Below are 542,765 nucleotides of genomic sequence, written 5' to 3'. Positions count from 1 at the left end.
CTTGAAGCCGCGGGCGGGCGGATCGTGTGACCCGGGGCGCAAGGCAGGCGGCGCGCACATCCCCCACAGGTTTCGTGCGCCACCAGTGGAGGAGGCTGCGGTCGTGGTCCTCGGCCACAGTTCCAGCCTGCTGGCGATCACAGGTTCACAGCTGGGAGTGAACTGGTTTTGTGCGCGCTAGTTGGATGCCCCGGCGGGCGATGTGCTGCGGACGCGGCGGCGGCGACTCCGTGGTGCCTTGGTCAAGCGGGTGTGGCGCACGGCGGGCGGCTGCACTGGTCTGCGGCCTGCGGGGCCAGGGGATCTACCGAAAAGGCGGCGACCGGAACAGGAGAGATGTGACATTTGTTCACTTGAGTCAGCAGCATCGGCCACCACACGCTCAGTCTAGGACTAGGAGTACGCGCTAGCCCAATTTTCAGTTTTCCACGGCCCACGGCTCCCCCCCGCTTCTGGTTCCGCAAGACGGCGAGAGCTAATTAGCAGCGGCGCGGCCACGCCGCCACGATACGGCTCGCAATGGTCCCCGTGCGCGTCCCGTGTGCTGCGCGCCGCAACCGCGGCATTTGTTTAGTTCGCTCTTGACTCCTAACTTTGATACTATGTAAAAAGAAGATTCCCCATCATATTAAACTTGCGGTACATGCATGGAGTACTAAATATAGACGAAATTAAAAACTAATTGCACAGTTTTATTGTACTTTGCAAGACGAATCTTTTGAGCCTAATTAGTCAATGTTTGAATAATAATTCATAAATACAAACGAAACGCTACATTGTGCTACAGTGCTATAAGGCCCGCGTCGCCGACAATGACAGACACGCGAACGGTGTTGGGCCGGCGGCGCGTGTGGGGCGGGTCCGCGAGAAATTAGCTTCTGGGCCGGCCCCTTCCTTCCAGCCCATAACACGCATGCTGTTTGGGCTGGTTATGCGCGTACAGCCTTTTGACGAACCGTGAACTGGGTGGGCCACGTGAAAACCGGGGAACGAGCAACAGCTTTTTCCATTTAAAGTCATTAAGATGCTTAAATAAGTGATCTAAAATTTAGACAGCCTATTAAGCACCCAACCAGAGTGGTGCTTAATATGCTGCCTAATTTTTATATCATTTATTTAAGCATCTTAATAATTTTTTTAAAATTTAAAACTATAAAGTCGTAAGTCTCATCAAGAGCTACAATTTTCATATAAAAATTATCTTCATCCGAATTCGTATGATAAAGATATGATGATTTTTCCAATGTGGGAGCTTGTCACACCACTCTGGTTGGCACGATAAGACACTGCTGTCACGTCGACGGTAGTGGCACAAGCTTGCCACGTGGAATATGTGCCGGTAGACCCCTCGATACGCTCCAACATGGCGCACTTTGTCACGCCACATGCATTGGCGTTGGCGTCGGCGCGACCAAAAGGGTCAGGTAAATATGGTTTCAGGCCGGTTATTTTTAGAATATTTTATTTGAAAAAAGTTTAAAAATAAAAAATATTCTCAATAGAGAGACTTGAGTTTGACAATGAATTTCCATCCTCTGAGGATCACTCAGGTCCTACTAGGATTGCTTAGTTCTGGTTCATGCAGCTGTCTGTTCTGCCTCCCTGCTACTTGGGTTCTTGTGATTACGTTTGGAGCTTGGACTGCCGGGGTGGCCTGGTTCCGCCACTGGAATCAATACATTATTAGGCCAGTCTAACAAAAGAAGTGTAAATTGGTGCATTCTAGTGATGACCAATACACAACGAGAAAAAAACAGCACAAAAATCAAACATAAAAATGGGTAATTAAAAAACACATAACATAGCACTTCTGTCACCTCACATATTGTAAAGCTCCCTTCTTACTATGTGCCTTCATATTTGCCAAGATGACCAAAGTTAACCCAATGCACTTTCTATCATGGTTATCAAACGTGGAAACATTCTTGCAAATAAGATGGAGAAGTCCCAAGCATTACAATCACACTGTAGAGAAGTTCGGGGGATCAGGAGCCAGAACCTTTCACACCTAGCAGAGCGCAAGAGAGCTCAAGCAACGAGAGGTCTGAAGATAGGTTAGAGGAGCCGGTATGATTACTTCACTATTCGTGTTGGTAGTATTCCGTACCGGTGCTGTTCGATAGGCACGTATGAGCTGATGCAGATGGCGGTCTCAGCCAGTGGCGGAGCCAAGGGGGGCTGGCAGGGGCCATGCCCCCACTCCCAATGCTCGATGCCAGCACTAATTAGGAAATTTGATTTGCACAAATAGTTGATTAAATTATGCACTTTTCAATTAACTTATGGAGTAGTATTAGATTTTAGCAAAAAATTAGTAGCTTAGATGAAATGGATGACCTGGATCTAAATGAATTAATTTACATTATATGAGTTCATGATTTTCTATCTAGATGTTTACCGCATACAGTCTGAATGATTCTTCTTGGCCCCCTAATATTAAATCCTGGCTCCACTGGTCCAAGCAGTAGTCTGAGAAGGGTCTGGATGATAAAGAACCCTCCGGCCACATCACCTTTGAGAAGGTGCAGCATCAGTGGAGAGCCATCCTTATGCAGAACAACTAGGTGGCATGAGCATGACTTTTACCTATTTGACATTCACGCGAGTTAGCAATAACCAAAGTAATATGTGTATATTATGGTCCACGCGTGGAGTCAGCATCTTCTTTCACTTTCTTTGCCATGCGCTGCTACTGCTCACCATCGTCACCTTGTCATGTTAGGTTTAGAGTTATATATGGGTTATATCGCGAGGCGAGAGTTTTCTCTAGCAATGCATCATGCATGGGCATTGGGCAACAAAAAAAGTAGTACTAGTCAGTAACGTGGGGGCACCTAGACCGGAGGCTGGCGTCATCCAACAAACATGACAATAGGGATTGGGGAACCGCTAGAGATGAAGGAAGAAGAACTGCACGGCAGTCGACAAGCCATGGAAGCAAGTTTGTGGTAGCGTACCATGGCCGGTGGTGATAAACAAACTGCCGCAAGAAAGATGAGGTTGTGTGTTGTATGTAAAAATGTGTGGTTGGTGCAGGGTGCTTCCGGAGTAGCTGGACATGGAACTATTAAGAGCCAAGGCGTGCCCTAACCTTAATCCTTAAACTTCCCAAGGGCCATGCCAGGAGAAGAGCCGGCCACCGCCCACCAGGAGAGAGGAGGGGGCAAGAGGAACAAAACGAGAGAGAAGCCGGAGGAAGCCAGGAGCCCATGCTCCACTGCAGAGAGATCGAAGACCTGCGGAAGGAATGCCAAAACAGGAAATCCAAAGATGGCAGAGCCGCTCTGACAAACAGCTTAGTACTCCTCCCATCAGTCATCGAAAGAGTGATCAGAAACTCGTCGGAGGAGCTGGAGGTGGAATGGCCAAGAAATGAGGAGCCCTGAGCTGACGGGGACGCGGCACGTCAGAGGCATTTTGCTTACAACTGAAAGCGTATCCGTTGCGTGCTTGGATTGATAATGGAATCATAGAACAGTCTGTGCTCAAAGAATGAAAGCAGCGATGGAAACTCCCAATCATTGAGAATCATATAGTTTTTGTTACCATTTCCGATCCTTACCGTATATAGAATTTGTTTTGCGTAATTTCTTTCAGCAACGTTATTAAATTGCAACCGCAACTACGGAATCGTTTCTTCATGAACGATATCGTTTCCTACCATTTCCTACTGTTTTTCATCCAAAGCACAAGATTAAAGGCCATATAAATTCCTTGCCTAGTGACCCTGCCAGCTGCACTCTGGTCCATCGTCCCATTCCTGCGTAGGCGGCTAGGCGATCATAGAGGCCGGCAGCGCTCCTGCCTCGGGCCGCCGCATGCTAAGCATCGGATCGGATCGGATCGGAGGAGCTCTTCGGAGAAAAGGTTGGAGCAGGGCTCTTTTCTAGCGTTGACTAATAGTGGCAGTTGATCTTTTTTTTACGCTAATATCTGCTTCGTTGATTCATTTATGCACTCTTGAGATACAATGAGATATTAGCCTGATGATTCATTCTTGCCTGTCTTTTTTTTTTCAACTCTGATACAATGCGAATCCCCTAGCAGCTGAACACCCAATGCGAATCCCCTAGCAGCTGAACACCCAATGCGAATCCCCTAGCAGCTGAACACCCAATGCGAATCCCCTAGCAGCTGAACACCGTGTCAGCCACCCCTTGCATATAAGTTAAGAAACAGGGAAATGATCGATTAAATTGCTACTTCGAATGTTCAGATCGGTTTACACGACACATTTTTGGAATCAGCATTTCTCCCTGCAAGATTTTACCACCCCTCCGTGCCCATTTAATTTGACTCGTATGCTGCAGAAGTTTATCGACCAATATGAAGGTTAACCGTGGCAGTGATCTGGTGTACATGCATGATAACTGTCTTGTTCGTTGTGCTCTTTGGATGCCTAACTTTGGTAGCCCAGTGTGAGTATGCATCGCTTTGATCTCTCATCTCCTCCTGAACCGAGCTTTTCACTAATGTTACGAACCATCTATGTTCATTTGCACTGATACTGCAACATACTGCTACCCTACCACCACAGCAGGGGCTACAAATGCTACCGCGGTGAACTCCTGTCTCTGACAGTAGATGTGAGCAAGTTTAAGGTAACATTTTGCGCCGTACCACCTTATTGTGATGAACGATGCTACTGCTGCATGAGCGTGAAGCCGCAGAAGTGTTGGGACAAGAATGAGCACTGCCAGGCAAACTGCCTCTCCAGCAACCCACGCTGCCCGACCCAAATGACGGTGGAAGGTTGATTGCATTGCTAAATGCCAGGAATAAAACTACTTCAAGTATGATCTTAAAAAACTGATATGGTTATGCTCCACAAACAGCCTAAAAAAATCATATGAGTTTGAAAGATTGCTATGAGTTTGAAATGTTTCGCAAACAGCCTGATGAGCCCATATTCGGCTGCAAACAAAAGAATTTTGGTGTCTCAAGTCTGGGTACGGATGCAAACATACTCAGAAGGCTGAGACAGAAGAGTGCTATGCACAAGAACAAATACCAACAAACTAAAGAATCTAACTTCAGCTAGATAGAAATAGAATGCAGCGCATAGCATAATACTATCACAGTTAAAAATCCGGTGTTCTCATCCTTTGCTCTCGACATCGCATACACATTTCTTCGCTCTAAATCACATCTCATGGCAAAAGGACCACGGCAATTTTTGATTTCCCGGAACTAGACCCTAGGCAAAATTAATGCCAAGACTACAAGTATATCGAGCTAAAACGGGGCACCCAGCATCTTCCATCCCACCCGCCTACTTACACGCCTCCACTCATTCACGGCAAAACGACCTTGGATCTTCAAAGTCGGTACTCGGCATGCTCGTCGTAGGAGGCATCACCGTTGTTAGCCTCGAGGGATGCTGCCGCGGCCTTGTCCAGGAACCACACCAGCTTCCCGTCCGTCGGGTGGATCATTCTTGCAGGCAGCAACGCGGGAGCATCAGGACCTTCAGTGCCGTCAGAAACCGCTAAGTGCACGGCCTTCACCTTGTCGTCGCCAGTAGCCACTATCGCTATGTTGGAAGCCGAGTTGATTACTGGGAGAGTGAAGGTGATCCTCTCGGGTGGAGGCTGCGGGGAGTCAGTGATGTAGGTGACCCAGTCGTCTTTCAGCTCAAGGGCAGGGTGGTTGGGGAACAGCGAGGCCACATGACCATCAGAGCCCATGTCAAGGAGGATGAGATCAAACTTGGGGCAGTCGTTGCTCTCTGAGACCCCGATTGTCCGGACCTTGACCAGCTGCCTGATGACGAATTCGTAGTCTGTTGCTGCATCCTCCACTGTGGCATTGTCATTTATGGAGTAGACATGGCCATTAAGAATAGGTACCTGTAAGACAATTCAAATATGTCAAATAGTTAACTCGGCAAAAGGATGCATTGCAAGATTCTAACCCATAATCAGCAGCAGCAGCAGCAACCATCATAAATGCGACACTAACAACTGCATCTTATCCACTTATTTGATTCTTGGTGCCAACATAAGTTGAATGTGGAATCAGTGTAACTGAAATGGCAAGAATGGGAATAACATGGAACAGATACATATAATCAAAGACTCGACACATAAGAACATGACATGCTCGAAGAAGTCTCATGCAACAGTGACACTAGCATAACAGGCTATTTAGGCATATGTGCTCTCTAAAGATTTAAATGGGCACACAAACTAGACAAAATAATAGGGTAAGGACAATAGCAGGGAAAAAAATTCAACAAGTTAAACTGAATTTTGTTAAGATCGAATTGAGTAATATTTTAGTCTAGAAAAATGGAATCAAGAAATCTACACATATAATGAGACTGGTTCAAGGAGGAGCTCAGCTGAGTGCAGTTATTCTGTTGCAATAAGAAACCATTTCAACGAGTTTTTAGTCTGACAATGGGCAATAATCAGAAGCTATGAAAATGTGTGGTTGGTGCAGGGTGCTTCCGGAGTAGCTGAACATGAAGCTATTAAGTCAGTAGTTAGGCAGCCTTAATCTGTCCCCCATCCCCAAGTTGGCAAAGGATATAGCATTGTCTGAAGTGTGAAAATATCAGACTACCAGAACATGACACATCAAATGATAAGGTGTAGCACCCATCCAGACCAACAGTCAGTGTCTAAGGTGTAAAATCTACCTAAAAATGTGTTCTACTTTCAATTGGCATTATTCTTTATTGTAACAAGAAAGGAAAATGGATATGGCCGAATGAGAATGATAGGAGACTGAATGTTAGCAACACAGATTTTGAGCTAATATATACCGCTACTCTTGACCTGCTCTTTCTTTGAACAATTCATTGCAATAAAGAACAGGGAATTCTTGATTATCTAAGACTCCCACTGGCTGGTCCTCTCAACAACTAATTTTAAGCCTTGTTGCTCTGAAGCCTGAAATGAAATGACCAAATACTCCTAACATTTGGTTGAAACAAGAAAAAATGAAAAAAAAAGAAATCCACAGGTCAGTCATATAATCCTAGATAATCCGTTGAGTACCGTGTCAATAAAATTTATATGGTAGTATTTTATAACATGCAGTACATACCAACAATAGAGAATAAAAACACTCAGATCTCAAACAGAGCTAGACAAAAAAAAGTCCACTCTTATCAGTAACCAGAACAACAAATATTCAGGTATGATACAAGTATGTGCTTGCTCTGTCGGTTCTTTACAGTCTACTTCCATGGTTGTAGCCTCAACGAGGTGGACAAGTATAATGTAAAGGAAAAGTTCATCGTAACTGCTGGTTGATTTAACACAAGTGGAGCTGAAGTTCAGACAGCACTTTTAAGACTAAAATAATATCAATGATTATTTCCACACAAAAAACATCAAAATATTACCCAAAATAAGGAAGCAAAGAGCAAAAACAGACTAGCATCAAATAGTATATCATTTGGCAGGAAAAAAAAAGAATCCCTCAATAACGAAAAAACCAACCAGATCATAGACAGGTGGGCACCAAAACATCAGACTTCTGACTACAAAACACATAGCGTTTCAGGTTTTAAATGACAAGACATACTCACTTCAGCTGTTAAACTTGTACTGTAAGAATTTTTTGACATCCTATTTCAGTGAATAAACTTTTCATTGTTTAGGTATGCAGAGGGAAAAATAATATTAGTGGAAGCAACAAGGAGAACCATCAGTATAGATACAACCGCCATCTGGTTGGTACAGAACAATAAATAAAAGGAAGCCAAATCAGCTCATTTTTCAACGAAGCAGAAAGTAGGTGACAGACATCAACAAGTGAATACAAAATAACAAATCTTAATAAACAAAACACTGAATTTGTGCATAAGCTTTATTTTAGGCTGCCTGCAGGTCAAAAAGGAATCAGAAAAGGAATGGTATATTCAGTTCACATACCTTGGCGAGGAATCCTTCTTTTGTTAGCTTATAGTTACTCTCAGCATGATTCTTTGCTACAGCACGTTCGTCAGTCCAGAAGATGTACCATTTGGACCAATCCAGGGTCTTGTTGTATGGGGCTTCACAAAGTTTCCTTGTAGTAATTGAAAGAGTGAAAGTTCAGGTATAGGAATATGAACTGTGTTGGGCTGTTGGCACTTCTTGTGCAAACAATAATCAAAAGAATATGTTAGTTAATAAAGCTGAGGAAATAGCATTACCACAAAAAACTGACTAGGGGGGCTCCAGATAGGGCAATAGCAAAGTATCCCCTTTCTTTGACAGAAATTTCTGAAATTTGTGAGATATACTCAGCCAGATCTGTTGAGATATCATCAAAACTCTCAAAAACCCTTATTTCACTGTTCCTTTTTGGCTCATATGTGGTAGCTGATTCCCTTTCCATTGCTTCTTTGATCTAGAACTCTATATCAAGTTACTATCGCACCAAAATATTCCTGCAGAAAGAAGTAGTGGCAAATTAACAACACAAGTAGATTCTGAAGAAGTTTTTTTTTCCACGAACACGCAGGAGAGCTGCATATCAATATATTAAGAAGAAATAGATTCAGAAGAAGTGATCCAATTAACATTAGAATATAAGAAAGCTTGCAAAATGCAGACTTTAGTTCTCTAACTTGTACGTCTATAGTACCTACAGTAGAAGTCGCAACATTCTGGCCAACCATAGACTATTGCTCTAACTCTAACACTCCCAACACAAATACCATTTTGTTTATTGTTTCTGGCCAAGAAGGGACCAAAATGTTAGAAAACGGAGGACATTCTATACCTATGCTTACCCAGCCTAATATCACATGAGTTATGGCCCCTTTAATAGCAGTAAAACTATTGAAGCATAACATTGTCTCTGCTAGCCAATCTAAGAGAAAGGGTGACATCAGAGGGCCTTTTGCTAATATTCTTGTTCATTACAGAACATGTTCAAAACAAGACACATTTACTCCAGAATTATGAAGCTGCTCTGCAATAAAACTGCAATAAAAATATTACTATAGGGTGCTTCTCTCTAGAATGCAGAAGAAAAACAATCGAGAAAACTGGTAGCACAACATGCATCTAGAAACTGGTATGCTGGTTCCTTTTGCTGCATTCTTTAATATGTTATCCTTATAAATGTTATGTTTCGCTTCTAAACATTTCGAGCACAACTAAAAATTAAAACACCAACTTGCTAGTTGTAAATGATTAAAAAGCTACTCCTACGTTTTGTAGACCTTGACCAAAGGCCCAAAAGGAATAAGTATTGTAGCAAAGATTTTGCACGCAACATTAAAGCACCTAAAAAACTGAACATGTATGATTGCATCGCGTCAATTTGGGGATCATAAATTTGAGTGTGTAATATGATTGTGACAGAAATCTAGCTGGATTGAATAACCCATAAGAAAGAAGATAAAACTTGTGGATCTATTATTGCCTTAATTAATTATAGCTTTGACGTTTCAGTATGAATTTTAGGGGAAGGGAAGTCTCCTATTGCTGTATATGGAAGTCTTGCTGGCTGCCTATTTCACGTTAATAGCTGAAGCCTGAAACCCGATCAGATGTATCTCTGCAAAACAACGTATTCAACATCCAGCTACAAATTGCCTCTTGTGGGCCGAAGGCTCGAAAGCCAATTGCATAACTAAATCTGAGAACAGTAAAAACTACAAAAATGATACTCCGTTAAGTTCAAAGCATCAGATTAAAACTGAAGCTCTAAAGGTATCATACTAAATACAGAGGCGAAATTGCACAGTAGACAGAGAGCTATCAGCATTACAGATAGTATTCACATACAAGCAGTAACACATACTCAAAGAACACAAAAATTGCGAATAAAAGACCAGAAGTTGCCTTTCTTGTTCTGCTGAAGGAATGGAGAAAGCTGAAAGAGCTCTGGACAGAACTGAATGACTAGCAATAAGGAACGGACAGTTGCAACTGAAAGCTCTAGTAGCCATCATTTGAGATGAGAACAGTTCAAAGATTCCAATGCTTTTTTTTCAATCCCAACAAAAGCACTCAAATACTACTTTACTGCTAATAAAAGTGAAAAGGAAGCAGAAGCACTGCGGGGGAACAATCCATTGCAGTATAGATGCTGAAGACTGAAAAAAAGCTGCTGCCTTTGGCCCCATTGCTCGCGTACTTTCTCCCGAGGAAAAGAACCCAAAAGAAATCGGATATGGTCATGGCGGGCGCACTCCCCGGACAAAAACCAGACGGATCAAGAACGCGCAATCCTGCCCCGAAAAAAAAAAATCCAATCTTCGATCGACTAGAACGCGCACCAAGCCGCATTACCTAAAAACCCATACCAGCAACAAAACCACACTCTATGAATTAACAAACAATTCGGCCGCATTTTCCTATCAATGTTCTATCAGGTAGTGCCAAGAAAACACGATCCGTCAGGAACAGCACGAGGCTGACGAGGAAGAGGAAGAATTCCAGTTCGTGGCGACTGCGCGCCGGACAAATCGCCCCCACCCCGAGTAGCGCCCAAACCAAGAACCAACCCTAAGATCACGGGGCGGAAACGAATCAAGAAGAGCCCGGTCGGGTTCCAAGAACTCACCGGAACTGTGCATTCACTCGCCCTGCCCCGCCTCCTCCTGTCCCGAAGCCGCAAGCGAACAAAGGAGGGGGAATAAAAGAAGCCAGGGGAAGCAAGGAAGCGCAGACACACACACACACACACACATACGCATACATACGTACGATCTTTTCGCTTGACGTATTGCGTACAGAATTGCTGGCGACAAATATTAAAACCAGAAAAGGAAAATCGGGGGTGGACGTCGACATCAGGAGGAGGGGGAGGAAGAAGACGACACCTTGTTTTGATCTGAACGAATTCTCCCCTGCACTTCTCTGCCTTTGCGGGTTATGTGCGCGCTTCTCCTGCTCTCCCTCTTTTTTTTATTCCATCTCTCCTCCGCTCTTTGCCTCTGGGTCTGCGAAGTCTCCACTCTACTGTAGATGTGGCTTTATCCTTCTGTTCCCGGAGGGATTATAAAATTTTGGTTGCGTCCATCTGTCGAGCTGCCGCGCACGTGCGGCTGCCCTCTCATCCTTATCGCTACCCCAGCTTCCCTACCTGCCAGCCAGCCTCGTCATTTCATCTCCTGGTACATGTGGATTACCCCTTGATCTTCCTGTAAACATCCATGTAACAGTCGACCCCATTCATCTGCAGACAAATCACTAGCAAATTTAATGGCTTTCAGCAACGGAATCTACCGGGGGGGTAGAGGGAGCGCTTTGTCAGTTGGCATCGAGCCGATAAAATCACGCAAGTTGCAGGGGGGCGCACGCGGTCCTCCTCATCTTTTTGGAGAAAACGATTGAGCTGCTGTCTTCATCTGCAACTGACGCAGAGGATGGCGAAGAGCCATTGCAGATAGCATCATGGACCATGGAGGGAGGGAGGGTGAAAGAGGAAGGTCCACTGCCTTTGATGCGACCCTACCCCAAATCTTTACACGGCGCTAGCGCTAGCGCTAGTAGTACAAATCTGACCCGCTCGCTTCGTGATCCCACCCACAGCGCAATGAACAGCTGTGCCTACGTGCCAATGCCTACCTACCTCGCCCCGAATTTGCTTTCAGAAAAGGCGATAATTAAAGATGGCATCAGTTGCAATTTGCAGGCAGTACTTGTTTGTGTGTTTCAGGTGAGCTGATCGGGATGCATCTGCTGATCTTTATCCTCAAACTGGGGTCCTTTTATACTGTACTGCCACAAACTTACTCATCATCATGAAAGGCCACAAAGTTTGGGGGACCAAGAAAACACAAATCGTTCCAAGCTGGACCTGTTCGCTTCAGCTTATTCAGCCAGCTTATCAGCCATCAAACAGTGTTTTCCTCTCACAATAAATCAGCCGTTTCAGCTTTTGAGCCGGCTTATAAGCTGAAACGAACAGGCCTGACGCACGAGCTTAGCGTTCCTCCAGCCTACGTGGCTCCACCAATCAAGACTCGCAGGTGAACAGGAGAACAACTCTGGACCGACGTATCATTCTCAAGCTTGCGTGTCCCAGCCAGCCGCGTAGCTTACAGCATGAAAGCTGTCATCTTCCATCCATCTGATTGGGCACTGCAACATTTTCAACTTGACAGCCATCGGTTGGCTTTGCTCACTGGCAGATGGCAGCGCCGGCAAGACCACAGATTTCCAAGGCAACTGCAACTCCAATTCTTGGGAGCTCAACAACCAGACACCGATCACCACCCAACCCAAACGGAGAGGCAACAAGATAGCGGCGAATCAGGCAATGTTTTAGGTCAGGGGCACGCAGGGAGAGCCTGTTTCTGATAAGAGGGATCGCGTTGGAAAGGACATGATGTGTGACCCCCAATAATTCCCGGCCATATCCTTCGCTGTCAGCTCCACTGCTGTCCATTTATGCACAGGAAACGGCTGCCTGGATTTGGGTCGTGGCACAGAGGCGACGGGGGGCACCATGGGCAGGGTCCAAGGTTGGTGGCCTGTCAAATTCCTCACTGCAGCGTCTAAAAAATCGACAAATTTGGGCACACAGGAACTCGTTATCACCTCGCCTAGATTTGCATAAACAACCAGCAGCCACCAAAATTTTCTTCATTTCTCAGGGGACAAATTTCTTCGCTGCGGCACCTTGCATTTCTCAGGGATCTTTTTAGAACGCACAAGGGTAAAATATGTCACACAAGAATTCCGATAGACACTGATGGATATTTAGTTGTATATCAGGTGGAAAACATTTTTTTTTATTTTGCTAGTCTTTTGCACACATCATTTTAGGTTGCCACTCATTTAAGTGAAGCACTTGTTGGGTGCATCAGAGATCAGGCTACGCCAATGGAGACAAGGGGCAAAGGGTCCCAGAAGCCCATAGTCTATGTTATCTCCAAGTGTGTGAAAGAGAGAGACCCTCTATAAATCTATAATAGTGTGGATGATCGCAGCTTGATCCGAGATTGGTTTATGAAATGAGAGCTCAAGAAAAGAGGAACCAGTGCACGCAAACCAGGTGTATAAAGTTGCACAGACGAAAAAAAAAGTCATACCTACCTGATGGAAATCTGGGAAAGGAACGGGTCTCTATGCATGTGAGTGTGCACCGTGATCTCTTCAGTTGTTCCTGCACATCCCGGTCCCGGCAGTGCAACCCCCAATTGCCGAGACCTAAACTCTGACGTGACGTGAAGAAATCGATCAGGTGTGCAGAACATTTCATTTTCCAGCGAGTGAAAACAGGTGATGTTCATGTAGAAGCTCAAGCACTCGAATACATTGGAAGAACAAATTTCCAGGCATAAAAAAGGGGGAAACAGTAACCGTTCTTTAGCAAGATGTGGCCCGGTTAGTTTTGGGCATTCGGCTGATGCCTAATTCCAATGCTTTCTATGAAGAACTAGGGTGTACAGAACATCACCAGAAGGGTAAATAAAAAGAAGTGAAATGGTACATTATTTATGCTGATGTAATGCAAGGTGTTGCACCAAACATCAGCAGAACCACCAATCCGTCAACTGAAAATGAAACCATACGAAGCCCCTAACATTGGAAAACATTGCTGTTGGATAGCCACTCACAATGGCAGGCACAAGTCAAGGACAGCAATTTTATGACCTTCTGGATTGTAACTCTACTAGCAATGATGTTTCCCTTCAACCCTTCCCATGATCATCCGCTCCAACCAAACTGATGCATAATTACAAACGATTAGTAACACAGTTGCAGAAAGATTATAGGTAGTTTAGTTTACAAGAAAAAATCACTTGAAACAAATAGAAAAAACTTTTAAATCCTTAATGTCACAGGCAATGCTGCGAATTTCTGCTGTGAGTAATAAAATCACGTCAAACTAGAATCAAATAGATGAGATGATAGGAAAAACCCCTAGATAGTGATATTGGCCTCTGGTACAGTATATGATTCTCATTTATCTAGTAACATAAGCTATCGGCAGGCATATAATAGTGTTGCCTCTATCAAACAAAGTCACACACATGAGTTGAGCACTTGCAACTTCATAAACACGGTGATTATGTTTGACACTTCAGAATTCTGATAAAGAATATGCAAAATTAAGGTCAAGGAACATGTCATGACCAGAGCATATTCCATATGTTCAAGACTTTAGATGTCCCTAATCCAAATATGATGGTTCAGTTAGTGAGAGGCACTAGCTTGGATGGTGAGAACTGAGAAGCCAGGTTCGTAAAGCTCAGTTCATGATATGATACAATACATAAAGTTGGAGCCTACATGTAGTGGTGGGTCTAAGTACATTCTAAACAGGTAGGTCAGAATATGCTCTAGTGCCAAAGGGAAACTTAAAAAAATTGATACAGATTAGCACTCTTACAGTATGGAATATTGGAATATGCTCCAGTCATGATAATATATATCAGAACACCAGCAGGACTAGGTCTAGTCTGTATGTGTCAGAGCAACCTTTGCAACGCATGATGGAGTCATTCATAAGATGTATTTCACAGTGCAGCGTGACTTGAGCACTGCAGCTAATTTTGTTTCATAGGGAAAGGTCCATAACTGGAACCAAAGCCACACAAGTCAAACAAACTGATTTGAAAAATGTTGAGATGGAGTTGCTATGATGTAAAATGTTACTCAGTGGAAGACTGGACCGCAGGAAAAATGAAAAATTAAAAATGATTAAGACAATTCCAGTGTGTGCTGGCTTTTTGCAGGCAGAGAGGCATGATAACCTTGGATAAGGAACAATGAAGCAAGTTTAACGCCTTTTGTGTATTCAAATGTTTTTAGATTTGCATGTACCCACAGTCCTTACAAAAAGTAGGTTCAGGAATTTTGGTATTTGTAAGTAGTGCACATTGCCTTCCATGAAATATCATGTATTTATTTTATCAAATATCTGCACTTAACTATAAGTCATTTTGAATGTGGCAGTTATCTATGCAACTGCTTCAGTGGACTAAACAAACGAGAAAAATAGCCAGTTTGAAGAAAAGGGCAAGAAAAACAATGTTAGAATACCAAAATTGCAAAGACTCTGACTCATCTACCAGTTATTGGGAATCCATGGCTGATCTACTGGTTACTGGGTCATAGAAATGAAACAAGTTGTGCAATCCAATTCAAGTGAAACTACCTGCTACTTTGGGATAGTACTTGTTAACTTCCTTGGTTCCAAAGAATTCTTCCTGCCTATAATTCTTGACTTAACAGCTTACTCAGTATCATATTGGTGCATTAATTAGAGCTTGTCTTCCACACATTCATAAAGAGACTAGGCTTACGACAACCATCTTTAAGTAGAATGGTATAAAAGAAAAGATTCTAATACAGTCCTGAATCTGCATACAGGAACCATCGGAAACACAAAATTCCATGGTGTTTTCATAGTTCAAGAGCAATGAAGTAAGATACAATGCAGGATAAACCACTAACATAAAACGATGGACTGGTCCTCAGAACTATCACCATCCACACAGCAAATGCTTAAGCAAAGATAGTATTATGAAAAGTGCAATAAAAGCATCATGACTACAAAAATTACCCAAATTTTGCTTAAGCCCGCATTCGCCGCCTGGGCTTCTTGACAAAGCTCATTCTGAGCTTGTATAGCCTCTTGCTCTTCAATCTCTTCTTCTCCGGCAAAGTGAGCCTCTTCTTCACCTTCTTCTCCTTCTTTGCCTTCACATACTTCTTGTCAATCTTATACTCTCCTGGTGCCACAGTTACACCGCGTGCAACTGCCTCCCTGAACAGTGCATTTGCACGATCCCCTAAATTGTGCTTAGTCAGCTTCTCAATCAACAAGCTATACGACTTTACTCCAGGAGCATGCCCATATCCTTTCATCATACGGAATACCTTGACGGCATGCTCAACCCTCTCAATACCACACAAGATCTTGATGAATCCATAATACACCTTCCTATCAAGCTTATCTCCAAATCCGGCAGATCGCATCCACGTCATCATCTCATCCCCCTCTGAAATACGAGCAGCTTGGTACAAGCTCCTGATGAGCACCAAGTACGTGTCAGCATCCGGTGAGCATCCCCACTCACCCATTCGGCGGAAGAGATTCATGGCATCCTCCGTCTTGCGGATCTTGCAAAGATTTGTGATCAGCACCCGAAATGTCCCAGCATCCCGGGGAATGCCATTGGCCTCCATGTCAAGTAAGAACTTCTCCGCTTCCACGGGCATCCTCAGTGGGTCCTTCTTGCGGCTGAGCCGGCAGACACAATCAAGAACAGCATTGTATGCATCCAAACCTGGCTGAAACCCACCACGGCGTGTCTCACCAATCAACCTCAGCGCATGGTCGAGCTTTCCAGCATTGGCATAGCCAGATACCAGCAAAGTGCAGATATTGTCATCAGGGAAGATCTCATTGGCGACCTTCTTGGCAGCACGCTCTGCGTGCGAAGGGAAGCCCTCAGCAGAAAGCGAGGAGACCAGAGAAGTGAGCGCCTCGCGGTTACGGAGTTGCTCGGGCAATTCGTCGAACACCTTGACGGCGTCCGTGGGGCGGCCGGCTCTGGCGAGCTGGTGGAGGTAAGCGTCGAGCGTGTCGGGCCCGAGCGCGGTGGGGAACTCCTGGATGAGCGCGCGCACGGCGGGGAAGTCGCGGCGGCGCGCGAGGTGGCGGACGACGGGCGCGAGCGCGCCGTCGGAGGGGTGTAGCGAGCGGCGGCGGACGAGGAAGCGGAAGAGGTCTGCAGCGGCGCGCGAGCTGGCGGGCGGGGAGAGCGCGAGCGCCTCGGCGAGGAGCGCGTTGGTGGGGCGCACGTCGGAGAAGTGGAGCGAGAAGTAGGCGTCCGGGGTGGTGGCGGGCGGCGGGGTCGTGGAGAGCGCGGCGAGTGCCGCCGCGAGGGAGGATGCGAGGGAGTTGTCCGGAGCGGGAGCAGTGGAGGCGGAGAGGTGGCGCAGGAAGGGAGAAGGGGGCGTGGCTGCGGCGGCGCCGGTGGCCGGAGATGGGAGGAGGAGGCGGCGGAGGAGGTGGCGGCGCCACATTTTGGAGCGGCTGAGATCGGGGGCAGTGGGGAGGGTTTGGGAGGTTTGCTCCTGGGTCTACTCTGCGAGGTCTAAACGCGCCAAGGGCAACGTCAAGCGCCGATCTGAGATCGGACGGTCAGGATGGAAAGTTGGTTATCTATCATGGAACCCCCTGGTTTGGTCCTCCCTCGTCGGATCAGATACTCCTCCGGCGACCGGCGGCCCCCGACGCCGACATCCTCCCCAACCTCCCGTCCGAGCAGGAAGCGCGAGGGAGGAGAGGAGGCGCGCGTGCGCGCGCGATTCGCGGCATCTGAGCGCCACGGCTGCGACCGCGCGCCCTCCGGCGCCTCCCGCCGCGGTGCTCGCAGCACGGCCCCGACGGATGCTCGGCCGCTTCCCCGTCGCGCTCCGCCTCTCGCGCTGTCTGCTGCGCGGGAGCAGCGGCCGCCGTGGCCTGTCCGCTATGGCCGGAGGCGACGGGGAGGGCCAGCTCGGGGATTTCTTCGAGTACATGGAGCGGCTGCGCAACTACGAGCGCTCGGGCGTGCCGCGCGGCGCCGGCACCGACTCTGACGACGGCTTCGACCTCGGTCGCATGCGCCGCCTCCTCCGCCGGCTCGGAGACCCCCACACCCACTTCCCGGTGAGCCCCCCGTGTTCCCTTATCTCGCTGACTAACACAAAGATATTGCAATGAATGTAAGATGAGCTCATCAGTTGTGTAGTTGTGTTTGTAGGCTGTGCATATCGCTGGCACCAAGGGGAAAGGTTCAACCGCTGCATTCCTGTCCAATATCATGAGGGAGCAAGGCTACAATGTGGGCTGTTATTCCAGGTAATCTTAAATCATCATCAGCAATGTCGATCGTATGCAGTTGTTACTCAGAAGTTTTGTGGTGCCTCTGTAATTGGGACAGGGAAACGAATGCATTCATGATTGGTTGCTCGAACAATTTTGTCCTTATGAAAAGTTGCATAGTCAAAATTTTGATTTTAGGCTTTTAGCCTCTGTCAAGTGTCAACTGATATCAACATTTATCAAAGGATATTGAACTGAAATTACAAAATGTATTAAAGAGAAAAATAGCCTAAATGGGGCTGTTCTGTTGATAGTTCAAAGAGGTATGCAGGAGAAGAATGTAGTCTTTTTTAAGGAGCTTTGATCGAATGAGGCTTACGTATATATAAATTCTGCTCTAGCTCTATCCTGTTCAATTCTTAGGGGGCTGGATCTTGTTTTCTAGCAAATTAGTTTTGAATAGTATCTTTCTCCTTTCATGTTGAGCTCTATGCCAAGGTGTTGAATTGTAATCCTCTATTTTAGATCATTTCTAATTGTCCAGTTGCATCTGTGTAAACACTGCTATGATTCTGTTTTCTATGCAGCCCACATCTTCTAACAATACGTGAACGAATTTCTGTTGGAAATGATGGAGGCCCTGTCCCAGTTGGACTGCTGAGTGATCTTTTCGATCAGGCAAAGGAAGCTATTGATGAATCAATAGAATTAGAAAATGGAGCACTGACACATTTTGAGGTAGTTTGTTTATTGAAAATGTAACCTACCTCTTTGTCGGATGATAGATTTTTTTACTGTTTCATTACATTCGCAAGTAGTTATTGCAAACAGCTAATGAGAATTTTGGTAGCCTCAAATACTATTGGCATTGAATCTCATCATGTTTGTTTCTCATATAATCATGGTCATGACTTTTAGTATTATCTGCACGCTTTTGCAGGTTTTTACTGCTCTCTCATTTCTTCTATTCTCACAAGAAAATGTTGACATTGCCATCGTTGAAGTAAGTTATGGAACATCTATTGCTGCCTTATATGACCTCTCAAGTTTTGTGCGTGTCGCTGTTGAACTTATATAATGTTGAACAGAAGTCACAAGAGTGCCTGCTAGGAATGTGGAATGGGCAACTGATTTATTTTGAGATTGTAGGCCAACGGGCACCTGAGCTATGAGATTAAAGGAAATAGTGCTAATAAGTTACAAAAATTCTGCATAGCTAACACTTCCAATGACTGCTTTCTAAATGGATCTCAGTATAATAGAATATCAAATGAACATAAGTACAACAAACATAGGGCCAATTGGTCTTGAACGCAAAGGGCTGTCACGTTCTTAATATCATCTGTTCTTACTGACTCTAAATTACACTGAACATGAACTTTATGGTTGCAAAAACAATCTCAGTAATGCTTGCATTTGTCTATCTATTCCCTAGGCAGGCCTTGGTGGAGCTAGAGATGCCACAAATGTCATACAAAGTACTGAATTAGCAGCATCTGTCATAACAACAGTAGGGAGGGAGCATCTTGCTGCATTGGGTGGCTCCCTGCAAAACATAGCAATAGCAAAGTCCGGGATCATCAAACAAGGACGACCAGTATGTAATTCCCTTATCATTTTCCTTCTGCATGTCTACCAGGATCAAGCTGCTCCTGTTTATCATTTACCTCACAGCCAACTTGAAAGTCTTGCACTTTTTTTACTTGAATTAAATGGTGGTATGACAAGCCTTGCTCTTCTCCTGTTCCATCGCATCGTAGGAATCTTGTTCTTGACTTTGTTCAGTAACATGAGAAAAATGCTACCTTATTCTTGAGTCTTTCCAAAAGACTTTTGTCCAGTTGTATAATATTATCCTTGCATATGATCTGCCAAGGTATGTGACAAGTATGACTGAACATGAACCTTTCCTTATCCAGTTATTCTTGTTTATTCTTTCCCCGGACTGATTGATTCTCAGATTTGTTTCTTTTAGCAGCATTGTAGTTATTAGGTTCCTAATATTGAGTTGTGTACTTGTAATGTCTACCTCAGATGTGGCATTCTAGTGGATCTTGTAACATTGCACTGTATGCAAGGAGCAGCAGCATTAGGAACCCTTCCTCTTCCAGTATCCCCATATTTTTCTTCCTCAATCCCTTCCAAACATTAGAATTTGTTCTGCAATTTGATCTTAAATCTTTCGCCCACTCATATTTCAATATTTTTTTAACATAGCATACATGGTCTAAATGAGGCCACTAAGATTCAGTTTTTTTAACATATTCCAGCTTGTTTCCTGACCTAGACAAGATGTAACCTGGATATCGGACATTTTTTCAGGTTGTGATTGGTGGACCATTTTCGACGGATATTGAGCAAATTATTCGTGACAGAGCATTCTTGACACAATCCCCTGTCATATCTGCTTGTGATCCTGGCATTAAGAGCATTTCTAAATGCATATATTGGGATAACGGAAAGCCGTATCAACGCTGTGACATCAGCATCAAGATTTCAAATGATACACTATTGGTGAGTTACAGCACGAACCCCCACCTATTTCATCTGAAATTGATAGGTTCCCATCTGATTTTCAAAACCTCTGACCGGATAGCGCAAACAATGCTTTTCAGTCCATTGAATTGCATGATGTAAACCTTCAGCTGCTGGGAGATCATCAGCGCCAGAATGCTGTTACAGCTTCTTGCACAGCTCTCTGTCTCCGTAACCTAGGTAATGATGCTATCAAGGCAATTTGCTGGCAGTGCATCCATTCAGTTTCATCGAAGTAAAGTTACTTCAGCCTTAATCCCACAAGCACTATGTGGTTATTGTTCTATTTATTTGTTTTACCACAAGCACTGGCTGATCTATTATTCTTCCAATTGCATGGATTTGGGAAGTTAAGGATGGGATATTTCCGACGCTTCGATCCAATCTGGCTTAGAGGAGACGCAACTTCCTGGGAGAAGCCAGTTTCTTACACGAGAGGAAGCCTTGGTGCTTGGGCTTGATGGACCATCCACCATACTTATCGACGGAGGTCTGTGCTATATACTATAATTTACCATTAATGGTTTTTCAGTTGTGGTTTTTTGCCATCCGCTGATGTACTGAGCATCTTCCAGCCCATACCGAGGCATCAGCAAAGGCCTTGTCAAACGTGATAGAGACTGTCAGACCGGAAGGGCCTCTGGCTCTTGTTGTCGGAATGGCTAATGACAAGGAGCATCTTGCATTTGCTGAACAGCTTCTAGCAGGTACGAGGGCGATTCATCCCTTCCTGAGCATTTGAAACCCACTCGCTTTGGTTTCTGTTGCCACACAATTTAACAGTAGCAATGAAGTTTGTGTAATTTTCTGAAAGGCAAAATAGGCATTTCGGTCCCTGAACTTTGCACCGAGGGTCAAGTTCGTCTCTCAACTTCCATATTGGCCAATCTAGTCCCTCAACTTTTTTTTTATCAAACTCGTCCTTTGTGCTGATATGGAGCTCCATATTAGCATGACACTGATGCGAAAAGTCTTTTATACCCTTGGCTCCTTCTTTATCTCTTCAATTTCCACCATTAGAAGTACAATATAACAGTATGATCCAAAATAAATATGTGAATATATGTGTTTATCGAGAGAGTATGAATACATATGTGGAGCATGTTATTGCGTACATAAGTATGTGAGCACATGTCAATTTCAATTTTAAAGCATGCGTACATGAATTGTATATACCAAAATAATATGAGTGCATACTTGTTTGATTGCATACATTTTGCAAATCAAATTCGTACGAGCGCATGTCAATTTCAATTTTAAAGCATGGGCACATACATGTTTGACCTACAAGAGTCAAGGGCAAAAGTGACTTTTTGCATTAGTCTCATGCTAATATAGAGCACAACATCAGCATAAGAACGAGTTTGACCCAAAAACGGAAGTTGAGGGACTAAATTGGTCAATCTGAAAGTTGAGGGATGAACTTGACCCTCAAGTTCAAGGACCACAATGCCTATTTTGCCTTTCTGAAACTTGCTGCAGGTTCATCCCACTGTAGTGCTGAAGTTGTGTAATTTTCTGAAACTTGCTGCAGGTTCAAGGCCCAACGTGGTGTTGCTGACAGAGGCGAGCATCGCTGGAGGGGCCTCCCGTGCAATGCCCGCACCGTCACTGAAAGAAATATGGATGGCTGCGGCACGCGACCTGGGCATCAATTGTGTGGACATCGGCACCATCAGCGGTGCTAAGGCTCCAGAACACATTGCAAACCTGGCCGCATCGCCATCGAGCTTAGCCGGAAAACCCACGGTGATGATTGGGTGCCAGGACGCCGCGGTGCCATTCTCCTGCGACCTGATCAGGGCCGCCTCCCAGATCATCCTCGAGAGCAGAGGCGGCGGCGCATCTCCTGGCCTCGTCTGCGTTACCGGCTCCCTGCATGTGGTCGCGTCTGTACTGCAGCATCTGGAGCGGCATTAGCGCATGTTGGTTGCCTGGTTCTAAAGGAACCATTGGATATCATACACTGGAAGCTGTACCAGTAGAAGAGTGGCATGCACAGGTGGATGGCTCCATGGTTGTGCAGACTGCTGATTACTGAAGGCCTGAAGCTGTTACAGTGTAACTGCTGGTACGGTGGTACCGATGAATCATTGAATCGGTTCACGGCTGGTGCGTGCTGATGATGTGCCTGCTCCTGACCGAGGATTCGAGACGGGAAAGATCTTCAACTCTTTCCCCTTTTTTCCGTTTGTTGAGATTTTGAGATGGATCTTGCTGTCGTGTGCATTTCCGGACGGTCAGCTCTGTGAGCCCAGCTATCCTGTGTGTGATAGACTGATAGCCCGCGCCCGATTTTGAGGGGTTTTTTTTCTGGGTTTCAACTTTCAAGGAGCGCTGGGGACCCAACGTCCCAACCTGTGGATCGCAGTGCCAACCTAGGGATGAAGTTTTACTACTCAACAACCTACCTTTGTTCTCCATTTCAAAAAAGAATTAACCCCCTCTCTCTCTCTCTCTCTCTCTCTCTCTCTCTCTCTCTCTCTCTCTCTATATATATATATATATATATATATATTCTGTTATTCTGTTCTTATTTAGTACCGGTAGTACAAAAAAGGTATGGTTTTGAAAATATGCTGTGTCAACTTAACCATGTAAATTATCAAGATCATAAACTGAGTATAAAAATGTCGCCCTAATAATCAACTAGATTTCCCCTAATTAAACGACTAATAATTTGGGACAGATGGAGTAGCGATTTTATTCCAAGATACTGGATGCACCAGCAATTCCACATTGCATTGGCATATAACTGAACCGAATCAACCGATCCCTCCACAAGCACACAGAATGAATAGCTACTGCAAAAGCAATATCTATGTTTCTCCTAACATTTACACATCCACCTGAATCCTGAGATCAATAAGACACTATATTTGGGAGATAAGGTCCTTCCATGCATACATAGATAATACATACAAACATTCTTCATATATTACACCTAGTGATATCACAAGTGATGTTAGCTAATAACAACTTTCTTCAATTTGTATTTACTAGCAAAATACAGATACACAACAAAATTCGCCATTGTGAGGGCTGTCAGACACCAATAGTAGTAGTCTAGGTGACCTCTGTTCAGATCATCTGGTATCCATCCCGGGCTTTGCCATATCTTGGTCACCCCAGCAATGAAGGTGATGATGGCTGAGCTCAAGTAATTGCCGAGAGCAGTGGTGAGCAGCGCAAATGCTGTCAGCATGCTCTTCATGGAGTCTGGCGCCTGACTGTGGAAGAATTCCAGCTGAGTGATGATAGCGAAGCACTCAGCCCCAGCGATAACAAAGTACTGCGGAAGCTGCCATACAATACTCAGCGGTTCCCCCTCCTGAACACTCTGTAGCCTCTTTGTTTCTAGAAGTGCAGCCATTGCCATGGCAAAAATCATCAGGAAACGACCGATCCCAATCCGCTGTAACTGTGTGAGCTCTGCGCCGTTTGCAAAGTATGTTCGGGTTGCCGGTACAACCACTTTGTTCACAAAAAGAACCCAGAGCGTAACGCATATAACTTCAAATGAGTACAAGGATGCTGGTGGAATGGATAGGGAGCCAATCTTGGTGTTCATCACAGTTCCCTGCTGAATGAAAGTGGTGTGCATTTGAGAGATTGCAGCACCAAAGAGTATTCCAGTCACCCATATTGGGAGTAAGCGGATTAGTATTTTCAGTTCCTCAACTTCAGTAACTGTGCATAGACTCCATGAACTTCGACAACTTCCACTGGCCAAGCTCGGATCAAAAATAACTGCTGCCTTGTCTAAGAACCTGAGAAAAATGATGGAATCAGATGATTAAATAAGTGCAGGATAGCAGGTGACACCAATCAAATGAACAAGCAATTCACATTGGTTTCCATGTTTCAGGAACAGTTATTAATTTCTAAGTTCACCCATAAGATGCATGAGATACACAATTTGAGGATTTCCAGAAAAGTGATTAACAACCAAATACCATTGACATGATTACTTCAAGAAGATTTAAAAAATCAGTGGAAACAAGAAAAATTTACCATATATATAAGTATCTCATTCTCATGGTAAGTAACAAAAAATGTACCTAAAATCATCAGAGTGGGCTAGTTTTGCCCTTTGTGTGTGGTTGCTCCTGACCTCATACAGAAGAGAGCTATCAGCAGGAACTTCCAAGCTAATGTTCCTAAAAGAGGCAACAATAACCTGGAAAATACTCTTCACCGGAGAACCACAAGGCTCATCTTGTCGGAATATGGGTGTTCCCACCAGAAATCCTATCAAAGCAAGACCTATGCATGTAGTGGCAATTCCATATCCTATAGCCCAGCTCACATTTTCCTGAACCCAAACTATAATGGTCCCAGAAGTAATCACACCAAAGATGACACATATGTAGAACAAACTGAAGAAATTCCTTCTCTTTTTAACATCTAAACTGTGCTCATTGCTGAATTGGTTTGCACCAAATGGAAGCAATGCAGATCTTACTCCTCCACATCCAACAGCAGTGAGATACAAACCAACAAAGAAAATCAGATTTTGAGTTCCATCTGACGATAGGCATGAGCTCATGTCACAAATGACTGAAGTAGAAGGCATAAATGTTGCAACTGTAATTAGTACCATGCCCTGCAATGAGCATTGGCATCCTATTAGAAAAACAAGCAAAATTGTGCATCAATTGAATGGTCAGGTTACCAGTCTACCAAAATGGAAATGCAGAGTGAATAAGCAGCAGTATCTGAGCAGTAAGAGATTGATCTTACAAGTAGGTACATGATAAGGGAGATCAAGATGGTCTTGTAATTTCCCAAGTAAGTATCTGCTACAGCGGCTCCAAGTATTGGCACAAAGAAGCTTGTTCCGTACCAAAGAGATACGGTTGATGCACTGGAAGCAATACCACCATGGAGAACTGAGCGGATATACACAACTAGGTTTGTTGCGATGCCATTAAAAGCCATGCTCTCCAAGCATTCCAATCCTGCAGGATTTTAGCCGATCAACATCCTATTAATAGACAAAAATGCAGTATAATTTTTACACATCACATTGTTTTTAAATGGTCGTTTCATCTATCCTTTTAGCCACAAAACGGAGAATACTATCACTTAAGAAATTAACAGGTAGCCATGGATAGGCATAGGATAATTGTAGGAACTGTGACAAGGAGGCCAGGAATAGCCCTTCTTACACCAGGAGCAAGAAAACACAGATCAATCAAACATCTCACAAGACATCATGCTAAAGAATGTAAAAGAGTGATAAGTGCAGAAGTGCTCTAGACAAGAGTTGGTTATGTGACAGGTTCAAAGAAGAATACTCAGATATTATACAGAACAAAAGTTACGCTTGGCACAGCATGACTCACCCAGAATGAGTGCCGGTGCTCTCCAGTCAGAGAGTTTACTTTTAGGCTGTGACCCTTGGTTTGCTTCCAATAGATTCTGTGGTTCTTCGCGGTGACATGATGCATCATCCTGAAGGAAGGCCAGGTATTAACATGAGACCAAAATGCTCCTCCTGGGTAACCAATTTTTTTCTCAACAGTTTATTTGATAACTTTCTGTAATTAAGTCCACACATCTAAGTTCAGTGCTTTTTCCTTTCTCGTTAACATTGGCTGTATAACTTAAGATAAGTAGTAAATGTGACTTATCTGCGTATACTCCACGGCCTACGAAACATTTCCCCAACAACAGAGTAACCCAAATACTACCATATTGACTTACAATATGCGTGCATGCCACTCTCAGATGCCCACTGTACACGATTCTAACTAACTCAAGCCCCTCGTGGAACTAGAAAATGAAATTTGGATATCCAAAACCCCCGCTTGGGATACAAAGGCGCCGCATTAAGCAAATGAGATTCGCTCCCGGCGAGCCCGAGTCCCAACTCCCAATCCAGGAAACAAGACGTTAAGTAGTTTGGATCCGGCGGAGGCAAATCGAGCGGGTTCTCCATACCTTGACCAGAAGACTCGTGTGCTCGCCTCCTTCCTCCATGGCCGGCCCGCCTCCCCGCTGATCCGAGTCCCTCGCCGCCTCACGCCTCCCCTAAATAGTCAGAGGTGCTGGCTGCGGAGGTGGTTGCCGACGACGCGACGAGGAGGCGGGGTTGGTGAGAGCGCGGCCGATAAAATCATTGTGGCCTGGCACCTGGTAATCTGGTTCTGGCTGGCGGCAGCTGGTAGTTCAGCTCCGCTCCCTGCGCAGGCCACGCCGGCGAGGGGACAGACGCGAGGGACGAGGCCCGACGGCTACGCGGTACAGGGGAAAAGAACGGGCGGGGTGTCGGGGATGGGTGATTGCCTGATTGCTTGATTTTCTTCTGCTGTTCCGTGGCGGAGAGCCGGTGACCGGTGGCCAGCATCTCTGGAGAGTGACCTCTAGCGGCAGTTTTTGACTCGTGCGAGTGGGGCTTTCGTTCTCGTTCAGAGATGCGACGGTTTCTTTTTTTCCCCCCCTACAACTACAAGAAGTCAAGAACGTGTAAATTTCGCGCATGTTTGAGAGGAAAAATTACTACTCCCTCCGCGGGGTTGTTTGGATCCCCGGCTAATTTTAGCTCAGGTGACATTGAATGTTCGATACTAATTAGGAGTATTAAATATAGGTTAATTACAAAACCAATTTCACAATCCCCAGGCTAAATCGCAAGATGAATCTATTAAGCCTAATTAGTCCATAATTTGACAATATGGTGCTACAGTAAACATTCGCTAATGATGGATTAATTAGGCTTAATAGATTCGTCTCGCGATTTTAGCCTAGGGGTTGTGCAATTAGTTTTGTAATTAGTTCATGTTTAGTCCTTCTAATTAGCATCAAATATTGGATGTGATACGGACTAAACTTTAGCTCGAGGATCAAACATCCCCATAAATAATATTCTTTACTCCCAGAGTCGGTCTAAATTAGATATCGTAATGGTTGGCTAAGGTTACAGACAACTACCAAAATTTTTACTCCTTATTTTTTTTAAAAAAAAGTCTTTACTCCTTCAGTCGATCAAAAACGAATATCTCCGTGGGGGTGTGTTCAGGTTTTAGCAAGATTTTCTACTACTCCCTCCGTTCCAAATTGTAAGTCGTTTTAGCTCTTTTAGATTCATAGATATTATTATGCATCTAGACATACACTATATCTAGATGCATAATAATATCTATAAACCTAGAAAAGTCAAAACGACCTACAATTTGGAACGGAGGGAGTACTAAAGTTTTTATTATTCCTTGAGTCGGTCTAAAAGAATATATCGTCGTGGTTGATTCAGGTTTTAGGCAATATTTTTCACTACTTTGTTGAAGCATTTTGGCTGAATTTAGGTTGCTTTTGGCTTTGGGTGAACAGGCATCACAATCTAAACTTTGGTAGCTGCCAAGACATTTGTACCCAAATGTCACCGCTACAGCTTTTTTATTGCCATGATGGACAAAATACGTCTAAGAAATAGCTCACGGCCAGGCCCAGCTGACAACAAACGCGTTATACCGGCCCGTATGATATGGCCGAGGAATGCTCGAGTCGGCCAGGAACGTGGCGAGACCCGGCCCAACCAACCGTTGAAGCCACCATTTTTTCCGTCGCGCTACCCACACCCCCATACTGGCCCATGGCCATACACGCCCGCCGCTGCCGCACCGACGATTCGCTCGGTACCAAGCTAGCCTGCCGCCAACTCGTTCGGAACCATCTCCTCCGCACACACCACCACGGCACCACTCATCTGCCGCGCCGCGCCCTGTGATTTTCGACGCGCGTGGCCGAATTCGCGGGGCGGGACAAGCCGCGACAGGCCGCCGCCACGAGCGTGCGGCCGTGCGCCGCGCCGCCGCGGTATCCCCCGATCCGCTCGCCTGCACGCGGTTGGCAAACGCGGCATGGCGCGTCCTGCCCCAAGTGCCCGGTGCCCATCACGCACGCGCGCGAGGATCGGGTCTCGCCGCACCGGCGTGTCCGTTCGTCCGCGCCGGCATCGGCACCGGCCGCTCCCGTCGCATCACGCATGCAGCAGCCTTTTCCTATCCTCCTAGACCTACGTCTACATGCAGGGCGGGGGATAGCCCATGTGGGGATCCACGCGCATCCACCCGCCGGACGCATGACCTTGCTGCACTCCCCGCGGCCGACGGCCACACTGTGACGGACGGGACGGGACGGAGCCCATCTCGCCGTCGCCAGTGGGTCGAGGCAAGTGTGCGTCAGTGCGTAGCCGATGAGCCGAGCTGAATAGCTGATCATGTTCCTGAGTACTGACAGGACGCTGGCATGAAGCATCATCTCGTAGCAGCTCTCTTGCCGACTAGATCGACGACGTGACCAACCGCCAACGACGCTGTGTTCCCGCGAGCCGAGATCTCTGCCATCGCTCTCAGTCTCGCCCACACCTGCAGATTGCGCCAATGATGAGAGACGGTGGCACCCACCACCTGGTCTAATCTGCACACACAACACGTTCGGATTGGAGCTTTCCATTTTCGTCAGATATTGGCATCTTTCCGTTGATAGCAACGGCGCAACTTTCCGGCCTCTCATCGACGCAGATTTGGATCTGAAGGAAAGGAGAACAAAGGCAGGTGAAAGCTGGAATCATATCATCTTTTTAATTATTATTTTTTTGAATCTGCCTTGGTGGAATCATATCATTCGGTTCTTGATTTGGAACGGACATGGAATCGTATCATTTGGTGATCAGGTTCAGTCTCAAGGGATGCTGATGCCTTAGTTGACAAAGCTGAGAAGCAGCAGAAGAAAACTCTGGTTGACAAGCTACACCTCGGATTCGTTCTTTTTTTTTCTAGAATACGCAGAAGAGCTGCGTATCTTTGTATTAAAAAGAAATAGAACGTTAGAGAGTTACAACGCGGGCCAACCGGTCTCTACAAGATTTCACTTCTTAGATACCTAGGTGGAGACTCGACACAACCAGAGAAAGAAAACAAAGCAAGGAAGATCTAGTGCAGAACTGAGCCAGCTGCATGTGGCCAGGCAAAATGCTGACAGGGCCTTAGCACACCACAGGAGCGCTTCTTCTGAAATCTGTTGAGCCAGCTGGTGTGGCTGCCTTGAGGACGATCTGCTGAAAACTCGGTTATTACGCTCCTTCCGAATGCACCAAGAAATCAGGACGAAAGCGGAGTCGAGCCCCTATCTCTTCAGGCGGTTCAGTCCGTGTCTTTTTTGTAACCACCAATCCTCCAGCGTCATCTGATGCCCCGGGAAGACATTCTGAATACACAGCACTGAACTGACGATGTGCCAAATCTGGACCGTGTAGGAGCACCTGGCAAACAGATGTTCAGAGGTTTCTACGTCCTGAAGTCCTCGGCGTTGGCTTCTTGTTGCCGCCCAAAGCCTATCCCCGATTGCTAGCCACATGAAACCTCGGATTCGTTCATCTCCCAGAAGTTTCCACTGCTAAACCATGCAGCCTGAAGACTACTACGTAAACGTTCAGTAGCCGAACCACTGGGAAACAGATCCACGGTTTCCTCAAAAGAAACAGACCACTGCGTGCAGGCCATTGAAAATGAATGCTCTGCGCTCAGCGCCCGGTTCCCTTCCATGAAACAGTGCTCTGTTTCCCAGTGTTTGACTGCCTTCGATTACTGCATGCTAGCAGGCTTCGATTACTTCCATGAAACACGGCAAATGCAGCGCCTATCTGAACTTCTGAAGCACAGGCGTTGAACTGCAACTATATTGGTTTTATACAGGCCTTGGGCTCCTGCGACTGTTTCCATCAGATCTTCTTTGATCGAATCTTCAGCTATTGGGTCCATGCCCAAAGTTACCAGTAGGAGTTGACTGAGGAATCAAAGCAGTTTGTTTATTTTACCTTTTTTTATATACAAGAAAAACAGTTTGATCGTATCGATCTGATTGGATGTAGCTATGACCAAGCTGATTTCTGTATTTGTTGGCAGATATCAAAGATGATCATGATCTGAGCCTGACCGGTCGTCGATTAACAAAGCCGGTTTTGCAGTCCCTGACTTCTACACAAGTCAGCTTTCAGGATCATGGGAGCAGAGAGCAGAAAGTAAACTAGTCCTCTCTCTTCACAGTATCAGAGTTGACTTCACGAGCACCTTCATCTATTATATCATATCTTTCTATCTTCTTTGCCTGCAACAAATTGCTTAAACACCCACACTAAAAACCATCTTCGTCCATACTCCATACTAAGAACCATTGGACTTTTTTACGGTCCTTGGTAAATACTAGGAGGTAACACCAAGAAGCTAAATTTTGTTACCTGCCTGAAGACTGTAAAATCAGCCTAAAGCAAGACAGCAATCGACAATCGGAACTTTGCCAATCGGCTGTCTTTGCATCATGTGAAAACTTGGCATCTTCACACCTCTGTTAAACTGTTAACTAAAAGACATGCAAAACTTTTGCACATTCCCAAAAAAATCAGTACTCTGCCCGAACGATGAAATCGGCGAAATGAAGATACTGGTCTGAATCTGATGCCCTGAGCTCTGGCTTCGTGTGAACGCGTGCCTCAAGATTCAGATTCCGTAAAAAAATCCCGTTGCAGATCAAATGACCAAGTCCAAAACTGATAGGCAGCATCAGAACAATGCATGAGTAATGGTTGTTCCTGCCAGCATGAGTAGCGTGAACATGCATGAGTTGGGTAGCACACAGTATAAAGGCACTATAGTTTGTTAGGCACACGCACTATTTCGTCTCGCTTGACGCATAGCCATGTCTCCAATACATGTCAATGGTGTTGAGTGACTGCTGAACATTGTATCACTGCTTGGAGACAAAGTGACTGTTCACTGCAAGAAGCCCATGCATGACGACGATAGACGCATCAATCAACAGGGAGAGGATCCCCAAGTATATCAAGTAATATCTGGGATATTTATATATAGAAAAGAGAATACTTTGAGGCCAAATTTAAATAAGAAATCTTAATATCATAGCTCATGTTCATTATCACAAGCCATATAACCCGAGTCACAGAGACGATCACACCAAATTATTTTCGGACACGACGAAGCACACAAAAACTTGGCAAGCCACTACCTAGGAGCTGAGGCTTGCATGGAGCCATGGACACAGGACGCACGAACATATTTAGGAGACACTCTCACGACGCCATGCACGGCGACCATTGGTAGCTTCGGCCACGCATGGAGGTAGATCGGACACGCAGGCAAACGAAAGGGCTGACTGTGATGACGATATATAGCTTAGGCCTGGACGACCCTGGGGACGGCCTTGCACACCAGCGGCGTCGCCATCTCCAGCGACATGTTCAGGCGCTCCGACAGGTCGACGCCGCCGCCGGCGGCCGCGGGTGCCCACTCGAACTGGTGCAGAAGCTGGGCGATCCAGAGGTGGGTGGTGGCGAGCGCCAGCATCTTGCCGGGGCAGACGCGGCGGCCGGCGCCGAAGGGGGCGAGGCGGAGGTCGCTGCCGAGCACGCTCACGTCCTCCTCCTGGAAGCGCTCGGGGCGGAACGCCTCCGGCTCGGCCCAGATGGCCGGGTCGTGCGCGATGGCCCACATGTTCACCATCGCCGTGGTGCCGGCGGGGACGAGGTGGCCGCCGACGTGCGCGTCGTGAATGGCGAGGCGCGCCCACGAGAGGAGCGGGCCCGGGGGGTGCATGCGCAGCGTCTCCTTCACGATGCACTGGATGTAGGGGAGGTTGGCCACGTCGGCGTCGGCCACGCCGCGGCCGCGGCCCACGACGGCGTCCAGCTCCGCCTGCGCCTTCGCCTGGATGTCAGGGTGCAGCACCATCCTCGCCATGATCCACTCCATCAGGATCGCCACCGTGTCGGTGCCTCTGAAGATCATTTCCTGATCAAAACAAGAACGACAGAACAGAACGTGCGTAAATTCAATGCAACCATTTTACATACACAGAAAACAAAGGGATTGCAATTTGTAAAGAGCATGCATTTTAGTACACAAACAAGCTCGATCTTACCCAAAGAACAGCGATCATGTCGGAATCTGACATCTTCTCCTCTCCCTCGAGGCCAAGGAGGACGTCGACGAAGTCACCCATGAACTCATCGGCGACTCCTCCATTTGCACGCCTCGCCCTGTGCTCCTGGATGATCTTGCCAACGAACACTTCAACCTTCTGGACTAACCTGTTGCACCGGCGGCGCACGCCCTGGAGGTCGAGCCACTTGAGCAATGGCAGGTGATCGGCCCAGTTGAAAGTCCCGAGGAGGTCGTAGCCCTCGGTCACCATCTCCTCCAGCAAGGCGCCCTCTTGGCTGGCCAAGTTGTCGGAGTGCTTGCCGAAGACGGTGGCCATCATGTGGTTGAGCGACGCGGCGTGCAGCACGCGCTTCAGGGATACCTCGCCGTGGCGGGCCATGGCGGCGGCGACGTCGGAGACCATGGTCGCGCCGATGGAGGCGCGGTGGTGCGCGGCCCCGGCGACGCAGCGAGGGCCGAACAGATGCGCGGCGGCGAGGCGGCGGAGCCCGCGCCAGTGAGCGTCGCCGGACGGGGCGAAGCCCATGGCGCGGTGGAAGAGCAGGTGGCGCGCCGCGTCCTTGACGGGGCGGTCGCCGAACGCCGGGCTGACGAGGATCTCCCGCGCCGTATCGGGCTGGCTCGACACCACGAGCCGCGTGAGCCCAACCGAGAAGGACATCAATGCCGCGCCGCCGTCGACGGCGCGGGACAGCGCCGCCAGCGTGCGGTGCGCCACGGGGCTGGAGAGCGCGGTGACCACGCCCGGAGGGCCCGACGGCGGGCGGCGGCAGCGGGAGAGCGCCCACGCTGGGCCGCCGGGGGAGAGCCACAGGAGGACGGCGGCGAGGACGAAGACGGCCAGGAGGGGCGGGAGGGGGGAGGTGGTAGGGAGGAGGAGCAGGAGGAGCGAGTCCTCATAGCCGGCGGTCATGGTGAGCACCATGGTTGCTTGGGTGGTGTGGGATGAGGGGTTTGGAGAAGTTGGTGGAATGGAGCGCTTAAATAGGAGAGAGTCCAGGGAATAACCGCTGATTTGGCAGCTGTTATGGCAAATAATATACTGATTTCCGTTTAAATTGCATTACCAAGGCGGCAAGGAGTGATCGAAGGTCCTTCCTTGCAACAATAATAACGCATTTAAATGAGTGTGTAACCGTTGATGAATGGCTTGATTTTAGCTCTTGATGAAAAGAAATACCATGCGTGATGAATAAAAATATCCTATGTAGATTTTCTTTCGACCAAAATTCTATGTAGATTTGAAACAGGCAAAGCGAGCTTCTTCCGGTGCAATAGGGTCATGCTCCATTTTCAAATCCTAATGGTACGGATTATGGAATAATTGAAGACTAAGGCAAAATGCAGCGATGGTTTATACCTAATGTAAGATGTACGGGTGTGAGGGTTCTAAAGAGACAAAACAATAGCCCTGCATAGTGTGTATTTCATAATACAGAAGGTATTCCATCCGTCCTAAATTACAGGTCGTTTTGATTTTATTAAATTTATAAACTTTATTATGCACTTAGGCATACTTATATGTCTATAGGTATAATAATATCTAGAAAAGATAGCATGCACAAGAGGTTTCATGGTTACATATTCGAGGTTCATTATTCCTCTTAATTAATATATTGCTTTCTTAGCTTCTACAAATTGATCAATTGGTTGGCGGATTTGAATAATTGTTGGAAAACGAAGCTATGTATTTCTTGCTGTGGTAGTTCGGTATATTTATTTCTCGTGTGCAGTATCAGTGTTGTTCGTGAAAAAAAGAACCTAACATATTTTTATTGTGTCATTGCAAAACTGCCAAAAAAAATCTCCATTGAAGGCACAAATTAAGGGGCGGAACATGATATGAAGAAACTGGTTATATATAATTTCCCTTGATGATAAGAAAATAAATGCGTTTGTCATTGTTCAGTGCAGACCAACAAAAGGCTAATCATTTCCCGCTGTGTTGGAAGCATTTCAAGTTTGAAAAATCCAAACATATCAAGCTGGAAATATAAAAACAGCCAAGAAACGCAGAAGTGCGCATCAGCATATCAAGCTGTAAAATCTTGAAGCAGTCAATCAAAACAGAAATGTGCATCACCGTATAAATCTGGGAAACAGAAACGTCATTGTAATATTTACCATGAGTTAAAACATAAGAAACCGGACATTTTAATTAGTTTTACCATGAGCCAAATCCAACAGCACATGCCAGAATATTTTTTTTAAAAAAAATCCATTGACATGCTAGCGGCATAGCGCTGGTTGCGTATGCTCTAGCTGAAGTGGCGAAGCACTAGCTGTGTGCCGTAAATCGATTTTAACACGCAAAGCCAGCCAGTGATGCTTTAACGGTCCATTGCACCCCCTGAATTTGGCCTAAATACGAACTGAAACCAATATAACCTGGAACCAATTTTAAATCGGTTGCAAAAGGAAATCAGTTTCAATTGAGTTCCACCATAGCATGGTCCAAGTCCCGCCAACGTGAGATAGGGCAAAGCATGAGAGCCGTCTGATTGAAAGTCCTCACTTTTTGTGTGTGTAGAGTGCACACTTCGAGGACTTATTTTGTGTTCATCGCAAAAAGAAAATTCTCTTCTTTGCAACTGTTGGCGTATGTAGCAAGTGTGTGTTTGTTTTCATCGTGAATTTCAAGTTGCTCGTCCAAAGGACTGATACGTTTTTCTTTAAGTAACAACAAGCTAGGTTGATTTGCACAAAGTGAAACCAACCAGGATTAAAGGGTGACTTTACTCCCGGTTGAAGGACCTGGGACTAAAGACCCCGCTCTTTTGTCTCAATTAGTTTATCCCGGATGAATTTTCGGGAGATATGCACCCTACCAACCGGGATTAAAGGCGAGTTCTCTACTAGTGAAGGAGAAGGTGAAACTAGACCATTTGCACTTGAAGCCCACTCTTACATACACGGGAGACAGCAGATTTTGCCTCGTGGAGGACATTTTGTGTGGTGAGGATTTCGATGATGGATCTGTGATTCATGTCACCTTGTTCGGCCTCAAGTATGATCATAAAGGAGAGCTACAAACTAAGGTTCGCCGAACCAGTAGATCCTATGCTGTGTCCAAGAATAGCCTCCTATTTTCTCATGCAGTATTCTGGATGTAGCCTAGGACCTACACTGGTTGTTTCGCTCTTATCTACATGCATGCAGTTGGAGTAACATCCTAAATTAAACTTTATTTGGATGGATGGTAGCATGTTGGGATCCACCGTGCCTTTGGCCAATTGGCCCTTTGCCTCTTGTATCGTTGTATGCATACTATGTATGCCCAAGCGTCTTTGGATGTAATTTATGATATGTGGCAATATAAAGATAAATAATAGAAAAAAATTCTCTGCTATATTTTTGGATCTATTTGTTTTTATGTCAGTTCTGGAAAATCTGTGTTAGGATTGATAATTTCATGTTCAAATTTGCTGCATACTCTTGATCTTTGCAAAGTCATGCTAGGATCTCAATTATAATCACAAGCATGCGCACCACGCATAAAAATACTTACAGATTGCTCTGCTGATTGTTATTTAGCACTTAGCTATATACAGGCTTTATTTGCCCATTTGGTCTAACAATTTTTGATTATAAGTGGTCTAACAATGTTACTGTTGGATGTTTCATGCCATTTCTCCCTGTCTTGTGGTTTTTAATTGTACTTTCAATTGTTGTTCACTCTCCGTGCCCTAGGTAGTCTCAGAAAGCCTGTCAAGTTTTGCTGCAGCTTAGTTCTTTTCCTCAGCTTTCTGTGATTGCAACCTTTAACATAATATGTAGCTGATCAAGAAAAATCACCCTAGTTTTACTGTGTGTTAATTGAAGGCTTCAATTGATGATATATTGGCTTGTATTTCAAATGAAATTCTATCTTCATCCACTTCGCAAATGTCTTCTCGGCATTCTCGCTACTCACAACTGTTCATGTCTAAATTGGCAACTCGCAACTATTCACATGCTGAAAACTCATTTTTTGGCTCTCATTGCAACTTTTAGTTCAACCTCAAATTTTACTTGATGATATATGCTTGCATATTGTATCCATCCAATTTTGTGTAAAGCCAAAATTTGCAAGTTTCTGCAGGACAGTAAACCACACTCCCCCACAAACAAATTTAGGGGATCCGCTCTTCAGGACGGGTGATTTGCAATCTTCAAAAATCCTTGTGCTGTTGGGGTTCGTTAATATCTTGTTTTGTTCTGGGTGATTTGCAATCTTCAAAAATCTTTGTGCGGTTGGGGTTCGTCAATATCTTGTTTTGTTCTCCTCATTTCCATTGGTGTGAGATCGATGATATGGAACAATACAAAATGCCCATAGTTGTGATCTCTATTTTCCCTCTCTTCTATTGGCAGCATGACCGACGTGATGGGGAATGCCACACAATGGTCATAGTTACAATGGATGATTGGATGCAATGGAGAAGAAGACTTTGTTAAATAAGTTCGTAATTTTCTTTGGCATGTTTTTTCCCTTACTTTTCTTCATATAAATCGGGTATAAGATACCTTAGGATGTCTTTTGTAGAGAGGGGAAAAGAAATAACTAGATATTTGTTTGTATGAGAAGAAAAAACATTTCTTTACTTTCATTTTTCATCATTTTGGTTGTAGCAGAGTTACAGATGCTGGCCCTATCTGAATGTGAAATTTCACATAAAGCTGAAATATCGTCACAGAAATCTCGTGAGATTCTACCGTTCCAAACTTGTTCTAAACGGGATCAGTAGTGATAGTCACACCCAAGATCTCAGTGCACAAAGGAAGAATGCCCTCTTCAGAGATGACGGTGAAATTCTAGAGCCGACTCTGCTGCCACACCGGCGACAGCATCGTGTATAACGACTCCCAAACCATACCATCCTCAGCATGTACAGCAGCCATGCAAGCTCGCTGGCCTGCAAAAGTCAAACGCGGTCTCACGATGCTTGGACCGGTGGCACGGCGGCGATCTCCACCAGGGTCTTGTGCAGCGCCTGCGGCTTGGAGAAGAAGGGCGCGTGGTCTGCCCCCTTCAGCCGCAGCACCTTCTCCGGCGGGTTGATGCCGCACATGCTCTGCTGGAGATGCAGGGGAATGGCGTTGTCCTCCGTGGTCTCCACGTAGAACCGCCGCACTGAGCCGTAGTTCTCGGCTGTTAACTGAAGCTTCTCCAGCACCGGGGCGAAAGGGATCGGCCTCATGGACACCGAGGCCAGTGACACGTCCTTCAAGAACCACGAGGAAGATAGTGTGAGAACTTGGCTCTGATCCTAGGATCTAGCAAATGCCATTTGGAGATAATTTTGAGTGGCTCAGTATAACATAGTACCTTTGAAGGGCTTTGGTTGAACAGCAGGTCTCTCAGTAATGCTCTGTCGATGTTGATGGCTGTCGGAGGCCGGTCCTTGCCATTGGAGTAGACGAATTCCTGCGCCTTTTGGAGAGTGCCGTTTGCGTCCATCTGGAGCATAAGGATGGCATCAGGACATAATGATAGAAAGATGATGCTAATTCGGACGCGAGGCAAGGCAACATTCGATGTTCTTGTCAGTTTGATTTGGTTAATGTTGTCGATCGACCAAGTTAATGCAGTGGCAGGAGTTCAACCTGCTGTTGGAACATGTCAAGGGCACTGTGTCCATTTGTCAGCATTGCTGCGCAGACGAAGACTGCCTTGGCAACTTTGGATGGGAACATCTCCATTGCGTAGGATATACATGTACCACCAAAATCATGTCCTACCAAAATCACCTGCATAATGATAGAAGTATCGAATTGTTATATTTGTGGTAAGAGAGGAAGAGGTTGTGTGCAAAAAAGAATCACTCAAAGCAGGGATCTTCATATAAATCTGAACATAACAGTATCAAAATCTCCTGAAAAGTTCCTATGATGCTTTCAAATATCAATATTGGCACTGCTAAGAACTTTTCAAAATTCAGGTGAAATATTAAGATGATACATTGGAGCATAGACAAAATATTCCTAGGAATCATTTTAAAGAAATATAGATAAACTGAGGGGCACTCAATTATCCTAAGTCATTGGTGCGTACATAATAATAATGTCATTCTCAAGCATCAAGTCATAACTAAAGTTAGGTGGTGCTTAGGCTTTCCATCATAATGTGGGACCAGTTCAATTAAGATGATTCCTGTTATGATTGTGATCTTTACAAAAAAAAAGTATACAGAATTTAGTGCATACAAATTTGATCCTGCAGAACACCAAGACATATTGTGTCTTATTAATGATTTCTCCTAGTTCAGTATTTGTACATTCAGTGATTAACTACTAGTTTCAACCTCACCCCAGAAGAGTAAAGTACTATCCAAGTACATTAACACTTCTCTCATAATTTTCATGTTGCTGCAGTATCTATTCTTATCTAACATTCGCCAATTGAAAGAAGACAGCATTGGCAGCCTACAAGGTGCTGCAGTGCCCTGTACTGAAATCAATGTGCTCTCATAACAGTAGAATATAAACTTTTGCAGGAACAAGTACTATTTTGTCATTATATAGCTCTAAGTTTTAATAAATTAGTTAATGCCATCCCAGTTTGCATATTATAAAATGTAAGCAGTAGACCATCCCAGCAATTTAGTTACAGACAACAATTTTTCTTTGACTGAAGATTCTTACGGACTACAGTCAGGTAGGCCTTTGTTATATAACTACATTGGAAAGTCTCTATAGGCAAGCAACTCGTTAGATGCAAAGAATATTAAAAATGTAAAGCATGAAAGGGGTTGGTTACTGTTTATTAATATATTAACCAGTAGGGGGCAACCCCTCCTGATTCCTAAAAGAACATGACAACAGTCAATTTTTAGGCTCCTACATCATCCCAAATAGAATTTAAGTTCCTAAATATTCGAAGCATCTATAATTGATATACGGAAAGAGGGTTAACCTTTTCAGCATCACCTAAGCCTTTAAGATAAGATGTAAGCGGTTCAGCATACTCTGAAAGACTGCTAATCTTGTTTGTGTCATAAGAATGAATCCCTGAGCCCGTTAAGTCGATGGCATTAACTTTGAACCCACTATCTTCAAGAAGCGATATAGTCTTGTACCAACACCAAGCACCAAAGCCACCACCATGAACAAGAACAATGATGTTGGTTTCCAAATCCTTAGAATTCAAATCCTGTTTGAGAAATGAACCATCAGTCAAAAATTGTGGTCACAAAAACATCAAGAATACAAGAATCGTCAAACGCTAGAATTCAAGTGAGGAGGAAACTAGAAAAAAAAATATCTGAGGTCCTGATGGATATGTATACAATATATTTATTATTCCGAGTCACAAATTTGGAAATGGTTGTTTGCCGATAAGGACTAAAAGACAGAAATGCCATCAGCAAATACCATGCTGATTCTGTTCAACCTTTCACTGCTTCCAAGAAATTTAGCATACCAGCGTATTCATTGGCAGCTGACAAATGACTTGGACAATGTCAAAACACAAACCTCCCAATCACAATCAACCTGGGTTTCCTCGGCTGGTATCCTCTTACTAGTCAACACCACTGTTAGTAGTCAGAAATGCCGGTATATAATACAAGTCAATACAAATTAGTAGCCACGCCGGCTGCCCATCCCTTTCATGATCAGGGCAAACCTGGGAGCAACATATCTCGACAACATATATGTGTCAATACTGAAACAATTTGAACTAATCAATCTCTAGGATCTCCTACAATTGCACAAGTTGGGATCTCATCAGCTCCTTCCTTGTCCTTTCTCCAGAGCAACGAACACACATGCCAATATGATTGCACAAGAGCTAGAAGCAACAATCGATCAGTTTCAACAGCCCCCCACGCATGAAGAGCTTGTGAACAAAGACCCAATGTATATGACCAACTACTATCCGTCAACAACCGAAGTTTTCCAGTTACTCTAATCTTTTACCAAATCAGTGCTCGGTCGCTGTCAGATGCCTACTTGTTCACGCTTCTCAAGAGAGTTCATCAACCCCAAACGATAAAGTGAGGTCTTAGTCTATGTTGAAAATCAGGAACGCATGCCACCGTAGAACATGATACTATCAACAGATGTAAACAGGTGGAGAAGCACATGTGCATAGCACCAGCCCGGATTTGTAGGCTTTCCGGTTTCAAGGTTCAACGACCTTGCTCACCTATGGCATGGGAACCACTTCGCCCGGCCCCACTAGGCAGTGTCCCAGATCGCGAAATGTAATCGTCTATCCGGTTCTTACATGAGGCAATGGCAAGGAACAAATCAGAGGAATTCGTCCACACGGAGCAGCATCGAACTAAATTGCAAATTGGTCTGACATGTCTGTACGATGAGAAAGAAGAATCACCAGAGATCATCATACCTTAATGAATCGAGCAAACCATGAAAGGACGAATCTAAATTTCACCGAAAGAAAAGAACAAAAAACAGCAAGACCGAGAGAACCGAGAATTATAACTTCAGAGGGGAAAAAAATCCCAAAGCCGCCACGTTTCTTACACGCGACGCAAAGGCAGCCAATCCCAGCGAAACCCCGACGGAGAAACGGGTACAAGTCAAACGAAAACAGCGCCAGAATTCAACGCAGCGCACGCGGCGGCACGGACACCAAGCAATGGGGAGCCGAATGCCGAGAGGCGCAAGCAATGGAGGGAGAATGAGAAAGCAGGGCGTCCTCACCTTGGCGAGCAGCTGCTGCGGCTGGAGCTCGGGGTCGGCGAGCGACCTCGGGCGCGTGCTGCAGCTCCGGGGCAGCGGCGGGCCCTGGCCCTGCCGCTTGGCGGCGTACCGCACGGACGCGGACCGCTCGAACGCCCCCACGGCGCCCCGCTGGCCCAGCACGAGCGCCGCCGCGGCGGCCAGCGCCTCCTCGTCGATGGACATGCTGGCCTTGGCGGAATCCCTCCCGCCGCCGCCACGGCCGCGGGAGGAGGTGGAGGAGCGCCGCTTCGCCTGCGGCGGCGGCGACGCCGACGGGCAGGGGTCGGAGAGGCAGGAGACCAGCGAGCCCATCGCGCTGGTAGATTTGGAGAAGGAAAAAAAAATCCTTGCTTTTGCTGCTCCGGGTCAGGAGGGTGGCTTTGGCGGAGGTCGAGGAGGGGAAGGAAGCGGCGGCAGCGGGCGCGGCAGCAATGGCAGGAAAAAAGGATACGAAAAATTTATACTTCTTCTGGTACCGCCGTTTTTGCACATAAGGGCTCCTGGTTGGAGGAATTTTGTTGAAGAGTAGTCCTGGTCAGAGATCATTAGCACAAGAGTAAAGTCCATCTTTGACCATCCAATAGCACTAACAGATAATAACTAGAGTTGAAAGTGTCGTAAAACTGAATCCTTGCGGGTAATCCACAAGAAATATTGTGCAGGATGCTCGATAATGTCGTGTTTAATCCGGCAAGATTTAGCAGAAACCATTTTGACATCCGGTACCACAGAATTGACATCTTCAACTGCGGAATCGAGACGGCGTCGACAACTCGACATGCAATTCCTTGATAGGTAAAGTAGAAGTAGAACTGTTGAAAGAATATTTTCTGGTAAGCTTTTCAGCTGCCGCTGTAGAACCTGGTACTACGTGACTCCGACGTGAAGCAGGTTCCACCCGGCCTTTCTGTTTCGACAGCTCCTGAGGTTTACATGGCTAAAGAAAGACTGAAAAAAGGTTACCTAAACTAATCCCCGTGGCGTCAAAACGTAGCATGTTTGGTTAGCAACACCACTCAAAAGTAGTAGTACGTGCCAAAGAGTACAGCGACTTCATTTTTCTTGGTTCCAAAGCTCTCTCTATATATATATATGGTCTGAAATCTGAACACAAGTTGGCATCTTGGGAATTAACGAACCTCATGCCATGCGCGTCGTGCACAGTAGCAAATCTGTGCCACCTGCCATCCGCCCAGACTAACCTTGGCAGCCCGATACGGACAGGGACAGGCTCTCCCATGACCTGTCGAGTCCCTATTGCATTTTTTGCTGTCGGTTGATGACGGCAGCTCATCAGAGCCTTGTGAGTCCCTATTGCATTTTTTTTTTTGAAAAGTTCGATTCATGTGTCGTTGCTGGTCGACTGTCTAAGCTGAAAACAGTAGTATCTTGGCATTCGGAGAAGAACAAAGACGCGGTCCGCCGTGGCAAGCCCTGGCTCAGAAATGCGCCAGATGGCTCGGGCGACACGCACGGCGACGCGCGAGTCATGGCGATGGTTCTCTGTCAGAGCTGGGAAACGATTAGTTTTTAGCCAGCCGGTTGTTGGTTCGAATTGAAGGCCGACCGAGCTGCTCATCACATTCCAGAGTCAAACAAAACCCATGTCGAGTTATCTGTATTTTACTCGATCAGCATAGTCCAGTCGATTTGACTCCGCAGGGGATCATTCAGATTTCAGAACGTGCTTGGTTTGACCAGGCTGATCCACAGCAGACACGCGTGTGCACGACATGGCTCGTGCCTGATTGATGAATTTTATACAAATTCAGGAATGGAAGGAACAAATGATTGGGACCTATCGATTTCTGGTTGAGTCGTGGAGGAACAGTATCTTGGCATTCGGAGTAGAACAAAAGAAAAATGAGAAGCACGATTAACACATCTCGGAACTAAACTAAAATCTTTTTCTTTATGACCGGTGAACACACCGATGCCAGGCATTTTGGTGGATGTCCTGCGCCCATGTCCTTTGCGACCATTCAATATTGCCATCCAATTCATCATCCATGGGATGCACGGCGATACGGCTCACGCGGCCACCGGTGGTTGGGATCCTCATCACGCCAAGGATCAGTTAAACTAGCGCAAAAAGCCTTCCACCCCGGGGCTCCACAAACTCGCATGCTCTTTGCGAAAAATTTCTTGGTTTTGAGGTGATCTTGTCAATGCCGTTGGGCGCGCCATGGCCGTGCCGCGCACCAACCGCGCATGCAGAAGAATGGATATAAAAGCATGGAGATCGCCGTCATGCTTCCATTGCGGATTCAGATCATAAAATCTTCCCCATAAACAGTGCTCGTCGATTTTTGGATCAACAACCACTGTGGAAAACACAGGGGTGGTGTGTACACTAGTTTAATATGATCTGAATCTTGAAATTCAAACAAAAGGATTTGTTTATTTTCAGATGCTTGTTGTGTGAAATCGATTGAGCCACCCTCTTGTATGAAGCGGTTTCATGTCATCGTCACGGCTTTCCTTCTCTCGACTCTTCTTCCTTCCTTCCTTTTTTTAACCAACTCAGTGGACGTGCTTTCGAAAGATGAAAAACTTTAACCTTATGCAGAGATTTTTACCCTTCTTTTCTGAACGTAGAGAAAAGGTTAGGTGGGGTGGCACCAAATTGCAACTGTTGGTTTCTCCAGCCAAAAAAAGAAAAAGATTGTTGGCCTGCTAATTACAAGTGCTGAACATGATTAGTTCGCACAAAGATGACACGATGGTCGGGTTTTAAGGGCATTTTAAATATTTCTAGATGCGAACATGGGGTAAGGATACTTGTCACTCGTCAGTCATGAGCATATTATGCTTTCCAAACTGCATGTTAGCAGTGGAAACCTAATTGGGTGGTCCAAGCCTCCAAAGCACTAAGCAACTATACATGTGACGGGCACCTATCAGCAAAGCTTCGCCAAAGAACACCAAGAATGATGCAACTTATATTAAAGTATCCAGAATTCCCCAATACTGTCAAACTAGCTGTTCCAATCAAACTTTTTTTAACGAACCTGTTCCAATCAGACTTACTCCCGCCGTTTCTAAATACTAGTCCATCAACCCGTGCTCCCGCACGGGCTATTATATTTAAAATTTATTTATACATTAGACTTAAAAAAACAAGCTAAATAAATAAATTAGTTTGTTATAAACACCATATAAATAATGACGAAGGGAGTACTTGCTGAATTTTTTTCCTGACCGTAATTTACTAAAATCACCATATATAGGCTGTTCAGAAAAAACACAAGTTGCAAAACATTCTCTACAAAAATTCTCTCTTCTGAGAAGTGAGGACTACCACACAGTAAAGAAATGGAAATGAACAATCTAGTTTTTGCTTTTAGCCCAACCAACCACATTACCAGCATACACGTTTCCTCTTTCTTTTGTCAACTTTGTTGACACGAGAACACAGTAATGGAAAGATCAAAGGTGAATTTCGTCTGATTTCGGCACAATGGCACCGATCAATTCAGCTCTGATCTCCAGCAGCTTGCTGCTCAGTGTTCACTCACATGTTCCCCACCAAAAGCTTCACTGGAAGTTTCTTCAGGGCCATCCTTTTGGCATGGGGGGAAAGCCCCCGGCCCAGATCAGGCAGATGAGATGAGGAGCATCATTGTTCACTTCCCATGGCATCAGGGCCACCCACAAATATCATGGATCACATGAGACTCCACGTACGGTTACCTCTTTCTCTGTCCTTTTTTAGCTTCATCACAAAAGAAGCCGCGATACGGTGCTCATGGCTAATCATAGAAGAACATCATCTGAACACCGTGCGAGCCATCATTTCCTCATGAGCTTCTGGAGTGCGGAGTAAGGCTCAAAGAGATTCTGCCTCAAGCTGCCCTGCAACTGCAAGCACATATCTTATTGTCATGGCATCATGCAATTGCATGGGTGTGTTGATCCTGCACGTCAGCTTTTGGGATGCAGATAAAAGTCAAGTGAGATTATTGGAGCTAGGAAGCTCCACTGTCCGAAGAATTCCTTGTCTTTGCCGCCCTAGACAGAACTGTTTACAATGGTGGGCAATACTTCTGCATCTGCATGTACGTGTACTCGTCAGAAAAATGTGTGATCATGGACCATAAGCCATCACATGTGTTCAGAGTTTAAGCAGGGGAGTCTCTAGGCTGTCTGAAACTGACTGAAAGCACTAGTTGGTTCAGCCATGTACATAAAGAACTAAAGAGGAACGTTAAGATATGCTAGTTATTATACTTAAAGCACAAAAGCGCTCCAGTTCCGGCCGGGACCAGCAAGGGTAAGAATCAACTGAATCCAAATCAGAACCACACCTGCGAACTCTGTGAGCTGGTGTACATCCTTCAGTGCACCTAGGCATCTGGTTCTTCAAACTGAAAGCAACTGATTGAAGATCATGTGGTGGTTGAATGAACTGTCTGTCAATGGATGAATATACCTGCTGCCGGCTCCAATTGGCCTTGCATTCAGTAAAGAGCAGATCAGGTTAAAGAAAACCTAGATGTGCATCTACTTCACATGATCGATGGCCAGCAAGTACATCCTCGATCAAGGTCCCCAGCCACCTGAGCGAGCAGTTTGTGGTCCAGGAATACGTGTGCGCAACGCTTGTATGAGCTGCGTGCGTGCGTGCGTGCGCGCGTGTGTGTGCAGCGTGTATATCAGCAATCATATGCATGTGCACAGAAAGGCGCCGATCGATCAATCGATCAGGAAGCCTTTTACGTACATTGTAAAATGCAGATGCTTCTGGTTGCCGACGCATGACGATCCGCGACGAGTTGTAAAGGGACAGACGAAATCGCGCGCACGTAGCAAGTGGGTCGTCGTTCGAGGGCTCTGATCTCTCGGATTTTCGATCAAAATCACAAGCTTTTGAAACGGGAGTTGGATGCGAGAGCCAAGTGCTGAACTAGAACGACGAGTGAAAGTCACAGTCGTTGTCCCTTGTCCGTGTCGGCGCAGCGGGGACGACGGTGGAGAAACGGGCCGTTCTGTCTGTTCGTGGGCCGCTTTTCAGGACCCTGCTCGACTAGACGGAACGGCCCGTTTGAAGATCCAGATCACTCCCACGATCTCCTGGGCCTGCGCGTCTCTGGCCCTCTCTGCTTTTCGCTTCTCCATTTCCAGGCCCCTCCTCACCAGTAAGTCACCAGGCTCCTTCACGGAACCGCTTCAACACCAAGAAGGCAAGACGCACATGCTTCGCGCTTAAAACTGACTCGTTGCTAAGTTCGTTCCCCATGACCCCCATGAGTGTACTCCTACGCATGCATTGTGCTTCTGGCACACATGATTCGGCAGTTAATCAGGCCTAGCTTGTGCGGTTATGCCTGCTACACACGTGCATGGCTTCCCTAAACATGACAGCGATGTTCAGTAGTCTTCCCTTTACTGCATAGCAGCAGAAATGCAGAATATGGCTGCCCTGTTCGTGAATATTTTTAGGATCTATCTTGCGAAATAGATCTACCTTATCTAGTAGAGGCTACCTAATACTTGTGTTTAAACTTTCTACTATAACGATTTTCATGTTTATTTTATGACTAGTCAATTCCCTTAGTGGATGCTATTGCTAGGTGATGTGAGCAAGCACACGTTTGAAGAGAAGCCATACGGAACTGTCTGCAATAGTTACCGGCTTTTACCCCCTTCGTCTAGAAAAAATATATGCAATTCCAGTTTTATTTTAAGCCAAACTATCTTAATTTACCATGTTTTAAACAATATTTATGACGTGAAATATGATACTACAGAAAATATTTCACGATAAATTTATTAGTACTTATTTAGTATCATAAACATTGACATTTTTATATAAATTTGGTCAACTAAATAGAGTTTGACAAAAGGCAAAGGGAGTATTTGCTATCTCATTGTCGACTCATATAAGATATTATAAAAGTCGAATTCTCCAACATCTATTTTAGCACACTGCATAAACTAACTGAGTCCAAAAATAAAGAAAAAATAATTGGAGATGAGATGGAAAGTTGAGTCGTCCATAAGAGGAACGGTAAGCACAAAGCTCATTGGCTCTGATCCCGCAGATTTTTTCAATAAAAACAGTAGATTTAAAACCAAGAGTTGCATGCCAAGTTGCCAACCCTAGTGATGCACTGGAACGATGACGTGAACACTATCAAAGATTTATATTGAATAAGGTATATGCCCGTGTGTTGCTACAAGCAATACAAATTCTCTCCATGAGCATTAGTTTTTATCATATGAAACATTTATAACGACATGTCGCAATGGAGATACACACTCTCAAATAAGAAAAAGCACAAATCATTGTATATCAAAAAAGGTTGCCTACTCAGACAGGTAATGGATCGTGCAACTTCATTGCCTTCCTCTCGCCCTCACCTTTTGCCCCTGCCACCACCCTCATCGTGACACGATATTCATACCATGACACATAAGAAAAAGAAGTGAAAGAACACAAATTCAGATTCAGAGACATTAGCTAACACTATGAAAAGTCAGAACATAGGGCATAAAACTCCTCCCACAGCCTCGACAACTGCCTCCTTCTTCCCCACCCTCCTTCCCACCCAAGGATATGCGAGCCATGCAGCTGTGTCCGTCGATTTGCACCGGCTACCCCAAAGCGTAGCCTATGTGCTCTCCAGTTCACCTCGCGCAGGAGGCGTGCATGTGAACTTAATTTTTACCATGTGTTTTATAAAGAAACTTAGATTTGGACCATAGCACCTATATTGGAAGTTAATTCTTTAAAATACTACTTTCCAAACCATGAATTTAGATATTTTTATTGTTAGAAACTATCTCGGATTAAACAACTTTGCAAAAAAAAACTCATGGTCATTGTAGTGTTGCCATGTGGCAACTGTTGGCGCCTCTTATGCACACAATAAATTTATTGTAAGGATAAGGCACATCCGTGCAGTTGTATTTTTCCATAGGTTTAATTCTTTCAAGGTTTATCAAATCCAAGAAACAAGCAGGTTGTTGGTCTTTTGCTTTATAATAAGCTTATTAACCCTATCAATATTCATATGACGACATAACATGTAAAATAAGCATGTATGTACGTAAAAGAAATATGCTAATTAATGATGGAAGTTATATGAAAAACATCATACAATATTGCACTTATATTGCAGTTCTAAAAATTTAGTTATAATGTAGATCCTGTAAGAGTTTCTTTTCTTATAATTTTGAATTGTGCGTGTAGTAGCTGCTGATGTAAAGCATGTTAAAGCTAATAGGAAGCCTGTTGGTGGTAGAGAGAAGCATTTTCCTTCCTCTAAAGAGAAGTCAATATGTTAAATTAGTTTGTCATAAATGTCATATAACTGAAAGAAGAGTATAGTTGTTTGCCTATCATCCCACAGGGTCTAGAGGCTGTAATGGATATCGCTAACTTATGGTCTATTTCGTATAAGGAGATCATCTACCACCCTGAGTTCATGTGTGATGAGATGCTGGCCACCCTCTTCATGGAGTACCAGAGGTTAGTTAAGGAAACAATTGCCAACTCGTGGTCTTGATTCCGATGCGATGAAGATCATGAACTATATTCATTTAGTGATGGGGTCATATGTGTCAGTAGTTTGCATCAGCCATGATTTGTTGACACAGTGGTGTTACTTTCATTTTCAAGACGATGATACTGGACTGGGCGCTTTGACAAGTAAGCAAAAGAAGATTTTCAAGAAGCTTAAGAAGAAGATGAAAAAGAACCAGCTCTTAAAATTTGATAGCATGAAACTCAATTTGGCTGGAGCTTTAGTTTTTGATGTGCATCATCATTCCCAAGCCCATATTGTTGAACCACGTGTTGATAAGGTGGCTTTCAATTTGTCTCATAATCACAATTTTGCAACAAATCCTCATACATGGAAAGATGTAGTGGTTTTGCTACACCACATATTTCATCTATTCCCACACCTAGCCATTAGCCAACAGAGCATTTCACATGTACAAGATGTGGGACTTGTTGTCTATAGAGCGTCAATTTCCTATCCCCCTAATTTATGAAGGTAGCTTCTTTTTCTATTTGCAATACTATCATTTCTACTCCTCGGAAGTTGAAACATCCCTTTTCATTGATCCTAGTTGTATTTTGTTCTTTATTTTGCAGCCCCTGCTAATGCTGTGCTGGATGATGAGAAGCCCGATGCTAAGCTTGGATCAAAGAACAGGAATATGATTTTGCTGATAAAAGGACACCTGCTAGGGACATAAACTTGATGTTGCTGACCAAACGACCTCCTGGTGCTAATCCTGGTGCTGGTTCTGAGGAACATGAAGCTGATGTTGCTGACAAAAACCTCCTGCTGTTGATGAGAATGCAGCTGCAGAGTGATAATGAGACCATCGATATCTCCTGCTAAGAAATCCACTGCTGTAGAAGAAGCTAGAAAGCTGAAACTTGATAAGAAATCCACAGCTGTGGATGAAGCTTGAAAGCTGAAACTTGCTTCTGTTGTTGAGGCATTTGAGTGATGAGTGGACTTTGTGCATGCTCATGCTGATAGAAAACCACTACGGATCAGCATCCATTCGCCTCCTCTCATCAGTTCACCAACGCCAACCCTCAATCTCAAGTGATCAATCTCCATCAGATTCAGAGCAAGTGAGTTAACAGCGCCACTGCCATGCACGACAACACCTCCCTAGTTGCCACAGTAGAGTGAAGGGACACGACTCCCTTGCACAGATGCACAACTAACCAGGCCGCGTACGCATTGGCGTGTACCCATGCACACACGCACCCGTCAGTCCACTGCACGCCGTCGTCCACGGTCCACCGGAGTACCGTGCCTGTCCTCCTACAGACCTACACCATCGCACATCACGCAGCCGTAGCACGCACAGTGACGACGACGACGTTGCGTTGCTCAGCTCGTCAGGTGAGAGATCGATGGCATGGCGCGACGGTGGACGGGTGGAGCATGTAGCAACCCACGCGCGCGAATCATTGAGCTCGCCGTCGTGGTCTCCGGGCCGGCAAAGCCAAGCTCGGCGACAAGGTGTGTACCAAACGAAACGAAAACGATAGTGGATCGGAGTCTGGAATGACCGGCCAGCCACATGCTGTCCCAGGAATGGAATTGCAAGGCCTGTCGGTCCATTAAGGCTCTCTGAATGCGAGCGATAATTCAAGACTTCTACGGCTCTAGATTAATTATAAAGAGTTTCAATCGATTTATCTCGAATACAAGCTTTTGAAATTAGAGACTGGACTACGCATGCGTTGACGATATAGATGTCCATTCGGGCCGCCCGGCCCGGTCCGGCACGGGCTCGGCATGGCCCGTTCGTTTTCGTGCCGGGCCTGGCCCGTCACGATAACACCCTCGTGCCGGGCCGGGCCAGCCCACGGGCCGTGGGGGCTGCCCATGCATGGGCCCGTGAGGTCTTTTCCGTGCCGGGCCGGCCCAAAGGGCCCGTCTTTTTTTACGGGTCGGGCCAGCCCACAGCCCATATTCGACACAACACAACACACAATCACAAAATCACAGACACAGACACAATCACAATTCACAAATCATTTGAGCTGTTAACATGGAATCACAGACACAACACACAATCACAAAATCACAGACACAATCACAAAATCACAGACATTCATCACATGGAATTATTAGAGCTGTTTAACACTTGATCTGTGTGATCAAGTGTTGGCTGCCTCATTAAAAACCTTCCTAGGTAAAAACTCACCCTTGTGAGAAAACCCTAGGAAGGGAAAAAGAGTACAGCCAGCTCATTGTTTCAATTCAACATTACAAAGAGTTTGAGACACACACAGAGACTGACAGACACAAAACATATTAACATCTAATGAACAACTGGGCAACTGGCCAAGCTCCATGCTCCAACAGGCAACAGGCATTCAAAGTCAAGTCTCCAAGTCTCCAAGTCCAACAGCAACAGGCAACAGCCAACAGGCAACAAGCTTCAGGTTGCTCCTGGTCCTGGGGTAGGCCTGGAGGTGCACAAGCACAAGTGCACAACAGGGCAACAGGCAACAGGCAACAGGCAACAGCATTAGCTCATTAGTGTTTGCAATTCAAAGTATTTAACAAGATGAGTAATGAGTTGTACTTACTGACTAGCTTGGCCTTCATCCATGTCTGGGTAGGGGCTTTTGTAAGTTTCCTCCAGTTCATTGACCTCCTTCTCAACATCATGTTGGGCCCTTGCATCTCCCAACTCCCAATCCTTGAGGCAAGTCAGCATCTCCACCGTCTCGGCAGCAACCGTCGGCGCCGCTCCTCAATCACCCTGCCAGTTAGACTAAAACAAGATTCCGAAGAAACAATGGAAACTGGAACAGACATAACATCTTTAGCAAGTATGGACAAAATAGGATAGGATAGCTTGTGCTCATGCCACCAACTAAGTATGTTGAAGTCATCATCATAGCAAGAAATAGTATCACTATCCAAGTAGGATGACAGCTCTGAAGCAGGAGATATAGGAGGTGTAGATGAAAGAACAGGAGAACCACATGTACCAGGACCACCAAAGATCTTACCCCATGCCGTTCTTTTCTTACCAGTAGCAGCTGAAGGTTGAGCGGGCCTTTGCGATCGAACTGCACCAAACTTGTTTTCATACTTGTTAAACAACTTATGTAATTGAGTTCTTACCTCAGTGAAATAAGAAGAGTAATCAACACCAACTGTCTGAGAAAGAAGTTGGAGAACATTATGAAAACCTCTCACCTTGGCTCTAGGATCCAAAATGAATGCAAAGGAATACAACAGAGGTATGTTCTGCCAATACTTGAGAAACTTAAGCTACATGGGAACAACAATATTTCTGAGCAATAGATCAGAATCTTGGCCATGCAAATGGCCAGCAATCTCAATAATATGATGCAACATCAAAGGACTTGTAGGATAGTAAACACCAGATAAAGCAACAGTGGAATCATAAAACATTTCAAGGAACAGCAAGATTTTCTCAGCAATTACCCAATGGTTTTCAGTCAGAAGTGGCTGGCCATTGTGCACATAATGAGTAGAAATAAAGACAGAGAAGACAATCTTATATGGTAGTAGATGTTTGAGCATGAGATATGTAGAATTCCATCTCACATCCATATCTAAACCAAACTTACGAGGGCGTACCCCCTTGAGAATGCAGAAGTTATGGAAAGCTGCAATGCGTTGATTAGAAGAGTTCAAAAAAGAGATTGCAGTCCTAAAAGCCTCAAGATAAGCCTTGATCCTCTTCAAACCAGACTTGACTATGAGATTGATAATATGACATGCACAACGTTGATGCAAAAGACCAACAAGTGCTTTATCAGAATCAGAATCAGAATCAAGAGGTTCAGGATCTGGACCTAGATAACCAACAAATTTGGGAATAAGTGTGGACATGGCAGAAGTATTAGCAGAAGCATTGTCAAGTGTGATAGAGAAAATTTTATCCTGTAAACCAAACTTAGAAACAACTTGTTCAATATGCTCAGCAATGTTAACACCAGAATGGGAGCAATCAATCAACCTAAGAGCAATGACTCTCTTCTCTAATTCCCAATCAGCAGAAACAAAATGTGCAACAACACTACGGTAGTCCTCCTTGGCATTCCCTGACCAAATATCAGAAGTAAGACAAACAGAAGAAACATGAGACTTCAAAGTATCAACAAGAGAAAGACGACGCTCGGCAAAGAACTTGGCAAGATCTCTAGAAGTGGTCTGTCTAGAAACTTTAGCAAAACGAGGGTTATGAGCACGCTGGATGTACTCCACAAATGCCTCTGTCTCACCAAAACCTAGGGGAAGATCAATTCTAGCAATCAACCGGCACAATTCTTTGCGAGCAAGATCGGGCTTGTATTCCCAATTAATAATTGAGCCATCAGAATGGAATTGCAGGTGAGACTGAACAAGAGAAGAATGGTTTTGTTTAGCCAAGCACATCTTCTGGTGCCGGAGCAAATGGCCAGTACCAGCACAAGACCGGCCAGTAAGAATGTGAGAACAATGACGGCATTTGGCAGCGTACCTTACCTTCTTCCCGTTGGCGCCTTCCTGGAACAACTCCTCAAAGTCATTCCAGGCAGCAGACCGCCACTTCCCCTTGCGGATACTGGTGCCCGTTGATGTAGTTGGGGTAGAAGATGGGGTAGAAGATGGGGTAGAAGGTGGAATGGTACCTCCGGCACGGGCAGCATCCACATTGACGGGAGCAGCAGAGCTACCGACGAGTGGCACGGCTCCGGCAGCCACGTCGTCCTCATCGTCGCCTGGTAGAACAGAACAAGAAGAGGAACAGGAAGATAGGAACAAGAAGAGGATCAGGAAGACAGGAACAAGAAGATGATCAGGAGAACAAGAACAAGAAGAGGATCAGCAAGATGTTACCTGGCAGGCCACAGGCCCTTAGGTCGTCGTTGATGGTGTAGTTCTCGTCCATCACGACGACCTCCTGGGGCAAGCGGCAGCCGGGGGCCGGGGCGTCCCTCAGGTCTCACTGTCTCACTCAGGCCTCAACCGCTCCGCCACTCAACGGCGCGCGGCACCCGACGGGGCGACGGATACCTGCGACGCCGGAGCCCGGAGCAGGAGAAGAAGACAGTTACCTGCAAGAAGAGGATCAGGACAACAAAAACACGATCAGGAGGATCTACATCAGGAGAACAAGAAATGGATCAGGGGGATCTACTCATGTACATACCTGCGACGCCTCAGCGGCTCAGCCCGGGCTAGAGAGGACGACAGGAACAAGATCAGGAGAACAAGAAGAGGATCAGGAGGATCTAGATCTAAGGATCCGGAGGATCTAGATCTAAGGATCCGGAGGATCTAGATCTAAGGATCAGGAGGATCTAGATGTAGATCCAGATCCAGGGAGGCGGGACGGGAGGAGTAAAGGAGCGGGGAACGAAGGAGTCGAGGCGAGGAGGCGGTGCGCCGGTGCCGGTGGCAAGCCGGCAAGGCAGAAGGCACCAGGGAGGCAGGCAGGCGCCAGGCGGTCAGGAGGTGAGCCGGGAGCCGGGAGGCGGGAGCGGAGCTGCGGAGGACGGGAGGAGTCGAGGCGAGGAGGCGGCGCGCCGGTCGCCGTCGGCCGTCACCGACTCGCCGGGACAGGAGGAGCTGAGGAGGCGAGGTCGCGAGGAGCCTGGAGGCTGGAGCGCGAGCGCAGGCGCGCAGCGGAGGAGACGAGGAGGCGAGGAGGCGGCGGGCGGAGGGGAAATGGGGGATTGGGGGTAGGGTTTGCGAAGGGGGGGCGTCGCTGGCCGCGAGGGCTTATATACGCCCCCCCTTCCGACCGTTGCTGGGCCGCTGGCCTGCTGGGCCGCTGCTATTTGATGGGCCGGCAACGGGCCGGTAATCATTTTCGTGCCGGGCCGTGCCGCCCGTCGGGCCGAGGATACGGCCCACGCCCGGCACGATGCTGCGGGCCGGGCCAGCCCGAGTCCGAAGAATTACGGGCCGGGCCGGGTTAGGTACGGGCTAAAAAAACGTGCTCCGTGCTGGGCTCTCGGGCTGCGGGCTGCATGGCCAGATATAGTTGACGATGTTGAGAGGCCTAGAGGAGGATTGTTCTCTCTATTTCTTTTCAGAAATTTCTCACTGGCCTTAATGGGCCTGGGATAGCAGTACTGAAATTCATGTAAGCTCTCGTCCACTAATCTCGAGTGAGCCCAAATAAAGCTCGGCCCAGGATCAGACTGAGTCTTAGGTGGGCTTTGGCCTAGTAGTCTCTTCCCCATCTCTATTTCATTACAGTCCCACAGCGTTGCCGCTTGTATCCTTTGCTCTGAGAAGCGAAGACACATCCTTGGCCCCATTTGGGGTGGTTTATTTCGACTTCGGCAGTTTTACATAAAATAAGTCATTGTAACCTGAAGCTATTTTATAAGCTAATGTTAAAATAAAATTGAAGCCCGATGAATTTATTATTTTTAACTTCACCGGTTTTAAATTCCGGCTTTAGATTCGCCGGCGACAAACGGCCCATCTCGTTAAGAATTTTCACACCTCACTATGCCCCATGCTTAAAATTAACTCATTGCTAAGTTCCTATCAGTGCACTCCTGCGCATGCAGTGCTTATTAGCTAGGTAGCTTAATTAACTGACACACATGATTATATTCGACCGTTAATTAGGCCTAGCTAGCTTGTGACCGCTACACACGTAGCTGCATGACAGGCATGTTCAGTTAAGTGGTCTTCCCTTGCTGCCAAACACGTTGCCCCAGTTCGTGAATACGTATATTTTATGGATCTACACCTAGACGTGGCCTACCTAGTACTTACACTTTAACGATTTTTCGTATTTTTATCTGTAGTCAATTCCTTGTGAATGCTAGGTGTGGAGACACGCGTTTGGAGAGAAACCGTAGAGCGTAGGTCATTTGTCAACCGTTGTTGCCACTCGCCATGGCAACTGGTTGCTCTGCCCTTGTATGTGAGCGGCACGTTAAGAGTATCTCTCAGCTTCGCGTGTTTACACAACTCTATGAAAACTTAAACGAATGGAGGAGATTATCAGAAGAGTCAAACCCAGCATCCTAAACTCTGCTAGCCATATCGCTCATTGATGGATACAACTGATCACTGGTACAGTATGTCGTTATTCTACCTAGGACCGTACTCCAAGACTGTAGAAATAAGAATTGAAGGCAACAGCAAAGCACATTAATTCAGTTCATCAGAGCAGTAGGCAGGGAAAGAAAAAATATGTGTACATGCAAATAAAAGTTTACAATACAAGAATACACGGAATCATCTGACCAGGACGTACTCTGCCGTTGGCGCTAAGGCCCATCATCATGCGTACTCACTCGCCCGTCATGCCTTTGGGCGGAATGGCTGGATCGCATCGCCACACTCATCAACTCACGCCTCACGGGGAAGCTGAGCTCATAAATAGTTGCATGGAAAGGCCTCAGCCTCCGTGCCGAGCATCCCGGCTGTCAAGCGATCACCCTCGTAGTTGTAGCGGAAAGGCTGCCTCCTCGCTCCTCACTAGCTATCGAGGAGGCTGCATATATATGCATGCCGCTGCCGCCATATGTAGACGCCCAACGACGTAGAACGAGGAGGCAATTACCTACAGCCTACTGAAAGAAATGGAAACAATTCTTGCTGCGTTGCGGCGGCAGCCCATCTCCCTCGCGCCGGTCGCCGCGCCGAGCCTCCTGCCACTAGAGCCGCGCACGTGCCCTGAAGTCTCCCTTAGACGGTGAGACCCTTCCTGCTCAACACCTTAGTCGTTTCCATGTTACACGCCGTGCGATCCTGACCGCCATGCACGCTGTGACCTCGTGCTCAACGCCTGCTCCTTCCTTTGCCAGCGCTCGGAGCGCCTGCGCGTAGAATGAACTGAGGACCGAGGAGCAGATGCATGCATGGCTCTCATTCTGTTTGTACGTACAAAGGATATTTTGTTGAAAATTTGAGTGAGTTTTAACTCCAAAAGTGGAGAGAAAGGCTAGGGTCGAGCCAGCAAAAATCGAGGCCTGTACCAAACTCTAAAATGAGACCTACCTCTCTAAAAAAATAGAACTGTAAAAAAATAGAACTGTAAATAAGATATATGATATATATCACAATAAGATATATGCTCATAATCAATCTTCTCCAGCAATCCACTCTCAAGTGCTATTGTGGTCAATCATTAAGTCTTTGTTGTGTCATTGTCGAACACAAATATGACTTCAGTAGTTTCAATTTAGAAAAGCTTCGCTCTGCCGATGCAACGGTCACAGGAATGGTCAACAGAACTCTATATGCAATACTTGCTTTGGAAAAACAGTCATGCCGCTTTAGGAACTTTAGAATTTCAACAGGACCCATATTTTCTTTAGGAATGAAATCTTGAAGAAACTTCAACTCCACATACAAATCATTGGCATCAACATCAGATTTTCCATCTTTTGTAAGGACAGCCCCAAGATTATCACAAGAAGATTTCAAACTCATGTCATCCAATGACTGTAATGTTTCAGAGGTAAATAAGAAACCAAAATTTTGTTGGTAACTCTGGTATTGTTCAAATCTTGTTGTAAGTGAGGAAATTGCTTGATCAACAGTAGGTAAAAAATAGCTGATTCTAAATAGGTCCTCTGCAGACTGTGTAGCAGCATTTGTGTCATCTAGGTTCTCATCAAAATGTCTCTTTCTTTTAATTTCTCTTCTTTTACAAAATGTTGTACCAATATCCATCTCAAGTGCAATTCCTTTGGCAATCTCTAATGCTTCTAAGAAACCAGTTTCCCTATAACCCCTGAAGAAAGAAATCAACCCTTCCACTTTCTCAATAGCAACATTAATAAGCATATCCTTTGCTTGCAAGTGTTTGCATACTAAATGAATAGCATATAATACCTCATACCAAATAACTATTGCCACTATAAATTCATACTCTCCAAGTTCATTGTTTGCCAAGCCCTTAGCCTCACTGCTTGTTTTTGGATCATTATCAACATCAGATACCTAAAATTGAAAGGAAGAAAATATGTGTTATAGTTGGAGATAGCCAAAATAAGTATATCATTATCAAATATCAATACAACAATATTGGGTACCTGAAGTAGAGCCTCTCAAATGTCTGTGCACTGAACTCTTATAGCTTTAACACTTTCAACACGACTCTCCCAACGTGTAGCTGATACTGACTTGAGAGTCAATCTGATATGTTATCTTTTAGAATCTGCCATTTCTTGGTAGAATTAGCAAAAGTTGTATAGATGCGCTAGATGATTCCAAAGAAGTTTTTAGCTTTACCACAAGCAGAATAGAAAGCACGAGGATTTACATCCAAAAGTTTCTTTTTTACCCCCTTTATGTTTTCCTTTCATATTTGACCCATTGTCATAACCTTGTCCTCTCACATCATCTATATCAAGACCAAGGAGCTTTAGTTCATTCTCTAGCACATCAAAAAGTCCTTGCCCAGTTGTATCGTTGATATCCAAAAATCCTAGAAAGGATTCTTCTATGCGAACATCACTTGAAGATGAGTCAACATATCTTATAATTAAAGAAATTTGTTCTTGGTGGCTTGCATCAGGAGTACAATCAAGTATGACAGAGAAGTACTTTGCACTCTTTATTTTCTTAATAATTTCAGACTTAATAGCAGAAGCAAGCAAGTGTATCAACTCATTGTTAATCTTAAAATCAAGATAATGAGCTTAAGTTTCCTCACTTGTAATACGACGAACATGTTCTTGAATAATTGGGTCAAATTCAGCCAACATCTCTACCAATCCCAAGAAATTCCCATTGCTATCTTCATACAGTTTGATATTAGTCCCACGAAAAGCCAGATTATGCTTGGCAAGAAATTTAACAATGCAAATAATTCTGAACAAAACTTTTATCCAATGGTCCTTTTCTTTCTCGAGTTGTCGTTGAGCGGCTTTATCAATAGTTTGATCCTTTTGCAATCTACTACGCAACTCATACCAAGTTGTCATACTCAAAACATGGTTTCGACTTGTCTCATGCTCTTTAAGTTTAACACCAAGATGTATCCAATCATTAAACCCCTCATTTGCCTACTAACATTTTCGATGGCCTTTTGTAAATAATTTACAACCAAAGTAAAAGATCCTATCGAGTTCCTTAGAATAGACAAGCCAAAAAATTCTTGTATAGAATAGTGCAGAAAACCTACTAAAATACCTATCCTTAGGACCTTTCTGAATTGATAAATCTCTTATAGGATCCTTCTGTGCTAAAATATCAATTTGTTTATGATCAAGGGAATCCCAATATCTAGGATCAAATATATCAGGCTGAAAGGAATCATTAACATACACAATTGGTGAGTGTTCAAGTTAATACTAGTACTATTGGCCTCAATGTTATCAGCATTGTTATCCGTTTCAATGTTTGTGTTATCAATAAGAACTTCCTCGACCCCAACAATATTTTCTGTCTCTATCTGACCATCTCTAGGATCATTGTCATCATTATTATCAAGTGCAGTTCCCTATCCCTGATCAAGTGACTCTTTTCTAACAAATTTATCCATAGCCCCCTTTTGAGATTGAGTTAGATCCTCTATTCTTTGTTTTTTCTTACGCTTTTGGTAACCAGATTTGTACTTTCTAGACCGGTTTACAGAAGACATGACTACAATCTTGTATTGGAACACTAGATAATTCAGAACCAGAATAAATATAACTGAACACCTAGGTGGATCAATATTATATTAGTCATCACCCATCAATATTGATTAAAATATTAAAAATTAACTGGATCAGATTAGTATACCTGTAGCGATCGGTGAAAAAAATAGTCTTCTGCAATTATACAGGATCCCGATTCTCGACGGCATGGCCAGCAGGACGCGCTGCCGCTGCGCACCAGCGATTGGCCGACAGTCCGACACGCGCAGACGCGCTGGCGCGCTGCGTACCGGCGAGGAGCCGAGGCGGCGACAGGCCGACACACGCACCTGCGAGGTCGCGAGTCCGCGGTGTGCGTCGGAACGGATCTATATTCTATTGAGTATTGATTTATTCGAGTATCCGACTTCGACGGTCACGGGAGTATTGATCTATTATTCTATTGAGTATGGATTCCTAGCGCTGGCGTCTTGTCCTGTCCTGCCTGCGACTCTGCGAGACCTAGCGCCTGCGCCTACCAATCTGCCATCAACCAACGGGCGACGGGCCTATAGAAACTAGTCCGGTTGGTGGCCCCCTCCAATTTGGGGGCCCTATTCAATCGAACCGGTCGCACACTCATCTGCTCGACCCTGAGAAAGGCTCTAAAAAATTAATCAAACCGGAAAATTCTGTTTGTACAATGAAGCATGCACGAAGGTTCGTGACGGCACACGAGCTTAGGGAATGGGTTGGGAGTTGGGATCGTGGAAATACGTGCGTGCTGCATTTAGGATATATGTGCTTGTTGTACAATGAGTATTACTGTTCTGTCAACTGTTTGAGTATTATGTGATGTTCAGAATATTTGAAACTTGCTGTAGTGACTACATGCTCTGTGTGGTTGATTTGGGAAATGAATACAAGTTCTGCTATTTTAGATTTTGCCTACAAGTTTTAGGATTAACTTTGTTGATATGTGTGTTTGTTGTATAATAATTACTATTGTTCTGTCAACTATTTTGAGTACTATGTGATGTTCAGAATGTTTAAAATTTAATTGTTGTAGGTCGGCTCATGGTATTTTAGAATTCCCGATTGAAAGTTTCCAGTAGAGACTTTTGTTAAGAAAAACCCAATTTTTAATGAGGTTCCGTGTGATAGACTTGTTACCACTGTTGACAGCGATAAACCCTATAGAACCTCTCACAAGGGGCGGAAATGGATACATTCTGAATATATCCTTCCGCATCTATGTGATGTCCAATCACTTTCTCTTTTAGACCCTTTTTCAGAAGGTAATGTTGGTGTTTTGAAAGATGCTGAAGTTCTATGCTTTAAGTAGCTGAATCTTGTTACCAATGTGAAACAGTTGATCCTACATCTCTCGTCATAAACAACTCTTTCAGTGCCTTTCTCAAGGGTCTGGTGAAAGAAGAGTATAGAGGTTTGTCAGTCATCACCCAGGGTCTAAAAGCTGATATCGCTGACTTAGGGTCTCTTTCGTATAAAGAGATCATCTACCACCATGAGTTCATGTGCGATGAGATGTTGGCCACTGTTTTCATGGAGTACCAGAGGTTGGTGAGGAAACAACTGCCAACTCGTGGTCTTGATTCTGATGTGATGAAGATGATGAGTTATGTTCATTCAGTGATGGGGTCCTATGTGTCACTAGTTTGCAGCAGCTATTATTTGATGAAGCAGTGGTGTCAATCTCATTTTCAAGTTGATGGTACTAGACTGGATATTGGATTGGGTGCTTTGACAAGTAAGCAAAAGAAGATTTTCAAGAAGCTTAAGAAAAAGATGAAGAAGGACCAGCAAATGCACCTCTTAAAAGTTGATAGTATGAAATCGAACTTGGCTGAAGCTCTAGTTTTGATGTCCATCACCATTCCCAAGCCCATATTGTTGAACCCCAGGTTGATATGGTGGCTTTCAGTTTGCCTTATAATCACACTTTGGCAACCAATCCTCATACATGGAAAGACGCAGTCATTCTGCTGCCTCACATGTTCCCTCTCTTCCCGCACCTAGCTAATAGAGCATTTCACTTGTACAAGATGTGGGACTTATTGTCTATTGAGCGGCGATTTCCTATCTCTTAAATTTATGAAGGTAACTTCTTTTTTACGGTCATTTCTACTCCTTGTAAGTTGAAACATTTCCTTTCATTAAACATAGCTAATATTCTGTTCTTTGTTTTGCAGCTCCTGCTAATGCTCAGTTGGATGATGAGAAGCCCGATCCCAAGCTTGGATCTGATGAACAGAAATATGATTCTTCAATCACAAATCATGAGATCCACCACTATTCTAAGGTCAGTTCCCAATATTGATGAATAACCTTATTCCTTATTTATTTTTTTATTTTGCAAATGCTGAGGCAGCAGTTCGATGAATGCACTAGCTGCCATTTTTGTTTTGCAAGTGCTGAGGTGGCAACTAGTATAGATCTACAGTCTCACATAACTGGAACATAGGATATTTTGTAGTGATCTTTGTGTGGTCTATATCATGATTACAAGATTCAGTATTTTCTATAAAATAGATTGCAACTGCTAGAATGTTTATCATTTTCCCATATTGTTTGCGAAAATGATCAGCAAGTCACCAACTAGTGTCATCGACATAGCATGTATTCTTTGGGACTAGATTACAGGAAAGACTATATTCTTTGGGTATCTAACGGTAAACTTATGCCTACAGTTATATTACTTGGACAACCTAAAGTCAGATAAATTCAAAAGCGATGCCTCTGTGACTCCACGAATTTGTTACTACAACAAATCTATGCTGGCCAAATTGGTGGAGGAAACTAAACAAGATGATTGCAAGAGGTTTGACAGGCTCATGGTAAGAATATGATTTTGAAGCATTATGCCATTGTTCCTGTAATGTAATAGTCAAACACACTTATATCCATGCCCCTTTTCAATTTTGCTCAAGCGAAGAGACCTGTTATTCAAGAAACTATAATGAACGTGATTTCAGCAAGTCACCAACTAATTGTTTATTCTTCCTTCTTTTTCACTGAGCTAGAACTTTGGATATTGCAAATCTGTGGTCATGAATTTGTAAAAAATCTACATTTTTTCCATTATAGTGAAGTCAAAGCTGTATATACAATTATGTATTAATCATGCTAGTTTAGATTCTCTAGAAAATTGGACTAAGCTGTTATTTTTGGCTTTCCGCAAGCATAATCATTTGGCGAAGTTTGTAATATTGTAGCTATCATCATTCATTCCAATTACTATCGCGAGATCAATAACGATGTACTCCTATATTTGTAATGCTTCCAGTTTTAAAGTCACTAACTCTATTTGTTGTAGGGTACTGCGTCATACCATGTTGTAAATGAACTTTATGGTTCTCAGAATAGTGAAAAGGCGTCTCTTTATGTTAGCATTCTCTTGCTGCTTTTGTGTAGTGGACCTGCTTCTTTGTGTTAACTCCTAGACATGTGTTAACTCCTACTTCCACACTCTTCCATACAAAATATCCTAACTCTAGAACCCTTCTCATCTTTATCTAGTTTCTTATATTTCTACCATGCTAAAATATCTAGTTCTAGAGTATTCTATACTTCACCGTGAAGCATGGCAACTATAGCTTATGCATTCTCTCCAATTTTCTAAAATCTTCTTACCTTGCCATGATCCTATCCTTATACATGGCAAAGTTAGTCCTTGAGATTTCCACAATCTTCTAGAATGTTCCAAGTATGCATTGCATATTTCAACAGTCATGCTCTCTATAGTCTGTCTGGTCCATTTTTTCCATTGTAGAGAAGTAAAAGCTGCCTCATGCTAGCTTAGATTCTCCAAAACATTGGACTAGGCTGTTGTTTCTGCTTGCATAAAAATACCTTCTTAGGCGAAGTTTGTACTACTACAGCTGTTATCACCATTCATTCAAATTACTATTTGTTACTTAGTGAAATTACACTGATATTAACATCCAGTCTTAAGAGTCACTAACTCTATTCCTTGTAGGTTACTGAGTCATCCCGTGTTGCAAATGAAGTTTCTGGTTCTCAGAGTAGGGATGGCAACGAAGACAACATTAACCTGGAGTGAAATATGGTGATAGGTACAATTAGAGAGTGGAAAGGTCTCTCCTTTTGTTAGCATTGCACTTGCTGCTTTGGTATAGTCGATCGACCTTCTGCTGTGTCAGGTGCTGGACATGCTGCGTAGTCGAGTCACCAACTGGACATGCTGGATCTGTGTAAACTCTAACAAGTGCTGGAACTGGAAATGCTGTGTGTAAGCTAGTGCTAGCAAGACGTGTTAGACATATTTGGATGGCTTTTGTGTGATCTGTGAAGTTAGTGCCATTTAATTTTGGATGATATGAATATCTGAACTTGGGATGAATGGCATGTCTATTTAATCTGTACTGTGACTTCTGAGTGAATGTGTATAATACATTGTGGTGTGCTCATGGATTGCATCGGTAGTATATTCTATTAAATGAAGTTTCTTCTGTCCTGTACTCCTTTCGGCTTAGGCCGTCAAGAAATGTGTAATGCAAAATCCTGTCGGTTTGTACCGTTTTGGCCTGTCGGCTTTCACGTCATCGAAAACGTGCCAATTCCTGTCTAGAGGCCGTTCCTCTGGCTGTTCCTGACGGCTACAGTAACACGGCTACAGTAACAAGAGAATGGATTGACAGGTCGAACGCCCACCGTCAGGAGCAGTTTCCTGTCGGCTAACCGTCAGGAAGTGACTCTTTTTTCTCTCTAGCTGCTCCTGTCGGTGGATTCCGGCCTTTCCTGACGGTTTTCGGCCGTCAGGAACTTCCTGCCCCGTGGTAGTGAACGCCACTGCCATGCACGACAACACTCCCCGGCCAGTTGCCACAGTAGAGTGAAGGGACACGACTCCCTTGCACAGATCTGACAGATGCACAACTAACCAGGATACCCATGGACGCACGCATCCGTCACTGGGGCGGAGCCAAGGGGGGCGAACAAGCCTTTGCTCAACTGAAGAGGAACCCGTCCGTGTCCTCAGCCTGCTGCCAGGCTACCGATGGTTGACGGATGCTTCCGCTTCCTCTCCTTTCATTCGTGCCGCTGCTTCTCAGGTGGTGCTCCGATCTCCAGACTCCAGGCCACCGTCCGCTGGTGCGGCCGTGAAAGATGCAACACCAATAGCCACTAGCCCACTAGGCTGCTAATCCATGAACCTATGCCCCACGCTCCCTCCGTACGATGTAATCTCCCATTGCAACTATGCTTTAGAATTAGATTGAGGTGGGGGCTATGGCTAATTAAATTACGCAATCCATCGAAAGCTATTTGAATTGGAAGAACTATCAAGTTACGGATCTTCAAGCACTTTGTGCCTTTGGTCCAAGACTCCACACACCTCTGATAGTCCAAAGATTTGAACTCTAGTTAAGAAACACTGTCCTGCTCGATCATTTTCTAATCTCGATGAATGCAACCAACCCGAGCTAAATACAAGTTAAAGATGTAACATGTTTTGTGTTGGCAAACACATACTATCTTGTTTTATCCGTGTATATACGTTTAATTCAATTCGAAGATAACTAATTGACAACTAGCTTTAATTTCTTCTTATCAACAAACATATGTATGATCTAGCCAAATTCGCAGCTTTAATTGCTTGTTATCTATGCTCTGGCCAAGTTCATATAAGTATACTGTGTATATGTCATCATGTACGATTGTTGTCGGTATCGCTTTCCTGGCCTCCCGTATGTTCAAATCCTGGCTACGCCCTCAGGCCACTTGACGCCATCGTCCACCGGAGTACCGTGCCTCTGTCATCCTGCAGACCAACACCATCGCACATCACGCAGCCGTAGCACGCACAGCGACGACGACGACGTTGCGTTGCTTGTCAGGTGAGAGATCGATGGCATCGCGCGACGGCCGGTCGAGGACGTAACAGCCCACGCGCGCGAATCATTGAGCTCGCCGTCGTGGTCTCCGGGCCGGCAAAGCCGAGCTCGCCGACAAGGTATGTACCAAACAAAACGAAAACGATATTGGAGTGGCCGGCCGGCCACATGCGGTTTCCCAGGAATGGAATTGCAAGGCCTCTCGGTCCATTAAGCTCCTTGCATTGTCGGCCCAGATATAAGTCACCATTTCTAGTCATCAACTTGTTCAGTTGTTCTTTCACCATTTTTTTCCGTTCCAGTGCCTGCAGTGCAGGTCATCTCTGCATCTTCGTTCAGATCCAATTTCTTACATATAACAGCTTCGTTTAAAAAGAAACAGAACAGCTAGCAAAGACCAAATTAAGAGCAAGAACATCCGTGGCCTCTTGCTTCTTGCACTGTACCTTAGCTTACTGACACACATGTAATGCCCCATCCGCACAAGTCATTGCTTACTAAATTCCCGATCTGCATACTGCTCCACAATAATGCGCTTGCTCAGCCAGTTAGCTTAACCAACACACACATGATTTGTCAATCCGAGGCACACATGCGCGGCTGCCCTAGCTCCATGATAGGCATGTGCTCCCTCAGCTCGCTGCCAACTGCCAAGTACGGTCAATACAAACAGTGATCAGAAAGGCAGGCAGGTTCGTTGGTCGATCCGATCCATCGGTTCGTGATTAGTTTACGGCAGATCTCAATTATTCCCAATCTGAACCGATCTAGCAAACTAATACATAGGTTACCTAGTACTTTATATCCAATCTCTTTAACGGTTTTTCATCTATATAATATCTTCAATCTCGCTAACTATGTGTATGTTCTAGTCTCAAGCATAATTTAACCTCAGAATTATACTCCCACGTTTTTTTTTTGGAAAAAAGAACATGCATGATGGCAAGGTTAGTCAGCTAGCTAACTGTGGTAGCATGTGACTGGCACGTCAAGAGTATCTCAGCTTGTCCGCGTGTTTACCTCACTGCGTATAAAAAAGGCTTGGAACCTTTAGGAAGTAGAAGTAGTGCAATAGAGATCCGAAGAGAATCATGGCGATCTTGACTTTGAAGTCGGTAGCTTAACCCCCAAACCGTCGTAGTACACATGCATGTCCAAATCTCCAACCTGGCTTGTGGCTTCCTTTCACTATTGACTGCACATCGTTTTAACAAATGACCACCCAATAAATGCCTCCATTGCGTAAGATCCTGCCGTGATTGCCGTCCAATTACTGACACAAAACTATCCAATGCGAGGTTTCGTGTTGAACTGCAAAACGTACCATGGTTTTACTTTTACAAGCCGTTGCAGTTAAAATGTAGCCAAGGAAGAAGAAGAACACCCTGATGAACCAAGGAAGAAGAACACCATGATGAACCCATGATCACCGCTCACTGTCGCAGCGCAAGAACAAAAACAGCCCAATAATTCCCCCAGCTGTGCTTCGCTAGGCTTGCCGGTTTAGGCCACTGATTGTCACGTACGCGCTCATGTCTCTCATGGCGTGTGGGGCCCGCCATTCATCCCCTTCCGTGCTTCTGGGCCAGAGGCCCCTCCTGCCTGGAGTCTGTACCGGCTAGCTGTGTAGGGGACGTACGCCCCTGATGAGGCAAAAGGCGGTGTACGAGCTCTAGGTGTACCGGCATCGGCACAGGCATGTTTTTGGGGCTCAGCTTTGGTGTCCCGTCGGCCCTTGACGTGATGGCTGTTCCAATCATGTCCCGGCCGAACCGTGTCGTGCTCGCACGTTTGTGTACGGCCTGTTGCGAACTGTTCTTCCCAGTACGTATTTCTTTCGGCAGGCTAGCTTAGCTGTCTAGACGGCAGGGCGTAGACCGCAGAGTGGATGTCTCTGCATGTTCACATGGAAATTTCACACGAAACACTAGCAACTTTTAGCAGCGTTCTGCGTAGATTCTTGTCAAATCATTCCCGTGTTTTTGCTGTTGATGACGCGTAATAAACATGTAAGTTGAGCGAGCCACTTGGTGACAGGGTAAGGGGTGAACTAACTCAGTCTTCAAGTAGTGTCGACAATTCTGAGATCAGGTCATCTACCAACACCGTATTCAGCAGTTGAGCAAGAGGCAGGGGTGGGAAAGACCAAAGCAAAAGAAGCACCAACCAAACCAACTGTCCTCAACTCGATCGATCTCCATCCGAGCAACTGAACAAAGTGTGACCAGTGGGCGACACGCGACACCAGCCATTCCGCCACAGTAATCTGAAGGGAAAGACGACCCCGTGGCCCAACTAACCACAGTCCACACACATTGCATGCATCCATCGGTTCAGTCCACCCCGGCCGGCAACCGTCCTGAACGGGCTGCACCCATCTCACATGCACGCCGAATTAGCTACCGCACACAGCCACATCAGAACATCACCCCACGCAGCCTGCTAGGTAGGCTAGGCACAGCGGCAGCACTTACAGCGACGACGTCGGGGTGGTCGTCGGATGATCATGAGACCGATGATGGCAACTGGTAAGCATTCTATGATCTACCGAGAGCATGCAACCCATGCGCGCGAATCATTGAGCCGTCGTGCTCTCGGGGGCCGGGACCGATCGGTACCAAACGAAGGCGTTAGTGGCCGGCCGGGCCACGTGGTTGCCCGATCGGCCGATGAAGCCACGCAGGAAGTAGCCTGCCGACCGGCGACGCACGGCATGGCATGTGCCGCCCGCTAGCTAGGAGCTCCGAGTGATCGGCACCTTGCCGTGTCTTGTTCCTGTCCCGGCACTTGCGCATCCGTGTGTGTGCAAGTATCATCGCATACTAGGTTCTCTCTTCTCTGGTGGTCAATGATTATCACAGGTTGGCGTCTGAATAATGCAACGCTCTCGCCGTCTCGCGCTGGATGAGAAGCTCAATCATGCGTGCAGCGACGCTGGGTAGAGCCAATGGATTTCGTACAAAGTACGAACAAAACTACGCCGTCGTGTACAGTACAGTTGCTTCAGAAAGAATACGTACAGTTCCTGCGAGAACGTACTCTACTCATGCCAAGTTGGCACGTTCTGAATGACTGAATCAAATCTGAACAACCGAATGTTTCAAAAAATAAATCTGAACAACCGTCGTCGCGCCCAGCAACATAGCGCCGAGAAATGACTCTGTGTCAGGGGGGTTGTGTCATTGTGTGGCCTGCCTGCCTGCCTGGCTGTTACCTTGCCGTGGACAGGGAGCTCGTGCGGCTCTGACGAAGCAGGGGGCGGCGGCGAGGTCGTGCAGAGAATCCTGCAGGGCAGGGCAGGGCGGCCGGGGCTCCGTGCGCCGAGGAAAGAGGCGCACGTCCAGTCCAAGAGGATAGGGATTCTGCATGCGGCTGCGTCCGCGGCGCTGCAGGCCATGGTGGCGCACACGCACAGGCCATGTGGCGCGCACGCCACGCCGGCCTCCGCCCCGCGCACGTGGGGTGCCTGCTCCGCCCTTGCTGGCCTGAGCCACGCTGTCGCCTCCTCCTTATCCACCACCACCCAGCCACTTGCAGACTTGCTGCCGTCGGCTCTCACCGGCCGGTCGGGGACCCGGCCGTCTGCAGGGGCCATCCATGCTGCCGTCGCTAAGCCTAGGGGTGTTTGATACGGGATACTGAACTTTAGATGGATCGCATCGAATATTAAGATGCTAATTAGGAGGATTAAATATAAGTAATTATAAAATTAACTGCAGAACCGTTGTACTAATTCGCGAGACGAATCTATTAAACCTAATTAATTCATCATTAGCAAATGGTTACTGTAGCACCACATTGTCAAATAATGGACTAATTAGGTTTAATAGATTCGTCTCACGAATTAGACTCCATCTGTGCAATTAGTTTTGTAATTAGACTATATTTAATACTACTAATTAGTATCCAAACATCCGATGTGATAGGTACCATAGCTTAGAAGGGTGTATCCAAACACCCTCTTAATGCGTCGTGCACGCAGCCACCATGATTTGAACCCTTCGACAAACTCGACTACTAGCCATCACACACCACCTCACCGTAGCTTTTTGTACGGGGCTGTTTGACTCGAGGGCTGTTAAAGTTCGTCACATCGGATGTTTGGATGCTAATTAGAAGTATTAAATATAAGTTAATTATAAAACTAATTGCACAGATGGAATGTAATTCGCGAGATGAATCTATTAAGCCTAATTAATCCATGATTTGACAATGTGGTGCTACATAGCAAATGGTTACTGTAGCACCACATTGTCAAAATATGGACTAATTAAGTTTAATAGATTCGTCTCGCGAACTAGCACAGGATTCTGCAACTAGTTTTATAATTAGCTCATATTTAGTTCTCTTAATTAGCATCTGAATATCCGATGTGACTTTAGCACCTCGTATCAAACACCCCGTAGTTTCAGATGGTAGCTCCATGTGTGAGACCATGTCTCTTCTTCTTCTATCCTCAACATGTCTACTACTCTGAAGTCTGAACCAGTATTGAAACAAGGATGTGCTCCACACATACAAATACAACCTTCTCAATCTACTGCTCCGCTCTCCTCCTTGCATTGAGGAAGAAGGTGCACGGTGTGCTTCCTTGTCCCATTTAATCATTTTAACTACTCCGATTCCGAATCTCGTATAATGGCAAATCTTGCGCGCATGTACGGCTGGCGCACAGCCTGCTCTAGTTTGGGACCTTTTTGGACTGTCCCATGGCTAGCTACTCATGCCCAATAATACAATAATACGTACAAGCAGAGTACAATTGTACAAGAAACAGCCATTAACTAACTAACTGAACAAAAATAAAATCCTAAACTAACTGGATATCCTTTTCATCATTCAGAATGATTCAGAGTCTTTTCTCCAGGTACGTACGTGCTGTGCGCATGTGTTGCCAATTATCAATATTCCCCGGCCATTTCCAGCCTTCCGAAGAAAAAAAAAACTATATTTCTTGACGAAAGAAAGAAAAGAAAAAGAATATACACGGCTGTACCGAGCTAGCACCACATGAGGTATCATGTGACCGAGATGCAAACTGCACGATAACCCACAGCTCCCTGCCAATTGCATCATCGAAATGCGCACGGCGGATGAACATGCACGATGCAATGATGCATAGCGTCGTCGTCGTCGTCTCATCGATCCAAGAAGCACAGCCCAGCAATGTTTCATCGACAGATCTTGACCTCAGATGACAGAATATGCCGTAGCAACAATAATGCCTGGGCAGGATAAACCAATCAAACATTTTCTTTTCACTCTTCAAAAAAAACATTTTCTTTTCACAATTATTTTCTCCAGGTGTTGAGTGATCTATGGCTAGCTCCTCTGTTATCCTTGTCACCTGCAAGATTCTCTCCCATTATTCTTTTACAACTTACAAGAAAAAACAGAGTGTCGTCAGCAGGATCCTGCCAAGTTGTACCTGAAAAGAGATGGTACTCCATATATTTTGTGGCAGGTTTGTTCGTTGCAGTGGCTTGCAATGGCAGGTGCTGGCTGCTTACCTCAGCAGGCCCGTGCTGGTAAGTGTCGGCACACCTACTACTGACAGCGGCAAGATAACTATCCCTTCTTAATCTCTGTCAGAGATCAGAGAGAATCCCGTGCTAAAGAATTCTGTCGTACGTTAGGAGTTCTTTTGTAATTTGTATTACTGGTTGGTTCGGTGACACTTGTGTTTACTCTGAAAGTCAGAAGAATTGGTTGGCGTCTAGAGTTGTAGACTAGGAAGTAGCAGGAGATGTGGCGTGAGCGACAGTGTCTTGTTTTCGCTTCGATCGTTTCGTTTCGTCTCTCATTTCTTTTGAGAAAAATGCAATGATACGTCACTCCTAATCTTAGAATGATACGTTAAGCCCAAGATCATTTCCATGCTTTCACTTTGCACATCCTTCCAGAACCCTAAAACCTAGCGTCTCTTTTCCCACACTCCCAAGCCATCACGCGTAGTACACTACACACGCAATTACACAAAGACCTCAGCTATTCTACTCGGTAGCTAGGCCACCCTGCACCCTGCAGCAGCCAGTAGCCAGCCAACCCCCACCATGCTCTGCTCCTGCACCCCTGCACGCGCGCACGTTGCTTTTACCAGTTCTCACGTTCGCCGCATCAGAGCAGAAACTGACCGCGACTACAGCGACGTGCCTCAGTGCCTGCGTGTGGGAATGCAGCCGAGCCGCGGCCGGCATGGCACGGCGTGCGCGCAAGCGACGCGGCGTGTGCGCGTCGCGGGCAGCGGGGCGCGGGGGGCAAGGCTCCGGCCGCCCAGCTGCGGCGGCAGCGACCCTGCCCGCGGCGCGGACAGCGACCCGGCGCCGGAGACGCAGACACGGCGGGAGGCTTCCATTGATTGCGCCTGCCGGCGGGTGCCCCAATACCGCCAGGATGCAGCGCACTGCGTGCCTGCGTTGCGCGTCGCCCTCGGCCTGTTCGGTGCGTGCTCGCCGCTGGTTGCCCCTGCTAGCTGCTGCTTGGCCGCTAGCTCGCCCGGTTTACACACTTGACACTTGACAACAAAGGACTGCTCCAACGGCATGCAGAGGAGGCTGAAAAGCTGCGTGCACATCTAACTCGTGTCCGGTCGCTGATGAGCAACGCTAGCTACCTGCTGGGCACTGGCTACTGGTATATTGGCTACTAGGGATAGCAACGGGTAGGGTAGGGTAGAGGTAAAGCATTTGCCCGTCTATCTCTATTATATTCGTACCCGCCAAACATAACAAGTAAAAATCCTTACCCGTGCCCGACGGGTATTGAACACAAACATGTCAATGAGTTCATATCCAAGAGTACAACAATAATTTGATAGCTAAATAAGTCTCAAACTTCACGATCACAAACATACTGACATAAATAAGTCTCAGATTCTCTACTTTCAAATTGTCACATGTGCATAAGTCCTAAGTTGGCACACAAGCCAAATAAGAAATTACAACATAAGATCAAATGTTGTCCAGTAAGGCAGCAACCGCGGCCCTCGGGGGTGGAGGCAGGACCGCAGGAGACGGGCAGGGGATTGGAGGACTGGCGGCGGTTGGGGAAGTGAGGAACGAGGCACGAGGATGGGAAGTGGGGAACAAGGCACGAGAATAAGATTAGGACTTAGGTAACGGGTGGTGTGCTAGGGTTTGTATAGGCTTGGGCTAAATGTTTGTACGGACTTTTTTAATCCGAGTACCTTAATCCGGGTACCTATTGGGTACCCACAGGTAGAATTTTATACCTATACCTTTACCCGCGGGTAGAATTACATACCCGTACCTTTACCCCTGTGGGTAAAATTTTATACCTGTATCTTTACCCATCTAGGTAGGACCCGCGGGTACCCGTACCCGTGGGTAAAACTGCCATTACAGGCCTGCAAAGCTTCAAAAGAGAAGTTTTGTGTCAACTTTCTTGTGCCATGGATTGGTTGTGATTACGGTGAGTGAGTCGTCTCACTCTCACTTAAACCTAACCTGCTTATTTTCACTGGCACGTCCCTGGGAAATAATTCACTGGACAAGTAATGCTGGGTTCAGAGTGCCAAATTGCCAATGAGTGGCAAGGACTGGTGCCGGTCGAGTCCACTGTACACGCGTCGCTTTTGTTGGCGCGTCCAGTTCGTTTTCATTGTATGGAGTAATGCACGCGACGACGAGAGGGAGGCTGAGGATGAGCTCGATCTCTCGGTCTGAGCTAAGCTTGATGCGGTTCGTGTACCTGTCGCCGTTGACGGGGATTACTGGATGGGATTAGCACGAGCAATTGTGGCTGCTGTATCGTCTTTGTGTGGTACGTACAGTGCTCTTTGTCACACGATTCGTGTACCTGTCGCCGTTGACGGGGATTAGCGGATGGGCTTAGCACGAGCGCCTGTGGGATGCTGTACCCAAGTGTGGTACGGTGCTCTTGTCATACCATGTAGACGTCGTATCCTGGTCCGATGTACCTGCTGTTCGATCCGTTCCATCACCACTTATTCTTTAGGATTTGCATTATTACTCTAATGTGTTATGTGCGGCTGCAAGCCTGCAACTGCAATACAGAGGACACAATTTCTTAATTATTACTTTTCATATTTCCTTTTATGTAGTCCCCTTTGCAAAGAGGACAAAGGAAAGAAAACATGTAGTCAATTTTCTAATGAATGATTTGATTCCCCATAAAAAATATCTTGTTAATGGATGAACTGTAATTTTCATCCTCTACAGCAACTAGAGATTCACGCACCTATCATACTCGGAAACACCAAGATTTTAACTCCAATGGAGGGAACCAGCATGCACTCACTACACCGTCACCACTCCAACCAACAGTGCTTCTCTCCATGAGAGAATACTTGTAGTCCTATGCTAGCATCAGTTTATCCATGACAAGGGATGCTTGGAAGACGCCCACACTACGACCGGAGTAAATGTCCAGGAACACCTGCCGTGTCCTTTCGTGATTCACCGCTGTTGTACGTAGGCTGCAGGGTCCTGAATTTTGTGACATTTGGAGGGAAGGAAACGTTGGCGGCAAAGGAAATGAAGAGGCAACGATCCCCTGGCGCCGCACGTACGAACCGGGGCGGCGACTGTAACTGGCGGGAAAACCTAACGAACTCCCTTCAATTCGCAGCGACCGATCCTTCCACCTAACCTAACCATCGCTGCAGCATTCACTCACGAGCCTCTCCGGATTTCGCCGCCGGAAAAATCCAGTCCTTTTGCCCCACAAAAACAAAAACGAAACAGTCGTCGTCTCGTCGGCAAGATGTTCATGTTCATGCAATGCACGTTCTTCACTTTTTACCTATCATGGTAGTGATGAGCAAGACTCTGGAAATTTTGAGAAACCAGCACTTGACCTTGATTTCCATGGATGGATGATTTAGCCAGGGATAAGGAACGAGGAATGGAGCATGATGATGGCGGGAGGGCAAACAGGCGCGGGGGTCCAGTTCCTCCAGCCCACGCAGGTCGCCAGCACTCGGCAGCCATGCCCCCAGATCCACCCGCACTGGTCCCCGGGGCCCCTCCCCGTCCCCGCCCCACCCCGCCTCAATGCGCCTGTCTCTCTCTCCAGCTTGCCTTCTTGTTCGCTTCCAGTTAACGCCACTCTCCGCCAGCCGCAGCAGAGTTTGTTGAGTTCGAGTTGCTCGCTGCTGCCCGCCTGCAGAAAGTTACAGTACCACCAGACCAGACCACCACCAGCAGGCAGCAGCAGAGTATCAGCGTGGTTAACTCACTGCATCTGCGTCCAGGGGCGGAGCCAGGAATCAAAGGGGGCAAGTAGACATATGCCATATACCATTCATATACACAACTTAAGATCACTATTCATTTATCTCTCTTAAACTGCTTCAATGTGAATTTTACATAACTAATGTGTTGTTTGACAAGCTGGCAAACACATCACAAACCTACGAGATTTATGAAGAAATTGATAAAAATAATTACTATGCTGTTAGCTTTAATGTGAAGCCCTTTGCACCACTTAGGTGGCTGCAAATATGCTTGACATCAAAGAAATTGAGACAAATTAATTGCATCTGCCCATATTTATGAAGCAATTGAAACATATTGGAATGACAAAGATACAATTGAGAAATTGAGACCACGTGATGAGGATACATTAATGAAACTGAGAGGGTGTTTGTTCCAGGGACTAAAGTTTAGTCCTTGTCACAACGAATATTTAGATATTAATCAGGAGTATTAAATATAGGTTAATTACAAAATCAATTGCACAGATGAAGGCTAATTCGCGAGACGAATCAATTAAACCTAATTAATTCATGATTAGCACATATTTACTGTAGCATCACATGATCAGATCATGGACTAATTAGGTTTAATAGATTCGTCTCACAATTAGTCTTCATTTATGTAATTGATTTTATAATTAATCTATATTTAATACTTCTAAGTATCGTGCCACAGTGTTGGTGCCGCCGAACAGGACGATCGAGCGAGAGCCAATCTTATTAAGTGACAGGCCCCGGCAGCTCAGTTGCTAGCAGCTAGCGTACTCACCCAATAACCAAAACACCCAACCATGGTTAACGCATACAACTAGCTGAAACATGAATTAGCACCAGTAAACCCCCCCCCCCCCCCCCCCCCCCCCCCCCCCCGCACACACACACACACACCGGCGGCGTCGGCCTGCCTGCCCCCCGCCGTCCCGCGCCCGCATCTACGAGCTCGGCGTCGGGACTTGTGACGAGCGGCGCCGTGGACGTGGACCACCGCTACACTGCACCGCCATGGCGCGCGCCAGCCATGGGAGTGCTCACAGTCGCAGCCATCCCGCGCACCTCGATTGGTGCAGAGCGGTTTTTACTACTACCACCAGGCACACCAGCGGCATGACTGATCGGGCTCAGACTTGCAACGTGATGTCACGAGAGGGGTTCCTCCGATTGGGGCTCAGGCTTGTTTACTGTTAACCACGCGCTCGCCATGTGAGCTGAGCTCAGGACGACTCGCTAGATGCGGAACCGGAAGCCGATGCATAAGGATTAACAACCACACCACAATAAAAACAAACGATTATCGATGCAAAGAGGAGTTCATCGGAACGAGTGTGTGCGCTGTGTGCTTCACCAGGATAGGATATGCTTTCTCAGCATCAGATATCTGTTTGCATCACCAGAGGCCAGCCAGAAGATCCGACTGGTGAGTGTTGGTTAACCGACCATCCCCGCATTAGTACAAGGTTTAGCACTTTTAGCAGCGTGTTGATGGTACTGACGGCCGCTCAAAACCTAGTACTGTTGCGATTGCGATCTTGAGTAGTAGTAAACCTTTCTTGAGAGAGGCTTAACGACGTGTTAATGGCACACCTGCTCGTGTGTAAGGTGTCACCCGGCGGCCTTTTTCCTTAAAGCGCACTAAAGTCCAGTGGCCGTGCATGTTACACGTAGCTGTGCATCATAATTGCCCTGTCCAAACACCCCTTCGCAGCCAAAAAAAAAGAAGTCCCCAGATCCGTTCTCCATTCGGACAAATTCGAACATCTCCGTTTCCTTTTCGTCCGGAATAGCAGATGGAGCACCTGAATTTTTACCGATCGAGGTCGCAAGCGCCGTCAGTAAAAGAGATCACAGGTTCAGAGAGCCGAGCCGTAACTGGTGTCACGCGCTCAGAGTGCGCGGGAGAGCAAGCGCCCCTGCACGACGCGTGACTCCATCAGTCCATGCCTCCATGGCGTATGGAGATGCTGCCTGAGATGCAGGGGTTTCCCGCGCTCCCGGTCGTGGCATAACGGTTTGAACGAGTTACCAGGTCCACTCGCTCGCGCCATCTCCCATACAGACAGACATTCGGAGACGGACGCATACGACCAGAGGATACGATGCGATACGTCGACCGAGCGCAATGATGAACAGTGAGTACCCGTACGTATATGTTTTTATCCACATGCATACGAGGAGGAGGAGACCATACATGACAACCTATCGGGCATCGGCTATCGTATTCTCAAGATCTCAGGTACGAGCGGCAGCGGCATGATGGACGATGGGATGCTGGATGTATACGCGTACCACACCTGGGGCCCCGGCATGGACTGCTGTTCCCCTCGTCACCCTGGCAAAAGGGTGGCGACGATGCCGACGACCGGGGCCGGCGGGGACATGGATACGCGACGCTTACCTCCACTCCCAGGGGCCGGATGGCATGTGTATGTGGCACACCGCGCACAACGTCCCCCGATCGCAGTAACGCGCGCGGCACAGCGCGGCGCGGCCGATCGCCAGGCGCCAGCTAACCGGTGATCCGCCGACCGCCGGGCCGAGGCGGCCTACCAATGCCACGGCAACAGCAGCGTGAGAGGGACTGGCGGGGGCACGGCGCACGGCGCGTGCCGGGTGGTGCGCAGGCTGGCGGGCGCGTCACGAATTGAAGGGGCGGCCGGCTGGCCGGGCCTGGCCACAGCCGGCCGGCCGGCCGCCTCCTCCCTCCCTGCTGTTCCGTTTCCTCAAAACTCCTGTGCGCGCTGCGGCCTGGCCTGACAGGCATCACATGCCCGCGCACACCCACAGACTCGCAATGATCAGCCCCTCACATGGGTAGGAAGAGGAGGGGCTTGTGAGATGCAGCGGCAGATGGATGGATGGATGGATGGATGCGGGGCGCAGCGCAGGACCAGGGACACGGCTTGACCCACCCCAACACAGCGTGCCGGTGCCCCCCACCACCACTCCCCACCCTTATTTCAACCCCATCACACACGCACCCCCAGGCAGGCAACCCAACCCCAAGTTACCCAGCGTCCCAGCCAGCCCGCCGGCCTCCCTCTTAAATCCACGGGCCTCTCCCCCCGTCTCCCTCTCCTTCTCTCCTCACGAAGAGAGCCTGCATGGCGCCGCAATGATAACATTCCTCTGAACTCGCCCATCCCAAAGGGAAAAGAAGAGACTCCAGCTTCTATATCTGCCCCTGCATCTGCGTGTGCACGCTGCTTCTCGCAGCTTTGCTTGCGCCGTGACTGGCTCCCCCCTCTGCTTCGGAAGCTTCTCTGGTGGCGGTGGTGCGCTGCGGCCTGACCATCAGTAGCTGTAGCGCCCCTGAATGCGAGCTGGTGATCGCCTTGGGCGGCCACCTTGCTCCGGCGCCTGATCGGGGGCTGAGAACGAGGAAAGCTTGGAGGAGCACGGACGATGCCGGTGAGGATGCGCGGCGCCGCGGCCTTCGCCGACGACGCGCGGGAGCTCGACCGGCAAATGGGGTGCATGGCCGGCATATTCCAGATCTTCGACCGCCAGCGGCTCATCACCGGGAGTGGCCGGCGCGCCGGCCGGCAGGCGCAGAAGAGGCTGCCTCCGCCGTCAGCTCCAGGTAATGGCTTCCTCCTGGGCTGCTTACTGCTCTCTGCATCGTTCTGCTCTGCTCTGTTCAAGCTTTTGCGAAATCATCATCTTCTTCTTCTTCTTCGTCGTCGTCGTACTTTGCCGTTGTGTTTTGCTTCCAAGAACTGATCCAGTTTTAACTCACCTTCACGACGATATTTAGCTAGTACAACTCATTCTGGTGTGTTGACTTGAGATAGGAAAGTTAGGAGTTTTTTGACTAAAAAAAAACATGCTACTTGTGTGCGTTGAAACCTAAAGTGCGTTTCCATGTTATTATTCAAAAAGTTTGGTAAGATCGACAGTTGGAGGGTTCAGCTAAGAACACCGGACGGATTATAAAAAACAAAATACCTTGTTTGGTAAAACTGCTCAGGAGTATAAAAACCGGTTGCCTTGCAGCATGGGCGAACCAACTTCCTGTAAAGTGAATGTTGCAAAAGAAATTGCCATGTTGGTACCATAATCCAAATTTTGTATACGGTACCTTCTTTTACTGACGAGAGACTAGGAGGTTTCTTGTGCAAGTTACATGCTGTAAGGAGAACATGTGTACTACAGCAGTGGTTGACCGTAGTAATTGTGATCATAAAAGCATTTACTTAAGAATGCACTAATGACAGCACACGGACACTTTTAGCACTAGATGAGCACCGCATCGACGTAGCGACATCAAATGATGAGGATTTGGGTACCCCCAGAGCCGGAACGAGCACAAGGTTAACTATTCACGCTGACTGAAGAGGACAGCGGAACAGTGTATTATAAATTTCATTTATATAACCATACTGAAGAGGACAGCTTAACATTAGGTTTTTTACAAAAAACTAATCTTTCTAGATTCTAGTAATGACAGATTATCTGAAGAGGACAGCTTAACATTTAGTTTTAGAAAACAAACCTTCTAAATGACAGATTAGCTGAAGAGGACAGCTCAACACTTGATTGCAATAATTCCAATAATGTATTAATGCATTTCAGTAAATATTTCGTCAACTTAACTATCAGCGTTTTGCATTACCAGCATGGCGTAATAAATTGCTCTATTTTCTCTGTTTAGATATTTTATTCTAATACCTCCTTATGTTGTCCAGACAATACTGTTCCAAAGAGCAGCAGGAATGTCCCAGTTCAAAGTTCAAGTACTTCAAAGATCGTTCTGGTAATATTCCTACCTGGTTGGACTCAAAACTTTTTTTCCGTTTTTTTGGTCAGGGAAACCATTTTACACATCTATCAGAAGTATATTATGAATGCATAGAGAATCTGGCACTAACCTATCAGTTGCTTATGCAGGAGAAAACATTCAGCAAATGTACGACTGAGAACAGCAGTCTTTCAATCGAATCATCAAGAGCTTCTTCGTCCTCCTCTTCATGCTCATCCTTCTCGTCGCTTGATGGCAACAAATCAGTCCAACAGGAGCTTCCTTACATCAATGAGGAGCTCTTTGTGCAGAGGTCACTGAAGAGATCACCAAGTTTGAAGGAAACTGACATGAACACCAAGCCCGGGCATCCTAATGTCGGTTTCAGAGATATAGTGAAGGACTCCATCAACCGGGAATCCGGAGGCCTAACTGTAAAAACCTCGGTACAGGAGGCACGGAGAAATGGGCAGTACAAGGACTCACCAAGGCCGCTGCTGCTGTCCAAATCAATGGATGGAACCTGTATTATTGGGATCGATAGGAGCACAAAGGTTCCTGCAACTGTCACTGAATCTAACAGGCGTTTGCAGGAGCAATCACGCTTCTCATGTGATGACCGAAGACTCCTGCGGCCAGCCGAAACCCAGGAAAGCAAGAGGCCTTCTTCAAGGCCCAAAGAGCTCCCTAGATTGTCCTTGGACAGTAGGAAGGAGTCTCTGAGTCCAAGCTCACGCCAGAATAACTTCAGTTACAAGAGAACTGATGATATTCTCTTGGATACTTTGAGGCCTCAAGATTCTCCAAGCCATAGGAGAGCCAACAGTGTCATTGCCAAGCTAATGGGGTTGGAAGAAGCAACAGATGCTACAGGGGTGCTGACTGCTGATAACCATGAGACTTCAAGATCACCGAGACCTGCACAAGCCACTCAATATGAGAATCCATCACGTTCGCCCAGAAGCACTTGCCAGGATTCCTGCATGTTACAGCTGAAGAATGAGTCTTGGGTACTCAGAACCAAGCCTTCCCCAAGAATTCTCACAGAAGCGGCTCCTTGGAGGCAGCAGGAGAGAAGTGCCAACAACATAAAAGCACAACAATGTCGAGAAGCTGAAGGGAGGCCAAGGACTGCATCTGTCTATGCTGACATAGAAAGAAGGCTCGGGGGCCTCGACTTCTTAGAGTGTAATAACAAGGACTTCAGGGCTCTCAGAATATTGGGGGCATTGAATGCAAAAGATTCTAAGAGCCAGAATGACAGCAATGCTGGATCAGTGGCTGTTCAGAGGACAGGGTATGATCAAGCCACCGAGCCCAGAGACTTCCAGCCTCCAATTGTGGTTATGAAGCCTGCAAGAACCACCAAGAAGCCTGGGGTTTCACTTGCTTCAGTTGCTCCAATTGCAGGCCTCAGAAGCCTGAGGAAGTTGCCGGTCAGAGATTCATCTTTCAATGGCACGGATGACAAGATTCATCTTCGGATGTCCAGAGCTCAATCGAAGTCAGAAGAACCTGTCAGCAGTGCCAGCTCACCGAGGCCTACAGGTTCATCAAGCCCCAGAAATGTGCAAAAGAAAGCAGAGTCCGAAAGGAGGTCTCGTCCGCCGGTCTCACCAAAATCTCCAAGCAAGAAGTCCAATGAAGCTGTTTCCCCAAAAGGACGAATAAGATCAAAGCCTTCTCAGGTGAAAAGCCACCGTGATGAGGTATTGCCGAGTGCAGGGAGCAGAATCAGCTTAGCAAAGCAAGTTGATGTCAGTATCATGGATTGTCCAAAGCCCCCAGGTGTCAGCTCATCATTTGTTCAACCATGCAAAGTTGCCACAACATCAAGTCACAAGGTACAGATAAAGGGAAAAATGTATATATCAAGAAACCATATAGTTCTACAACTTTCATGTAATTTGTATTCATTGTTTATCACAAAGATACTTACTAGCGAATAATTCCTCTCTATCTTCTTTCAGGGTCCTTCAATTCTGGGTTCAGACCAAAATATTCATTCACTGGACAACATCCCGAGCCCTGTCTCTGTCCTCGACACATCCTTCTATCATAAAAGGATTTCAGATTCATTCAAAGGTAAGAAGTAGGTTTCTTCGTTTACCATCATTAACCTGCTGTTTCCTGCAAGAACACCAGCATGATAGATCCTACTGTTTGGTCTTATTCAATTCAGAAGCCCATAGTGTTACTCAAAGGACAAGCATAGCTAGCTGTCAGTGTGCTGATAACGCTAGTGACAGATAATCTGTAATAAAAGCTACCAGATAGCTTGTGGTCCTGCAATTAGGAGGAACCACAGCAGCTAGATGTGCTCAACAGTGCATGGCTGCAACCCCACACGCAGCACTGCTTATGCAGGAGCACGATATGTGTCTTTTGGTGTGCATACATGCTAGAGTAGATGTGCCCCACCAATGTCCCCCTCTACAAATACACCTAGTGTGCATCATTCGATGGATCTGTAGGTGGACAGTGTTTTCGTCTCTCCTGTCTGATACATGCTTTGTCTGACAGTGAAATTCTGTATTTTTCGTATTATTGGGCACTGTTTTCTGAAATATCATTATTACCTGTTCAGATGGTGAGACACATTCTTCGGATGAGTGCTGGAACCCAAACAGCCTGCCTGACACACCACAGTCTAAGGCGAGCAGTGAAGTCAACCAGATTAAACCAGAAAACTTGGAGTTCCTCATCCAGAAGCTTGAGCAACTGCAATCAATGAACGAGGAAGCTGCAAATATCAAAGAAGTCATGGCATCAGTTGCTGCAAATAAAGATCATCACTATATCTATGAGATACTATTGGCATCTGGTCTTTTGCATAAAGAACTTAGTTTCACAGCATTACCTGGTCAACTCCGACCATCAAGTAATCTGATCAACCCGGAGCTCTTCCTCATTCTTGAACAAACAAAACCAGACATTGCTTCAGAATTTCAAACTGTCAGTGCAGCTAAGAAATGCTCTAAGCCTTGCACAGGAAAGCTTCACCGAAGACTTGTGTTTGACATGGTAAACGAAACCATAGCACAGAAGATGAACATCTGCAGATTTCGAAGTCAGCCAGTAAAATTTCTTCAGTCAAGGAAGTTAAGTGGGTGGCAACTATTCAAGGATTTGTGCACTGAGGTTGACAGGCTAACAAAATGCTCCGAAGAGGATGAGAATGAAAACATGCCAGTACATGAGGATATCACAAAAGACTGGATGAGCTTTGACACCATACTACATGACATGGTTTTGGAAATCGAAAAGGACATATTCAAAAACCTTATCAACGAGGTCATAGATGGTGGGGCTACAGAGAAGATGCAATTTGGACAATGGAAGCTGCGGAGGCAGCTTTCTTTCAGTAGTGTAAACTGAGTATTTGTGGTAGTAGTTGTTTATGTTAAGAAGCTTAGGCTCTAGTAAATGTAACCTTTTATATTTTGCTGAAGACTAAACTGTAGAAGGAATATAAATGTTCCTCAATACTAATCTTGCTGCCATCAGTGCTAGAAGAAGTGAGGAAATCTATATATAATAGTTAATAAACTCTTCTGACGCATGTCATGTTCTTTTGGCCGAATCATGCTGCATTCCAGATTACACAAGCTGCTGTTTCTTTCATGAAGCAATAGTTGAACTCCATCTACACCTGTTTCAGGTACAAAGGGCCATTTGGCTTTTATATTCCACGAACATCTCATACTATTTTAGATAATTAGATTGTTTCTGCCACTCTGCCAGAGTGGTGATGACACCCACTTGGAGTTCTAAAGCTGTAGCCCAAAATATTTTGCTATAACTAAAAGAACTGTAAGAGTTCTAACTTGAGATTTGCACAAGGACAATCAACAAAACCTACCATTACCCTGTCTCCCCAAAGTAAACGGAACTAGTAATCTGTGTAAAGGCAACATCCAGCACTGCAGTGGAGGGTCGTCTTTAGTCTGCGCAAGCAACTTTTCTGTTCAGCATAAACGATTCTCAACGGTATAACTGTAGCAGAGTCAGTGTCAGATCATCTAGGACAAGAGACGTGGACACAGGACGCAAATTGGCAGCAGAGAGATGAATTGAACTGACAAGGGCAGGCATTTTTCTGATAGTGACAGAGCAAGGCATACCTCCATCCTCCAACTCCAGAGTCCAGACCAGCATGCGGCATGCACGCTTGCCATTTTCCAAACTGTGTGCGCACAGTGAATAGGCCAAGATTGCAATGGACCACCACCCGGACTAACCTGACCATGATTTTCAATGGCGTCAGCACCGTTTAAGATTTCAATGGCACTGTCAAGTGTCAACCGTCAGAGATTTATCGGCTCTTACTAGTGGACTGCTACAGCCTCGCGTGCGATTAGTTTTCGTCATCGCGAAGGACGAACGGTCCTGAGCTTGGGAGGAATCCTCTCGGCACCGCACATGGAATGCCGGCGCCGCCATGTCAGCGCAAGGAATAAGTTACCAGCGTCCCATCGGCGGGTCAGCTGCAACAGGAGCCATCACCTATGGTGGACGACGCCACCGGCTGGCACGCGCGCCCAACATGCGGGGCGCTGTCACGCTGACCAGGCCATGGGGCAGCACGTACGACCAGGCTCTATCCGCCGCCCAGCGCGCGCGCGCATTTCGTCGAGCACGCGGTCGGCAGGCCATTGCCAGGTCACCTAGAGATAATCGCAATCCCAGAGAACATCTCGCCTCCAACCTCCTCCGCTGCGAGGTGGGAAGGCCGATGGAGGGTGCCCCGCACTCCCGCAGTGGGGGTGGCACGGCGAGGCCATCGGCGGTCGCAGCGACAAAACAGGGGTGGAGGCGTGGATCCATGGCGAGACCGCGAGAGAGGCAGAGCTCCCAAGGTCGTGTGCATGTGCATCCCTGAAGCCCTGGGGGCCCACCCCTGTTACCCGCACTAATGGGCTGGTGCAAATGTTCAACGGGCCTACATGGGCCAGGCCTCAGCACACTAGGAAAGCCAATGGGCCCAAAATTAACACTCGCGGCCCGCGCTGGGTTTTGCAAGCGTGACCCGACCCAGGAAGGAAAGAAAGCGTCAATCGTATGGTAACCCACCCGAGCTCGGAACTACCCCTCTCCGACGTGGGCGGCCGATGGAAACCAGCTTATAGGTCCCACACGTCAGTGAAATATGGTAGGTTCCAGAGCCACGCCACCCTAAAACCCCTTCCAAACCAGTTTGTCCGTTTGGCTATAAACCCTTCACGCCCCCCCTCCCCCCCAACATCCCGTGTCACGCTCCACCTCCGCCCCCCACGGCTCGACCTTTCGCGCCGCCGACTCGCCTCGCCTCGCCCCGCTAGGGTTTGCCGTTCCCGACGCAGGCGAAGGCGGCGGCGTCTCGGGGCGGCGCCGTCTTCGTGCCCTCCCGCTCCCAAGGTCGTGCATCCCTCCATCCCTTCCTCCCTCCCTCTTCTCTCGCAATGCCTTTCGATCTCTCCGCGTAGGGTTGATGAAGATACGGATTGTTGGCGATCGGGTGGAGTCGCCTGTGATCGTGCGTTCGTGTTGGGCGTCACGGGTGGAAGTTTAGGGTTTGAGTTGTGTGATGATGGTTGAAGTTGGGTTTGGCGCGTGGAGGCGTTGTGCGATTAGGCTTTTGGTAGCGAGTTAATTTGGAATCGAGTGGCTTGTAGATTGGACTTGTGATTGGGCCTTTACCAGATAGATAAGTTTGGAGTCGGTTGATTTGTTGATTGGAATTGCTGTTGTGCTTCTAGTCGTTTTTCGAATCTATTAGGGTGTTTGGTTTGTGCTGTGATGAATCAGGTCCTCTTTTGTAGTCCATGTGTAGGATTGGATGGAATCTATGCATTTATGTGGTAGAAAAGGTCGATTCTTAAGTGAAACATGGAGCATTGCGAGAATTGCTTGTTGGCAGGGTCCTTGCTTTGAAATTGTGAACTTTATTTGTCTGGGTTCCTTATTTGTCTGGGTTCCATGTTGAGCTAGGGGTGGCAGCTGTATGAAATGGAATAATGTGGCACACCTGGCACCAATTTCGTGGTTGATTATCAGGCTATCAGGAAGGAGATATAGTCATGAACTACTATTATGCTGTCTCCTGTGGTTTGTACATGGTGGGAAATTGTTTATTGTGTTGACTCAAGTTGCTTCCATAGTTCCATGATTGATTTATTTTAATTCTTTTAGTAGTAAGTTGCAGTTTCTGTCTGCAGAAAGAGGTCCTGTATGAATGCAAATTTTGTCCCGGATTGATCATTTATAATTCGAATTTAGGAGCTCATCGTTGAATGCCCTGTGTGCTCAGCTGACTAGACGGAATTTCTGTAGCTAGAATTTTTTTTTACATTTTATTCTGAGATACTGCAGTTAACAGTTACACTAGATATGCATACTAGCATGGTCCTTGTCAGGGTGCTTAAATACTAATTTATCTACCTTGTGCAGATATGGCAATGCAAGCTGATAGCTCGGCTGCTCCTTATAGTCCACATGTGGTATTGGTTTTTGCCCCTTTAGTTAACAATCTACTACTAGCAATAGTTATACTATTGAACTTAAAATAACGATGGTTCTGCTTACAGGTTGCGGGTGCATTTGTCAAAAAATACTACCATACTCTCCGTTACATGCGAGAGGATGCCTATAAGTTCTATAATGACTCGAGCATTCTTGGTCGATCAGATTCTAATGGAAACATCATATCGGTAACCACACTGGATGTAAGTTCCTTACAACATCATGATGCAGATACTTTTAGTGGACCCTTGAAATTTGTTGCCCTTTTTGAATTTCAGGAGATTTTCTTGCGTGACTTATATTTTGTATCTGCTCTGTTTAGAATAGTTTTTATATCCTGTTTATAGAATAGTAATAGTTGATCATCCATCAATGTTAGCGATAGTACCGCCAGCAAGCTTCACGTTTACTATGATCAACCGGATGTTATCTCCTATCTTGACTAAATCATCGTTTTAAATTGAACAAGCCACTTTGGCAATGGCTATCTGTTTGTGTGTGTGATAAGTGACTTAAGGTGCTAAAAATATCTTTGTCGGTAATAACTTATTACTAGAAGGTCGGCCTTATCTGTTGTAATAGTAAGTTAATTGCTGCAAAATCAACACCATCTTAAAATTCTCTTTGATGCATTTAATTCATGCAACTTTTGTACATTAGACCCAGGTATAATTTGATTATTGTTGGCCAAAATTTGGAAAGTTACTTTTGAAAACTAAAATACGCTTTACATTGATGGATGGAGAACAGAGTATTGTGTCATGAATGCTGATAAGAAATTAGGAGTATTGTGTCATGAATGCAGATAAGAAATTAGGAGTATTGTGTCATGAATGCCGATAAGAAATTAGGGTTTTTAAGCACTCACCTGTTATTAGTAATCACCTAAGCATGATCTTTGCTTGTATTGACAAATAAATAAATTCATAGGTTGGTTCTGAATGTTTGATCCATTTTCTGTGCTTGAGCAGGATATCAAAGTGCAACTTCAGTCTACAGACTTCACTGACTGTTTGATAAAGTTGGAGACTGTAGATTCACAGCCATCCCATCTGGATGGGGTGCTCATTTTGGTTGCTGGATCTTTTACTATTGATGCTGTGAAACAAAAATTTACACAGTCGTTCTTTCTTGCTCCACAAGGAAGTGGCTATTTTGTTTTGAATGATATGCTCAGAATTGTAAGGCCATCAACTGAGGTGAAGGAAGTTGTAGCTAACCATGATGATGTAAGCATACAGAGTACCACCTTGCCAGCTGAGCCAGGTAATGGAGTACGAGTACATTTAAGTTTGTCTTACACATATTTGCTGACACATTTTAATATTTGACCAGAAACAGTTTCAATTAAGGAGAGTACAGAACCAAATATTCCACCTACAGAAAACATAATGCCTGTCAATGATGAAGTCATTAGTCCCTCTACAAATGCTGTTTCTCAAGTTAAAAATGATGCTGTTGTTGAGACATGTGTGAAAGTGGTTAACAAGGATATTGAGAAGGTATCTGAGGCCACTCAAGCTCCTCCTCCGGCTGAGAAGGAAGTACCTAAGAAGACTTATGCATCAATTGTGAGTTATCTTCTTAATTTCATGTACTTTTCACCATTGGAAGTATCTAATATGATTTAGTTTGTTTGGTTTGTTCTCAACCATCTGGAGAATTGCATGTAATGCCTGTAATGGTATATTTATGTGTATTGCCTGCTGTTGATGGGTTGTAGGTTAAGACAACCAGGGAGAGCATACCACCTGCACCTGCTGCTAAACCCAAACCCAGCCCAAGGCCAAAGCCGGATCAAAATGCGAAGAAATCTGTGTCCTCACCTTCAAAACCTGCTCAAGCTACTAACACTGCACCCCCAAGCGAGAAGAATGTGTCTAAAACCAAATCCCCTGATGGTTAGCTCTTTTTCTGTGTTTTCAAAAAATACAAATAGAAGAAGTGGGATTTTTATTATTCTGAACTGTAACACTAGCTTTTTCTGCAGAGCCAGGGTATTCAGTTTTTGTCAAGAATTTGCCTTTTGAAGCAACTGTTGAAATGGTTGGGCAAGAGTTTAGCAGGTTTGGTGCTATTAAACCTGGTGGTATACAAGTCAGAAAATACCAGGTTAGTTTCAGTTGTTGGTTTAGTTTCCACACGTTGTATTTGTATCCCTGCTGACATCCTGGTCATGTTGCTGCAGCTTGATCAGTTCTGTTTTGGCTTCATTGAATTTGAGTCTCAACATTCCATGCAAGCAGCAATTGAGGTTTGTTTACTTGCTTGTCCAGTTTGACTGGGTTGACTGCATACTTTGCAATTTAATTTTAAATTTTTTTCAGCTGCATTCATGGTTTCGGTTTCAGTTTTACTATGCATTTGCCGTCATTGTTGATTGAAGTAGTTTTGATTAGCTGGAGTACTGTATGTGAACTTGAATATGCTGAGAATGTGTTATGTGCAGTGTTTTATATAATTTGAGTATCTGATTGTTCATAGTATTTACTTGTATTTCCATTTTAGGAATCTAGAGTTTATTTCGGCTCCTGGGAATCATATGTTGAGGAAAAAAGAACTAAAACCCGAGGTGAGTGCATTTCACGAGTGAGATATTGTGCTTCAGCCAAATATCCTACTATGTGCTCATTACTGTTTGATTCAACTGATGTGCTACTTTCTTTTGTATTTCAGTTGTTGATGGTGTTGTCACTCGTTGTGACGACAATGGGGCTGGCAGTCGGTTCCCGTCAGGCAGAGGTGGTTACAATGGTGACAACTACAGGGGACAGGGCTTCCGGAACAATGGCTACTACAACGGTGGTGGTAACATGAGGAACGACTTCAGGAACCAGAATGAGTATTCAGACCGTGGCCGAGGGCCTCAAGGGAATGGCTACCTGCAGAACGGTAACGGCTACCACCGGAACAGGAACGGCTACCATCAGAACGATGGCTACCACCAGAACGATGGTAATCAACAGCGACGCCCCTACAACAATGGGAATGGGAATGGAAACGGGAGGGCTGAGCGCGGCAATGGTCTCAAGCAACAGACACCAACACCGGTTGCTTCGTAGACTGGTCATTTTGTAGCCCATGGGAGTAGTGAAAGTTTTTTGAGGGTAGAAGTGAGGGTGTTTTTTTAGGTTAGCGAATGAGGAGTGTTCTCGCAGCGGCTTTGTTTACGTGTCCTAGGAACTAGGAGCATCAGGTTTACACAAACTTCGGCATGGGCTGCATTTATGAATTCCATCCCATGGGCTATGTTGGGCGCTTATCTGGAGATAGCAATTGTGCGATTTGACTTCTGTGCTTTGTTGCTCGTTGCTGGATCACTCTGCTTCTTTCATCTGCGTGTCTTAACTATTCCTATTCTCCTATGGCCCTGAGGGAAGCTGGGCTGCTTGTGCACACTTGTCGCCTTGGCGGTCGAGGCGAAAGCTGGGCACTGCTAATGTTATTGTCGAGGGAACAACAAAGCTCTTATCCATTTTGGGCCGGGCTACTGCTGACCACAACCTTTGCAGACAGGGGAGCATCTGCCGTGCAAGCTTCCCCAACTCAGCATCCATCACTCATCACTCACGACCTTTCCGGGGTCGCGGAGCGGCATCAAATCCCGGCCGCGATCCGCCTCGTCCCCCGCGGGCGACACATGTTCCCAACCCCGCGGTTGCGTTGCGCGGCCATCGAATCGACACGACCCGTCGCGGCCACGAGATATTTCGCGGATCCCCCTCCGCCTTTCCCCCCGTTCCCTCCTCCCCTGGTGTAGGTGTGTGCCCGTGTCGTTGTCATGTTGCCAAGTACTCCATGCACGGCTAGACCGCCGGCCGGCCGCACGGCAACTTGCTCTCCGTGCGGTGCATGCACTCCCTGTCCGCCGCTTTCAGTGAAAGAGAAAAAAGAGCGGCCGAGAGAATGATGAGAGGCGGAACCTGTGGTGCCTGAACGATTACCATGTCCTCGTCGGCACAGAATTCTATCATTCAGCTTCGTCATGCACGGAAGTAGAAGCGGATGACAGCGGTCCGCGGCGAACGTCCGGCATGACCTCCCGCTGCAATGTCATGTCGTTTTCTTTTACAAATTATAGGATCCCCCATTTCTCTGCATATTCTCCCACAAACAACGACGAGCAATATCAAACGCTCCAAAATAACTTGTCCTTTGCTGACTACAATGAAATACACCTTTGCCTGCCTGGTTCGCTTTTTTTTTTAAAAAAAAAGAAATACACCTTTGTCCGTAAGACGCATTCTGATTTAAAAATAAAACAAACTATGTAAGTCTTACCAAATGTTTTATCAAACTATATTCGTGTTTAATTAGTATATATAGAAGCTGCAAGTAACGCGATGCAAATAGATTCATCATAACCAATGGACCTTTTAATATGAAGTTGAGTTTTTAACATTTGATAATGGTAGAAATAAAAATATGGAAATCCTTTTAAAGAAATAAGTGTTAATTAAATTAGTATATGGAAGTTACGCAATGCAAATATATTCATAATAACCAACTTTTAATGTGAAAAATTGAGTTTATAACATTTGATGATAAAAGAAATAAAAAAATTATGGAAATCTTTTTAAAGGAATAGGTGTTACATTATTGGAGCGAGGAAATTAAGCTAAAAAAAACGGAACCGAGAAGTACAAGCATGGCCCTACCAGCTTAATACTTATACACTTATCATGAGAGAGCGAAGGAATCTGCAAGGTGCGACCACATGAATTATGGCCTGAGCACCACATCGGCAAGTTGCACGTATTGTATCGGCTCCAGGTGCATGCACGTAGCGAGGGGGCCAAGCGATTTGACGCCGATGCAATTTGGCGTCGTGGCGACACTGAATAGTGGTCGGTGGATAACATAAACTATCACGCATATGCATGTACTGGGACTGGGAGGATGAAAGGAACAGCAAGTAGCAGAGGAGATGTAAAGGCTCCAATTTCTGGGCAATATTCTGCTCACAAGTTGCGCAAGAGGGCTTTCTGCGCTTGTGGTCAAGGAATGTACTGGGTGGACCTTTCTGTGCTTTTACACGTATCGGCTGTTTGCTCCCCGGCCCCACCTCCTACTTTTTTGCCTGCTTGAGGGTTTAATGATGTGAAGTTGATGGGCTTGACGTGGACCAATTTGCGTTCCCTTGTTAAGAAATGGGTTTGGAAGTAAGCACACGGTAGGACCAGGCCACTTTGAAACGTCCTACTACTCGTGGTTCCAATTCTCGACTGGGGTCGTTCAAGATGTTTGGATTTGGAGGGAGAATCGCAATGAAGATGCAGTATTCCTTAACATTACATTACATATAAAGGAATAATGCATGCTACACACAGCTCGACCATATATGTGTGATGTTGTATAGTTGTTGGAGTATGCGTATATGAGAGTATGAAATAGTACCTTCATGATCGTAGTGATTATTAATAATGGGAAACAGTGTCTCTTCAAATGCTAAAGGTTTGAAACATAATTAATCCTAGATGGTGTTAGAGATCTAGACAGTTTCAGTACTAATTTAATCCAGAAAAATACTACCAAGTTTGTGACATCAAATATGTGCTGTGTTTGGATGCTTCAGGAACATGTAGACAATACTAATCAGTGCTAAAATGAGAATATAAAGTGTAATGGTAGCATACCCAGCAGTGCCGTTCATAGCTTCTGTCGATGTAGTTGTTCCTGTCGATGCAGTGGAAGCAGATGTCGTCCGACGAGCGGATGAACTCGTAGACGGTTTGGTTCCGAAGGCCTGCTCGAAGGAGTTCTCCTTTTATTCTCACGGGCAGAAGCTGAACGGAGGAGTCAGCAGTCACGGAGGAAGTAACTCTCGTAACCTCTCGAGGAGTCAGCAATTACGGAGGAAGTAACTCTTGTAACCCCGCAGACACTACCATTCCACCAGCTTTAAACTTCAGAAACTCCTTTCCATTAGAAGCTACTAGAATTAATTGACTTGAGTGGCAAAACTCTGCTCCTCTCCGCACGCAGGCATGGCACGCCACAGCTCGGCAGCGGCACGCGCGCGTGGCATGCCTTCACCCTTTTCTCAACTTCTCAATATAAGCAAATATATTTCACGTATATAAGTCAACATTCAATCAAATTCTCATGTGCTACTAAACCAGATAGTACGCACAATATTTAATACAGGCCTTAAAATTATTTGATTTAATTAGATAAAATATTGGGCTTGGCCCACGTTAAATCCAACAGATAGTAGTGTACTTTTTCTAGGATCTGAAATGCTCAAGCTACGAGCTACAAAGTTCAGTTAGCTCCCATTTTAAATCTCGCTGGAGAATTACATGCCTCTGCTGCTTTAATTTATAGCAATGCAACCATACATAGCACAAGCATAGTACTGAACGCACGTAACACACTGAACCTTTTTTCCGCCCTGCGAGATGCACATGGAGCATGTACGGACAGGGCATAGTCTATCAACGTAACCCTTGAACCTTCTACGTGTACCTCTGCAGAGATCATATACGTATGGTCGGCCCTACTTAATCCGTACCAGACGATGGGATTGTCAGTTTGGTCACCGATCGATTCCCTCTCGAAACATAGAAATCATTACGATATCCTGTCGTAGCATCAGCAACTTTTCTAACTAAGGATCAGGTCGTTTACCAATGGCAGATCTGTAGCTAACACACTCGTACTATATCGGTGATCAGCAAAAAAAAAAAAAAAAAAAAACTGTGCCAGAAAGCTAGCTAGACTCATCTGATCGTACCCTCTCTATGACAGTGGGACCGGTTGCTCCTCCTCCCACCGAGAGCTGGTTTCGCCAAACCAAAAGCCTCATGCACGATCGTCAGTGTGTTTCTGTTGTTGACCTTTTAGTTACAGGTAGAAAAGAAATATTTCTCCTTGTTGGCATGTGTACACGCGTGAGCGTGACCCACCACTTGCTCCTCCTGATGGTGATCAGTTAGTGCAGTGCTTAGCGCTAGTTAACGTACTTCATCACGAGCTGCAAGTTGGGGATTAATTTAACAGCAGGGATTAGTGTTGTTGGTCTACGGCGCGCGAGATCGATGCAACAAGGATCGCATGGCAACTTGCGCTTTATTTTCAGACGCTGGCCGCTGGCTGTCCAACGATTTGTAGCCAATTGCTAGCTAGCTAGTTTGCGTGTTGGATCTACCCCTTTTTTATTTATTTATATTGATAATAAATAAAGCAGGTATATAGAGAGAGCTAGCTAGCTACGGTAAACATCACCGTCATTTATATTGATAATAAATAAAGCAGGTATATAGAGAGAGCTAGCTAGCTACGGTAAACATCACCGTCATTGTCGACAAATAAATACAATGGATAAACTTATCGCCGTGTGATGGTATCTTTTGTTGGATTTGGGTCGTCATCGTCGAGTTGTGCAGTAGTAAGTATTTTGTCGACCACTGAAACATATACGTCTCTAAGTTATGATCACTATCACATGATTACATGAACACTACGCCTCTATCGATAACTCGTTGGAATTAGGCAAGCCCATATATCAGTGAGACTATATATTAAAGGAACATTTGCAAACGCTCAGTGGAACGCGGAATCCCTCCAAAACTCTAAAGCATTGACACGCTCAACATGTTTATTTAGGCACATAAAAGTATAAAACTCCAAAGAATTTAGCCATCAGTGTCACTTATTATTCCAATGTGCGTGTGTGTATATATATTTATATTTATATTCAAATCACAGCAAGATGCCGCCAACGCTAGCGTTAGCGTAGCACGGTAGCGTCAGAAAGCAACCTCCGCGCTTGCTAAAATAAGCCGATCCCATTAGTTTAGCCGAGCCCGGCGTCCCCGTTGCCTGCACACCACTTGCCGCGACCAACCCAACCCAGCCGCGGCAAGACACGGCGGAGTTAATTATTGGGCGCTTCAATCGGACAGCGTCAAATCGCCGACCCAGAGATTTTTTTCCCCCTCTCTCTCTCTCCCTGTGACCAACATCGTACAAAAGCGATATACCCAAGATTCTGCTCCCCGCCTCGCGGATTCGCTGGATCGCCTGCGGACGGCAAGTCTGTGGCACTTGGCGTGCTCCATGAGGCTGTGGTTGTGGTTTCTCTGTGTGCACCTTGCTCGGCAATCATTGATGCTGTAGAAGCCTAGATGATCGGTCAGCAATTGTGGGTGCTTCATGTTCAGATGGCTTGGAGCTTATATGCTTATCCGGATAAACTGGTACTTTTGTTATATTGAGTTCATGCTACATACCATGCATGGTTGGAATAGCAACATGCTTTACTAGCTACTGCAATGACGATCCCCTGTCCCAAAAACAAGCTATTCTACGATTCAACATTTATCCCCAAAATAAATTGTTATACTCAATTTGGCGTGCATGCATGTGCATGTGGGCATGCAGCAGTCAATTAACGTCAAATATGGCTAATAAATAGAGGGTAATTGAAGTCGTTTTACCTCCTTGTTAATCTGTTCTATGGAGGGAGTAAATCCAAAAAAAATTTGATCACGAAAGGTGACCCATTTATATGTTCATCTCAGTTCCCACATTTACATCAACTTATATCTTGCATGGATTGTAAGACGGATCTAGTTATTTTGCTGCTAGAAACAATAAACACACGATACTTATGACACTTTTCTCTTGCTTTGGCCTTAAGACGAATGTGTCTCCTGCACATCAGATGTACCGTTTCATTTCTCCATCCTCTTCTAAGGTTCATTTCATAGCTTTGTAGTTGTTCATGGCATTTCTACACGTAGAACAAACAATCATATTAACTCAAACTTAAAACTAACAAAAAGTATCTAATATTACAAGGTTACGCTTGGAGAAAAAAAGTATCAAAACGTCCAACGTTTCTCTTTCTCAGTATCCTAGTCTACATATTTGATATTTATGGATTCTAAGAATATAGTTACAACCAATTTTAAGTACTTTGGTGGTTTTAAAATTATTTTTTCTTATTTGTTTGTACCTACATATCACACATATTTGTTGTTTCATACTCCTTTCATCCTAAAATATCATGTATACTAGCAATTTCAAGACGGACTAAAGAGATTAGCAAAAGACTACCATGCCTCTCACAAGTGTCTTGTTTGATTGTCAATTGGCAAACGTCAAGACCCACAAAATGGATGGCACGTGGATTAAAAGCCATATTTGCATGTCATTAACTCAAGACATCTATTATAGGAGATTGTTAGAGACAAAAAATTTTGCACGTCATTAACTCGGTTGAAGAGAATTTTGGCAGAGATTTAAATAACCGATATCCAAATATACCTATAATATTTTATACTTGGAGGCAGATTTTAAATATTTAGAGACCTTATCTTCATCAGGGATTGAGTATATTACTTAACACTATTTAAAACTACATAGCACATAGTCCTTGCTATAGCTACACTTATCAGCCTAAAGCTGCTACAACTTTTTTTTTTCTTTTTCCCATATATACCGCTATAAAATGTAAACGCTGCATGAAACATTGGGCTTCCACGCAGACGATCCGAGCCTCTACCACCGTGGGGCCGCAAGCAAACACTATCCGCCATCCACTTGTGCGCGGGGCCCACTCCTGGGGACAGCAGGGCACCATCGCTGCCGTCCGTTCGGCCCTGCCCGCCGCAGCCCGACACGTGGATGCGGCGCGCCAGTACGTCGCCGTCACATTACCAGGCGTGACGTGTCTCCCTCCAACCGCAGGCGTCGCGACAACCGGGCCCACTGATTTGCGGGCCGGGTATCTAACGGACCCGCGTGTCATTCAATGTGAACGAGGCGTGTAGTAGACGTGGGTCTACCCTAGCAGCCCCGCACGCCATCTCTCGCAGCCGCAACACAGCGCGGGCCACCTCACCCCGCTGACCTGTGGGGCCCGTAACGCACGAGACCCACGCGTCATGATACAAGGGCAGGGCTGCGGCGTCCAGCGCGAGGGCCCGCCTGGCGACCCGGCAAGTTGGCCTCGGGGGCAGTGAGCTGTCATGGGGCCCGCGCGCCCCGGGCCGGGAAGCGGCACGTGGCGAGCGATGCGGCGCCCTGCGCACACACGTAGCCCCCGTCCCTGCGCGGGCCCCGCGGGTTTAAAGCGGATGCCTGAGACGTGTGGCTGCTGCGTAGGCCCCGCGCGACGCGTGTGGGGCCCAGCGCCGCGGCAAGTTACAGCTGTTTAGTTGGGTGCCAGTTGCAGGCTAGCCCGTATGGCCTGCCTGCCTGCAGCCTAGGGGAGTGGTCCATGAGGAGCCAGCCGCCTCTCGTGTAGCCCAGCCGCGAGCCAAGCCGAGCCGAGCCGGTCAGTTGAGTAAACGGGACGTGGCTGTTTATTTTTTCAAAATTTCTGTAATGGTGTCTGGTTAATGGCCGGGTGTTCTACTAAGACTGTTGGCTGTTGCGTTTTGCACATCGATTAATCTTCTATGCTCCCTCCTTCCTACAATTCTAAAGTTCAGTGTGAAAATCAAGACAGTTGTTAAAATGACGTTGCTGCCCCTACAAGAAATTCGCTCACGTTGGCTTCGGTGACTGCACCGCACTGTGCTGCAGCTCCATGCGGAGGCGGAAGGATTTCTGGAAGCATCATCTATTCTTCTAACACCGGTTGATGGCGGACGAGAGGTTGAAAAGTGTCCAGAGTCCAGACGGAGGTTATACAAGTCGATCTTTTTTCCTGTGAGCCGATCCACCTGGTAATCTAGAATCTTAGATCTCGTATCTGTGTGTGTAAATATTTTGGGATAAATTTTAAATTGTAGAGGTGTAAATATTTTGGGACGGAGGAAGTATATCTATACAAAGAATAGTTTTCACATTTAACTAACACGTTTTGATAGTGGAGTACATACTATACATACATATAAGAAAGTATAAATAACATTGATAAACGGTTTATTTCTTAATTAAATTTTATTGAGAGTTAGTTATATATCGTCCTTTCATTAAGATTCAAAGTTCTAGTCAATATGCGGGCGGGACACTCCCATCTTCGACGAATTTCTTTTGATGTTCTAAAGTCCGCATAGTAGCAGTATTGGTTTTTTTGTTTGTTACAAGGAGGTATTTAACAAATAGAGAGGAAAATGACAAGGGAAATGGTAGAAGCCAGTGAAACCTTCTTACCATGGAGTCGAAGCGGAGAGGAGCCATTACCAACATGTACTGTATCTTTTATTTTTCTTTTTTACTATATGTGCCATAAGTGCTTACGTATTGATGCGAGAAGACGTCAGTGCTTACGTATTGATGCAAAAAGACGTCAGTGCTTACGTAGTTTGGTTTGTCCGTTACATCCCGTCTTGCTATTTATTTCACCACACCCCTCCATTCTCATACCACTCCGACCGCTTGGCTACTCCAACCCATCCTGCTAAGCACCTATCCTCCTATAGCATTCTCATGGCTATTCCGCCCCTCATGGTGTGTAGCTCGGTGACAACGGATCTAATAGCTCCACAACCTATTCAACAGTTGTGAGATCTTTCTTTATTCTTCTTTAAAGTTGGTATCGTGGGATGATGCTCGACTTCGGTGATATTTGCAATTCCTATCGGCTCATGGTGGCCTCATATGTTCTTCCTCGAAGGCCACCTCCATGGCCATCCTACTCACAACATCATATGGGCATAATTGCCCTATTTCGGTATGGTGTCTATGTATCCTCTTCTCTTTAAAGTTACTATAATTAATTTTTTTTAATAAAATTAGATGTACGCTAACGCCTCTTATTGTTTTGATCCATCAGCCAGTCCGATCTATCTTTTATTGCTACAACTAGTGTTGTTCATATGCGCAACCATTATTGATTCTACTCGTCATAGCTAGATCTACCGCGTCACTATCTTGCGTGTTTTCTTATTTTATTAATTTCACCTTGTACATTTTTTTAAAAAAATTATGATTTATTTCGACCGCAGATATTGTAATTATGTATAAGGTGAACATGTAGCCTCCAAAAACTGTGTACAGCCGCGTGGAAGCACCCATGTGCCCACCTCCTGAAAAAAGATCACTTCTTTCCACCGATTCTCGGAGCATGAACTGTTCTCAATCCCCAAAAATTCAGCGAGATAGAAACAACAACAAATTACCGCTCTTTGGTCGAAAAGCACCAGCAGCACCAGATTTGTCAGAAAAGAAAAAGAAATTCTCACATGCCACGGTTAATTTACGTTAATTTTGCCTTATTTAGCAGTATATTCATAAGGTTTCTTATTTAGCTCAGCATTTCTAGAAGGATGCTAGTACTGTACACTTGATATTTTCCAGCCCGAGGAAACCTCCCGAAACATGTCAGGCCCAACGCCCCACCGCGCCTTCGACACGTCACACTATTTTAAGCCCCCACGGCAGCGCGCCGGAGCCGAGCCGGCGCAGCCCCTGCCCCGGCTCGGCTCGTGGCGGCCCAACACGTGTGCGCATTGTCCGACACGTGTCCGGGTGCTGTGCGCTCGTAGTCCCATCCGACGAACCTCCGCCTCCTCAGTCCTCCCCCCCCCACTACAAAAACCAATTTCCACTCCCCATTTTCGCCGGAAAAAAATTCAGCGAAAACCCTCCCTATTTTTTTTGTTAGCGGGGGGCGCAAGAGCGAAGGAGATTAGAGGGAGGCAGGCACCGAGGTCGCCTCTGCTCTCCGCTTCGGCTCGCCTCCTTAGTCCTCCTGGTTCCGCTCACGGTGAGGGATCTGGTCTCTCGAATTCCGCTTCGTTTCGCCGCGTGTGTTCCACTGTTCTCCCGATTTCTCGGTGTGGGATTCGGGGGGCAGAGGGCGCCGGTTGCTGCCTGCTGCAATGTTACATGCTTGGGGCATGCGGGATGTCAATTCTGTGTTGACGGTGGAACTCGTGGCGTGTGGGGTGTTTCCTTTTCTTTTTTGAAAAAAATCTGGTTCTGTTTGGTGCTTTGATGAGCCGGAAGAGCGTAATCGGTTGCTGTGTTCTCTGTAGCTGAATTTTTGGTCATTGAGAAGCGTTCCTCCTCGGTGAATCCGTGGGAGGGATTGGAGCCCGGAGGGGACAGATGGCGTCGAGGGATTTCCTGGGCAGGTTCGGGCGGGAGGGAGGAGCACCGGCTGCGGGCGGTGGAAGCGCCGCCACCGTCGACTCGGACGACATCGAGCTCAGCCTCGGTCTGTCCCTCGGCGGCTGCTTCGGCGCCGACCCGGCGCACGAGGCGAAGAAGCCGCGCCTTGTGCGGTCCACGTCCATCCCCTCGATCTGCTCGCTGCCCGGCGGATTCCCCTCCGGCGAGGAACCCGCCGCCGTCACGGCGCCGCCGTCCGACCTGCTCCGCACATCCTCGCTGCCCACCGAGTACATGGAGGACCGGCTCCGCCGCCGCGCGATGCAGAGCCAGCGGCGGCTCGAGGCCAAGCGCAAGCGCCTCGAGCGCCGGAACTCCATGAACTCCGGCAGGTCGGGCCCCAACGCTAGCGCTGCTGTCTGCCGCGACGAAGCCCTGGAGCAGACGGTGCCCAGCGGCTTCCAGTTCCGGCGCACGGTCGCCTTGCAGGGGACCACCTCGTCCAGCGTGCCGGAGCAAGGTATACCAGCATGCTAATCTCCACTGTTTTATTGCGCGTGTCCAGCACAATTATCCGTTTCATTTCGTTTTCTTGGTTGATACTTCTTGATGATGCATGGACAGATTTTCTTGGGTTGGGTTGGGTTCCGTTAGGTACTCAGTACGAGATGTCTCATTGTCCGATGTCTGAGCAGAGAGATCTAGGTGAAGCAGGTTTCATCATCAGACATGGATCTTTAGCTGTGGGTTTGTGATCTCGTTTGCTGTTCTGATGACATGTACCTGCGATGTGTTTATTACCTGTTCTTGATGATCCCCCCTGTTTAGAAGTAGCTAACCATTTTGTTATTGATGCTACCGGAAAGAAGTGTACTAGTCATGTAGGGATGGATGGCACGACCTTCATGCCGTAAGAATTTTCCATGTCATGTCCTAGTCATCTTGTTTCATCGTTTTGGGAATTTGCTCTTGCAGTAGTAATGCGGAACTATTTTTGACAAAGATGATGCCCTGGGACATGATCCCTCATGTTTTTGGCTGGTAGCTACTAGTTTCCTTCCATTGCTGTCAGTTACAGAATTCTTTGATGTGCACGGCAGTTTTACAGAGATGCTACGCTATGGCTGGACGCTAAGACCATATATAGTTAATCAGCATCTGCAATGATAGGCAAGTTGAGTCATTAGGTAGCCATAAGTGTGATTATGGGATTAATCATTGTCTGAGCTGGTGTGTATGGTCTAGTACTACCCTACTACCTTTATGCATTGTCCATTGGGGCAAAGTTCATTATGATAGAAATTCACATTCATATATATTGAAACACTAGCACACGTCAGAGCTCGTCTCACCGCAGCTAATGCAGGTTATCTCATTTGAATCTGAAATCTTGTGCCTCTCTGTTCTTGTAGCATCAGCAGGTAGTGGAGCAGAGGCGAAGAGCCCTCCTGCCATGAACACGTCGGAGACCTCCGGTGGGCAGAGCAGCTCCAGGCCCCCAACGGCGTCAGGAACCGGGAGGCCATCGAACGGCACCACCGGCCGCGAGCAGCCGCCGCTGCGGACGCTGCGGTCGCTGACGATGCGGACGGCGAGCACCGGCGACCTCCGCAACAGCATGGTGGAGGACATGCCGATGGTCTCCTACAAGGTGGAGGGGCCCAGCGGCCGCAAGACCGACGGCTTCCTGTACAAGTACAGGAAAGGCGAGGAGGTCAGGATAGTCTGCGTCTGCCACGGCAACTTCCTGACGCCGGCGGAGTTCGTGCGGCACGCCGGCGGCGGCGACGTCACCAACCCGCTGCGGCATATCGTCGTCAACCCTCAGCAGTCGGTGTTCTTGTGATGGCGGCGGGCATGGTTCTGCTGGTACATGTAAACCCTTTTAGGGGGAGATATGAGATGAAGTAGGCACAGGAGAAGCTTAAACCCTTTGAGCAGGAGCCAGAAGCAGAAGCTTAAACTTTTTGAGCAGTGGGGCATGCTTCTGCTTCGTCCGGTGCAAGTAAATGTAGGGGGAGATGTCAGAGGAAGCAGGCACAGTAGAAGCTTAAACCCTCTGAGCACGAGGCAGAAGCAGAAGCTTAAACTTTTTGAGCAGTGGGGCCAGAAGCAGAAGCTTGAAACTTTTTTGAGGAGCAGACAGAAGCAGAAGCTTAAACTTTTTCTTTTTCGTTTCTTGGTAATCATATGATTAGTTAATTATGTTAGCGAGCTGGATACTGCTGTAACCTGTAAGTTAAGAGAGTGAGCGAATTGGAGGGATCTTGAGGTTAACAATGTCCGAAATGGATGCTGGTTCAGTTGAGGCACACCCGGCTGGTTTCCTGTCGCTGACTCGCTGTGCAGTTTCACTTTCACTCGCTCATCGAGTCACCGTCGTTGCAGCGTTTGCAGGACGGGGACTGAAGAGAGCGCGACAGAAATGGCCACCCTATCCCTGTGAATTGTACTGCTGCCCAAGGTGGCAGGCCTCCATGATTGCTGTAGGACGACGCAACGCAACCATGGAAAAGTTGATCGCTGCAGTTCCAGACAGGTGGGCTGGGGTGACGTCACCCCAGCCGTTGATTCTCGGACACACCGCCGTCCTCGTCACAGCTCCGGCGACGATATTTCTCTCTCGGCCGAACTGACGCGAAGGTCGGACGCGTGGCTCGGCCGATGCGGGCCTGCTTGGGCTTCCGTGTTGGGACAGTGCAGCAGTCTGGTGTGCGTGTTCTCTGACGGCATTTTAGATGGGCCCATTTCAGTGGCCACCTGTGGACTGCAGGATCATCCCTAGGCCCAACACGTTCCTCCCCGATGCTAATCTCTTGGAAGATATCATCATCTCCAATAAACACGCACCAGATTAACGGTGATTGACACAAATCCCGCTGGAATATTCCCCGCGCCGCAACGCCTCCGCTTATATAGCACTCGCCGTCGCGGCAGCCCAGTCCACCTCCTCCCCTCCAACAGCAGCGATCGCGCCGCCGGAAATGGCATCCCTCCGTACGTGCACACGACGATCTCCTGGCCTTCACCGTGGCGCGACACGATCTTGATACAACGTTGCATTACTAATCAATCTTGCGTGCAGGGGTGGTCGCGGCCGTGTTGGTGGCGGCGGCGGCCGTCGCGTCCAGCGTCGTCGCGGCACGGCCGCTGGTCGGGGAAGGTGGAGGCGGGGCGTGGGGGGGCAGCAGGGCGCCGCTGCAGACGTCGCGGCCCTTCAACATCGCGCACCGGGGCTCCAACGGCGAGTTTCCCGAGGAGACGGCGGCGGCGTACGCGCGCGCCATCGACGAGGGCGCCGACTTCATCGAGGCGGACATCGAGGCCACCAGGGACGGCCACCTCGTCTGCTTCCACGACACCACGCTCGACGACGCCACCGACGTCGCCGACCACCCGGAGTTCGCCGGACGCCGCCGCACGCTCGAGGTGCAGTGGGCCAACGTCACCGGATACTTCATCAGTACGTGCACAGTTCACACCGCCCGTGATCATTCAATGCAGTTCAGTGATTTGATTTCTTCATACCGCTGTGTTGATCGGAACCATCGAGTGGATAATCCGAAGCATCTGTTCTGTTCTTGATTATATTCTTGCAGCTGATTTCACGCTGGCGGAGCTGAAGACGCTGAGGGCGAAGCAGCGATGGGACTTCCGCGACAAGTCCCACGACGGTGAGCGGCGCGTCCGGCTTCCCGACCGGCGATCCAATCGCCATTTCCGGCGAACAATGTTCACCGACAATCTGGTTTTTTTTGTTACCGCAGGCATTTCGCCGATCATCACGTTCGAGGAGTTCATCGACATCGCGCTGAACGCCAAGAGGGTGGTGGGGATCTACCCGGAGATGAAGAACCCGGCGTTCATGAACAAGCACGTTCGTTGGGCGGACGGGAAGAGGTACGAGGATAAGTTCGTCGCGACGCTCAAGAAGTACGGGTACGGCGGCAGGTACATGTCGCCGGCGTGGCGCGCGAAGCCGGTGTTCGTCCAGTCCTTCGCGCCGACTTCTCTGGTCCGCGCCGCCGGCCTCACCGACTCGCCGCTCATCTTCCTCATCGACGACGTGACCGTCCGGACCGAGGACTTTAACCAGTCCTACGACGAGATCACCTCCGGCGAGTACCTGGACTACATGAGCAAGTACGTGGTCGGCATCGGGCCCTGGAAGGACACGGTGGTGCCGCCGACCAAGGACAACCGGCTGGCGACGCCGACGGACCTCGTCGCCATGGCGCACGCGCGAGGGCTGCAGGTGCACCCTTACACGTACCGCAACGAGAACAAGTTCCTGCACTTCAACTTCAGGCAGGACCCCTACGCCGAGTACGACTACTGGATCAACGACGTTGGCGTCGACGGGCTCTTCACCGACTTCCCGGCGAGCCTCCGCCGGTTCCAGGAGTGGACGGCCAAGAAGAAAGACTGATCGTGATTTCGTAGCGTGAGGTTAGGGGGTCACTAGGATACACACTGGCTTAGTTCAGTTACTGACCGGTAGCTGGTTCTTTCATCCAGAATGTAGTTCTCTTGTTTCCAGTGTAGGGACAATTCCTTGGATTTTGCAATGGCCATATATTGTTTTTTATTTGGACCAGAGCTACCTCTTATCCGTTCATCGTGCTAACAGTGATCCCCTTTTAACTTTGCATGAATCTCTATCTTGTTTCACATGATCGTCATGAAGAACTCTCTGACCTTGAGCAAATTGAGCTGTGCAGTGTGCCAATAGTATAGAGTGGTCAAGACAAACAGGCATCCAAAAAAACCTGATGAACCCGTGCATGTTGCAGTTGCACACACAGCAAAGCATAGAACAGTCCTCTGTATAACTTCCATAGATGAGTAGGTACCGAAACAGTCCTCTGTACTTTGAATTTGCATAGTTAGTACAAAATAAAAGCCTGAATCAACACATGAATGGGTTTTGAGTACAGACTATAACAGGTGCAATGCATTCAGCATTCCTGATGTTGAAATTCTGAGAACCCTTCAGCGACTTCAGAAAGAAAACATAGACAGTATATGCTGATCGTTTTTCTTTACTTTAGACAGCTCAGCAGATTCAGGGTGACAGTTGATACACTTTGTTATATGACATACATATACAAAACAGTAGCAGTAAGAGCCTAGCAATGCCAAACATAATGCGGTGGTGTCACCATTCCAAAAGTGCAGAAATTTAGAGGAAGAGCACATGCGTGCACAAGGATTTCCTTCATGATTAATGTTTCAGCATTCCCTGTTTTGATACACGTATGAGCTCTGCTTGTTAGATTAATTGGTCACATGATAACTTTGACCTTCATATAAATAATTCAGATTTAAAAAATGCAAGCCATAGAACGATAGAAGACCTGTCAAGGAACTGGTTGAAATATGACCGCACGTGGAAGTTAATGAACTTCTCCCAAGGCAATGTCCAGTACGCTAATTCCATGCAGATAGTTGATACTGCTTACATATGGTGACTGGGCATGTACAGACTAAACACTAATGCACTGGATACACTATAGAGAGAATAATAAAATAATACAGTAAGGCAATCTTAACTGAAATCTTTGGCATTAAAATTGTTAATTTACACCTGCTCTTCTTATCAGCAGATACATTAGTGAGATTCAGGAGAAAACTATATTATACAAAGCTGCCATCTACAGGATAAAATCTAGTCAAACAGATGATTAGAAAAAAAAATCATCAACGGCGCAGGTCACGGCTATCTTTACCTTCTTCTACATGTGGAATGTGTAAATTATTCATCTCTATCGATGTTCACGAATTGGGGGCTGTAGTTGCTTTAACCGCTGGACGACCTGCTTCATAGTTGGCCGAATAGAGAGCGAATCAACAGTGCACATCACTGCTAAATGCAATGTCTCTACCAAGTCATCATGGGGGCCAACATCCCACAGACCATCAATAAAGAATTCCCGTGCACGGCCTTGACGAAGCAGCATGCATGCCCAAGCAACTATGTTGAACCCATTACCATAGGGAGAAAATGATGGGTCCAAGGCTTTCTTGTCTGAAATTAGCTCCATCAGGACAACGCCGTAGCTATACACATCAGCTTTATCTGAAACACGGCAAGTCATGGCGTATTCTGGAGCGACATATCCAAATGTTCCAGCTACGCCAGTGGTTGCATGTGTTTCTGAATTTCCCAAGAGTCTCGCCAGTCCGAAGTCTGAGAGATAAGCATTATTGTTAGTATCCAACAAAATATTGCTTGGCTTCACATCCCGGTGAAGGATACGAGGAACACAAGTATCATGCAGATAAGCAAGTGCTTTTGCAACATCCAATGCAATCTTGTGCAGCATTTTCCAGTCCACTGGTCTCTTGGATCTCTCCTGTATAAACCTCTCAAGGTTTCCTCCAGATAAGTAGTTATATATGAGAAACATTTCAGACTCGCCAAGATGGTAACCTACCAAGGTAACAAGATTTTGATGCCTTAATCTCCCTAGGGTTTTTATCTCAGCATGGAACTGTTGGGCTCCCTGAAATCTCCCGACTGAGAGCCTCTTGATAGCTACCAACACTCCAGGTGCAATTTCAGCTTTGTAAGTGGCTCCAAAGCCTCCACTTCCAATGCAATTGCTCGCATTGAAACTTCCAGTGGCTCGAACAACAGTCTCATAAGTGATCGGCACACCTATATCTTGGAAAATTGTAACTTCCTTTCTTCCAGAAGACCGAGCTGACATCCGGGGAGCGCACTTCCTTGTGTATATGAAGAGCACGATCAGTGCAAGGAGGACAGAAACAATGGCTGTTGCAGAAGTTATAGAAGCTATTTCAATTGCATTGAATGCATTGTTCCCTCCTTCATTTTGTGCATCTGTAGGTGTTGTGTCATTGGAGCCATTCGAGTTCAAACCACGACCCTGCTGAGCAGCTGAGGGCACGGCCAGAGTGTACACATGACAAGATTGCAGTAAAGGATTCCCAATAACGCTGTCACATCTAACCGTATTCCCATTCGTTGGCACCGGGCCAGACAAATTGTTGAATGACACATTAAACATGGCAAGGGATGCTGAGTTAGCAAATCCTGAAGGAATCTTCCCAGTAAGTTTATTGTTATCAAGGAGGAGTGCAGTGAGATTTCTCAAGTCAGCAAGGGCATCAGGGATAACCCCTGTGAGGAGGTTTGATGACAGGTCCAGAACCCGGAGAGCATGCAACTGATTGATATCAGCTGGAATGGTGCCATTCAGAAGGTTATGGGCCAAAGAGAGGCGCTCTAAGTGCGGCAATTTCTTTACAGAAGTAGGAATTTCACCACCAAGGCCATTCCTACTCAAATCCAAGCTGACAAGGTAACTTAACTCCCCAATACTTGATGGTATCGCACCTGAAAGCTGATTACCAGCAATACCAAGAACAACAAGAGAACTGCACAGCGAGCCAATTTCTGCAGGAATAGCTCCAGCTATCAAGTTGTCACTGACTTCCACAACAAAGCCCCTTGAGTTGTTGCACTTGTCAAATATGCTAGGCTGAAGCTGACCACCAAGACGATTCCCATCAGCCAAGAATGCATAGGACCCCTGCATCCCCAACTTCTCAGCAGCAAGTGGCAAGGATGTAACTGAGCCAGTAAAATTGTTCCGGGCAAAACTATGGTAGCTTGTCAAATGCACGCCCAACGGTAATGAGGATGACACAAAGCCAGCAAGCGCTTGATATGTGAAGAAGGAAGAATACTCTGACACCAAGTCATCCAATGGGGACTGGGATGAAAGACAATTCTTTGAGATAAATCCTGGAATCGCACCAGATAACTGGTTTCCACTGACATCAAATACGTCCATGCAAGGCACAGGCAGTGAAGGATCGACTGAACCTGTAAGCTTGTTCGAGCTCAAATTGAAGAACCTCAGATTCTCACATTCCACCAGGTCCTTAGGAATCCCACCAGACAACAGATTCTCCCCCAAATTCATCATCTCCAAGCTCTGGCAAGAACTCCAATTGCCCGGCAATTCTCCCTCCAATGTAGCCCTTGGCGCCCATAGCACCCTCAGCTTCGGCAGCGCCACAACAGCTTCCGGAATCCCTCCTTGGAAGTAGTTAAAGTCATCGACCTCCCCATAATCGGACGAATTCGAACCACCAAGAGGCGCATAAGGATTGGACAACACAAGCACTGACAGCTGAACACAACCACCAAGCTCCGCTGGCACAGGCCCACTCAAACTGTTCCTAGACACATCCAAAGCCCGCAGGTTCTTGAGCCGACCAATCTCCGGCGGAATAATGTCATCCAGCAGATTGGAGGACAGCAACAGCGCCTCCAGCTGGCTACAGTTGCCCAGGCTCCGGGGGATGCCACCGACGAGCAGGTTCCCGGAGAGGTCGAGGAACTGCAGGCTGCGGCACCCGGCGCCACCAAGTTCGTCAGGGATGGCGCCGCCAAAGCGGTTGGAGGCAAGTGACAGACGCCGCAGTCCAGGGAGCGCGCCGAGGGCCGCGGGCACGGAGCCGTTGAGCTGGTTGTAGGCGAGGTCCAGCGTCTGGAGGCCGACGCAGGCGAGCGCCGCGGGGATTCCGCCCTGAAGGCGGTTGCCGGAGAGGTCGAGCACGCGGAGGCGGCGCAGCGACCAGATCGCGGGTGGGAGCGGTCCCGAGAGCGCGTGGGACGGGAGAGCGAGCACGCGGAGCCCCCGCAGCGCCGCGACGGCCGGGGACAGCGCGCCGGCGAGCGCGCGGCCCGGCGCGGAGGAGACGTTGAGCGCGACCACCTCACCACCCGCGCCGCACGACACGCCCGGCCAGCGGCAGTGGTCTGCGGACTCCGGGGTCCAGTCGCGCAGCAGCCCTCCCGGGTCGGCCGTCATGGCCGCCTTGAACTCCATCAACGCCTCGCGCTCGCCGCTGCCGGAGACCGAGGTGGCGTCACCGAGCAGCAGCAGCAGCAAGAGCAGCGTCGGTAGTAGGGTTTGCGCGGCCATGGGCGGAGTCGGCGGCGGCGGCGGCGGGGGCCGCCGTCGCATTGGGGCGGGGCAGTGGGGGAGGGGCGGAGTGCTTGGCCCGCGGTGGAGTGTAGTAAGAGTGAGGCGGCGGCGGCCGGCGGCGAGAGGGAGGGGCACGCGTGGATTATTTGCAGCGGGGACCTCGGGGTGGGTGGAGTTTTGCGCTTTGCGCCCTCGGGTGGAGGTGGGGGTGGGGGTTGCTTGGTTTGGAAGCTTTGGAGCATGTGACCCAGCGGCTGGGTTGCACTGAGCCCAGTGTGCTTCGCGGCAAAGGCCTCTGATTACCCTCAAATTGCAAGCGCTGCAATAGCTCTGGGATGAATTCAGGCTGATGCAGGTGACATAAATGTTTTCTTCTTTAGTACAAAGTGAGTTTACTGGATAGAAGCAGAAAAATCTTTCATAGAATTTCTAAAGGAGGAAATCTTTGCGGAAAGGTGAATAGCATCTTAGTGCGAAGTGAGCTGCCAATTGTGATATGTCAATTCTTGCCGTAAGAGATTCTTAGATAAAGATGGATGACTAACACTAGTTTTGATCAAGTTCGAACACATTCGCTCCACCTGCAAAGTATGTCGCAGGACAAATAGCTCACTGTGAGAGAGTAGGAATGTACCGATACTATAATAACGACATATATAGTGATGGTGAACCAATGACTGGGCTAATTAGCTTATGTATGTACGGATGAGTAGTAGGATAATCATCACAATAGGTAGTCGAGCATATTTTCCTAGTGATAACCAATAAGCAACTTCAACATCAGTGGTGGGACACCGGGACATCTAAGTTATAAAATAGTTGAAACTGACGAGGCTCAAAAGGCAAAGAAAGAAGAGAATAATGCAGTAGCTTATAGGGTAGTTAATGCAAATATAATTGCTGATAAAATGGCATATCATATCGGTATGGTTTTCGTAGTATTGATTATGATGTGCCATTTACAAATTTGTGCTATAGATTCATTGGCTGATTCATTCTAGGTTCTGTAATTATAATTCTATGGTTGTGATCATCCCAAAAATAATGTTCAACCCAAAAGAATTCGTAACTAAACAAAAGTGACAAAGTCGAAATATAGCTGCACTGAAAATGTTAGAAACTAAAACTGAATGTGCAATTTCGATAATCACGTGTATGTGTAGTTGAAGGGGACCATCCAAAATACATTAAGTATATCAAAAAGAGACTCCATAATGTTTCACAGAAGTTACTTCCGTTGTTATAAATGAAAATGGGGATAATCCTCGCTTCGAAAAAAAATAATGTTTCAAGGAAGTGATGGGAGAGACTAACCAAGGCCTATTTGATAATTACTAATACGTGCATACGGTACAAGCGTTGCAAAATTATTAAGCTACACAGCGAAACTAATATCCTGTTATCTTTATAGGAAAGACCATGAAGTTGGGTAATTTATATGCGAACCAATTTATTACTAGCACGTTACGGGCTTGCGAGTAACAAGCCACGCCCTTCATGTCAAGGGCATCTCAAGCACTTTGCAAATTGCAAGCCAAATGACAACCCATATACAGACAGAAATTCAGGTTCCCGTGGCAGCTTGAGAATTGGTGCCAGCAGCATCCTGCACTCCCTATCCGAGCAAACATACCAGCACCTTTCTGTCACCCGACACGTCGATTTTGCACACTCGAAGAGGGGCAAAGAGAAGGAATAGTTCCTTCCGTCTTTTTCTGTTGCAACACCGGTATCCCCTTTTTTAGGCTCGCCGTGCAAATACGAGCAACGCGACGTGCCCCGCCGCAAAACCCCACTGCCGGACGTGCAATTTCGCGAAAAGAGCGGTGTGGGACGCGAAAAGGCCCACGCTTTGCTTTTCCCCGCTCCATCCATCCATCCATCCACCACCCTCGGCGGCCTCTGCTTTCCACTGTCGCTTTTGACGCACTCGCCCCCCGCCCCCACGCACCCACCCATCCCCGCCGTCCATCCCCGATCGCGCGGCTCCCCGCTCGCTCCGCCGGAGGCGGGTACGCTCCCCTCCCGGCACGCGCTGGTGCGCCCCCTCCCACCCGTTGCTTTCCGCGGCGGGGGGGTTCGGAATTCCGAAAGCGACCCGTGCCCCGCGCCGGGTGGCGGGCCCGCCGATGTCAGCGTCGCGCGAGGGCGCCCGCGACGGTGAGAAACGGATCGGCGACGGAGGTGCGGGGCCCCGGCAGCCGTCAACGTGCCGCCGGAGCGCGGTCAAAGCGGCGGCGGCGGCTGCATGCGGACGCGGTAGTGGGTTGGGCTAGCTAGTGGCGTAGCACGCGTGGCCGGGGGACGGGAGGAGACTGGGTGGAGGGCACACGGCGAGACGGCCGGCACGGCACGGCGGCGAGGGAGGGAGCCGCCGGTGGATGGGGATGGAGATGGAGATGCGGGATGGGCCGTGGGCGGAAGCCGGATCGGGGGAAAAGGGCGCCGTCGTGTCAACTTTTGCGCCGGTTGCGTGTTAGGTTGTCGTGTGCCGTAGGCCGGAGAAAGCGGTGGGCTCGTCCCGTTCCACGTGCGCGAAAGCATTAGCCATGCTCCGTTTCGCGGCGAGCCACCACTAGCTGCGCTCCTCCCTCGGCGTGGTCGCCGTCGCCGCCGTCGTAGTTGAAAACGAAGCCGCGGATCCTGGCGCGACAGGGGAAACGCACAGGTCAAAGATTTCCTACATTCTTGCACGCCATGGGCTCACGATCCGTTCCCGTGCAGTGCCACGGCGCCACTGCGAGCTCGTTGGAGCTCAGCTGTTCTGTTCCTGATGGGACGAAGATTCGCTGAACAGTTTGCAAGGGAGATCGAGAACCATGGATGGGTGTGGAGTTAGGTCGCGTGCTTTGTCGCTGGCGTGGTGACGGCCAGATAAGGTCGCCAGAGATTTGCTGCTCGTGACGCGCTGCGTCCGGGGGGAGGAAAATCTCGGCCGAATGGGCTGTCCTCTTTGAAATAAACAAGATCAGGCCACCAAAGTGGGGGTGAGCAGGCACCAACGGAGGGAGGGAGGTGGAAAAAGCCTCGCCTTTGCTTTCCGGAAGCATATCCGTCCAGTCCAGTCCACCAGTGCGCACAACCTTGTCTGCTCTTCCGCCGTATCTTTTCCTTGGCGCACGTATTTGGACCTGTCTAATCGCGCTTAACGTGACTGAAAAAAAAAATCGTTCCGACAGCGTCTGCGTTCCGGGAAAAGAAAAGAAACCAGCAGCTCTCTAAAGTTGGGCCTTCCGTCAATATGCTCGCTGGGCTGAGCTGGCTGGTTCTTTCGTGTTTATGGGCCTGAATTTTCCTCGACCTTTCATGATCCATCGACGACGTTTGGCCCAGGTCCACCCTAGTTGCTGTTTGAATTTCCCCAGCCCGACGGCTTAAACCCGGGACCGGGAGGCCAGCCCCGTCCGGTAGGGTTTAGGGTGGGGGACTAGAAGCCGCCGCTCTGCAACCGCAACCGCAACCCCCTGAGGCGGCTGGAAGGGCGTATCTACTCCGGAGGTAACGAGATCCTGATCCGGTCTTCCGAGTCGCAGCCTTGACAATCGCTATCGCTCATATCTGCTGCGGTATTTTCTTGATTCGAGGCGTGCGCTTCGGATGCCTCTCGCTCTGGAGCCGGCTTATTAGTTTTGTGAAATGAATTGTGATGTTTGCCTGTCCATCTGGAGCGTTAGGTGTATGAGTAGGAAAATCGAATCGATTTCTGGTTCTGCAATTCTCCTGATTGTGCGTTCTAGTATCTAATTTGGATTCATCTTTCCTGTTAAAGTTGCGTAAGGCCCCTGGGGAATGGATGCAATTCTCTGGATTGTTCGTTCTAGTATCTAATTTGGATTAATCTTTCCTGGTAAAGTTGCGTAAGGCCCCTCGGGAATGGATGCAATTCTCTGGATTGTCCGTTCTAGTATCTAATTTGGATTAATATTTCCTGTTAAAGTTGCGTAAGGCCCCTGGGGAATGGATGATTGCGGTGTTTATTTTTTATAAAAAAAATCAGATGTATAGAGTGGAGTAGGCTCAATAATCTGTCAAGTTTCAAGTTCAACCCTCTCCTCGTTTCCTTTCTCGGGTCGATTCTTTTGCATAAGCAGCTGTATACAGTTTTGTGTCTGACAACTGGCCAGATTGTGCTTCTTTCAGTGCGTGCGGTTGGTTTCTAGCGAGGACTTGGTGCAATGGCTTTCGCTAGTAGAATTGGAAATGCGCTCAGGAGAACTTCGGTGCCCTCTAGCTCGCCGCTGCTTCAGGCAGTAAGATGCATGTCCTCTTCCAAGCTTTTTGTTGGAGGTATGTTCAGATCGATTTTAATCTCCTCTTCTACCTTCTGGATATAGGGTTTGTTTTATGCTGTCTGGGTATCTAATTCTATTTCTAATCAACCTGCTTGTAGGACTTTCATATGCCACAGATGAAACCACTCTGAGGAATGAATTTTCAAAATATGGAGATGTACTTGAAGGTTTGTTTGTCCAATTAATTTGGCTCGCATTTCTCTGTGGGCATTTTTCCTTGTGCGTTTAACACTTCTCTATTTTTGTATTGCATTCAGCCCGAGTCATCATGGATCGGGAATCCGGCAAGTCAAGGGGATTTGGATTTGTAACTTATACATCCAGCGAAGAAGCCTCAGCTGCAATTACTGCCATGGATGGCAAGGTAGGCCATCATATCTATTGTTTTATTGTCTATCCTTTGAACCGCTTTTATTTGCAAAGGCGAACCCAAAGGTCACCCTTAGGTTCCATGGTTTTACTTGAGGAATAGCACCTCAAGTGTACATTTCTTGAATTTGTTGTATTAGGTCAGAATGTGCAGTGTAGTTAAGGTGCTCCCTGTCATCCAAGATTGTGTTCTTTTCACTGCTTAGACATAGTGTTCTGATAACGGGCACTATCGACCTTCCAAATTCCAATTTCTACTTCTTGTTACATTTTATTAACTCTTAAGTCCCATCTCTTTGTTCAGTTTATCTCCACTTCATGCGGACTAAAACTCCAATAGAAACAAGCAACTGCTAACCGTTGATTTTTAGCTGGGCTCCAATGTTGGACTGTGGTTTCTTTTCAGTAGTTCACTGCATGGATTGATATGGTACCATATATACAAGCAATTGTTTTGACCAAAATATTCTTGGGTTAGAGTATTGCAGCCCCTTTTGCAGAGTTTTGGCGTATGTATTATTGCAATGATTTTTTGTTTATCTTTAGTTTCTGATGCAACAATCCAGTTGGTATATTCGTAAGCACCGAAAGAGTAGATCAGAGCAGTGTATGTGATAAATGACTCCTGTAAACAATTAAATTTACACTGGGTTGATTCGTGCCTAGGAGTTTTAGCTTAGCTTAAAAATAACTGGGCCTGTTAGGGGGAGCTGCAGCTCCAAGAATTCTTGGAGCTGGAGTTGGGGTCAAGACTAGAGGGTTTTTGTGCGAGCTGTCTTGTTTCCATTTTAGACTAAAAACAAAGTCTTAGACCATCTTGGTTTTATCCTACAAACTCCAGATCCTGCAAGAATACAGAAGTTGGAGCTCTCCTGAAACAGGCCCTTATTATTCTGGAATTTTTAAAAGAATAAATTTTATCATTTTCACATGGCAAGTGAATTGAAAAGTTATTTGAGTCTCACGTTGTTGATACTTGTATCTAATAAGCATGCTGTTTCCTGGAACATAAATAGTTTGCTTGTTTGCAAAGCATTGAAACTATTTCATCTCATACAGGAACTTCAAGGCCGACCTGTAAAGGTGAACCATGCCAATGACCGTGCTGGTGGAATACGTGGAGGTGGTGGATTTGGCTCCGGTGGTGCTTATGGTGGTGGAGGTGGATATGCTACTGGTGGGTATGGCGGTGGCGGTGGATATAATTCTGGGGGATATGGTGGTAACAGTGGTGGATATAGTTCTGGAGGGTATGGTGGTAACAGCGGTGGATACGGTGGAGATGGTGGCGGCAGTGGTGGCTATGGTAGCAACTCCAACAATGCTTCTGGTGGCGGATATGCTGGCAACAGTGGTTACAATGATGGAGCTACCAGTGGCGGTTATGCTAGCAACTTCAACAGTGCTTCTGGTGGTGGATACGGCAGTGTAGGAAGCTACGGTACCACTGGCAATCCTGGTGGAAATGCTGATGGGTACAGTTCTCCAAACACCTATGGTGCAGGCAACTACAACGATGCTTCTGGTGGAGGGTATGCTGGCAACAGTGGTTACAATGATGGAGCTACCAGTGGCGGTTATGCTAGCAACTTCAACAGTGCTTCCGGTGGTGGATTCGGCAGTGGAGGAAACTACGGTACCACTGGCAATCCTGGTGGAAACACCGGTGGGTACAGTTCTCCAAACAACTATGGTGCAGGCAATAACAACAGTGGAGCTCCCAGTGGTGGAAGCTTCGGCGGTTTTGGTGGCGGTTTCAGCAATGGAGGTTTCACTGCTGCTGCTGTTGCTGCTGGTGGTGGTCCCAACAGTGGTAGTAACTTTGCTGGAAATGCGACTAGTGTCGGCTTCAGTGGCCACAATAGTGCTGGAGGATTTTCTGGTGGCGGGGCAACAGGATTTGGGGCTAACAAGCTGCAGTACAATGGCCAAGACGACCTGCTGGGCGACAGCTACTTCGCTGACAAGGAAGCGGCGGAGAATAGATGAGAGTGCTGCACCCATTCATGATTCATCTGATGCACGTTGCTGCAGATCCTTTGTTTATCCAAGCTGCATCGGATCGACCGTGATAAATAGAGCAAATAAAAACTTTGTCTGAGCTTATTAGGGTATAGTAGAGCGTACGCTGCTTTAGTTTTTGCGTTCTGTTTCCAGACAAGTTATGTGGTGCTTTTTCAATTTTCGCACTGGTTGGCGTTACATGCTCTTTTTACAAGAAATTGGTAGTTGCATCTCTTACATACTGTTGATTCCTTAATAGCAAGGCCGATTGCCCGAAGCTACCATTGTTAGGGAAGTCCGTAACATGTGGAAGCACAGAGACGGCGAGGCCTTAAACAACGGTACCCCTAATCCATTTTTGAAGTTGTAAATACAGTTGTTTTAACCGGTGCGAATTAATTGTTTTGTATGTATGAACAATTTGTAATTTTTGGTGCTTCAACTCTTTATGCAACATCTACTGAACTTGCAAGCACTTCATCCTTTTTGTGAGTAGTGTAGGAAAGCTATAAGCAGTTAAGCACCAACTCTATATTCTAAGCCATGATCAGAGTGATGGAATCGTCGTCCTCTCGTCCTACATTGTCGTCAATATTTGCATTGGTGCAGAGGCTTAGTTGAGGGCTGGAAGCCTGAAACGGAGTAGTCGTCCACTCCTTCTCACCCGTTGATGCGTCGTCTAACTCCGGACTCCGGTGGTCTGGAGCCACCTCGGTTGAGCTGGGCATCGCCGGCCATTTCTGCCATGCCCTGCCTCCTTGCTAGCAGCTGTTTGTTCTCCAGTGGGCCACCGTCGCTGAAGAATCGTTCTAATCTAAAGGAAAACTAAGAAAGCAGCCGAAGAAAATTAAAATTGCTTTGAAATTTGATTTGTCCGGTTTGTAGTTTTGGTATGGAGGTGGTAGTTTTTTTTTATAAAAGAAAACATCGGTTCTATTATACTGATACGTCATTGTACTAACCTTGCTTTAGTTGACTGAGGTACTAAAACTAGACAAATTTTCTTTGCCGCTGGCCAATTGCCACCAACTACGTAGCATATGCATCATATACACAAATTAAAGCCAAAAGAACCAGAATGATTAATTAAAGTTCGCACAAACATTTTTGTGGTGGTGAAATGAAGAATAGCGCTGTGAGCAGAGGCTCATCCATCTCCCTCCATGTCGCCGCTCACCCAAACTAAGCTGCCATGGTCCGCGTGGCCTTGTGCCCTCTCACACCTGTGGACGGCATGGACACAGAGTCGAGAAGAATGGTGAACGTCTCTTCACTGGTCATTGTTCTTACTTGCATTGGGCCAGCTGACAACGGGAAAATAAAAGGCCGACCCAAAACTAAAAGGTTGTTGATGGACAGTGTTGGTGTCAAACAATTTCAGCACAACAGATTTAGGGTTACACCTTTCAATTGAAAACAATTGAAAACGCGTTGTTCTTTTATAATGTGGTAGGACTCCCTTTTATAACGATCCACGACTTAATTTACATTCCGAAAATATCCTCTCTCAACCACTATATCCTTTATGCCATACATAAAAATTATTAAGAAACACTGTACAAATTGAACTTTTCCACATGGTCACGTTTCTCGTCCAGCCTCGAGGTTTCATCCGCGATCCGAGATGAACGTCCAGCCTCGAGGCGCCTGCTTCATTGAGTCTTGTCAAGAGGTTCCAACCTAGTTCTTCTTCAAGCATCATTCCTGAGTAAAGAGTAAAAAGATAAAAGCTCGGTGTTCGGAACCGACTCTGAACACTCGAGGGTTAACCCAGTGAAAGTTAGTCATTATTGTTGTCAATCATTACCCTCGAATCCTTCACTCAAATACAGAGCAACTTGACCAAATAAACAGCATGCACCTGTATATATGTAGATTAACTAGACCAGCTGCGATTTTTCTACCAAAATTATTGGGTGTACATCTGTACACTGCTTCAGCCCCTGGCCTCGGGGGTGGACGAGTCCACCCCCTCGGTGCGTACCAGCCGTCCGATGCGGCCTGTGCGGCCCACAATGACTGAATCGCGGAAGGAGGCGGCGTGCGCTCTGCATCATCAGATACAGGGACAGGGACACAGGTCGGGCGCCGGAGGCCGTGACGCGGTGCTCCGCCGGCTCCGGCGAAGCAGAGAGAGAGAGCGGAGGGCTTCTCACTAGCTTGCCCGCCGTCGAGATCGACACCGCGGCGTGACCTGATGTTCGTTACTTCAACCTGACTGGCTTCTTGAGTTCCTGTAGCGAGGTTTGGAGCTCATGTTCCTCGCCGGAGCAGTGGCAGGCTGAGCGTCTGCAAACACACTGGTGATTAGAATTTGGGATCAGATGTTCGCCGCGGTCACTGGCCGGCACGTGCTTCGCCTGTAGCGATCTGGCTGCAGACTCTGTTTGTGCAGCCGTGCAGGATCTTGTGTTTGCGCTTGCGCGTCTCTTTAATCTGCAGGTATACTTCTCCACGGCGTGATTTCCACGCCATTCTGACATGGGGGTAATTGTTATGCTCCTCCTAGGCCATCGGATTGTTGAAGCAGCGACAATCCCAAAGGTTCCAGGAAAGCTTCGACATTCCGATCTTTCTCAATTGCTCTTGAGAGGAGTAGATAGATTGTTTCGTCTTGCAGCTGCGTGATTGCAACTCAGCAGTCAGAACATGGTGCCAAATTTTTCAGTGGAATTGTCCTTAGCCGGCCCTTACTGTCGCATCGACGCAGTCGTGATTTTTCTTGCTCAATTGCTGGCGGTTCAGGTCGCCAAGCTCGGACGCAGGACGCCGCGGCTCGGTGGCTCGCCGTCTGAGCAAGAGAAGCAGAGCAGGTCGCCGGCCGCGGCGCCGACCTCGCCGGCTGCCGAAGGGCGTGCGTGGTGCGAGCTCGGGTGGCTTGGCGGCTGGGAAGAGAGAGAGAGAGAGAGAGGGAGTGAAGCCAGGGATGGTCGGAACTCGGCGGCGCTCCGGCGAGCCGCGGCGTGAGGCGGAGGCAGCGTTCGTCGCGGCCCCAGGGGGTGGACGGTGGTTCAGATACCGTCCGGGGGGTGGACGGTATTTCAAATACCGTCCACCCCCTGAGTGCCTAGCTGCCGTCCGATGCGACGTGGGCGGTCCAGATTAACTGAATCGCGGACAGAGCCGTCGTGCGCTCTGCTTCGTCAGAAACAGGGTCGGGCGCCGGAGGCCGTGGCGCGGTGCTCCGCCAGCTCCGGCGTGGTAGAGGGAGAGGAGGGCTTCTCACTTGCTTGGCCACCGTCTGAGAGCGCCACCGGCGGCGCGACCTGAGGTGAGGGTTGCTCACGCTGAGGGCCGTGGGCTCGGTTGTCGTCGCGGGAGTTGCTCGCCAGGAGCATTCGGGTTGGGGATCGTGGTCATCGTCTCATCGATTCAATCAGATGTTGGACGCCGCCACCGGCAGGTGCGAGCGCTTGGACGCCGGCAAAGACCGGAGGGCGGCAGCTACACGTGGTCTCTACCCGAGGCGTGTTGCTGTACATGCCGCGCCCAGAAAGAGCCGGTGGCCGGGGCCCGAGGCCTCCGGTCAGCATGGCAGGTGTTCGTTCAGGTCCAGGAATCCTTTCGTCGTCAGGTTCAGGTGTTCGCCCATGCCCGGCCGCCGGACGGTGCTCCGCTTCCCGTAACAGACGGTGCACTGCCGTGTTAGCAATCGAGGTTTAGGGGGTGATACACCCCCATAAATTTTAGTACATGTCACATCGGATGTTTGATACTAATTAGGACTATTAAATATAGTTTAATTACAAAACTAATTACACAGATGGAGTTTAATTCGCGAGACGAATCTATTAAGCCTAATTAGTCCATGATTTGACAATGTGGTGCTACAGTAACCATTTGCTAATGATGGATTAATTAGGTTTAATAGATTCATCTCGCGAATTAGTATAGGAGTTCTGCAGTTAGTTTTATAATTAGCTCATGTTTAGTCCTTCTAATTAACGTCCGAACATTCGATGTGACCCTCCTAAAATTTAGTACCTCGCATCCAAACACCCTCTTAGGTGAGCCCCAACTTCAGAGCTGCGGTCCCATCCGCGAACTGCATCTGTTCATCTTGTTCACACATCACATGGAACAGAGAGGCTCAACTCAGCTCACACTGTAGTGGCATCTGCTCATCTGAAAGTCTGAAACTTCTTCCCTTCCTCTGCTCCCAGTGCCACTACAATCTCCTCCGGTCCTCTGGCTGACGCCTGTACAAGGTTGGTTCACTCGTGCACCATCGTGCAGTGGACCCAAGCATAGAGACGGCGAGGCCTTCCACAACAGCACCCCTGCTCCAGATATGCTGTTTGGGGGTCAGCAACATATTGCAGTTTTTTTTTTTCAAATTCAGGCATTATTATTCATATAATTAATTTGTTAAACCGTGATAAAACAAAAAGCTGGAATAGCTCAGTTGGTTAGAGCGTATGGCTGTTAACCATAAGGTCGGAGGTTCGAGCCCTCCTTCTAGCGCATTTATTTATTGTTTATCTTCCAACAATTTTTTCTTTTTTTATATCTCCAAAAAGAACATATTTTTTTGGGTATCATTTCGTTTTTTTTCTTTTTCGACGGGCCGCGACTCAGCGAACAGAATCCCAAAGAGGAAGACGGTGTTCATCGCAGAGCACGAGCTCCCCTACCTACCTACGCCAGAAGAAATTCCTACACGACGATCCGGACATACAGCGTATCTTCGGCAATCTTCCCCCCTACCTACGCCAGAAGAAATTCCTCAAGTATGAGGTCCAGATCCACCTGCGGAGCATCGCTGATTTCTCCTCGAGGTCGCCTTCCCCCGTCACCAGGCCCGTCGCTGCCATCCAGCGACGGCGACTCCGGCCACGATGGAAACCCGGCCCATGGGTATGGGGAGTCCCATGGAGACGGCGGGCCACGGCTCCACGGGTTCCACTGCTCCCGAGGCGTGCCTGATGGGGTTGATGGTCGACAGAGCGGCGGTGGCAACGTCACCAGGAGATCGTGGGCGCCTCAGCCGAAGGCGGCCCCGGCTGTCCTGCTGCTCACCCAGGCGCCGCCGCCCACCTCCTCGCCGGCGCAGGACGACGCGGCGCTGCGGGATGGCACAGCGGCGGCGATGTCGCCTGCTGAGGCACATACCGTGTCGCTGCTCGCCCAGGCGCCGCCGCCCCCCTCCTCGCCGGCGCAGGACGACGCAGCGGCGACGACATCACCACCGGAGGGCGATACGACCGAGTCAATGATTCTCACCAGCAAAAGCGAAAGCGCAGCTCCGACGCCTCAGCCTGAGTCAGAAGGTCCCACGCCACCACTGCCTACGTCTCTGAGTGGGGCTGGCGGCCACTTTCCGGAAGCGGAAGCCGACAACAAGGGGGAAGCACCCGTGCTGTCGTTCCCGGAGTTGGTGGCCTTCGAGGAACAGTGCCCCGTCCGCGACTGCCACGGGGGTGCCTCTGGCGATCCGATGCTGTTTGTGTAATCCATCGCACCAACCCCAAAGTTGATGCCCTCGGGGACCCGCCCGGAGGGAGGCAGCGCCGCCCCCACACCAGCTGACGCCTTCGCCAGCTATCAAGTCGTACCGGTGCAGGGTGCGCAGCGCTGCGGCCCGTGACAAGGCCGCCCTGCCACCACCAACCTTGCTCAGCTTTGAGCAAGCCTGCGAGCCGACGACGGAGTCAGCCGAGGACCAGGAGCTGGATCCATCGGGCGAGGCTCAGCCGCCTTGCGAGCCGACCGCTGAGGCGACAGAGCCGGGAGGATCTCTCGATTCCGAGCTACGCGTGGTTCAGGGAAACGAAGCCCAGTCAAACAGAGGAACCGGCCCAAAAGCTAGACGGCCCGACATCGACCCCACGCCGCGGAAGCGTACCAAGACATAGCCCAGCCCAAGCCTGGAGGAGGCCAAGGCCGCGACGGCAGCCTTCCTCGCCAGTGTCAGTCAAGCACTCCAGGTGCCCCTGGCGAGCATGCCAGCCAGGGGAGGCGCTGCCATGGCAATGTCGGTACCGGCCACACCAACTCAGTCCAGACCTCGCCGTAGCGGAAGATTGGCCAAGCAAACTCTGAACTCCACGGTTCGTGCATCCAAGAAGGGTGAGGTGCTCGTCATGCGCAAGCTTGGCCTTTGCTCCACTGATGGACCTGTGCCAGACCAGCCTCACCCTCAGTTGGCTTCGATCTTCCAAAGGCCACTGGACGCAAAGTACTTCTGCGCCATCAGGGACATCTTCCCCGCTACTCAGGCGCTTTCAGATGATGATGTGAGGGCGGTAGCCGTTCAGCTGAGCGGGGCGATCAGCGTCTGTTGATCAGCCGGGCGCTGCCACTTGGTCGCCATTCTTCATGGATCAGCAAAACTACAATATCCTCGTGCGGAATACTCGCGGATTGAATGTGCGATGTCGTCGCGACAATCTCCGCGAGGCTGATGTCGACAAGATCGAGTTCTTTGACGAGCTGCGTTCAATCCAAACCTCCATTGGTTGCACCTGTATGATCGCCGGGGACTTTAGTCTCCTTCACGCATCCAACAGCTCTGGGCTGACCGGCGACAGCAACGGTTGGCCTAGGCTCAGGGGATCATGTACAACATTAGCTAGCTAGTGTGTGCGTGTTTTTTCTCTTCAGGTTGTAAACACCTTATGTGTAATGTGTCCGTCTGCATGTGCCTGGTTTGACCCGCGTTGTAACCAACAATTTCTTCTTAATACAGAGGCAGCTCCCCTGCGTGTTCTCAGGAAAAAAAAAAATGGGATTCAGATTCTCCATTCGCGGAGAATGAAGCCTGGACATCACTCCTGGTCCTAAATCGATGTCATCACACGCTAGCAAAATATATTATCCTTACTACTCCCTACCGGCTGTACAAGCACACGTTGAAGCAGCCTTCACAAATCACAACACTCTTGCAGCAGCAGCATTGATGTAGCTGGCAGCTCCGTCCGCATCCAGTTGCTCCCCTTCCACTAGTCCCTTTATCAGAGTGGCGGCGTAGGTCTTTGACGGAGGTGCTAGAGGTAGCTCACCAGATTTGTACCGCTCAATATCTGATGAGGGGCACCTGCAGAGACCGGAGGAAAGTTAATTAAGCATCACATTGCGAGCATAACACATTCTGACTGCCCTTAAAAAGGTTGCATTGAACTGTCATCCCCAAGTGACAAATTGGGGCAAAAGACTTAATAATGGGTACAATAAAACTCACGTCACGGTGAGAATTGGAAGTTCATCCTCGTCCCCAAGATAAAGTACATTGGAGTACCAGCTATCCTGCAAGAAATTCATCTATCAAACATTAGCTATGTTACAGAACTTTTTGAAACTCAGCATGACACGTAGATAATGGAACAGAAATAATATGGTGTCAGAATTATGCTCGTAAGGCTGGTAGTGGAATTTGTCTATTGATGAGGTGAAACTGTTACTTAATTTTATATTTTTAGCTTTATCTTATTAAAACCAGACTTTCTTTTAAACATCGTTTACGATGTCAACAGAGATTCAAATTAGCTTAAGAAAGCATTGCTAAGCTAAAATGAACTTGAATGACCCAAAGAGGCTGTTTCTGGCTCCTTGCTAAACAGATTAAGATTAAAAGTTCATACAAACATCAGCTTAAATTTTCAAGGAAACCATCAAGGTAAAAGTGACCTATGTCGCTATGGGAAAAGAACTTGTCATCTATCGATAAGCTCCTGGAACAGCAGCCAGACTGACATATGTTTTGGAGTGACGTGTTCAACAGTGCAATGTTATTTAATCTCATTTAGCAACATAAAGATTGTATACAAAGGGAAGGGTACAATTATCGAACTGTGACAGGCAAAACAAACCTTGATAGGTTCAAGATGAATAGCTTTATTTGTAGACATAAACTCCACTTCAGATGAACCAATCAAAGGAGAGTCAGGATACACAACATTTCCATCTGTCCCATCCTCCAGCACTAGACGATTCTCTTGAAACAAGATATCATTGAACTGCTCCAGCCTGTTGAAGAGGGGCAAATTAGATGAGGTGTGGAGTGTTAACAGAATGCCACCCTGCCTGAACTCAAAGATAAATACTCCCTCCGTCCCAAATTACTATTTGTTTTGGATTTTCCAGATGCATAACTTTTGCTATGTATCTAGACATAATATATATCTAAGTGCATAACAAAAGTTATGTACCTAGAAAAGCCAAAACGAATAGTAATTTGGGATGGAGGGAGTAGCATGTAAATGTGGCATACATACGTTATTTTGTACATGCAGACATAAGACTTCTCATTGTAGTTTATCTCAGGGTTGAGGAAAGCAACACCACCAGTACCCCAACAAGGGGTAGAGGATCTACCGAAAAGCAACCTATGAGGCACAATCTTCCACATGATTCCTTTTGGTGAGCTCGTGTCACGTGATCCGCAACATGGTATACTCATACCCTCAGCCTGTCACAGGTAAAACAAAATAGAAATTTATCTTTCAAAGCATACTGCTTATAATATAAAAAGATCATGGAGGTCACAACGGCAGTGACATTACTCAAGTAATAAAAAAAAGGGTGTACCCAGTGCGAAAGCTCCCACACAAGGTGAGGTCTGGGGAAAGGAATTCCTAGACGGCCTACCCTTGCAAAATTCTTTTAAAATTCTGCAAAGAGGCTGGTTCGAACCCAGGACCTCCGGGCCACAAGTGGAGAGTTTTACCACTGCGTCAGGTCCACCCTTCAAAAAGGGCGTACCCAGTGCGAAAGCTCCCACACAAGGTGGGGTCTGGGGAAGGGAATTCCTAGACAGCCTTACCCTTGCAAAATTCTTTTAAAATTCTGCACAGAGGCTGGTTCAAACTCAGGACCTCCGGGTCACAAGTGGAGAGTTTTACCACTGCACCAGGTCCGCCCTTCAGTGACATTACTCAAGTACTGGAATATATTTATATATCCCAAGAGAATCATGGAGGTCACAACGGCAGTGACATCTAACAAGTAGAACACACTGATCAAAGGAACCAATGCTCGTTGGTCCTTGCAAAAACATTGAGTTTTGAACTTTACCTTCCCCCCTTCAATATAGCATAGAAACCTTGGCTTCCACATGTTTGAACCAAAGCTGGCATACCAGACATAAATTCTTGATAAATCTGATCGCCAAGCGAGAGATAAATCAGATATTCTTTTGGACAGTACCACAGATACACCTTTATCTACTTGTACTGAATCAGTTGGATGATGTTCTGCTGTTGAGCAACTTGAGGCAGTCTTCACTGCAAGGTTGTCTTCATCAAGTTTCATTTTTGAGAGGTGTTCACTTATAGCATCATCAGCAAATTGAATAACATTGACTGATGAAACAGCACCAGAGAGCTCATCAACATCTTCACTGTCAGGCTCAGAATCAGAGGAAGCGTAGAGCTGTTCATTGCCATAAGGAAACATGAAAGGAAAATTATTCAAGGCTGACTACTGGATTAATGTGTCTCTATGATTTGTATCTCAACTGTCAGGAAGTCTCAATGCAACATGCCACATAAATGATAAATCAAATGTAATACAAGATAGTTGTAGATAAACATCAACAAAGTTGAGCTATATAACTCACATATGTTTTCCATAAGCAAGGCACTCAGGAGTTAGGATATAGCAATACACATGAAGGCTGAAAGCATTTCTCAGCATTTTCAATGGTGTGGCATGTGAGTTTGGGCTCACGGTGTCAACATTAGAGAGGGCTTTCACAATCACACATTTATCACCATTACACAGGAAATTCACAATCATCTATTGGATGATACAGAAATCTCTTTTCCTAATGTTCATTGTTCTAAAAAATTATAACATGTAATTGCTTATGAACTGAGCTTCTTAACGCAATTGGCACAATTCATGTTCATGCGTTCACCTTTTGAATTAATTGAACTACACTATGCTACTGTATTAAACACTGAACTGAAAATTCTGACCTGGCAATGGGGGTAAAAGCTGGAACTATTTTGACAATATATCTCTAGAAAAGGAAAATATACCTCACTTGGTGAAGGCTTAATCCTCAATGATAAATTCTCTGGCAGCTTGCTACTCAAAACAGGCCAGCATGTTTTCAATTCATTGCGTACCTAGTCAATATGGAGTTCAAAAGACAAAGCATGACTATAGATGTCCACATGAAGTAAAGAGCCAGACAGAATAGTGCATCCACATCATTACCGCTTGTATAACTCTCCATGTAGATTCAAATGGCTGCATCTCTGGAGAGCTGAACGTGAATTTGTCTCCCAAGAGAACTTTTGCACAAGCAGAAACTGAATTTGCTATGGACCTAAGGTTATAACCTCCTTCAAGGGCCATCACTATCCTTCCTTTAGCAAATCCTAATAGCTGCAGGATTTGGCATATAAGTAGTAAGAGCAGGCAATGGGTTTTTAGAAGGTTCTTGTATGGGCTTTGCATGATAGGCGCAAGTGTTGATCAGCACAGTGGAAAGCTCAAGATGTATAGAAGAAACACTAGACAGATGGAAGGGATTAAATGAAAATCTTCTAACAGGCATTGAAGATGCCACGTTAGAGCTTTAGACAACTTTGATCCATCTAATCTATTCCAGTTCATCCCAACTCTTTTGAAAGTTCAAGCAAGACTATTGACTTCTTTAAGGACAGTGAAGTGCATGATGTGGTGAAATCTGATTAAAAGCTGTTTTTTTTCTGCAACTGTGTACCTTTGTTAGTAGCAGTGCATATCCATTTGGTGTGATACAGCAACCACCGAGAGGATCACCCAGTGCTAACCATGAAAAAACAAATAGAGTAGAATTTCAAATCCAATGAATGATAAGAACAGACATGATCTACCACATAGATGCACCAAAAGAATATATTTTAATATCGTGTATCCAGAATTCAATACCACAAGAAAAGGTTCCCGAGATTTATAGATTCCTCAGCAGAAATCTCACTTCTTATGCAACAACGTAATTACACAGATAAGTTGGACTAGTATGTGCTCAGTTAAGAAACTACAACTTGTTGGTTGTTAGTACAATGTTGCCTTGGTTTATATAAATGCTTAAAATAACGAGTTGTTATTAAGTTAAGAGAATAAAAGAATTTTTCATCTATATACCTGCATCAAACCCAGCCGATACCAATATTATATCAGGATCAAAAGCTTCAGTGACAGGAAGCAATACATGGTCCCATGCAGCGATATAATCAGCATCACCACACTTCCCATGCTCCCAGGGAACATTAATGTTATACCCTTTACCAGCTTCTTCTCCGATGAAACAGTGAGAAGCATCCCCTTCAGCAGGATAGAAGCTTCCAGAATCAAATCTATAGAACAAACATTCGAACAATAAATATTTGATTATGGCTTCATTAAGCTGGCAACAAACATGCATTAAAATGAATAGCTTATGATCCAAGATTCAATTGATTATTATGTTGATTGCAACAATGGACGTGTTCCAATTTTCCAAAGAACCAAAAGAAAAAGGGCTGTGTATTGAAAATCAACCACAATAACACTACAGTGAGCTAAAAAGAAGTCTATCTTATATAAGCATGCAAATAGCAATTACATACTAAATTTATAAGTTTGTCATATCAGTGAATTGGTTGGATATTTCAACGAGGCGTCTTAGCCACATATCACAGGTTACAATCTGTGAATCCATCTTAAGCTAGTTAATAGAACAATAGGTCGCCTCAAGTACCAAAGACAAATGCAATGAATTGGTTATCACATCTAAAATAATCAAGGGTTAGAGGGCAACAATTTGGATAGCTACTCGTACTATAGTGATGGGAATGGGCACTTAATGCTATTCAACATTACCTTAGATTTAGTGTGCACAAAACGGGATAGCGCCAAATATGTGACAGGTGATCTTTTTACTAAGAAAATAGGCACCAAATTTGAGCAGAAAGGGACGCAACCTAGGTGGTAAGATTGACCGATTGAGAGTGTACACTGCACCTCCCACCAACTGAGCTGGGCTCAGTTTCTATCACTACAGTTGTGCACATGATGGCCAAAGTGTTTGGTCAGTGAGTTCCATGGCACAATACGTTGTACAAACGAATTAGAGGTGAAGAATTTTGATACTGTAAAACTGGCACTTAAGCGATTATGCGAGAAGCATGCCATCAACCAACTCTTGGAGTGATACAATGATATGATTTGATATTTTTCATGCTGTAAAGGACAAGTAATGAACAAGGTGAATTTGTGGAATGCAAGCGCAAACCACACTTGATCACGGCATATAATCAAACAGCATCAAAATACAGCCAGCGCTCAACCTCAAACAACTTTGTTGATACCACGCAGATAATCATTTGAGGTCTCAAGTTTCTCTATTAACAGCAAGTATCCAGTGTTTGCATGGAAAGGAAACCGGGATGTCGATACCATGGCTGTTCCAAGACCAATAACTCTCAAAACAAAAGATAAAACAACTGCTATAACTTTGCTAACATCATATTGCAATAGTAGTTATTCTACTATGAAGTTTAAACAAAACTAGCAAAGCAATGTCAAGGTGTCTTGTCAAACCTGTGAACTGAAAAGAACAATACACAAGGATCATTGTAAAACATTTTCTGTGTTCCATTTCCATGGTGAACATCCCAATCGACAATCAGTATCTTCTTGATACCCAAATCAGGCTGCAACAGAAAGAGCAAAGTTTGTAAGTGAACAAAACACCTTATTTGATCGTATTAAAACAAAGTGTAGCGCTTGCTTCTTTGTAGGAAGTGATAAACATCGGTAGCACCTTTTGATGTAAACCCCACAAAAAAAAACAGCACAAAAGTTTCAACACCTACCCTCTCATTTAAGAGATAATTAGCTGCAACTGCCACATTGTTGAAGAGGCAAAATCCCATTGCCTCATCATGTTCTGCATGGTGGCCTGGAGGTCTGACTAGGGCAATAGCAGAACTTAACTCACCAGCAGCAACTTTCTCAGCAACCTAAATGCCAAAGAATCCACTTTTCAGTGATTTCCCCCCGATAAGATGGGACATAATAGCTACAGAAAAGTAGAAAACGTGCTTATGCAGTGAATGAAACGAAGATGAAAATTACCTCTATGACAGAACCAGCTGCAAGAACAGCAGACTCTGAGGAACCCTTGTTGAAGTAAATGGAATTGTATTTCCTAGCAATCTTGTTTCTGCTGGAATCATATTTCTTCGAGCTGATTTCCTTCATCAGCTTTATATGGTTCTGGCTGTGAACAGAAGCTATATACTTGTCCTCAGCTTCCTTCGCCTTAAGGACCACACACCTGGAAGAGAATTATGTTTAAATAGCATCGCAGAACCCCACCGTCATCCTCAATAAGAGTAAAAGCAGCACGCTAACTTGCTAAGCAGAACAATGAACCAGATCAACAGCACATAAGCTGCGATGCTGGTGTTCCAGGTTAACCTTACTCGCATCGAAGTTCATGATTTACATTTGTAAGAGTATAATTGAAGCATCGATTTCTGGCAAGGAGTGGATGCGGTGTTTGAACTACTAAATGTCCCAACAAGTTAATTTGCTTTGCAATTTTTTTTTTCGCATAGTGACATTTCGGATTTCAAGACCTAAGCCTAGGGGAAAAAATCATGAACCCCAACACTTCCCGAGCTAATTTACAAAAATAACTAGAAGGTCAGTCATCAGATCGGATGGGCACGGCTGTACGGCACAACAAATCAACAACAGCAGAACGAGCGAAGTGAGTAAAACACAGAGGCACGCGGACGCCGAGGCTCTCGTCTCAGGGAATTCAGCAAAACCCCGCGCGCGCCTCACCGATCCCCACCGAAACCACGCCGCTCTTCAACTCTAACAAAAGACAAGGGAGCGGGGCGAGCGGCCACTGGCGCCGTACCTGGACGCGACGCCCTCGGCGCTGAGCTTCCGCCAGATGGCGCGCAGCCGCTCGGGGTTCTCCGGGTGCTCCTCCCCGTCGGGCGTCGCGTGCGCGCACATCCGCTCGTCGTACAGCAGCCCCACCCGCGCCGCTCTGGACGCCGCGACCGCTGGGGGAGCCGGAGCCGCCGCCATCGTGTGCCGGCGACAGCCTCTTGCGACGGAGAGGCCGACCACCCCGGACCCGGAGGACGAAAGGGGCGAGCGAGGCGAGTCGGAGGCGGGGGAATTCAAGGGTGTCCGCTCCGACGACACCTCGCCAGTCGCCTCGCCACTGGTCGTGCCTTCGTGGGCGTGCTCGGATGTCGACGTGGGTCCCACTTGAAAATGGGCAGTGCCGGGCTGTCGTTTTGAGTTTGGCTGGGGGAAGGAGGGCGGCGGAGGGCCAATGGAGCGTGGACCGGCCTCGAATCGGGCCCATGTTCCCTTTTGCTGTGTTTGCTACACACGGCGCGGCTTCGCGTGTGATCGAATCATTTCTGTTTCTGCTTGTTACCTTTTTTCCCATCTGCGTCACTCTCTGCATTTGCGATTTTGCAACAGTTTGCATGTACGGGAAGAAAGGCAGGTTAGGTTGCTTTGTTTCCAGTACACTACTCTCTTTGCCCATCCCGCATTTTCAGTTTGGAATTTGAAGCTGTGGCATGCCTCTTCTGCCCCCTCGGCCCTGGGCTTCGGTGCCTCCTTTACATCACCCTAACCAGGTGACAGTGGTGTCACAGACCGGCAGGAGCGGATTTGGGCCCCGGGCTGCCTGGGCTGCAGCCCGGGGCAAGGTATAAGAAGACTGGGAATAAGTTTTATAAAAATGGTATAAAAAAGTTAAGCAGCCCATTAGCCCACCTCGACGCGAAGTGAGCCCAGCAGGCTGGAACCCTAGCCCTGGCCGGCTGGCCGCGCGCCTCCCGTTCGTACTCGCCTTCACCCCCGGCCCCCGCAGCCCCGCCGGCCAGGTCGCCGCCTCACTGGTCACCCCCCCGGCCCCACCGGCCACGCGCCCACACCCCCATGCGGCCACGCCCCCGCCGGCCGTCGGCTGAGCGGCAGCGCGTCAGTTTGCCAGGCACCGACCACCGGCTAAGCAGCACTATGGCAGCGCGCCGGCAGCTGAGCCGCTGAGGGCAAGCAGCTGCCAAGCAGCAGTAGGCACAGGCAGGTGAGATACTACGGAGAGAAATTCATTACTTTGCAACATTCATTACTTCATTGAGTTGAGTCTTACTTTGCAATTGCAACATTTCACATCTTAGAATGGATAGGTACTATGCTAAAAAAGATGTGTCATAGAGTAGTACCGAAACTATAGAGAGTCGGGTTTAGCAAAAAAGACCACGGATTGAACTTGATATGAGAGATATGGTTGCTGATCCAGGAGACAGGAAATCAATTGATGATTTTCATCATAACATTAGGGATGAGGCTAGGAGAGCATATCTACAAATAGGTCCATATAGGCTAGCTGGTCATAAGTTTCCAAAAATGAAAAAAAGATGGTAAAGGCCAATCAATAGGATTTGTTGGATCATGGTTTGATCAATTTGATTGGTTAGAATACAGTGTAGCCAAGATGCAGCTTATTGCTTTTATTGCTATCTATTTAAGCCACAACAAATTGGGTTTCATAGTAATGATACATTCACCAAAGTTGGGTTTAGAAATTGGAAGAATGCAAAGGATTCTTTCAAGGAGTATGTTCAATCAATTGATGGCTTTCATAGTAACGCAAGAAAGCGCACACTTAATTTTAAAAATCAGAGGCAAAGTGTTCAACATGTGTGGACTGTTACAAGTGCAACAGAAGAGGAGGCATATACAGCTCATTTAACTATTATGTTAGGCATTGCTAGATTTCTCCTTTTGCAAGCTCTAGCCTTTCATGGACATGGTGAGTCTAAAACATTAAGAAATAAAGGGAACTTTATGGAGATGCTTGAATGGTACAGAAAGAAGGATCCTAAGGCTGCACCTGTGACCGGTGAAAATGCTCCAGGGAATAATCAAATGAGTAGTCCAATGATTCAGAAAGATTTGGTTAGGGCTTGTGCAAAGGAGACAAGTGCATTAATTAAAAGTAAAATAGGAGATCGTTGGTTTGCGGTGCTTGTTGATGAGGCTCGTGATGCATCTATTAAGGAACAAATGGTTGCGGTTGTGAGGTATATATCTCCTCTCCATTTGGTTATTTCGTTGGTTTTGTTTTGTTGCTTTCAAGTAACACTATTTTCTCTTTTCTCATATAGGTTTGTTAATGATAAAGGAAGTGTGATCGAGAGGTTTCTTGGCATTGAACATGTTTCTGATACCACATCACCTTCACTAAAAGAAGCATTGGATACTATGCTTAGAAGATATAGTTTATCTGTTTCCAAGATTAGAGGGAAAGGATATGATGGAGCTTCAAATATGAGATGACAGTTTTATGGGTTACAAAGATTGGTATTGAATGAAAACCCATATGCCTTTTACATCCACTGTTTTGCTCATCAGTTGCAGCTTGTGGTAGTTTTTGTAGCCAAGTGTTGTGGTTCAACTTTTGATTTCTTCAATTATGTCACTTCAATTATCAATGTTGTTACTGCTTCTTGCAAGAGGAAAGATCAACTCCTTCAAAGTCCCCATGATAAGATTGTTAAGCAGTTAGATAGTGGTGCTATTTTTTCTGGGAGAGGGAAAAATCAAGAAACTAGTCTTGTTAGGCTTGGTGATACATGGTGGGGTACACATCACAAAACATTGGCATGTCTTATGATCATGTGGTCCTTTGTACCGGAGGTGTTAGAGAATATTAGTGAAGATGGAACTGATAGGGAAAAAAAACTACAGCCTCTGGATTGATTCAAAGAATGGAGTCATTTGAATTTGTGTTCATATTACATCATATGATCAGAGTATTGGAGATGACTCAAGACCTGTCATGATGTTTGCAAAAAAAAATCAAAACATTGTTCGTGCAATAGGATTAATTGGCTCTGTGATGAGAAATATGAATGAAATGAGAGAAAATGGTTGGGATGCTCTTTTTGAAGAGGTAAAGGAGTTTTGCCTCCTCAACAATATAGACATTCCTAATATGGAAGATACGATACCAGTTAAAGGTCGTTCGAGACGTCGTGGTGCTAAATTAGTGAGTTACTACCATCATTTTCATCATAGAATTTTCAATATTGTGATTGATCAAGTTTATTGTGAGTTAAACAATCAATTTTCAGAAAGATCAACTCAACTCTTAAGATATGTTGCTTGTCTTAATCCGAGGGATTCTTTTGCCAACTTTGAGGTGGAGAAGTTAGTTAAGCTTGCTAAGATTTATAAAGATGACTTCTCTGATTATGACTGCATAAAGCTTGCGGGTGACCTTCCTATATTCATTGATGAAGTCAAAAATGATAATAATTTTGGCACTTGTACTGACCTTGGTAACGTTGCTGAGAAGATGGTTCAGACTGATGGACATACAACTTTTTCTTTGGTGTATCATCTCATTGAACTTGCATTGATTTTGCCGATGGCAATAGCAACAGTTGAAAGAGCCTTCTCTGCTATGAATATTATCAAGACCGAACAAATAAATAAAATGAATGATGATTGGATGAATAGTATATGTTATATTGAGCGGGATTTGTTTGCATCGATTGAAGATGAAACAATTCTAAAGCGCTTTCAAGGCTTTAGAACCTGTAAGATGAATTTGCCAATCGAGGTCTCAAGGTGCGTGTCGTTTACTTGTATTAGTGTATTTCAATGTATAATGTTATCTTGATTTATAAAGAGCTGAGATTTTTAAAATTTTTATGTAGAATTGAGAATGTCAGTACAAGTGGTGCTAAATCATGAATATATGTATGGTTTTTTTTTGTCATGGAAGACTCTTAATTTGGTACTTTTCTATCTTCAATGTTCTACGTATTGTTTGAGTCTATCGGTTGAACACTTGGAATCAATATAATTATATAATTATTTGTGTTCTTTGAAAAATATGTTATATCTAATAGTATATGGCTAGTAAGATTTTAGGCCTTATATTAGTTAGTTTAGGACAGAGCCCATTTATGGATCCGCCACTGTAGACCGGAAAGAAGGACATGATAAACGAAGGCAACAGCATTGCGCTACGTCACCATGACTAATGTAGAGGAAACGGCACATGTCCATCCATACCATTTAGGACATGTTTAGCTGCCAGCCATAACACGCCACGCCGCATCTGCGGCGACGCCAAACTTACGACGCCTCACTTGCGGCGCGAGAAACAACAAAGAAACGGCATGGCAGCCGTAGTTTTAGTCCCAACCAAGCGCTACCAAACTTTTTCGGGGCTGCCGAACATTAGGCTTGGCATTTTGGTCTTTAATTGCAAAGCATGTGATTGAATATTGTCAGATGAAATGAAACTCTCTAGCCCTCAATGTGCTCCCAATGCATATTTCATAGTCTTGGAAACAGTGCCTACACAGTTTCATCCTAAGAGCAAGAGCAATAATTTAGCCAGCAGCCGGCTGCAAGCCCATACCATGTCATTTGCAGCCAGTTATACAGCCAACTAATACAACAAGCTAGCTGTTTGGCCGGCTACAGCATAGATTACGTACATATTGCAGTGATTTAATGTTCACAAGGATAGGAGATGGAAGCGGCAGCATCTCGCTCATATGCGGGCTCGGAGAAGGCTGGGAGAGTTAATTTTTTCTCGTACCTTGCGCTCAAGTCGGGCGAGATGGGAAGCGCCGGCTCCGTAGTCTCTCTCTGACGTGACCTGTTTTTCTGCCGATGTGGACTTCTCCTAGCCGGCTTATTCACGTTATTATACTTGCTCTAATGAAACTCATTCCCTCTCTCTCTTCATAATTACATTGCTGTATCATCACATATAATTTGTCGCCGTATTTAATGTCATCTAATTTGTCGCCGTATTTAATGTGTATGAACCTGGAATTAGCCTAAGAGCAGCTACAGTGCGGAGGGAAAAGTGACTGTTCGTGGGCTAATTACAGGAACAGTAAAAAAACTAAGCTACCGTGCGTGCGGCTCCATCCGCATCTCCTTCCATCCCCGGTGGCTCTCTCCCTCCCTTCGCCGGCCACTGCTGCGGAGCCTCCTCCTCCCCGCCGCCACGGCCATGGCAGCCGCGCCGCCGCCCAGGAACCCCACCGCTGCTCCAGAGCTCCTCCTCCCCGCCAGCCGTTGCTCTGGAGCCTCCTCCTCCTCGCCGCCGCGGCCATGGCGGCCGCACCGCCGCCTGGAAGCCCCACCGCTACTCAGGAGCTCCTCCTCCTTGCCGGCCATGACCTCCTCCTCCCCGCCCGGCCTCTGCGCCCGCCGTCGCCGCCCCGGATCCGCTGCTCCTCCACAAGAGGATAGCATTCGTGTACAGGAAGCTCTAGATTTGGAGTTCTCCTGTAGCGAATGGAAAGGTGGAGTTTGTTTTAGAGGCTTGCAGTGCGGGAGTCTCACCTTGATATTTCCAGTTCCGGGGCATTTGGCGATTCGACTTTTTTTTATTTTGGCCCTTTTCGTGAAAATTTTTCACAAATAGGCCCCTGGCGAAACCAATTCCGAAAATGGACCCTTAGCTTGGCGCCAGGATGGCTGACGCCAAGGTATAACGTCTTGGCGCCAGGATGCCTGGCGCCAAGGTCCCCCCACCGCGCCTCCGACGTGGCGCCGGCCCCCTGACGTGGCGCCAAGGCTTGGCGCCAAGATCTATGGCACCAAGCCTGGGCGCCAAGGCTCGGCGCCAGCCTCCCTAGCACCAAGCCTCCCTACATATACCGCCACCCTTCTTCCTGCCCGAGAGTTCCTCCTCATTCTTCTTCACTCTCTCGGGTTTTTACTCTCCCTACTTCGCCCTAGACTACGAATTGACATTGTAGCTGAGGAAACTTTCATTTGATCCGTGGATCCTGAAGAGCAAGGTATCCTCTCTCCCTCGTACCTTTTTTTCACATCGATTCGCTATATATTTGTTGCATTTTTGAACTTAGGGTTTCATGCAAATGTAGGATGCCGAGGCGTGGAAAAGCTAAGAAACTAAGGTAATCTCAGCGCACGTAGTTATGTTATATGCTCATTGTTGTGGATCAAATGAAAAAACCTTAATTGTAGGTTTATTGTTAAGTGCGTTTGATTCATAGAACGAAATAAACTAAATTGTAGTTATGGCGCCAAGAAGACCGGAAATGCGTTCGATCCATTGCCTCTGCCTAGTGGTGTTCCAGTGCCGATGTGCTTTTGCGGCGATCCTTGCAAGGTAGCCAAGTCCGAAGAACATGCCACGTATAGGCAGAGGTATTGGATGTGTTCCAACTTTGCGTTTGAACCTACACTTCGTCAGCGCCGCATTAACATGTTGGTAAGGAATTGTTGTTGTCTTATAATTATTGTCCATAATTTTTTTGTTTTATAACAATTGCATTTGTTGTAGACCCCTCCACCGCTATGTGATTTTGAGCAGTGGATCGACACTGAGATCAATCCTGAAGACAAGGAGTTTTTGGAGTATATGATGCGCTGGGATGCAGAGAGGAAGGAGGTGTACGAGAAGAGGCTCATAGAGGAGGCTGCGGAAAAGGAGCACATGGAAGAGGAGGAAAGGAGGCGGGTTGCTGCGAACAGGGAGGAGAGAGAAGAAGCTTGAGCGGGCACGTCGAGCGAAAGCAGCGGTTGAGGAGAATCCCGATGCCTTAAGGAAGGGAAAGTGGCCTCGTTGCACTCAGTAGCCATATTTAGGTTCTAGTTCTATGGTTTATTTATGAACAATATTTTCTACTGTGAGACTTTTATTATGTTGTCATGTAATAATGCACTTTAAGTATGGACACACAATTTGTAGATGACCTATGTTTATTTTGCGATGTAATGCATTTCGAAGTCGTAGTCTAGTGAAATTTCCGTAGAAAATAAAAATGGTACTTGTTAGCGAAATTTCGGCAGAATTTCCCCTACTTTTTGATGCAATCCATACAAAATTACGAGATGAATAGTGAACATAAATAGAAACATACAAGCATAGAAGCATATGACACAAGCATATGACACATTCATAATAGAATCCACAATAATTTAGAATGAAAGTCCATATATACAAATAGTCCATATAATACAAAGTTCGCAATAAGAACCGTCACTGCCTCCTAGTCTTACCCTTACCCTTGTGACCAAGGGCGTCGGTGCCTGGAGTGTAAGGAGAACGTGAACGACGTAGTCTAGTGCCTACAACCTGTGTAGGCTGAGTCAAGGGAGCCTCCTGGAGCTGAGAAGGGCCAAGCTCCTCGGCCCCCTGCTCATCGTCGTCGTCGTCGTCCTCTTCCTCGGATGCAATTGATTTTGAACCTGAGGGGCCTTGGCTAGACGTACCGACGCCTCCTTCGCGTAGGGATGGAATGTGCACGTCTCGCGTCGTGGCAGTCCTGCAACCACAACGAGCAGCGGCACGGCGAAGCCGATTTGACAGTCGCTGCAGTAGTAAAAACTAGTTACACGAAAGAAGAATGCAACGTATTAATAAAGTATTAGAAAGAATAATTTGAGACTTACCTCTAGGAAGCTCCGCGTATCGGGGTCCGTAACTCTAGGACGGAAATGCTCTATATCTCTAACCGAGCTTTGGAGGGTACGGCCCTGCAACAAATGACTAAGTCACTAAAGCAATAAATGATTTAGTCATTAACTTACTTACACACTAAGTCACTAAATGACTAAATGATTACGTCAGATGGTCACTAAGTCCTTATCTAACTAACTAAATCTCTAAGTAACTTAACATAGAACATAGAAAAGTGAAGCAATTGTCTTACCATCCTATCCAGGATTGGTCCTGCCTCCACCTGCCTTCCAGCACGAGTACTCTGATCGTACACCGTGTCTTCATCGTCGGATGAGTGGATGTCGGCGTAGTCATCTTCCGTCCACGCTGCCCTCAGCCTGTGACGCGTCGCACCTTGGTACCAAGTCTGGTATTGCCTGTACTCACTGTTTGTGTGCGGCTCGTCGTTCTCGTCCACGTTTTCGTCGAAGTTCTTCCAATCGTCAATGTACGCCTGGTGGAACGCGGCCCACTCAGAGACCTTCCATTTCTTCTTACGATCCACGCTGCACGTCACGTTACATGTTATTGCTAGGCAATATTTAGTTACTGGTATTGAAATAATTCAAATACGAAAAGACTTACTTGTGTAACTCCACACTAGTGGAGGTCACCAGTGGTGGCCAAATCTGCCTCATCCCAAACTGCCGTGCTACTCGATCCGGTAGGTGGTACTCTACAGCATAGAAGCATATGAGAGGGCACTTCATCCTGTAAAGATCTTCGTCCAACCCACAGACAAAGCTAATGGTAAAAGGAAGTGCGTCCTCTCCTTGGTAAGGCTGCCAATTTACCTGCAACATGACAAAATAAGATGTTAATTGTTATACTAAAAGATTACAAAGCATGTTAAAATAATTTTGACTTACACTATGAGCCGTGAGCGCGTCTATCTCATTGATGTAATCCAGGTACGCGCGGTCGAACCTCGTATGGCTAACCTTTACCTGATCCCAAATATATGCCCATGTCGGCTGCCGTCTCGGCATCTCACCTGGGAACCACGGTCGACGGGGCATAATCTCGGGACGACCAACAGGTAGACGGGCCCACATCCATAACTGCAATAGATAGACACACCCACCAACTGACGCGGAGCCCGCAGTCCGACGGCACGCCTCGCACAGCTGCCGGTATAGAAAACACAGCACAGCTGATCCCCAACTGTAAAGACGTGCCTGGTGCCAGTCAGTGAGGCAGTGGATCCACATCCAAGACGCAGTGTCACCTGTAGCGTCTGGGAAAAGAACGCAGGCAAACAGGTGCAGGATCCACACCCTGCAGTAGTGCCCAACTGTCTCCGCATCCACGTCCTGGGGGCACTGGCCGAAGTGTTCCCGCAGCCAGGAGATTAGCACTCCAGATGTGCGAGTCCCCTGCTCCTCAACCTCTCGCCCAAGGAAGGCTGCCACTCGTGCTCTCCAACCCTCTGAGACGCACGGTCCAGTCACTGCGTGGCCGCGAATCGACAGACCCAGCATCTTCTGACAGTCCTGTAAGGTCACTGTCATCTCTCCGAACGGCAGGTGAAAGCTGTGAGTCTCGGGCCGCCACCTACATTTTGCAGCATTATTACTTGTTAACATGTAAGGACATAATAAATTGAATATGAACGGAGGTAATAGAAATAAAGTAGTACCTGTCAACCAACGCAGTTATAGCCGCTGAGTTGAACTTGGGCATCCCACGATTAACCTGATACGAGATGACATCTAGGCCCGCCATCTCTAGCAAAGGAGTGTAGCGGTCGTCGTACTGCAGCGCCAAAAACCCATCATGGGCTCTAGAACGAAGGAGCGGAAGGACCTGCATGCAAACAAACCGAGTCAGACATTTCTTAGGAAACAAGACGTGGACGCTTGCAAAGCTTGAATCATGAATTGTAGATTATTACCTTCCCTTTCGCTATGAGACGACCTCGGTGGGTCTGATCGTACGCCTGATCTAGTAGGTGGAAGTGCGCCATCCTACAAAAAGGCAAAAACAAATAACATTAGTAAACAATGAATCATGAAGTTAGAGATGTAGAAACACAACCTGCATGAATAAAACACATATGAAGTAACGAAAAGAGCTACTAGTCGCACCTCACTAATCTGCCAACGACAAGTGCGTGAATTATGGCCCAATCTACCGCACTTGCCGCACTCGTTCTGTTCTGGATCAGCAAGAAATGGTGTTGCTCTACCACGCCTCGTTCTTCCGGATACTTGATCCATAGTCATGTTATGCCTCGTCCGCTTCCTTGTTCTACATTTGTTCCAACGGTAAGCTGGATCCGCAACATATTTTGGCCCATCATATGGAGGCCACTCTCTAGGATCCCGGAAAGGCACGAAGCGGGGGCTCCATGTCCGCAAAAGGGTGTCTATGCTGAACTCATGAGGTATCATGCTCTCGATATCAAAATTGCGATGCCTAGCTGCTGCCACCAAATGAGAACATACGAAGTGGTACTGTCTTGGCCTACCACAAGTGCACTTGAAATCTCGGAGGACTACCACATGTACCCTCGACTCTCGGATCTCGCCGTCGGACGTTGTACCGCCCCTATGCTCGACCTGATAAGTCCCTGAGCCGAGATCAAAACATTGCACCTCATGTGTGGAAGCCCTTTCATTTGCAATGATGAGATGTCTCTTTGGTTTTTCAGCCCATCTCTCCCCAGCAATCTGCAACGCTTCTGCTTTTGCGTGTCTTTCATTGAACCACGCTACAAGCCTGTAGAAAGTGAATTCAACGATTGCGTTCACAAGCATACCACGTATCCCCAATAACAACTTATTGAATGACTCGGCCATGTTACTGCACTGAAACTCGTACCTCCAACTACCGGCGTCGTGAGATCTAGTCCACTTATCCAAATCTCTCATCAAACCAGCGAGCCATTGTCTACCTTCTGCATTTGTTGCGGTCCTTACCTGCTCCAATTTGCGCTGAAAGTAATAGTCCTCAAGCTGACGAGCAGCAACTTGAAACAGATCAAAATTATCCTTCACACCATCCTTCCGAAGAAGGTTCTCCGCAAGGTGCCGAGTGCACCAACGATGATGCAAAGGTGCATAGCCCTCTATCTGCTCTTGCACAGCATGAAGTATGACCTGATGCCTATCGGATATGACGCCAACCTCCCTGCCAGGACCAACCACATGTATCCGAACTAGTCTTAAGAACCATCCCAATTGTCATTGTTCTCCCTCTCAACCAATGCAAATGCCAAAGGAACCAACATATTGTTCGCGTCACAAGATATGGCTATAAGAAGTGTGGTCCTGTATTTGCCAATCAAAAACGTACCATCAATAGAGAAAATAGGACGACAGTGCCTAAAGGCTTCCACAGACTGAGGGAAGCACCAGAACGCACGCCCGAATATCTGTCTCCCATCCTTCCAAGCATTTGGCTTTGGAATGTACTCATAATGCATGCCTGGATTCACCGCTTTAATTGCATTAAAAAGCACTGGCAGCTGCTCGTACCCAGACTCCCGATCCCCATAAATCATCCTCCACGCTCGCTGCTTAGCCCTCCAAGCTTTACCATAAGTTATCACATAACCTCCATAAATCTCCTCAACAGTTCTGATAATTGTTCTCACTTTCATGTTGGGTTGTTCTTTCAATATTCCCATCAACCGCTTCGCAATGAGGGTAGATGTTAGCTGCGGATGTCTCACTGTAAGCTCATGGTCAGCATAATTGTGTGGACCGACAACTTTTGTGATCTTCCACTTCCCGGTGATATTTTGCTTCCTTGCACAAACCCTCCATGAGCACCGTTCCTTTTCACACACAACTGTGTAACGGCGCTCCGCATATGAATGCAACACTTTGTACGGTCTCTTTCGTATCACCGCAAAAGCTTGCAACCATCTCTTCAATGCGGGAAGGTCCTTAAATACCCTTCCCTCCTCAATAACCATAGTAGGACTAGCTTCAGGAGTTTCTATTAGCTCATCATCACGTCCTTCTGCAAACGCCTGATCGGAAAGAGTAAGATCGCTAAACTCGTGAACTATCGGATCACGACGTCCAGGGAAAATACGCCTGAACATCTCAATATCACTCTCCGTCATCTCTCCAACAGGACGATGATCATCAGAATCAAGATCCACTCCCATCTCGTATGCATCTTCATCATTCAAAATTTCAACACTATTAGAGCCACGCAATCCATCTCCACATTGCACTTGCGCATCAACTAGAGGCACATCCACATTTTCTGAAATATCTCCTGCGCCATCAAGTACAAATATGAGTAAAGAATAACTTGATGGAACGAATGGATTATCTCTCAACAATAGAAACCGGTAAGACACTTACTCGGATCATTCTGAGTGAAAAGGAACTCATTAGGAGAGTCCGCCACATCATCAACAATCCGACAACCATGTCCAACTACTTCATTAGGGGCAGATTCAGCATCGGGAATAGTAGGTGCAACATCCACGTCCATAACAGGTTCTGGGACGGGAGGATCGAAGTGTGCCCGTTGACCCATTGGTCGGAAAACCGACGAGGATTTGGATCAACTCCCACCTGACGAACAACCACTTCAACACTTGGGGAATGACCATTCATAACCGTCCTAACATATTTTTCCCACTGGCCTGGACACCGAATTGGGACCATCTTCCTTTGAATGTTGAGAGGGGAACCTAGGTGAAGTATACCCTCGACTGTGATTTCATCATCTTCATGACAATGTAACTCTTCCCGAGCCCTTGCAAGCAACTCACTAAACGATGGTTTCTCATCGAATATGACAACCTCGCATTGCATGGCAACAAACTTAACACATCCATATTCATCCCATTCCACGGTGCCTCCGTGATATATGCTCACTACGTTCTCCATCTAGTATATCAATATAACGACGCACAATTCATTTAGTCCATAATAAATCAAACATTCTAAGTACAAGATCTCTAGTATGAAATGAGATAGTATCAATTGCCTACTAACTACCAAATACAACTAACTAACTATGTCATACAACTAACTAACTATGCCACCTAATAGTTAGTTAGGTACGTACCTATACAACTGCTTAACTAAATAACTAGTTTACTATGTAACTAACTATACATCTAACTACGTAAAGAAAATTGGACATGCATCTAGTTAAATAGTGTCATGAGTATCCTCTAATCTTTCTATCATTGCAATTCATAAAGATAAACTTTCATATCTAACAATTCTACCTACCTATTCTAATTTACGTATCTAACTATTTCATCTACCAATTCTACCTACCTATCTAAATTCTACCTAACAATATAATTCTAATTCATCTATCTAACTATTTTATCTAGTTAACTATAACTCTTCTTAGAGTTTTACCTCACTGATGAACACCGGCGGCAAGGCATGGGGGCGAGCACCGAGCGGGGGTCAGACGACCTCCGGTCGTGGAGGACACGGGCGACGGGCCGTGGGCCACCGGCAGGGGCAGCCGCGAGCAATGGCGGGTGCGGGGCGGCCTTGGGAGCCCGGGCGAGGGGCCTTCAGGCGGGCGCCGGGCAGGCGGGTGCCAGGCGGCCTTCGACCGAGCGCGGGGCCTTCGGGCGAGCGGGCGCTGGCCGGGGCGGCTCCGGCCACCGGGCGGCCTTCGGCCGGGCACGGGCGCGGGGCCTTCGGGCGGGTCGGCCGGACGGCCGCCGGGCGACGGGGCGCGCATGTTCGATCGTGCGGGGACGGCCGACCTCCGGGCGGCGACGGCGGACTCCGAGACGGCGGCGGTCTCCGAGGGCGGCGACGGCGGCGGTGGTCTCCGAGGGCGGCAGCAGCGTGATTTGAAACTTCGAATGGAAACAAACGGGCAAAAGGAAAGGAACCGCGATGTTTTGGTAATAGGCTTGGCGCCAGGGAGGCTGGCGCCAAGCCTCGGCGCCACGTCAGGGGGCCGGCGCCACGTCGGAGGCGCGGTGGGAGGACCTTGGCGCCAGGATATACCTTGGCGCCATCTGGCGCCAAGCTAAGGGTCCATTTTCGGAATTGGTTTCGCAAGGGTATTTGTAAAAAAAATTCACGAAAAGGGCCAAAATAAAAAAAAGGCGGATTTGTCGATCCGCGGTGCGGATAGCGTAACGCGTTCCCCTCCTACCGAAGCGTTCCCACACGTTCCTGTAGAAGCCCTTGGATGCCTCCCGAACCTCCGCTGTGAACCGTTCATCGGTCAGGAAGGACATGTCCGGCCGAGCAACGGACCCAACATGAGTGCAACCCCCGGAGTGGAGTAGGATTAGGGCTAAGTTCATAGCTGTCCTGGCGCAGATGGACCCGTGCCTCTCTGCCACCTTGGGCGTCGCCTGCGCGGCCTTCCGAAGCCAATGGAACGTTAAACCCAAGGAGTCCACCGGCCCGGGCGAGGTGGCTGTAATGCCCTTGAAGCCAATAAGCCAAGGTCACCAAGGGCGTTCATCTTCAACAAGGCCTGGAGAGCCTCGGTCGCCGCCTTCGCCCAACCATCGCGCTCTATACGTGCAGAGACTTGCGCGGACTGCAGCCTTAGGAGCTCCACTTCACGCAAGTCCAGGATTTCCCGACGCAAGTCCAGAATTTTCTGAAGTCTGCGAGCAGATGCCTCCGCGCTCACCCGGGCATCGTTCGCGACCCGTGCCGCCTCCTTGGCACGCTCCCTACACTCCTCTTGCCTCCGCTTGGCCTCCAACTAGACCTTCAACTCGGTGAGCTCCACCATTTCCTCACGCACCTCTTCCCTAGCTGCTGCGAGGACCTGACGATGAGAGTGCCGCAGTGCTTTGACGTGGAGGAATTTCTGTCGGGAGAAAAAGAAAGGTGGATACAGATATCGTAGCGGGTCCGAACGATGAAGCAAGATCCCGCACACAGTTTGCAGATGCAGATACCTTCCAGGCCACATCCTCAAGCTGTGCGACCAGGTGTTCCGGAGAGGTGCTATGCAGCTGGGACGCTGCCGTGGCGAAGGCATCCCTCGCTTCTAGGGGGAGCTCCAAGTGCTCTAGAGTCAGCCCATCAAAGCTGAGGCCCCGAGAGTCCTGCCCAGAGGCAGTCCTCCGAAAACTCGGAATCTCCCAACATGCAGAGTCCTCCTGCCCGGAGGTTGCCCTCGGGGAGTTCATGTGCCCTAGGCTCTCGGCCACCTTGTTCAGGGCCGTGACCAGCGCAGGCCTGGGTGGAGAAGGGACCTGATCCCCAGAGCCCCCCTGCTCATCCTCTCGCGCTGTCTCCTCTTGGTCCTCCTGGCTGGAGGTACCTGCAACGAAGGCACATACATGAATCGAGTGTGGGAAGGCTAAGGTATAGTACCTTATCCTACAGTCTAGGTCCCTAAGGGTAAGGGGAAGCAGAGAAAGAGACTCACTGTCGTCAACCCCCATGTCCTCATCCAATCTGTCCACCTTGGCCTCCATCTCGCCCCCTTCATCACCGCCCAGCCTTCGCCGCTTGCTCTCACCGGAGCCCTCCATTGCATAGTGGACCTGAGGCACCATGCAGGGCCCTGCCACTTTGCCAGTAGCTCGAGCAGGCCAGAAGTTTCGCGGCCCCGCTTGCTGACTGCCTGGATTTCCTCTGGTCCGAGGAAATGCACCTCACTCGGTGTCGGTGACACATTCTCTGGCAGTTTACCAGTCAAAACAGGCCAGCATGTCTTCAATTCATTGCGTACCTGGCCATGGCCAATATGGAGTTGAAAAGGGCAAGGCGTTGCTATACAAATCCGCAGTAAGTATGGAACTAGACATCAATAGTGCAATAGTGCATGCAGAGCATTACCGCCTCTATAACTCTCGATGCAGATTCATGTGGCTGTTTCTCCAGAGTGTTGAATGTGAATTTATCCCCCAACAAAACTTCTGCACAGGCAAAAACTGAATTTGCTGTGGACCTAAGGTTATAGCCTCCTTGAGGCCCATCACTATCCTTCCTTGAGCAAATCCTAACAACTGCAGGATTTGTCATAAAGATAAGCAGAGCAGCAATGGATTCTTATTTTTAAAAGGCTTTTTTGATGGGTTTGTGTGATAAACGCAAGTGTTGATCAACACAGTGAAATGTCCAGTATGTACAGACGACATTTTAGATAAATGGAAGAGATCAAATGAAATCTCCTAACGGGTAGCAGAAAAGCATAAGAACAAAATATGAAATTACTGAAGCTGAAGGCATAAAAATTACAGCCTTTAATCATCATCTGAACTTTACTGGAAGTTCAAATATTAATGTCGTAAGGAGAGGGCAGTGCATGATCGGCTGAAAATCTGAGTAAAAGTCATTTTTCTGCAACTGCATACCTTTGTTAGTAGCAGTGCATATCCATCTGGAGTGACACAGCAACCACTGAGAGGATCACCCAGTGCTAACCACGGTAGTCAAATATCAGAACTGAATATCAAAACCGAACATTAAGAACAGAAACTATCTATTTAGATACATAGGTCAATACCAAAACAAAAATTAATGAGATTAAAAATTCTTTAGTGAAAATCTCATTTCTTGCACAGCTAGCACATAAAATCAGTTGAGAAACTAAAGCCTATTAGTACAACGTTGTCTTATATAAATGTTTGTTTGAAGTAAAAAGTTGATAGGTTCATGAAATAAAAGAGTTTCAAAGAAATTTTCATCTATATACCTGCATCAAACCCAGCAGAAACTAGTATTATATCAAGACCAAAAGCTTCGGTAATTGGAAGCAGTATGTGGTCCCATGCAGCAATATAATCTGCATCACCACACTTCCCCTGCTCCCAGGGTACATTAATGTTATACACTTTACCAGCCTCTTCCCCAATGAAACAATAAGAAGCATCCTCCTCATAAGGATAGAAGTCTCCAAAATCAAATCTACAGAACAAGCGTTAGAATAGCACCCTTAATATAATGGTGAGCAGATCTCCCAACTGTTTGAAGAAAAATAAATAAATAAATAAATAATAGATTTTGATAACAGCGTCATTAAATTGGCTGCATGAATGCACCATACTGAATAGAACTGCTCAAGTGATTATGCAAGAACCATGTCATTCAGCCAACTCTTGGAGAGATACAATACTTTGAGTGATTGATTTTCATATAGTGAAGGGCTGACTAGTACTAGTAGTAATGAATGATCAAGCTGAGCTGGTGGAATTCAGGCCTCAATGCACTGGATTACTATATACAGATATAACAGCACTAAAACTGGGTCAGGTTTGCTCTATGTAACTACTCATTGCAGATCTCAAATTTCTCTATTAACTGCAAAGTACCCAGTATTTGCATGGAAAGGAATACACAATCCAGATATTGTAGCCAAGGGAAAATAGGTATCATAACTTTATTACCATCATATTATGAAGGTAATGAAGCTAGTCTAAAGTCTAAACAAAACTAGCAAAGCGATGTCAAATTTATTTCTCAAACCTGTGAACTGAAAAGACCAATACACAAGGATCATCATAAAACATTTTCTGTGTAGCATTTCCATGGTGAACATCCCAATCGACATCAGTATCTTCTTGATGCTTAAATCAGGCTACAGTTGAATAAAGAATATTTCAAAGTGAACACACCTTGTAACAATCAATATGGGAGGTTCAAATACATACCCTCTCGTTTAAGAGATAATTAGCTGCAACTGCCATATTGTTAAAGAGGTAAAATCCCATCGCTTTATCACGTTCTGCATGGTGGCCAGGAGGTCTCACTAGAGCAATAGAAGAACGTAACTCACCAGCAGCAACCTTCTCAGCTACCTATTTGTCAAACAAGTCGCTTTTCAGTGATTTGCCCCCCAATAAGATGGAACTGGATAGCTACAGAGAAGTAGGAAATGTGCTTATGCAATGCAAAAAATGAATATGTACAATTACCTTTATGACAGAACCAGCAGCAAGAACAGCGGACTCAGAGGAACCTTGGTTAAAGTAGATGGAATTGAATTTCCTGGTGATCTTGTTTCTGCTGGAATAATTCTTCGAGCTAATTTCCTTCATCAACTTTATATGGTCCTGGCTGTGAACAGAAGCTATATACTTGTCCTCAGCTTCCTTCGCCTTAAGGAGCACACACCTGGATGAGAATCACGTTAGAAAAGCACTGCAGAAACCCCACCACCATCCTCACCAAATGTAAAAGCACTATGCTAACTTGCTACTAAGCAAAACGGCGAATCAGATTGATAACACATAAGCTCTAATGACAATGTTTAAGCTTAAGTTTAGTAGCATCAAGGTTAATGCGGAAAAGCAAGAGCTCCATCAGAAAATGCATTGGTACCATAACAAGTTCGTTTACATTTGTAAGTGTACGCAAGCATTGTTTTCTGGCGAGGAGTTGATGCATTGTCTGACCAAATGTTTCACCAAGTTATTTTCTTTGCATTATTCAAGATTTTTGTTTCATATTTTAGACATTTCGATTTAAAACCTAGCCTAGTGGGGAAATCATGAACACCAACTAATTTACGCAATTACTAGGGTCAATCATCAGATCGAAATGGGCACGGCCACAATACGTCAACAACTGAAGGAGCAGAGTAAGTTAAACGCAGGGCCAAGCGGACGAGGAGGGTCTCATTCTCATCTCAGGCGATTCGAACCGAACCGTATAAACAGTTAAAAGACTGCGGCCACCCCGCTCGCCTCTTCGATCCCTAGTACCAAAACGACGCTGCTGTCAACTCGGGACAAGGGAGCAGGCGAACCGGTACTAGCGCCATACCTGGACGTGACGCCCTCGTCGTCGAGCTTGCGCCAGATGGCGCGCAGCCGCTCGGGGTTTTCCGGGTGGTCCTCCCCGTCGGGCGTCGCGTGCGCGCGCATCCGCTCGTCGTACAGCAGCCCCACCCGCGGCGGCCTCGCCGCGGGCACCGGGGGAGGCGAAGCCGCCGCCATCGCGCGCCGGCGACGGTCTCGCGCGGCGCGGAGACTAACCATCGGACCCGAGGACGAGAGGGGCGAGGCGAGGCGGAAATGGGGTTTTTTCGGGCGCCGTTCCGACTTCCGACGCCGCCGCCCAGTCGTCCACTGGACTGGTTTTGGCCGGTGTTAGCGCGGATGTCAAACGTGGGTCCCACCTGGAAGTGGCCAGCTCCGGACTTTCGAGTTGACCTCGGTCGGCTCCAAGCCTGGAAGCGCACAGGCGGAGGGCCCATGGCGGGTGTTTGTTCAAGTGGGTTGCTTCCGAGTCGGGCCCATGAGCCCCTTTGCCGTGCTGTCTTGTTGTTTTGAATCCGGAAATTTTACGCCCCAAGGCCCAAGCATATCAAGCAATGTGTTAGGGCAGCCGCAGTGGGGCAAAAAAAACTGATGCCCGATCAAGAAAGAGAAGGACGAGGCATCGAGTTCAACGTTGCGGGGAGCGATGCTCGGGAGAAATTTGCTGGCATCCGTGAAAGAACATTTCTCTATGCTTCGGCCGTAAAATATCGATTGCTCAGCTGCATGTGAATCCTTTGTTTGCTCGCAACTCCAGCATGAGTGGTCTCAGTCGGTCCCATATCGATGCTCGCTTCTCTGATGCGGGGTCCAAATATTTCGAGCATCGGGGCCCAAATATGGACGTGCCATCGCCAATTTCTACGGCCGGCCGGTCGGCCAGTGCTGGACCGCGCCGGGCCGTCGTACGTGCCTGGGGAGGCATCGCGCGCCGGCCGCTCGTGGCTTTACCGATCGGTAGATCTCGCATCGCGGAACCAATCGTTGTAAGACTAACTACGAACGGCACGCGGCGGACCCGAGCGCGAGCTCCGACCCCGCGAAATCGTATTTAGCACTGCACCAGCGGTGGTATGCGCTTCGTTCCCGAGCTCGCGATCGAGAGCTCACTGCTCACGTATTGTTCGTTTCGCTCGATCCCCGTTCAAGCATCGTCACATGCATCACCTGCTAGCTGCCCGGCCGCCGATCGTGATCCATGGATCGCCGTCTCCGGACGAAGCCGCCACAGGATCGGGCGGCAGGAGATGACAAGCCCGGTCACGCTCGCTTATTCGTGCGGGACGTCGACCTGGCTGGCGCTGTATCAGTTGTGTGTACTGCTGCCCTACTCCTCCTGGGTCCTGGCCGTTCTGCTGTACGCGCGCGGTCCCATCCACGCACCACTACGACTACATACTAGTGCACGAAAACTTCGTAACATGTCGACGTGTCGTTGTCTAGCGATCCGTCGTCCACTCGTCCTCCAAACGCACAGGCGTGCACGGATCTCCGTTGGGCCGGCAGAATCCAGCAGGATTTCCGACCCGTGTACTGCGCGCACAGTTGCACACTGTTGCACTATCATGCCACCCCATGAGTCGTGACAAAGCGAACCCGGCCGGCCGCACATGACATGCCACCCACCATCCCATATCATAGTTGCCTTATATACACCTAGCACTGATGATTCCGCCGTAGGGCTGTGGATCATGAGGACTGTAGGTGGATCCAGACATAAAAGTCATTGATATATAACACTAAAAATCATTCATTTTCTATAGAACTCAAACCCCATTATTATCCCGGTACATCAGAGCTGAGCTAGACCTATTTATCTTTGTCGGTGTCCGCAAGTGAGAAAGTAGTGTTCTGCACTGTTCTAATAAGGACCTCACACCAGCCTGTAATGGTGCTTAGGCTTGTTCACCGGGTTAGGGCGAAACTAGCTAACCTGCCAACCCAGCCTAACCGGACCGTAGAAGTGGGTTTGGGCGGGTTAGTTGGTTTCTAGTTAGAGCCTGTGTGTGTAGCAACGAGTTAGGGTTGAACACAGTTTAGAACCGCACAAACTTGCTCAACCCGCCCTAATTCCTGCGCATGTGGTGTTTCAGCATCAGCAATAACAATTCTGCTTCCTACGGTGGAGATCCGTGTGGCGTCCACAACTCCTTGCGATCGATGGCAGTGCAAGCGTGAATCTGAATGTCTACGGGATGGCAATAGAGGAGAGCAATCTTATAGAGTTGCATCTCCATGGCAGCAGCAAAACAGAGCGCTCAGCTTGGTTGGAAGACGAGGCAAGTCCGTCGACGCTACCCTCGGAGCTTCTCATATCTCTGCATTGGAATCGTAGTCAAACAGCTGACCGGCATCTCGGCTAAGATTGTGCCATGTGTGGGAGTGTGCTCAAGCATAGCGGCCGCTTAAAAGTTGGTGTGATCTGGATAAGTCTTGTACGTCCTGTGGTACCTACCAAAATTGATCCAAAATTGAGTGACAATCTTGCTAAATTGGTTCTGATATTACTACGTGAGGAAGCCATGGAAAAGATTTTAGCAAAGCTCTTATTCTATTTCTGGAATTGGAGCAAACTGCAACTAATCAACAGAGAAGAATTCTTGTGAGCATAGTGTCACTTGTCGAGAGGTACTGAAGGAGGATGAGAAAGGTAGAGGTAGTGTTGATTGGCGAGGACAAGAACCCACGTTACTATAGAGCGAGCCAGTGAATCAGCAGGCCATGGACGATGGCTGAAAGCATGGAGGAAGAAGACGATTCTTCGTTGAAGTCAAACAACAACGGTTCAAACCGTCTAACTGTGAAACTAGCCCAACAGAACCCATCAGCACCAGTTCCGTGCAAGTTATAGAATGAAACCAATCCGGTCTAAACCACTTGTTGCGGTCTAGTTTGCAAAATCAGGCAAACCCAGCAAAACCCACAGGTGAATAGGGCCAATAGTGCTGACACTGGAGCCGTTCTGAGCTAGCTCCGCCCTGCACATCACAAAATCACCCAGGCTCTGCTCTCCATTGTCGAAGCCCTCCAACCGCAAACAGATTAACCTTTTGGAAGAGCTCGTTAATGCATGAAATTCAAGTGAAGATGAATAGGCTGTACAAATGCCTCGAAACATTGCTACACACAGAAAACGTATGTTAATATTCTCCTTAAATTTCAAGAGCAAATTCAACTTCATCTGGTGCAAGTTCATTTTTATAGTATATGCACCCATAAATACAAAAGATGTGGTACGTATCTATTGCAAAGATATCGGTGCATCGCTTTTGCAATGGAGAGCAAAATTAAAATTGTCGTATAAGTTTAGCAATGTGAACATTACAGAGTGTGATGTTGAACTATAATGTCACTATTATGATGAAGCCACTCATGAACCATGTGTTTCTCTATAAAAAAAACAAAATCTTCAATGATTGTCGTAATGATTTATGCACATACAACATCTCAAACCGTGACAGAACCCGGGAAAAGAAATCTCATAAAGACCCAAAAATAAAACTTGTTTTTTTTTCTGCAGCATGGAATTTTATAAATAACCTCATTGTTTGGAAATCTCCAGCAAGGAGAAGAAAACACAAGGTGTAGTGGCTACCGTAAATAGTTAAGAAAATTAACGGCTGATAAAATAGAAACAAATAAGAGAGATGTGATCCTCTTTTACGTTATGCACAGGACTCATACATCAATGGTAACACCACGCTATGATGTACGCTAGAGAATCCGATTACGGAGAGTGAACTTATCATTCTTCCTTCTCTTCCTATATTATACCTCTCCTCAATGTTGGTGTTGCGGGCGGAAGGGGCTTACACCAGTGGCGGAGCTGCACAGCCCGTGCAAGTCCAAGTAATATTAGCCGTTTTATCCTGAGTTCTGTATAGAGGACATGACTCCGCTCCTAGCCCAATTGTTAAAGAGTACTTGAAAGGGTCTTAGCACCCCTTTGAGCTGAACCTGACTCCGCCTTGACCCAATTGTTAGGAGTACTTGAATGGAAGGTGTAAATTTTTAGTTGGCCTCTTCTTCGTTTTTCTGGCATTTTTGTTTTAATTCCTTTTTTAACTATTTGCCTTTTTTTGTCCTTAATGTGTTCTTTTTCCCGTCTATACAAAGTTGCAAGGATGCCCAGTCCGCTTAGGAATGTTTGGATACGCTAAACTTTAGCAGTGTCACATCGGATATTCGGATGCTAATTAGGAGAACTAAACATGATCTAATTATAAAACTTATTGCAGAACCTCTGTGCTAATTCGCGAGACGAATCTATTAAGACTAATTAATCCATCATTAGCAAATGGTTACTGTAGCACCACATTGTCAAATCACTTAATAGATTCATCTCACGAATTAGACTCCATCTGTGCAATTAGTTTTGTAATTAGCTTATACTTAATACTCCTAATTAGTATCCAAACATCGGATGTGATAGGTGCTAAACTTTAGTAGGGTATCCAAACGAGACCTTATATAATTTCAGGAGGATTGGGCACAGGCTGATAGTTCAATCCGGTCCATTCTCTTTATTTTCTCCTCGTGATGGAAATGAGGAATCACATGTTCTTACATCTGGCCTAGGCACGATACCGTGGCAGCACAGGATGCCACGCGGCCTGCTCCACCGTCCTCGCGCCCTATAACATCCGTTCAGCTCAGAGCACGCTCCAACCGTCCAGCGCGCGGGCAAGAGAGCGGCTCAACCCGACCAGGGCCAAATGCCGCTGCTCCTCACCTCCTCCTCCCTGCCGGCGCTGCCGCCACCGCTGGCCGCGTCGTCCAGGGCCCGCGTCAGGGTCGCGGCTTCCGCCGCCGCCTCTGCCCCGGATGGGGCCGCTGCCAGCGGCACCAGCGCCGGCGGGTTCCCGTCGTTCCTCCCCCGAGCGGTGGAGCGCATCCGCGACGGCGCCGCCATCCGCCTGGCCAAGCGAATCGAGCGGGTGCCCGTCCAGGCGAGCCAATTTCTCCAGATTTTCCTACTTTCTTGATAATGATATCCTCCCTTTGGGGAGAAAGGCATCCTGTACTCTGTACTCTATACTATGCAGTACGCTCATTGCTCGGTGTTTCTGTGAAGTCTGAACTTATCCTATCTTCAGACCGGTTTCTCGGTTAGTCCGATACAGAGCAGCTGTGTGAGGCCGCTCAAGCAGCAACAGGACGCTGATCCAATCGTGCTGCTGCATGGCTTCGACAGGTGGGTTGCAAACTTGCAATGCAAAGCACAAATTTCGTGGTTCAACTAGCACTGTCAGATTTTATTGCTGGTCATTGTCTGTGGAACCTTGTTCCTAGAAACAAACATTGTGATTCTGCTACGTAACCATCAGGCTGGACGATTTAAAAGTATATTCGCTACAGTTCTTGTCTAGAGTGGAGATACACCTACCCGCTGCTTGAGGAGGCTGGACACGAGGCTTGGGCTGTGGACATCCTCGGTTGGGGCTTCTCTGATTTAGGTACGCCCCCCTCCTTTAAGCCATGTGATTTTTTTCGGTCACTGTACTTTGGTAGAGTTGTAAGTTCGTACTTAGTAGCCCCCCATTGTGATATTTTCTGATTGTCTCATTCGTAGCGACACGGCCACCATGTGATGTTGCGTCCAAGCGGGAGCATCTTTACCAGGTAAATATACGGTAAAAACAGTGGTGCTATACCTGCTGCTAATTGTCATGTGATGTGTACCTTTCCTTGTCGGTGGGCTTGTTTGCGATTCTAATGCGGTGAAGCAGTAACTCAGCTTGAACAACTTATCTTAGCATGACAGTAACTGAAAACTGGCCTTGGCAGGCAGGGCATGAAAAAGATAGGTACTATGGTAAAACCTGTACCACAATTTGAATCACGAGTTCACGACATTTTCTTTAATCAAAATTTCATTCTATTGCTCCATATTGTATTTTCTTCAGTCATTTAAGACCAGTAAGTTCTTGTGACTTAGATATGTACTATGAAAATTTTGGAGTGGAGCTGAAGCTACTATATAATGATTACACTGATATGAGCCTTACATCTTAACAACTTTTTTGTGTAGTTCTGGAAATCCTACATCAAAAGGCCGATGGTGTTAGTCGGGCCCAGCCTTGGTGCTGCTGTTGCCATTGATTTTTCAATCAACTATCCGGAAGCGGTACATGCTAAGACTAGTTTTTGTTCTCTATATTTCTTTGGCGCAGAGTAGCAGCGCAGACTACACTGATATATCTTTCCTTTGATATTTAATTTAACTATATCTGTAATGCTTCCTTTGATGTTAAATTTGAGTATTTCTCTGCGGCAAGCCTTCTTACAAGACTGATCCTACAATTTTGAAAGTTTGTATTCTAATAAGCTAGTATAAGCTTGGTTTAGCAGGTCTCAAAAATGATCTTCATTGGTGCAAGTGTATACTCTGAGGGCCCAAAAGATATGACTAGGATGCCTAAGTTTGTTTCATATGCTGGGGTGAGTCGTTCTGAGTTCCATGCTAAGTTTATTTAATTTTTCATTACATTTTACATGTTCTATTTTGAGTTATCATATCTGTATTTTGCATTTGGTGCAAAATAATGCTTTTTTTAATTAATTATGGTTGTGCTACTCATCTGTAATCTTTCATGTTGACTTATTATCTCTATTTGGCTCAAAACAATCTAGTGGTGTCCGTCTCCATTAGCTGGGCCACTGGAGTAAACTGATATTTTTTCTCTGTTGCCCCAGGTGTTTATACTGAAGAGTCTTCCACTGCGATTTTTAGCAACACGCTTGGCATTTAACAATACTCCAAACGAATTCTTTGATTGGGTGCAAGTAAGCCTCCAATGATTGCTTTAAACTTTAAAAGGAAACCAAAACGAAAAGGAAATCATGTCCTTGTTTTTTTTTTCCCTTCAACGGCCATCTTGTTCAAGTTGTTTCCTCTACCTTCTGAAATTATACATGTACCTTACTATAAAGTTGTTATCTCTGATGCTGCAAGATAATCAGTGTCTTTGTATAAGTACTTATACAGTATTTGTGTTTCTGTTGATGGGGGCTAACATAATAATCCAAACTTTTGTGATTCATGCAACAATATATGATTCTGTATTGAAACAAAATATTTATCTGCCACTCCAACTTTCCTTTTCTCATGTCTGAAATCCTATTTTCAACAGTGCAAAAGTATCGCCATGATTAATTCAATAAACTTTGCAAACTGGCTACTCAAGCCATTCCATTTTCCTGTTCCTCTGTACCTTGGGTATCTGAAGTCATGTGTTTTGACAGTTCCCCCCTACAATTTCAGATTGGCCGTCTACATTGCCTACTTCCTTGGTGGGAGGATTCTACGGTAGATTTTATGATTAGAGGGGGTTATAATGTCATAAAGCAAATAAAACAGGTTCTTTTCTTTAAACACCCTGCTTATGATTTTTTTCACTGTTCAAGGATGTTAAAGTTTCTGATTTTTCTAGTTCATTCATTGTCCTCTTTGCATTGATGATACTGCGTCATGCTGCAACAGAACAAAATGCTCTTGAGATGAGAATTACTGCTGCTATATATGACAATGCCCAGATGCTAATAGGAAATTTCCCTGCATGTTGATAGTTAGCTACCGAGATATCAGTAACACCAATACCAATACCATAGCAAGAGGAAGGATGGCGTCCATGGTTTCTTTGATACTTGTTAACGCTTAGGGTTGCTTCCTTTGTCCCTGATACATTTTTGGTCCTCTCTGCATGAAGGCTTTTGACCACATCCTGCAGTACTAACCAAACCCATTGGTGACAGAAATGCAACACCTTGAATATTGCATCTTGTTAGTAAAAATGCCGAAAGGTTGTTGCACTGTTGTTTCGTCATACTCTATTTGCCAAGAGAAACGGTAAGTAACACACTAGTATTCTCACTGGAACAACGAACGATAAGGCAAATGCTATGACCTCTCTGAATCAAAGCCACGCATGAAAAGAAATGGAATGGGTTGAGCAGAACTAATTACTAAAGAAATTCCTATTTTCTTTACAGGTGAAGCATAAATGCCTGATCATGTGGGGAGAGGATGATGGGATAATAAGCAGCAAACTAGCATATGTAAGTTTAAATGTTACAAACACCAATTTAAACTGCTGTCGCAATTTAAACCGCTGAGGAAAGCTAATACTGTGTCCTACCAGACATGCTCATGCTATTCTTGTGTCACTTTGCAGAGATTGCATCAGGAACTCCCAGATGCAATTCTGAGGCAGGTACGGCAGTGTGGCCATATTCCTCATGTCGAAAAGCCAAGGGAAGCTGCAAAACTTGTTCTTGAATTCCTTGAAAGAGATAAAGCGGAAAACACAGATCGGGCTTCTTCAGTAACACCAGTGCTTACGTACGTTACCCTTGCTATCCTGCCGGTTGCGTTATTCTTTGTGCGTTCAATTCATGAGTATGCTTTCGCTGGTTTATCGCTCAACGTCCAAACCCCAAAATAATGCAGGAATAGCTGAACAGATCTGCCTTCAGGCTAGGGCTGCGTAAAGTGAAATGCACCCATGGATGATGGACATAACTGCTACGCTCAATGCGGTTTCAGTAATGGCTGCTCAACTTGTCGAAGTTTCGCCGTATGGTCATGGACTGGGTTGTGTGCGTCGGTGAAAAGTCCAGTGGATGAGCTGGTACCAAAGCTTTCTCTGTGGAGCTGGAACAAGTGACACTAGAAGATGCAGCGGAGATGAAGAGCCAGGCGTCCATGTTGGTTGGTCAGCTAACACTAGCAATATAATAGGGCAATGCAAGATATTTTAACACGGGAATAAAGCTAGCGACAGTATTATATTGATGTAACATGTAGTGGATTCGTGTTGATGGAAGCTGTTTTCGTTCGTTTGCTGTACAGGTTCTATGGGAAGACAGTAGACTATCCTGTTTCGTGCTTTGCTGTTTGCCTTTTTACATCGGAGGCTCGCCGTTCGCTTTTGCCGGAGCCGCGCTAGCAACCCGACCGGCGGCCGGTGACACGACTCACATCGCCTATCGCGTGCCATGGCGGTAGTCCGTGCGTGCGGCTGTGCCGTGATCATCCGAGAAATCCACAGCGATCCCCCAGCCTTAGCCCGATGGCCGATCGATTCGGCGGCAATCCACCAAGCGACCTCAGCGCGCGCACCCGACGCCAGGGTGGGTGGATGGTACGTGGATCGGACAAATGCATCCGGTGGCAGATAAGAACATGGACTACAACTTGAACGCACACACACACTGACACTATCACTTGGAGAAGTTGAATAATACACACATTGTTACAACGCAGCTATCTCACCCTTCCTAGCTGCTTATATATTACTCCTTCCATTTTAAAATGTAGGTCGTTTTAACTTTTCTAGATATGTAAATTGTGCAACGTATCTAAACATAACTCTTAAAATCTATGTATATATAGAAAAGATAAAACAACCTGAAACAATCTACATTTTGAAACGGAGGGAGTATATGATTGAAAGCAAACTTCAGTTCCAAAATATGTGTAAGAACTCCATGCATAAGATGAACGGGCCTGCGATGGTCAGCAGAGCCTCAATAGCACCGGCTTTCAGAGGATGTCACGGGTTCGATCTCTAGTGGAGACGAATCGCAGTGAGTTTTACAGGATTTATTACTAGGTTGTTGTGGGTACATACACGTGTGTTCGTTCAGTGGTAGACTGTTGCGCGTTTCCCGCACAATGAGGGCAGTAGTCTCGGAAAATGCATGTTCACATGGCTTATCTTAACCGTTGATTTGTCTCCATCCAGCCGTTGATACACTACCTACTTCATATACTTGTTCGTTCAGTGGTAGACTGTTGCGCGTTTCCCGCACAATGAGGGCAGTAGTCTCGGAAAATGCATGTTCACATGGCTTATCTTAACCGTTGATTTATCTCCATCCAGCCGTTGATACACTACCTACTTCATATACTTCTCACCTACTCATGATCCATCTTACCATTGATTAAAAAATGAATGGTTGGGATAACTCATGTGGTCATGTACCTTTTAAAAATAATGGAAGAGGTGAACAGCTCAACTGATCCACCTTCCTACAGCACTACTGCTGGCAATGCTACATTACCACCACTTGCATTTATTTATGTGCTGCCACATGATTAGGCACTAGAAGATAAACAAGATTAATGTTAATATCCGGCATATAGAACAAGTCCAACCCTAATGTATTGGATTCCACCACTGTCTCTGCACCTAATATATCCGGGTATTCAGAGTTTCAGACCCATTCACGAACTACACCATGGCGACGGCGACCGCACCGACCGCGCTCAGCGTTGCAGCTGGGCCGGTGCCGTTCACGGACGTCTGCGGCGCAAGGCCGGACGCCGTGCCTCTGCTGCCCGATGGCGACGCCAGCGCCACGGCCTCCGCGCCCCCGAGCAGCGCCATGCGGTTCCTGCGCTGGCACCAGGGCACGTGGCTGGCCTCGCAGTGCGTGCCGGGGGTCGTCGCCATCCAGCAGGGGAGCTTCGTGCCGCGCCGCGGCGACGTCGTCCTCGCGAGCGCGCCCAAGTGCGGCACCACGTGGCTCAAGGCCCTTGCCTTCGCCACCATGGCGCGCGGCGCGCACCCACCGGCCGGCGCGGGGCACCCGCTCCTCCGCCTCAACCCGCACGACTGCGTCCCGTTCATGGACATTCTGTTCGCCGACGCCGGCTCCGGGAGCGCGAAGATGGCCGCGCTGCCGTCGCCGAGGCTCATGAATACGCACATGCACCACTCCATCCTGCCCGACTCCATCAGCAACAACCCCGGCTGCAAAATCGTCTACATATGCAGGTGCGTGTTACAGCTTACAACCAAGATGCAACCAGTGCTAGCCATAACAATCTCTGGGCAACAACTGTTCGGCAGGGACCCGAAGGACATGCTAGTTTCTCTGTGGCACTTTACCAGAACGGTTCAACCCAACCTCACCTTCACCGACGTATTCGAGCGCGCATGCGAGGGCGTGTCTTTCAATGGCCCCATCTGGGACCATGTCCTGGGGTACTGGAACGCCAGCAAGGAGAGCCCGGAGACGGTGCTGTTCCTGAGGTACGAGGAGATCCTGCGCGACCCCGTCGGAAACGTGAGGAAGCTCGCGCTGTTCGTCGGGCAGCCGTTCTCGCCGGCCGAGGAGGACGCCGGGGTCGCGATGGATGTCGTGAGGCTCTGCAGCTTCGACAAGATGAAGGGCCTGGAGGTTAACAAGAAGGCCGTCTCCCACGGTCTCTTCCCGAACAGCTCCTACTTCAGAAGAGGGGAGGCCGGGGACTGGGCGAACCACATGACGCCGGAGATGGCCCGGCGTCTGGACGCCATCATGGAGGAGAAGCTCCGCGGGTCAGGCCTTTCCTTCGCGTGATCGATGTATTGTTTGAGCCTATGAATAAAAGGGAGAAGCTCGCTGTAAGCTGAAGCACGCCTTGTTGCATCGTCTCTGCTTTTGCTGTCTCGCACCCGAGATGGCTCGTTCAGTTACGTGCGTGTGCTATTGACACAGACACAGGCACTGATCACGTCGTGTTCAACCTGCCGCGGCACGTGTGTACGGCAAGCTTATATAAAGTTCCAATCGATATCACCAACGGTATCACAAGAATGAGACGCCTGATCCACGGAGCCTCTCTCCCATGACTACCTCGCGCGTGCACTGCAGCACGTAGCACGCCATCGATCCATCACACTGGAGCACTGACCATCTCGACAAACTTATGGAAGTTGCTCGTGGATCCACCGTCGGGCTCGAACGCCTCGACCACCCTGGCCTGCAGGTCCCGCGCCCTGGCCCTCATCCGGACCCCTTCCTCCCCTGCGAGCAGCGACGCCACCGCCTCCGCCACGCCGCCGCGCGTCATCGGGCGTCCTCGTCCAGCACCTTGCCAAAGCACCACCGGCGCGCCACGTCACGCGCATTCATCTGCTGGTCCCCGAAAAAGGGGCGGCACGCCATGGGCATGCCGCCGGAGATCCCCTCGACGACGGAACCCCAGCCGGAGTGCGTGACGAACGCGCCCACCGACGGGTGCCGCAGCACGGCGGCCTGCGGCGCCCACGGCACGAGGAGCCGCCCGGAGTTAGTGGTGGCCTTGGCGCGGTCCGGGAACCCCTGCGGGAGCAGCGGCCACGCGTCCTCCCGCAGCGACCACAGGAACGGCGCGCGCCTGGCCTCGAGCCCGTAGGCGAGCTCGCGGAGCTCGTCACGCGGCGGCGCGGCGACCGTGCCGAAGCTGACGTATGCGACGGCACCGGCGGGGGCGCGGGGTGGCGGGCGAGCCAGTCGAGGCAGCCGGCGGTGCCGCGGCGGCGCCGGGGAGGAGGTGGTAGGGGCCGATGGCGATGGGGAGGCAGTTGGGGAGCGCGGCGGCGAGCGCCGCGGTGAGGTCCGGCGGCAACAGGCGCGGGAAGGCGTTCAGAGCGACGGCGGTGGCGGTGCGGCGAAGGCGCCGCGCCACGCGGCGGAAGAGGAGGCCCATGACGCTGCGCATGTCACCGCTGCTGGCAGTGGCGCTGGCGCCCAAGTAGGGGAGATCGCGGACGCGGTAGGAGCCGAGGCCGGGGTGCGAGGTCAGAAGCTCATCGCATATCATGGTGGTTAAGTGTAACTTTCATCTTTCTATGCTTATATTGTTGCTTGTTTGATGGAATGAATAGTGTATACAATTTGTCTTTTAGTGTAATATGTCTGATGCGTGGTTTATAGATTAGAAATTATAAAAAAAAATAGAGGAGAAAAAGATCAAATTATCTTTCCAACCATATCTCTTTGCATGCGGCAATCTGGCGACTCTTGTCCCCTTCCTGTTTCTTTTCCCGTCTCTCCTCTCAATCTCTCTCGTCTCTCTCATGGCTTCCGTCTCTCAATCGAAGGGGAGAGAAGATGAAGTCTGGTCCGGACCTGTTCGGCACGCCACGGCATCTGGCCTGGCTGGAAGCGCTGCAGCCAAGCGTGGATTGACAACGGCGGCCGGCGAGGCGGAGTGCGGGCACGGCAAGCGCTGCTCGGCGCGTCCGGTCTTGCCGATGCAGCGCAGCTAGAGCGAACCGAGCAGGGGGCTCATCTTCACACTCGATCTGAGTGGGCGTCGACGGATCGTACAACGGGGAACTGAAGCTGTCGACGAGCGTGGGAGCACGAGCCGCGGTCGTCCTCTCGTGAGACGACGGCTTCGTTCTCTCTCCTGTCTCTCTCTCATCCAACTCAGCGAAAACAATTTACTTGGCATTATACAGACGGCTCATTAGTTAGCGTTGTACGTGCCCTGAGGATGGAAGGAGAGAGTGCAGCCTGATACGAGCAAGTTTGTTGATTTGGGGCTCAAGTACACCCATTGAGATGGAGGCGGCATTATTCCTGGTCCAAGAATCAATCCAACAAGGACTTCTAGCTGCTTCACCTTAATTAGCTTTTTCAGTGTCCAGTTGTTCGATCTCTCGCTTTTCTCTCCCCCTTTTCTTTTCTTGTGGTGTTTTGGCCCAGGTAGCATGACTGCCTGAGGTCTTGTTCGGACAGCAGTGGATTAATGAAGAATGGAAGGGATTAGAGAGGAAATTAGTTTATTTTAAACTCAGTTCCACTCCAGTTCCTATGTATCAAAACAAGTCCTGAGTTGTGTTCTCACCCCGAGAGGTGCCGTAGTCAACTTTCTTTCTATGTAATAAATGATGAGGCAGAACTCTTGCGTATTTTCGAAAAAAGAAAGAGGGTATGGAGTAGAAGAGTGAAGAGGTTCTAGACGGCAGCGTCGAATGCGCGAACATAATGGTGTGCTCTTGCAAAAGACTGAAATTTCACGCGCAAAAAATGTAATGAACAAAATGTGAGGTGCCAATAACTGCCTCTATCCCGGCAATAAATGCGCTTGGCCACTTGATTATGACGCGCTAGTATAAGGGGGGAACGAAGACGGAAGCAGATCTACGTCGAGACTCGACAGAGATGAGCAGGGTTTGCTGCGTCACTGGAGCTGCCGGCTACATCGGCTCCTGGCTCGTGAAGAAGCTCCTCGACAGAGGCTGCATCGTCCATGCAACCTTGCGAAACCTCGGTACGTGCCATGCTTTCATGCCTTCAGAGTTAGCTAGGCACTCAATAACCTGATCTCGTTACACTTACCCATGGACGGCGGCGGCGGCGGCGGCGGCGGCAGCGGATGAGAAGAAGACCGCGCTGCTGCGGGCGCTCCCCGGCGCGGCGGAGCGGCTGTTGCTGTTCCAGGCGGACATGTACGACGCCGCCACCTTCGAGCCGGCCATCGCCGGCTGCGAGTTCGTCTTCCTCGTCGCCGCGCCGATGATGCATGACATCCCCGCCGGGAGATCCAAGGTACGCCATGCACCTGAATTATATTGTAGCAGGAGAACCGCTCGCAAATGTGCAGTATTCGTTTGTTATGCGCTTCTGGTCAAAGGCATAGTACCGTGGAGTTGAGCTTTCTCATTTTCGGAAGCATATCCTCTGCAGCTACATCTACTGCACAGGAGTCTCCTTGCCGTTTTCGGTAGTATCCCGGCCCACCACACGTACACACCCCAGCTGTGGAGCCCGGCCGAGGCCGTGAGAGCGTGGATTATCTTTGCATGATTGGTGGCCACACGACGATGGCGTCCTACTCCCTCCATCCCAAATTATAAGTTATTCTAAAAATTTTGTAAAGTCAAAGCATCTCAAGTTTGATCAAAATTATAGAGAAAATTATAAAGATTTATGACATCAAATAGATATACTGTGAAAATATAATTGATGAAGAATCTAATGATACTTAGATGACATCATAAATATTATTATATTATCATATAAATTTGGTCAAACTTGAGATACTTTGACTCTCTAAGATTCTTGGAACGACTTATAATTTGGGATGGATGAGTAGATGCGTATCTTTTGAAGGTTTGCTCCTTGTCAACCATCGAGGCTGCCGGGGAAAGAAATTAAAGATTCATGACCTAACACGCGGTTTTTTAATTAAGGAAAATCCGGCCTCAACCATTCACATGTGAATGTTTACAGCTAAAGCTAACACGTGTTTGTAGCTTGAGACCGGTTCAAGTTCGCGGGATAGAAGAAGACGATAGGTTTGCTGTGTTGTTTGTGGACCACTGGATCGGCTCATCCAACAGCTAACCGGGAGATTTTATATCTTATAGTGCTAGTTTGACTTCAGTACACCTTATAAGTTCTTAACGTGGAGGCTCCAATTTAAGGATTGATCGGATATGATCAAGGGCGGCCGTCTACTCATGTTTTTTTTTAATTTTAGCATCCTAGCGCTTTTGGTTTGCTTTTTTCTAACTTTTGTTCGCGATGGTGTACAAGGACGCCACCGAAGGGATCGTCGGCGCGATGCGCACCATTCTGCAGCAGTGCGAGCGGTCCAAGACGGTGAGGCGTGTCATCCACACCGGCTCCGTCGTCGCGGCGGCGCCGCTCAAGGAGGACGGCCAAGGGTTCAAGCGCTTCGTTGATGAATCCTGCTGGACCCCGCTCAATCTGTCCTACGGCTACGCCAGCAACGAAGTCCTGGACGTGAGTGTCCAGTTTCCATGCCTTTTCACCTGCTTAAGGTCGATGCAACACGTTAAACCGAAGCATAATGCTACAAATTCTCAAGTGTTGCACAAGTTATTTTGTAGGAGAAACTGATGAGAATTTTCCAGTAATCAGTAACACTTACAGGCCATTGATGTTGATCAACACTTGCTGAAGTGACATGCACGCAGGCCTACGTGTCCTCCAAGACTCTGTCCGAGAAGGAGTTGCTGAGCTACAACGACTCGCCGGGCAAGGCGTTCGAGGTCGTGACCCTGCTGTGCGGCCTCGTCGGAGGCGACACGCTGCTGCCGGACGTGCCCGGCAGCATACGGAGCGTGGTATCGCCCCTCACCGGCGACGAGACGTGGCACGGCGGGTTCAAGTTCATGCAGGCCCTCCTCGGCGCTGTGCCGCTGGTGCACGTCGACGACGTATGCGAGGCGCACGCCTTCTGCATGGAGCGCCCGGCGCCCGTCGCCGGACGGTTCCTCTGCGCCGCCGGCTACCCGAACATGCGCGACATCGTGGATCACTACTGCCGCAAGCACCCGGAGCTGAAGCTGCGGATCAAAGAGTATGTGTAAATGTCTGGTTTTGAACTGTTCTTTTTTCCAAAGTATGAATTCACTTCAAATGTATTGGTTGGTCATCGTTCATTGAGTTTTCGTGGCCCTGTCGTTCTCCTTGGACTGCTAGGGTCGCAGGAGAGGGAGTGAGAGTCCAGCCTGCCACTGACGACAGAAGCAAGCTCGTGGACATGGGATTCAAGTACAGGCATGGAGTAGAGGAGGTGATAGACGGCAGCGTGGAGTGCGCAAAAAGGCTTGGACTGCTGTGATGCATGGTGTGTTCATGCTTGCAGTTTTGTGTACCCAGGTTTCATAGCTGATTTGTAGCAACCGGAGCGCTATCACGCATAATCCTGTTCCTAATCTCTCGATCATTGTTGCTATAAACCTGTTCTTGAGATATGGAAGGGAACGTGCCTGTATCGAGTGTTTTTACCTGAATTTACAGCAGCCATCGAATCTAGATGACTCCATCACGGCATCACTCAACGTTTCATACTCATTTTTCTTCCTCTGATCTCCTCCTGATGTTCCGATCTGCTCTGCTGATGTCAATATGAACAAATGCGCGTGAGGAAAGATGCCATCTTTCAGTGGTATCTCGGTCTGTATATATGTTTTGCTTGGATCATTAATAGGGTGGTAGGAGAGGGAGATAGAGTGCAAGCATCGACGAGCAAGCTCGTAGACTTGGGATTCAGGTACAGATAAGGAGCAGAGGAGGTGCTGGGCGGCATTGTGGAATGCGCGAGGCTGGGTGTGCTTTCAATTGTCAAACATGCCTAGCTACATGGTACAGGACTACAGGCCCAGCTTAGGCTTTCGCAACTAATGTTGTTGACTGTTACCTGCTTTTACACTCTGTAATAAGTTTGGGCGCCTTGTTTAGTTGTCCAACTTTGGACAACCAAAATTACTGTAGCGCAACTGTAGCATTTCGTTTGTATTTGTGAATTATTGTCCAAATATTGACTAATTAGGCTCAAAAGATTCGTCTCGCAAAGTACAACAAAACTGTGCAATTAGTTTTTTATTTCGTTTATATTCAGTACTCTATGCATGTACCGCAAGTTTGATGTGACGGGGAATCTTCTTTTTTAATAGTGTCAAAGTTGGGATTTGAGGATGAACTAAACAGGACCTAACATCAGTTCACCCTGGGTCATTGATCAGGTTAAACCCCCAAACCGGGCAGCCGGCTGTTGACTTGCCGTCGAAAATTCATCTGTTGTGCTCCTCCCATAAATTCCATGCCGTACACACACTAGGAAGACCACCCTCAGCCGGTTGCCTTGGTTTTCATATATTTTATAGTATACTAGAATTTGTGGATAGAGCAGTGCATTGCTGACCGTGACCACCCTCCTTTTCCTACTGAAGGGAATATAGTGTGCTCCCTCCCGGAATATAGTGTACTCCCCGTTTCAAATTATAGGTTGTTTTAATTTTTTGTTAATAAATATTATTATGCTTTTTTAACGAATCGACAGGAGAGCTGCCTATTATATTAAAAAGGAGAGTGACTAAATACGGGCAACAAAGTACATGAAAGGAGGACCGCAAGGACCTCTATGTACAGAGAAAAAAGAGAAAAACTCCAGTGCATGTACATTAAACTCTAGCTAGTAGTTTTAGACAGGTGCTTAGCTCACGCCATCATCCATCCAGCCGCTTCATCCTTTATCCATGCAAATACCGCAGCAACTGGGGCTTCCTTTCACTCAAAAATTCTCGCATTGCGCTCCTTCCAAATTATCCAGGATGCCAAATTATCCAGGATGCTAGCGCGATCATAGATTGCAAACTCTTTCTCGAGGTGCTTGCCGATGCCGCTGCTGCCATCCACCATTCGCGTACCGTGTCCGACTAGGGCCATTCTCTCGGGTGAACCGTGCGAGTTGCCGTCCAGCTTGCAATGTTTTCCCATATCCATTACGGGCTGTAGTGACGTCTCTAACTCTGAGCGGTAGAGCGGGCAGTAGATCTGATTTGACCACCCTCTACTCTACAGTCTGTCTACCGTCCATAGTCGGTTTTGCACCGCTAACCACGAGAAAAGCTCGCAACTCTATACTACCCAAGGCCGCCAAATCAACGTTTCAAATGATCCAATGAATTGTGTGTTGTAGGCTGACTGCGCTATGATTATTATGCATATAGATATAGTGTATATCTAGATGTATAATAATATTTATGAATATAAAATTATCAAAATAATGTGCAATTTGGAACGGAGCATCACGTAGATTACGCTTTGGTCTTTGGATCATGGTTTGATTTGCCTTTACCTGATCGGAAGAGACGTGCGCATATCGAATGAGCCTGATCTGATGTGACCACTGGAAGAGCACGTGTGATCCATATCCCGGCCATATCCGTCCGGGCAGTCAAGGTGGCGCACCAAGTCGTCCATTTTGCTTGGCCATTGCGTATTTGCGTGTTACAATACAGCTTCCGAAAAAAATCCTGCTGCCAACAGTAAATGGCCACACAGTTTCAAACGCCATTATCGCCAAAATAAAGATCCGGTAGAAGTAGTGGCCAGTTTAGCCTGAACAGCCGAGCATCAGAAGATCCTCCGGCTCTCGCTGAAGACACAGGATATTCTACGTCAGTGCTCAATACGTCTCTGCCGTCTGGAGGGGATTTGGCATTTGGCAAACAGGAGGGGATTACGATCCACGACCGGCCGGCGTGTCCGTGCCAGGGGCAAACTCGTAACTTCGTACACCCTCGCGGTTGTCACCATCGTCGGCGTGCCAGGGGATCGAGGGAGGAGGAGAGGCAACCGAACGGTTGAACGAACGGACACCGTCCGGCCGTCTCGTCAAGATGATGACCAGGTCTTAGCCTAGCTGCCCGATCTGGCCAATGATCCGCTAGCAAATGAGAACGACACCTCCTCCACCTCCAGGGTGGTCCAAAGCTGGGCGGATGGTCCGAGCCTCGTTACGAATACACGGTGATTTTTTATGTTTGGATACTTAGATGCTAAACTGTAGCAATATCACATCGAATGTTCGGATGCTAATTAGGAGGACTAAACATGAACTAATTACAAAACTAATTGCACAGATGGAGTCTAATTCGCGAGACGAATCTATTAAGTTTAATTAATCCATCATTAGCGAATGGTTACTGTAGCACTACATTGTCAAATCATGGACTAATTAGACTTAATAGATTCGTCAAGCGACTTAAATTCCATCCGTACAATTAGTTTTATAATTAACTTATATTTAATACTCCTAATTAGTACCAAACATCTGATGTGAGGACCTGAAGCCAAACATGCCCGCTCATATCGCGCCAACAAGAAGTACAAGGCTACGATCGCGACACGCACAGGTTTAGCACTTGGGATACGAGCAGTAAAACGCACGGGTTTAGCACTTGGGAGCTACGAGTAGTAAAAGATCACAGGTGCCTTAGGCACCACCGTACTTTCACATACATGACCGTGTGGTACGGTGGTGCGGTGTTCTATTACTTTCACACACATACGTGCCAAGGAACTAGGAAGCAGAAGGTCCAGCAGCGAATCAGGCGCTACTAGGGGCACGCTCGTACTTGCTCATGGCGTCACGGCCGTGGTGATATTTTGCTGCGCGTTCGAGCCGTCGGCGCCTCGCTCGCTACTCGCTAGCTACTTAAACCGGCGGAGCGCGGGCACCGCTGGCCGGAGACTGTGCGCTCGACCACGAAGTGGGACTGTGGGAGGCACTGGAGTTGGAGCCTTGGAGGGGCTATGAGAGACGAGGGGGAGAAGAAGCAGATGAGGAGCACGGTGGTGTGCGTCACCGGCGGCGCCGGATACATCGGGAGCTGGCTCGTCAGGAAGCTCCTCGGCAGAGGCTGCGTCGTCCACGCCACCCTGAGGAGCCTCGGTACGTGCGTGACGATAAGCATGTCCGAACCCCAGATCGATCTCTCTGACCCTTTTTATCGTGGATGCCCGCGTTCGTTGGTGGCAGAGGACGAGAAGAAGGCGGGGCTGCTCCGGTCGCTCCCCGGCGCGGCGGAGCGGCTGCGGCTTTTCCAGGCGGACATGTACGACGCCGACACCTTCGAGCCGGCCATCGCCGGCTGCGAGTTCGTCTTCCTCGTCGCCACGCCGCTGGTGCACGACCCCACCAGCACCAAGGTACGCTCGACCCCGGTGAATCCAATCCATCCGTTGATCTGTTTCAGTGTTAGTTTGGGGAAAAAACTACGACTCGATCCAGCTGATGTAGCGCTGCAACCGATCGGGGAGGCCACGTGATTCAAGTTTCTTCGACGTGGTAGTAGTAAATTAACGACAAAAGAGGGAAAATTGTATCATGCAGATACACAGCTTGAACACGCAATCAATGATTGGAAACCACACGCCAATATTGGGATGGAATTCATTTAGACGCCGTTTGAATCCTTGGAATTGAATTCCGTTCTAATAATCATTATTTAGACATAAATTAATTAAGCTAATATAATTATACGTGGAATATATTTGTATATTATTGTTGGTGATATAGGAGAAATATTTATGTGCTGCACTTCTGCTATAGGGAAGTGAGTCCACGAGCGTGCTATAAGAATTGAATTCCATTCTAATAATCATAATCTATAGAATCAATTTTCATCTCCCACCCCATGAATTTAAGATAGGCTTCTATCTAAACTTTGGAAAGTTGAGGAATGCCACATTCCAAGATAAATTAGCCTACTCCATTAAGTAGATTCATTCCTTCAAAATGAAGGGATCCAAACGGGGCTTTAGAGTAAAGTAACCAAGTTACTTGAAAGTATCTAAGTATGGCTAATTAGTTGAACAAGTGGCAAAGATGTCAAGAAAGACAAGGTATGATCATGCACAAAAGTGGGTTGCAATCAACTCCTAGACTTAATAGCGTCTTCAGATAAACGGATCAACTCGATAACCTCCTCAAACTCCGAAGGTTCTTCATATAATTCCAAGAGTTCCACTTCTGAAGCTTCAGTGTCTATGATTTAGTACATGCAGGAATAAAAGATGCAAACTTTTGAACACATGACTATACAACTTTCCTTTGTGATAAAATTCCAAGCCCACAAGTGACTATACAACCTATCTTCATGATAAAGTTGCAAGCCAACACTAAACTACACATAAGATTAACCCACAATTTTAGATTTCTTTACTAACATAACTTAAACCTTTTTCTTTTATTTTTGAAAAGCATTATAATTATTTTCTAATCTCAAAACTTAATTCCTATGATTTAATAATAATTTGTGAATAAGAAAGAATTATTCAAAATTTTATGTATTTAATAAAGGTTAAGCATTTATTTAAATACCTTAATCCAAAGGCATTAAATAAATACCTAAATTTATTATTTTTCTAGGATTTAAGAATTTTAACGCATAAAGGAAAATAAAACAATCCTAATAAAATTGATTTCACTATTTTTTTGACATTTCTACCATTTCTAATGAATTAAATGGTGATAAAACAATTTAAACTATTTATCTGCAAAAGAAAAATGATTATCCAAACCTCCCGGAAAAACCTTTCCCGCTCACCCCCTATCTACCCTCTGCGACTGACCGGCCCCGTCTCTCTCCTAAAATCCTATTCAAACCAGCCCCCCTCCTATCCCAAGTCACTAACAGGTGGGGCCCTAGCGGCAGGCTCTCCTTCTTCCTCACGCCAGGGACAGGGCACGACGGGTTGGGGTGGGGACTCGCCGGCAGCGGCCTCCCCGACGGCATGGCCGGGCTGGGAGGCATCCCCAGGCCACGACGCACCCACGGGTGGCAGCGGCCCCCCTAGAGGCGGCCTGAGCCGGCCCCTCCACGAGCGGCGGCACCATGGCCGGTGGCCGGCCGGCTTTAGGCCCGGCGGCGGCGCAAAACGACTGGCGGCGGCACCCTACGGCCTCTACAAGGCCTAGCTATGTTCCAAAGACCCAGAGATTGAAGGGAAAGGGCGGCACAGAGGAGCTCACCGAGAGGATGGTGATGGCAGCGGGCGGACAGAAATGGCGGCGATTAGGAGCTCGCCGGCGGGGAACTGAGCAACGGTTGGGCGTGCGACGTCACGGTGGGGCTAGCAAGGCTTCAGGCGGCGGAAACGCGAAGGAAAACGTCGGTGTGGGTGTTGGCCGGCAGCGGCGCTGCTCGCTCGAGCTTCTGCTCGCGACAATGGTGAAAAAGACGGCAGGGTTAAACCGATAGGCGCGGGAGCGTAAATATACAAGTTTTCACCGCATGCATGCCGTCCACCCCCTACCCTCCTTTATGACTTGTCCGTGACACCCTCACCCCTTCCCCCTACACCCCTCCGCACCCACCCGTCCCGATCCGTTTCTGCTTCTCCTGTTCCATTCCTCGACGCTGCCGCACCCTTCGCCCTCCCCGCCGCTACACCCACTGCTCCCGCCGGCGTCCCCACTCCTCCCTACGCCTCCGCCGCTGCGCCCCAGCTCCTCCCCCTGGATCTATTCCCACCGCGTCCCTACGCTGCCACCGCCCTCGCTCCGGGCCACACCTTCGCCGGATCCGCTACTGTACGCTGCCACCTATCCCGCTCCTCCTCACACCTCCACCGCCACGAGCCCGCTCCTCCCCTCCGAATTCGCCCCCATCGCTCCTCCTCACCCCTCCACCGCCGGGAGCCGGATCCCCTCCCCCCTACCCCGGATCCGCCACCACCGCCCCTCTGTTTCCCTAAGCCGCCACCGCTCCTCCCCACGCCTCCGCCGGATCCACCATGGACGGCCACGGCAACGGCTATCGTGACTACTGTTGACAACAAAAGCTCGCTGAAGCCAAAATTAAGATGCAAAAGTCTATTAAATGATCTATCGTCTATGATGAACCGATCTAAAGCTAATTAAAGCAAACTGAACGGCAAGACGAAAGAACAGATAAATATCAGCCGATGCAAGCTTAATCAAGGCAGGATAACTAGTGAATACCGTAGATCGAGATAGAAGCGATGCGCCGTAAGTCAAAGATCCAAGATACTCAATAACTAGTAGATGAAACCAGACCCAACGACAGCGATGCGCTCGGACGTTGAAGTCTGGAACACTTGGTGACGGAACTCACAGCTTGTCGGAGATCGAGGTCGATGTAGCCTAACTTGCTGGAAGGAACTCGTCAAGAAGCTACATTACTCCTACTCCTAATGCAATGGCGTGAAGCCGAAAAAATAGATACGTAAATATATTTGTTTATTGATCGCGTGATGATTTACAATGGCCATGACCCTTTATAGGGCGGATGGCCTTTGACGTTACATAATTGGCATCTAACTACGTACAAGGCAAGTCACGTACACAATCTTTTCTAATAAAAAAAACTCTATCTCTAACTAATCCAACTCTATCTCTAACCAAGCTTATCCCTAACCAACTTAATCTCCAGAATATTTTATTCAACCTCCCGTATGTGAGTTGATTTCCTTCTTTTAATCTTCTAGCTTTCTTGTTTTCTCTTTCTTCATGCACACGCATTCTTGATTTCTGCGGCCAGCTTGCAAATAGCCTTATTTAGGAGATTTCGTCATTTTTGCATCATCGGTCGATTCCTTCCTTTCAGAGCATATTTCCAAAATTCGGTGTCAACACAGGCCCCGAGTTTCGGAGTATGAAGGTTTCATGTTCCGAAACTAACTATAGAAGTCTGATAATTCGGTGTCAACACAGCCCCTCAGTTTCGGAGTATGAATGCTTCATGTTCCGAAACTACCGAAACTAATTATAGAAGTCTGATACTTGTCTTTAGAGCCAATGACGTCTGATTGCAATATTCAAATCCACATCGACTCCTCTTGAAATATAAAGAACTCCATTGGCTTGATGTCTTGATCCCACTCTAAGCCGATGAATTCGCAGGTAGTGAAAATAGCAGATCAGTCTGTTGACACCAAAACTTGATGTGGCAACTAGCAAACTTTTGTTGTCAACACGTACAGGCCCCAGTTTCGAAGTATGACTATTTCATGCTTCGAAATTACTATCTGATATATTTAATAAGCAACAGATACTATTCTACTTGAACCAATCAGCCGATGCAATCTTTGCTTGAACCAATCGGCCGATGCAAAAAAAAATTTATGAACCAAGCAATCAGCCGGTTTTTGCCAAGTAGTCAATCGGCCGACGCTTCAAATATCTAGCAGCCGATACTAAAGACTTCAACTGATACTTTTTGTAATCAGCCGATACTTTATATCAGCCGATACTTTTTTCTAGAGCCATCCCGTAATTAGCATGTAAATTACTATTTCCGTCGACTGTAAGGTGAGACTTCTCCATCGACCATTCCATCGGCTATTCAGGTCAGCCTTTTTTTTTAAGCCGATTCACTCCATCAGCTGTCCTGAGAACACTTTGGCCACTAGTCTACAGGTCGATAGTCCAGGCAACGAAGGATTATTTTGAGCCTTGAAGAGGTATGTACCTTGCAAAAAACTTCGTCTTCACTGCCTAATCATTCATCATGCTGGGATCTTCGACTATTCCACTAGCTTCATGTAAGTTCGACATCTTATTTTACTTTGTTGAGAGGAAGTCACCTCCATCGGCCCTTTATAAGCTGGGAGCGATTAGCATTTACTGATACCTCCATAGCCTTTAATTAAATAACATGACTCAGCCGATTTGATCGCAAGCCATCGGCTACCCTATTGGCTGGATAAACTAGCCTCATCATCGGACACCAAGTATTATCTTGTAACTGTCTATTGGCCGATGCACCACCAACCGGCCGATGCTGATGCATTGTTTTTACCCCACTATCAGCTCAGCTCCAAATAATAATCAATTTGTGTAAAGCCTGCGAGCTAGTACTCTCAATAGCATCTTAACCGATGACGGAAGTTCCCAGTCGATTGGCTTGCATAATTCTTTTTTTTATATAGCCAACGACGGAAGTACCCAGCCGATTGAAATTAATTATTAGCTCTTTGTACCATCGGCTGGCTGCTCCCCTTTTTTTTTCTTCTTTTATTTATTCCTTCGATATTCCATCGGCCGACTGCTCCCTTTTTTTTAAATTTATTTATTCCTTTGCCCATCGGCCGACAGCTTTTCTTATCGGTTGCTGTCCTTTTTTTTATTTTTTTTCTTGTCCATCGGCTGAAGTTTCTATCGGCTGTGTCCATCGACTGAAAAGAGGCGATGGAAATAAAGAAGCCAGCCGATACTTTTTTAATCAGCCGATATTTTCTGTAATCAGCCGATACAACTCCCTTTTCTTTATTCCAATTGGCCGATGCATTTTTAATCAGCCGATGCTTCCTCCTATTCCACCGGGTGTGCCAAAATGTGTTGACACAAAATCCTGGCGGTGGTGGACCCTGCATCAGCACATGAGGACCTGGGAGATCTGCTTAACTCCAGTGCAGAATCCAAATCGGCGCGCGTGGGGTGCGCGAGCGTGCCAGTCTGTTTGACCATTCAACTGAGAAGGAGAAGATGATCATCTTGATGTCCGAGGCAACCGGCTGATCAGGCCGATGTGATCCTTGATAAGTGTGAATGTTTCATCGACCATCCAGCCGATTTAATATAATTTAGCAATAACCATCGGCTAGAAAGCTGATAGGAAACGGAGCACCGATTCCATCCTTTCAGAGCATATTTCCAAAATTCGGTGTCAACACAGGCCTCCAGTTTCGGAGTATGAAGGCTTCATGTTCCGAAACTAACTATAGAAGTCTGATAATTCAGTGTCAACAACTACTTCTCGCAGGGAGCATCTTCTTCGTCAGCTCCCGCCTTCCTTCCTTCCACCGTCATCCCCAAACCCGACGACTTAGACCTCCTGTCGCAAGCGTCGTCGCACGCACCGGCGGCCCTAAGCCTCTCGGCTGGGAGGGTGCACATGAAGCACCTTGATCTCAACTCTTAGGATGACGGTTTCCCTTTCCTTGAAGAGTACTCGGGTATCCTGCAGCGTGGAAGAGGTCGTGGCACTGGCGGTAGATTTGGCGCGTTCCAAACACCTCGACCTAGCGGTGGTGGTGCTGGATCCGACCGTGGAAGAAGTGTGGTTGCGCGTAGTCACTGTAGCCTAACCGTCAACACTGCATCCTAACAGGGGGTTCTGGCGGGAGGGAAACAGCCTGGGACGAGGGAAAAAAGGGAGGGGTAGCAATAATTAGGGGTAATGTGGTCATTATTCAAGTCATTAAAGTTGTTTAGTCCCTACATCAAACAGGGGAACTAAACTTTAGTCCTTTAGTCAAGGGGAGTTTAGTCCCTAAAAATAAGCAAGGGAAATCAAACACAGCCTTAATACTCCTAATTACTATTCAAATATTCGATGTGATGGGGACTAAGCTTTAGTCCGTGAACCAAACACCCCCTAACTTCCTATATTTTATAATTTTGTCTTGACTAAAATCGTGACAAATCGTCGTGGGCACCATCGATTCACAACGGTTCATGCATCTTGATGATTTGTGTAGCTGGAGGTTTTCGTTGACGCGACCTCACGTTGAACTGTGTGACCATGTGCGGAACCTTTTTGTCATCCTACTAGACTTGAGTGTTTGTCCAGTTCAGTAGTGCACTGCGCGCTGCAACAATGGCCGCCTGACGATGCAGGTTTCCCGCAGTTCAAGAACACCACGGAGGTGGCGGTGGACGCGGTGCGCACCATCCTGCGGCAATGCGAGCGCTCCGGCACGGTGAGGCGCGTCATCCACACGGCCTCGGTCACGGCCGCCTCGCCGCTGAGAGAGGACGGTGGTGGGTACAAGGACTCCATTAACGAGTCGCGCTGGACGCCGCTCAACCTCTCCTACGGATTCAGCAACGCCCACTTGGACGTACGTAAGCTTTCCTTTCGACTCCTCGTAGGAAGACGGTAGGAGTATCAAAATCAGCTCATGGTCCAAGTCCAACCGACATCAATGGTGACCGGCCGGTCATATCAACTCATGAAACACTGCACGCAGGCTTACGTGTGGTCCAAGTCGCTGTCGGAGAAGGAGCTGCTGGGCTACAACGACGGCGGCGAGGCCCGGCCGGCGTTCGAGGTGGTCTCGCTGGCGTGCGCGCTCACCGGCGGCGACACCATCCAGCCGTACCTGTGGAGCACCATCCCCGTGATCGTGGCGCCGCTGACGGGGCACCCGTTGCACCACAACTCCCTCCTGTTCATGCAGGCGCTGATGGGCTCTGTGCCGCTGGCGCACGTGGAGGACGTCTGCGAGGCGCACGCCTTCTGCATGGACCAGCCGGCCATGGCCGGCCGCTTCCTCTGCGCTGCCGGGTACCCCAGCATGCGGGACATCCTCGACCGCTTCGCCGCCAAGTACCCCGACCTCAGGATACAGCTCCAACAGTACGTAGCGTTGGCCGGATCGTTCTTGATTTGCTTTTAGGGGGCGTTTGATATCAGGTGCTAAAGTTTAGCAGTGTTACATTAAATGTTCGGATGCTAATTACAATGACTAAACATAAGCTAATTATAAAACTAATTGCATAACCATGTGCTAATTCTTGAGACGAATCTATTAAGCCTAATTAATCCATCATTAGACAATAATTACTGTAGCACCACATTGTCAAAATATGAATTAATTAGGCTTAATAGATTTGTCTCGCGAATTAGACTCCATCTGTACAATTAGTTTTGTAATTAGACTATATTTAATATTCCTAATTAGTATACAAACATCCGATGTGACAGGTGCTAAACCTGCATCCAAACAGGTGCTAAATTAATTTTGGTGAATTTGAATGTGTGATGAGTGGCTGATCGTTCTTGATCTCTGCTATGTGCAGGGTGACAGGGGAGGGGGTGAGGGTGCGGGCTGACACCAGCAAGCTTGAGGACCTGGGGTTCAGGTACAGGTACGGGGTGGAGGAGACGCTGGACGCCAGCGTCGAGTGCGCCAAGAGGCTGGGGGAGCTCTAGACGGTGTGCGTGCTTGCGCGGATCATGCGTAGCAATTGGGGTCCGATTGCAGCTGTTGTCGTACGATGACGTCCTTTGGTGTGTGTGTGTGTATTACCGTTGACGACTCCTTGTCCCAAAGAGCCAGCACAGCAGCTCGCGCGGCTGCCGCCGCCGAGCAGAGCAGTTCGCCTTCGCCCTGGCCACGGCCGGCGGTCGCGCCATCGCCCCGCGCGCATCCGTATGGGTTCTCCCCGGCTTACCAGAACCCCGTCGCGGTCCGGGCGTCAGCATCGTTCACCCAAAAACGCCGGCGTGGTCGCGTGGACATCTCCAAATTCTAGTGACACCCTGCGGCCCTGCCCCACGGCCACACCACGGTTCGCGCCGGGGCAGGCACAGAAGCGCCCCCATGCCGCGCGCATGATTGCCTGCCCCTGCTCCTGCGCGCCATTACTACCCTCCCCCCGCGGTAACTCGCCTGGCCCCCGTCAGGTACGCGCCAATCATGCTCCTCGCCGCGCTGCGCGACACCATGTGCGCATCCGCACGGATCCAGCCGGCGCTCCGTCCCGGCTCCCGGTACGCCACGCCCGGCCACGATCGAGTGCGTCGCTTTGCACAACCGGGCAGGCAGAAGCAGGCTGACCGCGCTGCGCCATTCATCATAGCTCGTCACGCAGCTCAGGCTCAGCTGGTTAGGCTTCGCTGGATCCGGGACGCCTTGGTACGGCGAGCACTGCTCGGCCGGCATGTCCCGGCCGTGGGGTCGTCTGCGGCTTGCAACTAGCGTGTGCCTCTTCCTACGGGCAGCATCCACCGCGAATCCGTGCTTTAAGCAAGGCAACAAGGCGGCGGCAGAGCAAGGGGAACCCCACTCGAGCCAGACCAACCTGACGCGCCAAGCCACCTAACGGTAACATCAATTTGCGCTGCCGCCGTGTTTTTTATAGCAAGGCTCAACGGCATCGACAATGGAAGTGCCGCGATTTCCTTTTCAAGACTATACGGGGTAGGAGAGCTGTGCGAGTCTTTGCGTCAAGAATCGACAGTGCGAGTCTTTGCGTCAAGAATCGACAGAGAACATCAAATATTCTGGAGGTCACGGAGTTCTATCTCAGTCTCAATTTTTCCATGTTGAAGAGGCCCAGCAGGAGCAGGACACCGAGAACAGGAGCCACCGACAGGGCGACAGGGGTGAGGGACCTGATGACATGCAAGTTGATCAAAAGCACACCATGGCATTGTCCCAGCAGCATTTTCATTGCAACCAGCCTTGATCTAACCTACTGGCTTCCCTACATTTACATGATTAACAACGGAATAAAAAGATAGGCAATCGTCCTTGCACGACAGAGACAGCCATCCTACCAAATTACAGGGTACACGGAAGAACATGGTGTGGTCTCAAAGGAAAACAGAACGCCACCCCACCCATGAACACCCCATCGGCACCGGACACGAAGCAGGCACTAGTGGAGTTTTGGACAGGATGCATTAGGCTTCCGTTATGTTCCTTTCTCCATGGATCATCAGAGCACTCCTGAAGCAAGCTTGCCAAAAGGGTGATGTGCTTTCTACTAGCAGGTAGGAGGAGTAGGGTCTTGTCTCTTGGGGTCAAACGTCATGCGAATGCAATGGCGGAGAGGAGCACGGTGAGGACGGCGGCCACCCCAGCGCTTGGGAGCAAGCTCGCTGCTGCAGTGTCCATGCCGGTGCCTGCCGGTCCTAGACCGAGCCCAGCGCCAGTGGTTCCAGTAGTAGTGCCGGTTCCCATGCCTGTGCCGGTGGTGCCGGCACCGGGCGTGAAGGTTCCTGGGGTACCGCCCATTGTGCCTCCAGTGGTCGGGGTCATCGTTCCAACCGCGCTGTATAAGGAAGGCAATGCTGTTAGTAATATTGGTTCAAGTATATGCTGAATGTTCTGCAATTCCTAATACAATCATCTGCCAGCTATGTCTTTCATGCTGCTAGTGCTAATTGAACACACTGCTGCAGTCAAGTTCATGATGCAGAATTGTAAAAAAAAGGATCTCTAGCATGGGACTATAGAAACATAAAAAGGACAACAATGGCCACGAAGAAGTATAGCGCGTATATCCCAACATACAATTGCAAATTGGGATTCATAGGTATGCATGTTGAATATTCCTCTAGTGCAACTGATCTGATGTATAAATTCCAGTTTCTTATTCCAGAATTCTCTAGTAGCATGAGCATCATTTCAATTTCAGTGCACACATGATACAATTTTGAAGTAGTACTTCATGGATCACGGTACAGACTACAGAGTTAATAATTTAAGTGAAGTTCACAATGTACCTTGCACTTGTAGGGTAAGAGCAGCCAGAAGAACCTGAAATTGATAGAACATAAAGACCATATAAGATACAAGAAAGACTCCGATTGAGGTCTTCCAAAGATTCTGATTGAGTGATATGCCACCAGCCAGAAGAATATGGAAGCAATAGAACATAAACATCATATACAACGCTGGAATCTGTCTTTTGAATGATAGAACAATAAAAATCGCAAAAAAAATCTACATCATACTACAATTTACTTCCTTCAGAAAACAAGGAAAAAAATTGAATGCACTTTCATGCCAATTCGTGCCAGCACACACACCAAAGAATATAGCACAATGCAATAGCTTCGAACTTTGCAAAAAGTTCTTGAAAATTTCTTGTAGTTATTCGCAAAGTTTCTATTTTACTATTTTAGTTAAGCTAGTAACTAAATGAAATGTACCAAAATGATCTGATTCACAATCTTCCATGTCAAGTGGTACAAGCACACAAGTTAAAACCTTTAACGAACTTTAGAGATGCAATGGTAGATGGCATGAATAATGATTCCACTATCACGACAATTCGTCATTTCCTTTCAGCGCACACCAACCAATATAAAGCACAATGCAACAGGTTTGAACTTTGCAAAATTTTCTTTTAGTTATTGAAAAGTTTCTACTTGACTATTTTAGTTAAGCGAGTCCACATCAATAGCCTAATCCAGTGCCTGTACAGAACCTGATTCCCTAAAGCTTGACCAATACACCAGGATAGCTTTTGCTAACACTAACTGATAACTAAATGAAATGTAGCAAAATGATCAGATTCACAATCTTCCACGGAAAAAAAAGTTGAGCTCAGATGGCACAGGCGCACAAGTTCAGAAAACCTAACAAACTTTCGAGATGCACATGCACTGCAAAGCAAAATGAGTATTGATTCGACTAGCCACTAGCATGCAACTTGCAGCCAATCTCATGAAGATGCCATTACTTGGGTCACTGGTGGTGAGGGTGGCGGTGCCGGTGAAGTCGCAGGTGGCGCCCTTGGCCTTGTTGTTCTGGTAGTAGCTGTTGGCCGCCCAGGAGCAGTGCGCGGCGACGGTGTTGGGGTTGTAGCACCCCCCGTTCTCATGGATGGAGTTGCAGTCCGCCCCCGAGCCGCAGGCGTAGTCGATGGTCTTCTGCATCGAGGCCTGCGGCGCATCCTGCTTGCACACGCACCATTCTGCACAACAATATTAAAAAGATCACTAGAGATTACAGGAAAGCTTTGGGCATTTCAGCACAGATGGCCAGCATGCAGGGGAATGTGACGAAAGGCAACAGATTTGAGTTGAGGTTTGCCAGTTCACACAACGAAAGGAAGAGGGCACGCCACTTTTGCAACGGAAATCTTAGCTTTTCGTGTAAGTTTTGTGCTGCATGTCAGTTAAACAAAAGCAGAAAAAAGGGTGTCAAAGAAGCCCTTTTGGGGGGAGCTCTAATCTTCATTCATGAGTAAGTGAGAAGAAATTTCCCTCTCCCCTGCTCTGTTCTTGAACGAATCTCCTGAAAACAGGAGGAATAAATACTGAAATGATGCAGCGGATAGCCACCGTCAACTTGGAAATTTTTTTTATGGAAATGGAATCTAGAAAGAATTCCATGGCATAAACAGTACATCTCAGAAGCAACGTCTGGTTCGTCCACGAAACAAGGAAAAAGGAACTAAACCTTCTCATTGTTTCAGAAGCAACAATAGATGAAAACAAGGAACCTTCTCATTCGTCCAGAACTGAGGAAGGTCACACATTTTAGAACACAGAAAACAAGCACAAAGAACTCGAGCTGATCCGGCCGAAGATAACCAGCGAGAACGACAGAAAAGAAGCGTCCGCAGACATTATGGCAGTCAAACCAACAAAATCTAAGAGGAGAGGAGAGAAAGGTTAGGAAAAAAAAAAGGAAGGGGGCTCACGTGACGCGACGAGACTGGACGAGAGAAGAAGCACCACCGCCACCACCAGGGCCTTCATGATCTTGTTGTACTGCTGCTGCTGCTGCCTAGGGGAGGACGAGAGCTCTCTGGGAGAGAGCTTCGTGGAGAGAGTGTGAGGGGGGGGGGGGGGGGGGGGGGGGGCGCTGCTGTGCCTGTGTGAGCTCGCCTTCACACGGAGAAGAAGAAGAGAAGAGATGCGAGCAGAGTGAGAGTGAGAGCGTGTGCAGTGCAGCACGGCTGCGCGGAGTGGCGGGTCACCTCAGGACAAGGGCGCGGCAGTAGGAGGAGCACGCGTGCTTCTGCTTCGGTGTGTATTTGATCTGCCACGGGTGCCTACTGATTCCGATTTAAATTTGCGTCCTCGTCCTTTTCTACGCGCATCGGCGACGGTTACGACCCTCTCGGAGACTGAGCTCGCAGCCTCGCACCCACCACCTCTGCTTTGCGGCCTTTTGCAGGTTCCCGCTCTCCTGCCTGCCCACCGCACCGTTGCAAAATGCCATCGCCAGCATATTTCGTGTGGAATTTCATCTCCTGATGCTTGGCACCACCCTTTTTGTGCGTGGAACTTTGCAAAAGTTTTGATTCCTGACGTGGTATTTTATATGCTTTTCTCCTGGGGATTTTATTCTTCGAAATAGATACTGGTATTAGCATTTTGCGCCTTCTGGATGGTGTTCTTGAGGTCAGCATTGCATTGCATTTGTCAATTCCCTACTGTTTTTCTTGTGGAATTAATTGCAGATTATAACGGGACTGAAATGAATAGGTCAGTGATGGAGACTGAAAAAAAAATGCGTGGGTTAATTAGTAAATGCTCGTCAAAGTTCAGATGCACCATGCTGCCCGCATTTCTCTGGATGTTCTGACGAGACGAAACCGTATTGCTGTTGATCCCAGCTGGGACGGTCTCACCAAACATCTTAAAAGGGTTGCGTATGATAGCATTGATACGAGATGGATTTGTGACTTTGGATCCGACGAACAGGTTTTATCTCTCTACCGAACACGGACGATCAGCTTCATAAATCTGGTTTTAATGTCCCTGAGCCCCTGCATTCCTATGGATGGATCGATGCCTTGCTGGCCTGAAGCATTTCCTGCGCGTCTGGTATCGGCGTAAATGCAGCGGAAATACCTTCATGTGGTACGCTCCCATGTCATTACGGCTCCCCAGGTGAAAAAACAGCAGTGACCTTTTTCCGGTACAGTACCAGTCGTCGAGACGTCGTGTAGCGTGGTTACTGGTGTCAATACAAAAGCAAAGGTGGCACAGTCAGAGGGGGGGCTTCAGCAATTTTTTTGCTGTCTCCGAGAATTTTACTGTACCTTGATGGGGCTCATTATACTTTGGTGGAATGGTGGGTGTGGTGGCGGGGCCCACCTTGTCAGAGCAAACGACCGGACAGTCCGTCTACGTCCGGTTGGATGGGTCTCTCGGTCCACTTTGCAGTGTGTCTGGAGCAAAGCTGTAAATGCAAAAACGTTGCAGTTACACCGAGCGATGTTGTTGATGTTGGCACCAACACAATCGTCGCCGGCACCAAGAAAGCTCGAGCCAACCTCTCGGGCACAAGAAACTCTTCTTTCTTACCGGCACGAAGAAACGAAGTGGTCGAGCTTACCTCGTTGCGAGCAGGTTTCTGTTTGGAGCACACATGCTCCAATTTTGCAAGGAACCGCAAAAGAGCGAGAAGAAGATGTAACTTGTATGTAAGGTCCCCAGCCCGATACTCTCCAGCCAAATGCAGAGAAGGGCCTGGAACTGGCGTCAACAATCTGTACACGGCATACCTGACGTAGCAAAGCTAAGCATACGCCGTCCGGCTGTCGGCTGTTCGCACTGTCTCCAGAACACACACTCCGGGAGTAGCTACACGACTACGAAGACGGCGCCGCCAGATTGGCTCTTGCGCGTGAAGGCTGGCGACGCATGCGCGAGGACCCGCCTCCGATCCGGAGCCCGGGCCTTTCTGCTGCTTTGCGAGACAGCAGAGAGCGCGCTCGCTCGCTCGCTCGCTCACTGAGACGATCCAGAGCCCGCGCAGTTTGGTTGGCGCGTGGCCGGCAGATGACTCGCTCGGCGATGATCACCCACCGCCTTTGACCCCAGCGCGGCTCAGATTAGATTCCCCAACTCCAATCGTGGTGCATGCTCTGACTGATTGGTTCTCTCTCTGGTTGGTGGCAGTGCCGGCCTGCGCGAATGGACGGGAATATATGCTTCCGCCGTCAAGTGGGCTGCGAATCATTGCGCCGTGTCCGGACGCCCACCGGTCACCGGCCGGACGAGCGAGCGCATTTGTTTTCTGAAGGAAATCATGTGCTCAAGGCATTTTTCCTAGTTGCCATGCGACTCGGCTGCTCGTGCGGCCGCTGGTACTAGCGATCCCAGTTCACTGATCCCATCGCGCAGGAGCCGTTGCACTCGCGCAGGGATGACTGGGCAACCGTGTGTGTGTGTGTGTGTGTGACTGAGGTGTCTGCTCCTAGCGTGCACGTGCGGCAGGAGCTGAGGGGGAGATAGTACTACTAGTATATTTGAACTGTTGTCTATGGCTGCTGAACGCCTGAACGGCTACTGACTGGCGCTGCCAGTGCTAGAGTTCGAGGACTAGCTAGGCTAATCAATCAACTCAACGGCAACCAGGTGATGGCGACCATCGTCAAGTTCCGTGCGCGCCGTGCCGGATAGCCGGCCGGATCGGACAAGAGTCGAGGACAAGGCCACGCCACCCTGGTGCAGTGCAGCCAGCTGTGGAGCTGACTAGAATCTTGGTGTCGTCCTGGGTTTCGTCGCCTGAAGCCAGGTCCGTCACCCTGCGCTCGCGACTCGCGAGCTTCGTGAAGGTGCAACCGAGCTTGCAAGTCACAGGCTCACAGCCACCGTGCCCTGGAGCTGCCGTCACCACCACCATGCCCTGTGAGCTGTGACTACCTGACCAAACTTTCGCTGCTCATTACCATGCGGCATGGCAGCGAAAGCCGCCTCCGAGGTTCGTACAAGTCTGCTGTAGCAGGTACCTACCAGCATTGATCAGCGCGGTACGCCATTGCATAGGACGGAGCTGATTGCTCCTGAGAATTGCGGTTGCTGCGCATCACCGTTTTCCTTCCACCACCACCCATCCGAGGATGATGACTTCTGTGCTTTTCTTCAGACCGAAATCCCTCGGCCTGGCAGAACGATGTCGGGTCGGGCCGTCGGGGTGGGCTGGGCCAAGTTATATGTTGCTACTTTGCCCCGCATGACGATGAAAATGGTTGGCTCGGCAGCTCGGCGGAAGGAGTTTATTTTCCTCTGAGGCCTGCCTGGCATTTTTATCTGAGAGGAAAAAGATATTTTACTTGGGTTACTTTTAGGCAGTTTAAGCCAACTTCAAGTTGCATATAACTCATCCAAAATTTTTTCTGAAAAGTACAATGACTTTTTTCGATCAGCAATCACAACTTTGTGAGCATGTGACAACATCTTATACATGTTTTTTTTAGCTGAGCACATACATAAAATCTGCATATTATTGCATTTGCTAAACAATCAAAGAGGCTAAATTGTCAAGGCTAGTCATTTGGCTAAGAGAAAAGAAATCTAAAACGCAAGTCCAAAGTCCAGTTTTGATGATCCAATAATAAAGGGAGATTTTATATCTACACCTTCAAAAACAAGGAATATTTAATACTCCAACTGTCAAAGACCTTAGTATTTTGCAACCTTAGCGGGATTTAAACATAAATAAGACTAGGTTGAGGGGCTTGTCCCAAAAGTTGCAGTCCCCATTCCCGAACCCCAACACCCCTGTTCGAACTCCAAAAACCCTTCCCCAACCCTTCCCGCCGCCGCCACGCCGTCGCCGACCACAACCACATCCTCGCCCTCCTCCTATCCGCCGCCGCAGCCATGGACGCCGACCCCTCGCGCCAGGTGCGCGTGCGCTTCGTCACCAAGATGCCGCCCCCACTGCGTGCGCCGCCCGCCGCCATCGCCGTCCCCGCCGACCTCTCCCGCATGGGCCTCTCCGAGATCGTCAACAGCCTCCTCGCCGCCGGTGAGCGCCCCACGACCCAGTCCCTGCCATCCGTAGAGCTGTACGAGCCGCAGATTTCTAACCTTTTTTCTCGCTCCCGTCCCGCAGCCGAACCGGACCACAAGGCGCAGCCCTTCGACTTCCTCGTGGACGGCGAGCTCGTGCGGCTGCCGCTCCAGCAGTTCCTCCTCGCCAAGGGCATCACCGCGGTACGAAATTTTTGTTCTACGCTTGAATTTGTTTCCGGAGTTGCTGTGGCAGGTTGCGGTTGTAAATTGTGCGAGGATTGGGTGTGAATGTTTTGCAGGAGAGGGTGCTTGAGCTCGAGTATGTGAAAGCCGTGGCACCAAGGAAGCAGGACAAACCCTGCCCCCATGATGACTGGGTTAGTGCGGTCGATGGATCAAACCCGAGGTATGGGTTGTCTTGTTGTTTGTGTGCAGCCTGATGACTGTGGAAGTAACTTGTCTGGATTATAAATGCTTTCTATTTTCTGTTATTTGGCACGGCTTGTGTATTGTGTGGATGAACTGGGTGTAAATTTTTGATTTGATCGATGTGCCTTAGTTTTGTAGGAGAAACTCAGATTGTATAGCGTTTTACTTCATCTGGTTTGGGAAATGAATCATATGGCTCTGCTTGCTTAAATACCTCTCTGGATACTTTAGTTAATAGTTGCTTGATATATATTTTAACTATACTGGCATTGGTGCACTTCAGCTAAGTTTTGAGCACAGCATCCTGTTCCTGTTAGGCTGTTATATGCTGTTCTGCTGCTCCTCCTTCCACCTACTTGGGTAGTGAACTAGTGATGACACAACTAGAAGTACAACTGAAATAAAAATCACAGGATGACCATATAACATAGACATTAGTTTGTAAAGTATAGCGCACACCATATAAGCTAGGGGTACTTTAGGAAGCTAGGGGTACTAATCAAAGAGAACACTTCACCTCTATAATATCACATAAAAACAGAGGAAGCTATACAAAGTGACGAATTTGATTATTTCTGTTGTTAGAATGAACATTTTGCATCTTATTTAAAGTTTTAATTTCATGTGGTTTGTGTAACTACTAAATTACTTGTTGTTTGGCAGTTTCATATTAACAGGATGCTATGATGGTCTTGCAAGGTATATATAGCTCAAAATCTAGTATTTTATTTAACTCTAGTAGATTTGTTGCAAGTATATGGACTTGTTGCATACCTTATCCTTCCACTGTTTACATAGATTATGGAAAGATGCATCAGTATGTACACAAATTTTGGAGGGACACAGCGAGGCGATTACTTCTACCAGATTCATCAATAAAGGTAAGCATGCTCGATATAACAACTTTTTGCTCATTATGTTACAAGGGCATCCCTTCCAAAATTTCCTGCTCCATTGTCGAATTTTCATATTATGTTATAGTTACTGGCATGAATTATGTTGTTGCAGGAGTTGGAACTGAGAGCAGTCTGCATGTAGTGACTGGCTCAAAGGATAGATCATTGCGGCTATACAAGGTAAATGTGCTACTTTTTTATTACTTTTTAACCCAAGTCTTGTTCGTTCCATTGTAATATTTTTCTTATATCCTACATTATGCCTTGGACTCCTGAAGTGTGATACATCGGTCAGTATGGACTACCCAAAGCGGGTTGGGGCTTACAAAATTCTTCGTGGGCACACATCATCAGTTCAAAGTATTGCTGTAGACCCTTCAAGAGATATGGTAATAATCACAAGTTGTTGCTATTTTTACTTACTGTGTCCATGTTTCCTTCTGACCTCTTCTCTGGGTACCTAGCTATGTTCTGGTTCCTGGGATAGCACCATCAAGTTGTGGGCAGTTGAAGGATCTGAAGAAGACGGTGATGCTGTTTCATTGAAGAAGAGAAGGACGAATTCTGACTCATCTGGACCTGAAGAGTCTCAGTTAGAGGTACTAGCTACATTCTACTCTGAATTCATGGTCCTTTGACTGATTTAGTTAGGAAGTTGTGTATTTTCATCACCTTATTTGATATCTACTGTTTTGCCCTTGAGGTGCTGACCTGTAAAGTATATGGTTACTCAGCTACAAAACAAGAATTTCTGTTCATGGTGCTGCTTTAGGATTAGATGAATAAGTTACAGTTATTGGGTTTGGGTTGGCTAATGGTTTTCAAAACCATGTATATGTATTTAATGTGTATTTACTACCATGATTTTGTGAGAGATGGAAGGCTGCCACTCAGTATGATTTTTTCCCCTTTTCTAGTCTTAAAAATCATGATAAGTCCCACTTATCTCAATGTTTGGTTCCTGTTGTGATCCAGGGTTCAGCCATTTCAACACTTCTGGGACATACACAATGTGTTACTGCTGTTACATGGCCTGATCAGCAAACAATATATTCAGCATCTTGGGATCATTCTGTTCGGCAGTGGGATGTCCAAGCAGTGAAAGAAACATGGAATATGGTATGTACAATTTCTTTATATTCTAAAATATTAAATATGTAGTTAACTCTCTAATTGGTTACCATAGATGAGTCCTGATGATTTTCCCTCACTTAAATTAATCCGTGTATTGCAAAGGGGGTGTACGAACAGCATTCTGTTTTTCTGCTAGCATACAGTTAAGAAGAAAACTATTTTTCTATGCTAATTCACTGGCATCTCCGCTTCTAGTGATGATCTTCTCCTGAGTTTGGCTGAGGAGACTGCAAAAAATGGAAGTCTCTGCATAGTTCTTGACTGTTAAATGTAGTGAATTAATATTTGAACTATCGTGTTCTGTTTCATAACTGATTCCGTCTTATTTCACATTTTCACATGAACCTTTTCTTAGTTTTCTGAGAAGGCCTTGAATTGCTTGGACTGTGGCGGTGAGGGCTCTTCCTTGATTGCTGCTGGAGGCTCTGATCCCATTTTAAGAGTATGGGACCCTCGCAAACCTGGTAAATATTTGATGACTATACTTTTATTTATCTTTCTTAGACCATATTCTAACTAGCTGATGTGCTTTCCCCCTTCAAAACAGGATCATTAGCTCCTGTTTTTCAGTTCTCCTCTCACTCAAGCTGGATCACTGCCTGTAAATGGCATCCAAGCTCCTGGTTTCATCTGGTATCATCGTCATTTGATGGGAAAGTGATGTTGTGGGATCTAAGAACAGCAGTATGATTCTAATAATCTCGTTATTTACCTCATTTGCTCCTTAAATTGTTGCATAAAATTGTGGCTAATGATATTGCTCCTGTTGTAGTGGCCGCTTGCTTCTGTGGACTCACACAAAGACAAGGTATTCTTTTGTGCAGTGTTTCATTTTCCATATTTCAGGGGAAGGGGGAAAAGAATGAGGTGTGCTAGCTTTGGTTATTTCAGGTTTTATGTGCCGACTGGTGGAAAGGGGGCAGTGTGATCAGTGGTGGAGCTGATTCCAAGTTATGCATCGCATCGGGTATTGAAATTGTGTGATGAAGTTTTTTGTCGTGCCCCTTGAGTCCATGCTATTCAGGTTCGAACTTTTCTTAAGTAACATTGTTTTAAAGGGTTCTATTTTATTCTTTCCTGCTGTATACTTACGCTTTCCCCTTGTGAAACCACTTAGATGCTTCTTAACTACTAGCTAACTGCTGTTCAATTTCACAGATAACATTGGTCGACAAGCCATACCTAAAAGCCAACCAATGTCAATTATGGTTGGGACATATGCAGCCCCTTCAGTCAGATGAAGATACAGCACAGGGCTTGCCATTTATGTATGCCACTTATGCATGAGTATGCATAAGTAAGATCCTTAGTAATGGATCACTAATTTTGCTCTCAACTTTTTGCTTGTTACTTCATTGGTGAAATTGACACCAAAATTGTTGTATTATCCCAAGACCATGAATTGTAAGTCACTTGGTTGCTGGGCTGGTCTGCCTGGTCGCTTCTGTTTTATGCCGTGAATGTGATCAACGTTATTTGTGTGCAGTTGGTTTCCTTCGGAGTAACTCGTAGTATGTGGGTACTGTGTGTTGTAATATTGAACTCCTAATGCGCTTGATACATAACCATTAACCAAGCTTAAGGAAGGGATCCATGGCCATCTCCCGCATCCAGGACAGAGTTTTTCAGTAGAACTCAAATTGGCTTTGATTATCATTTTTTATAGAAAAAAAACAAACAGGCAAGACCGCACGAGGTGATCTGGTTTGCTTCTCGGTAGCTACTCCTAACTTGCTCAAGTCACAAGCCCGTGTACTAGACCCGATCACCGGTGTAACCACCGTCTTCTCGGATGGAGGCATGGAATCCTGACCTATCAGCGTGCATACTTGGGCACGTCCCCTCCACGGGGGAACACAAGTTGCTCCGCGTTGGCAATGTCGTGCTCCGCAACGGCTGGGACATCATTCTTACAATTACCAACGGTGTGTGGTCATAACACTTGTCATCGACAACGGTGGTGGCCAAAGGTGGAGGGAGACGAGCCCACATCCTTCCGTCTGTGTATCACTAGCAGATTCCCGGCACACAACAGTCATCGATGGAGTCATTTACTTCTTGCTGCGTAACTTCTCTATGAAAAACCTTCCTAGCGGCATCAAGTCAGACAGTGTAGTTTCTTTCGACCTGTCAACCGAGGCCTGGAGGCCGACGACTATTCGGGGTCCCTTGAGCACCCATCTCCGTGTTGCCAAGCTCATTTACAGTCATCGAAGGGGCTACCTCCAGTTAGCCAATGTGAATAGATGCTTGGAGATGATCCATCATGACAACCCTCATTGCTTAATGGATTTATGGTTCCTACAGGTTAAGATGGGCAAGGAGTCATGGACCAAACGGTACTCCATACAATATCCTTCCTTATCCAAGTGCTTTTTAGTTAATCTTCCAAATCCATTGGCTTTTGATGGTGGAAGGGTTAATCTTCCATATCCATTGGTTGTGTTAGATGACGGAGGATAGTAGTATGGTTTAGAAAGGCACGAGCCCTAAGAGTATATGATCCCATATTAAGTACATGGGAAGATTTGGCTATGCTGGAAGGTTATTATGTCACGTGAGCATGTACGAAGGAAGCCTCTTGCGATCAGATCTTCAGGTTGACAAAGTTTCTAGAAACAAGTACCAATATCAACATCAACGACCTAATTTCATTAAATCCACCGTAGGATTAATAATAAAATTATTTGTTATTATAAAAGTTATTTTATTTTTCTATAGACTTTGTAAGAGTTGGATACATTTTAGAAGAAAGAAAGTGAATTATAATTTGGAAGGGAGTGAGTTGTATGGAGTTGATTATATAATTTTCTATATTTGTTCTATTGCTATGGTGTACCTGACACACGTCAGATGTCAATTATCTGGACACTTGGGCATATTGTTTTGTGACCTACTTCTTGCACACACGCGCTCTGGTATGAGAGATTGAAACCACAAAAAAGCAAGGAGTCAATAGCTGACGCGAGAACACAAGGCAATGCAACACACCGTGTACAAGGGCACATCACGAGTGCCAAGTCCATGCTTGACAACAACACAACCAGCGGAGTATATAGCTAGCGCGGCATATATGCCGTAGGATGCATCTTGGGCTCATGGCTTAGCCGCCTCCGGCTGTGGGAAGTGGAACTCTGGAATGGAGGGCATCTCGGGCTTCGGCGGCAGCTCCACCTTGGGGAAGGGCGGCAGCTCCGGCTTCGGCGGCAGGTGCACCTCCGGGAACGGAGGCAGCTCGACCTTGGGCAGCGGGGGCAGCTCGTGCTCTGGCACCGGCAACTCCGGCACCGGCAGGTGCGGCGGCAACTCCGGTTCCTCCTCCTTGGGCGCCGCTTCTTCCTCCAGCTTCCGCGCCGCGCTGCTCATCATGACGGCGCACGAGAGCAGCAGCGCGAGGAGGAGCGCAAGGGAGGGCACGGAGGTTCTCGAGGCCATATTGGATGTGTGACCAGAGACTAGAAGTTTGAGCTACTACGTAAACAGGTGTTCTGACTTCTGAGGCCTGTTGGGGATGGAGGATGTGAGGAGCCATGTGTGCTGTACTTATAGCTCGCAGCTAGCTGCCGGACTGGCCACTGGTTGGTCATCTGCAGCCTGCGGGTTTCTACAAAGTTGGTACCTGGTTATTAGCCGGACGATTTGGTTGAGAAAACTGATGTTAGGCCACCGGTTAATAGGATACTGGATGCGGCATGTCTACGGAGCACCAACTCAGTATGAGACAGTGAGCTCAGAAACAAGCAGGCTAAACTTCTTTTCATCAGTACTAATACATTAGGCTGCTCTCTTGCCTGTTCTTTTTCTCTAAAAAAATAATAATCAAAACCAATTTGAGCTATACTGAAAAATTGGAAGGTAGCCATGTCTCAATCCTGGATGTGGGAGTTGGTCATGTGGCCCCCTTCCTTTAGCTTGGTTATTATGTATCAAACACATTAGGAATTCAATATAACAACACACACTACACATAGGCACATAGTACAAGTTACTCTGAAGGAAACAAACTTCACACAAATAACGTTAATCACATTCACAGCATAAAACAGTAGCGACCAGCCCAGCAATCAACTAACTTATAACTCATGATTCTGGGATAATACAATAGTTATGCCAGAATGACAGGTTTTTATTTTGCGAAGTCAGAATGACTGCTATTTGGGTACTCGAGCATATACTTGAGTACTGCAGTTAGGTTCCTTCGTATAAGCTCACTGCAAAATAATCTTTCCGTATAGTCAGATCCGTCCATGTACCTAGTCTCGGATCATATATATGCTCGTAAGACCCGCGACAGTCGCTCTACAAAGTTGGTACCTGGTAGCTGTGGAAGCACCGACACGATGTGGTGTTCCGAGGACAGGACGCCTCCCTCCCACGCTTGATGATGGCCTGCAAGGAAGAAGCACGTCTGCGGCGATGCAGATTATCTCGCGACGAGCAAATGGTGACTGAAGCCTGGTGTCAAACGTTTTGTTTCAATATGTAACAATTACTTTCTCTTATCTCCCGCCCCATGGTTTGTAAAATTGCTGAACCCTCCTGGTTTATTGAGCTTACAATAAGCTCGGGATCCCCCCCCCCCCCCCCCCCCCCCCCCCCCCGGGGTTACACCTAAAAAAATTGTCCGGCAAGCAGACTCATCAGGCATCAGCAGTTCAGCACACAGGGATCAGATATTCCAGCACCAAAACAAGGCACCAACCGTGCACAGGCCCTGCTGGTGACCAACCAAAATCTTTGAGCACCGGGCAGCTAGCCTGCGACACGCACAACACGCCTGCAGCCGATGGCCTGTAAAGTACTGCATCGCCTAAGCCTCCTCCGATCCGACTCCACAGAGCACCTGCGTTCCAACGCTTCCGGGGTTCAAACTCACAGATCGTTCGAACCGTCCGGTCCAATATGGCATCGAGAACCGCCGTGTCCTCTCCTGCCCTCCTCCTCGTCGCGCTGCTGCTCTCGTGCGCCATCATGATGAGCAGCGCGGCGCCGAGGCTGGAGGAGGAGGCGCCTAATAAGGAGGAGCCGGAGCTCCCGCCGCACCTGCCCGTGCCGGAGCTGCTGGTTCCAGAACACGAGCTGCCTCCGTTCCCGGAGGTCCACCTGCCGCCGAAGCCGGAGCTGCCGCCGTTCCCTGAGGTCGACCTGCCGCCAAAGCCCGAGCTGCCAGAGGTGAAGCTGCCGCCTAAGCCCGAGACCCCCGGCGTTCCCGAGTTCCACTTCCCCTGGACCCCTGGTCATCGTGTGTACTTGTGATGTCCCCTGGACCCCTGGTCCATGTACTTGATGCATGATGAGAGTGCTTGTGTGTTTATCAACAAAAATAAGATGGATATGTCAATGTTTTTCCGATGACCAATTTTTTTCTGCAATCTGGGCAATCTGCAAAGATTCATAGGTGATCATGCCGTCGGGCCGCTCTGAAAGCGACAGACGAGCTCAGTTGCCGTGGAAAAGCTCAGGTTTGAGCCGAGACAGTCAGACAGCAGCAACACGAACCCCTGAGCTATTGCAGCCTCGCGCTTACCTTGCTCATTGCATAAGGCCAAGCTGGAAGTCCTTCTTCACAGGCAACGGTGAAGGGGTGTGCTCGCAGCCTCGAACCTCGACGAGAGCACCAAGTGCCGGCGGAAGGATGGTCGTGGTGGGAGGAGGAAAGGAACAGGGGAGAGAGCAAAATCAAATCCATCCGCCCATGAATGAACAACGAAAACGTATCCTCCTCCGCCAAGCGAAGGCTACGGGCACTTGCTGGTTCTGAACGGCTGCTCGACGGTGTCCCGGGCGGCGGCGAACGGACCGCCGACGGCGGAGGAGAAAGACGGGCAGGGCCGATCTGTAAAAACAGGGGTCAAAGTGCAAAACATTGGATCGTAATTAATAGTCGCGATCCAAAATAGGGAGCTAATTGTAAAATAATAATGTTAAAGTGTAAAATATCGGATCGCGATTAATATAATCGCGATCTAAAATTAGGGGGGTAAATGTAAAGGGGCTTCGCCGGCTAGGCTGGGCGGCGGCGGCTGCTTGGCGTACGCCTCGAAGCGGGGCCCGACGGCTCGCCTCTCCACTGGCATGCGCGGTCAAGCCCGATCAGCGGTGTGCGGAGGCTGCGTCCACCGCCGGGCGGCGGCCGCTGCAGCTCCCGCGCACACGACGCCTGCTCGCCCGCCGCCGCTGAGCGCCTCGCGCGCGTCGTATCAGTCTCATCATCCTCCGGCTGCGGCTAGGCATCCGGATGCTCCCTGCCCGATCACAAACCCGGCAAAATCATCTGAATGCCGATTCCGCGGCCAGGGAGTACGCGCGGGCTGTCGTCTCATCGTCCGTTGGAGTCGCAGCGAATGGTCTCCACGACGCCGATGCCAAACGATGCAGGGATCCGCTAGACTACTCCGTGCGCGTACCCCTGTCCTGCACACGACATCCATCCAACCGTGCACTGACACTCTTTTCTCAACCAAGTTGTCCGGCGTGCAGAGTCATCAGGCACCGTCGCCGGCAGTTCAGCACACAGGGATCTCGGACACCAGAACCAGGCACGACCTGATGTGTAGCAGCTCCGGCAGGTGAACAACCAAAGTCCTCGAGCTAGCGCGCTGGGCAGCTAGCTGAAACACGACGACACGGTATAAGTACCAATGCACCATCACTCTAGGCCTCGTCCATCACACAGATCGAGCACCTGCGTTCTAACGCGCACCCAAGCTCGAACCCACAGATCGTACGAACCGTCCGGTCCAAGATGGCGTCGCGAACTTCCGTGCCCTCCCTTGCGCTCCTCCTCGCGCTGCTGCTCTCGTGCGCCGCCCAGATGAGCAGCGCGGCGCGGACGCTGGAGGAAGCGGCGGCGCCCAAGGAGGAGGAGCCGGAGTTCCCGCCGCACCTGCCCGTGCCGGAGCTGCCGGTGCCAGAGCACGAGCTGCCCCCACTGCCCAAGGTCGAGCTGCCGCCCAAGCCGGAGGTGCCCACGTTCCCGGACGTGCACCTGCCGCCGTTCCCGGAGGTCGAGCTGCCGCCCAAGCCGGAGATGCCCGCCGTTCCCGAGTTCCACTTTCCGGTGCCGGAGGCTAAGCCATGACGCAAAGCGATAAAGCAGGCTGCCTAATCCATCGTGTCGTGTGTACGAGTTCTGTTCGTGCCCTGTGCCGTTCTTGCTACTCGTAAGCTGTGTGCCTGTGTTGTCCCCTCGTTGCTTGCACCGCATGGTGTGCTGCTCGTGTTCTTGGTGCCAGCTTCGTTTTCCATCGAGTGTGCTTCAACAAATTCAGTTCACGCATGGTTTCGGCGATCCCGTCTTTGGTAAATTTGAGCAATATATAATTTTTTAAAGGAAGCAATATATGTTTTCAAGTGAGAGAAGATGCAAAAGTCTACAAATGTCCAACATTGTATATTGGGCCCGGAAGGCCGGAACAGCTCGGTTCCGGCCCAAAATGGTGGAGCCAGCCCACTTCTCGTCTTTTGGGCTGGCCTTTACCCGGCTCGTTGCATCAAGCACAAGTCGTCGGACGGACGTCCTTCTTCTCCGACAACAGCGACGGTGCCAGCATCCGCATCGCGGCTTCCATCCCAAACGGCAATTCGACGAGCGCGCCGTGTGCCGGCGGAAGGAGGAAGGGGCAGCGGGAGAGACTGGAGGGGCGGACCGGCAGAGAGCAAACCATCCGCCCATGCCGGCGCATCGGCGAAGAGAATCCTCCTACACCAATCCATGGCGACGTAGTAGCTCCGAACTGCTGCTAGACGAGCGCCTCGGGAGGAGGTGAACGGACGGACGGCGGCGGGCGAGCAAGAGAAAGACCAGCGAAGTCTACGGCGCCTGCTGGTTCTGAACGACTGGTCGACGGTGTTCCGGGCGGCGGCGAACGGGCCACCGACGGCGGAGGAGAAAGAGAGAGGGGCAGGGCTGATCTGTAAAAAACAGGGGTTAAAGTTCCACGACTCCGGAGTCCCCGGGCAACAACTTCGTATCATGGAGCCATCCAAATCACCCCGCGGTAACGACTCTTGAGCTCGGCCAACAGCCGGCGGCGCCCAAGGCCTCAGGCCGGCGCCGTTCGCGCGTCAGAATCCCACGGCCACGGCCTACCTCACCGCGGCCGCCGCGTGATCCACCTTTTACTCTTCTCCCCACGCCGCGAGAGTCTCTCGCGGACCACATGTTACCGCGACCTGTGCAGCGCCACCGTACGGTGCCGTCGTTTTCCGTTCCGGCGAGGGGGCTCGATCAGTTCGGCGGCGGGTACCCGGGCAGGCGCCCCACGGCTCTCATCGTCACGTCGCGCAGGCGCGGCAAGCAACCCGGCGTACGCCGATATGGCGACCTCTCGCCCGATCAGTCGACAACCCCCATTAATCACAGGACAGGAATTATACGTCCTCGCCCCCAAGCAGCCGTATCGATCACAGAAGCCAAATGAAGCTGGGAAGCAGAAACGTCAGGGCTATGGCCATCGGCCAACCGCACGCGCTCGGGTGAGCGGGAAGACACCGACATGAACGCCTCCGGTGAGCTCGTTCTTCTATAAATACCGTAGCTCGCCTTCCGTTCTCTGCATCCAGAACACAGAGTTGATCGATAAGGCGCCATGGCTTCCACGAACACCATGTCCTCCTTCGTGCTCGTCCTGGCGTTGCTGCTCTCATGCGGTGGCATGAGCAACGCGGCGCGGCGGATGCAGGAGCTCCCGAAGCCTGACCTGCCGCCTCTTCCCAAGCCTGAAGAACCGAAGCCTGAGCCCCTGCCGGTGCCGCCGCAGCCCCTGCCGAACCCTGAGCCGCTGCCGGTGCCACCACAACCCCTACCGAATCCTGAGCCCCTGCCAAACCCTGAGCCGCTGCCGGTGCCACCGCAGCCCCTGCCCAAACCCGAGCCGCTGCCGGTGCCACCGCAGCCCCTGCCGAAGCCGGAGCCACTGCCTGTGCCACCGCAGCCCCTGCCCAAACCCGAGCCGCTGCCGGTGCCACCGCAGCCGCTGCCACCGCAGCCCCTGCCGAAGCCGGAGCCACTGCCGGTGCCACCGCAGCCCCTACCCAAACCCGAGCCGCTGCCGGTGCCACCACAGCCCCTGCCCAAGCCGGAACCGTTGCCGGTGCCACCACAACCCCTGCCGAAGCCGGAGCCACTGCCGGTGCCACCACAGCCTCTACCCAAACCTGAGCCACTGCCAGTGCCACCGCAGCCCCTGCCGAAGCCGGAGCCGTTGCCGGTGCCACCACAGCCCCTGCCGAAGCCGGAGCCACTGCCGGTGCCACCACAGCCCCTGCCGAAGCCGGAGCCACTGCCGGTGCCACCGCAACCCCTGCCCAAGCCTGAGCCGCGTCCTGTACCACCACAGCCTCTACCCAAGCCCGAGCCATTGCCCGTGCCACCACAACCCCTGCCGAAGCCGGAGCCATTGCCGGTGCCACCACAGCCCCTGCCCCAACCCGAACTCCCGAAGCCGGAGCTGCCACCTCCGGTGCTGGCTGGTGAGCTTCCACCAAAGCCGGAGGTAGTGCCACCGAAGCCGGAGGTGGTCCCGCTACAGCCATGATCGATGAGCTACCATGATAACTTTAGGGGCGCATATTATTGAAACAGCGCTCTAGACATTATTTTCTATTGTAATTTGCTCATTCGTGTGACACGCATGCATGCGTGCTGGGTAATTGACGATATTGTATAGCTAGCGTATCAGATTTGGAGCGTGAGCGATGTATGTGCATCGCCATGCCATCTAATCCGGCCGTGACTGTGATCTCTGTGTGTTCTGGCCGAGATCCATGTGTATAAATAAATGGATTCGTTTGTATATCTACGTATTTCTGTCAAACCATTCATATCGAGTTCGACCCTGAATTACCGAACAAATGCATGGATTTCAGAATTTCATTGAAGTCATGGACGAATGCATTACATGTGTCCATTGAATGCTAGGAAAAAAAAAGACCTCCTAAGCTCTCTTCGTTTTATTCATGAAATTTGGCCGTTGTTGCGGCTATTATTGCAGAAACATGTGGACAAACATGAATGAGACATTTACTTCGTGGCCATTATTTTTTATACCATCAAATTAATGAACTACTCTCTATTGTAAGATCTTACGGTAGTTATGTAGCTTCAGCAAGGTTTGAGTAACTTTGTTTTCATCTAAAATGTAATGGTTTGAGGTCTTACCCATCTTTTTTTTGTCCTCTTTAATTACTCTATAGCTAAATTAACACCAATCTCTCCAAAACAGATCAATTCATTGGGAAATATACATTAATATCATTCAATGCACGCTTTCACCGAATCCACAATACCACAGCCTCATATCACCAACTATGTTGGAGTTGGTAAAAGCCGCCATACCAATTACCAACCAACCATGAGTCACTATAGATCTTTGCCGACTCGTCATTTCAGTTCCAGTTATTGTTAGTTGTCTCAGTATAAATTTAACGATCAGCATTCCAAATAAATCGATCCTTTAATTTGATTGGATAAATATATGACATGGTACGAACTGAAGTTCTAGTTCTTCAGGATTGAGCTTTGGTTATTAGTCCGTTATATGATACAATCTGTCTACGGATTAATATTCTGAGTACCATCATAAAAGATCTATGGAGTTGGAAAATATCATAACAAATAACATAAGTTGAAGAATGACATCACAAAGTGTCTTGAGTTGCAAATACCATACACATGGCTACCCCTATTCCTCCTTTCTATCTTTGCATGTGGACTGCCATTACTTTTATCTTTATTTAGGAGGTATCTAACAGCAGTTTGAAGTAACTTCAAGCCTTATATAAATATGTTAGAAGTTTCCAAAATTATTAAAAAAAAGATTATTTTGTTTTAGAGGTGCTAACCTCACCTAAGAAAATTTAATTATTTTAATCCATCTAAAAAGATTTTAAAAGACCCAAGTTTTGTAGAATTTCTATTTTTTTTTGGGCAAAACTAGTAAAATAAAACCGCAATGCAAAGAGGAACAAGATGAAAATTAGGGTAGTATTGATATTCTAAAAGCTTCTCCATCCAAATAGTTCTCTGATGTTTGTTGGTGATGGAAAACATGACAGAATGGTGTTTTGCAACTGAAAAGGACGCATTGGGATGGCATTCTTTCAACTCATATTCTTTGTGATGATATTTTTGAGAACTCATTTAGTAAATAGTACTATACAAAACAATAATTGCACATGAGAAGTGTCATCAAATATGAATATAACGCTCTCAACTAATTTATGTCACCAAAATAATATAATGAGACACTAATTGATGGTCATGAATTACAAAATGTGACATGTATATGGACGCTTTGTAAAAACAGAAAGCTTATCTAAGGGTTTTGTAGCACCTCTGATTATTAACTACTGGTAACCAGCTGTAGTCGGGGGCGGAGCTACCCTATCGGCAGGGTGGGGTGGCCGCCCCAGCTACTGGTGTGCTAGCCCACTACCCCTCTTACACCTCTGGACACTGGTCCTTGCCTCTACCCATCCGTTTTTCTGCCGAGCACGGCGTCGGGCGCCATGGACGATGAGCAAAACGACAAGCGTGAGAAGAAAGATGACCCTGTGTCTGCTGTGTGGTATTGTTTTTCTTGGGCCATGCCAAGCGCTCGGCAGTCGTAGCCCATAGGTGAAGCGCGAAGGCCCAAGGGCCAAGTCAATAAAAATCAACGGACTCACACCAGAGAGGCCGAGAGGCTCGATCGATCCCACTTTCCAAATTGTCAGTCCAATTTCCATCCATCCGCCTGGGGGTCTGGCGGTCTCCTGCCATCTAGTGCTCGTGCTTGCCGTGCGAGCGAGTACAGCAGGAGCGTCGATCGGTGGTCGGCGGTGTACGTCTCTGGTGATGCACGGACCAGGAGTAGTAGGTGGGGTGTGAGTTGAGTCCAAGTCGCCCCAGCTGTATTTTTTCCCCACTGGCTGTGGTTTCCTTTCTTTCGGAGCCGTAGTGAAGTGACATTTGGCAGGGCGGTTCACGGTTGTGCGCTACGTGCTCCTATTTTCCAAGACGGCCATGCCGATGGCCTATCAACCACAATTAACTCAACATGCAAGCAACGGAAGCAAGTGTGTCTGCAGCAAATTCAACACTGTTAGACATGCGATCATTTTCTGCTCTGATTTCGCATCCCAACAACTCTCCTGTGCCGATATATCATCATGTCAGCTGACATATCTCCTCACACTGGTCCTTCTTGACGACGTGTCGGCCGGTGTTCCTGGCTTCCTGAGCCTTAAGAAGGACGAGCCCAGCTATACATCTCCATTCACACCGTACTGCACCGGTGACCTAACGCCTGAACGCTGCTACGCGAAAGCGTGCTCCATCACCTCTTTTAGTTTGTAGCAGAGATCGTCAACCGGGTCATCAGTTGGACTTCAGCAACTCGATATCGCAGGCATCTGAAACAAGCTTCTAAAAAGGATGACGAAAACGACCAGAACCTACTACCACGTACTCGAAGCAGCTGAACTGCCACTCCGTTTTATTGTCAGATGATCTGCAAGGACTCTGTGTACCTGACCATTCGAGTAAATGGCATCTCAGTCAGAGAGATAAGCTAGCTATTAACTCCTTTTCTGGTTCATGTCCTGCTACGTACTGTGACTGCATACGTTGCAAGTTCATTCCTACCTTATTCTAGTGCCGTCGTCGTTGTCAACCCTATCTGGAACTACCAAAACCAATCGTTTCGTCAGCTTGGTTTTCACATTGCTCTCTGTATCTCAGCTATCTGCTGTTCTTCACATGCACGGTGTCACTTTGCGGTAGTACATTTGGTAGCCTAACCACAGAAGACGTGTAGCACACATGTCACCTAGCACCAACAGAAACTACGCTTGTAAAAGTAAAGCATCCACCAACCAGATCACGTACGCATGTTTCAGAGTATTCTCAACTGATTAAACCTGACACTGGTAGTAGAGATTGCATGGAAACTAATTAAATCGAGGAGATAACCTAGAGTCTAGAGGTTTCAGGAGGAAAAAATGCAGATGACCTACCGCTACCAGGCACCCAAGACCAGAAGACTCCTGCAAGCACACCCATGCATGCATGCAGCAAGCCTTGCTTCGCAACTATAAATAGAGGGCTCCTCTTCCCTTCCAGCCATCACAACATCACAAAAGAACTAGCTCACACTGATACACACAGAGATCGCAGCTGAGAAAGCACAAGCCATTCGACATGGTTTCCAAGAAAACCATGTCCTCCCTCGCCTTTCTCATGGCAGTGCTGCTCATCGCTTGCAGCTCCATGAGCAGCGCGGCTCGGTACCTGGAGGAGACGAAGCCTGAGTACCCGCCGCACCCTACCGTGCCGGAGACCCCCAAGCCAGAGCTGCCGCCGCACCCCACCGTGCCGGAGCTCCCAAAGCCTGAGCTGCCTCCACACCCTACCGTGCCAGAGCACCCAAAGCCTGAACTGCCACCGCACCCCACCGAGCCAGAGCACCCGAAGCAGCCTGAACTGCCACCGCACCCTACCTTGCCGGAGTTGCCCAAGCCTGAACTGCCACCGCACCCCACCGTGCCGGAGCACCCAAAGCCGGAGATCCCTCACCCTGTGCCAGAGGTTCCCAAGCCCGAGCTGCCACACCCAGCCGTGCCGGAGCTGCCACACCCTCACGTACCAGAGGTGCCGAAGCCCGAGCTGCCGCACCCCGCCGTGCCTGAAGTACCAAAGCCAGAGCTGCCGCACCCGGAGGTGCCGAAGCCCGAGCTGCCGCACCCGGAGCTGCCGAAGCCTGAACTGCCGCCTCACCCCGAAGTACCGGAGCTGCCAAAGCCAGAAGCGCCTCACGTGCCGGAGGTGCCGAAGCCGGAGGGCCACTACCCGGTGCCAGAGGCCAAGCCATGATCGAGCTACACCCGTGTTGCCCCAGTAATAAAATACGTTCTGTACTTGTGTGTATCTGATGTTGCAGTAGGAGCCTGACGTTCAGGGTTGTACGTTGTGCTCCTTTGATTTGTCGGTTGATGATGTTACCCGTGTATTGCTTTTGGCGTATGATATATATACACGTATTTTTTTCATTACATTAGTATGGTCTCTTATTATATAATCCTTCCATTTGTAATTTCAAGGCGTACTTCGCTTTTGTTAGGGCTGAATTTGGCCCACAGTTACACTATTGTTATTTTATTTATATGGTACAAAAGTATACTACTAAGAAAGTATGTTTACGAATTAAATGACATCAGTTCCTGTCACAAAAATCATGTACTATAATAGAGAAATTATTGATCAAAGGGTTATCCTAATGAAACAAAAATACTCATAATTTCAAACCATGGGAGTAAACAATGAAATCTCCAAATTAGTTGTGCACAAGGTATGCATATGTTAAATATGTGGCTGAAAATGTATGTGTCACAGCCTTGAATTTAGAACCACTATGATGAATTAAATACCTTATGTTTTCTACGTAGCTGCTTGTGTTGATACATTAAAGGGGTTCATTCTTAGACATGTGATTGTCCTTCCTTTGTCCCATTTCCATAAACCTTACCAAAATTCATGTCATTTAAGCATGTTCTTAATGCATTACCGACACAAACAAAGAAATAAAGTTGGTAGTTCAGTTTCGAGTCCAACTATCTACAACCTAATCTGTTTCAAAAGAACAAAAATTCAGGTACACAAGTTTTTCCAAAACAGTAAAGAGTTCTGTGGGAAACAAATGCCACTCCACTTTCTCTTTTTATCAAAAACAAATGCCACTCCACCTTTTCTTTTTATCAAAAGATAAAAAAAGAAATACAAAGCATTTTATTTACAAATACTTTTGTCGATAAAAGATTTCAGCTTTGATGAAATAATGTCTCCACATATATATTATCACTGAGGCCAAATTAAATAATAAATAACAGCACATGTTATTACCAGTTAATTATTAAAATGTTGCCCTGATGAACAAAATGCAAAAGCAGTTATCAAACAATTGAATTTTATTTTCAAGAGCCCAAAATATATTTCTCTGACAATTCAAATCACCACGCCCAACTCGTATCTTTGAGCATGCATATGCATGCCGCCCAACACGTATCTTGGAACATGCATGCCTCAATATTGATTCTCTGAGAAATAATGTTCTAAAGCAACTGAGGGAAGCAAAACAACTAAGCCTTCTTCTCTATGCTACCATATCAGTGCATGTAAACTGACGTAAGTTATTTGAAAAATGGCCAGGCCAAAAATGAGAAGCAAGGCCCCTTTGGACATTTCACACGTCACTAGTCATTTTCAACTAACTTCAGAACTGCTTCCGAACCACACATCTCATCAGCGTGGACTTTATAGCTCATGCTTGTACAAATCTCAATCTGTCCTTGACATTTGCACGTCCTTTGCATCATCTGCTGGCCAAACACATACGGGTCAATTAGATAAATCGCACACGTGTTGCCAAAAAACATGTAGTGCTTCAACCAACCAGATCGATCAGATATCAGTGTATTCCCAACCAACTAAATCATACGCAAGCAGGGGTCAGGAGGGAGATCACGAGGACACGAATCGAGGACAAAATTTTAACCACCCAAAGATGCAGATGACCTACCAGCTGCTACCAAAATACAAGATGCTCCAGGACGTAAACGCTCACCTGAACGATCGTGGTTACAGGACATGCGTTTTGCACTACAAATACCATGCTCCTCTCCCCTCCCAGCCATCACACAACGATCTAGTTCGCTCTACGTACTGAGACTCGAGGCACAGAAAAGCTCACAAGTGTTAAGCATCGATCCAGTCATGGCTGCCAGGAGCACCATGGCTTCCCTTGTTCTCCTCGTGGCGCTGCTGCTCTCGTGCAGCGGCATGAGCGGCGCGGCGCGGGTGCTGGAGGAGGTGGCACCCAAGGAGGAGTACCCACACCCTGCCGTGCCGGAGCTGCCAAAGCCCGAGCTGCCGCCGCACCCCACGGTGCCGGAGCTGCCGAAGCCCGAGCTGCCGGAGCACCCCGCCGTACCCGAGCTGCCGAAGACTGAGCTGCCACCTCATCCCACCGTGCCTGAGCTGCCGAAGCCTGAGGTGCCTGCGCACCCCGAAGTGCCGGAGTTGCCGAAGCCCGAGCTCCCTCCTCACCCCGCCATTCCAGAGCTGCCGAAGCCAGAGGTGACGGAGCACCCCGCCGTGCCGGAGCTGCCGAAGCCTGAGCTGCCTCCTCACCCCACGGTGCCAGAGCTACCAAAGCCGGAGCTGCCCCACCCGGACGTGCCGGAGGTACCAGAGCATGAGCTGCCGCCGAAACCCGAGAGCCACTACCCAGAGCCAGAGACTAAGCCATGATCGGACTGCATCACTGTCGCCCCTGTAATAAAAACGTTATGTGCTTGTGTATTATGGTGTGATATTTTTATGTTCGAATGTGATCTTGTTGGTCACAAGCTAGCTTTAGGATTGTTACTTTTCAATGTTGTGTTTGGTGATGTACGTATATATTGTCCTTTATTATGCACTATATATATACAGAGTATGTGTATGAGATGTGTTTCATTTATCTTGGAGTAATATTTAATCAGTAATTAAAGAGTTATCTGGATGTCCAAACTCTACAAATGATGTGGGCATGCAAATACATACATGACTGACTACAAGATAAGTAGGCTTTCAATGTAGTAGTACTATATGAAGGATTCCCCATAAGCATTCTTTGTGTTGGATTAATCTGTGGCTGTTTCTAGTTCTAATTAAGGATCAGTGTCCCGTCAAATGCACTTGCTTACTTCATTTCCATGTATGTCTTTAATGCATTGCAAAAATAATTAGAAAAAATTAGTAAACCAATTTCACAATGTGAATCATCTAAAACCTAGTTTATCCAAAACTAAAAATTGCGAGTCTTGTAGGAATTGTTTGTCATAACATATACATCGATCCCAATAACTAGAAAAATTCTGTTCCCACTGGTAAAAAGAAAAGGAAAGTCTGGTTTCACTGAACATTTTCACATATACTAGTACTCTAGGAAAGAAAAGGTTCTAGATGCATTTCATTACCAATTGCACATAATATCGCCTCTCTATGGATGAACGAAATGCAAAATCATTTCCAAATGATTGCATTATATTTTCCAAAAGTGAGCAAAATATTCTCCCTTAGAACTAGAAACAAGAGGAAACATTGATTTATAATCTAATGAGGTAAAATTGCAGAAACCACCAATAAGCCACTTCAAGTTTCACATTGCCACTCATAAGTCATTTTTATTGCAAATACCCACCATGATACTCAATTTTGTTGCAAAAAACCACCCCAGTATGCACAAATTTACCAAATCTTTTTGTGGAGTCTCCAAAAGAAAATTTCAAGATTATACTCCTAGAAGTATTTAAATTCAGTAAAGATCACATTGGCGGCTCGCTATTTTTGAAATCATGTTGAATCGGTTAAGTTTGCACACACTGGGTGGATATTTGCAGTAGAATAAGTAGGTGGGTGGGTATTTGTAACAGAATAACTTATGGGGGGCAATGCGAACTTGAAGTGGTTTTTATAGGGGTGTCTATGCAATTTTACCAAACAACCACCTGCACCACAGACACATACATGCTAATATAATGAATGCCCTAGTAGTAGTGTAGTACACTCGCTAATTTGTGGATGTAGGAATATATATCCAACATATACTTCACTAAATTTAATCCCAAATCTGGAGGAAACGTCGAATCTATTTGATGTTGGAGAACTTGCAGGAGGGGTGCTCATTTGAGTGTGAAGTGTGAACTATGACGAACTGTAGAACACATTTCAGCTGGGTGTTAATGAGTTTGCTCCCGGGACGTGTAACTGTGTTTCGAAGAAATCTTGTAAAATAATTGAATTAAACCAAAGACTAACATACATAATTCAGGAGTGCATGTAAGCTGATGCAACTTGTTTAAAATTTAAAATTATCAATGTAGGAAAAAAGGCCCTTCAACATTTATTTTATGGGCTATTTTCAACTCGCTTTACAACTGCTATGAAAATCAATTCATTGTTACTGAAATATGCTTGATATCTAGTAAAAAGTATTTAGTCCTTGCTCGTGAGATTGAGAGTTGGGAGGGGACATGCCGGGCTTTTTCCTCTGATTTTTTTTCTGATAATGGAAACTTTATTAGTTTCAAGATCATTACATCGACATAATAAAAAACCTTAAAACATTTTTTCCCCGGACATATGATACTTTCTGAACGAGTTTTTATGTATTTATATATAGTTCAATTGGGTTGTATTGGATCTAGATCCACCCCATGTCAATTGAGTGATTGTATTCCATCTCGCCACTATGCTGCTTTGATCTAATGACGGTTGGTAAGGCGTTTCTCGTCCAGCTCGCAACACGTGATCATGTTGGTTTCTCAGTCTCAGCCTGTCCTTGACATGAATGACGTCCCTATACTTTGCGTTATCCGGTGGCCAAACACTTGCACAACGATGAGACGATGGGATACGTCGCACACGTGTATAGCCACAACGCAAGGTGCCAAGAAAGTGATTCAACCAACGACCAGCTGATCTCTCTCAATGCAAGTCGCGCAGCATTCCGAACAAATCAAAGGATGCATGGATCAGGAGAACGAGATCACACGGATCCTAATTTAACAACCATGGGGATGCAGATAACCAACCAGTTACCAAACGATCGGTCGATTTTCATAATTTGGCACTACAATACCATGCTTCTCTCGACCCCTTTCCAGTCACCACGCATAACGATCTTGTTCTCGATCGCCCGAGCTGCCGAAGCCCGAGGTGCCGGAGCTGCCAAAGCCTCTGAGGTGCCGGAGCACCCTGCCGTGCCTGATGAGCTGCCGAAGCCCGAGGTGCCGGAACACCCCGCCATGCCGGAGCACCCCGCCGAGCCTGAGGTGCCTGAGCATCCCGCCGTGCCGGAGGTGCCAAAGCATGAGCTGCCACCGAAGGCCGAGGGACACTACCCGGTGCCAGACACCAAGCCATGATCGACCTGCATCCTCATTGCCCCAGTATCAATAAACACCTTTTTATTTTTCTACATCTGTGTACCGTGTACGTACATATGGTGCCAAATTCGACGTATGCCTGCGAGGCTGCGACCTCTTTGGCCATGGGCTAGCTAGGAGAGCATGATCGATGTTACCAGTAGTGTACTCTGTATGTATATGCTTGTACTTTGATGATGTAATGTACATTGTTTTGTATGCATGCGAGTCTAGCTATGCACGGTATGTATCACACGTTTTTTATTTATTTATTTATCTTCATGTTATATATGCATGATCATTTCTGTATATGATTCAATAGAGTCCTCCAAATACTTCTATTTACATGTATATTATTAAGATGTGGCTTAAAATTGCTTATATTTTTTTTTGCGCGTTAGAATGTTGCAAATCAGTACAGTCCTTTACCTCTAGCAATAAGATATGAATGACTATACAGATGTTTGTGGAAATAAACAAGGAAAACAGTTGTGCCAAAGCTGCTCCACTTCTGGCAAAAGGACCTCCTAGATACTACTCTACTCCTTCCGTCCTAAATTATTATTTATTTTAACTTTCCTAAATACATAAATTTTGCTATATATCTACACATAACATTTATTTAGATGCATATCAAAGATCATATACCTAGAAAAGCCAAAACAAATAATAATTTGGGACGGAGGAAGTAGCTACCAACAGCTCAGGTTTTAAAAATCAAAACACAGTGCACCGTGTCTCGCGGTTGATGGACATATCATCTACCACTACTAAAAGATGATGGCACTTTTATACTAGAAATTTGTATTTTGAAACTTCATTTCAATATATAAGTCTACCAATACTACTTCCAGTCATGCGGCTTCAACATACATGTAAAGAAGATTGATGGTGAAATAAAATAAGTATATATAGATAATATGACCGTGGACAACCTAAAGAACTTATATAAGTAAATGATTTATTCATAGGTAACTATTAAAAGATGATGCATGTACAATTCAATAGTATATGCTTTTGACCATGACGGCATGCATAACCTGTTACAAAACAAATATCATTTATATATATGCACGAAGATGTCTCCACGAACTGCAGGATCACCTTTAGTCCTGGTTGGTGTTACCGACCGGGACTAAAGGTGTCTTCACGGACTACAAAATTTAGACCCAGGACTTTAGTCCCGGGTCAAAAACAATCGAGATTTTTGTTGAGGATGGAAGATCGTTTTTCTACTAGTGTGATAATATTTTTCCTTTTCTAAATATTTTTTATTATTAGCTATTGGCTTAACTTTTTTACTATTTTTTTTACTTTTGATGGCGCTCAAAACTTTTATTCCCATGTGAGAGTACGGTGGACGGACTAAATGTATTTAATTATCGACTTTAAATTTGGGTTTGATTACAATATCCCTTTAAATCATGCAAAAGATGGTGCCATCTATTCAGTAGTTGCTAATAAACAAGCAAGCAAACTACTAATTTTGTTTGAGGGGAAATAGTCGAGCATCATTCAAGATCCACGTAAAAATACATTGGTGACATCAGTCATCTTGTGCATGGTCGTGAAGGTGTCATGACACAACTACCTTGTAAGATAAAATTTAGCACTATGCGAAAACTCATGCACCATTGCTGCGATGGATATTTTTCTTTCCTTCCATTGATTTACAAACTAAGAAGATACAGTTACAACGAGACAACTAGGAAGATGAGATTCCACCACCATAGTCCTCATGTGCATCAACACATTTCGGAATAGGCTGACTGGGATATATAGAAGGGACAGAGAGAAGTGCAGTATCCAGCTACAGAAACAAAAGGTGCATGTGCTTTGCTAGCTAGCAATTAGCCGGCCCCCTGACCAGATCAGATGCTCCCAGCAATAACCTAACCGGAGATCGAGCTGATGGTGATGCCGTAACTAGAATTTGCTCATAATAAAAGACTATCGGCTTCGTTTCCACAACTTTAGAGTTGCCTTACACATGACAAAAGCTCCATACAGCTGACAAAAAGTTGCATCAATCTTTAATTAGTGCAGCCTTTCAGCGGATTCATCGTGTTAAAGCATAGCTCCAATAATATAATGTGAATCAGGTTCGTGGCCCTGTACGTCCTTGATTTGGCAAACATCGGAAAAGAAAAGAAAAAATGGAACAAATACCAAAGACAAAGACGGAGAAGAAGAATAAAAGCAAAGACTGCTAGCTCATCACGTACGTGATGATCAGCAAGAGCACATCTGCACATGCCAAGAGCCCTCTAAACCTGCGACGCCGTCTCTTGATCCACACATGCATCGACAATCCGTCGATCCATCTCAACGTACTTGACACCAAAGCAAAACAAGTTTACTTGGCATGCACGTGATGCCATTCGACGGACGATTGACGACGACGATGACCTTGCACACTGGCCTATATATGCGTGCAGGCCATACATGGTAGCTAGCATCCCTGAAAACGACCCTCAAGCTTGTAGAACGATGGGTCTCCCCAGCTGCCCAGTAGTAGAAATTAACTCGTGCATCGGCAACCTCACGTCATCCTACACAGAGAAGAGCAATGAGCCCAGCATGGTGGCCGCCTCCGTCATCATGTTCGTCCTCGCCGGCCTCTTTTTCAACCTCAATCTCTTCAGCGGCATCTCCGACATCAGCGCCATCCTCGACCCCCAAAGTCCGCCTCTTCCTCACCTCGGCGCTCTCCCTCTTCCTCCCCGTCATTTCCTACCTCTACAATTCAATAGTATATGCTTTTGACCATGACGGCATGCATAACCTGTTACAAAACAAATATCATTTATACATATGCATGAAGAAGAAGCTAGGTTGGAAAACAAGCAGATAAATTTGGCAAACTACTCCTAATCCAACCATCATGTATACTTATTGGAATAACTAAATCCAACATCTTTAGTTGGGCATAAATTTTTTTATGGAACTAATTTTAGTGGACTTATTAATATTTTTTTTCATGTGACAATAGTGTACCCAAATTTATACTTGAAGTGCATCTATCTTCCAGGACATCTATATGTAAATGTTACTACTTCACATTTACAACTCAAAGAAATTATTGAAAAAGGAAAGCTAAAGCATCAAGCAAAAAAGAAAAATAACACTTTGGATAAGTTTCGGCGGTAGGGTCATTTTCAACTGGGTCTCTTTAGTTTAGAGCAAGCAGATCCACCCATCCTCTCCTCACTACAGACGTATCCATGTTAGTCTGTTTCTAAGTCGATTTTTGACATGCAAGTCCATAATTTTGCCCAACCACCCCCGGTGGCCAAACAAAAATAGATTTGATGATGAGACACACTGCACACGTACGAGTCGCCACAATACCACTGCATCATATCGACCAACCAGATCACCCAGGTCTCAGGATTTCCCAACTAATTAAACCTTATCGCAAGGAAAAAGTTAAACAACCACGTTGATGCAGATGACCTACCAGCTACCAAACGATGAGAGCTCAAGGGCTTCATCGAGCGCTATAAATACCAGGCCTCGCTCCCTTCCCAGCCATCACACACAACGATCTTGCTCTCTCATCGGGACAAGAAGCACACAGTAGATCGATCACGAGTGCAAACCACCCCAGCCATGGCTTGGAGTTCCAGCAGCACCACCATGTCCTCGCTTCTCCTCATGGCGCTGCTGCTCTCCTGCAGCGGCATGAGCGGCGCGGCGCGGTTGCTGGAGGAGGCGCCGCCCAAGGAGGAGTACCCGCACCCTGCTGTGCCGGAGTTGCCCAAGCCCCAGCTGCCGCCGCACCCTACCGTGCCTGAGCTGCCAAAGCCCGAGGTGCCACCCCACCACGCCGTCCCGGAGATGCCCAAGCCTGAGGCGCCGCACCCCGTGCCAGAGCTGCCCAAACCTGAACTGCCTCCTCACCCAACCGAGCCAGAGCTGCCCAAACCTGAGGAGCCGCACCCCGTGCCAGAGCTGCCCAAGCCCGAACTGCCTCCTCACCCTACCGAGCCCGAGGTGCCGCACCCTGTGCCGGAGATTCCGAAGCCTGAACTGCCACCTCACCCTACTGAGCCTGAGCTGCCAAAACATGAGGAGCCGCACCCGGTCGCGCCAGAGCAGCCAAAGCCCGAGCTCCCTCCTCACCCCACCGTGCCAGAGCACCCGACCGTGCCGGAGCTGCCAAAGCCCGAGCTGCCTCCTCACCCCACCGTGCCGGAGCTGCCGCACCCAGAGGTGCCGGAGGAGCCAAAGCACGAGCTGCCACCGAAGCCAGAGGAGCACTACCCGGAGCCGGCGGAGGCGAAACCATGAGCGGAGATTGCAGACATAGTCATCTATTGATCTATATTCTATCATTTTACGCCCGTGCATGTTGTGTCTATGCACAGTTATGTGTATGAGTTATGATGCTGTATTGCTGTGTGCTTTGCTTATTACGAGAGCTTGCTTGTGATGAGCTAGTTAGCGCTGCGCTTTCAGCTAGGAGAGATCTGTGCTTCACCGTATGTATATCTTTTGTATGAATAAAAGAGTTCTATCACATTCTTGAGAGTTGTTCATATTTGCAAAATACTGTGTGTTTCTAGTATTGCTTAAAGCTGTTTTACAATGCTCGTTTTCCAGAAAGCTGGTTAAGAGCAATAATACATGCTACTATGCTGAAAGTGAAGTTTTGCAGTGAATCTCAAGAGGTTGCTAATTTTTTTCGTGAATACGCAGGTGAGCTGCGTATCTTTGTATTAAGAAGAAGAGTTAAATGGTTGCTAATTTTGGGACAAACGTCATCTACACGCCATAGTTTTTGCTGTGAATGTCTAGCGCGGTACTTTCTTTGCCACAAGCGTCTGCATGCCATTTTCAGTGAGAGCTACGTAACAACTCAGTGCCAGCATGTTTGGAATTTTGCAGGGAATGGAAAGGTTATTTACTTATTTTGTAGGACTATAATCTTACGAACATTGTTTCCGGGAAAAATCCTATGAATTACGTGATCCCCTTATCATTTCATTGTTGAAGCACATCAACACCAGAGTTAGTCAGGTTTTCTTGTTGAGAATTATTCAGATCCATTTTAATTAAGGTTGCCCTTTTTTTTCCAAAAATGTTTAAAGACGATCTTGAGTAAACTCATAGAGGTGTTCTTATTAGCACTTCACTGAGAATGCATCAGTGCGCAATTATATGAAAAAGATGGCCGATCAATCAAATAATTATATGAAGAAAACTATTTTCGAAGAAAAAACATGTAACCAAGAGCTATACCTACCAGCACCTATTTCACTATCTGTCCTGATAAAATTCACCATGTGTCCATGCTGTGGATCGGATAGCAATAATCCACGCACGCACCTGCTAGCAGTTTCTTACTAAACCAATACCAATATTATCGTTCCTGTATTATTTTCCCTAGTTTTGTTCTGTGAAAGAGTAATGGTGCACAGCTCTAAGATGTGTCAGTACCGTGTGCTTACCAAGAAACTGACGAAAGCAATTTCTACCAGCAGGTAAACTCAAACCAACAGCTTTTAGCAGCACCAACCTTCTCCAAGTTGTGTGTACTCCTACATCAACATCAGTAGTTACCGTGCATTATCAAGTCCCTTTTTTGGAAACCAAGCATCATGCAGAGATCATAATGACCCAGTATCATTCCATATGCACCTGCACGCGATTTTTTATCTGCACCAGAAATCGCCTCATGGGTGCACCACCACCACGTGGTCACCAACCAGCTGATCTGATCACTCTTCCTCAACTAACTCGATGACTAATTGAAACAAGCTGCGTCATCGGACCAGGAAACAGTAAACTGACATCCCAAGGTAACCTGCAGCTGGGTCCACCGGTCGGTGGCCTACCCAAACACAAATGGGACTCGGAAAGACAACACGTGCATGCGATATACGAGCGCTTGCTGCGGTAGCATGATACAAATGGGCTTTTGTCCAAGAATCTGCTGCATACCCACAAGGAGGCCCATACACACACAGCCCACACCTCAAAAAAAATTGAAGAGCAGATTTTGCACGAGACAACAGCCCAACCCACCAAGAGAATCCGCTCGCACGGCCCTGCCCCTTTCCGCGCCGCGCTCTTCAATCTATCTCCTCGCCGCCGTCCCGCCTCCGCCCACCCATGCCTCCCCGCCTCCGTCCCCTCGTTTTCCGCCGCCTTCTCTCCACCTCCACGTCGTCTCCCGCCCCGGCGACCGTGCCGAGGCCGACCGACCCCGCTCTTCTGCTCCGCCTCTGCACGATCCTCTACCAGCACCAGTACGCCCCCGACGACAAGCTGCACCGCCGCCTCTCCGCGCTGCCGCTTCCCACCGCCCCCACCGACCTCCGAGAGCTCTTCCTCCAGGCCTCCGCGCGGTTCCCTCTCTCCTGGCGCCCCGTGCACCGCCTCCTCGCGCACCTCTCCGCCCGCCACGGCGGAGCCGGCGACGGCGGCGGGTTCCCACACTCCCCCGCCACCGCCGCGCGCCTCCTCGACGTCCTCGCCAAGTCCGGGAACATCGACATCCTCCACTCCACGCTCTTCTCCCTGCCCCGCACCCTCCTCTCCGCCGCGGCACTCCGCGCCGCCGTGCGCGGCCTCGCCCCTGCCCGCGAGGTCGGGAAGGTCGCCGCGATCGTGACGCTCTTCCCCGAATGCCACCGCGCTCGGATCCTCACGTTCGTCACCGACGTCGCGTGCTCCGAGCCGTGCAGGCTGCCCGACGTGGCGGAGAAGGTGATCAAGCGCGCCGAGCACCGGCACAGCGTCTCGCGCACCGCGAGGTGCGACGACCTGCTGGTCGTCGCGTACTGCCGCGCCGGATCGCTCGCGGACGCCTGCAGGGTGTGGAACGGCATGGAGAGGCGCGGCCTCGAGCCGGGCGCCGCGGCGTACCAGGAGATCGTGGTGACCATGTTCAAAAACAACCGCGCCGCGGACGCCATGAAGGTGTTCGACGGAATGCGGAGGAGCGGAGTGCAAGATGACGGAGGTGGGTGCTGCCGCGCGGTGGTGTCTTGGCTCTGCAAGGATGGGAAGGTGTGGGGCGCGTACATGGTGTTGGCTGAAATGGTGAAGAGAGGCGTGGAGGTGGATGGGGAAGCGCTAGGGGATTTGGTGTATGGGCTGATGGCAAGGAGAAGGGTTAGGGAAGGATACAGGATGTTTCATGGTGTTCGAGAGAAGGACATTGCCTTGTATCATGGATTGATGAAGGGGTTGCTGAGGATCAAGCGGGCAGGGGAAGCAACCGAGGTGTTCAGAGAGATGATTACAAGGGGATGTGAACCGAACATGCACACTTACATCATGTTGCTTCAGGGGCACTTGGGGAAAAGGGGCCGGAAGGGGAGGGATCCATCGGTGAACTTCGAGAGCATATTTGTTGGTGGCTTGGTGAAAGCCGGGAGGACATTGGAGGCAACTAAGTTTGTTGAGAGGACGATGTGGGGTGGGGTGAACGTGCCAAGGTTCGATTATAACAAGTTCCTATACTATTTCTCCAATGAAGAGGGGGCACTAATGTTTGAAGAGGTTGGAAAGAGACTGAGGGAGGTTGGACTATTTGATCTTGCAGACATTTTGTCAACCTATGGAGAGCGCATGACCACCAGGGATAGGAGGAGGAGAGCAATGAATGGACTTCTAGAATCAGTTCAGGATGGTTGTTACTAATTGTGTTCTCAGGAGCTAGGAGCTTATGATGTTCTGCAGAAAAGTACATATTCTAGATGATCTGCTCATGTAGTCTGAACTATGGAGGAAAATGCAAATAATTCATGCTTGTGTTCATATTTCTGCAATTCTAGGGATTGAATTGATTACCATTGGGTTTGTCTCAGTAGGTCCTTTGGATTGACCACACATGATAAGTTAATTTCAAGCTGAGTCATTTGCATTTCTGTGTATTGTTCCAATCAATGTTATTGATGTTTGGTGGTGTCACCCACCAGCTATTCCTTTTCCTTTCATATTACTTAGCAAACACATAAAAAAACTTTGCTTATAATAAGGTCAGATCATCAAAGGATCATGGTGCACTTTACTCCTTTACAAGGATTCAGTTACTTGTAATGTTTTAGTGTTTTCCTACACTTTATGGTCACCCAAGTTTATGTTTGAATTCCTCACACCTAATTTGTGCAACTTGTGTTGGGTATCCAGGTACTGATGCACCTGCAGTCTGCAAATACATTTAAAATTAAGTACCAGCAGTAAACAATACAAGGTGTCCACGTTATACTAGTCAAACTTTGGTTCGCAAGTTCAGCACGGCTTTATTAACCTTAAGAATATAATATTATGTAACTGACAGTTGACTCTGGAGTCTGGATAAGTATTCAAGCTCCATGTCTCACACATCCAGCTGTTATTTGAAGAGGTTACAACAATTTAAGAGGTTCTAACTTGGTGTGTTCTTTCATATCCAGCTTTCATTTGAGGTCACAAGAACAGAAGCTTAGTTGCTAACCTTGTATCTTTTTGTTTATCTTTGACTCGACCTTTTGATGCAGAAATGGAGCATGCGGTTGTTAGTGCTGCAGAAGGTGCAATCCACACTCTTTTGGGAAAGCTTGGGGCAGTCCTTGTCCAGGAAGCCCAGCTTCTAGGCAGTGTCAAGGTTGAACTGCAATACTTGAAGGATGAGCTGGAAAGCATGACAGCCTTCCTTCAAGATCTTGCTGAGAGAAATGAACATCGCAAGCAAGTTAAGGTTTGGATGAAGCAAGTACGTGAGCTTGCATATGATGTTGAGGATTGTATTGATGAATTCAAACACCATCTTGGAGACAGCAGGGATGGTAGAGGCAGCGGACCTGTGTTTATTCACAGGATCACTCACATATTACGAACCACCAGAGTGCGGCATCGATTAGCCAAACAAATCCAAGAACTAAAAATGCGTGCTACAAATGTTACCAACCGAAATTCTAGGTAATTCACACAATTTTTGCTTTTCTTTCTCAAACTATCAGTATCAGATTCTGGACTTCTGTTTTCACTTCTTCTGAAATTCATTCGCCAGCAAGATGCCGGCAACTAAAGATTGAGCAACATCATTTATTTTATCCTTCTCATATCCATAGCCTTTTTATAAGCACACTATTGTATGAGCTCTTCTGCTACTAGTAAATGGGTGAAAATATGGTAGCAGTCTGACATCTTAAGAAACTGGATTTGACAGTAATACTTTTCGATAGGTTATTGAACTCTGGCAAATTCTCTAGTCCCCAAGGTTATACATAACTTAGAGATGTGAGATATGCAGTGTCCGCAGCCTAGGTTGATTATTTTCTAGGTTACAAGAATATGTAAAGGTTTGTAAGCAATTTTTTAAGTTATACTTCCTCCGTTTCAAATTGTAGGTTGTTTTGGCTTTTTTTAGTTACTAGTTGATTTACAGAAATATATGTTATTTTTTCCTTGATAAATGAAACATCAACTGAGTAATCGCATAAGCGTAACTTCAACCTTCTTCAATGGACTGCATTTTGCATGTAAACTGCATATACAAGGATTATCCATTAAAATGTTTCTTTTTTTTCCTTTGTTACTTTGTGCTATACTTTGTTACAAATTGTGGTTATAACTTGCTGATTCTACTCATGTAGGTATAGTGGCAATCATTTCATCTTTGGAGCTGCTGGGAATAGCATGGCTTATGACACCCCAACTAATCTTTTAACTCTTGATGTTCGCATCACTGCACTTGTTCCAGAGAGAAAGCAGCTTGTAGGTGTTGAAGCACGCCAAGAAAGTCTACTGCGGTGGTTGACGGACAGGCATGTACAAAAACGTAGGGTGATATCCATATTTGGTTTCGGTGGTTTGGGCAAGACGACTCTTGCTATGACAACATATCAAAGTCTATCTGCAACAAGTGGAAGTTTCCAGTGCCAAGCTTTTGTAACTGTGTCGCAGAGGTTTGATGTCAAGGTGCTGATAAGAGACATTCTTCTACAAATTATTCAACCAGTCCATCGACAAGGCCATCGTGCATCAACCGAAGCTGGTGAAGCATCCAGAGAAGGCATGCTCAAGGGCATGGAAACATGGGATGTGGGAGTAATTGCAAGCATGTTGCGGCAGCAATTGGAAAACAAGAGATATCTAATTGTTCTTGATGATATTTGGAGCATAGCTGCATGGGAAGCTTTTCGATTTTCTCTGCCCGACTCAAATAATGGTAGCAGGGTACTGGTTACTACACGAATCAGAGCTGTGGCACACTCTTGTTGTTTCTATGAGTATGACCGAGCTTATGAAATCGAACCTCTCACTAATTATGAATCGAGAGACCTTTTTTTCAAAAGAATATTTGGCAGCACAGTTAATTGTCCCGAGAACTTACGAGAAATTTCAGAAAAGATCTTGGGAAAATGTGGGGGTAGTCCCTTAGCCATTGTCAGTATAGCAGGTCTCTTGACTAGCAAGCCTGTGCACAGTAAAGATCAATGGCAGAAGATTTATAGTTCTCTTGGTACAGAGCTTGAGACCAGTCCATCACTTGAGAGATTGAAGAAAATACTTGAGCTTAGCTACAATGATCTGCCTTACCACTTGAAAACATGTTTCTTATATTTGAGTATTTACCCTGAGGATCACAAGATCAGAAGGAAAAGTGTACTAAGACGATGGGTAGCAGAGCGTTTTGTGACTGAAAGGCGTGGACTAAGTGTTTTTGAGGTGGCAGAAAGCTACTTTGACGAATTCATCAATCGAAGCATTATCCAGCCAGTTGAAATTAGCTTCACTGGGAAGGTTAAAACATTTCGAGTTCATGATGTGATGTTGGAGATCATTGTAACAAAGTCAATTGAGGAGAATTTTATCACTCTGGTAGGTGAACAGCACACTTTAGTTCCACAAGAGAAGATTCGGCGTCTCTCTGTTCACAGTGGAGATGTGAGAGATATCGGTATGAGCAGAATGTTATCCCATGTTCGGTCCTTGAGCATATTCGCCGATGGAGAAATATTGCAGTTTGGTTGTATGAAACTGATTAGGATATTAGACTTGGAAGGCCATGAATCGCTGACGAGTAGAGATCTCAAAAACGTGTGCAGGCTGTTTCAGCTGGAGTATCTTAGTCTCAGAGGAACACGTGTTATGGAACTTCCCACAAAAATAGGAAAGCTGAAGAAGTTAGAGACTCTGGATATAAGGGGCACAGGCATAAAGCGTTTGCCTCCAGGCATTACCAATCTTCTGCATTTGGAAAATTTACTTGGAGGGAAAAGGCATTACCATCACAATGGGTCGTGGCCAATTTCTGAGTTCTGGGGTATACATATACCTAAGAAACTAGGCAACATGGATGCCCTTAAAACACTTGCACAGGTAGAATTCACAGAGTCCACATCCCATTGCATTAATGAGCTGGGCAAGCTATCTCGGTTGAAAAAGCTTGGAGTAATGATGTTTGTTGATGATGACAACAGCTGGGCATCCTTAATCTCTGCACTTGAGAATCTAAGCGGCAACCTTTGCTCATTGTTACTTTGGCGACCTGATGGTGCGATGAACTTTGATTCTCTTGATGCATTATCCAGACCACCAATGTTTATGAAAAGTATCAACTTCCGAGGCCAGTTAAGAAAACTACCTAAGTGGATCCCATTGCTTTCCAACCTCACCGATTTAACCCTTCGTGCAACTGAATTAAGTGCCAAGGAAGACCTGAAGGTGCTTGCACGGTTGCCTAGCCTGCTCTACCTTAGGCTGCATCACAGTTCTTACGTCGAAAACAAATTTGTTGTTGCTGCATATGAATTTCCATGTCTTAAACTGCTTGTCATTCATCTTGCTCTGCCTGAAGCTTGGAAAGCAAGATTTCATGAAGGAGCTTTGCCAAGGCTCGAAAAGCTAGAGCTGTCTCTGTTCGAAGGAACTTACATCCAAGAGATTTCAGGTATAGAATTTCTTTTGAATCTTAAGGAGGTCTTGATTCGTGCTTGTCCGAGTAATGCCACGAAGGGTATTGTTCAATCTCTGAAGGTTTATGCTAGCAATAACTTTGACAAGCCCACCATCATTTTCAAAGAGAAACAGTGGGAGCTGACTGAGTCAAGGACGGATCCACCCTTAGATCACAGGGGAAACCCCTTTGGTCCTCAATTTTAGATAAATTTTGAAGATTTGTGAGCTCTAAGTCACTGCCTACCAGTGCGGAATACTTTTCTATGCGATGCTGCCAATTGCATTCATGTCAAAAACCTGCGCTGATCAGGTAGTTCTCAACAAGAACAAATCCTTATTTTGTTTTGAACTCTAAAAAATCCTTATACTGTTTGTTATATTATCATGATTGATGCTATCTTTAAGATGCATCTCTTGGATGCAATGTCGTCATGAAATAATAGCAGCATGTCGTGCCACTTGTTATAGCCCACAATCGTCGGCTGGTTTTAAAAAAAATGGTGCCCATATACAAGGTTACAAGTCAAAGTTATCTGTGAATTATGTAGAATTAATGAATTATATCTTTCTAGCCTGCCAACTTGATCGAGACAAAAGCTTTTCTTTAGATGTTTGTTTTTGTGCTTGTGGAATTTCACGTTAAGGTGAGCCACTGCTGACAATAATCTTCTCTGGATATGCAGCCATACACGGAAGTCCCCTACTGCGGCTTAGAAGTCCCTACTGCGGCTTGGGCAAACTGACCAGGGGTGCGTCAATGCGTGCAACCTGTGCAATGTGGAGACTGGAGAGCAGGACCGTGGGACGCGTCGGTGTGGAGGGATAGTTTAAGCTTTTAATAGAAACTCCCGTTTCGAAAAAAATGTACCAAGCGGACAAGGGGTGTTTGGGAGGGGGTGCTAACCTCATTTTAGTCACTTTTAGCCCCTAGTGCTCCCAAACACCTAGGCTAAAATGAAGGGACTAAATTTTAGCCCCCCATAATCCATTAGCCTCTCAAGAGATGCTAAAATGGACTAAAAGTGCTAAAAGTGGTCCCCTCGTTCAAAATTCCACCCGGTACCCTCCCCTCACTCCTCCCCCACGCTCTTCTCTCTCATCCGCGCTAGATCCCGCCGCCGTCCTTCTCCGCCCGCCACCGCCCGTCTCTCTCTCTCCCCGCCTCCTTCGCTCGAACCGCCGCCCGGACCTCCGCGCCGGTCCCGCCGCCTCCACCTCACCCGCCGCCTCCGGCCGGCCCCACCCGCCCCCGCGGCCTCCGTGCCGGCCCCCGCCTCCTCCGGCCGGATCCGGCGGTGGCCATGCCGGCGCTCGCCGGCGCCTCCTCGGAGGGCAAGCAGCAGGGCGTCCTTGAGGTGGCGCCGGGCGCCGACGTGTCCGCGTGCGTTGCCGAGTACGCGCGCCGCTGTGGCCGCGGCGTCTGCGTCCTGAGCGCCGTCGCGGATGTCACCGTGCGTGGCGCCGCCGCGCCGCTCCGAGGCCAATTCGAGCTCCTCTCCGTCACGAGCACCGTGCTGCCACCCTCGGCGCCGCCCGAGGCCGGTGCGGACGGCGGAGTCGGGGATGCCGGCGCGAGCACGGAACGGCGTGGGCAAGATTTGCACTTAGAAGGAAGAAATAGAAGAGGGGTAGAGAAGAGGAGAGAAAACAGGGATAAATGAGTCTTTTATCAACACAGGTGCTAAAATTTAGCACCTCACCCAAACACCCCAAAGGTTAAAATTTAGCACTCTATTTGAGAGGGCTAAAGTTTAGTCCATGACTAAATTTTAGCACCTTCCTTCCAAACAGGGCCTTACTCGATCTAATACTCTTGTTTGTCTAGCAACTCCATAATTTCTGGAGAGGCGGAGCCCTGCTCTCGTAACAAAAATAAATAGCTCAATACGGGATGATACTTGGCTGAAACCTAATGCGAAAAGTACATTTGGTTGTCTTCTTCCGCTCCCAACACGGGCCACCATCTCATCAAGTCAAAGCCCTCATTAATCATTAGCCACCACATTGCTCCAGCATATCAAAGGAATATGAACGCAAAACTATTAAAAAAGAAATACCAAAATGGAAGAAAAAGAAACAGCAAAATGGGCACCAATTGTGTATAGTGGCACCTAAGGGTAGGTTTTATGTTACAAGCCTGGGGACGGTTCCACACTGACCAAGGGAACCGAAAGGCAGCAGCTCATTTCCCATTTCCACCAAAGAAGTAACAGCTCTTGCAGATTGCATCTTGACTGTGCAGGGAGAGCGAAGAGCTTCCACAAGTCAACGTCATCGCAAAGCAGCATCACTGTATGATACACAACATAGAAGCCATCCATCAGACCTATGCACATTATACAATAACTTAATAGACAAAATAAGTCAATGAAAACACAGAGTTCTCTTTGAGAGACCAATGTCGGGGGGGGGGGGGGGGGGGGGGGGGGGGGGGGGCGCGGGCTACGGGTGCCAAGAAAAACAGAACTTCATGCCCTGGGTACGGCCAAGCAAAACGGTGCAGGAACATGGCAAGTTGCCTGGCAAGGATAGTTAGGTAGGGTAAAATCAGCATTCTCAAGGTCCATACAAAAAGCCTAGGCATGAATTACATGCGATGAAACAACATAGGAAAAAAGCAAAATGAGAAGTTCATCAGAAAACCATTAGAATTTAGACCTATCAGCACAGGCTGGATGATTAAAAAAATGGAAGGAAGCAACTGGGATGCCATAAGAATTACAAAAAAATGGAAGGAAGCAACTGGGATGCCATAAGAATTACTTTCTCAATTTTATACAAGACCTACGGGAAATAACTAGGCTGGCTATATTCTTTGCATAGGACTAAAATGACACCAACATATCATTTTTTTTCATTCCTCAGTTTCTCTCCATAATATTATTGTACACACCCAGCATTTGCTACATGAAAAGTTGCAAGTGACAAACCACAAGATCGTGCTGAGACACTAGTTCAGCCTAAGCAAGGTAACATGTGCATTTGCAATTTGTGCAAACAATAGAACATTTTTGCACAATTTGGTAACAATCTACATTAGAAAACATTCCGAGGCGCCATACTGTGGAGCCACAGCATTTGTTTACAACCAAGCCAGCTTGTAAACTAAGAAGGAACTTACCATCTGCAGGGCTCACCCTCGGTAGGGCCGACATAGCTTTACTTGTGAAGAATACCCTTCTTAGGCATTTTAGGCTTCCTCTGGACATGATTCTGAAAGATGGAAAAAGTATGGACAAAATTAGATGACATGAGGGGAGCAAAACAATTAAAGAAGGAAACAGACAGGCACCTTTTGCCTTTCTAGAGCCTCAACATCTGTCCTCTCCTTCCAATTACTCTTACGCAATTTAATAGGGCGGTTCCCAACATATTTTCCTGAAAGAAGTTCGTCCAAAAGTAAAAAGGGAATCAATGAAAACATGCAGATAAGCGGCAGCAACTTAATCCGCAGAACATATTGGAGATACAAACCATTCATTTCTTTTATTGCCGCAGCCAGGTCAGTAGGGTTTGAAAAGCTCACAAATCCATAACCTTTAGTTTTACCAGTCCTCTTATCCCGAACAACCTGAATAAAGAGTACAAATCCAAATTAGAGTCGTTTACAATCATCAAATGCATACCAAATAACTGCATAAATGACCCATATAAACCATGCTACATATAGCTCAGCATCTGGATCAATCATAAATAGGAATTGAATGTGGTGGTGAATCTAGTGGCCAGGCCAGCCTCAGAATATTTGCCTCCTGACCTCTTAGCTCCTCTCTCCATCAACCTACGCGAGCTAGTTTAGGTCTCTTTACATGAAGAGAATGTGAAGAAAGCAGATAACATGTTGGACAAAGAGGAGATTGTTGATTGTTAGCTACAAATTTCTTCAGGGGTGAGTAAGCTTACTTGAAGGCTGTTGCTTTTCTTTTAAGTTTTGCTACTTCACATGTGTCAATGAATAGAAACTAATGGAATTTTTTTCCAGAGCTAGCTAATGAGAAGTAGCAGATTATACCATTAAAAAGATTCTTGGGAAATATCTTTCAAATGCTGGGTTTCTCACATGCAAAATTTTTTATAACATATAGTTATTGTGTCCAGTTGGATTAGAGAACAAAAACAGTATGTGGATCACTATTTTCTGTAAACAGCAAATAATTGCGGTGTTACTTTGCTCATGTTGGAATTCCCATTTGTTTAGGCAGTCCCTTGGCAACCAATGACAATGGAAAGATCATGCAACAATCAAAGTTAGTTTGCATGCTTTCCAATCATTCTAACTTCTTCCGAGCTTAATTATTACACTTGTGTATTAAGGGATTTTAGATATATGTAGTCGTGAACCTTTTTCATGCCATCGAAACGGCGATACCTATGAATTAGCTTTCGCAGATCTAAAGAAAGAGAACAATTTATGAATTTACTTTTGCCAGTCATAGAAAAGGACATTTTGAAGTTTGGACGCCACTGTTTTCTATTGTAAACTAAAACCCAATTAAGTTATTACATAAATATTCTGAAACAAATCAACACATCCTAAACTAAATATCTATATAAAAGATAATAAAAGCAGCAGATAAGACAAAATCGAAGATTTTTTTTCCTTTTGTGACCAAGAGTTGTCGCAAAGCATGGTTCCACCAACTTCTATTTAAATACGATGATGTGCGTACATATATCATAATTCACAGCCTGAATATTAGTGCATATATTATGTTGAAGCTGATGCATGATATTAAACCTTACCAAGATTAATCATTTTGGGGTATAAATTACCGTAGAATCTACCCTAGGCTATGAATTTGGCAATAAAGTCCCCATCAGCCTCGAAGTACCACATGCAGGCTGTAAAAGTTATCTGACTACATTACTCATTTCAGGCCAGACTATCTGCATAACTTTTGTCTTTTCATATATTTCTACATATGCCACAACTGAAAATGTGAGCATTTTCGTTACCTTGACTTTCGTATAAAAACTCTCGAAAGAATTTGGCACTATACTGCATATCAAATTTAAAAGAACAAGTTTCACCACAATAAGTCTTTTGGACAGAGGCAGTAGTTACCCTTGCCATGTTGAAGTAGGGGAACCGTGAGAATGCTTTGGAGAGAACATCGTCATTAACTTCGTTCCCTAGATCTCCACAAAATAGCCGATAGTCGTCTGCAGATCATTGAGAGTTCAGACCCAATGAAACGGGAGAAGGTGAGGCATAAAACAAAGGAAACTGAATTAAGAGAAGGCATGTTTGGTACTTTCGGGCCAGTCAGTGAGGGTGGGGTCTTCCCAGGATTGTCCCGCGGCGCGGCGGGGGATGGGCTTCTTGCTGGTGGAGGCATCGGAGGGCCTGGCGCTGGCGGCGACGGCGGGGTCGAGGACGTCGCTGGTGGCGAGGGCAGCCTTGACGCTCAGTAGCGCCTCAGGGGTGATGGTCTGCGCGTCCCGCTGGAAGAGCTGGTGCGCCTGATGCAGCTGCTGCTGGTACTGCTGGTAGCTGCTCGCGGCAATCGGCGGCGGCATCTGCGGCTGCGGCTGCGGCTGGTGCTGCTGCAGGTGGAAAGGGAGCGGGAAGTAGCTGGCCCCCGCCGGAGCCGAAGACGACGACCCGGGAGGCGGAGGCGGAGGATTAGCAGGCATGGAGGCGGATCGATTCGGGGAGCGGCTCAACCGCCGCAAGCCACGACACGGACGCTAGGGTAGTCTTGTGTCTTGTGTCGCCGACTTCTCCGTTCGTCAGGTGGTGCCGCTCGTGCCCTCACCCAAAGTCTAGGCGCCTGCCGCGAGCTGCGCCGCCTTCCGCTCGATTCTGCTACGCTCGATTCGGCAACCTGCGTTTTGGTGGAGCACAAAGATTTGGCCATTTGGGGGTTGAGCTGGCTAGCTGGGGATCAGGGCCTCCGGGGGTTGATGAGAACAGGCTAGTTGCCTCTCTCGTGTACTCGCAAAGCTGAAAACGCTTTCGTGGTAGTCTCGCATTGTGAGCAATGAAAGCGTATTTCGAAAATTACTTCACTCCCGTGAGGCATTTTACGTTTTCACACGTGCATGAATTTCAACCAAGTAATTATTTTTAGGATCTTTTGTCCACTTAACACTGCGAATGTGTGGTTTTATCTATAGCACACTCTACTCATCGATTTTATCTATTGGACACTACGATTTTATGTTTTCTTCCATTACACCGTAGTACATAAAATGAATATATTACCCAATTTTCTTTCCACCCAACGCTGGTCCACTCATAATCTGCTCTCTCCCTTATCTCCTTCACCCGTCCTTCCCAAGCCCCCACGGAGGTGATGACCTCCACCACCATGTGATTAATAATTTAATCAACATAAAAGTAAGCATACAGTTCATATAGTTTTCTTCAGTTATGAGAAGATTAGAACCTTATTTGTCTAATACCTTCCGGGAAGGTTTACAACCATAGATTTGTAGACAAACTAGAAAAAAAATAATATCTCATTTTACGGATCATTCAGACAAAACAAAACGGGTCAACATCTTTCTTTCTTGCAGCCAATCAAGCACGAACTCGATTTCAAGTCTGACTTTGCCACCAAATCGATTCAAGCTTGCTGCTACCAGTACTCCTATTTCACAAAACCTGCAGCACAGCGCCGCCATCTGCTTATGCATTGTCAAGTTCGCCACCTAAAGCATAGTGGACCACCGCTGCCGATCTCGTCGCGCAGTGCCGTCCCCATATCGTTGACCCACTACTGAGCTTTGCACTGAGCACGGGAAAGGAGAGAAGATGAGGGTAAGGTGGTCCTTTTATGTGGTATAGTGTGCTGCATACGAAACAACCAAATCGTAGTATCCATGAAACTAAATCAACGAGTTGGATATGTCACACACAAATCTACGTTTCGATGGTGTCCGGTGGACAAAATTCCCTTCTTATTTAGTCTATAGTGTTAGAGCATTGATTTTCTACCTTCTACAATTTACCTTGTATCCTTGCGTTGGGTTGGTAACCTGTATGAGGGTTGGGCCAGACCCAGTTGGTGCAGGAAGACTTGTTTGCAAGATTGTAGAGAGTTGTGAACCAGACCTAGCAGCTCCTACACCACGTGGAATGAAAATTTCGATCATTCCACGCAGTACAGGCTCAGAATGCCCAAGCGAAAAGGGTTAGGACAACTTTCAATGCTTTTTTCATACTTCATGCTCTTCACCAAATGCTCGATGGCGGCTTTTGAACGGGAGTCGCCACTTTCACCTCGATTGTGAGCATTCGTGTATGTTCACATCGCCGTGCATCTACCCATTTTTATCGCTTGGGCCTTGCGCGGTGTGTAGTGGCACTACTCGCTGAGAGATTAAAAAAAATGGCTAGTAACTCTACCATAGCCCATGTAGTATTCACACGAATTCATCTGGGCTACCAATCAAGATCCAAGTGAAACATGACTTATATAATTCTTTTTCACCAAATAACATCTCTACATCCTATTGATCTAGGTAGGTTCTGCTACTGACCGACGAGCCTAACTAAGATAGATCGGGCTACCAAACAAACCCTTTGTACCTCAATCCTAACATTTCTTCATTGCTCGCTGCGCAATTAGATGGGCTCATGCGTTCCTTTGCAGTGGACCGCTTCCACAGCTAAAGGCATCTCCTCCAGTTGCAACGTTTTCTCGATTTCGTTTGTACAATCACCCTCAAAATTGCTTTAGCTATGCACCCGATTTAAAAAATCTGATTGGTTTTTTCAAAAAATTCAGGAGTTCTTTCACAATTCGAGAAATTCATTTCGAGAAACTCATTAGTTATAAAAAAGAGTATCAGTTTTCTCTACATTATAATCTCAAGGTATTATTGGTACTCTACAAACAGGAAAGGAGTATCGTCTTTAGAGCATCTCCAACAGTCCCCCAACAAATGTTTCCTGATAATTAGTTAATAGGGATATCTCAATATTACTTTCACCACTATTGTAAGAGTTGTTTTTGCAGTCTCCCAAATATTTCATCCCAATCTAACTACCGTATTGGGAGAGTCACAACTCATCTTTTATTTAGGGAGAGTTTGGGTGAATTATTGGGTTATCCCAATAATTATTGGGAGAGGCAATAATTATTGGGAGAGGGAAAAGTAAATGGACACTACTGGAACACTATTTTAGTATTGGATTGGGGAAAGGGAGACTGCTAAAGATGCTCTTTGCAGGCAGTGTTCGGATCTACCACTATTAGAGCAACTATGCTTATGATAGTTTAGAAGGTGCTACAAACTGCCAGTGATAAATTTTCAATTCATCTCCAACGTACGCACCTTCATTCAAATATTTTTTGACAACTCTCCTCCAAATGTGGGTGCCAAAGTAAAGCTGCGGGTGCATGGAAACCACGTGTAAGAAATTTTGCTCCAAGCGTATTGCACCTCCTCACCTCACTCTCTCATCTTAGCACTACCTAAAAACGCACGCTCCAGCTGCTCTTAGGAGGCGCCAGTAATGACGTGATAGATACTTCCATAAAATCTGTCAATCTGAGGATGTCAAGACTCAAGAGGAAACTAAGATCCGACATTAGTATTTGAGTTGGTGGCCAAAAACAAACTCGACATTGCAATGTCAAGAGGATCCGTCGATCTGATGGTGTCACGACAATGTACCAACTTCCATAAATCTGTGGCCACATCGTTCGAGAACGTCCATAAAAGCAATTGGCAATTAAATTTCACAAGCGAATAGCATCTTTCAAGGACTTCTTCGTTAGTTGCATTCCAAGTGTAAACATGGCCCAAAACAAACTTCCGGAAACATTGAAAAGAGCGATATCAGCGCCATGCAAAATGCTACTACAATTATGAAAAAAGAACTGACATTTTCCATTTCCGAACAATCAAATAGTATGACAGCCTTATTATCATGTCCTAACATCAATCCTTCCAGCAAAAACGATGGGTTGGGTAACTGAAAACCGCTTAGGAGGTACCGCGAAGTAATTTACAAGCTACAATGTCTGTGCTCTCCAACTGCCAGCAAACTGAGCACGAGCTGCCTATCAAAATGAAAACAACACCGGCGTCATATAAAGTCAGAAAAAACAAGCCAGTGAAGCCTAAGCAACAAGATGGAACACTAACTGTCCTGGCAAAAATAGCAACCACTACAAGGTGCAAAATCCAATTGGTGGACCAGTACTTACTGCTTCAGTACACAGGATTGTATTCTATGTTATAAAGCATCTCTCTCCGGTTTTCACCACCCATTCGGTAGTTGAACTGCTTAGCCAGGGATTGCACCTTCTCGTCACTGTCAAAGTCTGATTCACGAGAGCAGCGCCTTCGAACCTTCTTGAGGGTATCCTTTGAAGGTGTGAATCCAGCATCAACCTGAACCAAACATAATTAGAGAAAAGTTTCCGTGCAGAAATACATTTTTGAATGGTAATTTAGACTAACCATCTTATCAATTATGGCAAGAGCAGCTTTTGGATCTTTATTTGCAAGATGGGCGTCAACAAGTAGGGAGTACGTTGTTGCATTTGGCTTAACACCAAGAGTTGATATATGCTCAAACACGTTACATGCTTCGTCGGTCTGCAATATAAAAGGGAAAACAGATTGACAAAATTGTTGTGGAACAAGTTGAAAACAGGCCACAAATATTAACTATATAGACCAGACAGACAATAATACCCTTTTCTTCTTTCCAAATGCACACAGAAGGGCATTGTATGAATGTATGTCTGGTGTGAGTTCAAACTTGTCCTTAATGGCAACAAAAGTTTCATATGCTCGGTCAATGTCCCAAATGTTTGCGCAGCCTAATATAACACAGTTAAGAGCAGCAACAGATTTGTATGGTGTGTCCGCGCGACTCAGATTCTCCAATTGAACATACACCTGCAGAGAGAAGCCTATAGGATTAGGGTATTTCATCATTCTTTGCAAATGAAAATCACAAATGGACATCTCGATAAATCATGTATAATAGGTTCTATGTGAATATTACCGAATCCAGTGTGCTAAAGCCATCTTTGCAACAAGCAACGACAAGTGGATGCAAGGAAGTGAATGGCGAGAAGAGCTCTAAATCAATGTCCTCAGAGTTCCCATAGGCATTTTCAAATTCACGAAGTGTCCCAAAAGCCCGTTGAAGCTGGCCAATTGATGAATGAGCATAAATCTTGGCAAGATATGTCTCTGGAGTGGGTGCCCTCTTCTGGCGCAGGGACTTCTTTAGTAGCGACCAAGCAGCATTCAAGAGGTCAGTACTATAAGTTCTGCCAGCAGCACTTAGAGCTGATATTACAAGACCTTCATTAACTGACAGCTGAAGTTTAGCATTCTCACCAAGAACAATCCATCTTGCAAGAAATTCCAAAGCAAAAAGAGCTAATTTGCTATTGTTAGCATCAAATGCAGCTTCTGCTATGTCAATGCACCAGGCCCATTGTGGACACAAGACTTTGTTCTTATCTGTTGTCTGAAACAAAACAAATCACAGTATCACAAATGAGGCAGCCAAATATTTTTAAAGTTGACATATCCATGCAAAAGGTATATACCAAAAATAAGAAAGCCAAAGATTCAACTAACCCCAAAAAAAAAAAAACACTGAGAGCTGAGACCTAAATAACTCAGGCACACAACATTAACTATTCCAAGGATAAATACCTTGCACTTCTCTATAATTGATGCCAGTGTGTCCAATCTCCCAGATCTCACACATGCTCGGACATAATCAGTGAAAATAGTTAGCGATAGTGTGTGGCCTGATTTAAGCATCAGATCCAAGTACTTCAGAGCTGAGTCAAAAAGGTTCTGTCTAATCAGCAGGCTTATAACCAAATTGTAGGTTTCATCATCTGGTACAGTTCCTGTTTGCAGCATCCTGATTTCAACAAACAGGAAACAATTCATAGTCAGATCTAATGTAGTGGAGAGTCACAAAGTGACTTTGAGACAACACATTTTGGTACGAATTAGAGTAAAGTTATTGCAATACTAAAACCAAGGAGCAAAAAAGGAAGATAAAGGAATGCAAGAAACCTATCGTGCATCAACACAACTCGTTTTGAGAAGTAAACTACAGCAGTGTAAATAATAGAATTTTCTGGCCTTATCATCCCAACCTCAAAGACATTTATCAGTTCCTGTATACTTAGCACTAGATACAATAATATATAGATTTTGCGGTATGGACACACCATGTCATGTACAGGATAGTTTGTATCAACCACACATCACAAATCCATAGTACAGCTGCAGTCTCAGCAAAACAATTCACACAGAGCATCACAAATTAAATATCTTCACGCATCCATAAAATAAAATGCAAAGCCAAACACATTGAGCACTGAGAGATCATGACATTTTCCATTTTTCAGTATTATGTGTGTCAATTCAAACTATATGTTGCCAGTTCCATTTTCCATAATTAAATGTTCCAATTAAAAATATGTGTTGCCGTTCTGTATGCCTCTGGTCAAGCTATCAGATTATGGCCCTAGCATATCAATATACAAAATAAAACTGGGAACTCTCGAAGTAATCTAATCAGACCCAGTAACAGTCATCTCGATCAAACACCACATCCTGTAATTACAACAGATAACCCTGCTCTCTGCATCCATAGGCTCCCGGCAGATTATTACACGCCCGAACCTAAAAATCTATCGTAACTACACTACCTACCAAATAGATCGCCACAAAATACAGCAAAACCACGACATGTCTGTCATCCAATGCACTTGGCAATGACAACGCTCCCACACCAAGAATAACGCACTCACCGTTCAACGAGCTTCTCGGCGCCCTCGGCCTCCAGCGCGGTGACCATGCTCTTGAGCACGAGGTTGTATGAGGCCGTGTTAGGCTCGACCTCGAACTCGCGCATGTGGTCGGCGAGATCGAGCATCTCGTGCGGCAGGGCCCCCGCCATGAGGTTTGCGCGGAGGTAGTGGTTGAAGAGATCGACGTCGGGGCGGTTGGGCTTCCCCGTAGCGGCGTCGAGCGAGCGCACCCATGATTCGAAGAGCTGCTTCATGTCCTCCCACCGCTGCTCCGCCATCCACACGGAGAAGGTCTCCTTGAGCCCCGCGGCGTCGGAGAAGCCTGCCGTGCGGTGGGGCGCCCCGAAGGGGCTGCCCCCGACGACGGCGGGGAGGAGCGAGGAGGGCAGGTTGGCAGCTGAGGGGTTGCGCCAGTTCTCGCCGTAGAAGGGGCTCCCCGTGCTGGGGTTCGGGGGGAGCGGGGCGGGGTCGGGGGCGGCGGCGGTCGGGTCCGGGGAGAGCTCCGCCTGCTGGGGCAGCGTGCGGGACGAGGAGATCGCGGCGCGGAGGAGGAGGAGCTGGGGGTTGCGATTGCGGCGGAGGAGGAGCGAGGTGGCGGCCGCCGCCGCAGCCATGGCGGCGAGGGATTAGGGTTTTAGTGGGGTGTGGGAGGGAGGGAGGGAGGAGTGGCGGAGCGGGGGAGAAGACGGCGGCTGAGAGATCTTGAGATGGGCGGGCGTGATGTCAGGAATGGAAGAGCGGAGTGCCGAGTTGGATGGTGTGGTTTCGTTATTTGGATACGTGTTCAGCTTATCAGCCACCAAACAGTATTTTTCTCTCATAACAAATCAGCCGTTTCAACTTTTCAACCGGCTTATAAACTGAAGTATGGAAGAACGTGATGTCAAAACGTGTCATCATGGATCGATGCTCAAAATGGGCGTCAAGAAATTGAGAAAAATCTCAGTTTCAATGAGAACTCAGATTACGTGTCATCTTGTATCGATGAGAACTCTTAAAAAAGTCACATGCCGATGAACTAGAGTCTATTACTTTAGTAACCCCCACATGATCAGCTTCTTCTCTACGAGACACTCGTTGGAGAGGTTTTTAGCTGATGATGGAATTGTCACCCACAGGATCACTACTATCAGAACCGTCTATCATCTACGGGTATTCTGGAAGGTTTAACATTGTAATTCTTGTGCAGCCAATCCGTTGTGGTTTTCACCATTAATAGTTCCTAGAATGTGAGCTCCAGTGATATGCCTATGCAATTTATGCAACGGGACATCACTCCGTATTTCCGTAAGCAGCAGTGTCTTTATCTGAGCTTTACGCTACTCTTCCGTGAAGTTGCAGGATACAGAACACAGACCAGAATACAAGATGCCCCAAAAGAGGCCACCAATTCACAAAGCAAAATTCACCTGATGTATCACATTTACTACCTCATGCAAGATTTCCGCCACTGCCCTTGTATAATTGTATTCAACATGTTTTCAATCAGCTGGCAATGGCATAGGCCTCGAATTTAAATCCTTCCACAAAGTGCATCTCATAATAGGATACATGTCCCATGCCCAAAGTACATCAGCTTGCATTCTCAACTGAGCAGAACGAAGCCCAGCAGAAAAACACTAACATGATGCGTTAGAGAAGCACTAACATTGGTATTACTCGACCACTTTGAGATCTTCGCTTAATCTTGGAATAGTGGGTTCCTATGACGATTCCCCCACTGACAAAGTATATATATGGAGCACCTAAACTGTTGAGGTTAGGCCCATATGGGCCCCTTCAGTTCAGCATTTGATTACACGGCGACCTGTGTGCGTTGAGTAAGTTAAACTGATGTGTTACTATAACACAAGTATAAATTCAGATTATTTCAACAGAATCCAAGCCAATTAGTGAATGTAGCAACTCATGGTGATTGCAGCAGAATACCACACAGCAATACTATCCAGAATGGCTCGTGATATCCTCAAAATGGAAAATGTGAATGAGAACTGCCAATGCAAAGGGCAACTTACCTTGCAGAAAAATGAACATTGCGCAAGACAAACAAGATAATCATTGTCAGCCCTTGCAACCACTAAATGAATCTTGTAGAACATTGATATCCAAATTGCGACCTGTGGTAAAATGGGCATTAAATGATTACAACCACTTTAGAAGTTGCAGATCATAAACCATTGAGTTTTGGGTTTTACCTATGACAACTATCTTGTTCATGCGAGACTCTGTCTCAGACCATTTTCGAGCCGGCACAACTTCGTAGACTTCCCTAACTGCCTGCATAAGGGAAAAATCAGACTTCAGTAGTGTGGCAAAATAGTACTCTGAATCAACTGCACGGCACAACTATCTAGCTATTGGGTTTATAAGGGGAAATCTAAAAAAAAATGCTTGATAGCTCTAGGTCATGACTCATTCCTCTATGGTTCTTGTATGATGTAAGTGGTGTAACAACCTGTAATGTATGAATTTGATCTGAGTCCTGGATGTGTAAAATCCCTTTACAACGATATATATCCATACTAGAATTCTTTTCCCAAAGAAGATCTTCAAGCCATGATTCCACCTGTGAAAGCAAGACAACATAGTACCAGACAAACATGTGAAGGGACTAATAAGTGGGGGTTTCACACTCGCTGGATTAAGAACTGAGAAACCTTGGGGAAAATCCACTAAGGCATGGATACCATAAAATATCAAATAGTCGTTTCCATATAAAATAGTTAATTTTTCATTTAGTTCAGCTGCTGAAATCAGCTGAAAGGGAAAGTGCTGAACATCTTGTTTTGATGTCCCAAGAAATATATATATCTTCGGAATCACAAATTAGGCATAGGAACAACTTATCCTATGAAATAGGAATGCCACATAATGTGGAACGGTAAATGAAAGAAGTCGAAACATACTCTGAAGTTCTAGCGAAACTATGTAGTTTATACAAAGAAGGCCAATCTGACACTACTATTGTTGGTGTCTCAAATGTGCATATGTCAACTTGGCATCCTTAAATAAGAAATCTCTTTCGAGTCTCCATTTTATGTATCTTAGCCAAGTTGAAATGGTTCATTTAAGGAGAGAACGTACCTTAGCCAAGTAAACTGGATCCTGTTCATAGATGCACAAGGTGGAAATACTGTTATCATGACGGCGATTAGGTGGTATTGATTTACTATAGTCCAGCAGTTCTTGCAGATGAGATGAATTCTAGCAAAAAAAAAAGACAAAAGAAGTCAGTTGCATCCCAAGATCAGACCACTGTATAAATCTAGCGTGTATAACGCCTTGTAATGGACAAGGAATCAGCTTTGCACAATTATCATTTTTCCGTTGAATCCATTTAAATCTCTTAAAACTCAGAACATATAAGAATAGTGTTGATTATGGGTCAGGTCTGGCTAGAAAAAGGAAGTGTAATAGATTTTGGTTAGTGCAGTGGTGTTCAGGTTGTTTCTAAAAACCTGTGTAAGTTTGCTCGGGTTCTATACCCTTTCTCCTTCTTAATATATTGATACGCAGCTCTCCTGAGTGTTCGAGAAAAAAAATAATAGTGTTGATTAGTAGTGTAATATTTTCGTACCCTAAACAGCATATGAAGTATAGAGGATCAATTGTATGCCATATAGTTGCTCAAGGCTTCAATTTACAGGGTCAACTGCTAGATAGCTGGAGCACACACAAGCCCCAAAGCAGTAGTTCACTGGCTTGTTGGTTAGATATATCCTTCATAATTTTATGCTATCTTTTACTAAGCAGTTTACGGCTATAGACTCCATCACTGTAGGGTTCAAATGACCTCTGAGAATAAATATCCATGTTGCCAAAGATATCAAAGAAACTTGTGCTTCAAACACTGGCATGATTAAGAAAAAAAACTGAAAAAGTTATTAACTAATTTACTGACCTTGGTACCATATGCCTGCCTGTTAAATACTTCATTCAAGTCAACCTGGCACCTGACAGACCGCACCACTGTAACCAGAGTGTTCACATCATGGATATGTTTTTCCAAATCCTCGAGATTGTCTTCCACTAGGTCAATTTTGTTCAATATCACAACATCCTGTTACACACGAATGTGACATAATATTGTAGTTATTTGGATACTGGACTTTGAATTCTAACTGCAGCAGCAAGGATAAACAAAACAAGCCAACCTCCAAATTCTAGTTCTAGAAGTGAAGATCCCAAAAATAAACCATGAAATGACAAGAATAAGAGAGAGACAAAGGAGTTACCGCAAATGCAATTTGGTGAAATGCTTCAGGAAATGAGGAAGAGTTTTTGTGCTCATCAATCTGAACCCTGAAGTTTTTTGCATCAATAACCTGCAGATAGATAGAGAAAACATATAAAGAAAGTCCAATCTGATTCGATATTTTAAAATGTGATCTTAAGAGCAACTACAGGAAGCCAAGAACAGATAGTTTGCAGAACTTATAAAATACTACCAGAATAGGAAGTGTAAACAGGAAGCTGCCACAACAAGGTTATGCATGTGATTAGCAACAGTGTTTTCTACATCTCACAAAATGATGATTGGCTACTGATCAAACAAAGGAAAACAAAGAATCATGACATGGCAGAACTAACCGTAATAATAGAATCCAATCTAATTGATGATTCCAATTGGTCGTCTAGCCAAAGAACAGAAACAAGTGGTGCAGGATCGGCCAATCCTGTTGTCTCTAGTAATATATGATCCATTCTGCAGAATACCAAATTACTGCAACATATTAGGACATTTTACATCATCATAAGAAAAGGGTGCTATCAAACCAGCTTATAGCATAGGACCAATGCAAGAGCATGAACTATTACAAATCAAAAAATTAAATTGAACTCCACAGTTTCATGCAGATTGGATAAGGCAAGCGACCATCACTAGCAAAAGATAATCAGCCCCGTGTTCATAAATAAACAGGATATTGTCAACCAAAAACAGGTGTCAGTGACTTTGAGCAACAGGCAGGACGTCAATATCAAATTAATTATTTGGCCACATCAACAAATTAAAGGTAAAGAAAAGAATAGCCAATAAAATACAGATAGGAAGGCCAATACTTCTGGATCCTAGGTCATACTTTGAATCCAAAGTATCCTAACGTAGATAGGAATAACTGTATTTTACCTATCCTTTCTCCGCACAAGCTGCTCAAGTGCTTGAACCAGGCTGTGTTTTACAGAGCAACAGACACATCCATTTGCCAGCTCCACCCATTCCTCGACAAGTGCACCACCTTGCCCCTCATTGATCATCGCCCTTTCAACCCCAATTTCCTCTCCAAACTCGTTTAGTATAACGGCGATTCTCTTCCCATGTTGCTCATTCAAAATGTAGTTGACTAACTGAAAGTTTCAAGTCCAAGGAGAAAGTGTCAAGCCATAAATAAATCAGCTAAATTAACAAACTGAGTAAGAAAATTAACATAACACTGCTTTAATGGGTACAAGTGGTATCATGAGAAAACATAAGGTGAGCTACACCTACACAACAAGTATGTTAGAAAAAAAAATAAACTGGTGAAAACTTTCAGAGGGACTGTTGAGATAATCCTATAATTTCTAATCATGATATGGCAGGACATAGATTAAACCATGATCGAATTTCGTGAGATTAAATGTGTCTTATCACTTTACCAGCCCGACTCTGTACAGCGAATATTTGGTAGCCAGCGATTTGCCTCTGATTCTATGCAGAAACAGGACGCTGACGCGCCTAGTTCACCAAACACAACGGGGGGGAGGGAGCGGTTACGCCGTTAGGGTAAGAAGAAACATCTCACCGTGGACTTGCCGGCCCCGAGGTAGCCGGTGATGACGGTGACGCCAACTGGAGAGGCTTCCGAGGAATCTGGCGTCGGAGGAGACGGCGCTCGCTGCGGGAGCTCGACGGCGAGGGGAGGGCAGTCATCGTCGTCCTCCATGGCGGCGGCGCAGAGAGCCGAGAGGGAGGGGGCAGCTCGAGTACGTGTGACTGCGCTTTCTTTCCTTTTTTTTCTCTTTTTATTTTTATTATATTCTCTTTTGTGTTTTGGGCTTCTTCTTTTTTTTTTGGGAACTTTGTGTTTGGGGCTTCTCTTTTAGTGTGCCGTCCGATCCACATCCGAGGGCTCTAAGAAAATCTAACGCCTACTTGGCTACTTCATTTATCTGTCCATCTAAATAGCGCAGGTGGGGAGTAACATTTTTGTTCTAGTATTATTTTTTTTATAAGCATGACAGTGTTCCTTTTACATCGATAAAGATGAGTATTTTTCCCTAGCAAAGGACGCCTACCAAAACATAAACCACATGCTCAAAGTATAGGGCGCATACCAATAGTATATATAAAATATTGTTTTAGTAGTTTTTTTTTCAAGTTTTCGTGTCTTATTTCACGCGACCTTAGCTTTGACCTAACATCCTATTTCATGTAGTAGAATCTTAAGTTCGTTTTATTAATAAAGATAAATTCTTCGGTTTTTTACACGTGGTCATGTCTTTATGTAAAAGGGTAGTTCTAAGTCATGGTCTTATACATTGAGCCGTAAAATAGTACTGGTTAAATAATTTTATTGGACATAAGCGTGTGATTGCGCTTTCTTTCCCTTTTTTCTATTTTTTATTTTATTCTCTTTCGTGTGTTAGGGATTTTGGCTCGTGGGTATCAATAAAAGGTCTGCCGTCCAATCCACGTCCGAGGGCTCTAGAGAAAATATAACGCCTACTTGGCTATCTGTGCATCTAAATAGCCCAGTTGGGGAGCAACATTTTTGTTCTAGTATTTCTTTTTCTTATAAGCATGAGGTTGTTCCTTTCGCATTGATAGAGAATAGGTTTCTTTTTTCTGATTTTACTGTAAAACATAGAGGAATGACTACACAGTAGGCAAACACATAGACAACGTACTCAAAGTATATCACACCCCGCTAGTATATATTCTCTTCATCCTTAAACATATGATGTTTAGGATAATCTAATTAGTTCATGAACGGAGGTAGTATAAAACATAGTTTTACTAGTTTTTTTTGGGATAAAACATAGAGGGGCGCGTTCTGTGGGCCTGTTCGCTTCAGCTTATAAGCCGGCTGAAAAGCTGAAACGGCTGATTCATTGTGAGAGGAAAATACTGTTTTGTGGCTGATAAGCCAGCTGAATAAGCTGAAGCGAACAGGCCGTGTATCATGTCTTGGCGATCTTAGCTTTGCACTAATAACCAGTTTCATGCAGTAGAATCTTGAGTTCGTTTTATTCATACAAGAAAAGAAATATTGGATTCCTCATATACATGTTCGTGTCTTACGTAAAGGGTAGTTCTGAGCTACAATTTTATACATTAAGCTATAAAATTAGTATTGACTAAATAGTTTGTAGTCGGACGTAAGTGTGCGTCCGGTGGGTAGTTCTAACTTCTGAGCCATAATCTTATTCATTTTCATTCTATTTTCATAATTTAAAATCCAAAATGGTTCAATCAAATGAGTTTTGGGTCAACAAAATGACCTAGAGATGCAGTACTAGATGTAGGCCTGTAACCATGAAACATTGTTTCGGAATAAGGGTATCCTTACTTGGTTACCTTGGTCAACTATTTTCACCTTTTGGTTTTGTAAATCTTGCATCGTCATTAGGCAAAAGTATTCTTAGATTCCAATGCCACTGAATGTTCCCCCAACTAATTAAAGAACTTTTCATTCTTTAACCACCTAATGACAGTGCACTGAAAGCATGTATCATGGCCTGACACGGCCTGATGAGAGCAACGTTTGCTAGAGACAGGGAGGTATGATTGTTACACGTTTCCGGGGCATGTAAAAAGCGTCGGTCTTTTCTGCGAAGAGTACCCCCAAAGCTTGGCTGGTGTGATCTTTTGCTCACTAGCTAATCAATCCTTCCCATTATTACATCCTTGAATTCACATATACAACCTTTGCTTCTGGTAATCCAGTATCATCATCAAATAATATCACTTTCCCCAAAAAACAAAATAATGTGCCCTTATTGGCACCTTTCAACACATCTGATGGCCAAAGAAAAAAAAACTAAATAGAAAGTCAAAATGGTTAGCTACAATTTATGGCATTTTTGCAGCTAGTGGTTGCCGACTAATCCGGTCACAAACACCCAATTAGAGCTCCCATCTTTGAGACACCTCCCCTGGCTAATTTTAGCAGCATTGTACTGACCACTGAAGCAGGCAGATCTGGATCTGTTCTGTCTGCTAAAGAAAGGTTGGTTTAAGTGGTTCCAATGCAAGGCAACAGGGCAATGGCTCCTTGTGCAGTGAGTGGTGAGAGGTGTTTGGTTGGGTTGGGCATACACATTTGTGGGAACCACTAACAGAAGTTGCCTGCACATCAGTGGCCTCTCATGGCTTTGTTTATGGAGTATGTATATCCTCCCATTGTTGTCTCTGCATGGAAGCTAAGTCGTTACACAGAGATAGATGATCAATGCTACATTGCATGAACATATGCATGTGTATATCTTTCTCACAAGTTGGAGTGTGACCCGGGCCTTTTGGCTAGATGCAAGAAGAGCTTGCGACAGCTCATTTCTTTCTAGGCTTTGGCTTGTGGTGCCTGGTATTCCAAGGATGTCATACATGAACTGCTAAGCTTGAGGCTTAAAAAACCTCTTATGTTGCTCTAGGGACATCATTGCTGATCAAAGATTTTGCAGTTTGGTTTGGAGTGAAACTAGAGTAAAGTAACACACTAAAAAGTACTCTGTTGATTGGGGGCCGCTAATTCCAGTCAATGCTAATGAAGACTAAGAAATTGCTTGATCAATAACCATAAGTAATCTCTTCTATAACTACTTGTAAGACAAATGAAAGCTAATTGTCAAATGATATTCTGAATCTATTTTTAAGGAAGCACCGGCAAGACAGTCATGCTCATGCATGGACAAATGCTTGGAAGTCCTACAATGCAATCAACCCCCGGCTTGAAGCACATCAGCAGAGACCACACACTGATTGGCTCTACTATATAATCCCTGGTCAAAATGAGGTCCTTGCCCAATCTTCGCGCCATAAAGAAAAGAGAAAGCTTGCCCAACTTGCGGGTTACCAACATCGAGAGCTCCACCACCTAATGGGATGGAGAAGACGACCGGCACAAGCACAAGGCCGTGGTCCTATCCGATCGGCACCGATAAAAAGAGGTGCTCGGAGATCGCCATCGCACCTGTTGAAGCTGCCGTCTCGAAGAAAAAAAAAAGAACGTAACCATCAAGCATCACAAAATTGGCAATCGACCTTTTCCAATTTTGATCAGAGGCCGAGCTGCACGATGGGCCTATGGAATATTGTTCTCCGATGCAGTGTACAGAGCCGAAGCAAGGAATATGCTACACGCGTACAGAGATGTGACCTGAACACAAATGCGTGCGTGATGTGCCCAGCTTGTAACACCTTCCGTCCAAACAAGAGAAGGATCAAAGACTCCTACAGGCTGCAAGGTTTCTGTGCTTCGCATTCGCAGTGGATCATAGAAATTTCGGCAGAGTTGCAGCAAGCCAGCAAGTACCAAGTGTCCTGCTTCCCGAGGCAATGCTAGTTCAACGAAGGCGAACAAGAAAGAAAGAGACATGAGCAACACAACATTTGCGTGAGCTGTCTGTACGTCTCTAGAGAGAGAAACAGAGGGAAAGAAAGATGGCATGATTACGATTTATACTAATCTTTAGTGAGGGAAACATAAACTATCTCGCAGCAAGCTTGCTAAAGCAACAAAGAAGAGAGAGAGAGAGGGAGGGAGGGAGAGTGACCGGAATGCTGAGCAAGAAGACTTGTCCAGCGTTCTGGTGGGCAAGTGAACAACCCCTCTGCACACAGCACACTGCACTGACTGAGCCCACATGCCTTCACACACATGCATGCCAAACCTCTTTCTTCAGCAGTACCCCATATGCTGCATAAAGATTTTGCTGTTCCACTGTCCTAACCAATCATTTTGTTGTCACTAAGACTGAGAGCTTGCAGCTCCTGAGCTTCCATCACTGTACTCGTCGGCCCCTCCCCTTGCTTGAAGCTGCTCTCCTCCTGTTTCAGTTGGCTCATATACTTGATGCCTCCATTGATCGATCTAGCTTGCACAACACAATGCCTTCTTTATGCACATTACATTGTTGTGCTGTCTGTCAGAGGAGATAGAGAGGGAGAGAGACAGGCAGAGAGAGATGTACGGTACAGTACCCATGTTGCTTGCTTCTCTCTCAGGTCTGTGAATTGCGTTGCCAAATTCAGAGCCACCAACCAGTAGCATGTCAGTACAGTAGTACTCCTAAGCATGCAGCAGCTGAAGCAATTGGTTACTTTGAGGCAACTAATCGGCTCCAGCCTCGCACAAGGCAGATCTCTTCTCAGATCGGCGAGCAAATGTAGGAGCGGAGCAAAGGTTAGCATTGACCGAGAAAATCACGGGGGATTGTTAGCTAACTTCAGCAAGCATATGCGCCAAGTTAAAAATAACACACCGACCAAGTAAACAGCAACGCCTTCCGAGCTAATCTTAGCAACCGCTAACCGAACCAGCCCAGCTACTGTGAGCTCAGATCATCGTAGCTTATTGGTCTAATAGCCTGAAGAACATAAATGCTAAAGGAATTTGAAATAAAACTCGACCTCTTCTTAATCTTCCTCCTCCGAGATTCCCTGAAGCTTGGAAAAAATGAATTGAATTTGAATCTGTACATATCCTCACCATTGATCACCTTGATATGCGGATCAAGCTTGGTTCAGTACAGCGGCCAGCGGGGCCGAGCTTCATGCCTCCTCCGGTGGAGCCGGCGGGAAGTTGAGATCAAGGAACCCGACCGCGGCCGGCGAATGCTGCTCCTGCTCCTGATCCGCCCCGCCGGCGTAGAGCTCGCCACCGTCGGCGGGCATCGTGTGCGACAGCTTGTGCCCGCCGGGCGCCTTCCCCGACGAGAACACCACGGCCGCCTCGGCCGCCGCCTGAGCATTGAGCTTGCCAAAACCGATGGCCACCGAGTCCGGCGACGCCGACGGGGACAGGGTGCTGAACGACGCGTACGTCTCGGAGCTCGGCTCCGGTGCGGGGGACGCGGCGGCGGTGGGAGCGACCTTGGGGGCGCTGCAGCTGGTGTTGATCCGCTTGTGGCTCGCGCGGTGGCCGCCGAGCGCCTGGTACGAGCTGAACACCTTGCCGCACCCGGGGCATTCGTACCGGGTCCGCTTCGGGGCCACGGCGTCGAGCTGCTGCTTCAGCGAGCTCCGCTTCCTGCCCTTGGGGACGCGGCCCTTGATCTTGGCGTCGTCGTCGGAATTGCGAGCGTAGCCGCTTCTCGGGAGGCCCGCCCGCTTCTTCGCGCTCTCGAAGGGCTCCTCCTTGACCGCCGAGCTCCGCACGCCGGTGTCGCGCGAGAGCATCAGGAGGCAGAGCGCGACGTCCTCCGGCTCCTTCTCGAACCCGCACGGCACCGGCGGCGGCGCGGCGGGGGGCGGAGCCGCCACGCGCATCGATCGGCGCCTCCGCCTAGGTGCCGCTGCCAGCGCCGTCACGGCCGCCGGCGCCAGAACAGGCGCCTCCACCGTCGCCACTGCCATCTCTGCTTCCTCTGCTTCCGCCTCCTCCGGAACCAATTCCCCTTCCACGTCCACGTCCTCCTCCTCGTCGCGATCCCTCCCGCCGGACGCATGGCTCCGCATGTGCCCGAACAGCGACCTCCACGACGAGAACAGCTTCCCGCACTCCCGGCACGCCTTGCGCTCGCCATCCCCACCACCACCACCATCGCCGCCGCCCTCCTCGTCGTCGTCGTCGGCGAAGTCGGACAGCCGCCGCGTCTTCCTGGGATTCTCCCTCAGCCCGTACCCAACCACGCCGTCGGAGCTCCGCCCACCGTTCGCCGAAGCGCGCACTAGCTCGTCGGCGGCGTCACCCTCCGCCGCCGCCGCCTCGCCGAGCGGGAGGTGCGACCGCATGTGCCCGCCGAGCGACCGGCCGCTCGAGAAGCACTTCCCGCAGACCTTGCATCCATGCCTCGCCGCAGCAAGCTCCATCCCCACGACATCCATCACGAGAGAGGTAGATGGTAGAATTCAGGGCCGATGGATCATCTAGAAACCGGCATGGAGGGCCATCAATACGCGATCGGGGGAAGGATCTGTGGAGTGTCGGAGATCTGGGGGGGCGGGGGAGAGGAGGAAGAGCAAGCTTGAGGCTAGCGGAGTGGTGAAGGAGTAAGAGGTGAGGAAAGGTAGGGTGGTGTGGTTAAGCGGATGGCGAAGCTAGCGGAGGTCGTGATCTGCTCGGAGGTTTTGTTGGGGCGACGGGTGCGGTTGGGTTGGGGACTTGGGGGGGAGGAGAAATCCATGCATGGAAGCAAAGTTAAAAACCGATAGGAGAGAGAACAGAACCGCATGGGCCCACCAATGGAGAGACTGTGGGTTACTTTTCGAGAGGAGAAGTGGCGTCCAGCGTGGAGGGCCGCCACCTCAGAGTCGGATGACGTGTTAAATCTACTAGGATGCCAGGTGGCGCCATGGGTACCAAGGTGTTACATGTGGTAGTTCGAAATTTCGTTGCACATTAGTAGCGGCATGCATGACAACTGTACGGTTTAAGGTGGGGGTGGCACTGTAGCTTGCGGTAGTACCTCAATTGTTGGCAGCAGTGACTTTCTTGCGAGATAACAGCTGTGTTGTGATAACTTTGCGCATACCGATAATTAAGTTTTAAGTTTGGTCTATTTGTAAACCAGCGAATAACTTCGGTGAGTTACTAGGTAGTATGCTGGTGATAGAATGGCGTAAGCCAAACTCAATCACATGTAATTTATAGCGTTTTAAATGTCAGAATTGCTATGTATATAAAGCATAAAGAATCGATAAAAGAGTTACCAGTCCGTTGGGAAACTGATGGTCAGTCAAAACAAGTACCGCCCAACCGAACCAGACAGATGTTCGTTCAGAAAGCGTAAAACAATTGTTTGATCACTTAAAAGAAGTCATCTTATGTCTCGTGTCAGAGGAGATATCATATATAGCATATCAGAGCACTGTATATATCTGTCGATCAAGGATTTTCCCAACGTGAAATGCATGGTGCTATATATTTCTTCTTACAGGCCGTACACTGAATAATAGGATAAGGATTATTTCTTATTTTTCTTTGCATGGTGTAAGCTTCTACTAGTATCACAGTGCTACATGTGTCAGTCAAAGAATTTCTTACAAGTGCAAGATAGTAGTGGCATATACAAACATTGTATCTACCGATCAAGGATTTCCCAACGTGTAATGGCAGTCGTGCATGGTGCTATTTCTTCTTACAGGTAGTACACTGAATATTAGAATAAGGATTTCCCATCTCTCTTGCATGGTGTAAAGCTTCTACTACCATTGTAGTGCCACATGTGTCAGTCAAAGAATTTCTTACAAGTATTCCCTTTGTTTAAGATTGCAGGTCGTTTTAGCTTTTTCTAGATTTACAGGTATTATTATGCATCTAGACATATACTAAATCTAGGTGCATAGCAAATATTATGCACCTAGAAATATCAAAACGGTCTACAATTTGGAACGAATAGACTACGAGATAGTAGTGGCATGACAATTGTATGATTGGCTCGGTGTGACATTTGTATTATATATGCATCTCATTTATCGGTCTCCATGATTTTCCTGCACGATAGTAGATGGCTGAGTTGACTAGCAGTGATCTACTAGTTCCCATGAATTGCTTCTGTGTACTATTGCTAACCACCATGCGCGCATGAGAAAATGTATTTGTTAGTACCTGTGTCCACTTTCAACGCTTTCTTGTGTTTGCCCTCTTGTCAACTCCTTTTGTTCATCACCCAGCCTGTGTCTTTTTTTAATCTCTGACGGCAGATTTGTTGATCACCAATGTTTTTTTGAAACAGTTGGTCACCAATGTTTTGGTCAGACTCAGACGTCAGACCCATCAACCGCTCAAGACGGAAGCGGGGACGGGAGCGTTTCCTCCGTCGCTCGCATCGCATGTCGCGTCGCAAGTTCGCCACGCTCGGTGCTCGGGCCGTGCTGCTCGCCTCGCCCCGATCGGCCGGCCAGGCGCCCTGTCTCGCCGCCCCGATCGCCGCTAGCACCAAACGGTGTGGCCATACGGCTGCCGTGCAGGGAGCTAGCCGCACGTAGCCACGTCGGCATCTCGCGAGCTGCGGGTGGGTGCGGAGCGCGTCCACGCCTCCACGGGCGGACCGTGCGTCGCGGGCTCGCTGTAAGGCTGTACCTGCACGCGCTTTGCCTTCTCGACACGCACGGAATGCAAGATGCTTCCGCTGCTACACGCCGATAAGCATCTGGAACTTCATGCCCGTGGAAATTCCGCCAATTCAAAATTCCACCATTTCAGTTGGCTACAAGGTGGTAGCGGATTAATGTCAATGTAGCGGATCACAGATAGCGGATGGTATAGCGGACGCTAAGTCCAAATAGCGGAATTGAAAAAATAATCATCATTTTAGAGTATATATGAATGTTAACATCAAATTTACTTTCAAAAGTTAAAAAAGTTATAGTTTTAAGTTAGCCATATATTTCACAGTAAGAATCACAAATAAATAGGTATAATTAAGATGTATGGATATATATCAACATTAAATTCCCATATCAATAAATAAAAAAATTATTTTTCATCCAACAACTCTTCGTCATTACTTAAATAACCATTTTAAACATTATTATTACCATTTGATTCATATTCATATGTCACTCGAACTGTAAATATAGCGAATAGCAGCCTAACATGAGCAATAGCGGGCAACAGTGGACAATAGCAGCCGCTACGTCCAAACATGCTATTTTGGATCCGCTACCTTATAGTGGTAGTGGTAGAGTCCCATTATCGCTATAGCGGCTGGTATTATGGACGCTACGAATGCTATTTAGTACCTTGGTTGGCTATAGCTGATCAAACGGTTATATGCATATAGATTTGCAATTTTTTTATATTATATATTTTTTCAAAACAATAAAATAAAATAAATAAAAAATCCCAGAAGCCCGACCTCTCGACCAGCCAGATCGAAACAAAAAACACCGAAGAGCCCTCTCTCCTTCGCTACTGGGCTGGATGCCACAAGGCCGACCACCCCCCAGCAGGCCTAACTCCACCTCAACGCGGCCCAAAACCATCAGCCTACAAAAAGCCGCCCCGCAGCAACCCTAGCGTTTGCCACTCCCGTGTCCCCCCAAACCCTACGCCGCGCCGCGCCGCCCCGCCCCGCCGCCCAGCTCGCGAGCAGCCATGGCTGTCGGTAAGAACAAGCGCATCTCCAAGAGCAAGAAGGGCGGCAAGAAGAAGACGTAAGTCCCCGCGCACTCTTCCTCTTCTCTCCCCATCCGTTATGCAGATGCGAAATCGTTGGTTTAGCGGCATCGTCCGGCCGGCGCTGATCCGTTTCTTGCCTGTTTGTCTTGCCTCGCAGCGTCGATCCTTTCGCCAAGAAGGACTGGTATGACATCAAGGCCCCGTCGGTGTTCAGCGTGCGGAATGTCGGCAAGACTTTGGTGTCCAGGACCCAGGGTACCAAGGTATGCCATCTCGCTCTAGGTTGGAATCGTACTGCTGCTTCGTATACTGTGGTGAAGTTGTGCTTGCTTAGCCGTTGAGATGTGTAGGGGTCGATTTGTAGAGCACTTGTTGAGTCAGGTTCGATTTTTTTATTGGGTTTGTGCGGCGCCTGTACATACATTTCTGGAATGTTGTCTAAATCGATTGCATTGTGTGGGTCAACTGATCCATGTATAGTGACTTGTGTAATCATGCGGACTACCAGGTTTGGGATAGCATTTTTATGCAATACCTTTGATTTACAGGTGTGTCCTGTTTTAAAGTATTGTTCAGACTTGATCTTAAGATTAGACTTGTTGGTTTCAGTTTGTCTAAATACATTAGTTATGGAAGCATTACTTCAGAATTGTTAGGTGTTTGGGTTTCGTCTTTGATGTCTAATGTCTTGTTATGCATTTCAATTCACTATTTGTAGCATGTTAACATATGCTGATGCTGATGGCATTGTTTATGCAATATTTTTATTTATAAGTGCTTCCTGTTCATATCGGATGAAGCGATAGAATTTTGAACCTACAGGTACTTGGCTGTCTGTATTGTTTGGTCTTGATCTTAGGATGGGACATTTGTAGGTTTCAGTCGGTGTGGGTTATCTTGATTTCTACTGTCCAGTTATGCTTTTCGATTCTCAATTCATATCATTTTAACATAATGCTGATGGCAATAGGTTTTACCTGTGTTATGGAGCTTTAGCAGCTCTTGGCCTTTGTCTTTCCTTGCTAAGGTTACTGACCGTTTGTCATTAACTATATAGAGGGACATGTACTGAGGATCAGTAAACTTATGTACACCTGCTAGTTCCTTTGTAGTTTCATCATAATTCTCAATTTACAATATTTTATTTAAATTTACATGTAATATTGTAATTCTCTGCATCTCAATTTCTTCCTTTTTTTCAGATTGCCTCTGAAGGACTAAAGCACAGAGTCTTTGAGGTCTCCTTGGCTGATCTCCAGAGCGATGAGGATCAGGCGTACAGGAAGATTAGACTTCGTGCAGAAGATGTGCAAGGAAAGAACGTGCTCACAAACTTTTGGGTAATGATCTCTGGTTCGCTGCACACATTTGCTTTCCCTATGTTCTATATCATGTCTCTAAACTGTTTGTCATCTTGTTAGGGCATGGATTTTACCACTGACAAGCTGAGGTCACTGGTGAAGAAGTGGCAGACCCTCATTGAGGCTCATGTTGATGTCAAGACAACGGACAACTACATGCTCAGGCTTTTCTGCATTGGTTTCACCAAAAGACGCCCCAATCAAGTAAAGCGCACTTGCTATGCGCAGGCGAGCCAGATCCGTCAGGTATCAGTTCTGGAGATATCTCATGTTTTAAAGAGGCTTGAAACTCTTTATGTTAGCTAGCCTGTTGTCTCTTATATTGACACCATTTCTTTGTGAAGATCCGGCGTAAGATGGTGGAGATCATGACAAACCAAGCCTCAACATGTGACCTGAAAGAGCTTGTATCCAAGTTCATCCCTGAAGTCATTGGCAAGGAGGTCGAGAAGGCTACATCAAGCATCTTCCCCCTCCAGAACGTCTTTATCCGGAAGGTGAAGATCCTGAAAGCGCCAAAGTTCGACCTGGGAAAGCTCATGGAAGTAAGTACTACAAGCAATGTAATTGTGTCTTCCATGTAGTTTAGTAGCTGTGACTTGTTGGTCTAATATGCCCCGTGTGACTCCCAGGTACATGGCGACTATAAGGAAGATGTTGGTACTAAGGTGGAGAGGCCCGCCGAAGCTGATGAAGCCATGGGAGGACAAGAGGTTGCTGCTGCAGAGTGATAATGCTGTTGGGTTACTTTGCTGTCGTTTATGTTTAGGGATACATGTATTAGCACTTTCTTAAGTTGGTGAGATGAACTTCCCAGTCAATGTTTGATACCTGCTTGGCGCCACACTTTTGTCGAGACCTGTTCCGTGGCTGCATGATTTCGTATGAAAACTTGAAGAATATCTGCTGGGTTTTCCGTTGTGGCTAGTATAATTCAGATGGAATGGAAAGGGCAAGTCTTAAAGTCTTGCGTGCTAATTGGAATTGCAGCAAGCAGCATGTTTTCGTATGCCTAGAACTTTTGTTCGCTCAAGCTTCTGTTTTAGCAGCTACTCTTTTGGCTGTCCTAGCCTTTTTTTTCTCGAGGCTCGACTCTGAAATCGTGACGACCTGTTATGTTGTTGTGCCTCTCCTGCCGCCATGAGCCGGGATCTTGCCAGCCTTTGTTGTCAAGACGACTCAATCGTCACGGCCATTTTCACGGCTAAAGAATCGTGAGGTTTAAAAAGATGTTCTCAGACCAAATAATCATAAGACTTAGGAGAGGTGAATTTTTGTACATTTGCTGCAACGTGATATCAGAATTTAACATCAAACAAATGCCAATTTGCCTGCTGTCTAACCCTTGTATGCTCTTTGAGTTCATAATAAAAGGGCGTGTGGGACGGTGGGATCAGGACCAACCATCATAGTAGGACATCGCATAGTTTGTAGACACGAGAACTTGAAATCTGATTCCTATCCGCTTTTGCACTCGCAACTGTCATTTTTCTATGCCCACCCTCCTCCTTCCTTGCATTTCTATCAGCAAGCTCTATGTTCCTCCGTCGCTCTCTATCTGCCCTTCACTTATCCCCGTGCAGCCGTGCTAACTACGATTAGGGCTCCAAATCGCGTTTAACCGCTGCAAAATCACGGCCGGGGCTTCGTCCCTGAGTTGTCCTGCTGCTGGATGCCACCTAGTGTCCCGCGCCGCCGCCAGTGCCTTTCCCCGGAGCCGCGCCGCCGCCAGAGCTCGTCCTCGGAGCTGCCTCTCTCCGGCGATCGCCGGAGAGGGATACGGCCGGAGCCACCACAGGCGGCGCTCGTGCGCCGCCTGCCGCCGGCATCGTAGCAGGTCAGTTCCCGAAACCCGCTGACTTACCCCGCCATTTCTTGTGGATTTCGGTCTCCATATTGCCACGATGTTCTGAGATAATATCGCCTGGTTAGGGAATCAGTTAGCAACTGAAAGGGAGGATCTTTGTCAGGTAGAAGTTTAGATTTGGAACAATTGGGTGCTCTCAAGTTTGGGATATGTCTTTCTTGCATCTGCTGTTCCCATAGTTCCTTGCTTTCTGAATCAGATACTGAGCTTAGTATATTACTAAGCTGGAGAGGCCTAAGCCGGCCCATTCATTTTCAGCTGGGTGCTTACAGATTGCTGTTGCTGTGATTTCAGTGAACCATGAAAGGTTAATTTTCTCGATTTCGTGACAGGATTATCGTCTGCTCTAACTTCTCTTTTCTCTTTGTTTCTTACAAAAATGTTTAATGGTACGGTGCTCCAAAATCTGCAATTTGTTTTGCTTGTTCTGATCTGTTCTGGCCAATTTTCTCTTGTGACCATATTATTATATCAGCATCTTCCAATCTGGCAAAAGGGTTCTAGAGTAGTGTGGTGAGCCCATTATTATATCTGAATCTATTCAAGGTCAGGGTTTTCATATGTTCTAGTAAATTTACAAATCTTCTTTTAGTTTCCAATGGTAGTAATGTTCTAGTGACAATTTTTAACCATGCGTTATAACTTATATACTAGATACCATTTTAGCTTAGCCATGGCATTTTGTGTATAATTCTCAATGGCTTGCGATTTGCTGCTGCTGCAGATGTCTAGTAGCTCCAGCGGCCACCATCCTGCTAATGGTGCAAAAGTTCTTCATACAAGAGATAGGGTACCCATGATCTATACTTCCTTGTAATATTTTAAGATGTTTCACATTTGAATAATGCAAGAAAAGGTAAAAAATGTGTCATCAATTTGTTGAGCTGTTTGGTTGAGTTCATAATATTGTTAATGCAGAAACTGCAGCTCGACAGAAATGCAGCCTCTAGGGCCTGTCCTTCGGACAGGCAATATATTGAGAAATTGGAAATGGAGCTGATGAACTGCTATCAGGAAATTGGTAAGCAGTGTAATTCTTACGCATCTCATTGACCTGGCTACTGTGTATGGAGTTACTTCCAGCAGTCTTTGCTGACTGCAAATGCAGACTATTTGCAGGATCAGTTAAATATAAGGAATGTTGAAGCAAACATCATGGGAGAGCATATTCACAGCCTTGAACTGAAGCTGACTGAACTTGAAAAGTTCCCGGAAAGAGTGAGAGTTATGGACAATGAGCTGATGCGATCTGATTCTCAGTGCTGGCTCCTGATGGAAGAAGTCAGATGTAAAGAAGAGGAGTTGCAAAAGGCATCTTCACAGATAGAGAAGCTTGAAAGTACAGTTTTAGATTCACAATGCGAAATTGAGAGCTTGAAACTTGATTTAACTAATCTTGAGCAGAGACTATTTGATGCTGAGAGCTTTGCCCAACATGCTGCTGAGCACAAAGCTCGAATTGACAAACTATTGGGAGAGCATGAGCTCCAGCTGCATGAGGCACAAAACAATATCGATCAACTTGTTCTAGAGAATAAGCAATTGAAGGAGTTGTTGCCTATAAAAGCTCATAAACAATCCCCTTCTACATCCGGGGATCACCTTGACAAACAATTGGAGAATGGTGGTCATGCAGAATATGAAAGTGATAATTTAATTCTTGAAAGGATGGCAAAACAAAATGAAGAATCTGAACTTCTAATTGAGCAGCTCAAGGTAATAGATTGTTTACTGCATGTACTTAAGAATCCGGTATAAGCTCTTAATTTTGGCAAGTGCCATCCTTGCTCCCAAACATGTTCCAGAAATAAATTATTCTTAACACATTTTGTTTTAATGCATGACTTACATTCAAACAATCAAACCTGGATAAACTGAAATAGCTATCTATTTTTCTGGTTCTTACTTGAATACAACTTTACCTTTTCTTGTGTAAATTAAGTATTTTTCTGTTTGTTAGGAAGAACTTCGAGAACAAAAGTTAAAGGCAAAAGAGGATGCAGAAGATCTCACCCAAGAAATGGCTGAACTAAGATACCAGATAACAGGCATGCTTGACGAAGAATACAAGCGTCGATCTTGCATTGAGCAGGCAGCTATTCAGCATATTCAGGAGCTGGAGACTCAGGTAGTGATATAGAAAATTTCCACACTGTAATTGACCTGAAAATATGGCTGCAGATGTTACTGAATCCCTTATCCTATTATCTCATACTTTAATTTAACAGACGTCACTAGGTCTTGTTATATTGATGACTTCCTTATCGGGTTTCTCTTACATTCCTGTTCTTTTCATGATGTTTGAAACAGGTCTCCAAAGAGAAGACAAAATTGAGTGGGGCGCTTAGGCGATTGCAGGAATCACATGAACTAGCTCACAAACAAGCTATGGAGATTAAGAAGTTGAAGGATGCTTTAGAGGTATGTGCTTGCAGGTGAATGTGATATTTGACATCTGAGATGAGTACTCTTTACAGTATTATCCATAGTTGAGATTGGTCATTCATTCTGGTACTGAGAAGCATCGCATGTGTATTCACTGTAGAGGTTTAACTCCGCGGTGAACCTGGGGACAGTTTGCAAGTCTTGCTCTTGCGGGTTCTGTGCAATGTTGATAGAGTTGTCTAATTGCTCGATTGAAGGGCCATCGGGTGCCAGATCTCCGAAATCCAACCACATCAATGGGAAGTTACAGGACCAAGCGCTAATAGAGTGGCATCCTGATGAAGCTTCAGATGGTGACGGCAGGTAGGAAGTTAGATCGTGAAACAGCATGTACATTTGAGTGTGCAATTGACCAATTGTTGTAGATAATTCTTTGTGTTCTCCATTGCTGCCTGTAAATGCATCTGCATTTTGTTACCTTAGCTGTTCAATTTCACCTAGTAAGCTTCCAATGGGAGTTAAGCTCCACTGGCAATGAAAGTTCGATCTGTAAGATGTGAGATTTACCAAGGCTGCAAGGATGTGCCATCACGCAGTGTACTCGACAATAGGAACTCACAAGGTGACATCCCAATTCCCAATTCCCAATAAGGTCAAGCCGCAAAATTGCATCTGTAGATGGTTGTTGGGAAGCGTGTTTCAGGGATTCAACAGAAATAAGGTTCAGAAGGATGGTCGAGGAAGAGGCGTTGATTTCATCTAACTTCATGTCGCATTGAAAGATCCAGCTTCTTTATTGGACAGAGCAGGGGACTTCTTCTGCTATCTGCAGTGAGACATGAATTCGGATCTGTAGCTGACCTGACACAAGCTAGAATTTACAATTTTGTGAGGATGGTGCTTCAGACTAATTACCTCAAAACAGTAGGCAAATTGACGTTCAGCTGGAATCTGAGTGTATAGTTTTGAAAAGGTTTCGTGATCTGATATTGTGATTAAATCATGCAGTCAAGATAAAATAGCTACGTAGGGAGACACATTGTCATGTACAGGGAAAAAATATTCTGTGATCAGAAATGACTTCATATGGGAGAAAACTGTGCATAATTTACTTCTGTCGACTGACTGCAATTTGGAGGTCGTCAATAAAACGTTGGAACTATGGAGATGGGTTGTTGATTTCACAACAGACTAATGACTCTTGAAATAATTTTGCAAACACCCTTGTTTTCAGCTACATGCACAACAAATTTAACAATGTTAAATACCCTTTTTTTTTGCCTTCAAGAAACTGATTTAACAACTTAACTGGTTCCAATTTTACTTGTACCAGCATCTGAAGTCGGATCGCGTACGGGCAAATTAAAACAAGAAAAGTATATGCTGAAACCATTCCCCCGTTAAAACTGATCCATAATTGGAGCAATATATTCTTTACTTGCAACAAAGCCTGGATGGTAACAGATTGTAAGTCCACTGAAATACATACAAAAGTGCAACACATGCCCTGTTACATTCAACATACATTCGTAGAAAAGGAAAAGTCCAATTTACTGTCCAAATAACCCCCTAAAGAAATAAAAGGTTTACTTAACCCCCTGTATTTCCTAAACCGGATCAAAACACACCTTGGACGCATATGCAAAACTAGATTTGCTGATGTGGTAGGTTTACTAGATGGTTTTATTGATTATGATGGACACATTAGCAGCCCTACGTCTACGTGGCAGGTTTGTTTCCCTTTCCACTAAGCCTGGGAATGGTTTGGTCTCAAACCGGTTTCGGTGGTTTGGTTTTCTTAATTGGTGTTGGTTGATTTGGTGGACAATAGGGTGACCGGTTGGAATTAGTTTGACTAATTTAAAATATTCAGTAATAGTAAAATTAGTATGGCTATATGTGTGATCTAGTCAAAAGCCGGATCCTAAAATTTAAATCTCGCGTTCACACCTAAAAATTTTAGCAAAATTAACTAAAATTTGTTCGAGATGTCTCAGAATCACAATCATCTACTTTGTGCAGATTGTTGTGGCTAGATCTACATGTGGCCCCCCACCTCGAAAGCTAGACTCTAAAACTAAAATCTCGCGTTCACACCTTATAATTTTAGCAAATTTGATTGAAATTTGTTGGAAATGTCTTAGAATGATAGTCAGCTACTTCGTGCATATTAGCATGCTTAGATCTACACGTGGGCCCACATCGAAAGCCGGACCCTAAAACTAAAACCTCGCGTCCATACCATAAAATTTTAGCGAATTTGACTAAATTTGTTGGAAATGTCGAATGACAATCAACTACTTCGTGTAGATTTATAGCTAGATCTACACGTGCGTCCCACGTCAAAAGCTAGACCTTAAAACTAAAAGCTCGCATTCACACTTTAAAATTTTAAATTTAGCTGAAATTCTACTTTATGCAAATTGGTATTGCTAGATGTTAAAAGCTAACCATATGATATATATGGAAAATAGGTTCATATAGAAAATAGGTTCTAAGTGGCTTACTGTTGGCCATTTGAGATATGAGTTTAGTTTGGTTTGTGGGCTTTTTACCACTTAGTTGGTTTGGTTTAGATATATAAGAGTAATGGGCTGGTTGGTGTGGTTTAAAATTAGTTTGGTTTGGTTTTAGGCAGTTCTCGGACCATTAGCAGCCTTACTTTCCACCGTGTTCCCTCCCCATCTCTCTATTTCACCTGCGCTTAGCTCCGCCGCCGCTTGCGGCGAGGCGTCCGTGCCTTACCTGCGTTTGCCTGTCGTGCAGCCCGAGCCACGGAAGCTAGTCCCCGGCTCCCCGCGGCGACTGACCTTGCCCTACCGCCGCCTGTTGCGCAACCCGTGCCCCCAGCGCAGCACTTGGCCATGGCTTGCCGCCGTCTAGTGCGCGCCGCACAGGCTAGCTCCCACGCCTCGGCACGGCCCTCGGCCCTACCAACTACCATGCGGCAAAGCATTATTGTTGGACGGAGGCTGATTTGGTAGGGGTGGCGCTACTGCAGCCTAAATCTTAATTGCTTTTCCAATCTGGATCCTTCTTTTAATATTGAATTAGTTAACAACTAGTAGAAAATACACAGGCGTCACAGCGCAACCATACAAGGTACGTTAAGGCTGTTCATCTCGTGGCTGGCGAAGGAATCTCACGGCGAGCGAGCGACGGCAAAACCTAATGACCGACCGCGAGTCTGCGAGCGAGACGTACGAGGGGTTTCCTGCACCTAAACATATTTGCCACGTTGGATGCTGAGGTGTCAATCTTAATCAGCAAAACCGGTTTGTAAATCCGCCATATCAGCAAACCTGACTTTACATATGCATCAAAGGTGAAGTTTCAACCGGTTTAGGAAACACAGGGGTTAAGTAAACCTTTTGTTTCTTAGAGGTTATTTGGACTTCAGCGATATGTGAGGGTAGTAATGAGGGTAGTAAATTGGACTTTTTAGAAAAAGGGGCGCCGTAAGTGAAAGAGACCTGCACCCTTTTTGAAGAATGACCTCAGAACATGAAAAAGATCAAACCCCTATTCTGCAACTATTTCATCAGCATTGCCAGGGACCTCATCTTCTATGGAGTAGGCACTGCCAGGGACGGTAACCAGCAAAGAGCTGTCATCTATTTCTTCTGTTGCCTCACTTGCCTACAGTGAAAAGGAAAAACAAAGACAAGCAATCCTGTCAGCACTTTAGAATATCAGTGAAACTGCTATGTTCATTTTTGAACTAGTATACAATTTTCCCAATCATGCTACTCTGGGCATTAAGAGTGTTTTATCTACAAAAAATACTTCTCCGTCATGCTATAGGAAATGGAATGATATCAATGTACATGCAGAAGCTAATGTAGGAGAAATACAAACACATGGGGAGCATCAAAAGATGGTAAGCAAAATTTGAACATAGCTGTTTCACTTTTAAGTGAAGAAGTTGCTCATAGGATGTGTGCTCCTTTCTATTTGGTAAAAAAAGGTTTAAAGATGATTGAAATCCAGATAGACTACTAACTTTATCCTTTTGTTGATTCAAGGCATTTTTCAGGTGCTCTTTAGCCTTCTTTCTTATTTCCTTTAGTTCCTTGTGCTGAGCTCTGGTGACCTCATAATGACAAGCCACACATAGTGTTCTCATGTTCTCAACTTTACATTCCCCTGAAAAAATCAGAAAAATCATTATGCTGTTCAAGAGTCAACTACACCAAAACTTGTGCGGATATACTGAACCTCCTCCTTTATAAACAGGTATTATGTGATCTGCATGCCAAGCATTTCCATCAGTTGGCTCACGGACAAGCTTATCTAGCCTGTGTATTGAAGCAGGGCATCAGCATCAAACCAACATATTAACAGTGACAATTATCCATATCTGATAATCTTTGGTGTGTTCAAACCATAGTACACTGCTAACCCCATGGATACACGCAAATGGGTTAACGAAACATGATGTCAATGTGCAGCACTTACAGTTTCTTTCTACTTGCAATGTTTGGAGCGGCCTTTCGGATATATTCTTCTCGTTTTTCCATGGGCAAGGGCTTAATGTGTTTGACAAGCTTGCAACAATCAAGCTTGCACTGGGAGCACTTACCACGCTCTATTTGAAACAGTGCCTACAGATTATTTAACAAGTATATGATATAACTTGCAACTTCCCTTGTATTTTTTATATAACTGAACATTAGCACTGACTATTCAATGACACCTTCAGGTTTTGTTCACATACACGGATAATCAAGAAGACTCACCTGCCGCAGGGCCCTGCCACTGGTTCTTAACCTGTATTCCTGGAAACAGGCCAGACCACAAAATAGATCTTCAAAATATTCTGGTGACTTCGAAAGCTTCCCACTGAACCCAAGTAAAACAATTTTTTCATGAGAAATATGATTTGTTTATAATAAAAAAAACATGATTTACATATGAAGACAGTTTAAGGAGTCTTTACTTGCAGAGTCCTTGACAAAGTTTGCAGAGAGGTTCATCATCAATAGTCCAGCCTTGAGTGTACTGTCTCTCTTTAGTGGTGCCATTACGCAACACCACCTGTCTCCACTCAGCATTTTCTGGCAAAGGATTACTGACATCATTCAATGGTGCGGCACGCCTCTTACTTCCCCCTTTAAGTAATCCCTAAGAAAGCGGACCAGAAAACAGGAGAAAGAGAGAGATTTTTCAAGCTGAGGAACACCAAAATAAGTACTTGTGCATTTCATGCAAGGCTCTAAAAATAGGTATATGGTGTTACTGTATTAGTTCACAGTTGCCTAATCAATTGTTCTGATTAGCCTAACAGGCAATTCTAAAGTGGCATGCATGGGCTGCTGCTCCTCGTATAGGTACTGACTACTGAGGTACAAGTAAATCTGTTTTTAGTACAATGACTTTGTGCGTTCTTGCTCTGGACATAATGAGGTTTGAGTGTGTACACCAAAACTGCTAACATTTCAAGAGGAAGTAGAAAGGTAAACTCTATTGGAATGTGAAAAATCTAGCTATACTTCAGCAGCACTAAATGCTAATTAAGGCATGAGTTGCTGTAACATGCTATCAAAATTTTTCCCATATGAACTTGTTTTACACTAAATGCTGTTTGAACCTTCAATTTAATTAAATAGTGTATTCGAGAAAAAATTAATTAAATAGCTTGATCTATAATAAGACCAACTGACATAGGAGGGTATAAACAATTATGATCCATATTCAAATATGCCATGCTGCAGAATAAAGATAGTCAAAATAGCATTTACCAGTTATAGCATTCCTCCCTAAAATATATGATGATCAATGGTTGGTGTATACGAAAGATAGAACTAGTTTTAATTGCCAGAAGAAAGCAGTTTTTGGTGATGGTAATCACATGGAGACGTTTTTTTCAGAACATTGTAATATCCTTGAGTACATCCCCATAGACTTTGTATCATTGCACAAATATATATATATATATATATATATATATATATATATATATATATATATATATATGTTGAATTTCTTTAGAAAAAAGAAACAGAACTGCTTTTGAATATATTGTGTTCATAAGCAAAGCTGGAATGTAAAGAGAAGAATCAAATGAAGAAAAAGGTGCATACCTCTGTGCTATGGTTGATACTATCTTTCAGAAAACACAACTCAAGGCTCAAGGGAAGTTGTAAAGGCTTTCCAAGCAGTCTACTCTGATCAATTGGTCTTAGTGCCAACCACTCTTTGATGAATGCTCTAAACACATTGCAAAAAGCAGGAATCTTTTTCAAGAGCAGAGTCCTTGCTTTAACATCACTGGAAGAACATGGTGAATTCAATTCTTCTGGTAGAAAGTTTTCAAAAAGTGGTTTGGGTCTTGAATCATGTCCTGGGACACAACTGTACAAGTGGATTCGGCCTGTGTGCCGGCTAACCTGCAAAAGATGATGACACTTCAGAGGAATTTACAGAAGAAACTATCCATTTACACCTCCTCAATTCTTCCCTGGATCTAGATCTCATTCCCAACTATGTATCAGCATGATTTACATCAACTATCAAGAAAGGTCAAAAGCCACCCTTCCTGATCTAAACCATTTTAGCTCACTGGGCCACCAAGATGTCCAACTTTCAGTGACATGGCATCCGTGGACATGCATAGTCAGATCAGCAACACAGGGGGTCCCTCACCGAGGCCCCTTAAATAGCCTCTATCTCCATTTTTTTGTTCTCCCCTCATTCCCATTCTCTTTTCTAAGCAAACCACATCAATATCCTAGAGAAAGACAAATCGAAAAGCGTTTTTTTTTCAAATACAACAACTACAAATCCATTTAGTCCCCAGAAAGTTGGGGTAGACTAGCTGAAACCCAACATGAGCCACCAACAGGAGTTTTTTTCCCCAAATACCAATTCAGATCTGCACTACCCCGCCAGTTGGACAAGAGTATTCTAAGATGTGTGGTCAAAAGGCATTAATGATAATGCATAGCACAAGTCATAATAATAACATAGAAATTTGTAGGTCATAGAGTGTTTTAACCTCAAAACGCAGAGACTCCACTTGAATTGGAACATCTGAAATAGGTGCAGTCTGACTGAAGCTCCCAGAATTTTCAGAAAGCCTCCTACGAGCCTACCATTTTTGAAGTGATTTAGATCACTATGTAAATGCCATATCATTAAATAAAAAAGGCAAAGCAAGTTCATTACCTTCATTGATTTACAACTTGATATTGCAGTGCAAAAGGCTGCAGCTGGCGAAAGAGAAACATCAATGCAAGATCTATCTTCAGGTACTGTTGGTGTTGAATTATTTTTCAAGGATGTGCCATAGCTTTCATCCTAATAGGGAAACAGCACAGGCAGAATCATTTGTCAATCAATCAGAAATAATAAGTGGCGAGTAGTAAGCACTTCTCAAATGTTGAACGGAGAGTCTCCTTTTACCTCAAATTCAAGAGGAATTGTCCTAATAGTGAAATCTGAGTCAAGTTCCAAATCATCGATGCCAGGAAAACATTCAATAGATATATCATCAATTTCTGAAAGGTATTTTGGTCCATGGGTCAGGTTAACACAACTCACCATTTATTTCAGGAAACAAGATAATTATTGACACAGGTTCAGCTATTTCTCAGTTAATTCTTTTGTCAGATCATGCATTTCTTGGTTAATAGTTTTCCGAAAAAAATTTACCTGTATTATGATTCTCCAAAGGATGAAGTTGGCATTGTATTTTCTCCTCAGAATTCCTGATTTCCTCAAGATGGCACACTTGATCAACCTTCCAAGAAAGAACAAAGACTTAATAAAAGAGGAATGATCCTTTCAACCTTCTGGTCCTGGTAAAGATCCCATCTCAAACAATGGACATGAACAGTGATCTAGATAGCCAGTCCTCAGCTGGGAAAGGTATGTTGAACATGACATCAAACTTTCCTCAACAAGTTCAAAAACTTCATACAAGTGCACTGGCATCTAGATTTCATTATCGCAATGTTATCTGACCAAGGGTAACCAGATGTGCGTCCCCCCAACCCCTAGTAAAAAAAGAAGCTGCTGTTGCCAATATGCCAAATTAGTGCATTCTATCAGATTTTTAAGGTACTGAATGTCGCCTGTTACATATCCCAGATTAACTAAAAATGCTGGTGGGACTACATGCTCACAGTAGCCCCTCCCAATCTTCCAAAACAATAGTATAGCATGGACAATATACAAATGATAAAAAATCAGAACTTTGTCAAAAGGAGCTGCTTCATATTTAACCTACCTCGATCTCTCTTATAGCATCTTTTTTCCCATTCATCAAAGATGAGACACGGAATAGACTCTGATTTAACTGGAGCCAGTGTGATTCATCCAATGTGTTCTGCAAGACTAACATTATTTTTTTCACTAATACAATGACAGGCTACAGGATAAATTGCAATGGAAAACAAAAGAACTAACCTTTGCACAGAATATATATATGTTGACCGCATTTGTTTGGCCACGCCTATGAGCTCTATCCTCAGCCTAATAGCAGCAGAGTGAAATATTTTATCAGCAAGCTTAATTCCACATGTGTTCACACATTAAAAATCATGACCGGGTTGACATTTCCATTCTAATCCTACCAGGATAACTATGAACATAACCAAATATTCTTACTTCTCTTTGGCTGCATTCTGTAATGGTCAAAAAGAAATTGCAACAGCAAAGACTGGAAAAAAAGACTCAGGACCTGAAGTAATTCCGAAGCTGATTTTGGGAGCTCCACGAAAACGACATTCTGAGCAGATGAGAAGTTTAAGCCAACACCACCAGCAGTAATTCCAATTATCGCAACCTTCACCTTTTTTGGGAAGAAAACAAGTCAATAATGGATAAACATTAAACCAAATTGGGGGTTAGTAGATATATGAACTAGGAAAAGTGAGGGAAATACAACAAAAATGAAGGGGGGAACCTCTGGATCCAAACGGAAAGAATCAACAGCTTCTTTCCTTTCCCTTTGAAGTGTGCTTCCATCAATGCGAACAAAATTGATCCCATTCTCAGAGACAAACACCTATGTAAAACAGTCTAAACTGTGAAATTGCCTTATCCTGGATTTCTGGTAGTCATGAAACTTGATAATACTGTTCAATATGATTTCTTTTATCTGAATAGTATGTAAGCATGAGTGCAATGATTCTCAATTATTGTTGAGAAGTACTGAAGCTGACAAACTATGAAAAGTAAAAATCAACAATTTTGATCGAAACCTTTGCTCACACTCACGAAGCTATCATCTATTATATGAATGGGATTGAGTAGTATACATATATTGAGAATCAAAATCAATCCTTTGCTTGAGGACAATCTCCTAATAGCATGATGACAGATAAAGCATATGTGAGATACATTAAACAATTTACCTGTATTCCATCTAGAACCTTTAAATGATGCGCAAATATTATTGTTTTCTGGCAACTAGACTGGGGATCCAGGTTGTGGTTAGCACCCAGTCCATTCACGATGAAATGATTTGAGAACCATTCGCTAAACCCAGATAATTTTGCAATGCCAATCTCTTGTGGGGTGAGATGCCTTGGTGATTTCTTGCAACCATCATCTGACCACAAAAATAAAGATAATCCAGTTTATGCAGAGCTACCAGAATAATCACACTAGTCATGAATGCTGAAGAGAGAAAATTACAAGGCAATCATATTATCATCATTGACATATGTAACTGAAAACTCCTGTTAGAACTTAGCACCATGAAGTTACCTTCTTCATCTTTTGTATTTTCATCATCATTGCTTTTGCAGGGCAAGTCAACTGCAAGAGTTTCATTACAACTGATAGAGTCCATCTCTTTGATGGATGACGACATGGCTGTCCTAATATCTGGTGCCTTTAGCTTCAACCTAATAATCTGTCGCCGCTTGGGGGGTAGTTCATTCAACAAGTGCTCTTTCAGTCGCCTAATCTACAACATTGAAGCAGTTTAGTTTAGCTGTTAGGGGAGCTGATGTCAATAAACCATCAAATCTCAACACAGAACATCATGGGGTTGCATGGCTTGTGACAAACAATCCAAGAGTCTTTAGTACAGCAAGCACATTATTAGGAAACGATTGCTTCATCTCTTTACATATCAGACTATGGAATAGTAGTAGAACCTTTTTCTCAGAATATTTACGAACAGTACATACTTCTCTGCAATTGCCTTTGAACCAATAAAAATCTCAATGTAGAGGGTACACTCATAAATAATCAACTAAAGAATTGCATTAAAAAAAGTACTGTGCAATTGGCAGCTCAAAGAAGAGAGCAAATTCCCTCTTTGCCACCCAAACTTGTACTTATCCCTTCCATGCCATTGAAAAATATATGCCCCCTTTGCTGCCATTAATTTTACATGCCACTACTGTTATATGTGTCTTAAAACTTGCTCATTGCACCTCTGGACGCTGTCAGGTTTTTATATATTGCCCATTTTACCCCAGGCGCTATCTGTGGAACCTTTCCTTCCCAATGGATCCTCCACTAGCCTACATGCTGTGCCTGCCCCGTCGCCTGTTGCCGCGGCCGCGCCCATCCTTCCAAGTGAACTCATCAGGGGCCACACCCACTCGCTCAATTCAGCGTTCCCAGGTTGCACCCCCTCACTCCGCCAGACTCCCCAAGGGCCACACCCACCCCTCCATCATCTGTCTGTCTCCAAGTCGTGCCCACCCCTCTGTCTGCTGCCTCCATTTGCCTGCCAGCTGCAAGTCGCGCCTCCAATTTTCAGGGGGGCAGGACAGGCAGTGGCAAAGGGAGATGAACGGGCAGGCCGTATCAAGGCTGCTGATGACCTGAGGAGACCTAGCAGGCTAATACTCCTTGAGTGCAGTGGCAGAGAGATAATAAAGCATCCTTGAATGCAATGGCGGAGAAGGAAAGTGTCCAGAAATTGCCCCGTCACATTTACAGGGGTAAAGCCACATAAGCAGAAATCTAACATGAAAATAACGGTAGTGGTAGTAGCATGTACAGGACCTAAAATTAAAACTGATGGCATACAAGTGAACCTATATTTTCAGATGGCATACAGGGGTATATGTTTTGATGGCATAGAAGTAATTTGCTCCTAAAAGAAATCCATGGGCTAGTATCATCAAACAGTTATTTGTGTAAATCTACGAGTTAACATAATATATAGCAACAAACAGTATGGATAAAACTGCCATGATGGAGCATAGGTAATGAATTCACTGATCACAGAAAGCTATGCATTCAAGCTGAAGTAGCAGAAAGAGCAAGAAGAAACCATGACTGTTTGACTGAGCAAAACATTTAACTCTGTCAACCGTGCACCCTTAGAGTAGTCACCCTTAGAGTAGTCCTGCATATATAATAAATTACCAACTTAAATGACATGAAAAATATTTCCATAAAGATACTAGTAGCAAGGTTGGCGTTCTATTTCATAGCATATAATTTATAACACCTGCTCTATTGGGCTTTTATGTTGTAAACCCCTACAATTCTTAATACATTAGCAGAGCTCCAGCTGTTTCTTTACAGGAGGGAAAAATAGCTGTAAAAAAGCTTTTTTCATGAATTATTTCATCATTTTGTATGTTTAATTTCTACATGCAGAGCACAGATTTTACCCCACATCGCAAACAGCAACTCCGCATTCCAGAGGAGACATAGACTAATGAATAGAACTAGTAACAGTAATACCTTAAATGATTTTCCCTGATAACTTCGAGCAACATGCAGTGAGCAATATTTCTTTGCATAGTCAAATTTATTATTGCCAAGCATACGGGGCCTGAAAGCAGTGGGGTAGGGTGATCAACAACAATATTGTGACAGAAAAATGAAAAGAGCTTCATATGACCAGTACAGTACGGTGCCATTTTCTTTTACTTACCATAACATATTTATCTGGTGGTAGATATCAAAAGGTCTATTAACACCTAGGAGAAAATAATTAGTAAGTCACAACTGACAATTTTAAAAAATATACTCAAGTACAGCAACATATAGTGAAATGGTTTAACAGATTTTCTGGATCTCAGTCTATAATAATTGAATCCTTCAATTAAGAAATCATTGAGATAAAACATGCTACAGAGCAGAAAACTGCACTTGAAGTTTTCACAACATCCTCAGCATGAGAAACACAGGCAATAAGCTTTGACAGACAAGTGAAAATATCGCATCTCATTCCATAACATAATCAGTGCACGCGCTCAGCATGTAACACATTAGACAGTCTAATGTGTTACGTGTTGAGCACATGTACTGATTATACAAGATCAATGTAAAATTATGTCATATCCACATTTATGTCCACAGGGTAACTGCTCACAGTAATCATTGCCATTGATATTACTCACAAAGGATGTGACCATAAAAGGCACCAAGATCTATTTGTTGTTGCTGAAATGCTGAAATCATCAAATGATCTAAACAAAACGTATCTCATATCACAACTATTTTCATGTATCCTGGTTGAAATATAAAAAGTACAATTTCAATAGCACAAGGAACTTTAAGAGGAGTTTGGTGGATATCTTTACAACCTTGACAGAGAGGGTGTCCCCGAGAGCAATACAATGCGCTCAATTTTTGAAGCTAGATGCAGCACAGCTTCTGTCTATCACAAGACAAGCGAGTCAGTACAAGAAGGGAGTGGAATGGTCATACATCAGACTAGTAATATGAAAATCTAAATTCATCAGATGTAGTAACTAGTTCCTTTTCGATAATGCATATAGTCATGTGGAGAATCAAGTTGAATGATGAAGAAAAGTGGAAATTCACTAAATCAGCTCAAAGCCCATTTATCTAAAAGGAAAGTAAAACTAAAAGTTATGATCTCAGATAGAAATAATAATAGGAAGTGTCAAATAACAAAGAACTAAATCTCGTGCATAGACTGAGGCATCCAAGAGTTGTATGCTTGTACTGAAACATCAGATTGTTTCCTGATTATATCAATACCTCGTATTTTTCTACTTTCTTCTTCGTGCAGCGTATATTGTGTGATTCATCAACTATCATCAGTGCCCATGTTTTATTCGCCATGCTCTCCCTAAGGCGACTTAGCATCTGGTATGAAATAATCACTGCCCTTGGGGTAGCACTTAAATGTTCAAGACTGTCTTGACGACCAAATACTGAAAATAAAAAAATAGCAATAGATATAATTTAAGCATCCAAATAATGCAGTCCTTATACAAAAGAGGAAATAGTAGGTGCACAAGAGTATATTGGTGAACATATGCACAGCCCATCCTTTGGATCCAATCTGAATGGTTTAAGTCAGAGGTGTGGATATAGTCTAATTAAAAGGGATGAGATTGAGTTTGTGCTTCCTCTATCCGAAAATAGGTATATCTTAACTGGAAACAAAGATCAAAAGAATATATTCAGAACGGGTGGGCCAATCACACGAGGGAGAAGTGATAAGATAAAACAGTGGCCTTCGCTGATCACATATTTTTATTCTCTGTGTACAAACATATGTAATTTACACTTAAAGAATCAAAACATCCTAGACTTGAACAGATGAGCTATGCAAGCAATTAGCTTAGCTTGCGACTCAATATCACATCTTTTGATCAAAAAATTATATACATATCAGCTAATCTATCATAGTGTTGCTTCACAGGGATATAACATTTCAACCATCTGCTGATATCAAAATTTCAGTTTTTTTTACATGATGAACATAAAAGGTGAGATTGATATAATATAGTGCAGGATTCCAGGCTTTACTAGATGACAGGGTACGTGCTAATGAATTTTATGACAAAAAAAATGCAACAAAAAGCATATACTCCTTAGTTCAGCTTGAATCACAAGCAAGTGAAGAACCTAGAGCTGGAGGGTTACAATACAGAACGTGTGATCAGACAAGATTGGTAGTTCAAAATTATGACTAAATGGATTTGTACAATTTACTAACAGGTGCGATAAATACCAGTTTTCATATCAAGAAAAGCAAAGATGCTCCATACCAAGGTGAATATCTTTTGGCATAAATGAAGGATCCCAACGCTCCAATTCCTCCGCCCAAGTATAACGCAATACAGCTGGACACACTATTAATATAGAACCCTCATCCTTGAAGCAGCATGCTATTGCAATTGCCTGCATTAAAATGCATGAGAATGTACACCCTCCCTCCCTCGCTCACTATAAGCAAATTGGCAAGCTTATTTATATTGGCAGGTTTATTCATATTTCTAAAAGAAAGTCTTAATATTCGAGATAAAATTATTACTGTTGTTCAATTAGTGCTGCAAACTTTTCATATCAGTGTGCCACTAACCTTGCCAGACAGTAGCATTTTGTTGCCTGTGAAAACAATAATACTCTATGCATCCACACAAGTATATCCCCAAGTACTCATGCACAAAACAGCAGGAGTTGCAATATGCAAGCACGCATGTCATATGCTCACCTGGAGAGTCTTGCCAAGACCCATCTCATCTGCGATCAGGCAGCGTCCACGCCTTTGAAGCCCAAATCTCACACCTTCAAGTTGGAAGGGTAAAAGAGCATCTTTTACTTGCTGTGGCAGCTTCTTGAGAAGCTCGTCCACTTCTTTATCATAAGCCCATTTCTGGCCAGGCAACATAGGGATATTCTGAATAACTCTCTTTGTGTTATAAGGTATATCTTCCACAACAGCCCCTGGCAATTTCTTCAGGCATTTCAACACCACATCATAGTCCACGAGCTTAAATACAGGATGAAGATGGCCACTTTGACTTAGTGACTGTGTTTCAGAGTATTGTACAGCCTAACAGTGCCAACATTAAAGGGGAAAAAATCAGTTCCAATTCTCTACCAAAATCCTTATCATTCACGAAAAGACAGAGAGAAATATTAACGTTATATCATCTGAACATGCCCACCATCCCCCTCCAATTTTATTTTGCTTGATTTTCAGTTGTTATTGAACTGCAGGGGAAAAGAATAGGCTAAATGGTCCATCCATCGTTCCTTAAACATTCCTAGAACGATCCAGACAAATGGAATCAAAGAACAACCAGTTATCAATCAACTCTCGTAGATGTCCACGAATTTGCCAAACTGGTGCCAAGAAACACGAAAATCACCAGAATCTCGCAAACAAGTGCATAGTGGTACCCACGGAAACAGAATTTCAGAAGTAGCTCATCAGTTGTACATCCTGATCAAAGCAGAAACCAGAATAAGACGTCTAATGCCTATGTCAGGCAAGAACCAATGCGAACCATACCGAAGCCGCAGCGAGGCTGTCCTGGACGGCGCCGAGGCAGTCGGCCTCCCCAGGGTAGGCCTTGCCTTCCGCCGGCTCCACGGCCACCAAGAACTCGTCGGGACTGCACACCTCAAGAACCACCTTGAACCCCACCGGCGGCTGAGGCGGAGTCGGCGGCGGCTGCGGTGGAGAAGGGCGCGGGGGCAGCGGCGCAGACCGATGCTGGGGCGCGGGCGGGGCGATTCTTGGGCACTTGGCGAGCCTCCACTCGGCGGAGGAGGCGGCAGTGTCGTAGGCGGGGAATGTGGGCGTGCCGGCGGCGGGGAAGGCGGTGGTGGCGTAGGAGGTGGAGGCGGTGGCGGCCGCGGCCGCGGCTTCCGCGATGCGCTTTCGCTTCTCGAGGGCCGCGAGGCGGTTGGCCTCTGCGCGGCGCCGCTGCTCCTCCGTGATCTGCATGGGCAACGCCCACGGCTACACTAGGGTCGTGGCTTTGCGATTCGAACGGCGTTGGGGTTCGGCAATTTCGGGGAATGAGGAGCGGGAGGAAGGGCGGTTGGGGGAGGAAGACTGGAAGAGGGCGGGAGGGAAAGAGGGGAGAGAGGAGGTCATCATATGTTGGGCTCAGCCCATTTAGCAGCAGATACAGAGCAAATCTCACTTGTTCATTCTCATGCATTTCTGAAGCGGGTGGAAAGAGGTCACCGTGACATTAATCTGACGACATCACAGAAGGAATCTGACCACGCCCACCAAAATCAGTGAAGGCTCCCAAAAAAATCACTGAAGTTAGGAACATAAACAACACAGTAAGGACAACAACACATGAATATCATGAGCAACAAATTCACATCACAAGTCACCCTAAACCAAATACCACACTACACATGATGTGAACATGTCGAAAAAACAGGCAAGTGATGTCGTCTGTCTTTGCAGTTACAAGAACAAGTGATGACTAATGACGTATCCATAAATAAAGGAGAGACACTATAAAATAGCTCTTCTTTTTTCCCCCATCTGATGCAAATGCCCCTGGAAGAAACACTGCAGCAGTTCGATGCAAAGCCCATCACAGATTCTTGTCGTGCCACAGTTTACCGGACCAATTGCCATCCAACTGTCTGCTGGTCACAACCAAGATTTTACGAAATCGCTTTCACAAGCCCCTGAGCTTCAATCTTGCAAACCTGTCGACAAAAAAACACAGATCAGATCATATGTTATTTCACTTTACCAAAACCTTTTATCAACCGTCATGGGACATACTTATTCGCAAATGTTTTTTGAAGTACACAAAGCAACAGAAACTAGCAAATCACAAATCAAACAGGATATTAACAAGGCAGGCTTTCCTTATAATTTTTACGAATAAAATAAGAGCAAAAACTGGCTGGACAATATGGCTGTTCTGAAAATAACCAAAGGCTCTAGATTTACTCTAAGAAATGTTTGCCATGTGGTTGATATGGCAAATTAACAGCAACATATTAAAACCGGCATCATTGTCAATAGTTTGATGTTTTTCTAATCTTCAAGTACTAGAAAGTGAAAATATTTGTGGTTATTCTATTTAGATGTGCACAAGCACTCTAACTTCCTCCCAAAACATCTGTGCTACCATTTCTGGCATGGACATGATTATAGCTAATTGCGACTTGATTGAGCATACAAATGTCAAAAGTAATTTAAAGTTTAAACTTCAGCCTAGGGGCAAACAATAGGGCATCAGACGCAGACGGTCAAGCATTCGAGATTTGGAAATTGATTCATTCTCAAAATTGATTCAACGATTCTGACATCATTTTAAAACCAGCATGCAAACCCTTGATAATAATTTCATTAATAATGTTCTCAAACTTTATAGATATCAAAATTTCCCACAATGAAATCTAAATAAACATAATTTGACATGATATCCCAACAAGTTTTTGCTTTTTTTTAAGATACAGGGATAAAATGTCAGCATATAACATATTGGGCGAGGCATAAGCATGTAAACCTTGGCATACACTAATGAATATTGAACACCAATCAGTTAAACTATATCCAGGCATATCTGCATATGAAAAATTGATGTTTACAGAAAGAATGATTGAAGAAGTAATCTGCAATGGAAAATGCCTAACTATGTTTCAGTGTATATATTTTGATAGACATCATAAAGAAATCTATCTTTTCTTCATAAATAAAATTGAACTTTACAGATTAAATAGTCCAATAAATTCAATTTGAATGGAGATAGCAAAGGGAGAGCATAACATATAATAATATCACCTGATTCAAGTTCTTGATGATTACTCATCTGCTGCCTCCTCTGAATCTGAGAGCGGTAGCAGTGTGCTAATTCCAATAACATGTCCATTCAGGCATACAAAATACTCCACAGAATCATCATAAGCACCCAGCCTAGCGGAAGCACTTCTCGGAATCATATTCTCCTGGAACATGTTCCATAGCTTGGCCTTACAATAAGGGCACAACTCCCTTGGATGAAACCTAGCCCGCTTCTCAATCAACATCTTCTTTACCCTTGAGGTGGCGAATGACTTAAAGATACCTCGAAAGAAACCCAAGTCGCCTTCTTCACCCTGATCAAGATGCTCGCATGGATCTGACACATACAGGACGTCTGACTTACATGGCAGAGGCAGGAAACTCTTGCCTGCAGTCCTCGAGAAGCGCGTCCTGAACACGAAATGGCCCGGTACATGAATGTTGTTAAAAAGCCCCCCTTTTGTGCATCCATTGCAGTAGATAAGCAGCTTCCCGAGCGCTTTCCAGTTTCCATCAACAATGTGGCTGCCACCTGAATGCAAGTCCAGCATCATCTTCGGCGCCCTTGCATGACAGAACTCCTTCCACAGCACCTGCTTGGCAACCTCATCAAACCACTTGCACACGCATGAGAGGATAGCTATCAGCCTTGGGTTCCAGTTCATGTGGCGGAAGACGAGGAAGAGGGCATCCTCACTGAGATGGCCCTTGGTGCAGACGCAGCTCGCCGAATGTGTGCAGCGGTGTTGTTTCACCACCAACACCATTTCCAGAAATCAAATCACTCCAACAACAACGTGCGCCTTCTCATACCTCCTTCAATCCTGTTTTACAGAAGTGTCTCAGTTCCATGTATACCAATCGATCACTACCACTATAAAAACAAATCGACTAAAGTTTAAATTGAACTGTTTCGACATTTCTAATTGACTGGTAGCCAGCAATACCAACTTTTAAAGGTACAAACGAACAACAAATTAATTTGCCGTTTTATAGTTCAGAAATCTAAGAAACAAATTCCTGTAGCAAACGTGACAAAATTACCCCATAGACAAGCTCGAGCAAATAGCATCAAATTGTTCCTAGTACGTACCCCAAGAACGAATACATCCCAAACGGAAAACCAAATGCCGCATAAGAAACCTAGAGGCCAGACCGCTGCCGAGAAACCGAACAGCTACGCTCAATCAGTGAGAGCAGGTGGGGGCACGCGCCCGTTCGCCGCGCGCGCGGGGTTCTCCGGCCACGCATGGATCGAAAGCTCCTCAACCGAGCTGTACCCAGGCGCGATTCTTCGCTAGCGGCACGGGATGACCGCTGCCCGAGGTCGAGCTCCTCTCATCTCGGCATTATCCGCCCGACGAGAGTGCGAGACGGGGGGGCTCGCGGCCGAGCAAGCGAGCGAGCACGGGGGCAGCAATGGACTCGCGCAGCGCATCCATTTCAGCGGAAGACACAGAGCGACGGCGAGCCGAGCCGAGCCTTACCTGGCACGACGCCGCGGGGCCTGCCGCCGCCGGAGCTGGGCGAGGAGCCGCCGTCGCCGTCGCCGTCGCCGTCTCCGTCGCCGTCTCCCGCGCGGTCCCTGCTCCGGTCGCCGGCGTGGAGGGTCGAGACCGAGACGGGGCGGGATCGATGGGAGGGTGGGGATCGGAATCATCGGGTCGGATCGAGCCGCACCAGATAGCCACCAAACGGGTGCGTGCGCCGCGCGGAGGGCAGGGTTAGGGGCAGAACCGACCATTCGCCCGGGGCCGTGACGGGGCAGGTCCAGCTGGCGGAGTCTGGACGCGGGGACGGGACGGGAGGAGGCGACCGGACGGGGCGCGGAATGACGCTACTGCCCCTGGGCCAGTCGGCGTCCGACTTGGTGCGATGAGGCCGACACCGGCGGGGCGCGGCCGGCAGGGGCATTTTGGGGAGGCCGGGGTTAAAAAAACTGAGGCGTCAAAGAAAAGGAGGAACCGCGCGTGGCCGCGAATAACTCCAGGTGGAGCCGCCTCGGGATACGGGGAAGGAGCGGCGTGAGGCGCGTGGATTTCCGGAGTTTTATATTAGCCGTTAATTATGTCCGGTTTAATCGGGTTGGACGGTGGGATCGTACGGCCCGAGCGTGGGCCGCAGGTCAGTTGGACAATGTATCCATCGCAATTTACGTGATCACATTGTATATTCCCAAAAAAATGGTGGCCATGAAATCTCTGTGCATGAATGCAAATATCAGGGACGATGGCCAAGAGCCCAAGACCCTCGTCGTTTAGTTCTGAATCCACATCACTGGCGCAAGTTTTTTTCATAGTTTCGATGTCTTTTACCGTCAGTAATTTTCATCCACTCATATATAAGCCGTTCGATTTGCATGTGTTATATAAGCCGTTCGATTTGCACATGATCGTGTTTGCATAAAACTCCAGAGAACAGTGTCTTTCAGCAATTATTACAACGTACGACCCGCACCAAATTTCCTGGCATGCCCACGGGCAAGTTGTTCGCCTGCTGCGATCACCCCCTGCCAGGCAGTCAGGCAAGCGAACAATAGAGTACAGCCCACTTGACCACTTGAACCGTCAGCTTGCCAATTTGCGCTCGACCCCCAACCCCAAGGGCCCATCTCCCTCTCATCGATCGCTTTCCTGTGGAAGTTCGGTGGCGAAATTGAAGACGCATTCCACCGTAACCAGTTGCAGGCATGGCACAGTACTCGCAAGTTGCATTGCTTTGCGTTACGAATGCACCATCCTCGCGGAAACAAAGTTAAGTTCTTTTACACTGCACCTTCGTCTTACTACCTTATCAAGTATCAACTCTCAAGAAGTTTATACCGGGTTCCAGTCCTAACCGTCAGTAAAATGGTGCATTTCCAACATTCCTTAAGGATTCCGAGTGGAAAGGTATCGAGCTTGATCCTAACATATACAAGCACAGTTAACGTCTATTTTGGGAGAAAAATCAACGTCACTCGAAAACCGTGTGCGTAACTGTCAACAGTCTGCACAATGGTTGGGTTTGGGTCATATTCTTGCCCGCAATCCTGTGGGAATCGTCGTCTTGAATCTCTCGAAGACCAAGTAGCCCAACGGTGCTCTCCAAGAAAAATAGCTTCAGACAAAGTTCAGAAAATCGTAGTTCTGATTACTGTGTGCAACATACAAAAATAGTTTTAAGAAATGAACATTGAACGTATAAAAAATGATTAAACAAACTAAGCTGCCTTAAATGGTAAAAACTCACCAGCTGGTTTGTCGTTAGAAAAACGCACAGGATAAGCCAACATCTGATTGCCAAACAAATCACCCAGCTTGATCACCTGCGCTACGCCATAAGTCTGCGTCAAGATGTTCTCAAAGTCTGGCCATAAAATTTTCCGCCTTCCTTTTAGCATATTCATGAACTATGGTAGCTGTGCTTTCCCTATGTCGCATATAGAATTCAGCAAGCAATATTCTATTTTCTTCTGGTAACAGATCACCGTGATGACCCTGAAAAAACACCAAACATAAGATGGTGACACTTCACAGTTAGCTTACAAACATAACTTAATCAGCAATTTCCTCACTTGGAGGTAAATTTAACGGACAACATATATGGATTGCAGAGTAAATAAAAAGAGAGACAAATTCTAGTATGATAGCTCAAGAGAGGCAACCCATATGGTTTATTTATTTATTTATTGGGGGTGGGAGATCCATTCAGATCACTGACCATTTAAACCATCTATTAAAAAGGTCAGATTGGCAAATTGCCACATATACATACTAAATTTGGTAATTTTGATTCGTAGTGATTCTAGTATGATAGCTTAAGATATGCAGATTATTGATTTTAGTATTTTACACGTACAAGCAAGTATGACAGTTTATGAGATAAGACCTATCCATATCTGGCTCTGACAAACTCTTAAGGCTACTCTCCACAAGATTCAAGCTCATATTAAACAACCTAATGAGGCTTAGAATTTAATCCGGAAGGCAAGTGACTGTTTGGCATAAATTTAAGCAAAGGTGAAAGAGCCCCTAGCTCTATGACCACTATCCTTGTAAATTGTGGTTTCCATAAAATTCAAAGAGAAAATAACAAGAATAGTTGTTTTCTCTTGGCTGAAGGCTAGAAGTCCCATTACCTACCATATGATGACAGATGGGATTTCAATATATGGGTTGGGGTTATCATGTCCTTCTATAAGGTATGATGACATCTAGAACAAAGAAAGTGAACTTACAAGGCGGGAAAATCTATCACAAACAGCATGGTGCATCAGGATTCCAGCTGCAACAGATACATTAAATGAATCCACCATGCCTTTCATAGGAACACTACAGTGCAAGTCAGACAACTCTAGAGCATCGTCACTTATACCCCTGGCATCAAAGAATTAGTTAATACCCAAAAATAATTGTATGATGAAATATTAATGTATCAGCTGATCCACAAATATCATGATGGAAAAGAAATGCCTAAACTAGTGTGACATTTTTTCTATTTTGTGCAGAACTTTTTGAGGCAGAAGGTCATCAACCCCTCTCCACAATGAGGTACTTGGTAACACTAGCAAATATAAATTTCCTGGTTTTCTGGCCTGAAACTTCAAGGGCATAATACAGAACATGTACAAGATATGCAGTATCTCATTCATCGCACTACAGCTATCTATTCACGGAGGAACGTATGCTACTCCTTTTGCAAGAAGAGAGAGACTGAAATACCACATCGCAAAGCTAGTAAGCAGATCCGCGGATCTTTTTTTATACCAGAAAATGCCTTGAGAAAGAAAAGGATAGAAAAATAGAACAGAAAGCGCGACCTAATAACCATTTACTTCATCAAGTATTTCTAAATGCAGCGTAACTTCAATAAAAGATACATGTCTGGATAGCAGGAACAACCCCTACCTTAGCTCATTGCCCACAACAATAGCCGTTGGTTGAGACCAATCCATGTCATACACACAAACCTAAGAAAAATTCTAAACATAATTATTCCTTCAACCATATTACTAATATCAGTGGATAACAAATCATCTTTCAGTAAGAAAAGTTAAATCTTGATGAATGGTGAACAGCTGAAACATATATATAATCAATTTCACTACAAAATCCATTTGTGATCCACATAAATTTATATTCTGGGTATCCTCAAATAGATCATAATGATCAAATTCAAACATACCAACAGTACAGTGCTTGACCGCAAATTTTCTTTTTCTTAATAAATGCATGCTGTCTCTATAAATCACTGAACATGTTATTGTCCCTGTTTGTTCAAAATAATTGCAGCTTTCCACTGAAAGCAACAGATGATTGTGAATTGAATGATACACAGTGTATGGACTTCATGTAGAATTGTGGATCATAGATTTCCTAACCGCAACAAGTACTCATCTTCCAAGGAAACCAATAGATAAGATGCAGAAGAGTGAAAATACCAAGTCATTAAGTAGAAGAGTGAAAAAAAAAATACCGAATCAGTTCCCAAACAAGTGGTTGCAATGCGATAACCACGTTTTTTTAATGCACTGAAACATTCTGCAGGAGAGTTCCATATCTCTATGTCAAGCCATTTTTCAGCACCCATGCTGACATGCCTGTTGTCTCTATACCTGCAAAAGTAAAGACGCATTTGATTTGGATGGGGAACAACAATTTCCTCGAGCAACACATACCATTTTCAAAATGTGAGGTGAAATTTATGAATTTTCACCCATACAATGTCTAATTTAACGACTTCTTGATATATATGCTAAAAAATTATAAATAAAGCAACAAAATCCATGTAAAAGTAAAACACTAAATAATAGTCCCCAAAAGATCTCTATCATTGGGCCATTTTTCTCACATTCGTGACTCACCCATGTTAAAAACTAATTTGTGAAAGTGCCGATACAATATCCAATCTGGCAACTTTAAGTATGCATATCCTTCCATGTATATTGCATTGCCTTCCAATCATTTTTCCAACCATCATGCAGTCCAAGCTCATTTAATAGTGTAAACCAAAATGCACAAGCCCAAACATACCTATCAACTACCTGGCACCACAAAATAGAGTAGGCAAATATCATCAAGTATTAGTGTATTACTGTATTATGCAAACTACTCGTTTGGAAGCACGGGAAAGTTAGTTGATAATAGGTCAAACTCTATGTGGAAAATGTGCCATTATGCACTCTATGGATCAACAGCCGATAATCTCTTCATGGGATTGCCGATTGCACCAAACTCGTCCCATTCAAACTATGTCCTAAAGATGCATTGATTCTCCCAGATCACTCACAGTTTCGGTTTGATCAAGTAACTCTAACAGCTAGTGGTAACTGTTAAGTAATAACTGTACACGAGTAACCCCTAAAGTCTCCCCACTCACGAACGACAATGTTACCGAAGTGATATGTAGCATTTCGTTTTCACTCTTCACCTCTGCACCTTTTGCTGCTGTCGCAGGAGATGACGTGCACGGACTGCACGCCGAGCGCGTCGGCTGAGCGGAACGCGGCCGAGACGTTGCCGAAGTCGGAGAGGCCCTCCACCACGAGACAAACAGCGTAGCTCCGGTTGTCGACGGCGTGCCGGATCCGGTCCCTCCGCGGCTCGAGGATGTATGGCTCCAGCACCTCCACCACCTCCCGGCTGGACAGCTCGGCGCCCCCCACCGCGGGGCGGAACGCGTCCAGGTAAGGGAACCACCTCCTCCGCCCCCCGGGCCCCGCCGGCCCGGGAACCGCGTCGTCGTCGGCCCGGCGCTGCAGCTTCATGAGGCGGTCGGTCCGGCCACGCGGGGCGCCGGGGGCGGAGGCGGACGGGGGGCGAGGGTGGAGGAGCTGCTCGACGGTGTCGACGCCGTCCTCGTCATCGGCGGCGGCGGAGGAGGAGGAGGTGGAGAGAGGGGAGGCGCGGGCGCGAGGGCCGAGGAGGCGGGGGAGGGGAGGAGCCGTTGGGGCTCTGCGGGGCCGCGGGAAGGAGGCGAAGGCGGTGGACGCGAGCGAGGAGACGGATAGCGTCCTGGTCGCCATTGCTGCGCTGCGCTCGTCTGAAGGTTTTGGGCTGGGGCTTTGGGGTTTCAGATTCGTGGGAAGGCGCTGAGCTTGTCGGAGCCGAAGCGAGAGCAGAGTTTGTGCAAGCGGGGGTCAGCTGCGATACTCCGAGTCTGCGAGTCCTGGGCCTCTTTTCGGTTTGTGCGGTACGGCCAGGCCCACATCCCGCTAAAAATCAGTTCCTTGCTTTCGACGCAACAGAGACTCCGGCCCACCATCTATCGAGGCAGGCCGCCACCAACCAAAGCAGGCCCATGTTACGCGCACACTCCCTAAGCATCGCGCTCTTGTCCACCTTGACCGCTGCCGCGCCGCGCCTCAATCGCGCAATGCCATGCCAGCGGTCGACTGGGCTGGCACCACGGCGGCCATGGCGCCTTTCGCTGCCTCGCCACACGAGCGCCCCCCCGGCCCGATGGCGGCGGCGATGCCGATGCCAACCAAGACCGCGCACGCATGTGCCGCTGATTGAGACGACGGCGGGGGGATACCGGGCAAGGGAACAGCCGAACAGGGGAGCCGGTTCGCGGCGACACAGATCGCGACCGGCAACTGCTGCTATCTAATCCAGCCCGTGTTCGCCACACACGCATGTGCGGTCGCCGGACGCACCCGCGGCCGGCCAACCACCCGGCCGGCGGCGGCGGCGGTCGATCCGATCCAACAATCATTCCCGCCTCGATTTCCCCGGATCTGAAAGCGGAGCCGCATGATCACGCCAATCATACGAACGATCAAGAGACCGCTGCCTGATGATACCGATGGTTACGTATACAGTGCTCGATTAGTTTATCCAAGATGCTGCATCTAATTAGCGCATTTTGCCAGGCGCAAGCGCCAAACGAGAAGGGCACGGCTGCACGTGGCGATACCGAGCTCCGAGCTGTCCGGCGGCGCTGTAAACTGAATCGCCACCGAATTCCGTCGGGTTCCGATCAAGCCGCCGAGAGCATCACACTCTGGTAGCGTAGACTGGAAATCGTAGTTTAGCTGCCCGTACGCTCACCAACCCTGACAGCGGAAAAGGAGAGGCGTCCAGGTGCGGCGCGGTGGCAGGCTAGCTAGCAAGTCAGAGCACGGGGTTGAAGTTGAACTGAATTGACACGGGCCCGGGAACGAAATTGCCGCACAAATACACCCTGCGCGCGAGTGTGATCGTGATGTGCCTGCACACACCATAATCATGATAAGATCCCGCCTGAGTTTTCCAAGAGATTTCCTTGGCTTTCAATTCGTTTTTCCAAACGAGTTTTCTGCGGGTGATAAAGGTGCTTCTGAAGGTGACACGGCGCACGCGCGAGCTCACAGAATTTGGAGCTTGAAGTACTAAATTCAATCCCAACGAACAGCAAGTAAAATAGAACTCGCATTTTAATACATGCTTCTTACTGATTGTTTCTTTGGTTCGAATGACTTCAACACAAGAAACAATATGAGCCCGTGCCTGACATTTCCGAGCGAATGGAAGTTTCAAAACGAGTTTCGTGGGCTGGTGGGTACTGACGAGAGTGACACGCCGGGCCGTACGCACGTACGCGCGTGACAACTCGACCGAAGCAAGCAGTAGTGAGTTCAACCCCAACAACTGATAGTCAAACTAGAGATCGCGGAGGGCGATCGTTCAAAGAAAATTTAGCAAACGATATCTCGAATTTAATTTCGGGCGAGAAAAAATATTTTTTTGCAGGTGTCATTCAAGAAGCACCATGTCGGCGAAAAGAAAAGAATCAACGGGCGCCGGGAGTTGTCCCCATTTCTTGTGAACGAATCAGAGCATATAGAATTCAGTTGCTTCCGCTTTTGAGCTACGATCCCTCGGAAAAAATATCTGCGGCTCTGACCCATGGCACCAGATGGACAAAAAAATTCTGCTGCTCGTTAAATTACTTGGCGCGTAAGGCAAAGATCTAGATCAGATATGCTTGTCTCACGTAACACCAGCTGAGAAAAGATCTCTGATTTCTTACCACCATCACGCTACTGAACTAGTCTATCGCTACAAAACAATTTTTGCATGCTAATGGCACGTTGAAATAGAATAATTCTAGACCGCTAAGATAAAAAAATTCACGGAAACATGAGCTAGCTAGGTCAAGACCTCTGGCGATAGGAAACCAGCACTACCGCATCGCTCTGGTCCTGTTCAAGCCTTTTATCATGAGCTGCGGGTGGGAAGATTCGCCAAGCCCCAGCCGTCAACTCTCCAAAAGCTAAGGTCGTGCGCGAAGCTTTGACCCCGAATCGTACTCGTACATGGCGCGGCTGATGAGGACTCGCAAAATGCAGGAACGCATGGTGCGAGTGCGAGCAGAGCCCACCAAAAGGGGGGCGCGCGCACGCACTCATGACTCCCGTGTAGGCAGAGGCATCTTCAAAGTGGACCCTGCTCCCCGTTCATACTGATCGCCATCATCTTGCCATGATGCATGTCCAGGATTTCACTTCTCCACTCATGGGTCTCCAAGCTCGACGTTGTGCTATACTACTTGCTCTCTTTTTTTTACCTCTCCTTTCTCCGGCTACGAGCTCAATCCAAATTAACAGGGCACACGTCCACAGGACAGCGAGCGCGTCCCCGTGAGAAAGAGCTCTCGGATCTCCGACCTCCCGCGGTCAAAGCATTGTTTATGAGACCACGCGCTCATCCCGCACGGGATGACGGATCCAACCCGTCGTCGACCGGGCGCGGCGCGCGGGCGGGAACATTCCTCCGGTGGCCGGTGGCCTGACGCCACCCCGTCTTGTCGGCGTGCCCCACTGGCCTTTCTGGTATCCTGTTGGGCGTCGGCATCATCGCGTCTAGAAGCTTCACCGCGGGGTTGGGTTGGAATCTGGTGGATTGGTATGGTGCCCTCCGATCGAGTGCGGGCGGGCGCACGCCTACCAGGCTACCGCACACACGCGCATGCCGCGGCGGAGGCGTGCGCGCCTGCCCCCCTTCTTCCCCCCCGGCCCGGTTCGGAGTAGTTTGGACGCGAGACAGCCGCGGCAAAGCAGTCACCATCCAGTCGCCTTGGAGTACGGCGTCGTCAACATGGGCGGCGGCTGCCTTCACTTACCTGAAAAGCAAGGAAGATACCCATCACATTTTTTTTCTGGACGAAAATCACACGTATAATTTCGAAGTCGGAACCTTTGTTATGGTAAGACGACATGTAACTCCCCTTCAGCTAGCGTCACTGTCGAGGTGTTTTCGCGACCGCGGTGATTAGAAACACCACTGGTTCTTTTCCTTGCGGTTGAATATTCCAACTTGGGATTTTACAAAGCGTGATTAACCACACATGATGGCGACAAGTCAAGGCCTCATTCGGAAACAAAGCCACGAGGCAAATTCAAAGACCACAACCCCGAGCAACCCTCTCTCGTGTGCGGTGTGCCCCCTGTGCGGTCAGCATTAGCAATTAAAAAAGTTGGAAACCCCTAACCCAATCCACAATTCCATCTCTTCTGACGAGACGCAGCGCTGTGGCTCCCAGTAAACGCAGGGAAGGGATTCAAAGGCCGGGACCGGGAGCAACAGCGACAGGGCAGTAGCTGGCGTGCTCGCCGTCTCCCACATGCGGGCCTTGAGCCACTAGATAACTTGTGATCAGAGTCGAAGATTTCGTTTCTTATTTGCTGCTTACTTCATCTGTCCGTGAACAAAGTGGAAAGGGAAAGAGAAGCGGAAGGCTAGCTGCAGGGCAAGGAGTAGCCAGTAGAGCAAGACGAAGAGAGAAGCAGCAGCGGGCGCATGCGGAGGCTGCGCGCCGCTCGGCCCGTCGTCCCCGTCGCCGGTGCTTCCGATTCGCGGGGGTTTCTTCCATGATTCGGGAAGCAAGGCCATGTCTCCCCTGCTCCTCGGATTCCTCGGCTTACTCCTCGTCGCAGGTTAGGATTCCCTGACCCCTGTTCCGTCTCTTGAATTGCTCTGTTCTTGGCGTGGGAACTGAATTGCGCGAGTAACCGTGGCTATCGTGTGTCGTCTTGAAGGTGAGGTGGTGGTGATAGCCGGAGCGCAGGGAGGAGCCGGTAGCGCCGGCGGCGACAGGGATGTGCTCGTCGAGCTCAAGCGCTTCCTGCAGGAGAACAACAGGGTGAACCGCGGCGCCTACGACACGTGGTCAGAATCGGATGCGTCGCCGTGCGGGTGGCATGGCGTGGGCTGCGACGCCGCCGGCCGCGTCGCGTCGCTTGACCTGTCCCGCGCGAGCATCTCCGGCCCGGCGTTCGGCAACTTCTCGCGGCTGCCCGCGCTCGCCAGCCTCGACCTCTCCGACAACACCATCAGCGGCGCCGGCGACATCGGCCAATGCCGCGGCCTCGTGCACCTCAACATCTCCCACAACCTCATCAACGGCTCGCTGGACATCTCCGGCCTGACAATGCTGCAGACGCTCGACGTGTCGGGGAACCGCCTCGTGGGCGGCATCGCGGCGAACTTCACGGCGATCTGCGCCGACCTGGCCGTCTTCAACGTCTCCACCAATCGGCTCACCGGCAATATCACCGGCATGTTCGACGGCTGCGCCAGGCTCGAGTACGTCGACCTCAGCTCCAACAACTTCACCGGCGAGCTGTGGCCGGGCATCACGAGGTTCAGGCAGTTCAACGCCGCCGAGAATAATCTGACCGGGAGCGTCCCGCCGGCCACGTTCCCGGTCGGCTGCAAGCTCGAATCTTTGGACCTGTCAGCGAACAATCTGACTGGAAGCTTCCCGGACTCCATAGCCAAGTGTGGGAACCTGACGTACTTGTCGCTGTGGGGGAATGGCTTCAACGGCGTCATACCGGCCGGATTGGGGAACCTCACCGTGATCGAGACAATAATTCTCGGGAAGAACAGCTTCGACCGTCTTATACCGCCGGAGCTGACCAACTGCACTAAGCTTCAGTTCTTGGACATAAGCAAAAACATGTTTGGAGGGAACGTGCAAGACACCTTTGGCAGGTTTGCGAGCTTGAGGTACCTTGTGCTACACCACAACAACTACACCGGCGGCATCGTCACCTCCGGCGTGCTCCGGCTACCGCTGCTAGCCAGGCTCGACCTCAGCTTCAACGAGTTCTCCGGCGAGCTCCCTCCAGAGTTGGCCGACATGAAGAGCCTCAAGTACCTGATGCTTGCCCACAACCAATTCTCCGGAAGCATACCGCCGGCGTACGGCCGGCTCGCCGAGCTCCAGGCACTGGACCTGTCTTACAATCAGCTCTCCAGCGGGATACCGGAAACCGTGGGAAACCTGACGTCGCTTTTGTGGCTGATGCTCGCGGGGAACCAGCTCTCTGGACAGATTCCGCCGGAAATTGGCAAATGCACCAGCTTGCTCTGGCTGAACCTGGCCGACAACGAGTTGACCGGGAAGATCCCGCCGGAGATGGCAGCGATAGGGACTAACCCCGGCCCTACGTTCGCCAAGAACAGGAAAGATACAGCCGTGCTCGCCGGCTCCGGCGAGTGCCAAGCCATGAAGCGCTGGATCCCGGCGAGCTATCCCCCGTTCAGCTTCGTGTACTCGATCATGACGCGGGAGAACTGCCGCAGCATATGGGACCGGATCCTCAAGGGCTACGGCATCGTCCCCATCTGCACCAACTCTTCGTCGCCGGTGAGGTCCAACACGATCTCCGGATACGTGCAGCTGTCCGGTAACCGGCTGTCCGGAGAGATACCGCCAGAGATCGGGGCGATGCGGAACCTCAGCCTGCTCCACCTCGACAACAACCGGCTCACCGGGCGGCTGCCGCCAGAGATCAGCCGGCTTCCTCTCGTCGTGCTGAACGTCTCGCGGAACATCATCTCAGGCGCGATCCCGTCGGAGATCGGCCGCATTCGGTGCCTCGAGATGATGGACCTGTCCTACAACAACTTCTCCGGCGAGCTGCCGGGGAGCCTGAGCCAGCTCACGGAGCTGAACAGGTTCAACGTGTCCTACAACCCACTTCTTTACGGTAACGTCCCGACCACCGGCCAGTTCGGCACCTTCGACGAGCAGTCCTTCCTCGGCGACCCACTCATCTCATTCCCGCGTGGCGCCGGCAAGCAACCACCACCGGAAGCTGCGGATGCTCCCGCCGTTCGAGGACGCGGCATGTCTCCAAAAACCATTGCGGTGTGGTTCCTGTTCTCACTCCTCGTCGCCTTCGTCGCCGGCGCCTTGGTGTTTTTCATGGCAAATCTCCGCGCGCGGTTCCCCGTGGACCAGGAGCCGGACCCGGAGTCATTCTCGTGCGAGAACCCCAAGTGCGGCTCCGGCAAGTGCTCCTTGCAGCTGTCAACTTCGTCGCCGCCGTCCGGGTCATCGTCGTCGTCGTCCACCGGGTGCTCCTCCTCCACAGAGGGAGTGAAGGTGTTCCAGCTCTGCAAGACGGCGTTCAGCTACCGCGACATCGTGTCGGCCACGAGCAACTTCTCCGACGACCTGGTGATCGGGCGGGGCGGGTACGGCGTGGTCTACCGCGGCGTGCTCCCCGACGGCCGCACCGTGGCGGTGAAGAGGCTCGCGAGGCCGCGCGACGGCGACGGCGAGCGCGAGTTCCGCGCCGAGATGGAGGTGCTCGCTGACCGGATGGGGTCGGCGTGGCCGCACCCCAACCTCGTCACGCTCTACGGGTGGTGCCTGTCGGGCTCGGCCAAGATCCTCGTCTACGAGTACCTCGATGGCGGCAACCTGGAGGCGCTGATCCCCGACACGGCGGCGTTCGGGTGGGCGCGGCGGCTGGACACGGCGATCGGCGTGGCTCGGGCGCTCGTGTTCCTGCACCACGAGTGCCGCCCCGCGGTGGTGCACCGCGACGTGAAGGCCAGCAACGTGCTCCTGGACCGTGACGGGCGGGCCAAGGTGACGGACTTCGGGCTGGCTCGGGTGGTGCGCCCCGGCGACACGCACGTGAGCACGGTGGTGGCCGGGACGGTCGGGTACGTGGCCCCCGAGTACGGGCAGACGTGGCGCGCCACGACGAAGGGCGACGTGTACAGCTACGGCGTGCTCCTGATGGAGCTCGCCACGGGGCGGCGCGCCGTGGACGGCGGCGAGGAGGAGTGCCTGGTGGAGTGGGCACGGCGGATGGACAAGGAAGGGTGGCGGTCGAGGAAGGAGGCGGCGGCGGCCGGCGGCACCGTGTCGTGGGAGCTCCTGACGCTCGGCATGCGGTGCACGGCCGACGCGCCGCCGGAGCGGCCCGACATGCTGGAAGTGCTCGCCGCGCTGGTCGACGTCGCCAAGGCCGCCGGCGTGCGGCTCGACTTCACCTGACAACTTTGATCATTCTTCTTTCCCTGCACTTGTTCGTTCATAGATGTTTTTTATGCTTTAGTTAGTTTTCCGTTGGTTCATGATGTGAATAACAGAGGTAGGACACGAGAGGCAATTTTGGTTGTTTAGGAAAAGAAGAAGACGCGATCGTTGTACATTCTCACGCAGACAGCAACAAGAACCTGTTGATTGCAATGCAAAGCATCCTCTTCCTATCCTCTGATGTTATGTTACTCTTACACCTCGTATCCCAGGCGTGTGGCGACGGGGATTGGCAACGCCCCTTTCCTCGTATCTCTATCCATCTCGGGAAGGGAGCATTAGCATTCGATTCATCGCTTCCTCCGACCATGACGCTTCTGAATCTGATTCTGAACCTAAACACCAGTGAACCTCGTCACGCGCATATCGATGTCGTGCCGTGCAATCGAAGCGATACGGATACACGGTTAAAGATTTGAGTATTTGACATCCACGAGCGGTCAACTAGTTTTTTTTGTCACGCACGTGATGTGCCGAGAAACAATAGGATAACCTCGAAGTCGTTGGTATTGCACAAAACCGTTAGTAAAGCAAAAGCATATGCTCCTCCGTGGGCACGGGAAACCAAAGCTGAACAGGAGAAGATAAAAAAGCGTTCATGAATCATGATCGCCTCGCCGGCAACGACGAGTGGCAGCCTTCGCAATCGCAACGATCCGGTGGAAAAAGCACGGCAAAATAAACAATTTGATCCTGAACTTTGCACAAGGGTCAAGTTCATCTCTCAATTTTCAGATTAGATAATATAGTTCCTTAACTTTTATTTTTAGATCAAATTCATCCTTGTGCTGATGTAGTATTCTATGTTTGCATAAACTAATGAAAAAGTCCCTTTTACCCTTGGCTCATGTAGGTCAAACATGTATGTGCTCATACTCTCTTAATACATGCACACAACAATATGTTTTTTAAACTAACACAAAATATAGTTTGTAAAAAGTGTATCTACTCGTATTCTTTGAAGTCCTTCACGTGCTCATACAAATTTGATAGACAAAATATATGTACCCAAATATTTATATTTGTTTGGTATGTATACAACTTAATGTGTGCACGTATGCTCTAAAATCAACATATGCTTACATACGCTATACCATACTCCCTCGATAAATATATGTATCCTCGTATTTATTTTGGATCATACGTTATTATAATTCTAGAGGTGAAAATGACAAGAGAAAAGAGCCAAAGGTAAAAAGGACTTTTTCGTATTAGTTAATATATGGAGCCACATATCAATATAAGAACGAGTTTGATCTAAAAACGAAAATTGAGGAACTAAATTGATCAATCTGAAAGTTGAGGGACGAAGTCGACCCTTGTTGTAAAGTTTAGGAACCGAATTGCTTATTTTGCCAAAAAGCACCACACTGCAGAGTCCAGACTGACGGAGAACGCGTGCGTGCATGGTGAACCAGACGCTTTGCACGCTTTGCTTCGTTCGTTCCCCTTCAAATCGCTTTCAGACCTTTTACCGTCCCCCCCACGGTAACTAGCTAGACATCACCGAGGAAGCCGGCCGAGCCGTCCGTCCCCCACCGGCCACCGCTCCTTCGTCCATGGCTCGGGCTCCCGATGCTGCCGGCCGTCGTGCCGGCCGTTTCCAATCCATCCAAACCTGAGGCGCGCCAAAACCCACGAGCCGATGGCGACGGCGCCGGGCGATGCCTTGCGCCCACCCAATTTGCGCTTCGTTTTTCCCTGGTCCACGAAAGCGGCCGCGCGGGGGGCGCCAAGGGTAGTGCGCCGGTCCACCACGGCGCCGGGGCCCGCCGCCGGGAAAAGACAGGCACCAAGGCGCGGGTTGATTGGGGAGAACCAACCCAACAAACCTGCGGGCCTGCGGTGCCGAAAACGATGGCTTCGTCGCGCGTGGGGCACTCGACTGCCGTAGCGACTTCCAAGTTCCCCACCGTTCCGCAGCGTTGAGGCACACCGGAGGCGGGCAGGTTGTACGTTCGTGTGACTGCTCCGCGCGCTCCGCCCATGATCGCCGACCGCCGTTGGCCGGGCATTGCTGCCACTGCGGCTCGTGGGAAAGAAAAGAAGCATGTCTTCGTTAAGTAAGAAAATAGATGTGACAAGGAACATCCTAAAAAGAGGTAATGTGAGAAGTAGGAAGGATATTGGCCAAAAAGCTCTGTGCAAAATTCAGGTCAACCACTTCACCACTGACTGCTGAGCAAACTCCAGTTTTGCGCAAAATGGAGCCTGTCGATCTCATCAGCGGGTCTGGTGGAACTCTGAATGCGCCGCTGCAGATTTTTTTTAGAAACAGGGTTGGATTTCATTATCACAGTATTTACATCCAGCTCCTTTTGAAAAGGGTGCCTCTGATAAAAAGAAATATTACATAGAAGTTCAGAACAGGAGCACCCAACGATCCTCGTCGCTGACGACCGCCATTGCTGCTAGCCGAGCCTTCTCCATCTCCCGCAATGAAGAAGAACCTAAGATGAAACTCATGGCCGGAACCCAATCGACAAAAGGATCTTCGAAATCCATTAGAAGCACACTAGAAGCATACTGTTTTTCCGTTGAATGCGCCGATCAGTCCTCGCAATCACCGGGCTCGGTCGCCGGTTGCCTCACCGGCAACACCCAGTTGACAAGCGACAATCCTACAAGGGTAACCGAAGAACACCATCTCGGACACACGAGCAGGTGAACCACTTTGAAGGGATAAAATTCTGATATAACCAGAACTACCCTGAAGGGTCAAAGCACATCCAAAACTTCTCCACATATCCATTGCCGTATTCTAGTTTACAAGTCCAGCACTGTCGTTGGCATCGTGGGCACCGACAGCAAGAAAATCACAGTGGAACCGAACACCAATGCAAAAGATAAACCGATGACATACCCGTCGACGTTGAAACCTCCGCAAAAGATATCACCATCGAGCACCACTTGCACCTTAGACACCACCAGAACTCACACACCACGAACAAAGGTAATAGTAAAGAAGCTCTGGAAGGGACAAAAGCTTACCGACGAGATCTTCACCAGCAAGAAATCCAACCATAGTCTAACTAGAACTACTCTACTAGAAGGGGATATGTACATCACCCACCGGATCCACCGTTCCGCAAGAACATCGGCGCCAAAAAAACCACCGACGGCGAGGAAAAGCAGCGAATCCATCGGGGAGTCAAGAAATCGCCTCGGAGTCACCTCTCTCGACTGTTCCTGGGGAACGCACGCTTCGAGAGGAAGGGAACGAGCGGTATGCGCCGCTGCAGATGGGTAGGCCCAAAAACAACGGCTGGGAAAACCGTTTGCCGGCCCAACTGTAGCCCATGCGACTATTCCGGCCGTAACAAACACAGACGCTGTGTTTAGTCCAGCTTGCGGAGCAAATCTCACTCTTCCCAGAAAGATACTCAATCATCATCAGCTGAAACTAATCCATCATTTTCGTGATCCTCGTGTAGTCATCTGTAGTGGTATACTGGGCCAGTGAAATTTGAAATCTTGCGCCTTTACGCTCGATAAACAAAAAACAGATGCGAGAATGCACACGCAACACGCAGGCAGAGTAAATCCGAAGCCGCAGGCATCGCTTCACCAAAAGCCTCGGAGAGAGGAACTCATCATCGCACGATGGATCATCAGGCTCGGGCACGCGAGAGAGGCGCTCGTTGCCGTCGGCGTCGTAGAACCTGGCGAGGAACGTCCTGCCACTGCCTGTTGTCGTCGGCGCCGCCGGGAACACGGCGACGTCGCCCGGAGCCAAGCCGATAGCTTCGCGTACCGCGCTCCATCCGCGCCCGGACCACACCTCCCGGCAGCCCCTAGCGCTGGAGCCGAAGACATCCATCCACGCGGCCATGACGCCTGGCGCCGCGGGCCGCGGGTGCTCCGTGCTCGTCCCGACTCCCGTGCGACCCGGGTGTGGCGAATCGCGCGCCGCCCTCCGGACCGTGATGCGGGGGTGAGATCGGGGATCTATGGGCGGGATGGAATTCCTCGATTCCGGCGGGGGGGACGGCGGCGGACGGCCGGCAGCCGGAGCGGATCCCGACCAGGGGTCTATATGCAAAAATTAGGGTCCTAATTGCAAATAATCGGATCGCGATCAATAATCGCGATCCAATTTAGAGGGTTATATGTAAATAATCGGATCGCGATTAATAGTCGCGATCCAAATTAGGGGGTTAATTGAAAATATTCCGATCCAAACCAGGGGGTCTCTTGTAAATGTTCCGCGCCGGCGAAATTGGCCCCGGCGAGTCGCGCTCGCCGCCGGCGCTGGCCCAGCCGCCAAGTGTACCTTGCCCGCGTCAGGTTCACGCGCCCGCGCTGCTTGCCTACTCGCACAGCCATGGCGTCCGGCTGCCGCCTCCTAGGTTGCCAAAGATCAACAACGACCTCCATCGGCTCCTCCTTCGATGGCGCTGCTGCCGCGTTCGACGGCGCGTTCTTCGACGACTCCCGCCCGATCGCTTCCCGCAACGGCCATCTCGTGGTGGAGCTCGGGCGCGAGACCCGCGCGGCCGCGCCGACAGCGTCTGCAGCCCGATGGCAGGCGGCGCCGTCGTGCTCCCGCCGCTCTCTGGCGAGGACAATCCTACGGTGGACTAGCAAATAAACTACTCCTCAAAGAGTCTCTTTTTACATGCAGTAGGAAAGGAAAATATATGGAGGAAAAAAATGAAATCACTGCCCCCATGGGACATAAATGACCGGCCCATCATCTTCTAAATCAAGTATACACTCGCAGGGTTGGTTCATACGGCACCTCGGCAGCAGACATGCAAGCAGCTTTCGGCATGTACAGCTTTGTAGGGCGTGCAGTATCTCCAAGTCACAAATACTTATGCTTCATGCTTGCATGCACAAACAATTGCAACGACGGTCGAGCTTACAAGCTAACTTAGCAAATAACGTGTATTTCCGTTCTCATGAGCACGGGAAAGGCATGCCATTTTCACTCGAGGATTACGACGTCGGCCAACGACCTCGCGCTCTATGTCATATGCCAGCAAAGGGCCATTATCTTGATGAATGGACAGAAAGCATCCGCAACCTCACGCTCTACGTCATATGCGGCTAGATTCCAATACATGATTATTTTTCAAAAGATAAGGCTGTATTCCAATACAAGATTGTGGATGGACTTCTTTGACTGCATGCATGATGGCGTGCTGTTACTCCTCAAAGCAACCTTATCCATTTGCTAATTGACTGCATGAGGTTATTTCCAGGGGTACCTACTGGGCGCACTTGTGCTCCATCCTTCAAAAGGAGAGGGCCAAATCAAGAATGAAGTAAGTGGTCATGTCGCATGTTGGAGACTATGGTAATGGAGATCTTTGTCAAGCATGAATAGCTATTAATAGGCTTAGCGCTTAGTTGGCCATTTGAGATTGCTTATCTCTCTACTTTCTATTGCTTTTTGAGAGCTTGCTTGCAGCTGTAATAATTAATGGTTGTGTGCAAAACTCATGCAGAGGCCGGAATAAAATTCCTTTTTCTAAAAAATTGAGTTTACCAAATTACAGATTGAGTGGCTCTTAGTTATTTTTGTGGTTCAATAATGTTATTGATTGGACCAACAGATTAAGTTCGTTCTGTTTTGAGCTGTTAGCTTGGCTTTATGCCATGGCCACAGATGCCCTATTGCAGGGCGTGTGCCTACCCTGCAGTTTGGGGTGGGTTGAATGACCGTGATGATTTGGTGGTGGCTTGAAGGACAATGAACGATTCACAAGGTGAGCACCCAGGGAGACTTTTGCTGGCTTAGGATTCGGAGAGCTTCTCAAGGTTTAATGAAAATTCTCGAGGTTTCATTTAGTAACAAAATTATCATCTAACCAAAATGCAAGGTACTTATATTCTGTTATATAGTGTCATAGTATTAAAAGAGGCAACTACATTCGCCAAGAGCACGTAAAAATTATCACTACGCTAATTGAAAAAGGAAAAGAACTGTTAGATTTTACCATCATCTAACAGTCGAGATAAGCCAAAGAATCAGTGTCAAATATGACTAATAGATATATGTTTGGAACTAAAAAACAAGAAAAGTTACAGCTGATTTCTATATGAATTAGGAAGCAAATAGCTAAATAAAGAGTCCATGGAAAAAATAGTTAGCAAATAACTAAATTCAGAACAAAATAATAAAAATATTTTTTTATTCCACTGGTATTTGGAAGAAAATTTATTCAATGATAAAGAACCCATTTAGAGTGTAATTATTTAGTAGCTAATTTCAAATTAAAATAAGAAAAAGTATTACGATCCCATGTAGCATCAAATAGTAAAATTGATGTTAGAAAAGGACAATAATCCAATCCATTAATTTGCAAAAATGGGTGCAAACAATATAATAACAGATATACACAAAGAATGGAACTTAACCAAATAGAAATATAGCATCGTCCATTGAAATTATGATAAGAGAAAACAAAAGGAATCGCTGCACAAAACCAAACAAGCGTGGCATATCCTCTCACCTTATGTGTTGTCCTTTCCATGCCGTCTTTCACCTCCCCCACTACAGCCAAGGTAAGTGCTAAGGTAACAACGGGGAGGAGAACGCTTCTCTAACCACCAACAAAGGAGAATGGCTCGAGAAGAGGCAATCCAAAAAGATTAATACTTGAGAATGAAAAGAATCCACCATATCTGTTCTCCGGGGCTAGAAATTTTCATGTTAACCGGTGGTAAAAAGGAAGATATACATTATTTATTTATCATATGCCTGGGTTATAATGGTAGATTAATTACATCAACACTAGAGAATCCATAAGCCATAAAGTCAAAAGTTTAGATTAAAAGAATGAAAGAAAACCATCAATATAATGTTGTTACACATGCTATCTAGGAAGATAAATATAAATAGGTGAGGGCATGACACGATCACGATATGTAGTGTGGAGGTGCTCCAACGCTGGAAGGGTGAAACCAAAGCAACCTATTGCCAATGCGAAAGCCCAATGAGACACCAGATTGAATGCACCACTCGCATCCTCAGAGCACAAAACCAAGGAGGCAAAAATGTTGTACGCATCTAAAAGATGCTCCTGGACGAAGCGATAAGTAGGACAAGAAATCTCAACGGTGTTTGTGTTGCAATGCTGCCTTACCAAACTTGGAGAAAAGTGATGTGGGACAACGATTACCTCAAAAGTGCAATGTATAAGCGCTATAGCAAATTGGTGCTCATACAATTTGTGAGGAACAATGGGAGGGAGGGAGGGAGGGAGAGATATTTTCCTAAGGGAAGGAAATGACGGTGGATAGAGAGACCATGCTGCGTCCTTAGGACATAGTCCCTATTCTTTTCCAAACAATTTCAAAACTTAAGGATATCCATAAAAGTACTAAACAATACATGAATTAAGTATATTTCAAGTTCCATTGTGCTCCAAGCCGTTAATATAATTAACCAGATAAGAGTCATTAGCTCTTGGTTTTCATATGGTTTCAGAATTTAAGTAACCAGATAAGAGTCTATATCAAAAAGATATAAATAAATACCAAAGTTTTTAGTTAAAAAGTTAAAGAAATCAGTATGTAGTTTTATTTTCATATCTATTGGGAATAGAAGATATAAATCAAATGACTCATATAAAATATAATCCATATAACTTAATTGTACACTGAAAATATAAAAAGAAGAGTCTATATACTGAATACAATATGGGAAAAAGGTACGAGACACATGCGTGGAAGGAAGACTTGCTGGAGTATAAATTTAAGTAAAACATAACCTCCACTTTTGGTTTTTTACTCTTAATGACACTGTTTTTTCAGACTATGTAATACTAATAACGTTGATCGGGAGGGTGGATTTACAAGCATCATGAAAAGACATACGCAACAATGTTTATTAAATTCATCAAGAAAAATCTAAAAATCATGTATTGATAGATTATAAATTTATGATGTTTTATATAAAGAGTTTTGAAAAGAGAAAATAAGAAATCTAGCCATGCTATTTGTGTGGGCCACCGAGATAGTTATCTTAATACAATAGTGTTAAAAGAAACCACCATGTTCTCCAAGAGGGTATAGAAATTACCACATTAATTGAAAAAAGAGAAGAATATGGATCGTTGGATTTTATGAAGATCTAACGATCTAAACAATCCAAAAAGTCCACGGTCTAAACTAATTCAAAGAGTCCATATCAAATGCGATTAATATGTAAATATAAATTGATGATTTTAAAAATATGCTTTCCTTTTCATAAGTCAATGCATGTCTTGCTTGACCTTGATTTCCATGTTCCCACGTTAACTAAAATAGCATTTTTTTTAACCATGTGAATGAATTTTAGCCGTCATTCAATAGCATTTTTTTAATCCGATCATGTCAGCTAGCTGTGCACAAAAAACAAGTCTAATTCGATCACGCCAGCTACCCGATGCACCGAAAAACACATGCAGTCTAAAGCTTATAAATGGAAGGACTCTCTTCTTGCCATAACGGAAGTGTAAAGGCAGAACCAACTGCATGAAAAGAAACCACAAATAGAAGTCATGCAAAACCCTGTTTTACATGTTCATGCACACGATATGGAGGTCTTTAAGCCCTGGCATTGAACGGACTTAGTGCTAGGACGCATGTATGAAGCCAAAAAGATTTGTGGTATTTTGATATAAATAAATTGATAGTGTTGAAAAGAAGCCATCACGATTTCAAAAAAAAGAGAAAAGATTATACATATAACGGCCTAGACTAACCTAATAAATACATATAAATTCATAATCCATCAATAGTATAGATTAAAAAAGGAAATAAAACTGATCGATATTGTTACCTAGGTTATAATAGATTAAGTTATTACAGAAGCAACATCTAGCGTTGACTTGAGAAAATAAATGTATTAATCTATTATCTTAATAACTGAACTGTTGGATTTGCGTTGGCGAGTAGGGCTAACGGTTAGAGCCAAACTATCTAGGGAAAATTTGAACCTACCCCGGCCCAGTGGTCATTGTGCCCCAAAACCCACTGAGTGATCGTAGTTGTTGCTGATAATTAGGGATAGTGTGACAATGAGAGATAGGGAGGAATCGCTAGGATCTAGCAATACAACAATTGATCCGGTGGTGGAGCAACTTGAGGCAGCAATAACACTAGCCACAAGGTGACGATTCGAAGGTTGGATAACAACAGGAGCGGATCTAGGGCCCGGGCTGCAGCCCGGGACGAGCCCATGTAGTCCCTTTAACATATGTGGTATTTAGCCTAACAAAAGAAGGTTTATGAGGCAAGATTAGACTGTTTTGGCTGTGATTCAGCAACTTAGCCCGGGGTGCAGCACCGTTTTGGATCCGCCCCTGGGTAGCAACATGGAGGGCAACGGGAGCTAGCGAGATGGTCTGGAATGGCGTAGACGTCATCACATACAAGTCGATGGTGTTATGGAGATGAGAAACTTGGGAGAGTTAATGTTCAACATCAACATGCATGGATGCCAAGATGAGAAAGGTAGATAGATATAGCTAGATGCATGTATTTGGTAGCAACAATAGAATTCCATAGAACCCAAACGTGTAGAAGGAGAATCATGCAAATTGAAATTTGTGGAAGCCAAGGATGGTCATCACCATGAAGCAATAGAAATTCTATGTTGTTCATCTGACATTATTGGATCCAAGCAACACATTATCAAACGATTGACAGCTGAAGTAATGTCCGATCTTCGTTCACAAGACACGAGGAAGATTGTATTGTCACCGGTGGCAACACAAAGTGGAGTGCCTGTTCATACATTAACAAATGCGATAGAGGCGGAGTGATGGGTGTACCTTAGCCATCTGATCCGATGGTGGTGACATTTAGAGATATGAGCGGCTCTAAGAAGAATCCTTATTTAAAAACAACATAGAGCTTCTATAATGATGAAGAAGAGACAACAATAGCATGGCTGGCCATCATGGAGCTGCAATGCGATTTCAACAGTGTACAAAATAGCAGGCTATGAGATTTAGTGTAGAGCCTGCTCAACCGCTATAGCCCACTACAGTGCCGCTATAGCCTACTAATTAGTACAACACTATTGTAGCGGCAGCTAGCATCAACCGCTATAGTCTCGTTATAGCCCGCTATTTTGTACATTGGATTTCAAACTAAAAGACAGTGAGAGCTTGACGATATCCATCAAGAAAAGTGTTTGGGCAGCCATTGAGAAACACAGGTTAACACATACGGGAACAACTACAATCGAAAGAAAAGAGAAGGAAAAGTTAGCATAGGTCACATCCCGAGAGGGTGACGATGACGACCTCTGGAGAAAAACAATGGGTTGTCCATGAAAAAGATAGAGTAGTAGTACAATGGCACGTGAAGAAAAAGTGCACAAGCAAAAGATATAAAATACACCATCGGTCTTTAAACTTGTCTCGAGGTGTCACTTAGGTCCACGAACTCTCAAAATCGAAATCTAGCACCTCGAACTTGTTAAGTTGTGCCACTCAGGTTCATACCCTTCAAAATATGAAAAAAAAATCCCTTAATTTTTATCTTCTACCTCTGCATCCTTCCCATCTTCCTCTCATCTCTCTCAGCGCCACCGCCCCTGGTTGGTCACTGCACGACCGTGAGGCCCCCGTGCAAGGCGGCGGGGCCATGGCGACTACGAGTGCAAGCGCAGGCATGCGGCAGCGGTGGCGAGCCAGCGGCGTTGGATGCGCGGCAAGCGGCGAGGGCGACGATGGTACGGCCGCTGCTCCTTCACGGCGCGCTGGGGCATGGGCTGCGTGGCAATCATGATCCTTGGCCTTGAATCGAAGCTCGAGCGTCATCGAATCGAAGCCGGCAGCGGGCGTTGCTCGATTTGGAGGGAGAGAGAGGGCCGACAGCGGTCGCTTACGGCCAGGCACGTGGTGCGCTCATGGCCAGCGGCGTGGGACGCGTGCGGCCGGGCTCGCGGCCGGACGCGAGGTGCGTGTGGGGCCCGGCACGAGCAGTGCTCGCGACCAGGCGACGTCGACCACCAACGACGGAGGGAGGACCTCGGGCTCCTTTGGGGCACGAGGGGCGCTCTCGGCTAGCAGCGGGGCGCGTGCAGCCAGGCTCCCAGGCTGGAATCCTCGTCGCCAGTGAGGGAAGCGCCAATCAACAGCCGCACATTGCAAGAGAGAGGAGAGGGAGATGAGGAGGAGGATGCAGAGGTAGAAGAAGATAAAAATCAAGGCCTTTTTTACATATTTTGAAGGGTATGGACTCAACCTAACAAGTTCAAGTTCGGGGTGTCAGATTTCGATTTTGAGAGTTCGTAGACCTAAATAACATCTCGAGACAAGTTTAAGGGCTGCTGGTATATTTACTCAACTTTCAACCCATGGAGACAAATCTGCGCATTACACACTGGACCTGGGATCCCTAAGATTCACTGAGCACATCATTTCCCACCTTCACACAAAGACAGCACGCGTAAGAGAGTAGATTCTTCCTACTAGTAGAACTCCACCCAACTACCACACTCACAATGAGTTGAGTAGTTGACACGGATTACTTATTATTCCCCAGATTGCATCCTTCGCCCAGCTCTTTCCAGTTTCCACGACAGCCCAGCCGATCTCAGCGCATGGCCCTTGTCACGTGAACATCGAACGACAGCCCATTCTCCTGGAGGCGTCGCTGGAGGTCAGTAGGGCCGAAGACAGCACCCGGTGTGTGCACCCCTCCCTTGGGCAGGTTGCCGCGCTGGCTCAGCAGGACAAGGGCGCACTGCACCAGGATGATGGGCGTCGTGATGTACCCGACCTCAGGCCCTGACACCTTGGTGATCACCTCCTTGTCTGGCTTGTTCCCGCGCTCCAACGCCCGGGCTGCGTCGCTGTAGCCATGCCCAACGAACCACATCTTGAAAGAGGCGCTCTTCACCTCTTCCTCCGTCGGGCCAGCCCTGCTGAACAGCCCCGCGGAGAAGAACTCGGGGTACTTCAGCAGAAGGGACCTGCCGAAGGAGAAGTTGGCGAGCAGGCCAATGAACAGTCCAGTGATCAGGAAGCGCACGAGGATCATCAGGGATCTGGAGGCGATCTTCACACCGAAATGGGCAGGTTTGACAGAGGACCAGAAGTTCTTCCTGAGCTCGGTGTACTCTGGGGTTTCTTCCGCCCCAGGAAGGCCCTCAGTATGCTCAGTGATGGTTGATAGAGTTCTCTTCACAACCACTGTGTCAGCGGAAGGCAACTTCATAGCCCACATTCCCAGAGGATTGTGACCCTCAATCAGTGAACCTTTGGGAGGTGGAGGACCTGGAATCTGCATCAAGGAGAAACCTTAGCAGTAATCAAGAGTTTATCCAGAAAAAAACATTATTTGATCTTCTGTTTCGCAAATAGATCGTTTCATGCAATGAAAATAGAAAGTACATTTTCCAATGGTTGTGTGGATCTTTAAACTGAAAAAAAGAAAAGAAAAGAAAACATTCGAGGTATCACATACCACATTAACTATTAAAGTCCAAATTTTTGACAGATTATTCTGCAGACTCAGGCCATAACATTAAAGCAGCAAACTGAGGTCATGAGGCCAAAGGCAAGATAACCCGTTCCCTGTGGAGTAGCACTACCGCAATCAATTTTGCACAGATGAGACAAGAGGCATGGCAATCATCATTTACATGCAACAGTCCAGCATGCGTAAATATTTCTAATTAGTGTAAAGTTCACATTGACCATGAAAATTCAGGGATCTGAGAGCTGTGTGTCAAGATTTATCATAAGAGTTAAAAGTTTGCTAGCAGGAGAACTTTCACTAACCAATTGCATTGGTAGCACATGGCACACTAGGAGATTTGGGTCTGCATATCTAGAAGCTAAGCTAATTCTGGTTTCAGGAAGCATATGCGCCTATGCAAACTACTGATCCAGAATACCCTTCAGTAAGACAGCCAAATTAAGCAAATCGGACAACAATAGAAAATACTAAACTTTTACAATTACACTATGTACAAAGAAAATGAATCAAATGATGTACAAATAAAAAGATGGAAAAGGCATGATAATATACAGTTCCACAAACATGCATATTCTCAAGAAACCTTTCTTTAAAGAAATAACAGGCAACAAGGGCACACCCAATAGCAATTTTAAGATGAAAGCATACACTCAGCTTTGATTTAAGAACATCATATGTAAACTGCTAGCTTTTCATTTACCACAAAAAGAAGTTATAAAAGAACTGGATGAACAAGTTGAGAAAATAACACAACCTGTACGGCTGTACCTAGTGGGATAGCACTACCACAATCCATTTTTGCAAACACAAGAGGCATGGCAACCATCATTTATATAGTTCAGAGGCTACTGAAGGAGTGGAAGGAACAACTAATGGTTGGCAGTTGGCACACAAGAAGGGAATGATTAATTGAATAGTGACCGCACCACAAAAGAATGTAATTTCAGCATAGTGATCGTAAGGAGAATGGAATCCATAAGATGCAGAAAAGTATAGAAAGAAAAGAGTGTTATGAGTTTGTCAGCAAGTAGAGCTCAGTATTAAGTTGAATGCACCAACCAGTTCAACCCAAAAGCTTAAACTAATAGGAAAATGTGGGCAATTAACTTATAATCCAAGACTCCCTCTCACGTGCAGGATACGTGGAAATTGGAGTTGGCTGCAATTATCATATTTAATCGCGCCAGCCAGGATTCGAACTCAAGACCTCTGACCGTAATACCATATTAAGTTGCATGCTGCACACGTGAACGCTTGACGACAAATCTCTCATCCTCCACATCCTCTGCGCCCATCCATTACAGGGCATAAACGAAAGGAACTACTCCAGTTGGGTGTAATAACCCAAGCAGCACAACACCAGGCTGAACCACTTTCGAATTTGGAACTAATGTACTCATACTGCATTAGCAGCTTTCCTCAGCACACCAAGTCTGGCATTACACACACTGCAACCCAAGGTGGCAAGGCCAACCCATACGATCCTCCCACCACCGTACACGACCAGACCATTTTCCTACTTGTCGCCTCACATAAACACACAGTACACAAACAACAGATTAGGTACTTGAGAAGATAGTAAATAAAGCCCGCTAGACTTTACCACTCACACACACCGTTGAGTCACTACCGATTGCTTCTTATTCCCCAGGTGGCACGTCCTTCACCCAACTCTTTTCCACCAAATAGAGCCCATCCAGTTCCAGCCTTAACGCATGGACCTCGTCATGTGAACATCGAATGACAGCCCGTTCTCCTGGAGGCGCCACTGGAGGTCGGTAGGGCCAAAGACGGCACCCGGCGTGTACACCCCTCCCTTGGGCAGGTTGCCACGCTGGCTTAGCAAGATGAGGGTGCACTGCACCAGGATGATCGAGGTTGTGATGTACCCAACATCGGGCCCCGAAACCTTGGTGATCACCTCCTTGCCCGGCTTGCTCACACGCTCCGATGCATGGGCCGCATCACTGTAGCCATGCCCGACAAACCACATTTTGAACGAGGCGGGGCACTCTTCACCTCTTCCTCCGTCGGCCCAGCCCTGCTGAACAGCCCAGCTGAGAAGGACTCAGGGTACTTCAGCAGGAGATACCTGCCTAAGGGGAATTTGGCGAGCAGGCCGATTAACAGTCCAATGATGAGGAAGCACACGGGGATCATCAGGGATCTAGAGGCGATATTCACACCAAAATGGGCAGGTTTAACACAGGACCAGAAGTTCTTCCTATGCTTGGCGTACCCTGGGGTTTCTTCCGCCCCAGGAAGGCCCTCAGGATGCTCAATGAAGGTTGATAAAGTTCTCTTTACGACTACTGTGTCAGCAGAAGGCAACTTCATAGCCCACATTCCCAAAGGATTGTGACCCTCAATCAGTGACCCTTTGGGAGGAGGACCTGGAATCTGCATAAAGGAAGAAACCTTTGATTTCTGTTTCACAAATAGTGACGATGCCATTCTACTAGGATAGCCCGACCACAAGGATCACCAAATACCAACTCCGATCAGAAGACTCCTTACAAGACATGGAGGTCTATTCAAGGAAGGATATTCCGAAGACCGGCGATAGAGTCCTTGTAAGATTAGAATCTGGCTGGCAGTAGAGTCCTTGTAGGTACCCCTCTGTTGTGATCATCAAATTCTTAGCCAAAAAACACCTAGTAACCTAGCATCATCGTGCAACTAGCAGAGCTAAAGATCCCAACTCAACTGGACGTAGGGCTATTACCCAATTTCGAGGGCCTGGAACAGTATAAAACCTTGTGTCTCGTGCTCTACTATGATTCCTCTTCGCCCATCGCAGGATTCCAGACGAACCAAATATCTACCGACCTAAATCGTCGAAAATAGATTGTTACATGCAATGAAAATAGGAACTAAAGTTTTCAATGGTTGTTTGGATCTTTGAGCTGAAAAAAGAAAGAAACGAAAACATTCGAGGCATCACATACCACAACATCTATTAAACTCCAAATTTTAATCAAGAAATTTCAATAGAAACAACATGCCTGATCTAGAACAATTAACACCTAAAAGTTAAATGCCTACGTCGTGGTATTAGAAAGATTTTGTAATATCAATTAGCATATTGTTCAAAATTTAGATCATGGCATTAATAAATTCATCTAGTTTGCTTCAACTTGATAAGTATTGTCTGTCTTTCTTCTGTTATATATAAGTTAGTTACTAATATAATATTACAAAACGCAGAGCATGTGCATAGTGGAAGATTCCCTCTTGAGTTTTACTTACATGTGCAAGGTGGTTATTGATTTGGAATTTTGATATAACATTAAAGCCAGCAAACTGAGGTCATGAGGCCAAAGGTCAGTTCACCCGTTCTCTGCTCCTAGACTTCTTTCAAAATTTTATATGAAACAACTAATCATCCACATATGCTTAGCAGTATGCATAAAAAGAGTACTTTCGAAATCAAGTAGCATCCTAAACTTCTACTTTTATGCTCTGTAAAAAGAAAAGAACCAAAGGATGTTCTCCCTAAGAGCCTAATCACATACAACGAAAGAAGTTACATGTTAATGTACAATTCCACAATTATGTATATTTTCATTCAAGATTCAAGAAAAACTTCTTCGAAAAAATAACAAGCCACAAGGTCACAGCCAAGCTCCTTTAAGATGAAAGCATACGTCCACTTTGATTTAAGGATGTCACATGTAAGCTGTGGGCTTTTCATTTACCGCAGAAAGTAGTTATAAAAGAATTAGATGAACAACATGATAAAATAAGATAGCCCGTTCCTGTAGAGTAGCACTACCGCAATCAATTTTGACAAGAGGCATAGCAACCATCATTTACATACAAAAGTTCAGAGGCTTCTGAAGGAGCGGAAGGAACATCTAGTGGTTGGCAGTTGGCACATGAGAAGGGATTGCTTAATTGAATAGTAACCGCACCACACAAAAGAAAAGGCATTTCGGCATGAAGGCGATAGTAAAGAGAAGGGAATTCATAAAAACATGTTTTGCAGAAAAATATAGAAAGAAAACAGAACTGAGAGTTGGTCAACAAGTAGAGCTCTTCAAGTCTTAGTTAATCAAACCAGCAGTCCGGCACACATAAATATTTCTATTTGGTGTTGAGTTCACGATGGCCATGAAATTCCAGGGGACCTCAGAGCTGTCTGTCCAGATTTATCATAAGAGTTAAAGTTTGCTAGCAGAAGAACTTTCACTAATCAATTGCACTGGTAACACATAACACACTAGGAGATTTGGGTATAAATATCTTGAAGCTAAGCTAACTCTGGTTTCAGGAAGCATACGCGGCTATGCCAAACTACTGATCCAGCATACCCTTCAGGCTTTCAGTAAAACACAACCAAATTCAGCAAATCACAACAATAGAAAATTATAAACTTCTAAAGTTATGCTCTGTACAAAGAAATGAATCAAATGATGTGCTTCTTAACTAAGAGTCTTTATCACAGATAACAGAAAAAGGATGGAAAATGCATGATAATATACAGTTCCGCAGATATGCATATTTTCATTCAAGATTCAAGGAAAATTTCTTCAAAAAAAATAACAGGCCACAAGGGCACACTCAATAGCAACTTTAAGATGAAATCATACACCCACTTTGATTTAAGGACATCACATGTAAGCTGCGAGCTTTTCTTTTAGCACAAAAGAAGTTATAAAAAGAACTAGAAGGACAACTTGAGAAAATAATACAACCCGTTCCTTGTGGGGTAACACTACCAGAATCCATATTTGCACAGACAAGAGGCATGGAAACCATCATTTACATATGACCAGTTCAGAGGCTTCTGAAGGAGTGGAAGGAACATCAAGTGGTTGGCAGTTGGCACACAAGAAGGGAATGCTTAATTGAATAGTGAGCGCACCACAAAAAAAAATGGCATTTCAGCCTGAAGGTGATAGTAAGGAGAAGGAAATTCATAAAAAAAAAAGTTTTGCAGAAAAATAAAGAAAGAGCACAGTACTGTGAGTTAGTCAACAAGTAGAGCTCTGTAACAAGTATTAGTTCATAAAACCAGCAGTCCAGGACACATAAATATTTCTATTCAGTGTGAAATTCACATTGACCACAGAAATCCAGGGGATCTGAACTTCTGAAGCTAACTGCCCAGATTTATCATAAGAGTTAAAAGTTTGCGATTAGAACAACTTTCACTAACCAATTGCATCGGTCACACATGGCACACTAGGAGATTTGTGCATACACATCTTGAACCTACTCTAATTTTGATCAGCAAGCATATGTGGCTACACCAAACTAATGATCCCTCATACTTTTCAGGAAAATGCAGCCAAATTTAGCACAGATAGGAGAACAATAGAAAATTCTATCATAGTGGCCTCTAATGCGCAAAACACACATGAATTTGGGATCTGAGCCAGCAACTATCATAATGAAAATTTCTAGTATGTTCTAAGTGCGGATAAATCATCCTTCTAAGTTCTAGCATAATTTAGACATTCTAACTCGCACTATCTTTCATTTGTGTTGCCGTCGAATAAACAGTTGATCAAATCCTTCAAAAAAAATCAGAAGCAGCAATAAGTGAGTAGCAAACTCACATTGGGCCTCGGCCGCCTGGGCCTTGACCGGCGCAGCGCCTGCAGCTGGCTGGCGTTGGCCACCCCGAGCACGGCCGACTCGTAGGTGCCGATGTTCCCGACGATCCTCTTGGTGGACTGCAGGCTGACGTACGCCTCCACGGTCGCAGGCGCGGACGGGGGCTCCCATTGCCTGGAGTGGAAGAGGAACCCAAGCTCCGCGGGGACGGAGTCGAACCCGCAGGCGGAGACGATGAGCGATCCGTTCCTGGCGGCGGGCTCGTGGAGCTCTGCCTCGACGCGCTCCATGAACTCGGGCTCCCCGGAGATGTCGAGGCAGTCGGCGCCCGCGGCCACGCAGGCCGCCGCGACGGCGTAGCCGTGGAGGCGGAAGGGCCCCGCGCAGGAGAGCACGACGCGGGCGCGGGACGCCAGCGCCGCGAGGGAGGCCGGGTCGGAGGCGTCCGCGACGAGGATCGCCACGCCCTCGGGGGGAGGGGCCGGGGCCGCCGCCCAGCGGAGCGCGGCGGCCACGCGGTCGCGGCTGCGGCCGGCGACCGCGAGGGAGCGGAGCGGGGAGGAGTCGGGGGAGAGGAACTTGAGGGCCTCGCGGATGACGTACTTGCCCGTGAAGCCCGAGGCCCCGAAGATGACGACGTCGAACACCTCCGGCTCCGGCGGCGCCATGGCTGGCTGGCGGGCGGGCGGCGGGCAGCTCGAGTAGAGAGCTTGCCGCGGCGGGGGTTTCGGGGTCGGTCGCTGAGCGGTGGGCCGCCCGGCAACTAGCGCCTAGCGGAGTGGTTCGGGAATGGTGGCTTCGAGTTGGAGCGGCGGCCGTGTGGACGCGCTAAATAGCGATTACCAACGCAGGTGGGCGGCGTTTGCTATGTGCTACTCCCAAGTTTCAAACATGCGTGTGATCCATGCGATGCGATCGTGCCATGCGTAAACTGCCGCTTGATTTCTTTCGCTTTGGCACAACGAAAGCCGTGTCAACATGGGTGGGCCGTGCACATTGGATCCGGCACGACGGAATTTGTGTACTTCGTGTGCTCGGACCTTCCTTGCCCAAGTACGGGATGCTTCATTAGGTTGGTTGCTGTTGGTGTTTTGTGCCATGTATGGTTAGAAGGATGGTAGCGTGGTTTCCAAGAGCATGCCAATTGCATGGACTCCAAATCAGCACATAGAGGAAGAGATCTCATCAGGAAAAAGGTGTGCAGTCATAGTACTAGTAACAGCATCGAAGTTCATCCAAGTTCTCACGGTACACTGATAGCATTATTTACAACTTGCAAGCTTTGTTAGTCATATATCTTTCCGTTCTAAATTATAAGTTATTCCAACTTTTTTGAAGAGTCAAAGCATCTCAAGTTTGACCAAATTTATACAATAAAGTACTTGATGATACCAAATAAGTACCATTAGTTTCTTCATTAAATACATTTTCATAGTATATCTATTCGGTGACATAAACCTTTGTGATTCTCTCTATAATTTTAGTCAAATATAAAATGGTTTGACTCTCAAAAAAATTAGAATGACTTGTAATTTGGAATGGAGGGAGCATCCTTTAGAAAGAAAAAACAGAGGCTTGTGCCACTAAAGTTGTATACACTTCTTTTTTTAGCCATTATTGTCCTCCATTGAGCATGCATTGTAAAATCCGGATTCCGGACTATTTGTATTCCTCTATGCGAGACTCCAATGTTAGAGTTATGTCTCATTGTCCCCCTTCTCCAGTTCTTCATGGGTAGGTCAGAGTGAACAATAAGCTACATATAAAACACATGATGAATTAACTTGCGAAGGAGAGGAAACAAATATAAACTGTATTTGATATCTCATTCCTAGTTCTTTTTTCTGAAAAAACACGACGCATGCACAAACGCTCATCCCTACCATATGGATACCTATAAAATCACTGTAGCCACCTCATTGTCAATGTGCATGTCGCCAACTATTAAAAGAATAATCAAGTGAAAAATGTAAGCAGTGCACCCGTGCTGAAAAAAAATGAAACAAAGAGGAGCAAGTTCCACCATAAAAAAAACTAACCAACAGATTTTGAACCATGTTTAACATAATCAATAGGACACACTCACACACGCTCTTCTTGACAATCTCGGCATTGTACACACCGTTGGCCTAGCGTGAGCTTCGTTCTAATTAAGATTCCACTCTCATGGCCTGTTGGCTGGGAATGATGACGCCCTGCACCTTATTGCAGCTACTATTCCTACTTATATCATTGGTTGGTTCTTGAAATGTTAGAAAAATATGCTTTTTTTAGGAAATTAAGATGTATACATCATACCTATGATGCATACACCCTTCCATCTACGATGCATCCTCTAGTTATGGAAAAGGTAATCAAAAGTGACAACAATAATAGGACGAAGCCCACTGTGGGGTAGCAAGAATAGACAGTGAGACGCTTTATCACTTTCTAAATTGACATGGGCATTTTTGCAAGGTGAGCTGGGCCTGAAAAAGCCCGAAATTTCTTGGGCCTGAAATCAATGGCTACACCTTGTTGGGCCAGCAAGCCTAATTTCTTTGGGCTCCAAGAAAAAAAGCTACCTAGTTCCGTCCAGTAATATCGGATCTTTTTTTTTCTGGCTGGACGATCGAAAATGCATACGTGTTATGTCTACCTCAAAATGTATCGTTGACATGACTACACAAGCAAAATTTAAATTTTCAAAGTACATTCCATAAATAGTGACATAATGTTTCCAGTAGATCATTTTAATAATTCTAGTGGCAAAACGACATATGGTCAAACTATAGACGACTAACTTGTGCTACCATTTTCCCCGGTGTATCTGTTACATGGAAATTCCAACAGCACCAGCATTGGATTCCCAGTCAATTCCCACACGATTGTTCCCAGTCACGTGCAAACCAAACGTTAAGAACAGTGGCGTTTATAAGGCCTCACAGGGAATCCCAATCTGATCGGAATCAGAGCTTGACTTGCGTTTTCTTATCGCTGATCAGCAAAAAGACGCTGAAAAGGAAAGAAAAGCATACTTGTAGAGAAAAAAAAATAAAAGGCGAGGAAAAGGAGGAAGAAAGATACTTTCGGCCGTCCATGGCGTGAATCAAACGCGAGGAGATGCCCTACCCCCGCAGCCGTACACGTGTCCCTACCCGGCGTCCAAACGGCCCAGATGACCTAAACACCTGCACCTGGAACTGGTTCACCGACACGCGGGCCCAGTTTCTTTGGGACCCACCGGCAGTGAGACAAACCGCCTCCTCCCGGGTGGAAGCGGTGGGTGCACCTGCTGTTAGCAGTATAAATGGCCCCAAACCCTAGGATTCGCCGCGAGCTTATCGCTTATCATCTGCGCCTCCCCATCTCTCCCCTGCTCCTCCGCCTCCTCGTGATCCATCCAAACCCGGTAAGAACTTGGCCCGCCGCCTCGCAGATTTGCTTCCGAATTTAGCATCTCGGGTTCTTGATTTCGTATTTGTTTTGCTTGCTGAGATCTGGGGGAATCGAGGCTAATTCTCGGATCTTGTTTGGGGTTTGTTGCAGGGGTAGCCATGTCGGACTCCGAGGAGCACCACTTCGAGTCGAAGGCCGACGCTGGGGCGTCCAAGACCTACCCGCAGCAGGCCGGCACCATCCGCAAGAACGGCTTCATCGTCATCAAGGGCCGCCCCTGCAAGGTATATATGCGCTTCGATCTGGGCTCGAGTACTCTAGTCCTGCGATTATATCTAGATGCGCGGGGTTGTGTGGTTGAACTGGCTGAAGTTGTATCCTGTCATACTATATGATGTCTTGATGGGGATAAATGCTGTTACTGTTATCTCTGGACGGTTGACCCTTGTCTCTGGGGATGGAATTTGTGGATTGGATGCTAGATAACTGATGATTATTCAGATGGTGGGCATCATGTCTGGGGATTGAATTTGTAGATTTGGATGCTAGATATTTGATGATTAGTGATTGCTTAGAGGAAGGTGGAAATCATGGTTGATGAGAAACACGATGCACGTGTGAAGGGTGCCATCCGGAGTTAGTATGTTCTGTTGAATCTTCTTTGCAGAGCTGCAGTTTGTTATGGTTAAATTTGGTTTGCTTCAGTGGGGGATGGTCTGTAGATTGCACCCAGTTCAAATTAGTAGTTGAATCCGTAGCGAAAAATGGATGTTATTTTTTTCCTTATTAAGGGGAAATCTAGTTTGACATGTACAGTGACTAACTCTTGGCAAAAGCTAGCCAAATATAACGTACATGGGAACTCATTCTTTACACTTGGTTGTTAGCAGGTCTGTACCAGTTTGCCCTCACCAATAAGTTTGATTTTGATCATCTATACAGTGATCTAGACAAACGGGAAGTTACTTCATGCACAGCCTGTTTGTTTAAGTCCATTACAAAGAGTAGTTTTTGGCCTATTTGTCACCCGAGTGATAACTACGCCTTGTCCTAGACAACTAAGCTTGCTCAGAATATGCTTATCATTTTGGTAGTCAATCTGGGCATAGTGGTAAACATGACTTTGCTGACTTTATTAAGGAGTTTATTCATGAGTTTGAAAAGTTAGCTTGGAACAAAAGGTAACTTGCATTCATTCCTACATCTCATTGGACAGGGGTGGATTTGCCTCCACATTGGATATATGACATTGCACTTTGTGATTAAAATGTTTGCAATGAATAGGATGGAGATCTTATACTTCCAATTCTATAATTTTCTTTTGGAGATCTATACCTGTGTTAGAATGGACAAATTGCCTCGTACAGATATACCTGATCCATTTAGTGATAAGTCTAAAGCTGCCAAAGCTTTTCCCAGTCTAGTTAGCTTGTTGTACACTATTTTAGTGGTTCACTGCATTCTTATAAGGTGATGATAAAATCCATGTCCTTCTATGTTCCCTACTGTCTTTGTTTATATTACCGAGTCTTTGATGGGTTCAGTGATATCAGCAATGCAATGATGAAGTTGTCCGAAACTATTTGGCATTTCCCATGCTCTTAAGTAGCATCATAGTTTTGTCGGGATTTTGTTTCATTTATCGAACATGGTTGATAAATAAAGTTATGCTGCAGGTGGTGGAGGTTTCTACCTCAAAGACCGGTAAGCACGGTCATGCTAAGTGCCACTTTGTTGCCATAGACATATTCAATGGGAAAAAACTTGAAGATATTGTTCCGTCTTCACACAACTGTGATGTAAGTTAAAATATCTCTGCCTGTTTAACTACCTTTCTATGATTTACTTCATAATTGACTCACTGTTTCAACTCCTCTTAGGTGCCACACGTGAACCGCACTGAGTATCAGCTGATTGACATATCAGAGGATGGATTTGTATGTTCTTCCAATCAGCCGAAGTACCTCTCTTTTCGGTTAAATGTTAGATTTGATATTTATCAGTTATCTCAATTACTTTCAGGTGAGCCTTCTTACTTCTGATGGCAACACCAAGGATGATCTTAGACTCCCAACTGATGAGACTCTCCTGGGTCAGGTATTTTGAGAAACTCTCCATCTTAGTTACCTATTTCTATCTCAACGTTTTTTTCTGGAAAATAGTAAACCATTTTATAATCATTGTGTATGTTTCAGTCAATCGTTATGTATATTTCAGTCTATCTCGTAATATATCAGTCTATTTTGGTAGCCCTCTTCCATAGAATCTTGTTAATAGATTTTGCATGAAAGCAGATAGAACAAGAGGTGGATTTCACATTCGCTTTATTTTTCTTGTAAGGATCCAACTTGGTTGCCATAAGTTGCGTTTATTTGAATTATTGTCATTGCACTCTTGCATGCCTGTTCTGTGATTTTAACAAATGTTGAAATATTTTATCATGTTCTAAGATTGTCCAAAAATGCTTACTCCATCTAATCAGATCAAGGAAGGATTTGACGGGGGAAAGGATCTTGTGGTGACTGTCCAGTCTGCCATGGGGGAGGAGCAGATCTGTGCCCTGAAGGATGTTGGCCCCAAGTAACTTCCCTAAAGAAGGCCGGCCTTTGAAGAGAGGGAACAGTTGTATCTGAAAATTGAAATCGAAAAAGACGTGTATGGCGACGAAAGATTGGTACCGAGACATTCGCCCTAGCTTGAGCTGGCTTTTGCTGTAGTAAACTCAAGTGCAGTGATTGCTGGGTGTGGCATCGTATCTGGATCATTATCTGTGGTTACATTTGGGACCCTGTATTTTCTATGGTTTTATGCCCTCTGCTTAGTATCAATAAATTGGTTTGGAATGGTTGAATTTCATCATGTTGCCTGTCGGATTTCCCCCCGTGAGCGTGAGCTTTGTACTTTCTGTTTCTGTTTCTGGTGTTTCCGGTTCAAGCTCCAGATGTCAACAGTTTGACGGAGGTGACGGTTACTCTTCCAGTTTTGTTCGTCTTAATTTTCCTAAGATTTTTTTGAGGGAAGCGACGGCAACCCTGGGGTTGCCCGAATTTATTTGTTGACTTCAAAACAGAAGAAAGAAAAGGGGATAGAAGGAAGGTATGCAATCACTTGTTAACCTATGGGAAAGAAACAATTCCACTCAAAAGTGTGCACGACCATTGGCTTAGATTACGCAAGACCAGGTCACCTTTTGTTACCGTGTATTTCACATTTTCGTATAAGCTGAGCGTTTATAAGAAAATAGGTCTCATTTTCGTATAATGTGAGCGTTATAAGAAAATAAGAAGAGAACATAAATGGCGTGGTCATTGCTCCATTAAGGCTTCTTAATAAAAGGATTCTCTCCGTCCTGAAATAAGGTATCCAACGACTCAACCGCCTGCAGAAGAGCTCCTGAAATACAAGACATCCAACGAGCAACGACTCAGCCGCTGGCAGAACTGCAGAAAAGGCATCGAAGTGGCTCGAAACTAGTAGAATTAAGGTAATGCGCAAGAAGAGGAAAGCAACGTGTGCAGTGGACCCAGGATACAGCAGCCCACGGGCAAGTTGGGCCGTAAGGCTGAGATCTCTGCTAAACTTTAGCACATATTATATCGGATATTTGATACTAATTAGAAATATTAAATATAATCTAATTACAAAACTAATTGCAGAGATGGAGTCTAATTCGCGAGACGGATCTATTAAGTTTAATTGGTCCATGATTTTATAATGTGGTGCTACAGTAGCCATTTGCTAATAATGGATTAATTAGCCTTAATAGATTCGTCTCGCAAATTAGACTCCATCTATGCAATTAGTTTTGTAATTAGCTCATGTTTAGTCCTCTAATTAATATCTGACACCTCGTATCCAAACACCCCTTTATCCATTTTGCTTGGGCCCGCCGTCAACTTGAGCGGCGCCGGCGGTCAAAATCGTTGATGGCGGCGGCGCTGCATAATGAAGCAGATTAGCAGAAGAGGGTACAGTCGAGCAGCGAGCGGCGCGCGCGGGTTGGGGGATCTTTTTTTTCCTGGCTGATTTTGGTCAGGTCACGTCCAGCGGGGGGCGGGCCTGCGTGTGCCACATAAATAAAAGCCAGGGCGCCGTCCCAGCCCCTGTTGCCATCGCGGATTTCTTTTCCCCGTCGAGCAAAGCTAACCCTATTTTTGTCGATCCCATCTTCTTTTGTTGGTTATACATCGTCAGACCTTCAATCCGTGATCGCGGCGTGATCACGAATCCGTTTCGGTGGATCTGAATCTCGCCTGTTCCTCTCGTGTGATCCGATGACGAAACAAGCGGAGGCGGAGACGATGCAGCAGTCAGACTATGAAGCCTACATGGTTAGCTTCTATCGCGATGACTGGATGAAGGTTTGGTCCCGCAATCATGGTTCATTTAAAGACACCAGTGAGTTCTTACTCCTCCATTGAGTTCATTTGAACCACGGAGGGACGAGTCGGGCGACGATGCGGGGGCGTCGAGTCGAGTGAGACGGGGAGTGCTGCCGGACGTATGGAGGCCGGCCAGTTTCCGCGTGGAAAATTGGCTATACCGGGCCGAAGGTCGGGCTTCCAAAGGCAAGGAACCGGTGAGGAAACGGTCTGCCAAACTAACTAAGAGGGTGTTTGGAAGTCGCATCGAGTGTTTGGAAGTATTAAACATAGGTTAATTATAAAATTAATTGCACAACCCTTAGGCTAAATCGCGAGACGAATCAATTAAGCCTAATTAGTTCATGATTTGACAATGTGATGCTATAGTAACCATTCGCTAATGATGGAATAATTAGGTTTAATAGATTCGTCTCGTGATTTAGCCTAGAGGTTCTGCTATTAGTTTTATAATTAACTCATATTTATCCGAGCCAAAGTTTAGCCCCTGTTATCCAAACGTCCTAGGACAGGCTTCGCTTCCCTCATCTGTTCTCAGCAATCTTTTGTATCTCCCATCAGTAACTGATAACCAGGAAATATGTTCTCTGTCAGTAATCCGAAGCAGCAATAAGATAAATAGCTGTGGTAGGATCAAAGCTTGAACCAGTATATTACTATGGCTGTTAATTATGTGATCCCTGAACATGCTAATTTGTTTCACCGTCGTTGTAGTTATTATTATTTCTGCTGCTGCTGTACTCCATCTTTACTCACTTGAAATCTCCCCCAACTATGCGCAGCGAAGCTCGGTCCCATGCGATTTACAGATGAGCCCGCACCACGTTACAGTGCCTTTTCCGTCGACACTCTGCAGGTATTCTCAGTCAAGGTTGAAGGAATAAGGAGATTGCAGTGGCCGATCGATGTGTTCGGTATTGTCGCAGTTCGTGACACCATCGACTTCAATGTTATCTTCAGCCGCACAAGGGACAATTGCCAAACCCTCACCTAAGAGGTTCGCAGCAGTACAGCACTGCATGTCTCCTGTTGTTTGTGGTGCCTTTTTAGTACTCCCTCCATCCCAAATTACAATTCGTTTTAACTTTTCTAGATACATAACTTTTTCTACGTATCTTTAGATATAATATATATCTAGGTGTATATGTAAAATTATGTATGACAAAACGAACAGTAATTTCGGACGGACCGTATTATTTTGTGTTGATTGTAGATTATGCTGCTCGATGTCGTTATCTTCCTTCACTCCGGGCAGCATACCTCTTGTTTATTTATTAAATATAAATGGTGTTGCATGCAGGATCGGATTTTAGCACTGGAAGGTCCGACCCGTGCTATTCTGTGGATGGATTATCTGACAATCGAGGTTAAGCTGATAGTGAAGGGGGCTACCGAATCCGAGGATAAAGACTTAAGCTTTCCAGTTGTGCCAATTGTATGTGGTCATGCGACGAACTCACGCCAGATTTATCGTTACAACACTAGCAAGCTTAGCACATTGAAGCTTACACTTGGTCATATCCTTGGCTCCGTGGAGGCCACAATATTTGTGCGAGTCAGTGATGGGTCATGGCCGGATGGTTTTCGTGCCCAACTTGCTGCCTTTGCCACTGGCATTCGTCGAAAGGGAGTCGACAGCGTTGATCACAAGAGGATCATCTTGCTCGATTCCGGAAGCGGGAATGTGCCTGTTGCCGGTGAAGGCGGGATCATACTTTCACGGCGTGCTGTTTCTGTTGAGACTACTGGGAAGCTGAGGGTTTGCGTCAAGGCTTGGGAGGTCTCGAAATCTGTTAAAAATGCCGTGAAAGATGAATTGATTTTCGAACCCAAGGAAGCCAATAGAAGCTTTGGTTTGCTTGATGCTGGTTTTTGCAAGATGGAAGTTACTGTTGCATGGTCACTCGTCTCCTTTCTTGGGTAACTCGGCGTGTTATTGCTCGGCTCAATACGGCTCGGGTACCCACATTTCGTTTTTTCTTATTTTCCCAAAAAAGCTTTAAAGCAACCATAGTTTTCAGCAATTTTGCAATTTTGGTAGAATTCATAACATTACGTTGGAAACTGGTTGGTCTACTAATAGGCTGCTCGCTTCTCGCCTTCTTGGACACCCACTGGACAACGTTCGAGGTTGATCGTTCCGGTGTTTGCACAGGCCAGGACGTAGCAATCGTAGTTTGCACATCGCCCAGACTCGACTCGAGCGGCACAGGTTGTACCGTACGACGTAACTGAAGATGAGGTACCTCTTCCCGTTACAACTTACAACTGAGCCCACGGCGTCCATGTACTCCGCTCGTCGGCGCGGTGGCGCTGCATCCACCGAGCCATGGGCCCATGGCCAAGGCGCGGGCGGGACGGCGGCACGGGCAGGCAGGCAACTCGAGCAGGGGGCCAAGCAAGCGAATTCGCACAATTGCTGGGAGATGGTTCGAGGCATCGCCGATTCGCCCTTAGTCGCCGCGTTGTCGAGGCCGCGACGCCGGCAGGCGGGAGGAAGCGCCGTGCCGCCGAGCCCAAAAGGCCTTAGGATAGAAAGAGGACGACCACGCGCTTCCGAGGCCGCCGAGCCCAAAAGGCCCATCACAACGACGCCCGATTCAGCACCACACGCGGTCTTCAGGGCGAGAGGCAGGCAGAACCGCGTAGCCTGAGAAGTGAGAAGCCGAAGCTTCAGAAGTAAGAGTTGACATTGTGACTGAACGCTGAATATAGACGTGAATTGTGAATTTTACTGCGAAGAACAGGTTGGACGAGCCTTTGAGGATTTATTTTAGCAAAAATGTGATCTTGTTAGAAGTCTATAGAGTTAGATATGGACTTCACTTTTGGTGAAAAGGGGAAACCAAGATCTACTTATTAGCTTTCTTTTGCCATTATGCAAGCAAGAATCCTTGACGCGAGGCCACACATTTGCAAGCATCTCACTGTCTCTAGTCGGAATTGGAGCTGGAGTGGAGTAGAGGGTCTGCTGGAGTGCATTTTTTTTACTTGACCCTCTAAACTTCGAGTAGGGAGTTATTTAGAGGATTTGCTCGAGTTGCTCTAAGAAAAACGGGGCGTTGGCACCTTCTGCGGGAGAGAAGAGGAAGGCTCGTTGGGGCCTTCTGTGGGTGAAGGGGAAGCATCGGAGGAGGAACTCGCCGAGAAAACGACTGACTGTGATGAGGAGAAAATTGACTCAATTGCCTTCTCGTTGGCAAAATATATTATGAGGTCGATTGTGGAAGAGGAAAACAAAACCTTGGTGCCTTCTGTGGAGGAAGAGCATCCTTTGGGGAAGGAAGGACCTCACGACAAGAATATTAATTATCATGATCCCTTCACCATCTTGGGAGTGGAGGTTGCGGATATTCTTGGTATGCGGGGGGAAAACGAAGGAACCGCATTGTGGCGGGTGAGGATGGCGCAGTTGGGTGACGAGGCGATGAGGGAGCGTTTGAAGGTGGAATTTGGTTGCGCGGGTGAGAGGAAGGTGGAGGAACCAAAGGAGGAGGATACAGAGCTGAAAAGATCGGACTATGAAGCCTGGGTGGCTAGCCAGTTTCGCGACGAGTGGACAGCTCAATATTCTGCTTCCTACGGTTCATTTGATGACACCAGTAAGTTTTCACAAGTCATCCATATCTGCACCGTAATTAGGACTGGTTCTCAGCTAAGCAATCTTTCGTATAGGATTGGTTCTCTGCTAGCTCTGATGTGATCCCTGCACATGCTAATTAGCGTCACTGTTGTTGTTACTAGTGACGCTGCTATGTAATCAATCTTAACTCATTTGATATCTCCTACAACTACTGCAGCGAGGTTCGGCCCCATGCGTTTTACAGACGAGCCCGCACCTGGTTACACTGCGTTCCCAATTGGCACTCTACAGGTCTTCTCAGTCAAGGTTGCGGGAATAAAAAGGAGCTTACAGTAGCCACTGGATGTGTTTGGTTTTGTCGCCGTACGTGACTGCATCGACAAGAATCGCAATATTATCTTCAACCTCACGAGGAACAACTGCCAAACCCTCACCGAAAAGGTATTAAGATTTCTCACTTATCATTCATCGTTTTATTTGGATCCTGGTGTGCTGCCGAATGCAGCTATCTTAATTATCCAAGAACATTCCGATGCACCTGTGTGCACTTCCTAATTGCTATTACCATGCAGGCATGTGTGGAGTTAATTAACACGGCATCTTTTCTCCTGTGGTTTCGCATTTTCGCTGCACTGAGCAATTTCCAAAAAATGACCACTTTTAATGAGCAGAGGAGAGCTCGATGTATACCTTGATCAGATTTCATTGTTTCCTAGAAATTATCATGTCTCACATGCACACAGAATTGGCATTCCTTTTGCTCGCATTATACAATCATGTCGATTGACAGCTCAATCTGGCATGTGAGGAGAACATATGACTGGCATAATATAATAAAAACTGATCATATGTCTTTGGGTCTGCAAGGCATGTATATATGATGTGCAAATAAACCGTTTCCTAGCACGTGGAAATAAAGTTCCTAGCAGAACACAAAGTCAGATTCCACTAGTTACCAAACCGAAGCATATGCGTTGGGCTCGAATAATTACTGATTCAGCACATTGGCTGAAGTTCTTGCCTCCCTAATATGGAGATAAGGGAGTAGATGCATGTTGTCAAATGTCTAGTATAGTGGGGAGCCTGGGGAAGACTGCCTTTAACTTCTCGTCTGGTTCGGAATGCACGCTTAGGAACACTGCCTTAATAGTTTCTGGCTGTTTCAGGTTTGTTTGCAAGGCATTGGCAAACCACCTTCAATGACGTCTGATTGTTTGTCGAACAGCAGATATCCTATTGCTTTTTTTCACTAGTTCTAATATATTTCTCCAATCTTTTGCGCTGTGCAATCTACATCATTCATGCCACACACGTGTTCCTTTTGTTTGATTATGCTGCCCAATGTTTACCTCACCATTCTCTCCTGTGTACCATTATTTATTTGTGGTCTTGTATGCAGGATCGATATTTAGTACTGACAGGTCCAACCCGTGCTATTGTGTGGCCAACTCATGTCACCATCGAGGTTAAGCTGACATTGAAGGGCGCTACTGAATCTGAGGATAAAGATTTGAGCTTTCTAGCTGACCCATTATTTGGCCGTCATGTGAGATATCCAGACCTGTTTCGTCGTTATAAACCTAGCAAGCTTAGCACTTTGGAGTTTACACTTGGCCATATTGTTGACTCTGTGGAGGCTACAATATTTGTGCGTGTCATTGATGGTTCCTGTCCAGACAGTCGTTCCGGCCAATTTGCTGCATTTAGCACCACTGGAGTTCGTGACAAGGATTCCAGAAGTATTGATCGCCAGAAAATCGTCTTGCTTGATTCTAGAGGTGACAAAGTGCTCGTTACTGGTGATGGCGAGATCGAGCTTTTTACGGCGGTTGTTTCTGTTGAAACTAGAGGAACGCTGAAAGTTTGTGTGAAGTTATGGAAGACATCTAAAAGTAAAAGAAATGTTGTGGAGGATGAATGCATGGGTTTTCACACCTCAGGAAGCCAAGAGAAGCAATGGTAGGCTTGATACTGGTTTTTGTAAGATGGAAGTTACCGTTGCTTGGTCGCTCATTTCGTATTATCCGGTCCCTTTGAGAATAGCTTTCCCTTTTTGTAGCAGGTTAGTGATATGTTTTATGATTCTGTTCGTAGAGGGAAACGAGAAAGTTTCTGTCAGGGATGTGAGGCATCGGAAGCTGAGTACAATGTTTGCGTACAAGCTGTTTAACGGACGAGGGACCATCGCGTTCGCGATCCTTTTATCTTGCTCTGTACGTACTACGTACGAAGTCGCTTTGCAGCCGTACATGCCAGGCAGGCGTGCAATGCAAAGCAGCATGCCGGCGGTTGGAATCGTCACCTCGTCTGGCTCGGACAAGAACTGCTCGTTCACCGTCGGCTTTTTCAGTCAGAATCACAGACATTTCGTGTGCGTAGGAGCATCTTGCCGTCTTGCCCCCATCGGCGTCGTCATATCTTCGTGAGATTGTGAGGTCTGTCACCTGCGGGCTGCGGCGGCGTATGGTCAATCTTTTCCTTGATCCCTCCTCCTACAGGTTCCCTCATCGTTTCGCAGAATCTGAAGCTCTTGATCACGGCGCACATCAGATTCAGACTTCTCGACCACATTTCGATGGATGTGTCGACCAAATCTTGGAGCTGGAATCCTCCACGTAGCCGTGGACGAACCTTGTGCCAAAAGGAAAGGGGAGAGAAGAGGGGACGAAACTAACAACGTAGGGTACTTTTCTGGGAAGCCAAGTATATAAACACAGTATTGCTCTCTTTGAATCATCGTGTCAGAACTGAATGTATGCCTCGCATGGACCAGCTTCTGCATCGTCTGCTTGACTTTGCTCAATTCTTCTGCGCATCATTTCTGTACTACATGTGTTTCCAAGAAGATTAAAAAAAACATAGGACGAGAGGAAGTGGTTGCGACCCTGCGACGGCGGTGTCTGTGGCCAGGCCAGCAAAGAAGGGAAAACACCTGCATCTTGTGTACTTTGTGTTGTCGTCTTGCCTTAGAACTAGATCTAGTTATAGTAGCTACTCCTTGTCGTTTTAGCTTTTGTAGATGCATAGATATTATTATGCATATATGCACCTACAAAAGCTAAAACGACCTACAGTAATAAAATGCTAGAGCTGAACCTACATGACAGTTCTCACCTCATCTGACTCCGGCAGCAAGTGCTCATCTAAAGTAAATCCTAGGCTTTTCTTTCAGCATCAGAGACATCCTGTGCGCGTGGGGACATCCTGAATCAGCCCTCAAGAGTTCAGCTGCTCTGTCCTACCGGCTGCCGCATCATTTGAGAATCTGAAATTCTGAATCATGGCGCCCGTCAGATGATGGATTTTAACGACTGCCGTAACCAACTGATCCCTCATTCGCCACACAAATCCTCCACGTGGCCATATGAAAAGAACCAACGGAAGGAGCGTGTTTTCCTAACCTTCAAAGCCAAGTATTGGAGCACATAGTATGCTCCATGTATGCCTCTTTTTGTCTATCATGATGCAGAACAATTGCCTTGGCTGGACGCCTGCCTGGACCAGCCTCTGCATCATCATCGTCATCTACCCCTCTTCCTCGCTCGCAATTCTGGTACAACTGAAAGCAGATGACGAACGGGACAACGAAAACGATGGGAACATACGAAGATTACGACTCTGCATCACTTCATGCATGTCCACCATGAACAGGAAGCACTGCTCCCTGCATCCACTGTACCGAGGGTCCTCCTGCTATCGTCTTGCTTCCAGAACACGAACTCCAGCTTTAAAACCTAGCAGCTACCACTGTCCTAGGCAGCATGCAGGTTCAGGTGTAGGCTTGCACAAGGTTCTATAGCCCGATGATACGTCAACCACTAGGTGTACGCTTTGTCCTTGCTCGGAGATTCTTAACACTGAATTGGGATTGGTGTTTCGCTGGTAATCTCGCATCCAGGACAAAATAAATCATCATCACTATAGCTCGCAAGATTCTCCCGTCACCGTCGGCGCAGTTTCAGATCCGCAAAGGATTCAGTCGCGGCAGACGACCGGGATGCGACGGTTACTGGCTGATGCGTTGCCGTTGCGCGAGGTGAGGTTGCTCAGTTGCTGCAACGGCATACGAACAATGATGAGCGATGAGTGCGGTGATCGAGAGGAGGGGCCGATCAGAGATGGATGCCAAGTTCAGCCTCCCCGTCGGGCCCGTGCGCATCATTTGCATTTCCAGACCGTCCGCCCATGGTGTGGATGATGGCAGACATACAACAATGACCCGCAAAGGGCAAAGCAGTTTTTTTGCTGTAACTGTTTAGGCCCCAGCTTAGGCTGCGATTAGGAGGTATAGGCAAAGCATCTAGCATCTAGCTAGGGCTCCAGGCGCGTCGCCAGTCATTATCATGCGAGACCTGTAGGATGCTGCTATCCCAGCAATGTACTCCGCAGCTCCTATTTCCCGTAGCTAGCTACCTGAAGGTGACATTACTGGAAGTGCTGTGGGCACCTCTGACCTCTCTCGTCTCTTGTGTTGTCGTCGCTGCGTCGCACAATGGCGACGCAGACCAACCCAAGACCAGCCTACGCATTCACCGGGCCGGGGACCAAACAGAGCCGACTCCATTAATCAGGCGGCCCGTAGCTCGGGCGCTCGTGACGGACCGAACGAGAAGGGGACGAGGTATGGAAGTCAGCACGGGCCCAGCTCCGCCTGCTCCCCATCCCCAGCCTGACTCCACTCAAAGCTGCCGGGCCCCAAAAAGTCTCCGGCAACCCCATCGCCACCAACCTCCCGTCCACATCCCCCTCCGCAGCAGTTTCAAGGGACATTAATCGCGTAGCGCAGATCGATCATGAAGGTGACGTTTAGAGCTGTAGAGAACTCTGCTCTACCCGGATTTTTTTTACAGGAGAACGGGGGCTCGTGTTCGAGTGTTCTCTAAGCAACAGAGATTGGGGGTTGGATGTCGAGGACGACGGAATAATACGAATCGTCTTATCACTGTCCGGGCTTAGCTGGTCGATCATCGTTGCATTATCAGAGGGAACATTGAGACGTCGCGCTAATCTGCCGTGCCGCGCCATCGCTATTACGATGAGACGGACAGGAGCCGAACGCAGTGGGGGTAGTACAGTGATCCGGTCAGGGCACCCCGGCACAGCTCGAGCTGGTGAAAACACGGCCATCTCTTATTGCTCCAGAACGGATTGCAAGGATCCAAGCTGTTAAAGTTTAACACCCGTCACATCAGATATTTAGATGCTAACTAGGAGTATTAAATATAGACTAATTACAAAACTAATCGATGGAGTGTAATTCGCGAGACGAATCTATTAAGCCTAATTAGTCCATGATTTGACAATGTGGTGCTGCAGTAACCATTTGCTAATGATGGATTAATTAGACTTAATAGATTCATCTCCTGAATTAGCACAGGATTCTGTAATTAGTTTTATAATTAGCTAATGTTTAGTTCTTCTAATTAGCATCCGAACATCCGACGTGGTACTGTTAAAGTTTAGCACCTTGTATCCAAAACACGGGAAGAAGTTCTCGGAAATTGGAATAATCAAGAGCGAGTGCAGAAATGCATTAGTGTGAACTGTGAACATGCAGACTGTACCTAGACAACTTTACTTTTTTTGAGAGAGGTGTACCGTGTACCTAGACACCTGGAGATCCTGAGGTTAATCCCTGCAGCAATTGCAGTATGAACACTGGAGCTCGAATCCCATCACAGTCGCACGAGATTCACAACTGGTGTTAGTCTTTAACTTAATCCCATTTTATGCAGCCGTATGTTTCACACCCCCGTATGAACAGGAGGAAAGAGTGTGGACAGTATAGATGCACTACAGCACTAGTGCCTGTGTACAGTAGCACGAGTGGGCCAGCCAGCCGGTCTCCATGTGGCTCGTGGCGTGGTCGCGTGGAGAGGAGTCCAAGTGTCCCCCACTGGGCGTGCACGGAGTCAGCCCCCGTAGAAGACACGGGATCCCCTCCGTTTCAGACCTTCCTTCGGCCGCGCGCCTTTCCACTCTCGTCTCGTCCATCGTCATGGTCTAAAAGACATTGGCCTAGATTTGGCTTTTGGAGAAATGTAAAAGAAACATTCGGCACGAATCTAATTTTTTGACTCCCATGCTAATGCTACTAGTTCTTCAGTCAGTGGGCCACTGGGCCTTGAACACTGAACAGTGTCGTTTGGCCACCATGGACATTCCCCATAACGAAATCAAGTACTTTTTTTGCCGGACAGTAGTGCTCCCAATAGAATCTTCTTCTTTTTTCAATTCATTCATACTACTCATCATTCTCTATGAGTAGTGGATGCCTGAGATTAAGGGGAAACCAACATTGTTTGCGATGAGCAATCACTGCCGGCAGATCAGAGAGTTCCAAATCCCAGGCTGATCCCACCAGAATTTAAAATTCATAACGCAGTTTCAGTGAACCTTAGCTTCAGACGCTGCAATATCTGTTGGCCTAATTTTTTTATCAGTACCTATGGATATATGCGCGGCCGAACTGTTCTTCTGCGTCAACACCCAATCCACGTAGTGTCCCCCCATCACATGCCCACACCAGTTAGTACCACTAAAATATTTGCTTAATCCATCACGCGGTAGGCTACTAGACCGGCAAAAATCCACTTCGTTAGACAATTTCCTCCAGCTACTAGACTTTTAAATCACATTTCAATACACCTATCAGGATAGGGAAGAAGAAGCAGAGTGCACTGCCTGTCTGCGTGCGTGACCTAATTTGACCTCCCCACATTTGGAATCCGACCAACATAGCAAATGCTTCCAAAAGTAGCGGTCCTTTGCAGACCAAACTTGAATGATCATGTTTATTGGGCAGGAGTACATACTGGTACTCTTTTGAAACGGTTAATGTCTAAAGTCTAAACACATGCCTGAAAATACTGATTCTATAAGAATTCCTAAAGGAATCAAGCGAAGATCTTTCAAAAGGAATTTTTATATACATTGTAAATCAATTAAGCAGGTTTGCACTTGTTTTGTAAAATGGAACTGGTTTGCACGTTTGCGCAGAAATGATTCTTCTTTGAGGTTGCACCTTGGACTTTTGTAACATCTATTTCTTTTTAGAGTTAAATGCGTCATTAGTACATAAACTTAGCAAGTGAGTACGCTTATGTATATCATCTCTCAAATTGTTCATATCGGAACAACAACTTAGCAGGTGGGTGCGGATGGGTCACCGGAACAACACGTAGGCAACGAATGCCACATAGGCATCTTACATGTTAGCTAATGTTTTTTTGCTAATCCTAATATTTATTTGAGAATTGCTTTCATTTCCATGTTTTGTTCCCATGATTTATTTTAGCCTTGGAATGTTGTAATTTTTTTAAAAATCATATATTTCATTAAAAATAGCCAAAATTTGCGAGGTGCAATAAAATTTTGTAAACGAACAAGGAATATGTTTTTCCTAACCACAGGCATTGTATAAGCACAAATATTGACATTTTGATTCATTGCTCAAATGGACGGTCGAAAACCGTGGTTGCGTAGAGCTCCTCAAATCCATTCCGTTTGACTACCCCTTGTAGTTTTGGATCTCAAATCATGAAGTTACGCGTACATAAAGTTTAGTTGGTAGAAATAATTCAAAATTTTATTCTCCCTCTCATCCTGAAGCTACTAGAAGGGGAACGATTCCACCCCTCTCCGGCTCTCCCTTTTTTCTGTTTATCCATGGCACACATCTTTATTCTCACTCTAATGCTGCTAATGGTGGCCAACGGCCCCTAGTGCTGCTCCAGCCGACGCCCATTGTTGCTTGCCGCCCCCTCATCCTAGCTGCCGGCGCCCCTCCGTGTCCCCAACTGTAGTTGCACCTCCTTTCTTGCCCAGTTGTGACTATTGGCATGCTGCTGCTGCTGCAAAAAGAATGGGCTGCTGATGTGCCATCCAGTTCAAGGAAGGGAGCAACAAGAGGAGAGGAGGTGTCCTGATCTGTAGTCTTAGGTTTTCGTTTCTGTTTCTCCGTCAAAACTTCTTTAGCAATATAAGCTACCTATGTGCAATTCCAATTAAAAAAGGAGTAATAAATAAATAAAGGCTAATTTGCAATAGTGTTGTCCACGTTTTATTTACATGTAAGCGCCAATTGCACACATAAACTGCCGACGTGGTATTTTTTGGCCCATGTGTCGTCCCGATGATCCATCCACACCACGTATCAAGTTGTTGTTACCAAATGAATAAGTTGTTGTTACCAAATGAATAATTTGAGCCCACTCGACGTGTTTAACTCTTCTTTTTATATATAAGAGCAGCAACTAGGTTTCTGTCCTTTTGAGGGTGCGAGGTAGTAGCTTCCAACCTAACCTCCATTAAACTGCACTGTAGCTGCTTGACGCAATTCTGGCCGAATCTGTTTGTTTTCGAGATCTTCTTGTGTTGACCAAGCTCGACAGCTGGTGGAGATAGACGTCGAGTTTAAAATTGGATTGTGGGACAGTTCCAAATCAAATGTCATGTCAAATTTACTCTGTGTGGGTACTATTTTGGACGGGGCAGTTGGTAGTTTGGCAATATACCAAAGCAGCTTCATGAGCTGCTAGATGTTGCAGCCATGCCCGCTGTGCAAATATAATTTTGCGCCAAGAGAGCCAAAATAAACAAGAATTTTTATTATTTTTTACCTTTTATTTGTTCATTTTTTCTTAAAGTGATGCAGCAGGTAGCCTAAAAAACAAAGATTACTTCTAGAAAGGGGTGAAAACAAGCTGTAGGTTAGGGCATTCCTGCTGCACTAGTTTTCGTGAAAGTTGACCGCTGTTGTCAACTCCGTTGGACACAGCAGACCGGGACAAAACAAAGCAAATTCCGCAGTGGAATCTCTGGTACGCGTGGGCGTGGCGCCGTTTGCCCATTTCCGGATACAACAAAAGATGCCCCAGAAAGGCGGCAGAAACTGGCGCCGCCGAGCCGAGGGCAGAGCTGCACAGTGCTCAGCATGGCCGCAGGGGTGGCCGATGGCAGGCGCACGGGGACAGAGCGCGCTGGCACTTGGCGCGCGATTTTTCCACGCCGAAATCAGTGAGCATCCCGTCCGTCCGCGCGTGCAGTGCAGGCAGCGTTGCGGACGCGCCGGGCTGGCTTGACTAGTTGGCCGCCGTTTACACGGGCGCCGGGGCGCGGCAGGCAGCAGGAACCAGTCCGGCGGCCTCTCGTGCGCGTCCCGTCCCCTTCGCACCGCCGCGGCGACCAGGGCCAGGCGGGTTGACGCGTGAGGGGACGGGTCGGTGGCGTGGATCCGTCTCGTCTCTATTCTCTCGTCTCGTCACGGGCCGAGAGGGGAAGAAGGGGAGGTCAGGCGTCAGGGCGGGGCACCTGGCCACCTGCCCCCCCCCCCCCCCCTGCGGCCACCTTTTCGCCGCGCCGCGGAGAAAGTAGAGTTGGAGAGACGAGGAAAGGATAAAGGGCAACGGCGGGGACCGGCGAACCCAGGGCGTCTCCGAGGGGAAAATCCTCGAAAGCCAATCGAAAAAACAGGGGGGAGAGGCGGACCCTGCGCGAGACGTGAATCGTGAAGTGAGCTGGCTGATCGCGCTGGCCGGGGGCTCCGGGCTCCCCGACCGGAGGGGCTTTGATCATCTGCTGCCGGCAACGCTTTTGGAAGGGGGCCACCGTCTCGCGACGGCGAAGCAGCAGTTTTCGCCGCTAATCAAGTGCTCAAATCGTTCGTTTCGTTTCAGCTCCGATCCGGTTTCAACGAGAATCGCCTCGCATTCAAGCGGGCCGGGACCGCGCCCGTCCGTCCAGTGGCTGCACTGCGTCTGCATGGCCGTCCGGAACTGGTACGGACTGCGCCGTACTGCTTGGGCGATGCACGAATTTGGCATTCTCGTTTGGTATGGTATGGTACGCCCGAATACCTGGAAAACCCAGGGCTCAACCTGAAAACTTTCGCGAAATTGAAAAGGCTGTGCCGGCGTGGTGGTCGGGCCCTACGCACCCCCCGCTAATCTCGCTACAAGAACAGGGGCGCGGCGCCTTGCCGAGTTGCCGAGGCCTGGGCGTCGCAAAGGCACTCGCGTCGCGCTCCCTCATCAAAGCCACTCTCCCCAAAAGAGAAAAGCGTGCGCGGAAAATCTCATCACTCCCGCCCCCGGCGCGGCCCGTGGCGCGACCTTTTAAGCCCCCCGCTCCGATTCCCCCCCCACACCCACAGGCCACCACACTCCCCCCTTCCCCTCCCCTGATCGAGCGAGCTCCATTCCATCAACCTGCTGCCGTTTCTCCGGCCCAATTTGACGCCTTCCTTCTCTGTTCCGGCGGCGGAGGGACGCGGTTTCGCCGTTCTCGGCTGTTGCGCCGTTTCCTCTGCCCCAATTCCGGGCTTCGCCGCCGGTAATTCTGGTGGCTTCTTGATCTGTCCCCGCGCTTGCGGTTGCGGGAAAAGGCTGTGGGCTTTTTCCGCTCGCCGCAACGGGTGCTCCGTGCGTGCTCGCGCGCGCTCTCTCTCTCGCTGTCCGCCCGACCCGACCGACCACCCCTCGCGATCACGGGGAGGCGTCGCCGTCGTGGTCCGTCCGTCGACGGGGGTTGGCGGTCAGTGGTGTTCAACAAAGTCGCGCGCCCCCTCTTCTCTTTCTTTTCGTGAGATGTCTCGCGTCGCGTCGTAGTCGAATCGTTAATTAGTCTTCCAGGTCAATCCCGGGCCTCCCGGCTTGTTCTTGACTTGTGCCGTGCTCGACCCGTGACGCCTGTGGTTGGCGGGCGACGGGGTCAAATTTCCAGTTCCTGATTCTTTGCGCCGCGGCCGCCGGCTCCCAGCCCAATGCTGGCGTGAGAGAGAGAGGGGGGGAGCGGGCTCTTAAAGATCGCCGCGTTGGTCCTGGTCCGTGCCCGTGCGCGAGCCCGGCGTATGGTTGGTGGCGCCTGGTGGTAGTGCGCCGCCGCGATGGGCTGCGTCGCGTCCAAGAACGCCGTCTCGGTGACGCCGGCGGCCGACTTGTCCGGCGCGATCAGGGACCGGAGCCAGCCGCGCGCCCATGAGTCCGCGGCTCCGGTGCCGTTGCCGGTGCCCGCGGCGGTCGTGTCTTCCCTGCGCAGCTCGTCGTACGCGGCGAGGAGGTCGGAGAAGGTCAAGGACGAGGCGGAGGAGCCCGGGAAGGCTGCAGTCGTCGTGCCGGCCGCGTCCCGGAGCTTCCGGCTGCGGAGCCTGCGGAAGAGCCTGGAGGGGGAGCAGGTGGCGGCCGGGTGGCCACCGTGGCTCAGCGCCGTCGCCGGGGAGGCCATCCAGGGGTGGATCCCGCTCAAGGCCGACTCCTTCGAGAAGCTGCAGAAGGTACTGTGGAGCTTTCGGCTGAGGTTTCCTGTGTGATTTCATTTCGGTTCAGATTTCGTGACTGATTCAGCTCAATAGCTCGTGGGTCATTTTCCGTGGCAAAATTTTTGCGTGCATGTGGAATTTTAGAAGGATGGTAGTTGTTGGGACTGTAATTTGGTCTAACTGGTTGGTATCTTTCTGGTGTCCTTTATCATTGTGTTTGTTAGTAGTACTTTGTTGGTGATGGATTACGACATGAACAATAAACTAGTATAATCGACAATTGTTATGAGGATGTAGGGGATAAAAGGGATGTGACTTGATTGATCCGGTGTCTCCTTCGGTGAGGCATCACATGGCCTCGTCGTCTCCATTGTTGAAATGCTTTTCTGGTAGGGAATTGATCTCTTTATACCATTTCTTCTATGTGATCACCGTACCATGGAGAGATAATTGGGAAACAACAAGGGGAATAAAACTCTGGAATACAGGTTCAATTTCTGGTGTGCATCGTATGCACTGCCTTCTATGCTGAACGAGAACCTGCATTCTTTTCTCCATGTATATATGATATTTTATTTAGATACATGTTTTCTGTGCCTTCTAAAGGTCTGACCATTTCTGTTTGTTGCATTGTGTCTAGGTTGGGCAAGGCACTTATAGCAGTGTATTCAGGGCACGGGAACTTGAGACGGGAAAGATTGTTGCCCTTAAGAAGGTGCGATTTGACAATTTTGAGCCAGAGAGTGTTAGATTCATGGCAAGGGAGATACAAATATTAAGGAGGCTTGATCATCCAAATGTCATGAAACTGGAAGGCTTGATTACTTCTCGGTTATCATGCAGCCTTTATCTAGTTTTTGAATACATGGAGCACGATCTTGCTGGACTTTGCTCCTCCCCGGACATCAAATTCACTGATGCACAGGTATGTTCAAGCACATTTGTTGCCTTCAGTTCAACACTGTGTTGGCCTGGCCTTTTCTGACAGTCACCTACTGCAGCTCAAGTGCTACATGAACCAGTTACTGTCAGGGCTGGAGCATTGCCATTCACGTCGTGTAGTTCATCGTGATATCAAGGGTGCAAATCTGCTCGTGAATAACGAAGGGGTTCTAAAGATTGCTGATTTTGGTCTTGCTAATTACTTTGATCCCAGCAAAAACCATCCTCTGACCAGCCGTGTTGTTACACTGTGGTACCGACCACCTGAACTGCTACTAGGTTCAACTCACTATGATGCAGCTGTTGATTTGTGGAGTGTTGGGTGTGTATTTGCTGAGATGTTCCGTGGGAAACCTATATTGCAAGGAAGAACCGAGGTAACTAATTGGTTACATTAGTTAATAGAGTTCATTTCCTGCAGCAGATCTGCCTGATACTCCATACTTTTGTGGGATCTGGTTCTGTAACAAATTCTGTACTTGCTGTTTTCCTCCAATCCTATTTCATTAGGAAACACAAGTTTCATTTTGTGCCCTCTTTCTATTTTCTTTTTTTACAAAAGAAATCTCCAACTTTAGTTTGTCAGGAGTTCTAAATTCTCTGGATTTTGCTTCTTGTGTGTAAATATGATAAGAATCTCTTCTATTTTTCAGGTGGAACAACTGCACAAGATTTTTAAGCTATGTGGTTCCCCTGCAGATGATTATTGGAAGAAGTCGAAGTTGCCTCATGCAACAATATTTAAACCGCATCATCCATATCCTAGTACTCTTCGAGATGTTTTTAAAGAGGTACCAGGAAATGCATTGAGTTTACTAGAAACTCTTCTGTCGGTTGAGCCCTACAAGCGTGGTACTGCAGCAGGTGCTCTTTCATCTGAGGTAAGACTGCATCATGTAGTATCCTTTATTCTTATTGTATAAATGGCGACGAATTGAAAAAACTAGCGTATTTGGTCTTTGGAAATTAAGTAGTTGATTTGTTGAAATCCTCTAATTCTATTCTACTGCCCTTTTCTTTTGTTATCTATCAGGTATATTGTTAGGAAAACTTAATGCAAGAATAGAACATATGTTCTAGCTATTAGGGTAGTAGATCATCCAAATTGCAATCATAAACTAAATCTTCAAGAACAATGCAGAATATTAGTGTTAAGCATTTAGCTTGATGCCTCCATCATTTTACATGGCATTAGCATATGGGCAAGAAATTCTTAGGTTTAGTGCGATAAAAGAAAAAACTCTTTCTTTGTTCATACTGTAAATTTGATAAGAATTGCACTGCTTATGATATTGGGTGATTTATTCCTTTTATTTTTGTACAGTTTTTCAGGACAAAACCTTATGCATGTGATCCTTCGAGCTTGCCTAAATATGCACCCAACAAAGAGATGGACGCAAAATTACGAGAAGATGCGCTCAGGTGGGATTTGAAAGGAAGTCAGCAACTTAGGATCTGTTATTTATTATTAGCTTCTGGACATATGTTTTACAATTGAAAATTCATCTTTTGCTAAGCAGCTCCCCACACCGAAACATATTGAGTTGTTATCAGTACAGAACTTGTTGGAAGTTTTCCCTATTAATTTGAACAGTGCCATAGTCAATAACAACCTTAATCTGTATCATTCTTTTTCATTTCAGGAGAAAAGCCAGTAGCAGAGGGCACGGGACAGAAGCATCCAAGAAGTCCTCAAGGCTCAGCAGAGTAGCAAGAGAACCTAGTGCAGTCCCTAAGCAAATAAGTAACAAAGAGGTATATTTTCTTCTTTTTTTCTATGGCTCGATGCCTTCACCAAATGTTATCGGCAGAGCTATTTGGCCTAGCTGTATGAATATTTAATTTGATGGTAACATTAGTCATCAAACCTCATGCTTTCTATTTATTTCAGGAGTCCAAAACTAGTGTAAATGGAACCAAGGATGTAGCAATACAGGATCGTGTGAAGCTGAATGGCGATGCTAGGCTATTTACCGACATACCACCAGTGTTACCGGTCCAAGTTAGAGAAAGGTCTCGGCATTTTAAGAACGACACACGAGAGGAAGTCCCTTTCTCAGGACCATTGAGTGTTTCTTCATCTGGCGGTTTTGCATGGGCCAAAAGACCACAGGAGGATCGCTCTTTTGCTAGATCACGGACCAGATCTAGTTCAAGAGGCCAATTTCCTGGTGAGGCTGATCAGGACAGCAAGTCCCAAGCTAAAGAGAACGTTGGCCTGAGGGAGCTACCTAGCAGAGATGTATCCATATCAATATCTCGCACCAACTCCAAGATCCAAGACCGGGAGCCTCATGATGTAGCAAAGCGTGCAGTCCTGAAGAAGTGGTCACAGTTAGAGCGTCCAGATTCATTCGATTCTTGTGACACTTACCACTCTCAGAACTTCTCAAACGCGATGTTTCTCGGGGGCACTGTCTCATCAAAAAATAGTTTCAAGGTGAGTTGAGTCAATAATTTTCTTTATACTAGCTTCACTTTTATACCAACTAAGTGGTAACTACGTGCCATTTGAAACTCCAGGGCGACCATGATCAAGAAGAGAAGGTTGAGTACTCAGGCCCCTTGTTATCCCAGTCACACAAGGTCGATGAACTGTTACAGAAGCATGAGCGACACATCCGACAAGTTGTTCGGACATCATGGTTCAGGAGAGGTAATTGTGTTTCAGAGTTTGTAGATACCTTATCTCTTTCCATTGCCCCCGTTGTTTGTTCTGATAATCAGACGTGAATCACAATTGATGGTTGCCTGATTATTTGATGGCAGGAAGAAAGCTGGACAAGTGAGAGCAAAAGCTTGACCATTTCTTTTGATTGGAGAAGCTTGATGCATAGAGAAGTGGAGAGCATGCCAGTTTCTGATGGGCATTTGCTGTCAAAGTCCGGGAGCTGGCAACTGCTGCTGACGATGGAATTGTTGACTGAAAACATAAAAAACATGATGGATTTAGATGATCCCCGCTCACAGCAAAATTTGAGAAACTTCACCTCTACTAGATTGGTATGACTTCGGCGTGTATTGTAGATTCCCTGAGGACGCCTATGTTTTGTCCTTTTTGTTGTAGAGGGAGCCGTTAACAGCTGAAGAGCCGTTGTGGTTGATCAAACATTCAGACCATTGTGCAGTTGGAACCAATAACCACCGCACAATGGCGTGATTGTTGTAGGTAGCCTTTGTAAAGAAAAAGGTAAAATCGAATAATTTGTCATCTTACTCTGCCGCACTGTAGTATCTCATTGGCAACCATCGATCCAACTGCTCCGTTTGGCGTCTTGGTGAGAAAGGAACCAAGAAAGCATCATGTCGCTGTGTTCTTGCCTCTTGGTGGTTCAGCGTCTCTGGCAATTGCAACCGCAACTCCGCAAGCCTGAACTCTGGAGCCACAAGACACGATTCTGTGTGACTGTATCTCCGATTAGCATGATAAGCCTGTAACTTCAATTTGCATGCTTCCGTTACATGTTGCTAGTGATGAAAATTCCAGAACAACCCATAAGCTAAGTCCGACTAGTAAGAAGATTACTCTGTCTTCTCCATCTCAAAAGATAATACTAGTACAAATTCGTGTTACACAAATGGTAGTCATGTCCTGCCTATATTCAATGCGCAGTTAAGAAGTACATTAATCAATGCATGATAACGTAGGCACAGCTCACCACGAAGACTTCTTGCCTCCATGAGAACGTAGCCGTTGACATACATGCCCAAAGGAGGCGTATCCGAGTGCAGATGGAGCCAATAGCCAGTTAGCCACCACACCTTGGTGTGACTGCTGCAAAGGTATAAATGGAATGGTCGTTCGTTGAGCTCATACTCTGCTGTACGATTGAAGTACTGGATCTCTCGCTGGCAACGATTCAAGTTCTGTTCACGCTGGCGCCTCGGTGAGAATGGAACGGAACGTGCGTCATGCTCGTGTGTTCTGGTCTGGTTCAGGTGTTCAGCGTTGCCTGGCATTTCAACCGCTGAACTCTGATGAAGTCTGAAGTCTGAAGCGAGCCAGTCGGACGTTGTGCTCCTCGAAATGGTGGACTGCTTCCAGAACAAGCCGCTCTGAACTGGGACTGTGACTAGAACCCACGCGGCAGACTCTCAGCCGTGACGGGCTCTTTCTAGCCTTCTAGGCCGCGCGGCCCAGATGAGAAGGCAACTCGCAGGATGGATGATGGATGCATTGCGCGGGCCTCTAACCGGCCGAGGCCCAGGTTGGCTGGTCCTGCAACACGAGGTTGCGAGGAAGCCGGAAGGAACCGATCACGCCTTTCTCAAACAGAGAGAGAGAGAGAGAGAGAGAGAGAGAGAGAGAGAGGAAGGAACCGATCACGCGTGGCTCGGTTCGGGCGGGAGGGAGCGACGACGGTGACGGAGCACGGGGCGTGCCGGCCGGCCGCGGCGGTTGTGGCTGCAGCAGGACGAGTTGCGGGACGGACGGACGGTCCCTGCCGCCTGCCGGCCGCGGTTGAGGAGCAGAAAGCGACGGCGCTTTCTTTTGGGTCGGGACTCGGGACGGCCGGACAGGACACAGGAGCAGGCAGAGATCAGAGAGCCCGCCGCGCGGCTGCGGTAGATCGGGTGACCGAACGAAACACGAAAGTGATGGCGCTTTCCCCCTCCGCCTCCGCCGCGTACTTGCTCGTCCTCGCAACTGGACTCAGATGTCACGCGGGCTTTAACACCACCACCAATGCGCCGCCCCGCCCCGCCCCGCCCCGCCCCGCATCGCAGTCAAGAACAGGAGCAAGAAGACGGTGAGGGACTGAGGGATCTGGGGCACCGCGCGGTGGCGCTGGTGCGTAAATGCGACGCGCTGCCGTGCCGATCCGGCCGGCGGGGCGAGTACGCGGCGCGGCGCACGTTCGCGTGCTGGGCTGGCCCGCGCGGGGCTGGGGCATTATCCTTGGCACGAGACCATAGTTGGCTAATATTCCGGTTGTCGCCTAGCACTAGCAGCGCTGAAAAAGCGGGGCGACACCGGCATGTGCCGACCGCGCCCCCATCGCTGTTCTGCTCGCTCGCGCCGGCCTCGATCGGCCTCGATCGGGATATGTTTGATGGTCATCGGAGAGAGGATGATCACCCGTCCGTCTTGCTCGTGCCTACGGACGCGGCTGCGCCTGCGTGGTCCGCGCACGGCCTCCCCTCGCCTACGTTCTCGGCAAAAAGCTGGAGGACGACGCTCCGAGGAAAAAAGCTGGACGACGCTGACACTGCCGTTCTCCATGATTGCGCCCACGTTTCAGCGGCAGCAGCGTCGCCGATCGGGGGCTGGCCGCGGCCGGCAACGGCATGCATGCGCCTGGACACTGTGGAGTGGCCGGCTGACGCTGACACTGCCGAACTTTCCGCAGACTGCAGGCAGGCGATCGCCGCGCACTGCTCGCGCCCTGGCCGTCCGTCCGCGCATGACAGCATCAGCACGAGCAGTTAGTTAACGACTGCGCTCGATCGGTTCAGTGGTTCTGGTTCGGTTGATCTTTCTTCTCGCGCTAGGAGCGAGCGTCTCTGCTTCCTGTGTGTTCTGTACCAGTGGCGCCAGTGCTCCTGGTCCCTTGTCGCCTGCCGTTAATCAAAGGAGGAGGAACTGAGCTGATTATTGGACGCTGCTAATCGGCGGAGAGTGATGAGCTGTGTTGTGCGCATGTGGACACCAGCTACCACTATAGCATGATATGAGGAGTGACAGTCACGTGGGTCCAGTACTCCCAAGCCCCAACCACAGTCGCTGTCTCCGACACTCGAGAAAAAGGAACGTGGGCCTCCCCTGTCAATCGCTACCGGTATCGTCGATCTCCATACCATCGTAGGCAGGCAGCCTGTCACGGTTGATTGTGCACCAAGGGACCTTCTCCCTTTGTTTCTCCATTTTCTTATCTCACAAACTTTTAGACTAGCTCTCTCAGTAGCAAGCAAGCTCTGTGTTAACTGGCCTGATAGCGTCACGGGCGGGAATGAATTGGACAGACCCATCGGTTTACTCATTGGCTCATCCGTGGCCACAGTTGCCGCACGCTCTTCCTGCGAGGCTGTGACCAAAGAGGGAGAACTCGTAGGCTCTTGTGGTTCTAATAAAAAGACACGTCCATCAAAAAGAAACACAGAGACCAGTTCACCGTTCGCCTTTCTCCGGAGCCACAATCAGCTGATAATTTGTAGCAGCAGCAGTACCACTAGTACTGCACTGGTAATGTTTTTTTCGAAAAAGGCACTGGTAATATGTTTGGTAACGGTAATAATTGTTGCACGTCCCAGATGCTAATGAGACAATAATGGACCTTTAACTCTCGGGATGGAAGCTAGAGGTCGAACTCCTTTTGGTGGAGTTTTTTTTTATATGCCCCCAAGAACAGTTTCATCAAGAACGCCAAGGAGGAGTACTGTAATAAGCATGCATGCAGGTGGAGTACTCGTACAAACTGGTTTTGCTGAATTGACTCATTTTTTACTTTTTAGGTAGTAGAGCATGAAAAGCGAGGATGCACATGACCTTCCTATTATGCTGATAACTTGACGGGTTACTGCTTCAAATCATTTTAGGAAGCTAATGTAGGAGTACAGTATTGGAAAAACTTTATGCATAAGTTCGATCCGAACAAGTGAAGATGGGCTAATAATTTCTTGTGTTAATTGGCAGCTGATTAGGGGCACTGAATCCGGTGCATGCACAATGGCTCGCGTGCTGCTTTCACGAGACGCGTGCGATGTGATGGGATGGGGTACCCCGTACCCGTGCAGACGCTCCCATGCACACAAGCACGATCGCGATTCGAGAGCTCGAGACGTTGGTGGGGGCGCGCGACATCATGCCGGTCGGCCTGCGGCGCTGCTGCCCGCCACACGGCCCAAACTTGCCCGAGACGTGGAGACCTTCGTCCGTGCGATCTCCTGGGAACAACGTTTACGTTCCTAGTCAGAAGTGACCGCATACCGGTGACGAAAATGACAACAAGGAGCGGAAAATTCTTTAACCTCGAAAATCACCGCAGTTCATTTTTCAGTCGTTTTCTGGAGGTCAATTTCGGTTACGTTACGTGAAAATAATGCTGGGTTCTGAAACTCAAGTTCGAATTCCTCCCTAAAACATTTCGTTCTCCCAGGGCACTCGAGACGAACGGTGGAATATATCCCACGTCCCAGCCACGGAACAACCTACCCGTTACCCTGTTAATCTGTTATCCACGGCCACAGAGACGTGGCCAAGGATATTCGCATCGGCGGCTCGGCTGCCGTCTCGCCATCAGGCTCCCGTCCAAACCATCCGTCGCGGCCTGCCTCCCTCCCTCCCGTCCAAAGCCGTTCGCATCAGCGCGGCAGCGTGGTAAGAAATGAATCGAGCCGCGCGCTTTTCCTCCCGTTCCGTTCCGTGGCCGCTTTTCCCACGTCCGGCCAGCCAGGCCGGCGTGCGCGCTCGCTTTCCCGTTGCCCTGCACGTGTCTTCCCTCCCCTCCGCATGGCATCGTGCGCGCGGGATCGCGGGGCCGCAGGGATAGCCGTCCGTTTCTGGGACGCAGGGGATCCCGGCCGTCGGTTCGGAGAGGATGGCGGATCTCTGCGTGCGAGCTGGATGGCTGGATGGTCCTGGTCCTGGACGTTTGGTGAAGTTCTCCGAATAGGATAGGGCCGAGGCCGATAGGCTCCTGCTGTTCAATTATTCTGGTGATTTAATTTATTTCAACTTGTGTGTGTTCTGCATATGAGTGCAGATGGAATGGAAGCAGCACCACCGAAGATTCAATTGAAGCCGGGTCCACCGTGGTCATATTTTTTTAGTTGCCCATATAATGATTTTGAAGCATAAAACACATCTTTGTCCATCAATCTGGAAAAATGTTGTCCCCTATGCCATACTAGTCTGATCACCACTTGATTAGCATGTTAAGATTCTAATACAATTTTTATTTACCACGGCAAGATATTGCTCGCTTGCAATGAAAATTTTCCAAAATAGATCACGAGATAAACTCAAATAAGAAGACTGTTGCGTCTTCTCCATCTCATCAAAATGGTACTCCTGCCTACGATGAATGCATCATTAAGAACTACATTAATCAATGCATGATGCGGTGACAGCTCTCCAAACCAGACCTTTTCCATCCCCTCTCTGAAAATGTAACCGTTGACATGCATGCAGCATGCTAACAAAAAATTTCTCTGAGCTGATGACAGCCGTGGACAGACATGCACTGCGCTTAAATTCCCTCTCAGTACAAACGGCTAAACAAATTGACCGCCGTCACGTGACCCTCCCCAAAACAGCAAGCCTGGGCGATTTAAAAAATAAATTTGAGATAGGGGCGTCGCGGTAAAACTAAGGCTAACCAGGTGAGATCCCGTCGCCCGGAAGGGAAAATCCGGAGACGCCCGTACCGACACAGCCGCCAAGGCCTAATCCTCCGCTCCTCCACGCACGCCATCCCGTTCACGGCCAACACAGGTAGAGTAAGTGACATGTGGGTCCAAACTAGCATGGGTCCCGGATGGTAGTGGGACAAAAGCGAGGAAACCAGCGTCAGGAAGCGCGCGGCCTTCACCGCTGTCACGGAAACATTCACGGCGGCAAGCCGAGTAAAAAACCGGCAAGCGAAAATACAAAAAAGGACTAAAACCCAAGTCGTAGCGGTAAAAACTCGGGAAACGATAGCGGGAGCCGAGAGGCAGCAGAGGAAAGGGGAAAAAAAAAGAGGGGAAGAGTTAAAGCTAAGCGAGGAGAAGAAGGCAGCAGTAAGTAGAGGAAGAGGCGTCCCAATCCCACGGTGCCTCGACCTCGGCCGCCTCCCGTCCCACCACCGCGCCTCGCTGCTGCTGCCGCTGCTGCCCGCCGTGCCGCGCCGCGGCGGAGCCCTAGGCGGAGCGCGGATCCCGAGATCCCCGGCGGCGCCGCCCCGGAGCTCGCCGGCGGCGGCGGGCGCGTCCCCCTCATGCCTTTGGCGCCCCGATCGGAGCCGATCGGTGGCCGCCTGAGGCGACACAGCAGCTCGGCGGGCGCCGGAGAGGCGGCGGGAGGGGAGGCGGAGGAGGGGGAGGGGGAGGAGGAAGGGGAGGATGGCGCTCTTCCGCAAGTTCTTCCTCAAGAAGACCCCGGACCGGCTGCTCGAGATCTCCGAGCGCGTCTACGGTATAATGCTCTCGCCTCTCGGTCCAGCTGCTTCGTGCGGGTGTGAGATTCGCGTGGGTGTTTCATGTTCTGCGGAGGATTTTCCGGCTTCCGCTTGTTTTTGGGGTTCGAATTTTGGTGGTGTGTTCATTTATTGGAGTTTAATTGAGCTGGGATTCGGCGCATTTGGAAGCAGAATTGCTGACAGTAAGCAGCTAGTTTTAGTAGATTTTGAATTGGATTCTGGCATTTGGTATGGTTGTGGGTTTGGAGGCGTGGAAACGGTCTTTAGATTTATAGCTGCATTTGGCTTAACTCGCTTTATTTGTTTCCTTCTATGAATTTGGTGGTGTTTCTGGAGGTTTGCTCTTTAGGAAGCTTCGGGTTTAACTGCATTTGTCTTAAATTGGCATGTTCTACTCCACCTGAAGCATGCCCACAAATTCAATTGTTCAATCTAGTTAGCTATAATGATGCACTTATCCATTGAAATAAAGCGAATGGAATACTTGAATTGTGTGGAAATGTGAAATGTAAAGATATTTGCAATGGTGGAAATTAAGGTGCTAGTGCTACTAACCTAATGTGCTAGATCCCTTTTTGATTTTCTGGGGTACTGGGTGAACAATGCAAATATGTGTATCTGATTGTGCAAATATCTATGGATGTTTTTTTTTCCAGTGTTTGACTGCTGCTTCTCAACCGATTCCATGGGTGAGGATGAGTACCGGGATTACTTGAGCGGCATTGTTGCGCAGTTGCAGGAATTTTTTCCGGACGCATCATTCATGGTATCCAATTTCTGGTCTGGGGACAAGAGGAGCCGGATTTCAGATATATTATCCGAGTATGACATGACAGTAATGGACTACCCGCAACAATATGAAGGATGCCCATTGCTTCAGCTTGAGATGATCCACCATTTCTTGAAATCATGTGAAAATTGGCTATCAGTGGAAGGACAACATAACATGCTTTTGATGCATTGTGAGAGAGGGGGATGGCCAGTTCTTGCATTCATGTTGGCTGGACTGCTTTTGTATCGGAAAACATACACTGGTGAGCAGAAGACACTAGAGATGGTCTACAAGCAGGCTCGCAGGGACTTTATACAGCAGTTCTTTCCGTTGAATCCTCAGCCTTCACATTTGAGATATCTGCACTATATAACAAGACAAGGAAGTGGTTCAGAATGGCCTCCTATTAGCCGCACCCTTATCTTAGATTCAGTAGTTCTCCATGTTGTTCCGCGGTTTGACGCCGAAGGAGGTTGCAGGCCATATTTGCGTGTACATGGGCAAGACTCTAGTCCTGGTAATAAGAGTGCAAAGGTCCTTTTTGAAATGCCAAAGACAAAGAAACATCTTCAGCGTTATGGACAGGTGACTATCTCCCAATTTAATAGAATGTTTATCACTATGCAAATCCAGAATCTTCTCTGATATATGGTTACAATGCAGGCAGAAGTACCGATAAAAATCAGTGCATGCTGCCGTGTTCAAGGAGATGTGGTTCTTGAATGCATTCATATGGGCGATAACCTAGAGCATAAGGAAACAATGTTCCGGGTCATGTTCAACACTGCATTCATTCAATCAAACATCCTTGGATTGAATCGTGATGATATCGATGTTTCTTGGAATGTGAATAATCAGTTCCCAAGAGACTTCCGAGCTGAGGTACTAAATTCATCTGTCCCTGTGTGGCTTTCACTTCTTTTCCTATCTGTGTCCTATGGACAGAGAAACCTAAAATATTGCCCCACTTTTGAACCAGGTACTTTTTTCGGACCCTGATTCATTCAAGCCTGCTGTCACCACAGTGGAGGTAGCTGATGATGGGGATGAGACTGATGTTGCTTCGGTAGATACGGGAGATGAATTTTATGAAGCAGAGGAGTATTGGCATGATGCTAGAAGGGATCCAGAAACTCAGTCAGTTGATGGTAGATTATCATTAGATGGCGTTGCAGAATTGGATGGTGCAGTAGCAAATGAAGAAAGGAGCAGCCTAGAGAAGCACGGCATTGATGAGGATGTGAAGACTGTTATCTCCCAGAATTCTGGTAGCATGAATGAGAAAGGGTCAAGTGCTCCTACCTCAAGCTTTGAGAACCCAGAAGGTTTGCAGCAGGCCCAACAGGATCCTGCAAAGTCTAAATTAAACCACACAGGTGGCCAAGAGAACAGTGATGTGCAGGACATACAGGTGGTTGCTACATCTGTTGATTCAGAAGGACACAAATTCGGATCTATCTGTCAGGAGGACACAAAAGATGTAATTGCACAAACTTTAGTCACAACAGTCGATCCAACTTGCAGCGATGAAATTCAATGCCAGACCGACAAGCCAACAAAAATTTTGAAATACCCTGATTCGGACTACACTACTTTTGATGCTCCTAGAAGTTTGTCATGCACAGATGGGGATACGCACTTGAGAACTACAACAAAAGGAGGACTGCAAAATGGTGATATCAAGATTATTACTGAGAACACAGTAATTGTGGACAATGAGCTAGTGATCTATGAAGAGAAAACTATAGTTGAGAATGGTAACATTATACAGGAAGTAAAAAATGTTGTCAATGAGATGAGTGCCATGCCTAAGATAGGCAGAACAACTATTAAGAGTAGGAATGCACAAGATAACAGTTGTGGCAATATTAAAGCTGCCAAACCTTCTGATAGAGCTGATGGCAAATTGGATCGGAGCAAATTAGAGGCTGGCCTTGAAGAAACCATACCGACAAAGGACACCAATGTGCATGACAGAATTGTTGTGTTACCAGCCACTGAAGTAGCAACTGAAATAAAAACCAAGAGAGAGGGTCCTGGTGGCAAACAGGATCTTGGCATAGCTCTTCCTCAAAGTCGAACAGAAGCAAGGGCAAGCAGCCCAAGGTTTGGAAGTGATGACCGAGGGCAAATCCCTGATAAAGCTGTGTCCTCAGTGTTGAAGAAGATGGCAGCAGGCAATGCAGCCCAGACAGAAGAACCAAAGCTTGCCAAACCAAAAACAATACGTAGATGGATCTCACCGAAGAAGGAATCTGATGCTACCTCTGTGCATAGGCCATCTCATCCACCATCCAGATACTATAGTTCACCAGCTGCACTGGCTATACGATCCTTGTCTACAGATGGCAAAATCAATGCTGTGAACGATGCACCTCTAGTATCGCTGATGGAACCATATAACAGTCGGTTAACAGAAGAGTCAATATCTACGTTGTCTGCTCGATCACCTACACAACGATCCTCATTACTGGGTGCACAAATTGCATCAAGAAGTGAAGCTCCACCGCCTCCGCCTCCACCACCACCTCCACCTCCACCTAATTTTTCTTCGAGTTCCATGCCTATGGGGCCACCAATGTCTTCTGGAGCACAAAAACAGACCTTTGCCCCTCCCCCTCCTCCCCCGCCCCCACCACCGAGGTCAGGCATAGGTGGAAATACTCCACCACCGCCTCCACCTCCTCCTCCAAGGCTAAACAATAACATGGTAACTCCACCGCCGCCGCCACCACCACCACCACCACCACCAAAGCTAAGTTCAAGTGTTCCACCCCCACCTCCTCCACCACCACCCACCATAACATGTTCAAGTGTTCCTCCTCCTCCTCCGCCACCACCACTATCAATGGCACATTCTGCTCCTCCACCACCGCCTCCTCCGCAACCAGCACATTGCGCTCCTCCACCACCGCCTCCTCCGCCACCATCGTTGCGATCTAGCGCTCCACCGCCACCCCCCCTTCCAGTGACACGTTCTGGTCCACCTCCACCGCCACCACCACCTCCACCTACAGTATATTCTAGTGCTCCTCCTCCACCTCCTCCACCTCCTCCATTGACACATTCAGCAGCACCCCCTCCACCTCCCCCACCCCCTGGCCGTGGAGCACCCCCACCCCCATCACCACCCCCTGGCCGAGGAGCACCCCCACCCCCACCTCCTCCCCCTGGCCGAGGAGCACCCCCACCCCCACCTCCTCCCCCTGGTCGAGGAGCACCCCCACCACCACCTCCTCCCCCTGGCCGAGGAGCACCCCCACCACCACCTCCTCCCCCTGGCCGAGGAGCACCCCCACCACCACCTCCTCCCCCAGGTGCACGTGCAGGCCCTCCACCCCTTCCAGGTGCTCATCCTGGCCCTCCACCTCCTCCACCGCCTCCAGGTGCACGAGCAGGTGCTCCACCTCCACCGCCTCCACCAGGTCCTCCACGGCCAGGAGCTCCACCTCCTCCACCTCCTCCAGGTTCACGACCAGGAGCACCGCCACCTCCACCTCCTCCAGGTTCACGGCCAGGAGCTCCACCTCCTCCGCCCCCACCTGGAGGTGGTGGGAGAGCACCCCCACCACCTCCTGCACCTGGAGGGCGTCTTGGTGGCCCTCCTCCGCCTCCTCCCCCAGGTGGGCGTGCACCAGGTGCACCAGCTCCACCTAGAGCACCAGGCGTACCACCACCACCGGGAAGTAATCCTTCCTTGGGCAGAGGACGTGGGGCTGCACGCCCTCTGGGATCAGCTTATGGGGCTGCTGCCTCACGCAAATCGACATTGAAGCCTCTGCATTGGGTCAAAGTGACCAGGGCCCTGCAAGGTAGTCTGTGGGAAGAATTACAACGCAATGATGACTCACAGAGGTATTTTTTGTTTGTTCTTTTGCAGTCCTTCCATCTAGATTAAACTTATTGTTACATACACAATAGATTCGATGATTTTGTTGTGTGCTTAATCCATGTTTTGAAATTAGTTTTATTGTTCAGGTCATGATTTTGGCATTAAATTGGTGCAACTAGCTTACACAGATGGTCTTTTGATTTTTGTTCTTACATACTGAATGATGTGAACTTATTGTTTTGCAGTGTTTCAGAGTTTGATTTATCGGAACTTGAAAGCCTTTTTCCAGCAGCAGTTCCAAAGTCTGACGACAGCTCAAAGTCTGAACGTAGAAAATCACTTGGATCAAAACCAGAAAAGGTTCACCTGGTAAGTACTTGCTATTTACCTTTCCAATTTGTATCAATGAATGAGGTCACACTTGGAAGGATATTTGAAGTATGTAAAATGCATTTTTTATTTCTATGTCATTTTTTGTTGCTTAAAAATTATGTAAGTAGTCTTCTAGCATAAAATTCAATTGCTTCTGTCCTAAATATTCTGCTATGATTTAGTTTCACCATCTGTCTGTTATCTCTATTCTGACATTTTATCTGAATAGATCGAGCTGAGGAGGGCAAACAACACAGAAATAATGCTGACAAAAGTGAAGATGCCACTCTCAGATTTGGTGGTAAGAATGCGGACAGTACAGAAGATTTGGAATATCTCTGTTCTATAATTTCTGACATGGTATAATGACTGATTTTCTCCAGAGTGCAGCTTTGGCACTGGATCAATCGACGTTGGATGTTGATCAAGTTGAGAATCTCATAAAGTTTTGTCCTACGAAAGAAGAAATGGAACTTCTCAAGGTGCACTTTAGTACAATGTTGCTTTAGTGCCTAGGTGATCTCATTTTTCTAAAACAATATCGTATTCTTTTTTTTTTCAGAACTACACTGGAAACAAGGACAACCTTGGGAAGTGTGAACAGGTAATGACTATATACTTACGTATGGCGTTCTATGGTCATTATGTTTAGGGGGGGGAAATCTGAAGGCAATCACGCGGCACTCAATATGCCCTGAGCTATGCATAACATTGCAACAATTAGATGTGACTACATGATTATGTATGTTTACAAGGGACTGTTCTCCTGTTGCAGTTCTTCTTAGAATTAATGAAAGTGCCACGAATGGAGTCAAAGCTACGAGTGTTCTCCTTCAAGATCCAGTTTGGTTCGCAAGTTGCAGATCTTAGGAAAAGCTTGAATATCATAGACTCTTCGTGCAACGAGGTACGCTGAGAATCGGTCGTACTGAATTCCAATTTTGTTCCGAGTTCTATCTATTAACTTGAATTCTACTTTATCAGATCCGAAGTTCTATCAAGTTGAAAGAAATAATGAAGAAAATCCTTCTCCTTGGGAATACGCTGAACCAGGGAACTGCTAGAGGTAACAAAAAGTTTGTTTATTTTGTTTGGCTTCCAGTTTCACGGACAGTATTAATTGTTATGAATTGCCCCTTGGCAACCTAGGAATAGGAACAAAGACTCAAATAGTTAATATGGAAAGGGCTTCTTAACATCAATGAGCATTAGATTGCTTTAAGACTTTCTTTATGAAGTAGCTTGTTTTGTCTTTAAAAAGCTAGCTTGTATCGACAAGCTAAAAGGAAGCATTTGTTAGGAACTATGAAATGGGTAGCAGTGTTGTTACATGGTGTACCTGTGAAAGATATGTTGATTTTTTTGGCTACAATGCATGTCACTAGAGTAAATTTATTTACTTTCACTTAACATAATAAATTTCTGGCAAACTTAAGTAGGACTGTTTGTGGCTAGAAGATCATAGCGCTATTTCTCCTGAATTGAGAATGTCATGGCATGATGGTGCATTACATAGCCAAGCATAGCATCCATCTTCTATAGTTATCAAAAGATTCATTAAGCATGTTCTGTTTCATGAGACAATGTTTAGTTCAAACCAATAATCTTCTCACCATAAAGAGTCTTAACGGATTTTTATGGCTTTATGCAAGAAATCATAAAGGTCAGTAGATTCAAGACTCACACCATGAACTGTATTTTTGCACAAATATCCTCATATGTTCTATAATTAGATTGCATTTCATTAATGGACAAATGGACAACATTCCAACGCATGTTTGATTTAATTTCCTCACGTATGTGTCTTACTGTGTGAACAAGCATGGAAACGAAACGAAGCATATTCGGTTGGAGTATCATGTGTACTCCATTGAAAATTTAAAATGCTGGGTTCTTGCTAACCGGACATCCTTTCAGTTTTCTATGGTTAAATATATTAATGTTCTCAGACTAATTAACCACTTTGCATTGTATTTGCTTACAGGTGCTGCGGTTGGCTTCCGGTTGGACAGTCTTCTAAAACTTACTGATACCCGGGCTACAAATAATAAGATGACACTAATGCACTACCTCTGCAAGGTATGGGATTCACCTTCTGTAGCAATTTTAGTTCACATTTATGTACTGCTCCCTCCGTTCCAAATTGTAAGTAGTTTTTGGTTGATGGAGCCACACTGCCTCCATCGTTTTGTCACACATATATAGCTGGTACAGGGCCGCACACCTGCCCATGATATCCTCCTAATTAGCGCAACTTTGGCTAGTAGCCTAGTACAGTCTGACTTGAAACCATGGGTAGCAGATTATCATAACCACCAATGCGCCATCAAGTTTCTGAATGCACCTGATACTTCTTTTGTCTGATTGTGCATTGTTAAATCAACTGAATCAGTTGTCTCTCCTAAAGAAAATAACTAATTGTCTAATAGGCGTTCTTGCTACGTTAGCCTACAATTTGATTATTTCTCTATTCGATGGTAACTACTTTGTAGCCCTGATCTAATTTACCGTAATATGAGTGAAATTATTTTAACATTAATATCATATTCTGACAACAATTTCTTGATGCCAGGTACTTGCTGCAAGATCTCCACAGCTTTTAAACTTCTATGTCGATCTTGTTAGTTTAGATGCTGCATCAAAGGTTCGGGTTTCTTCTTGATATGTTATCAATTGTGTATAATATATATATTCTGCAACAAGTGTTTGCAAATATATTATTTCTTCTAACTGTTAATTTTCAATAGATACAACTAAAAATGTTGGCTGAGGAAATGCAAGCAGTTAGCAAAGGGCTGGAAAAGGTTCAGCTGGAGTATGATGCTTCAGAAAGGGATGGTCCGGTATCAGAAATTTTTCGCAAGGTTAGTAATCTCGATTTCGATTTATGTTATGGAAGCACTCTGATGGAGTCTAGCTAGTAAGTTTTAGTGGAAATACAATCAGGCATTTAGGACAACTAAAAGCCCTTTTTTGTAGAAAGTTATGTCCTTTTTCGTCTATTTGTTTGATGCATTTCGTGTACACGGACTACTCAGAGCCTCAGATAGGCTTTCATGAATTTTAATCTCGCATGCTGACAAGCCCAACAATAACAAAAAACGAGATGAAATACATGCTCATCCATTGGTGACTGTCTCTGTAAATATTTCTTCTAAATTGATGGTTTTAATCCACAAAATGCTGAAGCAAACAATAAAAAATCACATTGTGTTCCTGTTAAGCTGTGAAATAAGTGAATTCTGAATGTCTCTGTTGCTTCTAAACTGGCATTATCTGCGTCGTGTAGAAACTGAAAGAGTTCACTGACAATGCTGGAGCTGATGTGCAGTCCTTATCTTCATTGTTTTCTGAAGTGGTATGCTTTACTCCTTTTTTTTGGTCCATAGCAGCACCACGTTATGTGCCTGCATCTCTTGTAGATTGAATTTTCAATGTGGTTCCAGGGTAAAAAGGCTGACGCACTGATTAAATACTTTGGTGAGGATCCTGTTCGCTGTCCTTTTGAACAAGGTAAGCAGATCAGTTTTATCTGAACATGCCCAGGTTAACTTAGGGTACAAATTATTCTCTGTAGGATTTAGGTGGTTGAAGCACACCCAATTCCAGCATTTTGAGCATTATCTATATAGATGCCTCATCCTTACCCTGTTGTGCCTATTTTCCGCAGTGATCTCTACCCTCCTAACATTTGTAACAACATTTCGAAAAGCACACGAGGAAAACCTCAAGCAAGCTGAGCTCGAGAAGAAAAAGGCTGAAAAAGAGGCAGAAGCAGAGAAGGCTAAAAGTGCTCAATTAACTAGCAAAAATGTATTGATTCTCATTTTATATGTTTTTCAAGTTTTAGGGAACTTCATAAGCTCATTATATTTATGATTTTCAAATACTGCTCGTAGGACGCTAAACCATCAAATCCAAGCCGGCAAGCTAAACAAACCATAGAGAGGACAAGGTCTGCAAGCAGACGAGGAAGAGATGTGGGATGATTCCGGATGGCCGGGTATTGCGCTGTGCTTCTGGTCTGCCTGTGAGGCAAATCGACACCCATCCAATGCATTTTTGGGCAAGGGAAATTTTGTGGATGGATGCTTGCATCCAACGGGTGCAGCAGCATGATCGCATCGAAGCAACTGTACAGGACGCCCTCTGTGGTATTGTGCCCTGACTTATCTTTGCTCCTCATGAATGCATCAAGAAAATTTTCTCAGACTTGTTGACTATTTTCTTGTTACAGGTGTCGATGGAGAATGCCGACTTCTTTTTTTTCCATGTCGGCCAGCATGGTCCAGTGCCAACTTCTGACTGCTGTGAAGAGCTGCTAACACTGACGCTAACGTCATTCTTTCTTTTGTTGTTTCATGTTACTTTTCCATTCTTTCTAACACCGGTGGCCAAGTACAGCCATGGCTTCGAAAAAGTACAGCCTGGTTCTTAGGTAAAAAATTGTAAAAATAGGCAGTAGTGTAGAAGGGTATGGAGATAATCCAGGGGCAAAGAGCGTGTGTCAGGGGTAAATGCGATGTAAACTCGCGCGTAGTGCAGTGATAGTTCTTTTTTAGTGAATGTATCATTGTCTCCTGTGATGCAGTGAATTCATCTCGTCTATGATCCGTTGTCTGACAGCCTCGTGGGCTTCACTGTCGCTCGTTGTGTGCAGCTGCTTTTGCTTCCCTATTTTACCCTCGGAGGTTGCAGTGTTTATTCTCACCATCAAATTTGCACAAATTTTAAAGGGTTTTAAAAGGCATGCTACGGTTTACCCCTTAGCTTTACATGAATTCACGATTGATAGCAGGATGGCAATTCAGGGTTCTTGCAAGTGCGAGAACAAGTCAAGCGAGTGCGACATTAGGCAATTACACGTGATTTCTGTGTCCAGATAACATAACTACCTGTGGATGCTGTGCGTGAAATTGGCTTTTGGGTTATTGGCTGAAACGCTAAGGTTGCTGAAACGCTCTGAAGTGGAGTAATTTGGACCTGCTCCATGTTTTCTTTATGGCATCAGGCTCTGAAGATTTTCCGGAACATGCTCGTGGGTCGTTAACGACGTTGCGATGCAGCTGATCCAAGTGGGCCTGCTCACGGTCCGCCTGGCGTGTGCTGGGCGGGCTTTGCAGCTCGGCCCAGCCAAGCGAAATCGCGACTTGGCGAGGACTCGTGGCGCCGGAGGTGCTGCGGACGGCCGACGGTGACGTCGTCTAGCTCGGAGTCGGAGGGGACCAGCTGGGGCGTCGGACCCTGACACGGCGAAGCCGGCGTCGTAGCAGTGTCCGTCGTGCTGAACACCTGCTGGGTCGCGTCGAATCACTTTTGCTGGCAAGCTATCTATCGGGATCAGATCACGACGTCACCCGCGGCGGCATCGAGGTCAAGCACGGGATGTCCGAGTGGCGGCGAGGAGCAGGGTGGCAGCATATGATCGTGCCGGCGGCGAGAGAAGAAGGGAGCCACCGTCGCCGCTGCGAAGAAACGAGTGTAATTTCCTACCCAGAAATCCAAGGGCCCAGCAAGCAAAGAAGACGCATCTACTGATCTACCGCAGGTCCGCAGCCGGTTCCACTCAACATCAACCATGCCCGTACAAAATCGCATCGTTTCCCTCCAGGCCTCCTCCAACGCATCTGCCGTCGACCTTGGCCGCACGCGCCGCCGCCTCGACCGACACCCTCTCCTGTCTAGCACTCTAGCCCTGGTAGCCCTGGTACCTCCGCTCCTTCAATGCTCAGTCCCCATTCCCATTTCCATTCCAAATCGCGGTAGACACACACAGCAAACCAAGAACAAACAATACAATATGACGCGAGTTTGAGGTTAAACCAAGATCAGCTCCAAAAGGTGCCGTGCCCGGTGGCCTCTACTCTAGCGATGAGCAGCTGCGTCAGGAGGAGGTGCGTCCATGGCCGGCCCTAGCTAACGCAGCGGCGCGGCCAACACTGACAGGTCAAGAGAGGACAACGGCTTTAGGTGAGACGAGGCTTGTCTCCTAGCGAAAGGCCCATCCCCCATCACTGTGCTGTCTCTCGCGTCGCGCCAAGCCGAGGCTCGAATCACATGCCGGCATCAGCCGGCTACCTCCAATCCTCCATTGACATCTCGTTGATTCCTTTCTTTCTTTCCTTGAGGTGCCGCTCTTTTCATCCGAACTCCAAAGTCACTAGCTAGTACGAACTGTCAGATACCAAGGCTAGCAGACTAGCAGCGCCGGGCAAGAAGGTGCTCGTCATAAAAAGTCAGAACCCAGCCTTTTTTTAAACCGAATTTGAGGCTTTGACAGCGCGCACTCGTCCACTGTCTCCCAACTCTCGAGTCACAAGGGAGGGGCATCTTGCCAAATGACAACACCTAGAGGACACGTGAAGATGCCAGGGCGCAGTAGAGAACACGGGTGCGAGGTCTGAAATGCATGCGCCCAGTGCCCGTCTGGTTACTTGATTAGCTCATCGAAAATCTCACTGATAGTGTGTGTGACAGTGTGAGCATGGTACAAAATACAAACAAGTGATGAAGTGAGGTATATGTCCGAGCTTTTTTAAATACACAATACTACTACTTAGTAGTATACAGTATATATAATAAGGATAATTTAGTAATAATTACATTATAAAGGGTGAGATTTGAAATGGAATGGTCTTTTAAACTTTATGCTAGTGTCAAAAAAAATATTATAGTGATATCATTTATGTTCTTTTACCATGGTACCATTATACTACCTATACTACTTATATATACTACCCACTATGGTGAAAGTTACAGTAGTATACTATTAATCTTGACCGTCCGATATTTTTGTACTAGTCCTTTTCGAACACTGGTATAGTCTAGTATCAGTATACCATAAAAGAGCTCATATATCATTGGGATAGTTGGATAGACAATATATGTTTTTTGCTTCAGATTTTTATTCATCCCCCAAATGATTGAAAAGGGTAGGTTGATGTTTCTTAAATGCCACATGCTCCAGATTTGAAATTGATAAATCGGGACCCTATCTATAACTATAATATCTACATAGTTAGTTAGATTTCTTCTCACGATAAGCTCTCGGTATGTGTTCCGTATGATTCTACTCAATAAAATAAGATTATTCTTACCATGCATGTATACAGTTTGGTTGAGGATTAAGAGAAGCACACTAATTAAATTTCCCCGGCACATGGAAATTGGAATGGGCAATCATAGCAAGGGTTGATTCCTTGCTTAAGCGAGGGGTCAACTGTTGCCTGGTGGCGGCATCATGAGAAACCTAGGCTGCACTGTCCAAAAGGGCAGGCAAAATGAGTGCGTGAAATGAGGTGATCCATATGCACGGTCACGGGTTCATAGCAGCTTTTGCAAAGTTTATAACTGTGGCTCCCTGTGATGATTTTAGCCCATTATCATTTGAATCATGGACTTTTGACATTCTGCTTGAGCGTCACTTTGTGTCCTTTTCTATTGTTAAGAAAAAGAGTAACATTGTGCGATCATAAACTTCATAAATTTTAATATAAAGTATATTTTCTCAATTTCTATATGGTTCATCTGTATTCCGGGGCAAAGCTGCACGGTCCGGAATCTTGATAAAGCCTATCGAAGAAGAGTTTGTTGATGGCTTCAAGGAGAACAACAAACAGCAAAGGACAAACCAGGCACGACAACCCAGTACTAATCCACAATATTTTTGTTTTGCTAACCCCGAAAGGTATAAGCTCAAGGCTAGTTCAGTACAGCACTGATCGTATAAAACAATGTCGAGTTGTTGACAGTCAGAATCGTCAACAAAATGATCGTGTCCAGCATAGTTTTTCGAGGGGTGTTTGGATCAAGTTGAGTACTTGTCACATCAAATCCGAACGGATACTAATTAGAACAACTAAGTTAATTTGTAAAACTAATTATATAGATGGAGGCTAATTCACGAGACGAATCTATTAAGCACATATTTACTGTAGCATCACATTATCAAATCATGAACTAATTAGGTTTAATAGATTCATCTCGCGAATTAGTCTCCATCTGTGCAATTGGTTTTATAATTAGTCTATATTTAATACTTCCAATTAGTATCTAAACATTCGATGTGACACCAACTAAACTTTAATCGATCCAAATCGAGGTCGCTAAGTGCTGATCCCTGACAGACTGTTTGTGTACGGACGACGTGACGCTGCATGGATGCTGATATGTTGGATACTGGAAATTCAGATTAGCAGGAGGGCAAGTACGCTTAGACAATGCACTGCCGGTGTAGTAGTAGCTGATCTGATGCACATGGAAGGGAGCTTCACGAGAAGGCATTTTTCAGGAAAACCTTTACTACATTATGACAAAAAATATACGGTAATTTCATCAATTTCTAAATTTGCCGGTTGAATCTCTTGGAGCATGCTATGTTCGAAAAGGTACACACATACGAGTAAATACATATATGCACGATATCTTCATTGGTTCAAATTTATGTAGATTTGCTTGGGATACTTATCATTGATTGTTAGAGCTGTAGCTCTCTGTAGCCGTTTCTGAGCTATTGATACAGTGCCAGCCATTTTTATATTAATAAATATGTTTCACATGTAAGCAGATTTGGCACCATATTATTTTCTTGGTAAATGCCTTATCTCATGGTTGCAGTCCGGACGCCAACTAATCAACATTACTACCTGCCAACCACCAGATACGCACGTATAATCCAACCAGCGTCCACGACGTCATACATTGGATTCTTGGCTCGTAGTTAAAATTCAAACCCCACTAACTGGAGCAGGATGTTTTTTAACCCCCCCCCCCCCCCCCCCCAAACAATGAGCATTGAACCAAATCAGGGGAAAATTACTATACTCGTTTAGAAAAGAGAGAAAAAATTACCGTGCTCCCTAGCTATGTTAGAAACGTCCCTATCACGAGAAGCTCAAGCTCAAAGCAACAATCAGTCACAGTGGATGACAAGGGGTTGAACAAACCGGCTGTCACTGGGCCCCTATCACGAAAAGCTCAAGCTCAAAGTAAAAAGGAAAAGAAGAGTCTCAACTCAAGGTCCATCCAATCCAAGGACCATGGATGACAAGGGGTTAAACAAACCGGTTGTCACTGGGCCCCACACTGACAGCCAGACAAACAGGCGGCCTGCTGCTACTGCCACGGTCATCAGTCACAGTGGAGACCGGACTCTGGCGAGGGAGGTTCACGTGAGCGCCCAAAGCGAAGCAGCCACGGCCACGCCAGGCCAAACCAAAACCACCTCCCTTCCCTCTCCCTCTCCCTCCCTCCCTCGCCCGGTTCCGCTTGCCGCTCCCCTCCTTGCCGTAAATCTGCACAGAGCAGCGCGGCATTTAATGCTCTCCAACCTTTGGTCTCCCTCCCAAACGCTCCCCCATTCCCCTCTCGCCAACAGGCCACCAGGCGCCAGCCCACAGATGCGGTCGCGACCACCGCGGCAAGATCGAATCCATGGCGAGAGCGAGCAGGAGCCGCGGGCTCGGTGCTTGAGTACTTGATCCTGGGAGGTCCCGGGTCCTTCTCTTGCATTGATCGCGTCGCGTCCCTTGGCTCGAGGAGAGGAGCAGGAAGGGGAAAAAGGAGGCTTCTTTGTTCTTTCTCGTGTTTCTCCTGCCGATTCTGCGGTTTCTTGGGAGTGGCAATGAGGCGGCACGGGTGGCAGCTCCCGTACCACCCTCTCCAGGTTCGTCCTCGCTGGAATTTCGTGCATTTTTCTTGCTGGGCGGAGTGGTTACCGAAGATTCCACGCCTCTTGCAGGTGGTGGCCGTGTCCGTGTTCTTGGCGCTGGCGTTCGCGTTCTACGTGTTCTTCGCCCCCTTCGTTGGGAGGAAGGTGTACCAGTACGTGGTCATGGGGCTCTACACTCCGCTGGTGAGAGCTCCTGCTTGTCTCTCCTTTGGTGTCATGCCGAGTTGAGTGAGCGCCTCGTGTTTTGCTTCTCTGGACCTTTGGATCCCCCATCTAGGTGCTGCCTGTGCCTAATGGGCCCAGTAGTGGTTGCTGGAACTAGGGAAGGTGCCGAATGAAGTGACCTAATCATGAAATGTGTTATTTGGCAGTCTCGCATATTTTGTACGATTTCTGTACTTTGTTGCTTGTTTAAGGGTGGTACGAGTTGAATCGCTTGGCCACTCTGGGCAATTCTGGTGCCATCATGTGGCGTGCCTAACTCTGGAAGGCATTGTCTGGTTTGCTCAATTCAATGGCTTTGCCTTGGCCTTCGCATTTGGCGGAATTTTGCTTCTGTCACAAGGTTAATGACAGTATGCTTGTATGTTGTATATGTAACACCCTTGGGGAAATGTAGTCTCAGAGCAAGCAGGAGCTGTACATGTCAGGCTCTTGGGTCCTCTTCATTTCTGTCCACTTCAGCTCTTCTGTCTTTGGGTTGTACTCCAGTCATAATACGATTTTGTGGCTCCGTTTACAGGAGAGTGACATGGCATAAGTAGTCCTTATTACCCTAACATTGGCTGTTTCTTAATAGTCCTATGGCATCGCTATGATGCTGTTGTCTTGCTGTAATGATGCCAACTCGTGAAAGACAGTTGCGTGAAATGGGTTCCATTGAATTGCCCCCTTGCAAACCACTCTGGGTTACCCCTGGCTTCATGATTATCATGTTACTTAACTTGTTTGGAAGCTTTCTTTGCTTTAAGAAAATTGTTGTGCTTACGTGATAATGAGTAGGTAATGTTGTAAAATGGTGCCTTTTGTTCTTTTGACAGACATCTATTTGCATGCTCGTCACTGCTTCATGATTAAAAATGTTTAGTTACTGTCATCTCTGGGGAGTATAGTTTGATTTTACACGTGTTAAGTCGAGAAACAACATGAAAAATCACAAAAGCAATTATTTAAATTTTTTTCTAGATGAAATATTATATCCTCTAAAATGCTGCATTCAGGTCTGCAAAACTTAAAAAAAAACTGATGTCACAGAGGAAATGATTACATGATGAAGCTAAAGTTTCTTGGGCAAACTCTATTCTTAGTTCACAAGTGCACCTTTTGTCTCTAAATGAATCGAAGTGTATTGGAAGGGAATTTATCATTACCAGATGATTTCATCATGCTATGCTCTCTTGCAGGAAAAAATGTTATATAGGAAAAACCTGCTGCAAAATTTTTATTATAGTGTTATGGTTGCTGATCTATTTACGTAATACCTTTATGACCTTGTGTGTAATCTGGTTTCTCAGGTTTTATGTGTCTTCTTTCTATACATCTGGTGCGCTGCAGCGAACCCAGCAGACCCAGGGGTCTTCAAATCAAAGAAGTATCTGAGCTTGTATGGAAGTGGGAAACACAAGCATCTGAAGGAATCCAGAAAAGGTGTTTCTGATACTCGATTGCAACTAGAGGGTACTGGAAGAAAGCAAGAACATGAGGTTGCAGCACCTAGTGAAAAGTCAATGACTGAACACAAGGACAAGAATTCATCTTGCTGCAGTTCAACCTTCTCCGCATTTCTCGTTATATTCTACCCTCTCTCTTTTGTTTTTTCCTGCTGCCAATCACATGAATGGTCCTCTGAGCATCAAGCCAGCGAGGAAGGGATGTTTTTCTGCAGCTTATGTGAAGTTCAGGTATGTTTCTTGTAATTGGTGTTGATCTATGTTTTTTTTCAATAAACATATTAATAGTCTGCTATTTCCTTTGTAGGTGTTGAATTATAGCAAGCATTGCAGAGTTTGTGACAAATGTGTAGATGGTTTTGATCATCACTGCCGGGTAACATACTCCTTAAAAATTATATTCTTATTTCCACCACTTAGCATATAATAACTCCCCTGTTTTCCTCAATCTCAACAGTGGCTCAACAATTGTATTGGAAAAAGAAACTATAGGAGGTTTTTTGTTCTAATGTCTACTGCCCTTGTCTTGGTAAGCTCATGTTCTCTTACAGTTCTACAATGCCTGATAGATTGTCTGGTATAGATGCTTACATAATTCTTTACCTTGTCATTCTTGTTAAGCATATTCCCAGCATCAAGTGCATTCTAGAAATAGTCACTCCTATGCATTGAATTTGGTCATCATAATTGCAGAGAGCATTTTAGTCCTTGTCCTTTTCATCCTAGTTGACCATTGACAGGTCTGCATGATTTGTGCAATTTCGGCCAGCTTATCCTACAGTCCGCAATTGGAGTACTGGTGCTAGTGCTATGCTTTGTTGAGCGGAAGGAATTCTCTGTGCAAATTGTCTCAAAGCTAGGGAGCAGCTTCTCTTTAGTGCCTTTCGTGATTGTGGTGGTATGAACTGTCATCCTACTTTCAGATACTGAATAGTTCAAAGGTTATTAAATTAGCCAGCTCTTTTCACCAATCTTTCTTGAGATATTGGTTAAATTATTGATCTTTGTTGACACAGGCATCATGTAGCATCCTAGCCATGGTCGCTTCACTCCCGATCGCCCAACTTCTTTTTTTCCACATTCTTCTTATCAAGAAGGTAAGTTCTGATACATTTCCCTTTTGTCTAATTGTATTTAGCTTTGAACAATAATATCCTTGTTAACGATATGAGTATCTATGTCTTGAACAAGCTCATGCACATCACAGTTTTGGTTAAGTCTAGAATCGGTTTTCAAAGTTATGTTGTAGTGATGATCAGCTTGTAACACCTTACCATTTCTTTTTTGGATAATGTAAACTTGGGTACAAGCACTGTGGATACTGACATCAATTTACTTATTGAACAAAAATTTTACATCGCTAATAGGACTAATATCAACATGTAGTTTCTTATAGCACCTCTTTGGACATTTTTTTTAAATAGTTAAAACAATAAACTGCAAAATGGAAATTTAGACCTTGGAGTACTGACTTTCTGCTGCGTAAGCACTAAACGCAGGAACCATGAATAGTTTATTACCATGATGTTGCAGCTTTTATTGGGCGAATTGATTTTATGTCAACTGATACAGGGAATCAGTACATATGACTACATCATTGCCCTGAGAGAGCAAGACCAAGAAGATGCTAGTGGGCAGCAGAGTCCACAGATGTCTCGTGTAAGCTCCTACACTGGACTCAGCAGCGCTAGTTCCTTTGGTCCACTTCGTCGTGGTTCATGGTGCACTCCTCCAAGGCTGTTTCTTGAAGATCAGGTGTGACCCTTACACCCTTAAGCTTCATGAATCATTTAAATAGATACTGTAGCTTCCAGACTGAATCAACATCTTTAATCTGTATAACACATCATAGACTGACAGCCTGGGTAGTAAAGCATGTGAATTGTAAGTCACTTCTCTAACAGCCATGCTGCTTCTGACTGATAATAACTAATGTCTTGCATTTCTAACTCATAGCAATTCCCTCTTGGCATTTACCTGTTGGACTGTTGGTGTTCACAAATCACAACTCACATGAAGTTTCTGAACCTTCTTCCAGTACGATGTCATTCCATCAGAGGCTGGCTCTTCGCATAATTCTGCTACCAAGAGAAAGGACGATGAAGTAAGGAGGAAGAAGGGCTCAGGGGCTGTGAAAATAAGTCCATGGGCATTGGCTCGTCTAAACGCAGAAGAAGTTTCGAGAGTTGCTGCAGAGGCACGGAAGAAGTCAAAAGTTTTAGTGCCTATCAGAAAAGATGACTATTCGCGAGGCCATGACACAGATAGTAGCTATGGAGGTATGAGCAGTGGCAGGATTGATCTAGGCCCTGATAGCAAGAGGAGAACGAACAGAAGAGGAAGACAGCCCAGTGACCTCTCTCTCAAACCTGTCGCGAAGATATCTGCAGATGTTATTCATAGTACCGGCAGCGACATGCCCCCTGAAGCACTATCCAGTTTAGCACCATTGCAACTCGAGGCACGGAGCGCCTTCCATCCTAGTAGAGCTGCATCTTCCGCAAACGTAGGCGGATCGTCTCCGGATAGCAGTTTGGATTCACCTGATCTGCACCTGTACCGGGTCTCAGCTGTCTCTTCATCTGGAGCTGAAGACCTGCAACTGACAGCTCTCGCTGCCCCAGGAAGCACTCCACAGCAAGGGGTCCAGTTGTCGAGATCGACCAGCGATGGGTATGAAGCATCAGGAGGTGAAGACAGTGACCGCATTCCGTCACGGATAGTGCACCGCTCATCAAACTGGGCAAGCATCATCCTCAACTCCGACCAGAGCGCGTCCTCATCTGGCATCCTCGTGGCAAAGAACAGATTGTCCTGACTGACTTCAGACCAACTCCATGTTCAGCTTCTTTCAGATGAATGGAGATTGTAAATGATCAGCCGACAACCAGAGATTCCAGTATCTGACCTCGTTTGTCGTTGATGTCAAATCTGGCCGCAGCAATGGTTGGATACTGTGAAATTGTTAATTCTTTGGTAGTTTCTGAATTGCTAGATAGGCAGTTTCTGAATTTCATCAATTGGGGCTCAGGCGCTTGTACTCTCGCTGTCAGATGACAATGAACCGATTTATTTAGAGGTCGATACCTTGGATCTCTTGGATCAACGTCTGATTAGTGATTGTTCTTGAGGTTGACTTGTCAGCTCCGACCATGTGCTGTGATGAAAACAATGACATGTATATGCTGCAATGTCTGCAGGCATTCAGAGTGTTAAATTCTCTATGGCTAGAAATATCCTAGCCTGTGCCAATGCGGTAACCTGGAACACACTCAGAAGCACATTGTCAAGCATCCAATGGGCAAGGGCCGTCCTAAGTACTTTAATTAAGCCATACATACACAACCAGGTCTAACATTAGATCCGAGAATAAATTACATGGACGTCACGTGATGAAGTTCGATCATCAATGTTTTGGTAATGCAGAAATCTAAACATGTTGCGTAAAACTTGCAAAACGGCACCTTGCATGCTACCACTTACCAGTATGGTAATCGGTCAGATTCCTTGCCCAATTTCTCAAGGGAACTGGAAGGTATACCATGGCAATTATTTATGGGGCACTTTTGGCCTCAGTTCATTGAGATAGCACGATCGATGTTAAGTTTTTATTTTTCTAAACTTCTTTGCTCACGAGAAAATGGTAAGAAAAGAAATTTTCAAGAGTGTTCTTATGTTGTAATCATATTGAAGCAAAAAGTTTGGCGTTATTGTCGGTGCCCAGAATCAACTGACGGTGAGGGACACAAGACTGAATCTTGCTTCAGTCAGTTGTCAGTGAACACTAGATGGTAAAATACTCGAGATGTTCATTGAACATTACAGGTTTGATCTTGGGGACAACACATAGCCAATAATCAATGGAAGTCAACGGATTATTTCATGATCTGAGGAAGAAAAAAGAATTCATTTGTCGTATAGAAAGCATGGATTATCAGTAGTGCTCAGAGAAGCTCCAAGAAAACAAAAGATGCTTCTGATGCAAAATTCTAAGCCTCAGAACTAGTCTTCACCAGCACACACTACGCAAAGAAAGAACTTTTGGGTGTAACTAAGAGATTCATATGTAAATACAACTTTTGGATGCTGAAGATTTTCAGCACCTGCAGCAATGAAAAAGATTAAAAGAATACACGACAAACTTTCTGAATTGTGATAGCTCTTTTGTGAAAGTAGGAAACCAAAAAAAAAAGTCTGAATGTAGATATATCATGCTTCTGCAATGAAAGACAATACAAGAAATAATCATGAAACTCAACTCAGAACAACTCTGGCTGGGTTGTTATCCGAAGATGAAAATTTGGCTGAAATGATACTTCAAGAATCAATTGTACAATATATTGTATTTCCTCAGTAACAGAAGATATTCCATTCAGTATAACCAAAATGTTGTAAGGCGACCAAAATTCCACAATAATCAAATTGATATACTAGTTACATCATTTTGAAAGAATGCTACACACATTGCCAGCTCTTGGATCGCTGCCAAAATTTGGTCTGATCAAGAACACATCCTATGACAGATGTCCCTCTAGCCTTCTCTTCCACATCCACCATTACCTGAGCATGGTAGAATCCAAATAGATGCAAAAATGTTGATTTCACCACGGACGTCAACCAATCAAGCCAAGCATACACATGAAGTGTTAGCCATGGTGCCACAACCCACCAATACCATCGGTCAATCTGAGTGGATCTTGGCCATGCCCATCTCACTTATTTCCCTATGACACTATGAACAGATACACCTGTGAGAAACAAACCGATGTTCTTTATCACCTGACAGCATCTGAATTGCCAGCCCTCATCATCTCAAGCTCCTCAACGGAGGCACCCTCCTCATCCAAGAAGTCCAAGCTTGATGACCGGCAAGTGAAGTAGAACACCGCGCTCATCATTGAATCGATCAGCATAACGAAGGCGTACATGAGGACAAGCAATGGCCCCTCCCATAGCCGTGACGACCCATCACCATAGCTCAATGTCTTCACCCTGTGCTCAAATAGCCCCTCGACGAAGGCCAGGCCAATGGTGGATCCAAGAAAAATGAGCAGCCCGACGTGGGTCTGGCCACGCATCAGCTGCACCGACCGGCGCAGTGCATTGATACCAGCCACTTCCTCGAGAACGGCAATGACGCCGCCGAGGTTGCAGATGATGATGGTGTGCGCGTACACCACGGAGTAGGCGAGAACCGCGAAGAGGCCCGCGCAGACGACAATGTCAGGCGGGTAGAGCATGGCCTTCAGCGTGGAGCAGGCGGTGACGAGGAGTGCGAAGAAGGCGACGAGGCCGGCGGCGACGGCGGCGCACCCGAGCGCGTACGTGGCGGCGAGGCGCGGCCACGCGCGGCGCGCGAGGAGGGTGATGTCCCCGGCAGCGAGCGGCTTCCCGGCGTACACGGCGGCCACGGAGTATGCCACGGCGGCGCGGGCGGCGAGGAGGAGCGTGAGGAGCGCCGGGAACGAGACGACGGCGGACACGAGCGTGGCGGCGAGGTGGTGCGCCAGCTGCCTGACGAAATGCGTGAGCGGGAGGCCCGAGGCCGCGGCCGCGACGAGGAGCCTCCGGGCCAGCGGCAGCACGACGGCCCCGTCCAGCGCCGCCGCCGACAGGAGGAGGCACCCGGACGCCGGGCAGAGCAGCAGGAACAGGATGGACGTGAACGCGTGCGGGTCCCCGCGCAGCACGCGCACCGTCTCCCGCAGGATCTCCAGCGCGTTCATCGGCGGCAGCCGCACCCCTCCCCCGGCGCCCCGTGTCGGCGCCATTCCTCCCGACTACCTCCCCCCCCCGCCTCTTCTTCGCACTCCTTAGATTCGCAGCCTCTTCTCAGCGCGCTGCGCACACAAGACCGCGCCGACGCCTCCTCGCCGGTCAGATCCGAGACAATATCCCGTCGGCGCAACGGGCGCGCCCAATGCGGAGCTCGGCGACGGGAATTGGGGCGTAGGAGGTGGGATCTTGGGGGAATGATAACGGCGTGGAAGGAGGAGGAGAAGTTTCTTTGGAGCAGAGATCGAGGGTGGGCTTTTCTGAAGGGAGACGACGACGACTGTGTGGGAGTGGGGGAGGTTGACACACCGACAGTTCACCGACGAGGATGACAGGTGGGTCCATCTAGGGGAGGTATTTGCGTACATGTGAGGGTGACATGCGGGGCCCAGGGGAAGGAAGTGCAGTGAAGCTTCCGCGCACGGATTCCTATGGTTTTTTGGGTCATGTGTTCAGCAGGTTATCTTGTCAACGGTGGTACTGGTACTGCAACGATGAGTCTTTGTTCTTGTTTATTTCTTCAACAATCTGAATTCTGAACAGTGCGAACTAATTTCGTACCTTCAATTTGTTTGACAAAAGGAGCATGAACTTAATAGAAAGTAAATTTTGCGCGCCATTTGTTGTTTGGAAAAAGAGCCATTTGGAGCACGTGAATTTGATCAGTAGTATTCTGCGTTTTCTACCTTACATCGGCAATCGTTTCCCAAATTGCGTTAACTATGTACCAAACTCTTCTAATAACACATAATCTCCTATATATACATAATCTTTTTTTTAAAAAAAATGCAAATTTGAAACAAAGCTTTTATATCTGTTACGAAAAAGTTTTGTTTGAGAATTGTTAGTTCAGATGTTATAAGCGCTGATATATACAAAATGGAAAATCTATTTGTACAACTGGTAACGTGTGTCATTCTTGCGATGAAGAAAAATTACTTAGTAGGAGTATGTTTCTTGAGTCACATTATACTTTATGGCAAGGCACGACGACAAAAATGCAGCGACAATTTCAGCCTCTACAAGCAAATATTTGTTTGATATAGTTCCGCTGTTCTTCGTTCTGTTCTGCTCATCATTAACGAAGGACCCAAATGGAAAAGCCAGAGAACACGGCTTCATGACGAAGCAAAGCCTACACTGACTTGAAGATGGTCCACCAAGATACTTATTTCCCTTGCTCAAGTCTAAATATACAATTGCCATGTAGGACAAATGCAGCGACATCCACTCTTCCTAGGATATATGCTTTGCTTGCTCTAGCCTCTTCACTGCACACTCTTTACAGATGCATTACGATATAATAATTTCATTCCCGATACATTACGTGCAAACGAAGAACACCATAGCTCATTTGAGGCCAAGGGCATGTGCCAAGTGCATCACAATCTTCATGGAAAAGTACTTGAAGGAACACCCAGCCATATGATCAGTCTGTAGCAGCTACAGTACAGAATGCTGAAGCAGTATGACCGGAAATTCGATGCACAATCCATAACTAATCCAAAGTGGAAACATCTAATCCAGCAAAAAAACAAACAAAGAGAGAACCCAAAACTGGCTATATACCTATGCTGCGAGCATTCTGGGCAGCATTTATAAGCTAAGCTAAGCCATGCATGAAAACAGCGAGGTCTCAGAGGATATGTTGCCTATACATATCATGCCCAGGATATGTTGCCTATACATATCATGCCCAATCGCTCATTTTGTAGCTCCATTTGTGGCTCAATTAACTCTCTACGTGCTTGGCCTTCCTGTCTGACAACCACACTTCTGGAGACACAGATGGCTAATAATCTGGGACGGATGCGAAGGTGTACCCTGGTGCTCCTCTCCAGGAATAGTAAGCAACTCGAGTCTCGTAATAGCCTGCAAAACAGTTTAACAGCTGCAGGGTGAAAATCACACAAACATTTAAGATTATTTCAAAGTTCTGTGAGCTGTGACAATTAACAGAACATAGGTTCTTCCACTTGCACGTATTAATGAAGGTGAGATACCAAACATTGAGAAAAGGCGGATTTTATTTCCAAGGGAAGGGAGCATTATTGCCCGATAAATGTCAGCAAAGCAAACATTCAATCCAAAACATCCACTATCAGTACTGGTCACAAATTAACAAATGGAGTGATTGTTAAGACACATTGCAGTTATATTACATTTAGTTAACAAAGAAGACATATAACTCAAACACTTAACCACCAACAACAAATCATTTAGATTCTTCTAGAAAACTATGTCTGCCTCATTTGTACCAGAAAGGCACTGTATGAAAAGAAAATACATAATAACTGAAGTTGCTTGTGGTGACATACCAGGAAGGAAAGCAAGCACGCCCAGGAATAAGAGACCATATGCCTGAGAACCATCACCATCCATGTGACTTGTGAATATAAAATACGACAGGAAGAGGAGTGAAATTCCTATGATGAGGAGAAAAAGTGCCAAGGCAATTGACTTCCATGGAATTTTTATGCGATTTTGGAGTGTACTTCAACCATAGGTTATCTCTATCCTCTGTAGGGAGAGGTGAATACTGAACATTGCGCCTGGTTGGCATTATAGGATCTGCACCAGAAATGCATTCATAAAAATAACAGTAGCTATAATAAAATAGAGCAAAAATATACTGAATCACATGATGGAGCAAATATAATAGAGCTAGAAACTTTCGAGTCCTTTTAGTATGGGAAACAACATCATTAACTTAAAGAAGACCTCAATATTATCAACTTAAGAACTGAGTACAGAATTAAACTTGGATGTGTCAGTGATATCTTGTTAGTAGTTAGTCGTACTACATGTTCTATCATTCTAAACGAAGAGTTAAAATTCAACAACTTTTAAGAATGAATAGAAATAATTTCATAGGCTGGCAACTTATAGTAAATAATTTTGAATTTTTTTCCTAGAAAAATGAAAACACTAGCTCTGGTTGAAAGAAAATAAAGGGGAATTGAACACAACCTCAACCACAGAACACTATGAATATAGGCATCGACAGCATCACTAGGCCTCGGTTCTCTAGTATTCTCAGTGCTGTAGATGCAGCATGGCAGTAGCTAATGTACGAACAAAATCATATGAATGTTGATATTACATGCCTTCAAGACAGTAGCTCTGAGTTACCACTGTTAGCAATTGGCTACAATCATATGCTGCAGTTGTCCAATTTTGTTTACAGTTACCGCTGAAACACAAAATAGAAGAATAAAACCTGATGACAATGGCACCCGCTCAACTAGCTTCGTGCTAGCGCGGATAATTTGTGTAGGCACACATCCATACCCTAAATTGAAATCCTGTGGCAATCACACACACTTGCATCACATATTTGCATTACAGCCGCAAGCCCGCAATACTCTTGATTGCTAAGCATGCGCACAACTAAGATTGATAACTTCAGAGTTTCAAAAAAAGCATCCCTCCGCGCGCGCGCGCGCACCGTCTCCTGGCTCTACGCGATTCCCTCGGGTGTGCGTCGAACGAACAAAAGTCAATGGAGAATAGGCGAGTGTGCATCGAACGAACAAAAGTCAATGGCCAGGTAGCAGAATAAGCGAGGAGCCACCACACCAGGAGCAGAGGACAGGGCGGTGGACGCGGATGGCAGATCGGACAATCCGTCGAACGCCATGCGTGCGGGTGCTGGATGGTGTCGGGGGTTGGGCGTTTATTTTTACCGGGAGTAACGGCGGGGCAGGGAGTCGGTGTGGCCGTGTGGGGTGGGGAGGGGTCGCCGCCGGCGCTGGACGCCGAGTAGGAGGAGGCAGAGGTCGGCGGCGAGACGAGTCAAAATCACGGTGTCGCCGTGTCGCAGATGGCGACCGCGCCCCGGCAGCGCACGGAGACGGAGGCTAGGAATCGATCGAGGCCGGGGGGAAGGGGAAGCAGCAGCACTTCGTAGTCAGCGCACGAATCGTGAAGCAGGATCTACGGTTGCAGCTGGTTCTCGTCAATTTTGTGTTCGAACTGGCTGATGCTAATGGCATCGATTTAACCACCATAATACGAAACACCAATTTCTTTGCAGAAATTTAATTCCGTATAGTAAAAAATGTCATTTTTTTCACTTTTTCTAGAAGGGATAATAGCCGATTCACCGGCTTACCCTGCCTCTTGTGAGTGGCAATCCCAATGCAAAGCTCCAATTAACCAATCAATCAATCCTCATCTGGCACTCCTACAACACCACGTGCTCCAAATAACGGGTGTTAGTATAGCATCAGAAATCATAATCACTCACCCATTTCTTTCTCTGATTCTCCTCCCTCTCCTTTTGCCCTGTTCAGAAAAACAGCGCACAGCCACACACACACACACGGTGACGTGGCGGACACGTACTCGACCAGACGTACGACGCAACACAGCACTTTTTTGAGCAAAGATGTAACACAACACTGTACTCTGTCTCTATGCAAGTGACCAGCACAATTGTTGGACCTGTATCGGCGGCCACAGAAGCAGCCCGTCAGCATCCAACATGGGGTCACCGGTCGATCCTTCCGGCGCCGCGGTCGATTCGTTGGATGCCGCTAGTGCTATATAAACCCTGCCATGCAGCTCGAACGCTCACCAACAAACAAGAAGCACACCGGAGCATGTGCGTACTCATCGCATCACCATGGCTGCTGCTACCCTGGCGGCGGCCCTCCTGTGCGCCTGCCTGCTGGCCGCCGCGGCGTCCGGCGGCCGCGTGGGCGTCGATGACATGGTCATGATGCACCGGTTCCGCGCGTGGCAGGCCAAACCTATCTTCTTCCTCCGTTCTTCTTCTGTGTCGACGGTTCTGCCGATTTTGTAGCTGGTGGTTGGCTGATCACCGTGCTCGTCGACATTGCGTGGATTTGCTACCAAATCGTTGCGATGGCACCAATTCCCACGCAACCCGCCATCACCACTACCACCTCCCTCGTCGTCCACAAGCCGGTACCCACGCCGGCCACCGTGAAGACTGTCCTCGACCACGACGACATTGCCGCCACGATGGCCTCATTGAGATGGAGTCTGGAGAGCAGGGTGCAGAGATTGGAGGAGATGTGCCCCACCAAACCTGTGGCATCTGCGACACCTTCTCCGACATCCTCGGCATCACTCAGTTCATCGGCGGCCTCCACCCCGCCCACTGCGCCGCCTTCCATCACCACACCGTCGGCATCGCCCACGCTTCGCTCCACCACCGAGCTCCTACAAGCACTGCCGGCAAGGTGTTCGACACAGGGTCGCAGCCACGACGAGCGCGCTCTAGCGCCCGTGACCGCTGCGCTGGCCCCTCCATCGACCTCGCCCGCGGCGCCGGACACATCAGCAGCTGCATCGGCCACCTCGCCGACCGCATCCACCACCACAACCTTGAAGGTCGACCTTGCACCTGCCTCAAGTGAAGAGGACGACCCCACCACCAAACCACTCACAAGTGATTGTTACAGATAGATTCATAGCTGGTCTGAAAGATCATATTAAAGTTGTTGTTATGATTCAAAAGCCTGTCGATCTAATTACTGCTAGTTCTCTTGCTATGTTACACTATGTTACAGGAGAGCTAACAGTGGATATCTCTAAACGAGAAGTGAAAAGAAGTGAACCAACTCCCAATTCCAAATATTTATTCAAGCTAGTTTCGACACCACCATCTCCTATAGCCCATCAAGCAAAACCTCCTGCCTATGGCAGTCCTGAGGAACAAAAATATGTCGAAGCCCTCAAGTTACATTCATCTAAAGATAAGTTGTCAGCAATCAAAGCCTATAGAAGAGCAAAGGGGTTATGCTATAACAGTGGATTGAAATGGGCTCCTGGCCACAAATGTGCTCCTACTGTGCCAATTCATATAGTGGAAGAACTCTGGGAACTGCTACAAGAACCTGAATCAATTCCACAAGTACATGGTGATACTGATAACAATTCTAGTGATGATCTTATGTGCATTTCAACTCATGATGTCAATGGCAGTGAAGCACCTAAAACAATCAGAATTGTGGGAAATCTCCCTCTTATACTGGTAGATTCTAGTAGCTCTAGCAACTTCATTAGTGCAAATATGGCTTTGTCCATTCCAAACTGGGTACCTCTTTAGAAACCTATGCAAGTCAAAGTGGCAAATGGTCAGGTTCTAAGTTGTACACATGAATTGCAAAATTGTGAAGTCATTATTCAGCGGCAGTGTTTTTCTATAGACTTAAAAATCTTACCTCTACAATATTATGATATGATTCTGGGCATGGATTGGCTTGAAATCTACAATCCTATGAAAGTGCATTGGTCTGAAAAGTGGATGTCCTTCTTATATCAAGACAAGAAGATTAAGTTGCAAGGGCTGAGATCAAGTTTACATGAGATCAACATTATCTCCTATCAGCAACGGCAGAAGCTTGAAGATGAGGGTGAGGTGTGGTGTACTTTGAAAGCATTTGCAACCAAACCAGAAGAAGGCACTCATTAAATCCCACCTGAGATAGCTACATTACTATCTGAATTTGCTGACATTTAGGAGAAGCTCCAAGGCCTTCCTCCTCAAAGATAACATTCTCACTCTATACCTTTTCTGCCTGGTGCTCAACCTTTCAGGTTAAGACCCTCAGATACAATCCTGCACAAAAGGATGAGATTGAAAACCAAGTGTTAGAACTGCTAAAGCATGGAATGATCCAAGAAAACCAAAGCCCTTTTGCATCACTAGTGTTGCTTGTTAAGAAGAAGAATGGAGAATGGAGAATGGAGACTCTGTGTAGATTACAGAAGACTCAACTCATTAATTGTGAAAAATAGATATCCAATGCCTCTCTTAGAAGAATTCTTAGATGAATTACATGGAGCAATGTGGTTTATATCCTTGGACCTAAGATCTGGATATCATCAGATTCTTGTGGACTTAGCTAATCAATACAAAACAGCTTTCCAAACTCACAATGGGCACTATGAGTATAAAGTCATGCCATATGGAGTAACAGGTGGGCTAGCAACTTTTCAACATGTGATGAACTCAGTTCTAGCACCTTTACTTAGGAAATGTGCTGTGGTGCTCATTGATGATATCCTGATTTATAGCAAATCATGGGAGGAGCATGTGCAGCATGTCAGAGCTGTGTTTGATTTACTTAGAACACATCAATTCAAGGTCAAGCTGTCCAAATGCTCTTTTACCCAGCAACAAATACCTTACGGGGGTCATGTGATAAGTGGTGAGGGTGTGTCTACTTGAAAATACAACCATATGTGCAGTCCTCTTTGTACAAGAAAGCAAATCACACCAGAAACCACATCAATTCACCCGGTGTTCCATGTATCCTTACTGAAGAAGGTAGTAGGTTCTAACCATCAGGTGAGTGCTGAGTTGCCAGATGCATTCCAATTCCCGGTCAAAGTATTGTAGAGAAGGATTGGCCGCCAAGGTGATCGGGAAGTAGCTCAAGTGTTGGTACAGTGGTGGTCTTCTTGGCCACCATCTCTATCTACATGGGAGGAAAGATTTCCTACAGTACGGGCTTGGGGACAAGCCGTTTTTGAAGATGGGAGGGATGTCATGTAGGAGAAGGCGTCTCCAACGAAGGCATGTTCAAAAGAAGAAGGCGTCACGGTGCAGGACCCGCAAACCAGCAACTTGAAGTCGGCCCAACCCAAAGTGCTTTGGCCCAGACTGGACTCGTTGAACGCTGAAGCTGTCAAGGTTGCCCAGAGTATAACCTGTCCTATTCGTCGTCCGAAAAGAGATAAGCTGTAAGAAAGTAGAACTTGGCCGACTTGCCGGAGAATTTGACGTCTATCGTTGGACCTGTGATCTCGTTTGAGAAATCCCTATCTAGTACCGTATCATTGGACCTCGCTGGAGATCACATTGCTAGGGCGAGCTCGATCTGTACACTGTACTGGACATGCGCAAACACGAGGTGATGGAAAACACACGCACAGTTTGTGCTGCAATGCGGCAGCGTTTTCTGATCTTAGTTGCTGAATTAAAAAGACTCGGGTACAAGGCCCTGAGGCCGACAAAGGCGCGGCACGTTCGTGAACGAACTGCGCCATCCCACAGCCCTGGGACGTGCCGCGCTAGACTCCCGACGGCACGCTTGCCCCGAGCGCGAACGACGCGCACGTCAGCTGAACTCGACTAGCGCTGGACCAGGACGCGATCCAGTGCTTGACTCGATAACAAACGATAGCACACTGCGCACCTTCCAACATTTATTTGAACGCGCGGCTAAATATAATCATGTCCTCTTATTTAAAAAGCTCACTCCAACTAAACTTTTTTTACGTAGGTAGAAGCAAACGCTCACTCAATCTTATGAATGCACGCATGCAAACATTACCCTTATAAGCACATCCGAGAGACTAATTTGGCAGATCTTAACATTGATGAAGTCACCACAAACGTCTCGTTGTCGACGAGCACATCACCTTACTACTGAAAGCATAGACATTGTTAATTTATGAATTAAATTTATAAAAATGTGAGCACCCGTCCCAACTGAAATCACTGAACTTTTCGATCGCCGCCGTATGTCCGCATGCCATCACCGTAGGGTGAGGACCTGACTGCACGCGACACGCCCCAGCTCACTAGTCACTACGCAGCCCCACACTGCTGTTCTCACAGCGCTAATTCTTAACAGAACAACTAAACTGGCTGCCCATGAACTTCGCATGCGTCTAGTTAACCGGCGGAGGTATGTCGTCGATCGGTACTGAAGCAGATGCAAAAAACTTCCATTATCTGGAAGGGCATATATGTGCGCTGGCTGGCACCATTCACGTTGCTCCAGAAGACGCTGCGGTCATTTCTAGCTCCTCCACCAGCCGGAGCGGCACCGCCGGCCGTTTGCCAAGAGCCCAATGCAAGACGGCATCCAGCAGATCAATGCACCCTGGTGGCCTGGCCGCCTGGTCCTGATCTCTGATTCGATTACTTCTTCCTCCAAACGGTCGACGGCAAGGATCGATGATGCGTGTCGTGATCGATCACCTCGCCTCGCCACGGCCATCTATATATTTGAAAGCCCAGAGCCATATATGGCTGCTCGATCAGCCTGGGCACCAAGCGACAAGCAGCAGCAGCTTGCACAGGCAGAGGTAGTAGCTGAAACTATATCTCTCATGGCATCAACGACGGCCATGGCTGCCGCCTCACGTTCTCCGGCCTTCGCCCTCCTGTACGCCAGCCTGCTGCTGCTGCTGGCCGGCGCCGCGGCTTCCGGCGACATGCCGCTCATGACGGACCGGTTCCACGCGTGGCGCGCCGCGTACAACCGGACCTACGCGACCGCCGAGGAGCGGCAGCGCCGGTTCGAGGTGTACCGCCGGAACGTGGAGTACATCGAGGCCACGAACCGGCGCGGTGAACTCTCCTACGAGCTCGGCGAGAACCAGTTCACCGACCTCACCCGCGAGGAGTTCCTGGCCAAGCACACCATGCCGCCCGGACAGGCGCTCGCGGCCCGCGACGCCGTGATGCGGCAACTCATCAACACCACGCGCGCTGGCCTCGTCGCCGAGCGCGGCGGCAACGGCAGCTACTCGGACGACGCCTTCGGCCAGGTCCCCTACAGCGTGGACTGGAGGACCAGCGGCGCCGTGACTCCCGTCAAGCACCAAATGAATTGTGGTGATAATCCAAAGGTCCACGTGGCATGCGTATGTAACTATACATACATGATCTCTTGATGATGTCATGTCCTTGCAGGGTCTTGCTGGGCGTTCGCAACTATACATACATGAGCTCTTGATGATGTCATGTCCTTGCAGGGTCTTGCTGGGCGTTCGCGGCGGTGGCGGCGATCGAGAGCGTGTACAATGCAAGCTACGGTCGGGCCGCCTCGTGTCGCTGTCGGAGCAGGAGCTGTTGTACTGCGACCACACCCCGCCCGACAGCGGCTGCGTCGGCGGCGACCCGGCGTCGGCGATGTGGTGGGTCACCCGCAAGGGCGGGCTCGCCACCACGTGGGAGTACCCCTACGAGAGCAGGCAGGGCCAGTGCAGGCGCGGTAGGGTCCGCGTGGGCGGGATCCGCGGTGGCGCGGGCGTCGAGCCCAACAGCGAGGCCGCGCTGGAGCGCGCTGTGGCGCGGCAGCCGGTCATCGTCACCATCAACGCCGCCACCTTCCAGTACTAAAGGGTGGGGTGCTCTTGGGCCCCTGCGACGCCGGGACCAACCACGCCGTCACGGTGGTCGGGTACTCGATCATCAAGAACTCGTGGGGCGACGGGTGGGGAGAGGGTGGGTACGTCCGCATGGAGGGGCGCGTTGGGGCAAGGGAAGGCTTGTGCGGCATCGCCAGCATGCCGTGCTACCCGGTGATGTGAGCTCAGCTGCTCAGTGTCGCTAGTGATCACTACATGTCATGTACCAATGCCATGAGAAACTTAAAAATTGTTCTAAGTTCTATGGGGTGTAGTCAAAGAGATTGTTATAAGACCGGCAACCTCATTGTCTGGTTTTAAAATACTCCAAGAGTTGAATAATTTCAACTGCAGAAGGTCTTAATATTTTAAGCCAGGTATTCTACCAGAACTTCTGATGGTCATTGCCATAAAAATGGAACCACCTTGCATTACTGCACTACATTTTACAAGTTCGATGGCATCAACCATTTGCTGCAAGAACCAAATTCTACCAGGTATTCCTAGGTGACAACTCTTTCTCCGATGGTAGCTGCAGCAGCTCACGGATACCTTCACATACCTGCATATGGAATTGCTGATGGTAAGCAGAAAGAAGAGCAACATCTGAATTTAAGCACATATCATCAGATGAATGTATGCAACAAAAAAAAACATATTTTTGAACGAGAGTATATGATCTCGGCATAAATGGAAGACCAAATCAACTATAATACATTGTACGTACCAACTTGATCTGTGCTTTTATGCTTGCGATGAGATGTGTGTATTCATCTATTTGCCTGCAAGCATTCAACATTTCCAACATTAACAACTGAACAGATGCTGCAAACATAGCTGCATTGAGCTTTCAGGAATAAAACATCAACCTATGTCATGGCAACCTAAATATGCAGAAGGAAACCATTCAACCATAAGTGAAACAAGCACCAGATCAAACAATGAACTTTTGTCCAACAAGCCTGATGTGCTGAAGAGTTGTAATGACAATTTTTAAAAATCAGACTTCAGGATACACAAATCCGATCAATCAATTGAGAAGGTCTGCCAAGAATCTAGATTCAATTGCCGTTGAATTTTTCTACCAAAAACATCGTCCAAGCATACCAAGATAAACTAGCCAGGCTGCTAAGCAAGTCTGCGATTATATCCTTTGAGCAAACTAATGTCCACAAACATCACTCCAGACAGATTAGCACTAACAAGATCATACAATGGGTGTTGTGTCTAAATTAGAGACTTTTGAGAAAGGTAGAATAATCCCTGGTCAGGCAAAAAGAGTATGGCAACATGTATCAAGTCAACGGTGAACCTGCATTTCAGTTTAAACATACTGATTTCAATATGGTGATATTTTTGTTCTGCTAGATCCAGCACTGAGCACTGATGACTGATCTCAGAGCATGTGGGATTACTAATATCCCAACATTAACAATGATCATACAAACAAGCGATGGTGTGCTTTTATAATTTAGAACAGCAAAGTAGTGTCTCTGTTGCCATACCAATAAACATAGAACTCATCTGAGGCATCTTCAGAAATACATATGGTCATTAGCAGTAGTAGAGGGGGGCATCATACAGCGTTTGAAACGCGAACGACAGTGGTTTAGAATTATAAGAAATGAGATAGTGAAACTGGTGACATGAGCCAAATTTGGGAAATATATACAACTGAAAGTAAGAGGTACATTACTAACATAATATGACCAGCTCTGTTATATGACGCACATTAGCCTGTGATAAATAAGTGAACTCCTGATCTAAAAATGATGTTTGATGAAGAAAAGCTCCAACAAAATCTGCATCCACATTTTTTTTCTTTTCGTTATGATCTAACATCAGCATCCATATTTTTTTTCATTTTCCCTTTAGAGCTAAAATCTGCATATCCTACTAGATGAATTAACAAATTATAAAGTATGTTGTGCTAAGCACCGTATTAAACAACAAAGTGCAAATTACCAGAATCTTTCACAAATATCAGTCATAAATTACCATTCGGATAACTCACTTAACAGAATGAAGAAATATATCACAGTCAAACAGACAAACACCAGAATTTGCTTACCTAGCCAACCTTGCCTCTCTTACAGATATGAACTGCAAAGCTTCTTGCCAAGTAAACTCCACATGAAAACCTAGACCAATATCCACAAAAATGTGCCTTGTATCTGGTCTGCAGAAATCACCACACAACACCGACCAGTTATATGACGTATATTGAAACACTTTATCACCCATGTTTCAAGAAAAGGGTTTATTGAGTTCTTTACTAAATTTCTTCAACTACTACAACTTAACAAAACTAATTTAACAGTCTGCTAGATAACGGAAGTCAAGACTCAACTTAAAAATAAAAATTAGCATGAGAGCACATTAAGATGAGCAGTTTCCAAGTTTGCTTCCTGTAACCAAAGACCACAATTTGGTAAAAGTAAAACTAATCTGCTTGATACACTGTCTTCTATTCATATGTATGAAACAGCCAAACACCGTTTCTAAGACCAGGGCACTAGGGCAGTCATCGTATGCACTATTTCTGAATTCAGCTGGAAACAAAGTCATATCGCCCACCTTTTTCATATTAAGCGTGTACCGAATATTGCAATTGAAAAGTTCACTCTATTTGATTTGGTAATGTAAATATTGTAAGCATTGGTTGAAAGAAGTGGTAAAGTGGGGCGATGCTTACACTTCTGCCTGCATGTACACTTCCGAGCCAAGATTGACCATGGACCGCATGCTGGTGACCCCATTCTTCTCCAAATTTTCAATGTTCCTCTTCAAATCCAAGCTGCCGGAATCCAAAAAAGCTCCATCATCAGAGACAAGTTGCAGTAGAGAAAACTAATGCGTCAAAATAAATTAGCAGGAAGCACCACATGTCCCAAATGTCTCAAGCAACAATTTCGATGATTTGCTCGAGATACGACCTCCAAATGTCCCACCACAGAACCATGGACAATCGGAATCGACGGACAGAAAGTTCAACGGGGCTTACAAGGTCTTCTGCTGCCCGAACACCTTGTCGCGCTGGTTGATGGCGTTGGCGAGGTCGGGCTTCAGACGCCGGTCCACGAACTCCTCGAACTTCCTCACTTTCTCCTGCCGCGCCCGTGCCTCCGCCGCGGCCATGGCCAGGCTAGGGTTCCTCCGGAACGACTCGCCGATCACGGAGGACTGTAGCTTGCCGTTATGGGACCGCTGCCGCGGCCAACCGACGCCCCGCCGGTCGCGCTCCCCACGCGTCCTGCGCGCCTCCGCGTCGCGCCGCCGAGCTCGCCGCGCGCCGCCACCGGTGGCCTGGGAACTTCTGGTTCAGGGGTTAGAGGGACTTGGCTGTCATGCTGAGGGGCGCGGTTGGGCTGGAAACTGGTTGGGGGACGACGAGATAGTTTGGCCGATATGGGCCTAGGGGGACAAAATGGCGACTGTCATAGGCAATCCACGAGTAAAATATTGGGCTTACCAGTTGCGGTCCACGAGTAAAAGATATTGGGCTTGTCGGTGTTTGGTTTTGGTGGGCTGAAAACCACGAAGAAGAAACATTGAAAAGAGAATTGCAGCCCAAATGCTCCTCGCCTTCTGCCAGTATCGAATTCTAACTGCCATTTTAACTTTTCTGCTTGCTTTCTTATTCTCTGAACATTGCTCTGAATGCTGATTGGTATGGTCATGCACTCATGCTCATTTATATCACTGAATATAAACTTCGCACTTGCGGTGACAAATGCAGCTACATTATGCGTCTCTGTATAGTGTGAAGCAGATGTGTTGCTCGATATATCAGTCTCAATTTATGATAGCACTGATGGAGCAAGACAAGGAAGGAGAAAAGATAAACAAGTGGAACACCGTGCTTGGCTACCGTTAAATTGAAGTATCTGCCTAAAACATGCGCTCACATAGCAGTATAGCACATGAAAACAAGATCGCATTTCACTGTCTGCACATCGCATCCAATCCACAACTCCACACCATTCCGACAAGCTCTCTGGGTCAACGGGGATCCCTACTTGAATTTCATTAAAGGATCTTGGGCATGTACTGATCTTCAGCAACAAAGCAGTAGTAAAGTAAGACACCACAAGAGAAATACAACACGTATACAATTTAGAGACAAGCCATAACACAAGCTGAAGAACGACCAGCGATCGCTGATTAGAGCCGCCACCGAACAACATATTCGCCAGAGATGCTCTGGCTGTTGCACACCCACACCACCTCTTGTAGCTACATCGCTTCATTGAGGACCACCAGGGGGACTTAAGGTGGCGATAGGCACGCAGATCAGAGCCCACTGGACATAACGATCTTAAGCTAATGGTAACACCTTTCAAAGGACATCCAGGCTCCACGTCCCATCATCCAACGCCGCTCGAGGGAAGGAACCCTCGAAGAGGAATGGTGGAAGAGGTAGAAACACCATCTAGCATAAAATTTGATGGTACCACTAACAAGAAAAGCACTGATGGTGGGAGACACTCGCTGAACCATGATGATAGGCAACAACCAGTATTAGCAAGTCCAAGAAGTATACCGATAATGGAGAGATGCAAAGGGTAGGAGGCACCGAGCAATCGAAGACCTCACCGGACCATGCGAAGGTGAGACACCCCGCGCTCCGGGCGCGAAGCTTTCGCTGCATGATGACCGCTGCCACAGTCGTAGACTACACCGGCTAACCATGGAGAATGGTGTGGGAGTCGCAAAACAACACCTCCACAGGGAACGGCGCCCGCAAGCGTCGTCGTTGTCGTCGTCTTCACAGGTAGGAATAGGAAAACAGGCTTCCATCGGCGACGACCAAGCTTTCACAGGCGACTCACACCACCATGCACACGCACATATGGACAGCAGCCTCACCGACACCGCCACCATGCGCTAACCCAGTCCAAGCTCAGGCAAGCGCAAGCCCACCATGCGGTGTCGACCGGCGTCCGGCGCAACATGGCCGCGGAGGCGACGCGGAGGGGGTCGCGGGGTTTCGCCTCGACAAACTCTCTGCTCATTTGCTCGGGTAGTGCAGAGGAGTTCTGAATGGTGAACGTGATCGACCGCAGCCTCGCAGCCCAAGCACCGGACGAAGCCACGAAGGATCCTCCCCTCCCATCCAGATCAGCAAAGGCCCCACCTCAAAATTGCCGAGCGAAAAATCAACTCCACTTAACAGCAGCGCAGCAGCGCCCGCGGTCGCAGCCATGGACCGCCCCCAGAGGCTAGCGCTCCCATCGCCGTCGCCGCCGCCGCCGCTGCCGTCCCCGCCGGTGGCCGCCGTGTCGGGCCCGGCCTCGCCGTACTCCGTGCTCCACCCGCTCCTGCTCCCCTCCCCGAACCCACACCTCCTCCTCAAGCCCAAGACGCTGACCCACTCCCTCTCCTCCTCCTCCCTCACCTCCATGGCCTCCTCCTCGCCGCCCGCCCCCGATGCCTGGGAGTTCATCACCCCAACGTCCCCATCCGTCGCCCACGTGGACGGCGGGCTTGATGATTGCGCCATCTTCCCGCCGCGCCTCCACGAAGGCCTGGGCCTGGAGGCGGAGCCCGAGGAGGCGGTGGCGCCGGCGGCGGCGAAGGAGGTGGAGGAGGAGGAGGAAGAGGACGAGGGCGAGGAGGAGGAGGATGGAGAGTGGCTGTGGGGTGCGTGGGCGAGGTGGGAGAGGTGCCGCTTGGCGGCGAGGCGCGCTTGGGCGACCGGTGTCGGGGCGGTCCAGGAGCGGGTGCTCGTGCACAGCGCCTGCGGGTGCCCATCGGTGAGGCCCGCCGTGTGGTCAGCTGCGGCGGCGGTTGCTGTGGTTGGGGCACTTCTGTACGCCCGGCGGCGGGATAGAAAGGAACGGGACCTGCTCGTGCTTCTCTCCAAGGAGAAGGATAAGGTTTGGATCTCTCTGTAGCCCTCTGAGTCGTGATGCCAATGTGATGTCTCTGTTAATTCTTGGTTAATTGGCCAATTTCTGCCATGCATGATCGTGTGCAACGAATAGGATGGTGAGATGACTGTTGCTGTTCCAGTGAGATGAGATTGGTTTCATTTAGGTTCTGGATCAAACAAAATATTCATCTGAAGTTTAGTGCAGATGTGGCAAATTCAGAACTTGTTAGTGCGATATTGCACAATTTGATTTGTGGGGAAGTCAAATTGATCATATAGAAAGTGATTGGTTGGTAAATGGCATCGATTTACTAAAAGGAGAATGTCTATGAATTTGTTATATCAGTTGGCATCTGTTGATGGTGGGAAAGATTGAGAGACGAATGGATTTATTGGATTTAACACCAATAATATAATTCGATACTTGGTCTTATAGAGCCCCGTGGATGATCGATTGATTGCTTTGACACTTTCAAGAAGTCCTCTTCTTGATGCTGGGTTTTATTCAGGTATTGATATTCTTGTTAAGGTTGGGTTCAGGGAGATAAATGACAGAGTAGAAATACTGCCCTTGTACTGTACTAGTTCTAGTACCATCCGCCCTCCAATATTTCATGAGTTTCAAATAAACATTCCACTTGAGTTTTCATCTTGTTCATTTGACAGCTTACCTTTTCCAATTATAGCCCCAGCAACCTTTTAACAAAATATAATCAATCTAGCATATTATCTCTTATCTTCTTCAAATTTGTGTGTAATTAAATCGTATCATTATTTCATGAAATGTTTCAAGACGACTGCTGTTCTCATATCCAGAACATATACTGACACATTAGCACACTTAGGATTCTACTATGTAATCTTTAATTGGGTGGATTGTTTCCAATGTTTCCTTTGCTTTGTAACTTTATTTCGAATTGTTATGTTTGACCCAAAACATAACATTCCTCAGGTCCTGGGTTCGACTCCCCGTGGGAGCGAATTTCAGGCTGGGGTTAAAAAAATCCCCTCGTCTGTCCCACGCCAAAGCATAGGTCTAAGGTCCGGCCCAGGTCTTTGGTCGTCTCACACGGGCTACGGTGCCACTATGTAAGGGTGGGGCAGGGGTTCGGGGGTTTTCTCGATCTGCGTGAGAAGGTCTTCTTCTTAGCAAATGCTCGGGGGCTGTCTTACCCCCCGCAGGTCGAGTTTTTTTTTTATGTTTGACCCAAAAGGTTAAGGTGATTGTACCAGACTATTTTTGTTTTCTCCAGAGACTATCATCTCTAGCTGTCACTGATTTACCACCGAGCAATGTCTGGAACTCTAGATTAAGGAAGTTAGAAGTGCATTAGATCAACAAATGTTCGTATTGTGATTGATATTCCAGTACTCTAATTGAACTCTTGTTTTTCCCCCTTATGCAGAGGATAGCACAACTACTGCATCAAATTGCTTTAATGAGTGACATCAGAAGCGGCAGTGAAGCAGTTAAGATTATCAGGAACTCCTAATCATTTTCACTGTTGGAAAAGGTTCGGTTGCTATGTTGTAGCGAATCGATTAGGTAATTAGAGGATCAGACCGGTTAGCGTGCAGGATCGCACTTGTAGCTAAACAAAGATTGAACTTCTAACAGGTGTGATGTTTACTTATTATAGATGCTGAAACCAGCAAGGCTGCAACCCAATCCGAAGCAATCAATAGTTCAACACTTCACCTCTGTTTGTTCTTAAAGTATGTATATAGCTGAGTGATGATTTGGTAAGTTGTAGATATGTTGACATTGTATTGACTTACTGATATTGACGACCCTGGACATCATTCTGTATATGTAATTTCCATTTTTTCTATTATTGTGATCTTGATCGTCCACTGAACTTTAATATTGATAACCGTGGACTCAGTTCTGTATATGTAATTGGCTCCCAAATCGCAATTATAGTTAATATTATTAGACTGGTCAAGGATTTAGGTGATTGGGTCCGTCATTAGGTGTCGGAATTCAGGGTTTCTGAAACATTTTAGCTGAAGTTCAGGAAGTCATAAATCCAGCGCTGAGTTAAATGTACAATAGAGTGCTTCAAATTGTATGGACAAAACTAGACATTGTTCCTACTGATTCAATCTTACATGTTCATGGAGTATTACTAGAGTGACAACTGGACGTTGTTCCTACCTGGGTTGAGCGAGTTGTTATGCAAACTGCAAGATACCGTTTTTATTGCCCTTCCTGATGGAATATAGTCCTTTTCCAGTACCGTTCCTTGTTTTATTCATGCAAATGCTGTGCATGTGAGTAGAAATATTCACCCTCATAGTACTGTTCCTTGTTTTATTCCTCCGATTGAGTGACAAACAGAAATAAAAGAGATGCCATGTTCTGTGTTGGAACAGAGGAAGTCAGAAAAAAAAATGGAATGCGGTGACACTGACACGTAAAATTACAGAATCTAATTGTGGCATTGTCGGCCTTCAGGAATACAGAAGATAAGCCTTCTACATGGCTTTGAGGAAGTTCTGCTTGGCCCAGTTTGATTCTTCTGAGCACACCCATTCTAAGTGGAGCTACCGGTGGCAGCATAACACAGTAGCTCGGAAAAGCACAATCCGTGAAATTTATTTCAAAGCTTTTGAACACATTGCACGAGTATCAATTCAGTTTACATGTACAAGACAAGGTGGATATCTGTCGCATCGTCGCAATAATAATGCAGTGACGACGATCACATCCGGAGAAGTTAGTTTAGCTTAACAATGGCAAGACACGACTCTAATGGTCTATTCGTTTACATGTACAAGAACCCCTGACTCTAACTAAACCCTCGTCATGAAGCGCCTCTCCGCCGCGCAGCTCGCCGGCCCACGCGCCCTCACGGCCGGGTGCTCGTTGCGCTGCCTTTGGCCCGATGGTTCCAGTGGTGGCTTGATCACCTGTATCGTGCGCCGCCGCTTCGCGTCCTCGGCCTCCTGGTACCTCTCCTGGAGCTTGCGCTTCGTGGCCTCCATCTTCCTCTCCTCAGTGGCTAAGCTGATGACGACGGGCGGCGTCTTCTTCGGCCGAGCTGGGACAACCGCTGGAGCTCCCGTGTTCGCTGACGACGGCTTGGCGGTGCTGGTGCTCACGACCGGAGCCCTCTTCTTGGGCAAGGTGCCGTAGGACTCGGCCTTGCTGACACGGCAGCTGCTGACGACGGCGGTCTTCCTTGGACGACGCTGTTCCGCCGGGATCTTCTTCGTCTTTGCGTCGGAGCCGGCCCCGGGCGCCTTGTCGTCCTGGGGAGGAGGCGGCGGAGTAGACGGGAGGCCGTCCAGCACGTCCATGTCGGCCTTGGCCCTGGCGAATTCGGCCCTGGCCCTAGCGAATTCGGCCACGGCGCCCGCCCTCCACCCGCGCACGACGTCGCGCGCGAGCCCGCGAACCCGCTCCGACGCGTGGTCCCTCGTCAGCGCGACGACGGCGCCGACGAGGCCGTCGCCGGACGCCAGCGCGATCCTCTCCACGGGCACCGCCCGCAGCGTGCCCAGCGACCCCGCCATGGCCTCGTCCAGCAGCGCGCAGAGCGCCTCCGCCTTGTCGTCGTCGTCGGCGGCGTCGCAGAGCATCTCGATGATCCGCGACCTCGCGCTCCGGATCTCGCCGCGGGAGAGGAGACCGTCGGCGTCGGCGGCCTCGATGGCGGTGTCGATGAGCGGGAACGCGTCCAAGAATGGCTTCCAGCGGCGCAGCGCCATGTCGCCGGCTTCGCGAGATCGAGCTTGCGGATGGATCCGATGGAAGAAGACGGAGGGAGATGGCTAATGGAGGGATGTGCTAGGTGCTCCGATCCCCCTGGTGACTTATAGTGGTGGAATGGCGGCGGCGGCAGTCGGACTCCGAGCGCCAAAACCGAGACGAAGTCGAGTCGAGATGCGTGGCTTTCACGCGCGCGCGCGCGTTTCTCCCGGCAAATTTTGAGTCGGAAACGTGGGTTTCCTTTTTACGCACAACCGATCTATCCAGGGAAGTTTGGAAACAAGTTTTTATTTTCTCACGCTGTTTATGGCGTCGATGATTTGAAGCCGTGATTTTTTTTAGATGATGCAGAGGGTTTGGATTGGATGCTCACGTTGTGCATTGCTAGCTGAAAATTGTGCGCTGCAGCCTGCAGCCTTCCCGGGAGGGGTGGACACTTTGCTAGCCACCCTTCTGGACTTCACAATTAATTCTAAAAAAATCGATTTGAATACAAAACGTGCACTGATTTCAATTGGGGACATGGTTTTGGGGATTGGGACCGTCAGCACAATTCTCAGTCTGGGACTGGGAGCTAGAATCAGGTGGGGAACCTTGTGGGATTGCAATTAACTTTCATCTATAGAGAGAACGTGCAAGTTGAGGAACTGAATTTTTAGATTTGGGAATTAGGATTGGATTTAGAACTTTCTGAACTTGGAACTGAACCTTCAACTCAAAAAGGGCTTCCCAACAACACTGGGCTGCGTCCAGGCAACATGCTGTACAGTGAACACTACATCGGGCAACAGTGCAGTATGAGACAGACACACAGAGAAAACGAAATGATGAGAATGCAAGGTTATACTCGACCGGACACAGGTACACAGATTCACAAGAAGTCATGTTTAGCAAAAACATAGGAGTAGCATGACTTTCTCACAGGACGGCTGGTTTTCCCAAACCAGTTCACAACTCCTGCCTAGTCATCGGCATTCAGAAAAGAGGTAGTACCAAAGCTATCACCATCATCTATCAACCTACTTATTAACAGCCAAGAAATGCCTTCTTGCAGAAAGACTGATTAGTTACCCTTTGTTGAGACAGACTACTGGCAGCAGCGTAGTAAGATCCACATACCAGCAGCAACGACTTCCTTTTCGTCTCTCTTTAAACTGGGTAGAATCAACGAATAACAAACGAACAGAATGCATATGTCGATCGGTCTACTTCTGTACAGGCGATTTGATATGCTTTGGGGACGATCCAGCAGCCAGCCGAATCACACCGGGACCCGTCTTCCCCTGAACCGAGTGATCAGCTGCAAAATTCGGACAGGCAGGAAACATCAGCGATAAAGGGGGGAAAACACCTGGAGAACAAGGCAGCTGAGCTGACGGATTAATGAGCTGTAGTGCTGTACTATATGAAGATCATACCGAAGTCAAAAAGGGATGGTGGAATATCCAACCGAAGGAAGGACTCTTTTGCAGGTAAACAGCAGCAGTTGGCCAGAAACCGCTGAGAGGAAATTCAGAAGGTGTCAGACACAATGACCAAATGTTTCTAGTCCATATGCTGACAGAAAAATGCACTGCCAGGTGCCAGAAGCCACGCAAATTATACAAGAATAACTGTAAAGAAATTACCAACCTGAAGAGCATGATGAAACCGTATGACTCCACCATCATTCCTAAGGCAGGCCATCCAATGAGGACCAGGAAAAAGCCAAACCCGAAAGAGATTGAACCCTGCACAATTAATAAGATACACCAGTGAGACAAGAATGGAAATGGAACTGAAACGGCATGCTTTTCGCAGTGATGATATCATTATCAGGACCTTGTGATTCTTAGGCTTGGTGAAGAATTGCACGGTTGGCTTCAGCCCAATGGTCAGTAAGACGCCAGAAACGAAGAGAATCTGGCAGCATGGCAAACAGCAGTACGTATCAGTAAACAGGAGGCTGGAATGAAGGCAGAATCCATCAACAGGATGAATTATTCTTACATTCCCCATTGCCAGGAATCCCTTGTCAAACAGCATAATGATCCCAAGGAATGAGAAGAGAACTCCAAATCCAGTCAAGCCTAGCCCAATCTCTGTCGGGGAAAAAAGATGGGAAACAGTTTAGCAAAAGTTGACAAGCGCGGATGCATTGTACATTTCAATAGAAGCACAAAACAAGAAGCTGAAGAGTCATAAAGTTCAATAAGAAAGCTAGTTTACTGAATACATTGTTACTAATGGATTGTCCCTCCTGATCAGAAAAGAAACTGCGCGCCATGTTGCTGAACTACATCTGGCAATTGCTAAGCAGTGGATGACCAAACATCAACACATATGATTGAAATTCTTAATCTAAACGCATGTCTCATTCATAGAGGCAAACTCGTTTTCTGTACTAATCAGAATGTATGCTGTGTGAAGAGACTAGAGATGCAATGCTAATACTCAGAGCATAGTTTTCCTCATTTAACAGTGGTAAAACATAGTGCTTCTACTACATCAGACAATTTCTCATCATGGATGACCAAACATCAAAAAAAAAAAGGTCAGCAATGGTTTAGCAAGAGTTGTTTTAATCAAGTTTAGGAAGAGTTGAAAAGTGCTGATGCATTACAGAATCTAGATGACATCATAAGACAAGAAGCTGAAGTGTCAAGTTTCACATAAGGAAACTAATGTCCTTAGCATACTGTGTATTGTCAGTAACCATTTTCAGAGACTAATGGATGGTCCCTCCTGATCCGGAACTAAGTGCCATATCCCTGAACTACATCTGGAAACAATTGTTCATCAGTGTCTGACGACCAAACATCAAGCATAATTGAAATTCTTACTCTTTTTGTATATAAGAATTCGTAGAGGCAAACTCATTTTCTGAGCTCTAACCTGATTGTACGTATTGTGCAGAGACCAGAGAGGCAAGTTTAAGAATCAGAGAATAGTCTTATCTCATTTATCAGTGGTGCAACCATACTACCCTCTTGTACTGAATGCATATACTTAACACTACATGAACGCTGGCAGATAAAAAAAAAGAGTAATGCAGAACATCGGCGAATTTTAGTGAGAAATCTTTGCCAGACTGTACATAATGTGAACGGACTAGCAATGCAATGCTAATACTCAGAGCATGGTTTTCCTCATTTAACCGTGGCAAAACATAGTGCTGTTACTGCATCTGATAATTTTCACTAGTGGATAACCAGACATCAACAAACATGATTAGAACATTTAGCAAGAGTTATTTTAAGAAAGTTCAGCAAGAATTGAAAGGCGCTGATGCATTATAGAATATAGATTACAGCATGAGACAAGAAGCTTAAGTGCCACAAAGTTAATGTACTGAACATGTTATGTATTGTCAGTAGACATGTTCAGCTACTAATGGATGGTCCCTCCTGATCAGAAACTATGTGCCATATTCATGAACAATATCCGACAATTGCTCATAAGTGTCTGACTGAAGATTAACAAGTATGATTAAAAATTTTATTCTGATTGTATATCACAATTCGTAGAGGCAAACTCATTTTCTGAACTCTAACCTGACTGTACATAGTGTGCAGAAACCAAAGGCAATGTTAAGATTCAGAGCATTTTTTTCCCTCAGTTATCAGTGGCGCAACCTATTACTACTCCGTTGTACTGAATGCATATGCTTAACAGTACACTAACGTGGGCAGATAAAAAGTGGTGCAGAACGTCAGAGAAATCTTCAAGCAGAAGGATGACAGAGGTTACATTAACACGTGATTGATTCATTGACCCCAAAACTCTGCGGCAGTCGTACTAGTACTAATGGGCGCGGATAATGATATGATTTGGATGTGAGGTAACCATTCCAATCACCCTAATCCTCCCACCAAACAACTCAAACAGCGCGGAACCGAGAGGCAAACGCGGCGCGATCTTCCACCCGCAACAGCAAACGCAGCGAGAAAGCGAAGCAAGCACTGAACAAATCTCCCCACCCAAACAGCTAGCGGACAAGCGAAAAGCACACGCAAAACGCATACACCATCTCATCTCACAAACACGCAGCACCAGGCGCCCTCACGAAGTCACAAGCCGCAAGCGACAGAGAAAGGGAACCGAGCGGGTGGGCGAGGAGTCGCTTACTCTTGCGGTCGTTCATCTCGAAGGAAACCATCGCGCCGACGACGACCCGCAGCGAATTCTCCTCCTACCGCAAGCGACCAGCCACCGCCTGCAACATCGGAGAGAACAGAAGCAGATGTGTAGTTAGGAGAAGAAGAAACCATGCCGCCGCCATAAACGACGAAGCGCGCGCGATCGAGGGAGTAGGGTTTCGCGAGCGATCGGAGCGCGGACGCGCGCACTTACCTCTCTCTCTCCGAGAGCCGCGGATCCGGAGGCGCACGAGGGAGCGACGCCGGGCACGCACAAGGGGCGAGGAGGAGCGGCTGGCGAGTGGCGAGGGACACGCGCGGGCGCACGAGAGAGAGGCGGTTGGAGTGGAACAACTGCCGGTGATGACGAATGGATTCCCTCGGCCGACGGGGGTTTTATTGAGAATTGAGATGCGTCGGTTTCGGTCGGCGCGGACGCCGATGCTTTGATCGATCGGTCGGTCGAGCCGGCTTCGCGAGCGAAACCAACGGTGCCTTTGGTTGCGTTTGTGTGGCGCCTATGTGGCGCGCGATAACGCACGCGGCCAGCTGGAATCTTCCGGGATGGCTGATTGGCTGGCTACCTGCCTTGGCTCCGAAGAAAGCGCGGGACAAGCCGGAGCGGACCCCATTTCTTAGGCCTGAGGGTGATGAGAGCACCGGGCCAGTAGCCTTCGAACACGTGGATCACCCTTTCATTTGGACGTCTTCGTCTTGAGACTTGTCACTTGGGTGAGGGATATACACTCCCCCTTTTTTTATGTGTTTGCTACTACTTATCCCTGGAATTTAAAGATAAGATTTCTAAAAAAAATTCAAAGATAACTAGATAAGATTATGCTCGATTAGATCGAAATGGAAGAGCGGGAAGAGAAACAACAATCCAAGTGGCTTTTTCAGCCAACTACACTTCTCCGGTATAATTGGCTCTCCAGTACTATAATTCCATATAGACTCGAGATACCCACCCCTGATCAATTCTCACGAGTAGCTAATGATTCAGTAAAACCCAACATTGATTCCTTATTCATATATGTCGTTAATTGGGCAAATATGCCCATAGTGACTTGAATGAATACCTCGCTCGGTTTCAAAAACTCACCATGCTATCTTGTCATTCCTCCAAGACCCAAGCATATCTTATATCATGGCGCCAGGAACCGTTTGTGTCAATGGAACAAGAAGGATGGGAGTGCACACCCACCACCAGCAGTACGACACTTCAGACTTCACTGTAGATTAGTAATGGGATCTGAACAAGTTCAGGTCACAACCATTGTGTATGTAACACTAGCACTACGCTTGCATAGTTGCACGTCAACGAGTGGCTAGTTCAACCGAAATTTCTTTTTTGACTAGGCAAATACTGAAAACACAACATTCTTATTTCCTAGTTGCAAGTTTGCAACCATTGTATAGCTTTCAATGACTTCAACTCATATTTGAAACAGCATCTCACCATGGAGAAGTCTGCCTTGGAACTGATATTAGCATGATATTCAACACAGAACAATCAAAGCAAAATTGAAACAACATAAAGTGACCAGAGCCTATATCTGATAATTGCAACAAAAAAGAATATGTTATTCACAAAGTAATGCATCATCTATGATCTATCATCGAGCCAACAACTTTTAAATTTATTGTAAAAAAGTAAATTATGTGTTTAAAGATCTTCCATAGCACTGTCTCCTCCTTTTCTCATTTATGTCCTTTCATGGTCATGAACCTAATTCAATTACACGTTGTGAATATGACATAACACCAGGTATGCAGGGGACAACAAAAAAGGAAAGACCCTTGTCCTTTGTTGCCCCGACATCAATATGCATACACGATAGCTAGCTGAAAATCAAAGGCAACACACAATTCTTTTTAAGCAGCACACAGCTTTAGTGGCTACCAGAATATCAGGAAACTGCATATCCTAAGAAACCAGAGAACTATTTATAATTCAGGTGATTTGACTCATCAAATCTCTAATACATGCAAGTGAACATTCTACGTTCTCACTGAAATATCAACCAATCAGGCTTGCAAGTTGAAAAATAGCAAAGCCAGTAACTGCTTAGTCGTAACCTTTATTTCTAAAAAATACGAGTATATACCATAAGTCATTTTGAACTTTCAATTCTACATACAGAATTATAGATTTTACTGGTTGTGAACTCCATGATCCAGAACCAACATAAATTGCTCATTGGAACATATATTGTAAAAAAAAAATCAAAAAGGTACATTTGGCTACCTGTAGTTTTCATCTAGTGACTCATGACCAACCAAGACTGTCTCTTAACTTAAAATATTCAATTAACAATTATACAGATGCAACGCACTCCTCCGATCCATGGATATTTACTGCAGTACAAAGAGAAGTTAAAAGCTAAGTCCGTGTGATTGAAGGTGACAGTTACATCTGCATAATTGATTAAATTGAGGATTTGCAATTGGTGTTCCACAAAGTACAACGAATTTGGTACACATCATCAACAAAGCTAAATTTTAACTTCAAATCTTCAAGTATACAGATGCAGCTATCAAGTATCAACTAACTGTCCTTGCAGTTAGGTATTCTTCATTGAAATGCCAGCTGCTATGTCCTAGATCAAATAATACAGTTCTAACCCCACAAGTATTGTGTACAACAAGTGGTTGACTTGTTTAGATAATAAGTTAACAACTGAAACTCCTCTATAATTGTGCGCGTGGAAAATGAACATTGTTGGGTTGATTCTGTATATGATAAATATATAGTTTAACAGACCTGCATTATTCATTGATCAAGAAAACAATCCCGCCCCAGAGCCCGATAACTAACAAAGTTCAAGTATACTCCCTACATTGAAATGGGTAAAAGCATAAGATCTAAGCCCTATTGATACAATCATTCTTGAGGATTAACCACTTCGTAACAAGAAAACCAGAATAGATGAGCGCATGCAAACATTCATGCACAACCTATACATATGCAATGGCAAGGATTCACGGTTTATAACTTAATATTTTAGCAGCACACCAGGTCCATGAAACAAACACCAGTTCCTCATCTCACGCGCATCTCTAATAGACAATGGATACTACTAGACCATGGATAATTTCCAACGAAATGCCAAAATAACAGCAAATTTCGGTGGATCAAAACGCGGGCGCCAGCGCCTACTCCTCGGAAGCGGCAGCCTCCGCGGGCGCCGGAGCGGTCGCCGACGAGTCCTCCGAATCCTGCGCGCTGGCCTCGGCGGGCGCCGCGGCGGCGGCGGCGGACCGGGACTTGGCGAGCTCGAGGAGGCGGCGGCTGACCTCCTTGGAGTACGCCTGGAGGACCTCTATCCCCTCCTCGACGGAGGCCGGGGACGCGCCGGCGGCGGACTCGGAGGCGGCGGCGAAGGCCTCGGCCTCGACGGCGGCGGCGGCGCGCTCGGCCTCGGGCTCCGGGACGGCGCCGTAGCGCTGGGAGAGGACGCTGGGCGCCGCGAGCGTCTGCACGAGGCGGCGCACGACGGCGTCGCGCGTGCGCTGCGACGGCGGCCAGATGCTCAGCGACGGGAGCAGCGCCTCCGCGGCCTTCGCGCCGGAGGCCGGCGCGGTGGCGGATCCCTCGGAGGGAGCGGGCTGGGTGCCCTCGGCCGCGGCGTTGGGGGCGTCCTCTGCCATGGCTGCGGGAAAGAGTGACCTAGAGGGAGGGAGGGGAGATCTGTCTGTGGCGTGGCGGGGGGTGGGGGGATGAGAAAGATGGAGAAGGGGAGACGGGAGAGTCAGGATCACAAGACAAGAGTGTGTGTGGGGAGAGACTTGCAGGCGGGGTTTTGTTTTGTTCCGGCGTTCGGCATACTGTTCTGGAAGCTCAGCAGGTGCGCGCGGCTGGGGTTTCTGTTGGACCGCGGATATAGGCTAGGAGCCCGTCCAGTTATGGCCCTTTTCTTTAAACGGGCTGGGTTAGCGTCTTGAGTTATAAAGCCCATTTGTCTATTGGGCTGGGTTTTGTTTTCGTTTTTCCCGGCACAGTTTCGCTGAATTCTTTAGCTTCTGTACGTTGACTTGTTGCCCTACGCCACTACCTGACTAGTGGTTGTACTATATTACTGTTATACCAGCACGGTATTTTTCATGCTGCAACAAAAAGTGCCGCCACTGCAGAGTTTTGTGAACACTTCCATGATTGATTCCATCGAAACACAAGTGAGTTTTTCTAGAACCACAACAAGTAAGTTAGGTCCGTTTGGATGGGTTAAAGGCAACAATTAGCTAATTGATACTCCCAATTTGGATGAGTTGGTGCTTTAAGGCTAATTCCAGTAGAAATTTCATAAAGGTTTCGTGCACATTAAAAAGGTGACATCAGCATATGTGATGACATGGCATGGTAGTTATGAAGTGAAAGAGGGAAGGAGTTTCATCAGGATGAAATTGTGTATACATTATTTCCAAGACTATGAAATCTATTGAAACTTGCATTGGGGGCTATAGAGTTTCATTTCATCTAACCATATCCAATTACATGCCTCACAATTAAATGTTATGAGCATTCTATGAAATCATGAAATAAAACTGTGCAATAAGACTCTCTATTTCATTCATGAGAATACACTTTATGAGATGATATGGTATCCTTGGAAACACATGCATTGGGACTAGCCTAACCATGCAATCCAAACTGGACATTAACCCTCAACCTCAAGGGCATCGTATTCAGCGTAACACTGTCACAGGACTCGACAATCCAGATTCCCGTGTCCATGTCTCCACTCCGACAGCGGAGGCTCGGAGCAGTTAGAGAACCGCGGCAGTGCGGCACGGCGGCAGCAAAAGCCCCGGCTCTGCCCCATGGCAGTGGAAAGCTGAGCCGCCAGCCGCGGGGACAGGGGAGAGACAGCCGAGGCACGGCCGCGCACCGGAGTCCAGCCGCTGCAGGCGCCGCGCGACGCGACGGTGCACGCACGCAGCACGCCGCGCTTTCTTCTGTCCGGCCAGAGGAGAGAAAAAGAAGCCCGGCGCTGCACGCAGCTGCAGCGCGCATAGGCTTTGGAGCCTCGAGGCCTTTCTCCCCGTGGAAAGCTGTGTCCCCTGTTTCCCGGGCCATTTTCACCTGCTCCCATTTACTTAATCTCACCATCATCTTCCGCTAACCTCCGATTCTCGCTAACTAACCTCCCCACCTAAAAGCATCTCGGAAAGACGATAAAAAAAAGGAACCCTGCACGGCGCCCAATTTGAAACGACACCAGAGATGGGCAGATGGCTCAATATTTGCGGATTAAATAGCTCATCGGTTTCTGAAGATTGGCAAGCTACAATGATAGAGCTGGGGGAAACCTTCAGCCGCAGCATGTTTTCCCTTTTGAAATGTTGATGTTCCTGCTGCAAATGATTCAGAGTTTGCTAAGCATTTTGATTTTCGATTCCCATGGTAAGAAAAGGTTCACTTTGCAAATGATTGCGTGCCAGCAGCACCTACCTTGTTTAGGCCACAAAAGGCCTTTTCAACTTTTGTTTCAGCTTTGACTCTTTGCATGCATGCCCCACTGTTCTGTTACATTAGGACAGCAGAAGATTCAGAACACACCAGCTCCTCTCACTCACAGGAGTAGAGTGCAGAGACTGTCCACTCTCCCGCTCTACCCTACTCCATGCACGAGATGGCCAGTCAAAGGCTGCTGCTCCTCCTGGCGCTCCTCCTCCTGACACTGCTCGCGGCGGCGGTCGCCGGAGAAGGCGACGACGTGCCCGCCGCCGGCACAGACGGAGCGAATGCCACCGCCGGCGCGGGGACACCGGCCGGCGGGACGCTCGACGTGCGGGCGAGGAAGTGGTGGCGGTTCCCGGCGACGGAAGGCCTGGTCACGGGCAGCGAGCGGAGGGTGCCCAACTCATCGGACCCCCTCCACAACCGCTGATGCGTTGTGCACTTGTGCGCCAATCGCCTACCGTTCGTGCATTCCTTCGTGCTGCTTCAACTTCTGCTAGTAGCCTGGTAGTTTTACTTGCCCGATGCTTTTGGCTGCAGAATGTGGCTTAGTGTTTTTTTTTTTGAAAGGGAGAATGTGGCTTAGTGTTCAGAGTTCAGAGAATTGAATTGCGTATACGAGTAAATGTAGCTGATTTTGGTTTATAGCTGGTTTGCCAGCTCGAGTGCTTGTAATCACAAATTCATCGGCAGTTTGCACCGTTTGTATATAAGTTTCCTTCGAGTTTGTCTTTGCCTTGAAACTCCCTGACAGTTTGACCTTAAAACAAGTTTGTCTTTGCCTCTTTTACTGAATATCATCTGAATCGAGTGCATTTCGTAGAGGAGTTCAGGATTCTATGATGATTGTTATACCAAGTGCATTTCAGTTCTACAGTTCTAGTAATCTGAACCAAGTGAAGCGTTCTTTGAGTTCAGAAGTCTGCAACTCTGCACATTGCTACTGCTACGACAGTGGAGTAAGTTTCTCCTTTCCAGGCCATTTCTGCCAAAATAGTGAAATACGGGTCGTAGCACAAAAAGGAGTGGGAAAAGGCAAACGGGGCCGTGGACCCACCTGTCAGCCTCCCTTTCGAGCAACCCCGGTGGCCGGGTTCCTCCTCCCCTCTCGTCTGCGTCAAAACGTCGAACGGCTCGCGCGCGCAACGCCGCAACCGCAACCCCCACTTTCCGTGAACCAGCAGCCGCCGCCGCCGTCGCCCGATGTCCGTCACCACCAGCATATCCCTAGCGGTCGCCGACGCCGTATGGGCGGAGATCAAGTCTGCGAGCTGCGCATCCGACGAACACCTATCCATGTAAGTAATGCCGAACCGCCCGGCGTCCCCCGTCTCGCGCGGTGTTCCCGCTGTCCCGCGCATGCTTCACTCGGATCCCTGACATGCTCGCGCTCCACGCAGATTGGAGACGCTGTTCGGCAAGAACATGCTTCGCGCCTGCAAGATCGTCGACGAGCGCGGCGTCCGCCGCGTCACCGGCGCGCCCAGCGGCCGCTCGCTCTTCCTGGTCGGTGGCTCCGCGTCTTTTGATTCACCCAGACGGTTCGTTTTCCAACCAGACTAACAAGCAGCTACTTGACCCGTGACCTCGTTCCTTGTGTTTGGGCTGCAGGTGATGGGGGAGTCGAAGAGGAAGGAGGAGTACCTCTGCTTCCCGGAGCACCTCTGCACCTGCTACTCCTTCTTCTACGACATTGTCGGGCGCGGAGAGCAGCTATGCGTAAGTTCTCTTTCTGCAGCTACTGCGTCATAAACAACCAAGTAAAGTTATATCTGTGCAAACCACGGAAAGATTTGATGGATTAGCAGGTCTGTTGTTTAGCTCGTGGCTACTGAAATAGTAGCTGAATTTTGGAATGTTATTTTGGTCTTTGCAGTGTAAGCACCAGTTAGCGGCGCGGCTTGCAGAGGCTGTGGGAGAACACCAGGAGATGGAAGTTACAGATGAGGAGCTCGCACATATGCTTGCAAAGCTCTGACAGTGTGCAACTGAATTCTTCAGAATGCACATAACATTTATGAATTGTTTCTTACTTTCTCCTCCTCTCCCAGTAACACTGATGCAATGTACATGTACTTATGCATAAAGTCGTAAAGATTACAGTAGGAAAATGGCATGCCAGAAAATAGGGTGGAATCAGCATGCCATCATCAACTTTTTGTTTATATTGAACAATTGACTTAAGAATGTAGCCTGATGTATTCATAGTCATATGAACTGATTGGCGAATTTAGATGAATAATTTGTTCGTTCGCTATTGAGGTAGCTTCATGTGCTCCTTTTACCTATTTTTCTTCTTTTGACAATTTATTGGTCTTTCTCTATTTTGATATTTTTTATGATGTCTTGCTGGAGCAATTCTTGAGTAACAGGGGAAAGAAGATATGATATCACACAATGATATGTGGTTGAAAGATCAAAGATTTTTCCCACTTGAAGATGTTGGTGCATATGCCTCTTCATGAAAAGATATATTCTGCAGTAAATAATATTTAATTGAATTCTACAAGAATGCATCAGTACAACAACTAAAGCTATTGAATACTTTTGGTATAGTATCTTGTGAATTGAAATCCTCAGTTTGCCCATAATTAAATATGCTGAAGATAATCCCAAATTTGCCCAGTACTGCATTTACAACATTCTACAGTGTTAATTTTGATGATACTTTTAAACTGTTTTGAGGTTTTTCTATATGATATTAAAATATACTAGATGCCATAAGCTTAGAACACTGTGATCGGTTAATTTTTTAAATATGTTCGTAAGTAGCACCTTTCAGTAATATTTAAAGTCATAAACAACCAGGGGATCGGTACCCAGAGGACTGTGTAACTTGCTTCTGTGAAATTAGTTTCTGCTCACACACATCTTAGCTGAAAAGATTTTTTACATGCGGTGTAACCATTGGAAGGAGTACAGTGGAAATATTGCAATTCAATCATTTGTGCTGTTGTGCTCTTATTTGCAATTAGTTTACTCATGATACAACCTGGCGATTTGCTAAATATGTCTCATGGCATCTCACTTATCATGTATTTACCCTTACCTCACCTTGTTCTCATGCTTTCTCTAGACAATTCTAATGATGTGCCCTTCCTTCCAACTGAAAAAGAATATGTTCTTGTTCTTTACATGTATACTTCCCTTGATGCGTCAAGGTGTTGTCACTCTTGATTCATATTCTTTCAATTACTTTGCATGGATTCTTTGATATGCAAAGAATCCATGGCTCTTGTCTTAAATTTGTGCGATACCTGCATCTTGATGACAATTTTTAGGTCATATCACTTGGCTACAATATATGTTTTCATAAGTATAGCTGCTTTGTTAGATATTTGCAAGACTAAGACAGTTAGACATTATATGATAAAGTCACCTAGTGTTGCATGATAGGCTTGAAGTCTCGAACAATCGTGACGGCTAAGATTTTCCAGCATATAAATATTTGTTATTTCTAAAGAGGCAAATTTCTTGCAGATGGTTGATCTCAGTAACAGGGTTTACCAATGGAGTAAATGTATGATTGTGAACTGGACTTATAGCTGCAATCTAGTTACCACAGAGATGCAGGGTGCAAGCTAAGAAAGATGCCTTATTTTTAGATTTAGAATGATCTGTTTCTCTATAGAAAGATCATCTTATCATTGTAAAAAATCCATAAAAGCTACATAGGTTGTTACTTTATCACTTTATCATCCATAACTTGTCTTCATCATATATGTTCAGTAAACACCCACAAGTGATCATGCACTCATTCCCACACTTTATTTTTATTCATTGCAGCTTCTAGAAGAAACTCTCTTCTGTCAGGCCAAGACAGACATCAGTCGTGCATTAGTTTCCTAATAGACACCAATTGCATCTCTGTCCGGCATACAAGCACCAATTGCATGCGACTTGGGCTTTGACCAAGTCGATTAGACCTTCAACCAGTTCTAAGTGTGCAGTTGCAGATTGGTTGAATTCTTGCCAACTTGATCCAATATAACCAGGTTTATATGACCTATGGGATGGGAGGATGCAAGAAACTACAGAGTAGATAGAAGTGCAGTTTCTTTCAAAGAAAAATAGAGATAGAAGTGCAGTTGCTAGACATGCACAGGGGCAGGTTTAAATTTTTCATTCTCGCAGTGCACTTTATACTTGATCACCCAGCAGAAATTGTGAAAAAAGATTACACTTCTCAGAAAATTCTTATATATGACCCTATCTGTGAATTACAAATTTACAAGCGCAGGGTCAGGTCAAGATTTTTCTCTGTTTGCTTCTTTGATTCCTGTGAACCTGTTGTGAAGCTCCCTGGCCATACCAAACCAGCTTCTTCAATTGCAAAAGGCATCCAGGCACTCATTTGGCCTCCATCAAATCTTGCTACGACAACAGCAGCTCTTTCACCGTGCTCCTTCAGAACTGTAGAGTGGGAGTTCACTCTTAAAGGTTGGAGAAAGGAAGCAGCTGGAGGGAGGCCCATCATCATTTGAAATCTGTGTGACTTCCTTGCTGCACACCTCTCCCTCTTGTGTGCATTCTGGTGCCCGCCAAGGGCCTGCGAGCTGAAGAACTTTCTCATGCAGTAATTGCAGGAGAAAGTCCTATGTTGAGTGGCCACCGATTTGGCCTCGGGAGGCTTAGCAGGAGGCTGAGCTTCTTCACTTTTTGGCGCATCAAGACCCAACTTCAGCCATGGTACTGAGGTATTATCATCGGCTTGGCCAGCTTCATCAACTTGTTCTGCTGACTTCTGCTCTTCCACCCCAGGTACTCTCTCCATTCTCTCTTTGTTGGAAGTAGCAGAGGAGAGGGTTGCTCAAGGTTTGTGATATCCTGGTTCACTCTTCTTTGCTATAAAAAGAAGCGGGGGGGTCTGCGGGTGGCAATAATTCAACGGAAAAGGCAAGTTATCAGTACTTTGAAGTGGACCAGGATATGCTAGTTTGCAGTAGTGGCAAGCATGTTGGTTCTCGTAATTCCACAGGACGATATGCCTGTCATGTAGAGTGACTGGCTAAAAACAGAATTCGGTTTCTTGTCCATCTCATTCCCGATCAGATCTGGACCTATTTTGGATAGCTGTGTTATACATTTCTATCAGGTACAGTCCTGTGACCTCATACAGGCCAACGATTGGTTAGTTTTCCTATTCTGTGTGCCTGTCATCTGGGGATGCTTGCACTTGGAATTGTCCATGTCTAGAGAAGTATAAGAATATATGCTGAAAAAGAAGTCTTCTAAGTTGCCCCTTTTTTGTGAGGAAGTCTTCTAAGCTCTAACTAGCAAGCAAAAATTACCCAAAAAGAGAGAGAAAACTTGATTTACAAATTACTTTTATTCCTTGGAATGGCAAAGTTTTCTTCATCTTTTGCTAGTACCAAAGTTTAGGTGGACTGAAAACAGTTCTTTCCAGGGTCATTTGTTTAACTGACAAATAGCATACTTTACTGAGAGTTGCTATGACCTATCACCTATCAGTGCTCTGTTACTCATCTTTGAGCTTATCTGAAACACTGTCTTTCTGTCTCTTCAGGCTCAGGCACGGACGCGTCGCATTATTCAACACCAAAGCCCTAGCTTCATCACCACATGACATCGGTGGCTTTCAAGTGACTTCAGGTGAGTGCAGCTGCCACCTCCCGCTAGCCAAAGCCTACACGCCATTCAGCATTGGCCAGTCTCCGGGCTAAAGAACAGAAGCTTTCCGCTGAGAGGCAAGTGGATGATGCACTCACGGCGCAAATGATTGTGCTTTTTCCTACGCAGCGATATGGTGGGTGTCCGCTTTTACCTGTTGGTACATGCGGCTCGACTTGGGGGGACGGCAAGAGTGACAGCCGGAACTATATTCTGATGATGTAGAACCCTACGGGAAATAGACACCTGCTGCGCTCTTTTGATCGGCTAGTCAGAGAGAAATAAAAACAATCCTGATGCTGATATGGTGTTAGTGGAATGGTGACTCCGACTCGTGCCCCCGGCGGCGGCTTGATCTGGAGGAGGTGGCGAGCGAGCAGAGCAGGCCTTTTGTCTATCAGCGTTCAGCTGTTGTATTGTAGGCAGGTGACGCCTGCCATGTCGCTTTGTTGATTGCTATTACATGCAGCTTTCGCTTCTGTATTCCTTCCCGTTACAGTATCACAGTGCTCTAAGAAGACAGCTGAAGGTGAGGCGTAAAGAGAAAGCAAGTTGAGGTAAGGACGCAGAAGAAGTTCAAAGCTTAATTTTTAAGCTTTCTTTTCTAGTTTCTTTCTTTCTTCTCTTTTGTGTTCCGCAGTTTGAGAATTGGATCTAAGTACTCGTGTAGCTTCTCGTTATGTAGTCAGGATTGTTTCTTTGTGGTCGTAAACATTCACACGTGAATGCTAAAAAAAATAGTATCACAGTGCTGAATACAGCTGGGCGGGGTGTTTTGTTCCATGTGCCCTATGACGCATCGTCTTGGGTGGGTGACATCTTTGGCTGGTCCGCAGGGAACTGATTCTGGCGCAGCAAGCCAGGAAGAATGGAAAAGTCTTGGGTGTTGTTCTCCAAGCAGTTCCATGATTTCCACTCGGATTTGTTCAAGCACCTATCGTCTATCGATGATCGCGATACTATACCATGTGCTGTCTACCTCTGCCTTTTGAGCCACCCCCTCGAATTATTTGATGAAAAGTCGTGTACGTTCTTGCTCGACTGACACTGAGGTGTATTGTGTACTGGAATTATTGGTTGGATGACGTTTTTTACAGTGTTTTTATAACGTTTTGACAGTGGTCAGGTGACGATTGCCGCCGGACAGAAACGATGATCCTATAGTATAGTTTCATACACAAAGCAACACCCCAAGCGAACTGAGAAAGCAGAGTTGCTGAGTCAACGTGGGCTGCGCTGGGAACTGCGAAGGCGGGCCGCGCTGGGTCATGGCCTCATGGGCTATGACTTCTTTGGGCCGCACCGCACTGGCTGGGTCGCGCCAGGTGGGCCGTGGGCATCAGATTTGGCTCTTTACTGGCCCTGCTTAATCCCAGTGACCTCTTTGCCGATCAAGTTTCGCTAAGAAGGGTGTGATACCTTTCGAGTCAAAATCAGCACCTTGCATACTTTCTCGCCCATCATGGCATGACGCCGCCACAGGGATATTTCCGCCCTACAGAGCCATGCACTAGAAACGGTCGCTGCTCTGCAGTCTGTGTACAGCTCTGTACCAGCCTTCTCACCTATCATCCGTTTGAGTGGCCGGGGACAACTTGGCAGCACCGGTCCTCCGACGCCATGATGGGTCGTCGTTCGTTAGGTAAACACATTCCTTTACGACGGACACCAGACCAGGCCATGAGACGACCGGACCAGACGATATGGGCGCGATTGGGCAACGGCAGAAAGAGAGGGGGTGCTGCCAATGCCATGCTACCGCCCCCCGGCCTGCGTGCATGTGCCGTGTCTGCCTGTCGATCTGGTGCCCTTGTCGCGCCAATCCCTTCTCGTCCAGTCGTCCGTGCGTGCGTGGCTGCAGACGAGAGTACATGCCATCGATACATGCATGCATGCACACTGTCGACCTGCCTGCCGCTAGCTGCTGGTGATCTCTTCCACGGCAGCACGGCGCCTTTCTTTCCTCAGCTCACACCTTTTGATTATTCCCGCCTGCTGCAAAGGCTACGAGCTACAAGCACTATCTTGTGTAGCCAGATAATGGAGCTCGCCAATGCATGTCCAGGGCGCCTGTCTCGGACTGATTAACTTCACCATGCATGTCCGCGCTTAGGGTAGACAAACAGCCGAGTCCACGTCCAACGACCCAGCATTGCAATCAAATCCAGAAAGGAGATCCACGATCCGGCCGGCCGGGCTCACCACCATCGTCCACCAAGTCCTGCCCGGCCGGCCGGCCGGTCAGTCGACCAGTGGCTCGCACGGTGGAGATGCCATCAGAAAGGTTGTGTGTCGCGCGCGACTCGACTACTCGAGTGTCGACCAGCGCTCACTAGCGAGCGATCAGAAGGTTCCAGGGGATCGTCCGGGTTTTTATTTTGCCGCGTGCGTTTTACTGCGCGTTTGGTGTGCGTGTGCCCGTGCATGAACCGAGCCAGCAGCACTCACGTCAAGTAGATGTAGTGCGGTACAGGGAGACCTGCGATGCCACACATATTCTCTTGGTCTCTTACTCTGTCAGTTCCGGTCGACACTCATCATAATATCAAACAACTACGCTGCCAAGACACCGGTTTTAAGGTGAATTTAACTAATGTTGTAGATATTGGTATATTTTTTCTATGATGAATTGAATGTTAAAATTGTCACTAAGTAGAGAATTGGCCTTTAGTCCCAGTTGGTAGGGTGCAAACCTCCCGAAAATCCATCGGGGTCACTCAACCGGGACTAAAGACCATTTTTTATCCTGGTTGGTAATATGCGATTTTTCACGCGAAATATGCACGCGCTGCGTGGGATTCGAACCCACAACCTCCAGCCTCGCGCGTAGCTTCCTTGCCATCCCAGCTACACACCACATCTGACTATATAGGGGATGCTATCCTTTTGTATTAACTCGTGGGGACCCTTTTATCACCAACCGGGATAAAAGACCCCCTTTTATCCCGGTTTGGTATTACAAATCGGGATAAAAGGGTTCGAGGGATTTAGTCCTCTTCCAGTCACCTCGTTGGGGACCCTTTTATCCCGGTTTGAAACACCAACCGGGATAAAAGGGGGGTTCTTTTATCCCGGTTGGTGTTTCAAACCGGGATAAAAGGGTCCCCAGTATCTTTTTTTCCCACTAGCCTTTGCAACCGGGATAAAAGGTCTCAGTTGGTGAGCCCCCCACCAGTGACCGAGCTTTAGTCCCGGTTGGTGAACCTTTTGTCTAACTTTAAATCGGGACAAAAGGGGGCGCATTGAAAGCCAATTCTCTACTGGTGTGTTTTACTCAGAACTAAACTAAAACGATCTGCCTTAGTACAGTGTAATAATTACCACTATTGGAGTAATTTCTAGGGCGGCATGTACCACGAGTCCACGGGAGATTAGCTTAATTACGTTCTTTCAAGAACGTAAACACGCTTGGCATCGAGAGGGTAAAATAAAGCTCCACGAATCTGGGTTCTTGCCGCGTGCGTTTATACCGCGTTAGTTGTTCCCGTGAAGACGTGCGTCGATAATGTTTTGGTCTTTCGATTCTGTCAGCTTGGTAGGCTCGCGTGATCATCTTTACATGAGGATAAAGTATAGCGTAATAATTACCACTACTCGATGGCACTTGCCACGAGAGACTGACCGACGACACACGATGTTCAGACTGTAAGATGTGTGTGTAAAATTAAAATCTCTTTCAAGCGAGCGAAATGATGATGATCCGAGGCAATAAAATGGGTTAATTTATAGCCACCAGACCAAATAGCGCATCCCTCAGGTCGTTCTTTTTGCATATAAAATAGTTTTCCCCTGCCTGAATAGAAAGCATCCTTGAGGTTATTCTTAGCTCTGCATGACACGAATGGCTAGGCCTGCCACGGGAGAGGTTATGGGCAAATCCATTCTTGTTAACATCCAAATTCAAAAAATTATTATCCACTTCTTAGCCTCTCTAATCCCACCCATATTCAATGATAATTAACTTTGTGCTACATATATATACATATCCAATTGATTAATTGTATCCTCTCCATACCTTCCGCTCCTCATTTCTAATGAGTATATAATTTTTTATCCATACCTTCCTCATTTAAAGTGGGTGTGGATTTGAAGGGTGGGGATGGATATACAGTGGCAGGCCTACCAACGGCAAGTGTTTCACAGTGGAAACCACGGTCTTTCGTACTAGTAAATTGGATCCGAGCTTCTGTTAAATATATAGCACTCCTTCCGTTCAAACCGCCAGCAAAATTTAATTGAGCAACTTAAAATATTTAAATTTAACTATTTATTGATAAAATTGTGATAAGTTTGATTTTTTTTCCCATAATAATTTGCCGGTAATTTAACCGGACGGTCGGAATATTTGGATCCAAATCCCTACAATTCAAATCCACAGAATTCAGTGCAACCTTGAGCTAAATCATAAAACTCCTAAGACCAATCCTCTCCTTCCATGCAGGGCTTAGGCAACTTCTTCATACAAAATCCGGTGAAACATATAGCAGGATTGCACGACACGTGTCCGTATGTATCTACTCCATTGGCTGAAGATGATTGTGAAACCTAGCCAAGTGGAGGGTCTTCTTCACTTTTTTTATCTGTCTATCTTTGAATGGCCGCCGTACGCGTGACACGTTCATAGAAAAAGTGATTTTACCGTCCTTGTTCGTGTCTGTACATGCTACTCGCCCAACGCTAGACTTGCCGGTCAGTCAAGACGCAGACTTCGTGCTGGTCGCCGGCTGATTTTACTTTATTTGATGAATACTACCACACCATTCTTAGCTGTATTTTTTGTATACTTTTTCTTAACTGTAAATTAGAAGAGCGATGATCAAGTGCAACATTAGCAGTTAGCACCAGGATTTTTTACTGTTTTAGCTCCAATTCCTTTTGCGAGGTATCATCAGTCCAGGATCATCGCAGCAGCCGTTTGTTGTCGCCTGCATATATTTTTTGCTGCGCGCGCGTCAGCTGATCGTATACTATATACTCGTATACGGACACGCGTCATGCAGTATACGTGCTCGATCTTTATTAGAAAGGTTCGATCAAATCAACAAACACATAGATAAAAACTTATGCCTTCGTCGAATGTCGTAGCTGATTCTTTCGAGCTCTATCGAATGAAATCGGTGGATTCCGAGGACTCTCTAAAGGAAAACAAGGAAGGTGAACCGAAACTTCTTCATTCAGTCATAAGATACGAAGATGGTTTGACATATCTCAGAAAAGAATGATGGTTTAGTTTCTAAAAAAGAAAGATGATTTCAAGATGCTAAACTGAATGACGCACATGCATGTGTGAGAAGAACTGCGGTGGAAGTAACTCGATTACATGCCAACAAAACAGCTTTCGGTGCTGACCTTCATCTGGATGTTTGCTCGGGGGTGTTTGGATACCACCCGCTAAAGTTTAGCACCTGTCATATCGGATGTTTGGATACTAATTAGGTTTATTAAATATAGACTAATTACAAAACTAATTGCACAGATGGAGTCTAATTCGTGAGACGAATCTATTAAACCTAATTAGTCCATGATTTGACAATAGTGCTACAGTAACCGTTTGCTAATGATAGATTAATTAGGTTTAATAGATTCGTCTCGCGAATTAGAGAAGTTCTGCAATTAGTTTTATAATTAGCTCATATTTAATCCTCCTAATTAGCATCCGAACATTCGATGTGACACTGCTAAAGTTTAGCACCTAGTATCCAAACACCCCCTATTAGCATATGCATAAAGTTTAGCACCTATTATCCAAACACCCCCTACTAGCAAACATGCATACATAGTGATACCAGATAAGTGGAAAGTGACGAACTGATAGTAGATAAATTAGCTATCTGTACTTTTGTCTATATGTAAAAGAGTGTCCATATTCCTGGTATAGAAAAATGGAAAAGAAAAGGAGAATTCATATTCCTTGTATCTGTCTCGCTACGGCTTTCTTGTTTGCTTCCAACTAATTTCCTAGCTCGCGCACATTATTAAGCAGCTGATGATAGCCTGATACGATACTCCCCGACCCGAACAGTCGAACACACGAGCCGTATCGAATCGCACCTACAAGCGTGGCTTCGTTGCTGATGCGTGGATTACGTTTTGTTTTATGCTACTAGTTGTAGGAGAGATGATCCTACTTGTAACAAAAATTAACAGATAACTCCACACACTTGCAGTGTCACCGAAGTCCAAGGTAGCCGGTAAGCCCGCTACCCAACCACCATGCAAGACACAGCAAAGGTCATGGGCTTTGCAGTTCACACGGACACTTTTACAGAGGCGGCCACCACCCCCGGTAATCGACGACGGCGACGACCAGCAAAGATGCAAAATGACTGTCACGATCACGTACGGGTGCCCGCCCCTAGAAATTCCCGGCACGGGCGGGCGTGTGCGTGCGTGCGTGTTCGCGCGCGGACAAAACAAAAGGCTCGCCCGAACAAGTGTTCTTGTTCCCTTCGGGTTCACGTGACGGAAACCCCCAGCCTTTTTCACGTTCCCCTGTCGCGCAAAAGCGAAGCTTCCCTTCCTCGCCGGCGCATCTTTTCCTAATAACCGCGCGTCGAAACAACCGGTGCGGATTTTCACAGCCTCCTCGGCTGCGCGTCCACCACGCCGCCTGCCAGCCTCGGCGGTGGCGCGCGGTGGCCTGGCCTGGCCACTCGAGCTGTGCTGTGCTAGCTCACTACGCGGCCGCGCAACCGACGCACGCGGCGGCCTCGTATCGCCACCGCCCCCCCAAGGCTGGCAAGGCCGCCACTCCCGCCGCCCCCCGACCAATGATGCGTGCGGGCGGCAACCGCATGCCCTGGGCGGCCACTGTACACCGTACGCGCACGTCGCAGCCAGCCAACCCGCACGCACGAGCCACGCCGGCCGACGGCCACGGCGACGACGAGCACGAGCAGCGCCGCTCTCCCCCCGCGTGCTGCAATAAACTTTTGCGGCCGCGGCCGGTGATTCGAAGTTTCGTCGGACGCGAACCGTATCCCGGCCGGATCTCCGCACCCTTCTCGCAGCCCCGGAATATAATTCCCCCTCCCCTCTTTTCTTATTCATTATTCTCCCAGCGCCACGGCCGAGCGCGTTGTGAGTTCGTGAGCCGAGTGACAGAGCACAAAAGGAATATTTATCCGCCACGCCGTCCACCCAGGCAGGAATCAATGAATCATCCCATCACTAACAATCCCGGCCGTGGACCGGATCAACCCCCTGGCCGGCGAAGTGGCCACGAGCATGTTCCAACTCGCTGCTGCCGGCTAACCCCTTCACGTGGCCGCCAGCCGTAACCGAGTCGAGTGCCAGTCTCGTCGAGACCGCATGGGCACGCCCCCCCACCGGCTTCCGCCCGCGAACCTCCCCAACCGCGGCGATTCAATGCACCTCGCGCCCCCATCTGGGCAGGCTAGCGGCGCCCGCGCGCAACGTAACCGCCCGGCCGTGCCGAAGCCGGCCATGCGCCGCGACGTGACGCCGGGGCGTCGCGATCGGTGCGCCCCCGGGAGGGGAAGTTGGGCCTCGCGTTTCCCAAACCAGCCGCGCCGGCGTGGCGTGCGGCCTGCCTGCTGGCGCCCGGCGGCACCTCCCGGGATCGATCGACTCGAATCGATGATCGGTGGAGCACGGCACGGAATTCCGTGCCGCCGTGTCGTGCCCAAAGCGGCTCGACAAAGGCTGGCGCCTGCAAAAGTCGTCGCGGATAAGGGCTCAGGGCGCGGTCCGCTTGACGACACCACACGTTCGAGCGAGGCGGCAGGCAGGCAGGCCGGCAGGCTGCTCACGGAGATCTTGCATTCGATTCGGCGACTTCGTTGTTGAGCTGAAACTAGATGATGCGTTCGATTCAGCAACTCGCCCGGGCAACAACACACTCACCAAATCCGGGTTTCGCGTCTCGACCGATAACAACTCGTAACGGATTTGCATCATTGGACCATCGATAGTCGATCGATCGATCACCAAGTGCATCACGGCTTCGACAATGCGCCAAAATCCACGACCAAGTCGTAGGGAAATTTGCATCGGTCGGGAGACGTTGGCGAGCTGGAGGGGAGCGAGTCGACACGGCCAGGGCCCAGCGGCCACGTTTCCGCGGCCTCATCGGCGGCTGCTCCGACGTGGCGTTCCGGCCGCCCCCACCTTGCCGGGCGGTTGTCCACCCCAGGACGGGACACCGGGCCCCGCCGCTGCCGCGCCGGGGAGCGACAGCCCCGACGTCACCCCGTGTCCTTCTCCCCCCGTCCACTGCTCCACGCGTGACCACCTCTCGCTCGTCCCAGCTCGCCGAGCTCGCTCCCCCTATAAATTATCTGGCCTTGCCCGAGCCATTCCGAACCCAAGCACACAGCAAGCAGCAGAAAACATCTCCTGCCCTTCCCCTCCCTCCTCCCTCCACGCACCCCACACGTTCCACGCAGCTGCTAGCTAGCGTTCGCAAGTAGTGTTCGGTCGAGCCAATGGCGGTGATGGCCGAAGTGTCCACGACCACCGGCGCAGCTCTCCGCGGCCCGGCCTCGCCGGCGCAGTCGCCGGTGAAGGACGGCGACGCCGAGAAGCTCCGGTTCATCGAGGAGATGACCTCGGACGTTGACGCCGTGCAAGAGCGCGTTCTGGAGGAGATCCTCACCCGCAACGCCGACACCGAGTACCTCATCAAGTGCGGCCTCGCCGGCGCCACCGACCGCGCCACGTTCCGCGCCAAGGTGCCCATGGCGACGTACGAGGACCTGCAGCCGTACATCCGGCGCATTGCCGACGGCGACCGCACGCCCATCCTGTCCGGGCACCCCGTCTCCGAGTTCCTCACCAGCTCCGGGACGTCCGCCGGCGAGCGCAAGCTCATGCCCACCATCGAGGACGAGCTCAACCGCCGCCAGCTGCTCTACAGCCTCCAGATGCCCGTCATGAACCTGTAAGCTCTCTTCTCCAGTCGCTCGCAGTTATTGGGTCGACAGCACGCACGTGCGCGGTACAGTTATTAATGGCAGCCATGGCGTCCAATGATTGTGTGCAGGTATGTGCCTGGCATGGACAAGGGGAAGGCTCTCCATTTCCTCTTCGTGAAATCGGAGACAAAGACGCCGGGCGGCCTCGCGGCGCGGCCGGTCCTGACCAGCTACTACAAGAGCAACCACTTCAAGAACCGGCCGTTCGACGCCTACAACAACTACACAAGCCCGACGGCGGCCATCCTCTGCGCCGACGCGTTCCAGAGCATGTACGCGCAGATGGTGTGCGGGCTGTGCCAGCGCCACGACGTGCTGCGCGTGGGCGCCGTGTTCGCATCCGGCCTCCTCCGCGCCATCCGCTTCCTCCAGCTCAACTGGGAGCAGCTCGCCGCGGACATCGAGGCCGGCGCGCTCACCCCTCGCGTCACCGACCCCTCGGTGCGCGAGGCCGTCGCCGGCATCCTCCGCCAGGACCCCGAGCTCGCTGCGGTGATCCGCGCCGAGTGCTCCAGCGGCGACTGGGCGGGCATCATCACGCGCATTTGGCCCAACACCAAGTACCTTGACGTCATCGTCACCGGCGCGATGGCGCAGTACATCCCGACGCTCAAGTACTACAGCGGCGGCCTCCCGATGGCCTGCACCATGTATGCGTCGTCGGAGTGCTACTTCGGCCTGAACCTCCGCCCCATGTGCGACCCGTCGGAGGTGTCCTACACCCTGATGCCCAACATGTGCTACTTCGAGTTCCTCCCCATGGACGCCGCGGCGTCGGGCGGCGACGTGAGCCAGCTGGTGGACCTCGCCCGCGTGGAGCTCGGGCGCGAGTACGAGCTGGTGATCACGACGTACGCCGGGCTGAACCGGTACCGCGTCGGCGACGTGCTCCAGGTGACCGGGTTCCACAACTCGGCGCCGCAGTTCCGGTTCGTGCGCCGCAAGAACGTGCTCCTGTCCATCGAGTCCGACAAGACGGACGAGGCGGAGCTGCAGCGCGCCGTTGAGCGCGCGTCCGCGCTGCTCCGCCCGCACGGCGCCACCGTGGTGGAGTACACCAGCCAGGCGTACACCAAGAGCATCCCCGGCCACTACGTCATCTACTGGGAGCTGCTGGCTAAGAGCCCCGACGCCGGCGCGGCGGTGGACAGGGAGACGCTGGACCGGTGCTGCCTGGAGATGGAGGAGGCGCTGAACTCGGTGTACCGGCAGAGCCGCGTGGCGGACGGCTCGATCGGGCCGCTGGAGATCCGGGTGGTCCGGCCGGGCACCTTCGAGGAGCTCATGGACTACGCCATCTCCCGGGGCGCGTCCATCAACCAGTACAAGGTGCCCCGGTGCGTGACGTTCCCGCCCATCATCGAGCTGCTGGACTCCCGCGTGGTGTCCACCCACTTCAGCCCCGCGCTGCCGCACTGGACCCCCGGCCAGCGCAACGACGACTAGACCGGCCGGCCGGCGGCGCGACGAGGAGTTGGACTGTCCGGCTTCGCTTAATTAGATTGGAATCTCCTGCATATTCTGGGCATTGCTCGATAGCAGAGGTAGAATGTCCGTGCACCTAAATATTTGTTAATTTTGGAATTTTGAGTACTGTCAGTTAGTGAGAGTGAGGGTAACTTGGATGTGGTGAGGGTTGGCTGAGCTGACCAGCTGAAGCAAAATAGTCGATGCATGTAAGGGTTGGACTCTTCCAGTAGTGGTACTGTTGTCCGTACGATCGAATCGCTTATTATGGAGTATGTGACTAATTTAACGTTTCCCCAAATCTGTACGAGTTCTGCGCAAGATCCTGCTGCAATGTTCTGATCACCAAAACAGGCCACGAGCTTGAAAGCTTTGACACTTTGCTGTCTAGTGGGGAGCACCTTCCCATCTTTTTCCCATGGCTCTTCAGCCTTCAGACAGTCCATTTCAGGCAACGCGATTCAGTTATGGCTTCGCCATGGTAAAACCGCCACATCATTGGCTCATCATGCAAGCACAAGCGAGTGTTGTGGCAGACTGGCAGAGCTTGCCTCTTGCCATCGCTCAACCGCCTCTGATCTGACGGGTTTATCAGCGTGGCGAAGCCATTTCGCGCACAAGCGGCGTGATTGATGGCAGTCTTTCGAGTGGTTGATAGCCTGACGCGAAGTGTCTGGCCGTAAGCTCTCTGCTGCGACGTTGACGCGTGATTAAACTAGTCACTAGTCAGAGCAAGGTTTTTTCAAAGCTGGGCGTAGTGCCGAATCATGGCCGGACCGGTGCACGATCCGGCACGGCGCTCGGTCGTCTGGTCGTCGCTCGTTGCAGACGGACGGACCAGCACACTTTCCTGCCTGGGTACACAGCACTGTACCTCCGTGTCTCTTGGTCGCTTTCCACGAGTCAAAAAGCGAGATCATTTTCCCCTCTCCGAAAGCCATGTTACGGCCTTTTGCGAGCTTCGTTTTGCATCTCAAAAGTCTTTCTCAAGACGTCTCCGAATTGTGCTGCTGCTATCACAAAGACAGGAATAGATTTAAGTACCGGTACCTAGAACCAAATCAGATGAACGTGATGGAACCTACGTGTCCGATCTGGCTCTTCGCGATCGGTAGGCCGTGATCCGTGAGGGGACCTTGCTAGTTACTTGTCAATTTCGCTCCGTTGACGAAGGGGGAGCTTGGACTTGGACGGCGAATATCTGTCGTGTCGTGCCCACTGCGGGACACGCCTCGCCTTCGTCTCAAGCGTTTGACTCTTGGGTGCGCTGCCGCCGTGGCCTGTCAGCGGGTCCGCATCGCCGTCACTGTTACGAGATCTCCGAGTCTTTGACTCCGCGCGCACCAGACGACGCGTCCGGCGATGCGGTGAGATACTGAGATCCGCTCGTCGCCTTGTGTGTGCTCCCTCCGCAGTACAGCACAGTAAAAAGGACCTGGCCTAGTCGCCTGCCTGCACAACTGCACAACAGCACAAGCACAGCTACAGCATTCAGAGTTTCCCTTTGTCAAAAGGGCACCATGGTTTGATCCAAGCCCGGCCAAGCCACAGTTTGGGGATCAGGTTCAGGTCAGGTCAACCCTGCGAAATGCAGTGCGGATCACGCGCGAATCGCGGGTTTTGGCCGCGAACGACTGCGAGTGGCCAGCGTCCGCGATAGCGGCAGGCCGGGGCGGCCGGGGGCAGGTCAACGTGCTGCGGCAAGCGAAGCCATCGCGTCGCGCGCGCGCCTCTCGACCCGCCCGGGGAGGCGGACGAGACGGCTGGGACCTGGGAGCTCGATGGCCGTGGGAATCGCGATTGCCGCCCGCCCGCCCATCCGGCCGGCCGAGACACAGATGCGGGTCTCCCTGCCGGAGTCCCGCGCGCCGCTTTCCTGCGCCCGCGCCAACCCCGGGCAGGCGCGTCGAGGCGTGGACCGTGCCGTTTTGTATTGCTGCTCCGTGACTTGTGCTTTGTTGCGTGCAGCCGCGTCCAGGTTTGGCACTGGCATTGGGGTTCTGCACTGTGCAGCTGCAGCAGGAGATCGTCGAGACTCGTGACGGATATTGTATGACCGCGACGCTGCCGCCTTGGACCATTGATCATGATCGGTGCCCCTGCACGGCACGCGCTTGTCGTTTTGCCAAGGGATATCTGAGCTGAGCTGCATGGGTGGTGCGGGGTACTCCGTACAGCCGCGGCCAGGAAACGTGCGGGAAATGTCGGGGTCGGAGAAACAGACAAGCGGTGCTTGCGTCCAGATAATCCGGACAGATTATTGTTTCATACTGGCCAAGAAGCCAAACCAGGCGATATGGATATGCTCGCCGTTGACAGGTTGCTATCCGGATATGCCTGTGACTGTGACTCCCGTGAGGCTGCGGTTGACTTCGTTTGCATGCGCGCACGAGTGCCCGAGACGTTCACGCGATACTGTGCTGTACAGTGCGCGTAGTAGGAGTAGCGCTACCTAATTGTCTCCTGGAGACGGGTCAAGGATCAAGACTCTGCTAACCAAATGGCCAATCGACAAAAGCAACGGTACTTGGCGGCAATCTGCACTCGGGCAGCCGGGGCGCGGTCAGCTGTGCTCATCCATCCGCGGAGCAAAGGCGGAACCGCGGAAGCCGACGCACGAGGAGGGGTTGGCGGCTCCGGCCTCCGGCCTCCGGGCGGGCGAGGCGATCGAGCTCCCTCGCCGCGCCCGCGCGCCCTGCTGGTCTGCTGGAGGCTGGAGTGCTGCCTGCTTCCTCGTCTCGGGCTCTGACGCTCCCGTGTTTCCCTCCCACGCAAATCAAGAATCGGTCTCCGGCATTTTTGGTCCTGCCGTCGTGGATGCCAGCTGGACCCGACTTTTTTTTTATTTTATGTACATGTGTTCTGTCTTTTGCATGGACCAAGAGTCATGGGTGGTTCAACTGCAGCAACTGGGCCAAGTCTCTTGCGTTCACAAAATCACTGCGCACTCACTAACTAGGCCTCTACTTGTATGGGCTGCTGCATAACTGGGCCGTGAGCCCGTAACTTATTTGGGAACGGTTTAGGCCCTTTTGAGAACGGCTTCAAGATTCGTCTGCTGAAAACGGAGCCCAACACGAGATTCGCGTGACTCGGTCAGCAACCAGCCCATAACTCCCACCCAACTCCCGATCCCGCCCCAATCGACGACAGCTTCCGTCCCTTCTCGTCGAGGCTCCGCATCTCCGTACCGGCTAACCCTAGCAGCGGCACGCGGGCGACGGCGAGCGGTGGAGGGCTGGGCGGCGCGACCGGCGAGGGCTTCAGCGGCCTCCCCTTCCTCCGTCTACGGCGCGGGCGACGCCTGCAGGTACCTCCGCCTACATCTCCCCATCCATGTGTAACCACGGGCGCGTCGGCCCCCACCCCACTTGCGGCAGCAGGCAGGCCGGCAGCACCCCTCTCTCTGTACCCCGTCCTCTCGGGCAGTAGTAGCCGCATCTCTGTCTCTCTCTTCGCACGCTACTGGCACCCCGTCGCGCTGCCTACTCTGTGCTCTCTGTCTCCACTCCACTCTGTTTTGCAATTCAGAACCGATCCCTGCTGAATTTCATTAGGTGATGTCGTGTCTTCTTTTTTTTTTGCGTAAAACTAGGTTTCTTGGATTACGGCTGTGGCTGTAAATCTCTGATTTTCATTCTTAGCATATTGATGCGCAGCTCTCCTCCATATTCTCGTGGGAAAAGAAAGTAGGTTTGAGCTGATCTAGTCATTTACTGGGTACTGGACTGTTGATTATGTGATTAAAATTTTGTTGAATCGTTGGGAAAGCTTTGCAGCCTAATTCATACAAAAGGGCGCATTAGATTTTTGAGTTTATCTGTAGGAAACCATAAGTTTCAAAATATATACTTCAAAAATTAGAAATCAATTTCAAGGCTGATTTTCGTGTGATCGTTACAAGGTGGATTGGCCGAACTGATGCCACTTGCCTACTATTAATACTAATCTGATCACAAAGTTGTTTTCGTGTGTGGGCTTTTCTTTGATATTTGATAATTATAACGTTTCCACCAATTCAACCCAGAATCAATCCCGGATCTGCTAGTCTGGTTCTTTTGTACAATCTGCTTGGCTATACTGGAAAAAAATAGGTATAAGAAAATACTTAGTTGAAATTGCACTTGAACTGAATGGACAAACATAGTTTGTACGTGTTACTTTAGCAATCAGCATCAATCCCATGCCTTTTGTTTTTAACAGCAGATGTCAAATTAACTGTCCAATGGCATCATTTTTTTTTATAAAATGGGAATTTCTAGATTACACGTGCCAGTCTACAAGTTAGGTGTTCCTTTCTTCACTGTCAAAATGAGGGGGAAAGCACGCCAGTATAATATGGCCATATGGGATTTTATTTTCTTTGATTGCGGATACTGTCAATCTAGTTTGTTTTTCTCCAATGGATTAGCAGAGCTAGAATGAAAATTCCATGTTTTGCTTACATTCTTTGTTCTAAAGCTTTCCACCTTTTGTCTTTACTCAACCTTTTAGTTGTCATGTCATTTGTCATGTTAACAATCTGTATTTGTTCTTGGTCGCTTCCCATTCTCAAACTCACTATATATTATCTCGTGTCTCTTCAGGCAATCGTTGGTTTTGTTGCAAAATGGCCACGGAAGCTACTCTGAACAATTCTGGTGGTTCTGAGTCTACAATGTCTTTGCTGGAACAGCTTGCTGAAGTATTTGGCAAGTTGAAATCCCACACTGAAGCATCTCTGCAGTTGCAGAATGGCATGAACTGGGGAGATATCAAAGAATATTTCCTCAATGTTGATAAGTCATACAGAAGCAAATTTGATGAACTGGAAGAGAAGCAGAAGGCATTAGAAGAAAAGAAAACTGAAGCTAGTAGGCTGATTGCAGAGAAAGAGGCTAATGTTTCTGCAAAAGAGCGTGCTTCCTTGAACCAGCTTCAGGAGCTTAAGGACGCTGCTGTCTCTTCTGTAGCAGAGGTGCGCCAAAAATATAAGGTGGAGCTTGCTGATATACTTGATGCCAATGGAAGCAAAGACAAAAAGGTGAGTACCTCAATCAATGGAAACAATGCATCTCGTGCTTCAGAGGAGAATACCCCTGCTAGTGGGTCAGCTGAGCCATCTGAAGCTTCACTTGTTGAGGTTAAGCCACGTCCTGTATTGAAGGAACTATGTGAGCAGATGGACACCAAAGGCCTTCTGAAATTCCTTTCAGAAAATTGTAAAAAACTTCCTAGCCTTCGTGATGAACTTTCCGTTGCACTAAGATGTGCAACTGACCCTGCCCGCTTTGTGCTTGATTCCCTGGAGGGTTTCTTCCCACCAGACCAAACCAATTCGCCTGGGAATAAACAAAACGCCCTTCAGGTCCAGCGCAGGAGCTGTATTGTTTTAATGGAAGCTATAGCACCTGCACTAGGGACGAAGGAGCCAGGTGGCAATGATCCTTGGAGCTCTGAAATTAAGGAGCAAGCCAAGGCAATTGCCGAAGAGTGGAAGAGTAAGTTAGCTGAGGTTGACCTAGATGCTTCTAATGGCCATTCATTGGAAGCACAGGCATTCCTGCAGCTTCTTACAACTTTTAATGTTGATTCGGTGCTTGACGAAGATGAACTATGCAAGATCGTAGTTGCTGTCTCTCGTCGCAAGCAGACTGCTGTGACTTGTCGCTCTCTTGGTCTTAATGAGAGAATACCAGGTTGGTATCCACCCAGAACGCCACAAGGTGTTCTCATCCCTTAATTTGCTAGGGTGCTGCAGTTCATTGCCGCTAAGCCCCACAACCATCTAGGGAACTAAAGTTTCATTACTGTTCTGTGCAAAGCATTGATTTTCTGCGTGAAATTGGTGCTTTAAGATGGTTCTATTGACTTTGTATCTTTGCAGGTATCATTGAAGAGTTGGTTAACAGGCACAGGCAAATTGATGCAGTTCATTTCATACAAGCTTTTGGGCTTTCGGATACTTTTCCACCTGCACCTCTGTTAAAGACATATGTGGATGAATTAAAAGATTCATTTGACAATAATGGGGATGCCACTGCGGCTGCTTCAAAGGTTTGTTTCTATCATCCTTAGTTGACGAGACTATCAAATGCTTATGAATAGGCATAGCCTGCTTCATTGGCAGAATTGATTCCGTGTTGAATGCTTTTTGGATGGTTTAAGTTCAGATTTTCAGCAGTTCTTGAATACTGTTAGTAAAATGAAAGCTTCAGATTATTAGGTCCTTTGTTTTCATTTTTGTTTGATTTGGGAACCCCTTTGAACAACTTCTTGAAGGGTTCTGAAAAATTCGAGATAGATGTAATTATACTTTTTTTAATCATTTTCTGCATAATTTGGGGTTTCCACCATTTAAAAAAGAGAACCCCTTAAAAAAAGGGAGTCACTTCTGAGAAGTTTGTCAGATTGAGATTTGAGAGATCATGTTTGATTACAAATAAGAGAGCCTCTGCCAACGCATTGCGAGAGAACAAAATCTGGATAAAAACCAATTCCTATCACTGGCAAAATGATTCAAACTGAGAAGTCACTGCTGAGAAGTTAGATTGAGATTTGAGAGCTCATCTTTGATTCAGTAAATTTAAGTTCTCTTTACCTCAAGAACTGTGTGAATAGTGGGTATGGCACATGCATTTTGTAGGCACTTATGCTCTACCTATCTATTGTGGGATAGTGATTGCACTATTACTGCTGATGCAAATAACTCTTTTTTTTATATTGCTTTGTGTGCTTGGATAATTTTATGTTCATTTTTTTATCATCTATGCTTCACTTCTGTTTATTAGATTATATACCTCAAGAACCTTTCTGTCTGTGAATGGTGGCAACGCACATGCATTTTGTAGGCAGTTATGGTCTACCTATCAATTGTGGGATAGTGGCCACATTATTACTGCTGATGTGAATGATCCATTTTTTTATTGCTTTGTGCACTTGGATAATTTCATGCTTCATATTTTGATTGTGTTTATATAATTTCATGTTCAATTTTTTATCATATAGGTTTATTTCTGTTTATTAGATTATATTGTTTTTATATTGTTTAGCTGACTGTTAACTCGCTAAATCCATTTTTCAGGATGACCCAAAGACCAAGGAGCTACTTGCTTTGAGGGCCGTGATAAAGTGCATCGAAGAGTATAAGCTTCAGAAGGAGTATTCACTTGGACCTCTCCAAAAGCGTGTTTCTGAGCTGAAGCCTAAGAGTGAGAAAAGGCCATCATCTGATGCTGGGCGTGCTTACTCAAAGAAGCCTCGAGGCCCTGGCACTTCATTTCCTCGGAGACCTGCTGGTCCTGTTGGTTCAGCTGCTCGCAGACCTCCATTTCCGGCCAGTAACTGGCAGCGTGCTCCAGCACCAATGCCCTCCCGTGCTCCAGCACCAATGGCCCCTCTTCCTGATAGATATGGAGCTGCCGACCAGTACCATTACACTCCACCAGCTGCTACATATGACACAGGGGCATTTTCTTCCTATGGTGAACCATTCAGTGCCCCAAAACCATTTCAGTACACCCCAGGGTCAGTGGCAGCATCATACAATTCAAGTCACTATAAAGTTGCGTACGGTGGCCCAGGAGCGCTGCCAGGCACAAGCGGATATGCAGGTTACTCAGGTGGATCAGGGCCGTCTGCTTCCAGCAGCTACCCAAATTACTTAGGATCTGGTTATCGCCCTACCCAGCAGCCATAGATTTGACTTATCTCAAAATGCCATCCTCGTGATGCAGGCAGGATATGGCAGTCCGTCTTCCCGTCAGTCAAACTGGGATGTAACTTATTCTGTTCCTCATCGATAGCAGTGAGTTTTGTAGGTGTAACTGATGTAGAGTTTCTTTGAAAGGCTGTGTGAGGCCGCAATCAAATTTTAAGCGCACTCATGTCCTTGCATGCCTGCACATTGCACTCCTTTTTGCTTCGTGCTGTATTCCGACTTGTCGAATGCTTTGTATCTTTTGTCAACCAGTCTACTGTGATAACTTTTTCGCTACTGTTCCGATTGAGTTGCAAAAGCCAAAAAGGTTCGTTGAGTGCAAAGCTTTCTAAGCACTTTGCAGAGCTGACAATCTTGCACAAATAATATTCTCAACTTGCAGATTGCAGCAGGCATGGCTTGTACTTGCGCATCAGACTTGCCTACGATTCTTCTGTCACGAAAAGAATGATCCAGTTACATTTGTCTGCCCCTAAGAATAAAGACCCGTCTGAAACTGAGAATTTTCTCTGATCTAAAACAACATTCGCGCACAATTTCACTGAACCGTGTGCAGTAGTGATGCGAGTTTAGCCTCCACCCAATTTGGACCAACAGGCATCTCCATCTGGCCCTCCCTTTCTCGGTTCTCTCATTCGTGAGATCGTGCTCAACTGCTCATCTCGTCATTATCAAAAAAAACTGATCAGCTCGTCAACGCTCCCTCCTTCCACTCCCATACAGCGACTAAAAAAGAGGAGACCAGACGTAACACACAGTTACCCGCCCTATCCAATCAGCTGCTGGAGACTCAGACACGTGGGCCCTAGAAGAGGTGATCCCCACCTGTCGGCCCAAAACTTGAACCCCACTGATACGGTCGATCTACGCGGCCATCTCCACCGGTAATCAAAATATATCCGACGTGCCGCGGACGGGGCGGCCCCAGCGATAGCGCTGTGAATTTACCGGGTTACCCCTCCACCCTTCCCTCCTCTTCTTCTAACAAGTCGTCGCCTGGACCCGGCCTCGGCCCCCTCGGCGCGACGACCTCCCCAACCCTCCCCCTCCTCCCCATTCCCCGCGCGACGAGGCCGCTCCATGGCGAGTCGAGGCCGGCCTCGGCCCGGCTCGCTCCAGGCCCTCGCCGCCGTCCTCCTCATGGCCGCCGCGTCCGTGGCCGCGGCCGGATCCCCCGATCGGCCCGCGCCGGCGCCGCCGCTGTTCCTCCCGCTCACGCGCTCCTACCCCAACGCCAGCCGCCTCGCGGCCTCGCTGCGGCGCGGGCTCGGAGACGGGGCGCACCCCAACGCGCGCATGCGCCTCCACGACGATCTCCTCACCAACGGGTCGGTACAGCTCGGTTTTTTTTTATGCTCATGGTTTGGCCCCAATTTTTTGGATGCTGTGTTGGATCTGAGACGCGGAGCTCGGTGCGTGTTGTCGTTCTGGTTCAGGTACTACACGACGAGGCTGTACATCGGGACGCCACCGCAGGAGTTCGCGCTGATCGTTGACTCCGGGAGCACCGTCACCTACGTGCCCTGCGCCTCCTGCGAGCAGTGCGGCAACCATCAGGTGGGGTCTGGATTCTTTTGCTTCTCTGTTTCAGCTATCCGCTTGGAGCTGTGTGAGATGAAATCACTGATTAGGATGGTAACACGTATGTATGTGTCAAATCAACTTGTGAAGCTGGACTGGTTAACTCAACTAATTCGTGATTATGTGAATTATATGGGTTTATAAGACTACTAGATGTCCATCGATATATAGGAACTCTACTTTTCCAGAGATTCACATTTTCATTTGCATGTAAATCGGAGGGTTCCAGACTTCCTGTTTAGTCATGGGTTCTTTTATAGACTGAGGATGTGGCTTTAACCTGAAGTCCATTATTTATATGCTTTTCTTAATGGTCAATTCCTGAAATGCATAGTCTATGCTCCACGCACCAAACGTCCCAACATGTACCACATCAATCTTGGTTGCACCCTATAACATTGGATTGCCAGCCATTGGCCTTGTTATGCCGTTGTCTATTTGTTAGCCAATTGCTTAACTTTCTCTCCATGTCAAGTGGGTCCCATGTATATTGCCAACGAAAGGCAAGTGTTTGGTTTCGTCATACCTATGTCAAGAGCCACTAATTTGTTCCACCATTTTGAAGTTTGATACATGCTATCATTATCCAAATATGTAGGTTTAAAATTCAGTAGAAAGTATATTGTTGAAAGCGAAATGAAAAATATTTCTGAAGACAAAATATACTTGGCTTTCCCTTTATGTTTATTGTTAACAAGCCAATACATTAGTGAAGGGCCTTACATTGGTATGTCATGTCAGCACTACATATTATCGTAGGAGAAACCTGAAGGCAATACATTATAGCCTTTGAACAAATTGGGCGGCCCTTTATCAATATTGCTAGTACATGGTATAGTTTCAACTGAATTGAAGGCGCTTCTTAGATATAAATTATTCTCCTGTAGTTTTCTGAACTTGATGCTTACAATACTGAACTTGATGCAACATTGTAAGTGCATTGATGGCTTAAGCAAGAAATTGCATGGAAGGGCTTGCCTTACCTAATCCTACTAGCTTGCCTTCCTATTTGAGAACAAACCTACAGAGAAAAGACCTCCCGGCCGCTAAAAATAAGGCTAGTGAGCCCGCCTTCCCTAATGAGAAGCGATTTATCTAGAGGAATTTCGATATTGGACACTCAATACGCGCACCTCACCGGATTTGACATCCAATTCGCATGCCTTTCGATATTTGACACTCCGCACGCTAATTGTTTCGATTCAAGGGTTTCTCTTCATTTTTCTCAATTTCGATCTGATGAGAGGAAAGAAAAAAGAAAAGATGGAAATTGAGAAAAATGAAGAGAAACCCTTGAATCGAAACTATTCGCGTGCAGAGTGTCAAATATCAAAAGGCATGCAAATTGGATGTCAAATTCAGTGAGGCGCGCGTATTGAGTGTCAAATATCGAAATTTCTCATTTATCTAGGTGTCATCATTGTTCTAGCACTAGTCCACTACCGTTGCTATGTGTCTATGTCGATCTTGTGTTCTCTACATGAATCACTCGCATCATTGATGAGACGTTAAAATATTGGATTAAAATGATTTTATATTTTACATTGCAATGTCCAAAAAGGTGAAGATCCTGTGAATATGTATTTCTCTACATGGTGTAAATTAGAAATCCATAAATATGTGTGTGCTGCCATATATGCCATACAATGGAGTAAGAAGCAATATTTTGGCTTTTGGGAGCGACTCCAGTGCTACCGTAGGCTTGCGTGCTACCAACACACGGTAGCACCCCTAAAAGCGCATAAAAAAGTTGCTGGTTTATATCTCTTTTTTTCTCCTTAAAAAGTTTTCGTTCAAGCTCAAATTTTGCATGATGGTAGATGATGACTATGATCTATCCATTCATATTTGTATCCATTTTTTTGATGCACTTTTAAGGGTGCTACCATGCATTGGTAGCACCTGATCTGCTCCTGCAATATTTAATTTAGGTTGGAGATTGCTATTATTATATAATCTCTACTTGTATGTATATTTTTTAATTGTCTAGAATTAATTCATATACAATAAGATAATCTGAAGTTTGGTTGATGTAGGACCCAAGATTTCAACCTGATCTCTCCAGTACGTATTCGCCAGTAAAATGCAATGTTGATTGTACTTGTGACAATGACAAAAATCAGTGCACTTACGAGAGGCAGTATGCTGAAATGAGCTCCAGCAGTGGGGTGCTTGGTGAGGACATTGTGTCTTTTGGTAGAGAGAGTGAACTTAAGCCACAGCGTGCTGTTTTTGGCTGTGAAAATTCTGAAACCGGAGATTTATTCAGCCAGCATGCTGATGGTATAATGGGGCTGGGTCGCGGTCAACTTAGCATAATGGATCAGCTTGTTGAAAAGGGTGTCATAAGTGATTCGTTCTCTTTGTGCTATGGTGGAATGGATGTTGGTGGTGGTGCTATGGTACTTGGTGGATTGCCTTCTCCTTCTGACATGGTTTTCTCACGCTCAGATCCTCTCCGCAGGTATATACAGTTTTGTATACGATAGCAAATCCTTATTCCTTTTGTGGATATGTTTTTTACTAGTTATTTTCTAAATGACAACAGCCCATATTACAACATTGAGTTAAAGGAAATACATGTCGCTGGCAAGGCACTGCGGGTAGACCCAAAGGTCTTCGACAGCAAACACGGGACTGTTTTGGATAGTGGAACCACATATGCTTATTTGCCAGAGCAAGCTTTTGTGGCTTTTAAAGATGCTGTAAGCTATTTACCATCCACCTATATTTGTTTCCTGAATTACTTTTACATTTTGTTGGATCTTTGTTCTTTTGTATTTATTTTTCCTTCATGTGGAATCTATATGCTTGTGATTCTGCTTTTGCAATTCATATTTTAAGACTTTATTAGGGTCCTAGAGAACACTGCAGGACAAGTTCGAGGTCCACTGGTGTATTTTACTCTTAAAATGAACGACTGGTAGTTATGCTGCTGAAAAGTATGTCTAATGGTTTTATGTTCTCAATTGATAGGTGACAAGCAAAGTCCACTCTCTCAAGAAAATCCGTGGCCCTGATCCAACTTACAAGGATATCTGCTTTGCAGGTGCTGGAAGGTGACTTTCGCATAATGATACAAATTTGTTTCTCATTCTCAATGTTCTTATAACACACTATATTGTTCGTGCATAACTTTTTATCGTCTCACTTTCAGGAACGTCTCAAAACTACATGAGGCATTTCCAAATGTTGACATGGTATTTGGAAATGGACAGAAGCTCTCACTTACACCTGAAAATTATTTATTCCGGGTATGAGAAATTACTTAGACCTATCTAAATGAATTGAGATAACATTTATTTTATTTGCCTGTCGATGCTTTCTACTTATGTTGTGTACTTTTGTTTTGCCTTCAATTCTGAAATGAAGCACTCCAAAGTTGACGGGGCTTATTGTTTGGGTGTATTCCAAAATGGAAAAGATCCAACAACACTATTAGGAGGTTAGACACTCAACTTTCAGAGCGTAAAGCATTTGGTGTTATGATCTTGTAGCATTTCAACTGTCATTTTGCTATACATATCTTATGATTTGCTGAGCTATTGGCCATCTTGAGTGTATATCTATTCTACAACCCCATAATGTTTTTTCTCATTCTCTTTCTTATGTGTATTGACTTATAAAGTGCACAAACTTACTAGATTTGTTTGTGCCATTCTTATACAGCACTTTCTAATCTTATCTCACATTGAAAAGTGATAGTATCATAGGCTGAGTGAATATATGACATGCAGCTTAGTCTTCATTATGAAAGGCTCAAACATAATTTTTTGTTAAAGGAAACAAGCAGGCTATCAGTTCAAGATTGCAGGCAACTTGGAGCCATATGTTTATGGAGTTGCCAGGCAAATCCTGGGCCTCTAGATGTAGCTTTCTCTGTAATAGAAGCTGCAGGTTTAAAACTAAAACAGTGTTGGAATTAGAACTCTCCTTTCTTCTACCATGATGGCAAAGAAAAGATCAACAATTTCTTTTGGTGGCATGTGTATTACAGCTTAACTGTTTGTTTATTGATGTATTGTATGTCACCTGTTCCCTTGGATATCAGTATTGTCAAACAATAGAGATTCTTGATTCATTCAAATGCCATAGTAAAGCAATCTATGAATATTACAGGATCACAAGAACATTGCATTGCATTTGGATACTTGTCATTGTACGTAGCTAAAGTAGTGACCTGAATGACAGGTATCATAGTTCGTAATACACTTGTGACCTATGACCGGCACAATCAAAAGATTGGCTTTTGGAAAACTAACTGTTCGGAGTTGTGGGAGAGGCTCCATATTGGTGGTGCTTCTTCACCAGGACCTTCAAGTGATACAGGTTCACAAGCTGATATGTCACCTGCTCCCGCCCCTAATGGTTTGCCAGGTTTGTGCCTACTTATCTTACTTCGCCTATTCATTTCACGTGTCTATCATATGATGAATAGCAAAACATGAATATTAGTGCAATTGTAAGTATTAGGCGAACACCATTTTCTTTTTGGCTGCTTTGTTGTCAGCTGCTTGGTGCTTCTGAATATCAGCTGCTTTAGTTTTTGTATGAAATGTAGCAAAGAGTCACTGTGCCTCTCTGAAAGGTTGTTCTTCAAGCCAAATTCTACCTACATTTTACTCATTTTTGTTTACCTAGTTCTTTGACTTCAATGGCACACTCCTTCACTCTTTGCTTTCTTGCACAATAATCTAGTTCTTATTTCATATCCTTAGCAATTTTGTTAGTAACCAGGCTGATTATTGTGAGTTAAAGCAAGAACTAATTTTTTTTTCCTGAGATCTGGTGTTTGCACTTATTTTGCAATGGTAGTGTGCTTTATTTTGTTGGACTTTACGTAGTTGAAATCAATATCATTGTCTTGGATAGGAGTCATGGACTGTGCCAATATTTCTATCTTGATTCTGTGCTGATTGACATGATTTATCATACCTTTTGATCTTCTGCCTGCAGAATTTGATGTTGGTCTCATCACTGTTGATATGTCCATAAATGTTACTTACCCAAATTTGAAACCTCATCTCCATGAGCTGGCTGAGCTGATAGCTAAAGAGCTGGAGATTGACTCCCGTCAGGTAAGGATGAAATGACTATTTGGTTGTGCTAACTATGCGAGCAGTTCTTTTAGTCAGGATTGAGTGTCTTGGTATCACACTTTCATTTACTTCGCGCTAATCTTGTAGTTTTTCAGAGATTGTTTCATGGTGATTTGGCTTAAGTTGCTCTGTAATTTGACAGGTTCGAGTTATGGATGTTACAAGCCAAGGAAATTCTACTCTGATCAGATGGGGTATTTTCCCGGCGGGACCTGATAATGCTATGTCTAACGCAACAGCAATGGTAGCATCTACTCTTGAACCTATTAGAACTATTTGAGCATCATCTTTTCTTTTCACCGATTAATTTGTTTTATTGATCCATGCCAGGTTATCATCTCTCGGTTAACTCAGCACCATGTTCAGTTGCCTGAAAATCTTGGCAGTTATCAGTTGCTGGAGTGGAATGTGCAACCTTTATCCAGAAGGTGATGAAATGTTTGTTATAAGTTGCACTATTCATATCATGTCTGATAGCATACACATTTTCTTTTGGGGGCATCTCTTCCTGCAGACAATGTTATTTCGTCTAGAAGAAACAATGAAACCACGTTTCACCCTGGTCTAGAATTGAATAGGAGTATAGGACAATATCATTTTATACGTATATGCTTTATGAAGATTAAAACGTCAAGGAAACACACCATAGTCTCTTGTGTTTCTCATACTCTGTTATATTTACATCCCCCCTCCACCTCCAGCACCAAAAGAACAGTTTAATGAGATGACTTCATGGTAGTGTGTACATGGCTAGTTCTGTAAATAACTTTTGCAGTAGCCATCCATCTTATTTGCTTGAATTGTATTTCAGTACTTATAGAAAACTTAAATTTAACTTCCGATTTGTTTTGATACAGGTCATGGTTTCAAGAACATGTAGTCTCTATACTGCTTGGGATTTTGCTAGTTGTTTTGGTCACTTTGTCAGCCTTTTTAGTAGTACTTGTTTGGAGAAAGAAATTTGGTGGTCAAACTGCCTACAGACCTGTTGATTCAGTGGCTCCTGAGCAAGAACTCCAGCCACTATAATCCAAAGCTGTTTGGCGGAGCAACATATAGATGATTCTTTGGTAGAGATACCCTCGTCTGGGCTTACACATCGCAGCGGCACACATCTGCTGCTGGATTAGCCCTTCTTTGTATGTAACACAAGCTACAAGCTTACAGAAGAAGCACAATATGATTACATCACCTCTCGATTCGAAACTTAGAGGTATTGTTCATAAACTGCCTAGTGATTCAGATCAAGAGCTTCCTCTTGTGCTTACAGTAGAAGAAGGTTTTGTTCATGTAATGTAGATTAAGGTAGGGGTAGAGAAGAGGCAAGCACACCCGCAGAACGGAACAATGTAATATCTATTTGATAAGTGCTGAGGATATTTGGCTTCTTCAGACATTCCATGCACGTTTGGTTCCCTTGCATATGCTTGCATATGCTTAGGCGGTGTTTGGGAGGAGGGGGCTAAATTTTAGCTCCCGTCACATCGAATGTTTGACACTAATTAGGAGTATTAAATCTAGACTAATTACAAAACTAATTACACAACCCCTAGGCTAAATCGCGAGACGAATCTATTAAGCCTAATTAGTCCATGATTTGATAATATGTTGCTACAGTAACCATTCACTAATGATGGATTAATTAGGCTTAATAGATTCGTCTCGCGATTTAGCCTAGGGGTTCTGCAATTAGTTTTGTAATTAGCTTATGTTTATGTTTAGTCCTCCTAATTAGTATCCGAACATCCGATGTGACAGGGCTAAAGTTTAGTCCCGTCCTCCCAAACATCCCCTTACTATTACTATGGCACTGAGGGGAAAATATCATTGGCCGCGCAGGGTGCTGGCTCATAGGTTCGGCAAATGAACCAGATTCGCCTTCTTGGGACCGGACCTGGCCCCCAGCCTCGCTAGGATAAGGTTTTGTTTGGCAGGAGTGCCAAGCATGCCCGAGTTGTGTGGCTGCTGCTCATTTCGTTTCTGTAGCTCTGGTTGAGAATGCTCGTCATCTGTCAAAGGCAAACCGTCTCTTTCGCTTCCGCTTCGGCCTGCTTGAGTCCAGAGTTGATCAAAATGTGCCCCCATTTCCTTGCAAGTAGTTTGTAGGTCCGTCTAGGTTTCGGATGTAGTTTTCCATATATCTAAAGTAGTGTAACCTCTGCTGTTTCTTTCGGTTGTATGGAGACCATGGCTTTTCACTTGACATGAGTGTGCTCTGATAACTGAATTTACTTGAGGCTATGCAAGTGGAACTGGTTTCCTTCAGTCTTGAGTTACTTTTAATCTTCAAGTGCAGTCCGGGGAGGGGTTTCAAAGTTGTGACGTGCAATTCTTGTCAAGATTTTAACTGACGTAAGAGATAGAAATGTTGCAAAGATGCTAGTCAAATGCATCCATCATGCACCAAGTACAGGTTCTTCTCCATTCAACTAAGATCTCCAGTCAATTTTCATGCATTGATCATCTCCAAGTCTTGACCATGTCCTAGTGAATTGTTGACTTATTTGATGGTATGCAGCCAGTTTTTCCTTAAAAGTCCCAAGCACCAACATGCTTGTCCATTCACCGATCAACGAAGTACATTGACTTATTCCCAGGAGCAACATGCTTGTCCATTCAGCATTCACCGATCAACGAAGTACCTTGACTTATTCCCAGGAGACGAGCCAGCTGTTTCCTCATCTCGCCGCGGGCACGCCTATCCGCTTCCCGGCCGTGAACCCGCCGTCGATGACGAGGTTGTGCCCGGTCACGAACTTGGCCTCGTCGGACGCCAGGTACACGGCCGCCCTCGCCACGTCCTCCAGCTCCAGCACCGCGCCGCGGAGCTCGCTCATGCCCGTCTCCACCATTCGCTTCAGCTGCTCGTCGGCGACGCCCGGGTGCATCCTCGCGAGCGAGCGGACCAGCAGCGGCGTCGCGATGGCGTGCGGCGAGATGGCGTTCACGCGCACCCCCGAGCGCGCCAGCTCCTCCGCCGCCACGCGCACCACGCTCATGACCGTGGCCTTGGACAGGCTGTAGGGCAGCGCCGCCACGCCGCCGAGCATCCCCGTCGTGCTCCCCGTGCAGAGGACGCAGCCGTTGCCCCGGGGCGCCATGACGCGCGCGGCGTGCTTGAGGCACGCCACCACCGACCGCGCGTTGGCGGCCATGACGCGGTCGAAGTCGGCGAGGTCCAGCGACGCCAGCGGCGCGGGGACCGCGGCGCCCGCCACGCCCGCGTTGCTGTAGAGCACGTCCAGGTGGCCGTGGCGCGCCACGGCAAGGTCCACCGCGGCCGCGATCTGGGCCTCGTCGGTGACGTCGCAACGGGCGTAGGACGCGTCGGGGCCGAGCCCCGCGGCCACGGCGCGGCCGGCGTCGTCCTGGATGTCGGTGAGTATCACCTTGGCGCCGTTGCGGATGAACTCGGTGGCCGTCGCCTTGCCGATGCCGCTGGCTGCGCCGGTGATGATGGCGACCTTACCAGCTAACCTCTGGCTGTTCGACTCCGTTGAGAAGCTACCGATGAGGTCACGCAAGGCTCCCGGAGCTCTGCCCGTCTCCCTCCTGCATTCACAAGCCACAGCAAGGCCATCAGCAAAGCTACTAGCTACCTCAAGTGACTGTTAAGTTCTTGCATGAAGGAAACAGATTACAACAGGTCAACAGGTAGTTGCTATGAATTCAACTGGAAATGCTTGAAGAGTGACCTGAAAACGAGTTGCGCTGCTCTGAGCATCCTAACAAATCGTGTTGCAACAACTTGTGTGAGCTTCTGCCTGATGAAAGCTGTGTTGGGACTTGGGAGTTGTGTGATGTCCCGGTTAGTGGCTGAGGCAGCCTATATAAGGAATCGTCACCCCGTGGCACATTCGACTCGTCCACGGCGTTGGCCCGTGGCTTACGATCATTGCCAGTTTGACTGCTTGCAGCCACGTTTATGTTAGAATTGTCATGGCAGAACCCAGTGGTTGGCCGCATCGCTGTCGGCATTCCTGTAGGTGAGTAGGTGACGGTGACGCGCGTGCATGGTTCTGTTTCTTTGATGACGCCACTGACAGAGCCATTGTGCCATAGTACATATGTTAAAACAAAGTGAGCACTGCTCTGGTTTTAGTCTAAAATAAAAGATAAGGTTTCCAGTTGAAAAGAAACAGAGAGATAAGGCAGCTCTAATTCTCTAAATATCCATTTAGGAATTAGAATGGAGCTAGGATACTACTATACAAATGGGCTGGCTAGAGCTCCGTCAAACAAGCGGCTTGTCAACCGGTTCTCTTGTTTTCCAATGCTCCAACCCATGGAGTCAAAAGGAATGGTTTTGAACTGTTCAAGTCAACACCGTTCGACTAAACATAAAGAACATTTCAACCACTCGACTCAAAACAAAACATTTCAACCAATGGAGTGGGTGTTGAATATAAGCAAGTAGTAGCTGGCATATTTGATAGAGCTCCGGCTCCTAGCATGCAAAATATATATTGAGTTTGTGTTAAAGAAAAATGGCTTTTAAATCTTTTGTTTGCAGTCAAACGACACAACAGTGGCATGTTTGAATCGTTCTCGGATTTATGACTCTCACCTGCTGCCGAGTGCCCAGTTCATATTCAAATGAGCATTTGCAGATTTTTGGTGGCCGGCCACACGCTGCCAGCGAGGCCTTCCTGTGAGATGACTCATCTGCAGGCATGCAATGGCTCTAATTATCAGAAAACGCGCGCGCCAATGGTGGCAGTAGTGTTAGGTTAGTACAAATCGTCAAATGCTAATGATATCGCATCATCAATTCATCATGTCAACGGGTGGATTGGACATTGCAAATCAGCAACTAGCAGCGCCTCCACGACGATGCATGCATGACTGTACAGTCACCGTGTGCAATCATCCCTTCTTCCAGTTCCTTTTATATATATGTCTCGATCGATCTGCGCGTGCCTCTCAATTTGTTCTCACACCGCAACCGACAGATTACCCCTCTCCACACCGCAACCGACAGATTACCACTTCCCCAGCTGTTGACGGTGGTCCGCAAGCACACGGATCAGTTGTAGTTTTCTTTAGAGTATTTTCCAATGTTTATCAATTCGTAGAACAATTGGACTGCTGGCTCTCATTTTATACTAATCTTACTAACGAAATTAGGCAATATGAGATGTGTAGAGAGACAAATCAATCTAAACTAAACAAGAAACAAGAAACAAATGTTGATACAAGATAGATAACGAAGATAGATATGCGTTCCCTTACTAGGATCTAGGTTCACAAGAATATGCATCTACTACACAAATCGGTGTTGCCTTCACTAGCTATCACAAAGATTATATGCTCGCTCAGCTCTTTCCCTCCTACATACTGTCACTACACAGGGACACTCAACAACTCTGCTCACACATCTATATCAAAGCATCCGCAGAGTTAAGCTAATCACCACGATCACCACAAACTCTACTAAGGACATATGAAGCACTCTCATATGTAAATAAAGCATTGCAATGACTTAGACCATGAAGCATTGATAGGCATAATGTACATGTAGCAGTTACATATCAAGGATCCAAACAATCCTAGGGATGAACAGAGGCTTTACCCCGTCATCTTACAGAGATTGACGCAAAAAGAGGTGAAGGAGAATCTGGAGAACGTCATCACCGAAAATGGCGGCGAGTGGGTGTAGGAACACCCTAGGCCGATCAGCCTAGGGCTCCTCAGGCCGATCATCTTGAGGGCTTCCTTGCATCTCCTAACTCCTGCCGGTGTTGGTCGTCGTGGTGATCTGATCTAATCTTTGTTTTTCATCTTGTGGTGGTGGTGGCTAGGTTTAAACTCGTCGGGATCCTCCTCCTTGTTGAAAGTCTTGGGTATTTATAGTTGGCGGCGTCGGTTGGGGTGCCTTCGAAGCCAAGTTTCTGGAAAATAACCTTAGGAACGTCGTGGGCAACTCCTGGTGAAAGGGCGTGACGATCGGAGCTGAAAACGGGCTAGGCCGATCGGCCTAGACCTTTGTAGGCCGATCGGCCTACCTTGTTTTGGCCTCCGATGTTCGAGCACTTCATATGAAAGTTGTATATCTCATCGAGCCATGCAATTTTCCCTGTAAATTCTCTCCAATCGGAGCTCGGATTAGGAATATATGGCCCGTGCAAGTTTCAGCTCCTCCTACAGCCTGCAATTTAATGTTCTTGTTTGGGCCTACCAATATCCAAAGTCCGGGCCCAATTCCAACTTGTAGAAAAATCCTTCAATTATGTCATATTTTCTTTGGTGCAATATGCTCCAAAATACAACACGTATGCAATAATGGGGTTATTTCAAATGCCAAGTGGTGGGTTAGTATAAGAATATGTATGAAAACATCACTTAAATAGCACTAAAAGTGTGTTAATAACGAGTATCAACAATCCCCCATGCTTAAACCTTGCTCGTCCTCGAGTAAGTCAATTCTTGCTAAAAAAACCAGCGTTGCCTTCCAATGTCATCCCTACCCTTAGTTATACATGACAAGATATATTGCTCTCTCTCAAGTGTTTAGCATTGGAGTTCAGGTTGTGACCGGCTTCTTTTTCATTATGGAAGATACGCTAGCAATAAAGAACAAGCCACAATAAAATAAATGCAATGCTCCAAACGTAAATGAACTTCAGACCCTTACCTTGTTACCTTGTTTCATCATGAAGAGTTTTTTAAAAAGATGCATATCCAACATAAGTAGGATTCTCTTGTAAAATTTCATGCAAATACTCATCCCATCAAGTCACTCAAGCCTATACTAGATTATTTTCAACCTGTTCTACTCATTTATGAAAGTGGAAGGCTTATGTGGAGCTTGGTAGGTAAAAACAATCCTAGCAAAATATTATATCTGAAATATTGCCAAATTAAGAGAGAGATCTATTGAATTTACTGAGACATGTCAAAAAGGTCATGGAAAATAAATGTTGGAGAGGGAGAGAGATGGAAACACACACATTTAGATAGGTGGATATGTGCAAGTGGCAAATGGATGATCCCGAGGCACAAATGAAGTTCTCGTTATTGGATTGCACATGGTTGGAAAATGAGAAGAACTGGAAATTTTTAATGAAGCTCAAAGAATTGAGGAGCATTTTATTCTTTTTCTCTTTTATTTATTTATTTATTTATTTTCATTTTCATTCCTTTTTCTTTCTTCTTTCTTTCTTTTTCTTTCCTTCTTTTTCCACATTTTTTTATTTTTGCTCCTCAAAACTTCTCGCAACATAGTAGTTTTCTCAGCGGTAGTCAGAGATAGTGCGATGACTCCTCCCCCATGCTTAGACAATGCTTATCCTCAAGCATGAAAGAGGAAGAAAGATAAATTGCAGAGGTACGTACCAAAATCTTCTAGCTTCACTAAAAAATTATTTTATTCCTATGGAGGGTCATCCACACCAAAATTCAAAGTGTTCAAGGGTGAAAACCACCCATGCCGATTGGCCTGAGGGTGTCCAGGCCGATCGGCCTAGCCCCTTCTTGCCTCTGTTTCCTCCAATTTTTATTCCATGCACTAGTGGACGCCTCCAAATATTATTTTTCTTGAAAAGGTATTGGTATATCTTCTAGATCTTTATGAAAGTATCTTTCCATACTCAATAATAGGTTGTGGTCAAGGAGATAATTACAAAAATGATAATTGGGGTTTAGGTTGGATGCCCAGCGAGGTTTGTGAGATTCCTGATGTGGAAATTCATAATGCATGGACAGAAAGGCTAGCAATAAAAGATTACACAAAGGAATGACCAGCTTCTAAGTCTCAAACCATAGAAATCAATTCTAATCCAACTTATCAGAATATAAGTTTGCAATCTAATGGTTTCACCATGAAAGTGCATGTATGTTTATAGGCTTTGGTAGGGTAGAGAGATTCACGAGTCACACCTCTTTGCATGTATGAAAGTGCATCATGAAAGAGATTAACGAATGTAGACAACATAAGAATTAATATTTTTATAAAAGTAAGACAAGTTATCAGGTCATTAGTAAACTAAATCAGAGAGCAATTGAATGAATGTGGATCTAGAATATAGTCATTTAACCTCCATGTCAGATTTAGTGACTGACAGTCCACCTAGGGGGTACCCAGATGATTGATTTGTAGGCAAAGACGATCGCAAGACCATGAACTTGATGGTAATGCAAGGCACAAGACACAGAAATTTATATAGGTTCAAGCCGCTAGAGTAGAGTAATACCTTACGTCCTATTTGGGGTGTTGTATATTGCGCCCTGCGCTCGAGTGTTGTTTAATGTTGAGGATTTGGTCCTTTGTTGTGGTTCTCTAAGGTCTTCGCCTACCGATCCAGGGACCCCTGCCCTCCTTTATATACTTCAGGGGTGGGATTACTAGTCGGTTACAAGGAGAAGTCCTAGTAGGATTACATGGTATGAGTCCTAATAGGATTACAGAGGAATTCTATAGTAGTCCGTCTTCTTCCTTCCTTGCGGGTACTGGGGATCCTATCATCGACAAGCCCTCGAGTGCTTCATAGTCGAGTGTAGCAGCCTTTGAGTACTTTTCAAATTCTCGCCGAGTAGTTTTGGTCTCTTCGAGCACTTTGTCTGGCTGAATATTCAAAGTTTCTCAAAGCTGCCATGAGGTTATGGTGTGCTCAAGCCCTTGACCATCTTGATTTTGTAATCTTTATCTTTGGAATGTGATATGGAGGACGACGGAAGTTGCACTCCATATGGAGTAGCCCCTAAGCCTTAGGTTGAATCGAAGAATCATGCTGAGAGTCAATAAAATCTTGAATCTTCTGCCTTTGTCTTGAAAAAAAAATTGTTGGGTGTAACTTATCAGCCCCCGAGCCTTGGATGATTAAATAATCAACCCGAGGCTCTTTAGTCTTCACGCAAGTCGTCTTTCGAGCTTATGCGCCATTTGGCGTCCAGCCCCCGAGCTTATGCGCTAGGTGAGCCGTAGGAGCCACGTCGAGTAGTTATTTGACACTTAGCCCCCGAGCTTGGAAGCTATTTGAGCCACTACAGATATTCCGAGTAGTAATTGGCTCCCCGAGCCTGGGAGCTAGTGGAGCCATTTTTGATATGCTGAGCGTCCTGGAGAGTCATCGTCGAAGCTTGACCTGTAAAAAGAGATGCATACATTATGTAGCATATTTATAGAATTTGGAACTACTAAATTTTATTCAGTGATGAATATAATGTAAATGTTGTGTGTCATGCTCTTTTCTCGACCATATTTTTCCCAAGTAGTTAGCTAGTTAAGTTTAGTCTCTCAGTCCCTGTTTAGCCATTGCCACTGCATGTGAGTGTGGCGGAACTGCCCAAATTAACCTGACTAAAATGCATTGAAGTCGCCTGACACGCGATTATGCACTTTAAGCAAGTCAACCTGGTCGACCGTCGGATTTCATCCGATGAACCACATCAACAGAATCGAGAAGCATCGCTCACACGAAGGTGAGTAGCACAGAGATTATAACATTCCATCACATTAACTCAGTCTCACAAATTATTACATCAGAGTTTTTGAAATTCAAACAAGTTGCAAGGTTCGAAAAGTCGGATAAAACAAGCGGAAGCTAAACGTCGATACATGACATCATGACGGAGCCGATCATGACATCAAAAATCCCTTCCCTCGCCGTCCGAGGAGGGATCCCACTCGACTGTCCAGCCCAGAGGGAGCTGAATAGGCCAAGTGGTGCCAGCAACCTAACTATTGACATCACCTGAAAAGATTAAGCCACAACTAGGCTGAGCAACTAATACTCAACAAGACTGACCCGTCGAGTGAATTGCTTTACCAAGACCTAGACATGCAAGGCTTTCTGGCTCTGTGATTTCTTTGCCACAAGCGTCTGCAATCGGTCCTTACTTTCAATATTTTAGCTCAAGTTCTACGTTCTTTAACCAGTCTAGATTAGCAACTTATACTAAACAAGAATGATTTCCAAGCAGTTAAATAACAAGCATCAACTTAATCTCGTAATCATATTTCATTGTTACTCAGTGCAGAATAGCGATCAAGTAGTCCTAAACTGTGAGAGACAGATAAATCGATTCGAATTTATTAACCATACATGGCAAACCTAATCTCACGACATCCGCGCACCACGAAGGGTTGCTTCATTGATCAGCCGTCCCCATCGATCCCTTAGGCACATGTCGGGGCCAACTGCCTTTGGCATGCAATGCTCCATAATCCCGGCCTCTACCGTACTATGGCCGCACTTGCACCCACATGATGCACCATGGGAACGACGTTCCAAGGACAGCTGGGGGTGTATGCCACATCCCAGTTCAATCAGGTACTAGGCTTCCCCATCCCATACTAGGTATGAGATTAGTACTTTCAAACACTTGATCACGAACGCCGACATGTTTCGACCTTAGATCAATTTCCTTTAGACAGACGGGAAAACCACCAAGTATCGAACATAAGCCCGACCCCGTTCGTCGTCCTTATAATTGCAACATAAATAAACATTCAACTCCTATAACTCGCGAGTGACAGGAAATCACTCGACTTTTACCGCGACCTATTTAAGCATTGCAACTACTCGACTTTAGCAACTAGTATTCAAACAAGGCACTAAGTTCATGCATCTAAGGTTTCATTACAACTCCTAGAAACGTAAATGCGCACTCAAAGTATTCAATAATATTGCAAGTATTCAAAGATAGGAATTTATGCTCCGGGGCTTGCCTTCAGAAAAAGTTAGCGGGTCCTCGGGGTCTTGCTCCGGTTCGGGCTCGCCTTCCAAGTGGTGAAGCTCTGCAGCGGGGTCTTCCTCCGGTGCCGGGTGGAGCTCGTAGGTTCCGTCGGCGAGATTTGCTTCTATACGACATGCACATGCAAAAGTTTAGTTGGACTCGCACGTTTATTCAATGACACAAGGCATGGCTTAAAGACAAGGAGTCGCAACAGCCACAAACACTTTGTCGAGGTTTACTTTTTAACTTCAAACGAACGTGGTCGTTTTAAACTTGAGTTCGAGTTGAAGTGCGATTGTGTACATATATAGTTTTCTTGCACTTAGAGTTGCATAAAGAGAGTGAAAGGTCGTGTTTGGGTGGTTTGGGTGCATTAGAATAGTTACTTACTTCTGAATGTTTTTATGTACCTCTTTCAATTTCCACTTCTTTATCGTATTAAAATTTGTGCTTTCCTTTTATTCCTTTAGGTTGATTAATTAACCAAAATGACTTCATATCCAAAGCATAGTTAAAGGCACTGATAAAATTAAGCACCTCACTTAAGCCATCTCTAGGTTAATGTAAAAGTTTGGGGGCCAAAGGATGACTTAAAAAGAAGTTACATGCATTTTATTATTAAAGGTAAAATGAGCTTAACTTTTTCTATCTTCAAAGTTACTGTACAACAGAGGTTGAAACTTAACCAGTGTGTTAATTGTATGTTACAGGAGCTTTGGTGAATTTTTCATAATTTTTGGAGAAGGTTAACTATTTACTCTATTTCCTTTTTTAATTAAACATGCTTAGCAAGGAAGGTGTTTTTGTTTCTGATTTTCACAACAATTTATATTTTTCCTACAAACTTCACAACAAAACAAAATTAACCCAACTAGTTTCACATTTTTCTGAGCTCTGGATCAAAACTTATGTAAAAAGGAAGATTTATACTTAGATTCCCAATTTGAAGTCAAAACACTGACTTAAAGTGCTACACCAGAGCCCTAACCATTTTTCTGAGCTTCTACACATAGAAACAAGCATCACAGAGTTGGTTTCACATTTTTCCCACTTTTCTTCTATTTATTAGGATTTAAAAGGCCTACAACATGATTAAAAGTATAGGATATTATTTACAACAGTAACATGAGCAAACTTAATTTTCTTAGGAACTAGGAAGAGGAAGGATCCTAACAAAAGTGGTTTGGCATTTTTATGATTTTCCTACGATTTACTGAGCATTTACAAAGTTCAACCATATTTCTGCCTATTATTTAAAAGAAAAGCCGTCGTAAACTTGCAAGCTAGACTCTGGGTTTATGGTTTAACTACGCTGGGTCCCTGAGTTTTGCGCCCAGTCCCCTGGAAAGAACGGGGAAGATGCGATGTAGTCCCTGGGGCGCGCGCGGCGGCGGCGAGGAAATCCCCGGCGGTTCGCCGGCGAGGATGGGGCGACAAGTGGCTGGAGGGTGCGGGGGCTCACCTGAGCTCGGTTTGGCGTGGTTGGGGTGACGGAGATGGCCGGCGGGGATCAAAACACGGCGGCGGCGACAGAGCTTGGCTGGCAGCGGTACAGGCGGCGTTCCGGCGCACCAGCGGCGTCGGGGAGGCCACGGGCTGCTCGGAGACGTGCGCGGAGGGGTGGCGAAGCGGGCGACTTCGAGTACGGGGTGGCGCGGAGGGGTGAGCTCCATGGAAGCTTAGCGGCGGCGCAGAGGAGGAAGCGGTGGCGCGATTGTGGGCGGTGGCAAAGGGTGGCGTTGCCGGTGAGGGGGACCCTTTTATAGGGCAGCGGTGGAGCGGAGGGTCGAGGCGGGACTCCGGTGGAGGAAGGATAACGCCGGGAACGGCGGGTGCACGGGCGAGGCGTCCATTGGCCAGCGGCGCCATTGGGCAGAGGAGGCGGAGCTCCGGGTGGTCTTCGGCGGTGATTGGCCTTGGGCGATATGTGTCTGAGGCTTCCGGTCTGTCGGGCGGGCGAAGCGGAGGGCTACCGTGGGGGTTGGACGAGCGGGCGGAGGCACAAGACGTCGTCGGCATGGCGGCTTCTCCGGCGGACGGGCGGAGCGCGGTTGGCGGAGCAGAGCCGCGGCAGGGGGAAAAGGACACGCGCGCGGCCTGCGGTTGGCCACCCCGGCGTTCACCCCGTCCTGTCGCAGGCGCGGGTTGGGCGCCGTGGCCCTCGCCTTGTCACTGTCTCGCCGGTGATAGGGCGCCGGCAAGCTGCCGGTGGCCGACGGCCATGCGGCCCGTGGCGCGCGGGCGAACGTGCTCTGGCGCGCGGGCGTCGAGGCCCCCTTCGGGCAGCAAGCCCGACCAGCTTTGGGAGATCCTATCTAAGGATTTTGCAACACAACTTCCCAAACTCTTTTAACAAACTTGTTCAACTCTGGACGTAGTTCAAACTTGGTTTAAGGCAGTGGTTTAGATTGTGAAAGGATTTGGAGATATCTCGTGCCAAAGTTTGCCAAAAATCTGGAAATCCAGACTTAGCCAATTTTGGCCGGAGAGGTGGAATTTCAGGAACTTAGCTATGTTTGAGTCGATTTTAGGGCAGCTTCCAAGTTGAATTAGACTGAAGTCTTATTCGAGGAGTTGCTCTCCAAACTGAGGAATTCAACTTCTCTTTAGGGTATTTCTTAAGTTTAGTTCAAAAATTTGGAGGAACGTCCTCGCCAAGAGGTGCACTCTGAGCAGTTTTTCAGACTTAGCGTTGTGGGGCTCAGGGGCTGAGTTGACTGTTTTACCTCACATTGACCAAGATTTTGAACAGGTTCTGGCTCGATTTGGACCTGGTTCATTGTAACAAAGTTGGAACACACTCGAGGGACTACAACTTTTATTAAGAGTCTGACTTGAATTTAGATATGAAATCGTGCGATAACAGCTTGCAAGTTTGGAGGAAAACATGAATTCCAAGACTTAGGAGGTTTATAGGGTTCTTTAGTAATCCGGTTTTGATTGCTGTTTTTGACTTTCTCCCACACCGAATTAGTCAAAGTGCCTTTAACAAAAGTTGTTTGAAATTAAAAGTTTTACGACTCTTATTTGGGCAGAATTTTAAGTTTGCATATAAAATTCCAAGTTTTATTTCCAACTTCAAATAGAGCTTCTTAGGGTTAAAATGGTCATTTCACTTCTTTAACTTAGTGATTAACAACTGGTTTATATTTAAAGCACTTAATTTAGGTAGAGTTGTTACAGTGAGATCTTTGTCTCATGTACGCGTACTAGCATTGCTACTACGGAGATCTTTGTTTCGCGTTCTAGCATTTAGGCATGATAGAGGATCCGAGGCTTTCACGAATTGAGGTATGTTCTGCTCAAGTAGATTAACAACCACTAAAAGAAGACATTTAAAATAAGTAGTCGGCATTGCGACAAAAAGAATGCACGATTGTGCATAAAGTAGTCATTGAGACTTCTCTGCCTTTTGACGAGGAAAGCGCGTGTTTGCCGCGCATAGGATTTATACCTCACTAGGGTGTAGCTGTTGTGAGCCTCCAACACTCGATGCACCAAACTTCGTGGCAAAGCCTCCTAATTTGGTGTACCAAGCCTGTGGTGGAGCTTTTGGAACTCAGTGCACCAAACTTGTGGCGATAGCCTCCGTAATTTGGTGTACTAAGCCTATGGCTATCGGTCAACATGCCCCAAGAGTAATCGGCGAAGTGTAGCTCTGGAGGGTAATTTCCGTCGAGTGACGTACACAGATAGGTAGTCAGCGTATTGACCAACTATGTTGAAAACAAGTCAGAGAAAAAAATAATTATTAAAAAAGTGACTTAGTTTGATTCATGGACGATTGTTGATGAAGCCACGATGGTTGTTGATGAAGCCGACTAGTCGGAGTTGATTCCGACTAGTTGTCGACAGTATGAGGCTCGCCCTCGACTAGTTTTCTAGTCGAGATGAGTAGTTGAAGTAGTTGTTAGCGAGCCGGCGTAGACGTCTTCCTCTTTCAGAAGTAGTTGATCGCATCGTCAATGATTTGTTGGTGTTACCACGCAAGCTGAAGTCCTTCTGGTAGCTTTTGTGGCGTGCGCATAGCTGAATACACCATTGATATCTAGCACCAGAGGAAACAACGGCAATTGTTTCTTTATTTTGATGCTTGGTGTGCTTTTCCGTCTCCGATCAACAAAGCCGGTTTCCGTTTCGGACTCGACTAAGAAAATCGATTCCCTGTAGGGTTCCGTCTTGACGCCGTCCAATTCTATTCCATCTTGATCTTGATGCTTGGAGACGATCAGCGGCAGGTGAATTGCTCCACTCCGCACTCTATTTTGAATTCCAATTCGGCAAGAACATATGCTAGCTCGGAATTAGCCTGTTTGGCGACCTCGCCTTGGATTCCGACATAGTTGCACACCGAGTCGTCGATTGGATGGGAGAACAATGTTCTTGTATTGTAGAGTAGATTGATCTTGATGAGGTCCTTCAAGCTCGCCCGATAATCTAAACGATCACCTCTACTTGGCGCGCCAGATGTCGGTGTTTTATACCCGGCAACCTACCGAGAGGTATCCCGATGTAGTAGATTGGTTGGTTCGCCGGACCTAAAACTTAAAGGTAAAAGCGAGGACACAAGATACGGATTTATGCGGCTACGCCGAGGACAGTGCCCTATGGTCATGTACTCATGCGTCACAAAACCAGAGGCGCACAGCTGACAGCTTAGCACCTTAACCACTCCTCCATTCCTTAACTTGGTTCCAGCAGAATATTCGGCAGCCATGTTCAATCTGAGACCAATTTCGATCCTACTTACAGGATGACCGACTGGAGATTTCTGGCCATCTTACAGGCACTTCAATGCAGCAGAGGAAAATATAATCTGGTGTACCACAACACGTCCAACAACACTATCACACTCCCTAACTCAACTAGAGCGAACCAAGGCTACAGTTATGATGTACACAGGATGGAACATTTGGAAGGAGCGCAACAGACGGATTTTTGAAGGAGTCAATGAGCAACCGCAAAGGGTGGCAGGCCTCATCAAGGAAGAGATGGCTTTGAGAGCCTGAGCGTGTGGAAGGGCAGAGTTGTTTGGTCCACATGATTAGACTTTTTTTTGTATTTCTGTGTTCGAATTCTAGTAGTTTTTATGTAATCACAATTCACAACCTGGGCGTGTGGTAGGGCAGAGTTGTTTGGTCCACATGATTAGACTTTCTTTTGTATTTTTGTGTTCGAGTTCTAGTAGTTTTTATGTAATCACAATTCACAACTATGTAATCCATGATTTTGCTTCCTCTTCTTAAATGATATGGTAGTGCTCCTGCTAATTATTAAAAAAAACACCACCAGGGCTCCACCCGCGTGAACGACAACGGCTGAGTGGCCGGTCCGATGCCATCCGCGCGCCCGTGTTCCCCGTACTGCCGCGGTTGTGCCGATGGTGTTCGCGGCCACGCGGGGACCAGATTGTGTCCCACGGCAGCCGATTGGGTGACTTCTTGTCCTTGTAGCAGGGGCACTCGTCCTTGCTGGCGTAGGGCCCCGACGGCACGCAGCCCTGGCAGTCGGTGCAGCACATCATGCACAGCCCCATGCACCGCCCGGCCTTTTTCAGTGAGCACGGGCTCCGGCACTTGGCGTCGCACACCTCGTTCGGGACCAGGGCGCTCCCTGCAGGCAATGCAAAGCGCGCGCGGGGGTTATGAATACACCGATGCCAATCTATCTTGCCCTGCAACCTTGCTCGGTGACCGGCTGGGTCGGGTCTTGGGTGTCTTACCTGCAGCCACGGCGGCAATGTCCTGGAAGGAGGCAGCCGCGACCAGGGTGAGGAGCAGGAGAGCCACAGGGATCCCCTTCATCTTCTCTTGTCTTGCTCGTCGAGATCTCGCTGCAACACTACACTGGTAGACTAGCTAGCGAGTGGATTGAAGTGGCGAGGAGGATGCACCCGCGGATGGATCCGATATATTACCCGCGGCCCGTGGGGTTTCAGTTAGGGCTATAAATGAGTTGAGCTTGAGCGAGCCTGCAACCTCAAGCTCGAGCTCGGTTTAGTATCGAGCTGATCTCGAGCGAGCCTGAGATGCTGACCGAGGCTCTAGTGAGGCTCGAGCTCGGCTCGACTGAAGCTCGGGCTCAGCTTGACAAAGCTCGAGAAGGCTCGATCCGAGCTGGCTGAAGCAAAATCAAAACTGATGCAAGCTCTGGTGGCTACGTGGTGGCTTAGTGGGGTCAGGCGGGCATGGAATTAATGCAAGATGGCAGGTTGAATAGGCATAGGTCACGTGGGGTGGTAATTCTTGGGCATGCTTTTTATATGGGCCGACATGATTTACGGGGTGTTTGGATATCCCATGTTAAAGTTTAGCACCTGTTACATCGGATGTTTGGATGCTAATTAGGGGGTATTTGGATACGAGGTGCTAAACTTTAGGAAGTTACATCGGATGTTCGGACGCTAATTAGGAGGACTAAACATGAGCTAATTATAAAACTAACTGCAAAACTCCTATACTAATTCGCGAGATGAATCTATTAAGCCTAATTAATCCATCATTAACAAATGGTTACTGTAGCACCACATTGTCAAATCATGGACTAATTAGGCTTAATAGATTCATCTCGCGAATTAGACTCCATCTGTGCAATTAGTTTTGTAATTAGACTATATTTAATACTCCTAATTAGTATCCAAACATCCGACCAAACACCCCCTTAGGAGTATTAAATATAGACTAATTACAAAACTAATTGCACAGATGGAGTCTAATTCGCGAGATGAATCTATGAAGCCTAATTAGTCATGATTTGATAATGTGGTGCTACAGTAACCATTTTGCTAATGATGGATTAATTAGGCTTAATAGATTCATCTCGCGAATTAGTACAAGGTTCTGCAATTAGTTTTATAATAACCTCATATTTAGTCCTCCTAATTAGCATCCGAATATCCAATGTGACACTTAGCACCTAGTATCCAAACATCCTGACGTTCACCGGCTGTTGGCTTTACAAGCTCGTCGAAGGCTCGAGCTCAGCGTGAAAATTAGTCGAGCCGAGCTCGAATCGAGCTCTAAGCGAGCCGAGTTCGAGTAGCTCGCGAGCTTCGAGCTTTTTTTTACAGCCCCTAGTTTCGATGCACCGCCACCAGCCTCCAGGCCCTTTCGGCGTCGTCTTAAAGTACTGTAGCTACGCAGGAATCTTTGAGGGTCTGGACGGCCATGAACGCCAAAACGCACGCTGCGCCTGTGGGCCTACCTCATGTGCCGCACTACCTTTTCTTCCTAGGTCCCGTGCATGTCCTCTACGGACATTTTTTTGATGTGCAGAAGCAAAGAGGTGTGACTTGTGAGTGACAGGGGCGGCGGGTTGTGGACGTTTGTGCCTAGGAGATGAACGGAAATTGCACTACTCTCACCACACGTGAAAGCTACAGTAGATGGGTAGAGCACTTTGCAAGAAGCCCTTAGATAGAAGATGTCACAATAGGCTTCAGCCCACCGAGCAGGCCTGTTGGGCCCGCAAAATGGACACAAAGCGATCAGCGTGGCCCATGGATCTTCTGATTTGTCAACCAGCGGAAACAAGAAATTGTGGTATGAGCACTTGTGAACGCAGGAAGTGACGAAGCCAGCTGACCAACTCAAACCAAATTGTTCACCAAAAGAGACAAGGCCAAGTTGTTTCCAGGATCCAAACCAAAAGACATATTTTTTTTCTCCAAGTTCTAATAGTAGCAGCATTAGACCAGATGGTCACCCTCGATGACTCGATCCACGGAGATATTACAACGCTAGGCAAAAGATAGTTCACCACGGCCATCGCGAAAGGCCACTTCTGCTATCACTAGTATTACCTACTCAACTTCCAACTTGAAGACAATCTCTAAAACAGAAACAGATTACGGCAGATAACACTCGAGCCATGACGCATCGATGCTTGTAAACTCTTGAATTCCTCAGCTCGACGCGATGTCCTCCTCCTCAAGCCAAGTAGACAAAAGGAAGCTATCAAGATTCAAGACGATTTGGGTGTGCGAAGAAAAACCGACAACTTCAACTTCCTCCCTTCTCCATTCCGCTCCAGCGGCAGCAACATCATATTTCTCTCCTGAAACAAGATCGTTTTTATAAGACAAGATCATAACAAGGGCCTGTTTGGATACTAATGGATTGAAGTCGAATGGAAGGAATTGGAGGGGAAATTAGTTCATTTTAGATCCAATCCCCTTCATTCAACTCCAATACTCTTGTACCAAGGGGGAAGAATCAGGCCTGGATGGCAGAACAGCAGAAAGAGACTTGTTCGGGAAATTGAAAAAAAAAACCCAAGAAACACGAACCGGAAGATAGGCTGAACGTTTCAGGCACTAGAAATCTCAGAAAATGAATACGAAACAAGAAACATCACATGAGCCAGGCAAGAACATCTACAACTACAAGCAAGCAATCATACTGTACCATCCATCTCGCTCTCGATCGAGTCTGCCCCAGAACCGCGCGCTTGCTCTACTGCTCCCGGGCCCAGACTACTGGTGTGCTAGAAGCTCTGAAGAAGAGATGGATGACAAGAGCGAGGAACAGCCTAGTTAATAGCAGGTTGTGGTCATGGTACAGATGGAGTTGGTCGTAGCCCGGTCAATGCTCTGTTGGCGATGGGTGCTTTTTCTTCAGACACGTGGCGTAAGCTGTAGCAATTTTCCGTTGTGAGCTCTTCCTCGCAATGGCTCTCTTGCGAGCTGTGCCTCTGTCTAAAGGGAAAAGGGAAGTACCCTTTCAGAAAACAAAAGGAAAAGGAGAGTATCATTCAAAAAAAAGGGAAAGAGTGCATTGCAGCCTGCAGGGCTGCTGCCACAGTACCAGCTTGCCAGCTGATCCATAACAGAGTAGCAGTCTTTTTCTTTGATGGAGGAAGCATTGTTAATAATAATATTCCAACAAGATGATACACTCTACACACATCTACTGCAAAGGAAGAAGAAGGAACTCTACGAACCTAGCAGGATCATCTAAATTCAACAGAGTAGCATGCCACAAAACCAAGAAGTATGAAATTTTGCAAGAACAAGAGGTGAAACATGCCAAATAACAAGAGATTAGACACAGTAAAACAGGACGGGAGGCCATGTCCTCCTTTCACAAATGGTGCAATTACAATAACTTACGATATCAACCTAACTTATAGTGACAATATAAAGTACATTCAGCATACTTATCCAATTACACTAAAAGGATCACACATGGCGCCATCGCAATAACTGATGCCATCTACCACCCTCCAGATATTATCAGCATCTTACGGGCTGCAATTTGATCTGTAGTACCATCATCAACGGGAATGACAACGTGTACAAGGCTCCAGAACAGTCAGCTTAGATGTAGGCGCAACTCTGTGTTCAATATACATTCTTATGGCCACGACCGCTCTAGACGCTTCCTTGAGCTCATCATTGCTAATGGGCCAGCAAGTTTTATTAGCTTCCCCAGAGCACCTCCAAGGATCACGAAGAGTGTCCAATGTAAGACACTCAAGTGAGACTGCGTTCTTGACAATGCAACATGTTAGCTCAACCAAGCTCTTTGCAGAGCTAAACCCTATGATCTCCACAATCTTGAGGCAGTTGTGTTGTTGTTCAGGCAGCTCCCCCAAATGTGAGGAAGCTCCAAAAACTGATTCATGCTTCACATCTTCATGAGGCACCTGATGATGAAAAGTAAATTAGATCATGGACCTAACAAAGTGACCAGATACCTTCGAAGGATAGGACGAACAGTGCCTTACATCCAAGAAAAAAGTCTCCAAGGAAGGAGACGCATCAAAGAAATAAATCAGAGAAAAATAATTATATGGTGGGGAAAATGTCCTTTCCGAAATCAGAATGGTTAGATGCTTGAGGTAGAGGAATTTGGTAATTGGTTCATTAACCACCTGCACAATAAATATGTCATGTTTGGAAAGATCACACACAGGGTATGACTATGTATTGCTGCAGTAAAGTCCTAAGAGAATACCTCAATACCTGAACCAATTAAAAGAGTCTCAAGATTTGGCATAATGGACGGAAGCTCAGCACAAGCATAACACACCGCATCTGACTGGTGCATGTCCAATTCCTTCATTTTCAACAGTTGTCCAAATAAAAGTTTTATATTATCTCCGGAAAAGTCAATAATTGAGATATTTGGAGCTTTGCACTCTACTGTCTGCAACCTATAGCAATCAAGAACAGTCAGGCGGTTGAGCTGCTGCAGCACACAAGGTATCTTCAGAAAAATGATCTCCTTGCAACTATAGAGCTCCAACTGCTCCAAAGCAAGGGAGTTGGAAAGAAGGCACTCTAATTCATCACCCGTAATACGAACCGAACTCAGATTCAGGCCTGTAAGTCTTCTCAAGGGACCAAGTTCAGATGTGGGACGAAAAACACAAGTGTCAAGTTGAAGATCCCGAATTGAGTTTCTAACACCATCAGAAAAAAGCTAGCATGGGAAGTTGTACTTTTTATATAGGTAAAGGTTGAGCTTTTCAAGCCCTGGTCTAACAGCAACCTGGAGCCAACTGTCAATATAAGGAAAGGTACTGTCTTCATTTCCTAAATTAAGCTCCAATGTCTTCAAGCCAATGCCCGAGTGGTTTCTCAGAATCCTGTCGATATTCCACTTGAGCAGTGCCCAAATCAAGGTGAGGTTGGGATGACATCTCCAGGAACGTAGAAAGGCATGAGAAAGGCAAGCATCACGAGCAGCATCACGCATGGGCATTAGGGAATGTACATGACACCAGATGTCCTTCAAAGCAGTATGGATTGCGTATAATGCGTGGGATATATTGCTTGAGTCCCTTGGGCTGATTATATAGGAGTACATGGCTTGGAGGGCAAATAGCCTCTCCTAAAGATAAGGAAGGTTATCCTGGTATTACAAGCAATCCTAAACTAACCATATCCGGAGAGTCCCCCGCAGTCACAACCGGAGTGCGCAGACGATGAGACTAGAGAATAAGCCGAAGAGATGATATCCCCCGCAGTCGCAACCATTGATGCGTAAAAAATCACAGATGTTGTGACTGGAATGGGAGCCGAAGAGGCTTGTCAAGCAGATGGTAGCCCCTTAGTACCGAAGCAGCCGAGGTCAAGGTGGACGTGATCAAAGCCGTGGAGGAGGGCGCGGGTCTGAAGCGTCAGCGAAGGCGTCCGAATACACAAAAGCAGCAACTTCTTATCAACAGGGTCAGCAAGATGATGAGTCGAGCGCGATGGTAGATGGTGCAGCTAAAGAGCGCAATTGCATCTTCCTTCAGCAGCGTCGGCGGCGGTATCCGCGAGCGTGCGGCAATAGGTGCGGACTCGGACCGAGAGCCAGCGTGACGAGCACCAGCAGCATGGGTGGTGCCACCGCCTGAAAAGGCAGCGTCGCCGACAAGGATGGCTTGATCACGAGCGTTGCCACAGGAGCCTGAAGGGCGCAACAACAACCTTGTCTTCAGGAGTGTCAACAATGAAGCGACGATAGGACGGCAGGGCGACGCAACCCGATCTCTGATCGGGAAAAAGAAAAACAACAGCAGCAGGAAGAGATCCACGGAGAACCAGTCTGACCGGCAAAGGCTGGCGGAGGACCGGTCGAACCAGCATCTTCGATCGCTGCCGACGGAGCGGTCGAGAGCGGTCGGGGCAGTAGGTCAGCCCACAACACGGGAATTTGGCCCGGTCCAGGCACGGCCCGGCATGGTGGTCGTCGTGCCCGTGCTGGCCCGGCCCATGCCACACAGGCCGTGCCTCAGCCGCTGCCTCAGCCACATGCTGGCCCGTAACGTTTATGTGGGTAGCCCGACCTGTTAGGGCTCGCTCAGCCCGCATATAAAAACTCCCCACCCCAAACCCTACCTTCCTGTCCTCATTCCGCCGCCGCCTTCCCCACTGCTTCTTCCTTGCGTCCGTCACCACCTCCCCCGCGCCCTCTGCTGCCTCCCCCGCCTCCTCGCCCGCCGCTTCTTCCTCGCGCCCGCCGCCGCCTCCCCTGCGTCCTCCACGGCCTCTCCCGCCGCCTCTTCCTCGCGCCTGCTGCCGCCTCCCCCGCGCCCTCCACGGCCTCCCCCGCTGCCTCTTCCTTGCACCTGCCACCACCTCCCCTGCGCCCTCCGCCGCCTCTCCCACCGGAGCCCTGAGCTCTGCGCGGGCCTTCTCAGCCGGGGCCCTGAGCTACGGCCGCGCTGCTCGCCAGCCGGTCGAGGAAGAGGTCGCCGGCCTTCTCCGCCTGGGCCCCGAGCTCTGCGTCGGCCTTCTCCACTAGGGCTTTGAGCTCCGCACTAGCCTTCTCCGCTAAAGCCCCGAGCACCACGCTGTGCCTAGCGGCTGTGCCTCGGCCTCCGCGCATCATGCCGCGCTGGAGTGCCCACGGCCCAGCCTCCATGCGCCTGCCCGTCCGGAAATGAGAGAAGGAGATAAGGAAGAGAGAAGAGAGGGGGAGAGAAGAGAGAGGAGGAGATAAAGTTGCTGCAGCATTCATGGAGGCGGGCCAGCACGAGCATGGCGAGGCCGTTAAGGCCCGCCGAGCCAGCGTGCCGGCACGGCCCGCCTAAGCAGGCTGCGGGCTATGCCTGGGTCCCTCCTTCGGCACGTGGGTCGGCACGGTCAGGCACGATTACTGTGCGGACCTAAACGTGCTGGGACAAATCGTGCCGGTGGTAGGCTGGGCTGGCCTGCCTGTTTGGCCATCTATAGTCAGAGCTACTCCAGGAGTCTAAAAAAAATCTCCCCCAAAACTATCTATTGGGGACTCTACTAAAAATTTATTCTCCTAAAACCATGTCATACCATAGCATATCCCCAATAATAAACTCCCCAATACTTCAAAATTGACCACGTCAACACGTGGACCCTCCCGCCCAATGGCTGGCATCCCGCCGCCGCCGCTCGATGTCGATGACGATGATGGGTACCTCTACAGCAGGGCGGCGATGGCGTCGAGCTCCGCCTCAAAGTTCTCGGTGGTGACGGACGTGACCATGAGGAAACCGGCGATGAACCAACGGCTGGCGATCGATGTGGTGCGGGTGTTCACCCTGGGCGAGTCGGAGTGGCGAGAGGTGCCGCTGCCATTGCTCACCCCGGACACGAGCTACCACGACTCCGACGACGTCGTCGCCGTCGACAGCTCGACATACTAGCTCACCGCGCGCGCCGACTGCGTGATGGCGCTGGACCTAGAGGATGAGCACGTCGCGTCCTTCAAAGCATCGCGCGTCGTGCCTGCGGATTCTACAGGTGGCGGAGAAGGCCACGTGCCAGCTGACAAACGTCCACGGGCGGCTAGGCGTCCTGGTCACGCGCCACCAGCCGATGGTGATGACAACGGTGGATGTGTGGCTGTTGGAGGGTGGAGGATGACGCCTGCAGCCACGGTGGAGCCTCCTGGAGCAAGGCAGCGTGGGTCAGGGTCGAAGGATCGCATCGCCACACTTCACGCACGGCGAGTATGTTCTGAGCAAACGAGAGGACGAGAAGTGGGCAGTTCGTGCGAGATGGTTGTATTGGCGCAAGGTGGGCGACTTGACGAACGACGGCGGCAAGAACGGGGAGCTGTGGCCATTGGAGGGGGCGGAGCTCATCGTGCACACAGAATTCAATGATGGTGGAGTCATGACTTTTCCATACGCAGAGATGGCGGCGACGACCAACGGCCGGCGAGGGGATTCGTCTTGCCCGTCAGCGCCCAAGGGAGGTGAGCAATGGCGATGTGTTGCGAGGGGAAAGGGAGGATTTTTGTTCAGTGCACTAGAATCGGGGGGCGATTGAGGAAGGACCAGACCCCTGCATATATGCGGGGCGACTGAGGTATTTTTAGCGTCTGCGTATTTCTACGGGAAGGATGGGAGAGCTATTGGAGGTAAGTTTTTTTTATTTTTCCCCTAAATAAGGTTTTTGGGCAATTTTAAGGGAGGTTTTGAAGTTGCTCTTAGGGTGGCACGAGACCCGGCCGGCGGCTTACCTGTGGGATTCGATTCGACCGCGCTCTGCTTCGGGCTTCGAGTTCGCTCGTCGTGTCATTGATCGGTTAGAGTCTTGGAGGGTGTTTTGACCCTTGGGCGTGGCGGAGAAGCAAAAGGCAGCAAGAGACAGCAGCGGAGTTGGGAGTAGGGACGGAGGGGTTCCAGGTGGTGGGGAGGAACGGCGTGGGCGTGGTGTATCAGTAGTGTGGTCTGCACGTAGATCGGAGGTTGGTTTGTGCCGGCGAGGCGGCGACTCGAGGGCACGGGCGGGGATAGGGTCCAGCGGATCCTAAACCGTTGGATCAGATTGTTGACAAAATAGTCCCATGGGCCAGAATGCTTAGTGGTGTTCGTGGGCCGTTTGGGCTCGGGAAATATTATGCTCGGAAATGCTGCTAGCTGCGGAAGCTACTACAACATCCATCCCCCAACGACAGATTTGGATCAAAGGGTTTTTTTGGGACGACTTCCTACTGCTCCGGCTCCGCGACTGTAGCGCAGTGGAGCCGGAGCGGGGGAGCCAATTTTTTCATGCTCTGCCGGCTCCTTCCCTGGTGCAATTGGCTGTAGCACCTTGAGGTCCGATTTAGCTATGCGCTATAGTGTGTCATAGTCCCATACAGAATAGGTTAGTGCAGTAAGGAGCCGGAGTCCCATTGGACGAAGCCACACCAAAGGTACCCAAAGTATCCAAAAGATTCAAAACAGTTTCCTCCCGAAAAAACAATACAACTCGACCTAACTAAGTATAAAACAATGCTGCGCAAACTGAGCGTAGTCAATCTAATTAGATTTCTTGTGATAGAATTTTTCTAGTAAAAATATTCAAGACCTTGACTTGGAATATTAATTTAGGAGTTAATAAAGTTATTTCTTGAGATAATATTATCCGTCAATAATGAGTAACTTGTGTATTCAAGTTCAATATTGTGTGTGCGCGCAGACTCGGGCGACCGAGACCCCGAGGCGAACCTCGATCCATTCCACACTTCGCCCGCGACTCGCTGTCCCTGATAGCCAAGTCCAAGAGCCAGGGGACGGGAAGGGACTCGCGTGCTTCCATCCATGCAAAAGGTAACTCCCGCGCCGGTGGCTCCAAGCGGCGTCCAGTAAAAATAATGAGGATGAAAGCAGAACGGGAAAATTCCCAACCGACCGCCACCGTATACCAATTTTTCCCGTCTGTTACCTATTTTTCGAGTATAATCCGAAATCAGTCGGAATACACGAAAAAAATCTAAAATCCGAGTCAAAATCAGAGGAGGGTTTTCTGCCCATTTTCTCGATTTGACATATTAAGCCGGGACCCGTCCGTTATTCCCGTATATGAGCCGGCCATTAGAAATTCCCCCACCAGCCCACCTTCCAACAGCCCAACCCATCCTTCATACCCCGCTCAGCCGCTCCCTTGGCCCACATATATAAACTGGAAAACCTAACCCTAACCCTCTCTCACTCACTCCCTAGTCCCGCCCGCCGCCCGTAGTCCGCAGTAGTCGCCAGTCCCCCGCCGCTCCGCGCGCCTTCCTTTTTGGCTAGCGGCCGCCACTCTGTCCGCTACTCCGCCATCCCATCTTCTACTCCGCGCTGCTACCTTATCCGCCACTCCGCCATCTCGTCCTCGACTCCGGACGCCGCCACTCAGGACTCAGCTCCTTCCTCAAATCCTCGGCACGAGACGGCGACGCACGGTGGAGCAAGGATGCCTCCGGTTGGAGAAGCTCCTTCTGCCTCTAGCTCGGGCACTAACCGGTGCCTCTTCTTGGAGCCACCACTAGTGCGTCGGCAGCATCTTCACCACCAAATGTCAATGCCAGCACCCTTGCTCCGACTGCAACTCCAGGCATAGTTATTAGGACCGGACCGGTCTGGTGACCGGTGAGGCTTTCTGTTTAATGGTTTACTGGTCCAACTGTTAAAAACTAGTTGAACCACCGATTTGATAACTTTGGATCGGAGAAGTGAACCGACCAAAGAAACCTTTAAACCGGTCTAATATACCAGCCATAATTAATACATATACACCATTATATAACTATAATAGAAAATATTCCAGGTTCAACTATTCAAATGTTCGACATGCAAACCATAAATTCAAATAGCAAGTTCACAACAGACTACATGCTGACAAGTTCACACAAACTACATGCTGACAAGTTCACACAAACTGGGACAAGTTCACAAAGGTTTTTTGACAACTCAACAACCAGTAAAATGCACAGCCAAAGTGCTACACATACAAACAAGGATAAGTTCACAAAGGTTTTTTTATAACTCAACAACTAGTAAAATGGCATCCAATCTTGAGCTTCAGCTGCAGCACTCGGACTTGCTTCCAAATCTTCATCCAATGCCATATCAAGATCATCAAGCACATTTTCATCATCAGCAGCCATTACTTTATTTTCCTCCATGGCATCGGCCTCAACCTCATCCAAATTTAGCTCTAAATCTGAAAAACATTATATAGTTAGATGCTAGCTTAGGCAAACATGTATGATGAAAATAAATAATCTTGAACACTTGACATTACCATCACTGCATTGTATACTCAAAGAAGCAAATTCACCACGGAATTCATTTAGCTCTTCCGAGTTTAGACGAGGCGGATTATCTTCTATTGTCCATGCTTCATTTCCCTTTCGAATCTCATCCGGACTGATTGGATCATAATTTGTAACAATTTTTTGACCTAATGTAGGAAAAATTGAATATAGTCATGTATTATTTCTAGAAACAAAGTGAACAGCAAGGTAGTGAATGTAATGAAGCAAAACAAAAGATACCTTTGGTGCAATCTCAAGTTGCAATGAACATAAACAATATCATTTAGCCTCTGATGCTCAAGTCTGTTCCTCTTTTTGTTATGTACATGCTCAAACAAACTCCAGTTCCTCTCACATCCTGAAGCACTACAAGTTTGGCTTAACACACGCAAGGCTAGCTTTTGTAAATTTGGAGCGCTGCAGCCATAGGTTTGCCACCACTCATCAATTAATGGTGCTGAAATGTAACGGAAAATTACAAGATAATAATATAACGAAAGGGTAGTTACCAACAAGATGTGTTGTCGATCATTTATAGCAGTTGAATGTCCAAAGTCACCTTCTCCCATTCTAAAAAGTCTCATCTCTTTGGATTTCATGGTGTCTCAAGCGGGCCGGATGATTGGGTTTGGGTGGAAAATGGGGTAGGATGGAGTGAGGAACAAGGCCGTAGGGAAGGTGACACGAGGATGCTACAAAGATTGCAGTCCGACCTAGCGGCGCGTTCTGCCTTGGCGCCTGGCGCTGCCGTCCCGCGTCTCCTCCTGATCTTCTCCCTCATCAGTGGGGCATCCATAACACGCTCCCCGTACCTGCATGTCCGAAGGCCGATTGGTTTTTTGATGGATCCATCTAGAATCCTCATAAGCTGAGCACCACGCACAGTAGGTAGGAATTGAGCTTTCCACAAGACTATGTCTTCTCCCGTGTAAGCTTTCAGCTACAGGAGCTCCAAGTTACGCCGAAGGTGAAGCTGAAGATGATGTCATGGATGAACTTGTCGAGTAGATATGTTGGGGAAGAAGAAGCTCTGATTATCATATAAAATAATGGAACGTGGTTGGCTATCTTAGCTCGCCACGGTTGCGTGTTAATGTATAAGGAAAGAGTCCCAACAGATTACAACCTAAAGCATTGGAGATATTTGGTTTGATTGGAATATTGTTACATCAAGATTCCTATCTCTAACAACCGAGCAAGAGTCTCAACACCAATATGTCTTATAATATACGATCGCTGTTACATACGATGATAACTTTATTTTTAACAGTGGTTCGGTCAATGATCTTTTGGACAGGAGCGGGAAGCCTCTGCATAAAGAAGAAAGAGACTGCAGGGCTCAGCTGCCGCAGTACCAGCTGCTGAGCTGCCTGTCTGAGGCTCTGAGCCATGCTTTGCAGCCTTGCAGCGGCATCCCGTTCCCGTGAACGCTGCAAGGGAGACTGGCATGAGCGCGGCACCGCCCTAGTCCGCAAAATCTTGTGTCTCGCCGGCGTCGTGGTGCTGTTGGCTGTTCCACCGGCAACAGTTCGAGCTCATCAGCGCTAACTCTTCCAAAGACCAAAGGCTACCGCAGAGCTGCGTTCGTGGTCACCTCGCCGAAGTCCGGCGGCCAATGCAGCAATGCTCTCACGACGTCACGCGGCAGATCCGGGCGCATGGCCGGGGCGTTGGCCTCCGGGGCGGTGCGTGGGTCGCCGTCGCTCCGGTCCTCTCCTCTTCGTCGTGAAAATTTGCCCCGCTACACCAGGGCTCAGCCAACGATGTCGTATGGGCCGTCGTGGCATGTCGAGTTTCAAGCCGTGATGTGATCCATGCCAGTAATGGACTTAGGAGGGATGTCATCCTGGGCCCTAGCTTCAGTTGTTCTGTGGGGGTGGGCTTGGGATAGCCATGCGGTTCAAGCTTAGGCCCATCTACAATTACGCAGCCGCTGTTTTTTCGATTCCATTTTTGAACTTTTGTTGCGAAAGTGTTGCAAGTTTTTTCCAGTTCAATCAAGGCCTCATCTGTGGAAGGAACTTGTCTTTCATTTCCAAAATTCAGAATATTCAGTTTTTTTTTTGTCACTGGTAGGAACTTCTTGAGGCCTCCTCCAACTTTAGCTGTGTTGTTGAGGAGCGGGCATTTTTATCGACCGTCGGAAGCTGAAGAAATCGTCCCGCTCCTGGCTCTCAAATCACGCATGGCACGCGTGACACACGGCGAACATGACACGCCAAACACACACAAAAAGAGAACAAGGAAACAAACGATGCTTACGTAGTAGTAGTACTCCTCGGCTGCTCACATTTCCATGCTGCCTGAAAACTGGAGCGAGCAAGACAACAACAACACTAGCATCCCAGCGAGTTCGGCCGCGATGTTCATCACCACCAACTGCCACTGTCCTCGCCGAACCGGGGGGTAGCCTGACCCGCCGGTTTGTTACGAGGCCTTTAAATCACACACAATCAGGCGCAATTAACAAACAGCGACGGCCTCCCGTGATCGCCGGGCGCGACGCGATCTTGATGCCGCTCACGTGCCGCGGCCCCCGCGCGGCGGCCGCGCTGAACCCCCGGTCAAGGCCTCCGGCAAAGGCGCTGCGGCCTGCGGCGGCAGCGCAGGACAAACGGCGCGCGACAGCCGACAGCCTAACGGCAGGTCAAAGCCCCCCGCGCCCACGTCAGCGTCGCGGTATCACGCGGTCACACACCACGCGACGCGAGCAGCCGAGCACCACCCGCTGATGCCGCGCCGAGCCGGCCAGGCCACCCTCCCCGCGAGGTGAGGCCGGAGGGGACGCTGCCCGCGCGGCCAGAGCACGTGGACGTGCCCGCGGCGCGCGAGCGACAGCGTAACGGCAGCCGCGCTCGGCCTCAGCGCCTCAGCGGCGCTCCTCCTGCGGTGGGCTGTGGCGAGGCCGCTGGCTCCGGAACCGAACGCCTCGGCCGCGGCGGACCCTCGGGCACGTGGCCCGCGCGGCGCTTTTGGCATCTTGGCCGATGCGGGTGCGGGGGGCACTGCTGCTGCGTGCTGTGCTGCCCGTTGGTTGGCGCCACCAGAGCCGCGGCGCGGGTTGCCGTGGTTCGGGTCGCCGCTTCGGCCCCCGCCCGCCCGCCCCGTTCGCCCGGCCTTCGGTTCGGCGCCGTGTTGGGGTTGGGGAGTGGCGGAGGGCGGGAGGTGGCACTGTCGCTATCTGTGGGGCCGCGGAAAGCGATAGTTGCACGGTGGATCGGGCCGGAGGGGCCCGCCGCGGGTCTGTTTCGGTCCTTCGGAGGGGCGAGCTGGCGATCAGGCCATGATTTGAGAGCGAAAGGTGTTGGTAAAGCCGTTCGAAATTTTAAAAACTTAGCAAGTAAAGTTTGATTCCATGCACTAATTAGATTTAATAGATTCGTATGAATTAGCCTCCATCCATACAATTAGTTTTATAATTAACTCATATTTAAATTTTTCTAATTAGTATCTAAATATTTGATGTGACAGGAATTAAACTTTAGTCCGACTAAACACACCCCTAAAAGTGCTAGTCGTCTTAGGGCACGTACAACGGGGCTGTCTCCGTAGCCTCCAAAATGCAAAAAAAACCCCGCCGCTCAGCAGTAAAGGAGGAAAGAGAAGATGAGCGTCGCCTCACCACGCGACGGCCCGAGCTCGTGCTCCCAGGCCAAGACGCTGGCTCGCCGCGCGTTGTACGGAGGTGTCGCCTCGCTTCGTCGCCTCGCGGATCCAGCTGCGCGCGAGAGAGAGGTGAAGATTGCCGCCAAAATCCGAGCATTAAAACACTCGCAGACAACTAAACAGACAGCCTCTGTCTGTGGGTTGTACGTAGTGTCTGTTTACCCGTCTGTATTGTTGATCCCAATAACATACAGACAGGAGGCTGTCTCACCGTTGTACATGCCCTTAGATATCTCTAGTTCAAACAATATTGAAAAAACGGTGGCCAAGTACCTCCTGCTCTTGGGAAACAGTGCGAGTAGTACGGCGTATGCCGTATAAATGCCTCCAAATCATGGTGACGGCCTAACAGATTGATACAAATCCTGCAAGTTCATACTACCGTGACCAGCATCACTGCATCAGCAACTAAAATCCAAAGATCAAATGTCCATCGCATTCACCTACTCCCTTCATCTTTGGCACCACATGCATGTACTACGTGAAGCTTGCCGTCGCGAGATTTCCGAGGTGAAAATTTCGATCACAGGAGCTTAAACCTCCAAGCGCGCGACTTGCGAGGCACAAATTTGGACAACACAAGCTGGAACCCAATGTGCAAATTTCGACGATACCAGCTGGAAATTCACCCCGATTTTGTATCCAACCGTGCCCCTTCCTCCCTCCTTTCCAAATCCCAAGCCTTTTCCTTCTCCAATCCGTGTATGTAAAATGTAAAACAAAAGCCAGAGCATCATCGGATCGAAATGCGAGTCCTTTTTCTTTCTCGAACAAACAGTGGCAGCCTCCATTGTTCAAAGTCCAGTCCAGTATATCGACACGACGAAAAGCACGGGAACTCGTAGGTGTCCTTCTGATCTTCTCTCTCCTCCTCCCGACATCCCACCTCGCCCTCTTTTGATCTTTTCCTTTCCACCACCTGCGCTCTCACGTCAAACGGTTTCCCCCCTCACTCCCTCCCCGGCTTTATCTTTTCCTCTGTCCTGCCTTCTTTTACCATTTCCGCCCGTCGCCTTCCACCTCTCGCACTCCCCTCCCCTCCTCCCTTTCACCCCAACACAAGCGCGCGGCAACGCACTCCCCCCTTCTTCTACTCCACTCCTCGCCTCACTCTTTCTCCCCGTGCCCTCCGCTTGAAGCAAAACTCGATCTGTGTTGCTATATTAGCCATCTTCCTCTTCTTTGCCGCGGCGGCGGAGGCGGTGGCGGCGGCATTGCGGGAAATGGAGAAGGAGAGGAAGCAGGGGTTCTTCGCGGCGCTGAAGGAGGAGGTGGTGCGGGGGCTGTCGCCGGCGAGGTCGAGGGGGAAGTCCCCTGCGCCACCGCGGAGCGCGTCGCCGGCCAGGATGCTGATCCCGCGGCGGCGCAAGTCGGCGGCGCCGCCGCAGCCGCCGCCGGAGAAGGTGCTGCAGCAGTACCTCGGGGAGCAGCTCATCGCGCGCTCCGGCAGCCTGCGGCCCGGCGGGGAGGCGCTGGCGCCGCTCATCGAGGGGCCCGACGCCGAGCGCCTCGCCGCTGGCGACCCCGACGCCGAGGACTCCGGCCGCCGGGAGGGGTTCGGGAACTGGGTGCGCGGCCACCTTACCCGCACGCCGTCCATGGCATCCGCTGCCGCCGGCCCCGGCGGATCGGGCGCCTCCTTCCGCCGGTCCGACCTCCGCCTCCTCCTCGGCGTCATGGGCGCGCCGCTCGCGCCCATCCCGTCCAAGCTGGCTGAGCCGCTGCCCCTCCTCTCCATCAAGGGAACCCCCATTGTACGCTCCACTGAAACATTAGCATTCTCCTCTTCCATTAGTTTGCTGTTGCTTCGCTTCTACGAGATGCGTTCTGTGTCCGTGCATCTGGTACCACCTCTTGGCTCACCGCCCTGATGAGTGAAGAGGAAATGCAATGCAGGAGTCGTCGTCCGCGCAGTACATCCTGCACCAGTACACGGCGGCGTCGGGCGGCTACAAGCTGCTGCAGTCGGTGCGAAACGCGTACGCCATGGGCAAGGTGCGGATGGTGGCGTCCGAGTTCGAGACGGCGACGCGCGTCGTCAAGAACCGCGGGCCCACCGGCCGCGGCGCCGCAGCCGTCGAGCAGGGTGGCTTCGTGCTCTGGCAGATGGCCCCCGACATGTGGTACGTCGAGCTCGCCGTCGGCGGCAGCAAGGTCCACGCCGGCTCCAACGGCCGCCTCGTCTGGCGCCACACCCCATGGCTCGGCGCCCACGCCGCCAAGGGCCCCGTCCGCCCCCTTCGCCGCGTCCTCCAGGTCCCACCATCTCTTCCAAACCTCACTTCCTCTTCATCCGCCTCGAACAAATCACCTCACAACGACCCCATTTCCTTCTCCAACTTGCAATGCAGGGCCTCGATCCGCTGACCACGGCGGGGCTGTTCGCGGAGGCGCGGTGCGTGGGCGAGAAGAAGGTGAACGGCGAGGACTGCTTCATCCTGAAGCTGACCGCCGACCCGCAGACGCTGAAGCTCCGCAGCGAGGGCCCGGCGGAGATCATCCGCCATGTCCTATTCGGCTACTTCAGCCAGCGCACGGGCCTGATCGTGCAAATCGAGGACTCGCACCTGACCCGCATCCAGCCGCACGCTGGCGGGGACGCCGTCTACTGGGAGACCACCATCAGCTCCGCCCTGGAGGACTACCGCCCCGTGGAGGGCGTCATGATCGCGCACTCGGGCCGCTCCGCCGTCACCCTGTTCCGGTTCGGCGAGGCCGCCATGAGCCACACCAAGACGCGGATGGAGGAGGCATGGAGCATCGAGGAGGTGGCCTTCAACGTCCCCGGCCTGTCCGTCGACTGCTTCATCCCGCCCGCCGACATCCGGTCCGGCTCCGTAGGCGAGGCGTGCGAGCTGCCGTCCCAGTCCCACGGCGAGCGCGCCAGGGCCGGCGCCGTGCACCCGTCGCGCGTGGCCGCCGTGGAGCGCGCTCACGCCCACTACCCCCACAGCGCCAATGCCGGCGCTGCCGGTGCCGGCGGCCGCGGCGAGAAGGTCATGTGGAGAGTGGAAGTGTGAGGAATAGTTAGCACTTTAGCAGCTGCAGCAGTGCTAGAGAGAATTGAATCGAGTCCAATCTGTTTATACTAGAGTTTAATTTTCCCCAGCCCAGTCATAAATCAGTCCACCAAATCACTAACCTCTCTTGCATCTAGAGCTGGTTTAGATTTCTGTAAATAGGAGCATAAACGATCCCAACCCAGGCCGCCGCCCTAGTCCTCTCCTCCGGCTGCCTGGATGAATCTTTATCCTCTGAATGCAGAAGTTTTTAGCTCTGTAGTCTGTAATGATCGTCGATCGAGGTCTCATGGCCTTTCATGTTACTGCCATTTCTTGGTCGCGGCATTTGACAGCTGAACCCTTTGATTCCTCGTACTAAAGCTCGATCTGTGGTTGGCACCGGCCTCTGCGAACCTCTCCAAAAGAGGGGAGCCGAGCTGGAAACTACACTGTTTGGCCTCATCTCTGTAGTGCTCCCGGATTAGCAGTACGAGGACGACAGGTTTGTTTACATGGAGATCTTGCTTGCAAGCAAACCCCGCAGTACAAGCGCATTGGATGCTTGGGAGCGGATCGCCGATCACCACCACCGCGCTTGTCCTGCAGCTGGCTTTCTTCCTCCCTCCGCTTCAACTTGCTCCTGCAGTGTACCAGTACCACTCCTGATCTGCTCTCGACTCCCATCAGATTCAGGACCTCCTGTCAGGACCTCGACCAGTCAACACATTACTCAGAGCAGGGAGGGCCCAGCTGCAGGCCATGGCATGACGTGATGAATCTGGCGTCGCAGGTGGCAACGGCATCCACCGTGTCGGGCTTTATTTTTAACCTTTGTTGACCAAGGACCGCGAGGTCGAGACGACCTGCACCGTCTTGGCGCATTTCATGCGTGTTTGTCTACCAAAAATAAAAGGTTTTTCGATGTACTCCACGCTGTCAGCTGCCATATAACTTCATTAAAAAATAACAAAATCTAAACATTTCTCATCCTGATTCTGGAGCCGTGGGACGGAATTAAAATGGGTAAACGGTGTGGCATTGGAGACTACTATCAGCGGGAGAAGTGGCAAGCGAAGACGCCGGGAAGCAGCCGCTGAGACGACGCCACTGCTAGTCTGGTGCGACTACAGGAAGTCAGCTGCCGCGGCCCGTCCGCTTGGCGCAGGCAAATTATTGCGGCCTCGGGAGTCGCGCGCGCGCGCGCGGCCCCGATTGGTGACTCGCATGATGATGCTGCCATGTCTCGCGACCTGGACATGCTACGGTGAATTCCGCCAGGGTTTTCACCTCGCCTCGCTTTTGGCGTGCTACGCCGCCCCCTAACCTAGTGGCCTAGGCAATGAGTAACCGTCGGCTGCGCCTGCCGCTGCGGTAGGCCGTCGCTGATTTCGACAGTGCGGAATTTGGCAATGTTTTCGTGTTCGCGGAACAAACAAATCCGGCGTTGTGGCTGCACAGAAGCACGAACTGTTTCTGATCCTGCAAGAGCAAACATTTGGGAGCCACACGTCTCAAATGTATTTTTTTTCCGAAATAATGCAAGCTCAGGTGCAAAATATAACGCCGGTTCGGGGAAATTGCGAGATGTTTTCTCCTATTTTGTCTGCACAACTTGCAGCGCAGACTGCCGGGGTTCACGACATCAGCACATGAGATTGTTCCGGCACGTGGAATGAGTCGGTCGCATTGGCAGCTGCAGACTGTAGTACGTGCATCTATTTCAGTATTTCTCTGCCAGTCAGCTTGCGCACAGGAGTAAATAGTAATTTTTATTTTTGTGCTAAAGCTGAAGCAAAATGTGAGTCTCATTAATTTTCAAAAATAAATTATGTGAGTCTCATGGGTCAAGTGGAGGTAGTCTGTGTCAAACTCCCCCTTTTGATACCGAAGTTGATACCTGATTTTCTTTTCCCAAAACAACACTTGGTGCGCCTTTCCTTGCCCGGGCCAGCTCATTGATTGGTCTCCATTTCCAGGGCAAATGTAACAGCACCAACTCCTGTCTCTTGTATTCAATTGCCATTCCCCTTTCAGTCCCCTCGTGTGCTGCCTTGCCGCCAATCGATGGCAATGCACACTCGATCCTGCACGGTTTGTAGTCTTGAAGTAGCGTAGAAATGGAGTACACGGTGGTGAAAAGACGCGCAACTGCCTGTATAATGACGGTCCAACGCATGCTAATCTTGTTTGCCGCAATCATACGGTCGTCTCGCACCTCTGCCCATCCTGATCAGTGGTCACCGTGGCTAGTTAGTTTCCTATTTTGAGCTCCTACATATATTTCTAGTTCCTAAAAGGCTACAAATCTAGCCTTTTTTTGTGATTGTTTTCACTCATCTGCAGGCGTGCCCTTGTTTTGTTTTATCCGTGTGCGGATGTGCAGTGCCGCGTTAGGAAATGCAGGAAAATATCCGCAGATTATATGTACAGAGAATACAAGGGTGCACCGTGAATCTGGCCATTTTCGCAAGGTTGCTGCCGGCGCCATGCCATCCATCACCTGATGTCGCGTAAAACTCTGGTGCGCGTTGTTTTGTTTGGACCCAATCGGTGCCATCCGACATAATCTTGACAAGGAGCGACGTCGCAGATTTTTTTTCAACAGAAAATGCAGCATTTGCATCGATTTGCTTCGCGTGTACCGAGGCACCCAGATGGAGGGAATCTAAATGTTTTGTGTCAGCTTTCTACTAGCCACAGTCCCACAGAGGTGCCATGGTCGATGGTCCTTATGATTTGGCCCTAGCAGTTCTGAACGGACACATTAGCAGTTCCATTGTTTCTGCGACTTTAAGATCCGTTAACAGCAACTCGACTAGTTTATCTACTGAACAACATATCAGAAAGATGTGTCATTGTGAATATGATTTCTCATATCTTGTGTTAAAAGTTTTTTTTTTACCATCCTTGGACGAGTACCAAGAAGTACTGCTATAAAACTTAGAAGTTACCAAAAAAATTGGTATCTAAGTAAACTGCCTTTCCGAGACCAGTAAAATTATTTAAGTTTTTTTTTACCATCCTTGGACAGGTACTAAGAAGTACAGCTAATTATGACTCTATTTGATTCTGTTTGGAACAACTTAAATTCAGCTGATGACCAAAATAAACTGAAACTAGAAGTCAAATAGTGTGCTTTTTTGCAAAATTTTTTTGCCACGTTTCCCCCACCACCTCCATTTGTACTAAAATGCAGAAGCTCAAATAAGCGCTATTTCAATATTTATACAGCTTGTCAGAAGCGATTCTCCTGGCTGTGGTCCCAAACAGGGCGTATCTACCTCGTCAAGACCAGTAAAAGGCCTCCCTCATGTCGTGTGTCATCACTATTAACGGATCAACCATGCCGATCATGCACCTTTAGCCTTGTGTAGTTGTGTTAGCAGATCTGAATCGAAGACGTTGCTTCACAGGTTGGCCTATGTCTGTTCTGTTGGAAGCAGAGGCCATCTTCGAGGACAAAGAAAAAGCAGCAGAAGCTTCACCGGATCAGCAGCAGCCCGTTCATCTTTTGTGATACTACACCTCCGATTTGATTAGAACAAAGCCGGATTTCAGGACGGGCGCATCCTGATCCAAAGCTGCTTTAGTACACCGCACACAAGTTTTAGTGCCTAGCTTTAGCCTTTCTAACAATGCTTCTTCAGGTAGGATGTCTGCTTAGCAAAACAAAACACACGAACAACACACATGTACTCCACAAGAGAGCTATTTCCAAAGCCACAATTTCAGGCTATGTTCGTGTTCAAGTAGTTAACAAAGTTTGGTCCACTTTTTCAGAGATGGACTGGACTAGCTTGCCTGTCCGTTTCAACCTTGGCCGGTCAGCTTTTGATGTCAAAGGTCGTGGAAGCACGGCTACATTTTCCAATGCTCTCCAGGCTCATTCTTTGAAGCCAAGTGTTCTCCAGGCTCTGGCAAAGCCTCAAACACAGTGAGGAGGTGACGGCACTGCAACTGGGCTTTGCTTTACGGGTCCTGTGTGAGTGATGTGAAGCCGTCTCTCAACTCTCGTGCAGATGCGAGTGCTCAAATTTTCTGTCACGTCTGTTGTCCCATCGACCTTCCTTCTTTTCACAGTTGGTTCGTGCTTTGTCAGTGTTTCACTTAACAGCGTGGAACTTTTTTCACGCTTTGATTTGAGTAGCTATACTGTACTCGTGGAGCTCATGTGAAGCCCATGGGCCATGGGTTACTTGTGGGCGGCCCAAATCCATGAGGAGCAGGAGGAATAGTGAGGCCAGTTTCTTCCGGAGTTCTTTCTTGGTGGAAGTTTTCGAGTGGACTTCATCTAAGGTGCGTTTTGGGAGCAGTCCGGTCCTGGAAGCTTGCGTGCTGTTCGACATATCTGAAGAAGAATCCAGTCCAGGCATGTGCGAAGGAGCTTGAGGCTTTCAGACAGCTAGGACAATCAACGGGGATAGATGATTAAGAAAATCAGCATCACCAATCGCATCATCATCACAAATTAACAGATACACTCGATTCTCATATAATTTTAGGTGGACTCACCAACTGCTGACGATTTGTGTCGGTGCAAACGTTAACGAGGAAGCTCACTCTTCTTTTTTTGGAGCTGCAGGAAGCTCACTCTGAAATAAAGAAATCCAGAAAGAAAACAGGCAGAGGGAGCGTCAGGATATGGCCCAAAAGTTTTAAGGCTCACCGTTAGCCCATCTATCTAATAAAAAGATGGTCCTGTCAGTCTACCGAGGCCCAGCAGCCCAAATCACAACTGGTAAACATGTCCACGCAGGTAAAACCGTAAAAGCTCACACTCACACGTCCCAACGGCCAGCCGCCGCCGGGCACACACAGGGGGGCCTATGGGCCCAGACCCTACGCTCCTCTCCCTGGGCCGCCGCGTCCCAACGATGGTGGTGTGTCCGCTGCACCGACTCTCTCTCTCCTGCTCAACAGCACGAACACAACTCATCGGCCCATCGACCCACGTGAAGGCGTGCCACCAACCGGCGCGGGCGCCCCACCCTCCACATGGCCCCGCTGGCCCACCGCCAGTTGTGCAATGCCGCCGCGGCATCTCCCGCCGCTTCTCCTCACCCCCCTTCCTTCGCTCCCCCCCCCCCCCCCCCCCCCCCCCCTCCGCTGCCTGCTATTTATCCCTCTCTGCGCCCACCCCCTGCCACTCCCACCACCGCGACCCGAGGCAGCAGCAACCGCAGCGCAGGAAGCCGAGCAAACCGCCGCACACACCGCCACCCGCAATGGCGCGCGCCGGCGCTCTCTGCCTCGCGCTGCTCTGCCTCCTGGCCGCGCACTCCGCCGCGGCGCAGAAGTCCACCACCCCCGCCCCGGCCACCGCGCCGGCCGCCACCACCACCCCACCGGCCCCGTCCAAGAAGCCGCCCACGCCAGCCGCGACGCCGCCCACCACCCCCGCCACCCCGGCCCCGGCCGCAGCGCCGCCCACCACCCCGGCCACCCCGGCGCCCGCCGCAGCCCCGCCCACCACCACCACGCCTGCCCCCGCCGCGGCCCCCAAACCCTCCCCCAAGGCGGCCACCCCCGCCCCGGCGCCCAAGGCCAAGGCCACGCCCCCCGCCACCCCGCCTGTAGCTGAGTTGCCACCCGCCGCCTCGCCGCCCGCCCCCGCCGACACCCCCGCCTCCCCGCCCACCAAGCCCGCCGAGGTCCCCGCCCCGGCCCCGTCCAAGAAGAAGAAGAAGCCCTCGTCCACAAAGAGCAAGAAGAAGAAGAGCAAGGCCCCGGCCCCCGCCCCCGTCGCCGAGGCACCCACCAGCACCAAGCACTCCAAGGCTAAGGCTCCTGCGTCCAGCGAGGCCGACGCACCCGGCCCCGTCGGCGACGGCGTCGCCGCCGACACCGCGGTATGTTGCTCTCTTCTCTGCTCTGCTCTGCATCTCCACCAGCAATGAGCAATCCAGTGCACGTCTAAAAATCACAACCACAATTCCGTGGTCTCGTAGTAAAACAGATGTAACAACTGCTTCCATTTCACGCTTTACCGTTAATCTTAGGGTTTGTTTGGCAGGCCCGGCTGTAGCTAAAACAGCTGAGGCCATGTTTCTCCGATGGAACAGTTTTTTTTCTTCTGTCTTGGTAGAAAAATGTTTGGTAAAAATATTTCTATTGGCTGTCTAACTTAGAAAGACGAAATGTCCCTTTGTCTTTTTTATTTTCCTTTTTCATTTCCTTTTTCCTTCCTATTTTTTCCCTTGTCTCCTTTTCTTTTCCGCTCACCGGGTGCCCAGCCAGATTCTTATCTTCTTGCAACCAGAGGGAACCCGCCACGATCAGTTAGCTAGCTACACGTCATGGATAGATTGGTTCAAGAAAGCAATCAAATGCATAGCCGCCGGCGAGTGTAGTCCGCATAGGATGGAGGCGTGGGTCTCCGAGACCCAGGAGCCCCACCGGCGCTGCCGCACGCCGTGATGCCGTCGCTGTGGCTGTGCTATTGGAGATTGAGAGAACAGCTTGCTCTCGCTCGGGCGCTCGGCGTGGGAGTCTTGCACGGTGAGCTGAGAAGGTTGGTGCGCCCGTGCTGCGCCGCTCTCCGGCTCCTCCGCGCTGTCCCTCCCCACGCCGCCCCTTTCCATGGTACTGCCTCCCCTCTCCTCCCCCGCCTCCCCCATGCTGCTCGGTGGGCAAAAGGGTCAGATGGCCCCACGTCCGAGGGTGAAGCTGCGGGGGGCTGTTTTTTTCAGCTCCTCCTACCTTGAAAGGCTCCAAAGAGCGGAGTTTGGGGAGCTTCTTCCCAGAAGCCGGTGGTGAAGCACTGCCAAAGCCCTGCTGCATTCAGACTTTCAGAATTGAAAATTAACAATGCGTTTAGAATCAAGTAGTGATAGCGATCACATCTGACAGCTAATCTATGGCCACGCTCTAATATTCTTGCGAGATAAAGGTCATGCTCATCGATTTGACAATTGATTGTTTAGTAACACCTACACCGTGACCATAATGAGCGGGAACCGGTTAGATCCAAACGGCACCGACATGTCGGCCAGGCACGCATGTGCTTCCAGCCGTGTCACGGACATTGTTAATGAGGGTCCGTTTGAATGTTGAGACACGATTAGCTGTCCGCCATTTAGCATTCCATCACGTACTGTACTGTACGTATGTATTAAAATGCAATTTGCAGAGTGTTTTTTTTACAGTACCATTACTAAAACAACCGTGCATTCTCGAAGCCTGTCTTCACTAGTAATCGTTCATTATTCATTCACTAACAACAAATCAAGAGTGCCATTTACTAAATGGTAGGGAAGCCACGCATGTGATCAGAATTCAGAAGTCACCGAAATACATTTATACAGTCTGCAGTACGTACAGTAGTGTACAGACTGTACATACTGTTGCCGTGACAGATCACGAGACTCGTGTAGCCGCTGCAAGAGCATCACTGATTACTGCAGTACTGTTTGCTTGTTTTTTTTACATGGATACGTGGCTGACTGATCAATGCCTCGTTGGTGGTGAATCTGCAGGCTGCTGGAAGGACCGTGGCAGGCGGCATCATGGCGGCCGCGCTGGGCCTCGTCGCCCTCCTCGCCTAGAAACACGGACGCCGACGCACGCGCGCGCGAGCTGGGGGACGGCCGGCGGCCTGCACAGCACCAGCCACCCGGGTCCGGGGCGTCCGGCCGCCGGGACGACGCGCCACAACACGACACCATGATGCAGCTAGCCGCCGTGCCCCGGGGCTTTGACGCCGTAGCTCGTTTCCGCGCTGTGCTCTTGTCCATTTTTTCTTGCTAACAGGCTGGGCACGCCTCTTTGCTGTGCTGTGTGCAGTAGTTCCACTCGCGTTTGGTGATACACTACCCACCTCGGATTCTTTCTTCTCCCCTCCTTTTCTCTTGTACCCCATTGAGATTGAGATGATTTATTTATATCTTTATTATATAAATCATTGCATGATCCATCCTATATCCCCTTTTTAATCGTGGATCTGTCTGCTCCCAGTCTCATGTCCCTGTCCTGGAGTGGCCTGGCGCCCTGCTGGCCCGATCTGTTCGTTGGGACGCGCCTGTCGGTTGGCGCTGCCTGTTGGGACGAAACACCGTTGTTGCTACATGTCGCGGTCGCGATGCTCGCTTGCTCTCAACGATCGGTATGCGGTTTTGCAATTTTTGCAAAGGACAAGCAATGGCAATGGCGTCGCGAACTCGCGATACCGAAGTTGTGCTCTGCGGGCAAATCCTGATCGGACACAGCTGCCGCCTGCTGGTATATGCGACGTCCACAGGGCCACATCGACACCTGCCAGCCGAGCCAATTCCTCTTGATATCTACAGCGCGCGCGAAATGTGAATTGTGAATGCGATGGACCAGCTACTGCATATTTTGCCATATACCGTGTGTACGCTAGTTACGATCGCTCCGTGCAAATATCAAGCCACTGAGACGTGTGCGGTGCTTTTTCAGTAGTTCAGTGTGCTCGCTCAGGTCACAATCTGCATATTCACGATGGAATGAGAATTTGGAAAATTCAATTTCAAAAAGAAAGAATTTGGAACTTGGAAAGGCACGCAAAAACAAAAGGTAGTAGTTGGCGCGGGAGGTGGCAATGGCAACAGACGTAGATTCCAAGCCCCCGTGCGTCGTACCAATCATACGAGTAGGATGGCGTGCGCCACGGATCAGCGCCGCTCGCCCGGGCCGAGGGTGGTCACCACGACGCGTGTTTGTTTGCTGCCGCCACGCTACCCTACTAGTAGCGTTCTTCGAACTCTGGTGGCTTTTCGATTCACCTACTACGCGCATTCGCGCAACCAACCCAACGCATAAAAACTGTTCTGTTGTGGTATGTACCGCATGGTCCGCATCAGCTGTTCTGCACCATCGTCGCTCGTCGGCCGTGGAAATCGATTGGCCGGCGTAGTTGACAGTTGACACCAATTTGGTTTCTTTTACAACTGACACCAATTGTTTAACGCAGCTGTGGCCGCAGTTACAGCGAAGGTAAACTGCTGAGCAGATCTGGAAAAGCGTTACAGCCGGATCTTACCGCGCTAAAGACGCCGGAGCAACTTCTCTGGCACCGCGGATCTGAGTGAATCCCGCCCGTGACCGTACCACGAACGCCGGGATCCCCCTGCCCTGCCTGCCTGCGCCGGACGCAAGCCGCTGTCCCGGTCCAGCCTGCTCGAGAATGGTGAGATCGATGGTTCCAGGCTGGTTCTTCTCCTCCAACCCCAATTGGCCAATTCCTTCGTGCACGGCGCTATGGCGAGACGCACTGATGTCGCGGTCTCCAGGCTCCAGCCGGCGCATTCCTTTTTCACGGGAGGGACGCCCAAATCATTGATGACCCTGCCAACCGGTGTCCGTCAGCACCTCATTAACAAATCGTTCCCAACAATTATTGCCATTCCGCCGCGGGAAAAAGGGGATTTGCAAACCACCGGCAACTTGCGGCCGGAAAAAGGAGAATATGTGGTGCTCACGTTCTGGAACCGGGGCGGGAATATTTTGCCGGAACACGAGATGTAGATCCACTCACCAGAATTCAGAGCATACCCCGTATGGAGCAAAACAGCTAGTTGCCAGAAAAGTTAGTCGCCTTTCCTACAACCAGAAGTTTCAGTATAAGGTAGGATGCGACACAGTGACAGTAAATAACACATTTACGTACCATCTAGTAAGATTTGTTATCTTAAAGCTATTGACAAAGTTGCTTTATGAAAATTCCCCGAGTTCAAGGCATCCAACCCCAAAGTGGGGTTCCAACAGTAGATCCCATCATGGTTTAGCGTAGATGCTCAACACCATCATGGAGTTTGAGCGCAATCCACCCCACGCCTGATGCCAACCCCCATCATCTGAGGCGGCAAAGATGCCTCTTGACAACCTACAATTACTAGGCAGTAGGCACTCACCCAAGTCACCAGGGACAGGCCAAGCCAGCACGCAAGCGACAGGCGGCGCTGCGAGATGATGAACCCGGCCAGGAGCAACTTTCCGTTGCGTTGCGCAAAGTTGGGACACCTTTCAAAGCCAACTGCAGTAGCAACATGCACAGCGGCGGCGTTAGAAAACTTACGAGCTGAAGAAATCAGTCATCTTCCTTCGCAGAAAGTGGTAGAACCCTTCCATGGTTCATGTACCATGTGTACCGCCTGAAGAAATGAAATCGGTTGCCTTCCTTTGAATATGCACGCAAGGTTTCTCAGTATTGATTGCACATTACTGCAAAAGAACACATGATCCAGTACATCAGGATTAAGGTCCCGTTTGGAGAGGGGTGCTAAACTTTAGCACCCCACTTTTTAGCACCTTAGCACTTGGGCTCCCAAACAGGGTGCTAAAAGGGGTGTGCTAAAGTTTAGCACCCCCATTTTCTTTAGCACACCCAAGGGATGCTAAAAGGTGCTAATGAGTGCTAAAAGTGGTCCCAAGCTCATTTTTTCCCTGCTGCCCCCTCTCTCTCCTCTCCACTTTTCCCCAAGCCAGTCATAAATGAGGACAATGTAGTCATTTCTCACCCAACATGCTAAACTTTAGCACTGTATCCAAATAACCCCAAGTGCTAAACTTCAGCACTCCATTTGAGGGTGCTAAAGTTTAACACTGTGCTAAAAATTAGCATTGTGTATCCAAACGGGGCCTAACTGAGAAGTATCACTTTGGTGTAACTGAGACACTGTTGCTTGAATCATAATAACCTGTCATGAAAGTAGGCGTCCTATGCGAAACCACATGCATGTAACGGAAAAGTTCAGAAAAAAAAGGGTGGTAAATATCTCAAGCTTCTCTTCCTCATGTTATGGTTATTATATGGTTACTACATAACTATGCAGGCAGTGGCAGACTGTACTATTACAATATATCCTGGAGCAGATGAGGCCTATGTTATTCAATATTCAGAGTCTAGCTCATGGTTTAGGAGAATGCAACTAATTGTTATTTTGATAAATACAGATCGATGATAGATGCCAGTGATATAATTTGTACTTGGACATCAAACATATAAAATGTGTGGTCACTTAATAGGGAAAGAATCAAAGAACTATGCACATACATGGATAAAACATATAAGCACCACAGCATGTTCACAACTTAGAACAGTATGCTAAATGAATGACTAATCAACTTCACCTGTGCAAGCCAAATATACATGCAACATCCAATAGATGTGCAGTGTATTGTTTTGCAATATGGCAGCTAATGGAAGACCTCATGATTGGGTCACATTCAGATTTCACTGTAGGCAGACAGGCATCAGCTGGCAGTAAGGATATCCACTATCAGCACAAGAGGTTCCTCAGCAACCAGGATAACTCTTGGAGAAAACATTTTCCTGAATTCAAATATAAGGACAATACAACAAAAATGAACAGTGGACTCCAAAGGAAAAAATGTAGCAAATCAGACATAGAAAAATGTTGAGTCTCACCATGACTTAGCACAGGTTCATGACTTCTTGTACCGACAAATAGAGCTGTTCATTAGACACACATCTTCGAAATAGCATCTTCAGACTAGTCTGCATCAACCTTCAGCTGCATTGAAATATAAAGAGAAAAACCACAAGTTGCTGATAAAACAATCCTACAGGTCTACTACTAATAATTCAGACAATCTCACACAAATGAAAATACAGATCTATAACAAAGCAAGTCAACTCTAGGTTACAAGTGGTACAGTCCCTCACATACATACCTTGACTAAACATGTGCAGAACTTCTAAAAATAACTTTATCAAAATAGAAAACTAGATGTACCCGTTTTCAGTTTACTGTGAGAATGCAAATACAACTTAAATTTTCAGCAAAGAGAACCAGAGAGATAAACTTACAAAAACAATTAATAAACACACATCACTGCTCTTTAAGTATATAAATTAAGACAACAAATGCATGCATGTATTGTTCATAGGCAAAACTTCCAACAGATCAGGTCCAAAATGGCAGATGCAATTACAAAATCAAGGTGGTTCATCCAGTATGAAGGTTCTACAACATGAGTTCCCCTGCAAATTTAGCAGAGGAACTATATGTATTTCATCAGCTTCTTTCAATTCTTCTTCACAATACATGTAATCTGTACAAATCCACTCTGATGTACATGCCACTAAGGGCAAAAAAGAAAATAGTACTATCTACTTATCATCCTCAGGAATTCCCAAAATGGTTTCATTCTCAACAACTATATTACGAAGTGTGTTTTGCCCATAGTTCTAGCAGTCTCTGCTTTTCTTGTTTAGATATTCCAGGATAAAGCTTAGGAAGGTTAATAAGGAATGATTTGGCCTCTACCATCCTTCCATGTCTACAATAGCCCTGCAATATTGAATTGTAAGTTCTCTCATTGGGCTTGCAACCCTGGGCAACCATATAGCGTACTAAATCAATAGCTTCTTCAAACATTGTGTTGGCGACATAGCTCTTGATGAAAATATTGTACGTCACAATATCCGGTTTCACGCCTGAACATTTCATCTCAGAGAACAACCTTGAGGCTTCTTTCACCTGTCCTTTTCTTCCATATGCATATATCACAGTGTTATAAGAGTATCGATCAGGGCGCATACCACTTGACTTGATCTCAGTGAGGATCGTTTCACACTTTTCAGAGTCACCTAAACGGGAATACATATGCATCAGGCTATTATAGGTTGCAGCACTGTGGTTGATACAATTCTCTTTCATGAGTGAAAGAATCTCTTCCACTTTCTTGACCATCCTATTTTTCCCATATACGGATATCATAGCGTTAAGAACATTAATGTCCAGGGAGCAACGCCTCCTCCTCAGTTCCTGGAATGCCTTTTCTGTCTCGGATAAATTATTAACTTTGTTGTTGACTAAGACCAATGTTTTTACAAGCCAGTTGTGTGGTTCAATCCTCTCTGAGTATATATCTTCTGACAGAGCTTTCATTTTGTCCAACTTCTTTGCATTAGCATATGCATGAAGCAATGATGAATAACTGAGTTCATCTGGCTTACAGTCCCGATCCTCCATCTCAGCAAACATCTTTTCTGCCTGTTCCCAGCGACCACCCCGAGCCAATGCAGATAGAACAGCATTGTAGGTCGAAACGTCTGGATATATACCAGCTTCTATCATCCTCTTGTATATCTCCATTGCTTGATCAAACAAACCACATCGACTATAGGAACTAATCAGTGAAACATATGTGTCCCTCTCGGGGATATAACCAGCTTTCTTCATCTCCTTAAATACACCAGAAACCTCAGAGTCTAAACCATTCTGCCCAAACACTGCCAAGAGTGTGTTCCACGTGACAACATCCGGCACATACCCAGCAGCCCTGAGCTCATCAAATACAGCCATCATCTCTGTGAACTTCCCCCTTACCCCATGCATCTTGATCAATGCATTGTACGTGCACAGATTCGGGCTACATCCGTTCCTCACCATTTCAGTGTATGTCCCAACAGCTGCATCAATTTTGCCAACCCTATCAAGGCCAGAGATCAATGTTGTGTATGTAACCACATCTGGCTTGATCCCCTTCAACTCCATCTCCTGTTTCAGCTCCACGGCCCCTTCCAACAACCCATCCTTGACATAGGCTGAGATGAGGGAGTTGTAGGTCACCACACTGGGTGGACAGCCTGCATTCTTCATCTCCTTGAGAACCCCAATTGCATCCTCATGCCTCCGTGCCTTACCATACACATCAACCAGGGAATTGAATGTGACCTTGTCAGGTTCGAACCCAGCAGCCCTCATCTCATCAAACACCTGCGAGGCCTCCCTGTAAAGCCCCCTACGACGGCAACAGCTGATGAGCGTGTTGTAAGTATACCTGTCCATCGCAACGCCGTCCTCCTTCATGGAGTCGACGAGCGCCACCACTTCCTTCCACGGGACAGCCATCTTGGAGTAGACATGGAGCACGACGTTGTAGGTGACGAGAGCCGGCCGCACGCCGCTATCAACCATGCGCCGGAACACGCAGACCGCGTCCCGGAACCGGCCGGCACGGGAGAATGCGGACACGAGTGCCGTGTATGCGCTGGCATCGGGCGCCGGCGCGGCCTCGAGGAGAGCGGCGGCCTCGGAGAGGCGGCCGGCGCGCGCGAGCACGCGGACGGCGGCGGGGAGCACGCGCGGTTGGTGGAGGGCGCGGTCACCGTGAAGGTCCCGCGCCGCGCGGACCGCGGCGAGCGCGACGCCGGGGTGCCCAGCGCGTGAGGCGAGCGCGTTCACGACAGCAGCGAGGTCGTTCTCGGGTAGAGCGGAGAGGATGTCGCGCGGGGAGAAGTGTTCGGATGGGTCGGCGAGGAGCGCGAGGAGCGCGCGGCGGGCGGGGAGGGAGAGGGACGGCGGCAGGTGCCACGGCTGGTCGTCGCCGCCGGTCCCGCCGCGGGAGGGGTCGAGCGGGCGGCCGAGGCGCGGCTTGCGCGAGGAGGAGGTCGGGGTGGGGCGGGAAGTGGAGAGGAGGGAGGTCGGGGAGAAGAGGCGAGGAGGGGAGGAGGAGGTGTGAGGCTGGCGGTGGGTGATTATGGGGTTGGGGATAGTAGGGCGCGGCGGCGGCGCAGGCGCGCGGAGGGGGAGCGGGAGGGTGAGCATTTCGGCCATGGCGCGGCGGGCGGGAACCGCCGGGGTTTAGGGGTTAAAATCTGCTGCCGGAGCGGCGGTGGCACCGGCGCGGCCGCTCGTGGAGACGAAGAAGATTGGATGGATATGCCTGACAAACGACGCGGGGAGCGCTGGGCCGGTCGCCCGGCTACTTGGAGGCCCAATTACGTAAAGGTGGTTCTCTAGTGGGCCGGTGACTAAGGGGGTGTTTGATATGAGGTGTTAAACTTTAACAGTGTCACATCGGATGTTCGGATGCTAATTAGGAGAACTAAACATGAGCTAATTATTAAAATAATTGTAGAACCCTGTGCTAATTCGCGAGATGAATCTATTAAGCGTAATTAATCCATCATTAGCAAAATGGTTACTGTAGCACCACATTGTCAAATCATGGACTAATTAGGTTTAATAGATTCGTCTCGCGAATTACACTCCATCTATGCAATTAGTTTGTAATTAGCCTATATTTAATACTCTTAATTAACATCCAAACATCCGATGTGACAGGTGTTAAACTTTAACACGTTATTGCCAAACAGGCTCTAAGTAATTCAACAACGAAGACCCCCAAGCGAAAAGCTAATTCCGCATATGACTATTGGCATGCCGATTAAATCCAATAAATCGTAGATAATATACCTTTGTTTATCTTTCTATTTATATTTTTATGCATAAAAGCGCTCCCTTCTAGTTTGTTTCGAAAAAAAGGGGTCTCACTTCTTTGATGTTTTCCTTTAGCTACTTAGCTACTCCACCCATGTCACGTGTCAGTTTCTCAGCTGGATATATCCATTTCAGGCGACTGCTTACAATCACTCGAGGTGGTTTTACTTAGGCGGCGTTTGATATCCGGGACTAAACTTTAGCCCTATCACATCGGATGTTTGATACTAATTAGGAGGACTAAATATAAGCTAATTACAAAACTAATTGCAGAACCCCTAGGCTAAATCGCGAGACAAATCTATTAAGCCTAATTAATCCATCATTAGCGAATGGTTATTGTAGCGCCACATTGTCAAATTATGGACTAATTAGGCTTAATAGATTCGTCTCGCGATTTAGCCTAGAGGTTGTGTAATTAGTTTTGTAATTAGTCTAGGTTTAATACTCCTAATTAGTGTCAAACATTCGATGTGACGGGGCCTAAATTTAGTCCCCTCCTCCAAACACCCCCTTACTCTTGTTTCCAATACAGATACAGTGAACATGTTTTTCATGTTAGGCTTGCTCAGTTGATGCATTTCAGTATCGGCGGTGTTATCCTCTATGTTGGTCACAATAGTACTCCGTCTGTTTCAAAGTGCAGTTCGTTTTGATTTTTCTAAATACATAGATTTTGCTATGTACCTAGACATAACCCTGTATGTCTAGACATATAGCAAAATCTATGTATCTAAAAAAGTTAAAACAACATATATTTCGGAACGGAGGGAGTACGCTATAATTACCCTAAAATCATCACACTTTGCTCACTCCAATTAGACTGGTCCTAAGATTAACCTTTGGTGCATTTCCTGTTCATGATGGAGGCATTCATGTCTAATGAAGCACGCAGGAAGCAGAAGGCATCTATAGCTCCAAAAGTGATGGTAACTTGTTAAGTGCCCATACTCTGATATATGTACATAAAACATATTATTTTTATGTTCAGGTTGAGGCAACTGTGATCACATGATAACTTTTCTGCCTCTTTCAGCAACAATTATCTCTTCTTTCTTTTGTAATCTGTTCCCCACCCCTTCTGTTTCTTGTACATAACTTTTACTTTTAATATGTATAATCAGTAGGGGCCACGCCCCTCTTGTTCCGTAAAAAAAAAATATCTCTTCTGCTTCTGAACGACAAGCTTCTTCCTAGAGCACTCCATTCCTCTCTAATGGTGGCGGCCCCTCTCATCGATGATTTGGATTTTGGTAAAGGCGCATTTGGCATCAGTGCACTCTTCGCCCGATGATGTGGGGGTGAAAAGCAGAGGGGAGGTGGTGGACCAGGATGAATTCTTCAAAGCAGGATACCAACAACGGGCGAATCTCTCGGTCTGACGTTCTACCAGCAACACGTCAGCCACCCAACGTCAGATGACAGTGCGTCAGAGAAAAGTTTCCAACATCATCAGGAACAGTGACTAGCACCTGCTGACTGCTGCCACGCAATATAATATCTTTCGAGCAGGACCGAGACCGATCAGTATGCCAGCTAGCTCGCCGGAGATATGGTCAAGGACGACAGCCCGGCGGAGACGGTGGAGGAGAAGCCGGCGGCGCCGGTTCTGCGGTCGTTCGCGTCAGTGTTCATGCACGCGGATGCGGTGGACGTGGCGCTGATGGTGCTGGGCCTGGCGGGCGCCATGGGCGACGGCATGTCAACGCCGGTGATGCTGGCTATCACCAGCCGCGTCTTCGACGACACCGGCAGCGGCCCCGATCACCTCCAGCAGTTCAGCTCCAAGATGAACGTGGTACAGATTCCATCTCAGATGTTCCAAATTTCCAATCCTTGGCAATGTCGTTACACGCATGAACAACAACACTGACGCATCCACCGGATCTCTCTGCCAGAACGTGAGGAATACCCTCTTCTTGGCTGCTGCACACTGGATCGCGGCGTTCCTAGGTGAGCGCGCACTGCCACAAGCATGCCGATGCTCCGGCCGCTGCCTCTCAGACCACCGTGGATTATTTTCCGTGCAGAGGCGTATTGCTGGACGCGGACGGCGGAGCGGCAGTCGTCGCGGATGCGGGCACGGTACCTGCGGGCGGTGCTCCGGCAGGACGTGGAGTACTTCGACATCAGCGCGGGCTCGACGTCGGAGGTGATCACCGGCGTCTCCGGCGACGCCCTCGCCGTGCAGGACGCGCTGAGCGAGAAGGTGCCCAACTTCGTGATGAACGTCACCCTGTTCGTGTCCAGCTACGCTGTCGCGTTCGCGCTCCTGTGGCGGCTCACGATGGTGTCGCTGCCGTCCGTGCTGCTGCTCGTCGTCCCCGGCTTCCTGTACGGCCGCGTCCAGGTCGGCCTGGCGCGCCGCATGCGGGAGCAGCACGCGCGCCCGGGCGCCATCGCCGAGCAGGCCGTGTCGTCGGTGCGCACCGTGTACTCGTTCGTCGCGGAGAGGGCCACCGCGGCGCGGTTCTCCGCCGCGCTGGAGGAGTCGGTGCGGCTCGGGCTCAGGCAGGGGCTCGCCAAGGGCGTCGCCGTCGGCAGCGGCGGCATCCGCATCGCCATCTTCGCCTTCAACGTCTGGTACGGCAGCCGCCTTGTCATGTACCACGGCTACAAGGGCGGCACCGTCTACATCGTCGCCGTCGTCATTGTAGTCGGAGGCGGGTACGTCGTAATCCCTGCTAGCTTCGACTCTGCACATGCTTCACCATAAATTTGTTTCGCCGATGCAAGACGCCGACCCGGGCACGCCATTAACGCGAATTGACCACGCAGAGCGCTAGGGTCCGCGTTGTCGAACATCAAGTACTTAGCGGAGGCGAGCTCGGCGGCAGAGCAGATCGTGGAGTTGATCAGGCGGGTGCCCAAGATAGACTCGGAGAGTGGCGCCGGCGAGGTGCTAGACAGCGTCGCCGGCGAGGTGGAGTTCAGGAACGTGGAGTTCTGCTACCCGTCGCGGCCGAAGAGCGCCGTCTTGGTGAGCTTCAGCCTACGCGTGCCGGCCGGACGCTCGGTGGCGCTGGTGGGCGCCAGTGGGTCGGGGAAGTCGACGGTGATCGCGCTGCTGGAGCGCTTCTACGACCCGACGGCCGGGGAGGTGATCCTCGACGGCGTGGACATCCGGCGGCTGCGGCTCAACTGGTTGCGCGCGCAGATGGGACTCGTCAGCCAAGAGCCGGCGCTGTTCGCGACGTCGATCAGGGAGAACATACGGTTTGGAAAGGAGGACGCCACGGAGGAGGAGATCACGGCTGCGGCGAAGGCGGCCAACGCCCACAGCTTCATCTCGCAGTTGCCGCGGGGCTACGACACGCAGGTATAGTATGTGCCATGTTCAGATGTTCTACTTGCTTAGTGCTGAAAAGACAAAGTTAGATGGATAACCGTATCATCATCTGCCAATAGTAACTTCTGTCAGTTAACTATCTCTAATTGGGGATAGGGACCAAATTAGCAGTAGAACGATCACCTCAAACAATCAAATATTCAACTAAAATTTTGAGTTCCACATAATAGGAAGGATGCCATTAGGCAGTATGTCATCTGACAAACTGAACACGCATGTCAATTTTACATATGTATAGTATAACACAAATAAAAAGACAGATACATTCTTCTAACCAGGGATGCCGTGACCACAAATTAAATGTTGTCAATCATGTAATGTACACACTAACTGGTAAGAAAGGTTAGGAATGGAATAAGAGAGTCGTACAAACAAAGGTTTGCTGACGTGAATAATTTGCATCTTTGCTGATGTAATTAAAGATCAATTACCTCTACACTCTTGCCACATCAAACTTGGGTTGTCCTTTTTAATTTTTATTTCAAGAAACTTAAGTCAATTCCCTGGCTGCAGTTAATATGAAAAAAAAACATTCTCAAGAGATTTCTACCTTGAACTGTTTTTTACTATCAACTATTTATTGCTCATCTTGCAAAAGGTTCATTTTTTTTTGAAAGCTGCAAAAGGTTCATTTTGACTAGACTTGTTCAAGTAATTATAAGAAGTTGTTCTTACATGGACGCTAACCATATACAAACTAATTAATAACAGGTGGGTGAGTGTGGTATCCAAATGTCTGGAGGACAGAAGCAAAGGATTGCTATTGCCAGAGCACTCATAAAGTCACCCAAGATCCTCCTCCTCGATGAAGCCACTAGTGCATTGGACACTAATTCAGAGCATGTTGTGCAGGAGGCGCTTGAGTTGGCCTCCATGGGCCGAACTACTATTGTAGTTGCTCATCGTCTCTCCACTATCCGCAACGCCGATATGATTGTTGTCATGCAGTCTGGTGAGGTCAAGGAGTTAGGATCCCATCATGAGCTCAATGGAAATGAGAATGGCCTCTACTCATCTCTTGTGCGCCTTCAGCAAACCAGAGATTCAGTGGACATGACCGAGGGCGGCGAGGAGCTTGAAAAAACTAGAAGTACAGATATTTTGCGGCAATCAAGCAGTCAAAGCATGAGCAGGGGTTTCACTGCAGCAAGTAGGTCGAGCTCAACACGTTCAGTGGGTGATGCAAAAGCTTATGGTAACACAGAGAATCCAAAGCTTCCCGTGCCATCCTTCAGGAGGCTACTTATGCTTAATGCACCAGAAATGAAGCAGGCACTTATGGGAATCTTTAGTGCAATTGTGTCTGGAAGCATACAGCCTGTGTTTGCCTATGCCATGGGTAGCGTGATCTCGATCTACTTCTCAACAGATCATCAAGAGATCAAGAAGGAAACAAGGACCTATGCACTTGTCTCTGTCGGCCTTGCGGTGCTGACATTCCTTATCAGTATTGGGCAACATTACAACTTTGCTGCCATGGGGGAATATCTCACAAAGAGGATCAGGGAACGAATGCTCTCTAAATTTCTCACTTTCGAGATCGGGTGGTTTGACCGCGATGAGAACTCTAGTGGTTCCATATGCTCACAGCTTACCAACGATGCCAACATTGTAAGTACAATAAAGCTTCTAAATATTTAGAAGAAAACAATATTTGACAAGACATAATTTTTGTATTGCAGGTGAGGTCACTGGTGGGTGATCGAATGTCTCTAGTGACCCAGACAGTTTCTGCAGTTCTAACGGCGTACATCATGGGTCTAGTGATTGCTTGGCGTTTAGCTCTTGTGATGATTGCAGTGCAGCCTCTTGACATTACATGCTTCTATACTCGCCATGTCTTACTAAAGAGAATGTCCAAGAAATCAATGCAGGCACAATCTGAATGCAGTAAGCTTGCTGCCGAGGCTGTCTCTAATCTCCGAACGATAACTGCTTTCTCATCCCAGAACCGCATCCTGCACCTCTTTAACCAAGCACAAGATGGTCCACGCAAGGAAAGCATCCGACAGTCATGGTTTGCAGGTTTTGGCCTCGGCACCTCCATGAGCATTTTGAGATGTACATGGGCACTCACCTTCTGGTATAGTGGCATTCTCATAGCTGGGCACCATATTACCGCGAAGGCCTTTTTCCAAACCTTTTTGATTCTAGTAAGCACAAGCCTTGTGATTGCAGATGCAGGTAGTGTTACTGCAGACCTTGCTAAGGGTGCTGATGCAGTCGCTTCGGTGTTTGCTGTTCTTGATCGGAAAACAGAGATAGATCCCGATAGCCCCGATGGATATAAACCAGAGAAGCTCAAAGGCGAGGTGGACATTAGAGAAGTTGATTTTGCATATCCATCAAGGCCAGATGTGATCATCTTCAAAAGATTATCCTTGAGCATCGAACCAGGCAAGTCAACGGCATTTGTTGGGCAAAGTGGTTCAGGCAAGTCGACCATTATTGGGCTTATAGAGAGGTTCTATGACCCAATTAGCGGGGTAGTAGAGATCGATGGTAAAGATATTAAAACATATAATCTTCGAGCCCTACGTCAGCACATTGGGCTGGTGAGCCAAGAACCAACACTATTTGCAGGTACCATCAGAGAGAACATTGTGTATGGCACCGAAACAGCGAGCGAGGAAGAAATTGAGAATGCGGCAAGATCTGCAAATGCACATGACTTCATTAGCAACCTGAAGGATGGATATAACACAAGGTGTGGTGAGCAAGGTGTTTTACTTTCAGGAGGGCAGAAGCAGCGAATTGCTATTGCTCGTGCGATTCTAAAGAATCCTGCTATATTGCTTCTGGATGAAGCTACAAGTGCATTGGACAGTCAGTCTGAGATGGTGGTGCAAGAGGCATTGGACCGAATGTTGACAGGCAGGACCAGCGTAGTGGTGGCACACAGGCTGAGCACTATTCAGAACTGTGACATGATCATTGTGCTTGAGAAAGGAATTGTTGTGGAGAAAGGCACACATGCATCCCTCCTTGGAAAAGGTCCTGCTGGAACATACTTTGGATTGGTTAATATGCAGCAAGGAAGCAACCACACCAACAGCTCTGTGATTCTGCATGAAAAACCCTAGTTCCACATTAGCAGTACATGTGCTGTCTTCCTTCAACAATGGGCAGCAGCAGTAGTTATTTGCTGGGCTTCTATGCAAACTATTTTCTGGTTAACCCATGTATTGCTGATCCAAACCAGAAATTACTACCATGTATATTTTCTGGTTAACCCATAGTTCCATTTTAGCAGTACATGGGCAGTCTTCCTTCAACAATGGGCAATCTCCTATTGCTCTATCAGTACATGCTAGTAAGTAAAGCTTGTGGTTTATTTTCAGAGGCATAAGTATTATAAAACATGTATAAACATTAGAAGTTTACAGATAAATTTTTGGAGCCCTTAATCAACCAAAATTTATTATATTTGTTCTCTCATTTATTTATATTCTAACACAGTACCCGTTGGTCACCGAGAAGGAAATGTCTAGGTGGCAATGAGATGATTTTTGTTTGAGTTGATGCCTAGATTATCGACCATTGACTACTAGGATTTGGATGAAAATATTATGTTGGTTTCCAACTCATGATTTTTTTTTGAAATACAGCTACTTTGCCTCCTTATACTGATCACGAGACGAGACTATTAATTGATACCACTATTTCACATTTGCTTCATTTGTAGCCCCCAATTTCTCATGCACATGAAGAACAAACGGTACGTGCGTTACAGTTCTTCGTTAGCATGCGAACAAGGGCAGCCGCATTATTTGATTCAGCAGCCGTGCCTCAGTTTCTGACGACATATCCAATGTATGGCTTCCGCGCTGAATTTTCTTCAGTTCACGCAGAATTTGACGGCCGGCGGCGTGGCTTCTTAGCCGGCAAGGGCAATGGGCTCTGCACCTCCTCGTCCTCGCTCCGCCTCCTCACGCCGGGAAATCCAATCTCCGGCGCCACCAGCGGCGCCAGGTTCAGGTCAAACCCACCGCCCGCGCTCGGCTCTGCAGCGCCGGGCAGCGACGCCGAAACCGACGGCCCGTGCAGGTAGTGGAACCTCTTGTGCCCGCCGAGCGCCTGCCCGGTCTCGAATCCCCTGCGGCACACCGTGCAGACGTGCCGCCTGGTGCCGCCGCATCCGCTCCCGGACGCCGATGCCTCCGCGCTGACTTCCTTCTGGTGGAACAATGGCGCCACGCCAGCCGCTGCTGGCGGCTTGCGGTGGCTCGCCTTGTGGCCGCCGAGCGCCTGGTACGACGCGAACGCCTTGCCGCAGAGGGGGCAGCGGAAGTGGAGCGGGAGGTCGGTCGACGCCGCCGCCATGGACGACGATGGCGCCGCGCCGGCTTGCTGGCACGCGGCGGCGAGCGCCATGAGGCACAGGGACAGGTACTCGTCTTGGTCCATCACGCTATTGATCCAGATCCTGTGACGATCTGCTTGCTGCTGCATCTGCAGCCATGGATATAAATTTATAGACCGACATGGCGGCGCGTCGTGCGCGGTCGCGTCAAAGGAGCACGAGGGCGAAGGAGCCGCGCGGAAGGCGAGCACGAAGCGGCGGGCTTGGAAATTGGAACCGATCTCTGATGGCGCGGCACACTTGCGCGCGTGCATATTTGGACTCGTGGGACCTGGTGTTTCAACTGGTCCGAACTCGACCTCCCTCAACTTGCAATTTTCTAAGCGAATTTGTGCAAACTTTTGTGCACGGAGGATGGCGTTTTCGTGTCTTTCAGGGGTAAACAAATCGACTACGTTCTGCGAAGCATTCTAGAACGATGATTGATCCATGGACACTTGCACGTTTACCATGCGGACCTTCTGTCGCAGAATCACACAAGACCGTGGTTTTTGAAGAAGTCGTGTCTAGTCTTGCGTCCGGGCTGGACGGACATGCACGGTCCCATGCAAGTTGCATCAAATCAAGAAGAGTTCGATACAAAACCTCAAAAAAAAAAACAAGAAGAGTTCAATACAAAATGGGACAAATGTTGACTAGGACGGGTCGCGCGAAGACGATCCACAACTCAAAAACGGGCCTAATGGGCTACTTCTGTTACAAACGGCCCGGCGTGCGGCGGGCACTGGCTCGGATTATTAGCCCAGCCCATAAAAACTACCGGCCCATCCCGGTCTGCAAACAGAAACCTTGGTCAAAGGCGGCATCGACAGTGCACAAAATAATCACGGTCAAAGCCGTCACGATGACGTGAACAGCTGCTGAAAACCCTGAACTGAAGTCATGGCTCATGCGTGCACAGTACTAGCAGGACCACGGCTCCGGCCGTGACGGAAGACGGGAAGAGCTCGACCAGTTCCAGAATCAGCTCGACGTCACCCGGCCGGGCCGTTGCGATCTCGCCGCCGACCAGTTCAACGACCTCCCTCTCTGCTGCACACTTGTACAGTGTACAAGTGGCAGCCGAGCCGCTGCCGCCACCACCGCCAGTCCGCCACTGACCCCCGAACGCGGCAGATGGATGGGATGGAAGTGGAACCCAGCCACCCAGGTCTCTCTGAGTCTCAGGCTCTCACGGCCCCGCCATTAAAGAGCCGAAAGCTCCGAGCCCCACTGCCGCCGCGCCGCATGACCCCCACGGGCCGGCGTTAATGCGGCGGCGCGCAAAGGTCTCGTCACGCGACGCCCGATCAACCCAAACGCCCCGCGCTCCATTGGCGGCCGAATGGGCACGACACGGGCACGGGCACGGGGGGCAGACGCGTCCGCTGCGAGCCGCCCATCCGCGGCCGCCAACAGATCGACGCGCCGGCGCCTGACCGGCCGGCCCTGGCCAGTGCCGATTCGCCATCAAGCTACGGCTGACCTGATGCCTCATCGAGGCATGATTGAGCGATGGCGAGCTCGCTCCATCGGCACCCGTTTCGTAGCCAATCGCGGACGCGAGGCGCGCGCGTCGGTGCCGTTCGAGCGATGGTACAGCGATGGCCTAACCTTCCGCCCGTGGTTGTAAAATCGCGTAATGCGCGATGCTGATGCGAGAGATCCTGACATTTGATCCAGCTTTATCTGTCGAAATCTTGTCATCATCATGGGTTACGAGAGGAATTGCGTGGTGTGATGTCTGGCAGCGATTGACCACTCATGAGCGGATTTGCTTGGGTCCTTCGATCCTTGGACTTGTGCACACGCCTGGCAACTAGGCAAGGCAAGGGAGGTATATACTGCCGTGTCTGAATTCAGCGAACGAGGACGGAATGCAGTGTTGTTCTTGTTCACTCGTGGACAGTTGGCGGAGTAAGCAGAACAGGCAGGAAAATTTGGGGCCGATTCGATTTACGCGACGACGGGTCATTTTCATACAAAATCATGGTGACGATGATTGCACAGTGCATGGCTAGGTCGTACAAAGTTTCGGTTTACACATCTGGCGTGCGACATTCTGGTTCATGGCATCAGTTTTTATTTTTTATTTTTTATGCGGTATCTCAACCTCTCTAATTGTGTATGTGCCACTTGTATACATGTGTATGCAGTGGCCCACACATCTAGCGAGTGACATTTTGGTGCTTGTGTCAAAGGCGTTCCATTTTTAGGTGTGTTTTTTGTTTGTTACGTTCAAAATGTGCTTGTGATAACTAAAATCGTGAATGGCCTTTTGACGAACAGGGTATTTCTCGAGGTATATATATTGCAGTACGAATTAATTCTTCGCAGCAATTTATTGCGACGGTTTAAGTATACGTATATTTTACGCCTTTCGTCCAAAATAGACACATGATTAAATAGTATAATTTTAAAGCTAGCCATAATCAGCCTTTGGAGTTTTGATGTTTGACTAACGGCTGCCAAGTGCAATGCCTATATAGTGACATTTCAGGGTCACTCCAGAATGGGTCCTTTTCATAGGAACCACAGGGAGAGCAAATCCAAATCCGATGACGATGATTACACACTGCATGACTAATTCATAAAAAAAAATTCAGCCTGTTCGCTTCAGCTTATTAGCTACCGAACAGTATTTTTCTCTCACAATAAATCAGCCGTTTCAGCTTTTCAGCCAGCTTATAAGTCCAGCCGAACAGGATGATTGTTTGCGCACTTGGCGACTGACATTCGTGTGCATGTCATCAATTTCCCCCCTTTTGTGGTAGTATCTCAACCACTCCGACTATTTTGCGTATATGCATGCCACTTGAGTTACTATAGGCTAGTGGGCCACACACACCATAGGCTAGTGGTACAGATTCTTTTATGCAATAGAAGTTTAGCGCATTAGTCATGAAGTAAACTGTGATGCATAGAAGATTCACTTCCAAACACACTGTTTCATATCTATTTTGTTTTGATAGCAATTAAAAACAATATTTGTGTGATTCGAACTCAAATAATTAAGTGAATTCAAATATTTGCTACTTTTCAAGTTGAGTTACTATTTCACCGTGGTTAAACTTAGACCCTATTTGGATCCACCCAACTAAAGTTTAGCTAGAGGTAGCTAAAATTTAGTTAGGGGTGTTTGGATCTTCTAGCTAAATGGTAGTTGAAAAGCTATTTATTTATCATCTCACTCCCACTTTAAATACTTTTCCCGAGGAAGGTGGAGGGGTAGTTTGGTCTTTTATCACTTTAGCTGAGTTTAACTGTGTTCAACCAACTAAAGAAATCTTTAGCCAGCTACTCCCTCCGTTCCAAATTCCAAATTGTAGACCGTTTTGGCTTTTCGCGGTTCATAGGTGTTTGTATGCATCTAGCCATACACTATGCCTAGACGCATACAAACACCTATAAATCTAAAAAAAATTAAAATGGAGGGAGTAAAATTTAGGTGGATGCTGTTTGGATCCATAGTGGCTAAATTTAGCCAGCTTAGCCGTGGATCTATTTTTACATTGGCCTCGAATCCACATCGCGCATAGGCAAAATATGTGATTCCTTTTACGATCACCTCTTTCCCACGGTGTATATTTTGATAGAAATTAATCGGTCAAAGATATTCAAGTTTAATGCGTGTTTTTTTTCTTGCATCAAATCGTGCTTCCAATGGAAAGCATTCATCCAAAAATGGCTAAAATCTTTTTGACGGATAGTTGCTCAGAGCAACTCCAAGAGGTTGCTAATCTTACCCCAATATCTTTTTTAGAAAAAAGAGAGAGAGAAAATGAACTTCAACAATCCACCTAAACCTTCCCTAATTTTTTAGCGACGCTAAAAAACAGCCTGCCACCACGTATATTTTAGCGTTGGCGTTCCTCCCCCAATCCTGATTCCCGCACGCCTGCGCGTCACTTCCGATGAGCCCAATACGATGACGTGGCATGTGTTTGAAATATTGGGGGCTATTTATTAGCGATCTGCTGTGGACTGATATGTTTTTGGGGGAATTTTTTTAGAAGAACCCCCAATATATAGTTTTGAGGAAGAATTTTTTATGATACTCTTGGACACGGTGTACATTATAGTACGAATTAATTTTTTCAACACAATTTATTCCGACATTTTAAGTGTACGGGTATTTTCCGGCTTTCATCCAAAATAGACACTTGATAAAAAAAAAACAGCGTCATTTTAAAAGGTACCCGAAATCAACCTTTGGAGTTTTGAGGTTTGACTAATGGCTGCCAAGTGCACTATCTATATAGTGACATCTCAGGGTCCCTACAACACAGGGACGAAAGAGACCACCACATCACCTCTTCCATTCTTCCAAGATAAAATCGAAGAAGCCAAAAAGACACCCACAACACAACGAAAACCTGACCATTTCTTCCCCCATTCTCCTTGGACCAAGAAAAGAATCCGACCATGGCAGACGCAGCGGCAGAGTCTCGCGCCGAGGCCGACGGGCCTACCTCGGACATGGCGGACGACTTCGAGTTCTGCATCCTGTCGTCCGGCGGCCTCGTCCCGGCCGGCAAGGGCGTGGAGACGGACATGTGCGTGGCCGACGAGCTGTTCTGCCAAGGCAAGCTGCTCCCGCTCCGCCCCTCCTCGGCCGCGGCCGGCGATGGCGCCAGCGTTGTCACGCTGCCGCGGTCGGAGTCGGCGGCGTCCACCGTGGGCCTCGTTTCGCGGTCCGGCAGCCGCAGCGCGAGCTCCAGCGGCAGCAGCAGCGGGTGCGTCAGCCGGAGCCAGTCGTCCAAGAGCGCCTCCTCCGACCAGGGCGGCGCCCCCGCCCCGCCGCCGCGGCGCTCGCTGTCGAGCAGCCTGTTCTACGCGCACCCGAGCCCGTCACCGCAGCTGCGCTCGGCGCGGCCGCGCCGCAGCACCGGGTCCGCGCCGCCCCCGGCCTCGTGGGGCCTCTTCCGCCTCGGCGTCGTCGGCGCCCCGGACGTGTACCCGCCGCCGCGCCCCGCCGAGGCCAAGATCGCCGCCACCGCGGCGAGAGGCGGGGGCAGCAGGAGCGCGAGGTTCGAGCAGGTGACCGCCGCCGTCGACAAGAAGCTTGGGTTAGGGGCGCTGTTCGGGGACAGCCTCGGGTGCAAGTGCTCGCCCGACGCCGTCGAGCCCGTGCGCTTGCCGGAGGCGGCGAAGCGGAGCAGGAAGAAGGACGGCGCCAAGAGCGGTCAGGGCGTCCGCCGTAGCAGGATCCTGGACTGGCTCGAAGAGCTCTCCATTATCAAGGAGAAGAAGTGACGCTGATTGCGGCGTCAAGATCATGCCTTTCTTGGAGACTAGAGCTGTGTATGATCAAGGAAACATTTTTCTTCAACTTCTTTTTTTTTAGATTTTTCTTAGTCTGACTAGAGACTAGCGAGCAATGCTATGCAGAAGAATTAACGAGCAATGATCAATTGCTCATGACTTTCGGTTGTACAGACTGAGGAGTTTGACTTCATCATTCATAGCCAATCTTTTTTCTGTTCCATTTTTTCTTCTCCAAAAGACCTCTATTCCAAAATTATGCAACTCTCGCAATCAAGTACTTGTTGCTAGAACAGTCAGGAAGGGACAAACTTTTGAAAAAACCCCCGACTTTCGTGTACTTGAAACCCATGCTCACCATTAGTGCTGTCGGTCAATGAAAGAAAACAAATAAAAAACGACTTATATCCATAATTAATCATACCAAATACTCCCATTTTGTAGTCAGTTTTTTAGTTAGAAAAAAAAACTACCTCATGCCTACACTAATAACAAATTTCAGGTGCCTTGGATGCCATGATCTGTCGCATGATCACGCCAGAGTAACTCCTGTGCGGTGCCGTGATCCTGACACACGAGACGGGGGTTCGGGGAAAGCTTGGTGCGGTGCTGGTGGCGAGGAAGCCGGGGACTCCCTGACTCCCCTTCCATCGCGGCAGGCGTGAGCAGGCGCCCGTGGAGCACGAGTGCACGACGCAGGCCAGAGGCCACCTCCAAGCGCCGCGCCGTGCGTGGCCCGTGGCGGTTCGCGGGCGTTGTCCGTATCGCCCCGTCGTCGCGTACGCGGCCGCGTCGGAGCCCCCGAAACGAGACCTTGCCGGGTCGGCGTGGACACCACCGGCTTGTATCTCCAGTGGATACCGCGACAGCGACGCCGGTGGCAGCGTCGTCTCGTGGGTTGCAGCTGCAGTTACTGGTTGGCGGACGCGTGATCGGCCTGGGCGCTGGCGATCTCCATTGCCCGAATTCGCGTGCCCGCTGTGGACGATCGCGACCGCGACCGGCGCGGCGCAGGCCTCATAATCCGTTCCATGACGGCGACGTCTATCTGTTTCCTGACCCTCGTCAAGCTCCTCTCTCTCGCCGGGGTCTCCACGCCAGGAAAAGGAGCGTCGCGAGTCGCGACGCGTCCGGAGGCGTGGCACTGATGCCCGCGTGTCAGAGACATCGAACTCGAAGCGCCCGGCCCCGGCGCTCCCAAGCTCTCAGCTGCTCATGTGCGCCGCGAGTCATGTTCGCCGGGCGCCGGCTCGCTTCAAATTAGTTCGTGGCCAGATCGCCAAATCCTCGCGCCTTGTTCCTTTCACCTTTCTGATGGGAGGTAGCAGGTGAGTCCAGATCACCGGAGCGGTTCGGAAGTTTTTTTTTTAAAAAAAATTAGCTCATCTAACCGCCACCTAATCCGTAACCGGACGCTTCCCTTTCCAGCACAATGGACGAACGCGACGGCCTATTTTTCAGCGCCTGGATCTGACGAAGTCGACGGCGATAAGCTCGCCCAGACTTTAGCAAAAGGAGCGAGATGCTCAACGTGCACATCGTTTCTCACACACTAGGGGCCTTTTGGTTTGCCGGGTACAGAAAGGCGTAGCGTAACAATCGAGTGACAGACGCACGGATCTGTAGGGCACGAGGGTAGTATTGGTGAAAAGAGACCAAAGCGGCGGCTGACAAAGCGACACTAGCTAGCTCGTAAAAGACAGCATTTTGCAGGGCCAAAGCTTGAAGAACCGGAGTGCCACCGAGTCCATGATGTGTGCTCGCTGCAGGGGACGTTGCATAAACAAAGAAGCTTATCATCATGGCATCTCGCGCTGCTACATGGAAAGGCTGCCGCGACGGTCTCGTGCTGCAGTGCAGCCGCTGGTTCCAATTCCCGAGGCGCCTAAAAGTGCTTATTATGGAGTAGTTTAGCCCTAATCAGACCCAGCCTCATGGCCTAACCTAGCTCTAACCAGCCCTGCCCCATTACGCTACGGTAGGGACGCCATGTCCCTACGAAATGGAACCCAAAAACCCAAGGTACTCTACTCCCACGAAATGTTTTGGACTCGTCGTCCTCCCCAGAGGCAACATCCAAAGTACCACCAGTACTCTGGTCTTTGAAGAAGATGCTTGCAAGGAAACGAGAACGAGCCCTCCCCTGGTCAGCTAGCACAGTGCTGGACCAGAGCGTTGCGTGGCGCCGTGAAGAACCTGGGCAAAGCTGCGGCCAAGATTTTGGAGCGGCTAGCGGTTTCCGCCACGGGAATGCGGGATCGATTCGCGTGAGGACACCGGCTCGCCTCCAAGGAGCAAATGGGAGGTCTGCGACCGATGCCGCTGCGGATGTTGCGGTTCGTACGACGTGCCTGTCCTTCGGCGAGCACTAGCAGCATGATGGGTCGGCTTGCGCTGCCGCGCGACATGGGAGTGTGGCAGTGGAAAAGGTACGGTACTGGGCTGTTTTGGCTTGGACTTTGGACTTCGGCCACCGTCGCCATGCTAATGCGACGAAACGATGTACTGTGACCGGTTAACCATCACCGTTGTCCTTGAGTAGGGGCCCGGCCAGAGAGACCAATGACCAGCACGAGAGTGTGGCACCAGTACCATGACCGACTTGGTCGAGGCGTCGAGCCTTAGATTCCAAACTGGACTCCGGCCCCCGGCACGGCACTCTTTTTCCCGCTGCATGAGATGGCAACTTGCCATTCCAAATCTGTGCCATGAAAAAATGCCTAACCTCAGTTAAAAAACACATAAAATTGAGTTAACGGGTAACCACGGATTGCCCGTGCCCAACAACGACGAACCCTACATGGCTACACCGTACTTGTACCGCGTTGGCAGCTTCCCAATGGTCAGTGTATATATGTAATTCTCATGATCAATCATACTTCAATTTAAACATCAAATAGATTGTAACAAGTTTAACATAACGAACAATAAGTTCATAGTTCATAAATTAAAAAAAAGAGAGAAACAAGGGCCCTCGGGCTTACCACTTGATCCATGAGGGCACAGTTACAACTTAGTTACTTTTGTTATTAATCTAGGAGAAAACTGGCAATCTCATGAAAGGAGGCCCCAGTTGACATATGTGAATGTGAATCATACGCTTGTTTAGAGATCGTTGAGAGATTAGTGTTGGTGGTTTGATGGGATTTAGGTAAACTTTAAACACATTCAACAAAGAGTCCATTTCAGAGGTTGTTTGTACCGTGGTGTTTTAATCTTTTTGAAAAAATATATTTCAAATCTGCTATTTCAACTTTACAAATGCACGTGCTCGACAAGTCGGAAACAAAACAATAAGTTTGTTATGAAAAAATATAGAAATTATTGAAACAAGTCTTTTAAATTGTTGAGCAGACAAAAAAAAATTCTACAAAAGCAAGGCATACATGGCTTATTGGGCTGCTAGTGAAAGTGGGCCAACTAGGCCGTGGATGCTCGCAAACCCTGGCCCTGGCCTTTCACAGCCCGCTTACCGCATCCGACCCGGCCTTTCGCAGTCCTCAGGAGCGTCAGCTACGTCCTCCCGTGAGGGCCGCGCAGTCCACCAGCTTGCCTACGTTGACGACGACGACGGCCGCGGCCAGAAGCGCGCTGAGCGCATGCAAAGCCATTGACCCAACGTCGAATTGGACGATCTTCAGTTCCTTCTTGATGATGAGAGGCGTCCCAGCGATTGAGCGATATCATCGACCCAACATCTCGTTGGACAATGCCCGTCTCACAGTTCTAGTTGCCCCTCTCACTCTCAGTTCTAGTCTTGACGGTTCCCTTGTGCATGTGCACAGCGGCGAACGAGTGTGGGGGAAAACCCTTTGACGCTCTGGCCTCACTTGTCGAGCCAGAAAAATATCAAATTCCCATCACCAACTTGTGTTGTTGTTGACGCGTGCGACGTTGCTGAACCCACTGGTTCGACTGGATGGCAGCTCCGCGTCTGATCTCTCGGATGGAGCCGCATCCAACGAAGGCAGCTCTCTGAAACAAACCCAATGGCCGGGATGTGGCGTCATCATGGCATCTCACACTGCTACATAGAAAGGCACCGACCCAACCCTTCTTTCAAAAATAAAGAAAGGCACCCAACCCCAACCCAGCACCCAGATTAATCCAGTTTTACGGCAATGGTCGGGAGACACATCAAACTTTCTTTTTTTTTTAACAGCTATGACATGAAACCTTGGTGCCCTCACTTGTTTGGACCTAGTCACACCCAAACGCAACCAGCCTCAAAGTTACTCTCAGCACTATGGCTATGGGGACAAGATACCCAGTATTCCTTCACAGGGGTTGCCCTTAGCCTCAGGACTGCAAATGAACATTGGTAACGATCTTCAACGCCGCATAGAACAAAAATATCGAACGCCATCACCATAGTCACACGCAAGCAACAATATAGCAGCTAGGGTAACAGAACAACCTCTCTTAATGTAAACAGGGATCATCAGTCTAGCAAAAGTTGGATGTCACGCGCATGTGCACACATTCATCGACAAAACAAGCCCCAAAACCTTCCAAACGCAACATAGCAGCATATAGGCTGCTTTGTTCTGGATCTCTCTCTCTCCATTTGACGACAGATCAAAACCTTATGCTTGCTCTTGCTGCACCAGATCAGTTCCTTTGAGCATGGCTCCCCAGTATGCCCCTCTCTTGGTGAGGAACGCGCCCATAACCGTTCGACCTCCCACGGTTGCCGCCATTGTACTCATCACCTCCGCCTCTCGCATATCCCCGACCTCCACCTCCAAAGCGGCCCCTTCCTCCCCTCCCTGCAAATGCCAATATTTAAAACCATTAGCACAGCAACATGTTCAATGGTATGGTCCCCACGTTTAGCTGATTAAACCATGGAATTTATCAAGTCAGCATGCATACTACCATCAACACCATGCTTCTGCAAGGAGTTTTTTTTAAAAAAAAAATGCTTCTGCAAGGAGCAACCAAAAGCATACACTACCACTGGGTCTGTACACAACGGTATCTGCCAAGTGCAAAACCATTTGTTCTTTTTACTGTTTAAATGAGCATAACCAATTGACAAAGACAATTCTACCATTCATACCGTGTACAACCTGAGAATTGAACAGTCTAGGTAGTTTTGATAAAAACTGTGATTGAACACCCCAAACTGGCACTACCAGTATGGACTTCAAAAGGACTTTAAATGTAACAGTTTGGTGCACATTTTCAGGCTACAAATGTAGTGTTGTTCCTTTATAAATCCACTCAAACATGAAGCCATCACAGAAAACTTCATGGGAATGATCAAGTATAAAGTGTGCAACCATTAAAGTTTTCATAACCATTCAGAGAGAAGAGTTGGCGAACACCAGCAAAATAAAAATAATGGACAAGTATCATCAGAAGGCATCAACTTACTTCCGCCTCTTATTCCGCTGTTAGGCTTCCTCTCCTCAACATATATCTGCCGCCCGTTTATTTCAATTGGTGAAGCCTGAAATGGGGCAATTCGAGGTTTAGTATACACAGCAGCTGAGACATGATTAAAACACACACGCACAAGCCCACAATGATAAAATGAACTTGTCCTGTAGAAGCAAAGAAAACATAGCTATTGTGCAAAGGACTACACACACAAGAAACTGAAGGAACAAACACACAAAATAATTTGAAACACATTGTTCACCTTCAATGCATTGTGTACACCGCTAAGCTCCTCAAATTCCACAAAAGCATAATAGCCACCAGTCTCCTGCCAATTACATCACAAGATCAAATTAAAAAAAGAGACTTACTTATGCTAGTGGAAGAGGCGAATGAAAAGACAAAATTAACAGCAAACCTTTCGGCTTCTGATAGCAACACCATCAGGAATAAGTCGGCCAAACTTTTTGAACTCATTTTCAAGATCAGCCTCGCTGACAGATGATGGCACATTCCCAACATAAACAGACTTGCTCTCTAATTTAATAAGCAGAAAGGTTCGGGTCAGTAAACAATGCATCAGATCAAATCATGAACAAAATTCTGATGTTTAGCACAAACCTTCATCATCATGGGCAGCAACTTCACCATAGACATCAGATCTTGGTTTATCGGCCACCGTAGATGAAGCCATAACCAAATGCTGGGCCTGGTTCGACTCCGTCGTAGGGTGAGAAGGCTTACTCACAGGGACTTGCTGGGCTACCGGGAATGCAGGTGGAGCCTTTGCAGTTTTTAGCTGCACGAGTCATTTACATTTTAGTTTTAAAGATCCATCACAAGAGATGTTGAATAACTCACATAGTCTAGCTAGCAAGTAAAGAAGTGACATACAATGGAAGCGTAAGTCTTCTTCACTGGTTCACCAACAGGCTCCTCCACATGAGGAGTTGGCACAGGAGGAGGTTGCACTGGCTCCTCTGGTGCCACTGCAATTTCATTTGAGAAGGAAGAAGGTGGTTCTTCAGGAAGAGGTTCATCTCCCCAGTTGTCAGATGACACTACTTGCTGTGGTGCCTCGAAATAAGCATAGCTGTCGACCACATCACGTCCTTCAGATGTTATTTGTGTTGTTTGAGTTTCTTCCTCGTGAATGTACTCAGGAACTGCAGGGAGAAAATTTTCAAGTTTACCATCATCACTTGGCAGCACTACTAACTTAATTATGTACCAGTAATATATCTTAGAAAATAAGCATTACCATCAAGCTTATTCATTGGAAATACTAATGGTGTCCCACCAAAATGTATGCTAAAAGCAGCGTATATGGCAATTCAAAGAAGAAAAAATGGATAACATTAACTTTCATATGCACATGTAAGCAAATACCTCACGATATGATATACCAGAAGATTAGCATAACAGAGACAGTTCAAATAAAGCAATGTGAGTGAATCCGTCACATGTAAATCTCAAGTCATACAGTAAGAATTTCAAAAATACTAAAAGAGGTGGTAGTTTTAAAGTTATATTGATGATGCTTCACAAGCCAAACAACCAAAGTTCCGTACCGGTTTCGACAACTGTGTTGGACGCCAAATTGCTCTCGTAGTCATCCTGAGAAATCAGTGGTGCAGGCTGCACCTGTTCTTGGTCAACGAAGTGAAAGTAATCGTTGAGAATAAAATAACCCTTCTCTTGTGGAGCAAGGAAGAACGTTTGGATAAATTTCCTTTGGTGGCTGAACTCCTTGGTCTGCACGAGCCCAGAGACCATAACAAGCACCCCATCATCCCATGAGCTGACAAAGTTGGCTGTCTTAATCTCAATTTGGGTGAAATTCAAGGACATAATGAGCGAGTGTATGTCCTGCAGAAGGAATGTGTATTTAAGGTTAGTTATAGAGGAAACGTACAAGGTACACGTGAAACGACACGTAGTTACATTCAACTTTACAAGCACTTAAGTCAACGAGAAGCGAAACAGACAAACAAAGTGGGGCTCGCATACTTCCATCTTTATAGGAATGACAACGCTAATGTCCAACTCAGGAGCATTATGAGCAAAATCAACCAAGCGAAGCGGACAAACAAAGTGGCATGCATAATGCTACATTAGTAACGCATGGAAACAAAAAAACTTGCGCAAGCAAAATCAATTAAGTGAAGCGGACAAACAAAGTGGCATGCATAATAATATGCTATAACAGTGCATGAAAATAGGCATGCGTAAGCAGCTCAAACTGATTGGGGAAACAGTGATAAGGTGCTAACGGATACGGATATAGGTATAAATATAAAACAGGGGCATCTCATAATAAGGCCATAAGCAGAGCAGGCAAAGTATTCGCCATGCATAGTGGTGCATTACAACAACAGGGCATGCACAGATTGAGCAGACAGAGCATCATCCAAACCGAAACTATCTACTGCCAGTTAGAGATAAGATGTAATCTATGCTAGAGAGTGAGATGAACAGAGAGAAAAGGTATATACCATCATGGTGTTGACAGTGGTGTTCGCGCCAGTGAGGTCGTCGACGCGGACCATGGTACTGGCGTCGCTGTAGAACTGGTGCACGACATCGGGGTTCTGCTGTAGCAGATTGTAGTAGTTTCGTATGAAGTAGGTTCCCACCTGCCATGCCACAGATTAGTCAGCCGAAATCCCAGATCAATACAGCTGAATCCAAAACCCAACACCCAGCCTCAAGCCCCATCCCGAATCGGATAGATTAATCCACGGCATGACGACGACGAGCCGCCCGCGGAGTAGTAGGACTACTTAGCGGACAGGGTTTTGCTTAGTGGTAGGAGACCTGCCCTCAATCTTCATCCCACAATCGGATGGATGGGAAGAGAGGAGCTTACCTGGGTCGCCGCCGCCGCCGAGGCCATGGCTGGATGGGGGAGAAAGAGACCAGCAGAGCAGAAGCCGAGAGTAAGCAACCCTAGATCCAGAGACGGCGAGCGACCAGTTCTAATGCGGCCGCCGACTCCTGGATGCCACCGCGTTGGCTGCCAAGAAAGTCGTCGGATGAAGAATCGAGGGACAGGATCTGTGCGGAGAACTATCTTGGATACTTTTAAATAACCCCCTGAAGGAACTCCCCAATCTCAACCGTGTACAGATTGTACTCTTGCACAACAGACACGTCCGGAACCCGCAGGCCGCTTGCGCGATGGTCACAGCGGCCCATATAATACAATACTACACGAGCGGGCAGTGAGCGCCTGAGCGGGCAGGTGAGCAGCCCTCTCGCCCGGCTGCTGACTCGGCCCAGCGCGTCCATCCTCCTCGGCGGAAACTCAAGGCCAAGCCCAGACAGCAGCACTGCATGCTTGGGCCTGTGGCGTTTTTGTCTGTGCCCGCGGCTGTCTGCAGATGTGCAGTCTGCTTTTCCGTTCACGCAACAACGCATCAGAAAATCCGTGCATGTGACTTCGCCAGGATAATTTATTATATATGTAGGGTTCGCAGTGAAATATTTATATACACGGTGATAACACATATACTTGGTATATATGCAGTGACATGTCTAGCCTACTAGGAGCAGAGCTTTTCCCCCTTCTTCCTCTCCCTTTCTCTATATCAATCACAAGAATACATTTCGGGAGGGAATAAATAAAATAGCACCGTGGCTGCCAGATGTGAACCAATGTACTGTATGATTAATTGTTGCTTAACAGTTCTTACAATAGGAATTGAAAACATATAATCGCCAAATGTACATCGTTTCTTCATTTTTCGACATAACATAGTCATGATCTGGTAAGAATAAATAAGCCACAAAACATGCATTGTGCACCCAAAACATCATCATCACTCTCTCAAGTTATTTTGAAAATAAAATTTGAACTGGACACCAAATTGACATTTTATGATGCAAAACCATCTTCCATTTAACCTGTTTCTTTTCAGTTTTCATTCACAAATGTTCCGAAGAACATTTTGCGTAAAAAATTTAAAAAAAGCCATAAAAATACTTTCTTTTTTACACAACATTAAAAAATATGAAAAATACAAAAAGGTAACTTTCTGATCTCATATAAACCGAATAAAAAAACAAAGGAAAGGTAAAATTACATTGCAATATAGTAGGTTGTTCTCAAATCTTTTTTTTCTCAAGCTGTTCGTGTGGTGTTTGTCATACAAAAAAATCATAGAAGAAAGTGCCCATGCACACAACTTCCAAGGCAACATGATTCTCGTCCATGCAACGCGCTTGCCGGAATGTTACTTGCCGGTGTTGCTCAACATGGGGAAGCCATGCCCCGTCGTCGATGGACATGCTGTTGCATCCTGCACCATCCTCCTGGGGTCAGCAGCCTTATCCATGAATCTAGAGAGAGAGAGGGAGGGAGGGAGAATCTCAATTCAAACCTTGCCCGTTCTGGATCTAGGCTCCTCCATGCCGGATCTAGGCTTCTCCTCACCGGGGAGAGGGGGGATGGTGACGGATCTCAGCATTGCCCATGGATCCCAGTATAGAGAGAGAAAGAGAGCAGGATGGATAAAGGGCGTAGGCGAACAAGGTGGAGTGGTCATCGGCGGGTGGCGCGTCACCGTGAGCTCAAGTAGGGAGATGAAGAACAGAGCAGACGGAGAGGTGGGGGTACATCATGATAATAATATGGATGCACATGCTATCTCCATCTAAAATCTATATTGATACATTGTGCCACAGAGCTCCACATTGTTCCCTTTCAAAAATTATTGACATCGTCCTATGATTCATCAAAACGTTAACCTAATGTTTCTAAATTTGTATCATATAAATTTATATAATCTGCAAATTCCTAGACTAATTAGGCAAGCAGTAAGAAGTTTGGATCTTGAAATGGGGAGAAAATGGGAGCACGCAATTGGTTTCACCATTCTCAAGTGGACTTTGTTGTAGTATGGATTATCACATTGTTCGCTTAGTTTCAAGCATGAATTCCACTTTTAGTAAAAGCATAAAGTAATCTTGTTTCTTCAAAAAAATTGAAGTATTCAAAGAACAGTTCAGATTGGTGGTAAATGTTGTAGCAAACCAAGCAAACATTATACCACACATGAGGATGTAGAGAAACTTGCGGGCAAGAGCGATACTAGGCTACTAGTTAGGGCTGCCAGAGCTCCAACTCTGGATCGAACTTAGGGCCTATTTGGTATGGTTCCACTTCAGAACTTCAGCAACCCCATAAAAAAATCTAGCCAAACACCTCAGCTCCAAAACTCCATGGAGCTGCCAACTCCATGGAGCTGTAGTGCAAATGGGGGTAGAGTTTTGGAGCACCTCTTTTGCAGCTCCAAAACTCCCTGTTTTGAACCTCCTCGTGGAGTTGGTGGGTAATTACCCACTAATACTACTTGTTACAAAAAAAAACATTTCGTTCTTTTCCTCCGAGTCTCCCCTGTGCCCCATCTTTCCCGAGTAGCGCTCTGTTCTCCCGTTTTCGCACGCTCCTCTCTTCTCCCATGAACCACTACCGCCGCTAGGAATCGAAGCCCGGCCGCCAGATCCCTCTCGAGCACCAAGCCCCGCCGGCCGCCTAGCCCCTCCTGGTTGTCGGGAATTGAAGCTCCGCCATCGGGAATTGAAGCTCCGCCGAAGGTCGGTTTCTCCTCCACCGAGCACCAAGCTCCACCGACCGCGTAGCCCCTCCTGGCCCCGTCGCCACCCGCACCTCCTGGTGATCCGCACGGTTCCTCTACGCCCGGCTGCCCCATCGCATGCCCGTCTCCTCGCCGCCGCTGCCGCCGCCGTCGCAACCGCCCCAGCGCGTGCCCGTCTCCGATCTGCCGCCCGGCCGGCAGCGTGCGTGCGGCTGCGGTGCACTCCGTCTTCCCAGACCTACCCTGGTGGGCGCGCGAGTCCAAGGAGGCCACGGCCACCATGAACGGCGCCGCCGACGGCCTGCTCGCCCGCCCGCTCCGGGACCTCTTCGGATTTGGCCGGCGGTGTTGAAGAGCTTTAGAGAGGACGAAGAAGATGGGGATAGAGAGGATGACAAGTGGGGCCTGAATTGGAGGGCAATAATGGCAATCCACACTGAAATCGATCTTTTTTGAAGCTGAGAGCACCCATCTAGCCAAATACCCCTTTTTAGTTCTGGAGTTCTGGAGTGGAGCTGGCTCCACCTGGAGTTCTAGAGTGGAGCAGCTCCACTCAGAGCTGGAGTTGGGTTCATGAGTTGCATGCAAGTAATGAGAGTAATCTAGTCAAGATCGACAATAGGAGTTTAACTTGTTTACATCTTATGTCATTTAGTTTCAAATATGATCATCCTTTTTTTGTCATTTGTTGGTATTTTACATGTATGGTTCAACTGTAACAATGGATGGTTGTTCCTCAAAAAAAACAATGGATGGTTGTTTGCATGGCTAACTCATGCATTTGTCATAAATAAAAATTAATTAATTTCATATAAAAAAGCCAACAGTAAGCCCTTATGTACCATAGGATCAATGATTTTACCGTTTTATACATGCAAATTGATCGATGCTATCTGAAAAAGGAAAAATATCGAGTTAATTGACTATCATTTATATTTTATTTAAGAGGTCAAGTTACTGTATGCGAAAAGATGTAACACATTCTGCACAGTTTAGTGAGGGCAGAAATGTTTTTGCTACAGTAAGCTGCAAGTCAATATATTTTTGTCAATTTTTTTGTGTTGGCACGCCATTAATTGACGAGGATGTTTGTTTTACGGATAAGAAAATAGTCATGTATCTGTGATTTAAAATCGGTCATCCTACACATAGACAGGGGCATATATGTAGCGACAAGAAACTAGATGTTGAAAACTTGAATATTTCTTGCTTATGTTAATTATATCCCATTGCAAATTAAAGATGTGTTTGTCTGCTTCACACAATTTGAATCTTGTTGCAACAATGGTGTGATATTATGATGCTCTTTGCAGTACGGTAAATCTGCCCATGTTGCTTCCAGTATTTCCAAACATTGTTTGCAGCAAATGCAAACGGCTGATGTAACAACAATCCCAGGTAGCAACTCATATGGCACACATATAGAAAACCCTAATAAACAAGAAGTACAGAGAGGATTTATGAATGTTAGAGAGAGAGAGAGAGAGAGAGAGAGAGAGAGAGAGAGAGAGAGAGAGAGAGAGAGAGAGAGAGATTGTCATTGCAATGATCAAACCGATCAATCAACTAAGTAAAAACGAATCAGCCAGTAAACCCATTTTAACAAGATCTTTCATATCATGCACAAACACAAACCCTAAATCCCATATCCATGCAAGCACACATATACATGCGTACTCACCTTCTGAACTTGAGATATACCACACCCGATAAACTCACGACGGCGCCCACGCCGACGCGAACACGACATTGTGCCCTTTCCATGTGAGCACCAGGTCGTCGTCCTCCCGCTTCATCCCCCACCCCGCCGCGTGCTCGTTCAGCATCGCCTTCACCTCCCCGGCCGCCTCCTCGCCGAACGCCACGGCGCGGAACCCCGCGCTCCGCATCCTTTGCCCCCACCTGGCCCTGTCCTCCTGCCTCTCCACCCTCTCCACGCCCTCCTGCGCCAGCACGTTCTCCACCTTCCACCCGATCTCCGCCTCGTACCACCGCCGCTGCTCGCTCCCCTTGGGCAGGAACGTGTCCACGGCGTCGTACGGGATCCACAGGAAGTTGAACGCCGCGCGCAGCCTCCCCACCACGTCGTCCGCCGTGAAGTCGGCGTCCTCCTCCACCACCACCACCAGGTTTGGGTCCAGGGTCCGGAGGGACTTGAGGAGCATGGTCCGGAGCGACACCGGCTGCGCCAGGCTCATCACCGACCCCGCTGTCTCGTCGGGGACGGCGTGCAGCAGCATGTGGCAGTTCACGACGAGCGCCTCGGTCCCGTCCGAGACCAGCTGCTGCACCCGGAGCTGGTCGATCAGGGACGTGAACGCGTCGCCCGGCGACGTGGGCACCACCCGGAAGTCCATGGACATGTTGCGCGACCGCGCGAAGTTGACAAGCTTCGCGCCGAGCTCGTCGTAGGACATGTCGAGGGCCGGCGGCGGCGCGCTGGTGGTGGACGCGACGTCGGCGACCGTGAGCCGGAGGATCGGGGGGCCCTCGGCACGGCTGGCAAGCATGTCGATGAGCGTCGGGATCTGCATGCAGTGCGTCGTGCCGAGCTCGACGACGTGCACGACGGGGAATCCCTCCACGGCCTCGAGGATGGCGGCGTTGGCGGCCGTGTACCCGAACCGGTGCCACGGCGTGAGGTCGACGAAGCTGGCGAGCTCGACGGCCGTGAACCGGTGCACATGCAGCGCCGCGGACTCGACCGCGGCCGCCACAGCCGCCGTGACCGCCTTGCACGCGCCGGTCCTGGACGCGCGCGCCACGAGCGCGCAGAGGAACGCCGCCGTGAGGCGCTGGTTGGAGTCCCCGTCCGGCGGCGCGATGTTGTTGAGCACCCAGAGGATCTGCTGCGTGAGCGTGGCGTCGTTGGCCTCGATGGCGTTGGCGCAGTGCACCAGCAGCTGCTCCATGCAGCTGGTGCTGTTGAGGTTGCCGAGCGAGATCTTGGACGCCGGCGTCGGGAAGCTCCCCGGCCACGGGCGTGCCCTCGGCGCGCCGACGTCAAGGAACAGCCCGAGCCCTAGTCCTCCATGGCCGTTAGGGTGCAGAGGCGGTGGTGGTGGCGCCGTGTGCGTGAACTGCATCATGTAGGGGGCCGGGGCAGGTGGCGAGGTGGAAGAAGGCAACAAACCAGCGAGGCAGCGGCGGCGATTAGAAAAGCGCGAGGAGGCAGAGCTCGTACACGTTGAGCGGTTTGAGGTGCGGATTTGGTGCTTGTACTAAGCATATATAGAGGGCTGTGCACTTGCTTGGAGCTACACCCCTACACGTGGTTCCCTATGCCATTAGAACTTTGGGAACCAAAGGGAGAGGAACCAAGGAGAACGAAGACACATCAAGTACAAGGAATATTTCAGTGGAGGAGCAGGGATCTATGCGCTATTGTAGACGATTTGTATTTAGCTAGAAATGATCTGGAGCTTGAAGAAACGGCAAGAAATGAAGTCTTGTTCTATACGCCTACCACACCTCAAGATCGATGAATCGAGATCTGAGAGTACTACATGTAACCACTAGCAGGAATTTTAATGACTGGGAAGAAGGACACGCATACTAGCAATAACCAGCTGCTATAAGCTAAGCTAGAATTCATGGGTGGTGGTGAAGAAGAACCTGCATGCGGAGCTTGAGAAGACGAACCAGCAGCTGGAGTAATTGGGGAGAAGGGGAAGAAGAGGAAGCTGGGGAAGGGGAGGCGGCCGGGGGAGGGGAAGAAGGTTAGGAGTCGCAAGGTGGCTAATTATAGACGGAAATTTGTGGTGGTCTGTTGGATTGTTCTGAATGGCCGGCTATATACTTATCCAAATTAACTAGTACTAGTTAACAAGATAACCACATGCTATAGTATATGAGAAATAATTTAACGCGTCACCTGTTAGACATAACTATCATGTAAACAGCGATTGCTGACTAAAAAACTGCAGATGATTAGATGATTTCCAATGGATTAATGCTTGTTGGAAAAACTCTAGCATCTAAAATTTGGTGCCACTAAATTGTTGATTTTTCTAACAGTTTTCCCTTAATATATTTGCTATAATCCCTGAATAATTGGTAATAAAAAATTGGAGAAATATATCATGGTAATGATCAGTAACTTTTTACTAGGTAACTTCAATTTTTTTTAAAAAAGGTAGAAAGATATAGCAGATACATGACTAAATACTCGGAAAATGTATCAGTGAGCATTGTCTTGACTTAAGTTTTGCAATTTTAAATTTGAATCCTTAGTTCCTTAGTCATGAAACTAAAGGATACAGTGCTCTGAATTTCCCATTTGCATTATTGCCGTCAAAATTTAGCAATCACACACACCAGGAGAGAGAGAGAGAGAGAGAGAGAGAGAGAGAGAGAGAGAGAGAGAGAGAGAGAGAGAGAGAGAGATCACGGACCATATCATGTTGAAATGATTTGGTCAGTTTGGGCTGGGTCCTACATGAGACAAGAGCAAGTATAGTAAACGAGGGGCCCATGGTATTTAATATTTTCAGTGTTGGAAGTGGAAAACGACTCCTTGGATGGATTAAAGGTTACACGCACAAATACTGAAAACTACCTGCTTGAAACCGAAGAATATTTTAAGCCATGTTATGATAACTCTGTAGAAGGACAAAACCGCATCTGTCTATATTGAATATATCAATATAGTATGTAGCTAATTTCATTCTCTGTACAATTCATTTTGTTCTTCATGATAAAAAGAAAGGATTCAGAACACCAACTAATTAAACGAAATATATATTCGTACAAAAAAAAATCAGAAAACTGTAATTCTACAGTTTTACATACACCCCAATCACCCTTTCCACTTGACAATGACATAGAACACGTTTGGTAGTTTTAAATTTCAGCTATACATCAGTGGTGTTAGACTATGTTCGAGGTCAAAATTAGCAAATCTGGACGAGCAGGTCTGTGAACCGGTCTCCCAATCGGTCAGATCGGTTTGAACAAAGTCCTCAAAATGCAAATTGAATTTTACCATTGTGTAGCTCTCATTGAGTAGATCAAAATGTATATGTAGAACGTCTGATTTGGAGTTCGGATGAGAGACTTATGACATCAGGAAGATCTGCACCCAGGAAAACTGGTGAGACCGGTTTGCCAGTGCGGTCAGACCGGTTTGGTATGTGTAGTCCGAGCTAGGAGTTGTATTTTGACACATGATTTGTTAGGGTTTCAACTTCTAACGGGGCAAGACCTCCCCAGCCTATAAATATAAAGTGCCACGGCCGATTAAGGGTATCCAATCGATCACAAATAATTCTATCTTTTATCGTTTTACCTTTTATCCTCTTTACCCTACTTTTCCAACCCTATGTGATGTTCTTCTCCTGTCTCCATGGCACGAGGAGACGTCCTAGCTAGCCTGTCGAGCCTAGGGCAACCCAAGGTGCGCCAGCCCCGACGGGTCGCTCCTGGGCGGACGTTCGTTGGTCTCTCGTCGGGTTCCTCGACGAGACCGTGCTGCCATACCGGTCTGACCGGCCTCCGCATCGACGCAGCAAGGAGCTTTTTTGCGGGCTGCACGTTCGAGTGCGTTCGTGTGTTGTACCTAAATTTGCGTCACCACATTTTGACGACTCCGTTGGGGAACGAGGATTTGGCTATCATGGCTGATCTATCAAACCTTAGCGTTGATCTATCTGAAAAGTACATGCGAGAGCGTCGCTTGGCAGAGGAAAGATTGCTTCTATCCTGTTTTCACAAGACAGAGCAAGGTGTCATTCAGATAAAGGAGTGGCAGCCACCATCCACCATTGACACATTGAAAAAGTTGCAATCCTCAGGTACTTTATCTGATGTCCTATCCGTTTTTGTGAATTATTATCTCAAGTCTTTGATTGATAAAGAGGATAGTTCAAATTCAATTCATGTTAGTCAAAAGTCGGGTATTGAAAAGCCGGTTAATTCGGCTAACGATCCTTGCAAAGATTTGCGAACTTGTGATGTTGTTGGTCAAGATACAGTTTGGCCGTCTCAAGCCAAAGTAGTTGACCCAAAACCCCCTAGCAAGAGCATAGAAGTTGTATCTAGTGCTTCCACGCTCGGGGGGCAACAAAACAAGTCTTGAGGTGCTGGTTGTGCCAACACCGGTCTGACTGGTTCTCAAACCGGTCTAACTGCTTCATCCAGGGTTTTGCAAAATAATTCTAAACCAAAAATGGTGAAACCTAAAAAACCCTGATATTGGTATTTGGAAAACTGTTGAATCCAAAGGCCGTAGCAAGCATCAAAGAGAAAAGCTGAAGTCTAATGAGAAACTTCGGGCTAAGTCTCAAAGGCAAAAGAATGTCAATGGTGTTAGTTGGCCTAAAAATTCCAAACGACTCGAAATCTTTTCCAAGAGAGAAGTTCCATGATCAAAATCGGCAATGGAATACTTTTCTTGCATCAATGCTGTTTTCATCATATGGATCAACTATGCCTATGTCATGGGGGCCTTATTGCAGCATGCCTTATTCATATCAACCATGGTTCTATAATTCATAGATGTCATCGCTTCCTAGATACTTTTATCCAGATTATATTACATATAGAGAGCCAACAATTAGTGAGTCATCACCTATGAATGATGACCGTTTTCATCAAAGAGATCGATCTATGTAGAAAAATAAGTGCAAGGTGATCAAGCAAGTCTATCGTGTCAAAAAGGATGGTAGACTAAATAAAAATTCAAATTTGACACTAGACATGCAAAAGCCGACCATTAAAGAAATATCGGCTAGTTCTGTTGATCAGATTGCCCCTAATGTTGAACTTGTTTCAAACAAAATAGTGGAACAACAACTAAGTTTAGTTGGGGGACAAGATGATATTAAAGTGATTGGTTTTGAGACAATCAGTCTAACCGGTTTTGCTAGGAATTCTAGTAAAGTTGAAAATTTGAGATCAAGCAGCATGGTGGTAAGGAAGAAGCCAACCTTTGAAGATCTGTTAATAGCCGCTCAAAATCAAAGCAACTGGCTTGAGAGCAATCAAAGGAGGAGTTCTTCATCACCAAGAGCGAAGAAGCATCAACGGTCATTGTATTGGTCTTCATCATTTATCCCCTTGATGCATATGCCACGGAATGCATATTCAGGTATATACAATTACAATCCATGGTTTTGGTATAATCCTTGATCTTCATTTTATAATTATCGATATTACGCTTATGATTTACCAAAGAGTCATAGTTGGCCGCCATGGCCACATTAAGATTTTAGTTATTAGATATGCTCAGATGTTTCAGAGCCGAAGTAGTAGTTTCATACATGTTGTATCTGCTAGAATTTTATTTTGGCTACATTAGCATCCATAAAAGGTTTAGAAACCATCATATGGGCGATGCATTGTTTATCATCATTTTTAGATAGTTTCAATCATTAGGAATGTTTTCTGGCATGCAAGCTTTGCCAGAAAATAGGGGGGGCATGTGTTCAAGGTTAAAATTGGCAAATCTGGACGAACAAGTCTCTGAACTGGTATCCCAACCGGTCAGACTGGTTTGATCAAAGTCCTCAAAATGCAAATTGGACTTCACTATTGTGTAGCTCTCGTTGAGTAGATCAAAATGCATATGTAGAATGTCCGATTTGAATTTCGGATGAGAGAGTTATGACATCGGGAAGATCTGCACCCGGTCAGACCTGTTTGCTAGGGCGGTCAGACCGGTTTGGTCTGTGTAGTCCAAGTTAGAATTTATATTTTGACACGAGATTTGTTAGGGTTTCAACTTCTAACGGGGCAAGACCTCCCCATCGTATAGATATAAAGGGCCACGACCGATTGAGGGTATCCAATCGATCACAAATCAATCTATCTTTTTATCGTTTTACTTTTTATCCTCTTTACCCAACTTTTCCAACCTATGTGTTGTTCTTCTCTTGTCTCCATGGTATGAGGAGGCGTCCTAGCTGGTCTGCCAAGCCTAAGGCAACCCAAGGTGCGCTTGCCCCGACAGGATCCCTCCCGGGCGGGCGTTTAGCAAGACCGGTCTGACCGGCCTGCCATAACGGTTTGAGCAGCCTCCGCATCGACGCAGCAAGGAGTGTCTTTACGAGCTGCGCGTTCGAGTGCGTTCGTTTGTTGACCCTAAATTTATGTCCCCAGATTATAACGATGGCCTTCTGCGCTCATACTGCTTTAGGCCAGGGAATTTCGAAAATATGCATCATCGGATCATGTACTTGTTAGACTAATAACAAGTATTTTTTGCAGTGCATGTACTACCCATACATGCGATGGATTGTCGTCAGTAGGTTAATTTTGTCCTCGATATACGCTGAAGTTTAAACTCTTGGGCCAATGCAAATTTTGGACTTTTATGGATCCATACATGCAATGTAATCAACATGTGATCGATCGATGTATTAATTCTCTTAGCTTGATATGAGCCGTCTGATAATCGACTGCTAATGTAGATCGAACAGCTCAGTACCGCCGGCCGACCGAGTCGCCGGCCATCAGAGGATTCTTCCTTGTACGCGCGCCCATCCTGACGCGCACCGCGCCGGAGAGCATAGGACAGGCACTTTATTTCCGGTCCAGGCATGGGATCGCGAGAAGCAGGGCCGGTGAGCACGTTAAATGACTCCTCGACCGATCGCGCGTACGAGTACGAACCATGCATTTCCTGGTTGCCAATCAGCTGCGTTTGTTCGAGCGAGGCAGCTTCTGCTTACTGCTTATTAGGACTGTCCGGTTGGAAGAACACACAGGATCGGAGTCTGGCACCAGGCAGCAGTGATCCCCCACCCGCCCGGGGGCCGCGGCCCTGATGAATCAGTCAGTAACCCCAGGTAGACGAACACGACGATGATGCCATGCACGGCGCTTACGTGACCCCGGCCGGCCGGGCGGGCGGTGCCGGTGCGGGGCGCGTCCGAGATCTCGTGATCGACCTGGCCCCGGTGACGTGCGTGAGCGCGTTCGGATCTGCACGTACCTGCGCTGGCGCAGTAAAGGATGGTTCGTTCCGATCGTACGCGCGATCACATCCACACGGATTCCATCGACGACGACGCGCGCGGCGCCGACGCAGACGCGGGCGTGCACGGGTCCCCCGCCGCCTCGCGACGCCATTCCGTGCGCTCCTACCACCACCCCCACACGTACGATACGAGCATGTTATTGCGCCGGCCTGATCCCCGCGCGTGTCGACCTGGATGCCCGCCGGCCGCGCCCGTGCACGCACCAACGCACGGCCGCGTTAAATGCGAGCTCTCCCACTCCCAGCAACGGTGCCCAAACCCCTGCGCGCGCGATCGGCTACTCTGAATGCACGCACGCACGGCACGACGGATGGACGCCTGCTGCATGCTGCTACGCCCATGCATGCAGTTCCCCGTGACTACTGCATGTGTGCATGTGCATGTGGGCGATCGAGGCCATTACTGCGATGCGAGCGAGTAGGGTTTGCTCATCGTCCCGCTTGAAATGGATGGCGCCTCGGCCCTCAGGGAGACAGGGACCACACGTCAGCGTGTCCTTATTTCTATAGCACATCTCCTCTTTTCTTTGAGGCGAAAGGTTATCTCCTTTCGCTAGGGTGTAGCACTGTTGCGTCGGAACAAGCGAAAGCTGCCGCGCGAGTGCTTTATTCCCCAGCCTGGTCCAATAATCGCTGCATCACGGCATTGTTTACGTGCTAAACCACGTTCGGTCTTCGGTCTTAGCTGACACGATAAACAGGACCACACATGCACGATACTAGGCTACTACGAACACGCATGGTATGTGTGCTGAAGCCAGCCTAGGAGTCATCTACTGGTGCAATACACCGCGGATATTATGTTAAAGGAACCAAATTAATTAGTCTTTGTTAATTTCTCGATGAACTCGATCGAGCTCTACGTTTTCGCAGTACGAGATGGCATACGTACGGGTTACAGGGAAACCTTGCTCTCAACACAAACAATTTGGGCATTGCCCGTATCTTTGGCCTACTAGTCTCCTCCTAAATGCAGCACCGACTCAGTTTTTCCCATCATGGTGACCGGTTGAGCGACCATACATGAACATCATCCCTTTGGTCCCTTACTATAGTTGTCACTTTCAGGAAAAGCAAAACGACTTTTGTCGGCCTACATCAAATTATTGATAGGTTGGATCACGGCACCTTGGAAGTTAACTCTAATTAATTCCTGGACTTGCAGAAGCTATATACTCAACCTGTTGGATTAGGAAAATCACGCAACTATAATTCTTCTAAAATCATGCTTAGCTAGGGCGGCTATATACAATCCTTAGATTAATGGGTCCTGGCTCGATCACCCTCGTGGTCATGGTCATATCGAGGTCCCCGTCATGCTCAACCTATCTAGTGGTTGAAACTTCAAGAACTGTCGTATGCAGTTACATATACACACTCCGCACTACAATGATCTCTTTCTTGCCACGGACTAAGACAGTTCACAGTTGTAACTTGCAATTGTATATCTAGCTATGCTATCCATTTAGCTAGGGCTTACTATATACCCTTTTTAGTTGCACAGACAGAATGCAATCGTAAATTAGTTCCTAAGCTCTAGCTAATGGATAACCTTTTTCTCATCGAGTGTTCAAAGCTCTGGGCATTTGATTTTACAGAACAGATGCGATCATGCGAAAGATGCATGGGCTTTAATTAAAGAATTGTTCAACTAATTGATAAGGGCTCAACTATTTTAATTCAAGTGTTTCTAATTCGTGTTGCATCAAATTCATAAAATGAAAAGTTTATTAATTGGATATTTGGAATGGTTCATGATTTCCCCCCATTTAATTGGATACGTACATGTCAGACATATTTCTCTAGCCCATTCTCAGTGCAAAGTTTCGTTGCGTGATTTCCAAGAGTGCTATATCATCTAATGACAATTGAGATGATGAATGAAACTAAATCTCTCAATGCAAAGTTTCATTTCAAGGTTTCATATGTTACCGTATCATTTAAATATTCCATCTAAGTGACCAATGAGAGTTGATGATTGTGTGTAGATGAAACTCAAATCCTCTCAATGGAGTTTCATTTGGATTTCACTAGTCCATCAACCCGTGCTTCTGCACGGGCTAATATTTTTAGAAGCTATTGTATATAAAAGTTATTTAAAAATTAAATTTTTAGCTAATAATCAAAATTGTTTACCTACTACTCTCTTATTTTTCCAATACTTCAACATAATAATTATATAGATATGTACCTATCTTTGTCCAGTTGTGATTGCTTTTTAATCAATAATTACTCTATGTACTTTTTCATCCATATTCATACTTTTTCTATTTTGTATCACACCTCCAATCCTTCATACATTATGTTTAGCATACAAATCAATATTTTTCATCAATTTCTCACATACATGTATAAATGGTCTAAATGGTGGCACTCATCATGTGTATATACTTTAACTTAGTATTTTTATATTAACAATGACATAAATAGGTAATTTAGAATCATATATTAATTTGCTTTTTGATATTTCTGCATGATGCACATGAAGATAATTAGATTAAGATTTAGGTGTTTACTTTAAGTTATTTTTAATATCGACATACGTGGGTAGCATAGATAAAATTTTAGAATGACATTTTAAGTTATACTTTATAATGATGTGTATTAGTAAATTGGATGAAGATTATGAGGTTACTTCATATTATTTTTTATAATAGCTGAGCTCGGTAATTTAGATATAGGTTTAGAGCTTATTTTTTAATATTTTTACAGTGATAGTGGCAGGTAACCTTTTAAAAAATATAATAGATCAATGGCTATGATTATTAGAGTTTACATGATTGGTGTTTGATGTTTTTAATTTTTATGAGAATTTCTCTCTTTTTTCTAGCTTGTCTCGTGGGAACTAATGTGGAGTCTCCAATGGAAAAAAATGTAGGGTTACCTCATGTTATTTTTAATAATAGCATGTGTGGGTAATATAGATGCAAAATTTAAGGGTTACTTAAAACTTTTAAGTAATAGTGGTAGTCAATTCAGTTGCAAATTAGGGGATTATTTTAAATATTATTTATAATGGCATAAGTGGGTAATTTTGATGAAGATTAGGGGTTACTTTAATTAATTTTATATAATGGTAGAGGTGGGTAATTTATATATAGATTTAGGGGGTTACTTTAGGCTATTTTCATAATGGCATGGGTGGGTAATTTTTTTAAAAATATAATAGATCCAATGGCTATAATGATTTGAATCTATCGATCGATGGTCGGATGTTTTACTTTTTTGTGAGAATTTCTAGGATTTCTCTCTTTTTCTAGAGTGTCCACCTAGGAATCCTATGTGGCTTCACCTGGAGGCTTCAAAAGGAGCCTTCAATTAGTAATAGTAAGCTGGCTCTTAATAACTGTGTACACCTAGTTTCATCCCCATGAAACCCAATTCTTCTCTTTCCTTATTAATTACATGCCATATCATCACTTTTGCCTATGTGGCATGTTATTTAATGAGAATGAAACTCAAGTGAAACTTGCATTGAGAATGGCCTTGCATTTAACTGAATCTCTTCTATGCATTTAGGGCTTTTAGTTTATATTCCTTGCACACCTATAATAATTATCTAGACGAACTTTAAAAAAATCCGCAACCTTGCTTTCGTATGATAACTTTTATATATCTGCACACGACACACATCATTTCAACAAAGCGCTAGCTAGACGTCGCCGAACCCAGAGAATAAAATTACTAACGTCGTGATCATCTGAAAAAGGTGATGTTGTTGCTTTACTTGTCGAAGTTTTCCTACATCAGCTATAAGCAAACACCACACGTGTCGACCCTTAGGTTAGGTAGTGACTGCTTTTGGGTCTGGTCACGGCATGGAACAAGTATGGCCGGAGCTGCGTATGTACATGCATCTACTTACTAAAAACACCCAAATAATCCATCGGCCTAAAAAGGCAGATCGACCAGAGATTAGGTTCGCAATTAAACAACACAGAAATCACTTGACAACAACAGCCTGTAGTGTGTGTGATGCAGAGCATCCCAAATGTCCCGGCCGGTCAAATGCGGCAAAAAAGTTGGGCACTGCCGGTTCCTCCTTGGAATTGAGCAGTGCGTGCATATATGCTCTGCATTAGCTACCACTCCCAGAAAAAAGCGAATTCAACATCTTGATCTCGCATCCATGCAAGGGCTGCCCCGGCTTTGTCAGTCGAAGAATCTCATGGAAAGCACATAGGGCGAAGAGGATAGGGCTAAGCCCATGCCATTATATTAATCCACATGCTGATCAGGCACTAACTAAAATGGATTCATGGCTGAAGATACAAGGGCAAGCTGACAAGCAGCTAGGCTGAGCCGTTTCAGCTTTTTCTCAAGGGGCAATTCTCTTTGTCAGTCTGTTACACGCAGCAGAGTTCTGAACTGAAGGCTACCGTGGTCTTTTATATCTGGCGGCAACCAACAACGAGACGATTAGGGCATTGTTTTAGCGCAACTAGAGGATAAAAGCGCATGTGGCCAAGCAGCTAGGCTAGGGCATTTGAACTTTTCGAGGGAAATTCCCTTTTAGCCACCGAACCCCCGTGGATTGTTCCAAGCCGACGCCGCAGGGAACAAGATGTGCGGGCGCCATGAAAGCGAGGCGAGTGTTGGCATGTGCTCGGGGGCGTTGGAGAGGCGCTTTCCCGGCCATGGATATGCCCCGGACATGAGGAGTCCAAAAGCGTGGCGACAAGCGCTTGGGATTCTGAGCTGATGCAAGGGGCCATTGTTTACTCGTGCGCGTCTAGCAGCTTGCTTGGTGATTCCGTTCGGGTCCTGATCGATCGGTGCGTGGCCCTCACTCTCATCCGTCGCCACTGATCTGTTATTCCTGTCTGCATGCATTGTAGTTTGAAGCACTGACAGTGCAGTCCTGCTGCTGCTACTGGCTGCCAATCATTGTTTAGGGTTAGATGTCACTCAAATCCATGTGACCTGTGCATCAGCAAAGCGTATGTGAGAGAAGAATAGATTCCGGATTCGTTGTACAGCAAGTACTCTTGTTTCTTATCCTTGGAGCTCTGTTGTAGGTTTTTTTAAGAAGCAAATGGGGATCAGAAATGGTTAGCATTCTCTACATATTCTACATGCATGCCTTGCTAGCTCTTGCCTGGCCTCCTTCCTGCTGAGAAACGACCATATTGGTGTAGACAAACTGTGCAAGTACAGTGCATTATAATCTGGAATGAGACGCTAGCTACGTCGGATATGCATGCGGCATGCCCTGTTGGTTTGAACTGAAAAGCTTCCTCGGGACACAAGAACTTTGGAGTTTGGATTATTCATAACAATTGTATATATATAGAACAAGTTGCAAGATTCTGAGTAGTTTTTTCTCCCTCTCACAACAGAATTTATTAGCTACATCACGGTGCCAATCAGGCTCCTGAGTCCTGATGATCAATAAGATGCGTAATCGGGTAAAAATTCCATTTCCTTTTCTTACTCCCATTTATGAATCTGTTTTATTTTAGTAGAACTTGCGATTGAGCAATACCTGTTCTAGGAAAAAACGGTGATCAACAGAGGTTCTGCTTATTCAGTTCATTTTTAGTTTCTACTTATCGAAAATCTGTTTAGAATCCTGCTGTTTGTCACGCTTCTGCTTAATCTATGAATAAGCTAGAAATAATAAGATGCGCAGAAACAGGTCTTTGTTAGAGAAATCAGACAAGAGGACTAAATGTAAACACTGTCGCAAATGTACTGTATAATCGACTTGGCTTTGCATGCTGCAGACTAGCAGCCACATCGAAAGCTCGGGCCGCTCGTGGACGGGGCCGTTTAACCCACCACCTTCGTGGACCATGGCCCTGATTTTAGTTTTAATGAAGAAAAGCCTTGACAGAAAAAAGGTCGGGTATTGGATTTCACTGACAGATATAGGCCCATCCGCCTGATTTGGCATTTTGGCCTATCAGTACCGGGCCTCTCTATTTGGCCTGCAGGAAACGCGCACTGGCCCCGCCCCGCCGGCCGGCCCGGCCAGCCGCTCCTCGTTGCTAGTGGCCCATCCACGAGCTTTCTCGCCGGTGCGCCGTGACCGTGGGTTGCCGCCTGCTGCGCTCCACTGTGTGCCGTCTCATCTGTCTGCTTGGGAGGTTTGTGACCGTGTGTGTGAGTGTTCACATAGGGCGTGATTGGTAGGTGGGATGGGAGCGTCCGGAGGACCATCCGGTACCCCTCGTTCACTCCACCCCTTTCATCACGCGTCCTTCCGTTCGCCCAAAAATGACCTTCCCTTGCGAGCCAGGATGGCACGATGCAGGTGAGCGTGTAGGACCCATGTGACATACACCCAAAACTCTCATCCATACATGCAATCAAACACGATCCCGTCTTATACTGGACCAACAACAAAGGTAACCAAACACAGCTGGATGCACGGTTTCAGCCTGCCTCCCGTGAACCTGGGTTGGTCCTCATCCCGGCTCCCATTCCCGGAGCAACCAATCACGCCCATAGGAGTCCCGGGGAGAGGTGGCCGTGGTGGCCGGCCCGTGACGACTGGCGAGCCAGTACCAGTAGCACACTAGCACGGCTTCGCCACAACCACAACCTCCACCTACCAACAGCAGCATGAGCATGATAGTCAACTCTAGGCGACGCTACATTGCTAAGGGCATCTTCAACAATCTATCTCTAAGCTAGTATAACTAATTTTTTATTCATTGAACAATGCAAAAGATAAGAGACTAGCTAGAAGTGAAGAGATAAGCTCGCTCACTTCCTAATGCATATTTCATTCACTGCACAATATTTAAGACTGACTATTGCACACTCTTTCTCCTCTAAATTCATCAACTTAGAGCTAGTGCTAGCTTGTACCATCAGAGATGCTCTAACAATGTCCAGGCGTGCAAGCGCCACCAAACGTATCCTGCGTCCCGTTGGGCGTTGACGCTACAGCCGGTCCCACTCCACGGCCGTGAGATTCCGGCCATGCCCTGGCTCCATCAGGAATCCGGACCGTCAAATGTGCAGTTCCTTTCCCCTCCCTCCAACCCTCTGTTCTGCTCGCCGAGGCAGCGTCAGCACAGTACACGTCTCCACGCTGCTCTGGTCTTACTCGTAGCACACTGTGCTGCGGTCTTTTGCCTTCACGGGACAGCGAGCATCCTGCCCCCTTCCCGTCGCGGTCGAGGTGCTCTCTTTCGCCAAATGCAGCATGAACAATGCTTTTGCACCTGTGCTTATTCCATCCGGCCTGCCTCGTGATCCTTGCCACCGTCCACCAGCTCAACACGGCACGGTACAAGAAGATGATCCCCCACCTGCTACTGTGTCCGGGAGCATGCAGGTGCAGGAGCAAATGTCTCCGGGACCAGTTTTTTAAAGGGTCTTTTTTTTTTGTAACACTAGTTTTATTTACGGTAAATAAATAAAAAAAGAGAAAGAGGGACTTGACTGTTGACTCGGCCGAACAAGCCATGGGCGAGAAGCAACCGAGTACTTCCCGCACATGCCGTGTCACAAACTCACAACTGCACAAAAGAATTCAGTAGTGGAGTGCTCCTCCTCCGCCTTGCCATTTCTTCCATTCGGCGATGATGAATAGGAGGGGAGTACGACCACGGACTCGTGTGTAACATGTGTCCAATGGGCAATGGGGAATCGACCGGGCTGCGCTCAATTTGGCCACTACAACTCCAGAATGTTCGACAACAAGGCATAAATCGCGAACGGATCGATCGACCTTCCAGAATTCTAAAATGGACACACCTTTTCCTCGTGGAAGCAGCGGCAAGCGAGAGATCGAGAAAACCGGTGATCCGATCCTCACCGTTATAGGAGCGCACAAAGGATCGCCGTATCAGTGGAGATTCCGATGGGATAGAAATATACCCACAGGCCACAGGTTGCTTCGATGGGAATCCATCAACTGCACTCGATCGGCGACTTGACTTCGCCGTGGCTGTGCATCATCGGCTCGCTCGTGCCGCTAGCTCGCTTCCGGTGTCCACTACTGGTAACCGTACAGCCGCGTGCTCAGCGGCAGTCGGCGCGCGGTCCAGCCGGTGCCGGGACTGCCGGCTCACGCGGGTTTTGGGGTCCCGAGGCCGCGACGTCGGCGCGCCAGGAAAGCCTCTCGCTGGCGCGGGGATGGGCGGGGGGTCGCGTCCAGTCGCCGCGCGCGCCCGCCCCGAAACGCGGCGCCGTGGTACCCGCCCCTACCCAAAAGCCGAACCGCCGTATCCTTCCAACACACGCGCGTGTACCACCCACACATGCTATGCTCGTCCCACGCTCGCCTCCCCCGCGCCTGCATTTTTCCTGAACCTTTTCGTGCGGGGTGATTTCTGGAGTTCAATACGCCCACTTGGATTTTAAGTAACACGCCACCCGACCGATCAGCGACTTTGTTAAGCTATCATCGACAAAGGAGCTAGTGCAGTTCCGGGTCGGACATGTTGGGGGATAATGCACGGATTGATTGGGGTTGCTGGCCAACACTAACCTCGCTTTGGATAAGCTGATCGGGGCGCCGCGCTGCTGAGGATAAGATCGACGCAGCCGAGCTAGTAGCTTTTACTTTTCTTTACAGTTTTATTCAGCGATCGATCGATCGAGCGGTGCTGCTGCTTGCCAAAAGAGCGGGGAAGAAACAAAAGAAATTGTAGTTAACGGACGGCGGCTGGGTTGCAGGCGGAGCTGCCGGCACCGGCGCTCGACCGTCGGCGGTTTCTACGCACGCGCCCCAAAAGGAAGAAGACTACGGATACCTCGCCGGCGAGGGGCTAACCAAACATTTTTCGCCGGGATCCAGCACAGTACACCGCATGATCGAACGCTTAGCTAGCCGTCTAGCTAAATCTCAGACAAAAAGGTTCAGCAGCTCGGGCTCCCTCCCGCCGCCGCCGCCGCTCGTCGTCGTCACGGACTCCTCCGAGGTCATCGACGGGGTGCCGGGCCGCCTCGGCCGCCGCTCCCCGGGCGCCGGCGGGGACCCGGGGCTGAGACACAGCCCGAGGTCGCACGACGGCTCAGGTGCGCCGCCGGCCACCGCGACGGGCGCCCCCACGTTCAGCACCCTCCCCGTCGCCCGCTTCGCGGCCGAGAACGTCGAGCACCCCGCCGCCCGCCTCGCCGTGAAAGCGAACGATCCGTCGGCCGCGGGGACGCCGCCGTCGAGCTCCGGCAGCGGGCGGATGCCGCCGCCGCGGAGGACGGTCTCCACCGCCGCTTGGCAGAGGTGCCAGCTCCCGGCACCGAGCAGACCCACGGCGCCGCTCACCGGGTTGATCGTCCGCCCCGCCGCCTCGTACAGCAGGGACTGGAACACCGCTGCATCCACAAGCAACAACCACAGGTATCGTAAGCACACTCGATCATCGTACGGAGAACCGCGCACTAAAGTAGAGTTAGCAGCGCATCCACCATGGGTTCACGATCGTACCAGGGCGCTGCGGCTCGGGGACGGCGGTGAGGAAGGACATGAGCCCGGCGCGGCCGAAGAACTTGGCGACGAAGACGGTGGCGTGGCCCTGCGCCTCGGCGCCCTCGATCCACTGCAGGCACGGCCGCAGCACGCACGCCTCGCTGCACCCCTTCCGCAGCACGCGGCACCCGTTGCAGCTCATCGCCGGCACCACCGCCGTGTCCAGGGGCCCACCTCTCATACAACACCAAAGCCCCGGTCAAGCCCTCGAGCTCCGCCATGGCCACCCGTGGCGCGGAGTATATAAGGGCGGCGCGGCTAAGCAAAGGGCTCGGGTGCGCTAACCACACGGGAGAGTCGGGTTAGCCGCGGTGAGGTTACCAGCCGGCGTACGTGGGTAAGTGGGTTAGCGAAGCGAAGCCGCGCGCCGGGCGGGAAAGGCCTCCCAGTCCCAGCTCCAGGCTCCTGGGGTGCGGGGGGCGGCTCCGTGTCTCCGCATTCGGTCGGGGCGACACCACGCCGACGGATCGGGATCGGGCGGACGCCGCGGGCGCCTCGGGCGGAGCGCCGCGCGCTCGCCCCGTCCTGGTGTGTCGCTCCGCGCCACTCTTTTTCCTCGCGGCTTTGCGGGATGCGTGGATCCGCACATCGGGCGGCCGGTGGGCCACGCCCACGTACGAAACCCGGTCCGGTCCGGGGCGACGCCCTACGGCCAGGAGCCGTGTGTGCCTCCGTGCGTGGGGTGCGGTTTCCCGCCAGGCGATTGGTGGAGGAGCATGGGGAGTGGTGGGGTGCTCGCTTTTCGGGCTAGGAGTACTTTTCTGGCATGAGGCTACGCGAAGCAGGAACTGAACTTTTTTTAAAGCGGAGAAAAAATAATGCGGGGCGCAAGTGATCTTTTTTTTATACGGGAAACTGACTATGCTTTTAACCGAAAAGAATATAATGGTGCTAGAAACTGACCGTACCTAATTTCTGTCGTCAGGTGCCTGATCACCAGATCTCCCTCGCACCGCCGAAAGTCTTGGCTCGAGACATGCTAAATCTCCATCGAGCAAACATTTGCAACGTAATTATACGTTGTTTGTTTGGATCTTTAGTCCGAACTAAAATTCATATCACATCGAATATTCGGAATCTAATTAGGAGGACTAAACATGAGCTAATTATAAAACTAATTATACGAATGGAGGCTAATTTCCGAGATGAATCTATTAAACTTAATTAATCTATAATTAGCATATGTTTATTCTAGCACCACATTGTCAAATCATGAACCAATTAGACTTAATAGATTTGTCTCGTAAATTAGCCTCCATCCGTGCAATTAGTTTTATAATTAATCTGTATTTAATATTCCTAATTAGTATCTAACATTTGATATGGAGCGGGACCTTATGTTACGTAGTGTACATGATTTGTTTCGTATTATTACGGAAGTAGTATGCTTTGTGTCCTTGTCACATTCATGCACGGGACGGAACCCCCGCGGCACGTCACTTTTGGCCTTTCGGAGAATAGCATAAATTTCTGGGCCCAGCAGCAGCGGCGCAAGTTGCCAAGGGCATCTTCGCTTTCCATTTGGGCCGCACCACCACGCGCCCACGCCCCCCGTTGTCGCGGCTCGGCTCCGCCGGGACTCGTCGCAGGCGCTCCGGCGCCGTGTTCCCCTTTGTCTCGGCAGACGGCAGGTCGCCATGACGCCATCCACCGGCCTCGGCGATCCCCTCGCTCGACGGCCCAATCGAGCGGGCGCGTAGCCGCAACCTGAGATCTTATCTCGGGAGGCGCCGAGATCTTTTTGTGGCGCTCTTGGGTTGGCTCTCAGCTGCCGTACGGAGTGGAGTGGACTGATCGATCGATTCGATCGATCGTTCGTGGGAAACCGGCCGGGTCCCGGGTGTGGGAATTTTGGCTGCTCCTGTCCAAGTCTCATTGGCAGGCAGTCAGGTCCGAAGGCAACATTGGACCGTGACACCGCCTGGGGCCAGGACGGGATTGGTGTCCGTCGTGAAGAATGGTCAGACACCGAGCAACGGCTACTCGGCTTGTGCAGGCATGCTTTGGCAGGCGGTGTTCGATGCCAAGCGCTCTTTTCAACGTCACGGGACCGTGTACGGGGTACCGTCATGGCCACGAAGTCAACACGCCGCACAGACGACAGGCCGCGCGCCGCCTGCTGGTTTCTGCGCTGCACCCGTCCTGCCGCCGCCCACCCAGCCCCGGCGGGCCGGCACGGGCGCGGCGACAGCCCTGACAGCACGAGGATCAAACGGGAAACGGCAGCCCGTAAACATGGACGGCGCGCGCAGGCATTGCCTTGTCAGAGCCGCGGAAAGCTAGGCGCCTAGGCCGCTGGCCGGCGGCCGCTCCAGGCGGCAGACAGGTCCCCGAAGGACGGCGCGGCCAGACGGGAGGGGCCGCGGCGCAGGTGCAGAGCCTTGAATGGAGAGAATGCAACATTTATTCGACGCGACATGGCTTTTCCAAGGTCGCTTCGCTTGTCCAGCGGGCCGTGGGTAGCAAGTAGCGTGGCGCGCCGAATCTTGTTGGGGGTCTGGTCTCTCGACACCTAGGCAGGTGCCTTGATCCCTTTCGCAACAGCACGCCAGCACATTCAGGCGTTTCTACTGAGTACTGATCAGTGATGAACTTACTCAAATTTCAGCAAACTTCCCGTTGAAGCTTGCAGTTGCCGGCGTTTGAAAACCATTGCAGAAAGCAAATCAGCGGTGGTTACTTGTGTTCTTACGCATCCATCGAGATCAATCTGGAGAGCAGCAGCATCCACTCCATACGAGTACAATTCATCTGAAAACAACAGCTGTTCTAGTCTCAAAATGTTATATTACTAGCACCGTCCATCCTAATGCGACGACCCTACAATACCTTGCACCTTTTTGTGCATTCTCAAGGGGACAAAATTTTCGACAACTATAGCTGTTACAGTTCCACGACAACGCTCGGGCAGCTGAATGACTGAATACGCGCTCACCACGGCACCAGCACCAGCAGCCCTGCAGCTGAATACCTGCCTGGTGCCTGCTTGCCTCAGTAGTAAATCGACAGGGTGCGGTGATGTGACAGCGCCATGTTCTGCACGCCGCACGACCAGAGCCAGAGATCAATGTCAATGCTCAGAAGCTGCCGAGAAAATACAAGAGCAAGAGCGGCGTCAGTTCCAAGCCAGAACACCGTATTGACTGCTTTATGCTTCAATCAAATATACAATTTGATCAATAAGAAGAAGAAAAATAGCAACTTTTTGAAACGCGGTACTCTTTTCATGACTAGTAATATTAGTGAATGTCAATTTGTTGATCAGATAACATATCATTTGACCCTACCAAGAGTGCCGGTCACAAAACACATGGCATGAAGTCTGAGGTGGAACTGGTTCAAATGTGCCTACCTGCTTTCCAAACTTTTTGCCGATCAGGTCCCTCATCTTTTCCACTGCATAGATGGAGCAAGCACGGATCTCCACTTCCTCCTCGCTTCCAGGCACGATCTCGCGGTTTGAATCAATCGAGCAAGATAAGTTCGAGCCATATTTCAGTATGCCAAGCTCCCTCAGGACAGCGGGGACAATGTAGTCAGCAAATATGGTGATGGAATTGATGTCATGGAACTCGCCGTAGTTTTGTCCCTTGAAAGCACCCCACAAATCAGCAACAAAGATCTGAGCTCTCTTGTACAGGAAAACCTGGTGTCCCTTGTAAAGTGAATGATCCCGGAAACCTGTCAAAATTGAAATTCAAAACACCGCAAGGTTACTGACCTTACAACATGAGGGGAAAAACCGTTTTTGAATGCTCGCAGACGTTTAACCTCCAAATTCTACATGCTCATGGAAGTTTAACAAAAGGTACCATCAATTTGTGTTATTCATGAGACTCAATACATGCTAAAATTCTCTGCAAGGGTGCAAGTTACAATTTAAATTGAACTATCAAAGAGATAGGATTAATTCTGAAGTTATTCCAAAGTTGGCCAAGCCAGTTTAGGGATGAAACTAGTGCCACCCTGATGATACATGGCAACTGGACGAATGCTGGACAGGACAGCTGTTCATGGTCTGACCTGACAGCGAACCTGTCTGTCTTTAGTGAGGAGCTATAGGTTCAAATATGGTAAATAATATCATGTACAGTACGATGTTTAGGTACGATACAATCAAAGAGTTCAATGCATCGAGATTTCTTTTCAAATAAAACCAAAAGGATTGATCCTGGTGCATTAGTCCTAGTAGGTGATTGATCTACAGTTCCATTCCAGCTAGAACTGATTGTGTGGAGGTTCTAGAAAGTCTGAACACCTAAGAAACAGCAATGATGGTACTTGTAACAAGGGAAAAAATCATATGGGTTAAGCATCAGATATTCGTGCACGACTATCTGATTTTTAATGGCCCAGCCCAAACCAAATTCACTTGGCTGGACCAGGCACCAGCCCATCACTGTTCCCTTTCATGTCTACAGTAGCAGGTTGAATCTGGATCGATATACAGTGGTCCTTTGTGGCTAGGCCATTCCAGTTTCACTCACTGTAGGTGCCTAATGTGACAAATGTCCCGTGTGGTTTTCCAAATCAAACACTTGGTAATCCTGTCATGCTTCCCAAATCAGGAAAGTCATATGTGCAGCTGCAGCATACAGGCCTCATGATCAGGTAGGGGCCAAAAGGAGACTATCAGCTGCTGAACTTATTTTGTGCAATATGAATGAATAAGTGCAGAACAGGGTCCTTTTTTTTTGCGACAACGACTGCACTGTGGTCAGCAGAAAATTTACCAGGAAAATGCCGGGTAATGAGTTCAATTAGAGTTGCAGCAGAGTTTCCAGCAGACTTCACTAGATTAGCAGCCTGACCTCCAAAGTTTCTTTCAAGTTCCAGTCCAACCTTGACAAATGAAATAGAAATGATAGTAATATTGGCAAAAAAAAGTTATTCTTGGCGGGGAAGAAACTGTTTAGAAATATACTCATGCTAAGATGAAAATGGCAGTAACAGCAAGTCAGCAACAAGCCAAAAAGTTAGCAGCAAGGCAACCCAGTGAGGGTGATTTCAGAAATCAAGTGGATGACTAAATTTATCATGAAAGGACTGGGTTGGAGTGTGAAAGTTGATAAGTGATGATGTTCCAAAAACATGAGCATTATTAACCAAGAGAGTTCTCTAATTGAAATATTCAATGTAGCAATTAAGCATTGGCATTACAGAATATTACCTCATGGAGGAGGCGTACTCTTTCCTCCTCAATTGGCAGTGGTCGTGGCCAGTTCAGAAGTTGGCGGAGCTGGGGGCCTACATTTTGCATGTACCCTTCCAAGTTAGCAGATATTCTTTTTTGAAAGGAATCTAGCAGATTTCACTTAAATGTTTTCCAAAGAAAGAGAGAAAAAGATGTCCAAAAACAGGTCCTGAAACTGAGAGGATCGCACTACATGCAGTTGAGCATAATGTGTAAATGTCCATTTATATGCTACCACAACCTACACAATGTAATAGCACTTCAACATAATGACAATCCTGGAAATATGACCATGAACTATCATGACAATGACAGAACCTCATAAGATGCCAATCAGGGGAAGAAGATACCATTGTAGTTCTTTAGGCGGTCTGCATCGAGGGCAGTCTTATCTTTCTCCAAGGCTAACTTCAGTCCAGAAGCCAAATGGTCATAGCTCAAATCCTTATCTGTTCAATAAAAAATATCATAATAAATTCATCATGATTGTAGAAGAGACACATGCAACTGAAATAGGAACTGAAAATTCTACTGCAGCGCAATAGTGAGAAACAATAATTTCAGGCAAAACTACAAGCCGTTTCACATGTAATTGAATGGAATTGCATAAACAATGCAAAAGAGACTCCATGGATTTTAAGGCACAGGTGCGATCTGTGGAGAGTAACTAGACATACATAAAAAAGAAAGTAGTAACTAAAATTACATCAGAAAAAAAATGAAAGGGGCCAACTTCTCGGAAACCCCACAAACAACTCAACAGGTCTGAGGCCAAAGAAAGTACTGAATAGCCACAGGAGTATTACTGGTGAAAACATCCATATTCTTGTTATGTACACAGTACAGTCAAAAGTTTGAAGACAATAACAGTTAATGTCAAACATGTTGGCAACCCGCGTGACTCATTGACTATGAGCTGAAAGTAATACTGAATCGCTTAATACTTTCTTCCGAACGTACACCTGTACCGAGGCTGTAGATTATACAAAAGTGAAAGGATTCCAAGATTGGCAATGGCTAATTTCTATTGGTGCTATTCTGGAAATCTTCAAGTGCCAGTTAAAGGAATAGTACATCAATCTGATTCGTGTTCATAAGACGCACTGATTTTTTGCCTGAACTTATACCTGGCCAGAAGCAGAAGTTAAGTGCATCCAAGACAAAGAGGTACTGGACTGTGAGCGGCCCATTGTCGAAGTAATGAATTCCTTCGAAATCCCATTCAACTTTTGGAACATTCCCCTGAATTTTATCCACCACCTTCTCAATTTCTGCGGGGAAAAGAACAGCCAGGTTAAGAGGAATACTGATACCGAAGATTTCACGAGGAGACCTATTGCAAAATACTGTTCCATACAAAACTTACAAAAAACACACAGATGTGTGCCAGATATTATTTTCCAGCTTGTTTTCAGGATAAATTACTAAACACCAATCAAACGTCAAGGAATCGGTAAGTAGAAAAATACGAATAAAAATGGATCGTAAACAGTGGTGTTCGAAACCCACTGCCAACAAAAATAAATCGAACAGGGTTTATCCGCAACACAAGCAATCGCCATAAATAAATAAGAGTAGTCTTTTTTAGAATCAAAATAAACAGAAGTAGTCAATAAATAAAAATAAGACGAAACCAGCACTGAACCGACATTTGTGCGAACCCTAAAATCCAATAATCCCGTAAGCATCTCACTGCAGCAGCAAGTAATTAATTCCGCGTACCACAGGTTCGGAACAGGGCAGAAAAGCCACAACGCGTAAGAACAGAACAGGCCTTACCTTGCAGGTCGACCGTGACATGGGAGGAGCAGCTGGCGACCCACGCCGCCGACGCGCGCACGGCCTCCATGGGCGACGGCGATTTGGATAAGGTTTGCGCCCGGAGGGTCCAGTCCTAGCCTCCTAGGCAATGGCGGGTAGGGGGAGGGGAGGAAGGGACTGCGGGTGGGGCGAGGGGCGAGGAGACCGTGAAGGCGAGAGGTAGTGAGGCCCGTCGGCGCGTGTGGTTTTAGCGTTTTCCAGAGGGGGTTTTGGTGGTCGTGGTGGGGTTGGGTGGGGGCAGTTTCCAAGGGCCTCGGAGGCTTCCCCGCTGGTGGAGCACGAGTAATTGCGCGGGGGGCGCCCGGCCGCAGCCCAAGTGCCCGACGACAGACAACGACGAGTGGCGGTGGTGGCCTGGTCCGTGGGGTTTGACCCAGGGGCAGCCCTCGTGAAATGACTGGAGTACCCCTCTACTTTTCATAAATCCATTCATCTCCCTCCCATAAACAAAAACAAGTGAGCAGCAATTGAAACAAGTTTTAAGGGGGTGTCTGGGAGGAGAGGGCTAAATTTTAGCCCTGTCGCATCAGATGTTCGGATACTAATTAGGAGGACTAAACATAAGCTAATTATAAAACTAATTGCAGAACCCCTAGGCTAAATCGCGAGACAAATCTATTAAGCCTAATCAATCCATCATTAATGAATGGTTACTGTAGCACCACATTGTCAAATCATGGACTAATTAGACTTGATAGATTCGTCTCGCGATTTAGCCTAGGGGTTGTGTAATTAGTTTTGTAATTAATCTAGGTTTAGTACTCCTAATTAGTGTCCAAACATTTGATGTGACAGGAGCTAAAATTTAACCCCCTCCTCCCAAACACCCCCTAAGACTTGACAGATACACGGGTTGATTTCGATTGGAAGGAAAAGCTGATCTTCTGTTTTGCCAACATTGTGTTACTGGAAAAAAAAATGCTTCTACTCTGAATTTTGGTACAACAGTCACCTAGTAGAAAAAAATGCTTCTATAGGTAGTGTTTTGCATACACCCCACTAAAATTTAGCACCTATCATATTGGAAGTTTAGATACTAATTAGGAGTATTCAACATAGGTTAATTACAAAACTAATTGCACAGATGGAGTCTAATTCGCGAGATGAATCTATTAAACCTAATTAGTCCATGATTTGACAATGTGGTGCTCAGTAACCATTTGTTAATGACGGATTAATTAGGCTTAATAGATTCGTCTTGCGAATTAGCACAAGGTTTTGCAATTAGTTTTATAATTAGCTCACGTTTAGTTCTCCTAATTAGTATTCGAATATCCAATATGAGACTGCTAATGTTTAGCACCTAATATCTAAAACACCCTTCCTCTCCCTTTGTCTCGACGAAGAATCCCGCTCGAGGCAGCTGTGAACGCAATTGTGCAAACGTTGGCAAATCAAATCTGCAGAAGCCATCGTCTGGTCACTTTTTGCTTCCTCTCCGGTCACTTTCTTTGTCTTGTCACTGATATGAGGGATTACACTTACTGCACCACGTGTGTTGTCAATGATGACACGCGCGTACCACGCGAGTTCCTATTTCCCCGGAGGGACTATAAATCGCAACTTGTCGCCTGAAGGATTCCGCGTGGGCCGGTGGCGTGAATTCGACCCAATATCGCATTCCGACCTGTGGTTACGCGGGCTTTTATTACCTTTTCGGTCTAGTCTTTTATTTTCTCACGGGCTGAAATGTGGGTGCTGGCCCAACTCCCACTAGGCTGTTACTGTCGGCCGTACGTGCGCGAGCTGGAGACAGGAACTTCGGTTCTTTTTTCCGTTTTGTTTATTCCGTGTTTTTATTTTTTCCGTATGTGTTTTCTTTCCAGTACTGTTTATACCTTACGTTACTTTCTTTATTCCCCTTTTATTTTGCTACAATCCTTTTAGTCTAATTTTCTTTTCTATTTACCTCCTTCCAATTGTTTTTCTCTTATTTACTTATTAACTTTTCTTCTAGTCCATAGGACCACACCTTTATTCTTTTGTATTTTTTCACTGTTCTCCCCTTTTCCTTTCTATTCATTTTCTGAGTATTTCCTTCTTCCACTTTATTTCTAACCCACTTGTAGATATTTCTTCTCTGTATAGACTCGTTTAATTGTTGAATACTAACTTTAGATGATATGTGAATTGGTCAAGGATATAGACTCGTTTAATTGTTAAATACTAACTTTTCGTTTTCTTATTCTTTCTATATCAACTTGTTAGCCATGTATAAATATTTTTATTTGCCTATCATGATATGAACTGGTCAACCAAGTAGATTCGTGTGTAACCATGCAGATTCGTGGATTACAATATTGTTATATGTCCATAATGTATTTGTTTGAAGTGTATAAATTTTTATTTGGTGCATTTATATAATTTATTTTCCACGTATAAATACTTGTTCTATGAGTTCCTAAATTTGTTCCAGGTATATAGATCTTTTGTTCTATTAGTTCATATAATTTGTTCAATGTGTACTATTATTTTGTTCCGTTAGTTCATATAATTTGTTTCTGCTGTATTTATTTTTGTTATATCAGTTCATTTAATTTATTCTATGAGTAATTTTGTACTTGAGTTCATATAATTTGTTACAGATATGTGTATCTGGAAAAAATATTCCAACTTGATGCTCATATTCTAATATTTTATCTTATATTATAAAATTTTCAATCTTTTGTTTGAGCATATTATTATTTGTACGTCTTTTTATTTGCATCATATTATTTTCCTGATGTTCAATATTTTATTCATGGTTGTAATCATTTTTTTATCATGTTATTTTGTTTGTTTGCATTAGAAAATCATTTGTTCTAGTTATTCAAGTATTTGTTCATTATAATTAAAATTAATATTTTGTATTAAAAAATATTTTAAATGTTTTTTATCCAAACATAGTGAAGTGTGATCTTGTTCTGAAGATGTTGTCAAAGGAAACATAGTGGTGCACTCGGAATCCAATTTGGATGCCTGGTTTATGATTTTTTGACTTTTTTAATTTCAAAACTGCATGCATGTGGGTACCCGTTTTTGTTCTGTGAGTTTGTATAATTTGTTCTATGCGTATGATTATTTAGTTCCATGAGTTTGTAAAAAATTTTCCACGTGTACGTGACTCGCAGAAAATATGCAACCTTAATTTTTTTATTCGGTAAATCTATATAATTTTTTCTATGTATGTAAATACTTGTTCTGTGGGTTCCTACAATTTGTTCGTGCATATAGATCTTTTGTTTCATTAGTTCATATAATTTCTTTAACGTGTAATGTTGTTTTGATCCGTTAGTTCATATAATTTGATTTTTATTCTGTGAGTTCATCTAATGTGTTCTAAACATATGTGATCTTGTTTTGAATATGTTGTCAAAAGAAATTTAGTGGTGCAATCGGAATCCAGTTTAGGTGCTTGGTTTTATGATTTTTGACTTTTTAAAATTCAAAACTGCATGTATGTCGGTATTTTTTTGAGTTCATATAATTTGTTCGATGCGTCTTATTATTTTGTTCCATGAGTTTGTAGAATTTGTTCCACGTGAACGTGCCATGCAACTTTTGATTAAAAAACGCGTATAAAAAATACATTAAAATATAGTTAAGTGGGATCTTGTTGGGAAGGTTTTATTGTAAGAAACTCAATGGTACAATCGGAATTTAATTTTGATGCTCGATGTAAGATTTATGAATTTTTAAAATTTTTGATTCGCATGCATGTGAGTGATATCATCACTTTCTTTCTTTTGTGCATGGATACATACATTCTATCTTTTTTATTGGCCAGTAGTACTGAGAAGCCTGGTTTTTTATTAGACAGTACGCCATATCTGTAAGGATCTGTCGTACATACATCTATATGCCCACTAAAAGATTTGGACAGTGCTAAATAAGGGGCTGGACACCGAGGCGCATCTGACATGAAGACCATAGCGCAGGACGGCGTAGTCTACATGGAAAGACAGTCACTAGTCGAAAATTAGTAAAGTACTCATTGTAATCAGAGTAGAACTTCTCTAGTCATATCCGACTAATATTCTTGACCAACCGACCTGTAACCCTGCCTCCGATAGTATAAGGTGAGGCAAGGACCCCCTCCAAAGCGATTCAATCCAACCAACACATATGACGTAGGGTATTACGCAATCTAACGGCCCGAACCTATCTAATCATGTGTCGCGTTTACCTTCGAATTCCTAATCTCGACGAGGCCCACTAACCAAAACACTACCTCGGGCACCCCCTCGGTAGGTTGTTGGATTTAAACACCGACAGCTCGCGCCCCAGGTAGGGGCACTCACCGAGAATCCACTGGCGAACTCGATGGCATAAGTCATCATCAAGCCAATAATCGCGTTCGAGCAGATGCAACGTTTGTCTTCGGCTCCTGAGTTTGCTTCGCAGACGGCGCTGGAAATTTTGACCACCACATTGCATCGACCTCGCAGAAAAATTAGCAAACCACGAAGCTCCAGTGCCAACTGGAGGATCTCGTCAAGAATTTTGATGAATTTTCAATTTCTGACCAAGTCAGAGGCTGGGGGACGAGTCGAGTTCAACTCAACTTCTCTCGCCAGTCGGATTGACTTTCATGAGCCGGTACATAAGCCATCGCGCGAGTCGGACTACCACCCGAGAGTCGATTCCTGTTCGGACTCTGCAACACGGCCACTATTTATCAGGCTGCCCTATCCAAATCACAATCCGATACGGATACGATCGAGGACCTTGACTACTACTCGTATCCAGACGAGGAGACTCTTTTATTAGGTCCGCAGCAGGGCCTAGTAATCACATCAACTCCCCAAGGTAGATTCGTCTACTAGCCCAACATGAAGCCACCCGCTTTTGCCAAAGACGACGATTCGCGCCTCATCACCTACCTCGACACTCTCCCGTACCAGGAGGGAGCTCCTCTGTCACCCATCTACGACGAAGGCGGCACCATAGAGGTCATCACTTCAAACTCGGGAAGCCACTTTCTAAAGCGAGAACTCTTCGCCGTCATTACTGGACAAAAGATCAAAGAAGAAGAGCAACGGGATAGAAACCCGCGACATGTGCGTCACCCGGATGAGGACTTGTAGGATGAACTCACCGTCAACATTGTCGGAGAAGAGATCGAAGCTCAAATAACTCAACGACGAGCAAGGAACGCCGCAAGAGCAGAGCGCCGCCACCACCTTGCAGCGGACCTACTAATCCAAAACCTGGATAACGCCTTTGAAGCAGTTCAAATGCGTCACCATCGTACTCTTCTGGCTACCGTCACATCTATTGATCTCATCGGTTGGCTGAACTGGCGGAACTCGCGTACGAACAACTCGATCAGCAAAATTTGATACAGTCAGTCCAACGCTCCCCATCCCAGTTATGTCAACATGACAGCAGCCATAGAGGCCCTCCGTCCAGACCAAGTCAACTCAGAGGCGCTGGACCAAACCAAGCTGGAGCTGAAGGTAGTCGGGCAGGACCATCGGGAGGCCGTGGCCATCGTGGGGCTAACCTAGTGCCTGAACGCCCAGTAGAAGAGCTCTGCAACAAGATCAATGCCAGCCGCGACGCCCGTACCATCATCGACGGATGACGCCGCGAGCGCGAGCAAAAAGTCGAACACCTAGGAGATGATACTGACGGGTTCCCGCCTTCTCAAGACGTGTGAGGAGAATAACTCTACCCAAAAAGTTCAAACCCCCAGATATCACCAAGTACGATGGCAAGCAAGACCCAGTCCAATAGCTCTGGTGCTACTCGCTGTCAGTAAAAGCAGCTGGGGGAAACGACGACACCAAAGTCATCTACTTCCCCATTTGCATGGAGGCGGTGCTACTCACATGGCTCGAATTGTTGGATAAGAACTCCATCGACTCGTGGAAGGACATCCAGGTAGCGTTCACCAACAACTACACAGGGGCAATGCAGCGTCCTGGTAATAGAATCGACTTGTCTCAAGTTAAACAATAAGAAGACGAGACCCTGAGGAGCTACTTACATTGCTTCTTCAACAAGAAGACCACAATCATGGATGTGACGGAGCGCGACATTATTGACTACTTCTAGAATGGCCTCCACGACCGCCAAATGTTCCAGGATTTTGGCAGAAGACGCTCCGCTGATGTCAAGTCTCTCAAGCTCATGGTACAGACGTGGGCAAATGAAGAAGACAGGGAGATCGAAAGTTTTGAGTCCAATTACAACAAGGGCCAGAACAACAACAATCAGAATAATCGCCAATGCAACTACAAGAACCGCGACCATCGCCCCACAAACGATAATTGAACCGACTACTCAATAGGTCACAACCGCAAGCGCAAGCCATACAATACTATCACGGCAATTTCGCAATTGTCCAAGAAAGGTGGCGGCAAGAATCAAGATAGGCCCTCGTTCAACGAGCTCCTGAAGAAACAGTGCCCATGGCACCCATACCACAAGCACTTTGTGATATATTGTTTCAGTCTACGAAGAGTCGGAAGGACCTGGCAGAGCCATCTGGCACCAAAGATAAGGCTAAGGTCAAGGAAGACGAAGATGATGGTGACAATTGCAAGTTACAGAACCCATCCAACACCGTCAACATCATCTTCGGCGGAACCCAAGGTACTACTATTAAGCTATCCCAGGAGCTCAATCTTCGAGAGATAATATCCATTGAACCAGCGATGCCAACATTTTTCACAATGGTCTGAGGTACCAATTACCTTATCTAGGAAGGACCAATGGACTAGTTTCTCGGACCCAGGATGGTATCCCCTTGTCCTGGACCCAGTTGTCGCTGGCTCCAGACTTACTAAAGTACTCATCGACGACGGTAGCGGTCTCAACATCCTGTTCACCAAGACACTGAAGAAAATGGGTCTCGACAACACCGATATGCTCACCCCAACGAACTCTCCATTTTATGAGATCGTCCCGGGCAACGCGGTTGTACCCTAGGATAGGTGGTTTTGCCAGTTACCTTTAGGACCGAAGAACACTACTGGATAGAATACATCCGGTTCAAGGTAGCGGATTTCAAAACATCGTACAACGCCATCCTTGGAAAACTAGTATCGACCAAATTCATGGCCATCCTGCACTATGTGTACTTGAAAGGATCTAGAATGTCAACTAGACAGAGGGTGAATAGTTGGATCTGAAAAATTTTACATTTAAAACAAGCTTATCAGCAACTTCCGAAAATTTCCAGAGAAATCTTCGAATTTTTCTGGACTTTGACGAGAAACAACTACAACCTCAAGATTGACTTGCTGAAAAGTAGATCGACGAATATAGGTTGTTCCACAAGTTATTCTAAGCCTCTGAGATAAGATAGCACAGCTTCAAAATTGCTAGAAAAGTAGATCAAGCACAAACCCTAGATATGTGTTTTAATTGCTGAAAAGTAGATCGACGAATATAGGGGTTTCCACAAGTTATTCTAAGGCTCTGAGACAAGATAGCACAGTTTCAAACTTGCTAGAAAAGTAGATCAAGCACAAACCCTAGATATGTGTTCTAAGCAAAAATATGAATGAATGTAAAAAAAACAAGAAAGAGACACACGAGAATTTGTTACCGGAGTTTAGCTTCACACCACGAAGCCTATGTGTCTGTTGAGGACCCACGAAGGGTGGGCTTATCACACCAAGCCACTTCCCTTCCTCTAGCGACAACAAAGATCGAGTTAGAGTCACTTACTCAATCGTAGGGGTAATACAAACTTCCCGAGGCAGACAAAATGCTTGGATGCTCAATCGAGCAATGCCTAACCGGTTAGGAGCTTGAAGCTCCAAGAGTAACAAACGTGGACCACCAGCTTGATGAAGAACCAAGATGCTCAAGAGATGGAGTTGCAGCTCACTAGCACAATCTCTTGCCCACTTACAAATCTCTCAAAGAAAGTCAAAGGGGAGCAAAGGAGGAGCTAGAAGGTGTTTCTGCAGTTCAGAATAGTGGAGAGGCAATAGAGAGCGAACAGGAGGGGTGAGGGGGTATTTATACCACTTCACCCCGAAACTAGCCGTTAGAGATTAAGTTCCGAAGATTTTCGGAACCTCCGAAAATGTCCGGAAAAACTTCTGAAAAAATCCGGACCTCCGGAACCTTTCCGGAAATAGTTAACCTCTAGAATATTCTGGAAAAACTTCCGGAAAATTCTGGAACTCTCTGGTTAGCTCCGCTAAAATTCCCATGTGACGTGCAGTGCAATTGGTATCTCTTATAGGTTTTGTTAGGTCATCTTGAGCACCTTTTTCAACATCAAGACCAGATATCACGCATCCCTCTTAATAGCGCGGCATTCCTATACTCAAATTCAAATCGAAAATGAATTTAAACTAGATAGTATGCCGTTCATCATTTTATTTCCTTTTGAGGGGTCCATCACAAGTGCTCCATGACCAATAATCCTTTTAAATCTGCTTATGCACTTAAAACTTGTTAGACACTTAAACTTGTGTCATTAAATCACCAAAATCCACTTAGAGGGCCAAGATACTCTTCGGTACTTAATACTCAAGATGCTGGACCCAAGGGAGTACTCTCCCTATGCGGAGACGTGAAGAGGTCGTATGATTGCGACTCAAAAGCCGTGGAGCTAACAACAACTACCCAAGTACCAAACTCGATGATGCAAGTCTTCACCGCATCCAAGAAGCTGTCCCCGTCAGAGCTCGAGATTCCATAAAAAAGTCGGGGGGCAACCAAGGTCAAGCCGGCAAGTGAAGTAAATACCGATACTGTGTGCCACGTGTCCATCGACAAAAAAGTTTTTTCTCCAAATTTTAAGGGGAAAGTGATGCGAACTACAGATTGACCCTCATCCTGATTCTTCGATTCAACCTAAATCGTAAGCTACTGCATATGGAGTGTGACTTTCGTCGCACTTCCAGATAAAATTCAACATTGAAGACATGAGACTGAGTTAAATGAGGCTTGAGCACATTTTAGCCGCATAGCAATTTTTGGGTACCTTTGAAGATTCAACCATATGAAGTACTCGAAGAGCATCAAAAACTAGTCGGTGAAGTCTACAAGAGTACCCGGAACTGCTGCATTTGTCTAAAATGTACTCGGAGGCTTGTCGTACATACATCTATGAGCCCACCAGAAGGTTTGGACAGTCCTAGATATGAGGTTGAACACCGAGACGCATCTGACATGGAGACCATGGCGCAGGACGGTGTAGTCTACATGGAAAGACCGGGACTAGCGAGGATTAGGAAAATATTCGTTGTAATAAGAGTATAACTCAATAGACTAGTACCTGTAACCCTGCCCCCGACAATATATGGTGAGGTAGGGATCCCCTCCAAAGCGATTCAATCCAACTAGCATACAAGACTTAGGGTATTACGCAATGTAGCGGTCTGAACATGTCTAAATCGTGTGTCTGTGTTTACCTTCGAGTAACGAGTCCCACTAACCAAAACACTACCTCGAGCACCTCTCGTAGGTTGCGGGATTTAAACATCGATCCATCCAAATAATTACGATGCAAAATAACGGAGCGCGCTACGCGCGCAAACAGTCGACGGACGCAGGTGCGCTAATTATCGTATCCGGTCCACTGAAAAACGCACCGACCCACTAATTATTGCGCGGACGGATGTGGGGCCGCCAGTTAGAAGGTGACGGACTATATAAACGTATATTTGTCGCCAGAGGCGATATGTAACCGCGCCCCTTTTTCCCTGAACCAGCATCATTCCCCCTCATCCAAAATTGACTAAGAGGTTACTTGGTCGACTTTTGTAAATTCAAAAGGTAAGAGTAGATATTTACACGCATTGTGTCAGAGAAGTCTTTTGCGCAAGTGCCGTAATGCAAATTATAGTACATATGTATGCCGACTAATGTTTTGTCTGGCTTGAAGAACGAATGACTTCTACACGAGTGGATGGAACGAAACGAAACTTCCAGGCGCTGCCTTCTAATAAAGCAGGCTGCATGGCTGCAAAGAGGTATTCTGACGCAACACAAGAATTAATCGCCCCTCCTCATTTTCCATAGTCATTTTTTTTGGAAAAAAACCAGAAATCACACGCACAAAGAAAATGCCTTTAAGGCAGTGATAGTTTACCTTTTCAACTCGCCTAGACGATTGAAACGGCATCTGACTTCTAAGGAAAAGAAAATGAGAGCTGGAGATTGGAGAAGTCACTGCCTGCCCGGGATGATTCATCAGCATCATTCATCAATCAAGCAGCAGCCACCCAAGAGCTTAGCCTATGCGCACCGCGGATCACCAAAAGTCCCTGAACGGCAAATACAGAGGTTGGAGTCCCGCACCGCAAGACTGTAAAATAAACCCTATCCTACCGATTGCTACAGGAGGCCGGCAAAGCTAGAGGCGGATGAGGCGAACGCTATCGAGAGCGGGCGCAGACTCACGCCATCCTAGAGAAAGGAGGAGGCACGGGAGGAGGACGCCACGCCTGGAGGAGGAGGACGCCGCGTTGGGCCCCACGTCGAGAGGAGGACGGCAGGACACTGCGTCGGGCCTCCGCGCCAGGAGGAGGCTGCCGGGAGGAGGAGGACACCGCGCCGAGCCCCCGCGCTGGGATGAGGCCGTCGGGCTGCCGCACCAGGGAGGAGGGGGCTGCGGCCGCCATTGGGGAGGAGGAGGCCCGCTGGGCCGCCACGCCGGGGAGGAGGGGGCTGCGGCCACCGGTGAGGAGAAGGTAGCTGGCGCGAAGGAGGTAGCCGCGGGAGGGAGCCGTGGGGAGGGAGGAGAGAGGGGCAACGGGGACTGGCGGTTGGTTTGGGGAGCGGTTTAGAGGCGGGGCGGTGGTGGAGAGCGAGGAGGCCATGCCTCTATAGCGGCTCTGCCAGGTGGGCCCGGCACCTTTAGAGGTGCCGTTCCCGGCGGCGCGGCTCATCAAGCAGCGGCATTCGTGGTGCATCCACCCTGACGACGCTTGCATCCGGTACCTGAAAATCTGAACTCTGAAGACCACGCGTCTGATATACTACTGCCGTGCTGGCCCGTCTTCTAGAGCCCAGGCATGTGTGCACCAAGTGGGCCATCATGGCTCAGCATGGCTCGGCTCCTCCGGTCCACCGCGCGCGAGTCCGCGACAAACACGCGCCACCATCACGAACCTGTCTGAATACCGAAAGCAGCAGGACCTGACCGAACAGCTGAACTCCACTATTTTCACCAAGCTCTTCGAAGAACGCTTTACTCGATCAGTCCCTGTTCAATTTCCAAAATTATCACCAGACACCGTGTGCCCAGTGCACTGAGGATACCAAAAATAGCAGCTAGATCGGCTTACCCGACAATTAACGAAGACGACTCACACCACTAAATAAAGCAGCTTTGGTCAGAAACATGCGTGCATGGAATTCAGTCGAAATTCCTCCATGCCACGACGGACAGGGGCGCTTGCTAGAAGCTTCCAGGTGCGAACCACAAAAGCCACTTGATCCAGCTAGTGTTATCGGAAAGTGGAATCATCACGACCCGATCGAACCGAAGGTTAAGGGGGGGAGCTTTGATGTCGGCTGTGTGGCGAGACCGAGCAACAAGCGTGGCACCGCACGTCTGATGGCGAGTGGAGCCAGAGCCAAAGCCTCTCCTCCTAAGCTACCCGCAGGTCAAAGCTGCATGCGCCCGTGTCGCTGTCCACATGAGCAGCCAGCACGATTTTTTTAGCGCGCACAGCATGTACTGGTAGTAGCTTGCAGCCTGCCTCATCGGTGTGCTGTGGACGGCACTGGCCGCTAATGGAATAGTGGCAGCAAGATGACACGCAATCACGCATGGATCAAAAATCATCAAATTAATTTATTGGCATATAACATGATCCTAGTAGCTATGATCTATAGATGTGATGAGTGTAGACGCTACCATCAATGTCTGATCACTTTCACACCCCTAGCTAATACCACGGAATTTAAAAAGGCAATGAAAAGGTTTCCTTGTGTATGTATAGAATTTGACCACGAGGTCTTTACAAGTAAGTGCTGTAGCTCCCGGCCGTCGGATTGTTAATCAGGCGGCTAGAGTCGCAAAATATGGACAGGATGAATGGGTAAAAGGGACCGGATGGAGCCACGAAAATCAGCTCCCTCTGAGAGGAGTCGACCACCGGACGACGGATCCGTGCTTATCACATTCACAACGATTGATCAAGCGCAGTCCGCGTCACGCAACCGGAATTAATCAAGCAATCAACCAACCAAATAACCAGCGAAACCTATCAAATGACTCCTAATGAAACCAGCAAAAACCTAGGCCGGCAAATCCCCGCCGCCGCCGCCTCCTCCAAAGAAGTTGATCGATCAGACGACTAGTAGCATCGTCGTCATCCGTGCCCGCTTGGCCTCCGGAAGCGCGCTCTCGGCCTCATCCACCGTGGCCGCCGTGGCGGCTGCGGCTGCGGCAGGCAGGTTGAGGTCGAAGTCCCTGAGCACGGAAGTCGCCTGCTGGGCTGCGGTGGCCTTGGTCTTGGCGGCGTCCTTGTCGGCCTTGACCCCGTCCGCCCCCGCCGCGCCGCCCTCGTAGTGCAGCCGCTTGTGCCCACCCAGCGCTTGCCCCGACGGGAACGTGCGGAGGCAGAGCGAGCACTGGTGCACCTTCTCCTCCGCGTGCGCGCCACCGCCGTCGCCGGGCGCCGGCTCGTCGCCCGCCGGGGCCGCCGCCGCCGCCTGCGGCGTCGGGGCTGCTAGTGGCGTAGGCGGCGGCTTCCGGTGGCTCGTCTTGTGCCCACCGAGCGCCTGGTACGACGGGTACACCTTGCCGCACACGGAGCACTCGTACCCCTGGCTCGCCCTCGCCGCCGCCGCCGCCGTCGTAGCAGCCGCGCCGGCGCTCTTGGAGTTGGAGGCGACGACGACCCCGCCGCCGCCGTCCTCGGCGTCGCCGCGGACGCCGCGCGAGAGCATGAGGAGGCAGAGCGCGAGGTACTCCTCCTCGGACTGCTCGGCTCCTCCTCCCCCTCCTCCGCCGCTGCCGCTGGGGCTCCCGGCGCGGCGCTTGGACCGCCTCCCCCCGCGCGCCCACGAGTCCATCCGCGGCGGCGACGGCGGCGGCACCGGCGGCTTGCTGGACACGTCGACGGCCGCGTCGAGCGCCATGGCAAGGGACACCGATCAACCGACCGATACAGTCAATCGATCCCCGGCCGATCCCTCTCGCACGCAGAGTTGACCCGGAGCGCGGAGAGCTCGCGAGCGAGAGAGAGGTGGACAAGTAGGAGAGTGGTGGGTGTGTGTGACTGAGCGTGGCGTGATGGAGGCGTGGGCCGGGTGCCCGAATATATAGCTGCGGCCCGGGCTAGGTGTGGGTGGGAGTGAGCAGTAGTGCGGCGTGTGCGGAGACGGGAGAGGCGCGCAGCAGCCGTGCTCGAGACCTCGAGTAGGCGGCGGAGGAGACGGTAAGCGGCAAGTGGCGCGGGGCGGGGGGAGGGGACCCCACGCCCACGCGCGCACGTCTGCGCGGGCTCGCTCGTCTCGTCCGTGACGGAGAGTGACTTGGTGGTCAAGGCATCGGTGCCCCTGGATACGTGATCCGACGGCTCACGGCGTCGCCGGGTTCCGGGTTCCGCGACTCTCCGCCGTCCGTCCGTCCTTTTTGGCTTCTTGGAGAGGAGAGGGTGAAGAAGGACGCGACGGCATACAGCAGCAAAGCATTGGATGCTCTTGCGTTGTCCGCGCGACACGTGCTTGACTGCTTTGCACGAAGATACGCCTGGGTGTAATGCACCGGGCGGAATTTGGAAGGCTATCTCTGTTCTTGGAAAAAACATTTGTGGATTGATCGATGCTGCCGTTTTGTCATAAAGAGACTGGCCGCTTATACGTCGAAGAGGAGAGGCGCGATGGATATCGGACTCGTACTGCAAAGAGAAGGATGTCTTGCAAATTTATTAGTGGTTTGTTCGATCCTGAGCGCGGCGCCCGAGCAGCAAGCGGCCGGCCGCGGCACCGCCCCTGCCCCCGCCTGACACGGCGCAAGGCGGTTTTTCGCTACCGCTGTAACAAGGTTGATACCATGCATTTGGAATATATACATATATGCAGGAGTTGTAAATTTGGGAGCATTTACTAGAGTTATCTCTACCGCATAAAGGACGCTAGAAATGGTAAAGAATTGGCTTTAGAGCGGTTATTATTTAGTAAGATACCTTGTAGCTACCACAAAGTTTAAAGGAGGTGATAAGGCGAGAGAGCCCTGGACACATCAAGCGCACGTGGAGCTCCATGAGGCTCCGGCCTTCTGGGTCCATCCAAATACACCTGCACGTACGTAACATGTGTTGGGACCGAGACAGTGAGGCTTAAGCTCTCTCGTGCAAACACTAATTAAGCACAGCTAATAACTCGATCACAGCCAACGTTTGCCGACTTGCCGTCGGGCTGTGTATACGTAGCTCACTGTCACTGGACTGCACTGCGCGCCCAATCAATACACTCTCGTGATTATGCATGGCAATCTCTAGCTAGCTACTCATCGCGTGTGTGTACGTGTTGTCCCCATGAGCTCACACACTATGCCTTGTCACGGCACCCAAGCGGCGCGAGGTGGCAAGGGTTCGGGCGCCGGGACGGCGAGGCAGGTGGCCCGACGCCCACCCGCCACGCGGCCAGCGGGGACGGCATCGGCCACGGATAGAGCTAGCCGAGCCGGGCCGGTGACGAGATCAACTGCCGGGACAGCGACCCAAGCCAAAAGAATACTACGCAGCTGCGAGAGTGGGAGTGATGGGCTTTGCCGCTTGGGCGAGGGGCGAGGAGGCACGTTATTGGACGGGGACGCTCCAGGTGTGCCGCGCGGCGGAGACACTTCACCTGCCACGAGAGCCTTCGCAGCGGCCGCCGCTGACCGAGCTCCACGTACGGGTGGGGTCACAGGCGGCAGCGCTCGGTCTTGAGCGGTTTCGTACGAGCGCGTCAGGACATTTGTGCTAGTGACGTATGCACCAACTCACGCGTCGTGTAGGAATTCATTCCTCCTTTGCATATGATTCTGAATTCTTCAACTGTGGGGGTAGTTAGTAACTTGTTGCGTGGAAGTAGTAGTATTTGCTACGAGAAAGACGATGGGAATTCTTCATGTTGTAGCACCTATGTGTATATACAGCCGAGATAAACATACAACCATGTTATGATGATGCGGAACTCTTAAATTCAGTTCAATTAGAAGAAATAGGATATGATGATCCAGATCTACTAAAATAAATTTTTCGGACATTATTTTGTCATTAAAAAAGTTTATGGTCGGTAAATAGACCTAGACAAATTATGAAATTATTTATGTAAAAGAAAAGGCAAGTAGAATTCATCATTGAGTGATATTTTTTTCTCAAGGAACCCGGCAATTTGCTGATCTGAATTCGTAAGTGATATGATACAGTTGTCAGAATCTCAATTCCAACTTACGACCTAAAGGTGCAGAATGTCACATCCCGTTACTCTTAGATTAATTGTAAAAATGACTCATGATGAGGATAATCATATAGAGTATTTTTACTATTTGATCGACGAACGATTCCGAAACCTCTAATCCGAATCAGGATCTGCGATTTTTAACAACCTTTGATGACCGAGGTAATTTTCAACCCACCGGAACTGAAAACCGAAATAACCGCTGTCAGTGAGTTGGTCAATGGAACAAAAAGACCATTTTGTTGGTACCATTACCACTTAATACCTTGTCCATATATATATATATATATATATATATATACCTAGCCGTACGGGTATGATCCCGGATCTATCGCAATAATTATCAAGGACTCAAAGTGTAGGCCACAACCACTAACCCATCCGCAGCTTTAATTAGACCAGATTGTGTGATACCCAAATCCAATTCTTTAACGCTTCACTCTCCGAGCGCGCTGCCCATGTGCACCGCGACACATCACACACCCTGCTAAGCACATATCCTTAAGTCTCAACCAAGAATCCATTGTCCACTACCGAGCCGTCGTACGAACGCGCCAATTAATCATCATCTTGCCCTTAGGGCAGTCCCAATGGGACATTGATGATAGTTTCTATCCCTCTTAATTGTCATGCCAACTAAGCAATTTGCTGATGTGGTAGTAGATTTATTATGGAGAGAGAAACCATTTCTTAGAGAGGAAACAAGTCCTCACGCGCACCAATGAGCCAAGAAACCAGCGATTCTGCATTGGGGAGACCCAAGTAGTTTCTTCTTAATTACTGCAGGATCCTTTGCGCTTGCACCGCTGCTACCCATCACTCGAGCTCCTTTATATGATGCACAGATGATCTGATACTAGAAGGGAGAATGATTGGTTGGATTTTTATTTAGACTCTAGATAAAAAAGTTGTATTGTGAAGGATGATTTCTTGATACAATATCCTAGACTATGGAAACTAGGTTGGTTTCTCCCATTGGGACTGCCCTTAGGATCATCACCAACTAACCTGAATTTCGATCCGTTTCAGAGGGGATATATGATCGCAGGAGAAACGTGGAGCAACGTGTGAACAACGGGCGGGGGTTGGTACAGCGTGGCCGCGCACGCAGCGGCGTCCTCGCTCGTCGACGCTTTTTTTTTTGTACAGGACGCGCGCGGCCGGCGACGGCGAGGTGACGATGACGAGTGCCGGCGAGAGAGCCCAATCATGAGCTCGCTAGCTTAGTTGTGCTCCAGTACAGTACATGCCCCTGGTCACCTGGTATACACATTATTGCAAGTGTCCGGCCGCCGCGTACTCCGATCCCCAGCCTCCTACCACACAAGCAGATCCCGGCGCGGGCATATACTAGTGCCTGCCGTCGCTAGCTGCACGGCTGCAGCTAGCTGTGCCACTCACTCTCGACGTGGGGGAGTGGAACCGGCACACCCAGGAGGCCAGGAGCAGGATCATGCCGTGTTCACCCATATGCCCTGGCATTTTTTAGCTGGGGTTGCCTCTTGCCTCTTGGCTAGTGTGTAGCGTGTTGTGGGCTCGCTGCCTGGTGATTCCTCGCACATGGTGGATCGGCTCGGTTGGATACGGCGCGCGAGTGCGGTCGAATGCGTTTGGCCGGGGAGCAGATCCGCTCCCTGCTTCCCCGATCGCTCCCCCGGGGAATAATCCCCACGAGCACCCGTGATCCTGTCTACTTGCGCTGGTGGAACCGTGGTGGCTTTGGCATGGCACACCAGTAATAATAAGCGGTGGTCGGTCACATTGCTCGATCGATCCGGTGGATCTCGAGCTGATTCGTTGTGCTGTGCTGATGGTTTGTGTCGTACGTATCGGCTATATATCATGCGTGCCTGCCTGTTAGTAATATCCACACGGGTGCTTAATGCTTTAGGAAGGACGAAACAACGGGAGTCAACGTGCCAAGCGAACTCTCTGTTACATACTACTAGTACTAGTACCAGGTTTGTGCAATAATTGTGCCTCTGCTGCCAGCGCTTGGGCCTGATGTGGCCCAATCTGCTCACCGCGGCCTGTTCGTCTATGTACGGGCTACAGGATTTTGGGCCCTCCAACCAATTGGAGGAAGTAAGTGTCGTCATAGGCCATGCCCATATTCCAAGCCCCATTAAAAGTGATACATTAACCGCCATGGTGTGTGTGTTACCTAGCTAGACGCTAACACATATAGAGAAAATCTACCCACATGTTTAGCACCCATCCATCCATATCTCGAAACTTGTGTCGTACGGCGTATTGGACCATGAAGAAGAAAATAGCAATTCCAAGAATCTGCTGCCAAGTTGAAGTGCCTGGCAATCCAGGAATCCTGGAGTGTCAACTCAGATGATTGATGCTATATACAATGCTGAGATAGGACTTCAGATCTTTCATGTGCAGCGGCACATTCCGAAAATATTTTTTGGATGTATTTGTACCACACGTAGATACAGCACACAAATAATTCTACTAGTAAAAACATCTGACACCCCATCCCATAGCATCATCAAGTTGCACAGCTAGAAGACAAGCAGTAGTGGCACTTGCAATTCTAGTTCCCATGGAATTTTTATATATATTAAATGCAAGCACTTCTCCATGAGATGTTGTCGAGCCGTTTACTATAGAATTCCAAATCAAATAAAATCTGTAGCATTCTCGTGGTGTGAACAGTGGCCACACCATTGGCGCGGCGCTCTCACTTGTTTACAGGAGAAATTCCTTCTGTTTTGCAAAAATAAAAAAAAAGTTTTAATATTCTTTGCCAGTTGGAGCATACGTATTGTACCTGATGAAAAGCGAGATTTCGTTAGGTGGAAAGCGTCGATCTGTCCCCCTTCAGTTCAACGTATGCCTGTCTAGGTTTTGCCGTCCTTGCCGACTACTGCCAGTGCCCAAGGGCTAGGCAACTAGTTCCAGTTGTCTAAGCCTCTAAGGTCATGCACCCCTTCTCAAATCGATTTTTAAATCGTAGCGGTCTGATTGTTTTTTTTTTAAAGTTTCATATCGTTATGGTGTACTGAAAGATGGACTGCACTATATTCTATTTGGTGCCGCCATTTTTCTGTAATAATGCAGATGTTTTCTCTCTTTCTTTCTCGTCGATACGTACGAAAGACAGTAGAAACGAAGACAATGTTGTCATAGTGAAATTCAACCCTGATATTCAGTACGATGCAGAACTGACAGCATAACTAACTGTAGTTAGAATGGAGAGATAACTTTTGCAAATGCTAGCTCTAAACAAAACTATCCATTTCTCAAAAGGTTATTCAATTTCTTTGGGAGTGTATTTGTTACCAATCATCATCACACGTGTACATCTAAATACAAACGAGGATGTTTAGGTTGGGGATTAGTTACACAAAAAACGATGATACTTGATGATCCAAACATTCTTCTTCCACGTTCTTGCCACTATAACTACCACTGAACTATCATGATAATTTTAATTACATAACTCTAGAAAGCTCTTTTTTATGAATCAGCTCTAAAATGCTGAACATTAAGAATGTATAAGATTCAACTTTAGTATTAGTCATGCTATTGTATGTTTGATCAAGATTTTGTAAAGATTACTAGGGGTTTCATGACCCAACTAACTAGGCACTGAACGCACTGTTCTAATTAATTAATCTCTTATTATCACAAAAACAAAGATTAGCCTATATCTGAAATGTTATTACATGCATTTTGCCTGCTTATGTCCCTTAAGGACTCACCACATTCTAACACGAATACGGTAATCAAGTTTGATATATATTCAAATTCCAACTCATTTGTTAAAACTTATTGAGTTCACATTCGGCTTACCTTTCAATTTATATGTTTATAAGCATGCGGTTTTTTTTGGATAGCTTGCTTCTAAAATAATGTCACTGTTATTTTGTTAAATGGCCTACAAGGATAAGCTAACTAGAAAGGTTAAGCTAGAAGCACGAGATCATTACTAAACCTTGAGTGGATAATGATAAACTGTCATATGCATCAGCATGCAGCAAGATACTTAATTATGGGCACACACCAACTGTATCCTGACCATTTTATTGAGGAACTATACCTTTTCTTTTGTTTTAAATTTTGAACTAGCCAGATCATCTGGACGTACTGCACAAGTAGATTTGGGAGCTGTATTGGTTATATAACACTAATGCATACATTTGATTGTATAGTTGTAACCATAATTTATACATTTTTCTATTTTCCCCATCAAGTAATGATAGAGATTTCTCCTTGGGTTTTCTCTAATTTAATCAAGATTATTATTGGTATCCTGAATCCCACAATTGTTTGTTTTTGTACATATAATGATATAAGGTCTTAAGGTAAGGTGTAGTTTTGTAGTTAAGAATGTTTTTTTTGAAAGACTGTAGTTAAGAATATTGCACGATTTAATTTCCATCTCTTCAAGAACCGTACCCAACGACAAGAAGATCACCAAAAGGTATTAACATTTCTTATTTTGTGACTAGGTGTTACGCTACGATTTGCAAGCAGGGCTATTATAATGTTCTCATGGAACTAAATAAATAGCTGGCCCTTCTGTTTGGGTCCATGGAGTGTTGTACACTTGTACTTGAGTTCTTAGTTTATCTGATCCAGTTAGTTAGTAGTACAGACAAGGAGTTAATGTGGATGCTAGGTGGTTAGGGATTGGTAGTTAGGTTGTTTAATCATGTCAAACATGCATGACAAGGATCGAATATTCAGAAAAGAACTTGCCATTAGTTTCTCATGATACTGATGTGTTAATACATGATGCAGTGTTGTTAATGCTGGAGGAGCAGTTAAGCTCAGCTGTGCAATAGTGCATCACAGTCAGATAACCACTGTGATTATACCTTAAATAGTTTTTAGTAGAGACACGTTTGCTTGGAATTAAAAATGAAATAGCTTAGTTTGGTGGTTTACATTTAGTGAGATGGTACTGATGTAATTCTAGTCCAATACAGTGAACCAAGACTCCAAGAGTGCTGGCAAATCCTGACGGATTCCAAATGTGCGGTGTTATTCCAACACAAGATTTGTTGCCTAGATTGGTGACAGGAGTGACAGCCAAGATCAACCCTTTTCAATTCTTGCATTAACCCCAAGTATCATAATCCTCCTGTGTAAGAGCTGTATAAAATAGAATGTACATTAATTATCCCAACATAATTTTTCTAAGTAAACTTAGCTATCGTTTTCTTTTCTTGCAATTAACTGGCAACATGTTTATAATCAAAGTAGGTTCAGTGCATGAGAAAAGGCCTGGAGGAACACATGAGGGGTGACAATCTAATCATATATAAATGTAAATTGTCTTAAGTAGAGGAGTCCATTAACCTACTTTAGTGACATCTAGGAAACTTCCTTCTCTTTTTATGAACCAAGAGTCAACCAATATTAGTAAATACTATTCAATACTTCATCAACTGATCCACTGTTAATTATTTATATATACCATGTCAAGCAAATGTCAACAGTCCTAGCTAACATTGAGTTAGCTCTAACTCATCTTTCTAGAGGACTCAAAAAAGTCAAAACTCAAAAGGTCATATGCATTTTCAGTTTGCCGACAGTATTCATCATGAAGCTTCTCTACGCACTCCTTTGTTTTTTCGCACACATAGTCTGGATCAAGTTTGGTTGCATGGAAAACAAAGCATTGTATCTTCCGGTTAAGAGTGCACATAATACCATTACCACTAAACTGAAATTTTTAAATAAAATATGCTATGGCCCTTATTGGGCCAACAATGACTGAAATGCATAAACTAGGATAGGAACAGAAGTGATACAAACCATTTGTCCAGTCATAACTACAATGTAGGGCCAATCAGATCAGTGGACTATTCAACAAAAGTGCGAGTTAATTGGTTGTTTAAGATTTTACTCCAAATTAGATAACACTACTAAGCAATTAGTATGTTAAAAATGTGATATTAAAGGTTTCATTAATAAAACATGAGTCTTGCTGCAAGATTTTGGCTTAGTACAGACTACAGAGCCCCCGTAGCACAAATCTCGCGGGTTTAAGATTCGCAAGTACACATGGAGCAAGTCAGTTGCGGGCTCTAGTTAACCAAAGCTATATAATGTGCAAACAGTGCTTATTGACTTCTTGGAGCTACCTTTATTGATTTCTTTCAAAGAACAGCAATCTATTGTAGACAAATTCAGAAGTACATGCAGCATATGCAAATTTCTCATATAAGGACATGCACAATTAAGTTGTACAGTTAAATGGAATCTAAGTAAAATAAAGTATGGCAAGTTTAATTGCTAAAATATCATGCCAATCAGGTAAATGGCGGTTCAAAATTGATTGTGCTTAGTACTGCAAAATACAAAGTACGTACTAAATTAAAATACATTATCTTGTGAGCTTAAGTTTCTCAAGTACACACGAAGTCAATTCCAGAGCACCAGTTAGAAAGAGGTATGCAATGAACAAAATAAAAATAGTACACATGATTTGATGGCTAACTATAGAAGTACATGGAAAAAAGTTTCAGAATAACCTCTAGTTTCTATTGATAAAGTCTGTGCCGAGACAAGTAGAACCACTAAATTGGTATTTAAGTAAAACAAAAGTACAATAACAATAAGTTTTATTTACGCGTATGATGCCAATCAAATATATGTGGGATCCAAGTTGAATGCTGCTAATTATCTGCAAAGTACAGAGTACATGAAGATTCCCGTACACAGCAAGTCAGCTACAGGCTCTAGTAAAAAGAGGTATGCAGTAGATCATATAATGATCCTTAATTAGTGTTTGCTACCGAAAAACAATCAGTTATATTCAATTGCTAGGAATGATTCTTTCCAATAATATTGCCTGGAAGCCGTGCAAGACCTTTGACTGCTCTAATACAGAGTTTGGAGAGGGCAAGCATGTGGTTCCATAAAATTCGATAGCATTGACAAAACAGAAAAGGAGCACTTATGCCTATATTTAATTAGTGCTATGAAGTTCATGGTACTAAGATCAATCTTCACTAATTAATGCTGACACTAACCTAATCTTATGATCACAAATAATTTGCTACAACCATGAAGTGATTGTTTGAAGTTATAATTGAACCAACTTGCATTTTATAATAGCAGAAATGAAGGGACAAATTTGTGTTGCACCGGCAGTTCTGTGCGATGGAATCTGTTTTTCTCCCCATTTTTGGGATCTGACAGCTCTTCAAGTTGCTGGAAATGGGAACAATTGTTTCTGCAACCTCCATGGGAAGCACAAGATGACATGATCACAGCCATGTACTGGTATCCATTGATGACTGATCTAACAACAACCACAAGAACTTAATTAACATAATCCCTCCTGCTTTCCACCTCTCACTTCATCTCACCACCACTCTCCACGATCTACAAGATGAGTAATTGCTCAAATGGCCAAGCCAATCTCCTCCCCAAGATAAACAATCTCAGCTTGCCAATCCTGCCGGTAAGATAAATAATACAGTCGCTTGCATATCGCGACATAATTGCGCATGCGGCTTTTATTATCCTATCGGTATCAAGATCAAGAATTCGGCTGCAACAACTTAACACCATCCCAACAGGGTTGACCCTGGAGATAACTTACAAGAGCCATACAATTTGGTGCTGCTTGTGAAGCTATCGTCAACAATGGGGGCCACCTGCACGGCTGCACCCTACTCTACAAATACCCTCTGCAGACACACGGCAGGAGCATTCAGAAATTGTACCAGCAGCACTTCTCTAAGCTACTGCCTCTCTCTGCCTTGAGCCCTCCCACCCACTGAAACGGAGAGCTCCTACAGTTCGTCTGCACCATCAATGGAAACTGACATGATGGCGCAGTTCCTTGGAGCTGATGATCACTGCTTCACCTATGAGCATGTGGATGAGTCCATGGAGGCATTGGTATCTCTGTTCTTGCCTAGCCTTGACACTGACTCCAACTCCTCTTCTAGCTGTCTCAACTATGATGTCTCTCCACAGTGCTGGCCTCAACCAGGTCATAGTTCTAGTGTTACCAGTTTGCTTGATCCAGCTCAGAACTTTGAGAGCTTTGAGTTTCCGGTTATGGATCCTCTCCCGCCTACCGACTTCAATTCTCCTTCTGATGTCCCATACTTAAGTGAGGATCTGAGCCCTCTGCATGGAAACCTTTCATCATCCATAGAGGAAGAAGTAGCCAACGTTGCACCGGCTACTAAGAAGCGGAAGTCTAGTGCCACCATAAAGGTAATGAACACAGAAATACTTATGGACCAGTTACTAGTTCAGTTGCAATGGTTGGATCCATGCTTAAGCGTTATTTTTTTTTCGCGAAAATTCTTAAGAACTATTAACCGATGCAGGCATCAAAGAAGACCAAGAAGGTTGGCAAAAAGGATTCTGTCATCAACGAAGATGGAAGCAACGCCTATGTTGATGCGCAAAGCTCCAGCAGTTGTACCTCCGAGGAGGGAAATTTGGAAGGCAATGCGAATTCAAGCTCGAAGAAGATGAGCACCAGGGCCAGCCGTGGAGCAGCAACTGATCCTCAGAGTCTCTACGCAAGGGTAAGAACAAAAAATTTAGAATGTTTTCCCCAAAGTTATTGGAACAAAAACAAGTCACACAGTGACTCATGGGACTCTGTCTGATTCTGATGAGTTTTTATTAAATTTGAATTTGTCAGAAGAGGAGAGAGAGGATCAACGAAAGACTGAGAATCTTGCAGAACTTGGTTCCCAATGGAACAAAAGTAAGTTCCTCATAGAGACTCTGCAATAAATTAGTTTCTGCCTCATATAATTTGGTTTTTTTATTTGGTAAAATACAAATTGTTTTCTAACTTACATAAATATGATCTGACAGGTTGACATTAGTACTATGCTTGAGGAAGCAGCACAGTATGTCAAATTTTTGCAGATTCAGATTAAGGTGGGTAATAAAAAATTCCATGTCAGCAGACTGAAGATATTTAATAATCAAATAATTGTGATATATACTGCAAAAAAGGGAAGTTCACTAACTTTATTTCAAATAATTATGTGCAGTTGTTGAGCTCTGACGACATGTGGATGTATGCCCCAATTGCATATAATGGAATTAACATCAGCAACGTTGATCTCAACATCTCTGCCCTGCAAAAATAAATGTCTCTGGAGCTATAGTGCTAACACTGAATTGCATAGGAATCAATTTATTGTGGTTCGTATAGTCCCCTGTATCATACATGTAATGGAATACCTTTTTGGTTTCAATTTTTTCTGCTTCTTGTCATTTCCGACAAGCCATGCAAGGAAGTGATCATAACCATTTAAACGATCAAAGATCGCAGTGATATGATCAACTTCACATTTAAGACACAAATTTTTCATGCCACAAGGTTGGCATTTGTATTTATGTTACTTATTATATTGGTACATTATGCCATCCTGGTTTCATTGGTATGAATTTCCCTCTTGGCTTCATTAAAAAACAAACTAGTTTCTTTCTGAAAACCTCTTGTGGACATATATAATAGCATGCTGACAGCAATAGAAATATCAAATTTGATTTTATACTTGGACACTTGCAATATAAAATATTTGCACAAAATAGTATACTTGAGTCTAGACAATTGACAATTTGACATCACCACCACCGCAAAGATACATGAGTTTACTGAAGAAAACCGTGCATCCTATATGAGATACAGGCAGGTCTCTATGCAATGGCCAATTTAGCAAGTTATGCGATGATAAACACTATCATTTTACATTTTTACTATCAAAGAATAATGATGGTACACAACTTAAGTTATTCAACTTAGATCCATTGTCTTTCATTTAAGCAGTTTAGCTATGCTACATGGCTGACTTCTATCAAAATAGTTGAACGCTGGAGGAAGAAGCTCAGGCTTACAAGTCACAATAGACTTCCTTCACACATGCACATAACAAAATAAAATTCCAATGTGGCTAGATCTGCCCACGTACCCGAGAGCACACCTTGAGGCGGCAGGGGAATACGCTGCCGTCGGGCGAGACGAAGACGTTGATTGCATTGCACCGGCGGCCGGGTTCAGCAGAAGGGCTTGCGGGTCCCTGGAGGTCGTCTTTGAGACGCAGATCTCCTTGCGTGCTCAGACAGAAGAAGCTGAGGTCCCCGTCGCAGCAGATCCGCTTGACGATGTTGCCGGAACAGGTCGACGATGTGGACCTCATCCAGGACACTTTCGAGGCCGGCAAACAGCGGGTGGCGGGACGAGCAAGCAAGGGTCTGCGGCGAGCAACCGCCAAGACCGGCAGACGAGGCGGCGGCGGCAGAGTACTTTTGCCGGGAGGCGGAGCAGGATTTCCGACAGTACGTCCGTGGGCAGGACGCCGTCGTTGGCAATGGCGTGGAGATCAGCCAGCATCGGTCCGCAGCGAAGGTCCCGTTAGGCTGATTTTGTGATTGAATGACAACATAGTTATCGGGACTAATACCTTGTCTATTATGTACCGCGTAGATTTTCTAAGTCTTAAGAATGCAAATTAAATAATGGCAAGGTCTAAGTCATGGTATCCAAGTATCCAAGCTATGATATTCTTGATATCGTCGTGGTATTCAAGTAACAAACCATGGTATCCAGGATTATTCTATGGTTTTAAAGCATCCAAATAATGATATTTTCGGTGGGCAAGTGGTGGTATTCAATACAGAAAAGTCGGCACCATCGGATGTTCTGATGATCCACTAGAACAAGCACCGGAGTAAGCATAGGAGCAATTGGTACAATGGGGAAATCAACTTGAGTTTCAAGAAGCACCGGATGATCCGACAATGGAAATTTTAGTAGCGCCGGAGCAATTCTCAGAGAAGGCAGAAATTGACCTATAGCACCGGATGTTCCGATGCTCTATGGAGGTGACCGTCGGACGAAACATATTTACTTTGCGAAGTTCCAGAGAGGTTTTGGCCAAGAAGTCGCACCGGATGTTCCAATGGTACCATTAGAGGAACCATCGGATGAATTTTGGATGTGTTAGTAAAAAAGTTGGGCGTGGAGAAGCTAATGGCTAGTTGCACCGGATGTTCTGATGCATGCCAAAATAGACCATCAGAACATCCGATGGTATATTTTAACTAGCTATTTATACCCACTTCACTCGCCCATTTGAAGTTGCTGAAGTGTGCAGAAGTCCATTGGAGATCAAGACTCATTTAAGAACATATCCAAACCACCAAAAGTACATAAGTGATTAATTAAAGACTTAGCACAAGTTTAGGAGAGTGATTAGTGTTAGGATAGGCCTAGAGAAGAGAGAGTGCAAGGTGTGTCTGCCTCGTGATCGGTTCCAGGAGTGAACTACAGTTGTACAAGGTGTGTCGACATCTTGAAATCTTGGTGGCTTGTCGGCAACTCTTCAATAGTGAAAGGAAATGTCATCGATTCAACCGACCCACTCTGTAACCTGATCGTACCTTGGATAAGGGATGAAGCTTTTTACCAGCCTCGGTTACCACTCTAGAACAGGTCACTATAATAGCGTCATGCACAGAGGAATCAGACTGTTTAATGACGATGCCAGTGCATGGCGGTAATCTCTTCCCATCTGCAACCACAGCAATAGATGTTATAATTGGCTATGAGGAATAGAATAGATGAATCTTGCTATAATAAGTTCATCAGCTAATCCTACCGTGCATGGAGGAAACACTAACAATGCTGCGTGCCGCGCTCAGAATCATCTCCTTGTCTTTTGGGTTCTGTACAGCATCAGTGATTTCTGGGTCCTTGGGCTCCCTCCGGGTTGGTAGATTCTTTCCAGGATCTGAATAATGCATAAATAGGAAATGTAGACAAACTACGAATTATCTTCATTCGTTTCAAACACAGAGTACACCAAGTAACTACATATACACGCACCAGCGCCTAGACTTCCCAATTTCCCATACTTCGGAATACAATTATCTCTCTAAGCCTGCTACCGCAGGTAATCCGCACCACCAAACTCTTAATCCCCCACCCAAATCAAAACCCTAACATCTACTAGCAAAAGAAACTGATGGATTTGCAAAATCTCATACAATTGATCAGGAAAACTGAAAAAGGAAAATAGGCCTCATGAAATTCAGAAAGGTAACCATTTGCGTAGAAGCTCCTGACTTCTGCGCACTCCTGCCACTGGCGCAGATCCTTAACCTTTCCTGTCCTGGGGTATGGGGGAAGCGAGGACGCAATGCAGGAGCTGAGGAACCGGAACCCTCTCCTGCTGTTGCAGCCGATGCTGTCCCGGGTTGTTTCTGGTGCTGGATTACCATCGACGCCTCTGCTCTCTGCATTGTTTCTGCTTTGCTTTCTTCGGACTCGGGACGATTGGCACCCTTTCTTCTAACATCACCACATCAATCTTCCTACCCCTTGGTTTTCTGGTCGCCAGATTTGTCCTCAGGAGCGGCATCTTCTCACTCGTCATGGATTCTGAAGCCTGGGGAGAAAAAGAAGATGGGGATCCAAACCCTTCCTTCATTCTGTCGGATCGCGTCAGCGGCGCGCCCAAAATCGGCTGGAGGAGGAGGCGTTGCGCGTAGACTAACCCGAAAGGAGGGAACTCGCCGGTGTGTATCGCGATTCGCCGGACTGGGCGAGGCGACTGGGCATATGGAGGCGTTAACCTAGCGCCGATCGTAATATGCCTCAACCACCCGGTGCTCATGGGCCGTCTTTCTTTGGGCTTCACGCGTGGCCCACTACGAGAGGTCATCACCCATGCTGAAAGTGTCGATCGGTTGGCCGGTTTCGATCGTTTAAGGGCCTGTTTGGTAGAACTCCAGCTGTGAAAAAATAGCTCCAAATCCATAGATCCAGCTAGCTTCACCATAGAGCTGCTCCACCGTGGATCTAATATCTCAAAAAGCGTTTGGTACAGCTCCATTCTTGTCTTTATCTCACTGGCAATTTGGGCGGGGTGGGGCTTCAGCGGGCGGGGCGGTGCTCCGACGGGCGAAGCGGGGCGGCGGGCGGGCGCGGCCTCACCGGCGGCCGGGTGTGGGGCGGGGCTCCGGCGGGCGGGACGACGCTCCGGCGGGCGGGACGACGCTCCGGCAGGCGGCGTGCTGGCAGGTGCGGCCCCGCCGGTGGCCAGGCGGGCGGGTGCGGGATGGGGCGCCGGCGGGCGGGACGGCGCTCGAGCGGGCGGGGCGCGCGGGCCACCGGCGAAGTGAGACGGTGCTCCGGCGGGCAGGGCGGTGCTTCGGCGGGTACGGGGCGGCGGTCCGGCGGGCGGGGCGCGGCGGGGCTGCGGCGAGCGGGGCGCGGCCATGGCAGCGCGAGAGGAAGCTGTGAAGAAATAGAACGAACCGGTCATTTTCGACTAATGAGTGGCAGTGGTGGGTAATTTCCTCCAACTCCACCAAATTTGATTTCGTGGAGCACCCCCTGAGGTGCTCCACCAAATCCATGGATCTGGGGGTAGATCCACCGTTTTCGTGGAGCAGATCCGTGGTGGAGTTGCTGGATCTAAAACCGTTTGGCTGAAAAAATCTAGAGCAGAGCTGTTTTTGAGGATCTGGAGCTGCGTGGAGCTCTACCAAACAGGCCCTAAGTCGTGTTTGGTTGCTCCAAAAAAGAAACTCGTGTTTGGTTCAGACGCACGAAATCCAAATTCATCACCTATCTGTCGGACATCCACCAGAAACCAATCATCTAGTCCACGCGCGAGGGTGGAGGCTGCGCGCGGTGGCCCCTTCGTTGGTTCTGGCACACAGGTAGAAAACTCACCTTCCATCTAATATTATGTTCTAATATTATTTTTTATAGTTGACTTTGGATCCGGGACTAAAAAGGTACCTTAGTCCCGGGTCCCGGTTGGAGCCACCAGCCGGGATTAAAAGAGTTCCGACAGTCTGCAAAATTTAGACCCGGGACTAAAGATATCCTTTTTAGTCCCGGATCCAAAGTCAACCATGAAAAAAAATGTTGCTTTTAATCCCAGTTGGACCACTAGCTGAGATAAAATAAATTAGTCCCGGTTGGTGGCTCCAACCGGGACTAAAAATATCCTTTTTAGTTCCGGTTGGAGCCACCAACCGGGATTTATCTCAATTCTTCGACTCCTCTCCTTCTCCCTTATTTATTCCTCTCCCTCTCACGTTTCACCCTTATCTCCTAGCGACCCACGACCCGGCCCTCTCTTCTCTCTCTCCCTTATCTCCTAGCGCTCCTCCCTCTCCCTCCCTTCCTCCCCGCCTCCCCTCCCTCTGCTCCCTCCCTCCCTCCCCGCCTCCCCGGCCTCCTCCTCCTAGCTCGGTGCGGGCGCGGGCGGGCGAGGGTGGCGCGGGTCTTGCGCGGGAGGAGCAGCGCCACCACAGCACCGGTGGGCGCCAGTGGAGTGGGGCCGCCGCGACGCCGACGGGCGAGGGCCCAGCGCGGAGCGCGCCCGAAGCGGGCCGAGCGGGCACTTTTTATTTTTTTGGAACCTTTTTAGTCTCGGTTGTCTTTAGCCCCGGATGAATGACCCGGGACCAAAGAGAGGGACCTTTTGTCTCGAATGATTAGTCCCGGTTGGATTTGTGATATCTATGAGTCTATCCAACCGGGACTAATGGTGAGTTTTCCATCAGTGGCGGGGAGCTGGGATCCTTGGCCACTGCAGGGAACAAGCGGTGATTGCGAGGGGCACTACAGCACGCAGCGGCAAGCGAGGGGCATGGCAACCAGGTGTGCATAGGAGTTGGGGTGCGAGGCGGCCGTGGAGGAGGTGCGACGGCGGAGACCCACCAGGAGCGGCTGCTAAGCTAGGCGAATCTGGGCGGTGAGCTCCCAGGAAGCGGGGGAGTGGCGACGGTGTGCTGGCGCAAGAGGCTAGCGGTGTACAGGGTGTAGGGGTGCGGTGGTGTCGCTGGCTGGGAGGAGAGGTTGGTGGTAGTGGCCATGATGGGTGGTGAGCTTGCGGCGGTGAGCGGGCAGGTGTCCGATGAAAGCTTGCTCAGCAATACGTTGGGCCGACAATGGCGATGCCTCGGGCATCGCGCTTCCTGTTGGGGACACTGTCAAGGCATCCTCCTCACTTCGGTGGCGGAATCTCCAGCTAAAAACCATGCCCAATCTCGGGCAAAGCGGCGACAGTGCATCTAGCGTCGTGTCCTTCATTAAGGCGTCATCTTTCAAGTTCCATTCTACCTTCCCTATTTTCCCGACGGCTTATCTATGATGTCGGCTGCACTCTCAGGGCCAAGCTAGGTGGGTGGGGGAAAGTGGCCTTCTTCTTTGTTGCCCTCTCTCCTATATCCTGTCTATGGAGGCACCCGGGAGCCAGCCCCCGCGTCTGTTGATGCGTTGTATGGCGTTGATGGCGGTGGGTAGTGTGTTGGAAGCTTCACTGTGAGATTTGATAGTGATCGGTCACGCATAGCGGCGGCTGAGTCGGTGCTAAGCTTCGACCTTAGTGGATTGGGCTATCTGGTAGGGTGGGTGGAGACCAAGTCGAGGACTCGAGATGTAGGTGCCCGTGGTGGCTGATGGCGGCCATGAGGAGGGCGTTGGTGCAATGTTTAGAGGGCATAACTTTTGCTAGGCGTTTGAGGGTGATGGTTTGGCGGGACCGTACACCAGTGATGACCATGAAGTTGGCATGGAGGCAGGCGTGGTAGGAGGTGGCCGGCATATGTGCATTGCCGAAGTGACCTGTGCGGTGAGGCGTTGGGTGATCCCGCATGGCGGTGGTAGCTTTGACGCAAGGTGGTCTTTTGACGGCTGCTGGAGGCCGCGTGTGGCAATTTGCTTTCTTTGACGAGATGACTGGGTTGCTTGGTGCATAGTGTACAGCCTGATTTTGGTGGAAGTTGGTCAGCAGATGATGGCTAGAGGCAGCTATTCATATATCGGTTTGACGGCTTGCAGCATTCTACGGTGGATAGTCCTGCTTGGCGGGAGTTACTTCCGTGTAGGATAACTTCGTGAGGCGGCGCAAGCGGATCTGATAGGGGAGCTGCTAACGGGCGCGCGCTGGGAGAGCCCTTGGCGCTCGATTCCCGACAGCCCCCCTCCCTCCCTCCGAACTTTCCTTTTTTAAATGTTTGATTCCCATGGCTTTCTATTTTTGAATACCATAATTTATACACATAACTTTATATTACAAACTTCTTATGAATAATTTTTTAGCACATTATTCATGACATAGACAACTTATACATATAAATTTCTACATACAACTTCTAAAGAACAACTTATGTCTTATGCGTTATAACTTGTGCATACAACTTACATGTATAACTTCTTTATGATAGTTTATTATGTGATAATTTTGTAGCACAACTTTTATAATACATACAATTTAACAAATATCTTTTATCACAATTATTGCAAAAATATTGTTAGGCAACTTATGCACAAAACTTATAGACAAACAATACCACCTGAGTACAAAATAGAAAGACAAAAAGAAAATGATTGAACGGGAAAAAAATGAAAAGAAACAAAAGTCGGAACACAGACGCACAGCCGCCACGGTCTTTTGCGCGTCAGGAGCGCTCGCGACGAGTGCGCACAGAATCATCATTGCGATCCGATGGCATGATAGCTACCAGCTTGCGGTGGATCGCGGC

At 47.3% G+C, this 542,765-nt stretch overlaps 66 protein-coding genes, 1 long non-coding RNA gene, 2 other non-coding genes and 6 pseudogenes across 88 annotated transcripts; 38 read left to right on the top strand and 37 right to left on the bottom strand.

The window, feature by feature from the left end:
* Nucleotides 1-5,044: 5,044 nt before the first annotated feature.
* LOC117843333 (probable 6-phosphogluconolactonase 2) lies at nucleotides 5,045-10,924 on the bottom strand. 3 transcript variants are annotated; one of them, XM_034723903.2, is made up of 4 exons: nucleotides 10,775-10,924; nucleotides 8,150-8,386; nucleotides 7,887-8,022; nucleotides 5,045-5,849 (listed from the first exon to the last, which is right to left on the bottom strand). In XM_034723903.2, exons 2-4 carry the CDS (start codon nucleotides 8,332-8,334, stop codon nucleotides 5,319-5,321), a joined length of 852 nt encoding a protein of 283 aa, XP_034579794.1. In that variant the 5' UTR covers nucleotides 8,335-8,386; nucleotides 10,775-10,924; the 3' UTR covers nucleotides 5,045-5,318. The 3 variants fall into 3 exon arrangements, with proteins under 3 accessions (XP_034579794.1, XP_034579793.1, XP_072147723.1); XM_034723902.2 differs by lacking the exon at nucleotides 10,775-10,924 and adding an exon at nucleotides 10,516-10,738; XM_072291622.1 differs by lacking the exon at nucleotides 10,775-10,924 and adding an exon at nucleotides 9,792-10,468.
* A 2,293-nt stretch (nucleotides 10,925-13,217) lies between these two features.
* Nucleotides 13,218-16,991, bottom strand: LOC117843332 (small ribosomal subunit protein mL104 (rPPR9)). The gene is made up of 2 exons (XM_034723901.2): nucleotides 15,472-16,991; nucleotides 13,218-13,628 (listed from the first exon to the last, which is right to left on the bottom strand). Exon 1 carries the CDS (start codon nucleotides 16,938-16,940, stop codon nucleotides 15,483-15,485), a length of 1,458 nt encoding a protein of 485 aa, XP_034579792.1. The 5' UTR covers nucleotides 16,941-16,991; the 3' UTR covers nucleotides 13,218-13,628; nucleotides 15,472-15,482.
* Nucleotides 16,992-17,111: 120 nt separating this feature from the next.
* On the top strand, nucleotides 17,112-22,640 carry LOC117843331 (dihydrofolate synthetase). Its single transcript, XM_034723899.2, has 10 exons — nucleotides 17,112-17,568; nucleotides 17,663-17,760; nucleotides 18,312-18,462; nucleotides 18,665-18,727; nucleotides 19,160-19,321; nucleotides 20,047-20,238; nucleotides 20,340-20,439; nucleotides 20,615-20,749; nucleotides 20,835-20,966; nucleotides 21,794-22,640. Exons 1-10 carry the CDS (start codon nucleotides 17,308-17,310, stop codon nucleotides 22,177-22,179), a joined length of 1,680 nt encoding a protein of 559 aa, XP_034579790.1. The 5' UTR covers nucleotides 17,112-17,307; the 3' UTR covers nucleotides 22,180-22,640.
* Nucleotides 22,641-23,109: 469 nt separating this feature from the next.
* On the bottom strand, nucleotides 23,110-26,602 carry LOC117843330 (protein NRT1/ PTR FAMILY 8.3). Its single transcript, XM_034723898.2, has 5 exons — nucleotides 26,206-26,602; nucleotides 25,608-25,716; nucleotides 25,003-25,220; nucleotides 24,321-24,865; nucleotides 23,110-24,029 (listed from the first exon to the last, which is right to left on the bottom strand). The coding sequence occupies exons 1-5, from the start codon at nucleotides 26,242-26,244 to the stop codon at nucleotides 23,225-23,227; spliced, it is 1,716 nt and encodes a 571-aa protein (XP_034579789.1). The 5' UTR covers nucleotides 26,245-26,602; the 3' UTR covers nucleotides 23,110-23,224.
* Nucleotides 26,603-31,154: 4,552 nt separating this feature from the next.
* Nucleotides 31,155-33,156, bottom strand: LOC117845859 (cytochrome P450 78A5). The gene is made up of 2 exons (XM_034726940.2): nucleotides 32,197-33,156; nucleotides 31,155-32,066 (listed from the first exon to the last, which is right to left on the bottom strand). Exons 1-2 carry the CDS (start codon nucleotides 33,142-33,144, stop codon nucleotides 31,452-31,454), a joined length of 1,563 nt encoding a protein of 520 aa, XP_034582831.1. The 5' UTR covers nucleotides 33,145-33,156; the 3' UTR covers nucleotides 31,155-31,451.
* A 3,613-nt stretch (nucleotides 33,157-36,769) lies between these two features.
* LOC117842259 (putative methylesterase 11, chloroplastic) lies at nucleotides 36,770-41,327 on the bottom strand. The gene is made up of 5 exons (XM_034722645.2): nucleotides 40,869-41,327; nucleotides 39,115-39,351; nucleotides 37,806-37,949; nucleotides 37,528-37,659; nucleotides 36,770-37,423 (listed from the first exon to the last, which is right to left on the bottom strand). Exons 1-5 carry the CDS (start codon nucleotides 41,199-41,201, stop codon nucleotides 37,136-37,138), a joined length of 1,134 nt encoding a protein of 377 aa, XP_034578536.1. The 5' UTR covers nucleotides 41,202-41,327; the 3' UTR covers nucleotides 36,770-37,135.
* A 35,699-nt stretch (nucleotides 41,328-77,026) lies between these two features.
* LOC117846608 (uncharacterized) lies at nucleotides 77,027-88,625 on the top strand. Its single transcript, XM_072291921.1, has 14 exons — nucleotides 77,027-77,632; nucleotides 78,738-78,805; nucleotides 78,940-80,634; nucleotides 80,761-80,875; nucleotides 81,378-82,163; nucleotides 85,220-85,269; nucleotides 85,357-85,494; nucleotides 86,263-86,557; nucleotides 86,627-86,862; nucleotides 87,015-87,192; nucleotides 87,282-87,403; nucleotides 87,480-87,545; nucleotides 87,800-87,863; nucleotides 87,968-88,625. Exons 1-14 carry the CDS (start codon nucleotides 77,455-77,457, stop codon nucleotides 88,351-88,353), a joined length of 4,377 nt encoding a protein of 1,458 aa, XP_072148022.1. The 5' UTR covers nucleotides 77,027-77,454; the 3' UTR covers nucleotides 88,354-88,625.
* Nucleotides 88,626-97,795: 9,170 nt separating this feature from the next.
* LOC117843418 (ninja-family protein 3) lies at nucleotides 97,796-100,614 on the top strand. The gene is made up of 3 exons (XM_034724003.1): nucleotides 97,796-97,955; nucleotides 98,227-98,822; nucleotides 99,715-100,614. The coding sequence occupies exons 2-3, from the start codon at nucleotides 98,300-98,302 to the stop codon at nucleotides 100,146-100,148; spliced, it is 957 nt and encodes a 318-aa protein (XP_034579894.1). The 5' UTR covers nucleotides 97,796-97,955; nucleotides 98,227-98,299; the 3' UTR covers nucleotides 100,149-100,614.
* LOC117843417 (glycerophosphodiester phosphodiesterase GDPD6) lies at nucleotides 100,591-102,957 on the top strand. The gene is made up of 4 exons (XM_072291920.1): nucleotides 100,591-100,624; nucleotides 101,388-101,765; nucleotides 101,902-101,976; nucleotides 102,070-102,957. Exons 1-4 carry the CDS (start codon nucleotides 100,591-100,593, stop codon nucleotides 102,729-102,731), a joined length of 1,149 nt encoding a protein of 382 aa, XP_072148021.1. The 3' UTR covers nucleotides 102,732-102,957.
* An 883-nt stretch (nucleotides 102,958-103,840) lies between these two features.
* LOC117843416 (LRR receptor-like serine/threonine-protein kinase RPK2) lies at nucleotides 103,841-107,468 on the bottom strand. Its single transcript, XM_034724000.2, has one exon. It carries the CDS (start codon nucleotides 107,305-107,307, stop codon nucleotides 104,068-104,070), a length of 3,240 nt encoding a protein of 1,079 aa, XP_034579891.1. The 5' UTR covers nucleotides 107,308-107,468; the 3' UTR covers nucleotides 103,841-104,067.
* Nucleotides 107,469-110,611: 3,143 nt separating this feature from the next.
* LOC117846593 (uncharacterized) lies at nucleotides 110,612-114,172 on the top strand. 2 transcript variants are annotated; one of them, XM_034727816.2, is made up of 5 exons: nucleotides 110,612-110,766; nucleotides 111,409-111,555; nucleotides 111,659-111,727; nucleotides 111,818-111,924; nucleotides 112,989-114,172. In XM_034727816.2, the coding sequence occupies exons 2-5, from the start codon at nucleotides 111,444-111,446 to the stop codon at nucleotides 113,916-113,918; spliced, it is 1,218 nt and encodes a 405-aa protein (XP_034583707.1). In that variant the 5' UTR covers nucleotides 110,612-110,766; nucleotides 111,409-111,443; the 3' UTR covers nucleotides 113,919-114,172. The 2 variants fall into 2 exon arrangements, with proteins under 2 accessions (XP_034583707.1, XP_034583708.1); XM_034727817.2 differs by having other exon boundaries at nucleotides 110,651-110,766; nucleotides 111,393-111,555.
* Nucleotides 114,173-118,323: 4,151 nt separating this feature from the next.
* TRNAN-GUU (transfer RNA asparagine (anticodon GUU)) lies at nucleotides 118,324-118,397 on the top strand. The gene has a single exon. It is a non-coding gene; the product is annotated as a tRNA-Asn (tRNA).
* Nucleotides 118,398-120,592: 2,195 nt separating this feature from the next.
* Nucleotides 120,593-128,137, bottom strand: LOC117845040 (histone deacetylase 5). The gene is made up of 13 exons (XM_034725913.2): nucleotides 127,780-128,137; nucleotides 126,984-127,185; nucleotides 126,722-126,868; nucleotides 126,447-126,559; nucleotides 125,010-125,221; nucleotides 124,606-124,670; nucleotides 124,095-124,265; nucleotides 123,914-124,003; nucleotides 122,946-123,302; nucleotides 122,147-122,340; nucleotides 121,742-121,898; nucleotides 121,114-121,178; nucleotides 120,593-120,969 (listed from the first exon to the last, which is right to left on the bottom strand). Exons 1-13 carry the CDS (start codon nucleotides 127,953-127,955, stop codon nucleotides 120,804-120,806), a joined length of 2,115 nt encoding a protein of 704 aa, XP_034581804.1. The 5' UTR covers nucleotides 127,956-128,137; the 3' UTR covers nucleotides 120,593-120,803.
* A 1,609-nt stretch (nucleotides 128,138-129,746) lies between these two features.
* LOC140221959 (uncharacterized) lies at nucleotides 129,747-131,654 on the top strand (annotated as a pseudogene).
* Nucleotides 131,655-134,828: 3,174 nt separating this feature from the next.
* Nucleotides 134,829-142,413, bottom strand: LOC117846368 (protein MAIN-LIKE 1). Of its 2 annotated transcripts, none has more exons than XM_034727510.2 (8): nucleotides 142,274-142,413; nucleotides 137,297-137,369; nucleotides 137,042-137,208; nucleotides 136,272-136,956; nucleotides 135,988-136,196; nucleotides 135,614-135,908; nucleotides 135,354-135,437; nucleotides 134,829-135,273 (listed from the first exon to the last, which is right to left on the bottom strand). In XM_034727510.2, the coding sequence occupies exons 1-8, from the start codon at nucleotides 142,354-142,356 to the stop codon at nucleotides 134,941-134,943; spliced, it is 1,929 nt and encodes a 642-aa protein (XP_034583401.1). In that variant the 5' UTR covers nucleotides 142,357-142,413; the 3' UTR covers nucleotides 134,829-134,940. The 2 variants fall into 2 exon arrangements, with proteins under 2 accessions (XP_034583401.1, XP_034583403.1); XM_034727512.2 differs by lacking the exon at nucleotides 142,274-142,413 and adding an exon at nucleotides 137,490-137,630.
* Nucleotides 142,191-146,442, bottom strand: LOC117846369 (histone deacetylase 5-like; annotated as a pseudogene).
* Nucleotides 146,443-150,746: 4,304 nt separating this feature from the next.
* Nucleotides 150,747-154,974, top strand: LOC117846028 (alpha/beta hydrolase domain-containing protein VTE7). Its single transcript, XM_034727128.2, has 11 exons — nucleotides 150,747-151,035; nucleotides 151,183-151,280; nucleotides 151,445-151,542; nucleotides 151,659-151,708; nucleotides 152,118-152,213; nucleotides 152,438-152,527; nucleotides 152,783-152,872; nucleotides 153,351-153,446; nucleotides 154,079-154,144; nucleotides 154,261-154,427; nucleotides 154,536-154,974. The coding sequence occupies exons 1-11, from the start codon at nucleotides 150,802-150,804 to the stop codon at nucleotides 154,543-154,545; spliced, it is 1,095 nt and encodes a 364-aa protein (XP_034583019.1). The 5' UTR covers nucleotides 150,747-150,801; the 3' UTR covers nucleotides 154,546-154,974.
* Nucleotides 154,975-156,313: 1,339 nt separating this feature from the next.
* LOC117842237 (cytosolic sulfotransferase 5) lies at nucleotides 156,314-157,489 on the top strand. The gene is made up of 2 exons (XM_034722613.2): nucleotides 156,314-156,867; nucleotides 156,943-157,489. Exons 1-2 carry the CDS (start codon nucleotides 156,329-156,331, stop codon nucleotides 157,433-157,435), a joined length of 1,032 nt encoding a protein of 343 aa, XP_034578504.1. The 5' UTR covers nucleotides 156,314-156,328; the 3' UTR covers nucleotides 157,436-157,489.
* A 130-nt stretch (nucleotides 157,490-157,619) lies between these two features.
* Nucleotides 157,620-159,771, bottom strand: LOC117842240 (anthocyanidin 3-O-glucosyltransferase-like; annotated as a pseudogene).
* Nucleotides 159,772-159,982: 211 nt separating this feature from the next.
* Nucleotides 159,983-162,655, top strand: LOC117842238 (NADPH HC-toxin reductase 1). 2 transcript variants are annotated; one of them, XM_034722615.2, is made up of 5 exons: nucleotides 159,983-160,118; nucleotides 160,221-160,396; nucleotides 161,387-161,596; nucleotides 161,791-162,176; nucleotides 162,307-162,655. In XM_034722615.2, exons 1-5 carry the CDS (start codon nucleotides 160,010-160,012, stop codon nucleotides 162,335-162,337), a joined length of 912 nt encoding a protein of 303 aa, XP_034578506.1. In that variant the 5' UTR covers nucleotides 159,983-160,009; the 3' UTR covers nucleotides 162,338-162,655. The 2 variants fall into 2 exon arrangements, with proteins under 2 accessions (XP_034578506.1, XP_034578505.1); XM_034722614.2 differs by having other exon boundaries at nucleotides 162,299-162,655.
* Nucleotides 162,656-165,566: 2,911 nt separating this feature from the next.
* Nucleotides 165,567-174,175, top strand: LOC117843932 (NADPH HC-toxin reductase 1). Its single transcript, XM_034724696.2, has 5 exons — nucleotides 165,567-166,058; nucleotides 166,146-166,315; nucleotides 172,763-172,975; nucleotides 173,105-173,493; nucleotides 173,937-174,175. The coding sequence occupies exons 1-5, from the start codon at nucleotides 165,920-165,922 to the stop codon at nucleotides 174,067-174,069; spliced, it is 1,044 nt and encodes a 347-aa protein (XP_034580587.1). The 5' UTR covers nucleotides 165,567-165,919; the 3' UTR covers nucleotides 174,070-174,175.
* Nucleotides 174,176-175,269: 1,094 nt separating this feature from the next.
* On the bottom strand, nucleotides 175,270-178,663 carry LOC117843933 (PLASMODESMATA CALLOSE-BINDING PROTEIN 2). Its single transcript, XM_034724697.2, has 4 exons — nucleotides 178,299-178,663; nucleotides 177,333-177,566; nucleotides 176,371-176,404; nucleotides 175,270-175,916 (listed from the first exon to the last, which is right to left on the bottom strand). The coding sequence occupies exons 1-4, from the start codon at nucleotides 178,354-178,356 to the stop codon at nucleotides 175,673-175,675; spliced, it is 570 nt and encodes a 189-aa protein (XP_034580588.1). The 5' UTR covers nucleotides 178,357-178,663; the 3' UTR covers nucleotides 175,270-175,672.
* Nucleotides 178,664-182,108: 3,445 nt separating this feature from the next.
* On the top strand, nucleotides 182,109-186,296 carry LOC117842010 (ribosome biogenesis protein WDR12 homolog). The gene is made up of 14 exons (XM_034722342.2): nucleotides 182,109-182,365; nucleotides 182,453-182,553; nucleotides 182,652-182,758; nucleotides 183,445-183,480; nucleotides 183,580-183,662; nucleotides 183,790-183,857; nucleotides 183,956-184,066; nucleotides 184,142-184,276; nucleotides 184,653-184,796; nucleotides 185,167-185,275; nucleotides 185,359-185,495; nucleotides 185,584-185,619; nucleotides 185,703-185,835; nucleotides 185,970-186,296. The coding sequence occupies exons 1-13, from the start codon at nucleotides 182,218-182,220 to the stop codon at nucleotides 185,793-185,795; spliced, it is 1,308 nt and encodes a 435-aa protein (XP_034578233.1). The 5' UTR covers nucleotides 182,109-182,217; the 3' UTR covers nucleotides 185,796-185,835; nucleotides 185,970-186,296.
* A 1,443-nt stretch (nucleotides 186,297-187,739) lies between these two features.
* Nucleotides 187,740-188,316, bottom strand: LOC117842011 (uncharacterized). Its single transcript, XM_034722343.2, has one exon. The coding sequence runs from the start codon at nucleotides 188,244-188,246 to the stop codon at nucleotides 187,908-187,910; it is 339 nt and encodes a 112-aa protein (XP_034578234.1). The 5' UTR covers nucleotides 188,247-188,316; the 3' UTR covers nucleotides 187,740-187,907.
* A 1,207-nt stretch (nucleotides 188,317-189,523) lies between these two features.
* LOC117845387 (uncharacterized) lies at nucleotides 189,524-190,163 on the top strand. The gene has a single exon (XM_034726415.2). The coding sequence runs from the start codon at nucleotides 189,714-189,716 to the stop codon at nucleotides 190,065-190,067; it is 354 nt and encodes a 117-aa protein (XP_034582306.1). The 5' UTR covers nucleotides 189,524-189,713; the 3' UTR covers nucleotides 190,068-190,163.
* A 1,293-nt stretch (nucleotides 190,164-191,456) lies between these two features.
* LOC117845388 (uncharacterized) lies at nucleotides 191,457-192,090 on the top strand. The gene has a single exon (XM_034726416.2). The coding sequence runs from the start codon at nucleotides 191,557-191,559 to the stop codon at nucleotides 191,890-191,892; it is 336 nt and encodes a 111-aa protein (XP_034582307.1). The 5' UTR covers nucleotides 191,457-191,556; the 3' UTR covers nucleotides 191,893-192,090.
* Nucleotides 192,091-197,910: 5,820 nt separating this feature from the next.
* Nucleotides 197,911-198,845, top strand: LOC140221735 (uncharacterized). Its single transcript, XM_072291621.1, has one exon. It carries the CDS (start codon nucleotides 197,995-197,997, stop codon nucleotides 198,664-198,666), a length of 672 nt encoding a protein of 223 aa, XP_072147722.1. The 5' UTR covers nucleotides 197,911-197,994; the 3' UTR covers nucleotides 198,667-198,845.
* A 1,622-nt stretch (nucleotides 198,846-200,467) lies between these two features.
* LOC117844467 (uncharacterized) lies at nucleotides 200,468-201,310 on the top strand. Its single transcript, XM_034725164.2, has one exon. The coding sequence runs from the start codon at nucleotides 200,563-200,565 to the stop codon at nucleotides 201,097-201,099; it is 537 nt and encodes a 178-aa protein (XP_034581055.2). The 5' UTR covers nucleotides 200,468-200,562; the 3' UTR covers nucleotides 201,100-201,310.
* A 5,972-nt stretch (nucleotides 201,311-207,282) lies between these two features.
* LOC117842329 (uncharacterized) lies at nucleotides 207,283-208,283 on the top strand. Its single transcript, XM_034722730.2, has one exon. It carries the CDS (start codon nucleotides 207,372-207,374, stop codon nucleotides 208,050-208,052), a length of 681 nt encoding a protein of 226 aa, XP_034578621.1. The 5' UTR covers nucleotides 207,283-207,371; the 3' UTR covers nucleotides 208,053-208,283.
* Nucleotides 208,284-209,572: 1,289 nt separating this feature from the next.
* LOC117846459 (putative pentatricopeptide repeat-containing protein At1g26500) lies at nucleotides 209,573-212,147 on the top strand. Of its 7 annotated transcripts, XR_004638315.2 has the most exons (4): nucleotides 209,573-211,207; nucleotides 211,315-211,401; nucleotides 211,902-211,965; nucleotides 212,053-212,120. XR_004638315.2 is itself a non-coding variant. In XM_034727626.2 (3 exons), exons 1-2 carry the CDS (start codon nucleotides 209,877-209,879, stop codon nucleotides 211,355-211,357), a joined length of 1,374 nt encoding a protein of 457 aa, XP_034583517.1. In that variant the 5' UTR covers nucleotides 209,573-209,876; the 3' UTR covers nucleotides 211,358-211,401; nucleotides 211,902-212,013. The 7 variants fall into 7 exon arrangements, 4 of the variants coding, with proteins under 4 accessions (XP_034583517.1, XP_072147721.1, XP_072147719.1 ...); XR_004638314.2 differs by lacking the exon at nucleotides 212,053-212,120 and having other exon boundaries at nucleotides 211,315-211,455; XM_034727626.2 differs by lacking the exon at nucleotides 212,053-212,120 and having other exon boundaries at nucleotides 211,902-212,013.
* LOC140220069 (disease resistance protein Pik-2-like) lies at nucleotides 212,011-216,710 on the top strand. Of its 3 annotated transcripts, none has more exons than XM_072291616.1 (4): nucleotides 212,011-212,147; nucleotides 212,252-212,672; nucleotides 213,350-215,967; nucleotides 216,341-216,710. In XM_072291616.1, the coding sequence occupies exons 2-3, from the start codon at nucleotides 212,254-212,256 to the stop codon at nucleotides 215,859-215,861; spliced, it is 2,931 nt and encodes a 976-aa protein (XP_072147717.1). In that variant the 5' UTR covers nucleotides 212,011-212,147; nucleotides 212,252-212,253; the 3' UTR covers nucleotides 215,862-215,967; nucleotides 216,341-216,710. The 3 variants fall into 3 exon arrangements, with proteins under 3 accessions (XP_072147717.1, XP_072147718.1, XP_072147716.1); XM_072291617.1 differs by having other exon boundaries at nucleotides 212,036-212,136; XM_072291615.1 differs by lacking the exon at nucleotides 212,011-212,147 and having other exon boundaries at nucleotides 212,233-212,672.
* Nucleotides 216,711-217,534: 824 nt separating this feature from the next.
* Nucleotides 217,535-221,580, bottom strand: LOC117846475 (uncharacterized). Of its 2 annotated transcripts, none has more exons than XM_034727660.2 (6): nucleotides 220,913-221,579; nucleotides 220,723-220,820; nucleotides 219,132-219,228; nucleotides 218,950-219,035; nucleotides 218,779-218,870; nucleotides 217,535-217,947 (listed from the first exon to the last, which is right to left on the bottom strand). In XM_034727660.2, the coding sequence occupies exons 1-5, from the start codon at nucleotides 221,292-221,294 to the stop codon at nucleotides 218,817-218,819; spliced, it is 717 nt and encodes a 238-aa protein (XP_034583551.1). In that variant the 5' UTR covers nucleotides 221,295-221,579; the 3' UTR covers nucleotides 217,535-217,947; nucleotides 218,779-218,816. The 2 variants fall into 2 exon arrangements, with proteins under 2 accessions (XP_034583551.1, XP_034583552.1); XM_034727661.2 differs by lacking the exon at nucleotides 217,535-217,947 and adding an exon at nucleotides 218,083-218,176 and having other exon boundaries at nucleotides 220,913-221,580.
* Nucleotides 221,581-224,327: 2,747 nt separating this feature from the next.
* On the bottom strand, nucleotides 224,328-228,105 carry LOC117843907 (pentatricopeptide repeat-containing protein At1g26460, mitochondrial). Its single transcript, XM_034724663.2, has 7 exons — nucleotides 227,414-228,105; nucleotides 226,296-226,512; nucleotides 225,631-226,104; nucleotides 225,315-225,521; nucleotides 225,078-225,215; nucleotides 224,822-225,008; nucleotides 224,328-224,674 (listed from the first exon to the last, which is right to left on the bottom strand). Exons 1-6 carry the CDS (start codon nucleotides 228,025-228,027, stop codon nucleotides 224,826-224,828), a joined length of 1,833 nt encoding a protein of 610 aa, XP_034580554.1. The 5' UTR covers nucleotides 228,028-228,105; the 3' UTR covers nucleotides 224,328-224,674; nucleotides 224,822-224,825.
* A 698-nt stretch (nucleotides 228,106-228,803) lies between these two features.
* Nucleotides 228,804-233,406, bottom strand: LOC117843908 (uncharacterized). The gene is made up of 10 exons (XM_034724664.2): nucleotides 233,197-233,406; nucleotides 232,542-232,759; nucleotides 232,004-232,118; nucleotides 231,649-231,738; nucleotides 231,315-231,473; nucleotides 230,498-230,617; nucleotides 229,869-229,979; nucleotides 229,609-229,690; nucleotides 229,429-229,530; nucleotides 228,804-229,220 (listed from the first exon to the last, which is right to left on the bottom strand). Exons 1-9 carry the CDS (start codon nucleotides 233,335-233,337, stop codon nucleotides 229,475-229,477), a joined length of 1,092 nt encoding a protein of 363 aa, XP_034580555.1. The 5' UTR covers nucleotides 233,338-233,406; the 3' UTR covers nucleotides 228,804-229,220; nucleotides 229,429-229,474.
* Nucleotides 233,407-237,779: 4,373 nt separating this feature from the next.
* Nucleotides 237,780-239,938, bottom strand: LOC117843234 (uncharacterized). The gene has a single exon (XM_034723803.2). The coding sequence runs from the start codon at nucleotides 239,436-239,438 to the stop codon at nucleotides 238,164-238,166; it is 1,275 nt and encodes a 424-aa protein (XP_034579694.1). The 5' UTR covers nucleotides 239,439-239,938; the 3' UTR covers nucleotides 237,780-238,163.
* A 2,613-nt stretch (nucleotides 239,939-242,551) lies between these two features.
* On the top strand, nucleotides 242,552-245,036 carry LOC117843861 (small ribosomal subunit protein eS1). Its single transcript, XM_034724605.2, has 6 exons — nucleotides 242,552-242,711; nucleotides 242,834-242,939; nucleotides 243,879-244,016; nucleotides 244,098-244,283; nucleotides 244,382-244,582; nucleotides 244,670-245,036. Exons 1-6 carry the CDS (start codon nucleotides 242,653-242,655, stop codon nucleotides 244,766-244,768), a joined length of 789 nt encoding a protein of 262 aa, XP_034580496.1. The 5' UTR covers nucleotides 242,552-242,652; the 3' UTR covers nucleotides 244,769-245,036.
* Nucleotides 245,037-245,444: 408 nt separating this feature from the next.
* On the top strand, nucleotides 245,445-248,766 carry LOC117843859 (uncharacterized). 3 transcript variants are annotated; one of them, XM_034724602.2, is made up of 7 exons: nucleotides 245,445-245,874; nucleotides 246,629-246,694; nucleotides 246,823-246,925; nucleotides 247,013-247,620; nucleotides 247,865-248,032; nucleotides 248,215-248,339; nucleotides 248,450-248,718. In XM_034724602.2, the coding sequence occupies exons 2-7, from the start codon at nucleotides 246,629-246,631 to the stop codon at nucleotides 248,466-248,468; spliced, it is 1,089 nt and encodes a 362-aa protein (XP_034580493.1). In that variant the 5' UTR covers nucleotides 245,445-245,874; the 3' UTR covers nucleotides 248,469-248,718. The 3 variants fall into 3 exon arrangements, with proteins under 3 accessions (XP_034580493.1, XP_034580490.1, XP_034580492.1); XM_034724599.2 differs by having other exon boundaries at nucleotides 245,448-245,874; nucleotides 248,215-248,325; nucleotides 248,450-248,766; XM_034724601.2 differs by lacking the exon at nucleotides 245,445-245,874 and adding an exon at nucleotides 245,959-246,211 and having other exon boundaries at nucleotides 248,215-248,325; nucleotides 248,450-248,766.
* Nucleotides 248,767-251,582: 2,816 nt separating this feature from the next.
* Nucleotides 251,583-264,129, bottom strand: LOC117843858 (uncharacterized). The gene is made up of 25 exons (XM_034724598.2): nucleotides 263,489-264,129; nucleotides 262,685-263,026; nucleotides 262,239-262,371; nucleotides 261,220-261,395; nucleotides 260,799-260,872; nucleotides 260,144-260,179; nucleotides 259,951-260,041; nucleotides 259,532-259,606; nucleotides 258,004-258,205; nucleotides 257,649-257,845; nucleotides 257,198-257,299; nucleotides 256,973-257,083; nucleotides 256,699-256,764; nucleotides 256,520-256,618; nucleotides 255,943-256,030; nucleotides 255,694-255,788; nucleotides 255,457-255,588; nucleotides 255,287-255,379; nucleotides 254,373-254,678; nucleotides 253,229-253,413; nucleotides 253,029-253,131; nucleotides 252,748-252,893; nucleotides 252,508-252,587; nucleotides 252,293-252,435; nucleotides 251,583-251,928 (listed from the first exon to the last, which is right to left on the bottom strand). Exons 1-25 carry the CDS (start codon nucleotides 263,924-263,926, stop codon nucleotides 251,812-251,814), a joined length of 3,630 nt encoding a protein of 1,209 aa, XP_034580489.1. The 5' UTR covers nucleotides 263,927-264,129; the 3' UTR covers nucleotides 251,583-251,811.
* A 148-nt stretch (nucleotides 264,130-264,277) lies between these two features.
* LOC117843863 (EID1-like F-box protein 2) lies at nucleotides 264,278-267,391 on the bottom strand. Its single transcript, XM_034724606.2, has 3 exons — nucleotides 267,232-267,391; nucleotides 265,745-266,568; nucleotides 264,278-264,657 (listed from the first exon to the last, which is right to left on the bottom strand). The coding sequence occupies exon 2, from the start codon at nucleotides 266,509-266,511 to the stop codon at nucleotides 265,765-265,767; it is 747 nt and encodes a 248-aa protein (XP_034580497.1). The 5' UTR covers nucleotides 266,512-266,568; nucleotides 267,232-267,391; the 3' UTR covers nucleotides 264,278-264,657; nucleotides 265,745-265,764.
* A 1,051-nt stretch (nucleotides 267,392-268,442) lies between these two features.
* On the bottom strand, nucleotides 268,443-272,836 carry LOC117843860 (uncharacterized). Of its 2 annotated transcripts, none has more exons than XM_034724603.2 (6): nucleotides 272,164-272,836; nucleotides 271,202-271,340; nucleotides 270,634-270,695; nucleotides 269,964-270,102; nucleotides 268,976-269,223; nucleotides 268,443-268,879 (listed from the first exon to the last, which is right to left on the bottom strand). In XM_034724603.2, exons 1-5 carry the CDS (start codon nucleotides 272,748-272,750, stop codon nucleotides 269,086-269,088), a joined length of 1,065 nt encoding a protein of 354 aa, XP_034580494.1. In that variant the 5' UTR covers nucleotides 272,751-272,836; the 3' UTR covers nucleotides 268,443-268,879; nucleotides 268,976-269,085. The 2 variants fall into 2 exon arrangements, with proteins under 2 accessions (XP_034580494.1, XP_034580495.1); XM_034724604.2 differs by having other exon boundaries at nucleotides 268,443-268,843.
* A 3,324-nt stretch (nucleotides 272,837-276,160) lies between these two features.
* On the top strand, nucleotides 276,161-280,224 carry LOC117845091 (probable LRR receptor-like serine/threonine-protein kinase At1g74360). The gene is made up of 2 exons (XM_034725996.2): nucleotides 276,161-276,644; nucleotides 276,747-280,224. The coding sequence occupies exons 1-2, from the start codon at nucleotides 276,599-276,601 to the stop codon at nucleotides 280,007-280,009; spliced, it is 3,309 nt and encodes a 1,102-aa protein (XP_034581887.1). The 5' UTR covers nucleotides 276,161-276,598; the 3' UTR covers nucleotides 280,010-280,224.
* Nucleotides 280,225-291,311: 11,087 nt separating this feature from the next.
* On the bottom strand, nucleotides 291,312-298,859 carry LOC117845093 (probable mitochondrial saccharopine dehydrogenase-like oxidoreductase At5g39410). The gene is made up of 2 exons (XM_034725997.2): nucleotides 298,045-298,859; nucleotides 291,312-292,282 (listed from the first exon to the last, which is right to left on the bottom strand). Exons 1-2 carry the CDS (start codon nucleotides 298,708-298,710, stop codon nucleotides 291,593-291,595), a joined length of 1,356 nt encoding a protein of 451 aa, XP_034581888.1. The 5' UTR covers nucleotides 298,711-298,859; the 3' UTR covers nucleotides 291,312-291,592.
* Nucleotides 298,860-301,294: 2,435 nt separating this feature from the next.
* LOC117844876 (eukaryotic translation initiation factor 5A) lies at nucleotides 301,295-304,276 on the top strand. Its single transcript, XM_034725700.2, has 6 exons — nucleotides 301,295-301,433; nucleotides 301,571-301,704; nucleotides 303,097-303,219; nucleotides 303,301-303,357; nucleotides 303,443-303,517; nucleotides 303,903-304,276. Exons 2-6 carry the CDS (start codon nucleotides 301,579-301,581, stop codon nucleotides 304,002-304,004), a joined length of 483 nt encoding a protein of 160 aa, XP_034581591.1. The 5' UTR covers nucleotides 301,295-301,433; nucleotides 301,571-301,578; the 3' UTR covers nucleotides 304,005-304,276.
* A 3,644-nt stretch (nucleotides 304,277-307,920) lies between these two features.
* On the top strand, nucleotides 307,921-312,486 carry LOC117846257 (uncharacterized). The gene is made up of 2 exons (XR_011897505.1): nucleotides 307,921-309,826; nucleotides 310,785-312,486. It is a non-coding gene; the product is annotated as an uncharacterized protein (transcript).
* A 6,878-nt stretch (nucleotides 312,487-319,364) lies between these two features.
* Nucleotides 319,365-324,800, top strand: LOC117845018 (protein IMPAIRED IN BABA-INDUCED STERILITY 1). The gene is made up of 9 exons (XM_034725886.2): nucleotides 319,365-320,657; nucleotides 321,283-321,567; nucleotides 321,644-321,961; nucleotides 322,238-322,465; nucleotides 322,909-323,006; nucleotides 323,228-323,339; nucleotides 323,476-324,024; nucleotides 324,108-324,240; nucleotides 324,354-324,800. Exons 1-9 carry the CDS (start codon nucleotides 320,271-320,273, stop codon nucleotides 324,371-324,373), a joined length of 2,130 nt encoding a protein of 709 aa, XP_034581777.1. The 5' UTR covers nucleotides 319,365-320,270; the 3' UTR covers nucleotides 324,374-324,800.
* Nucleotides 324,801-330,266: 5,466 nt separating this feature from the next.
* LOC117845017 (formin-like protein 5) lies at nucleotides 330,267-340,274 on the top strand. The gene is made up of 18 exons (XM_034725885.2): nucleotides 330,267-330,699; nucleotides 331,360-332,060; nucleotides 332,139-332,357; nucleotides 332,455-335,330; nucleotides 335,553-335,676; nucleotides 335,909-335,980; nucleotides 336,063-336,161; nucleotides 336,242-336,283; nucleotides 336,455-336,586; nucleotides 336,664-336,745; nucleotides 337,664-337,758; nucleotides 338,252-338,323; nucleotides 338,427-338,543; nucleotides 338,969-339,037; nucleotides 339,126-339,192; nucleotides 339,350-339,492; nucleotides 339,579-339,833; nucleotides 339,917-340,274. The coding sequence occupies exons 1-17, from the start codon at nucleotides 330,627-330,629 to the stop codon at nucleotides 339,666-339,668; spliced, it is 5,073 nt and encodes a 1,690-aa protein (XP_034581776.1). The 5' UTR covers nucleotides 330,267-330,626; the 3' UTR covers nucleotides 339,669-339,833; nucleotides 339,917-340,274.
* Nucleotides 340,275-344,867: 4,593 nt separating this feature from the next.
* LOC117844774 (probable protein S-acyltransferase 22) lies at nucleotides 344,868-350,155 on the top strand. The gene is made up of 9 exons (XM_034725561.2): nucleotides 344,868-345,343; nucleotides 345,419-345,532; nucleotides 346,864-347,250; nucleotides 347,327-347,395; nucleotides 347,477-347,548; nucleotides 347,789-347,917; nucleotides 348,036-348,116; nucleotides 348,592-348,774; nucleotides 349,058-350,155. The coding sequence occupies exons 1-9, from the start codon at nucleotides 345,302-345,304 to the stop codon at nucleotides 349,835-349,837; spliced, it is 1,857 nt and encodes a 618-aa protein (XP_034581452.1). The 5' UTR covers nucleotides 344,868-345,301; the 3' UTR covers nucleotides 349,838-350,155.
* A 1,163-nt stretch (nucleotides 350,156-351,318) lies between these two features.
* LOC117844776 (uncharacterized) lies at nucleotides 351,319-353,113 on the bottom strand. Its single transcript, XM_034725562.2, has one exon. It carries the CDS (start codon nucleotides 352,788-352,790, stop codon nucleotides 351,795-351,797), a length of 996 nt encoding a protein of 331 aa, XP_034581453.1. The 5' UTR covers nucleotides 352,791-353,113; the 3' UTR covers nucleotides 351,319-351,794.
* A 1,050-nt stretch (nucleotides 353,114-354,163) lies between these two features.
* LOC140221734 (uncharacterized) lies at nucleotides 354,164-356,682 on the bottom strand (annotated as a pseudogene).
* Nucleotides 356,683-361,702: 5,020 nt separating this feature from the next.
* Nucleotides 361,703-363,135, top strand: LOC117844466 (ervatamin-B-like; annotated as a pseudogene).
* Nucleotides 363,136-363,185: 50 nt separating this feature from the next.
* On the bottom strand, nucleotides 363,186-366,266 carry LOC117842270 (uncharacterized). The gene is made up of 5 exons (XM_034722659.2): nucleotides 365,918-366,266; nucleotides 365,609-365,710; nucleotides 364,985-365,092; nucleotides 363,641-363,695; nucleotides 363,186-363,475 (listed from the first exon to the last, which is right to left on the bottom strand). The coding sequence occupies exons 1-5, from the start codon at nucleotides 366,049-366,051 to the stop codon at nucleotides 363,404-363,406; spliced, it is 471 nt and encodes a 156-aa protein (XP_034578550.1). The 5' UTR covers nucleotides 366,052-366,266; the 3' UTR covers nucleotides 363,186-363,403.
* A 1,680-nt stretch (nucleotides 366,267-367,946) lies between these two features.
* On the top strand, nucleotides 367,947-370,620 carry LOC117842170 (uncharacterized). Of its 3 annotated transcripts, none has more exons than XM_034722539.2 (3): nucleotides 367,947-368,792; nucleotides 370,195-370,302; nucleotides 370,429-370,620. In XM_034722539.2, exons 1-2 carry the CDS (start codon nucleotides 368,118-368,120, stop codon nucleotides 370,279-370,281), a joined length of 762 nt encoding a protein of 253 aa, XP_034578430.1. In that variant the 5' UTR covers nucleotides 367,947-368,117; the 3' UTR covers nucleotides 370,282-370,302; nucleotides 370,429-370,620. The 3 variants fall into 3 exon arrangements, 2 of the variants coding, with proteins under 2 accessions (XP_034578430.1, XP_034578429.1); XR_004637471.2 differs by having other exon boundaries at nucleotides 367,957-368,792; nucleotides 370,195-370,334; XM_034722538.2 differs by having other exon boundaries at nucleotides 367,964-368,792; nucleotides 370,195-370,620.
* Nucleotides 370,621-371,088: 468 nt separating this feature from the next.
* LOC140221958 (uncharacterized) lies at nucleotides 371,089-372,502 on the bottom strand. The gene has a single exon (XM_072291919.1). It carries the CDS (start codon nucleotides 372,500-372,502, stop codon nucleotides 371,585-371,587), a length of 918 nt encoding a protein of 305 aa, XP_072148020.1. The 3' UTR covers nucleotides 371,089-371,584.
* An 826-nt stretch (nucleotides 372,503-373,328) lies between these two features.
* On the bottom strand, nucleotides 373,329-377,045 carry LOC117846600 (vesicle transport protein GOT1). Its single transcript, XM_034727824.2, has 7 exons — nucleotides 376,836-377,045; nucleotides 376,611-376,698; nucleotides 374,493-374,584; nucleotides 374,325-374,405; nucleotides 374,136-374,233; nucleotides 373,922-374,003; nucleotides 373,329-373,803 (listed from the first exon to the last, which is right to left on the bottom strand). Exons 2-7 carry the CDS (start codon nucleotides 376,639-376,641, stop codon nucleotides 373,765-373,767), a joined length of 423 nt encoding a protein of 140 aa, XP_034583715.1. The 5' UTR covers nucleotides 376,642-376,698; nucleotides 376,836-377,045; the 3' UTR covers nucleotides 373,329-373,764.
* Nucleotides 377,046-379,372: 2,327 nt separating this feature from the next.
* On the bottom strand, nucleotides 379,373-380,402 carry LOC117846599 (MFP1 attachment factor 1). The gene has a single exon (XM_034727823.2). It carries the CDS (start codon nucleotides 380,270-380,272, stop codon nucleotides 379,778-379,780), a length of 495 nt encoding a protein of 164 aa, XP_034583714.1. The 5' UTR covers nucleotides 380,273-380,402; the 3' UTR covers nucleotides 379,373-379,777.
* A 2,560-nt stretch (nucleotides 380,403-382,962) lies between these two features.
* On the top strand, nucleotides 382,963-384,347 carry LOC117842248 (uncharacterized). The gene is made up of 4 exons (XM_034722623.2): nucleotides 382,963-383,380; nucleotides 383,483-383,588; nucleotides 383,694-383,801; nucleotides 383,959-384,347. Exons 1-4 carry the CDS (start codon nucleotides 383,286-383,288, stop codon nucleotides 384,058-384,060), a joined length of 411 nt encoding a protein of 136 aa, XP_034578514.1. The 5' UTR covers nucleotides 382,963-383,285; the 3' UTR covers nucleotides 384,061-384,347.
* A 1,845-nt stretch (nucleotides 384,348-386,192) lies between these two features.
* LOC117842247 (zinc finger protein 7) lies at nucleotides 386,193-386,856 on the bottom strand. Its single transcript, XM_034722622.2, has one exon. The coding sequence runs from the start codon at nucleotides 386,854-386,856 to the stop codon at nucleotides 386,311-386,313; it is 546 nt and encodes a 181-aa protein (XP_034578513.1). The 3' UTR covers nucleotides 386,193-386,310.
* A 9,167-nt stretch (nucleotides 386,857-396,023) lies between these two features.
* LOC117842045 (indole-3-acetic acid-amido synthetase GH3.8) lies at nucleotides 396,024-398,417 on the top strand. The gene is made up of 2 exons (XM_034722382.2): nucleotides 396,024-396,615; nucleotides 396,718-398,417. Exons 1-2 carry the CDS (start codon nucleotides 396,161-396,163, stop codon nucleotides 398,093-398,095), a joined length of 1,833 nt encoding a protein of 610 aa, XP_034578273.1. The 5' UTR covers nucleotides 396,024-396,160; the 3' UTR covers nucleotides 398,096-398,417.
* A 2,837-nt stretch (nucleotides 398,418-401,254) lies between these two features.
* LOC117842839 (uncharacterized) lies at nucleotides 401,255-406,091 on the top strand. Its single transcript, XM_034723363.2, has 4 exons — nucleotides 401,255-401,426; nucleotides 402,703-403,794; nucleotides 403,983-404,152; nucleotides 405,180-406,091. Exons 2-4 carry the CDS (start codon nucleotides 402,726-402,728, stop codon nucleotides 405,792-405,794), a joined length of 1,854 nt encoding a protein of 617 aa, XP_034579254.1. The 5' UTR covers nucleotides 401,255-401,426; nucleotides 402,703-402,725; the 3' UTR covers nucleotides 405,795-406,091.
* Nucleotides 406,092-406,853: 762 nt separating this feature from the next.
* Nucleotides 406,854-413,891, top strand: LOC117842838 (aspartic proteinase 36). The gene is made up of 12 exons (XM_034723362.2): nucleotides 406,854-407,143; nucleotides 407,252-407,372; nucleotides 409,433-409,860; nucleotides 409,945-410,101; nucleotides 410,373-410,455; nucleotides 410,554-410,650; nucleotides 410,769-410,841; nucleotides 411,588-411,773; nucleotides 412,353-412,474; nucleotides 412,638-412,739; nucleotides 412,826-412,923; nucleotides 413,353-413,891. The coding sequence occupies exons 1-12, from the start codon at nucleotides 406,896-406,898 to the stop codon at nucleotides 413,522-413,524; spliced, it is 1,887 nt and encodes a 628-aa protein (XP_034579253.1). The 5' UTR covers nucleotides 406,854-406,895; the 3' UTR covers nucleotides 413,525-413,891.
* A 970-nt stretch (nucleotides 413,892-414,861) lies between these two features.
* Nucleotides 414,862-416,370, bottom strand: LOC117842465 (momilactone A synthase). The gene is made up of 2 exons (XM_034722928.2): nucleotides 416,191-416,370; nucleotides 414,862-416,047 (listed from the first exon to the last, which is right to left on the bottom strand). The coding sequence occupies exons 1-2, from the start codon at nucleotides 416,217-416,219 to the stop codon at nucleotides 415,174-415,176; spliced, it is 903 nt and encodes a 300-aa protein (XP_034578819.1). The 5' UTR covers nucleotides 416,220-416,370; the 3' UTR covers nucleotides 414,862-415,173.
* Nucleotides 416,371-430,797: 14,427 nt separating this feature from the next.
* On the bottom strand, nucleotides 430,798-431,889 carry LOC117845464 (uncharacterized). The gene is made up of 2 exons (XR_004638069.2): nucleotides 431,578-431,889; nucleotides 430,798-431,227 (listed from the first exon to the last, which is right to left on the bottom strand). It is a non-coding gene; the product is annotated as an uncharacterized lncRNA (long non-coding RNA).
* A 495-nt stretch (nucleotides 431,890-432,384) lies between these two features.
* LOC117844464 (F-box protein At5g03100-like) lies at nucleotides 432,385-434,091 on the bottom strand (annotated as a pseudogene).
* Nucleotides 434,092-444,245: 10,154 nt separating this feature from the next.
* Nucleotides 444,246-446,679, top strand: LOC117842061 (uncharacterized). The gene is made up of 3 exons (XM_034722412.2): nucleotides 444,246-445,073; nucleotides 445,216-445,575; nucleotides 445,671-446,679. The coding sequence occupies exons 1-3, from the start codon at nucleotides 444,543-444,545 to the stop codon at nucleotides 446,337-446,339; spliced, it is 1,560 nt and encodes a 519-aa protein (XP_034578303.1). The 5' UTR covers nucleotides 444,246-444,542; the 3' UTR covers nucleotides 446,340-446,679.
* Nucleotides 446,680-451,451: 4,772 nt separating this feature from the next.
* LOC117844559 (uncharacterized) lies at nucleotides 451,452-454,238 on the top strand. Its single transcript, XM_034725262.2, has 2 exons — nucleotides 451,452-452,170; nucleotides 453,797-454,238. The coding sequence occupies exons 1-2, from the start codon at nucleotides 451,547-451,549 to the stop codon at nucleotides 453,863-453,865; spliced, it is 693 nt and encodes a 230-aa protein (XP_034581153.1). The 5' UTR covers nucleotides 451,452-451,546; the 3' UTR covers nucleotides 453,866-454,238.
* A 3,916-nt stretch (nucleotides 454,239-458,154) lies between these two features.
* LOC117844558 (uncharacterized) lies at nucleotides 458,155-460,977 on the bottom strand. The gene has a single exon (XM_034725261.2). The coding sequence runs from the start codon at nucleotides 460,862-460,864 to the stop codon at nucleotides 458,465-458,467; it is 2,400 nt and encodes a 799-aa protein (XP_034581152.1). The 5' UTR covers nucleotides 460,865-460,977; the 3' UTR covers nucleotides 458,155-458,464.
* A 2,064-nt stretch (nucleotides 460,978-463,041) lies between these two features.
* LOC117844916 (putative multidrug resistance protein) lies at nucleotides 463,042-468,321 on the top strand. The gene is made up of 6 exons (XM_034725764.2): nucleotides 463,042-463,328; nucleotides 463,429-463,483; nucleotides 463,561-464,197; nucleotides 464,309-464,849; nucleotides 465,591-466,490; nucleotides 466,562-468,321. Exons 1-6 carry the CDS (start codon nucleotides 463,083-463,085, stop codon nucleotides 467,960-467,962), a joined length of 3,780 nt encoding a protein of 1,259 aa, XP_034581655.1. The 5' UTR covers nucleotides 463,042-463,082; the 3' UTR covers nucleotides 467,963-468,321.
* A 137-nt stretch (nucleotides 468,322-468,458) lies between these two features.
* On the bottom strand, nucleotides 468,459-469,476 carry LOC117844917 (zinc finger protein 36). The gene has a single exon (XM_034725766.2). It carries the CDS (start codon nucleotides 469,329-469,331, stop codon nucleotides 468,723-468,725), a length of 609 nt encoding a protein of 202 aa, XP_034581657.1. The 5' UTR covers nucleotides 469,332-469,476; the 3' UTR covers nucleotides 468,459-468,722.
* A 4,048-nt stretch (nucleotides 469,477-473,524) lies between these two features.
* Nucleotides 473,525-474,693, top strand: LOC117843251 (uncharacterized). The gene has a single exon (XM_034723824.2). The coding sequence runs from the start codon at nucleotides 473,647-473,649 to the stop codon at nucleotides 474,475-474,477; it is 831 nt and encodes a 276-aa protein (XP_034579715.1). The 5' UTR covers nucleotides 473,525-473,646; the 3' UTR covers nucleotides 474,478-474,693.
* Nucleotides 474,694-478,886: 4,193 nt separating this feature from the next.
* LOC117845662 (nuclear transport factor 2) lies at nucleotides 478,887-482,897 on the bottom strand. Its single transcript, XM_034726726.2, has 9 exons — nucleotides 482,741-482,897; nucleotides 482,367-482,507; nucleotides 481,443-481,740; nucleotides 480,766-481,037; nucleotides 480,493-480,670; nucleotides 480,290-480,408; nucleotides 480,134-480,199; nucleotides 479,866-479,941; nucleotides 478,887-479,255 (listed from the first exon to the last, which is right to left on the bottom strand). Exons 1-9 carry the CDS (start codon nucleotides 482,765-482,767, stop codon nucleotides 479,098-479,100), a joined length of 1,335 nt encoding a protein of 444 aa, XP_034582617.1. The 5' UTR covers nucleotides 482,768-482,897; the 3' UTR covers nucleotides 478,887-479,097.
* A 4,108-nt stretch (nucleotides 482,898-487,005) lies between these two features.
* LOC117842533 (scarecrow-like protein 32) lies at nucleotides 487,006-489,226 on the bottom strand. The gene has a single exon (XM_034723007.2). It carries the CDS (start codon nucleotides 488,558-488,560, stop codon nucleotides 487,187-487,189), a length of 1,374 nt encoding a protein of 457 aa, XP_034578898.1. The 5' UTR covers nucleotides 488,561-489,226; the 3' UTR covers nucleotides 487,006-487,186.
* A 13,733-nt stretch (nucleotides 489,227-502,959) lies between these two features.
* On the bottom strand, nucleotides 502,960-504,112 carry LOC117842949 (uncharacterized). Its single transcript, XM_034723478.2, has 2 exons — nucleotides 503,834-504,112; nucleotides 502,960-503,721 (listed from the first exon to the last, which is right to left on the bottom strand). The coding sequence occupies exons 1-2, from the start codon at nucleotides 504,054-504,056 to the stop codon at nucleotides 503,252-503,254; spliced, it is 693 nt and encodes a 230-aa protein (XP_034579369.1). The 5' UTR covers nucleotides 504,057-504,112; the 3' UTR covers nucleotides 502,960-503,251.
* A 2,415-nt stretch (nucleotides 504,113-506,527) lies between these two features.
* On the bottom strand, nucleotides 506,528-511,116 carry LOC117842265 (uncharacterized). The gene is made up of 7 exons (XM_034722654.2): nucleotides 510,849-511,116; nucleotides 510,197-510,340; nucleotides 509,420-509,518; nucleotides 509,046-509,122; nucleotides 508,609-508,717; nucleotides 507,228-507,556; nucleotides 506,528-506,959 (listed from the first exon to the last, which is right to left on the bottom strand). Exons 1-7 carry the CDS (start codon nucleotides 510,916-510,918, stop codon nucleotides 506,867-506,869), a joined length of 921 nt encoding a protein of 306 aa, XP_034578545.1. The 5' UTR covers nucleotides 510,919-511,116; the 3' UTR covers nucleotides 506,528-506,866.
* Nucleotides 511,117-522,750: 11,634 nt separating this feature from the next.
* Nucleotides 522,751-524,092, bottom strand: LOC117843224 (zinc finger protein 36). Its single transcript, XM_034723787.2, has one exon. The coding sequence runs from the start codon at nucleotides 523,932-523,934 to the stop codon at nucleotides 523,140-523,142; it is 795 nt and encodes a 264-aa protein (XP_034579678.1). The 5' UTR covers nucleotides 523,935-524,092; the 3' UTR covers nucleotides 522,751-523,139.
* Nucleotides 524,093-533,914: 9,822 nt separating this feature from the next.
* On the top strand, nucleotides 533,915-535,625 carry LOC117845726 (uncharacterized). Its single transcript, XM_034726791.2, has 5 exons — nucleotides 533,915-534,446; nucleotides 534,563-534,766; nucleotides 534,886-534,951; nucleotides 535,065-535,130; nucleotides 535,247-535,625. The coding sequence occupies exons 1-5, from the start codon at nucleotides 534,036-534,038 to the stop codon at nucleotides 535,343-535,345; spliced, it is 846 nt and encodes a 281-aa protein (XP_034582682.1). The 5' UTR covers nucleotides 533,915-534,035; the 3' UTR covers nucleotides 535,346-535,625.
* The last annotated feature ends 7,140 nt before the right edge of the window (nucleotides 535,626-542,765 follow it).

Source organism: Setaria viridis, chromosome 2 (assembly GCF_005286985.2).
Source record: "Setaria viridis chromosome 2, Setaria_viridis_v4.0, whole genome shotgun sequence".
Lineage (NCBI taxonomy): Eukaryota > Viridiplantae > Streptophyta > Magnoliopsida > Poales > Poaceae > Setaria > Setaria viridis.
This window is presented reverse-complemented; position numbering and strand designations above follow the sequence as displayed.

What these genes read in the sequence shown, in the direction of transcription:
- LOC117846368 (XM_034727510.2), bottom strand. Translation starts at nt 142,356, where the DNA reads ATGCCTTCGCCACGGCAGCGTCCCAGCTGCATAGCACCTCTCCGGAAC. An exon ending in GTCTCATAGCGAAAGGGAAG is followed by an intron (nt 137,209 to 137,296) that starts GTAATAATCTAC and finishes GTTTGCATGCAG; the next exon opens with GTCCTTCCGCTCCTTCGTTC. An exon ending in ACGCGCTCACGGCTCATAGT is followed by an intron (nt 136,197 to 136,271) that starts GTAAGTCAAAAT and finishes GTCATGTTGCAG; the next exon opens with GTAAATTGGCAGCCTTACCA.
- LOC117842839 (XM_034723363.2), top strand. Translation starts at nt 402,726, where the DNA reads ATGGCCACGGAAGCTACTCTGAACAATTCTGGTGGTTCTGAGTCTACA. An exon ending in TCTTAATGAGAGAATACCAG is followed by an intron (nt 403,795 to 403,982) that starts GTTGGTATCCAC and finishes GTATCTTTGCAG; the next exon opens with GTATCATTGAAGAGTTGGTT. An exon ending in CCACTGCGGCTGCTTCAAAG is followed by an intron (nt 404,153 to 405,179) that starts GTTTGTTTCTAT and finishes TCCATTTTTCAG; the next exon opens with GATGACCCAAAGACCAAGGA.
- LOC117844776 (XM_034725562.2), bottom strand. Translation starts at nt 352,790, where the DNA reads ATGGCGCCGACACGGGGCGCCGGGGGAGGGGTGCGGCTGCCGCCGATG.
- LOC117843908 (XM_034724664.2), bottom strand. Translation starts at nt 233,337, where the DNA reads ATGGAGGACGACGATGACTGCCCTCCCCTCGCCGTCGAGCTCCCGCAG. An exon ending in GATTGGATTCTATTATTACG is followed by an intron (nt 231,739 to 232,003) that starts GTTAGTTCTGCC and finishes ATCTATCTGCAG; the next exon opens with GTTATTGATGCAAAAAACTT. An exon ending in GAACAAGATAGTTGTCATAG is followed by an intron (nt 229,531 to 229,608) that starts GTAAAACCCAAA and finishes ATTTTACCACAG; the next exon opens with GTCGCAATTTGGATATCAAT.
- LOC117845859 (XM_034726940.2), bottom strand. Translation starts at nt 33,144, where the DNA reads ATGGTGCTCACCATGACCGCCGGCTATGAGGACTCGCTCCTCCTGCTC. An exon ending in ACATGATCGCTGTTCTTTGG is followed by an intron (nt 32,067 to 32,196) that starts GTAAGATCGAGC and finishes TGTTTTGATCAG; the next exon opens with GAAATGATCTTCAGAGGCAC.
- LOC117844467 (XM_034725164.2), top strand. Translation starts at nt 200,563, where the DNA reads ATGGCTGCCAGGAGCACCATGGCTTCCCTTGTTCTCCTCGTGGCGCTG.
- LOC117846599 (XM_034727823.2), bottom strand. Translation starts at nt 380,272, where the DNA reads ATGGCAGAGGACGCCCCCAACGCCGCGGCCGAGGGCACCCAGCCCGCT.
- LOC117842533 (XM_034723007.2), bottom strand. Translation starts at nt 488,560, where the DNA reads ATGATGCAGTTCACGCACACGGCGCCACCACCACCGCCTCTGCACCCT.
- LOC117842838 (XM_034723362.2), top strand. Translation starts at nt 406,896, where the DNA reads ATGGCGAGTCGAGGCCGGCCTCGGCCCGGCTCGCTCCAGGCCCTCGCC. An exon ending in CTGAAAATTATTTATTCCGG is followed by an intron (nt 410,651 to 410,768) that starts GTATGAGAAATT and finishes TCTGAAATGAAG; the next exon opens with CACTCCAAAGTTGACGGGGC. An exon ending in TCCAACAACACTATTAGGAG is followed by an intron (nt 410,842 to 411,587) that starts GTTAGACACTCA and finishes CCTGAATGACAG; the next exon opens with GTATCATAGTTCGTAATACA.
- LOC117842270 (XM_034722659.2), bottom strand. Translation starts at nt 366,051, where the DNA reads ATGGCCGCGGCGGAGGCACGGGCGCGGCAGGAGAAAGTGAGGAAGTTC. An exon ending in GTGTACATGCAGGCAGAAGT is followed by an intron (nt 365,093 to 365,608) that starts GTAAGCATCGCC and finishes TGATTTCTGCAG; the next exon opens with ACCAGATACAAGGCACATTT. An exon ending in TAAAAGCACAGATCAAGTTG is followed by an intron (nt 363,476 to 363,640) that starts GTACGTACAATG and finishes TTCCATATGCAG; the next exon opens with GTATGTGAAGGTATCCGTGA.
- LOC117842247 (XM_034722622.2), bottom strand. Translation starts at nt 386,856, where the DNA reads ATGGAGAGAGTACCTGGGGTGGAAGAGCAGAAGTCAGCAGAACAAGTT.
- LOC117843418 (XM_034724003.1), top strand. Translation starts at nt 98,300, where the DNA reads ATGGCGTCGAGGGATTTCCTGGGCAGGTTCGGGCGGGAGGGAGGAGCA. An exon ending in GTCCAGCGTGCCGGAGCAAG is followed by an intron (nt 98,823 to 99,714) that starts GTATACCAGCAT and finishes CTGTTCTTGTAG; the next exon opens with CATCAGCAGGTAGTGGAGCA.
- LOC117842010 (XM_034722342.2), top strand. Translation starts at nt 182,218, where the DNA reads ATGGACGCCGACCCCTCGCGCCAGGTGCGCGTGCGCTTCGTCACCAAG. An exon ending in TACCAGATTCATCAATAAAG is followed by an intron (nt 183,663 to 183,789) that starts GTAAGCATGCTC and finishes ATGTTGTTGCAG; the next exon opens with GAGTTGGAACTGAGAGCAGT. An exon ending in ATGGGACCCTCGCAAACCTG is followed by an intron (nt 185,276 to 185,358) that starts GTAAATATTTGA and finishes CCTTCAAAACAG; the next exon opens with GATCATTAGCTCCTGTTTTT.
- LOC117842011 (XM_034722343.2), bottom strand. Translation starts at nt 188,246, where the DNA reads ATGGCCTCGAGAACCTCCGTGCCCTCCCTTGCGCTCCTCCTCGCGCTG.
- LOC117843330 (XM_034723898.2), bottom strand. Translation starts at nt 26,244, where the DNA reads ATGGAGGAAGGAGGCGAGCACACGAGTCTTCTGGTCAAG. An exon ending in AGCACCGGCACTCATTCTGG is followed by an intron (nt 25,221 to 25,607) that starts GTGAGTCATGCT and finishes AAAATCCTGCAG; the next exon opens with GATTGGAATGCTTGGAGAGC. An exon ending in GCCCACTCTGATGATTTTAG is followed by an intron (nt 24,030 to 24,320) that starts GTACATTTTTTG and finishes CATTTTTCTCAG; the next exon opens with GTTCTTAGACAAGGCAGCAG.
- LOC117843863 (XM_034724606.2), bottom strand. Translation starts at nt 266,511, where the DNA reads ATGGTGTTGGTGGTGAAACAACACCGCTGCACACATTCGGCGAGCTGC.
- LOC117846028 (XM_034727128.2), top strand. Translation starts at nt 150,802, where the DNA reads ATGCCGCTGCTCCTCACCTCCTCCTCCCTGCCGGCGCTGCCGCCACCG. An exon ending in AGCGGGAGCATCTTTACCAG is followed by an intron (nt 151,709 to 152,117) that starts GTAAATATACGG and finishes TTTTTTGTGTAG; the next exon opens with TTCTGGAAATCCTACATCAA. An exon ending in TAAGCAGCAAACTAGCATAT is followed by an intron (nt 154,145 to 154,260) that starts GTAAGTTTAAAT and finishes GTCACTTTGCAG; the next exon opens with AGATTGCATCAGGAACTCCC.
- LOC117843417 (XM_072291920.1), top strand. Translation starts at nt 100,591, where the DNA reads ATGGATGCTGGTTCAGTTGAGGCACACCCGGCTG. An exon ending in CGTCACCGGATACTTCATCA is followed by an intron (nt 101,766 to 101,901) that starts GTACGTGCACAG and finishes ATATTCTTGCAG; the next exon opens with CTGATTTCACGCTGGCGGAG. An exon ending in CCGCGACAAGTCCCACGACG is followed by an intron (nt 101,977 to 102,069) that starts GTGAGCGGCGCG and finishes TTGTTACCGCAG; the next exon opens with GCATTTCGCCGATCATCACG.
- LOC117842329 (XM_034722730.2), top strand. Translation starts at nt 207,372, where the DNA reads ATGGCTTGGAGTTCCAGCAGCACCACCATGTCCTCGCTTCTCCTCATG.
- LOC117843860 (XM_034724603.2), bottom strand. Translation starts at nt 272,750, where the DNA reads ATGGCGACCAGGACGCTATCCGTCTCCTCGCTCGCGTCCACCGCCTTC. An exon ending in TCCTGCGACAGCAGCAAAAG is followed by an intron (nt 271,341 to 272,163) that starts GTGCAGAGGTGA and finishes TTACTTTTGCAG; the next exon opens with GTATAGAGACAACAGGCATG. An exon ending in GTTGTGGGCAATGAGCTAAG is followed by an intron (nt 270,103 to 270,633) that starts GTAGGGGTTGTT and finishes CTTTGATGCCAG; the next exon opens with GGGTATAAGTGACGATGCTC.
- LOC117842237 (XM_034722613.2), top strand. Translation starts at nt 156,329, where the DNA reads ATGGCGACGGCGACCGCACCGACCGCGCTCAGCGTTGCAGCTGGGCCG. An exon ending in AAAATCGTCTACATATGCAG is followed by an intron (nt 156,868 to 156,942) that starts GTGCGTGTTACA and finishes ACTGTTCGGCAG; the next exon opens with GGACCCGAAGGACATGCTAG.
- LOC117842949 (XM_034723478.2), bottom strand. Translation starts at nt 504,056, where the DNA reads ATGAGAGGTGGGCCCCTGGACACGGCGGTGGTGCCGGCGATGAGCTGC. An exon ending in CCCCGAGCCGCAGCGCCCTG is followed by an intron (nt 503,722 to 503,833) that starts GTACGATCGTGA and finishes TTGTGGATGCAG; the next exon opens with CGGTGTTCCAGTCCCTGCTG.
- LOC117843333 (XM_034723903.2), bottom strand. Translation starts at nt 8,334, where the DNA reads ATGGAAAGGGAATCAGCTACCACATATGAGCCAAAAAGGAACAGTGAA. An exon ending in CCCCTAGTCAGTTTTTTGTG is followed by an intron (nt 8,023 to 8,149) that starts GTAATGCTATTT and finishes AATTACTACAAG; the next exon opens with GAAACTTTGTGAAGCCCCAT. An exon ending in AAGAAGGATTCCTCGCCAAG is followed by an intron (nt 5,850 to 7,886) that starts GTATGTGAACTG and finishes ATTGTCTTACAG; the next exon opens with GTACCTATTCTTAATGGCCA.
- LOC117843332 (XM_034723901.2), bottom strand. Translation starts at nt 16,940, where the DNA reads ATGTGGCGCCGCCACCTCCTCCGCCGCCTCCTCCTCCCATCTCCGGCC.
- LOC117845018 (XM_034725886.2), top strand. Translation starts at nt 320,271, where the DNA reads ATGGGCTGCGTCGCGTCCAAGAACGCCGTCTCGGTGACGCCGGCGGCC. An exon ending in CCTTCGAGAAGCTGCAGAAG is followed by an intron (nt 320,658 to 321,282) that starts GTACTGTGGAGC and finishes CATTGTGTCTAG; the next exon opens with GTTGGGCAAGGCACTTATAG. An exon ending in CATCAAAAAATAGTTTCAAG is followed by an intron (nt 324,025 to 324,107) that starts GTGAGTTGAGTC and finishes TTGAAACTCCAG; the next exon opens with GGCGACCATGATCAAGAAGA.
- LOC117845017 (XM_034725885.2), top strand. Translation starts at nt 330,627, where the DNA reads ATGGCGCTCTTCCGCAAGTTCTTCCTCAAGAAGACCCCGGACCGGCTG. An exon ending in ATCTTCAGCGTTATGGACAG is followed by an intron (nt 332,061 to 332,138) that starts GTGACTATCTCC and finishes GTTACAATGCAG; the next exon opens with GCAGAAGTACCGATAAAAAT. An exon ending in TGCCACTCTCAGATTTGGTG is followed by an intron (nt 335,981 to 336,062) that starts GTAAGAATGCGG and finishes GATTTTCTCCAG; the next exon opens with AGTGCAGCTTTGGCACTGGA.
- LOC140221735 (XM_072291621.1), top strand. Translation starts at nt 197,995, where the DNA reads ATGGTTTCCAAGAAAACCATGTCCTCCCTCGCCTTTCTCATGGCAGTG.
- LOC117843933 (XM_034724697.2), bottom strand. Translation starts at nt 178,356, where the DNA reads ATGAAGGCCCTGGTGGTGGCGGTGGTGCTTCTTCTCTCGTCCAGTCTC. An exon ending in CCTCACCACCAGTGACCCAA is followed by an intron (nt 176,405 to 177,332) that starts GTAATGGCATCT and finishes TATCAATTTCAG; the next exon opens with GTTCTTCTGGCTGCTCTTAC. An exon ending in TCTTACCCTACAAGTGCAAG is followed by an intron (nt 175,917 to 176,370) that starts GTACATTGTGAA and finishes TTCCTTATACAG; the next exon opens with CGCGGTTGGAACGATGACCC.
- LOC117843858 (XM_034724598.2), bottom strand. Translation starts at nt 263,926, where the DNA reads ATGCAGATCACGGAGGAGCAGCGGCGCCGCGCAGAGGCCAACCGCCTC. An exon ending in GCCAAAAGATATTCACCTTG is followed by an intron (nt 261,396 to 262,238) that starts GTATGGAGCATC and finishes TTTTATTTTCAG; the next exon opens with TATTTGGTCGTCAAGACAGT. An exon ending in TATATATATTCTGTGCAAAG is followed by an intron (nt 256,619 to 256,698) that starts GTTAGTTCTTTT and finishes TTAGTCTTGCAG; the next exon opens with AACACATTGGATGAATCACA.
- LOC117846475 (XM_034727661.2), bottom strand. Translation starts at nt 221,294, where the DNA reads ATGCCTGCTAATCCTCCGCCTCCGCCTCCCGGGTCGTCGTCTTCGGCT. An exon ending in CCTACTTCAACATGGCAAGG is followed by an intron (nt 219,229 to 220,722) that starts GTAACTACTGCC and finishes CTCTTTATTCAG; the next exon opens with GTTGTTCGGGATAAGAGGAC. An exon ending in AGGCTCTAGAAAGGCAAAAG is followed by an intron (nt 218,871 to 218,949) that starts GTGCCTGTCTGT and finishes TCCATCTTTCAG; the next exon opens with AATCATGTCCAGAGGAAGCC.
- LOC117845387 (XM_034726415.2), top strand. Translation starts at nt 189,714, where the DNA reads ATGGCATCGAGAACCGCCGTGTCCTCTCCTGCCCTCCTCCTCGTCGCG.
- LOC117846600 (XM_034727824.2), bottom strand. Translation starts at nt 376,641, where the DNA reads ATGGTTTCCTTCGAGATGAACGACCGCAAGA. An exon ending in GATTCCTGGCAATGGGGAAT is followed by an intron (nt 374,406 to 374,492) that starts GTAAGAATAATT and finishes CCATGCTGCCAG; the next exon opens with ATTCTCTTCGTTTCTGGCGT. An exon ending in GGTTTCATCATGCTCTTCAG is followed by an intron (nt 374,004 to 374,135) that starts GTTGGTAATTTC and finishes ATTTCCTCTCAG; the next exon opens with CGGTTTCTGGCCAACTGCTG.
- LOC117843861 (XM_034724605.2), top strand. Translation starts at nt 242,653, where the DNA reads ATGGCTGTCGGTAAGAACAAGCGCATCTCCAAGAGCAAGAAGGGCGGC. An exon ending in ACGTGCTCACAAACTTTTGG is followed by an intron (nt 244,017 to 244,097) that starts GTAATGATCTCT and finishes TCATCTTGTTAG; the next exon opens with GGCATGGATTTTACCACTGA. An exon ending in AGGCGAGCCAGATCCGTCAG is followed by an intron (nt 244,284 to 244,381) that starts GTATCAGTTCTG and finishes TTCTTTGTGAAG; the next exon opens with ATCCGGCGTAAGATGGTGGA.
- LOC117843331 (XM_034723899.2), top strand. Translation starts at nt 17,308, where the DNA reads ATGCTCGGCCGCTTCCCCGTCGCGCTCCGCCTCTCGCGCTGTCTGCTG. An exon ending in TCATCAAACAAGGACGACCA is followed by an intron (nt 19,322 to 20,046) that starts GTATGTAATTCC and finishes ACATTTTTTCAG; the next exon opens with GTTGTGATTGGTGGACCATT. An exon ending in TTTCAAATGATACACTATTG is followed by an intron (nt 20,239 to 20,339) that starts GTGAGTTACAGC and finishes AATGCTTTTCAG; the next exon opens with TCCATTGAATTGCATGATGT.
- LOC117845093 (XM_034725997.2), bottom strand. Translation starts at nt 298,710, where the DNA reads ATGGCGCCGCCGGAGCCGGAGGTGTTCGACGTCGTCATCTTCGGGGCC. An exon ending in CCAGGCGGCCGAGGCCCAAT is followed by an intron (nt 292,283 to 298,044) that starts GTGAGTTTGCTA and finishes TCCTTGATGCAG; the next exon opens with ATTCCAGGTCCTCCACCTCC.
- LOC117842170 (XM_034722539.2), top strand. Translation starts at nt 368,118, where the DNA reads ATGGACCGCCCCCAGAGGCTAGCGCTCCCATCGCCGTCGCCGCCGCCG. An exon ending in TCTCCAAGGAGAAGGATAAG is followed by an intron (nt 368,793 to 370,194) that starts GTTTGGATCTCT and finishes CCCCTTATGCAG; the next exon opens with AGGATAGCACAACTACTGCA.
- LOC117843907 (XM_034724663.2), bottom strand. Translation starts at nt 228,027, where the DNA reads ATGGCTGCGGCGGCGGCCGCCACCTCGCTCCTCCTCCGCCGCAATCGC. An exon ending in GCTTTAGCACACTGGATTCG is followed by an intron (nt 225,522 to 225,630) that starts GTAATATTCACA and finishes TTCTCTCTGCAG; the next exon opens with GTGTATGTTCAATTGGAGAA. An exon ending in TTGCCATAATTGATAAGATG is followed by an intron (nt 225,009 to 225,077) that starts GTTAGTCTAAAT and finishes TGTTTGGTTCAG; the next exon opens with GTTGATGCTGGATTCACACC.
- LOC117843932 (XM_034724696.2), top strand. Translation starts at nt 165,920, where the DNA reads ATGAGAGACGAGGGGGAGAAGAAGCAGATGAGGAGCACGGTGGTGTGC. An exon ending in TCAGCAACGCCCACTTGGAC is followed by an intron (nt 172,976 to 173,104) that starts GTACGTAAGCTT and finishes CACTGCACGCAG; the next exon opens with GCTTACGTGTGGTCCAAGTC. An exon ending in CTCAGGATACAGCTCCAACA is followed by an intron (nt 173,494 to 173,936) that starts GTACGTAGCGTT and finishes TGCTATGTGCAG; the next exon opens with GGTGACAGGGGAGGGGGTGA.
- LOC117845662 (XM_034726726.2), bottom strand. Translation starts at nt 482,767, where the DNA reads ATGGCCTCGGCGGCGGCGGCGACCCAG. An exon ending in CAACACAGTTGTCGAAACCG is followed by an intron (nt 481,038 to 481,442) that starts GTACGGAACTTT and finishes TTCTCCCTGCAG; the next exon opens with TTCCTGAGTACATTCACGAG. An exon ending in AGAAGACTTACGCTTCCATT is followed by an intron (nt 480,671 to 480,765) that starts GTATGTCACTTC and finishes TGACTCGTGCAG; the next exon opens with CTAAAAACTGCAAAGGCTCC.
- LOC117844917 (XM_034725766.2), bottom strand. Translation starts at nt 469,331, where the DNA reads ATGCAGCAGCAAGCAGATCGTCACAGGATCTGGATCAATAGCGTGATG.
- LOC117846608 (XM_072291921.1), top strand. Translation starts at nt 77,455, where the DNA reads ATGCCGGTGAGGATGCGCGGCGCCGCGGCCTTCGCCGACGACGCGCGG. An exon ending in GATTTCAGATTCATTCAAAG is followed by an intron (nt 80,876 to 81,377) that starts GTAAGAAGTAGG and finishes TTACCTGTTCAG; the next exon opens with ATGGTGAGACACATTCTTCG. An exon ending in CCATGCAAGCAGCAATTGAG is followed by an intron (nt 87,546 to 87,799) that starts GTTTGTTTACTT and finishes TTTCCATTTTAG; the next exon opens with GAATCTAGAGTTTATTTCGG.
- LOC117844876 (XM_034725700.2), top strand. Translation starts at nt 301,579, where the DNA reads ATGTCGGACTCCGAGGAGCACCACTTCGAGTCGAAGGCCGACGCTGGG. An exon ending in CGTCTTCACACAACTGTGAT is followed by an intron (nt 303,220 to 303,300) that starts GTAAGTTAAAAT and finishes AACTCCTCTTAG; the next exon opens with GTGCCACACGTGAACCGCAC. An exon ending in ATGAGACTCTCCTGGGTCAG is followed by an intron (nt 303,518 to 303,902) that starts GTATTTTGAGAA and finishes CCATCTAATCAG; the next exon opens with ATCAAGGAAGGATTTGACGG.
- LOC117842248 (XM_034722623.2), top strand. Translation starts at nt 383,286, where the DNA reads ATGTCCGTCACCACCAGCATATCCCTAGCGGTCGCCGACGCCGTATGG. An exon ending in GCGGCCGCTCGCTCTTCCTG is followed by an intron (nt 383,589 to 383,693) that starts GTCGGTGGCTCC and finishes TTTGGGCTGCAG; the next exon opens with GTGATGGGGGAGTCGAAGAG. An exon ending in GGCGCGGAGAGCAGCTATGC is followed by an intron (nt 383,802 to 383,958) that starts GTAAGTTCTCTT and finishes TGGTCTTTGCAG; the next exon opens with TGTAAGCACCAGTTAGCGGC.
- LOC117843859 (XM_034724599.2), top strand. Translation starts at nt 246,629, where the DNA reads ATGTCTAGTAGCTCCAGCGGCCACCATCCTGCTAATGGTGCAAAAGTT. An exon ending in TTCTTCATACAAGAGATAGG is followed by an intron (nt 246,695 to 246,822) that starts GTACCCATGATC and finishes TTGTTAATGCAG; the next exon opens with AAACTGCAGCTCGACAGAAA. An exon ending in GAACTGCTATCAGGAAATTG is followed by an intron (nt 246,926 to 247,012) that starts GTAAGCAGTGTA and finishes CTGCAAATGCAG; the next exon opens with ACTATTTGCAGGATCAGTTA.
- LOC117842259 (XM_034722645.2), bottom strand. Translation starts at nt 41,201, where the DNA reads ATGGGCTCGCTGGTCTCCTGCCTCTCCGACCCCTGCCCGTCGGCGTCG. An exon ending in CGCAGCAGCTGCTCGCCAAG is followed by an intron (nt 39,352 to 40,868) that starts GTGAGGACGCCC and finishes TTTCTCAAACAG; the next exon opens with GATTTGAATTCTAAGGATTT. An exon ending in GCTTAGGTGATGCTGAAAAG is followed by an intron (nt 37,950 to 39,114) that starts GTTAACCCTCTT and finishes ATCATTATGCAG; the next exon opens with GTGATTTTGGTAGGACATGA.
- LOC117845040 (XM_034725913.2), bottom strand. Translation starts at nt 127,955, where the DNA reads ATGGCGGCGGCTCCGGCTCCCCCAGCGGTCGCGGCGTCCAGAGCGGCG. An exon ending in GCCGAGGGCGTCGCGTCCAG is followed by an intron (nt 127,186 to 127,779) that starts GTACGGCGCCAG and finishes ATTCTCTTCCAG; the next exon opens with GTGTGTGGTCCTTAAGGCGA. An exon ending in GCTATATTGAAGGGGGGAAG is followed by an intron (nt 122,341 to 122,945) that starts GTAAAGTTCAAA and finishes TACCTGTGACAG; the next exon opens with GCTGAGGGTATGAGTATACC.
- LOC117843416 (XM_034724000.2), bottom strand. Translation starts at nt 107,307, where the DNA reads ATGCGACGGCGGCCCCCGCCGCCGCCGCCGCCGACTCCGCCCATGGCC.
- LOC117842265 (XM_034722654.2), bottom strand. Translation starts at nt 510,918, where the DNA reads ATGGAGGCCGTGCGCGCGTCGGCGGCGTGGGTCGCCAGCTGCTCCTCC. An exon ending in TAACTTCTGCTTCTGGCCAG is followed by an intron (nt 509,519 to 510,196) that starts GTATAAGTTCAG and finishes TTTATTGAACAG; the next exon opens with ATAAGGATTTGAGCTATGAC. An exon ending in CATTACCCGGCATTTTCCTG is followed by an intron (nt 507,557 to 508,608) that starts GTAAATTTTCTG and finishes CAATTTTGACAG; the next exon opens with GTTTCCGGGATCATTCACTT.
- LOC117846593 (XM_034727816.2), top strand. Translation starts at nt 111,444, where the DNA reads ATGGCTTTCGCTAGTAGAATTGGAAATGCGCTCAGGAGAACTTCGGTG. An exon ending in TTCCAAGCTTTTTGTTGGAG is followed by an intron (nt 111,556 to 111,658) that starts GTATGTTCAGAT and finishes ACCTGCTTGTAG; the next exon opens with GACTTTCATATGCCACAGAT. An exon ending in TTACTGCCATGGATGGCAAG is followed by an intron (nt 111,925 to 112,988) that starts GTAGGCCATCAT and finishes CATCTCATACAG; the next exon opens with GAACTTCAAGGCCGACCTGT.
- LOC117842465 (XM_034722928.2), bottom strand. Translation starts at nt 416,219, where the DNA reads ATGCTCAGAGCAGCGCAACTCGTTTTCAG. An exon ending in GCAGCGCAACTCGTTTTCAG is followed by an intron (nt 416,048 to 416,190) that starts GTCACTCTTCAA and finishes TTGTGAATGCAG; the next exon opens with GAGGGAGACGGGCAGAGCTC.
- LOC117843234 (XM_034723803.2), bottom strand. Translation starts at nt 239,438, where the DNA reads ATGGATGTCGTGGGGATGGAGCTTGCTGCGGCGAGGCATGGATGCAAG.
- LOC140220069 (XM_072291616.1), top strand. Translation starts at nt 212,254, where the DNA reads ATGGAGCATGCGGTTGTTAGTGCTGCAGAAGGTGCAATCCACACTCTT. An exon ending in GTTACCAACCGAAATTCTAG is followed by an intron (nt 212,673 to 213,349) that starts GTAATTCACACA and finishes CTACTCATGTAG; the next exon opens with GTATAGTGGCAATCATTTCA.
- LOC117843224 (XM_034723787.2), bottom strand. Translation starts at nt 523,934, where the DNA reads ATGGCGCTCGACGCGGCCGTCGACGTGTCCAGCAAGCCGCCGGTGCCG.
- LOC117844916 (XM_034725764.2), top strand. Translation starts at nt 463,083, where the DNA reads ATGGTCAAGGACGACAGCCCGGCGGAGACGGTGGAGGAGAAGCCGGCG. An exon ending in TCAGCTCCAAGATGAACGTG is followed by an intron (nt 463,329 to 463,428) that starts GTACAGATTCCA and finishes TCTCTCTGCCAG; the next exon opens with AACGTGAGGAATACCCTCTT. An exon ending in CTGGATCGCGGCGTTCCTAG is followed by an intron (nt 463,484 to 463,560) that starts GTGAGCGCGCAC and finishes TTTTCCGTGCAG; the next exon opens with AGGCGTATTGCTGGACGCGG.
- LOC117843251 (XM_034723824.2), top strand. Translation starts at nt 473,647, where the DNA reads ATGGCAGACGCAGCGGCAGAGTCTCGCGCCGAGGCCGACGGGCCTACC.
- LOC117842045 (XM_034722382.2), top strand. Translation starts at nt 396,161, where the DNA reads ATGGCGGTGATGGCCGAAGTGTCCACGACCACCGGCGCAGCTCTCCGC. An exon ending in CAGATGCCCGTCATGAACCT is followed by an intron (nt 396,616 to 396,717) that starts GTAAGCTCTCTT and finishes GATTGTGTGCAG; the next exon opens with GTATGTGCCTGGCATGGACA.
- LOC117845726 (XM_034726791.2), top strand. Translation starts at nt 534,036, where the DNA reads ATGGAAACTGACATGATGGCGCAGTTCCTTGGAGCTGATGATCACTGC. An exon ending in TGGTTCCCAATGGAACAAAA is followed by an intron (nt 534,952 to 535,064) that starts GTAAGTTCCTCA and finishes ATGATCTGACAG; the next exon opens with GTTGACATTAGTACTATGCT. An exon ending in TTTTGCAGATTCAGATTAAG is followed by an intron (nt 535,131 to 535,246) that starts GTGGGTAATAAA and finishes AATTATGTGCAG; the next exon opens with TTGTTGAGCTCTGACGACAT.
- LOC117844558 (XM_034725261.2), bottom strand. Translation starts at nt 460,864, where the DNA reads ATGGCCGAAATGCTCACCCTCCCGCTCCCCCTCCGCGCGCCTGCGCCG.
- LOC117842061 (XM_034722412.2), top strand. Translation starts at nt 444,543, where the DNA reads ATGGAGAAGGAGAGGAAGCAGGGGTTCTTCGCGGCGCTGAAGGAGGAG. An exon ending in CCATCAAGGGAACCCCCATT is followed by an intron (nt 445,074 to 445,215) that starts GTACGCTCCACT and finishes AATGCAATGCAG; the next exon opens with GAGTCGTCGTCCGCGCAGTA. An exon ending in CCCTTCGCCGCGTCCTCCAG is followed by an intron (nt 445,576 to 445,670) that starts GTCCCACCATCT and finishes CTTGCAATGCAG; the next exon opens with GGCCTCGATCCGCTGACCAC.
- LOC117844559 (XM_034725262.2), top strand. Translation starts at nt 451,547, where the DNA reads ATGGCGCGCGCCGGCGCTCTCTGCCTCGCGCTGCTCTGCCTCCTGGCC. An exon ending in GCGTCGCCGCCGACACCGCG is followed by an intron (nt 452,171 to 453,796) that starts GTATGTTGCTCT and finishes GTGAATCTGCAG; the next exon opens with GCTGCTGGAAGGACCGTGGC.
- LOC117845091 (XM_034725996.2), top strand. Translation starts at nt 276,599, where the DNA reads ATGTCTCCCCTGCTCCTCGGATTCCTCGGCTTACTCCTCGTCGCAG. An exon ending in CGGCTTACTCCTCGTCGCAG is followed by an intron (nt 276,645 to 276,746) that starts GTTAGGATTCCC and finishes GTCGTCTTGAAG; the next exon opens with GTGAGGTGGTGGTGATAGCC.
- LOC117844774 (XM_034725561.2), top strand. Translation starts at nt 345,302, where the DNA reads ATGAGGCGGCACGGGTGGCAGCTCCCGTACCACCCTCTCCAG. An exon ending in TCCCGTACCACCCTCTCCAG is followed by an intron (nt 345,344 to 345,418) that starts GTTCGTCCTCGC and finishes CGCCTCTTGCAG; the next exon opens with GTGGTGGCCGTGTCCGTGTT. An exon ending in GGCTGTTTCTTGAAGATCAG is followed by an intron (nt 348,775 to 349,057) that starts GTGTGACCCTTA and finishes ACCTTCTTCCAG; the next exon opens with TACGATGTCATTCCATCAGA.
- LOC117846459 (XM_072291618.1), top strand. Translation starts at nt 209,877, where the DNA reads ATGCCTCCCCGCCTCCGTCCCCTCGTTTTCCGCCGCCTTCTCTCCACC. An exon ending in TCTAGAATCAGTTCAGGATG is followed by an intron (nt 211,402 to 211,901) that starts GTTGTTACTAAT and finishes TTGGGTATCCAG; the next exon opens with GTACTGATGCACCTGCAGTC.
- LOC117845388 (XM_034726416.2), top strand. Translation starts at nt 191,557, where the DNA reads ATGGCGTCGCGAACTTCCGTGCCCTCCCTTGCGCTCCTCCTCGCGCTG.
- LOC140221958 (XM_072291919.1), bottom strand. Translation starts at nt 372,502, where the DNA reads ATGGCGCTGCGCCGCTGGAAGCCATTCTTGGACGCGTTCCCGCTCATC.
- LOC117842238 (XM_034722614.2), top strand. Translation starts at nt 160,010, where the DNA reads ATGAGCAGGGTTTGCTGCGTCACTGGAGCTGCCGGCTACATCGGCTCC. An exon ending in TCCCCGCCGGGAGATCCAAG is followed by an intron (nt 160,397 to 161,386) that starts GTACGCCATGCA and finishes ATGGTGTACAAG; the next exon opens with GACGCCACCGAAGGGATCGT. An exon ending in CCAGCAACGAAGTCCTGGAC is followed by an intron (nt 161,597 to 161,790) that starts GTGAGTGTCCAG and finishes ACATGCACGCAG; the next exon opens with GCCTACGTGTCCTCCAAGAC.